This window comes from Podarcis melisellensis (genome assembly GCF_964234715.1).
Source record: "Podarcis melisellensis genome assembly, chromosome: 2".
In the NCBI taxonomy this organism is placed as follows: Eukaryota; Metazoa; Chordata; class Lepidosauria; order Squamata; family Lacertidae; genus Podarcis; species Podarcis melisellensis.
The window spans coordinates 20,686,586-21,260,258 of NC_138529.1; the positions used below are offsets into that span (position 1 = coordinate 20,686,586).

The window sequence follows — 573,673 nt, forward strand, 5'->3', positions numbered from 1 at the left end:
CCAGGCAACTGAGTTACCCTATAATATGTCACAAACAATGTTATGAATCATATCTTCTCTAATATCTATACTTCCAGATGTTTTCCTTCCAGGGTTCAGGGGTACTCCTTCTATTGCTTCATTTGTTTTGATACCCCGCTCCTGGATTTATTCCTTAGATAGTAACTGGATCTCTGTTGTGTTTGGTCCCACTTTGCTTTCCTCTTTGTTTGTGGGGCAAGTTTGTTTGGGCCGGTTGTGGATGTTGTTGGAATCAATTTATACAGTTTCTGCCACTGTTTTTTTCTAACACAATGGTGGGGTAAATAATGTTTTTGTATTATCACTTATTAACAAGGTGATAAGGGGATGTCATCCACAAATGTACGTTAGCTTTGGGATTGAATATTAGGCAACAGAGGAAAATATCCCGCGCTCTGCAAGAATTAAGGCAGAGTTCATAAGTGTGCTGGATATGACCATATATGTTACTTTTGAGAGTTGGAAGGGGTTCTGTGGGCGATCTAGTCCAACCCTATAGAATGCAGGGATCTCAAGTAGATCATGCAAGTGATACAAGTCTCACCCTGAAGTCAACCAAACACTGGTTAGTACGCATAACCATGCCTACCATGAGACCACAATGAGGGCCATTTTGCAGCCTGTGTGCATTCCTTAGCAGCTGCCCAGCAGAGCTACTTCAAATTATCAAGAGATGACTGGCTCCCATTGTGGTGGAGGGACCTCTCAAACATTTGAAGACCCCCTGTGGCCAGCTGACTGCACATTTTGAGGATACCGTCCCTCGACTTCAGAGTGACTTTGACTCTGCAGTTGTTGCAGTTCCAACCAGGTCCTAAGCTGAATCCCTGGCGTCTCCACCTCCATCATTCTGCCCGGACACTGAGGTCCAGCGCCATGGGCCTTCTGGTGGTTCCCTTGCTGCGAGAAGCCAAGTTACAAGGAACCAGGCAGAGGGCCTTCTTGGTAGTGGCACCCGCCTTGTGGAACGCCCTCCCACCAGATGTCAAAGAGAAAAATAACTACCAAACTTTTAGAAGACATCTGAAGGCAGCCCTGTTTAGGGAAGCTTTTAATGTTTAATAGGCTATTGTATTTTAGTGTTTTGTTGGAAGCTGCCCAGAGTGGCAGGGCCAGATGGGCGGGGTATAAATTATTATTATTATTATTATTATTATTATTATTATTATTATTATCTCCAGTTTTAAAAAGGATCAGCTAGCAGATCCTAAATTGTGGACCACAAATTCAGGTGCTTCTGTGCTGCTGTTTGAAGGCATTTATTAAATTTATATACCGCCCTTCCTCCCAAAGGAGTCCAGGGCATACCTCCCATGAGAAGAGACCCCCCTTTTCTGTGCATGCTTCCTGGCCACATTATCTCCCATGAGCAAGTCAGGTGGAAGCCAATCATGCTTTCTTGCTCCGTGTTTTAATTACTGTGGGCATTTGTATGAGGGCAGACTTGCAGCAAAGAGGAAGGCTAGAAAGCCTATATTATGTCATAGCTGGCACAAGTTTTGGCCCTGGTTTGTGGGTGGCCGTCAGCACGAGGCATGGCCATCACTATCACTGTTCTCATTTGTCCAGTCTTTCCTCAGATTGTGCTCCTATCTATCCCCCATATCCACACAGACACTCTCTCCCCTTAAATTAGGTCAGCTAGTCACCAAGCAGAAGCAGGTGATACAGACATGACCAGAACAATAGCAATTGCTCATTAAACTTTCAACATCTCCCTTCACAACAAACATGCACATCCAAGCAGAAACTTTTCGGTCCTGATAGTCTTGCTATCACCACAATAGATGCTTTCCTCCAAGTGAGGGGCATAAAATAAGTTCCAGAGGCATGATTGTTTGTATGAGTTCAGGTCCTATCTGGAAAGCCACTCTTGGCTATATTACTTTCTTCTGAGGAAGGTGTTGCATTGTGGAAAGCATGATGGGAAGAAAGCACCTAGTGTTGACGATTTGTACTGGGAGTAGCAGGATTGGTGCTTAAAGTTATAGGCAGATGCAATCCATCCATTTGGATGGAGCAGAATATATGCATCTAAATAATGTGTATAAAACATCTCAGAATTAAGAAATAATTTTTCCTCGCCAAACTGTCAGAGCAGCCTCTCCTCCAGTGTGTTCCCCAGTGCGCTTAAGCCCATATGCAACCCCTAAAAGTGGCAATGGGTCCAAGCACAGCAGAAGTTGGTTCTTGGGAATATTTCAAGGGAAAATGGCACTGGCTTGATATATAGAGAGCATCAAGTTTCAGTCAGTAGGTTTTCCAAACCTTTCATTTATTTGCTACTAAACAAGACATCTTGTCATGAGACTTAACCTATATGTTTTCAATCTGAGCTAAAAGTTGCGGTGTTGCTGTTGGCACTCTTATATTCCTGAGTAGTGTGTATTTGTTTTTTGAGTCAAGTATTTTCTGATTTACTTCCAACATTCACCTTCATCAAGAAACCTGCCCCTCCAAGTTCTGCCCATCATTTTAGAGGAGTCTTTTTTGTGCATTTGATTTTAGCTGCATGATACTAGGGGGGGGGGGGGATTAAATCCCCCCTCTTTTCTCTTGCTGAAGGTTGTGAATGCTGTGTTGCAGTTTCCCCCTATCTTTATTATGAGAAAGTCTCTGGATACTTGTCTTCATTTCCCCAAGACTCCCAAGATTTGTGCAGTGTCATAAAACCATGAGTTTTAATTTTCTAGCTGCTAAACTCTAGTTTCATTCTGCCTCTTCTCAGATTTAATTTTTGCTTCTGTAGCTTTCTTGCAGACCAGATAACGTTTTTATAGCATCTCTTCCAACCTTACTTGCTGAGATACCACATCCTATTTTATCTAAGTTGCCTCCTCCTCTTGCTCTAAATGATCAAGGATCTTGTCAAAGCATTTCTGCAGGGCTGCAAAGTTTTCCCCTAAAATATCTTTTGAGTTATGGGACCTAATTTCTCCACCAGTCTGACACTGCAAATGCACATGATCAGTCTATTATTCAGTTGATTGTGAGTATCTCAGTTATTTTAAAAGGTTGTTCTCTCTCTTCAACTGTGGCTTATCTTTGTGTTATCCAATCTTTCCCAATTTCATTTTTCTGAGCCATATTAGAAATGTACCTTTCCACAGCATTATTACGCCTTTTATACCTCTGTGGTTTGCTTAGTGGGTCCCGTCCCCCCATTTTATTGTTGAAAGTATCATCATTAAATGATAGAAAGCACAAGTAGACCCTCAGATGTCTCTGTCACCCAGTTTAACATTCTTGTTCAGCTTTCCACATTTTCAGTAAGCTGGATTCCATCTAATCTATCAGTGGGTTAGTGGCATCCTTGGCCTGGTGCTCCTGATTCAGTTTCAGATAAATGCCTTTTCTTTCATTCAGCTGAGGTTGCGGTATTTCCTGACTAATTTTAAACTTTTAATATTTATAGTCCACCTTTCCTTTAAGGAGTTTTGTGGTGGCATACATGGTTTTTCCTCCTCCTCTCCATTTTATTCTCACAACAACCCAGAATAATATACTATGAAAACTTAAGTAAACATCAACCAGCAAGGAATATCATTCCCAGCAGGCCCTGACCTTGCTTCCCTATCCTGCTTAACTGATCTGAGCTTTGGACATCCATATCCTGTTCATGTCCCCACTTGTAAAAGGCCCCAGAGAATATTGAGGCTAGTCAAACAGAAACAGTCATTTTCAGAATCATTTATTATGCATTTATTTCTTAAATTTATATTCTGCTCTTCTTCCCAAAAGAGCCTTAGATGGTTGGTATGTTCATTGTTACCCACAAGCATTAATTTACTATTAATATACAGTACAATTAATAAGAGGAGGTGAAATACAAAACTATGAAATACTGTGACAGGTTAATGTAAAAAATATTGGCCTTGTTTATTGATCCTGCTTTCCTTGGTTACATTCACCCATGACCAGGGTTGTTCTTCAATAATAATAATAAAGGAAGTCCTTCTTGTCTCTTTGGTTTGTCCACAGCTATACCAGCTGAACACGTGTGTGTCCCCTCCTTTTCTCTTTCTTTCTTTGTCATCCCTCTGCCTCTCCCTCTTCTCCACAGATCTTCTCATTCTCCTTTTTTTCAATCAATTCCAATGGAATCTGCAGGGTCCATGTGTGCCGCTCACCCTTAACAATACATAACAATAAATTCCAATAGGGTGTTCCCATTTTATCAGCCCTACAAGCTGCTGAATTCTTAGAAAATGCAGAGCTGTAGTCAGTTGTTTCCTACCCACAGTAAAGAAATCACTGGCAAGTAAGCTGCACAAACTGAAAATACAAGTGCAGCTGACAGAGATTCACCTTAAAAATATGTGAGATCTTAAATAAAAGGTTTCCATTATTGAGTTAGGAAGAAAAGCACACAACTAATGGAATAGAGACAAAATTTAGGATAGAGATGAAACACTGGAGAGTTAGTTTTAAAATATTTTTGTTAAGATTTGTGAACCTTTAGGAGTGGACTTGTACAACATCTAACATACATTAATAAATGAGGAGAAGATGGGGAAACTGCAGAAAAAGCACAAATAGGTGTCTCTAAGGAAACATGGACTAGGTTGCTGCTAAGAGTCCATAGGTTAGTGGTTCACGAGAACTTAAACATTGCCTTACTTGATCAGATGAAAGACCTGTATATTCAGCATTCTGACTCCATTGGCAGTCAGGCAGTTGCCTTAGGAAGATTCATAAGCAGGGCATGGTGGTGATAGCATATATTGTTGCTTGTCCCAGCATCTGGTAATTAGAAGATGCTATCTCTGAACACATGGGTAATAAATCATAGATAAATCTGTCCTCTGTGAATTTGCACTTATCCTCTACAAACATATTTGAACCAAACAATTACTTACAGGAGCTAGTACCGTGTTGTGTACTGGATTATTATTTATATGTTGCGGATGGAAGGAAGATTTATAAAATTCACATGGAGATTGTCTTGGAAATTCCTTCCTCTGAAGACTAGTTTTAGCAGTGTTATTTAATGTCTGTGGAATATCTTTTGGAAAGGCTCTGTAGATTGTATACATTGGTTTGGATGTACCGGTAATCTGCATGTGTGTTCTAAAGTGTCCTGGAAATTCTGTGGATGCAAAATATCACATGAAGAAGGCTCTCCAGAATATCTGGTTGAGGAAGAGCAAGCATTTTGAACTAAGTTGTTTGAGGAAACCTAAGAGTGGGACGCGGGTGGTGCTGTGGTCTAAACCACTGAGCCTAGGGCTTGCCGATCGGAAGGTCAGCGGTTCAAATCCCCGTGACAGGGTGAGGTCCCGTTTCTCGGTCCCTGCTCTGCCAACCTAGCAGTTTGAAAGTACGTGCAAGTAGATAAAAAGGTATCGTTCCAGCAGGAAGGTAAACGGCGTTTCCGTGTGCTGCTCTGCTTCGCCAGAAGTGGCTTAGTCATGCTGGCCACATGACCCGGAAGCCGTACACCGGCTCCCTCGGCCAATAAAACGAGATGAGCGCCGCAACCCCAGAGTCATCTGCAACTGGACCCAATGGTCAGGGGTCCCTTTACCTTTTACCTAAGAGTCAGCTTAATGAAGTTGGCTGATTTGAGCTGCTTAGAGATTGGGACATATTTTTTTGGTCATACACAGGTGCTTAATGAAATAAACCTGTGTTTTCAGAGCCTTCCTTATCTTGAACTGCCACAATTACTTCCCTCTATCCTGTTTTACCAAGCAACTTCAGTTCGCCAAGCCCTTTCACCCAGACAACACATGTAGCCAGCAAGCTAGGGTTGCTCTGATCGGTTTCATGTCCATGTGTGTATATATTCACACCACTTCCTCTGATTGGGGCAATGTAATTAGCTCTTGCATTCTCAGAATACCTGTCACCTCCTAATGAGGGCTCCATAAAACAACATCCCATGATCCAGTTTCCTGCAGCACTTCTGGCCAGTTGTAAATCTCAGCTTTTACAATTTTGGGACAGCAAAACAGATGGAATAACTTTTTTGTTTGCGGGTCTGCCTTTCGGGACAGTATTTGATTTCCTTTGTATAATCTGCATTCTTTAAATAAAATAAAGTAAAGATAAATAATAAAAGTAAAATTATCAGTGCTTTACTAGATCCTACATAGCACTCAGACATGCACAGTTCTGTCCAGGACCTTGCCTTCATGGTTACAGGGATAAAGGTAAAATTCTGAAGGAGAGAAGAATGGTGTGGATTATTGCACCAAATAGGATACATCCTTCCTCTATGTATGTCATTGTGAAGAATCATGTAGCGTTAGGGCTAAGGCAGTGATTATTAGATGTGTATACTTCCTGATCCAAGAACATAAACCCACCACACTTGCCAAACATGTTTTGTTTGACTTGGATTGGGATCTTTCAAATTTGGACAGAACAGTCAGAAGAGTGCAGTTCTATTCAGTCCTGTGTTTAGCAAAGTGTTGGGGTTAGGCAAAGGTTCATTTGCCTAGTAAGAATCATTCAAATCTCACCTTGAAAGGTATTTGAAAGGCATTGGGGGGGGCAGAGTTCTTTTTGCCCAGATGCCTTCCCTTTAGGGTTACACAGAGTGGATCAAAATGAATGGGAAGGATAAGTTAACACTGGTGTGATCGGTAGTGACTTTAAGTGTGAAGCATTAAGGGCTATTTGGGAGAGCTGTTTTTCCTGTTTGTTTGTTTGTTTATTTATTTATTTTTATACTGCCCCCCCCCCGATTTTGACAATGTTGTCTGGTTCTTTATGAGGTGGCACCAGGTCAGCAACTGGAATGCCCATCTTCCATTTCAGTCTGAACTTCTCAGTGTGTCATTCTTTCTTGGGAGCACTACTTTCTAGGAATAGCTACAACCCTGGGTTTTATTAACAATGTTTGCTTTAGCTTGCACTGTGCTGTCCCTGTCTAGAATGCCGGACTTGATTATTTTGGGGTCTGGTTGTGCATTCTCCATGTGAAAGTGATGGCTTATTGGCGATTGTACATTCTGTGGGAAGAAAGGACTTGCTGACATTCTAACCATCTCCACAACTTGGATGAGAGAACTAAATGAATTGCTGCCGCTCTTTCAGTGTTTGTCACAAAACATGAGAAAACGGTGCTAGATGAACGAGCGCTAACTAAATCTCATCAGTGGAGCAATTTACCATCAATAAATTTAGATGCTATGGCGGTATAGAAGCATTTCCAAAGGTGACTGCTTTAAATCACTTAGTGGTTGTATTAAACACCTTAAATCACTTATAATAGTGATCGTATTAAACAGCTGGTGCCAGCAAGGATAATCTGCATATAAATACAGGCTTTCCACAGCATCCTTTTTTGGATTGCATCTCTTGCACACAACCCACTACTTAGGGCTGCACATAACCTTGATTGCCACTCTTAGAGCTGACAGCCTTGACAATCATCCATTTGTACAGGGGAATGGACTGAAGTCAGCTCCCCTTTTCTCTCCCAGCAGGTGATCAGCACACTCTCAGAGTTTGACACCACCATCTGTCCAGCAGGCCCATGCACGGCAATCCCTGTGCATGATAGCCTGTGTGTAGCTCATTGCTCTGGACTAGAGTATGTGATTTAGAGCTGTAGAACGGGTGCAAAGTAGATCTAAAAAAATAATAGTCATGGGCTAAATGATATTAGAATATTATTTTAATAAGGCATTGACCCATTTTGATTTTTGCAACACATGCCAGATAAGCACTTAGGAATAATGGAAATGCTATTTAAATTATATACATATAGTGCTTAAATGGTATGTTAGTATTAGGGTTTTTTTTTCCTGTGACAGCCTTCCCCAATGTGGTGTCCTCTGGATGTTTTGGCATACAGCTCTTTTGATTCCAGACTACTGGATAGTTGTAGTTCAGGCAATCAGGAGAGCACATTAGGGAAGGATGACCTAGAGAATCAAAAGTAATTCAGTTTCAGTTTAGGTTCCAATCCTCAGTGGGTTTTTCTTTTAGAGCTTATCAACAAAAATGAGAAACTCTGATTTCCATCCTCCGTCCACCTTTAAGGTGATCAGAGTTCCTTTCTCTCACACAATGCAGTCCTGTGCATGTTTACTTGGAAATGTCCTGTTGTGTTTTTGTCATAAATGTGTTCAGGATTGCAGCCTTCATCTGGGAACAAGGACGAGGAGGAAACAATTGCGAAAGGCTGCTTTGGAATATTTCTCAGTTATATAGTTTGATGATTCAGTGTTAGGGCATGTAAGAAAAAAATGAGAGGCATTAGGGAACATTTTTTGATCCTGTCCAAGAATTCGCTAGGGGCTAGGAATCATAAGGCTGTTTTTTTAAAAATAAGGATAGGTCCCCTGTGTTCTGACCGCAAGCATGCTTTAGCATAATCAGATTGCTCCAGCGATATGAATGGTATGGTGCCCAGTAAGATGGTGTTGGAGAGTAAACAAGGGAAACTGAGAGCTAAGACCTTTGGACTCTTTGTTTCTTGCTGTTTAAAAAAAAACTTAATGGGGAGAAACAAGTTGCTAGGAATTTGGAATAATGGAATATGGAATAACGAAGGTTTCAAAATAAGGTGTGTCTCCTTCTTCCAGCATCCTTGTAGCTTCTTGTAACTGATTCAAGAATCATATCAACACCAGCTCTCCAGGGGAAGTATAACGTATGGTTCTGGGAACCGGGATACATAGCTCCAGCCTTGCACATGTGTGCAAACTTTCTATTCTAATATTTTCGTTCTTAGGAATAGAACCAAAGATATCCCAAAGTATAATAACTCAGCCTCAAATTGTACATAATGGCTTTGCTGGACACTCAAATACAGGGATTCTTGAGCTATAAACTTTTTAAGATTTAAAACTCTGCGAGTGCATTAAAAGAAGAAAATGCTTTTTGCTATATATATTTATTGTACAAAAAAAATCTAAAAAAGGACAAAGAGAAATTGGAACAGAAGCAATGGTTATGATATACTGGACAGACTAAAGCCAGTTACAGAACAAATTTAGTTTATACAACACAGAAGAGAAATATAGCCAAGGCAATCCTTATTTGTGTTTGCTTTCCTCTAATTTTCTTTTTCTAAGATGTATGTGAAATAACAGCTGTTACAAGATCCAGTTGTTCTGACCCCAGTTCCTCATAAATGAGTGCCATCTTAATTTAATTTTTGTGTTTTCAGTCAGTAACCCCTATGGGGCAGGAGAGATTAGAAAATATGTGCAATGGTGGATTTTTGGCAAAGCGAACAGCTAGGAGCTTGTTCAACTGAGAGAGGAATACTGTTTTCACGGTAAAAGGTCTGTGACATAATTCTTAACTAACTCTAAATTTGTTAAGTGAAACAGACCATAACTGTGTCAATTTGATAAATGGCAATGAAACCATGTAAAAAAACAGCATCAAAAATAGGGTATGATATGGCATGATTTTTGAAGGCAGCAAAATGCCAGCAGAATTAGATTGGTTTCTTTTTTCCAATAAATAGGTACAGTGGTACCTTGGTTTACGAACTTAATCCGTTCCAGAAGCCCGTTCTTAAACCAAGGCGTGCTTTCCCATAGCAGCGGGGGACTCAGTTTACAAATGGAACACACTCAACAGGAAGCGAAACATGTTCTGCTTCCAAGGCAAAGTTCACAAACCAAAACACCTACTTCCAGGTTTGCCGCTTTCTTAATCCAAGTTGTTCATAAACTAAGCCGTTCTTAAACCAAGGTACCACTGTACTGAAAAATTTACAGGGAAGTCCTAACACTCAGATCCACTGGCTGGAGAGGTTAGGATTAGGCAGAGGTGCCTCTCTATCAGCAAAGAAGCATTCTGCTTTTAGGCAGATCACTTCAGCAGTGGGGGCTCTCACCAGGCCCATGGAATGATGCATGGACATTGCAGAGTGGAGATGGGGTTGGGGTGAATTTGAGTCTACTAGGTTGAAGTCCCCTTCATTCTCTTGAAAGAGGCCCAACGATCTGGTTCTCTCCACCTATGGCAGCCTAAAGCTGGTATAAATAATTTCCCCCCACTGGAATCAATGGGTGGTGTGTTTTTTAAAAAAAAAATCCACCACTCCACACCCCACCCCACTTAGAGTAACTATCAGTCATTTCTGTGCCTTTACATTTTCCTCAATTCTGGATTCTGTAATTAAGTCTCATACTACTGGTATAAAAGATATCCCTGTTCCCCAGATGATACAGAGATAAAGCTAATTTGCCTGAAAGTTACACCAAAATTGATGCTGAAGCTTACAGAAGAGTTAAATAGTTTTAAGAGCAAGCCCTTTAGTACTATTATGCCATCCATTCTCCTGTTGACACATTCTTGACTCGCAGACAACAGCAAAAAACTGTCTTTCTAGGACTCCTCTTTTCCCCATAAATGAGGCACAATCTGTAATTGTGCTAAAAGTCTAACTTCAGCCTCTTCTCCCAGACTTAATTATTTGGCATGGGTTCTTCTCGCTCATGCATCACAACTTGGGGGAAACTAAAGCTAGCTGGACATTGGTTGACTAATTCTAAACTATTAAAGATCTTCAGAAAGATTTGATAGCAAGAAGAAGTACATAAATGGCCGGTAGGTGTTTATTTCACTGAGAAATCAGCTAGTGAGTTAGTTTGCCCTATGAGCGTTGTATTCAGTAGCATGGCAGTAACAAGACACTTTGTGGCTTGGAAGTCAGATATAACAATGTGTGGTTGCTGAGATGGCAGAACTACGCAGTGTATTGCCTTCGGCAGGAAAGGATTCGACACCAAGATTCATATGCACTAATCTTCACACACAGCCGTTACAAAAAGAGAAAGCACAGACATAAAAGTATCTCTTCTTGAGCTCTAGGGTGTGTCACAAAAGGGAAAGCCCATCCTAGTCTCTTTAAATTTTCTTTAACCTTCTATAGTGCAAATGGTACCTTAGCCCAAAGCAGTCTTTCAATACAATTTTTACAGTGAACATTCAGCATTTTTAAGTCCAGATGCTTTGCTTCACTCCTGCAAAGTCTCTGAGGCCTCCTCAAATGTCCTGATAGGATGGCCTCTTGCTTCCAAAGTGAACTGGTATCCCTTTTGTAGAGAAAGGCAGCCATTCAAGATGTTGGTGGATAGGTGTGAATGGGACACACACTGCCCCAATACAACAGAAGTCCCTGTTGATCAACACCAGCCATGGACCTAAAACCAACTTGCACCTTTTGGGGAAACTAAAATGACTATATGGCACGATGCATGCTATAGTGGCATTAGCTTTCCTCTCAGAATCCCAGTTTCCCTTCATTGGCAGTCAGTCTCAAGACAGCCAATGGGTTTCCATCTGGAAAGGTTGAGATGACAGCTATGCACGTCCCACATGCAGGACTGGAGTGAAAAGCTCTGAACTCTTATTTTTTTATATTTTAATTTTTTTATATATTTTTACATTTTTATTTTGTTGTTCAAGTGCTGTGTTTGGTCATGTGATCAAAACAAACAAACAAAAACAATCTTAACCAGTGAATGGCCTTTTGGTCATGTGATTTAAAAAATACTTTGCCTGTGTCACTGTTATCCTCAAACTCATTTCTTCATTTCATACCCACAGGCACATGCGCTCACATGCTCACACTCGCGCTCACACTCACTCATACACCCCTATGACATTTATGCACAGTAACATCAACAAAAAAGTTAATAATAATAATATACTTGTAGGACTGATATTTACATGCATACATCCAAAAATAGCCATGCCTGTTTGCCTTTTGTGAGTCAAATTACCCAAAGCAAAATACTATCCCATCAAAGGAGCCACTTATAGCAGGTGAATTGGAATTATCTTTCTAGTTTAGCACCATTGGGCAGTAGAAGGGTAGGGTGGGGAATCAAACCACCCAAATCCCAGAAAGAAAACATCCACGTTTCAGGTGAGACCTGCCCATCTATTTTGTGTACCGTACTTAATGGGTAGGCTGCATTAGTGTTCAACAGGAAAAGAATGGTAAAATGGACTGTATCATTGCAGTCCTAAGCGCACTTACCCCCAGGTAAGCATTGCTGAACATAGCAGGGCTTATTTCTGAATAAGCGTTCATGGGATCAGGTTGCATGCCTCTCAAAACAATCCTTAAAGCCATTTGTTCTACTTGGACTTTTATCTCCACATGTGAGATTTAGGAATAGATTCTCCATCACTCTTCAGATACTCTATTATCAGGAATGGGGAACCTTTGGCCCTCCAGGTGTTGATGGACTACAGCTCCCATCATCCTTGACCATTAACCATGCTTGCTGGGTTATAAGAACCAGGAGTCCAACTATATGTGGAGGGCCCTGGGGTCCCTGTGTCTGCTCTATATTAATGAGGTACGCATTAACCAAAACACAATGAACTGGCCTTGGTAAAAAAATAATAGATTATGAAAAAAATGTTCTCCAGTTATCAGCCATTCCCTCAACAATCCCTTCTGACCATAGTCTCTGTGATGTACAAATGCATCTAATGAGCTACTTGTACGCATATCCCAATACAGTGATTCCATCCCAATACAATTAATTGCATATTCTGTGTTAACCCTAAACTTCAGCTATTTTCAGCTAATCGTTTTGAATGTCTGCTGTTATAACAAGTTTTTAAAATGTGTCCTGTTTCTCTACTGACTATGCAAGCAAGTCACAGCAATGAACTGTTTTTTGGAAAACTACATTGCATTCAAAAATAGACATTTGGAGATGTCCCATTGGAAGAAGCCCAACTCCTAGGGATCCAATTTGACCATGATCATCTCAGTTTTCCACAATGATGTGTCTATATCCCTCCACCCCCTACAGCTGCGCAAAGCCACCAACAGGAAATTATATTTAATGAAAAATAGTCTTGTCGTACACTTCCCCCCTCTGCGTCTCGCAACAGGGAAGAGTTGTGTAGTGCAAAGTATGTGGCCCTGTGCCATAGCAGTTCAACTAAGAACAACTTCTTAAAGCAAGATTAAAATTTAGTATCTGATAACATAACAGCAAAATAAACCCTAGCTGGTCTTGGCAGATTTCAAACTGGGTTCTAGGAAAGAGCATTTTTCTGGAACATTTGTTGCGACGGTCCTCTCTGAATGGATATTTTGTGTAATAATATCTGCTAGATATTAGATAGCTGAATGAGGTAATATGCCACAGCAGTGAGGATTATCACATTGATTCATGCTTTTCCTATCACAGATTAACAGTCATCTGCATGTTATTGTCAAATTCCTTTTTCAAGTCAAACATTCTGATTTCAGTCCCAGAAACAAAACTCAAGCCTGCTTATTTATTTTAAAACAAGCTGCACAACTATCTTCCTACTCTGTTTTTATAGAATAGTGCCAGATATAACGGTCTGAGAGTATGACACTGCTAACCTGAAATCTCACTTCTATACACTTCCCTCTTTTCAGCTTCCAACCACAATTCCTTCTAAAACAATAACAGAACACATAACTCTGTTTTATGCGTGACATAAAACCAGTGATGTGGCCACTGCAACTGAATTCGAACTCATGTTCTACTTCTTTTTATACTTCCAGAAGCAGAGAGGCAAGGGACTGGAAGACAAGAGTTGTAACAGGATACTAGCTAGAATTGCCTCCTGTACACTGTAAGACCAGTTCAAGACCCCCTTTGCTTTCTAAGCATGCGTAGATACTGTACACTTATACACTTTAGAAAATTGCATCCTTTGGACAAAAAATAACACTGAGTTTCTCAAACCCCTAGTCCTTTATCAAAGCCAGTGTGTCATCTATCAGTAACTTGGCTCTTTAGAAAGCACAGCCTCATTAAACTAGTAAAGCATGCTGTTGCCAGTGTGAATTGGATTTTCATGGTTCTGAAACATCAGGTCTGTTGGACTGAGGAGGCTGCAGGCAGAATCCTCCTGAATCTGTTAAGAAAATGGCTTCATCAACACTGTCCTGATTGTCAAATTGACCTTGCTGCCAGAGTGGGTAATGATAACAGTGGTGTTTGCATACCTAAGTGCTGGCTGGGGAGGAACAATAGAGATCCAGTAAGAAAAGCAACTGTATTTCAACTAACGTTAGAAGCGGAATAATGTCAAATGTTCTTTGTATTAAGGAATGAACTAGATGGGGAAAGAGACCGGTACCTGATTATTTCTTTTCCTTTAAAAGTCATTTCCCTTTTCTGTACCTCTTCACCAATCTCTAGTGGAGGGCCTTAGCTCCTTAACTCACAAGCTGATCAATATGCTATCTATCTCTAGATAGATAGATGATAGATAGATGATCGATAGATGATAGATAGATAGATAGATAGATAGATAGATAGATAGATGATAGATAGATGATAGATAGATAGATAGATAGATAGATAGATAGATAGATAGATAGATAGATGATAGATAGATGATAGATGGATGGATAGATAGATAGATAGATAGATAGATAGATGATATAGATAGATGATAGATAGATGATATAGATGATAGATAGATAGATAGATAGATAGATAGATAGATAGATAGATAGATAGATCATCTCTCCTGCTGTTCTGCAAAGAAGAAGTGTCATCCCTTAAATATCACTTGGTAAAGTCAATGGCATCAATCAAGGAATCCCATCTCACATCTTTTCTTTCAACCCTCTGGTCTTATTTTCTTTCACAGTTCAAGGAGAGATCCTACAAAGCTAATATTTTCCAAAGGGAAAAGCAGAGGCATGAAGTAGAGGTAACTGTGCTTGATTAACAAGTGACTTCTTTAGTACATCTGGCAAAGGCCCACAGCAATGGAATCCTTCAGAGAAAGAACAAGAACAAATGAAATTGATCATCATTTCCCATTGTATCAAAAGGACTAGTGACACTTCTTCAAATACCAGATTCTCTGCAGACTTCCAGAGAAAGCTGTTCCAATCAATCACAGCAATTAGAGATTTATTTCTTTTGATTCCGCAGGAACTGGAGAGAAAAAAGAATGGCATTGCTCTACATCACCGTGTAGCAACTGCTCAGATTCCCCATTAATAAAAAATACCAATTCCACTCATGTCAAATTGCTGGGATATAATTTTGTTAGATAAATCTCACAGTAAAGAACATGTAGTAAGTTCACTTCTCTTCCCTTAGCTTTTTATTCTAAATACAGTATATTTAAACTAATATGAAACTAGCAAGATATGCCCTTCATATTTCTGATAATCTCTTTTGTGATGTTTGGTTGCACACTATGAAGGAAACTATAATTTAGTTTCTGTTCTTTTTAATCTAACGATCCACCCAAAATACAAGCTGCAGAAAAAGGAAATGAAGGTAACAAATGCAGCATACTGAGAACTTAAATGCTTTGGAGTCACCTGAAAGAATCCAGGTGACCCCAAACTGTTGAGGAACGAAGGATTCCTGGGTTAAATCCAGTCATGGGCTTCCATCTGCAGAGCTGCTGTCCCTGTATATACTTAAGCTAGCTAGTTCATTTGCACAAAGCTAAGTTAATGTAATTTAGCATAAGAAAATGTAAGTTTGAGTGCTTTGAAAAAGAGTGAAGCGCTTCAGTCTATAAGTGCTAGAGAGGGGCAGTGTAGCGCAAAAAAGAGAGCTGATCTCTGTGCAACCTTGAGCAAGGGACTGTTCCCTTTTTTGGATTTTAGGGTTTAAACCCATGAGAAGTGCTAAGATTTTGCTTAGCTAGGGCAGCATTGAACCCCCTAGCAACAGGGTAGAGGCAGGGTAGGGAGTTGAGATTTTCCGCAGCGTCTCATCCTATGCACCTTCACCCAAGCCTTCATTCAAAGTTTGCCCAACATTCTGGTACCCTGTAGCTTCAGACCAGGAAGGCAAAGATTCCAGAGTATGTATCGACCTACAAAAGGACCAAAATTTGTCCATACAAGAATTGAACTGGGTGGTGATGTACACAGCTTCTTTAATACAGTAAGTGCTAGATTTGGAAAGGTGGTAATCTGTAGGATGAATTAGTTCCTGGTGGTCTAATCTGATTCTTTATCCATCAAAAAAAAAGCAACTTCAGGAGAAGTCGAGTGACATAGTTTAGCTGCTTTCATGCAATAGAACAGCTGTAATTCTGGCAAACAAGTTGATGGTTGGCTCAAAAGAGTCTTGCTAAAAAATTTGAACAAACACTTGGCTCCAGGGTCTGCTACAGACTCCCCTCCAGTCCATCACCCCCACACCCAGGTTCCAGACCCATGACAGAAATTTCTGAAGGGTTGCATCATGCCACACAGCAGCTCGCTAGACAGCCCAAGCAGAGAAGTGGAGAAACAAGCCCTAAAGCAGCAGGAGCAGCTGAACTCTGGAGAAACAGGGATTCTGATTTCATACTGTCATGAAAATAGCAGAAGGGAAGTAAAGACGCCACAATGGTATGAGTAGTCTGAGCCTGACTGTTTGTTCCAGTTTGGCGCAATAAGGCATTGTCTACTTCAGAGAGAATTCTCATTTGCTCTTTCCCCTTCCTTCATTAAGCAACTTCAAATTCTGCAGCTCAGATTTATTGGAGAAATTATGAACAGCCTGCAGAAGCAAACTCTTGCATGAATAGAAATAGAATTCATACTTTGACCTCACAAATAGAGGTTCGTAAGTCTACTTTCCAAATGCCATAAATAACCTGGGGCCACCTACTCACTATAAGAGCTTTCCTACACCTAACTTTTCCCCTATTTGAATATAGAAATACTTCTGCAAGAAACAAAGTTCACTATATATGCCATTTCATCTGCCTAAGTGCTTCAGCTTTTGAGAACAATATTTCAATGGCTCCTTCAGTCTATAATTTGGCTGCTTATTTGAACAAGTGAGTTCCCCTCCCCCCAAACAGACTAGATTCAATCTTTTGTCCCATCACAGATGGAAAATTTACAGGGAATGGTTGAATTGTGGTGACCATCAAACAGCAACAATTTCTAATTCACATAGGATGTGAACCACTAACTAATGGTTTGCTTTGTTGGCTCCAAATTGCAGTGCAGCATTAGTCACTTGTGCTGAAAATCCACACTGGAATCAATACCTTGACTCCACATTTAGAGCCATTATAGGTAACACCACAATTACCAAGACCTTATACTCCCCTAAGAGCTTCTCCTATTTAAACTTTTATATCCTCCTTTGATTCTAAGAATCGTAAGCCATGGATATGAAATCCATTATAACCCAACATCTTCCCAAGGCTGTCAACTCAAAGGAGGCCAGTGACAACATCTACAACCAATTTGGCATTATCAAGTAACTTACATCTGTCTGGGGACATCAGTGTAGAGGCTTCAGCAGGCATTCTACCTGACCCTTCTGTGCCAGTTTTTAAACCTAGAAATCAAGCTCAAATATGGCATTTGCTAAATGCCCAGTGTTTGGCTAGTGTTTCATCATCTGAAGAGCAATGATCTTTTCAATATACTGTTGAAAAAAAGTAACACCAACTCTGGATTAAATACATTCTGTGGCATAAAAACAATTAGAGACCATTGCATCTCTTTTTATGAGTTAATGTATAATTTCCCTATGTTATCCTGGGCTTTGTTGCCTCAAATAGTAGGAAGCAGAATTGCACTGTGCTTCTTGGTTAGGGAAAGGAAGGTCACACTGTAGTTTCATGGAAGGCTATAGACAGGTTAAGGATCTACATAAGTGCATTTTAAAATAAAAAGAGCATTGATACAACAGTGAAGGTGAAGAGGAGCCAGACACAGCAACACACTCATGTGAATGCTGTGTTATTCAAAACTGCCTAACACCAACAAGCCATTTTCCCCAGAGATGGGGGAACTTGCAGTCCCTAAGATGCTATTAGACTTCACATCCCATCAGCCTCAGCTGACATGACCAGTTGGCAAGGATGATAGGAGTAATGGCCCAACATCATCTTGGAGGGACACGGGCTCCCCATTCCTGCTCTAGCCATTAGAAACAATTCTTGCAAGTAGCCAAATCATATTTGTGTGTCCAGTTCAGTTAGCAAAGAAAACCATTAGTTCTGTATATACATGGGGCGGTGGGGACCTTCATCACTGAAACATTAAACAAAAGTTATGCTTAAAGGAAAGCTCCAATGCAGAGAATGATTCAATAAATAAAGGAAATAGTTCTCCTCTACTGCATCTTTGACAGACTCCTACCCTGCAAGTGAAAACCCTTGGTGGTATAAGTCAAATTATGCCAGAGGAGTAAAAGGGGACAGAGATCCTTTGTCCTCACATGAACAAGACTCTTTCCCCCACTACTTCAAAGATGAACTTAGGTTAAGTCCATGTTAAGCTAACAGCAACTTTGAATTCAATGAGTTGAGTTTACAGTTACCTAAGGACACCAACACTGAAGGATATCAACTTTGAAGTGGATAGTATCAGTCTGTATGAGGGATACTGAAACTAAGGAGGTGGACTTACACCCAAGGCAGATGGAATTAATTTTTTCCTCCGATTGGACAGCTCCTCCAACACCCGTCTAAGTCTACGGACTACACTTCTACTTCATCACCTTGGAACTATGCATCAGAGAAAAACATTGCAAGTGGACTCTAGTTTCTGTTTCTTGGGCGTCTCCTATCTTTTAAGGGAGTCTGTCTCACAAAAGGCAGGCAGGTTCAGCAACCCTCAAAGTCCCACATCATATTCACCCTCCCACCCACCCCCAAAAATGCCAAATATTCCCCAAGCTGGCTGGTCCCTTTCTCTGTCTTTCTTCATCTTAATACAAAATATTTACCTCTTTTTTCCCTCTTTATCTCTATAGCTCCATACAACGTTTTATTTAACTTAACAATCACAATCTAGGAAGCTTTCACTGTTTGTAAACGGGTTGAAGAGCCTCTCTCTTTCTGATGAACTTTTCCCACTTTGTAATCATTTTTACTCTCAGATTGAGAGAGAAAGGGGGTTGGGAAGAAAAACAATACCAGTAAAAGTAAAGCTTGAGCAATGATGGGTCAAACAAAGGGTTTTGGAAGAGAAGAGGTCATTTCAGATCTGCCTCAGCGAGGAAAGTATTGATCCAAGCCAACTCATTCACTCTCCAGTAACGTGACGTCTGTTTTGATTATTGCACAGTGCATGATGTCACTTCAGAGATTTTCAATACAATTCTATCCATCTTGTTCTTTTCCCACAATTATTTTCTCTCCAGAAATGTTTTAAAATGATCAGGAATGGATTCATCAGTGTCAGGATGCATCATCGAAGCAGGAATCCAGGGGGATCATGAGGAAGGAGTGACAGGACAGGCAGAGGGTTTAAGAGCATCCACACCTGTCAACAACCATGCCAGGGATTTTGCCATAGATTATCTGCTGTTTGTCATTGAAGTACAGCATGTTGATGGGAGACATCTTGGTGGGTGTGCAGCAAGGCCCGGCTGAGCCCCGGGGATTGGCCTGCTGCACCAGATGGGTATGAGGATATTTCTGCATGAACATATACTCGCACTGGCCTGAACAATAGTTGGCTTTGTACCGCTTTGGGGCGATAATCCAATCCCAGCCGAAGGCCTCAAAATCAACAGTCAGTGGGTAGCGGCAGCAACGGGACTCAGTTGAGTGCTCGTCGCAGTCTAGTCCCAGGTTCCTCCGGGACCGTTTGTTGTTCTCCAGCACGCGTAGCTCCATGAAAGGGTGCTGGGGGTGGGAATGGAAGGGAGAAAACAAAAGAGTTACGTGTTTATGTGTGCAATGTCTATTTACCCACATCACAAAGACAGAGATAACTAGCCCCATAGCAGGAGCCCCGCTCACAAGGATAGTTTTGAAGCACACCATTTCCATTAATTATCATCAGCCCACAACCCATCTTTCCAGCCCCATCTGTCCTCTTGCTCTGTATATCTTTTAAAACCACATATTTATCTCCCTAGCCATATCCCAGCTCTGTCCAGCTCGAGTCCTTATCTGTCCTTCCAAGACAAGCCATCTTTTCTCCAATCCTAACAATACTTATCACAGCATACAGTAATTTATCCAATTCCCAGTAGGAGCCTAGAGTATTGCTTTCCCCTTTAGAAAGCCAGGCACAGGCTGACCATGTACACCTCCTTCCCTCCCTCCCTCCCTCCCTCTCTCTCCCTCTCTCTCTCTCTATCTCTATCTCTCTCTCTCTCTCTGTCTATACGTTCCTTTTAAAAAAAGTCAACAAGAGAGAATGCAATATATGGGCTGCTGACCCATCACCTGCTGCCAGAAAAAAAAATGAGGTGCACAATCTGACAAGAGAGACCAAGAGATCAATTTGTAGGTAGTGGGTGAAGATGTGAAATAAAGGGAGCTCCATAGGGAATATGTGCATGTCTTTATGTGATTTTTCAAACCATCTGCATATAGCAAGGTTTCAGTTAATCAGGTATGTTTTGGCAGAGTAATTATACCTAACAGAACAAGCTTCAAGGGACAAGTAAGAGATTAAAGATAATAAAAGGGGAGGGGGAAATAAACCAAGAAGATATATTTTTATGAAGGTAAAAATGGGGGGGGGGGAACAACCTTCAATGTTATTTGAATCTTAGTAAATTACTAAACGTCTGTTTACATGGAAGACTATCTTAAGGCTAACAGAATAAGATTGAATCATGAATGTATGTATCCAATAAGCTGTAACATGCAAACTCCTTCAGAAAATCAGTGAATTAAGATACCACTTCAAAATGTAATATCCTGCCAATAACAAATATTTTGCTGAATTCTGGATATTTTACAGGAGGTGGTCTGAGTGTTAGTGAAAGTTCAGAGCTAGCACAAATAGGAATTCTGCTGTCTTAAGTTACATAATGTTCAGCCTTTGTGAAGTACAGAAGGTAGATGGTGGTTTTATCTGTTAGAGAGCAGTGAGAGTTGTGCCAGTTACCTTAACATGGTTATTCCAGACCTGTTGATGGGCTATTTACACAAGTGGAGGCCAGTAATATCAAAACGTACAATGATTTTGCTGTTTATTTAAAGACCAGCTAAGTGGAGAGATGCTTGCAAGTAAGACTTAATACTATGATTTGGCATGTAAGCACACCCCTACCCTATGTGCAGTACAATAGTATTACAGCCCTCAATGAACTTGTAGGAGGCAGGAGGAGTTACAACCAAGAGGGCAAAGCAATAGGTATGGAAGGGAAAACGCTTCCTTTCTCCCAGTAAAGCTTCCCAACATGTAGCTCACTGGTGACCTTGTACGTATGCAACAAAACAGTGAATCAGGGGCACTTGGGCCATCACTAGTTCTGAAAGACTGCTTCTTCTACTAATCTTCCACTTACTCACTTCAGCACTGCTTACTGTAATGCTACAACAGGGAACTGAGGCATGTTCTCAGTTCCTGACGTCAGCAAACACCTGCAGCTTGGGTGAGCTTTGTGGGAAATGTATTTCTTTGGCCTCCAACTCTACATTAGAAGCTAGGATGGAGAGAGAAGAAAAGCGATGCTCCTATTTACCCACCAGGCCTTCAGCACCAGGCCCAAGAGAGGTGACAGCCAGGTCATTGCCATTGGGATCAAAAGCGTTGATTTCGATACCCCAGTTGTTCTGAGGCTGCTTGAACCAGTTCTGCAGTACATGTTTGAAGTCAATGCTCTGCCAGTGGCCAATGCGGGAATTCAGGTCAATCTTGAGTGAGCGGATACGAATATGGCGGCTCCCATCCTCCGTCACTGGTTTGAGACGCAGGATCTGTAGGTAGACCGTGGAGGTATGCTGAACAGGCCGCAGGTACACCCACAGCTGTGCCTTTACTACCTTGGTGAACATGATCTTGGGGCTGAAGTTGAAGAAACAGCAGTGCGGGTTGCCTTCAATCTGTACCACAGGGTCCGCTGGCAGAGAAAGACAGAGAGAGAAGCAGTGAGCAGAATTTCTTCACAACCCATTTCCCAGTGCTCTGGTCAGGAGATTCTGCCTAAGGAGCCATTCACAGATCTGTTTATCACATGTGCGTATGAAAGTACTTTCTTGTTGATTGAACACAGTGCTGTCAGTGGAGGTAGTCTTGTACACAAATAAGAGGCCCTCAACTGGTTGAGTTAATCAGCCTCAAGTACAGTGAATATGTATTAAACTCTCCAGTCAGGTAGTCTTTTTTCAAGATACAACTCTCTAGAGATCTGAAGCTAAAAAATAAAAGCAATTAAGAGACCCCCTTCTTGTGTATCCTAACAAATAAGGGAAGAATAAAGAGGTACAGTGGTACCTCGGGTTACATATGCTTCAGGTTACATACACTTCAGGTTACAGACTCTGCTAACCCAGAAATAGTGCTTCAGGTTAAGAACTTTGCTTCAGGATGAGAACAGAAATTGTGCTCTGGCAGTGCGGCAGCAGCAGGAGGCCCCATTAGCTAAAGTGGTGCTTCAGGTTAAAAACAGTTTCAGGTTAAGAACGGGCCTCCGGAACGAATTAAGTGCTTAACCTGAGGTACCACTGTACACTGATTCTCAGTTGGGAAACTGGCAGCCATGAAAATGGGGCACTAAAATCAGGTGGCGGTAGCGTCAAAAGGGCTTGGGTGAGAAGGGTCACGATACAGGCAGCAACCATTTCATGTAAGGGTTCTGTCGGCAGAGCACACAAAAGTATGCCTCACCCCATTACGCCCCCCCTTCCACCTTCTTCTGGGTCCAAAAGGACCCACACATTGGCAATTACGTGTCAACTGGGTGCATCTAAAATGGCACTACCTTATGTAAAAAAGGTTATGCAGCCTAGTAAAGTCAATAGCCTTCCAATGGACAGAAACTACTTTTTCTAGTGACTTCTCCTTTGCAGCCATTCCCACATCATTACTGAGGATTCCCCCAGCCCTTCAAAACTTATTTTAAGGGGGGGGGGCGGGTTTACAAACAATTCTTTACAGTTGAACCCTTTCCAATAAAATATTAATACCAAGAATTAAAATATTAATACCAAGAATAAAATGTGCATCACAGGAAACCAAATCCAAGAGGGTGTGAACATGGTTAATGAGAAGAACCAAAGAAGTTATCAAAGTCTTCCTTCAGAAAATGGAAATCACATCCAAATGAGAACAAAGAGGAACACAGGCTTTGTCAAAATAAATGCAAGCAGACAAGAAAAGGTGCAAAAAAAGGAAAGGATTCAAAGAGCATCCCTCAAAAAGTTAAGACCAGTGATAAAAAATTATATAACTGCATTAGAAGCAAGCCATACTAAAGCCTGATTTGGCACCACCATTTTTCTCAAGGCATCCAGCACTGTCCCAACATTGTAAACTTCTTGCCCTTTCTCCCGTCAGCACTCCTTTCTTAAGGCTGACTTCAACTAACCTCTACTCAGAGTATGCCCACTGAAATTAGTGGAAGCTATTCATGGCCATTAACTTGAATGAGTCTACGCTGAATAACAGTTAGTTTAAAACAACCCTTTATAGCCACTACCAGCTACAGGTGTGATGTGCCAGAATGTTTGTGGGGGTTTAAAAAATAATAATAATTCACATGACCATAGAAAGCTAACTTATACCAAGTCAGATCATTGGTCCATCTCACTCAGTAATGTCAACAGTATTTCACAGGGAGACACCAGGGATTCAACCTGGCATCTTTTGCACGCATAGCATATGCTCTACGACAGAGCTACAGCCCTTTAATACTTTTTAAATAAATGTCCACTCCTAAGTCTAAGGCTTCATTTGGAACCAGATTTTTCTACTACCTCTTTACTGTTTTCATAGGGTGGCATTCAACTGATGAACCCCATCAGCAGAAGTCCTATGTAAGGATTTCCATTTGCACAATGGGGCTTTCTCTCCCATGCCCCCCCTCCTAAAAATGGCTTGCACCCCTAGAACAGCAAGGAGAGGAGATTGTTCTCTGGCAAACTGAAATGCTTGCCCTGATCAAACAATTCCCTTATCACAAAATTGAATTCCTTTAATAGTCAAGCCCACCACTCACTCAGACCATGACTGATATGCTTGTTGTTGTTTTTATTATTATTATTATTATTATTATTATTATTATTATTATTATTATTATTTCTACAGCTCCCTTTGTCATAAGATCTCAAGGCGTTTCACAGAATAACATGATAAAAACAAGTAAATAAGTAAAACAAAACAGCAGACAATAACCCCCTCTCTCCCACAGACACATTTAAAAGGCTATAGAATATTAATCAGCCAAAGGTCTGGTTAAAGAGGAACGTTTTTGCCTGGCACCTAAAAATATATAATAATGGCGCCTGGCGAACCTCCCTGGGGAGAGCATTCCCCAAATAGGGTGCCACTACAGAGATGGCCCGTTCTCGTGTTGTCACCCTCCGGACCTCATGTGGGTAGAGGCACAGGAAGAAGGGCCTCAGATGATATATGTAGCTTTAGGTCACCTGTTAAGGGCTAGCCCTCACAAAGCAGCTTATACAAGCAAATAATAAAATATAAAACAACCATTTCAAACTAACTGCTTAGGGCTTTGGCCCAACTGGCCAGAATTTGCTTCCTTTCAGCTCCATACTCCTTTCTGAGTCAGGCCCCTCAGGGCTAATACGGCTCAGGCATGGGGGCGGTCTTGCAGGATTTTCCACACCTTTTAGCCTCAGTACTGCTGCTAGCCAGCGGAACCTCTCTGCGTCACTGCATTTGCCTTCCTTCCTTTGGTGGCTCACTCACCGTGGCAGTTATAGGCACAATGGAGAGGGGTGGCCAGCTCCCAGTCCCTCTCCTCTCCTCACCAAACAGGTGCTGTGTCACAGCACAGCAAGAGACATCTGCTATGACCCCAAGGTCTCTCTCCTGGTCAGTTCAGACCCCCGTGAGTGCATATTTGAAATTAAGATTTCTTGTGCTAATATGTATCACCTTACATTCATTTACACTGACTGACTTACATGAATGACCAATAGTCAAAACAAAAAAAATTCCTTCCAGTAGCACCTTAAAGACCAACTAAGTTAGTTGGTCTTAAGGTGCTACTGGAAGGAATTTTTGTTTTGTTTTGACTATGGCAGACCAACACGGCTACCTATCTGTAAATGAATGACCAATAGTTTAGAATCCAAGAAATATACAAGGTTTTGCGTATTTTGCCTCCTAAAGGGATCGTGTTTCATTTCACTAGAGATGCCGCAGCCTTTTGGGTTCTGCATTCTACAGTATCCTGCAAAAGAATACACAGGGCAGCTATCAGGACTATCACATAATCCTTAGCATAGTTAACAATGCTAAGGATTTAAGTGGGTTAAACCACAGAGCCTAGGGCTTGCCGATCAGAAGGTCGGCGGTTCGAATCCCTGCGACGGGGTGCACTCCTGTTGCTCGGTCCCTGCTCCTGCCAACCTAGCAGGTCGAAAGCACGTCAAAGTGCAAGTAGATAAATAGGTACCGCTCCGGCGGGAAGGTAAACGCCGTTTCCATGTGCTGCTCTGGTTCGCCAGAAGCAGCTTAGTCATGCTGGCCGCATGACCCGGAAGCTGTACGCCAGCTCCCTCGGCCAGTAAAGCGAGATGAGTGCTGCAACCCCAGAGTCAGCCACGACTGGACCTAATGGGCAGGGGTACCTTTATCTTTACCTTTACTTATTTGAACACAGTCTGATTCCTGTACCTTTTTGTGAGTGTGGGTTGTTTTTTAGTCTCAACCTATTGTGTTTTGGTTAGCTCCAAGCTCAGCTGGAAGAATGAGAAACCAGATTGTCATTTGGAAACCGCCTTTCTCCTACTGAAGCTTAGGCACCACTGCAACACGTCCCTTTTTATTCTTTCATTTTCCTCGATGGTAAATTGGTAGTCTGATGCTGAGGAAGTGTTTAATTGATGTTAGTTAAGCTGCTTCTTTGCTATTTTCACCCTTCAAACATAAAATGAATAGTATATGAATTGTTAGATTCTTTCAAAATAGAGACTTTGTTTGGGCTCCAGTAAAAAGGGATGGTTCCTATTCCAGACTATCAGAACTATTTAAGTGCTGAGCCAAGGACAGCAGTCAGAATAGTGTGTGTCTATATACCCAATCCTCTGTCCGCTTCAGTAACACAATGTGTGACAGGGCAAGAGAATGGAAAGAAGACAGCCTGTCTTTGACTTGAGTGTATGTCTATAGATGGAATTATATAAGAACTAGATAATATAAATGGGCCCAGTGGTGACTGCTAGCCATGCTAGCAAGAATTTCAGGATCCATGTTAGCCATAGTGTCTCTAGCGGCTAGCTGCTGGGGTGAAGTTTACCACTGCTGCCTGCTAATAAGCTTTTCCACGCATCTGGTGAGTCATTGACGGAAAACAAAATTCTTAACTTGGATGCACAACTGATCTGACCCAGTGAATGGTACTTCTTATTCTTGGGAATGAAGGCAGAGAAATTGTTTGTCCAATGGGCCACAGTTATGTGGCCTCTAAAACGAGGTCTAACTCTAGCATAAGACTCACGTGTTACTTAACCCAACACTCAGAAAATTCATCCAAATCTATACACATTCTCGGTCCATGTCTATCCATATTAATACTTTGTTGCTTGTCCTAAACGAGTCATACAAAAAAGGACAACTGGTCCCATACCATAGGATGTAGTCAATGCAGTGCTGAGTCACTAGTTTCACCAATAAAAGGATTTCTCATAGTGTAACAGAAGGTTCTCCTTTCCTCCCCCTATGTGCCCCCTAAATCTGTTCTAAGTGTTTCCCCAACCTTCTGGAGCAGATTTGGGGATGGAGTGGGGAAGGAGATTTGTGTAGGGGGGTCTCAATTGCACTAGCACTTAGTTGAATACCACCCCATGTCTCTAATGAATGCCACATCTGAATGCTTAAACAAGGCTTATAAGACAGCAGGGTATTATTTCAGTCCCGATACTGATCATTTCTACCCCCGGTAATCAAATAATCCTGGATTTCTTTAACAAGCTTTGGTCCCAGCACAGATTCTTGGAGCACCTTGCTATTTGTGGAATATACATTTGTATTTTTCCTTGCTGTTTCTGAATCTATTATTAGTGATTGATCCATGAGAAGCTTTTCTATATTGACAGTGTTATTTCATTGCCCTTTGTGATTTGGAAATTGCTTTCATTATGGTATGGTGTTATGCGGATGCCTTCAGCACAGTCGGCTCTGAAGGTACTTTTACAGTTTCTTCCCTTTGAACATTCTTAATTCTTCAGCACTGGCGTGTCCTTTCCCATTTTGGCACATCCCTATTTTCAGAATGTCAGCATTTATATAATGGTTATCAGATGGTTTAGCTGTTGTTGTCTATGGCCTATAGTCCTAATCTAGTCACTCATCCAGTCCACTGCAACCCACACTCCTTTCCCCCTTGCAATGACATGCTGTGATTGCTCCTGTTAAACTTAAACTTTCCACCCGTCCTTTCGTCCATAGTCCTAGGTAGTTTTATCACAAAGCACATTCGGCTTTCCTTTCAACCGCCTACCTCTGAGACAGAATTGGACATTTGAGAAGAACCAGGTTTATCAGCAAACATAGGGTTGCCAGATCCTGCCTTTAAAAGTTTGAGTGCAACAGGAGAGTTGCTCTGCCAGTCTCCTTTGCCCACATCTCCTGCCTGCTGTAGTAGGGAAAGCTTCAGTTTACTCTAGAGTAAGTGGGGAAGGAAAGTGCCAATCTGGCAGCACTTTTTGAAAGTTAACCAGGTTTATTTCTAAGCACGCGTCATTGCAGATTAAGCTAGGATAGAGACAAATCACTCACCCAGACTTCAGTATGAATAGATAAAAAGCGAACTGGTGAGATGCAGAGACCTCCACAAAAGCAGTACAGCACATGCAATAGATGTTCCTGTACATGCTGAATGAACAGGCCAGGTAGAGTATTTGCAGCTGATAGCATTTCCCTTACCTGCCCACCCACACCCAGTTCAACATGTGTGTATTTGGGGGAGCAGCACAAATACACACAAACATTCAAGAGAACAGGCAACAGAATAAGAGGGTAGCACACAGTCAGATCAGAGAAGGGTAGCTCAAATAATAGGCAGAAGATGGGATTTACTGTGAGAGAGGAATCTTTCACCTTTAAAAAGCTTATTTATGAATATAGCTGCATGGTTCCTTACAACACAGCTATACAAAATAGGAAGTGATCTTTTCTCTATGCTTTTGTTTAACTAAAAGTTAAACATGCTTCTTCAGTTGATAGGGATGGCTTCATTCACTGCTTGAGCGGTGGTGGCTGGTGCTCCTACTAAGCACACCCTACTTATTTGGGAATGAACTGGAACAATAGGTAAAGGTAAAGGGACCCCTGACCATTAGGTCCAGTCGTGACCGACTCTGGGGTTGCGACGCTCATCTCGCTTTATTGGCTGAGGGAGCCGGCGTACAGCTTCCGGGTCATGTGGCCAGCATGACTAAGCTGCTTCTGGCGAACCAGAGCAGCGCACGGAAACGCCGTTTACCTTCCCGCCGGAGCAGTACCTATTTATCTACTTGCACTTTTTGGTGTGCTTTCAAACTGCTAGGTTGGCAGGAGCAGGTACCGAGCAACGGGAGCTCACCCTGTCGCGGGGATTCGAACCGCCGACCTTATGGTCGGCAAGTCCTAGGCTCTGTGGTTTAACCCACAGCGCCACCCGCGTCCCAAACAATAGTTTGGCATATTTGAGCATAGGCAGATTACAAGTCTGAGAAGAAGGAGCTTTTGAGGGAACCACATTTGTCTTTTAGGAGAACTGATGGTGCTTTAAAGTAGGGGCAGGAAAACGTTTTCAGCCCAAGGGTCACATGCCAGGGGCAGATGAGGCCAGTGAAAACAGTAGGTGGGGCAACAAAGAAAATAATGCCTTTGTAGAGTAAACTACATACGCTCACATCCCTTTCACTTCCTTCCATCTAGACCAGGGTTTCTCAAAGTTGGGTCTCCAGCTGTTTTTGGACTACAATTCCCATCATTCCCTGGTCCTGCTAGCTAGAGATGATGGGAGTTGTAGTCCAAAAACAACAGGAGACCCAACTTTGGGAAACCCTGGTCTAGGCAAAAAAGAGGCATTATTAGAGTTCAGTGATACACTTCAGTCAGGCAAAACAAACCAAGCCTGAGGCATGTTCTAAACACCAAAGAAAGAGACCTGGAGAGCCACCTTCCCTGGTTTGAAGCAGTGCTAGAACACTCTAATGCTTGGAAAAGTGTGGAGGACCAAACTTGCTCTTGGGGGGGGGGGAGATATACATACTCTGTATGGGCAGGCACAGAGTCATCTGTTATTATATAAGCTGCCCTGAGCTTTACATGAGTAGTAGGATATACATAGATGTTATACATTGAAGTACATGCATCTGTAATACCCTATATAGCAGGGGTCAGCAAACTTTTTCAGCAGGAGGCCGGTCCACTGTCCCTCAGACCTTGTGGGGGGCCGGATTATATGGGGGGGGGTTTGAACAAATTCCTATGCCCTACAAATAACCCAGAGATGCATTTTAAATAAAAGCACACATTCTACTCATGTAAAAACACCAGGCAAGCCCCACAAATAACCCAGAGATGCATTTTAAATAAAAGGACACATTCTACTCATGTAAAAACACACTGATTTCCAGACTGTCCGCGGACTGGATTTAGAAGGCAATTGGGCCGGATCCGGCCCCCGGGCCTTAGTTTGCCTACCCATGCTATATAGGATTAGTGCGATACACAGGCCCCTCCTGCAGAAGTCAGTGCCTCAGCAGATAGGATAATTCCCTCACTGCATAAAGAATTGAAGTGACACTTCCGTTGAATTCCTACAACAAGCAAACCAATACGTATGTCGCAAGTCAAGCAGCGAAGCTCAGGCGGGGTGGGGGGGGAATACACATAGCAAAGATCTCACCTACCCTCCACTCAGAAAGAATGGCTAGGAAGAATAATAGAGGATGATCGCCATCTAAACAGGCAAACTGGGGATTGGGAGTCGTTTTGCCATTCGCATAGGCTAAGGGGTGCGAGAAGGAGGCACTTCCCCCTCTTCCCAGCTCCAGCCAGCAGCTCCCAGTGGCCAACCCCCTCCCACTCCTCTCTGTTCACAGACATCTGGGTTACATTGAGCTAGGAGTGCCCCTTTGCCCCTGCCTGGTGCACCCCGCTCCGTTTAATCACCCCCAGCTGCATGTGCCATGAACTGCAGGCCCTGCTAACACGCCAAGGTCATGACACGGAGTGGCTGCCTCACCCTGTGCAGCCAACCAGGAGCAAAGGCTTCTGCTAACAAATGCCCAAGGCAATTTGCTGTGCACAAGTCCCAAATTAATGCTGTGCTCCCTTGGGAACTCCTCTCTCTACCCCAGTCTCTGCCAGTTCTTAAAGTGACAGAAAACCTCTCCCCCTCCCCTCAGTGTTTTCGGCCTAGCTATGCAAAACCCTCCGCACAACCGCAGACGTTGCGCAGACTAAGGTGGAAAGGGCAATTATGAGATTGGGGCTGGGAAAGCACACAATCTAGCCTTCAAAGCAAAGGCATGCTGGCTTATTATGTCCAGGTCCCCCAAGTTTGATGTGAAATTCTGTCGTTTGTTATGTGGAAGCCTCTAGTTAAGTCAAACTTGTCTGTGAGTGTAAGTCAATAGCTAACATGAAGCTACTCTCTGTTCCAGTGGTTCATCTTCTCTGTCTTCTCATTGGCAATTAATGTGCCCCACCCCAAATTTACCAGGGCGCTGTCCATGGTTCTGTGCCCTGACAGTAGCCATTCCCCACCTGCCAATAGGGAAGAGAGGGGGGAAATTATGCAATAGGGCAATGCTACTTTCCACTATGGGTAAACAGAACTGAATGCTCTGCTTCTTCTCACTTTTCTCTATGCCTTCATTACATCCAAGTTCATAATAACCTTCACCTATTTTTAGTCATTTATGAAAGCTTTCTTACTCAACTCACTCCAAGTGGGACTGTAGAATTGTCTTCAGCTCTCATCTGGAGTGTGGTCTCCACCCCATCCACTCCTGTTTCATGAGACCTGCAGTCTGGTTAAATGTTGTGACCTGATCCTGCAAGCACTCAGACACTGACTGCTTTACAGACAGAAACTGAGAAGAGAATGTTTATGTCTCTTGTAGCTACTTATTAGATGCACCTGTTTGTTGTTTTATTTCGGTAAATTTAGACCCCATCCTTCCGTTGTAATACAGTATTCAGAGTTGTTAACATTGAAGTTGATAACAGCGATGAAAATTAATTTATAAAACCTCTAATCCAATAGATTAAAGAGGTGGATAAAACAGGCACTGCAAAGGAAAACAATTTAAGACAAAATGTCAGCCTATTAAGAATAATCAACTCACCAAATCAAATGCGTGCCAGAATAAAAACATCTTAACTAGGTGGCAAAAAGCCAAGAAAAAGGGGCCCAAACCACAAAAAGGCCTCTTCTGCATCCCTACCAGTCATGCCTCCCGCCGTAATCAATTGGGATGTGGAAAAGAGGAGACTTCCTAACACTTCCTGTGTCCTCTGTTTATCCTGGGCCCCCATCATTTAGAACTTTGTTGCTGAACATGACTGCTCTTATGATATGCACATTTCTTTTCCAACCCTTCTTCACTCTTTCCCAAAATACACATGCCACAGCCAGAGCAATAGAAACCATTGAACACCATGCTTCCACAGAAACTTTTTTTTATAAAGTTTCATTTATCCAGTTACCATTCACAGGCAATTTGAAGCTATTATTCTTATTCTTATTTGTTCTTTGTTTAAAAGTTTCAGTACCAGAGCAGGGAGCACTTCTATAGAGTCTGGCTGCTCTGTGAGAGGAAACACTGGAGGATATTATGATTTTCAGCATCCTGGTCATATATATAGTCTCTACCAATCAGAGATGGGCTACAAGAGGCAAATAGGATCTTGTTTCTGCTGCTGCACAAGTGAGGCGAGATGGAATACACAATAATTTCCACAGAGATCTCCAAGTCTATTCATCCTAACATGCACACTCTGAATTCTACGAACCCTAGCAATGGTCCTTATTTCCAATGAAGAAATTGCCTCCTCTACAGTCATTCTGTTCCACTGGCTAGTTCCTTCTGGTAAATAGTTGGCTGTTGTTTTTAAGTGGAGTTCATTTTGATTCAACGGTTGGTCTCTATTTTTCCTCCCTCTTATATATTTAAACTTTCCCTGGTAGCTAAATAGATAGAACTTAACATATCCTTCCAGCTTACTTTAGGTTCTATTGCTAATCATTCCCACTAATCATTCTATTGCTAATCATTCCTGCTTGTCTCTCTGTGTAGCATTGTTCTAAGTATCTGAATAGGAAACATAGTTTTAAGAATTTATTGGAATCTCTCTGTTCTGTGTATGCTATGAACATGTATTCTTTGTCCAGTTCTTAGGCACCTAGCATAATTTTAAAGCACCGGTCCTGCTGCGCTGAGTTAAATCAATATTTAGAATATTTAGGTCCCAGTGCCACATTTCTAAATGGCAGGGCTATTGGGGTTTTTTTTAAAAAAAATCCTGGTACATTCATTGCCTCCAGAACCGGGTTAAGAATACAGGATGTCTCTTCTAAAACACATTGAGGTTTCACGTATCTTTAACCCTTAATGAGCCATGTGTTCAGCTTTGAGAGCATTCAAAACACACAAAGCCTTTCACTTCCTGATCCGTCCTGTCCTGCTTCTGAATTATTCTACAATGTCCTGCTTTTCACACCAAAAATTCCCATATTATTAATTCCCATATTATTAATTTCTCTATAGATGGGAACATTACCACCACTCCCTTTTTTTCTGACAGATGATCAATTACTATGCTTTGAGACGGAAGAATGGGCATACTTCAGGTTCTGTGATGGAAAACATCCATGAATTTTCACCACAGAAAGAGTTCTAGTTTGGCTGGTGCCCTACTCTATCAGTTACTCAATTTAACAGGTAATCAAGCCCTACCCACTGCTGCCCAGGTGGTCATCCAAGGATGAGGTAGTACTTGGTGCTACAGCAACACACTAGGAAGCCATAGTCATCTTGCCGACATGACACACATACTTGTAAAATCCTATACAGTCATTCCTTAATGGATAGTCACTAATATAGTCTGCCATACACTAGACTGGAGTAACTGAGTGATCTGGACTGCACTAATCAGCTTAATATATGCAACTGTTGTGGAGTCATTGTAATACAGTGGTACCTCGGGTTAAGAACTTAATACATTCTGGAGGTCTGTTCTTAACCTGAAACTGTTCTTAACCCGAGGTGCCTCTTTAGCTTATGGGGCCTCCCGCTGCCGCTGGCACTCGATTTCCGTTCTCATCCTGAGGTAAAGTTCTTAACCTGAGGTACTATTTCTGGGTTAGCAGAGTCTGTAACCTGAAGCGTCTGTAACCCGAGGTACCACTGTACTGCTAGTATTCTAGTGGTATCAACTGCTGTCAATTCTTCTAATGCAGGCTTCCTCAACCTCGGCCCTCCAGATGTTTTGAGACTACAATTCCCAGCATCCCTGACCACTGGTCCTGCTAGCTAGGGATCATGGGAGTTGTAGGCCAAAAACATCTGGAAGGCCGAGGATGAGGAATCCTGTTCTAATGTTTCCAGTTACCAGAGAAGGCAATTGTAATTCCTAGTTGTTACTAGTGGTGCTGCATTTGAGAGCATTTCCACAGCTCTCTCTGATCTCCTGTGCTTCATTAGTGAAAAGGGAATAACTACATTAAATATTGACACACAAGAGTGTTTAAGACCACCACTAGCAGTAATAATGAAACTTCAATATAGTTATATCCCTTCTGGGGGGAAATTAGGTAATGGTACTTTACAACTGCATTGATTTCAGTGCAACCTAGGCAGGAACTCCATGTAAATCCAATTCAAAATATTATATGCTGCTGCACCACTAACCTGGAAGAATTTGGTACATAGTTGACACACACAAAACGCTATTAGGCATTCTTAGCACTGAATTACAATTTTGTATATTATCTTGTAAACAGCCTGTAACTAATGTGGGTATCTTATTTACCATCCTAAAATATCAGCACAGCAGTTAGTTTTTGTCTGATTTTGACATATTTCCCTTATTCGGCAACTTCTTATAAATGTCTGAAGTCACAACTCAGCCCATCCCTTACAGTTCCCAATCCCCTGTTATACCAGCGCTGAGTGTCCCTGGCTTTCTTGCTGCAAAATCCCAACTTTACATTTTCCAGCAAAACTGCCACTTTGAAAATGATCCCTATACTCAGAAAGTAGTGATGCCTGCAAGTAGATTTGAAGTCACTGTTGTGTTAGACTTACTCCAAGCTGTCAGAATGCAGTACTAAAGGGGGGGTAGCGTTTGGTGGATTTCACACTGTCACACACCCCCAGTCTCCCTTCAAGGTACTTCATTAACTTCCCCTCCCCACCACCAATGCCCAAACGAAAGGTCATCAGGGGTCATGGGTAGCCAATAAATGGTTTAGAACCCAATTATCCTTCCCTAGTTTCTTGTCTATGGGTGGGGGAAATGTAAGCTTTAGATTAAAAAAGGGGGGAGGACAGGACAGAAGGAGTGAGGAGAGGGGAACCAGAAAGGTTTATGGCCCCACTGCCTATAAAACCTTCCCTTCCTTCTGTTCAGGAACCATAAAAATACTCACACACACAATTGCTCCATGAAAGAGTGTCAGGAGCAAAAATCATAACTGCCATCAAGGAAAAAGGGAGTGAGGATGAATGATAAAGATTCTAGGAGATGGAATCTGTGGGTCCAATGGATTGGCTCCGGCCAATCCAGTAAGCCTACAAGCAAGGGGAATTATTCCAGATGGCCAATTAAAATCAGATTGGACTACCCTTGTCAATTTCAATCTGGGTGGTGTGTGCACGCTGGCTTTATTTTTGCGGGGGGGGGGGTGCGTTGGAGGGAGCAAGTTGTTAAATGGAAAGAGATGGTTGTGGGGAGCAGCAGCAAACGTTTAACACAGAAAAAAGCCCCAGCGTGTCGCCGATTTTATGGGCAGTAAAATTTCAAAGCCATCCAAGTCTATTAATGCTGGAGAAGGAAATTTCTCAATGAGCTGTAGAATTGGCCAGGAGGGAAGTCCTTCTCCCTACTGCGATTCCTCACACTTGTGCCCCCCACACCCTCCCATCCAACACCCCTTCCTTCCGCTCAGCCTTCACACACTCCAGACCATACGCTGCCTCCTCTCCCAGTTGGCATCAGCTCAAGTGAACATTTTGAGTCATAGATCTTTACAGAATTCTTCCTTTGGTAGAAACAGTGGCGTTATAGTTCCAAGACACGTGCACATTCATGCTACAGTGCACCCTGCTATACATGCTCACCCTTCAGTCTCACAATGTAAATGTATTCTTGGGGGGGGGGGGCAGAGATTTTCTGCTGATGTGGAAACATAGAAAATTCCACATACAGGCAGCTGTGAGTTCCAGTTCCAACATTAATTATTCCCTACTCATCCTGATACAAAGATATGGATCAGTAATATGGTAGCAATACTTTGCCCACCTCTCACATCTCCTCTGAGAATCCTGGATCTGTTAACTTTAAACTTACTTTCAGAGCCCACTATCATGTCGCAAGCACTGATGGCCATCCTCTTTACATGACTGCATAGGCGTTCCTATAGTCCAAATACCTTCCTTCTAAACCTCTGCATGTCTTCCTTACGAGACTCCTAGAGCAGTTGTTTTCTTTTTTTTAATCTGGTGGCCATTTTGTCTCTTGTTCAGAGGCCAGATTTTCTTTTTCAGCCATTCAATCTCCCGAGTTGATTTCAAGTCCAGCGGTTTGGTGTGAATCACCCCTTCTGAGAATTGAATGGCTTTCAGTGTTCTGATTTCCTTAACCACCTCAGTAGTGTTCTGGAGGCAGCCTGACATAGCAGCCAAGTCCAATGTAGAGGCTTGGCCCACCATTTTAGATCTCTCACTTCTAAAAACAACCACTTTCTGGATGGCCAGTATGTGCCATTTATGCAAATAACTTGCCGAATAGTGCTCAGGCTTTGTAAATAAATCTCTATATATTGTGGGGTCAAATCAGTCCAATTTGAGAGCCGGCAGTGGGTGGCTCTTTCTTCTGGGAGCCTCACAACCACAATGCTTTCATCCAGTGCTATTTTTCTAGAAAAAGAATTGCCACAACACACCGTGAACACCTCTCTTGTCCAATCATAGCTCCTCTTACATAATCTAGTTTCTCTATCACTCCCAAAGAGTGCAAGAGGACAGTTAGAACATCAGAATTCTTACTGTATTCTTTGACACTATAGTTATTTCAGTGAAGCAGAAAAAGATTATGTTTACACATAAAGATTGTTGCTAACACAGGCACTTATTTGGAACACAGGAAAATAAACCTAACTGGTCTAAGCCCCAGTAAGCCAGTGATTGATAACTGAAGTCTATGAGCCACACCCAATTGGACTGTGCCAACTGGCCCACTGGTCTTGATAAGTCTCCTCACACAGACCTGAGCCCTTCAGTGTAATAAAATAATACTGTAGTCTGGAAATGCCGTTGTTTGCCATATTGTAGTGAGATGCAGGGCAAAGCATGACATAGTGCCTAGGAATCATAAAGATATTCCAGGAAGGATTTTGCCCATTGCTTCTAACCTTCTTCAAGCTACAGCCTCTATGTGGCTTTAATGTCAGATTTAATGTCATGAATCTTGTTGCCGTAAGCTCAGAAATACATCAAGCCTACCTAAGAACCACTGAGAACCACTTAATGTTGCCTATGATTTAGTTCTAGCAGTTTCACTAACTGTCCTAACTTTTGGGAATATAACTTGAGCTGAAGCAGGTTCAGCTTCTAATAAACACCAACCAAATTATTTTTTATGCCAGTTCTGTGCTGCTGCCCAGACAGTAAAAGGGTTAGGATGCTCTGATCCTTCTAGGATCTAGGATCATGTATCCCAGTTGTGATGGCAGAACCTTGTGTATTCAAGAAAACAAAGATGCTTTCCTTGAACAGCAGCAAACTGGTAAATAATTATTTAACCTCACACAGTCTTGAAGAAGCAAGGTAGGGATCTGGTAATTGTGGCAATGCAGAAAGAGAACCAAATGACAAACCAAAAAAATGTACACAGAAACAAATAGATATATATGGATTAAAATAAAGAATAAATTTAGTAATCTGTATAATTTACATTGTCGGAAGTAAGCCTTGATGCACTCTAGAACACAGTCTACTCTCTGCATTGTGTTCTGCATAGGGCTGTGGCATGTCCTGAATGCACGAATGCAAACCGCACATGTACACAGATACAAAATAAAAGGGAAGCAAGAAGACAAAACTGTCCCCATTGAGATACCACTCCAGAAGCCACACAATACTTCAGAAGAATCTATGATCCAGTTGCAAGCAACAGCAAGGATGATGGAAGAAAGGAACAGACTAACTTTTTCTAACTTGGCATGTCCAAAAACAAGGAGATGGAATCACAGAGGCCATAATGACAAAAAAACCATACCTATGAAATGTTATTTGTGAAGGGATCCCTTATGTACTAAGCCTTCAGCAGTAGAACTTTAAACCCTGAAGAATAAGATACCCCATACTGAATAGTCAATTCAACTCAAACAATACATATCTCCATCTCTTTTTTTCACAGCTGTATATGAAAGGAAAAAACAAACTTATCTGGAAGATCTTTTGGACATTGGGGGGAAGCAAGTCAGTGTTAGAATAGAGCAGGCTTCCTCAGCCTCGGCCCTCCAGATGTTTTTGGCCTACAACTCCCATGATCCCTAGCTAGCAGGACCGGTGGTCAGGGATGATGGGAATTGTAGTCTCAAAACATCTGGAGGGCCGAGGTTGAGGAAGCCTGCTATTGAATAGAGTAATATCTATAAACAAGGATGTGGTGGTAGAATGTTCCTCCTAAAAGTCAGACAGCTAAGGATTTTAATCAGGATTGCTTTGTGTCAACATCGCCTTACAATATTGCAAGCAGATAGGTAGCCGTGTTGGTCTGCCATAGTCAAAACAAAAAAAATTCCTTCCAGTAGCACCTTAAAGACCAACTAAGTTAGTTCTTGGTATGAGCTTTCGTGTGCATGCACACTTCTTCAGATACTTCTTCTTCATATCTGAAGAAGTGTGCATGCACACGAAAGCTCATACCAAGAACTAACTTAGTTGGTCTTTAATGTGCTACTGGAAGGATTTATTTTTTTTGTTTTGAATATTGCAAGCAGGTTATTTATCATTCATTGTTATTTATTTCATTTCTATCCCATCCTTCATCACAAAATGATCCCAAGGCAGATTACATCAAAGCAACAAATAAAACCAGTATTACAGAGTCATAAAAATCATTCCAACTATTCAGCATAGTTAAACTCCTATGTTCACAGCCCCCCACACTTATTTACACCCTTGAGCTTTGACAGGTAATTCCACCCACAGAAAAGAAGGACCAAGCTCACTGTATCACCACTGTGTGTGATGAGACCTTGTACACCCAAGATTTGTCCTAAACTATACCAAACAAGGGACGCGGGTGGCGTTGTGGGTTAAACCACAGGGCCTAGGACTTGCCAATCAGAAGGTTGGCGGTTCGAATCCCCACGATGGAGTGAGCTCCCATTGCTCGGTCCCTGCTCCTGCCAACCTAGCAGTTCGAAAGCACGTCAAAGTGCAAGTAGATAAATAGGTACCACTCCAGCGGGAAGGTATACGGCATTTCTGTGCGCTGCTCTGGTTCGCCAGAAGCAGCTTAGTCATGCTGGCCACATGACCCGGAAGCTGTACGCTGGTTCCCTCGGCCAATAAAGCGAGATGAGCACCGCAACCCCAGAGTCGGTCACGACTGGACCTAATGGTCAGGGGTCCCTTCACCTTTATACCAAACAAGCACAGCAAACACATTTGCTTGCTTTGCTCTTTCCATCCTTCCACAAGGAGGCATGTGAAGCTATTCTGCCCATGATGGAGGCAGACGTTCCATCCTTGGATACATATCGCATCCTACCAGAACTTCTCCAGAAAAAATAAGAACTTCATATGCCTTTGCAAGGGTTAGGGTTAGATCAAGATGGACCAAACAGGCTTTCTTTCTAATACTACCTCAAATCCTATTCCAGTTTTCAGTGTCATTAAGAAATATATAGGGAAACTAAACGAGATCAAGGCTGGAGTCAGAGAAATTTTCAAGGTAGACTGGCAGCTCTATTTATGTAGGAGATTGCATGAACAACTTTCTCTAACTATGGTTGAGTTGCTGATGTACTACTTACTTTACATGAGGCCATTCCCACGCTTCAAAAATGAGATGGCATTGCTCTAAATTTAGTGATGAATATGGATGAAGTGTATTGCAAGTACTTCATTATGTTTGGTAGTACTCCTTACCTGTCAATTCTTGCTCACTTCACCATCAGGTTACCTAAGCTTTTGCCTCATAGTGATTTCACTAATGATTCCTTAGCCTGAATATCTGGCTAATAGCCAGTGAAGTCATTATGATTATCCTCTGGCAGATATTGATTTCGAAGAAGAAACATTACATGTCTCTTTGAACTTTATTGAGCTAATATAATCAGCACAAATTGCTACAGAAGCTTAAAACCAGCTTATTTAGTGCTGGGTCATTTTTGCTGCAATATTTCTGCTGGTTGTTGTAAAATACGTTTGGGTTAAGGAAGTCAGAGGAAAAGAATATTACACTGATCAATAGTAACCACAATTCTTCTGTTTTACCCTCTAAGCTCAGATACACTCCAACTTCTCTCAGCTCTCAGTTCACCAGAAATTGGGATTTAAGAGTTAGTTCTGATGATCCAGCCATGAATGTTTATGGTATGGGCAGACAATGGATTTAGAGACATTTAACAGTTCTGAGATGAGTTCCCTACCATAATCAAAGCCTGGTTTTATGTATTTGCCTTTCTGGAATTAAAATTATTAATTAGGTAAGGATTATAAGTCAGCTTGCATATTAAAATGCTAACAAACATATTACAAATCTAACAAGAAGTTGATGAGGTTGTGCATACTGTATAGGTAATTCTTCCATGTGGTTCCTGGCTGGAGTCAAATAGGTCTGTTCTGGTTCTTGCAATTTAAGGGTCAAAAAACCCTCACATCTATATAAGAATTTACAAGATGGGTGTACAGTGTGCTCTTACTCAAATGTTGCTACTATTTAGCATTCAGTGAACACCACTAGCATTCTGAGTGCTGGAAAATTGGCTGAGTTACAATTATATTTAGCATCCAGAAAAGTATTATCGTGCGGTTACCATTCAGAATCTCAGCTCTCCCTTAGTGCTGTCATTGCATTCTACACTGACATGCAGCCTCATTGAAAACTGGAACTAGAGAGGACCAGAGTATGACTCAAGATGTGCGTCACTGATCAGTGCTGATAGCTCCAATCCTGCAAAAGTTAGTCATCATGGTCAAGTTTCACTAAAAGCAATAGAAAATTAAGTAATTTGCAATTAACTTGTTCCATTGGTTTCAATGGAGCTTTGTGAATCAAGCTTTAGCTGGATAGGAGCTGATAGTTCACACATGCGGTTATCTTTTTTAAAAAAAATCAATGTAATATAAGGAAATTGTAAGTTCTGTTCCTCGGGATCCATGATGATTCCTTCACACAGGAGAATCATTGCTTGACTTGCAGTTAACAAATGGACATGTGTGTTTGTATTAGTTACAAGAGAGATATGCTAAATCAAGTTTTAAGCAGTTGTGGAGCCAGTTGTATGTAGAGTTTTCATATAGGACCACCTGTCATATGAAGAATGGTTGGGCATTACACTCCAGGATAATGATGCCTTGCAGCTAGGTAGCTAGTCTTGTCTATACTTGCTCTTCTCTCCAGGCTCCCATGCACCCCACAACTTTTGAAAGACTGAGTGAGTGAAGCTTAGATTTTGTTACCCCTAAAGGTACCGCTTCTGAGGTTCCAAGGACTCACTCTTCAGATAGAATGCACCTGCTGTTTGCTGCACCGCAGCAAGTCAGCTGTGGTACAAAAAAAGTACCTGCTGCTATCCAATCAGTAATATCTGCTTAGCCATATGATTAGGATCTGGCCCTCTCCCCTACCTGTGGCTATATACAATGGCTGAATGTGCTTTACTGTGCTAGGCTGCTGGCGCTAAGCAAATGGTTCTGGGCTGTCACCCTCATTGAGCCTCACAGAAAGCTAAGAGCTGGTTGAAAATAAATACAGTGGTACCTTGGGTTAAGTACTTAATTCGTTCCGGAGGTCCGTTCTTAACCTGAAACTGTTCTTAACCTGAAGCTAATGGGGCCTCCTGCTGCTGCTGTGCCACCGGAGCACGATTTCTGTTCTCATCCTGAAGCAAAGTTATTAACCTGAGGTAGTATTTATGGGTTAGCAGAGTCTGTAACCTGAAGCATATGTAACCTGAAGCGTATGTAACCCAAGGTACCACTGTATAATTATTCCGGGATGGAGGGGAGCCACAAAATTTAACATTTGTTTAAAAATACCTGAAGGAATAGCACAAGATCTCGTGTTCCCATTTTGTGTCCCTGTTCAGTTGGCACTGGGGGCAAATGTCCCTACCACTCCAAGTGAACAGTGTGGCTCCTGTCACACAGAGATTTTCACAGAAAGCTTGACATTCTTTCTATCTTCCACCCACAGGCCACACTACCCATGTCACTTATTATGTTCTAGAGAGGGCGCATATTTCAAAGTGAATAAATAAGAGGCCTTCTTTCCAAATAACTGCATGCCCAGAACAAAATAAAATAAAATCTGGCAGTGCTCACTCCAGAGTTGGTTTCAAACACCAAGCCCTGACACATGCGGTGATGCCCCAAGTTTTGAAATATGCCAGAGGTTCCCAGAGGTTGAATATTGCTGTTGGGTTTTCACATTCAGCCCACTTACAAATAAACTTGGCAAGAGGACACAGCAGCAAGAAATATTGCACAGCACTTAGGCCCAAGCTGTCACCACCCCCTGGCGACTCTGTTTTCCCAAAACACTAAGAAACATTTATTTTTAACTGGGGGTTTTTTTGCACAAAAGGGGGGGAAATGCCATCCATGTGAGTCTACAATAAATGAGAGAAGTACAAAGGGCCATGAATCTTGGCAGATCTGGAAAGGGAAGAGGGAGGGAGTGTGTGTGCATGCTCAGGGAGGCAGCTGGATATTCCAAAGCCTCGGGCTGGGCAAACTTCTCGAGCTGTTTGCAGCTGGCGAAAGGCAACCTCACAAAAGGGATTACGCCTTCACTTGGCAGGGGGAGAAAAAGGAGCCACACTCTCTCCAGAGCTGAGAAATGCCGTTCCCCCCTTTCTACTTGCAAGAGAGCTGGAGTGGCAGACCGCTTTCAGAATCATGACACCTTTGGCAGCAGCGCTTCGGGGCCAGAGCCTCTCCATGACCTCTCCTAGGTTTATTTGGCTTTGGCAAGGGGGGGGGGGAGAGAGAGTACTTTTCATGCAACGCCAACCTATGCGCGCGCGCACACACCCCCACCGCCTTCTTTTCCAAAGCCCCAGCTCGGAAATCCACAGAAGATCCGCAAAGAGCACAGCGACAAAGCTCACCGCTAAGACGAGTTTGCACAATAATACTCCAAACGCGAAAGGCTCGATGGAGCCACTCTACACAAAGCAGACCTTTCCTTCTTCAGACGCAGCCGGTTGGCAAAGAACTTTGCACAACTTAAAAGCGACGGTGGGGCTTTGGGGGGGGGCGATAACCTCATTGCATTTCCCCTTTCTTTTCTTTTTTTGCAAATAGAAGAAAGGGAGCCGAAGGTATCTTTGAGGGCAGTGAGATGATACCTTTTAATGTGCACCAACACAGGAACAACCAACCATTCAGGTCAGTCCCCTCCCGGCCATTGCTCTGGACTTGTTCAGCATGGAATAAAGCAGCTCATGGAGAGAGTCTGAGAAATATTGCCAGCGCTGTGGAGGAGGAGGAGGCGGCTGAGGATGCCTCCTGAACACCTGGTCAGCGCGCATCCCCCTCCACATACAGAAGAGCAACCAATCTGGGCTCAGGGGTCCCTGAGGATGGCAGCGCTGCCTGTTCTCTCAGAGTGATTTATTCCTCGCTGAAATAAACAATAAGCTCCGGGACTTGCAGAGGCGATGTGGGGTGGCCAGGCGAGAAGCCTGCTTTCTTCCTTCGCTCGGCGCCCCCACCTCATCCCACCCCCCCCAAAAAACCCCCAGATACCGCTAAAGTTGCGTTTCCCATGCACCCAAAGACCCCCTTAGCGCGGCCGTGCCTCCTTAACAAAGAACTTACTTTCTTGTGCCATGCTGATGACAGTCTCGGTGGTGGCATGGTACTCGTCTTCCTCCAGATAGTCGTCGTGCTGGAAGGAGTCCCCTTGGAAGTCGTGCAAGTCCAAGATCTGCTGCAGCGGAGGCGCTTTGGGCAACAACTGGTTGACCACCTCTCGGGTGATGTTGGGCGCCTCTTTGAGCCTCAGCTTGCTGAGGATCTGCGACTTGATGCTCTCCAGCCTCATCTCCTTGCTGTGCTTCCGCCACAGACACACCGGGCAGCCCTGGTCCTCTGCCTCTGTCACCAAGGGGACTCCCACCGTGGGCGCTTTATCCGCCGGCTCCCCCGCGCAGAACTCCAAGGACAGCACCAGGCAGCAGAAGAGCACACGAGAGCTGGGCACCCGCATGGTGGGCGAGCTGCGCGGTGCACCCTCCCGCCCCCCGCCCGCACCAAAGCCCGGTCCTTTCTCTTGCAAACAAACAAAAAAATCGCCCTGCTTTGGCCGTGCAGGGGGGGGTGGGGAGGGATGGCGAGCCGCAGCTGCTGGGTGCTGGTTGTTGTTGGTGGTGCTGCTGCTGCTGCTCTTCTGATGGCTAGAAGTTCTTTGGGTTGGAGATGGTGGGTGACTTGCTGGTTGGGGGAAAGGAAAGGCCGGGGTGGGGGGGAGAGGGGGGAAAAAAGGACTCTCCTTTTATATCCCAACTGAACTGTGTCGTAAAAAGCCTTGATTGGCTGCGGAGGCAACAAAAGATCTCCTGGCAAAAGGGCTGTCACCAAAGGGGGAAAAGCGAGCGAGGAGTTCTGCGCGCTCGTCTCGTGTAAGCGCGAAGCAGTCCAGCCTCGCTCGCCTCTGTGTGTCAAACCTTTTAAGCGCTGGCAGCTCTCTTTGAAAGCCGGAGGGGAGGGGGCGCCCCGGGGGGCGTGGGGCGTGGGGAAGAGGGATCTGACAGCCCCTTAAAGACACAAAGTCCCCTTTGCGCAGCCACCTTCCCCCCTTCTGGTTACCTTCCCCGGGAGGCAAATTGCGAGGTGGTTTTAATAATGCATCTGGCAGGGGAGGGGCTGCTGGGAGCGGGGAGGGGGCGGCTCGGGCGCCTTTGGGAGTCGAGCAAGGGCTGCTGAGCCGCGTCGGGTTCAGAGGTGGCCATTTAAGCAACGAGGGGACTTAAGAGGGGAGGCATTGCTGCCGACCCTCTCTCCTTTCCCTCCTCCTACTCGCCCGTGGTTCCGATCCTCGCCTGGCACTTCCTTATAGTTGCCCACTTTGGACAGGTTAAGCTCTCCTTTTCATCCGGAGAGAGTTTCTTTCCCTCTCTCTCTCTCTCTCTCTCTCTCTCTCTCTCTCTCTCTCTCTCTCTCTCTCTCTCCACACATCCCTTTCATTCTCATTTCTGGGACGTTTGACAGTTTCTAAGTGCCCCCGGACCATCTAAATCCCCGATCGATGTGACGGTTTCTAGATCCCTCCTTTCTCTCTCTCTCTCTCCGGGTCGCGGGCGCTCTGACAGTCCTTAAGTGCCCCCCTCCCCACTCGGGCGCAGCAAGACCCGCGCGCCTCCGCTGCAAAAGAGAGAGAGAGAGATTCGTTTTCTGCCAAGCGAGCAGTTTTCTTTCTGCCTTTCTCCCCGGCTCTGGCGTCGCAGCTGTCACCCACTCAATAACCCTCCGCTGCCCTTTCGCGTTAATGCACTGCAGCTCCTTGCTTTGCATGCTGGAGCGCTGCTGCCTCTTTCCCTTTCACAAGTTACAATCGCATCTCCAAGCAGGGCGCTGCTAACCGGGGCTGCGCCTGGGGGTGGGTGGGTGGGTAGCTGGGGGAGGCTGCTTTTTGGCAGGTCCCGAGCCCGGCTCCAACCAGGAGCCACGTGCGGTTTTGTTGCCTTTTTTCCGCGGTGTTGTTTTTGGCCGTCTGATAAAAGGCGAGCGGGCGAGCGGGGGAGGTGCGTTTCTTTCTCTCTCTCTCTCTCTCTTTCTTTCCGAGGGCAAGCGCTGCACCTTCCGCCCCAGGGTTCATCGACTGCCTTTCCAGGGCTCTAGAGACCCCTCGCTTGTGTCAGCGAATCTCCCGAGCGAGCATCTCTCTCTCTCTCTCTCTCTCTCTCTCTCTCTCTCTCTCTCTCTCTCTCTCTCTCTCTCTCTCTCTCTCTCTCTCTTCTCCGCGCCCCCCCCCCTTTGCAGGCAGCCCACCCCGCCCTGCTCCGCTCTGCTGGGCACAGTCAAAGCCTCCAGGGTCAAGGGAGCGTAGCAGGGGGGAGCTGGCCAGGTGAGACGCCTATTAATGAGGTGGGCGGTATAGCCGAGGACAGCGAGCGAGAGAGCCCACGGCCTGGGAGCGAGCGAGGAAGGAGGAGGAAGGAGGCCAAGGACAGCGAGCGAAAGGCGATCCTCCCTCTTCCTGGGGGAAAAAAGAGGGAAATAAAGTGGGGAACGTTAAAGTTCGATTTAACGTTTCCAACAGATGCGGGCCACCCGCTTAAACAGCGCCTGTTCTCCTTTACTAAACGACTCTTTTCCTTTTCCCCTTCAGAAAAAAAAGACTGGTTCGCGGTTCCAAGGGAAAGCTATTGCACTCAAGGCGATCCTCCTAAACCCCCACTGTCCCTGAAATGCGCTTTCCCTTAATGAGCCGGAAAGCGATTCTTGTTTGAATGATTCGTTTCCGTGTCCGCGCCCCGCCCCAGGGTGAATTCAGACGGCCGTTTAGCCAAGCGGTAACTTTAGCGCTTTCCCTGTAGTGATGTTTTCCCGGTAGTGTTGTATGGAAGTGAGAGCTGGACCATAAAGAAGGCTGATCGCCGAAGAACTGATGCTTTTGAATTATAATGCTGGAGGAGACTCTTGAGAGTCCCATGGACTGCAAGAAGATCAAACCTCTCCATTCTGAAGGAAATCAGCCCTGAGTGCTCACTGGAAGGACAGATCCTGAAGCTGAGGCGCCAATACTTTGGCCACCTCATGAGAAGAGAAGACTCCCTGGAAAAGACCCTGAGGTTGGGAAAGATTGAGGGCACAAGGAGAAGGGGATGACAGAGGACAAGATGGTTGGACGGTGTTCTCCAGGCTACCAGCATGAGTTTGACCAAGCTGCGGGAGGCGGTGGACGACAGGGGTTTCTAGCATGCTCTGGTCCATGGGGTCACGAAGAGTTGGACATGACTAAACAGCTAAACAACAACAACAACTTTAGTGCTGTGGGGTTCAGATAACCAAGTGGTCAGATGGTCATCTTTATGGTCTTGCCAGGTGATGAGCAAGCATCTGCACCTGGTCAGGAATCCTAAGTCTCCAAGGGAGTCAGAATCTCCTCCTCTTTCTCAGAGTAACACAGACTCTCATCTTACCAAGTGTTAACCAGCAATTGCCAGTGAACGGATCATTCCCTGGTGTCTGAAGGACCTGGCAAAAATAGTCAATTTTACAACCTCGGGAGGTTTGGGGCTGTTTACAAGAATGTGTGCATCAGGTGTATTTGTTTTGGTAAGGGATGGGAAGTACATTTAGGCCAGTGTGCATATGTCCCTTCCTTTCTTCCCACCCCACAAAAAGGTATTTAATAGTCACAGCTTGACACTCAGTCTATGCAGTTTAAGAGTCTACTTTCAACAATAACCAAAAAGGTACAAGACAAAAATGGACTGATTTCCCCTACTGTAGTTTACAAACTGCTCAGTCTTCTTTCTTTTTTAAAAGGGAGGAAAGCAGGAAAGGAAAGTGACTCTGGAGATCCTCACTTTAAGCAGGAGCACAGTTTCATGTCTCTAATATGCATTAGTCACTTGGTGCATAGAATTAATGTGTCCAATATGTAAACCCTGGGCTTTTTTTAGCCAGAACTCAGTTTCGTCACCTCTCCAGTGGACGCCATTGCCATTCGAAGAGAACGAGGCAAGCATTCATAGTGAGTTCTGGCACCTCTTTTTTCTAGAAAAATAGTGACAAAACACACTGCTTAACACATGATCAAAGGTAATCTGAAATAAAGGAACAATGGCCTGCATCACTTGCACAAGTAGCATTATAGAGCTTTCCCAAAGTATTGCAGCTTGAGATTGGAAGCTGCAGTCCTATACAAATTTACCTGGATGTGATTCATTCATAATTTCTCTGGACAAAAGAAGCAGATTATAATTTCATCTGTAGAAGTCTGCAACAGTTGTAAACTGAAGGAACTGTAGCAGCACAGGAGAGGAGCATACATACATTCCTTAAGGAGCATGTCCTGAGATTCCAAAGTACAGTGGTACCTCTGGTTACGTACTTTATTCGTTCCGGAGCTCCATTCTTAACCTGAAACTGTTCTTAACCTGAAGCACCACTTTAGCTAATGGGGCCTCCTGCTGCTGCTGCGCTGCTGCCGCCCGATTTCTGTTCTCATCCTGAAGCAAAGTTCTTAACCCGAGGTACTATTTCTGGGTTAGCGGAGTCTGTAACCTGAAGCGTATGTAACCTGAAGCGTATGTAACCTGAAGCATATGTAATCCGAGGTCCCACTGTAACCATTTTGAATATGCAGAATGTCTTAGTATCATAGAACCCCCATACAGTAACCACGTAAAACAGAGGGGAAAGCTCTTGCATCTCTAATAGCTGTGTAGAAGGAAAGGGCATTTCAGCAGGTGGATAGCTTACATAAAGAAATAGGCAACACGGATTAGAATTTGCACCTTGACCCTAAACTTGCATCATCAAAAGAGAGCTGTTAAAGGTTTATCCCTTCTCAACAATTCTCAGCATGCAATTTTGGAGCTTCAGGTTACATCCTGTGACTATGTCCCCTGAAATTGTTAAGCCTCATGTTCTTCATGATTCACTTCCAACTCACTTCTGGCCATGACGACATGTTTATTTTATATAAAGGAATCTAATATGCCATACTTTACCTGGAAGGGTCATGAATCAGTGGCAGTTCACCTACTTTGCAAGCAGAAGTTCCCATATTTAGTAGCATCTCCAAGTAGGACTGGGAAAATATTCCTGTCTGAAACCCTGGAGAGTGAGTTACTTCCAATTAGTGTGGACAATAATTGCCCAATGGTCTGGCTCACTTTATTTTAATGCTTTTTGGCCCTGAGAAGCCACTATTGCTCACCCACCTATTTGTGCCTAACTGGATTCTTTGTTTATCCTTCCATGTTGCCATTGGGATCTTCAACCTTTACTCAAAACTGGGTACTCATTTGCTTATGAGCAGCAGAAGCATATGCAATAAAGACCATGCACCCTTTTCATCACCTGGCTTGGAAGCTGCTTAGTTAAATGGCTGGCCCATTACACAGAGAATGGGGGACCTACTGAACTGAACTCCAAATCCCATTGAGCCCCAGTCAGCATGGCCAGAGATCAGAGGTGATGAGAGCTGTAGTCCAACAAACATCTGGAAGACCACAAGTTCCCCATCCCTACATTTGACTAAATGGCTTTCCTTTGACATGTATGAGCAGAACATCTTGCATATATACCACATGCATAAAGCACAAGGGATGGCTCAAAAGGCAGAAATAGTTCCCCCTGCATGTAATGGGCACTTTATAGGATCCATTGACACACACAATACGTAAATTTAATCAAGAGGGGTTGGCTTTCTTCAAGCCAATACAATCTTAAGCTGCGAGTTGAAAAGTACCTATGCTGGTTTCCAGGTGTTTTCAGATCAAAAAGCTCTGGACAAATACATACTTGTGTACAGTAATCCAAGAGTGCCCATAAAGTCTTAATGATATTTAGAAATACCATTTTGTTTCTGACTATAACACCACTGCTTAATAGGCCATCTATGAAGTTATTTAATTCTGCTCTGGGTGGTTGCCATTTACATCAATACTGCTGACGTTTTATTACTGGAGAATTAATAGACTATCCTAGAAGCCCAATGACATGCTTTATGTTCCTCTGCTTTAATATGTGTCCATTTTACTTTATTTTTTGAAGGCTATAACTCAGCTGCCTTTAATGGGTTTTTCTTAAAAAAATAAAAATCAGCCAGATTATACTAGCCTGATACTCAGAGATTTAAAGAAATAAAAAAGCTGTTGTACAGCATTTCAGCCCCACAAGTACGTGAAAGTCTTTCCACTCCCCAAACTGGCACCAGATAGCTTGCACGTGTTCTCTTTGGATGTCAGGGCCCTAACCCCAGCAACAGAATGGGCCACGGATGTGCTAAATGCAACTGTGTGTGATGATATGTTCAGTGGCGTAGCGTGGGTTGTCAGCACCCGGAGCAAGGCAAGTAATTTGCGCCCCCTAACCCGTGGATTTTAGCACTCGAGTCTCTTCCACTAGATTAGCGCCCCCCAGATGTTGCGGCTGGCCCCCCTGCACCCCCCACGCTACACCACTGGATATGTTGCCTGCTGAACTTAAAGAGGTGCTAGTACACCCACCCTGGACCCAATGGACTATAACAACTATGGACCCAGCACCAGCGCCCATTTCTTGGCAAGGCGATGAAGAAGAAAGCGGTTGTGGAGCAACTGAAGGTATTATTGGATGGACTTCTGGATATACTCCAATCTGGGTCCAGACCCAGTGTTGGATTGCCCTGGTGGATGACCTTTATCATGAGAGAGACACCCTATTCCTTCTGCTTGACCATTCAGTGGCTATTCTCTTGAACTGGCACTGTGGAATTGGGATTGGTGGCACTTATTACAGCACCTCTGTTCTTACCTTCAGCACCATGTTCACAGAGTAGCACTGGGTGAGTGCTTGTTGGCCTCCTGGCCCTCAGTTCCACAAAATTCTATTCTCTCTCTTCAGTGCTATTTAACACCAATATGAAGCTGTTGGGAGCAGTCATTGGGAGTTTTGGAGCAAGGTGTTATTAGTACTCTCTTAGACTGGCAGCCCAATTTCTCCAGAACATCTGAATCAGGAAAGGCTATGAAAGGTCTGGGCTGGTGTCTGTCTGGTTCACCAGCTACAATTATGTTTGGACAGGGATAGCCTGACCACTATAGACCATGCACTGGTAATCCATGAGACTGGATTACTGCATTGCACTTTGTGTGAGGCTGCCCTTGGGCCTGGTCTGGAAGCTCCAGCTGGTTCAGAATATGGTTGCTAAAGTGCTGATGAGACAACATGTGACACCATTGTTAAGGCATTTGTACTGGCTGCCCATCTAATACCAAGACAAGTTCAGGATTCTTGTATCAATGTATGAAGCTCTTAAAAAATTAGACCAAGGGTACCTTAGGTTCCGGGACGCGGGTGGCGCTGTGGGTTAAACCACACAGCCTAGGACTTGCCAATCAGAAGGTCGTGGTTTGAATCCCCGCAATAGGGTGAGCTCCTGTTGCTCGGTCCCTGCTCCTGCCAACCTAGCAGTTCGAAAGCACCTTAAACTGCAAGTAGATAAATAGGTACCGCTCCAGCGGGAAGGTAAACGGCGTTTCTGTGCACTGCTCTGGTTCGCCAGAAGTGGCTTAGTCATGCTGGCCACATGAACCGGAAGCTGTACGCCGGCTCCCTCGGCCAATAAAGCGAGATGAGCGCCACAACCCCAGAGTCGGCCACGACTGGACCTAATGGTCAGGGGGCCCTTTACATTTACCTTAGGGACCACTGAGCCCTTATATTCCAGCTCAGTCATCAAGATCATCTGCAGAAGCGTTGCTAGTCACCCGCTGACTTGGTGAGGTTGATCTGACAGCAATAAGAAACCCAGCCTCTGTAATGGTTAGCTGATGATCTCTGATTTTAAACGTTCACATGGTTTTTATTGTATATAGATATCCTTGTAAACTGCTATGATATTTTTTAAAATGATACAGCCGTATATAATTTTTTTTTTATAAATTTACAAGTAAACTCTAAGGCATAAGAAAGCTCTTTCTCAGGTATTTGCTGCCTGAAGAACAGCAGCCGTGCTGTATCAAGCCCAGAGCCATTAAAAGAGAATTAGGAAAGGAATGCCACCTTCATATACATAGAACCCTAAAGATTGATGAGCCCATCTCAGTTCTTTGCCATCCGGCTCCGCAAACTATCAAGCTCAGTTATAAAAAGGTCAGATATAGTATGCTTTATATCTCCTTTGGCTAACAGAGTGTGTCAGCTGAGCACAGGAGAAGGCTTCACCATTGATTTGCGTTAATGTCCATTGTGTTGAAAATTGCTCAGTCACAACAACCATGGAATCTCTTGTCCCAAATAATAAAAGATCACAAAATATAAACAGTACAATCCCCCAACCCAGCTTCTCAGTTATCCCATTTATTGTGCGTTTAAAATGCTTAGTTCCAAATCCTAATGTCTCTGGATAAGTCCCTTCATTGGAGCTGCTGTTATAAACCCCTATTAATATTGGTATTTCTCATCAAAAGGAAACAAACTCCATGGTAAGTCACATTTGCAGAGTACCTGAGATAGATTGGAGGAAACTGTTGCCCACAACCCCATTTCTAATACTGTTTGCACCTGCAAAAGCTTTGGGCAGCCATACTGCTTCATTTCCAAATAATTTTATGTCTTGTAATTTCCTACTGAAACCCTGTACCTTTTTATTCTGCAAATCTTCCAGTTTATTTTTTTGTCCTGCTTTTGGTTGCACTATAGAGGAAAACACTCCTCCAAACACTAATGCAATAACATCGGGGAAACCTCAGCATGGGTAGGCAAACTAAGGCCTGTGGGCCGAATCCGGCCCAATCGCCTTCTAAATCCAGCCTGCGGGTGGTCCAGGAATCAGCGTGTTTTTACATGAGTAGAATGTGTCTTTTTATTTAAAATGCATCTCTGGGTTATTTGTGGGGCCTGCCTGGTGTTTTTACATGAGTAGAACGTGTGCTTTTATTTAAAATGCATCTCTGGGTTATCTGTGGGGAATTAGTTCATTTTTCCCCTCCAAAATATAGTCTGGCCCCCCACAAGGTCTGAGGGACAGTGGACCGGCCCCCTGCTGAAAAAGTTTGCTGACCCCTGCTGTAGACTAAAAGAATCTCTACTTGTATGTACTTCCATATATTGTTGTGGGGGAGAAAGCAAGCCCACCTGCACCTAACAGTAGCAGGGCTGTTCTATATTGAGAAAAAACTAAATGGAGGGGAATGTAATTTTGGCTATGTAGATATGGGGAGGGGTCTGCTCTTATAAGTAGCCTTTTCATTTGTGCTGTTGACAAGGATGTACATCCCTCTGAGCATCTGGTTGCTATCTGGTGCTGACAGGTTTTCACTTATCACTCTGGTTTTGTTGAACGATATATCTATTTCTAAGTCCATTTTAAAGGACTGTGCTACTGTTGGACTGTGTGAGTCTGGCTACTTCCTACAACTGGAGACAAAGGCCATCCATAGTTAAATTCAGGACTGGTCCAAGACAATTTGCCGCCTGAAGTGAAGGACAAGATGCCCTTCCAGAGAGGGATGCCAACTGGATTAGCAGTTGTGTCATACTTCAGTATTGGCTGTCTTCACCATACCTGAGAGCAGTAGGGTAGTTTAGGGGTGAGGAGACAGAGCAGAATGTGTAGCACCTTAACCCTCCCCCCACAACATTTCCCCACAACTTGCCACCTGAGACAACCACCTCATTCTACCTAAAGGTAGCGCTACCCCTGGAGAATTTTGGCAGATGGATACATGAGACTGGGCCTTTAGTGTGGTGGCACCAGTATTGTAGAACTCGCTACCATTACATTCTCTCCTTATGTAGTTTTAGACATTTACTGAATGTTGTTGTTCAGGCCAGCTTAGCGAGTTTGATAGCCTTTAATTTGCTGCTCTTGTGTTTTAAGCTTCTATCGTTGTTAAAACTGAGCTGTTTTTAATGTGTGTGTTTTATTGACACACTTTAATTGTTTTAATCCTGTGTGATGGCTGTGATGTATTTATCTTTTTGCAAGCGGCTTTGCATACTTGGGTAGAAAAGCAGAATTAAAACGAAAAAACCAAACAATTAAACACAGTTATATTCATCCAAATCCCACCAATTAACTGGAGGTATTTTGTGACTGGCGGTTTTTACCCTGAGCCACTAGTAGGCATGATTTGTTGACCATAATTACAGCTGGACTGCAGGTCAAGAGGAGCAGGGGCCACTACAAAATTATTCGGGGGGAAAAGGAGGAGGAAACAAATACAGAATTGGGGAGATTTACAATAGTGACAAATAATGAGGAGTTTGTTGTAATTTGTTCTGTCCAAACCAACATTTGATGAAGGGGTGGTATTTCTTTAAAACGTCTGCAGTCTCTGTCATTTACTTTTCTAACAAGCAGCTTTGAAAGGGTTAGGAAACAATGAAGCCCTTAAGTCTAGGTAAGAAAGTCACAACCCTGAAGCTTGAGGAATGGGAACTAACTCAGCACAGGAGGGATGTACAGGCTTCCAAACAGTAGAGGATCAGCTACAAAGAGCTACAAAGCACAGGCCTGCCCACCACTGGTCTATGCAAGAATTTTTTTGCTAAACTAGCCACTGGAAATTGCAATATATTTTGATAAACAACACACACACACACAGAGGGCAATTATTTCCAAGCCCTGCATCTCCATAACATATCATATCTCTCTCTCTCTCTCTCTCTCTCCCATAATGCTAAGGCTTCCCAGCAAAACTGAGGGCCCATAGACCTTAATCACACAACACAAGCTGTGGTGGTGGCCACAGTCTTATAAGCCATTAAAATATTTTACATATTCGTAGAATTGTAGAGTTGGCATGGAAGGGACTCCAAGGTGAATCTAGTCCTGCCACCTGACATGCAAGAATCTCAGCTAAAGCATCCATGACAGATGGCCATCCAACCTCTGCTGAAAAACCTCCAAGGAAGGAGAGTCCACAACTTCCAGAAGGAACAGCTCTTACTGCCAGAAAGTTCCTTCTGATGTTTAGTCGGAATCTCCTTTCTTGTAACTTGAAGCAATTGGTTCCAAGTCCTACCCTCCAGGGTAGGAGAAAACAAGCTTGTTCCCTCTTCCATGTGACAGCCCTTGAGATATTTGAAGATGGCTATCCTATCTCCTCTCAGACTCCTCTTTTCCAAGCTAAACATACCCAGCTCCTTCAGCCTCATGGAGGATGAATCTAGAAGTGGCTACTAGTCCCGATGGCTGGATATGGAACCTCTAGATTCAGAAGTATTGGGCTCATGTCCTGCTTGCAGGCCTCTCATAAGACACCTGGTTGGCCACTTTGGGAATGAGGATGCTGGGCTATACAGTGGTTACAGACTCCGCTAACCCAGAAATAGTACCTCGGGTTAAGAACTTTGCTTCAGGATGAGAACAGAAATCGTGCCCTGGTGGCGCGGCGGCAGCAGGAGGCCCCATTAGCTAAAGTGGTGCTTCAGGTTAAGAACAGTTTCAGGTTAAGAACGCACCTCCAGAACGAATTAAGTACTTAACCTGAGGTACCACTGTACTGACTTTTGGGTTGATCCAGTAGGGCTTTTTCTTACGTTCTTATGGAATAATAATAATAATAATAATAATAATAATAATAATAATAATTATTATTTATTTATACCCCGCCCATCTGGCTGGGTTTCCCCAGCCACCCTGGGCGGCTTCCAATAAAACACTAAATTACAATAACCTATTAAACATTAAAAGCTTCCCTAAACAGGGCTGCCTTCAGATGTCTTCTAAAAGTTTGGTAGTTATTTTTCTCTTTGACATCTGGTGGGTGTTCCACAGGACGGGTGCCACCACCGAGAAGGCCCTCTGCCTGGTTCCCTGTAACTTGGCTTCTCGCAGCAAGGGAACCGCCAGAAGGCCCTCGGCGCTGGACCTCAGTGTCCAGGCAGAACAATGGAGGTGGAGATGCTCCTTCAGGTATACTGGACCGAGGCCGTTTAGGGCTTTAAAGGTCAGCACCAACACTGACCATATTGAGCTGTCAAGACTTGCCCTGCCTTGCAACAGAGTAAAGCTAACCCTACTAGTGATGGTTGTGGAACAGCAAAATGTCTCAGGTGCTGACTTCTAGTCTATCATGCTATCTATCAAGGATGCCTATCTCTGCCTTATATTTTCTCTGCATAACATGAAAAGCTCTCTTTCCACACATGCTTTAGAACCTATGGAGGATCATAATCCATGTAACATACTGGTGCATAGGAATTTGTATTAGAGTGATATTTATCAGTATTATTATATTCCTATCTGCATTAGAAATTTCCCTGTGGAGTTGACGTAACATAAACAATACAAAAACAATTAAGAAACCCATACAATAAATCTGAACAATTGTAGCACTGTACAGTGGTACCTCGGGTTACATACACTTCAGGTTACATACGCTTCAGGTTACAGACTCTGCTAACCCAGAAATAATACCTCGGGTTAAGAACTTTGCTTCAGGATGAGAACAGAAATCGTGCTCCGGCGGCACAGCGGCAGCGGGAGGCCCCATTAGCTAAGGTGGTGCTTCAGGTTAAGAACAGTTTCAGGTTATGAACGGACCTCCAGAACAAATTAAATACTTAACCCGAGGTACCACTGTACACAGATTTGAAAGGCAGGAATATTTTATGATATCTTTTGACAAGGGGAAGAAAAAACTTAAAATGGTTTGATGGGAAGCCGCTGCCCTACAGGTATTTCCTTGCCTACTGATGCTTTGTGTTACAAATAATACATAGGTACACTGTTAGCGATGGAAAGAGTTTGGCCCATCAGAAAGAACACAGCATAATATGCAATCGAGAGCTAGCTGATGTACATGCTAAATTGGCCTAATCCTGAAAGGCATCTTAATACACGAGCATCACATACACAAGGAGGGAATGTGAGCTATGTGTCATGGAGAGGAGAGAACAAGCCTATAGTCATGACAGAGGGAAGGTTAACAGGACAGATAATTTGAATTAATACGTACCCCAAAAGGATAGCACCAGATTCCTGGCTGAAGCTCATTAAATGAAATGTTTACCAAAGGTAATAGATAGTTGTTGTTGTTTAGCTTTTTAATCGTGTCCGACTCTTCATGACCCCATGGACCAGAGCATGCCAGGCACTCCTGTCTTCCACTGCCTCCTGCAGTTTGGTCAAACTCATGCTGGTAGCTTCAAGAACACTATCCAACCATCTCGTCCTCTGTCGTCCCCTTCTCCTTGTGCCCTCCATCTTTTCCAACATCAGGGTCTTTTCCAGGGAATCTTCTCTTCTCATGAGGTGGCCAAAGTACTGGAGCCTCAGCTTCATGATCTGTCCTTCCAGTGAGCACTCAGGGCTGATTTCCTTCAGAATGGATCGGTTTGATCTTCTTGCAGTCCATGGGACTCTCAAGAGTCTCCTCCAGCACCATAATTCAAAAGCATCAAATCTTCTATAATAGCTGCCTCAATTGGTAGGGAGAATTCCAGAAGAAGAAAACAGCAGAGTATTGATTTGGGACCGGAGGGAATAGGAATTCCTTTATTGACTCACCTAGACAATGACAAGCCCTAAGGCTCCTGGCCCTGTGGCTTAACGATCCATCTTTGAAGGGCAAAACCCCCAGGTTGAATGCCAGAGGCACAAAACTGCCGTTGCAGCACCAGTTTATAGGGATATTGGTCGAGTTTACAGTTCTGCAGTGATGGTGAGAAGCCAGGCTTCTGGGTCCTGACCTTGGTTATACCTCAAGCAACACTGTGGTCAGATATTTTTCTGGGTGTAAGCAAAGGAAAATCTGGATTGTGGGGTAACACCACAAAAAAAACCTCGACTATTTTCAGATCACTCTGAAAAGGTGAAGGGCATTTGGTTGTTGGACGTAGAGCTCTTGGAGCGGAGAGTAGATTTAGATAAAAATAATGGGGCCAGGCATGCTCTCTGCATAGTGTTGCCCTGGATGGATCTGGGATCTGTAATGGGAACTAGGATTTCTGATTGCTTTCACGTATGAAGAGGGTGAGGGAGCAGCAGGGCAAAGCGGGATAGGAGAATGCAGCAAACACAGCTATTTCCCAAGGAGCTGGGGGTCAATACCACAATAGGTAGAAGTCAATACATATGCGGTGATGGTCATAGAGCTGGTGAGAAGAAATATGGTTAAACACCCCAAAAATGCTTTGCTTTTAAAAAAGACACGCACATTCAGGCAAATGCATCCAGTGGCGTAGCGTGGGGGGTGCAGGGGGGGCCGGCCGCACCAGGCGCAACATCTGGGGGGGGCGCACTCGCCACCTCCAGAGTCGCTGAAGAGCCTCAGGCGCAGGCTGTAGCAGAGCCCCATGTCTCGCGGAACCGACGAGCTGTGTGTGCGTCCGGGCTGAAGGCGTCCGGCAGGCAGTGGCTCTCAGCACTCGCCGCGGATGGCACGCCAGGCAGCCCCTCCTCACAGCCTCGCCGCCACCGCTGCCGCTGCCGCTGCAGCTGCTGGGCCATGTTGCATTTTCCTTGCCTCTCTGCCCTCCTCCTCCAAGCGGCGTCGTTTGGGCAGCAGCGCCAGTGGCAACTCGCCTCAGATCACCTGACACGGACCCGCCGCCGCCGCTGTGGCTACCTTACCGTAAGTACCCCAGCCCAGGCAGCAGCAAGAAGAAGCTGGCAGCGGCGGCAGGTTAGGGGTTAGGGGGCGCAAATTACTTGCCTTGCCCCAGGTTAGGGGGCGCAAATTACTTGCCTTGCCCCGGGTTAGGGGGCGCAAATTACTTGCCTTGCCCCGGGTGCTGACAACCCACGCTACGCCGCTGAATGCATCAATTGAATAATGCCTGCCTACATGTTTGATAACCATTTACCGTCATTATCTGAGAGTGTTAAGGCATAAGCTCCCTATGCAGTTCCATTTATTGTTCGCCAACATCACATGTTCATTTGCACCAATTCCTTTTTTAATGAATATTTATTGAATTTTATAACAAATAATAATACAAATCTCATTCATCATGTTATATACAATTATTCTCCCTCCCCTCCTCTGGACTTCCCTCACCTCCCCCTCTGCTGAGTTATTTGGTTTTATTTATTGTATCCTGCTTTCCCTACACAAAAATAAAATCCCTTATCATTTCTCTAAAATATCTGTTACTCAAATGAAATTGTGATAACCATTTACCACCATTATCTGAGAGTGTTAAGGCATAAGCTCTCTATGCAGTTCCATTTATTGTTCGCCAACATCACATGTTCATTTGCACCAATTCTAGTCTTCATTTTTTAAAATTTTATTTTACCAGTTTCCCTGGGAGAGAAAACAAGGTGAAAGGCCAATCATGTACAATAAGCCTGCAACCTGCGCACATTCAGCTTTATGCACTTGGCAAAAAAGAAAAAAGAAAAATAAGTAGAAAAGGAAAAAATACTTTTGCATTCCCACCCCCCGTCAGATTGCACCAAATGAGTTTTGACTATGCGCGATTTTGGCTTTAGGCTTGATCTCCCGAACGTAACCCCCACGTAAATTGTGGGCTTGCTGTACCGGACTCTCCATTTCAGGATCTCCATGTGAAAAATCAATGTTTCATTGGCCACATCAGGTATGAAGGCTAATTTGAATAAGCGATCTGTTTTTGTGTCTTGGCACTGCAATTTCCCATTCCCAGTGCCTTCGGGAATGACATTTCTCTGATTCATTTTTCGTTCCAGAAATACATGGATTGCACCAACGATGAGGTGATGGGGATAGATAGAAGGAACAGATATTGTCATCGTTCCTTGCTTGTGAACTGCCCTGTGGCATCTGACTGGCGACTGGTGGGAGACAAAACGCGAAACTATCATAACCGTTGGTCAGAGCCAGCATGGTCACCCTGTTTTTCTTGTTTCTGTGCCAACCACAAGGGCTTATGGGGAAACCCTTTGCAACAGCAGTTCTAGAGAACTTCCTTTAACTCATAAGGCCTCCCTGTCCCACCCCCATTTTTTAAAAAAAAATATATTTGCTTCATCTATCAACTAACTTATTCTAGTTGAGCTGTAGTGCAGCTTTAGGACTGCCACCCTAAAGCTTCAACAGAAATCTTAAAGGTAAAGGTAAAGGTACCCCTGCCCGTACGGGCCAGTATTGACAGACTCTGGGGTTGTGCGCCCATCTCACTTAAGAGGCCAGGGGCCAGCGCTGTCCGGAGACACTTCCGGGTCACATGGCCAGTGTGACATCGCTGCTCTGGCGAGCCAGAGCTGCACACGGAAACGCCGTTTACCTTCCCGCTGGTAAGCGGTCCCTATTTATCTACTTGCACCGGAGGTGCTTTCGAACTGCTAGGTTGGCAGGCGCTGGGACAGAGCAGCGGGAGCGCACCCCGCAGCAGGGATTCGAACCGCCGACCTTTCGATCAGCAAGTCCTAGGCGCTGAGGCTTTAACCCACAGCGCCACCTGTGTCCCATAACAGAAATCTTAATATAGCCCTAATATAGTACCTTAGGGGGGGAAGCATGATGTATATTTGGGGGGGGATAATACTATAAAGAAAGATATCCTATGAGGTGTGTAGCCATTTGGTGCCACACTAGCACAGTGGCAACGGAATGGAGTGGCCTGATAAAAGGTCATGGCTAGCTGGAACCCTGAATCAGAGAACTTTGCACTGCAGCTTTTTGTTGCAGGTCCTGCTTGAATTTTATATTCTCTGCACATCCTAGGTCCATAGTATATGATATACGTTACTTTATTTTTCACTCTATAAGACGCACCAGACTACAAGACGCACCTAGTTTTTGGAGGAGGAAAACAAGAAAAAAAATATTCTGAATCCCAGAAGCCAGAACAGCAAGAGGGATCGCTGTGCAGTGAAAGCAGCAATCCCTCTTGCTGTTCTGGTTGCTGGGATAGCTGTGCAGCCTGCATTCGTTCCATAAGACGAACACACATTTCCCCTTACTTTTTAGGAGAGAATAAGTGAGTCTTATAAAGCAAAAAATACAGTAACTTGTTTACTGAATAAAGGTAAAGGGACCCCTCATCATTAGGTCCAGCTGTGACTGACTCTGGGGTTGCGGCGCTCATCTTGCTTTATTGGCCAAGGGAGCCAGCGTACAGCTTCTGGAGCAGTGCATGGAAACGCCGTTTACCTTCCCGCCGGAGCGGTACCTATTTATCTACTTGCATTTTGACGTGCTTTCGAACTGCTAGGTTGGCAGGAGCTGGGACAGAGCAACGGGAGCTCACCCCGTCACGGGGATTCAAACCGCCGACCTTCTGACGGGCAAGTCCTAGGTTCTGTGGTTTAGCCCACAGCGCCACCTGCATCGCTACCGGTATCTTTTACAAGTATGTCTCTTATGTCCGTGAATCTGTCTGTCCAGTTTTCCTCCTAAGCCAATTTGTCAGCATGTGGGTTGGAAAAGTACTGTTGCTGAAAAGCAGGCGGGGAACACAACCTGCAACATTTCACTCCCACCTACACAAATGCCTCTTCCTCTTAGGAATGACGTGAGGGGACAATCACCACTTTCTCCTGCGTTTTAGGAAGGCGCTCGGGTCTTTTGACGCTGGCAGCAATTGCCTTGATCCCAACCCCCTACCCCAACTCTGTTTGCATACCTACAAATCAAATATTTGGATGCCTGGTGTTACTTCACACTAAGGAAAGGGAAAGAAGACTATCATCTGCAGGTCTGGAAGCAAGGGTCTGGATCGCACGTATATCAAAGTGTTGGTGCTGACCTTTAAAGCCCTAAACGGCCTCAGTCCTGTATACCTGAAGGAGCGTCTCCACCCCCATCATTCTGTCCAGACACTGAGGTCCAGCTCTGAGGGCCTTCTGGCGGTTCCCTCACTGCGAGATGTGAGGTTGCAGGGAACCAGGCAGAGGGCCTTCTCGGTAGTGGCACCCGCCCTGTGGAACGCCCTCCCATCAGATGTCAAGGCAATAAGCAACTATCTGATATTTAGAAGACATCTGAAGGCAGCCCTGTTTAGGGAAGTTTTTAACGTCTAATGCTGTATTGTGTTGCTAATATTTGGTTGGGAGCCACCCAGAGTGGCTGTGGAAACCCAGCCAGATGAGCGGGGTATAAATAATAAATAATAATAATAATAATAATAATAATAATAATAATAATAAATGCAGATTGGAAGGTGAACAATAACTGGTGTATGTCCTCTCTGTTGCGAAGGCTTTTTGCCAGCTGTATATGATATCCACCAAAAGAAGCCAGCTGTTAGCATGCAGAGGCTTGGGTCCACACTGGTTTGTGAACAGATCTGCCACTTCCACAGTTCAGCTCTCACAGAAAGGGTGGTAGCTAAGGCTTCCTTGGGACAGCCTTGGGCTGGGAGCTATTACATTCCCTGCCTACCCAGTGACGTTTTAGCAATAGTCAACACTCTCCCACTGTATCTAATAGGCCAAGTGGGTCATAGGAGTAGCAGGTGTTTGGGGATATATGAGACACCGACAGGCAGCCTACCTTAGAATGGTACTTACTTTGAACAAGGGGGGCAAGGAGCCTAAAAACCTACTTGTAACACCTGCCTCCTAATCCCAGCAAGGGAGAAAATTGAAGGTGTTCAGTGATTCATGTTATACATTATACCAGGCTTCCTCAAACTTGGCCCTTCAGATGTTTTGAGACTACAATTCCCATCATCCCTGACCACTGGTCCTGCTAGCTAAGGATCATGGGAGTTGTAGGCCAAAAACTTCTGGAGGGCCAAGTTTGAGGAAGCCTGCATTATACAGTATACATTCAAGCAGCCTACATACATGTAAGAAATAAGATTCTATTGGCATGTAATTTACAATATGAGAAGCCTGAGCGGCAGGTCCCAGCAGAATTATTAGAGCAACTCTACGGAGAAAGTAGGTCAGCTGGCTTTAAAAGTGCTAGCAGGAGTTGGGAGAGACCCTCATACAACTACAGCAACAGTCTATCTCCTCGTGCGCTGCAAAGAAATTTAAGCAACGAAAGTGGGTGAAGTGACAGAATTCAGCCCTGGTGGGTCAAATCCAGTTGCGCCCTAGAATTAAGCAAGTGTTTCGATCGTGGCTTAATGTACTACATCCCCCAGAATGCCTTTGAACACGTTTGTTTCCATCACCAAGAACCTTCTTAGCAAAGTATAAATATGCCATTTGATCTCCGCCTTGATGAAACTGGTAGGAACACTGAGCTCTTCTTCTTCCTCTGGTCTCTGTCACTGCTCTTCAGCCTTGACTCTCCAGGTGTTACTGGACTAAAACTTCTATCCTCCCCAGTCAGTTTAGCCAGTTATAGGGGTGATGGAAGATGTAGTCCAGAGTTTCCCAAACTTGGGTCTCCAGCCGTTTTTGGACTACGACTATGGGACTTTTAGTCCAAAAACAGCTGGAGACCCAAGTTTGGGAAACCCTGACGTAGTCCAACTTCTGAGGACCCAAGGACTGATGAACAGAGTTCTATATTTCTTGTTTCTTCCTGCACCACCCCGCTGTGACTATCAACTACTTATTTTTTGAAAGGGGAGTCTTGTTCTATCTCAAACCTCACGTTAAGGGTAGCCAAATTCTGTGCGATTGCCATAAAACCTAGGGAACAAGCTGTGCTATCATAATAATTAAGGTTTTAAATGATAATTTTAGGTTATATGTTAGTGACTAAGTTTTAATTTATATATTTTTTAACTGTTGCTATATCTGTATTGCCCCTGTCATACCTAATTGCAAATTCAAATGTATCCCTATCGTGTTTTATGACTTCCTTGATATTGTATGTGGGCTGGAACTGGTCTGTGACCGAAATAATAAAATTCAATTCTATCGCAAACCTGTTAATTATAATTTCACTGCACTTCTCAACGTATGTTTCTGGCTCTTGATTGTCACCTCCACACCTATGATGGCAGACCTAATTAGAAAGAAGTAGCTCCACAGATCTGTGCACTGCAAAATGTTTCTGAAGTCTAATAGCACATGCACTTGCTGCAGAGCCAGTTCAGTGAATTACACACTCGGACAAGGTACTTTTGAATGCAGGAAATTCTCCTTTAATACTGCCACATTGATGCCATTGGTCTGTTGCAGTTCTGTTTAGCTTCCATGTGTGTCTTAGTAAGTTTTGTTGGGGAGTTCACAAAAGGGGGTCCATGATGAGGAAGGATATTAACTAAAACATTTATACAAATAAAGGAGTCTTTTGCAGGACCTAATGTTTGATTCAGAGGACAGTTTCGAGATACCTTTGTGTAGTTTCATTTTCCTATAATAGGTTTTAGAGCACCACCTTCTGGAGAACTTCAGTGGTTGCATGCTGCAACCACCTGTTTACGGAGCTACCAACTGACAAAACAAGAAGTACTGAAATGCAGAATCTCAGTTCAATTTGCTCTTTTAAAAATCCAAAACAGGTTGGACTCAACCAAGAGAAAGCAACATCAAAAGCCAGCCAGTAAGCTGATCCAATCAGCATCTAGAAACTGCATTTTTTTTAACAGACTTACAATGCAAACCTATGCATCTCTGCCCAGAAGTTAAGTTCACTGACTCCAATTAATCTAACTTCCAGGTAAGTACTACAGAACTGCACTGGACTGGGTTGCTTCTAGTTTAAGATAATGTATGGCTTGTACAAAAGAAAACCTAGCCAAGATGAAAAGATAACCCAAAAGGGAAAAGGATCAGGCAGAGAAATAATAGCTCAGGTGAGGCCTTGACAAACACACAGCAAGTCCTGTTTTGGAGGCCTAGGATAGCAACTGAGTCCCTTTAGACCAAGGAAAGGAATAGCAGGAAGTCAAGGGGAGCTACTGAGCCACCCTGACCCCTAGGGCAGAGAACATCACGGGCCAAGCCTTCTCCAAGAAGTTGCAGGATGTGACCTGGTACTTTAGCATGAACAAACAGCTTGCATTAGAGATCATCCTGTTTTTTCTTTTCCCTTGGGGCTTGCAAGAATTCACCCCAGGCATCTATGTTTGAATGCCAAGAGTCCAGTCAAACAGAAATGAGGATGAAATAAGCAAGGGCTGCAGGTCAGTTGGCAGAGACATGTAGACAAGAGAGACTTGCAGAGAAGTGGCAAAGGTAATGAGATACAGCAAGAGCAGGGTGTGGTGAAGATACTGGGCTTAAAGCACATCCTAGCGCTAGCACTTTGTCTCCTTTGCTGGTAAGCCAAGAGGCTGCTAAAAAGCTCTGTCACAGGGAGAAAAATTAGCTGCCCATTCGATCAGCGAGATGCAATGATTCAGGGACTTCCTTCCACTTTTCCCTCAGCTGCTTGGAGCTCAACCCACAAGCCCTAAGGAGGAGGAGAGAATCATGGGATAACTGCTTCTCTACAATACCATTATGAAAGAAGTAGTGGATTTGCTGTACTCCTCCCTTGCAAGCAAGGACGTAGGGTAGCAAAATACCACTACTTAATCATTATTTAATGGAAGAGTAGGGTATAACTCTCACTCTCAGGTGTTACTCTTTTCAGCCTCCTTAATTAGGCCTACAGAACTGTACTGAAGTTATTATTATTCTTTATTAAATTTATATACCGCCCTTCACAAACTTTCTAACAATTCCTGGATTTATACGTGAGTCCTTAGACACATACTGCAATTAGTCCAATGGCAGCGTGTGTAACTGCGTATGTGCCTCCTAAATTTTAATAAACTGGATCTAGAGCTTATAAGTACAGCTATTTGCACGGCTTCATCTGTCAGTTAATGTCATTAGTTTCCACCATAAGACAAATCCAGGGATAACATTAATCCTCTCCTTTAAAGGACGGAGGGAAAGCAAAGCAAGGAATTCCGAAAATGTGTAGCTGCATTGTGAAAGGAAAAGGTAATAATGACTCTCCAAGGCCAAGACTCTCCAAGGCATTTATATTTATAGAAAGGGGAATACACATGGTATTAAATATATGTATGTACATACAAATCTGAACTTTTTTAAAAAAGTAACCTTCAATAAAACAAGTTTGGACAGTTAAGAGCCAACTGTCCATGCTAAATCTTGGGGGTTTAATCCACCAATTTCTTAACTGATTTGATCACAGTCCTTGGACAGCAGAGGCAAACAGCATGTATTTCCCAGGATCAGGGAAGAGCAAACCAAGCACTTTAGAAAGACAGGAACCTGGTTCTGTCCAAGAGTCACTTTGCATCCAAAGCCAGATGTGACCATTTGCTTTATGGGGTGGTGCAGAACACCTCCTTTCAGTAGTCTTGCAACAGAACTGTGGAACCTTTTTTGACTCAACGTAGAAGCAAAAAGACCATTTGGTATAATCCTGAGTATCTGCATCATATCTGGGCAGCTCCTGGAACAACTAAAGTGTATCTTCATCTCCTCCTAACTTTGGGGCCTAGATAAATCTTTTGCATGGTAAGCACTGAATTAATATTTTCTAGCAAGGATATTTACCGGAGGAGGGGGGCGATTCCCTTGACCCTCTTCTTGTATAGTTTGTAGGACACCCAGCATGGGGGTAAGAATTTAATTCCCAATCTTGCACAGCAATAAGATATATGCTTCTCTTCTACATGTTGCCTTAATATTACCATCAGCCAAGCCAAGTCTTTCCTGGGCAACTAGGGACCCTCTAAGGCTCACCTTTTCTCCAAGTCTCAGGTGACTTAGGAGGGGGTCCGATAGTGTGACAATTGGAGTAAAGCAGAGGTTACAGTCCAAGCGTCCTTGTGGACCAAAAGTGAAGAATCAGCTAACGTTATTGGTGGTAGTCATACTCCTGCTGAAGGGGGAAACGCCGAACAATTACAGAAGCATCTCATTGAGAAAGTCACCTTAAAGGAGATCCCATGGCTCTAGGCAGGCTGCTCCATCCCCACACCTGTCCATGCCACATCTTCATGATGGCACTTCCAGGAAGCCATCTGTCGGAGCTCTTTGGTATCACGGGATCAGTGTCGACAATTGCAGTGGAAAGACGAGGGTCTTTGTCCAGCTGGAAGTTACCGGGTTATGGATTAGTCCAGAGGAGCCTGAATCATCTGGATTTTTGACACTAACCAGAACACACTTTTTTCCCTTTTGAAACAGCCCTTTTGCTACCTGATGTAGAAAGCCTGGCATCCAAGCAGGCCTAGGAGATTTCACTCCCAACTCTCATGGAGTCCTCAGCGCTGAAAAGGGCGCCGCACTTTCTTCCGCCGTTTCTGCTTCGAATCTCCTTTCTGGGAGGTACTGTCCACCTTTGATGGAGGGGCAGGAGGGGTTGGCACGCTCCCCGGGGACGGCGGTTGGGGCGTGCTGAAAAAGTTCCCGTTCGGCATTTGTCCGTGGTTCCCTTGGAAGATGCGGTTGAAGAAATCCTGCAGTTCTGCAGCTGAAGCAGGGCTGCCGTCTGAAGCAGCTCTTTCGAAGGGGATGGGGAGAGCAGAGGAAAGGGAAGAACAAATGATACTATCAGATCCAGCACTGACTGCCACAGACCAAGATGCTCGGCTTAACAGGAAAAGCAGAAGGTGGAAGGTACGCTTTGGAGCTCTCAACTGTGTCAGAACCCTCTTCACCACATGCAAAAGGTGCCCAATTTCTATATGGATTCAATGGGACCAGTTTCAGCACAGGTCATGAGGACTCTAGGGTCCAGAATCTAGTCTCTGGGTATTAAATACTCTACACTCAAGTTGCTGTACTAAAGCGTATCAACCTATTGAAAAAGACCAGAACTAGCACTGCTCATGCACAGAAGTTAGAGACAAGTTATCCTGGAACACTTTATGACTGTGACTAACCCGTAAAGGTAAAGGGACCCCTGACCATTAGGTCCAGTTGTGACCGATTCTGGGGTTGCAGTGCTCATCTCTCTTTATTGGCCAAGGGAGCCGGCGTACAGCTTCCGGGTCATGTGGCCAGCATGACTAAGCTGCTTCTGGAGAACCAGAGCAGCGCACGGAAACACCGTTTATCTTCCCGCCGGAGCAGTACCTATTTATCTACTTGCACTTTGACGTGCTTTCGAACTGCTAGGTTGGGAGGAACTGGGACTTAGCAATGGGAGCTCACCCCATCGCGGGGATTCGAACTGCCGACCTTCTGATCGGCAAGTCCTAGGCTCTGTGGTTTAACCCACAGCGCCACCTGCGTCCTGCGTGACTAACCCATAGAAGCTGGCAACTGCAATGAAAAATGTGTTCCAAATTTCCAATGAATTGGGGGGGGGGGCAGGGAAGTAGTCCTAGACTCAGGAGCTGCAGACAGAAAGAAAACTGAACAACTGTTAGCTAAATACTTAGAACTAAGATGAGTTGTTCCCTACCTGTGCATACAGGCTGTTTTAACACAACCACCACTGGCAAGCCATGTTGTATACAGGACATCAGAACCCAGATCATCTCTATGCAGAAGAGCTCTGATTGTGCCCAGCACTCCCCCCTGTATTTATATAGGAGCTGGACCACTTGTGGCCTCTTGTATGTACGGAACAGACCCACTCCTCACATTGTACTGAATGGGAATCCTCACTCACAGAATATAGTACACAGGTCTTTGGATGGGGTTCACAGAGCCTGGTATCACTTTAAAAGTTAAGGAAGGACTCATCCATGTGCAGACTAGGGGACAGAACATTTTTTAAGGGGAACGAATAAACAACATCATTCATCACTGACCTCTGCCGTCCTCCTGAGCCCCTTGATCCAAAAGATATGTGATATGGAACACGGTGTGTGTCTGGGGAGATTCCTACTCGCTGACAGCCAGCCCATTCTGCACATTAAAAAGGAAAGAAGTAAACTATGAGATGGTGAGAGGTACTTGCCTCTGAGAGAAAGCAGGAATGCCATTAGAATCCGAGCTCCTGCCTTTAAAACAGTAACCGCAATCCCAGCGGCAGCATGATTTATCATTCACAACTATTTAAAAATCCTTCTCAAGGGGTCCTTCATTGGGGGTCAAAGTTGTCACTGTGTTTTGAATGAGAGGTTTGTTTGCTTGCAGTAAGCATGCCCGCTGCACAAAATGCAGAGCTGCCCAGATTTAAGGTTCAAAATCTACACAGCAGACCACCCACGCTGAACAGAATAGAAGGTGCCTATAAAGACCTTAGCATCTATGAATGGCAAGTATCCAATGGGAGGAAAGGGGAACATAGTTCTAAAACCCCATTTAACCACCTTCCTTTCACTTGTCCAGAAGTGTGGAGCCATTACCTGTGATGTCGTAAACCTTTCCATCCATCATGGCAAAATACGTGATCTTCAGCCCTAGCATACTGGATTCGGCCCAGAAGTCTCCCTCCTCAGCCGCATGAAGCTTGCTACATTCTGCACAGTAGCGAGCATTCAGTGGGTCACGATCCATCTCAAACCGCCTGCAGCAACAAAGAGTTTATCAGAGACCAGAGAGTACGGGGGTGGGTGTGTGCCTGATTTTCTAGAGTTTGGAACCTTTAAAACTCTCCTCCCCATCCAATGTTTCTTCATTTCAGAGGGGGCTGAGATTCTGCATCCAAAAATGGTTAGAAGAACCAGTAGCCCTAAGAAGAGGGAATGGTAGCCAAGCCATGAATGAGAGCATCACCTCTCCAAGCTGTTGGAAACCTTCCCAGCTGTTTTTCTTATGCTTTAACTCAGTGTTTCCCAACCTTGGATCTCCAGCTGTTTTTGGACTACAACTCCCATGATCCCTAGCTAGCAAGATCAATGGTCAGGGATGATGGGAATTGTAGTCTCAAAACAGCTGGAGACCAAAGGTTGGGAAACACTGCTTTAACTTCTCCAGCTACTGCCCACATTCCCAAGCTTTTCCATGGGTGCTTAGAACCATTTTTCTTATCAAAGAAAGATAGTATACAGTCGCTCTGCCACATGGCTTTGCTGCAGCAATGGCCAGCAAGAACTGAGATACTGCACGCTCTGGAAAGCAGACACGCTCTCGCTATTATTGCACCCGGCCTGAAATAATGGTGGGGCCATTAAGGAGATAAGGGCAGCTGGCCACTTACCTGTGCTTCCCCTGACACTTGTTACACATCATTGTATTCATGGCTTCTTTTAGGTCATCCTGAAGCTTAGAAAGGAACTCGTTCATTGACTTGGTCAGCTCTGTCTCTGCCATGCGCTTGCTTGAAAAGAAGGGAAGTCAGAAGCCAATGGCGGTAGCATCAGTACAAGAAAGAAACCTGGACAATGCCAGACTAAGGCTGCGATACTAAGCATTTTAAAGCAAAAGAACTTTCTTCTAGGTGACGACAGCTAGGACCAGGCAGTAAGAAATAAGTGCTATATGCTGAAGCAATATTAGCCCCGCCCCCAGCCACTTGTCTAACTTATATGCCACTCTGTCGCTGCATTTACACTGGTGACTTCAAAGCTAGGTACTCCTAAATATAACTGATGCAGATACTTTCTGCTTCTCATATTGGGAAACCTTCCAGGGTTTTAAACAAGCAGGAACACTTTCATAAAATGTCAAAGCATTGTGGGATATACAGGGAACTTGAAAGGACTATAGTGTGCTCAGTAAACAAAATGTTACCCAACGTATTCCCAGATACTCCCTGGCAGCGTAGCATGGGCTTCAGTTAGATCACACAGCAAACACATGATTGTTATTTCAGCCTTGCATTTGACGCAACTCTGCCTAAGTCCAAATATGTGTGTATCCTTCGCTGTATCCAGTTTCTCATGAGGTGACAGAAATGGCTAGGAGTTTTATTTAAATCATGCTGCTATTCCTGAGAGTGTGTCTGCATCCTCCAACAGAACATACTCGACTCTGGAGGACTCTGTGCCAGACCAAAATGCAAGGACAATAATGTAAGTCAGGCTTACTCAACCTCGGTCCTCCAGATGTTTTTGGCCTACAACTCCCATGATCTCTAGCTAGCAGGACCAGTGGACAGGGATGATGGGAATTGTAGTTTCAAAAACATTTGGAGGGCCGAGGTTGAGGAAGCCTGATATAAATAGACCTGAGACTGTTCCTTGCTAGGTAGCAGGTAACTTCAAATCTTAACAGTTAAAAAAAAACCCTTACCGATTAATCTACTCACATTTGAATGATTAGCCTGCTAAACAATTGATTACGTCTACATACAGGGAAGCCTGCCAACCTAGCAGTTCGAAAGCACCTCCGGGTGCAAGCAGATAAATAGGGACCGCTTACCAGCGGGAAGGTAAACGGCGTTTCCGTGTGCGGCTCTGGCTCGCCAGAGCAGCGATGTCACGCTGGCCACGTGACCCGGAAGTGTCTCCGGACAGCGCTGGCCCCTGGCCTCTTAAGTGAGATGGGCGCACAACCCCAGAGTCTGTCAAGACTGGCCCGTACGGGCAGGGGTACCTTTACCTTTACCTTTACATACAGGGAAAACAGTTGTAAAAAAAGCACACTTCATGTTTTGATGATGCACCTGTATATCACAGCCTGCAACATTTTAGAGGCAGAATCCCCTTTCTGCCTCATATAGTGCAGAGGTGGAAAATGTCTCTTCTAAGTGCCCACCATCCTCATTTTTTACGAAGCCTTATTGTTGCTGCTGTTGTTACTTTTAAAAGATCTATTGCCCAATTAACTGGAAGTAACTTGGGTCAACTAAATGAAATCTACACCTTCCACACCCTTCCCACTGGAGCTATGTTGCAAATCTAAATCTAAGCCTACTTACTCAAAAGCCAGTCTCACAAAACAGTGGCTCTTTCAAGCCAGCATGTTGAAGCTGGTTTTTAGAGTTCCAAACTTTTCTATAAGAGCTGGGAGTCAAAGCAGTGCAGCAGCTGCTTGGCCTCAGTCAGTACCTCTAACTCCTCTGGGTCTTCTCCTCAGAAGGCCTTTAGGCCAAGAGAACACTCTGCACGCTTATCTCCAGCACTCTTATCTAATTATAGATAACGCCCTTGCACAATTGCCAGGTGGAGAGGAGTTCGGTTTCTTTTTTCTACTAATTTGGATACATTAATTTACTACAATTCACAGAGGATGGGGGGAGTCTAGTGATAATACACTTGTTTCAATTAGATATAGATATATAGATTAGATATAGGGATGCGGGTGGTGCTGTGGGTTAAACCACAGAGCCTAGGACTTGCCGATCAGAAGGTCGGTGGTTCGAATCCCTGAGAGGGGGTGAGCTCCCGTTGGTCAGTCCCTGCTCCTGCCAACCTAGCAGTTCGAAAGCACGTCAAAGTGCAAGTAGATAAATAGGTACCGCTTCAGCGGGAAGGTAAATGGCATTTCCGTGCGCTGCTCTGGTTCGCCAGAAGCGGCTTAGTCATGGTGGCCACATGACCCGGAAGCTGTACGCCGGCTCCCTCGGCCAATAAAGCGAGATGAGCATCGCAACCCCAGAGCCGGCCACGACTGGACCTAATGGTCAGGGGTCCCTTTATTTTCAATTAGAGAAAGGATAAGGTGACACCACAGTATTGGCCTTTACCTCTAACGGAGGGCAAAAGCAGAGGTCAACACAAGCAGCAGTTAGAGGTACAAGCTAATTTTCAAAACCATTTATCCTGAGCATCTGTATCCAGCTGTGAATACTTGTGCTCCTGTGCATATTAATAGTGTGTTAGAGATGCACTTACTCCTAAACAACCCCATGATGGGCACTCAGGAGGGCTTGATTGGCTATTTGTAGGAGAGTTAATAATTTAAGAGAACCATACCCCACCTTTCCATTTTCTTTACAGGGCAGCATTTTGCATACATCTGGAACATTTAAATAACTCTTGGTCACAAGATGAGGCCAATGATCAGGGCCTCATTTGCAGTGCATCTTCCCGCCCATTAAATATGGCCTTACTTTGAGAGCAGCACCCTCCCAGTCCACAGGTAATGTGGACTCTTGATTCCAAAACATTGTGGCCAAATGGATTTCAGTCCACTCACATTTCATATTCCTTCCTCCTCTCTGGATTGCTGACAATATCCCAGGCTGCCCGCAGTACCTTGAAGGCCTCTTCTGCTCGCGGATGCTTGTTCTTGTCGGGGTGAACCTGTGCAACACCCCACCCCATCCCAAAAACAAACAGAAAGTCAGAAAATGCCTATATTGTGGCATCAATAGCATTTAGTTTTTTCAGCCCATGGGAAAAGCACATCATATACATGAACGAAGTAATCCTTTATATTTATATAATTAATTTGTATTTTCCCAAGGTTTCAGTATATACATGCATATTCTGCATATTTTTATCCATCTATTCCCTTTAGACTTCCCACCCCACCGTGGCTTCCTGTTTTTCCTTTTTATGCTGCATATCCTTAGCCAGGAAATTACCACCCATTATTGTTCTGTTTGTTAACCTAGTTTGTAATTACTGCTCCATAATAATAAAATAATAAAAATAATAATTTATTACTTATACTCCGCCCATCTGGCTGGGTTTCCCCAGCCACTCTGGGCGGCTTCCAAAAGGATATTAAGAACACAATAAAACATCAAACATTAAAAACTTCCCTAAACAGGGCTGCCTTCAGATGCCTTCTGAAAGTCAGAGAGTTGTTTATTTCCTTGACATCTGTTTATATGTCAATTCCTACATGCAGATTTATTTGGTTGCTGTACGTCTTTAGATCATCTATACATAATTCCCATTCCTCCCTCAGCTGTGTTTCTCCCTGACCTCTAATTTTTGTTGTCATGCTGGCCAATTCTATATACTCTGCCAACTTCTTTATTCATTAACTCAGTAATTCTAATAGGGACCTTGTAATGTAGACTGGCATTATCATCCACATATCCCATGACAAAATAAGAGTGGCAGAAACTTGGACCAGGACTTCTGATTAATACAGGCATGTTTTCTGTTCAAAAGCTCAGACTGGAGAGACATGCTTCCTCCAATGTAACCATACCCAATCATAACAAGGAATGAACAAGATACAACTGCTTTTGATTAAAACCAATCCTTGTCACAAATGAGGCCGGCCCCTGTGGTTAGTGAGACAGATTAACAGTTCCCAGTGAAGACAGGGCCTGAAGTCTGAGTCCACTCCATGTCTGCCCATGGTCCCACATCAACATTGCACTACTGCAGTTCAGTGTTGCCCTTTTAACTCATTTTGGGATGGGCGAAAGGGAGCAGATTTGCATCCTTAAAGCTTCAGGCTGGTAATTTTCCAGCCCTAGGAACTAGGCGGAAAGTTTACCACCTGAAGGCATTAAGTCAAGACAGGTTTAACCTGGCTTCCCAGAATACTGCTGCTTGATACCTGAAGCAGAAAAACTAGCAGAGTGATTACTCATCACAATGGCCTAGACAAGCAAGCTGCTGACAGTGATCATGCCAGCCTGATAAAAGAAAGGATTAGCAAAACTTTGTCCCTCCAAGTAGCACACTAATCTTGGAGGCCCTAGAGTGTGCAGCAGGGCATGGCAGATGAGGCAAGAGGAAGCAAAAGGACTGCTAAACCTACAAGCGAGAGACACTGTTGAACAAACTGGCTGCATAATATCCTCTGAACCTCCCCCTCCACACAAACACACATTAAACTGCTATCTGTGCCAACCTGATGCAGAGGGGATCCCTGCCTGCACTGCTGCACCTCAAAGAAAACCAGCAGTAGCTTTGCAAATCTAGTGAACACAGCGGTATTCATGAATTGCAAGCACATGCCAGCCCAAGGCAGCAGAGAATATGATGGCACCTTTCTCAAGACACCCAATCGTCTTCCTCCAGCTCAAAAGGAATGTGCTCACCAGTACTGCCAAGTGCCGATAAGCTCTCTTCAGCTCAGCATCCGATGCAGTTGCCTCCAAGCGCAAGACCTGGAAAGGATTCAGCTCTTCTTCGGGGGTATGTGCCATAGCCAGCAAGCGTGCCACCTCTTCACCAGGCTGGTATGGCTCAGATCCTCCAGGAGACCCATTATAAACAGTGTCCCCTGGCTGGCTGGTCCTTAATCCTTTGGGCATCCAAAGGAGGGTTTGCCACTTAAGCAGCAGGCCGGCTGCCCACTTGCAAGTCCTGCTTTCTTTAAAGAGGGCCCAAACATGAGGCAGGTCAATGGCTGAGACAATCCAGGCTCCGTGACTGGTGTGGGCCAATCTACCCACGACACTGAAGAGGGCTGATTTAGAGACCCGCCAGCAGAGTCTCAGGCTACCCAGGATGAGCATGAGCACCAGAAAGAGTATAGCACATAGCATCTTAAGCAGGCGGTAAGCTACACTAAGCCATGAGCCCAGCCACCACGTCACTTTCCTGCAGCCCAGCCTTGCATGCTGGATCCAAGTCCGCATGCTGGTTCGGATGGTATCCAGATCATGAGCGCTTAAGGAGCAGCACGAGTACAGGAGCTTCCCACCAGCTTCCACACCCTCGCCACACCTGTGGGTGACCTGCACAATCAGGCTGATAAAGAGTTTGAAGCAGGAGACGCAGAAGGAAGCTAAGCCCTCCAGATGTTTGAGCAGCTGGACTTGGACGTCATGGTGCCGCCCACCGTCACTCCTCTTCCTGGCCTGCCTGTGCTTTCCCCCAGATAGTGCAAAACGCCCTTCGCCCTTGGCTGCAGAATGGTGCTTTTGCTGCCGGGCAAACTTCCTTCCACCGGGAGCCCGAGTACAGTCTGGGACCTCCTCCTTCGCCTTGGATGCTGCATCATCTTCAACGTCTTCCTCCTGACCTTGTGGTAACTTGGAAGGGCCTTTCTCCTTGGAGGCCGAAAGCCAGTGCTGGCAAGTGAAACCACACAAGCCATTCCCCTTCTCTGAATAAGTTTCGGAGGGATCGGGGAGATCTCCTTGACAATTGCAAGAGCCAGCTTCACTGTAGCCAGCAAAGTGCAAGTTGCCGTTATCTTGATCGCTCCTTTTCTTCCAAGTGGTTTCGGTTCCTCTAGCACCCTCCTCCTCGCCCAAAATTCCAGCTTCTCCAGCAGCCTGCTCACAAGCCTCTGCCGCTTCCAAAACCAGCCCCTCTTTGCCGGGGCAACCTTCGCAACTGCAGCACTCTTGGGAGTCCTGGCCGGCGGCTAGCAGGTCGCTTCCTGCATCAGCACCGCCTGAGACGGAGCTGCTCTCCTTCGCCATACAAGGGCTGCCAGTGCCCGGAACAGTCCTGCCCAAATCAGGGCAAGCTGGCTTGCGTTCAGACAGATCTCCAGTCTCACACCCAGCGTCCTCCATGGCGTTGGGCTTCCAGGGTTGCTCTGGCCTCGACGAGCGGTTAAGTTACAGCCATCGTCGATCCCTCCGCCTGCAAAAAAGCAATATAATAGGAACAGGAGAGATTCAAAATCCAGGCGATACTTCTCAAAACCGCAGCACCAACCCGCCCCCCCCGACGCCCCCCACCCCACCCCAACCCCCAGTAATGGTTAACAGGAAGCGAGATCCCTACCACCCACTTCTAGGACTAGGGAGGGGGCAAAGGAAACTGGGGGCCGCTCCATGCTTGGGGGGGCGGGAAAGGACTCAAAACGTGGCCCCCCAAACGAAGGGGGGCAGGAGACACGAAAGAAAGCGGGGAGGACGGAATAGAGGGGGGGAAGCTTACCTGGTCCTGTTGCCCTGGCAACGAGAGGGGGCGCTACTTCCCCCTCCTCCTGCCCCCTCACTCCCTCTCTCCGCGAGCCTCCACTTCCGCCCGCCTATGTGTGACATCTCGTTCCCCGCCTTCTGCGTCCGGGTCAAGTGCGTGGGTGGGGAGAGGGGGCGGGGCGCGTGGTAGCGTCATCGCCCGTCCCGGCCGCGGCGTTCGTTTTCTTAAAGGGCCCGAGCGCAAAATTCCGCTCAGCGCCGTCTTGCGGCAGCGCCTCCCTCCGACTATCCCCGGATCAGAGTGGGGCGAGTTCGCCTGGCGCGGTTGCCTCGGACCGGTCAGGGGGCGGGAGGTGCTTGGGCCGCCGGTCGGCTGGCTGGCTTCTCTAACGGCAAAGGTGATTCAGCCTTATCCCGGGCGCGCAAACTTCGTGCTCGTCGGATCGGCTCTGTTTTATTTTCTAGGAGCCACCAGATCCCTGCCAGCCACGCCCAGATCCAGAAGAGATCCAGTTAAGAGTGAAAGAACAACTGTGCCTCTGAGCACATTATGAGTCTAGGAATTCGTTTCACGCGCAAAAGTCCGCGCCTGGATAGGTTTCTTCGCTCTACCTGGCAAATTTAGTGTGTGTGTGTGGGGGGGGGATATTCTTCTTGTTGCTGTTTAGCAGCTGGGAGTCAGAAACCACTCCCAATCTTATAACATGTCACCCCAGACATCAACCAGTCGATCTAGCTTCTGCCTACCCCTGATTATTTTTAATCTTGTTTGCATCGGTCTGCCTCGAGAGACATGCCAGGGCGGTGTGTATGGAGGTTCTGGGCTAGCCAGACTTTTAAAATATTTATATTTTACTAAGGTGGTTTCAGTTAAAAGAAATAAAGTGATACAGGGGGAAGAAAAGAAGGAAGTGACAGGGAGAAAAACAACAACAGCAAAGATACGTATAAAATGTATATGCCAAAAAAAAAGCAATATACAGTATTCCCGTACATTCTTGAATAAATTGGTATAGTGTTATTGTCCTAGTGCTTGTGTTAATGTTAATAGCCTACTACATTTTGTATACTCATTCCAAGTGTTATCATATTTTTCCTTACAGAATCAGTGGCTGTAAGCAGTCCGTTCATAAATTGCCAGTGTTGTAATATCATCAGTCCATTGATTGAAGGGTATCATATCTTTATTTTTCCAATTCCTCAATATCAGTCTCTTGGCCACCATTAGAACAAGGAAAATCCATTTCCGTTGTCCCGTTGATAATTTCCATACTGCTGGTATATAGTTCAATAGAATATTCTCCGCTGAAATATTTAACTTTTTCTGCACAGTCAGCCCTTTCTCCCAAAACTTGTTAAGTAAAGAACACTGTACAAACATGTGATTCAGAGAGGCATTGTTCTGGCCTACCCAGATGACAAGACCCCCTCCCCCCTTCTCAGCCTTGCTGATGTGATCTGAAGGAAAGCAGAGCAATATATTTGGAACCACCTTGAATTTATCTGCCATCTCCAATACAGTACAGCAAGAAATCAATAGTGCTTGCTTCTGAACAAGCATACATACACTGGATCTAGCTGCAAGTTTTATTTCAGTCTGGTCAGTGCTGAATCAGCTAAAAGTAGAGGTGACCAAGACTCAACTGTCAGAACCATGCACTTAATCCTAGGACAGTAGTGAGAGCAAAACACTGCAAAGAGTAGAGGCATTTTTTAGACAGAGAAACCTCCAGATAATACTAAAGCAGAATAGGTCACTGGGTCAGCATTTAAAGTACTGCTGAATGAGCTGACCTTGCTTGCCAAATACAGTGGTTCCATGACAAATGGATCAATGTGGAAAGAGCTCCCTGAGGGTAGAAGTTTGAAGGCCACTGTGATAAATCAAAGCAAAGCATTTTTAAAATTAAGACCTGAAAAGCCTGAGGTATTGGATCAAAACTTGAGTTACTAAATCAATGTTCCCTGCAAGACATAGCTCCATTGTTAGCAAGATAATTTCCATTTTGTGGATTGAAACAAGTGGGCTTCAGTCTGCAAAAGCTTGTGCTGCAATAAATCTGTTTGTCTTTAGGGTGCCGCAAGACTCTTTTTCGATTTCATGATAAGAAAGGCATTCACTGATAGTGATCAGAAGTTTAAAATGGAGTAGACAACGTCCCTGAAGCAAAGCAATAGGAAGCATTGTAATGTTTTTTGCTTTTTTAGCACATCATTTGAAATATGATTTGAGTGGTTCTGTAGTCTCTAAACCACTGAACCTAGTGAGCTCCTGTTGTTCAGTCCCAGCTCCTGCCAACCTAGCAGTTTGAAAGCACATCAGAGTGCAAGTAGATAAATAGGTATCACTCCAGCAGGAAGGTAACCAGCGTTTCCGTGCACTGCTCTGGTTTTGTCAGAAGCGGCTTAGTCATGCTGGCCACATGATCCAGAAAGCTGTCTGCGGACAAACGTCGGTTCCCTCAGCCAGTAAAGCGAGATGAGCACCGCAACCCCAGAGTCATTCGTGACTGGACTTATCTGTCAGGGGTCCTTTACCTTTACAGTGGTACCTCGGGTTACATACGCTTCAGGTTACATACACTTCAGGTTACAGGCTCTGCTAACCCAGAAATAGTACCTCAGGTTAAGAACTTTACCTCAGGATGAGAACAGAAATTGTGCGGCGGCGGCACAGCGGCAGTGGGAGGCCCCATTAGCTAAAGTGGTGCTTCAGGTTAAGAACAGTTTCAGGTTAAGAAGGGACCTCTGGAACGAATTAAATACGTAACCAGAGGTACCACTGCATACATCTGTAGCTACCCCAGTTTTCATGATTTGGACTTTACAGTGGATGAAGAAATGGAGACTCCCAAGATTAAAATAAAGAACTAGGCAGGGCAATTCTATAGCCTCCAAACTAGAGTGGTACTTTTGCTACCTGAAGATCAGCACAACCTACAGTAACCATGTCTATTCAAGAAGTCTTCTTGAATTTAATAGTGCTAACTCTTAGGTAAATTGAGTTAGGATTGCAGGATCCTGTACTTGCCCAGCAGAAAAGTTGAGAAGGAAAACACCACTACAAAAAGGAGAGAATGGAAACATGCTTCCGCAGGCTTCCAAGACTCATGCAAAGGCCTGGGCTGCAAGAGTTCTCTCCTGACTATATACTGAGGTCATCTAACAAAGCCATGCAAAGATTGGTTATGGAACTCCCTTCCCCTGGATATGTGCCCAGAACCTGAATATCAACTGGAAGCACTTGAGAATATTTTCATTTGGGCTGGCTTTTACCCAAGCCTGAGTCCTAAAAGACCATGCAGTCTTCCGAGGGAAATTGGTGCTTCAGGAAAAACATTATCTCATTCAAAGCTGCAAATGCTAATAATGTAAAGGGTTTTCAAATCAAGTTCCAGTTTTCGCCAGCAGAGGACAATTCATCCCCTTTAAACTCCCCTCTCTCACAAGAGGCAACAGCTGGTAGATATGCATTGTTGCAAAGGAAATTGGCGTGGGCATGTCCTGGCTGGCATTGTGGCATCTGGGGAATGAGTTGGACCTTTGAAGCCAGGGGTATATCCTGTAACTTGAGGAAGCACAAACTCACCGAGAATGCAGATCCAGTGATTTGGGAGTCTGTGGGAGCAGCTTGGAAATTTGGCTGCCTTCGTAGAGCAAGGAACAATATTTTCCGCTCTTTTGGACACAAAATCTTCCCTACTACATTTCTGCTTGGGGTTTCATTAGATTCAGCCAGGTGTGTTTCCTCAATCCCCCAGACAACCCGCTTCCTTCCACGTCTTGGAGTTTCACAGCAGAATCTAGGACATAGTTGGATTAATTATTAGTTGGAATAAGCTATAGAATTGGGCCCTTACTACAACTAAAATATCTAAGGATACTTGGACATAGCAGGTGGGTAGCATAAGATTAGACTTCCCAAGAAGAAGGTACTGTACATGAAAAGTGAAAAGGGTGAAAGAGGAGAGCACAAATTATGGTCTGAAACTCAACATCAAAAAAACGAAGATCATGGCCACTGGTCCCATCACCTCCTGGCAAATAGAAGGGGAAGAAATGGAGGCAGTGAGAGATTTTACTTTCTTGGGCTCCATGATCACTGCAGATGGTGACAGCAGCCACGAAATTAAAAGACGCCTGCTTCTTGGGAGAAAAGCAATGACAAACCTAGACAGCATCTTAAAAAGTAGAGACATCACCTTGCCAACAAAGGTCCATATAGTAAAAGCTATAATTTTCCCAGTAGTGATGTATGGGAGTGAGAGCTGGACCACAAAGAAGGCTGATCGCCGAAGAATTGATGCTTTTGAATTATGGTGCTGGAGGAGACTCTTGAGAGTCCCATGGACTGCAAGAAGATCAAACCTATCCATTCTGAAGGAAATCAGCCCTGAGTGCTCACTGGAAGGACAGATCGTGAAGCTGAGGCTCCAATATTTGGCCACCTCATGAGAAGAGAAGACTCCCTGGAAAAGACCCTGATGTTGGGAAAGATGGAGGGCACAAGGAGAAGGGGATGACAGAGGACAATATGGTTGGATAGTGTTCTCGAAGCTACCAGCATGAGTTTGACCAAACTGCGGGAGGCAGTGGAAGACAGGAGTGCCTGGCGTGCTCTGGTCCATGGGGTCACAAAGAGTCGGACACGACTAAACGACTAAACAACAACAAATAGAATTGGGCCCTTAGTGCAACTAAAATATCTAAGGATACTTGGACATAGCAGGTGGGTAGATTACACTTCCCAAGAAGAAGGTACCGTACATGAAAAGTGTTTAACAGTATACTCAGTATAGTAAAAAAGGTAAAAGTAAAGGACCCCTGGACAGTTAAGTCCAGTCAAAGGCGACTATGGGGTTGCAGCGCTCATCTTACTTTCAGGCCAAGGAAGCCGGCATTTGTCCACAGACAGCTTTCGGGGTCATGTGGACAGCATGACTAAACCGCTTCTGGTGCAACGGAACACTGTGATGGAAAGCAGAGCGCACAGAAACACTATTTACCTTCCCGCCACAGTGGTACCTATTTATCTACTTGCACTGGTGTGCTTTCAAACTGCTAGGTTGGCAGAAGCTAGGACAGAGCAATGGGAGCTCATCCCGTTGCAGGGATTCGAACCACCGACCTTTTGATTAGCAAGCCCAAGAGGCTCAGTGGTTTAGACCACAGTGCCACCCGTTCCCCTTTGTCAGCATAGAAAACACATGCAGTATAGTCATACACATGCCTATTCATAAGACCCATTCAGTTCAATGGGACTTCTAGTTAAGAGGGCATAAGATTGCAGCCTAAAACATTGCTAATCTTATGATTTAACAGAGTAACCCTAGCTGTGTCTACTCAGAAGTAAATCTGATTAAATTTAATGAGGCCTTCTCTCAGGTAAGTAGGATTAGGTTTGCAGCCTTAGCCTGAAATCAGAATGGCAGAGACAGGGTTGGTTGGAAAATTATTTTGGAGCAAGCGGACCTGCTTATGAAAACATCAGATGGATGAATTTCTGGCCAGTTACTGATTTGAGAATGGCAGTGAAATGTACCAAGAACTTGGGTTGCAGAAGGACATCACAGGTTCTTAACTATAAATGTGTACTTTCCACATTTTTGGAAGAGGAACACACCACAAGTCCAGATTCTGATGTAATGGTAAACCAGTCTTACTGTGCCCATGTGTATTTCTGCAAGGTGGCAGGAAAATCAGGGGAGGAGTGAAGAGGCAGTGAGTTTTGCTCTGAATACCTGCTTGCTCATTCACACTAAACTATGGTTTGGCTTAGCACTACATGGGAACTGGGCCACTGAGAAACTAAGACTTTGGGGCAAAACTAGAGGATGGCAAATCATGATCAGATCTCTCTTTACATTTTTTGTAAAAAGATGCCACAATTTGGTCTATTGACAGCAGTGCTGGAGCTGGGGAGATTCAATCTCGCAGCCTATATTTCTGATAAAGAATGAACACACACAAACCAGATTTAGGGGATACTTTTATGTCCCATAAATTTAGTCAGGTGTGGTGTGCTGGGTCGCACACAGCGCCACCCAGAAACAACTTGATCATCACCCAAGCCTGGCTCCCTTGTTTAATATGTCGTGGTGGTCCATTTCCCCTTTGCAGATTTTGGATGGTGTGCAGAACCGCTTTTACATGTGGTTCAGAAGCTGAGCTACAGTTATGAAGACTTGTTAGAACCTAGAAGTGAGGAAGTTTCTACTTAGCAGTGGCGTAGCGTGGGTTGTCAGCACCCGGGGCAAGGCAAGTAATTTGCGCCCCCTAACCCGTGGATTTGCGCCCCCCAAACCCGTGGATGTGCGCCCCCTAACCCCCAGATGTTGCGCCCGGTGTGGCCAGCCCCCTGCACCCCCCACGCTACGCCACTGCTACTTAGGCATGACTTTTGTCCACCCCTAGATAGATAGATAGATAGATAGATAGATAGATAGATAGATAGATGATATAGATATAGATATAGATATATAATGATGATGGCTTTTTAACCAAGTGAAATGCTCAAGGCTATACATGAAGTTAGCAGCCAAGTCCCACCAAATGCCAACCTTTGCCCAGATCCAACAGCCGTAGAATCCACACGCCTTTATTCAGGTTTTGGACTTCTGATTATAGACGGGGGGGGGGGAGAGACAGCCCACAGTGATTGCTTCTAAACCCACTCCTCTGCCCTGACCCACTAAACCCCATTCTCTCTGATTAAAAAAAAAAAAAAGGTTATCCTGCTCCCATTCTCCCTTCTTTGTGATGACTCAATAGACTCCTCTTTCTTCTCCCCCAGAGCTCTGGCAAGAACTCAAAGCCCTCTGGCTCCCGGCCTGCTCTCCATTCTAACCCACCAGCAGCAAACAGAACAGCAGCAGGGAGCTGGTCATGGATGACCCAGCCACTGTGGGACAACCCCTCCTCCTAGGATCATGCGCCTAGTATTACGAGTACCGGGCCCTATGGGCCTTGGGTGCTGGGAGTTGCCTCTGACACAAAGCCCCCTCTGTTTGCTCCAGCCAGGGCCTGAGAGAATCCAGTGTGCCTCCGAGGAAGGCGGGGGCAGAGGGCACATTGTTTGGAGACTTGCAGGAGATCGCAACATTTGGACATTATTACCCATCTCCCGGGGGGGGGGGGGAGGAGAAGCAATGCCCTGCAAGTGAAAAATCAGCACCGAGGAGGCCCCGATTCTGTCTGCGGTGGAGGAAAAAACAGATAAGCTTATGGCACCTTAAAGATCAACACATTTATTACGGACTCGAATCCGCAAGAAGCTCATGCCCTAATGTTAATCTTTCAGAAGATTCTTTGTCCGGTTTTGCCGCAAAAGATTAATATGGCTGCTGTCCCCTGTGGAAATTAAAGGAATGAGGCCGCAGTGGTCTAGGGGAGGCTCTGTAAGAGTCTGGAGCGCCTAAAGGGAATGAGAGACTAGTGGATCAGCGTGACTGGAAGCTAATAATGAAAGCAGCAGAGATTAGTGATTGGAAGTGGTGTCGTGGTACACAAAGTGGTTCAGCTTCTACCTTTTATTGGGAGAAAGCTGTGCAACTCAGAAGCATCCTACTCTCACCAGAGCAATTCCAGGCTGAAAGGCATCCTTTACTTTTTTGGGTTCTTTGCTCTAAGGCTTCCTCTTTTGTCCAGTCAGATTCCCTTTCCCTTCACCATGAGACCAACTTGGGAGCCACTCTTGGAAAGTTTCCTGGGGCATGGCTTTGAAAGGAGAGCAGAGAAAACGGGGGACTGGTACAGGGGTGAATCAAATTTTGGATCCCAAATAGGTTATATACTATGGGAGCTCTGGCTTGGAAGAAATGAACTTTCCAAAGACCTGAATATATTTTTTTTACTCATTTATTTATTGCTTTGATGCTGGGATACTTCAAAGGCAACTCTCCAACCCAAGCTTCTGTTGGCTTCTGCCTATATTCTGTACAATACCAAGAATTGGACTGGATCCTAATGCTCTGCTCCAAGAATTTCCCCAAAGAGCAAAAAGTCCCATGGACAGTTTGACTGGCTTAGTTTCCTTGGATATGAGCACTTCGGCGACTTCTGATGCCTTTGTATTCTTTGCTTTATTCACAAATATACAAGCACAGCCTACTGGAAGCAAGACTCTCCAGAGGGTAACCATGTTAGTCTGTTGCAGCAAAAACAACCAAGAGTAGATTATTTGTTGTTTCTGGATGCAAATAGACTCCTACCGGCAGCAACCAAAATGCAGATAAGAGTCTCAGGTTCCCAGAGTTTGTTTTAGCTCCCCAAGGTGGCAACAGCTTAAACTCTTTGCTCTCAGCCAGAGTCAAAGGATGACACTGTCTCTAAACCAGTGTCCTTGAACCGGCTGTTGGACTACATCTCCCATGACCATTGGCTAAACTGGCTCTGGATGATGGGGGCTGTAATCTAACAACATCGGGCAGCCTAAGGTTGAAGAACACTGGTCTAAGCTTTCCCCTTCTACTTGGTGCATAGTGTCACATTTCCAAAACATATTGGGTATTGCATCCCAATGACTGGAGGGTGATTTCCCAATAATTACTGTTATTTTCCTAAAGCCTATGGCCACACACAGATTGCTTCAAAGCAGTCACCAAGACAGCCCCAACTCCTAACACCAGTTTGCAGTACAAGGGGGTTCCTGCTTTGCCTTGGCAGGACTCAACTGCTGAGAAGTAGCATTGAGCCTGGCTCAACCAAGGATGAGAAAATCTTGCTGGCAGGTGACATGAGGCCACTGGCAGTATCTCAGAGGCTGCAGCAATATTACCAGTCTCTCTCTCTGTCTCTCTCTCTGTCTGTCTCTCTCTCCTCCCTAGTCTTGGAAGGAATCAGAGAGGAGTGAACCAACCTCCCAAAAAGACATATGGACCAACAGTTGAGTATTCTTTCCTGGCCGGGTGGGTGAGCTTCTGATCACTGATGGTCAGGACAGGAAGAAGCCAAGCCTCCACTGCTCGTTACGTTCCTCCTGCAGTGACAAAGGGCCTGATGCTAATTCAAAATGTTCTGTTATTGGGACCATCTGCTCTTGTCCTCCCTAGTTGTCACTGTAGGAAAGGGCAATGCTGTACTGATAGCACGATCTGGGGCATGGAAAAGGAGGTGGGGCTTACTTGAATTCAAACAGCAGAGCCAGCGAATAGGACCCTAGAACCAGCCCTTCCCCCACGCCCTGCCCCAATTTCCCACCTAGTTTCCAGCAGGTTAGACTAAGTAGAGTTTTTTCCCCATGCATTCTATGAAAAGTACTTTTTATTTTTCTTTGTGTTGTGTGCTGCGCATCTGAAAACATTTGTGCAGGAGAAGAGGAGGAGGAGGGGGTCGTTTTCAAATCAAATGTTAACTTTGGCCCATGCTTTTAAAAAAAAAAATCACAACACATCTGTACAGGACCAGATGTGGAAAAACCAATGTTGCAGCTTTGGCATCGCACGAGAAAAGGCCTCGGGACTCGGTACGTTTGGGGGGTTCGTGAACTAGCGCAGCCGCATAGCTGGCCCATCTCCCAGCCAGGAAGCAGGCTGATTCTCTGCTGGGGGCTCCAGCCCTCTTGAGGAACAACCCCCCCACCCCCGTCTGTCCACTCCACACCCCGGCCCATCCTGCTCCAGTTGCTGGCTGGGCTTCAGACACCTGCTTGGCCAGCTGGCCGGCTAATAAGCCTGTGAGGAAAGTCTTCTGCTGCTTGACATGCCCACTGCCAGCATTCCTGGAGGAGCTAGCGAGGCCAAGGCCTAGGCCTTGGGGCTGGAACACAGCAGCAGGCAGGTCTTCTATGTCCTGGCTCAGTTGGTTAGAGCAGTGTTTCCCAACCGTGGGTCTCCAGCTGTTTTTGGACTACAACTCCCATCATCCCTTGCTAGCAAGACCAATGGTCAGGGATGATGGGAATTGTAGTGCAGCTGGAGACCCAAGGTTGGGAAACACTGGGTTAGAGCATGGTGCCCATCATGCCAAGGTTGCAGGTTCGATCCCCTGCATATTCCTGCATTGCAGGGGTTTGGATGAGATTGCTCCACAGGGTCTCTTCCAACTCTACAATTCTCCCACCTTTCAAAAGGGCCCAATGGCGGGAAGGAGAGATTGCAAAGCTCACAACATCCCCAAAAAGCCCAGCTTTGGGGGGGTGATGCAAAGAGAGAGGCTACTGGAGGCCCCCAGGATTCCTCCCCCTCCCTGCCCTGCAACAGTTGGCCCCATAGAAGCCCCCACAAGGCCGCTCTCCCCGCGCACAGATAAGTCTAAATTGCTCCTTTCTCTGCAGGACAATCAAACCATTCTCTGCAACTGGAAGGAACCAACCCTTCTTGCCCCCAAAAAGAGAGGGGGTGGGGGGAATAGACCATTCTTTTCCAGCCGCGGCTTTCCGCGGATTCAAGAGCCCAGTTTCTCTTTTCTCGCTCTTCCCGCTACCCCTCTTTTTTTTTTTTTTTTGCCAGAAACATGGAGAAGGAGGCGTCGGTTAGTTTCTCCTTTCTTTCTGGAGACCCCATTCTGTTCTCCCTCGGGTCGCCCAGCTTCTCCGCTGGCCCCGCCCAGCGCTTGATGAGGTCACTCTTCAGCTGTCGTGGGGAGGGGGGGAGGAGATTATTTTGCCCCGAGTTTTTTGAACTGGAGGAAAGGGGGGCTAAAATCGGGGGTGGGGTCTGTGCGGGGGAGAGAGAAGTGGAGGAGGAGGAGGAGGAGATTTGATCTTTTATTTAGGCACCTCTTTTTGCATGCTCTTTCAGTTCCCAACAGTTACTCTCCGGAGTGGGTGGAGCTGGTCGATGGTATGGTTCTTTTGCAGACCAGTCCCGTCTATATGCGGTGGTGGGAACCCTGCTCTGGACTGGTAAGTTATATCGACCAAGCGGCTTATGTACTTTTCTTTTCCGGTGATGTGGAATAGAAATCCGGACTCCCTTTATGCTCCGCGTTAAAGCTCCAAGAGCGGTTGTCTCGCGCGTCCGCCCAGCCCCTCCAAAGTCAATATAATTTTTTTGTTTGTGTCTGTGCGTGCGCGCTTCGAAAATAATGTTTTTTTGGGAAATGTTTTGCATCGTTTCAGAAGGTCTTTGCCAACTTCGAAAGTTGGCTGGGATTCAGATCAGGGGGACTGGAGGGAGGTGACTGATCTCTGAACGAGATTTAAGATGGGTAAAGGGGGGGGGGGAGGCAGACCAGCAACAGTTCTCTCCTCCCAGTGTCCGGATTATTCTGTGAGTCCTTCTGAGCTTCCGTAGAATCCATTCCTCAATTTAATATTTGGGAAGCTTTTACCACCGAGTTCAGGAAAGAAAAGAACGAGGGCCAAGCAGTCTGAGCCTCCTCCTACCACTGTCCGTGATTTGATTGCTTTTTATTTTATTTTTATGACTCTCTCCAGCACTTCTTCAGCAATCCTCAGAACTTTGTTGCGAGCCCTAAATTTTAGGGATTGCTTGCTAAGCCTTCCACCCACCTCCCAGATTCCCAGCTGTGTCCTTTCTTCCCTCCCTCTGAGCTCAAGCAAGCTAATGGTATTCTAAACTGATTCTTGTTCTCTGATCCCAAAGGGAATATTTCCGTTAAACTCAGCACCGTTTTCCTGTCTGGGAGTCAAGCCATGGCTGTGGCGGTTTGGGGTGGGGGGGAAGAGACATATGGGGAGGAAACAGCAGCACCTCTGTAGCCAATATTGTATATACACATGCAAATAGCCAGGATTTCGGGACCCACTGGTTCAGCTGCCGTCCTCAACGTGGCACACGTGCGTGAGTGGAATATTGCGTGTGAAAATGCTGTGTGTTTGTGTGTGATGAGAGCAAATATATTCAGGGAGTTTGACTAAGTTTTGATCTGAACCAGGGCTCAGCCCTCAAACTGGGGCAAGGTCATCATATTATACATACAGATGATAGTAAAGAAACAATGCTTCTGCAGATTTGCAGAGTGTTTTCCCCTTTAAGTATCCTCCGCTCACCCAAATTAATGCCGCCTTCCTTCGCGTCCCCTTAAAGGAGAGTTGGGCTATAGCTTTCAGCAGATGAGCTCTGACACACGTCCTGAAAGTTCAAAAACAAGGCTGCAGCCCTATATGTACTTTCCTGGAAATAACTCTTCTCTATAGATATCTCTAGCATTGGGCTGCTTCATGCCATATTTTTTTTGCAGGGGAACTCTCACTTAAAAACTGGCACAAGAGTTTCATGCAATTTCCTATGTGAAGTTACTGTGTACCGTGTATAACCAAACACCATGCGTACCACCCCTCTGTCAATCGTCGTTTCCCGATCCGCACAATTTGATAGGCGTCTGTTTATGATAATCACACCTGGCTCTCCCCATGTGGGTTTGGTGTTGTTTTTCTGCAACAAAATGCATATGACTCAAAGGTACTGTCCTTTGAATTGCATTAAGTTCTCTGCTTTAGCCATCCTGTCACATTTAGGATGATTTTTAAAAAGTGGAATTTTAAAATCACTTCAATGCACATTAGTGACTGAGAATACTGAAAGGAGTGGCGAGAATGATAGAATAATGGAATCAAGTGTAATCTTTGGTTGATGGTATAACAGAATTGCAACCTACAATTAATTACTCATGACTAGCTGAGTCTGCTTCATCACCTTGCGCAGGTGAGAGGCATTCTTTGTGAATACATCTCCTGCTTCTTATGTAACTGTGATCCCTTCCTCTCACGACTACCTTGTAATATTTCATTGCCCTGTTGTAAGAACTGGACTAGACTAAAGGCCTTCAAGTGGAGTCTTACGTTCTTACAGGTTTTAGGTTTGTTGAATTTGTGTACAGTGGTACCTCGGGTTACAGACGCTTCAGGTTACAGACTCCGCTAACCCAGAAATAGTACCTCAGGTTAAGAACTTTGCTTCAGGATAAGAACAGAAATCATGCAGCAGCAGGAGGCCCCATTAGCTAAAGTGGTGCTTCAGGTTAAGAACAGTTTCAGGTTAAGAACAGACCTCCAGAACGAATTAAGTTCTTAACTCGAGGTACCACTGTATTGCTTTCCACAAAGTCCCCAAGTGATTTATGATAATAAAATGCACTAATAAAAACAGGTAAACGTATTGAAACATAACATGAAAACATCCAATCATTAGTGCTGCTGAGTAAACAACAATGTATTTGCTTGGAGCTAAAACAAAGACAAAGTTGGTGTGCGGTGGACCTTCTTGGAGAGAGCATTCTATAGATGGGGAGGCTGCTGCAGAAAGACCACTCTCTTGTTCCCATCTTCTGGACCTTCCTTGGAGGTGGCATACAGAGAAGGGCCTCAGATTACCATTCTGGGATCTGGGCAGGTTCATATGAGGAAAGCTGAACCTTTATGTACAGGAGTCCTGAACCATATAAAGAAGATGCCTATTTGAAGCCCACAATCAGGGCAACAGCAATCTTCCCATTTGTGATTTTCAGCAACAAGCAAAGAGAATGAAAGTCCGTCTGGGTTGCTCAACCAGATGCCTATAGGAAGCCCAGTGGGCAACAACACTTTCTGGCTGCTATTCTCCTGGTGCTCAGAAGCACCCTGCAGATGTTGCAGAGAGCCATTTATCCTCCATGAATTTGTCTAATTCTCATTTAGAGCTGCCCAAGCATCTTTCTTCAAGGTCCTGGGTACATATGACAGAATTAGGGACAACATTTGAGGAGCATCACTGTGCAGCTCAGTGTCTGGCTGTCCTGTGCTCCCCACCCAAAGGTCTGCACCCAGGATAAATGTTCCGCTTGTCTCCTGCATTGACTTTGGGTGAAAGTGTCCCCCCCCCACACCCCCAGCATTCCTGCTGGCCATCAGTCTCCTTGCCAGCTTTACTGGTTATTTTGGAGGCCACTCCATCAAAGTATTACACAAAGGGAACAGTGGCTGGGTGTAGGCAAAGTCGCCAACTTTTAACTGTAGAACACAACACTCCACAGAAATCAGGAAATGTGTTGTCATGTTCTCAGGGAGACTGGGATGCTCTGAATGATGGGGCATTTCTTGGAGAAAGGGGGCACTTGGCAACCCTACTGACAGGGAAGTCTTGGGGCCTGTCTAGATTTCCTTGCCTTTCACCCAGGGCCTGTACAAAAAATGATGGATACCTTCTCCCTTGAAGCTGGGAAAAGAGCCCAGAAGTTCTGGCACCTAGTTCTGTCTCCTGCTCCAATTCACTAGGCTTCCCCTTCCCCTTCAGAGCTGGGAATAGGACCTAGAAGCCATGGCTGGTGACCAAGTTTAATAGTTGTTGAATTTAGATGTAATTGTTGACTTCCACCTCTTTGTGTCTCTTGACAGCCCCCAAACTACCCCCTTTCATCTCTCCCTGGTGCAAGGGGAAGGGGTTAAAGGTTGTATGTGCAAGCTTTGGCTTGGATTGTATGTGACGGATGCCAGATTGGGGGAGAGAGGGGAGGAATAATCCGTTGCCAATTCCATCTGGGTGTTTTGGGGAGTGGGAATGGAGATTAGTTCTGCTTTCCACCACTTGGGTCATGTGAACAGCTTAACCCTTGGGGAGCGGGAAAGGGGGATAGGAAATGAGGTGGGCAGGGCCTAGTGGACATAATAAGAAGAGCCTACTGGATCAGGCCAATGGCCCATCAAGTCCAGCATCCTGTTCTCACCGGGGCCAGCCAGATGCCAGTGGGAAACTCACGGGCAGGATTTGAGCACAGGAGCCCTCGGCCCACCTGTGATTTCCATCAACTGGGATTCAGAGACATACAGTGGTACCTCGGGTTAAGTACTTAATTCGTTCCGGAGGTCCGTACTTAACCTGAAACTGTTCTTAACCTGAAGCACCACTTTAGCTAATGGGGCCTCCTGCTGCTGCCGCACCACCGGAGCACGATTTCTGTTCTCATCCTGAAGCAAAGTTTTTAACCCAAGGTACTATTTCTGGGTTAGCGGAGTCTGTAACCTGAAGCGTATGTAACCTGAAGCGTATGTAACCTGAGGTACCACTGTACTGCCTTTGACAGTGTAGGGAGACCCTCCTCAGAGCCAGTGTGGTGTAGTGGTTAAGAGCGGTGGACTCGTAATCTGGTGAACTGGGTTCGCTTCCCCACTCCTCCACATGCAGCTGCTGGGTGACCTTGGGCCAGTCACACTTCTCTGAAGTCTCTCAGCCTCACTCACCTCACAGAGTGTTTGTTGTGGGGGAGGAAGGGAAAGGAGAATGTTAGCCGCTTTGAGACTCCTTAGAGTAGTGATAAAGCGAGATATCAAATCCAAACTCTTCTTCTTCTTCTTCTTCAGCTTTTGCCAACTTTTCACTCTTAATCACTTTAAAGGCTGCTCTGCCATCTTGTTTATTTCAAGCACCAACAGAACAAGAGTTTGGACTTGATATCCCATCTTTCACTCCCTTTAAGGAGTCTCAAAGTGGCTAACAATCAGCCTGGTTCTATCCCAGTACGAGTAGAGTCCATTCCTTTTGGCTTCCAGGACCTCACAACTACATTTCCCCATGTCACTGGTGTCAATTTGACAAATGACTGTGGACTACCGCACTATGTAGGTGATGGGCAACATCCGCAACCTTCACATCAGGCAGTAGGGCTGGGTGATATACCCTTTATACCCCGCCCTCCCTTGCCAGAGTCGGGCTCAGGGCAGCTAACACCAGTAAAATTACAGTAAAAACATAATAGGGGGGAAAAACCAATTTAAAATACAGGTTAAAATGCAGTTTAAAATGCAGCCTCATTTTAAAAGTAGCCCTTAGATCAAAACCATAAGGGGATGGAAACATAAGGGTCAGACTGAGTCCAACCAAAGGCCAGGCGGAACAGCTCTGTCTTGCAGGCCATGCAGAAAGATGTCAAGTCCCTCAGGGCCCTAGTCTCTTGTGGCGGAGCATTCCATCAAGTCGGGGCCAGTACTGAAAAGGCCCTGGCCCTAGTTGAGACCAATCTAACCACCTTGCGACTTGGGACCTCCAAAATGTTGTCATTTGTGGACCTTAAGGTCCTCTGTGAGGCATACCAGGAGAGGCAGTCCCTTAGGTACGTGGGTCCTATAATCGTCCAGAACTGGTTTGATGTCCATATCACGAAATTGGTTTCTTAATTTTTAACCGGTAATATATAATGAATCATGATGTGTGTGTGCACGTTAAAATCACAGTGTGGGAAAACCGTGAAGTCGGCCAATGCCTCTTCATAGCTTCATCCTTGTTTCATACATTGCGATATATCAGTATATTGCAATGTTTAGCTGGTGATATATCACGAAGCTGAAAACCAGATATCGCCCAGCCCTACCAGGCAGGCAATTTACTCTACAGTCTGTATGCCCATCACACACCTATTTATGTTCTTAATGACTACCAGGATCCCTCCACCCACCGGAGAAGTACCCTCAACACAAAAAAGCTCCTCTTTCTCTCTCTCTACCATAAGTAATCATATACACTTAAATTTATGCCTCTGTCCCCTTACCTGTCTTCCCCCTAAACTGAGAAGCTTAAGTGTTGCTTCCCTGCTTGATTGCTTTGATTTCCTTTTTCTGCACCTTTTCTAGTTCTAGGGACGAGACACTGGGGGACTACTGATAAGTTTCACTCCTGGTTCAGACCCAGTAACTTAGATTTATTCAGTAAGCAAATATGTGGCACTGTGGGTTAAACCACAGAGCCTAGGACTTGCCGATCAGAAGGTTGGCGGTTCGAATCCCCACGACAGGGTGAGCTCCCGTTGCTCGGTCCCTGCTTTTGGCAACCTAGCAGTTCAAAAGCACATCAAAGTGCAAGTAGATAAATAGGTACCGCTCCGTCGGGAAGGTAAACGGCGTTTCCGTGTGCTGCTCTGGTTTGCCAGAAGCGGCTTAGTCATGCTGGCCACATGACCTGGAAGCTGTACACCAGCTCCCTCGGCCCATAGAGCGAGATGAGCGCTGCAACCCCAGAGTCGGCCATGACTGGACCTAATGGTCAGGGGTCCCTTTACCATTTTTGGTTATATCCTTATGTGTAGTAGGATTACCCTGTTCTTGAGGTTTGGGCTGAGGAGTGCTGGGAGGGGCAACAGAAATCTCTCTTCCTCCACCTCCCAAAATAAATTTCTTTAGTGACAGAGGTGCAGTCACAAATGTAATATTATAATCCTATTTTGTATCTCTGAGGAATATTTCTACCTATACGTACTGGGCAGTTGGCATCTTTTTTATTATGTTTTCTCACACATTTTAGCATCATTTTGATGCCCTAACGTGTGTTCCCTTGTTATGCTGTGCTCTTCTTTCTTGAATCGCATAACTGCCCCTAAACAAGAATACCTGGTGGGGTTTGTGGCTCCGTTTCAGCTGTGCCACCACAGCTCTTTCCCCCCACGCTCTCATCGGACATTCCTTGCACTGCTTTCCTCCTCCAGACCTATCTCTCAATCTTCCCCCAGGCTTCCTAAAGGAGTTAGTTCTCAGATGGCCCCTGCTGTGCTCCTGGAGGAAGAGGAGTTGGTTGGTTATGGGTTTTTCTAAAATGCTCAAGTCAGGGGTATTTGGTATTCTTCCAGCTGAAGGTAAACCTCTCTCCCTCTCTGCAGGCTGTCCCTCCCGCTTGGATGGCTCTGGAAAGCTGAGCTGCATCCCGGCTGACCAGCATGGACCCGACTCCGCTGCTTCCAGTTACTCCTGACCCCCGGGGCTTTAATGAGGGGGCAACAGAGCCCAGTGATCCTGCCTCCGATCCCTGCGCCCTCCTTTCCGAAAGGCACTATGAGGTGATTCCCTGTGTGATCTGTGGCCTCTGCTGCATTTTTGGAGTTGTTTACTGCTGCTTTGGTGAGTAGAAAGAGGAAAGAGAGAGTTCTGTCTGTGAGCCCATCTCAAACGTCACTTCTCTTTCCTTTCTTCTCTGTTCCCAATGGGTTGTTTACATGCACCAGGGATAGTGGTTGGCCGTATGGCCGGATTTAGGTTTATAAGGTCCTAAGCCAGGGGTCAGCAACTTTTTTCAGCTGTGTTCTGGTCCACTATCCCTCAGACCATGTGGTGAGCCGGACTATATTTTTTTGGGGGAAATGAATGAATTCCTATGCCCCACAAATAACCCAGAGATGCATTTTAAATAAAAGCACCCATTCTACTTATGTAAAAACACGCTGATTCCGTCCGTGGGCTGGATTGAGAAGGCGATTGGGCTGCATCCGGCCCACGGGCCTTAGGTTGCCTACCCCTGCCCTAAGCTACTGAAGGTAATGGGGCCCTTTCTATGTCCAGCTGTCCTTTGTCAACAACAAATTGTCACTGTTTTTGGTGTTGAATATATGCTATGTATGCCCATTACTTAATCATAGGAGCCTATACAACAACACTGTTGCTGTATGTATGTTTTATTTTATTCTGCCAAGAGAGCAGGAGAACTCTAGGATGTTTCATTGAACGTAATCGTGGTTCTAGGAAATATACCTGAAACACTGAAAAATTGTTGCATTTTCCCATTAAGTGAACTGGGTAATTAAGAATATAAGTCACAACTGGAGACAAAATATTTGGGGTCTTCCGATCTGGGGTAGGTTAGACAACCTGAACTTCGCAAGGGAGATAGAAAGCAAAGTCTATTGTGGAAGGTTGGTGGCTTATAAGTGATGACTTATTTGGAACCTAACTCTGTAGGCTGAACAAAACCATATATTAAGAGTCTTAAATGATCCTGTCACATGTACTGACTGATTTGGGCATTTTAGCCTTCAAAGAGAGAGAAACAATGGGGAGGGAGAGAAGAGGGTTATAATTTTTCATTGTCTTTTTCATTTTTTTAATGCTGGGGGAATCAGAGTTCTGTTTTCTTTAAGAAGTCAGAAATTCCACCTCTTCTTCCCTGCCACCCTGCAAAAATTCCAACAACCTCTCAGTCCATGTTTTGAATTACATGAAATAGCCAAGCTAATAAGAACTGTGTGTCCTCCATACTTGACCTATTTCAAAAAGCAACAAGTAACAAGTTGTCCTCCAGTAATTGTGATAACAGTGAGTCTGCATCATAAAACTTTTATTTCTTGATGTTTACAGAAGGACTATTTCCCTACACCCCTCCCCCAAAATAAGGTAGCTTTTCTTGCCATGTTTTCAGTCTTAAGAGATGATAGCTTAACCATAATGAGACTTTAGATGTAACCTTTTTTCAGTAGTCCCTGTCTCAAAATATCCTATTGACAAAATATAGCCTCCCCCTTTTTAAAGATTTCCTCTGCTAAACTTGGTGTGTGCAAAAGCCCCCAGATTCCGTCTAGGACATCTTCCTTTAAAAATATATTTTAAAAAAATAATATTCAGGTTTATACATTTCACTGATTTTACAATCATTTTGACATTTCAAAACTCGACTTCCTTCCCCCTCTTTCTGAGGTTCCTTAAATTTATTTTTAATACCTTCTGCATATCCAAATTAACTTAATTTGCTCACTTATTCATCTTCTTTAAATATATACTCTTATGAAACTGCAGGTTATTAGAATAATCCTTCCAGTGGTTTTATCCGTTTACCGTTTATCTGTAAATATTCAACAAACCATTTCCATTCTTTTATAAAAAGTTTGTTATCTTGATTTCTTATTCTTCCGGTAAGTTTCACCATTTCTGCATATTCCATAAGTTTTTGTATCCATTCTTCCTTTGCTGGGACTTCTGCTTCTTTCCATTTTGGGGCGAGTAACATTCTTGCTGCTATAGTAGCATACATGAATAAGTTTCAATACAGTTTAGGTAGTTCTGTTCCTATTAATTCCCAAAAGAAAAGCTTCTGGGGTTTATTTTAAGCAAACATTATTTTAAACATCCTTTTCATTTCATTATATATCATTTCCCAGCAAGCCTTAACCCAGGCATGTCCAAAGTCCGTTTCGGGGCCTAATCTGGCCTGCCGGTCGATTTAATCCGGCCCCTGTAGCAGTATACTTCCTGGGGTAAAATCCTTTAAAAAAGCACAACAACTTTGGGGTAAAATAACGGATGTTCACTTCATTAAATCTGGCCCTCTTTGAAAAAAGTTTGGGCACCCTTGCCTTAACCTTACTATAGGACCAGCTTAAAGACAACTGTGACTTCAAAGAAGAATGGTAACCTTTTACAGTCTATTTAAAAAGACAACAAAATGAACTCTACTCCTTGGCAGGTTTTGAATAAACATCCACAAATTAATTGGGTTAATATGATGGATAGATAATATAAGGATGTATACAATTTTATAATATGCAGAAAACAATAGGAGATGAGAAATCAGAGAGAGGAGCTGAGGGAAGTCCTGGGGGGCAGGGAGGGAGGGTTTGTTGGTGAGGCGGGAGGGGGAAAAACAATGAAGATGATTTTTATTGTTGATTTGTTATGGCCTCGGCCCAGTATACCTGAAGGAGCTTCTCCACCCCCATCGTTCCGCCCGGACACTGAGGTCCAGCACCAAGGGCCTTCTGGTGGTTCCCTTACTGAGAGAAGCCAAGTTACAGGGAACCAGGCAGAGGGCCTTCTCAGTAGCGGCACCCTCCCACCAGATGTCAAAGAGAACAACAACTACCAAACTTTTAGAAGACATCTAAAGGCAGCCCTGTTTAGGGAAGCTTTTAATGTTTAATAGGTTATTGTATTTTAGTGTTTTGTTGGAAGCCTCCCAGAGTGGCTGGGGGGGACCCAGCCAGTTGGGCGGGGTATAAATAATTTATTATTATTATTATTATTATTATTATTATGAATTTGTTATTTATTTTTTTAAAAAACAACCTTACTACAGGACCACCACATATGATAAAAAGAACCTTATTTCTCCCCTCTGCTAAACCTGGCCCTCTTTCTGTTGCCAGGCTACCGCTGTTTCAAAGCCATCATGTTCCTCTCTGGCCTGCTCTTCGGCTCGGCCGTCATCTTCCTGCTTTGCTACAAAGAGCGCATCTTGGACACGCAGCTGAGCCTGGAAGTCAGCGCGGGGATTGCCCTGGGCATCGGCGTCCTCTGCGGCTTAGTCACGATGCTGGTGCACTCGGTTGGCTTGTTCCTGACAGGGCTCCTTCTCGGCTTGCTCCTGGCGACGGCTGGACTGGTGGCCACGGAGCCTCTGTGCCACCTGCCGAGCGCCTGGGTGCCCGCCGGCTCGCTGCTGGGATCAGCCCTACTGGGTGCCGTCTTGGCCTTGCGCTGGCAGAAGGCCCTGACGGTGGTCTCCACGGCGGTGTTTGGGGGCGCCGTGCTGACCCTCTGCTTGGACTACGCTGTGGAGAACTTGGCGCTGGGCCACCATGTGTACGACCGCCTCCGCCTGGCTCCCCCTTCCCCGCTGTGCTGGTGTGGCTGGGCCGTGCTGGCCACGTGGCCCGTCCTGGCCTTGATGGGAATGCTGCTGCAGTGGAGAGTGACCGCAGAGGGCTTCTCTCACACAGATGGTGAGTGGATGGCTTTAGGACCATGCCGAAGGAGGGGAGAAGGTCCAGTTGTACTGGGCAGGGGGCATTCATGGCAACCTGCCTGGGACCGCCCCCCCTCAAAAATTATAGTGTACAGTGGTACCTCGGGTTACGTACGCTTCAGGTTACAGACTCCGCTAACCCAGAAATAGTACCTCGGCTTAAGAACTTTGCTTCAGGGTTAGAACAGAAATCGTGCAGCGGTGGCAGCAGGAAGCCCCATTAGCTAAAGTGATGCTTCAGGTTAAGAACAGTTTCAGGTTAAGAACAAACCTCCGGAATGAATTAAGTTCTTAACCCGAGGTACCACTGTATTTACTTTTATTTTTAGGTTTTTAGGCTTGATGTTATGTTATTAATATAGGGAATAGCAAAGTGGGTGAAAAGAGAAACATACCAGAAGCGGAAGTTGGGGGAAGCCCTGGAGGGAGGAATATATAATATATGTTAAGAAATTGAGATTTATGTAATGAATGAAAAAGAAAAATGAATAAAAAATTTTAAAAAAATTGGAGCAGGGCCTGTACCTGCCTACTTCCTGCCCAACGAAATGTGGCCCATTTTTGTAAGAAACTTTAGTAGCAGACAGTGTTCAAGATTCGCCAGGCAGATTTTGCACCTGACCAAGTGAAGATGTTTGGCTGCCAAGATGGTGCCTGACATCTCCACCTTCTGAGGATCATTGGCTCTGGACTAGTTTCACACACTTAACGCTCCATCCTGTGGAATTCTCTCAGTTATATTTTTATCTGCGCAATCAGAATAAATTTCTGGAACCAAAATGGTTTTTCTGTGCAGCCTCAGCAGGAGCAGTCGCGACAAAGGAAAAAGAGGTTGTATACATGTGGACTGTCCCTGGATCAAGTGACTTTTCTCCTTTAAGTTCTCAAAAGTTCTTAAGCTAGCTCAAGGTTGTCATCTGAACTAGCCAGATATTTAACCGAGAATCAATAATAATAATAATAATTAATTCATACCCCACCCTCCCTAGCCAAGACCCGGGCTCAGGGTGTCTAACACCAAATGTAAAACAATTGATTAAAATACAACTTAAAAACAAGATTAAAATACAACATTAAAATGCAGCCTCATTTCAGCAGAAACTCAAAAACTTTTTGGGGGATGAAAATGTCAAATCTTCACCAAGGCTAACTATCCAGACTGGTCCTACGTGGGCCAGAAAAAAGCCAGGGAAGTCCCCAAGTAGGAGTTCCGTCACAGAAGGAAAAAAGAAAAAAGAAAGAGGGGGAGGGGATCAAGTTGATTCCAAGCCAAAGGCCAGGCGGAACAACTCTGTCTTACAGGCCCTGCGGAAAGAAATCAGATCCTGCAGGGCCCTGGTCTCATGAGAGAGAGCATTCCACCAGGCCAGAGCCAGTGTTGAAAAGGCCCTGCCTCTGGTTGAGGTTAATCTGACCTCACAGTCCATCATTTGAAAAGAAAAAAAGAATTTAGAGCCGTCTTGCCCCAAAATGGCAACTAGACATTCTGTTTTGGCGACTGTAACCTTGGTTTAAGGAGCCATTTGGCACCTAGAGTTTTTGACGATGGTAGTGGAGGGAAAGTTGATGGGCAGCAGAGTGCCAAGAGTCATTGAGAGACAGGGAGGTGTGCTGCACAGTTAATCACTTTTTCTTCTGTCCTTCCTTGTCCCCAAAGGCCTCATGCAAATCATTTCTCAGTTGTATGACATGGAGTGTTGAGTGTGTCAAACAAGGACTAGGGAGACCCAGTTTAAATCCCCAATTGGCCCACAAAGCTCACTGGGTGATCGTGGGCCAGTCACTTTCTCTTGGCCTGAGGACAGTAATTGTGGCAGTAAGATTGGGGTTGGGGAAGAGGGTGAGAGCCAAGAACAGCCCTCTGAGCTACATGGATGAAGGGTCTGGTAAAAATGTAGTAAATTAATAAATACTACTACTACTGCTACTAAATAATAGCTAGATAGTGTTGGTGATGATTAGGAGACACTATATCCATCATTACTTTGCTCAGACTAGAGGAATCTGACATACGTGGAAAAAATTCAGAGTTCTCAAAATTCTGAAGGATGTAAAAGGCGAAAGATTTATACGATCTAAAGAGAAACCAGAGTATGGAAGAATGGCAGATGAAGGTGATAGACTATATGGGACTGGCAGAAATGACTGGCAGAATCCGAGACCAGGGAAGAGAGACGGCGGAAGAAGATTGGAAAAAATTTAAGGACTATCTTAGGAAACATTGCAAAATTAATGAATGTTAGAATGATGTTGGTTTAGAAATTAAGTGGTTTTCAGCTGTAATGATTAAGTAAAAAGAAAAAAAAAAGGTTAAAAAATTAAATGAAAATTAAGGGAGAGGATTTGTTGAATTAATAATTAGAAATTGGAATACAGAAAGGGGAGGTATGAGGAGGTCGGGGAAGTAAGTTATAATAAAATAAGGGAATGAAACTTTACTTGTTTTTAAATGGTTTTTAGTTTTGTATTTTGCTTTTTATATTTGTTATTTTTTGTGTTTGTGTTTTGTTTTTATTACTTTTTTTTGTATAACTTTTGAAAATTCAATAAATATCTTTTAAAAAAAACAAAATTCTGAAGGATGCAACATTATGTGGCATGATAACTGTGCAGAACTCTGTTCGCCTCCCAGCACGTAGAAGAGAGAGACTTGTTTGGGACAATTTTTTTCTCCTTCCTCCCCACCTCCACTTGTCTACATTTGATTCTCTGGTCAGGAAAGGAATTCCCCCATAGCTGAAGAGTGAGAGCATTCATTTTCTTTCTTAGCATTGTCTCTCCTTTTTTTAAAAAATTAAGATATCTAGATATATACACACACATACACATGGTCATGGGAAAAAGAAAGTGCATCCCTCTTTGAATTCTGTGGTTTTACATATCTGGACATGGTGTAATATGTCATGTGCTGTTGTTCGTCTGAGGTTGTATTTACCTAATTTTAAGACCTGCTAAGGAACAAATGATTGTCTTGATATGTAAAACCACAGAATTCAAAGAGGGTGTACAGTGGTACCTCGGGTTAAGAACTTACTTCGTTCCGGAGGTCCGTTCTTAACCTGAAACTGTTCTTGACCTGAAGCACCACTTTTGCTAATGGGGCCTCCCGCTGCCACTGCGCCACTGCTGCATATTTTCTGTTCTCATCCTGAAGCAAATTTCTTAAACTGAGGGTTAGTGGAGTCTGTAACCTGAAGTGTATGTAACCCAAGGTACCACTGTACTTTCCCCCATGACTGTATATATATAGAGAGTGAGAGTGAGAAAGAGAAATACACATACGTATAAATTTGTATTTATAAACTAGCCTTCTTAGGAGTAGTCTTCCTCTGGTTTCTCATACCTCTTCTCTTGCCCAGTGGTCCTGAATCGGCGCCAGAAGCAGCTGCAGCTCTTACGGATCCGGCAGCGCGAAGCCAAGAAGAGGCAGAGCCAGCTTCCTCAGGATGGTTCATACCGGCATAAGCCCAGCGCTGTCAAGCGCTGTGCAGCAGATGTCCTTGCACCGGTGAGTGGCTGAAAGAGTTCCTGTCACAAAGGTTCACTATCTTAATTCTTGGCCCCCATTTGCAACATGCAGTGCCAAACCCACGACCCCAGCTGCATCGTCACCTTCAGAATGCCCCTTTGGTCTTTCCCTGGCGTCTTCTCAATCCTCTGGAGCAGGCGTGAGGGGACTTTTTCGCCATCTAGCTGTTCCTCAATTCCCCAACAAGCATGGCTAATGGCCGCCAGGGATGATGAGAACTGAAAACATTTTTTAAAAAATGCCTGCTCCAAAGGTCTTATCTCACTACACTAGGGATTATATAGCTATATCTGAAATTTCATGCATATCAGTTAATATCTTGACCCTGCTCCACAAAAATAGCTGTTTAAATTGGCCGTTTCCCTATGTCGTGAAGGCTGAAATTTCAATATTAACTGATATGCATGAAATTACAGATATAGCTACATAAGACCTTTGGAGCAGGCATTTTTTTTTTAAGAAAATGGGTTTTTTTTATGAACCGCCCTATGCCCCATGTCTATTCTGCAGCCAGCCAATGGGAGTGTGGACCATCACTCCTTTGCACACATCTCCTGTGTCCCTTCCACCCTTTACATTTATAATCGGTGGCATAGCATGGGTTGCCAGGGCCCGGGGCCGCACGAGATGGGAGAGAGGGAAACATGAATAGTCAACTGCCTAACTGTGTCTGCATCACCCAGGAGATTGCAGCCACAGAGAAAAGAGATGTTCTATTGTCCAGAGAGGTTGGTTCCTGGTTCGCATGGCGAAGCCGGTTCAGTGGAGTCCAGCGACAGAAGTGCACAGCTGTATTGAGGCAGCACTTGGTGTCAAAAATTTTCGCCCCTAATAATTTTGCAACCGCCCCTGTGGCCCTGCCCCACGCTACGCCACTGTTTATAACTGAGCATACAGCAGGTTCTTTGTCAATGTGGATTGGCTCCTAATGGAGGTGTGTGGGGAGGGGTTAATATGTCGTTCCCCTTTCCCAGTTCACGCACTGACATTCCATTCTTTTTCTCCACCCCAAAGAGTTATATTCAGAGCCTGCGCGACCGCCAGCAACTGGGAACTGGTACTTCGCTGAGCAACCTGAGTGCCAGTGCTCACACCGCTGTGGATCTGGATTACGACTCTGGCTCGACTGTTCCCCTCACCACGCCCCGTGGCTGCCTCTGAAGGAAACGGTTTCTACTTCCACCTGTGCCTTAAGCAGGGACATAGCACAACTCTGCCCTCACTGGAGGGTCTGAATATTTTTGTCCCGTGCAGTCGCTTGACTGATATGCAAGCACCATCGGCTAGCCTGCTATATATATATATTTTTAAATGTTCAAAAGCAGGCAGTTTCCTTTCCCTTGAGGGGAACTTGAGGCCAACAATGTGACTGAGTCAAAGTAACAGGAAAGAAGGGATGTTTTTAAATAGAAAAACAACACTACTATTAATTTATTCCCAATTAAGTCAAGTGAAGGAAGCAAGCCATCTTCCTCTGCAGGGTATCTACAGCTGACTTCAAAAGCTATGCTGCAATGAACTGGTTCCCTCTTAAGGTGGCTGTCCTTAACTTTGAAGCTAGTATAGTATCTGTCCTCTGTGGGCTCAGTTAAGCCATAGACATCCCCTCTTTTGGGGGATGAAGGGGTTTATTTGCCCTAGAGGTCTAGAACTAGCAACAGGGTACTTTGATTACCTTTTGGCTTAGATGAACAGCCCTATTTTACCTCGGGGCTAAAATAGCTAGGGGGTAACTTGAAATCTTTGCACCACAGGTTGGTGAGGTAAATGGTTCTGATCTATGGTGCTTTTCACAACAATTTGCTTTTTTTTTTTTGTATGTGGGTCAGATGGCAGAATCTTGTGAGTAGAGTCGCCATTCAATTATTCTTTCTCTAGGGCAGTTTGGCTTGCCGATACAACATGCGTAGGGAACATTTGGACCGTCCAAAGTTATTTGAACTACATTTCCCTTCATAGCAAACATGGTCAATGGCCAATCAAGGGATATGGAGAGTTGTATTTCAGAAACACCTGAAGGCCCGAAAGTTTACCACACCAGGGTTATATAAGAAGGAAAAATTGTGCTTTTCTCTCCCCAACCCCCATCAAACTCAAAAGTTTACCTTCCCAGATCCTGTTCAGTCATTCATAAAACCTTGATTATGTTACGAGAGGGATAGCAGAGTTCGCAAATATGGCCCCACCTTCCCGCTCAAATGGCTATAAGTGTGTAAGGGAAGAATTTCCCCAAAGGGCTCTAATTATCATCCAAAGTGCCTTTTCTCGTCTATACAGAGCCTTACCTGCACTGAAGTGGCTTTCAGTTTAACCTGACTGTGGTGCTTTTTGAAAACACGTAGAGAAGGATTAAAAACCATTCTTTTTTTAAAAAAGAGAGAAAGAGAGAGAAAGATTGAACTCTAAACTGTACGCTAACCACCCAGGTTTCAATTCCTAAACTATTAATCCGGATTCAGTGAGTACACAGTGGGTTTGAATCCTGGTCAAGAGACCTGTTTTGTTATAGCAGATTGTTTCCTGTGGATATTTTTGTTGTTACTGTTTTTATAACTTTGGCTTATAATACTTAACACTGATACATTTGTGCTATGCAGTCTGTCTCTATAATCACTTGGGTCACACTATAAAGAGGTTGGAGTTGGGTGAAATGGGGGGGGAGAGAAAATGGGGTGCAGCAGGGGGTCAGAGCACAGATGTGTACACACATCAGATCCAGTGGATTGGATCCTTTTGAAACTATAATTTCCCCATGGATTTCTAATCACATCTCTCTCTATCATTGACTGAACTGTAGAAATCACCCATTTTTACAGAGCAGCCTGTAAAACCATGGATCTGAGACATAAGGCCTTTTTTTAAAGGGCTCTCCCTCAAAATTACAAAAATTATTGATTGCCCCCTGTATGCAAAAGAAAGTTGGGGGGCTGGTTCTTACTCCGTTGACATCCACAGCCACATACTGCATTATTTTGACTTTCTTTCTGCCCGGGTCCAAACACTGCTGCTGGGCAGTTGTGTGCATCTACATGTAATATGATACAAATCTGCCTAGCGGAAATAAAAGGTTCTGGTGTCCTGTTCACAAAAGTTAAAAAGCAGACAAGCCGTTACCAGCCTGAGACTTGGGCTGCATTAGAAATAATTTTGCTGTTACCGAACTTTCTATTCTAATGCCCGATGATCTCATCAAAAGTTAGCTCTTTCCCCTTTCAGAAATGTTTGCCTCAGATGTATTAAACTTAGGTTTACTGCTTCGCTGTCACAGACAGACTGGAACTTGATCCATATATATACAGTGGTACCTCGGGTTACATACGCTTCAGGTTACAGGCACTTCAGGTTACAGACTCCGCTAACCCAAAAATAGTACCTCAGGTTAAGAACTTTGCTTCAGGATGAGAACAGAAATCGTGCTCCGGCGGCAGCAGTGGGAGGCCCCATTAGCTAAAGTGGTGCTTCAGGTTAAAAACAGTTTCAGGTTAAGAACGGACCTCTGGAACGAATTAAGTACTTAACCCAAGGTACCACTGTATTATATGAATTGCTGGGGGCATGGCACTAACCTCGGTGTTTCCTGAATTCCCAGTAATTAAAGTACACTTTCACAGTGTGATAGCAAAGGGTGCCACCCCTTTTAATTACTTTGTTGTTCCGAGCGCATCTCTTGACCAGACGGACCTGTAGCCTTGCCGTCTCATGCTGTGCTGAGCCAGTGATACACATTTGTGACGGAATGACTGCATCGCCGACTGGAGGTAGAATAGAAAGGTGCAAAGCCAGGGCCTTGAAGCACGCAGATACATGGTGTGCAGCCTCCTTTGTGGAGGAGTGTCTTGGGCTCATAAAAGCATTTGCTCCTTGTGGCATAGTGGTGTCCCCAGGTCTACCGTGTGGGAAAGACTGTCCCAGCAGGTTGAGGGCCTGACATGCTTATGACGCATGGGGTTCTCTTCAAAATACAGGAAAGCCCACCAGCTGCTTCTGAGGACAGGGAGGAGAAGGAACTGGTTTTGTCATCCCCCCATCAACCTGCTTTCTGTGATTTGGAGGAGTCTGCTGCTGTGACTGCTGCAGACATACAGTGGGATTGGGGCCTTGGATTTTAAGTCCTTCATGCAGCAGAAAAAAAGGATATGAACCACACACCTTTCTGCCTGGGCAAGCGTCAGCTTCTGCCTTCTTTGCAGTAGGAAAGATAATGTATTTCCATGAGCGAGAAAAATAAATGAAAGCCATCAGTTTTGTGTAAAAGGTAAAGGTAAAGGGACCCCTGACCATTAGGTCCAGTCGTGGCCGACTCTGGGGTGCGGCGCTCATCTCGCTCTATAGGCTGAGGGAGCCGGCATACAGCTTCCGGGTCATGTGGCCAGCATGACTAAGCCACTTCTGGCAAACCAGAGCAGCACACGGAAACGCCGTTTACCTTCCCACCGGAGCAGTACCTATTTATCTACTTGCACTTTGACAAGCTTTCGAACTGCTAGGTTGGCAGGAGCAGGGACCGAGCAACGGGAGCTCACCCCGTCACGGGGATTCGAACCACTGACCTTCCGACCGGCAAGCCCTAGGCTCTGTGGTTTAACACACAGCGCCACCTGCACCACAGCGCCGCCCGCACACAGCGATCACATTAGTGAGCATCTAATAAAGATAAGCAGGGACGCGGGTAGGGCTGTGGGTAAAAACCTCAGTGCCTAGGACTTGCTGATCGCACGTTCGGCGGTTCGAATCTCTGCGGCGGGGTGCGCTCCCGTTGCTCGGTCCCAGCTCCTGCCCACCTAGCAGTTCGAAAGCACCCCTAAGTGCAAGTAGATAAATAGGTACCGCTTTATAGCGGGAAGGTAAATGGCGTTTCTGTGTGCTGCACTGGTGCTGGCTCACCAGATGCCGCTTAGACACGCTGGCCATGTGACCCGGAAGTGTCTCCGGACAGCCCTGGCTCCCGGCCTTTTGAGCGAGATGAGCACGCAACCCTAGAGTCGGACACAACTGGCCCGTATGGGCAGAGGTACCTTTACCTTTAATAAAGATAAGCACCAACACTGATACACATGCAGGAACTTTTACAGCAGAGATAGCAAATTCGTGTGCCACCCCCCCCCAGCTCAGTTGCCATACCAGCAGGCCCATGGTCAGGGATGAGGGGAGGTGGGGTTCAACAACATCTGGAGGGCTACAGGTTTCTCATCGCTGCATTTGGTGGTGGGACAGAATATTGCTTAAAGCAGAGATTTTCAATGTTTTTGAGTCCATGGTTCCCTTGACCAACATTCTTTCTGTGGCACCCCTGTGGGGCTCAGGAGCCCAGTTATATGCCACCCCTTGCCTGCAGAGCCGGCAGCCCCTCGCCGCTTTTTGAACACCCTCTTTTGTGAAGTGTTCCCTCAGCCTCCTCTCCCTTCTCCTTGGGAGTCCTCTGGGCAGTTGCAGCTGCTGCCCCTGATCTCGGAGCTGCCCCAAAGAGAAGTGCCTCCTCACACTGCCCCACAGGGGCCTGGGAAGCATCCCCTGGCCAGCCCCAGAGGCACCATTCGCCTGGGCCGTGCAACCCTTTGGGAGACAGCAGTGGCGTAGCGTGGGTTGTCAGCACCCGGGGCAAGGCAAGTAATTTGCGCCCCCTAACCCGTGGATTTGCGCCCCCTAACCCGTGGATTTGCACCCCCTAACCCGTGGATTTGCACCCCTAACCCCTGGTGCAGCCGGCCCCCCCTGCACCCCCCACGCTACGCCACTGGGAGGCAGAGATGTGAGAGGACATCAGAGGAGGGAGGGAAGGAAAGAGGGACAGAGGCCAGACACCCATGACTGTCATTCAAGGCACCCCAGGGTGCCACAGCACACTGGTTGAAAACCACTGGCTTAAAGGATTCTGAATTCTTGAAGGAAAAGAGAGAGTGGGGGGAGGGACACATATCCCTTTTATTGTGGGCTGAGTGAATATGGCATGAGTGCCATTCAAGCCCTGCAAATTGGAGTCATCATTCATATTGCTAGATACACAAGATCACATGGAATACAGTCAGTAATAACCCTCTGGGTCTGCCACAGAAATCATGTGTGTGAGTGTTTGGCGCAAGGACCAGCCCTCTGCCCTTAATGGGTATGCCCAGACCCTTTCCCTAAAAATGTCATCCTAATTATATTTTTATTAATTTTTTAAAAAATGAACAGCTAGCTCTTCTACTGATTGAGATAAAAGTGAACAGTCAGTACTCTGCCACCCAAACTTACAGGCCAGTTGGTGATCAATGGTGCCCGTATCATACCCACCCCCTTCAAATCTTACAGAAACAGGGAAAACCCCCGTCTTCAACTTTGAACTCTTCTACTGTCTTCTCACATTGAGGCAAGACACTTAGGCACACACCCCATGCCCCCCCAACCAAGGCTCCCTGTGTCCTGAAGTGAGTTGGGTCCCTTCTGCCACCCATGCTGATGCCAAGGTAAATGGGGATGTTTATGATGTCCAGCACTGAAAAGATAAATGCACAGCAGGAACAGTAATTAAGTTTTGCTCCAGCTCTCCCAAGCTTGGTTCTTTCCAGAAGAGTTGCTGTTCCAATACACCACCTCTAGGCGTCACTGTTGGGTCTGTTAACAATAGTTGTGTGCTGTCTAATTGGCACACCTGTGCCAGTCCTGGGAAGTGTGCAAGGGCATCGTTGCCAGTGTTAGCAGTTCATCCAGCGCTCGGCTGTGCTCAGTGGGTAGCCCCGGTCTACTCTCAGTTGGTCGTTGAGTCTCCAGTAGATGCCGCCCTTGAAAAAGTAGACTTTGCCGTTCTCCCAGGTGAATGCGGCGTCCAGGTGTGACGGCGCCCCTGAGAAAAGGCTGGAGATTTTCCTGGGGAGAGTGGAGAAGTGGCTTCCCAGTTCGTCCCATTGCCAGTAGCCCGTGCCCTAGGGAAAAAAGAGAGGAATGGTTGCACTTTCCCCAGTAATAATAGTAATAATAATTTTATTATTTGTACCCCACCCATCTGACTGGGCTGCTCCAGACCCTCTGGGTGGCTTCCAGCATATACAAAAACATAACAAAACACTAAACATTTAAAATGTCCCTATACAGGGCTGCTTTCAGATGACTTCTAAAGGTTGTTCCATTTCCTCTGGTGTTCCCCACAGAGATAGGAAACTAGGAGATCTATCTATCATCTATCTATCTATCATCTATCTATCTATCTATCTATCTATCTATCTATCTATCTATCTATCATCTATCTATCATCTATCTATATCTATCATCTATCTATCTATCTATCTATCTATCTATCTATCATCTATCTATCTATCATCTATCTATCTATCTATCTATCTATCTATCTATCTATCTATCTATCATCTATCTATCTATCTATCTATCTATCATCTATCTATCTATCATCTAGGATCTATCATCTATCTATCTATCTATCTATCTATCTATCTATCTATCTATCTATCTATCTATCTATATCTATATCTATATCTATCATCTATCTATCTATCTATCTATCTATATCTATCTATCATCTATCTATCTCTATCTATCTATCATCTATATCATCTATCTATCTATCTATCTATCTATCTATCTATCTATCTATCTATCATCTATCTATCTATCTATCTATCTATCTATCTATCTATCTAATCATCTGTCATCTATCTCCTAACTTTTCCATTTTGAGGTGAAAGTCACCACTGGACATGAAAAAGTGTACGTGAAACTGTTCCGAGCAAAAGGCTTTTTATTACTGTTTAAAAACGTGCTGCTGGAAAGGCAAACAAGAAAACCATCCAGCCAGAAAGCAGGCAGTGATCACCCTAACCTCCCATTGTCTTGGGAGCCATAAATAGATGTTATTGGCCATTTTGCCACCACTAGAACAGTGTGAGTCCCTCTTCCCTCTGTTGCCTTCTGCCTGCTCCTACGGAGAGTACTCAATACATATCCACACCCTTCTCTTATGTCTCTCATCACCTCAAAGCTAGCATCCACCTGTCAAGGCTCATACTAAGAGAGGATCTGTTGTGCCCATTATGTCCCCTCAAAAATCTCCCACAATGCCTTGGGGCCTTGGGAATTCCTGCTTCTTTCTACCCTTCCCCAGTAAATGCCAGTGAATTGGGACATGAAAGGTGCCGCAGAGGAAAGGAATATTTAAACAGCACAGAATGAACACTGTTGCGACTTAAAGGCCAATATCCCCACACCCTAATCATTCATTCGCCCAAATTTTCTATTATTTGTCCCCCTGCTCACATTCTGCTCCTAGGCAGCCCATTTGTTGAAACTATTCCTGCCTCAATACTAGCCAGTAGCTGTCAGTCCCTTAGGTTTATTTCACAACATTCATATACCAAAAAACAACAACAACCCACCTAAACCCTAAAATATTAACAACAAAAGACCATTAAAACTAGGCATTTAAACATGTTCAAAAGATAATTGAACTTGACAGTAAGCAAAAAGAGAGAGTTTAAAACACATGTCTGCGTTCTACATGCCTGGATAGCGTAAGGGATAATATATTGCAATTGTTATTATTGCAGTTTACCTTAAAGATGAAGATCTTCTTGTTTTGAGGCCAGTAGAGGGCAGCATCTATCTTAGCTGGGATGCGGGTGAGGGGTTTGGGATAGCCAGGATCCAGCTTAAATCCCCGATAACGCCACAGTTTAATACCTGTAGCCAGAGTGACATGAATTAACAAGGAGCCAATGCGAGGATAACACACCAGCTGGCTAAAAGCTGGCAATACAAATGCAATCTGTGTCAGAGGCTTAAGCAGTTCTCAACCTGTGTGTCCCCAGATGTTGTTGGACTACAACTCCCATCATCCCTGAGCTCTGGCCTTGCTAGCTAGGGGTGATGGAAGTTGTAGTACAACAACATCTGGGGACCCATAGATTGAGAAAGGCTGGTTGGCCCTTTGGGGCTTGTGGGAGAAAAAAAGGGGTAATCATCATCATCATCATCTATTTATTCCCCCAGCCACTCTGGACGGCTCCCAACAGAATATTAAAAACACGATTCAAACATCAAACATTAAAAACTTCCCTAAACAGGGCTGCCTTCAGATGTCTTCTAACAGTCAGATAGTTGTTTATTTCCTTGACATCAGATGTCTTCTAAAAGTCAGATAGTTGTCTATTTCTTTGACATCTGAAGGGAGGGCGTTCCACAGGGCGGGCGCCACTACCGAGAAGGCCCTCTGCCTGGTTCCCTGTAACTTGGCTTCTTGCAGTGAGGAAACTGCCAGAAGGCCCTTGGAGCTGGACCTCAGTGTCCAGGCTGAACGATGGGGGTGGAGACGCTCCTTCAGGTATACTGGGCCGAGGCTGTTTAGGATTTAAACACTTTTGAGTTGCACACAGCTGATCAAGACAAAGAAGAGCTGCATCTGCAGAGGTACACAGCCTTTGGCGTAATAATCATAGTCATAATCTCTCTCCAAAGGACCAGGTTTAGATCATTTAGGGAAGCAGGAAGCTTATTTCTCAACTCTCAGACCCACAGACCTTTGAAGAAGTAGGTGCGCCCAGTTCGGGGAGAATATACAGCTGCATCCAGCCCCCCAGGCAGCCCCTTCCACAGCGCCGAGATCTTCATGGGTGGGTTGGTACCAAAGTCTGTCACCGTCCACACGTAATCGCCACGGAAAGCGTAAGTCTTGTCATAGGGCCCTAGGCAAGGTGCAGAAGTGATGGATCAAATGTTAAAAAGTGGGAATCTAGCATGCTAATCTTTTTAGTCCCAAAAGGGGTGTGTTTCTGCTTTGAGTCAGTTTTGCATGTGTTCATTCATAAATCCAGTGCTTTTTTTCCTGAGGGGACGCATACCCCTAAACATTTTGTGAATCTAACGGGAGAAGAAACTAAAAATGTAGAAAAATAAAATAGTTTCTTCTCTAGGAAGGTGAATCGTCAGTTCCGTTGCTACCCCCAATGGAGGCCTCATTTTCTGTCACGGTGTTTCCTGAGTCTCAGACGGAATGAGACTCCGTTTTTTTGACTGTGGCTTGTGACTTCGTTTTTGTGACTTGTTTTTATGACTGTGTGTCCCAAAATCAGTTTTTGCAACTGATTGGTTGATTTTGTGACTGCAGAAATGTATAAAAGCCCCCCATCCAAACAATGACTATAATCAGTGCACATAAGGGGGGGTGGAATTAAATTTTAATGTTTATCATCTACAATACTGTATTATTTATTTTATAGTAGAGTACATTGATTCTTGCTTTCATTTTATGGATCAATGGTCTCATTAGATAGTAAAATTCATGTTAAATTGCTGTTTTGGGGGTTGTTTTTAAAAGTCTGGAACGAATTAATTAATCTGTTTTGCATTACTTTCTATGGGAAAGCACACCTTGGTTTTGGAACAGACTTCTGGAACGGATTAAGTTTGGGAATCAAGGTACTACTGTATAATGAAACATCATATAGCCAGCTAGAAAGGGATACCGGGGAGACATCCATTTATGCAAACCTGGGATGGGTTGAGTATGTTCTGGAAGGTGGTGGTGTTTGGATTTAGGGGTTGGAGTGAGGAAGGGGCCTTACCTAGCATGATAGCATCCAGTCCATCTTTGCATGGGTTAGGGATTTTACTAGGCTTCTGTGAAACAGCCGGGACAGTACTGTGGGCAGGTGAAGTCACTGTTGTTGATGTCGTTGGGATGGTCTTCTTGCCTGCAGGTAAATATAAGGAAGGGAATTATTTTTGGGTGCCCAGCATCTCCACCAAAAAGGAAAAAGGAAAAAGGAAGGGAAATAATTGTAAAAGTGTTGGAAATGGAAAGAGAAAGAAGGTTTCTTTTTATCCTATGAGGTGGTCTTGTGGCAAGGTTAAAGCTTACTGCGAAATGATATATAATGAATTGAAAAAAATGTTTAAAATAACATTTGTAAAAAAAAAAAAAGACAGAATATTTCCTTTTGGGAACTACAGGGGCAGAACTACCCAAACTGTACAGAAATTTATTCACGTATGCGGCTACAGCGGCAAGAATGTTATTTGCAAAAAAATGGACAGAAGAAGTTCTGATGAAAGAAGAAAGGAGACAAAAACGTATGGAATATGCAGAAATGGCGAAACTTACTGGAAAAACAGGAAATCAAGAAACCAACTTTTAAAAAAATATAAGAATGGAAACGGTTTATTTAATATTTACAAACAAACTCTAAACAGCTAAGGATATTGGCAGGATTATTGTAATAACCTGCAGTTTTATAAGAGTATATGTTTAAAGCAGATGAATAAATGATTAAGTTAATTTGGAATATGCAGAGAGAGAGAGAGAGAGAGAGAGAGAGAGAGAGAGAGTGAAGAAAGAGGGGGAAGGAAGTCAACTTTTGAATGGTTAAAGTAATTGTAAAATTATTAAAATGTATAAAATTGAGAAGTCATATATATTAAAGGAAGGGAAATAACTGGGGTGAGAAAGAGGGTAGAATTCTTGGCCAGCTACTGATTCCTTGGCACTGGATTGACAAGTTGGTGTTTTGCCTCCCAACCCATCCAGAACCTACTTGAGGAAGGATCAGGAAGAAGTTCTGGTGTTACCTGGCAACCGTCCGCACCTCCCCTAGAGAGCAGCGGCCTGCCTCATGATTTGAAAACAGGCCCAAGCCTCTCATAATTAGGAACAGGCCTCCCTGTTGCTAGGGTATACAATAGCTGAAACAGAGCATGAAGGCAGCAGTGGGTGGAGTAGTGAGATGCAGAGAGAGGAAATGAGTGTTGGGGCAGGGGGTGATCCAGAGGAAAGGCAGAACCATTTCTTTGAAGGTTTAGGATTATCACTTAATAGTTTGTCACGAGCACTGACCATACCTATTTTCTACATGGACACCACACCTTTGGAAAAACAGCTGCCTCAAAGACGAACTTGCACTCATTGTGCATTTAAAATGGGGTGGGGTGGAGGATCAGAATAATATGTCTATAGAACATATCCTTCCCTGGCTTCATTTAAACATTTATTTTAAATGTGCCCATATTTTTCGCTCTATAAGACGCACCAGACCACAAGACACACCTAGTTTTTGGAGGAGGAAAACAAGAAAAATAATATTCTGAATCTCAGAAGCCAGAACAGCAAGAGGGATCGCTGCGCAGTGAAAGCAGCAATGCCTCTTGCTGTTCTGGCTTCTGAGATAGCTGCACAGCCTGCATTCGCTCCATAAGACCCACACACATTTCCCCTTACTTTTTAGGAGGGAAAAAGTGAGTCTTATAGAGCAAAAAATATGGTAATTCATCATCATTTTAAAAATGTATCTACACTGCTACAAAACCTCACAGCACTTTACAAATTAAGAAATACAGCGGAACCTTGGTTCTCAAACGACTTAGTTGACGAACAAATTGGCTCCCGAATGCCAAAAACCCAGAAGTAAGTGTTCCGGTTTTTGAACGTTTTTCGAACGTCCAACGCTCCTGCAGCCAATCTGAAGCTGCGCCTTTGTTTTTGAAAGGTTTCGGGAGTCGACCGGACTTCCAGAAAGGATTACTTTTGAGAACCAAGGTACCACTGTATTACAATACAGAAAACTGGGTTGTTTTAAAACAAAAAAAGTATTATTTTCATGACTTTGATATACTTGGATTGCTTTTTAGCTGGACTCTGGGAGGGTCCCAATGACCCAAATGAGGCACAGGCAACTGGCAGGTGTAGAAGAGACAGGGAACACGCATTATCTGGCCCCAAGGACTTCGCATCTGCCTCCAGCCTTGATTCCCAAGCCCTTTCCCTGCCTTTATGGCACACCTCAGTCAAGTGCCTGAGGCCCACATGATGGAAAGGCCTGAGTGCCAAATTAGATGTCAGAAACCCAGATCTGCTCCCATTGCATTCAAAGCAAGGAGTGCAGGTTTGCAAAGCGAAAGGGGCACATTGGTGGGCTGTGCTTTGAAACCCTCCCCCAGTCCGTACCATAAAGGGCCTGGATGCCTTCGATGTCATCGCGGTGCAGTCGGAAGCGCAGTCGGTAACCGCTGTAGGCAGGAGCCATGAGGGCCCCCGGTTGCCGGGAATGACCCAGCCCCAGAGCATGGCCAATCTCATGGGCAGCAATGATGCGCAGGTTGACGCCACGCGAGGTCCCTTCCGTCCAGTGCTCATCGGAATCAAAGTGAACTGTGCCTAACTCAGGGATGTCAGCATGGGCCAGGACATGTCCTGAGGAAGATAAAGGAAGGTGGGTTGAGAGCTGTGCGAGAAGCTCTTGCAAACTAAGCTAAGCTAAGTTAACCTAAACCTAAACCTAAACCTAAACCACCAAAACCAAAACCAAGCTAAGCTAAGCTAAACCAAACCAAGCCAAACTAAGCTAAACTAAACTAAGCTAAAAAGGTAAAGGTAATGGACCCCTGACAGTTAGGTCCAGTCGCAGACGACTCTGAGGCTGCGGTGCTCATCTCGCTTTACAGGCCGAGGGAGCTGGCGGTTGTCTGCAGACAGTTTTTCCAGGTCATGTGGCCAGCATGACTAAGCCACTTCTGGCAAACCAGAGCAACGCATGGAAACACCGTTTACCTTCCCGCCGAAGCGGTACCTATTTATCTACTTGCACTTTTGGGCACGCTTTTGAACTGCTAAGTTGGCAGGAGCTGGCACTGAGAAATGGGAGCTCACCCCGTCACGGGGATTCGAACCGCTGACCTTCTAATCAGCAAGCCCAAGAGGCTCAGTGTTTTAGACCACAGCGCCACCCGCGTCCTAAACTAAGCTAAAATAAACTAAGCTAAATTAAGCTAAGCTAAGCTAAACTAAACAAAAATCTATAATAATTATAATGCACGCAGATGTGTTGCACCCCGCCTATGTAGCAGAGAGCTATTCCAAATCTAGTGAAAGTGCCCTGTATAAACTACAAATAGGCACATGCTAACGACCATACTGAGTGAGATGCAACAAGGATGAACCTTTGCTTCTTTTTCAAGCCCACTGCAGCACAGAACGACAGAATCAGCTATTTAGGCCAATCCATTCTTCCCTGTGATTTAAGAAACCGCCTCAGCTTTAAAGTAGGGCTGAGCAATATCTGGTTTTCTACATCGTGATATATCAGCAACGAAACATTGTGATGTACCAATATATATCATGATGTCTGAAATAAGGATGAAGGCATTGGCCAGTTTCACGGTTTCCCCCACATTGCGATTTTTGCCGGTGCCTGCTCTTGTTCAAACCAGTTTGGGATGATGTATCACTTTAATGTCAACCCATTCTGGCACAAGAGAGGGCCTGCTCCTGTGCCTTTTTCCCATCGCTCCACCTGACCACAAAGCACCTCCTGTTGATGCTTCCAGCTTCTGGTACCCCCAGACACCCCCTCAGCAGAGGCTCCATCAAATCTCTGCAGCACAGCAGACAACACCTCCCTGTGGCACACCGCTTCAAGATCCCTGCTCCTTGCCAGCCCTATTCTACTCCCCAGGTCACTCCCCAACCCCCTGAGAGCAAAGCTTGGGTCCATACCAGGCCCATCAAAGGGCCGTGAGCAGCCCCAAGTAGAAGTGCCGTGGAAGGAGAGGCGGATGTCAGCACGGCCGCTTCGCACCTCCTGGAAGGTGAGCCGAGTCACGTCACTCCAGTACTTGAAAGCTGTCTGGATGGCAGTGCGTGTGGCTGCGGCCCCCAAATCCTCAGTGTGGCTGTAGATCCGGTAGGTCAAGTGCTTTTTGCGCCAGCGTCCTGCAGGGGGAGCCGCAGAGCAAGAGGTGTCAGTAACTGGGGCTTTTATCCCAGGAAAGTCACAGCTTAGCCTGGGTTATGTGATAGGAATGTTGAGGTCTTAAAAAGGCAAAGGTAAAGGGACCCCTGACCATTAGGTCCAGTCGTGACTGACTCTGGGGTTGCGACGCTCATCTCGCTTTATTGGCCGAGGGAGCCGGTGTACAGCTTCCGGGTCATGTGGCCAGCATGACTAAGCCGCTTCTGGCAAACCAGAGCTGCGCACGGAAACACCGTTTACCTTCCCGCCAGAGCGGTACCTATTTATCTACTTGCACTTTGACGTGCTTTCGAACTGCTAGGTTGGCAGGAGCAAGGACCGAGCAACGGGAGCTCACCCCGTCGCAGGGATTCGAACCGCCAATCTTCTGATTGGCAAGTCCTAGGCTCTGTGGTTTAACCCACAGCGCCACCTGCGTCCCACGTTGAGGTCTTAGATATATGTTAAATGTTCATAAGTCTACCAACCAAGCATGTGCATAGATCAGCACAGGAAGACCGACCTGGAAAATGGAAAACCCTCCCCATTGTATTTTCCTTCAGAAATCCTGTGTTAAGGGCACATTTAAGATATGAATAGGGTGTGAGCATGTGAACCTGGCTCAGGAACTAAGTATTTATCATTACAAAAGACTGGCCAGGCTCCCCAGGCAATGCAATCAAGTAAGCATTAACAGGTAACTTGCCAGACAGGAGGTAAACAACCCACTCAGATTTCTGCTGTAGACCGCCCCTTCTGTGATGTAGGTATGATGTTTCTGGGGGTGGTCTTGAGCTTTAAAATGTCTACATAAGGGCATATAGTTGAAGCCATGGTTTTCCCAGTAGTGATGTATGGAAGTGAGAGCTGGACCATAAAGAAGGCTGATCGCCGAAGAATTGATGCTTTTGAATTATGGTGCTGGAGGAGACTCTTGAGAGTCCCATGGACTGCAAGAAGATCAAACCTATCCATTCTGAAGGAAATCAGCCCTGAGTGCTCACTGGAAGGACAGATCCTGAAGCTGAGGCTCCAATACTTTGGCCACCTCATGAGAAGAGAAGACTCCCTGGAAAAAAACCCTGATGTTGGGAAAGGAAAGATGGAGGGCACAACAAGGAGAAGGGGACGACAGAGGACGAGATGGTTGGACAGTGTTCTCGAAGCTGCTAACATGAGTTTGCCCAAACTGCAGGAGGCAGTGGAAGACAGGAGTGCCTGGCGTGCTTTGGTCCATGGGGTTCACGAGGAGTCGGACACGACTAAACAACTAAACAACAACAACATAAGGGCGAACACACCTGGGTTCTGGGTTCCTCCTCCTCTCCTGTGTGTGAGGGGAGCACCCTGTTGCAACAGATCAATAAAGATCAGGCTTACTAGCCACTTTGCTTCTCAATATACTCTGGCTGGCCTCTGTTATTTTCTCCTACCAATAGGGAACCCACTTAAGGACTCTGTATGGGCTCTTGGATACCCCATAAGGGAAAAGGGCAGATTTTTGTTTACAACAGTTACAGGGAGAAGGTATAACAAACTCTTTACTTAATAGGGAGCCCGATTTTCAGAGCATGGAAACCTTACAGCATCCAAGCAACAAGAGAGATGTAACAAGAGGCTTGGGTGGTTGAGGGCACTTCAAGGATTGCAGAAGTACAAAAAAAAATGTTTATGGGGAAAATGCTTGTGGTGGTCAAGCAGTTCAGTGAGGAAGAGAACGTGCTCACTGGCCATGGACAGTTGGGGAAAACAGACAATGGGTGGAAGGAAATGGAGTATCCTGAGAAAGGTCATGGCTTGCTGGTTGGCTGGCTGGACAAACAGGAACACTCCATGTTGCAACATTTTGTTGCAGTTCAATTTGTTCCAGACAGTTCTTTGACTAAGCCTGCATCCTTATGCAGACTTACTGGGGGTGAGGGGAGTCCCAAGGAAATCAATGGGATTTACTTTTGAATATGATCCGGCTGCATGTCTTATTCACGATACTGCAGTCATTTCCAGACCCCCATTCTTGACTCAGAGCTGGTTCATATGGCCATTCTGCCTCCAGAGACTATTTTTTTTAATAAACAAAATCACTTCTTGTGGCTAATGTGTCACCAACTTCAATGGATTTCAAAATTGTTTCCCAGCAAACTCTGTGCTGCTTCAGAAGCTAATTGAGGTTGTTTACTTGCCAACAAAGGTCCGTATAGTTAAAGCTATGGTTTTCCCAGTAGTGATGTATGGAAGTGAGAGCTGGACCATAAAGAAGGCTGATCGCCAAAGAATTGATGCTTTTGAATTATGGTGCTGGAGGAGACTCTTGAGAGTCCCATGGACTGCAAGAAGATCAAACCTATCCATTCTGAAGGAAATCAGCCCTGAGTGCTCACTGGAAGGACAGATCCTGAAGCTGAGGCTCCAATACTTTGGCCACCTCATGAGAAGAGAAGACTCCCTGGAAAAGACCCTGATGCTGGGAAAGATGGAGGGCACAAGGAGAAGGGGACGGCAGAGGACGAGATGGTTGGATAGTGTTCTCGCAGCTACCAGCATGTGTTTGACCAAACTGCGGGAGGCAGTGGAAAACAGAAGTGCCTGGCGTGCTCTGGTCCATGGGGTCACGAAGAGTCGGACACGACTAAACAACAACAACAGGCCTGCAAAGGGCAGGGGACTCTTGCAACAGAAAATACCTCCGTTGATTCTTCTCTCACCAATCATGGACTTAGGAGACTCAGAGTGTCTTGGAGAGTTGGGCAGCAAAAGCCAACCCCTCATTTTTCTGCAGCCATTTTTTCAGCCATACATGATCACCACTACTGATCTTCCCTAGAAATGTGGATCTGCAGGAGACTTTGTCCTTGAAAGTTGGGTAATAGTGAGGCTGAACAGACCTGACTTTTGCCCTACATGTGTTTGTGCTGCAGAACATGCCTCTTCAATGTGCTGCAGTTTCTCAGCAGACAAGAATCCCCTGATGATAGAAAAAGTTTGAAAACCACAGACTTCGGTTGTTTGCCAAGTGCTGAATCTGCGTTTTTACATGCCACTGTCATCAGTGTGGACGGAACAATGCATAAGACATTCCAACTTCTCTTAGCGGGGGCGGGTTAATTAGATAACCCACTTTCTACAAGCAGGAAGCTACAGAGCACGTCCCCAGCTAGCAGGACTTAATCCAAGCTTTGTCAAATCTTCCTTGACTCCACTTCTGGCTATGACACTGGCTGGCGCATAACATGGCAACAATGGCGCATGGCTCACGGGGTACCCAAGTTGGCCATAATGTCAGAAATCACAGTTTCAGCTGGTGGCTGGGGATTCAGGTTTGGGCCTAAGTGAGTTGGGTTCCAGTTCCTGTTTACCCAGAAACACTTTGGGAAAGTCTAGCCTCAGTTTCCTAACTGGAAAAAAATGCAAAATATCTTTTGTGCTATTTTTAAAAGTATTAGCTGCTTCCCCCCCTCAAGAAAAGGAACGCACCATGAGAAGAGCAGCTTCATAAATAGAAACAATAACAACAAACAAATCAAATTCAGCTGATTTTTTTATAACAACCCAAAAATCAGCAACCCAAGTTAATTACCACCTATGAAGAAGTGGGAGGGGAGCTTTCCTTTGCTGCCAAAAGCTTAGCAAAGGCAAGGAGGACATTCCAAAACTGTGGGGCCACCACTAAACAGACCTTATTCAAGGCATCTACAAATCTGCTTGCCAGCTCATCAGCTGCTTATGATATTAGCTACATGCTTGCTAGCTCATCACAGCTGTGTATGAACATTAAAAAGTACAAGAAGGCTCTGCTGGTTTTTCAAATTATTTTTTAGCTTCTCCAAACGAGAAGAAATGGCTTTGCCCAGGCCTTCCTGCAAGTGCGATGACTTGGGATAACAGCAGGGTTTTACGTTGCAGTTTGTATAAGAGAAAAAACTACAAGAGGAGCCTCTCCCACTTGCTTCTCCATACCTCCTGCACAGTTAAGAGAAAACCCTCTGTCTCTGGGCAAGGGCAGGGTTTGGCTCATAAATAAATACCATAATTCTATAAGCCTTCGTTTAGAAGTTCCATAGATTTCAATGTGTTTCATTGCTCAACGTAGGGCTACCTTTGAAGGTGACCCAGAAACTGCAATTAATCCAGAATGCGGCAGCTACACTGGTGACTTGGAGTGGCCACTGGGACCACATAACACCGGTCCTGAGAGATTTGCATTGGCTCCCAGTACGTTTCCGAGCACAATTCAAAGTGTTGGTGCTGACCTTTAAAGCCCTAAAGGCCTCGGTCCTGTATATCTGAAGGAGCGTCTCCACCCCCATTGTTCAGCCCGGACACTGAGATCCAGCACCAAGGACCTTCTGGTGGTTCCCTCATTGCAAGAAGTGAGGTTACAGGGAAACAAGCAGAGGGCCTTCTCGGTAGTGGCGCCCACCCTGTGGAACACCCTCCCTTCAGATGTGAAGGAAATAAGCAGCTATCTTCTCTTTAAAAGACATCTGAAGGCAGCCCTGTTTAGCGAAGTTTTTAATATTTAATGCTGTATTGTTTTTAACACTTGATTGCAAGGCGCCCAGAGTGGCTGGGGAAACTCAGCCAGATGGGCGGGGTATAAATAAATTATTATTATTATTATTATTATTATTATTATTATTATTACTACTACTACTACTACTATACTACTACTACTACTACTATTACTATTATTGCATGGCACTAGTCTGACCACACAAAGCAAATTGAAGGACTAACAAATCTACTTCCTAGAATTCTTGCGCAGATGAGCTCTGCAGAGCCTGAGAAACACACTGTCCATTCAACCCTCCACTGGAATCGTTCATTATAAGGACAGCTCCAATTCCAGCGTTACTATGATCTCTGATCCCAACATTTCAACCTGCAGAATTCTCTGTTTAAAGATCCACGCAGCAGGAGAACTCCCTTTTTAGGGAAATGCCTTCGCACCAGCTTCCCTCAGCCCTATCCATCTCTCTGCTTCGGCCAGGAGGAGAGATCATTTGCCCAGCATCTTGCTTGGCCCCAAATTCAACAGTTTGAAGGATGCTCACCCAAGAGTAGATATTTGAGGGTCCTCTCATTGAACGGGTCTTCGACGCCGCAGCGGGGCTGCCGCATCTGGGAGAGGGTTGCTGCATCCAGATGTCCGGTAGAACGTAGTCCTGATGCAAGCTGGAAAGCCCTAAGGGGGCAGAAGTTGGGGGAGCAGAAGGCAAGGAGTCAGCATTTAACTGCGGTTCAGACATGACGGGTGGTTTGTGCAACGTGGTGAACCAAACTATACCTTAGTGAGACTATGCGAATGTGCAGGTTTCCAGAGAGGAGTTCACAGCCACTTTGCTCACCCCCCAGCCACGCCGTAGGATCCCACGTATTCATATACAGTGGTACCTCGGGTTAAGTACTTAATTCGTTCCGGAGGTCCGTTCTTAACTTGAAACTGTTCTTAACCTGAAGCACCACTTTAGCTAATGGGGCTTCCTGCTGCCGCCGCACCGCCGGAGCACGATTTCTGTTCTCATCCTGAAGCAAAGTTCTTAACCCGAGGTAATATTTCTGGGTTAGCGGAGTCTGTAACCTGAAGCGTATGTAACTCAAGGTACCACTGTATTCTCACTAAAAGCAGGGAACTATAGGAATGGTAGCTTTGTGAGGGGGAACAGGGGTCTCCTAACAATTCTCAGCACCCTTAACAAACTACAGCTCCCAGAATTCTTTGGGGTCGAGGGAAGCCATGACTGTTTAAAGTGGTTTGATGGTGCTTTAAATATATGGTGGGAATGTGGCTTAAGCCACGGTCTGGCCCTACCATGTTGTGGGAACCAGGTCGCTATGAGATGCTTCGCAGGGCAAATCAAAGCCTTTGTAATGGTTTCCCCTTGTTGTTTGGGTTGGGCTGTGTGTTTCTTGTTTCGTTTACCTCATGGCTCAAGTTTTACCTCACAGCATTCTCGATCTCCTCTTCGGTCAAAGCATTCGAGAACTGCTCCAGTGGCTTCTCTAAGTATCCGAACTGCAACAGGAAGTCCTGAAATGATGACACTTGTTAAAACCAACTCTCAGCCCCAACTCATTGGCACAGTCTCTCAGAGAACGGGCAGAAGGCCCACAAGGGCGTTCTTGTAAAGAGACCAACTTCTGTAGCAATGAGTGTTGCTGGGTGGGCAACAGACCACAGTTTGGACTGGCTTTCCCCATGCTTTATATCTCTTGAAATACGCTCCCTGCCCTTCTTTTTACAGGGAAACCTACTAAGCAGAATGAGGTTGTGCTGGTCTGGAGCCAAGAGATGTGTACATGTTGTCCCTTATTCTCACTGAATAGCTAAATATGGGAACAAGGTATCCTCCTGATTTCCATCTCCATAGGCCCGATTCCACTCCTTTCTAGACATGTCGGGAAACTCAAACTACCACCATGCTTACTCAGCAAATAAGAGGCTGGCCACAGCCATCTCTGCCAGCAACCCTCCTCCATCGATAGAAATCTCAAATGTCCCTGTCTGGAACTGAAATTCTTCACGGCATCATTCCTTGCTTTTGCAATGATGTGCACAGTACTTGTTTTTCTGCACTTTTCCTCAACTGGATCAATGGCAGGCATAGGCAAACCCGGCCCTCCAGATGTTTTGGGACTACAACTCCCATCATCCCTAAGTAACAGGACCAGTGGTCAGGGGTGATGGGAGTTGTAGTCCCAAAACATCTGGAGGGCCGAGTTTCCCTATGCCTGACCTATGGTCTGCCTGCTGCTACAACCAAACAGATTTCCCCACTCATATCCAACAGGGCAGGGGTCCTCAAACTTTTTCTGCCTGGTGGCGCATTTGGAAATCCAAGAAACTGTTGCAAGCACCATTATTTCACAAAAGAAAAACTGGTGATGCTCAGGAACAATGGGCAAAATATTATACCCAAACTCCTCACTCTTCAAAAGGGTACCTTAGTCTTTCAACAAGCTCCACATACTTTCAGATACCCCAGACTCTCCTATTACTTCTAAAGAGTTCATAATTGTTAAGGCCGTTCTCTCAGAACTTTCTGAGTCCATCTCAATTCCGCATATCAAACAGACAATTAAATTAAATCTCAACTCTGTTTTTGACAATTAAATTCCCATGAATTTTGCATTGTGCCATATATATATTTATTTTTTACAACTAATAGCAACTGGGATCAGGGTGGTGATTTAAACCAGTGGATCAGTATAGGGGCAAAGGGCTAGAACCTCTGTCCCCAAACCAAATCGAAATTCGAACACCAAGCAGACGCTATTTGAAAAAGAAAATTACATGGGAAGTTCCAAGCACAGAACACCAGCGTAAGATGTAGCTTTGCCCTTCATTCTTGCAAAGGCTTTCTCCATCTCACACATAGCTCAACAAATACTGCTTTACACAACAAATACTGCTTTACAAAGAAAGTCCAGTTTTCCTTTTTGGACCCCACATTCCCATTTGCTTTACTCGTCTTTCGGAGGGGTTCTGTATCCCATTTTAAGTAACATCCAGTGGGTTGAGAGCTGGTGGGGAGAACTAATCTGCTGCTTTTTTTTTTAATCTTCTGCTGGTGGTTACCTCCCCGCCCCTGCCCCCGCACTACTCATGCCAGACTGCTATTACTTGACTTGCTTGCTTTGAGCCAAAACTGCCCTTCTACATGCCACTTCAAGTCTTCTCCATGTCAGCCAAAGCTGCAAGTTCTGCTCATGGCAAATGAATCAGTTAAATGACTGTTTTAACACAAGCAAGGCGTCACCAAGGGCAAAAGAAAGAAAGAAAAAGGGAAGTCTTCATGTTCAAAGCAGCAGCACACTTTGGATAGGTCACAGAGAAAGCATCAAGTCTTCCTTCTAGCATTTCCCAAATATATCTTGTTCTTTAACTTGCCCTTGGTTCGGAGAGACTTCTTTGGTGCCTAAAACAGCTGGGTAATATTGCAAAGAGGGACGCGGGTGGCGCTGTGGGTTAAACCACAGAGCCTAGGACTTGCCGATCAGAAGGTCAGCGGTTTGAATCCCCGCAACGGAGTGAGCTCCTGTTGCTCGGTCCCTGCTCCTGCCAACCTAGCTGTTGGAAAGCACATCAAAGTGTGAGTAGATAAATAGGTACCGCTCCGGCGAGAAGGTAAACGGCGTTTCCGTGCGCTCATCTGGTTTGCCAGAAGCGGCTTAGTCCTGCTGGCCACATGACCCGGAAGCTGTACGCCGGCTCCCTCAGCCAATAAAGTGAGATGAGCGCCGCAACCCCAGAGTCGGTCACGACTGGACCTAATGGTCAGGGGTCCCTTTACCTTTTTTAATCTTGCAAAGGGAATGGATGTTTCAGGAATTAGGACACCTGGCCAAGAAAATCTACCATATATCTCAGGAAAATAAGAAAGATATATCTTGAGGTTTTTTGGAAGAGGGTAGGAATACAGGAAGCTGCCCTCTTTATCCTGAGCCAGGACATTGGTCCATCTAGCTCACAACTGTCTGGGCTGACTGGCAGGGATTCTTGGGGTTTTTAGGGAGGGAATATTCCCAGCTCTACAGGAGATGCCAGGGAATGAACCTAGGACCTTCTGCAAGCAAGGGAGATGTTCTTCCCATGAGCTACAGCCTTTCGCTAAGCAGAAGCAAACCCAAGGTTGGGGGAACAGTGGAGAATGCAAGCTGGGTTCAAGGAACAAGAGTAAAACTGTGAAGAAAAAGAAGAAGGAAAAGGAAAAGAGAAGTCAGCACTAGGATAGCCGAGAGACTCTGCTTTCCTACTTCACATCCCGCACAAACACACCACAAACAGCTCACAAAGGGTGGAAACTCCTTGCCAATCTTCTGCACAGCAGCCAAAGCGGTTTGCTTCTGTTATGATTGCCCACCGCACCCACCCATAAATGTTCAGCTTGGTTCCTGCTGCTACAGGGAGGCCCAGGCAGCTGAGGGTTTCTTTTGGCCAGAGAAATCTTCCTCCAGGCCTCCTGTCCCTTTCTGGGGAAAGTTTGCACTAAGCAAAGCTTTGCAAGATAAGCCAGGAGACACGGATAAGGCTGGAGGCATCTAGGAAAGTTTCAAGGTTCCATTGCCAGGACTGAAGGCCTGGAGAAAGTCAGGAAAGTCTGGGGTTGGGGTTGTAGGTCACAGCTGAGGAACAATCCTACCCTGCTTGTCCACATTCTCCCGTGTGACCCCCATCACTGCAAATGCACTGACTCCACTTCTCAGCCTACAGACTTAGAGGGGCCACCCAAGCCCTACCTACCATGGCTTCTTTCTTCTCCGCTCGGTTGAGAGCAGCACCTTTGGAAGAGCAGATCAAAGCATAGACCTGGAACAGCAGCAGCAGCAACGGAAGCTGTGGCAGCCTCATGTCCAGTTTCTCCTTAGACCCTCGGCAGCAACACAGAGCAACGCTTCCTTGCAGGAAACTCCACAGAGCTCTTCAGAAACTGCTTTTGCTGGAAGGGAACCAAAGCGGCGCTGGAGCTCTTTCTCTCCACTTCCTCCCTCCGCGGCTCAAGCTTTGCTCTGTCCTCCCTGCTCCCTCCATCCATCCATATCTTCGCTCCCTGCTTTCTCAAGTTTATAAATCTCCTAACAGCAGGAGTGAGTCATTTCCAACTCAAACATGTTGCAACCGCAAAGCCTGGAAGAGCCCCCTCTGCGAAGATTAACTCTTCGCAGAGCAAACACTCCCTGCAAGCCCTTCTGTTGAAAGGGCTCCTAATAACAAGGCCTGTACGGTGGCATTGGGGTCTCATTGCGATTCAGATAAAGGCCTGCGATCTAGAAACACAAGAAAAGTTAGTGCACCCCACCCCCAAAAGTACACAAAGCAAAAGAGAGTCTCTGCAGCTACAGGGGCCTGTTGTAGGGATGGATAAATCTGTGGTCATCCAGATGTGGGGCTACTGATCCCATCTTCCCTGACCATTGGCTACGCTGGCTAGAGCTGACGAGAGTTTGCAACATCTGGAGGGCCCCCACTCCTGGCCCACTGCCATCTCTGCAGTTGAATTCAGAGAATTCCCAGCAGTTTGTACTCATAGATGCACAAGTGCCAGGAATGAAACCTGCATAACATTCTGTCAAGGCCTTGCAGTGAGGAAATCTCACTTGCTTCTTATTCCCCAGAAATGCTTTGGATAGGCCAGGCCTAGGCAAACTTGGCTCTCCAGATGTTTTGGACTACAACTCCCATTATCCCTTACCATTGGTCCTGTCAGCTAGGGATGATGGGAGTTGAAGTCCCAAAACATCTGCAGGGCCGAGTTTTCCTATGCCTGGGATAGGCTGGCACTACCGTATGGACAGAGGCCTCCCCAGCAGGGCATGTCATCTTAAGGGGGTGAAATTTACCGTAATTTTTTGCTGATTTCTTCTGCAATGTGTTTTTGGGCCTGAGGAATTCCTATCTGCTATTATGTTTGTGATTTGGGACAACATCTAGCTTGGTAAATCTACACTCGGTGAAGAAGCACATAAACTGCTTTTGGAGAACCAAAGAATTGTAATTTTACCTTCTGAGAATGTCAAGTAATGTTTAATGATGATGATGATGGCATCCGTCTGTCTCAAGAGACAATGGAGTGCGCCTCCGGGGGTGAAATCAAACTGCTGTGCTAGTGGCACTGAAATGACCTCCCTGGGCGCAAGCCTAGGCAGTGTGCATGGAGGTCCTGGGCTGCCTGGACAACAATATTCCCGCTCACAGCCTCACTGATGTGGTCCAAAGGAAAGCAGAGCACTACATTTGGCACCAGCACAGCTGCAGGAGCTGCCATACAAGATGCCGTTCAATCATTTCAGGGACTCCAATCCGGATTTGTATAGGGTTTACTCCTTCGCCTTTTCTTCTCCTACAAGGCAGCAGATGTTAAGGAGTCTTTCCTTCTCCTAGGTGGGCTACCTTCCCAAATTGACAAGCCCCATCTGCCCCTCACATCCCTCTACGGCATGTGCAGAAACTTCCTTCTTGACCATTGGAGCCACTATTGGTCCCATTCACTTAATTCGACGGAGCCTGTCTTCGCATGCAGGGGAAGTCTCTAACTCCCTGAGGGTTTGAGACCCATCGGCTTCCCTCACGTGGTTTAGCCAGCCAGTCAAAGCTGTACTTGAGGTGTGGCTGCTGTCGCATGCTGACAGCTTCTAGGAGCCACAGGTGAGGGTTGAGTGCAGGGTAGGGACCAAAGGTGCACAAACTACCCCAGAAGGAACTCAATGTGTCCCCCACCAGAGGTACTACTCCTCCCCTTGTAGCCTTTTTAATCCACGGGTAACACCCCATATACCCCAAATAATAATAATAATAATAATAATAATAATAATAATAATAATAATAATATTGATAATATTGATAATATTGATAATATTGATAATATTGATAATATTGATAATATTGATAATATAAATGTTGATGTATAAAATAACTGCAAGTACTTGGCAATAGTTTTTAATGATTTCTATGCAATTTGACACACATTTTGCTTACCAGGCAAAACTAAATTATATTAATTTCACCAAAATAACTTTTCAATTCCCAACTCTTGTTTCAACCTTTTACCACCCCTCATTTTTTTTGAATTTGAACGTTGAAGGATTTAACACACCCTATGCTTACCAGGCCTTACCCCTATTGGGAATACAGTGGTACCTCGGGTTAAGAACTTAATTCGTTCCGGAGGTCCGTTCTTAACCTGAGGTACCACTTTAGCTAATGGAGCCTCCTGCTGCCGCCGTCACGCAATTTTTGTTCTCATCCTGAAGCAAAGTTCTTAACCCAAGGTACTATTTCTGGGTTAGCGGAGTCTGTAACCTGAAGCATCTGTAACCTGAAGCGTCTGTAACCTGAGGTACCACTGTACCGGAACTCAGGCCGGGTGGCGGGGGGAATGACATAAATAATTGGGACAGGCAAGTCATGGAGCATGTACAGAGTGCATTTTTCCATATCTCTGAGTAATAACAGCCTTCCAAGCAAAAACCTATAACCGGAAGATTCCTAAATGCCGTTTGGCAAAGGAGTCCCTGTTGCAAAGATGAGCCGCAACCCGTTCTCTTGTCCTCTTTCCGTACTCAGGCAAGAACTACAGAATGCTATATAAAAAGAGATCTGGTGCGCTGCAGAAAGGTGAAATGCTTACCAAGCAAATGAAATGATTCATGCAGGGAAGATGACTCACAAAGCAGCGGCACGGAATGACTCCTTCAAGGGAGCCAAGCCATATGGCAGCAGGACAGACAACAAGCTGCCCAGAGTCGTTGACCTATGTGGGTGAGTAAAGGGGTAGGGATCTCAGGTCAAAGGGCGTATTTTGAAATAATCCTGAGTCCTCTGGCCACAAGGCTAGCCCAATACATTTTGCTGCCTGACACACAGCAGCAAATGCCACTTTCCCCCACTTCAAGTCAAGATACAGAGCCTAGTTATTTGGGATGCTGAGGCTGAACATCTCTCCCCTTCCCTAGCAATAAAGCTACAACACTAATAAATCAAATAACTAATCATTCTACCATCCTTTAATAATCATCATAATAATAATTTTTATTTATACCCCGTCCTCCCCAGCCAAGGCCGGGCTCAGGGCGGCTAACAAGCAATAATAAAAACAAGTTGAATGAATACAACTTAAAAACAAGATTAAAATACAACATTAAAATATTAAAATATTTCCGTCACAGAAGGAAAAAGGAAAAAAGAAAGAGGGGGAGGGAATCAAATTGGCTCCAAGCCAAAGGCCAGGCAGAACAACTCTGTCTTACAGGCCCTGCGGAAAGAAATCAGATCCTGCAGGGCCCTGGTCTCATGAGGCAGAGCGTTTCACCGGGCCGGAGCCAGTGTTGAGAAGGCCCTGGCTCTGGCTGAAGCTAATCTAACTTCCTTAGGGCCCAGGACCTCTAGGGTGTTGCTATTTATGGACCTTGAGGCTCTCCGTGGGGCATACCGGGAAAGGCAGTCCCGTAGGTACGACGGTCTTAGGCCCTGACACCCCGAATCAGCTGCCTCGCCCTAATGGTAGGGTATGCTCCACAGCTCTGAAGAAATTAACCTCTGTTTGAAAGTACAACAGCTCACACTTTCTACAGATGTTGCTCTTGACACCTGCATCCCACACCCTGTTGTCCATTCAGCTGTAAAGAATTTCTGGGCGCAAGGTCCTTGTGTGGGGTAAATCAGAGTCAAATCTGGTGGTCGAGGTGGCAACATCACTGAATGAAAACTGGCGAAACGCCAGCACCAAACAAGCAGGCCACTTGCTCTAAACTAAACAGGTTTCATTTGTTAAATGGTTTTAAAATTATGTTGAGCACATAGCTGTCAACCGTCCCTTATTTGGTGAGAAGGTCCCTTATCCCAGCACCGTGCCCCGCTGCTGTTGATGTCCCTTAAATTTCCCGGGTTTCAAAGGAAGCAGCTCCTCTCCCTCCCTCCCTGCCAGCCAGGGAGGAGGGAGGCTCCTACTGTGTTGCTTGGCTGCGTGGCTCACCCAATAAGGAGCCTAAGAACGACTGGGGGTGTTGGAGCTTGCAGGCCTTGTGCTGATCAAATCGGCCACATTGCCTGGGGACTCCCCTTTGCTCAGCGCTTCCTAGCAGAGAGGTGACGGTGGTTTTCCTTGCTGGGTTGCTGCGCTGTGGGAACCACCGCTTGAGGCTTTGTTTGGCTCCAGCAGAACCTAGCACCCCATTTTCCAAGCAGAGTTTTGCTCCTGTGTCCCCAGAGAACATGTTTATACTTCAGTCTCATGGCAAAAACAGACCATTCTCCCAGACTCCAATTAGAAAAAGTATAAGCTGGAAAAGAGCGACTGCAGAGGCTCTCGTTCCTTGTTCCCATCATTCACGCCAAGTATCTGCCGGCAGCCTTTTCGTTTTATCCTAACAAGATGTTGTTTTTGGCCTTGATATGAATTCCTCCTACACATATACAACAGGCACGTGAATCAACTACAAACACAGCAATTGACACAAACCAGCGTCAAGAGTGCACAGCACATTGTATAGTCTACACAGGCACTGTGACTTACCATGAATCAAAGGATTCCCCTTTTTGCACAAGAATCATGATTCACCCACTGCTGCGTCAAAGGTTTGTGAGATTTTACAGACCCTCCAAGTGTCCCTATTTTCCAGGGACAGTCCCAGATTTACAGAAGCCGTTTTAGTTTCTGATTTGATCCTGGGATGTCCCACTTTTCCTTAGGATCTCCCTATTTCCATCAGTTAAATGTTGGAGGGGATGGAGTTGTGCGACCCTGAGCCAAGAAGATCAGTAACTACACAACCTTTAGAAGACATCTGAAGGCAGCCCTGTATAGGGAAGGATTTTAAAAAAATAATTTAATGTTTTATTTTGGTTTTAAATAATAATAATAATAATAATAATAATAATAATAATAATAATAATAATTTATTATTTGTACCCTGCCCATCTGGCTGGGTTTCCCCAGCCACTCTGGGCGGCTTCCACAGAGACCAAAAATACATTAAAATGTCACACATTAAAAACTTCCCTGAACAGGTTGGAAGGGAAGGTTGGAAGCCAGCCAGAGTGGCTGGGGCTATCCTTTCCTTACATGCAAAGCCAGCATCTGGAATATATATCCCATCTGTCCAACGTAGAAGGCATCCCAGTCCCTTCTAACTCTACATTTCTATGATCTATTGTGCAAGTCTGCTTGAGTATTCAGCCAACTAAACCCACCAGGGAAATCCCTGCCCACCCTGACCTATAAAGTCCTGCTCTCAGCACTCACTCCTTAGTCTGAGTAACTTGTCACTAGTGTGAAGAGAACACTGGAACTATCTTAAGCCCCCATGGAACTAAAACTGTCTGGCTTTCATTGTCCACTTGCTTCCAGTCTCATTGGTCCTTGCATTGGTCTAGAATGTGACAATTTTGCATCACCACACTGCTGGTCGACAATAATGCAGTAACCTTGGGGAAGCACCGCAGAACAACTAATGGAGTGGAATGATGTGATTATAAACCCACCATTAGTGCAAAATATTTTTTTAAAAAAATGAATAAGTTTTTTGGGGTATTTTTAAGGAAATCTGCCAAAATCTAGACTTCTGAAATCGGTTCCCATACGTCCAGACATGTGATTTCCGCCCAGACACTGCTTCCGACTGCAGCATTCCGGCTATGCCCGGGAAATTCGGGATGTATGGCAACCCTGCCACCCTACCATAACATGTTGCATAATACATCCATCTAAAAAATAAAAATAAACACTCTGCATGCAATGTGAAAAACTCGGATTTCAATATTGTCAAGGGAATCGCTAGGACTTTCTGGAAGCAACTTAGAGTGCCAAAACAGTTACCCAACCAACATATCTCCCTCTTACATGGCACATAGCTGTCAACTTTTCCCTTTTCTTGTGAGGAATCCTATTCGGAATAAGGGAATTTCCCTTAAAAAAAGGAAAACGTTGACAGCTATGGCATGGCATTTGCTTGCTTTTGTAGGGCCACATATTTTCCTTGTTTGCAAGCACTGAAAGAAGGCTTCAGGCTTCAGCAGGCATTACTAGCTCTGGCGATGACAGGGTGGAGTTGAGCAGAGCATACATCAGACATTGCCATCCCAACATCTCAAACAAATATAGTCGAAGGGGACTGCACTGAATTAACATATATTGAGATCCTCTGTCACAACATCACCAGCATGTCCCTAGGCTATTATTCGTTCTCCTCTGCCAACAATCCAAGCAGGGACGTGTCATACAGAAAGACAAGATAAAGGGTGTGGAGGAGCCTTCAGGTCTTCTTGGCCTTCCAACTCCCATAGTTCCACCTAGTATGACCAGTGTTCAGGGACGATGGGAAGGGTAGTCCAACACTCATAATCTGGAAGGCCACTGGTTCCTCATTCCTCAACTGGATTGTCTTTTGATATGTGAAACTTCCTCAATCCCAATAGTCCTTCCCTAAGCCCTAGAGGCCTTTTTAGACAACCACATGGAGGGAGAAGCAAGATGGAATAAATGTCTCAACCAGTAGTCATTTAGCCAGAGGTCTAAATAGAATCTATGTGTATAGAAGACTTTGTGCATAGGTTACATAGTGGGTAGCCTAACCCTTTTCAGGGTTCACAGTCAAGCAGAGAGAGAAAGAGAGAGAGAATATGAATGAACAACATGTACGTGTGTGGTCTGTACTCACACTAGAGATGGGGGAGAAAATATGAGAACTGGGAAGCAGCCATCCTTCAACATTCAAACTTGCACAAATTTTGTGGTGCAGTTCTCCAACCAACCAACATTTAGAAAACCGATGTATAACTATAAATACGTTCACAAAAATAACATAGAAATGTATTATATTAGGGGGGAAATTGCTTGCTAAAATATGTACGTCAGTTTAGACGGCATACAAAAAATGTGTTTATTGACAGAAAGTTTTCATTAGAGGTTTTTGTTTTTTGAAAATATCACATCGCTGCAGAAATGAGGAGAACTGGATTTAACGAGAAACTGAAAACATTAGAAACCAAGAGAACCAAAATCGACAAATTATTCCGTCCCTAATTCACACCTTTGCCTGCATAAAAAAGAAGTTAGGAGCCCGGACAGTGGGTAGATCCTTGTTCCCCTACTCTACCCACATTTGGTTAACATTTGACAATTTAAGTATTGTTCAAATAAATGCAGTGGCTGCTTATGTGCTACCAAGCTGGGTTCAAGGTTCTTGAATGGATTTACAAAGATTGAGGGCACAAGGAGAAGGGGACGACAGAGGACGAGATGGTTGGACGGTGTTCTCGAAGCAACCAGCATGAGTTTGACCAAACTGCAGAGGCAGTGGAAGACAGGAGTGCCTGGCGTGCTCTGGTCCATGGGGTCACAAAGAGTCGGATACGACTAAACGACTAAACAACAACAAGAACAACTTACAGTGTTATGTTATCCTATCTGCTGGGTGCCTATCTCTAAGGGTGTGTCTCTCTAAGCTATCTCTAAGCTAATGTGGCACCCTCTAGAAATTTCAGACTACGCCTCCCATCATCCCTTGGCAAACGACACTGCAGGACACCATGTTGCCAACCCCTGCTCTATGGCTCCCCAAGTCTCTACAGAAATCTTCATTTACTAGAAAAATATTCCCCAACTCCACAGATGCCAGGCTTTCTCCTGATAGGGTTTATCCAGAGTTTTTCAAACTTGATTCTCCAGCTGTTTTTAGACTACAATTCCCATCATTCCTGACCACTGGTCCTGCTAGCTAGGGATGATGGGAGTTGTAGTCTAAAACTGGTCCTGCTAGCAAGGGATGATGGGAGTTGTAGTCCAAAACTGGTCCTGCTAGCAAGGGATGATGGGAGTTGTAGTCCAAAACTGGTCCTGCTAGCAAGGGGTGATGGGAGTTGTAGTCCAAAACTGGTCCTGCTAGCAAGGGGTGATGGGAGTTGTAGTCCAAAACTGGTCCTGCTAGCAAGGGATGATGGGAGTTGTAGTCCAAAACTGGTCCTGCTAGCAAGGGGTGATGGGAGTTGTAGTCCAAAACTGGTCCTGCTAGCAAGGGATGATGGGAGTTGTAGCCTAAAACCAGTTTGGGAAACCCTGGTTTAATCCTTTCCGATTTTGTCTGAGACATACCTCTGTCTTTTGGGTACCCATTATGATGAAGGGAGGGTGAAACCGTAAGGTTGGTCAGTAGTACTTATCCCTATTCTGAACTTGGCTGGAAGAAGGAAGATGACTCCAGTTTTACAGCCAGGAAGAAAATTAACACAAAAGACAAACCAATGACTCTGAACGACTTCCTTTGTGGGATCAAGCTGTTTTCCCAGAATGATTCAGCGGGTGATGGTGGCAGCAGTCCCACATGCATCTTGTGGGGTGAAACTGGTACAGGTGGCATAGCGATGAGGCAACTGTGCCAGGAAACGTGCGTGGCACAATTGTCCAGAAATACTCCTAGACAATGATCGTGGGGGAGGAAGGAAGGGGGGGCGTGAATCACAGATCTGACAAGGCAAAGAAAGTACAAAAAGTGCCAATTGAAGGAAGAGGGGGAAAGGGAGGACATGCTATTTATATCTCAGAAACAGCCCGATTTGTCATTTGATAAATCACCCACTGCAATACTACTTCCAAGTGCATTCACGTCCCTTTTGCTCTATTTCTGCCAAGAGGCATCACTTCATCTGTTGTTGCTGTACGAGAAAAGTAATGACGTCCAGCGATTCGTGTAGCTTATAGTGATAGAACTGATGGATTGGAAGGAGGTCACGGGAAATCATTAACCCTAGACTACCTCTTACGATATGGGACATGGGTGGCGCTGTGGGTTAAACCACAGAGCCTAGGACTTGCTGATCAGCAGGTCAACGGTTTGAATCCCCGCGACAGGGTGAGCTCCCGTTGCTTGGTCCCTGCTCCTGCCAACCTAGCAGTTCAAAAGCATGTCAAAGTGCAAGTAGATAAATAGGTATCGCTCTGGCGGGAAGGTAAACGGCGTTTCCGTGCACTGCTCTGGTTCGCCAGAAGTGGCTTAGTCATGCTGACCACATGACCCGGAAGCTGTACGCCGGCTTCCTCGGCCAATAAAGCGAGATGAGCACCGCAACCCCAGAGTCAGTCACGACTGGACCTAATGGTCAGGGTTCCTTTTACCTTTACCTTACCTCTTACGATGCCACTGTGTGAATCCAAATAAAAAAAAATCTTTTTTTATCTGCTGCTTTTCCTACGCATGGAACAAGTAGCATTTCAGGAAAATCTACCTTAGTGAAATATACTTGGAGTTGAGAGTAGATTTCATGCTCTTTATTCAGCTCATAGTGGTAAGGAGGAATGGAAGTTCCCCCAGAGTGCCTGCCTTATATACATTATTTACACAATGGGCCCCACGTGATTGGCTAATTCTGGAATTCTCCTGTAGGCCAATCAGGTTGCAGATTCCCTTCCACTGGAACTGGATTGGGTGGCTCCTGTGGACCAATCAGACTGCTGCATTCTGGATCCTATTGTTCTAGGACCAATCAGACTGCTGCATTCTGAATCCTATTGTTCTAGGACCAATCAGACTGCTGCCTTTTGGAGCACATTCAACTCAGTACATAACAAAGTTCTTGGCTTTCAACATCCTACCTAGAAATCTAAATTACCACATGATTAGGCCCTTGGCCACATTAGTTGAGAGGCAAATCTCCATCCATAGTATCTTTCTCTTCCCTGCTCCTGTATCTATATTGTGTTTTGCACACTTCAGATTTAAAATACGTGCACCCAGCAAAGGATGCTGGGAATAGTAGTTTATCCCCGCCCAGAGCTGCAATTCCTAGCATGCTTAACAAACTGCAAACTTCCCAGGATTCTTTGGGAGGAAATGTGTTTTATGTGTGTATGGGATGCACACAGTCTAAAAGTAACATGGGTGGCTGTACAGTGGTACCTCGGGTTAAGTACTTAATTCGTTCCGGAGGTCTGTTCTTAACCTGAAACTGTTCTTAAGCTGAAGCACCACTTTAGCTAATGGGGCCTCCTGTTGCTGCCGCGCCACCGGAGCACAATTTCTGTTCTCATCCTGAAGTAAAGTTCTTAACCTGAGGTACTATTTCTGGGTTAGCGGAGTCTGTAACCTGAAGCGTATGTAACCTGAAGCGTATGTAACCCAAGGTACCACTGTATGTCTTCCTGCTTGCATTTGGTTGTGCTGGGCACAGAGAAGCAATTATTTTGTTTTTCGTTTCTCTGGTGTGTCTCTCTCCCTTGAGGACTTTAAATCAGTGGGGTAGAGATTGGGGTAGCGGATGGGGCAGAGCACAGCAATGAAACTATTTCTGATCCGGAACTGTACTCAGTGACTTGCAAGGCTCCACATGAACTGCTAAAAGCCAGTTGTTGTTTTTAATTTTTTACCATTGTCTCTGATTATCAGTTACTATTCAAAAAAGCCTGGAAGCCAAGCCAGTCACACTGTGTAGACAAATCATTGCACAGTGATATTTATTATCTATGTGAATAGTGGTGGAGGGAATCATGGAAGATGGAGCTTGAGCCACTTTATGATCCGCAACTTTTTTGTTGCAGCCATTCAGCTCTAACATTTCAAACGACAACCTTGAATTATTATTATTATTAATTAAGTACCAAAAATAAATACACATAGATGCCACACACACCCTGCAACAGGGAAACGAGTGTGTGTGTAAGGAAAATAACAAATGGAAGGTAGATACTTATTTTCTTTGAGAAAGTTGTCCTGATTTGTTTGCCCAAAGTCTACAGGAAGGTTAGATTACATTAGGCAATCTTGAGCATTCATTCTGATTTGTTTGTTTATGTGTGTAGGGGAGGGGGCTATAAAACATTGTGTCAAATGTTATCTCGCACTCTCCAATGAATTTCAACATGTCTGATTGTGGGAGGGATTGGATAACAGGTCTGTTGCACAAGAGCAACAAATCAACTTTCCTTGTGCAACCAGTGTGTGATTGAATCCTGATAAAAATAGGGGCATTCTGGAAGCCCCTCTTTACTCTCTTTTGTTGCTGTTGGGCTTAAGAGTGAGCAAACTCCAACAATCAATGTAAATGAGTTTTGTATCTTGCCAAATGTCGTATTTTCTCAGATGGTATTAAGCGCAAAGCGGGAACAGTTTGCGACAGCATGATTGGATTAGATACAATTGTCATGAAGGGTACTTGGGGTGGAAAACAATTTACTATTCCGTGGAACTTAAATGAAGGAGTTTACATGCCAACGTTTTTGTTTCCTTGTGAATTCTGGTTAGAAATTAAAGGGCCCCAGTTTCTGCTCAGCCCCATACCCTGAAGACAGAGAGTTTTGGTCTTCAAAGTTAGGCAAAGCTACATCTGAGGCACAGCTTGGACTATAAAGATTTCTTCTTGGAGTGATGATCATTCTTTCTTCATTTTTGTAATAACATTTTGCAGACAGGAAATTAAAACAAACACCTTACAGTACAATTCTAAACATGTCAGTTCAATAGGGCTTACTCCCAGGTAACTGCATAAGTTAATATTTTAACTTATATAACATATATATATATCGCGAAGCTGAGGCTCCAATACTTTGGCCACCTCATGAGAAGAGAAGACTCTGTGGAAAAGACCCTGATGTTTGGAAAGATGGAGGGCAGAAGGAGAAGGGGACAATAGAGGACGAGATGGTTGGACGGTGTTCTTGAAGCTACCAGCATGAGTTTGACCAAACTGTGGGAAGCAGTGGAAGACAGGAGTGCCTGGCATGCTCTGGTCCATGGGGTCATGAAGGGCCGGACACGACTAAAGGACTAAACAACAACAAAATATATATGGGGGGGAATAGTCTTAAATCTTTTGAAAGGAGGATTTTTAAAAATAAAAAACCGTGGAATGAATTTCTAGTTAAAAGCAATAAATAAAAGACAACCTACATAAAGCCTGAGATCCTAGTTTTCACAACACACTAAGCCAATCATCATTGTTTCCTGTAGAAAGGCTTGCAGTCTCATGCTCTTTCCTGTTCTTTTGCTTTTCTGATGTTCTGCCACCCCCTTGTTGAGTTTAGCCAAGGTTTGATTAGCATGTCATACAAACCAGGACTCATAGTTAAGCTCTCTCCTGACTAATCACAACCTATAACCATAGTTCTTAGTAGCTGGCCAGACAAAGGGAGCCTTGAAATGCCCGAAACTCATGCTGGTGCTTTGGGGGAAACTGATGCTTTTTTAAAAATGATGCTTGAGTGCTCATCTGTTGTGTCCGCCCTTCACTCAGACTGTATATTTTCGTTGTAGTCAACTTAGACCTACTAAGAGTAGACCACTGAAATTAATGAACCTAAGTTAGTCCAATTCTGGGCACCACGATTTAAGCAGGTTTGTTGACAAGCTGGAATATGTGCAGAGGAGGGCGATCAAAATGATAAAAGAGTCTGGAAACCAGGCCTTATGAGGAATGGTTGAAGCAGCTGGGTATCTTTAGCCTGGAAAAGAAGAAGCTGAGAGGAGATATGATAGCCATCTTCAAATATCTCTAGGGCTGTCACATGAAAGATGGAGCAAGTTCATTTTCTCCTGCTCTGGAGGGTAGGTAAAAGGTAAAGGTACCCCTGACCATTAGGTTCAGTCGTGGCCGACTATGGGGTTAGGGCGCTCATCTCGCTTTATTGGCCGAGGGAGCCGGCGTTTGTCTGCAGACAGCTTCCGGGTCATGTGGCCAGCATGACTAAGCTGCTTCTGATGAACCAGAGCAGCACACGGAAACACCATTTACCTTCCCGCTGGAGCAGTACCTATTTATCTACTTGCACTTTGATGTGCTTTTGAACTGCTAGGTTGGCAGGAGCAGGGACCGAGCGACCGGAGCTCACCCCGTCATGGGAATTCGAACTGCCGACCTTCCGATCGACAAGTCCTAGGCTCAGTGGTTTAACCCACAGTGCCACCTGTGTCCCCTGGAGGGTAGGACTCAAGCCAATGGCTTCTAGTCACAAGAAAGGAGATTCTGACTAAACATCAGGAAGAACTTTCTGATAGTAAGAGCTGTTTGATGGTGGAATGGTCTCCCTCGAGAGGTTATAGATTCTCCTTCCTTGGAAGTTTTTAAGCAACGGTTGGATGGCCATCTGTCATGGATGCTTTAGCTGAGATTCCTTCATTGCAGGGTGTTGAGTTAGATGACCCATGGTGTCCTTTCCAATGCTACGATTCTAGTCATGCCCATTAACTTCAGTGGTTCTATGCTAAATAGAACTAGTGTTTAATACCACCTTTTGTAAAAGCACAGTCTCTAGTACTCTTTTCTCATAAGTCAATAGCCCCTAGAACTTCCCATCCTCTGGGGAAGTGAACAGCAGACAGGGACTGGGGCTGTTTCTTCAAACATCTCAACAAACACTCAAAGGAAAGAGGCTTCACGCCCTCTGTGAACTTGTTCCATTGCTTAATCAGAAAGTTTTCCATCCCATTTATCTAATCTCATCTCCTTCTTCCTGCAGAAGGGAGTATTCCTGTCACTGTTGAGTTTCTACTTCTGGTTTAGTTTAGTTTTTCCTGGCTAGGTTCCTGTGCCTTTAACAGCTGGGGGATGGGGTGGGGTGTGGGGTCCTTCATAACTCTGTGTGCTTTGCATGCAGAAGGTTTCTGGTTCGATTAATGGCAGCTGAAAAAAAGACCAAGTAGGATGGGAAAGATCTCTCTGCCCCAAGATCCTAGAAAGCTACTGCCAGTCAAAGAAGTCCTATTTTCCCTCAACTAGCCGCCCTCCAGATTTATTAGAATACAGCTCCCATAATCCCTGACCATTAGCCTCATCGGCTGAGGCCCATGGGAACTGTAGTCCAGGTTGGGGAAGCCCGGAACAGACAATTTTTATGACTGCAACTTGTTTTACACTGTGTATGCCACGGCCTGCCCTGGGACCTTATAGTGAAGGGTAATGTGGAAGATAAATAACACTGGACAACAGGAGAGACAACTCTAGGGGGTGGAGGTGTTGTCAGCCCCCTCAATATTGTTGTAAATAAAATCTGCCCTTCTTCCCTTATGGGGTATCCAAGAGCCCGTATAGAGTCCTTACGTGGGTTCCCTATTGGTAGGAGAAAATAACAGAGGCCAACCAGAGAATAATGAGAAGCAAAGCAGCTAGTAAGCCTGATCTTTATTAAAGCTGTTGCAACAGGGTCCTCCCCTCACATGCAGGAGGACAGAGGAGGACCCCGAACAAAGGTGTGCCTGCCCTTATATAGACATTTTAAATTCCCTGCCCTGGAGTTCAAGACCACCCCTCCATACATCATACGTACATCACAGGTGGGGTGTAACCCAAGACCACCACCCCACAAACATCATACGTACATCACAGAAAAGGTGGTCTACAACAGAAATTTGAATGTTGTTGTTTTTCCTGTCTGCCAGGTTATCTGATAATGTCTTTCCTGGTAGTCTGCCCATTCCTTTGAGATGGTGATTATCAGGTTCCCTTACCCTCTCCCTCTTTGCAGAGAAAACATTTGGTCAGTTTGGGAGTCAAAATGGTTTCAGGATGGTCTTCCTGTGCTGATGTATGTACGTGCTTGGTTGGTACATTTATGAACATTTATTATATAAATAAGACCTTAAATTTTATTATTGCAATATTCCTTAGCAAGGGCTCAGGGGCCCCACTGTTGAGAGGACGGAGAAGGCCAAACCGCCAAGCCGAACACGGCACAGCATCCCACTCCCACCATCACCAGCAAGGAACAGATACACAGCCTGCAAGTGATTAACTCAAGGTCATTTAGGAAACTTGTGTGGCACAGCAAACCCCACGTCCTCCTGAGCTAATACTTTGTTTCTATTTTCAGCCTTCTTTCCCCACTAAGGAGGGAAAGGATGTGGGCGACTGAGCAACGGCACTTGCTAGAGCAGCAGATAGTTGCAGAATTCAAAAGCAGCTCCCTGAAGATATTATCAAAGAAGAAATGGCATTTTCACCATTACATTTACGGGGTGGTGGGTGGGTTGACCCATTGAAACTACAGTGGTACCTTGGGTTACATACGCTTCAGGTTACAGACGCTTCAGGTTACAGACTCCGCTAACCCAGAAATAGTACCTCGGGTTAAGAACTTTGCTTCAGCATGAGAACAGAAATCGTGCTCCGGCGGCACGGCAGCAGCAGTAGGCACCAATAGCTAAAGTGGTGCTTCAGGTTAAGAACAGTTTCAGGTTAAGAACAGACCTCCAGAACCTGAGGTACCACTGTAATGGAGTGAACTGATATATGGTCATTAACATTGGTGGGTCTACACTGAGTCAGTTAGTTGAATAGGTAAAGGTAAAGGTTAAGGACCCCTGGAGGGTTAAGTCTAGTCAAAGCCGACTATGGGGTGTGGCACTCATCTCACTTTTCAGGCCAAAGGAGCCAGCGTTTGTCCACAGACAGCTTTCTGGGTCATGTGGCCAGCATGACTAAACCACTGCTGGTGCAACAGAACACTGTGACAGAAACCAGAGCACACGGAAACGCTGTTTACCTTCTTGCCACAATGGTATCTATTTATCTTGCACTGGTGTGCTTTCGAACTGCTAGGTTGGCAGGAGCTGGGACAGAGCAATGGGACCTAACCCTGTTGCGCAGATTTGAACCGTCAACCTTCTGATCAGCAAGCCCAAGAGGCTTAGCGGTTTAGACCACAGCACCACCCGCTCCCTGGGTTAGTTGAATACAACCCAGGATGGGTCAAGCTGCGAAGAAGAGTAGGGCTCCTGTTAAGTTATGCAGCAAAGAGAAGTTTGGCAGTTGTGGAAAACAACCTCCTTGCTGAAAAAGTAATCATGGGGGGGGGGGGAATGCAGGATAGAAAATGCATATACAGTGGTACCTCGAGTTAAGTACTTAATTCGTTCTGGAGGTCTGTTCTTAACCTGAAACTGTTCTTAACCTAAAGCACCACTTTAGCTAATGGGGCCTCCCGCCGCTGCCGCGCCGCCGCTGCATGATTTCTGTTCTCATCCTGAGGTAAAGTTCTTAACCCGAGGTAATATTTCTGGGTTAGCGGAGTCTGTAACCTGAAGCGTATGTAACCTGAGGTACCACTGTAGTAGCAGAGGTTTGGGAAACGAAGGAAGGTTTTGTCTCATGTCTGCAGAAAGGAACTACGCCATCTCAAATAGTTGCCTCTTTTACTTATCACACACTTTTTAAAATACTGTGCTCCGATGCTTTGGCATTCCTGCTTTAGACAGATCAGAGCCGCTTTGTTTTTTGGCATGTGGATGGGTTAGTCATCATGACCGGTCACCATGGAAACATCCCCAAGGCATTCACTCCTTACTTCCCCGCCCCCCTTGCAATGAACTTTTTAATTAGTCACAAACTTTTATCCCTAACAAACACTGTTGCTAACACTTACACACAGACACATGGAAGCAAGGAACTGCAGATCGTTAACCTTTGTGAACCTACAGCTGGGCCTTCTCACATCTGGAATTCATTAAGTACGTCAAAAAGAACAGAGAAGAAGAATGGCATTGAGAACAAAAGGCAAAGGATGAATATGCTCTATATAAGACACTGGAGAGGTGATGCTTAACGTCTTGAAGCTTGGCTTTCAAATCTGTGCAAAAGAACTTTGCAACTAAGCTTACCAGAGGTACTGGCCCACTAGCATATTTACCGGTTTGTCTGCTCCCACACTCCTGTAAGTCATTTTTGGCACACTGATGGCCTAAAATACCAACTCCTATTTATTATTATTATTCATAAGCGACAAGAACCTGCCTTAACATGAGTGGCACATACCCATTTTCTGAGGACTGGAACCTATATAAGGAGACCACCTCTTTACCAGGGAGAGACGAAACCAGGACTTGGCATTCATGCAAGCGATTAAGTCTATTTTCACCTCTGAATACAAAAAAAATACTTGTATTAGAAATAACATATTCATCTCACATATGTGAAACAGGAATTGTTTGGAGACAGATCTACGATGCACATGCAAACTGGGTCCCTAAATATATTGTTATGAGTTGTGGGTGCCAGAGTTTGCAGCTTCCAGATTCCCCTAAAATCCTAGGTCTGATAGGTGTTAGAATTTAATCAAAGCTTGGAGTGTTAAAATTGGCTGCCAGACAATGGATTTAGTGAAGTGTTAAAACACACGACATAGCAGCTTCCCATACTCAGGAAATTGCTTGGGAGATGAGCCATTAATCAAAGACAAAGGGAAGGTAATGGGGCATCAGGAAAGCCAGAAAGAGGGGTCTTCCTGCCAGGAGGGAAATGGGAGGGGCTGCTCTCTCAGTTCTAAGTTGGTAATAGGGTAGAGAAGCGGACACAGAGCAATGGATCCAAACTACAAGAAAGAAGATTCCACCTAAACATTAGGAAGAACTTCCTGACAGTAAGAGCTGTTCGACAGTGGAATTTGCTGCCAAGGAGTGTGGTGGAGTCTCCTTCTTTGGAGGTCTTTAAGCAGAGGCTTGACAACCATATGTCAGGAGTGCTCTGATGGTGTTTCCTGCTTGGCAGGGGGTTGGACTCGATGGCCCTTGTGGTCTCTTCCAACTCTATGATTCTATGAAAGTTTTAGAGCTGAGATCAGGATTGGGTTTTGGCAGCGATGCTACAGTCTGAAAATGCAGCAAGCTGGAGAAAGGGTCAGAGCCACATTTTAGAGCAAGTTTGATTTATGTTTGAATCCAAGGCTGAGGCTATGCCAGAAACAATAACCTATTGGGGGGCCAACACTGTAACCCCTCCGTCATAAGCTCAGGTTGGATAGTAACATAAATAAACCATATTTAATAAAGACACTACAGTCTCTGCTGTGCCTGATTTCCACATGAACCCTAGGTAAACACCTGGAATCTCTCACTGCTCGGAGATCTGGATGGCATGTCACAATACGTTTGGGTGAATGATAGCTCCCAGACTGAATAAGCTGAAAACTTCTGTTCTAGGGTACAATCTCGGTTCATGTAGAACAATAGCGAAGATCCAACATGGCTGACTCGTGTTCCACATGGAATGGGTGCACACATTAAAGTGTCCCCCAGAATTATTAGCAATGCTCAGATGTTCCTATGGCAGACAAGGGATAAAACAGAATGGGCCTCTGCACATCACTGAAAATGTCTTTTTATTTTGCAGTAGCTCCTCGTGTTTGACAATGGTTGTAACCCTCAAATTCTTCGCTTACCTCTCTCTGCTGTTACACTAGCAGTTACAAGGTTAAAAAAGATAATAAAATCTTGTGATTTGCTCTGTGCCTTAGGGGTGGGGCAAAGTATAAATCTAAATAAAAACCTGTTGCGACAAGAATGACAAGTTGTGAAGAAACAGGGCATTAGAGAGCACAGCTGGTTATGTAGCTATCTGTAGCACAGATGTTTTGAGAGGAGAGACATATTATATTTATCACTCTGTAAGGGGGCAATCCAAGCGAAGGGCTAACTTGTGTGAGAGGCAAGGGGGAGAGTCCATGCTTTGCATGGAAAAGATTTCAGGTTCAACTCTGGTATCGCTGCTTAAAAGAAATTGGGTGAAAGTGACAAACAAACAAACAAAAACACAGCTGCCCAAGACCCTGGAGAGCTGTTGCCAATCAGAGTAGACAACACTGAGGTGTACAGACCAATGGTCTGACTCACTGTAAGACAGCTTAATGTGCACATACAGCTCCTCTCAGAAATCTTGATGCTTTTCTTATCTAGAGCCGGCCCTATCATTAGGCAGAGTTAGGTAGCTGCCTCAGGCAGTGGATAGTGAGGTGGGTGGGTGTGGAGCAGCAGCAGAAGCTTTAAGATAAGATTCAGCTGATAGTCTGGGTGACAACTCTATGTGGAAAGGGGGTGCCATCTTATCTATCTCAGGCAGCAGAATATAATGAGCTGGCCTTTCTCCAAGCAGAATCATATTCGGAAGGGCTCAAAATCCCTTCCTGTCCAGCATTCCCAGCACCAGCTCTCTACAAACAAGCCCATGCAATCTGAGTTCAACATGCGCCTGCTAGACTTGTTATCCAAAATGTTTGTGTTTAATTTCAGCAATACACACAGGGGTTCTTCTTATCATGGGAAGTAAACAAGATGCGGTGTGAATAAAATTTGGCAACATTCAAAAATAACAGGGTGGGTTTCTTCCTCCTTCTCCTTCCTATCCATTCTTCAAACAGGCAGCATTTCCTGTTTCAGAAATTAGAGGGGTAATGATGTAAATAAAAGTTAACCAATTATTTAAAAAAAGACAGAAACAAAATCTAAAATAAAAGGCTACCATGAGTTATTTAATATCAAAACCAAGGAGAAATAAATGATTATCATTTATGGATCACATGAGGCAGGCACCCTGTCTCTCCAAGCGGCTCAGAGCAACAGACATAAGAAATATCTAATTTTATCCTAACAGTTCTGTGAAGACTTATTGGCCCAAGGTTATCCAGCAGGCTTCATGACTCAACAGGAACTGAATCCAGGTTTGACATCCTCCAACCTCACAAAATTGCAACTGGCGATACACTGAGCCCCCAACGTGACATAATATTAAATGCATATTTGCATTTAATGTGCAGGTGTTTCCCCCCCTGCAAATAGCATCAGCTGGGAGACGGCAGTTCATAATTATAAGGGTAATAGCAGGCATGCAGGAGAATTTAAGGCACTTGTGTCTCTCTACAGGCCGTTCCGCTCTCCAGCTTGCAATATTCGCTGGCCTGACTGCATCCTCAAGTGCTTTTGCCAGGTTGGAATGTGTCCTTGAAGTGTAATAATCCTTCTTGCTATCCTGGGGAGAGTATGGCGAGACAAATGTGTATGTGCAGAACCGCTGGCTTATGCATGGGTGAAATGATGCCCGTTTTACTATTGGTTTGCTACTAGAACTACTACTGGCAAGGCCTTTGAATAATAAAAATTGAGCAGAAAGTTTAAAAACCCAGTGTCTTCCACGCTTGTTTATGACTATGTATTGGATCATCGCAACACGAAATGTACCGCAAGGAACTATCCACAGATTTGTTGTTGTTGTTGTTGTTTAGTCGTTTAGTCGTGTCCCACGCTTCGTGACCCCCTGGACCAGAGCACGCCAGGCACTCCTGTCTTCCACTGCCTCCCACAGTTTGGCCAAACTCATGCTGGTAGCTTCGCGAACACTATCCAATCATCTCGTCCTCTGTTGTCCCCTTCTCCTTGTGCTCTCCATCTTTCCCAACATCAGGGTCTTTTCCAGAGAGTCTTCTCTTCTTGTGAGGTGGCCAAAGTATTGGAGTCTCAGCTTCACGATCTGTCCTTCCAGTGAGCACTCAGGGCTGATTTCCTTAAGAATGGATAGGTCTGATCTTCTTGCAGTCCATGGGACTCTCAAGAGTCTCCTCCAGCACCATAATTCAAAAGCATCAATTCTTTGGCTATCAGCCTTCTTTATGGTCCAGCTCTCACTTCCATACATCACTACTGGGAAAACCATAGCTTTTACTATACGGACCTTTGTTGGCAAGGTGATGTCTCTACTTTTTAGATGCTATCTATCCACAGATAGATGCCAGCAAACTGTGAATGTATATGGATACTATAAAAATGAGTTAGTCATTTGGGCAGGAATGAGCAGGTGAGAACTCTTGACAGAGCCTAAGCTATTGTTCATTCTGTGTGATGTACTGGGGAGAGAGATACAGTATTAAATTTCTTGCTTCTTCCTGGTGGGCAACTGTAAAGCCTCAGCTGTTATTCACACATGGCAGGAGAGAGTTAAGAGGGGTTTTGCATGCTGCTCAGCTTGGGCAGAAATGAATTCGCGGATCATTTATTGCTGTTTCTGATAAACAGAGTGGAGCAGGAGCTAGACTGGGGCCAAGGAAACACAGGTTCGAATCCCCAAAGCCGTGAAACTTAGGCCTGCTAATAAACCATCTCTCAGCTTAGCTTAGGGACACGGGTGGCGCTGTGGGTTAAACCACAGAGCCTAGGACTTGCCGATCAGAAGGTCAGCGGTTCGAATCCCCGCAATGGGGTGAGCTCCCATTGCTCGGTCCCTGCTCCTGCCAACCTAGCAGTTCGAAAGCACGTCAAAGTGCAAGTAGATAAATAGGTACCACTCCGGCGGGAAGGTAAACGGTGTTTCCATGCACTGCTCTGGCTCGCCAGAAGCGGCTTAGTCGTGCTGGCCACATAACCCAGAAGCTGTACGCCGGCTACCTCGGCCAATAAAGCGAGATGAGCGCCGCAACCCCTGAGTCGGCCACGACAGGACCTAATGGTCACAGGTCCCTTTACCTTTACCTTTACAGCTTAGCTGACCTTGCAAGGTTGTTGTTAAGTCAAATATCAGGGATGGGCAGAACAATATAGATGCCACCCCAAGCTCTTTAGATGGAACAGCAAGAGATAAAATGCAGTAATCTCAAAACAGAAGTTTCAATAGAAATTAAAGCAAGGCAGGAGAGAGGATCACATATCTGGAAGGGACAGGTGCCAGTGTGCCAGTTCTGTTTCATCTGATTTAGTGGGAGAACTCCCAGCCTACAGCACTTGATTCTACCAACCACTCTCTGCTTCCAGAGATGTGAACATCCGTTTTGGTTCAAGTAAGTGGAAAAAGAAAGGGGAACTGACCAGCCTGACCGAGAAGCAAGGTGGGAGAAGCAGCGGCTGCATTCACTTTTCCATACTAATCTTTCCTTTGGCCATCCTTTATCCTGTCTGTTGTGGATCAAAAAACTGCCCCCTCTTCTGAGTGCTTTTAAAGTGACAAGCACCATATTTGAACGAAGAGGCTGGCAAACCTTAGCTATTTGGGCAGTAGCCTCCCAAGGGCAAGATTTCAACCACTTGGCAATTCAGCAGGCAGTTTCTTGCCACTTATGGCAGTTGTGCAAACCGAGAAAAACACACACAAACAGAGTCTTGTTTTTTCCACACTGGTGCAATTTCCGTTTTATTCTCAGCCATGATCTCAGTGACTGGCCCTTGTAATGATCCTGAGGAATATGGAGCATGGAGTGCCCTGGAAGATTGGGTGGTGATGCTAATGGGTGGAAAATAATCAAGAGTCTGGGATGGGAACTAGGTCAGCTATACTCCCCAAATCCACCGCCAGCCAAACTGACCTAAAAAGACAGCTACAGAATCTGCCAACCAACACTGACATTTCAACCTCTCGGCTAAAAAAAGGGGGGGGTGGAGATCCTTTACTACCTCCCCCTACTGTACGTAGGGAGGGGTTCAGGAAGGGCAAAATAGCTCAACACTCTAGTAATAGAACAATATACTATATTGGGATGTTGCACCACTAATAAGACCTTCTGGTGCCACCTGCTGGACAGTGACAACAAAGAGCAAGACATGGAATCCTATTTTCTCATTATCCAACCTCTTGCCTTTTGAGCAGGGATGGCAAACCTCAAGCCCAGGGGTAAAATGTGCCCTTCCAGGACTCTCCCCAGACCAGGGGTGGGCAACCTTCTCAATCCAGCCTGTGTGTTTTGACATGAGTAGAAAAAATGCATCTCTGGGTTATTTGTGGGGCCTGCCTGGTGTTTTGACATGAGTAGAATGTGTACTTTTATTGAAAATGCATCTCTGGGTTATTTGTGGGGCATAGGAATTCGTTCACCCCCCCCCAAAAAAAATAGTCCGGCCCACCACATTGTCTGAGGGACGGTGGACCGACCCACAGCTAAAAAAGGTTGCTGACCCCTGCCCCAGACCATACCCTGCCCCAGCCCTGCTTTGCAACCTCCCTGGGCATTTTTGCCTCTCTAGAATGCATAACTGAACTCCGATACTTCTTGCTTGGCTGTGTGAGAACATAAGGGCAAATGTGTGTGGAAATGAAAGGAATATTTTCATCCATTGCTCTAAATCAGGCTTCTTCAACCTCGGCCCTGTTTTGAGACTACAATTCCCATCATCCCTGACCACTGGTCCTGCTAGCTAGGGATCATGGGAGTTGTAGGCCAAAAACATTTGGAGGGCCGAGGTTGAGGAAGCCTGCTTTAAACACTTTTGCTTCTGGGCCTGCCTGCCACGGGCATGTGGCCTCCACAAGGCAATGGTGGCCCTCCGACTGAAGGTTTCCCAGCCCTGCTTGTTTGCTGGGAGAGAACATGATTAGCAGAGGAACAGTGTACAGTGTTTTGGTTCGCCATGGGTGGATAACTCAGTGCTACTAGCTTTTTGAGAGCTTCAGCTCATTGCTCATGAACAGAGATAGAGAGAGGCTGTACTAAGGCTGTCAGTCCAAAATGCAACATTAAACACAGCCGGGCCGAAAAGCAGGTCCATAACTCAAAGGGATCATGCTTTGACAAGTCCATTAATGTGTCTAATCCCCTTTTAAAAGCTTCTAAGCCTGTGGTCGTAAACACATCTTGTGGCAGCGAAGTCCATAAATCTACACATGGCATGGAATTCCTTTCCTGAATGTGTCCTTTCATCTACTGCCAATCAATATCATCGAATGATACTCGGCTCATGTATTATGAGGAAGAAAAAGGTCTCTAACCCATTTTCTCTGCATTTGACACTTCCTCATAGGGCAGGGATAGGGAACTTGTTGCCCTTCAGATGCTGATGGATCCCAAACTCCCATCAGCCCCAGCCAGCAAGTGATGGTCAGAAATGAGGGGAATTGTAGTCCAATTTATGGTGGGCCAGAAGTTTCCCAGCCTGGTAATAGGGGAAGTAGAGCAGCCTCATGATTTTGGTTGTCCTTTTCCATACCTTTCCCAGCTCCACGGTATCCTTCGGGAGATGTGGAAACTAGTGTCCCAAATGTGGTTACACCTTAGAGAGCACCCATTGCTTTGTCCCAGCTCCTGCCAACCTAGCAGTTCAAAAGCATACCACCGCGAGTAGATAAATAGGTACCACTTTGGCGGGAAGATAAACGGCATTTCCTTCGCTCCGACACGCGTCATGGTGTTCCTGCACCAGAAGCGGTTTAGTCATGCTGGCCACATGACCCATAAAAGCTGGACTTAACTGTCCAGGGGTCCTTTACCTTACACCATAGATTTTCATAAATACATTACAATATTGGCAGATTCACCTTTTTCACAATTGCCACCCGAAAGAATAGTTTAACTGAGTTACCTGCTTAAAAAAGGGAAGGGTATACAAGTATTGCTACTATGGAGAAGCTTTTTTTTTTTTTTAAAAAAACAAGCTTTAGACCAAAAGGCTGCTTGGATTAAAAGGGAGGAAGAACATCCTAGACGCAGAGATCACTACTGCAATTTTTATTATTGCATCTCTTTTAAAAATGAGGAAGGAGAGAAGATGGGAGGTGGAGTGGCCACTACAGAGAACATAAAGGTGTTGAGTATTATACAGGGGCAGGGAGAAGGAAGATAGGGGACACTCCACCCACTCAGGTTCCTCTGAAAGCCACCCCCCTGTGTCATGACATTCCCAGCCACCCACCTCAACGGGGAGGAAGAGACTAGGAGGACATTTAAGGAGGGTGGCAAATAGGTTTTAGAGTCCTCAGGTATCTAACACATCAATAGCTGGGAGAAATACTTTTAAAAATTCAGACAGCACCCAACATAAAATAAAATAAAAGGTACAAAGGAAGAGCCTGAAGACAGCTTCTTCTGGTCTGTGTGTTGCACAGTTCTCAGAATGTTCCCCTGGGGACGGTTTGTTCCTATGCACACTATGTCCGGTCGAAATTCCAACCCCTCACAAATCCAACTCCAGATCCTCGAGTTCCTCTTCCAAAGCTTTCCTTCGAGCCAGCTTGTCCAACTGCTCTTTGGTCGGTTGCTTGATCTCCCCAGAGTCAATCCGTGCCTGCAGCTCCTCCACCTGCCGCAATTTCTTTTTCACGTTTTTTATTTTCTTGTTCTTCTCCAAGTTGGCTGTGGCAGATGAGGAATCGCCGCTGCCTGCAGGGGGCCTTGTGCTACCATCGGGGACAGCCAGCTTAGCATCCCCACTGCTGCCTGGTGTCACTGACAAGGTAGTTTTCTCTAATGACTGGATCAGGTCATCTGTATCACGATCCCCTTTCTCCTGCTGTTGCTTTCTCTTCTCCTTGCGTTTTAGGTTCCTCTTGGCTGTCTTGGAGAGACCTATCTCACCACTTTCTGGTCCTTTTGAAGCTTGCCTGGCCACCGGGGTGTTGACCTCTGGATTCAGGCCCGGAGGCAGGTCTGGTTTGCTTTTGAAGAATTTCACATATTTATTCTCGTACCTGCATGGAACAAAAGAGATCAGAACTCTCTTCTATCAGTACTTGAAATCAAGGGGGGGGGGAGAAGGGAGGAATCCTACCTTCAGTGCTTCTATAAGGAGAGAAATATAATAAAACTGTCCATTTGTAATTCCAGCTCGTTTCCATAAAAAAGCAGCAGATATTGCAGCATGAAGTGCTGGGGCAGGAGTGATGTTTTGTCTGTGCAGCTGCTTACTTAGGGCAGACACTGGTTTTGCAGCTGCATGCAAGTGCCCTGAAGAATCCATGCCATCTTTGGGTTCTCAGATGGACGGTGCATACTGCAGTCTAGGGTAATTGCTTTAGTAAACGCCTGTCCCAAGTCTAAAGGGATGTTTTTAGCTATGATGGTTTTTTGGTGGTGGTGCTGGGAAGCTCCATAAACATTGATTGGTGGGGAAAGTGCAGCAGCAGCACCTACAAAAGGTAGGGTGGCAGGTACAGAATTTATTTATTTATTTTGCTGCCTGGTATAGATGGCTTCCTTCGGGGCACTTTTGCTGATACATCAATGGTGTCTCTAAAGCCAGAAAGACATGGGTGATAAAGCCACATTAATGTTATTTGTGATACTAAATCTTCACATTTAGGCACCTGGTCCTAGGGCAGTGATGGGGAACCTGGGACCCTCGTGATGTTGTAGGGCTACTAGTTCTGTTGTCCCTGACCATTGGATGGAACCAAATAAATAAATAAATTCCTTAGAAATTCTGAGTGGCCAGGGAGTGCCTAGGGGGAATGGTGATAACCATTCCCCATACCTGACAATATCGCAAATTGCTTTTGAAATTCCCCTCCATTTCAAAAGTGGTATGTTGTGTGGTAGAGTAAGCTGTTTGAGAAACAAGCTTCTTTGGCGGCACGGAACTAATTTGGAGGCTCTTTGGATCTCACCCCAAGTATTTTTTTAAATTGAGGGGGAGAGTATCTAAAGTCAAACACAAGTGTGTTTACCATTCCTGCTGCAATTCCTTCTTGCTGCACTTTCACACTGAGAACTACTGAGACAGGAGTTTCTGTTTGGTTTGTGATGTCATAACTGCAGATATGCAAAATATCTAAACAGAACTGCATGTTGTTCTCATTTCCAATAACAGAGGCCAGTGGGCAGAAGATATTCCTTGAAAAACAAGTTTCAACAAGATTGTCCTTTGTTTCTTATTATAATAATTTATTATTTCTACCCCACCCATCTGGCTGGGTTTCCCCAGCCACTCTTTCAGATATTTAGGTTTATCATAATCATAATCTGAAGGTGAGATTGAATGGAAGGTCCCAAATTATAAAATGGGAGGAATGGAGAAAGGAGCATAAGGTCTGTACCATCTGGAAATTGGGTGTGGGGTCCACCTGTTGTATGGCACATCTGATCTGTTCACATGCTCGACATGGCTCCTCATTACATTAACAGTATTTTATTAAATTTATATTAATACATAAAAATAAAATAGTGTTAATGTAATTAGGAGCTGTGTTTACATATATGTGTAAACAGATAAGACGTGACATACAATAGATGGGCCCCACACAAATTTCCAGATGGAACAGACCTATATTTCCTTCTACATTATTTCCTTTGTACTGTTGGGAAGATACCAAGCAATGTACCCTTTGCTTGCACCAAATTAGGGCAATGCATTGTTTGGAGAAAGAAGAAAAGAAAGAAAGTGAGGATAGCAGAGACGAGTGTTTAACTTACACGGGCACTTCTTCTTGGGGAACATAGCCTTCCTTCACCCTCCTCTGTTTCCTCCAGGTGCCATCTGGACGCTGTGTGGAAGCGATGTATTTCCCTAAAACATTCAAAAATATTTGTGAAAAGATACCCTATCTTTACATATCTCTATGTGATCATGTGGGCTTTTCAACGTTCTAAAAAATCCTGTGAATGTTTATTTATTTTAAATATTCATAAGCCACATTTCTGGACTGTGTCCACCCAAGGCAGCAAACAATGAAGCTGTATCACACCATAATACTTCCTTTAAAAGAAGCAAAAGCAAAAGACAAGATATGCCTAAATTTGATACACACACACATAGCTTTATTGCAGGCCATAAACCCAAAATACACAATACCATAATAATAAATATCAACAGTTATTAAGGTGTAAAATCAGCCTTGCTAGCCAACAGAGGAGCTTTAGCCTGTACATACTTATTTCTGATTTCTGCTTCCTCCGAGAGGAATTTTGCTACTATGGAAATTGGCTTTGGAAATGGTTTTATAGTTATTTAATATACTAAATTACTATAAAACCATTTCCATTAAAAAGGCACAACAGTTTCAAACAAGTCAAGTTATTTGAACCATACTTTATTTAGCGGCTTTGCATGTTACCATGATCCCATTAGGAAGTAGCTTGCAGGTAGAAATTAATGTGAAAACATCCCTAGAGCTCATCCCATCTGATTATCCCACAAGTGGATATCTTGCTGCAGAACATTTAACATTTCTATAACACTTCACTTACAGGGCTACTGCAAGGATCACAGAGAGTAAATCAGTTCAGTATTTTAAATCCCATATTGAAGATGAAATATGCAAGTACCCAGCATATGCTGACGCACAAATCATTTCATTCACTAGAAGTCATGGGGAAGAGTATTGGAACTACCATAATGCAATGTAGGAAAAAAGCAAAAAGCACTGCACCACCGTTATCTGTCAGAGGGTGCACAATGCATTAGTCACTTGAGCCTAGGCAGCATAACAGTTTGAGCATGACTAGGATATAATAATAATATAATAATAATAATAATAATTTATTATTTGTACCCCGCCCATCTGGCTGGGTTTCCCCAGGCACTCTGGGCGGCTTCCAACAGAAATGAAAAATACACTAAAATGTCACATATTAAAAACTTCCCTGAACAGGGCTGCCTTCAGATGTCTTCTGAATGTCAGGTAGTTGTCCATCGCCTTGACATCCGGTGGGAGGGCATTCCACAGGGCGGGCGCCACCACCGAGAAGGCCCTCTGCCTGGTTCCCTGCAACTTGGCCTCTCGCAGGGAGGGAACCGCCAGAAGGCCCTCGGAGCTGGACCTCAGTGTCCGGGCAGAACGATGGGGGAGGAGACGCTCCTTCAGATATACTGGACCGAGGCCATTTAGGGCTTTAAAGGTCAGCACCAACACTTTGAATTGTGCTCGGAAACGTACTGGGAGCCAATGTAGGTCTTTCAAGACCGGTGTTATATGGTCTCGGCGGCCGCTCCCAGTCACCAGTCTAGCTGCCGCATTCTGGATTAGTTGTAGTTTCCGGGTCACCTTCAAAGGTAGCCCCACGTAGAGCGCATTGCAGTAGTCCAAGCGGGAGATAACCAGAGCATGTACCACTCTGGCAAGACAGTCCGCAGGCAGATAGGGTCTCAGCCTACGTACCAGATGGAGCTGGTAAACAGCTGCCCTGGATACAGATTTGACCTGTGCCTCCATGGACAGCTGTGAGTCCAAAATGACTCCCAGGCTGCGCACCTGGTCCTGCAGGGGCACAGTTACCCCATTCAGGACCAGGGAATCCTCCACACCTGCCCCCCTCCTGTCCCCCAAAAACAGTACTTCTGTCTTGTCAGGATTCAACCTCAGTCTGTTAGCTGCCATCCATCCTCCAACCGCTTCCAGACACTCACACAGGACCTTTACCGCCTTCACTGGTTCTGATTTAAAATAGAGGTAGAGCTGGGTATCATCTGCATACTGATGAACACCCAGCCCAAACCTCCTGATGATCCCTCCCAGCGGCTGCATGTAGATGTTGAAAAGCATGGGGGAGAGGCTGGGTTCAAATCCTCACTCAACAACAATGTTCTCTGGCTGACTTTAGGCCGGTCACTACCTCTCAGTCTCACAGAGGTCTTGCAAGAATAAAATAAAGGCAAGGACAACCACGGGGGCTGCTTTAGCTCTTTGGAGAAAAGGCAGGATATAAATGCAGTAAGCAAACAGAAATAAAACGAAGCCTTGCCACTACACATGTATTTGAGGAAACGGCTTCTTCTGTACCTTGATTTGTTAGAGGAGAAAGAGCAGCAGCAGCAGCAGCAGCTTTTTCCATCCCTGCTGAAATTTCATCTTCTGCACAACTATCCAAGTTTCCTACTTTGCATCTGGTCTCTTGGTATTGGGTGTGGGAGAAAAGAGGCCTGTAATCACTCGCAGTCTTAAAACCCTAGCAGCATTTGGCTTAACAGGGGATACCTGTGTGAGGAAAAGCTAGATACGGGGTGGCAGGGAGGGAGTAGCTTCACTTGAAACCTATATGTGTTGCTTCCACATAGTTCATAATGGGGAGGGAGGGTGGTGCCGGATTACCAAATGGGCATTTTTAGGGGCCCTGTGACAACCATCAAAATAACACTGATGCGATCTTGAAAGAAAATTACAAAAACGTATTCGGAGATCATTTGCAAGGATTCAACAGCCTGGAGGCCTCCGCAGGGTTTAATCCAGCACTGGAGGGAGTGACCAGATAAGAGTCACCATATGCAATGTCAGAACCATATAACTGTAGAGTTGGAAGGGTCATCTAGTCCCAACCCTGCAATGCTAGAATCTCTCGCCCAACGTGGGATTCGAACCCAGGACCCTGATATTAAGGGTCTCATGATTTATACACCATCACTGTCCTCATATAAAGAGGGACAGAGGGGTCATAGTGCGAGCCGCAGGTAGTGCTTAACGCCCATCGCTGTTCCTCAATAGCGCCGCTCCTAAGCGAAAGGCGCAGAAGAGAGGCCGCCTCCGCCCTCCGGCCAGAGGGATCTGAGGCGACTGAGGGGAGGTTCGGCTCTAACGGCCGCGGGGGCGTGGCCACCGCAGCCAAGGGGCGGGGCCACAACGGAAGGCAGCGCGGGATAAGCCGCAACCGGGGAGCGGGAAAGGCCTTCAGAGGGGGCGTGGTCGCGGAGCCGAATGGAAGGGGAAGGCGGGGCAAGGATGGAGAAGGGGAGGGGCGTCATGTCGGGGATAACTGAGGAGCGCGGCGGCCGGACGGGGGGTGGGGCGGGGCGAGGCAACTGTCGGGGTTGGCGTGAGGCAGGGTGGTGGCGGGGAGGGGGACGCCGGCCCCCGAGAGCCCCCCTCCCATCCTAGCCGCGGCTCCCCGCCACTCACCGGTTTCATCAGTAACATAGGGAGTCGCCATCTTGGAAACGCGACCAGCTTCCGGTCGCGTCGCCTCCGCCTCCGGATATGGCGTAATTGGGAGGAGAAGAGAGTGTGCGGGCGGGGAGGAGATGGGGGAAGAGAAAGGGGTTCTGCCGCCATTTTGTTCTTGAGGGAGCGCCTTCTCTTCGCTGAAGGGTTAACGGCGTCGTTGCTAGGGTTTCGGAAAGTTCAGGGGCTGGAGAGACGTCGCCGACAAGCGTCATAAGCACGTCAGAATGCAAAACCCCGCGTTTCTGAGGTGGAAAGCGGAGTCCTCAACTTTACCCCTAAGGCAGCGCTGCAGGTGCTGTTGGGACGCCCAGTGTCTCCCACTTCCCATTGCCCTCAGCCAAGGATGGTGCGAGTTAGGAAGACATATGCTTTGCCAGGATCGGGGCTCAGTGGCACCCGAGTAGGGCTGGAGAAAAGCTGCGACCTGAAGCTACAGAGAGTTGCTGCCAGCCCGTGTTGGCAATACAGAGCTACGTTAACTGGAGGAATGACTTGGAATAGAAGCAGGTTCCTACGTGGCCAAAAGTTCCCCAAACCTGGCCTAAGTGGCCCTGGCCTGGGTTCCTTATTCTGACAGGAACGGGGTCTTCAGTGGAGGCCGGTCCAAAATGTCCAAAGAAAGGAGGGGCCTTCGCTCCTCCTCATCTTCCTCTGCCCATTTGTTAAACGTTTTAAATCTTTTCCGTGACTTCGAAAATCCATGTTTGTGGACATTTTAAGTACCTGAAGAGCAGGGAGAGCGTTGCCAAGTGCAGAACGATTCTCACTGTTACGCTGTGAAATGTTAAGTTGCAAAGTGCAGTAATAAATAAGGGCGATCATAACTGAAATCCTAGGCAACAAAGATTATCTCCATGTGCAGTGGCACTTGCTTTCAAGTAAGGATGGTTAGGACTGGGCACTTTAGGACAGTGGTATCTTAAGCCCATGATTGCCTTCTGTGGAGTTTTTAAACTCATTCCTACATGTACCTGAGACTTCGAATCTGAACAGTGCAGGCCCTGCCATTAGGAAGAGTGAGGCAGCTGCCTCAGGTGGCATAGTGAGGGCCAGAGATAAAAAAGAATTGTGTGAACTGTGACACTTAAGCTAGCCTGCTGCCCTTAGGTGTGGTGGTGGTCTGTCACCAGCGTTGATGTAGAGTCGGCTGCCAGTCTGGGTGGCTTTTGTACATGATACAGGAGGAATCATTGACTGCCTCAGGCACCACAATTTCATATCCTGGCTCTGAATTGTGTGACTCACGTTTTAGAACTCTCCACAGCAACAGAACACTTCGAAAGGCAACAGACATTTTTAAGAGTCTGGTTTTCAACTTGATAACGGTGTGCTTCCAAACTCAAGATTTAAAGGAAGATTTACCAGTCAGGCTTGAAAAGCTTGCCTATGTACCTTAAAGTCTCTTGATTGGATTAAAACCCTAATGTTGTGTGATTATCTCTATGAGTGGAAATTAACTCTCTCTATAAAGACAAGCTTGCTCAATTACAAACGATAGCACTGAATTAAGTTGAACATGTGGTGTAGTTAGGCTATTCCTCAGATGCAGGGCTGTGCATAGACTGTTGTGCAAAGTCCTCCTCACATGCCAGGTAGTCAAACACTGAGTTTCTATTGAAACACAAATGCTTGCAGATAAACTACTGAAAAAGACATGCTGAAAGCATTGGGTATAAAAAAGTGGCGATAATGATTATGGAAGTGGTGGTGTCTGAAGAGAACCATAGGGATATAGGGGCTCCACAGAAAACAGCCCAATGCTTTGTTCTATACTATGCACTTTAAAGAATTGTATCCCACATGCTACATTAATGCCCACTGTTGAGGATATCCAGATTACAGGACACCTGCAGACAAGACCCAAATATACTTTGAAAGGAACATCTGCAGGCAAGGAAGATAATTTGTAGAAAATTCTTTCCTGGGATAGAATTTCTCAAATGGAACTGGTATATAATGGTATGGACAGCCTGCTCATGACATCTACACAGTGAGGAAATTTGAAGTGATGTGACCTGTACATAAAAATCAGGTTCAAAATTGACAACAGTGAATAAATGATGCAAAGTTACCAGACATGAACATGCAACCTCATTGAAAAATAAGCAGAACTTTGAGAAGAAGACTATAACGTTGGGATGGCTACAGCAATTCTGCCAGTTTCCAGACCTGGTAAGGAAATTGTAAGATCTTCTCTTCCAGAGAGGAGTCAGCCAGAACAGAATAGTTTCTCAGAACCATATGGTAAGTACTATTGAACTCAGTAGGACTTACCTTTCAGCAAACCTTCATGCAATTGCACTGTACTGTACATCTGTTTCTTATAACCCAGTTGTGACTGTTGAACATACAGGGGGAAGACAGTTTTGAATAGTTTAGGCAGTGCCTTTGTGCTTATCAAGCAACCCTTTTATCTGTTATATCACTTTCTGTAACAATGGCCATATTGAAGAGAAAGGGAACCCCTCTAGCCTGTTTTTAAAATGGCTGGGTGGCTGTGGTTCTTAGGATTTTGACATTGGGATAAAGATAACTGTTCCTTTCTAAAATGAAAAGATATATATATTGTCTCAGAAGTCAGGACCACTTTGTTCAAAGAGGCTTCAGAGTGAGGATCAGGTTTAAGCACGTTTGCCAGTTTACATAAGGGATGGAGGGATTACCTCTCATACAAAAGAAATGTACAGAGAGGAAGGCAACCCCCCACAGTCTTTTCTCTTCTCTCTTCTTGCCTGGTTGATTGCTGGTTTCAGAACTGGGTGATGATAAAAGTGCCTAAAGCAGTGGAGTGCCGAGAAGGAGGGTTGGGTTCACTCCCCTCCCCTCTTTTCTTCCCAACTCTATACTGCATATAACACCAATGTCTCACAAAAAATGTAACTGAAGAATCTGAAGAAAGAGACAATACATGTGCTTTTGAAAACAAGGGGAAATTATTATTATTTTTTAAGAAAAAAAGGAGTGTATGGCTGCCCCCAGTATTTAAAGAGCCCCCACTCCTACTACATCATTAGAACCAGAACATAAACCTATGAAACTAGACAAGAAAATATCAATGTTTGGTCCAGATCCTAGGTACTGCACCCTCACTAAAGGAGACTGTATGGATGATTCACTAAATGATTGTAGGATTATGTGTGTACCTGAGGTTATCTTATATGCTGCTTTATTACAAAAAAGATAACTAGATGACTGATCCTAAACTGAATAGTTAGTTGCCCAACTGCCCCTTCTAGAACCCACTGCTTTGAACTGACTCTCAACTGCCCTGCTTTCAAACTCCCTTTCAAACTCTCATCCAATCATCACTCACCACCAGAATTCCACAACCTGTCTTTCCCCCTCCCTCCTTAACATTCCCATAAGAATTCTGATACAATTATCTTAATAACTCTATTACATTCAATATTTTATACTCGCTGTTCCCTATAACCATACTGTTAGAAGCACCTGAGCTTCCAATTCCTGGTTCCTAGGAAATGGGGGTGAACAAACTTCAGGTTCTCTATCCCTGTTGCGTGTCAATACCCCTCCCCCCCCCAGAAATAAAGACACAGGAGACGTTGATTAAGTTAATTGGGCATGAAAAGGCCACAACTTTATTGATTAGAGAATTGAAGGTATTGGCCTTAGGCATTGGCACCTATCCACTACCCGGCATGGTGACCGGGATGGGTTAACACGAACCGTGGGGGGTCCTGTTGAAGTACGCCAACTAGGATCCCACGGGTGTCACCGCTCGGGGGCGTGCCGGAGGCCCTTACCTTCCCAGGTTTCGGACAAGACAACGCCCCCCGGAGTCCTTTACCGGACTACCCCTTTTCTTGGGGAAGGTGGTGGCGTACCTTCCCCCCGATCCATTTGCATAACAATTGAACCCCCAGCCAATGCCTAACCGCCAATACTAAAGAAAGTTGTGACGTTTGCTACGAGGTAGGCGAAAAAACCAAAAGGCCGTAAGTTCGCCAACTTGGAAAAATTCCTACCAGGCCCCTTGCGGCGACCAACCGAAGTCCATAGCAAGGTCATATCTACCTAAGCTAACCTATACCTAAGGGTGGGTGGGATGGGAAAACCTCTCAGCTGGCCAGGAGTAAAGAGGGTGGTCCCTGGGCGTGCCTGGCCTTAAGTATGCCAAGGCCACGCCTCCCCCAGCCGGCCGATTGGCGGACGGGTGGAAGGCACGCCCAGGGATTCCTCCAACTCTCGCGGGGGCAGCAGGCCAGCCCCCGCGCTTGGGGGAGGGGCAAGACCGCAACCCCCTCTCTTCCCCCATGGGGTCAGAAATGGCTTTGCGTGTCAATACCCCTCCCCCCCCAGAAATAAAGACACAGGAGACGTTGATTAAGTTAATTGGGCATGAAAAGGCCACAACTTTATTGATTAGAGAATTGAAGGTATTGGCCTTAGGCATTGGCACCTATCCACTACCCGGCATGGTGACCGGGATGGGTTAACACGAACCGTGGGGGGTCCTGTTGAAGTACGCCAACTAGGATCCCACGGGTGTCACCGCTCGGGGGCGTGCCGGAGGCCCTTACCTTCCCAGGTTTCGGACAAGACAACGCCCCCCCGGAGTCCTTTACCGGACTACCCCTTTTCTTGGGGAAGGTGATGGCGTACCTTACCCCCGATCCATTTGCATAACAATTGAACCCCCAGCCAATGCCTAACCGCCACCCGAGCGGAGCTCGCCGCCAATACCTTCAAACCTGCAACCAACTCCTAATCCCTGACATAATGTCATCCAACCAAATATCGCTTCCAGCATCAGAAAGATGCACACCATCCTTTCTGTAGAGGGCCTCGTTGCTGAATTGAATGCCTGGGTGCCCTATGACGCACCCGCCCAGGGCTGCCACTCTACGTCCAACTGCCCGCTCTAAAACTTTCCTGGCCTTGTTGACCCCCACTGGGCTCGCACAATCCCGCCATGTCCTCCTCTCCAGCAACGAGGACCATAAAATAGTGATATTTGGATATGTTGCCACCAGCTCGGACAAATCGTCGAAAATGTTCCATCTCAGATCAATGGCTTTACGGTAAGCCAGATCATTCTCACCCAACTGAATCACCAGGGCATCGGGCGGCCCATCAACCGCGGCCCTCGCCATCACCACTGGTTTGAATTCACTCCAGCGCATCCCTCTACGCGCTATCCAAACCAGTTCCACGTTAGCAGGTAAACTCAAGTTGCTGCCCATTCCAGAACTCAAGGCACGATTCCTGGCCCAGTGAACAATACTGTGGCCCACCAACCAAATGCGCACTCTCCTGGGATCTGCAAGGTAAATGGACAGGGGAACAGAGGTCAGGGGTAGCAGTCCTAGTCATAAATTGTTTCTGACATAAGCCTTATACGCATTAGATTTCCACCTCCCCAATTCTTTTATCCTTTCGGTGGAAAGCCCCATGTGCACCGCTGTGGTGGCCGCTCCAATACGGAAGGAATGGGCTGCAAACTTGAGTGGCGGTATACCACATGCCGACAATGCCGACCTCATCACCCTGGTGAATTGATGCCTAGTCAGGGGGGATCCATCTGCGTGCAACAGAAGTGGGCCGGGTCCTTTCGGCCTCAGGTACAAGAAACGCCGCGTATCCCTCACTGGACAGGGGCCTTTACTGTGAACTGCTGGGAGCCGAATTAGGGCCCCCTTGCCCTGCTGATCCGTCTTTGAGCTCCACACCCGGACAATGAGGTCGTCTCCAGAGAGGGTCAGATCACTCATTAACACACCCCTCTGCGAGTGGGTGCCCCCTCCTTCGCAGACCACCTCGCCCACGCGTAGAGCACCAAAGAAAGATATGGAATACGCGGCCGAGAATAGGCGCGCTTCGTACTTCGACCAGCATATAGTTCGCAGTGATTTGTGTATCCGTGTCAGTAAATCATATGTAATGGGCTGCCTCCTGTCCGAGCTGCGGGGGTGCTGCCTGCGCCATCCCTCTAGCGTTTTACGCACAATGAATGCCGCACACGGGTCGGTTTCAAAGAAGGCTTTACAAAAGTATGAAAACCTCTCAGCTGGCCAGGAGTAAAGAGGGTGGTCCCTGGGCGTGCCTGGCCTTAAGTATGCCAAGGCCACGCCTCCCCCAGCCGGCCGATTGGCGGACGGGTGGAAGGCACGCCCAGGGATTCCCCCAACTCTCGCGGGGGCAGCAGGCCAGCCCCCGCGCTTGGGGGAGGGGCAAGACCGCAACCCCCTCTCTTCCCCCATGGGGTCAGAAATGGCTTTCTAAAAACCAGGTGTCTTCCCCCAAATGATCCTGGGAATTTTAGTTTGTTAGGGGTTCTGGGGATTGTAGGTCTGTGAGAGGGAAGCCACAATGGCACAAATCATTTCGGGGGAAGTCTTGTACTTTAAAAGTTCATTGGATGCTCTTTAAAACATACCAGCTTAGAATTGTAGAGTTGGAAGGGACCCCGAGGGTCATCTAGTCCAACCTCCTGCAATGCAGGAATCTCAACTAGATGATCTATGGCCGATGGCCATCCAAGCGCTGCTTTTAAAAAACCTCCAAGTCACTGCTTCAGGCCCTAAGGGCCTCTGGAGCTGAAGAAAACAAGCTTGCTTCATGTGACAGCCCTTTAGACTTTAGTTATTGAAAGGGCTGCATGGTGTGGATCTCATATCAGTGTCAGGGGAGAGAGAAATGTGTTGCTTACACTCTCATTTCTCCACACCATGCAGAATTGCAATGGTAACCAGAAGGCTGGAGTTTGGAGCCCAGCCGGGGCTGGCTATGGGTAGGATCCTTGCATTGCCGGGGGTTGGACTAGATGACCCTTGGGGTCCCTTCCAATCCTACCATGCTATGATTATATGAATCAGCTAAAGGAACAAAAAGATGCTTCTGAAACATTTGGGAATCATAGGAACACTCTCCCCACCAGTGACTTCCAGCAAGAGCTTGCATCTTCCTTAGAAGAGAGGCAGGCCAGAACAAGGGGGGGAAGGCTAAGAGTTCATGTAGGTGGAAATGCCAATTGAATGCTCTATACTACAGGAATGTTTCCTTCCGGTGTCCCCCAACCTCATTTGCCAGACTGCTGCTAGCATGGCTGGGAGCCAGGTGCCTGCTGATTGCTCCATTTTCTTTGCAGGGAGGGAGCCTTTCCCCAACATATACTTTGTTCTGGCCAAATCCTTGGAGAGATGGGACGACCCTCAGGTACTGGGGCAGAGGGAACAAAGGGGTCCTTGTGAAACATGTTTGTGGAGTCTGTGGTTTCCAGCAAGTACTTTTCAGAAGCATTGCTCCCTCCAACAGGGAAGGCTGAGCATAGCCATCACTGCTAGTTGCCTTTGAGATGCCTCTCCTCCATGCAATTGTCTAGCCCTCTTTGAAAGCCATCCCATCCAAGATGCTCTTGTGGAGCATCCAATTTTCTTATGCTTCCTTGCTCCTGCAGGGAGATGACTGTTGTGAGATCCTTTGGTTAACATCTATCTGGGCTGGAAAATATTAAAGAATCAGAGGACTGGTGAGCTTCCCTTGAAGCACAACTGATCGAAGGCAGGCAGATCTGTTAGCATCTTGATAAAGATGCTCAAACGACAAAGGATGCTATCATATTCCGCAGGCGTCTCAGAAAAAGCTCCCAAGCTGATGGAGAGGAGAGCAGTTAAGTCATGGGTAGGCAAACTAAGGCCCGGGGGATGGATCCGGCCCAGTCGCCTTCTAAATCTGGCCCGCGGACGGTCCGGGAATCAGCATGTTTTTACATGAGTAGAATGTGTGCTTTTATTTAAAATGCATCTCTGGGTTATTTGTGGGGCATAGGAATTTGTTCATTTCCCCCTCCCAAATATAGTCCAGCCCCCCACAAAGTCTGAGGGACAGTGGACCGACCCCCTGCTGAAAGAGGTTGCTGACCCCTGAGTTAAGTGGTCAGCGGAGCTCCAGGTTGCCGTTTCTGGATTCCACAACAGTTATTCCACGTTGCCAAAGAAATAAATGTCACAACAGTTTTTTCCTTGCACCTCCTCCCCATGATCGCTCCTGGGGTCTTCTCAGACATATGCTGTGTCTGAACCAGTAGATCCCACAAACCAAATAATCAAGGACCTAGTCAGAAAAGGGGTGTGCACAGTCATACCAGAAATAAGCAAAATAACTAAACAGGTACTAGAAGTCACCCCAGAACTGGCCCTACTGAATATCTTCCAAGATAACGATGCCCACTCACGCTATAAAGAGCTCATAACCCACCAACAGCATATGATTCAATATGGCTATCTTAACCTGACAACCCCCCTCACCCACGCACAAACAAATCCCACTGCGGCTGGCCAAAGATGATCAACCACACCCTAGGCCACCCCAACCTCTCTCACCACCAAGGAAACATAACAAGTGAATAGAAAGAGAACTTCCCTAAGTGACACTGACACAAAAACCCCAAGCATACACTAAATAAAAGAACTTAAGCTTTGCCACCCCAGTCCCTCACCCCCCCTATACTTTTAATGTGGGAAGTAGACTTCACACCACTGAGCACCTTTCTCAATCACTCCTCCTCAAACACAAGCTCCCAATGTTGCTTTTTATTGGCAGAAAAAAAGAGGCAGGTGCATGGAAAAATATGCAGGTCAGGTTTAGTTTTAGCATAAGGGATTCTGTTGCAGAGAACTATACTAAATAACTCACGAAATCTTTTCCATTGGTGATGCCTATAACACTTGCACGATCACAATTTGTCCTATATTGAAACTCAGTTCTGGGACAGTTTTATATCCCTACAAAAGAATTCTTATTAAATCTTATTGAAGACTCTGGATCCCTTGCCCCAAGAGAGTATTACTTGTATACTCATTGTGCTATAAACTAAAAGCTGCTGGGGGAAAAGTTTGCAAAGGCCCCAGAGCAGCATGATGATATTTTTGTCCTGGGCTATAACCTAAACTGTCAGATGAAACCCAGCTGTTAGGAGCAGAAAGATCATGGACTAGAAACAATGTTGGCAGCTTTATTTTGCAGCCATCTTGTGTACTGTTTTCCTGTCCTGACCCTTATAAGTCACATTTGTTGGAAGAGCAGCATATGCAGGATGTACAATGCTGTGAGTTCTTTTTGGCATGGCTCCCCAGTGACTCTGGCAGCAGCTTCTTACTCAGAGGCAATTGCCAGTATCCTGGCCGAAGTAGTGAGTGGCTGGTTTTACCATGATGGTTTGAAGATACAGTGGTACCTTGGTTTGCATACATCTTGGTTTGCATACGTTTTGGATTACAAGCACGTCAAACCTGGAAGTGCGTGTCCCGGTTTGCAACCTTTTTTTGGATTACAACCCATTTTGGGGGGATTATAAACAATTTTTTTTGGGAGGCCCAGTTGTCAAAAGTGCGCCTTGGGTTACAACCTGTTTTGGTTTACAAACGGAGCTCTGGAACGGAATATGGTTGTAAACCAAGGTACCACTGTACTAGGAACATTTGAAAGGCTAATCCAGCATTGATTTCTCTACAATAGATAATAAGCTTCTGTTCTGCCTACCAAGGAATCCTGAGCAGCTCAAGAACTTCTATACCTGCAAAAATGGACCATTGCAATATAATTTTCTATCTATTTTGAAATGTGGAATAATGTGGCATCACAAGCTAATTTTTAAAAATTCAGTTTGGCAGTACCATTATGATTAATAACCTTATGAACATTCACACTGATGAAATACCTGATTATAGGAGAGCTGAAACTTGATATTTGGATGCTGAGGTTTGTGGGGTAGACTGAGGTAGGTTTCACCCTTTGAATCTGGCTGAGCCTCTTTTCCAGTTTTATTTTGAGCAGTGCTAGAGACCACAGGAGAAGGGGAACTATTTCAAAATGATTCACTGTTCTTTCCTCACTATCTGAGTGGTGATGCATGTTCCACATCTTAGACATTATGTAAGAGTTGGTAGGGTGGCTAGTATCCTGATTGATTCCTTGCCATCGTTGCCACCTACCATGTTTCATTGCCATGTTTTACTCTTGCTTATGTGAGTCAATATTAAGTGTGAAGACCTGTAAAGTAGCACTTTGCAGAGAGAAAGCTGCTATAGTAGTGATAAGCTCTAACAGCTAGAGATTTATGTAGTAGGTGTTTCAACTTGGTTAACAATGAGAACAGCTGCACAGGTGAATATTCTTGTATTGGAGCAGATAGCAGTCCCACCCTGCTCAGTGTACTGCTCAGTGCCATGAAGGCAATAATGTGCTTCAAATATATTGTCCAGTAGGTGTCAGTCTGGCTTGCTAGCAGCTGGATTCAGGAGAGAGGGTCTGGTTTATTTCTCCCATCTAGTTGTGTGGCCAGAGAAAGCAATGTCTTGACAGTACTGTATTAATGGTCATGGGTGCCCTGTGCAAAGCCTTAATCTGGGGCCCACATCCCTCTCGCCCATCCATCACATACATGCCCTTGGCTTGTACTCATACTCACTCCCTTTGCCTCTCCTTGTTATCCCACTCTCTGTTGTAGCACGTGGGGGGTCATTCTGCAGCTGATGGTAGGTAATCTACTCCCCCATTTAAAATTCTAGGAGCTCAGAACAGCTACCAGGTTCTGAGCTGGGAGGGAAATGAAAGGGAGCAAGAATCTTAGAACTGTAGAATTGGAAGAGACCACAAGAGTCATCTAGTCCATCCCTCTGCAATGCAGGAATATTTCCCCCAGCCTAGGACTCAAACCCATGACCCTGAGATTAAGAAAAGAACATATTTCAAGGAGAACAGGGATGGAGAATCCATGGATATCCAGGTGTTGCTGAACTCTGCTTATCATCAGAGAGCAACAGGTTTTCTACCCCCTTATTCAGATAGCTACATTGTAGCAAGGGCTTAGCTGATTTGCTAATGGCTAATTCATCTCAGATTTGACCCCAATGGCAGCAAATCCTCCAAATTTAATAATACCACTGTTACATTAATGACCGGTGCCTATACCTATAGTCCAGGTATATGTCACAACTATCCTGAAATGCTGCAAACATGCTATAGTCTAGAATCTCTAGCAATCCTAGCACAGCCAACTTCGCCAACACCTGACCTCCCTGCTGTTCTTTACTTTCTACCTTTGGCATACCCATAGCAAATACACATCATGGCAAGTGTACCGCAAACACACAGGTACCACAGATTTATGATCACTTTCCCAAGGGTTTCTTTTGTGAAATGGCTCATTGCTCCACAGATATCTTTAATTTTTCCTGTATCTGATATTTACCTATATCTTCATTTGTGCTTTGCCCAGGAACTAGTTTAAGTAAATCTCTCAGTATTTTCCCAAGGGTTTTGAGAATAACTCATTCTAGCTAGATAAAACACTTCTTTGTTCAGTTCCTTTGGAGTTGGGACCTTGAGCTAAAGTAAGGAGAGCAGAACGGGGAATATGTTGTGAGTCTCAAGTTTTGACAACTTGGCAAGGAGTTAAAAAGGACTCTTGACACCCTAGCACCACAATCCTTACTGTATGTAATCAGATGCAAGTCTTGTTGAATTTAACAATGGGGCAGTGTAAATCAGACCTTCCCTTTTCCATCTTATGGCCATCTGGAGGGGCAGTCTAGCACTATAGCACAACAAAAGCAGGACAGGCACACACTCTGAACATTTGTGAAATGAAAAAGTTACAGGTTTTCAACAGGAAGCTATAGGACATGTACTGATTGGAAACAAACCAGTGTGTTTGCCCTGAAACTTTTGCAACCGCAGACAGTGTTGAAGGCATAATCATGTATAATCGTCTTGATACCATCATGAGAACAAGTCATCATGAATGCACAATAAAAATAGCTCCTTCATAGGCGTTGCCAGAGGAAATTAAGCACTACCACACACACACGCTAACAACATTAGGGACTTTTGTTATACTGCATTGTTTCATTATTGCTAATTAGCAATATTTGCTTGATGGTATTAGTTCAATTAGCTTTCTGGTCATACCATGTTTTCAAGGGTTAATAGGGTTTGGCAACGTTAGTTATATAGTTGGCAACGTTAGTAATATAAAACAGAAGTACTCAAAATTAATCAGGCAGCTGTTTATATTCCTAAAAGACATTTGAGCACATGTATGCATTCTCAAGTTTGTTCTAAATAGACATTAGCTTTAATGCTCTCCAGCTAGTCTTGTCCCAAAACTCCACTGCTTATTACAGAAGACTAGCAGTGAAAGTTGAGCAATGCAGACTTCTTTATAGTTCATGTTTTACTTATTTCATTTTTGAAGCAAAGTTACTTTCCTGAAGGGCAGGCTTCCCTTCTAGTCTCACAGGAAGGACAGAAACATGATTGAAATGTCTTTCATTTCAATGTTTGTCCATCACCTTTCTGCACACCTACCATGGAGGAATGCTGAACTTTTTTGGATGGTGGAGTGAAGAATGTTCTTCCCAGTTAGGTAAGTCACTTTAGTTATCTGTAAGCTTCAGTGTTCTTCACCTATAAAGTGGGATCAGTGATTTGTGGGCCACGTTTATATGCTCAGGATTATTACTGTTTTCATTTGCAACATTTTAGAAGATGTGGGGATACCAATCAAGGCAAGCATATCTTGGTATTTTGCAGTCCTTGTGCTCCTGGTAGAGGTGGGTAGTATTTGCTCAGAAAAGGTGGAGGCTGCATGCATGTGTAACACGAAGCCAAGCAGTGGTTTGTTTGAACAATAGAGTGAAAGAAGTGCATTCTGGGGAACGCAGCTCAAATACTCCAGCTTTGCTCCTCCCTTAGTCAAGTGGAGAAACAAACCACAGAGTTCACATTACACCCAGGCCAGTGCTGTTTGTTTCGAAGGGGAAAAAAATACATCATCACTGTTTGGACATAGCACTGTTTTACATGCCACCCCAATCTCTGTGTGTTGTGAGATTCTGGGGGTTCCAGGCACTTAACCAGTGTTTGTGTTTCTTGCGGGAATGAGGCACAGCAGAGACTTTGATGTCTTTATGATATATGGTTTATTTACACATATATACAACCTGAGCCTGCGATGGAGGAGCTCACAGCATTAACACCCCAAAAGGGTCTTGTTTCTCCCATAGCCGCAGCCGTGGATTCAAACAGACATCAGGTATTGCTCTCTAACTCTCCAGCTTGCTGCTTTACATCACTGCAAACTCTCAGCTCTAAAATTCAGGCTTTGTCCTTCTAACTATCCTTGAGTTGAGGGAGGAACCCCACCCATTTGTTCTCTAGCACAGAGCCCCTTGCCTTTGTTCTCTTAATGGCCCATCACCTCAACACAGGAAGCTAGCCTGGCTTATATTTTAACACTTGCTGGATCCAGGAATTAGAAGAATCTCACATTTAGCCTACTCCCTCCCTCCCCACTTCCCAAATTTATAACAATACCAAGCCAGCCGCTCTGTGGTTTGTTTGCTCACTGATGAAGAGAGGCATTTTTGCTCAGACACCTCATGCATATTATAGTTAAAAGAAGGAACACAGCCTGGTTTAGGATTATGTGTGAATGCAGACAGCGAGGTTGCTAATGAAAGTCTCCTCCACTTGCCGCTTCAGCAAAAATGCTGCCTTATAGCCAGCCAGAAAGTGGCTAGCCTTGGCAGAAAGAGAAAACTAGGACAGATGGATCTCTCTTCCTAGTAATAGTGTTAGCAGCTTTAAAAACGTCTGCAGTGCCTCCTAATCTTGTACAGATCATCATCACAGGTGCACATCTGTAGGGTTGTGTTTTCAAACACAATTCTTTCCTCTCCTCTGTTGTTTCATGTTTTTTGCTTCTCTCGCTTTTACTGAGACGTGGGTGATGTGGTCCTTGTGAGAAGAACTACAGGCTTGTAACTGTGTATGTAGGAGAGCTGTGACTCATCCTCTGCAAGGATTAGATTTGCTTCTTTGGTACCAGCCTGTTCTGAACTATGTCTCTAACTTCCTCTGTGTGTTGCCACCTGCTTTCAAGAGCACTGCAATTGAATGGGCCAATCGGCTCACACAGAGCATCAAACGTCTCTTGTACAGTTGCACAGCAAGCCTATTTCGGCAACTAGGTTATTACACAGAAGAGTGAACATTTTCAAAAGGCACACGGAAAATCTTCTTGTCCCCTCTGGGTTTTCGCTTTAAATCATGTGTTACCTAGGGACAGTTTATCATCACGTTTTGTGAACATGGAAAACGTGTGTAGAAAATACTGTGTAGACTGCATGCAGATCGTCAGGTGTGATCTCTTATTATGAGTTCATTTTGCTTTGTATGTGTATACTAGGAAGCCATATTTGGCTGTGGCTTCCCATTATGTGCATACACAGAAAAATCCATACATTAATAGCTACATGTGGGTTGTATGCTCTTTCTTATGAAAGTGTGCTTTTTGGGGGGTGCGGAGGTAGAGTGTATGAAGTGACTAATTTAAAAGCTTTATACACATAAATAACCAAATAGTGCTATTTCTGTGTAGTCAGATTCCTTTATAATTAGAGCAGTGTGTATTCTGCATCTATTTACCTCAAGCAATATCCAGTTCTGCAGCAAAGAAAGTTAAGTTATGCGATCTGAATATATTATGCAAATAAGTGCCATTCAGTTTCTGCAGAAAAATTGTCCTCTTCCACAGTTCAGCTGTCTTGAACATGACAAATCCCATTGAATAAGACTGTGTATGCACTCCCTTTTGCTCTACATCCAGTGTTCTCTCACAGCTGGTTCTGGAAGCAGTGTACACATGACATTAGCCACAGTCCATAACTAGCCTGTATCTATCCTGTCATTTCTTATGAAATGCTGTGTTTTGATGTGTTTTTCCCCAAACCAGCTTCGATCCGAATTGAGAGGAAGAGTGACTTAGCTGCCTTTTTAAGCCAGTAATGTGTGCATAGCGTAAGACTGCTAATCCTTTGTTATGCATCGTGAAACTTTGGAAATTGGGCATGCTAGACATCCAAATCCCCTTCATGGATCACTGCCTTGCCGTGGCGAAGGGACTTGAAGAACTCAGAGAAGCTATGAACTATGCCGAGCAGGGCACCCAAGATGAACAGGTCATAGTGGAGAGTTTTGACCAAACGTGATCCACCTGGAGGAGGAACCGGCAAGCCACTCCAGTATCCCTGCCAAGAAAACTCCATGGACAAAGACAACAGGCATATAAAAGTTATGACGCTGGAAGATGAGCCCCTCAGGTCGGAAGGCGTCCAACATGCTACTGGGGAAGAGCGGAGGGCAAGTACAAATAGATCCAGAGCTGATGAAGCGGCTGGGCCAAAGCCGAAAGGACGCTCAGTTGCGGATATGCCTGGAAGCGAAAGGAAAGTCCAATGCTGTAAAGAAAAATATTGCATAGGAACCTGGAATGTAAGAACCATGAACCTGGGTAAGTTGGAGGTGGTCAAAAATGAGATGGCAAGAATAAATATTGACATCCTGGGCATCAGTGAACTAAAATGGACGGGAATGGGTGAATTCAGTTCGGATGACCATCATATCTACTACTGTGGGCAAGAAACCCGTAAAAGAAATGGAGTGGCCCTCATAGTCAACAAAAGAGTGGCGAAGGCTGTACTGGGATGCAATCTCAGAAATGATAGAATGATCTCGATACGAATCCAAGGCAGACCTTTTAACATCACAGTAATCCAAGTTTATGCACCAACTACTGGTGCTGAAGAAACTGAAATTGACTAATTCTATGAAGACTTACAACACCTTATAGAAGTGACACCAAAGAAGGATGTTCTTCTCATCATAGGGGATTGGAATGCTAAAGTAGGGAGTCAAGAGATAAAAGGAACAACTGGCAAGTTTGGCCTTGGAGATCAAAACGAAGCAGGGCAAAGGCTAATAGAGTTCTGTCAAGAGAACAAGCTGGTCATCACAAACACGCTTTTTCCAACAACACAAGAGACGACTCTACACATGGACATCACCAGATGGGCAGCATCGAAATCAGATTGATTATATTCTCTGCAGCCAAAGATGGAGAAGCTCTATACAGTCAGCAAAAACAAGACCTGGAGCTGACTGTGGCTCAGATCATCAGCTTCTTATAGCAAAATTCAAGCTTAAACTGAAGAAAGTAGGAAAAACCACTGGGCCGGTAAGATACAATCTAAGTCAAATCCCTTATGAATACACAGTGGAAGTGAGGAACATGTTTAAGGATTTAGATTTGGTGGACAGAGTGCCTGAAGAACTATGGATGGAGGCTCGTAACATTATACAGGAGGCAGCAACGAAAACCATCCCAATGAAAAGGAAATGCAAGAAAGCAAAGTGGCTGTCCAATGAGGCCTCACAAATAGTGGGGGAGAGAAGGCAAGCAAAATGTGAGGGAGATGGTGAAAGATACAGGAAATTGAATGCAGATTTCCAAAGAATTGCAAGGGGAGACAAGAAGACCTTCTTAAACGAGCAATGCAAAGAAATAGAGGAAAGCAATAGAATGGGAAGAACCAGAGATCTGTTCAAGAAAATTGGAGATATGAAAGGAACATTTCGTACAAAGATTTCCATAATAAAGGACAAAAGTGGAAAGGACCTAACAGAAGCAGAAGACATCAAGAAGAGGTGGCAAGAATACACAGAGGAATTATACCAGAAAGGAATGGATGTCCCGTATACCCCAGGTAGTGTGGTTGCTGACCTTGAGCCAGACATCCTGGAGAGTGAAGTCAAATGGGCCTTAGAAAGCACTGCAAATAACAAGGCCAGTGGAAGTGACAGTATTCCAGCTGAACTATTTAAAATTTTAAAAGATGATGCTGTTAAGGTGCTACACTCAATATGCCAGCAAGTTTGGAAAACTCAGCAGTGGCCAGAAGATTGGAGAAGATCAGTCTACATCCCAATCCCAAAGAAGGGCAGTGCCAAAGAATGCTCCAACTACCGCACAATTGCACTCATTTCACACGCTAGCAAGGTTATGCTTAAAATTCTACAAGGAAGGCTCAAGCAGTATGTGGACCGAGAACTCCCAGAAGTGCAAGCTGGATTTAGAAGAGGCAGAGGAACCAGAGACCAAATTGCAAACATGCGCTGGATTATGGAGAAAGCTAGAGAGTTCCAGAAAGACATCTACTTCTGCTTCATTGACTATGCAAAAGCCTTTGACTGTGTCGACCACGGCAAACTATGGCAAGTTCTTAAAGAAATGGGAGTGCCAGATCACCTCATCTGTCTCCTGAGAAATCTCTATGTGGGACAAGAAGCTACAGTTAGAACTGGATATGGAACAACTGATTGGTTCAAAATTGGGAAAGGAGTACGACAAGGCTGTATTTTGTCTCCCTGCTTATTTAACTTATATGCAGAATTCATCATGCGAAAGGCCGGGCTGGATGAATCCCTAGCCGGAATTAAGATTGCCGGAAGAAATATCAACAACCTCAGATATGCAGATGACACAACCTTGATGGCAGAAAGTGAGGAGGAAATAAAGAACCTTTTAATGAGGGTGAAAGAGGAGAGCGCAAAATATGGTCTGAAGCTCAACATCAAAAAAACGAAGATCATGGCCACTGGTCCCATCACCTCCTGGCAAATAGAAGGGGAAGAAATGGAGGTAGTGAGAGATTTTACTTTCTTGGGCTCAATGATCACTGCAGATGGTGACAGCAGCCACGAAATTAAAAGACGCGTGCTTCTTGGGAGAAGGGCAATGACAGGCCTAGACAGCATCTTGAGAAGTAGAGACATCACCTTGCCAACAAAGGTTCGTATAGTTAAAGCTATGGTTTTCCCAGTAGTGATGTATGGAAGTGAGAGCTGGACCATAAAGAAGGCTGATCGCCGAAGAATTGATGCTTTTGAATTATGGTGCTGGAGGAGACTCTTGAGAGTCCCATGGACTGCAAGAAGATCAAACCTCTCCATACTGAAGGAAATCAACCCTGAGTGCTCACTGGAAGGACAGATTGTGAAGCTGAGGCTCCAGTACTTTGGCCACCTCATGAGAAGAGAAGACTCCCTGGAGAAGACCCTGATGTTGGGAAAGATGGAGGGCACAAGGAGAAGGGGGCGACAGAGGACGAGATGGTTGGATAGTGTTTTCGAGGCTACCAGCATGAGTTTGACCAAACTGCGGGAGGCAGTAGAGGACAGAGGTGCCTGGCGTTCTCTGGTCCATGGGGTCACGAAGAGTCGGACACGACTAAACGACTAAACAACAACAACAAGACATCCAAATAGAATAATAAATTTTGTGTGTGCTTACTTCTCCTGCTCCACATTGAATCCTAGGGTTGGAAAAGAATAAGTGCAACCCTTCGTCTCAAACAGTCCCAGCTGACTTAAGCAAATGTTCTACACTGCACACGACAGGGAAGATGAAATGCTCAATCTGACCTTGAGGCACACTGAGATGGCATAAAATATGGGGAAGGGATAGAAACCATGGCAGAAGAAGGAAATGGGCACCAGGAGCCAGAGAACATATACGTACTTGGGGTGAGATCTGGGGTGTTTTGTTCTGCTCTTTCAAGAAAGCCTTTTTTATCCGGGTTCTCTGAAGACAGATCAATATGTTTCAGCATCTCTTTTCAAAATTTCCATTAAGTCTCTCAAGTTATTGTCCTATTTTTCAATCCACATTTTTTAATTTGGTCAGCATGGATCTCTAGCATCGCTATCTGGTCTCCAAATCTTTGGCTGACATTTATTTTTTTATTTATTTTTCATGATCGTTTCTGTGTGGTACCTAAGATAACATCTGGGGGAAAATAAATTTTCTGCAGCTACTTCTTTATATGTCCATACTATGTTGCCTTCCACTTCTAGATCCAAACACCAGTGAAACTGCGTCATAGTGCTTCGCTATGAACTTAACTCCTGCCCCCATAAGGTAACCCAAATAGTGCAATAAGAATAAGCTCTGCAAGCTGCTTCGTTTTCTCAGTAAGTCCCTTTCCACAGCTTTACTGGAAATGTGCTGCAAAACTCTGATTAGGCATGACCCCCTTGCAAATGTGAAAGTACAGCATATCCTACCCACATGTAAAAGAGATGCATACTTGCTCCTGGGCGAGAGCTGTGCCATTGACCACCTCCTTTTTTAGATTTAACTAAATGTGCACCTTATACGGGCATCCAGCAGCAAAAGAGTACATAGCCTTGACTGAAACAACAATTCCCTAAAGGTGAACAAACAGGAAAGGCACTGCAGTAGGAGGATAGTTAGGCTTCTGTTTAATGCAGTCCCCACTCCAAAATGGCTAGGTGTGTGTTTCATCGGCTAGATGTGGTCAGAAGAAGCCCACAGCTTCCAAATAATTACTGGTACTTTGTATTTTAAAAGCTTGTCACTTCCATCCATTTTGTGTATGGGGTGAGTTTGTTCCGTGTCATGAAGTGAGTCACAAAACAATTATATTTTTCCCCACTTTTTTTTTATTAAAAGTTTTAATAATACATTAAAATTATATGTAGAACAAATGAAGTCAGAAATATCAAGTACCCAGCACGGCAATGCACTGATGGGCAAATCTGTACTTTTTGCTCTTCTGTAATGTGGTTTTCAAAGACACGGCTCTCTCAGAACATAATGGTGGGAACTCCATTCTTTTGTGATTCTGCCATAATAACTATTGTTCGATAAAAGTTGAGAGTGTTTCAGCTATATCTTTGTTATGGTGGTTAACTGACAGGGACATCCCCCGCACTCCTATTACTCAGTTCTAGATGTTTTTATCATGAAGGGCCATGTGCACTGGGAAGGGAGCAGTAGATTCTTCTCCGAAACATCCTTCAAGGGTTTTAATGTCTACATCTTGGTCATAGCTTTGCCATTGGAGGGGAAGGAGCCAGGGGAAGGGGGCAGCTCAGCATCCTTCAGATTCTATCTACTCCAATTACTGCTTGCATGATAAACCTGACAGTCAGAATGCATGAAGTGGAAATGTGCAGTTCTCCCTTCTTACTTTCCCCCTTCCCAACTGATAGGAATTGTGAGACATTGGCAGCCAGCTGCAGGCCGTCTGGGTCGTTCTACGGGAAATAACTTCTCTGTTTTGTACTAAACCTTACAAACGCCTTCCAGACATCCAGTTTACTGAGCAGTCATCATGATTTGTGCTCAGGATGCTACTGGGGTGGTTATATGTGATCACATTTTCAACACTATTTGCACCTGCCAAAGTTTTAGGCAGTCGCACTGCTTTGTTTCCAAACAGTGCATATCCTATCGCTTCCTGCTGAAACCCTGTGATTTTTCATACCACAAATGGCTTGTGTGTGTGTTTGTCCTACTGTAGTGTGAGAGTGCCCTTCCAGATGGCAATAATGCAGGATTATGAAAGCATCTCAGGACATATAATAAAGTGGATGGTCCAGTATAAATCCACCATGAATGCACTGTTATTGCGTCAATGACATATTGCAGAATGCACCTGCAAAAAACAAACAAACCCATCAGTCTGGAGAGGCCCTGACTTCATTAGTGATCAGTGATGGAAAGTCTAGGTTCCCATATGCACTAGAAAACTAAGACTGATAACTGAAATATCTGAAATACATATTAGAATCCTAAAAATTAGATGCTGAAAAGATAATATATTTCTGAAATATGGTTCCAGTCCTATTTATGATTTCTCCTCTGTGAGGAAATTGGATTGTAAACTCATTGGTGAGGGAGGGGGAGAGAAAAACCCTTCTACATAAATATAAAAGTAGTAACAGCTTCACTTCTACCCTCCATTCCATTCCTGTTGTCTCCTTATTACCACTCCTTTTTGGCGCACTGGAATGGACTTTGTGTACCTACTGCAAGTAGGTATTGAAGATTTTCTCATGGCTGTGTATTTGATCCTTCCTCTTGCCAAAGCAGCTCCTCCGCAGAAGTCTGACAACTGCCAGGATCTCAGAATTAATTAGCTTTTGCAATGATAGACCATCAAGATCATATCATCAGGGTTGCGTTGATTCATCTGAACTGTTCATACATTACAATTATATTTTTGCAAGTGGAATAATATCAGTAATTTTCCGATCTGCCCCCGCACCCAGTTTCCATGGTATCTGAGAGCCTCCAATCTGTTACCAATCGCTATACAGAGTGATCACCTCTCCTCAGTCCAGCTTGCCACAGTGAAATGTGCAGATTGAAACCAGGCTCTCACTGAATACTAAAATTGTGATCAAAAACCAGGGGTCACCAACCTAAGGCTCATGGGCCGGAAGCAGCCTGCGGAGGTTGTTTGATTGGCCCATGAGCCGCCCCCGAACTGAGCTGCCCGCTCGTGCGCTGCGCTAAAGCTGTGAAGCATGGCATGGGGACTCGCTTTTGTGGTGCCGAAAATTGCGGAGGGGGACGGGACGATCCGGCCCGCAGAGGGATCTCCGCAGGACTGATCTGGCCCAGGCAAGATAAACCTTGCTGACCCCCGTCATAAACTGAAGCAACATTTTTTTATGGAGTGAATATGTTTTCTTGTTCTCTTGAGGAATCATATGAGTTTCACCTATAAGAAAGGGCAAAAAACTGAGCCAGAATGGAGAGAAGCTATACCGTAGTGTGTAAGCCAGATCAGAATCAATCAAAGCTGATAAATAGACAAAGAGGATCAATACTGTTTTACTGAGCTTCTAGGCACAGCCTTTTATAGGATCAGTTCTCTTGTGGGGAGAGAGAGCAATGGAGACTTGTGTTCTTTTACAGATATGGTGAACACTCAAACTGAATTTTAGTCTTTAAAGCACCATCATCTCTCTGCACCCCCTCCCGTTAAAAAAAAAAAACCCCACAAAAAATAGTGTGACCTTGGAGCAATTTCCTCCAGGTTCCAATTGAGAGCAGCAGTGGGAAATATCTGTTGTCTTCAAGCAAAACCTGGTTGGCCACTGTGAGAAGCAGAATGCTGGCTGAGGTGGCCTGTTGTGTGATTCAGCAGGACTCCTCTTATGAAATCTCCCTGGCTTGCTCTTAGTAGCCAGCTGCAAAAACCTCTTTTCTCTTGTTACTGACTACATTCAGCTTGTCCAAACTAGTTAGTTCCACCCTCAATCAGTTGGGCAACCTGTGTTCAGCACCCAGTAACCATCAGCCATCAAGGATATGTACACACAACAGTTTAAAGTAGATTTGATTAATCATGTGTGCATGTTTTTCACATTGTTCGCATCTGTTGACCCAGTCGTTCTTTGTCCTGACGAGACACTCCTCAGTGGGCTGCTGGCTCTCTACCAGGCAAGGCTTTGACATATAAGAATGTTTTCATTTTTTAAACTACGGCATAAATCTGGTAACACCTCCCCCCCAAAAAAAGTATGTTTTAATATTGGCTGTTTTGCCCACTGTGAAATATGCTTGATATTTGGCTTCTGTGAAAGTTGTTCATTATTGTGCTAATTTACAGACAATTATCTATATGGCACAGGTAAACAAATATATCTCTTGTGCAAACCCACCATGGACCTCAAGTTTCTGGAACATCTAGAGGGTGGGGAAGTAGTAATTGAGGTGAGGGGACAACAGCATGAATACATCCCATCAAGTTCCACCCACTGGTATAGTTGGGAAAGATCAAAATAGACAGGGAGACAAAAGGGCGCAAAAGCACACATTAAAAAAGGGCTGCTGTGACCCACATGCACAATAATGCCTTGTTGCATACACAGCTCAAAAGCAATTTAGCAAGTGGCTTTAGCTAGCAAACGACCCCAAAGCCTTCTGAGGAGATTATGTTGCATATCTGAAGAGGATGCTTATGAGAATACTAAGCTCAGTGTCAATGCAGTACCATGGTAATTAAGGCTTGAGGGAGTTCTACCCTTTGAAACACTTTTTCTCATATCAGTTACAGCACTTGCGTTGTAGAGGTCTTATAGCCACGGAACAAATATGCCATTTTACTTGACTTAACTGCAGAGCAGCCCCAAACATCCTGCGCCTTGGGTGTGGGTAGAACCAGCCTTTGATCCCTAAACAAGATAGCAACATCACATTTCATCTTCTTTGTTCATGTGCTATTTTTGCCAAAAGGCGCTGGTTTCTGCAGATCTGCTGGTACCAAGGCACTTAGGGGCTGAGATGGGAGGAGAGCTCTGGTTTTTTTACCAGGATAGTATTTGGCAATAAGCAAACAAAGCGGCAATTGGCTCCCTATTTACATGTCATAATGAGGAGACAGGTTATGCAATCATATGCGTGAAGAGACAATAGGACGTTGATTACTCAGCTCTATTATTTCACTCTTTCATTGTGTTCTTACATCACTACAACACATGGCTGTGAGATGTACCTTTAGAGCAGGGCTACTTAACATGTTACCATGTAGATGTCATTGCATTACAACTACTGTCATTCTTTACTGTTGGCCATGCTGACTCGGGCTGATGGGAATTGGAGTTTTGATTGCCCAGAGTTTTTAATGTATGCTAATGTTGTTGTTTTATTGTTACTGGCTTTATTGCTTCTCACTATTGATTTTACTGCTTCTGTTTTATTTTTGTTGTTCATTAGTGCTCTTGAGATGTTGTTGGACTAAAACTCCCATAATCCCTGACCGTTGGCCATGCTGGCTTGGACTGATGAGAGCCGGCGTCCAACAACATCTGGAGGGAACCACATTGGCTACCCCTGGAGTAGTCTGTGGGTGTCACAGAGTGTGCCGGTCAGTAATCACACAGATCATAGTTGGAGTTAACTCTTTATTAGCAAAACATGATCTCCACCGACCTGGCAGAGTGTCAGCAGCTCATTCTCAGTAGGTCCCCACCTGCACACAGCCATCTAAGTCCCTTCCTCCCCAGGGCTTTTGCCAAGCCTTTGGAGACTTAAGACTGCATGCAGCCTGTTGCTGCTCTGCACATTTCAGCCCTCTTCTGGTTCTGGGAGATCAAGGGGAAGGGGCGCTTGTTGCAGCAGGAGGGGGAGATACCTGTGACTCTTCACCAGCCCAACTCATCTCTGCCTCTTGACTTCCTTCCTCCCACTCACCCTTTCATCTTCTGCCTCTGATTCTGGACTTCTGTCTGCCAGACTCTCCCAGCTCACTAAGCTCTGTTACTCATTCAGCTTCCAACACCTCCTCTTCCCAGTCTTCACCCCCTTCTTCCTCGGACCACTCACTTTCTGGGGCTTCATCAATGAGAAAAGGTTGTTGCCTTTTTTTACCAGACAGAATTGTGGAACAGTCTTCCTAGCCAGCAATTCTGTATAATATCAGCAATGGTAGTATCATACTCACGAATGCTAGCAGAGTAGCTCCATTAGAGACAAATGTATGGTCACTTAAGCTTTCACAACTTCTGCTTCATGCATAGGTCCTAATCTATAAAGTTTTATGCCGCTGTAAATGTGCTAAATTTCAAAGTGCCATGATGCCTGTTTCTGTCATGGAGGGAAGACCATATTATTCTGGCAATGCATCACTGGAAGAGCTTGTTGATTATATCCAATATTTTATCATCTTGGTGGGGAGATTTCCAGCCCAGTGTTATACATAGCTTAGCTGTAATAAGGTTCCTGTACAGGAAGCTGGGGTAACTTGGTTCCAAGTGGTTAAGTAGCACAGTCCTTAGTGGTCTCATGTGATCTGGCATGAAGTTGTTAGGGTGTTTGGACAAACATGGTACACCCTTCATGTGTTAGGGGGGCACAGATTATGTGAGCATGAGAAGGGGGCCCTACATGCATACCATTGTACATTCATAGAGCTCCATGTGAGTGGGAGGAACCTGGGTTAATCAGGGTCTTCCTTTGCATTGGAATTTATACAGCAGTATGCATGTAGGGCCGCTTCTCACGGACTGCGTACATATTACTGACTGAAAATGCTGCTCAGTTGTTCTTTATCTGAAGTCACACTGAAGATAGCTTCAGGGGGTAATGTATTGAAATGCAGTATTTCATAAGAAACTGCAGGATAGATAAAGGATAGAAATGGATTGTGGCTAATGCCGTGTGTTTGCTGCTTCCCAAACCGGTGGTGGAATGTACTGGATGCAGAATACACAGGAGTGTGTGCACAAGCTCATTCTCCAAATGCATGGCCAGTGCGTGCAGAGACGGAAGGGTCTCGCTCCTACAGCCCTTTGTGCCTTAGTTTAACATGTGAGGTGGTTTGTTTGAATGCTCCTATTTCTGACAAAGGTCAACAGCTAGTCTCCAGAACTTCTGTGCTGCCTGGGGGTCATAGCCACCAAAGATGGAAGTAGATACCTCTTGCCCTTCCAGAAACCACCAGCAAATAACTTTGAAACATGTTTGGCACATGTCCTCGGATAAAAGGCAGGAAGCATCTCTTCTGTGTCTCAATCTTCTCTCTGTTGCACTGATTGCAAAACCTCTCATCCTTGCATTTGGAGTTTCCTTCCTTCCTTCCTTCCTTCCTTCCTTCCTTCCTTCCTTCCTTCCTTCCTTCCTTCCTTCCTTATCAGGCCCATGGATTCTAATTAGGCTCACTTTATCACCACAACAACCCTGCAAGGTACGGTAGCCTGGGAGGTTGTGAATTGCCCAAGGTCACCCAAGAAGGTGCACAGCTTAACAGGTACTTTCCTCCCAGAACCAAACTCAACATTATTTTTGTTGCACCTGGTGCTTTCATTGCTGAGCTGGCAAGCGAAGCATCTTTTTCATTATGTTGTTTGTCCTTTCTAGGAGCAGGTGGGGCTTTGGGGGGTTGGTGGGCAGGGGGGACCATAACATGGTCACTTTTGCCTGCCACTGAAATATGGGGCTGGAAGGACTAATTAGCTAATGATTGTAATTTGAGCTACAAATGTGACTGCCAAATGGGCTGGGAGTGTGCGCGTTTGCGACTCTGTATAAACCGCAGCACCAAACACCTCCCGCCCACGCACATTTAACTGACAGAGAAAAACATCTGCAACCTCGAAAAGGGGAAATTCCAGATGCAGCATTTCTGACGTAGCGAGGGGGGGGTGTTCCTCTCTGTCAACCAGGCATCCCCTGTTCCGGATTTGACATTTGCAAATCCTGCACCCCCAGGAATAGTAAGAGAAGTAAAATCACCTGCCTTAGAGGAATCCTCTCTGGGGCGGGGGGGGGGGGAGGAATGTGGGCTCCACAGCATATTCACGCCTCAACACTTTCCGTTACAAACCGAGCTGTCACCCGTTCCATGAAATCAATCTGTGGTCTCTTGAGACATAAGCAGGATTACACAAGAATCGCTCAAAATATATATTTAACTACAATACTTTAGTGGATTACAGAGCCAAGCTGAAATAAACTAAAACATCAGATCATCTCTCTGGCTCTGTGTTGGAAATGCATGCTTTGGCCTGTAAGGTGCAGTGCAAATGTCATGCCAGCTCTCAGTTACCCATGCTTAGGAGCCTGGGAACAATGGGAGCAACTGGAATTGTGTGTGTTCTCTCCCCAGGCTTGAATACCTGTGCCTCTTCACACTGTTCCGACACATGTCTGTACAACTGCAAAATCAAGCTGTGAACTGCATATTTGCTCTAAACTGGGAGCATATAGATATAGTTTGAAATCAGACCTGCAGGTTGTGAAGGGGAAGAGAGCTGAGGATCCATCAGGAGACAGTTGGCTGTTATTTTATTTGTTAGAGATGCCCCACCACTTGGCAGCTGACAATTATAACAATTAAATTGTTAGCAGAATAAGACTATATCCTTAATCCATTTTCTAGGATGCATGAGCCTCCGTGGTCAATCCATCTACTTTTATAAAGGACAGACAGTGTATGGCCTGGATCTTTTTGGTCTCTCTCTCTCTCTCTCTCTCTCTGTGTGTGTGTGTGTGTGTGTGTGTGAGTGAGAGGGGGGGAGCTCCAGAAGGGTAGGAATAGAGTTGCCACGTTGTCTGGGAATGTAGCTGTTACCTGGAGTCCTAGGCCTCCCAGCTGGTAGCCTGAGTAGTGTACCATCTGGCTGAGATTTTAAGATTAAACCTGAAAAAACCTTTGCTACAGTCAATGGTAAGCATGCATATCCCCCCCCCCTGCAAATTTGCATATATTTGTTGGTGTGTTTTGCTGTGTCCCCCCCCCCCATGGCTGTTACCTACCTTGAGCTTAGTAAGATGTGGTATACGGGTCAAAGATGTAGCAAACAAAACATAAATATGTCATTGGGAACATACACTCTTTGTTTCAGAAAATAGTCACAGCTCAACATGCACATAGACCACACCCACCCACCCAGATGGATGGATTGATTCATGTGCACAGCATTTCTAGAATGACAGGCAGGCACACTGAGTCAAGACTAGTGCACATACATATATCAACACCCACGCGTTCCTACACAGAGCAGTTGTAGATGCTGACTCCCTTATCCTGCCGTGCAGTTTTATTAACAGATTGAATACAGAGACGAGCTGATCACATGCTAAACAGAAACCTGACTATAGAACATGCATATATAATACTAGATGAGTGCACATGCAAAACACAACACATACACCAGGAAAAAATGGAAATTGTGGCACTGCTGACGTTTTTCATGTTCACATGTATAAATACAGGGACGCGGGTGGCGCTGTGGGTAAAAGCCTCAGCGCCTAGGGCTTGCCGATCGAAAGGTCGGCGGTTCGAATCCCCGCGGCGGGGTGCGCTCCCATTGTTCGGTCCCAGCGCCTGCCAGCCTAGCAGTTCGAAAGCACCCCCTGGTGCAAGTAGATAAATAGGGACCGCTTACTCGCGGGAAGGTAAACGGTGTTTCCGTGTGCGGCTCTGGCTCGCCAGAGCAGCGATGTCACGCTGGCCATGTGACCCGGAAGTGTCTCCAGACAGCACTGGCCCCTGGCCTCTTGAGCGAGATGGGCGCACAACCCCAGAGTCTGGCAAGACTGGCCCGTACGGGCAGGGATACCTTTACCTTTACCTTTATGTATAAATACACTTAAAGGGACAGTCAACAGAAATGCCACCTCAAACGTATTTTCCATTCATATGTGTCAATGTGTATTTAAATAAACTGCAAATATAGAAGTGCACACATAGCTTTGACAATTGGCCAAGAGGCTTTTTTTTAAAAAAAAAAAAGATCTGTTTGCCATTTCAGCACTAATCAAGTGGGAACCCTAACAGAGATGTGCAAACACCTAACAGAGTTCAGACAAACATGACCTTTTGTGGTGAATACATTCCCTCCACCCATCTCATCTTGCAGGCCTGGGAACTCCATTCACCTATTCCTCACCTGCCCTTGTGTGTATATGTTTTCCTGCTCCATAGCAGCAGGCAGATGCTGGTAATCAAGCAGCCCTGCCCTGGCTCTGGGCTTAGATTTCTGCCAAGAAGGAAAACCCTGTTGAGGAAATAAACAAATAACAGTGATGGGTGTAACATCTGCCTAAGCCAAGGAGTGAGCAGGGCATGTGGAATGCATTTGTTTAGCCCTTTGTGGGCCAGATTTCCAAAAGCACCCAACTCCAGTTTCAGTATTGCAGTAAGGGCCAAAGAGTTCCCTACCAGTTCCTTTCTTGTGTCCTACAGGCAAGTTGCTAAAACTGCTGTTGGGCCTCCTCTGCACGCCCAAGCTATGGGCATATTGCACAATGCCTACAAACCTACAGGGACGCACACAGACACAGTCATGAAGTGTACCACTGAATAGTATGCAAGATGGAGGTCTGTGTGTGGAAAGCTAGAGAAACAGTGCTCTTCTTGCAACCAACGAGATGTAACAAATGGAAAGGAAGAAAACCTTGTGTGGAAAAGTGCAGCCTGTAGTTGCAACAAACCACTTGCATAACCAAGCACATAAAAAAGAACCTCCAAGGCCACAATCTAAACTCATTTGGAGTCACATTGTTAAGTGGGCTGCCCACAGGCACAAGAGTGGTGTGGATTAGCCCTAATTTTTAAAACACAGTGACTGCTGGACATGCTGGCAATCTGGCTTTGCGGCAAACCAACCCACATAACTCATCACTGTGCGTTAATTAAAAATGGGTTGATTTAAACAGCAGCAAAGCAGCTCAGTTGGAAACTAGTCCCCAAATGTGTTCTATCAGTCAGTCTTAACACACTGGCAAATTCAATGCACTCAAAGGAAAGAGGATGAACCAGAAAATAGTGGGAAGGCAGGAGTTTTTTTTATAAAAAACCCCACAAACTTTTTAACTGTGCAGGGGTGGACTTTGGTAATATTTTGTAGTATGGCACCCTGTGCAAGGCCAACAATTTGATGCCCCCTTTTCAGTTATGGGTCTTCTCAATTTTGCACCCTCTTGACTCGGCACTCTGTGTGGGGGTACTGCTTATACAGCCCTATATCCAGCGCTGAACTGTGCTGCTCTGCATAGAAAAGGATTTTCTCTAAACCCCAAACTACTAATACACAGGTGGAACCTGTAACAAAATGTTGCAGTGTGGACTGTTCCTGTTCAGGGTGTTGGTTTTTATGTTTATCTTTTCTGTGAACTGCCCTGAGACCTCCAGGTGGTAAAGGACAGTATATTCATCATCATCTTCATCAACTATGGTTTTTTCCACGATATTCCAATCCATCACATACCTTTTTCTTTTTTGTCGTACCCCAACACTCTGTGACCACTGTCCATATTCAGTCACCATTTAGCTGTCTCTGTGTGTGTCTTTTGTCCTCTGGGTTGCCTCCTGCCTCTAAAGATTTTTCTGCTTCTGCTAACCTTCAGGTATCCCTGAAGAATCTGTTTCCCATTAGCTCCTTCATAGCTCCATAGCTGTCATAGCTCAACTTTCAGTTTGATCCTAGTATATCATAATTCAGGATACAGTTCAATAAAGCTGGAATGGCTCTAGAGCAGTTTTGATTATAAAGCTGTGTGCTGGACCTTGTTACTCTGATCACAATTCACGGGTTTCTGTTGAAATGTTGGGTATCATCTTCTGAGCACATTCATATTTCTGAAGTGACTGAGCTCGTATGTCCCATGTGGGCTTAGTGTGCATCTTAGGATATACCTAGAATAAAGTTTTTGACAGGAGACCCCTAAAATAGGAAGTTTGAAACCCTTTAATCTAAGGGAACCAGGATGAATGTTTTCATACTTTTTTAAAAAGCCTTCCTCAGGAATTCTGTATGTAACCACTTCTCTCCTCACCCATTGTTCTTGCTTTCTCCATGAAAACATCATATAAGTACTGTAATCAGTAGACATGGTTGAGAGAGAAATGCAAAACAGCAATGCAAAACAGCAGCGGGGAGGCCTAGAGGAAACGTGGGAGAGAGATTCTTATAGGCTTTGTGGAGAAGTTAGGGGGGCTCTTTTCCATCCTGGTCCTAATTTCTGAGCCCGGGTCCCACCGCCTCGTTGGATGGCCAGCTCTCTACTGAGGAAGCAGCTCGTATCGTTTTATCTTTTCTTTTTGCCCGCCATTCTTCCTCCTCCTTTCACCCGCCCCTCCCCTCCACCCGGTGTTGTGTGCTTTAATGTATACAATGAAGGAAAGAAGAAGTCGAAAGAGAACTGCCTTGCGCTGATGTCAGGAGTAGGGCTGGCTCAGAGGAGGGTGTGATTGAGTTTGCTTGAGCTTCAGTCAGCCCTCTGTATTTTGTGCTGCCAACTTCCAGTGTGCTGCTGAGCCGGTCTGCAAAGCAAGGTACAGAAAACCCTCGCTTTCTTTTTTTGTCTTCTGTAGCGACGCTTTGTTGCCAGAGATGTGTGTGCGTTTTGCGCGCTGCGCGGCGCGCGCTCAGGATAAAGGAATCCGGCAGGATTTGGGGGAGTATTTGTTGTAGAAGTTTCAGGAGATGAGATGTGCAGGGGGGCAGTTTTCAGGGCCAGCGTGGTTGTGAACTGTCTGCTTTTTCGCAAGTGGACTGGACGGAATCAGTAGGCTTTAAAACCACGAGAGCCCGAGTTGCTTTGCTTGTCTGCGACCAGAGACAGCATTTGGGGTGGGGAAATGTGTGCAAATCGTGCGGGGTGGGGGGGAGATCCTCACAGCCGTTGCAAACCCCGCCACCACCAGCAGCTTTTCAGTTCGACCGGATTTCGTTGTCATTATTTTTGTCTGCCTGCAAGAGAGCGACAGAGCGCTGCAATCTGGGAAGGGGCAAAAATAGGTTTCTTTAAAATATGTATGACTCCAAGGCGCGTCCGGGGAAGCAGGCGGACGGCTTTCTTATTTTAGCAGCAACGAGGGGAGAGACTGAGAGAGAACTTTGTGTGCTTTCGGAGGGGAGGTGGGGCGACGGGGTTGGGGTGTGGGGGGAGAAGAGAAAAATGAATAGTGCAACTTCAATGTCTGTGGTGATTCACCTCCCTGCCATGCAGCAATGTGGCACGTCGCTGCACCAAGAAACAATGCCAGCCGCAAAGTTTTCTTTTGTATTTATTTCCCCACCCCCATCCCACAAGAGGAAGGAAACCCATTTTGGTCTAGCCTGCTGGAGGGAGGGGGCGGTGGGGGGGAAAGACCGTACTTAGTACCACTTTAAACTTAAATGTTCTGCTGCCGCTGCTATCGGTTACCTCGTTCATTGAAGGCTCTCTGGTTTTATCTGACCCTGGGGAAGGCTTGCCTGGCCTCATTTCCTGTGAATAAGAGGGCGTTGATTCTTCTGATTTGCCACGGATAACTTGACATTGCATGCCTCAGTTTCGTGCCGTGAGCCCTGTAAAGCGATCCCGGATTGTCATCCTGAAATGTGCCTCCTTCGCTTTCCACATAGCTTTCTTTATCTCTGCAATGCAGGAGACAGTTTGCCCCTCATTAACGGCGAGATGCCGTCTAGATGTTTTGGCAGCTTTCCTGAAGGAGGAGAGAGAAAGGAATTGGCACGTTTGGATTAAAAGCACTTGATGAATATCTCTCCAGCTTCTATTCTGGTGAAGTCCCTTCCTGCAGCTTTTGTTGCCTACTACAGTAGGGTTCGAGGATACAAAAGAGTCTCCTATTTTTCTAACAAGTAGGATTTATTTGAAAGTCAGCACTCCCAAGGTCTCCACTAGTAGGTCTTTCCTGGGCTGTTTCCTGTGAGAACGCTTTAAATAAAAATGCTGGAAATGACCGTTGCGTGTTCCCCTGAGCTACAGTCTGCTAGAGTGCTTTGTACATATTTTTGTAATTAATGGGTGAGGCTTTGATAATTATACAGGTCCCTTATGATCAGTGTTGGAAATTGAGATATGAAAGCTAGGAGCTAAGTGGCACCTTAAACCAAGTTATGGATGCAACAACGGAATGTCTAGGCTTGCTTTTTTATAACAAGAATACAAAGCTGAAAATGAACAAGCTGCAGCTAAAATCTTAAGTTCATTTTTCACATGGTCTAGTATCCTTCCCCTGCCCATCCCCATAATATTCTTAAGAAGGTCTCTTCTCCAGTCTTCAGAGAGTAGCTGGAAGTGGGAAGGCAGAAAAAGGTCCTCTTTTCCTTCCACTCTGCAGTATTAATGTGAAATCTTAGGCACAGTGCTGCACACCAAGCTCAGAAGCTGCTCACATTAATGAAATTCCCTGTGGCAAAATGCACCTAGAACAATGGGAGTTTGGAACTGCTTATGATTTTAGAAATCCATAACAAAAAAGGAACTTCATAAACGTTAGATAATTGGATGTAGCATTAAAGCAGATGGTGAAGGGTTTCACAGTAGACGGAGAGTTCTGAGGTACCCCATGGGCCAGTTTAGGTTTGGATCAGCCATCTCTTTCCTCCTTCTGGCTGGAAGATGGAGCTTATTGAGAAAAACAGGTTTATGAGGGCAGGATGTGGTGGCAATGTGGCAAAGCCAAACAAGCTGTTATGTTACAGGCTAGGCCTGTGGATAAGTGCAATATTATTATTTTTATTGTTATTATTAAAGTTCAGTTTAACTTTGTGCTTTTGTTGGAAGGCAAGAGGCCAAGGTTCAAATTCTCGCTTAGATAATTGTGTGCTTAATGTCCTTAGGCAATTCACTGTTTCGTCAAATAATCTACCTCAGTGATTTGGATAAAATTGAAAAACACTGAAAAGTGCCTTAAAATGGTAGGTAACAATTCAACAGGTGTCCACTGTTAGAAACAGCTTTGAAAAATCTGATCCTTTATTTTTTGTGTAAACCAGTTAGTTGATTCTTGATCCTGTTTGTGTGTAAGACCCTGAGCAAAGGGCATTTTTCCTCCAGCAAACAAATTTAGGCTTTCCAAATTAACTAAATTATAATCTACAAAGACTGCTTGAAAGAGCCTCTCTCCCTCTCAAACTTTCTCCCAGGGGACACTTTCTTCAAAACTTTTCATCCCGACAGTTTTAAAATCGGAATAGTGATTTCTAATAAGTCTCTTGTGATGTTATGACTTTGTGTCCTGCGATTTCGGAGAATTGCCTTTTTTTTGCTAGAAAGTATATAGGAGCTTTGAAAGTGTATAGGAATCTCATGTGTTTCAAATGCATCTTCTGATTCTGCTGACACAGGCCTTGGAAATTTGGTCAGTGCATAACTTATTTCTAAATTTTAATGCCGAATGGTTTCTGTAAAGACCTGGATTTTGGGGGAGAAAAAAGCAGAACTGTACTTTTTAGCTCTGGATTGATTATCAGAAAAAGCTGAAATTTCTTGGGTATCTTCCAATTATTGAGGTTAGGTTGAACAGGAGGAAGATGGGCAAGTGATGACTCAAAGTGACAACAAAAAAATTATCTTATTTTATTGTTTGTGCTGCTCAGAAATTCCTCTCTTGTGCTAGCCAAGTACTTGATATTTCAGCTATTAACACATCAGTGTTATGCCAAGAATAATATCTAGTTTGGTATAGAATGTTACAGCAGTGTTGCTCCGAGGAAATACATAGTACTCAAAGTGAGAAAGGTGATACAGTATTTTTTATTGAACTAACATCTGGTGGTTAACTGTGCAATGCATGTCTTTTGAAGAGCCTGTCTTACAGAGTTCAGTGGGACTTATTCCAAGGTTAAGCATTCATAGGATTGCGGCCTACAAGTTGGCTCTTTCATATTAAGCTTGTCACATCCACAATTTCCCGGGTCTGGGGAAGCTAGTTTTTCTGTGTCCTGTCCTGTTGACATTATCCCATTTAAGTATACTAGAGTTTGTCTGCAAGAGGAGGACCTGGATTTTGCAGGACTGGAAACCTATGGGGATTAGTTGAAAGAGGTGAGAAAATTTAGCTTTGAGAAGTTACATTATATGGTAGATGGGCAAAGTGTGACTGAGGCTTTAAAAGTTCATTTTCCTTAAATTTAACATTTCCTACTTCCAAGTTCAGCCTTTTTAATAGGTTCATGAGAAGCACAGGTTGTGGGGTAATTTGCCCCTTGAATAGCCTCAGCTCTCTTAATTGCTCCAGTGTCAGTTTCTGTTCCCAAAGGGGAGTGGAGAGGCTTTAATTGTTGTTATTTCCTCATTATCGGGACATGGGTGGCGCTGTGGGTAAAACCTCAGTGCCTAGGACTTGCTGATCGTAAGGTCGGCGGTTCGAATCCCCATGGCGGGGTGAGCTCCCGTTGTTCGGTCCCAGCTCCTGCCCACCTAGCAGTTTGCAAGCACCCCTAAGTGCAAGTAGATAAATAGGTACCGCTTTCTAGCGGGAAGGTAAACGGCGTTTCCGTGTGCGGCACTGGTGCTGGCTCACCAGAGCAGCTTCGTCACGCTGGCCACGTGACCCGGAAGTGTCTTCAGACAGCGCGGCTCCCGGCCTCTTGAGCGAGATGAGCGCGCAACCCTAAAGTCGGTCACGACTGGCCCGTATGGGCAGGGGTACCTTTACCTTTTACCTCATTATTTTGTTTTTTTCATAGTTATTTGTAAGCATTCTCATAAGAAAAAATGAGAGGCAATCAGTAATTAAGGTTCTGCTTAATAGAGACAGAAAGGAACAATTAATAGGCTATTGATCATTGATTTCCCACCTCTTCATGTCAGGAAGCAATAAAACTGGCTGACCTTATAAGGGAGAACGTGTTAATGATTGTGGTTTATTTGTGAGGAAACATCCTAGGACCGTGGTTTCCAATTAGGGGTCCAGCGACTCCTGGGGGTCCACAGAACGCACTCAGGGGGTCCGCAGCCCAATCCCTTGCCTCCCCCCACCACTATTTTTTTGGTCATTTATTCATGGTAATACAGTGGTACCCCGGGTTAAGTACTTAATTCATTCCGGAGGTTTGTTCTTAACCTGAAACTGTTCTTAACCTGAAGCACCACTTTAGCTAATGGGGCCTCCTGCTGCTGCCGCACCGCCGCTGCACGATTTCTGTTCTCATCCTGAAGCAAAGTTCTTAACCTGAGGTACTATTTCTAGTTTAGTGGAGTCTGTAACCTGAAGCGTATGTAACCCGAGGTACCACTGTATCACAAATTTTATGGCCTGTTTTAGCACTGTGCAATTTTTCAATATATTGGCCAAAATTGGTTTTGAAATCGCACTGCAATAACGATTTTGACCTGGCAATATGCAGCAATATATTGCCCCTCATGCAAATGAGAGCAGGGCAGCCATTTTCAAGGCACCACCGATATCTCACGATTATCTCAACCGATAACGCTGCTGATCTGAGCTCCCTTCCTCATGTGGAGGAAGACCAGGGCAGCCGATAACACTACAGCCTTTCGCCATGCTGGCTGCCACCGCTGGCTGCCCCACTGATGGTGGCTTGATGTGCCCCCCCATCCCCATCTCCTCCCACTCAAACCATGTGGTGGAGGTGACTCCGCTTCCTCTTCTTCCCCCACCCTCCCAATCTCAGTGGCTGCTCCTTCCCTCATCCCCACACATGATCTCCAATTTCAGAAATCATGAAATATCAGAATATCATAATGTCCAGCTGCTGATTACCACAATGTTAAAAAACAGATATTGCTGAGCCCTAGTCTGTTTTTTAGTATACCTAAAATTCTTTCCTTACGAGGGGCTACCCCACATCTTGTTCAAAAAATTGCTTTGCTTTGTTATCAAAATTTTCAAAAGTAGGGGGTCTGTGGCTTGCCTTTTTGAAAAACTGGGAACCACTGCCCTAGGAGGATCTTAGCCATGGGGAAAGGGCATTGCTTATTATTACTATGCTAGATTTTGCAGTTGCATGGAACTTCCATTTCTAATCCCAATCCCAGCTGTTTATGGTAAAGCAATGTCTCAGCAGCAGCAAAGGGCTGTAGTGAAGAAGGAACAATTGCCTCATTTACAGTAGTTCAGTCTTGACATGAACCTTGCAGCATTGTTGGAATCAGGCTGGGCTTGGCAGGCTTTAATGAATGAGGGAGGAGGAAGAAACAAGAGGAGGGGGCTGGATGGTAGGAACCTGGGTTAGAGCAGGAAGGATTCTCCCCTTCCCCGCCCCCATCCACCAACAACAGTCACTTTGGAAGGGGGAGCCGAGATGCCAACTCTCCCTTCTGATCTTCCTTCAGAGCAGAGAGCCGCAGTGCATGTGTGGGGAAAGGCTTTGATCAGCTGTGGAGGAAGCCTGAACAGGATGTGGCAGCGGCTGAACGGGAGGGTGCAGCCTTATCATCTAGAACCAGGTGTTGCCTTTGCACATGGCAGCAGACCCACCTGCTCCCACAATCTTTACATTCCTGTAAGGCGAGTGAGCGTGCCGCTGCCCGTCTTTAAATCTTGGCAAGAAGAGCAGGAAAACTTGTTGGGATATTTTTGCTGCTTCTGTCTAGTTCCGAACTTCTTGTCCTGCTCTTGAACTCTGCAATTGTGACACCTGAGCACAGTGTATGCTGCTGAGCCTGTCCTGTTACTTGCCTGAATAAAGATGTTGTTGTTGTTTAGTCGTGTCCGACTCTTCGTGACCCCATGGAACAGAGCACGCCAGGCACTCCTGTCTTCCACTGCCTCCCACAGTTTGGTCAAACTCATGCTGGTAGCTTCGAGAACACTGTCCAACCATCTCATCCTCTGTCGTCCTCTACTCCATCTTTCACAACATCAGGGTCTTTTCCAGGGAGTCTTCTCTTCTCATGAGATGGCCAAAGTATTGGAGCCTCAGCTTCAGGACCTGTCCTTCCAGTGAGCACTCAGGGCTGATTTCCTTCAGAATGGAGAGGTTTGATCTTCTTGCAGTCCATGGGACTCTCAAGAGTCTCCTCCAGCACCATAATTCAAAAGCATCAATTATTCCGCGATCAGCCTTCTTTATGGTCCAGCTCTCACTTCCATACATCACTATGGGAAAACCATAGCTTTAACTATACGGACCTTTGTTGGCAAAGTGATGTCTCTGCTTTTTAAGATGCTGTCTAGGTTTGTCATTGCTTTTCTCCCAAGAAGCATGAGTCTTTTAATTTTGTGACTTCTGTCAACATCAGCAGTGAGAATAAAGATTCCTTCCTAAGCTGCTGATCTCCAACCAGGGCCGGCACACCCTGGTGAGGCAACAGCCTTAGGCAGCAGGATCCAAAGGGGCAGCAGATCCAGCCTCCAAGCAATGCACTGCCCACTACTACTACTGCAGTGTCAGTGACAGCTGCAGCATCCTCCTTGGGTGTTGGATCTGCCCCTCCTTAGCAGCCCCCCCCCCATGTTGCCTGTACAGGAGCCTCTTGGGGAATAGGAGGCACTGTCTCCTCCCAGCCCTGGGGAGGAAATGGCCGGGGCTGCCCTCTGGGTCTGCACCCACCTGGTGTGATTCAGAGCAGTCCCCTTTCCCCTCCATTGATTTCCAATTCAGTTGTCAGGTAAGGTTGATTGGATTCCCCACTTTGTTTCCAGTGTAGATCTTTATTCACAGGTTGTTCCTGGTGTAGATCTTCACTCACCCCTTCTTCCCTTAGGGAGGGGTGTGTGCCATTTTGTGATTTGTCTCAAGTGTCAAAATGCCTTGGGACAGCCCTGCCTTCAACTAGCAGGTCAGAACTCACAACTGCAAAGTCACCTAAAGTGGATCGCAACAGCAGCACTACCACTACCATACAGCTACAGTATATGTTAAAATAAAATAAAAATTAAAAAGTGAGTTTCCAAATGTGTATATAGACTAAGCTCTTGGGTTTGAAAAGTTGGAAGACCGTCATGCTAAATTACAGCTGGTGGGCCAGGCACATAAGTTGCAATATTTGTAGAAGCCATTAACTCTCAAATGTAAACAGTTGGAATTAGTTGCTGGAGTGTTGTTCGTTTTTGAATGTATTTGAGGTTGGAAATCATTATATTAGAAACTTAATGAACTTCTTTTTACTGCGTATAAGCAGTATTACAAATAAAAATACAGTAAATAGAATAAGAATATTTTGCCAATATATTGTGAACAGCATTCACTGCAACAACATAGATTAAAAATCTGAGATTCTTGAGAGTCTGACCAGAACCTGGAAGATGCTCAAGTGCCATTCTACATAACTCATTCTTGCCCCAGACTTCAAGGACTTCCTATATCTTACTTTGTCATCTCTGTGGTTCAGATAAACCTCCCTGATTGGTTTAGGGTGAAGCAGTTCATCTTCTATTTTGATAAGACAACTGGCTCTTCCAGGAAAATGGCCCGAGCCATTACAGGTGGGGGCAGTGTGTTGGTGTACCTGGGTAACTGTCTTCCCCCACTTGACAAAGATGCTGGGAGAACTGTGCATAGATCTACTGTGGCAGGTTGCTAGCTCAATAGGAAATGGGAAGTGGTGTTGGAGTTAGGGGTGTTTAAACTTCTCCCCTCCCTAGATTTTCCTGATTTGAAATTGCCCTCCAGGATTTATTTGTCATGCAAGGGAAAATATAGAAACATTATCAAGATACCTGCATGCTTGCCCTCGTCGTAGTTTCAGGGGATCAATATATTGAGCAAACAGCATGGTGAAATGATTTAACAGTTCTGCATTCTAGCTGCTTTTCCAATCCAATTTGCAGGTGGGGAGGCACATGACTGCTGGAACTTTTTTTTTTTTAAATGAAAAACCATGGGTGAGTCAATTGTATCTTTCTCAGCACCTTGCCTAGTGCAGCCCCACAGTGCTGAGAGCGTCTGTATATTCCTTTTGTTCAAGAGCCTAGTTACAGTGCACACAAATCTGCATATGCCAAAGTACACATTTACTCAAGAGATCAGGGGCCCGTTGTTGGGCAAATATCACAGGACTTTATAACCTCCCAATGGAGTTATTTTTAATTTAGGAAAATAAACGTACTTCCTGTTCAGAAATTAACTAGGAAAAATAAACCTGGCACTAATCCATAGGTGGCAATGGTCCTCAGGCAAATGGGAGGGGGAGCATTTTGCATGCCCTAGATCTCACCACATTAGTATAGAATCTGCTATCTATTGTCCTAAGGGATTTTTCACCCTATGTATTTGCAATGAAAGGAGGTAGTGGGTAGTGATAAAGGGTGATTTAAAGAAAACCACCCTAACATTTGATTTAGATTATGGATTGCCCCTGTGTGGCATCTTGAGCATAATGTAATGAAATGCTAACTATATGCTATTTCTTTTGAAAAGCCTTCATGATGGAAAGCTTTGAAATGTATGCCTGATTGTCCCTTCTCTCCATTCCTAATTTATATGCCTTGCATATAAAATTCCACCCCAGAGGAGTTGCCAGAGCCTCTTGTAGCAGAAATGGCCATTTGGTGCTTTAAAATTCCATGTTTTTTAACAGCCTGACTCATGAAAGCTGATAAAGTTATGTAGAACTAAGAAAATACATAGAAATACGCAGACTTCTATTTGCTGAAAACGAGTGACCTAATTTTGGAGCAGAATCACCCTGCGTCATTGCCCTAAGAGTGACTGTTTCTCATAGGCACATCTAGTCTGAAGACCTGCTTTTATACCCTATCAGTATACTGTCTTAGGTGTTGTCAGCAGTCACCGTTTTCTCAATATGTGAGCAAACGTCTGCTCTGCCTTTGAAATTGTGCAAAGTCCACACAGGCACTGTGCACAGGAAAGAGGTGTGTTTGCTTTTGAATTACGGTTGATCCTTGAGGCATGCTTACACCCTGGGTAACGGATGCCATGTAGCTGAAGTGAGGTTTCTAATGGAAGCCATCATTGCCTGGCTGATGTTTGCAACCTGTCAGCCCTGGGATCTGACTGCTCCCAGCCCAGATACAATCCCTGGCTTTGCGTAGGATTCAGCCACATCTCGACAAATTGAAGATGCACGATTATTGATGGCTGTGAAGTCTTGCACAGCAAACCCATTTCCCAAGGAGACTGGAGTTTTTGAGGGAAAGGAAGTGATGGAAAAAATGCATTGGAAAGTGTGCAAACAAATCAGAACGAATCTTAAATAAACAAGTCATTTGGAAGTGCTCTCAGAGTAGTTTGTGCAGATTCAACCTGCTTTATTTAATATCAATATTCCCCATTGTGCGACACCTGGCTTTTGAGTGTATGTATGAGGCAGGGAGAGGGAGCGAAATGGTGGAGACGGCTGCTGCATGACCTTTCAGGGAATGCAAAACTGGCTGAAAATCCACAGGTGGGACAAGCAACAAGAACAACTGGAGAAGAGCAAGGCAGGAACCTGAACACCTCTTAGATGGGGGGTGGAACAACACACCAGAGGCTGCAGTGATGCTTTTCCCTTTCCAAATTTCAGGGGGGAGGGCATAAATCACAAGTGGGCTTTGAGAATTCTCCTCTAAAAATAGTCCTCCACAGATTTCTCTTCAAACACTATTTCCTTGTAGAAATGTTAGGGGAGAAGTGCAGTTTGCCCCTTGCTGTCCTCCTGCTCCCATGTAGCACTTGTTGTTCCTGATGAACAAGCCAGTGGCAAACATCACCACTTGGGCCTTTCTTTCCTCCACCTGCCTATGGCAGCTGTGTTGTTCTAACTTAACAAATAGTGAACTTGGCCAGCTGAGTGCCTCTGGTTTGAAAGTGAAACGGGGCCACCCAAAATCAAAAGTACATAGATACACAGAAGTATGTAAATCTGTACAGGACTTGTGAGCTTCCAGGATATATGGAATATTGAGGCAGAGTGGAGGTTGGGTGGAAGTAGTAAAATGGACTACTGGATGGGATCCAGGAGGATTTGAAAGCAACAACAGCAACCCTCCCCTCCTTGCACTATATTTGGATGAAAAGCAGGTGAGCGGAAAGGACATTGCTACTCACACTCCTGAACCAACCACCAAAACTCATTGCCCATACCATTCACCACAATGGGCACTTCCAGACTATTGCCATTTCTTGGTGGGATTCAGTCATAAACCAGCATTCAGGTTGCACAACAATCTCACTTTCCCCCTATCCCAGAACTGGACTTCTTGTGATAGGGAAAGTGACAGAGATCCCATTTGCTTGATGCAACATTGTCTAACCTCCCAGTAAACTAGTCAGAATGAATGCTCATTGAAGTCCCTTTGTTGTCAAACTTCACGCAAACCAATAAGGATGAATGTTCTGTTAAGCAGGATATAGCCATGAAATGCTCAGATTTGAAGCTGGCAACAGCCCTAAACCAGGATCCTCTCCTGCTCCCTTTGCCCACCACCCCACCTCACTGAGACCTGAACAGTGCTACTAGACTTCTCTTTCAGGCTGTCTCTTATGGGGGCGCATTGCGACATTTAGCTGTGTGCCCCATTTGTCTGTCTAGCCACACAACCATATGCAGGCCTGTACAGGAAGGGGCACCTGGTGTTGTTTCCTTGTTGCAAATCGCAGCCGGGCTGCCCTGAGTGTGTGGTATGGTGAGGAAAGAGGCGCTGTGCTAGTAACAAACAGCTGTGGGAAAAGGAAAGGAAGCGGATGAGTTTAGCACAGCTTCTGCAACATTAAGCTTGAGATCGATCTGTGTTTTCCAGAAAGGGGCTGCTGATAGTAGTGTATGCATACATCTCGCTATTCACCACTGCTGACAATAAGCAGGTTATCATACTGCTTTTTTTTAAAAAAAAAAATCTGTTTGACCAGAGATGACAAAGGAGCAAGAGGAATGTGTGCATTCTTTGGGAAGCAGTGCCTCCCTTAGACCACTCACACGTCTCTTTTAAAAAAATTGTCTGCTCCAGGTTCTATTTATTTTATTGCAACTTCACTGGCAGTACTAAGGCCACAATGTGGGGGTTAGGCAAAAAAAATGAACAACAGAACAGGCGATGAAGGGATTCACAGATGCAAAATAGGTAAGCATCAATCTGATTTTAACCCACGTTTCTTGACCCGTTGGGGGAGTTTTCAAACTCAGAGGATTAGATAGCCATTTCAGGCGCATGTTGCTGCTCACAACACACCACCATACCCCTTTAAGGAATGGCTTGTGCTGCTAACTCAGGACTGAGGGGATGCTGGGTGGCAGCCTGACAAAGGGAAGGCATTGAAAAGAGCTCCTTTTCTTCCTAAGTTTTCTTCCTTTTCTACGTGCTTGGATTGCCAACCACAGGGCCTGTCATGTGTCTCTGTGAGAGAGAAGGCACACGGAAGGATCCCACTTTATTATAAAGAGGTTTGGGAGGGAACGTTTCTGGTCTGCAAGGGTGAGGACAATAACTGTGTTGCCTTGAAAGAGCAACCAGGGAGCATGATTCAGTGGAAAACAAGGCAACGGTAATGGGAACAAATAAAGCCCACAGATCCTACCTTCATATTTCACCTTTCTTGCCACTTCAAAGCCAGAAGCAAAATCTAAGAGGGCCTGTGTTGTCTCTTTCCTTTACAGCAGGGGCAGGGAACCTCAGACCCTGCTACAGACTACACCCTCTCACAGGCCCTGCTACACGTCCCAAATATTGTTGTCTGCATGGAATGTGTCCTATTTTTTGGGGGGGGGTGAATGAATTCCTATGCCCCACAAATAACCCAGAGATGCATTTTAAATAAAAGCACACATTCTACTCATGTAAAAACACACTGATTCCTGGACTGTCCATGGGCCGGATTTAGAAGGCAACTGGGCCAGATCCAGACCCCGGGCCTTAGTTTGCCTACCCATGGCCTAGAGGGAGGATAGTGTCAGTGTAGAAACTAGCCTGCTGTATGATAATGAAATTTATGTTGCTTGCTCCACCCACTTTAACCCACTCACATTTGTCTCTGGCCCTTCACATCACTGGTATGTGGCCTTGGGAAAGTGACCCCTGAACTGAAAAAGGTTATTTAACTCTGTTTTACAGATATCTCCCGTGCCCATTCTTTGCTTCTCACCTGCCTGTCGTGATTGGACAGGAGAGGAGCAACTGTTATTAGGTCAGTCAGTTGTAAACACACACACTTAACAATTTTGGTCCTACACATCATATGTAGACCTAAGACCCACAAATGATGTCATGCAAGAGAATCCACAGTCACACTTAACTGTATAGTGGAACGTCGGGTTACATACACTTCAGGTTACATACGCTTCAGGTTACAGACTCTGCTAACCCAGAAATATTACCTCGGGTTAAGAACTTTGCTTCAGGATGAGAACAGAAATCGTGCTCCGGTGGCACGACAGCAGCAGGAGGCCCCATTAGCTAAAGTGATGCTTCAGGTTAAGAACAGTTTAAGGTTAAGAACGGACCTCCGGAACGAATTAAGTACTTAACCCAAGGTACCACTGTAATGTAAGCATTGCACATTATAGTTGAAATCAAGGGGGCTGGCTGCGCATCGATGCACAAACTAGCTGTGGTGTCACAAGCCAGTTATTTTACTCTAAGAACAAAGGAGATGAATGCTTAGCATTGCCCCTGCCATGCTAGTTGTTTTATTTGTTTCTTATCGCTTCTTAATGCACGTCTTCTCATATTCCCTGGAAGTAGGTACATGGTGGTGCCGTGTAACCATGCATCAAATTGTTTTGAAATGACACATGAGGGTGTTGTTAAAAATGTGCGTGGGCAGAAGTACTGCATATTGAATTTGGCACTATTATTTGGGAGCTGAGTGAATAATTTATTAAGTATATTCTTGCCCACCTTTCTCTTTTAAAGAAAGCCATAAATCCTTGAGTGGGTCAAAACCAATTAACAAATTTCAATCGCAAAAATGATCTCGAAATAAAATTAAGAGCAGTGCATTTAAAAGTACATTGCATCAGCATCCCAAGTGCCTTCTGAAAAAAGAAAAGGCTTTTGCTGTTCTTTGGAAAGCAGTAAAAGGTTTTGCTTCGCAGGCACCCTGAGGGACAGAGTTCTGCATTGTGACATCAACAGCAGGCAAAGTCCTGTTGGTTGGAACTGCCAGCCTAATCATTGACAGTGTTGGCATGCAGAGCTGGGCTTCCCTAGGTGATCTAAGAGCAGGGCTATTGTTGGCAGTCAGTTACTTTGGGCACTTGCCAAAGCCCACACCTTAGTAGGAGGCTTGCTGCCAATTCCTAGAGCCTTGTGGGCCTCCACCTCCTCCCTTTCTGTGTTGCAGTCTCTTTACCTGCCCTCTCTATGAAAGGAGAAGGAGCAGTAACCTGCATGTGCTTTGGTTTCTCCCTCTGGAAGGTGGCTTGGGCTGGGGCCAGAGAGAAAGGGAAGCAAATGGGCAGCAACAGTGGTAGAGAAGACATGATAGATACAGCTGCGGAGGGAGCCGATTGAGAGCTTCCTACACAAGTCCCCCTACGCACATTGGCGGAGGAAGAGGGATGCGGTGGGTGTGATCTGACCCGGATGTCATCCCTGAGGGGGTGACATTGCCACGCTGCCCCCTTGGGACGCTCGCCGTGGGCAGTGCCCCTCTGGGATGCTTGCCTCGCCCCCGCAGGTCGCTAGCCCCGCCCTCTGGGTGCCATAGCAGCTAGCCACGCCTCCTCCTATCCACACACCTGGAACTGGCATTATCTAACAGTGTGAGGAGGTTTCTCTGCGAAGATGTACAACGGGAAAAATTTCACAGAACATTTAATGGAAAATTTGCCGGTGCTTTATTCACTTGTGGAAAATTTTCAGTTTCATAAGTTCACTTGTAACAGCAAAAGGATGCCAACGCAATTTTAGGCAAGCCTGGCAGTTTTCAAAGATTTCAGCTTTGTTTGTTGAATACTAATGAAAAGCACCCAGCTTTGATGGAATGTTCTAAGAAATGAACAAAAGAAAAATCAGCAGTCAAAATCAATGCAGTTTTGAAAGGATCAATTTGCCATCTTGAATAAAAACGGTGTTCAGTTGACAAAAAACCTGTTCCTTGATCTCAGGAACCATCATGCAAAATTTTGTTATGATATATCAAATAGTGTTCAAATTAATAGAGAATGGACAAAGACAACTTTTCAAAAGATATAGAAGACAAGTAAAACGTCATGCTAAATAAGATCATTCTCTAGGGTATCAGAAAATTACTCTGTGTAAACTGAACATTTTCAAATCAAATTACAAATAGTGGTGTCTGTTTTCTGGGGGAGATAATCCAATTCAGAATTTTCCTGAAAACCCACATTGCTGTTTGTATGAGAGTCAACATGCTCCTGTAACTAGGCAGATCCAAAGTAATTTAAAGATCAGTACCAACACCTTGGAACACTCTGAAACAAACAGATCAGCCCAGTAGTGCAGTTAGGTAATTATTTGCTTTCTAAAATAGATTTTTTTCACTAGTTTTTATACTAACATTAACAGTACAAAATACAGTAATACAACACAGCTCATCCATACAGTTCATATCAATATTAATTATATATTTCATTAGTCCAATCATGTAGAACATGGGTAGGCAAACTAAGGCCCGGGGGCTGGATCTGGCCCAATCGCTTTCTAAATCCGCTTTCTAAATTCTAAACATTCTACTCATGTAAAAACATGCTGATTCCACGTGGAATCAGCATGTTTTTACATGAGTAGAATGTGTCCTTTTATTTAAAATGCATCTCTGGGTTATTTGTGGGATATAGGAATTCATCCATTTCTCCCCCCCCCCCCCACACACAATATAGTCCGGCCCCCCACAAGGTCTGAGGGACAGTGGAACGGCCCTCTGCTGAAAAAGTTTGCTCACCCCGATGCAGAAGAACAGAAATAAAGTGCTGATTGTGAAATAAATAAGTTACGCATAGGTTCATGCTATATTCAATATTGTCAGTTCTATTTTCTGGGGGTACTCAGAGGTATGCAGTTCTGACACCTCCCCTCCGAATGTTCAAAGTATGGCATTTTCTGTAATAACTTTATTGTGAATACTGGCACCTTTTCTTCCTTCTACAAAAAAATAAAGCATTGGATATGGTATACAATTTACTGCAGGAAATTCCTCTATAATGTTCTGTGTGAAAGGCTGGACTGCAGTTAACATTCTCCCTGGTGGTATATAAGAAATACAGCTAGACCAGTGTTCATGGAATAGCATTTTCATTTTTTCTACAGTTAGGTAATTCTAGACTTAATGGTCTTTTACACAGCCTTTTCAGAAGGTAGCGTTTATTACTTCACTTTCAAATGTGGTAAGCCAGCCTTCCTCATTTGTCCCCCCACATCCCTGTTCTGCAGAGCAGGGACCTGGCCAAGTACTTCCTTGTCAGCTCAGCACAGTACGGATTTATGTATAAGCTAAATAAGCTATTGCTTAGGGCCCCACTCTCTTGGGGCCCCCCATAAGATTTGAAGGAAAAAACAACCTGGATGTACATTTCCAAAATATAAGATAAAAAACAAATAAAACATGCAGCAACAGTGCCAAATGGCTTCAGATACCTATTAGGTCATGGGTAGGCAAACTAAGGCCCGGGGGCCAGATCCAGCCCAATCGCCTTCTAAATCCGGCCCGCGGATGGCCTGGGAATCAGCGTGTTTTTACATGAGGAGGACATGAGTAGAATGTGTGTTCTCAAAGCTACCAGCATGAGTTTGACCAAACTGCGGGAGGCAGTGGATGACAGGAGTGCCTGGCGTGCTCTGGTCCATGGGGTCACGAAGAGCCGGACACGACTAAACAACTAAACAACAACAGAATGTGTGCTTTTATTTAAAATGCATCTCTGGGTTATTTGTGTGGCATAGGAATTCGTTCATCCCCCCAAAAAACAATACAGTCCGGCCCCCTCAAGGTCTGAAGGATAGTGGACCGCCCCCCTGCTATCAAAGTTTGCTGACCCCTGCATTAGATCCATAAATTACCATATAACATATATTCAACACAAAAAACAGCGACAATTTGTTGTTGATAAAGGACAGCTGGACATATAAAGGGCCCCATTACCTTCAGTAGTTTAGGGCCTCATCAAACCTAAACCCAGCCCTGGCTCAGCAGCACTCCTGAATAAGCCAGGAAGGTCTTGTATTGGAATAATCATTTCACACACTTCTTTCCACTGCTATAGTTGCTCTCTTGATTCCTTCCCGCTCTCGCAGTTACGCTTTTCTAATATTGCTTGCAACGGTTTCCAATTACAAAAGTAAGTCTGAGCGTGGCAAACAAACACTAGCGATGCATCCTCAGGGGACAGCCCACGTAATTCAGCTTGCAGAAACACGGGGGTGGGGGTGAGCAGCATGCGATGAAAGGATCAAAGAAAAAGATGCAGTTGCAAGATAAATAAAGTGAGAGAGAGAGACTTGCTTCCATTGACTGAACTGCAGGCAACTGGGTCTTACCCCCGACAGGTGGCTTATTGTCCCTCCTGTCAGATGCAGCAGCTGCATAAGCCACAGATGGAAATATAACATCTTCAGAGTTATTAGGTGTGATTCTGGTTTAATCTAGGTTCATGGGATCCTTAAAGGTGGAAAGTCCCCTTGAATCTGCAAAGTGGCAGATCGGTGCAAGCCCTAGGTGTTTGTTCTGCAAGAAATCTGGTTTCTAGGTGATGGAGAGGAAGGAGTGGGTGGAAGAACTCTTGCAAATGGTGCAAGTGGGGAGCAGGAACAGCCCCTCAGGCTGAGGATCCCTACATCTGAACACTAAATCACACCTCTCACCAATAGAAGAAGGCAGAGAGTTGCAACCTAATGTTTGCCGTTTGGGGGACGTTGAAAGTAGATGCAAAAGGAAAATCACACTAACTTACTATAGAACCAGCCTTCCCCAATATGGGGTCCTCCAGATGTGTTGGACTACAATCCTCATCAGCCCTAGGCAGCATGGCTGTACTGATGGTACCCCAAAACGTGGCTGGTGAAGACTGCGCTTATGCTAGTGTCATAGTTTAGAGTTCTACTAAACTTTAGCATGTTTATGAGAATTCAATAGGACTTCTGAGTAGACATGGCTAGGATTGTGCATTTGATTACCTTCCTACTTCTCACTTTCACACCAACAGATTGGACCCAGAAGGCTCACCTGGCTTTTTCCACGAGGAGCCACACTGAAAGATCCTAGAAGAAGGTTAGAAGGACTTTTTCTTCCCACTGTTAACTTGATTCACATGTAGTGTTAGAAATATATATATGTGTGTGTGTGTGTGTGTGTGTGTGTGTGTGTGTGTATAAGCTTGGCACCAGATGACTCCTTAAACCAAGGTTACAGTTGCCAGAACGGAATGTCTAGCTGCCATTTTTGGGTAAGATGACTTTAAAGTCTTTATTTTTCAAATGATGGGCTGACTGATTGATTCTCAGTTAAACATCTGGCTAGTTCAGATGACAACCTTGAGCTAGGTTAAGAACTTTAAGAACTTAAAAGAAGAAAAGTCACTTGATCCAGGAGCAGTCCACATATATATTGGCCTCTTCCGACCTCTTTTTCTTAATGAGGACTACTCCTGCTCAGGCTGCACAAAAAAAGCATTTTGGTTCCTGCAAATCCATTCCAATTGTGCAGATAAAATATAACTGATAGATCTCTACAGGATGGGGTATTAGTGTGTGAAAACGGTCAAGATCCAGTGATCCCCAGGCATGCACCTCCAGATGGTGGAGATGTCAGGTGCTAGCCTGACACCCAGGCATATTCACTTGGTCGCAAGTGGTTGATAGCCAGGTGCAAAATGCGCTTGGTGCCTGGCTAATATTGAACACTGTTCACATGTACAAGAGTTTTAACACTAATGTTATCATGAACATGACTGCATACCCATATGAGCAATGTTGAAGGATGATGAAAGGAGCCTGAAAGGGCCAATTAACAGACATCGACAGGGAGCGAAGATTCCAGTGAGTCTATGTGGCGAAGCTGCAGCTTTTCATAACAGAAGGCACAAGGCTTAATTACTGAGATGGATGGGGATAATAGCTGGTGGGGACAGCTAAGGGAATCCTACTTACAATTCAACAAACCCAGGATCAGGCACAATAGGACAGGTTGCTTGGCTAGGATCTCAGAAAATAAGATTGCTTAAAAAAATGCCTTAGAGCCCGCCCAGTGTACATTTCTCCTTGATTGTAATGCTCAGAACACCACCACAAAGGGTTAAGTCTCTTCTTTCCTTCTAAATACTAAATAAGGGTTAAACTCAGCAAACCCTCCAGATGCTTAGAGGGGAATCTAGGCAAAAGAAGAAGAAAAAGCTGCCTTATAAATCTTTAGCAACGTGAGGCCTCAAGTCTGAGCAAATACCGTATTTTTCGCCCTATAGGACACACTTTTTCCCCTCCAAAAATGGAGGGGAAATGTGTGTGCGTCCTATGGGGCGAATGCAGGCTGCGCGGACCTCTGCGCAAGCAGCGAGAGCGCTCCCGCTGCTTGCGGAGAGTGGCCTGCATGCCGAAGCCTGCGCGCGCTGAGCTCAGCGCGTCCAGGCTTCGCGGACCTCTCAGCAAGCAGCGGGAGCCAGCGCTGGGCTCCCACGGCTTGCAGAGAGCTGCCTGTCTGGGGGCTGGGGTCGGGGGAAGCTCGGGCCTCTCCCGCCCCAGCCCCGCGCTTGGGGGGAAAATAATTCCTCCCCCCCAAAAAACTAGGTGCGCCTTATGGGGCGGTGCGTCCTATAGGGCGAAAAATACGGTAAGCACACTCTTCCTTGTTTTCCTAGGTGTTTATGGGGCTGGGTTAGAGAGGGAAAGCAAAACACTCACCTCACGGTTTAGTTATAGCGACAAAGTCTGCTGGTATCCAATTCAGCAGCCTGGGAAGGCTGGGCTTGAAACCAGATAGCAAGACACTGTGGCCAAATATGTTTCTTGGAGATGGTTGTAGCTAGAGAGTAACCCGTCATGAGCAGAAATGGGAAATCCTAGCTTCCTCACGGTCCTTTTATTTTACTACTTTGCTGATTGCTTCCGACTTCAAAGGGTGTGTGCACGTAAATGGCCTTTTATATTTGTTGTGTTCCCATCTCAGTATTTAATTGCATCTCTGTTGTGTGTATAGAAATTGAAGGAAGGATGTGTTCATATGCGGATTTTCCGTTTCAGGGGTTTAGGTTGTCTGTGGTCCTTTTTCTGTTTTTGAGTAAGTTTGGTGCCATTTGTGGTTGTTGTCTATTGAAGAAAAAAAAGCAAGTAATTAATTATTAGTATTTAATTATTAGTGTGCTTGGTGCTGCACAAATCGACAAGAGTTTCTGTCCCTAAGGAACTTACAGTCTAAAATTTGACCTAAAGGTAAGCAACAGTGGAAGTGGAGGCAGGGGAACATAATAAAGAAATATATGTATATGAGTTAAACCCTTGCTGTAGGTGGGGTGTGCGGCCTTCCAGATGTTGCTGGACTCCAGATCCCATCAGCCCTAACCAGCATGGCCAATGGTCAGTGATAATGGGAGCTATAGTCAAAAATACATCATGAGGGGCAAATGTTCCACACCCGTGCTCTAGAGCATGGGGTCCAGGAGGCTGTGCCAAAGACTTACTAGGCTGGGTTTTGAGGAGGGGTGTCAAGTAAAGAAGGAAGAGTGTTCTAGGAAGCAGCTCCAGGCATACAAGCCGCCAAGGGAGAAAATGTGAAGGTTGGTTGGTTGGTTTGAAGGACCAGGAGACTTTCACATTGTGGTGGGTGGTGGAGCTTCAGGAACCAAGTTCATGAGCAGGGGATGCAATTTTTACTCTCTCTTCTTCAAAGTTTCCTGAAATCTTCATTTAAGCTACATGTGGGCTTTTGGGTGAAGTGAAAAATATTACACACACACACACTGATGCCGCTGGTGCTCTCAAGGTCTTCTTCTGCTGCCCATAAAGCCTCCTAAGGTGGTGAAGCTGGCTACCTTTTTCTTCCTTGAAAAGCACATGGAACCGAAGGAGGAAGTTAGAAGACCGACTCTCTTTCCCACTTCCTCTTTCATCTCTATGCACTTCCCAAAGCTCAGATTAATTCTACTGGAGGTGCCCAGAGGGGGTGCCAAGATTAAGGGGGAGGTTGTCAGCATTTAAAGACTCCTCTGGAGGCATTGGGCTCTACTAGCCTGTTGTACCAGTGGAAGCCAGTGCAAGGATTCCCGCTAGCACAATGCGAATTTTCACCTGTTCACCTCCTGCTTGCACCCTGCACAATCCCCAAATCTGCTCTGGAGGGGTGGGGGAACACCCAGACCAGATTTTGGGTGGTGCTGGCAGAAGGAAGGAGGAGGCTCCCTTGCACAAGGAAAACCTTTCCACTGATGCAACCTTTGCCATAGCACTAGGCTGAACACAACCCATCCAGCATGAATCATTTGCGTTGCTTTTTGTGTTATGCTTTGTCCTCATGAAGACATTAACTTGAGTGCTTTATTCATGCTTTAAAAAGAATTTTAAAAAGAATTGGCTAGGTTGCCACTACTTGAAGTAAGCATCACTTAGAGCTCAATCAGACTTTGGTGCCACATTTCTAGGTTTGCGCTTTAAAGCTTTCCCTGCAAAAACTTGCTCTTGTAAATGGCATCTGCAGAAAACTTGATTTGCAATTAGTTCTGATTCTGCATTAAGGAGTGGGTTTTCTTGGGGAAAGTGATGGGGCATGGGGCTTAAAAGCATGGATGTGTGCCTAGAAAGTACAGGGCAAAAGCTAAGTGTGGATGAGCCCTTAGCTGCTGATGGAAAAAAGTGTTATATAAGAGCCTAGGAGAAACCCAAGCCCTATCTGCTTTATACATTTAAAGCAGTATTCATACCACTTTAAACAGCCATGGAATCCTGGGAACTGTGGTCCCCCCCCATAATTTTAATTGTTTTTCATGTAAATGTAAGAACAGCATATAAGTTCAGTAATTTGTCCAGTGGTAGGTACATTCTTATTAAGTTTCATATGCAGTACACAAAGAATACGGTAGTACCTTGGAAGTCAAATGGAATCCGTTCCGGAAGTCTGTTTGACTTCCAAAACAGTTCGGAAAGCAAGGCGTGGCTTCACGATTGCAGCCAATCGGAAGCCATGGAAGTCACGACGGACGTTCGGGTTCCAAAGAACGTTTGCAAATCGGAACAATCACTTCTGGGTTTGCGGCGTTCGGGACCCAAAACGTTCGTCTTGCAAGTTGTTTGAGATCCAAGGTACAACTGTATGTTTATTTATGCATTATCAAGTATTCTCTCCATAATGTTTCTTGTGTTGGGGGTATAATAAAAGTATTTTCTGTCTCATTTATAAAGGAAAAGAAAGGAAGCCAAGTCTCACCAAAAGTGTCTGTCCTTTCAGTGCCTTTAATTACCTTTCTATGCGGAGTAAAGCATTCCGATAGCCACGTCCCAAATATTATTTAACCAGATTTCAATGGGGATTTGGGACCTGTAGTTTATTACGGGTGTTGGCTGTTTGTGCCATATATGATAATGTTTTCAGTGTGTTCTAGATGCCCCTGCTCCATAAAGTACCTAATATGTATATTGCATATGTGGTGGTCTTGAGTCAGAGAAGTGTTTTCTTTTGCTCTAGGCTCTAGAGATGTAAAAAGTATGCTGTTGTCACTCCCTTCAGCCATATAATTTTAAACATAGTTCCCAGCTCCACCCAACTTACAGACAGACTAGTAGTGCATTCTTGGTCTTATTTTTGGCAGACAAGGTTGTGTTGGTGGTCCATGGCTCACTGTGTCTTGGCAGGGCTGTGGTACGACTGCCTCCATTTGGTGCTGTGTGAGGCATATTCCCCAGAAAAAGTCATCTCACCTCTCTTAGCTATCATCATCAGTTAACGTCCATTGCCCTTTGAACAGACAGCATGCTATGACTTTCTAGTTGAGATTGCCCAGAGTGGAAACTAGGTATATCCAGGGGTTCCCTCCCCAGCAATTTGAGGTCATTGGTGGGGGAGAGCTGGGACAGTGATCTCTGGCTCCTCTCCCTCCAGCATCTGGTTTGCATTGTGTACGCCTGGCCCCTGGAGCCAAGGGCATCTGCCATAAAGCTAAAATTAGCACAGGATGTTGATCTAGTTAGCTGGATTTGGTAACTCCAAGCTCCTGGGCTGGCTCCAGAGATGAGTCAGTTCTCCTCAACCCCGCTGCTCAGACCTCTGTGCACATTTGATCAGATGCAGGTCCTGCGCAGCAAGGCTCTTTGGGGCCACTTTTCTTTGCTCTGGTTTCTGCATCGGTTGGCAGTGCTAGAGGAAAGTCTTGCTTTTTCCCCACATCGCAGGGGTTTCCAAACTGTGGTCCATGAATCACTAGTTGTCTGTGAGCTTCATTCAGGTGGTATGTTGATTTTTGGCTGAAGATGGGAAGTGATACATGTATTACATGAAATAAAGGTAAAGGTACCCCTGCCCGTATGGGCCAGTCTTGACAGACTCTAGGGTTGTGCACTCATCTCACTCTAGAGGCCGGGAGCCAGCGCTGTCCGCAGACACTTCCGGGTCACGTGGCCAGAGCAGCACACGGGAACGCCGTTTACCTTCCCGCTAGTAAGCGGTCCCTATTTATTTACTTGCACCTGGGGGTGCTTTCGAACTGCTAGGTTGGCAGGCGCCGACTATGTGATCAGCAAGTCCTAGGCGCTGAGGTTTTACCCACAGCGCCACCCGCGTCCCCTATTACATGAAATAGCCAGATGTATTTTTCATTTCATTTTCACCTCCCCCCCCCATGGGACTGTATTACAGTTTGAGCTCTATGGAATCTAGCATAGCATCTAGCACAGCACATTACAATTGCTACAATAGGCAGTGAAATCATTAAGTGGTCCTTTAGGGCTCTTAGCAATTGTCAAGTAGTCCATTGGGGAAGAAATTTTGGGAAACACTGCTCCATCTTTCTTGCTGCTCTGTTTCACTTTGTGGGAGGAGCAGCCTCTTTTCAGCATTTAGGGCTGTGCAGCAGAATGAGTCTCTTTTTGTCTCTGTTGCGCTTGTCAGCACATGTCTCTCCAGCTATTGGCAAAGCCACGGTGTCAGGCAAGGTTTTTTCAAGTCTTCCACAGTTGAGCGGGGTGTGGGTGGGTGTCCTTGCCTAGTGAATCATTTCAATGTGTCCATTCATCATTGCCTCCCATTCTGAAATAGTGGAGGAATAGCAAGGGCGGGCAGACCTGGACCACCAGACATTTGAGTTGGTAGGATTATACCTACAGGCTCAAATGTTTATAGCATTATGAAAACCAATATCCTTTTTTTGTAGGACCTTCCACCTCCCTCTGTACTTCTTTATTTTACCATCGGTCCATGTTCTCTCTTACACATCTGCTCCAACCCCGTATGCTGTTTAGTGTGGCCATTAAGGGAGCTGAGATCTAGGACTTAAGTAGCTGGGAATCTGATTTCACAGATCCATATTGCAAAATCCAGGATACTTAATTTGAGTCATTTTTAAATTACTGACCATTATGCACTCCGTGTAAATTGCATTTGGGGGTTGAGTCCATCTGAACAACGATTTCCATGTCTCTGAGAGATGGAATGCACTAACGTGGTTGCTGCTGAGCTGCTTTCATAGAATGAGGGGGAAAGTAGCAATATATGATGGAAATAAAATCAACTAGGGGCATGTCTTATGAAAGCTCCTTGTTATGAATGAGAACTCAGGAACCACAATAATGCTTGATTATCTTTTATTGCATAAGCTATAGTTGCTTATAAAGTGAAAGCTTTTGAACCCAAGGTAATCCCCCCACTCATTTTTCTCTAATGTGGACTTGCATATCTATTGAGAAGATGCCAGATTTCTGTGCTTAATATCAGATAAGCTAGTGGGCCTTGTAGTTTTAAAACACCTTGCTTCAGGGAGCACCCTTGCTAGCCAAAGCTGGATGTAGGAAGCAGAGGAAGTTGGAAGGGTTTTAAAAACAGCAATGTAACTTCAGCTGAAGCAGCTTGAACCAGCATCCACCTACTGCCATGATCACCTGAAAGGTGCCAAATACATCTTTAGGCTTTGATCTGCTGTCCAGTTAAGTTTCATAATGGAGAAGGGCAGTTTAATTGCAAAATGGAAAAGGGGGTTAAAAACTATGTGGTAGTACAGTGAGGATAAATTTATCTTTTAATTTACAGGAGTGTGCAGCTGGAACTAAAACTGCCTCCACAGGAAAAAAGAGGGAGCGAAAAACCTAACAGCAGCAGGGAAAAAAAAAGTATATTGAGTTTGTCATTATTCCAAGTAGCAAGTTATGATTTACAGCCTTGACAGATAAATTACTTACTTACTTAAAATTAAAAAGTAGCAAATGCTGAGTGTTCATTTTCGAAATTCTGACTTCACACAAACACACACACAAACTCTTAAGAAAAAAAACTGCATGGCAAGGGAGAGGCCTTTTGACTACGATAGAACTGGAAAAGCAAATCTATAATTTGAACTTACTTCACTAAAAGACGTGCCAGAGAGGGAAAGGATCCTTCACTGCTTTGCTGGGTACAGCTTCACAAGCCATATTGGGTTGTTTGGCTGTTCTGGATGAAGTTGCACTCCCTTTGATGGATCAGTTGTGCATTTGGGGAGTGCTCCTGGAACCATCTCTGTCACTAAAAGCTCCAAGTGACCTCTGTGGCAAAGAGCACCTATGACCAGCTTTGATTGGTATTACAGCTTGCTCTTCTTGCCTGGATAGGGTAGTGTGGTATCCGCACACTTAGGTTTCTGTAATGTGCTGTATCTGTGGCTGTCCTCGCAGCCAGCACAGAAACTGCAGCTAAGTGCAGGATCCAGCAGCTGTAGTGCTAAATGGGGTACCCAGGTATGTACATACTTCACTTGTGTTGAAGGAACTGCACTGGCTGCCTAGTGGCTACTGGACAACACTCAAAAGTGTTGTTGTGGACATATAGAAAATTCTGAACAACTTGGCTCCAGGATGCTTGGCAGACTGCTTTCCCCTATATAATCCTAGTCAATCCCTACAGTCATATAATCATAGCTTCAGAGGAGGTCCTTTCAAACTCTGCTTTACAGCACTGCCAGTTCTCAAGGCTAGGTGCTTTTTCCTTCACCTGCTGCAGCTCCAGAACTCCTGTGCCTGCTTCCTGGTTCGTCTCTGTGCATGCATGAAATAATCATTCATTCCTGGGCTGGGCTGATTTGCTGGCTGCGCGGAAGAGAGCATCGCACTGGGAGCATGGAGTGTTCATGGGATTATTTATTGGCTGTTGGAGTGGCTTCATAGCTTAGCACTTGCGGAGACTGAAGGAGATTCTGGGGCCTTCCTTAAAGAGACAGATTTCCAAGCTTATTATCTCGGTGGATCTTCCTGACCTTAAAAAGTATGAAATTCTGGCTGAGGCTCCAGCTGACTAACTCTCCTCCCAGAATGCACTTGGGGCATCCTGTGTATGGCAGTATTGTTTTAGCAGCGGGAACCATGTTAGTTTCCAGCAGCCAAACTGCTGTTATTCAGCGGCTACAATAACCTTGGCAGATGTTGTTGTGGTTGCCGCGGAAACGTTTCCTTTTTGTCATAGCCCACGTGAAATTTATTGTTTTATTTAGGTCCTGACAAGCAGGTTGCAGTAGGGAAGGCCAGAGTGTCACCTCACGAGGAGGGGACGTGTACTCAGAGCAGCCCAACCTCTTGTGTCTCCCACAAGCACTGGCTGTGGCCAGCTTTATGCTGTCTAGTAGTGTACCGGCCCCATCCTCGCTCTCCTCAGAAAATACGAAATTCCTGACTAAACCATCCATTAATTCTGCAACCACAAATCCTCAGTATTTGAATGGCAAAGCCATGCCTATATTCACATGTTTTATTTAGCTGGCAGACCTTACGTACACAGTTGTATAATTTTATGGTTTGAATTTTTCCGTTTTATGTTCTGCTTTATTTCCTTTTTTGTCAGAGACGGGAGAGAATTGGCAGAAAGCTGTAGGACACACAGGAACAGTTAAGAGCTGGGAAGAAGCAACAGGCTGAGCGGGAAAAGGGAGCTTGTAGGCCTGTCTCCCCAAGTCATCTTTGCTCGTCCCTCTCTCCTCCTAGTGTAAATCAGTCTTTCAAAGTGTGCCCAGAGCTGTTACAGTAGCTCTTGGTATATGTCGGTGTTGCTGTTGCAAGTGCCTCCAGGATAAACTACCTAGGCTGTGGTAAAAAACACACACAGCCATCCCAGACTCATAAAAAACCCAGAGCACTTTTTAAAGCAGAACTGTCTTTCAAGGCCTTCCGCCCTCCACAAGGCAGGGCAGCTGTGGCTGAACAAGGGCAGTCCCAGAATCGGTGTCTCACAGCAGTCTAAATGGTTGGGGCAGTCCAGAGTCTCAACAGAGGGGCAACATTAGAGGAAAGGTCCAGTGACTAAACTAGGTGGCAGGGCGGCACAAGTCAGGGAATCCTAGAATCTTAGAATTGTAGAATTGGAGGAGACCCTGAGGGTCATCTTGTTCAACCTCCTGCAATGCAGGAATCTCAGCTAGATCATACGTGACAGATGGCCATCTAACCTCTTTTTAAAAACCTCCAAGGAAGGAGAGTCTGCCACCTCTCGTGGGAGTCTGCCAGAAAGTTCTTCCTGATCTCCTTTCAAAACCATTGGTTCGGGTCCCACACTCCAGAGCGGATGAAAACACAAGCTTGCTCCATTCTGGTACAGAGATGTTGTTCGTGCAACATATGCTAATGGGGCAAAGATGTTGTGCCTGGAACATAAGGCTTTTAAACTCAAACCTTCACATTGCTTGTAGGTTTGGTCTACTCTTGAGGAGTGGCTTACTCACCAGTATTTATTTACTGCCAAAGAGCCTTTGGCATTTGATGGTCCACTGAGCCTGCCCCTTTAGGGCTCAATGGCAGCTTGGCACCTGCCTGATTCCAAGATAGGGCTACCTTTGCCACAGGAAGAAGGTTAGATCGCCATGTTCCCTGAGGACCCAGGACCATCCTAATCTCCCTTGCATTCCCTTCTCACAGAGTATTTTACTCTGGGGAGCCCCAAAGAGAATTCCTCCAGCAGGGGCATGGCACCTTTGAGACCCTGATCCCCGTTACTGGTATTTGACATGAGAAATTTGAGGTGCATATCCAGGATATACAGTTCCCCTATATAACCCTTGAAAGGTGAGGATGTTAGAAAGTTCATTTTTCTTAGACCCATGTCTAGTCAAGTCGCATCACCTTCTATTCTTTGGCACTAGAGGGAACTAGTTGCTTCCTTTGGACTGAGATTTTTGGCCCACTCATCTCAAAGTTGGCAGTGCCATGGCACAAGTAATGGGGGAAGTTGCTCCTGGTGCCCTCATGTAGCAAGGATGAGGAACCTAGGACCCAATGCTTTCCTCCAGGACTTTCTATCTGGCCCTCAGAATTCTCCCAAGTCCACACCCCTCTCTGGCGAGCTGCACATATCCTAAGTGCTTTCGCCTGACCAGAATGTGTCCTTTCTCTCTGATAATGCCTTTTGCTTACCCGGATGGGGGATAGAGAGGTGAGTGTGAAGAAACTAACCTCCAATACAAAGGTAGACAGCAATATTTGTTGCTCTGCCTACTTTTTGCCCAGTGCTTTAGCTGGAAAAAGTTCATCTACCATCTCCCTGTCCTGCAGAAAGGACTATCTGTTCACATGGCTTTAGCTGTCATTTCTTGAAGCAAGGCATGATGACAGTGTGTTTCAGTTCTCCAAGTGATAAGTGTATCATTTCCTAAAAACTATCCCTGCAAAGGAGGCAGGGGTGCCAACTGGAATAAAACATTTTGGGGGCCCAGGTATGCCCCACCCTGCATAATTGATCACATGACATAGTGCGCACACACCATTTGAATGGCAATGTCCATCAACTTTGGAGGCGAGCCTCCAACCCCCCTCAAAAATGTTACTGCAAGGGCCGAAGCCCCTATGGCCCCTCGGAGTTGGCTCCTATGAAAGAAGGTATGGGGTGGGAAAATCAATGCAAGTCACTTCCAGTTTCTTGGACCTGCACAGATTTTGCCCTGATTTGGTCTCTTCTGAGCTGGCTGCTGAATCTGTCTGCCTAAATTTTTTTTTTTTACACAAATACTCCATGCCTTTCAGTGCTCTTTCCTACAAGACAAGTTCAGCTGTCAAAAAGCTGCCCTCAGTGCCCCACATTATTTGGGCTGTTTCTGTGTGTTTATTACATATATAGACCACCTTTTCTCCCAAGGAGCTCATGGCTCTCCCCCCCCCCCCCATTTCATCCTCACAGCAACCCTGTGTGGTAGGTTAGGCTGAGAGATAGTGACTGGCCCCAGGTACCCTAGTGAGCTTCCTGGCTGAGTGGGGATCAGGGTCAACACTCTAACCATTACACCACACTGGCAGTGCTAGGGTTGGCAGGCACAGAATGAAAAGGAGTTATTGTGTCTTTAAATAAGTTAAGTATGTGGGAGAAACTGCAAGTGCTAGCAACGACCTTCTCTATCCCACTCTCTTCACCTGTGATTCCAGCATACCCTCAAATTTCTCGGGAGTCGCATACCATACCCCCATACCCTCCATCATTTCTCCAATGAAAATAGGGATGTCCTAAGAAAAGTGGAGGGACGCGGGTGGCGCCGTGGGTTAAACCACAGAGCCTAGGACTTGCCGATCAGAAGGTCGGTGGTTCAAATCCCCGCGACGGGGTGAGCTCCCGTTGCTCAGTCCCTGCTCCTGCCAACCTAGCAGTTTGAAAGCACGTCAAAGTGCAAGTAGATAAATAGGTACTGCTCCGGCGGGAAGGTAAACGGCATTTCTGTGCGCTGCTCTGGTTCGCCAGAAGTGGCTTAGTCATGCTGGCCACATGACCTGGAAGCTGTACGCCGGCTCCCTCAGCCAATAAAGCGAGATGAGCGCCACAACCCCACAGTCGGTCACAACTGGACATAGTGGAGAATAGGGACACTTGGAGGGTCTGTTCGAGGGCCCTGTCCTGTTCTCCCTGTGCTGCTGATGAATATCATGAAAACTAGCATCAGGAGAGAAGGGGTTTGAGGCAGTGAAGGAGCAAACTTGGGGATCAGAGAAAGATCTGGAAAAACTGTGGCTGAGAAATGCAGCCAGAGAGGGAAGGGTGGAGAGGAGGGAAAGTGGGGATTTGCGTGGGCCTTAAAAAAATGGCTCTTAAGAGTCAGAGTGGGCCCTTCCTGTCCTTAATCTCTTAACAGTGGTAATTGCAATTAGCCCTATTAGCACTAATGGGTCTGAGTACAGGGCTTTTCTCTCCATGCCCAGCAGAGAGAGTGGAGTGCTCTTGAGCATTGCAAAGTAAGGCAGAGGGATCTGCCTGAGCATGAATTAATGATTCTCATGGGAGGTTCCTGCCTGCAGGGTGGTAAATAGCAGATGGACCAAGTGCGGGAATGAAACTGGAAAAAATCTTGACAGCAGAAAGTGTTGGCTCTTGGTTTAAGGAAAAGGAGAGGGGCTTGGATTGCAAGAGAGGGAAACTGAGGCATAGGAAGGAGTATTGATGCAACAGGTTAGCAAACATAAATATCTGCATTGCAACTGGCAGTGCTCACTCTAGATCAGGTATAAAGCACCTTCCTTTGTTAAGTCTTCTGTTCCAGGCACAACATTTTTCCACCACTAATGTCCCGTTGCTGGAACACCTTTGCACTAGTTATATACAGAGTCTAAAATTTTTCATTGCTTGTTCTGCTCTATGCTTGTAGGTTAGGTAAGTATTATTATCCTCATACTGCAGACCAGAGGCTGAAAGAAAAAAGCCTCATCAAATTGTGCAGAAGCAGAAGACAATATTTGAATCGAGGGATTTCCTGGTTCACAGCCTCATTGCTACTAGAAAGTCTAGAGTTTGATACTGGGATATATTTTCCCCTGCAGCCTTTGGCAAAAACCTATTATTAGCAAAAACAATTTTGTACACCAAAAACCTTGCTGTAACTAAGCCTAAGTATGTATATCTGAAATAATTGAAACAAAATTAAAAAAAATCTTTCCAGTAGCACTTTAGAGACCAACTAAGTTTGTTGCTGGTATGAGCTTTTGTGTGCATGCACACTTCTTCAGGTCTGAAAAAGCTCATACCAATAACAAACTTAGTTGGTCTCTAGGTGCTACTGGAAGGAATTTTTTTTTTTTGGTTCGACTACGGCAGACCATCATGGCTGCCTACCTGTAACTTGAAATAATTGTTTAGTCTTTCCCTGTTTTTGTTCTACTTTAGTGTCTCCCTTGTGTTGATACATAGATTTAAGCCCCTTAGGGCTAGGTGCTGTTCCCTTGCAGTTTGTAAAGTGTTGTGTGTATGAAAGGTGTCTTCTTCTTGTTGCTGTTTACAAACTGGTTACATTTGAATGAATTTGCTTAAGTTACATAGTGAACCCAGCTTGGGCAATTTTAGAATATATTGGGCGCTCCATCTACTCCTCTCTCCCTTTCTTTGAACCACGTAGCAGAAGTTGCCCATGTATTTAAAATCCAGAAATAACCCAGAAAACTATATAACATTAATTAAATGTGCGCACCTAGATGAACTTGGATAAATGCACACCCAGAGAGAGCTTTTGTATGGTTCTGTGCCACCCTTCTCCTAAAGTATGTGGCAGATTCTGAAAGAACTTCAAAATGGCTTGTTTGGCTAATGAAAGAAAGATTTGAGAAGGGTTACAATGACGGGAAAGCATAAGAATCATACATAGCTTAGGCAAGGCTAAATCGTTGTTAGAGCTTTTAAGTAATCTCAGGGGTCTCCACTAAAACTCAACAAAAAGCAGTTTTTATTTTTGCACAACTTATTGATCTGTGGAACTCACTGCCATGGGATTTGGTGAAGGCCTGCAGCATAAATGGGCTTTTTTTTTATTTAAAAAAAGAGGGTTCTAACTATATTTAATGGAGGCTAAAGGTATCAGGGAAGGTAGCTTTCTGCTCAGGTCCTCTTTAAACATGAAGTTGCTGGAAGCTGTGATTGATGAACTGGAACATAATTATTGAGCATCTCTCCTGAAGCATCCCAAATAGGCTACTGTTGGCGACGACAAGCTGCGGGGGCTAGATGGATTGTTACTCCAATCCAGTAAGGCTGGACCTTAATTGATACTTTCCCCGTGTTGCTTTCAGCTTCCCAAACTTCCCTTGATGAAGTGAGCCTCCGCAGTGTGCCAGCCTGGCTGGCTCCCTTCAGATCCCCCACCCTTGCACTCGCTTGCCAGGATCGCATCCCTGTGAAATGTGTGGAGCTCCCAGCAATAACGCACGAAACCTTGGCACGGTGACTCTTCTCCTTTAAATATTAATGGGGCTGGCACCATCTGCGGTAAAAGGGTATAAATTTGCCTAACTGCTTCTCTCCACACTGCCTTTTCCCTCTGCCTTCTAGTTTGGATGGTCTTGCTACCACCAGCATCCTATCCATTGCCTTGCCTCTGGGCAGCTCTGGTGGAGTCTTCCTCCCCTCCTCCTCCTCCTGTGCCCCCGCCCTGTGGGTCTGTGGGTATGGGCTTGCTGTGGGGTAAGAGGTGCAGCAAGTGCCCCGCCAACTGCTCCCCTACTTATGCAGGTAACGGGGGACTGTCCCTTTAAGAGGCTGCATCATGCAAGTATGTCAGGATTTAAAAGGGCTGCTGTGCAAGGTGTTTATGCACTTGGGCTGTAGACCGCCCTCCTCATCCACTTCTCTGCTCCAACCAGGATCCCAACTGAATCGGGAGCAGGCTGTGCTGCTCCTCCAGGGGTTAAACCTGCCAGTGGTACTTCTCCCTCCCTCCCTCTCTCAGAGGCTGTGCAGCTGGAATCTCGCCTGCTCTGTGGCTGGGTGTGCTGTGGCGAAATTCCCAGTCGCTGCTCTGGAAACCAATTGTGCCAGAGAAGAATGTGCCGGCTCAGCTAATCAGCCAGGAGAGTGTGAGAGGAAGAAGAAGGAGAGAGAGAGAGAGAGAGAGAGAGAGAGAGAGAGAGAGAGAGAGAGAGAGAGAGAGAGAGAAGACCTGTGCCCAAAGCATCGGTCTCTACTTCTCTGCCTAACAAGATCTCCTTGACTCTCCCCTGTTCTTTGCAGGCGTAAAGTGGAGCAAGGACAGCAGCATGTCCGACAGCAAGGAATGGGCCACGCTCAGCCCAGAGGAGTTCAACCAGCTGCAGAAGTACATCGACTGTGAGTCTTTTCCCTTCTCCCATCTATCTCTCTGGGCTGGGACCTATTGGGGAATGACTGTGACAACAGGAAAGGTTGAAAGGGACTCTCCATCCTAAAGCATCAGGGAGTCATGTGGGACATTGACATGCCAAAATCTGGGTTTGCTTTGATGGAGCTAGGGTGGTGGCAGGGTGGGAGAGGGGGGGGGGAAGGTGGAAGGAACCGTCTCTCTATGCCAATCTGGAGGGGGCTGTGTGTAACTGAAAGGTCTGTTCACTCTGTAGCTGTCCCCGTAATATCATCTTGGAATGTCGGAGTCAGAAATCCTGATTTGGCAGCTACAGAAAAATACAGAGAAAACAGTATGGTCTGTGAGAGTTTAGCCAGGGGACGGCTTGCAGCTTGTGGGAGTACCTTGGCTTGAAAAGAGCAAGATAGTTTTAGATCCCTGTTTTCCCCGCATTGAAATTATTGGCCTACCCACCCCCCCAAACAGTCGTGGGCAAACGTGGAAGTTGAATGCCAGAATTCCTAATGCCCTGGGTTCACAAGTGTTGAAAGCCAGGAGATATTTGGGCCAGAACTGCTGCCTTTCTGCAGCCCACTGGTAACCCACATTCCTTTCAAACGTAGGGCAGAGTCCTACAACCCCTGGGCACGGCATGTATCATGTTTCCTCCACTGTATAATTTCCCTCTGTTCAATCTGTTTTCTTTGCCCTACAGACAGCAGCAAGAAGGTGCAGGACGTGCTGCAGGAATTTTATGGAGACGGTAAATTGTCTGAGCACCTTCAAGGAGATGTGAGTAAACCCTTCTTCCCCTGCACCCGTTCATCTCTTGCCTTGCAAAATTTGTACATTTTTTGGGGGGGGGAAGGGAATCACTCATTCCAATAAAAGAATTTACCGCCAAAATTCATGTAGGCAAGGTGACCTTGCAAAGCAATATGCCATCCCTTTGAACCTCTCATGTCCCAGCTGAGGCATACCTGGAGGTTGGCAAAACCAGCCCCCACCAGGATGCAGGCACAGGAGGGGCGCAAAATTCACCTATCTATGGAGTACAGGATGTTTATGTGTGTGGCAATACATCACCACTGTCGTAGCAAGATCAAACGTGGGAGAATCTTCGTCCTTTTCACACCATGAAACAAAGGCATTTTTTCCCGGGAGGTGGGACGATAGAGCTCCTTGCTAGGGATGCTAATTTTTAACCTGTTCTTACAGATAGGAGGTTGATCCTAAAGTTCCATAGAGGTTCACTCTCCTGTCATTTAAGACCACTAGATTTAATCCTGCCGTCTGGATTAGCAGAGAGCAAATATCTGCTACCTTGTATGCAATAGCCTTTTAGGTACTTGTGCTATCATGATGTCCCGCATCTTTGGACTAAACTTAGCTCATTCCTCTAGCCTTTCCTCATAGGACTTGTTTTCCATACAGTTGACCATCTTTGTTACCCTTATCTGAACTTGCTCCAATTTGTCTACATTTTTCTTAGTAAAGAATTGGACACAGTACTCCATGCAAAACAAAAAATGAAAACAAATTCCTTCTTATGACTTGAAAACAACGGTTCTGTCAGTGCAGCCCAGAGTTGCATTAGCCTATTTTGCAGCTGCCTCACGTTGCTGCCTCATGTCCAGTTCATGTCTGACTATAATAATCTCAAGATCCCTTTCGCTGTTGATCCCTTTCAACTGCTGTTGAACCAGGCACCCCTCACCCTGTACTTGTAGTTTGTTTCCTATTTGCATTCCTATTTACATGTGCATTTAGTTTGTTTCCTGTTTGCATTTGTTGCTGTTTAATTTGTCTGTGTCATTCCAGTTTTCTCTTCCCTCAAGGTCCCTTTGAATTTTATTTGTATCTTCTGAGATGTTAACTGTCCCTTTCAGTTTTGTATCATCCTTATAATTGATAAAGAGTCCCTCCACTGTGTCACTGATAAAAAAATGTTGAAGCGTGTCAGGCTTGGATTCCTGCTGCATCCCACTTGTGGCATCCCTCCAGTTTGGTGAGGAACCATGGATGAGCATGGTTTTCCAAACAGTTGTGGATCCACCTGGCAGTATTATCACCTAACTCACATTTAAACAGTTTGCTCACCAAAATATAATGAGGGACTTTGTCAAATGCTTTATCAAAATCAAGATTCATTCCATCCACAGCATTTACACAATCTGCTGAGTCTCTACTTCTGCCTTCCTTCCTATAATCAAACAACCCAAGGCTCCCCTGTGGATTATCGTGAACCTGCCCTATGCATCGCAAGTCTTCCCTGTTGCTTGACCATTATCTCTTACTCGGCCTATGTGATGACTTCTCCCCTTCCTGTGTCTGCTAATCCAATAGCTGCCATGCAATGGAGCAAATGGAGAGGAGATTATTTTATTTTAATAATGTTTATTAAATTTTCTGTTTTAAAATTCCACATACTCATTTTACATCCTTAAAGCATCAATGACTTCTCTTCTTCTCTTTCCATGGTTCATTTTACATGTCTTAAATCCCTGCATATTTTACAAAAACTGTCCCAGTCAGTTTTTCATTATAGAGCTTATTTATTCAGTCCCGTTAAATCAGGGACAAAACAATTGAGGTTCTACATTCTCCCTTACCATGCAAGACCACTACCGTAACATTGACATTGCTCAGATCAGATCACTTTCTATTACAACTGATAGGATGGGTTTCCTCACATTCATAGGCGCCGACTCCATGGGGCCTGAGGGGGCCCGAGCCCCCTCAAAAATTCATTTGGGGGGCTCTGCCCCCCCAATAATTTAAGAAAATTATTAGTTATATAATGCTTTGTAAAATCACAAAATTATGTTGGTATTTTTTATTTTCCTTGTTTGACGATAGTTACCTTTTAAAATACATTCAGTAATGAGATAAAACAAAGCCACTCCCGATCTAGAGAGGGGGTGGGGTTGCGGGCTCTCGACCCATCAACAATCTCGCGGGGCTGGCATCAGCCCTGCGAGAAGCGGGGATTCCCCCTAGCTCATTAATATTCACCGCCCACGGCGGCAGCCAATCGGCTGCCGCAAAGGGCGGGCCCTCACAGGTTCACTTAAGGTCGGGGCAGCCCGGGGCTCGCCCCTTTCGTTCCCCCAGCAGCAGCGGTTTGGAGGTCTTGGGCCCCCCAATATTTTTTATAAGTCGGTATGGGCCCCCGCCCCCCCAATATTTTTTATAAGTCGGCGCCCCTTCTCACATTCCTCCTCTTTTTCTTCTGTCGCTTTGTTCTTCTACTGATGCCGTTGCCAGACGATAGACTTTGAGGGCTTCAAGCTCTTCCTGAAAACCTACTTGGAAGCAGAGGAGATCTCAGATGAACTTTGCAGCCATCTCTTCATGTCTTTCCAGACTACGGCAGGACAGGCCACAGGAGAGCCAGGAGTGCAACCAAGTAAGGAGACTTCCAGCAGAAAGGTTGCTATATTGTCTTGCTTTTATTCAGGGGGTGCGTGGGATCTGCATATCCTCTGGTGGCGGCGGCGAAAAAACAACATCCCAAAATGCTTAAAAAGTAGGGACAGATGCTCTGCTATGCATCTTTTTTGGGTGGCGGTTTGACTTAGCATCTGATTTATTTATATCCTGTCTTTTAGGACAAATGTCCTCTCAAGGTGGCATACAGAAATCATAACACTTACTTGAAAACTGTTGTTGTTTTTTAAAAAAAACCAAATTAAACTCCTTAGAGTGAGCCCCAAAAGAACAATAAACAGAGATATACAGCAGGTAGGTGATGACAACGAATGAAATGTAGCCTGAAATAAAAATGTCTTGAGAGTTGTTGGTTTTTTTTAACACAGTACATAAATGTGAATGCAGTGTAATATCTAGCAGCCCCTAGGGTGGAGAATTATTGACAGATCTCTTGCCCCTAAAGCCTTTCCTCTCTCTCCCTTCCCCCCCCCCTCGCTTTGCAGCCAGTGGCTTTGTTTGCGTCAATGATGTCTCTTGTTACTTCTCTCTGCTGGAAGGTGGAAGGCCAGAAGACAAGCTGGAATGTGAGTAACTGAGAAAGGATCAAGAGAAAGATGAGGCAGCTGAGGACCCCAGTTCTTAGCCTCAGATATAGGGGTGGGTGGGTTTGGGGTAAACAAACACTAGTGGAAATCTGTCCCTGGCAGTTCTTGAGGAGGGGAAAAGGCTTGGTGAAGGCTTGGAAGGGAATGGGGTCTTTATGGAAGGTGTCTGAACCAGAAGGGAGATGGCAGAGTTTTTTTCCCTTTGATCTTGAAGCTTCTAGTTCTGATCTTATTTCTCCTCCCACAGTCACCTTCAAGCTCTATGACAAAGATGGGAATGGCCTGCTCGACAGTTCAGTGAGTAGCATGAGATCTTCAGGAGCTAACTTTGGGCCTGTTGACATTGGATATCCTCTCCCCATTCATTTCCTCTTTTCCCCCATTCAGGCATTACAGGCTACATACCCACACACCCGGCAACACGCATCTCCACCCACAAAGCTTTTGAAAATTTGCACTTTTTGTACCTGGGATGACCCAAGCTATTTCAGTGGCGCGCGCGCACACACACACACACACACACTAATTGACATGAACCCCGACTGACTTCTACAGGGAACCTCTCTTGCACAAGCTTTGTTTTAGTGAGGCTTGCTCAGGAGAACATCCTGGTACATTGTTCCCTGTTGTTCTGCCTCTCACACTCCTGCCTTTGATGGTGCCCAAAATATGTTGCCTTCCTTCCCTCATTTGTGGGTGCTCATTTCCCCCTCATAGCTTATCTCTGGTTCGCACTTATGTGGACTTTTCCCTCCACGCTCCCAGGAGGTCTGTATCTTGTTGCCTTGGCACAGAAGCATTGCTGTTTGTTTTCCAGCATTCCACCTTTTCCGCTTTTTGTGGGAGACCTCCACATTACCACTGAGTTTGCAGCCTAGAGGGGCCCCATCCTGGCTATGATTCCAGCCCTTCTGGGTTTCTGCTGTTTCATGGATGCCATATTTGGAAGAGGAAATTTGGGAGCAAATCTTTTTTTCATATTTTCCTTGCAATGCAGTGTGGTGCATGTGCCCTCCTGACCCAGTCCAACTAATGTCAGAGACCAGAGCCACGCCATATGCACTTTTATGATTTGCTGTACAAGGTTGCCACTTTTTTTCCTGGCAGGACTCCTATGCCTTTAGTTTGCTGCATCTCCTACTAGAACAAAGATAGCCATCCTATTTTGAGCAAGCTGAGATACAATGCTATCTTTGGCTTCTCCCAATCTGTGATACCTTTTATCAACTGGTGTTTCTTGACTCCTGACTTTATCTCTTTAAATGCTCCCCATTTTCTAACGTGCCTGGCCTTTTTTTATGTCAGCACCTGCCTTCACCTTTAATGCAGGCCTTAAACTATGTTCTTATGTAGGAGGTGGACCGCATAATCACACAGATGATGCGTGTGGCTGAATATCTGGACTGGGACGTCACTGAGCTTAAGCCAGTAAGTGCAGAATACCCATACCTGATTTTCACTAGGCATATTTCCGTTCCATCACACACAACCCACACACACACTCACCTATGCTGGGAAGTGCTGGCTCTTGCAGTGTTTCTCAAACATGGGTCTCCAGCTATTTTTTTTGGACTATAATTCCCATCATCCCTGACCACTGGTCTTGCTAGCTGGGGATGATGGGAGTTGTAGTCCAAAAACAACTGGAGACCCAGGTTTGGGAAACACTGTGAATTTTGCTGCCTCTTAGAATCTGAGGTTAATGAAGCACACAGGAAAGCTGGATAAGGTGTTGTCTTCAGCACAACACCAGCAAGGGGGATGGAGCTCAGGCTGCGCAGTTATGGAGTAGAGTGTGTATTTAGTTGGAAGAGAAGACTCTGACGGTTAAATGAACCAGGGCAGGCTAATGGGGTTCATATATAAAATCAAATGGGAGTATCCTCATAGAGTTACCTCTCCTTTCTGCTGGCTGGTTGTTGCTTTTTTGCAGGGAACAGTTTGATGAAGAATACAAGCTCTTGTTTCCCCGCCCCCCTTCTCTCCAAATAATCTTTGCAGTTACAAAGCTTTTGGGGTTTAAGAAAGGAGGATGGAGGATGGATGCAGGGTGTGGATATAATTTACCATATGCTGCAAAAAGCGTTGGATTCTTGGATGCACATTTCGGGAAGAATGGCTTTGTCTCCTAGACGTGCCTCATAAAAAATGAGCTGGGGAACAAGGCATGTTGACCTGTGTCGAACGGACTTCAGCAAGCCCTCCCATGCCCTCTTCTTCTCCCATCTCTCATCGGCACAGATCCTGCAGGAGATGATGCGAGAGATTGACTACGACGGCAGTGGCACAGTGTCTCTATCCGAGTGGCTCCGTGGCGGCGCCACCACCGTCCCCCTCCTGGTGCTACTTGGACTGGAGGCTGTAAGTGCACAGAGGGACAAGGGAGAAGGATGGGGGAGGGAGATGGGGGCTGAGATAATAAGACAGGCAGACACACCTCTGCCCATCTGAGCCAGACTGAGGTGCTGTGGTCTAGGACAGAGGGGCATTCTGTGATCTCCTGAACAGGAAGCAGGAATGGTTTCTAGCCACATGTTAATATTACCTGGGGGCTTCTTTGGAAACGAGCTTCAAGCTGCCACCCTGTTTGATGGATAAGTCACAAGCTGGCTTTATTAAGACTGGAGCAAAAGCAAAACTGCTGTTCCACTGTGTGGATTTGAAGCAGTTGCTGCACTGTTGGACTCCAACTCCCATCAGCCTCTGGCTAGCATGGCCAGTCTTTAAGGGGGCATGGGAGTTGCAGTCCAGCAACACCTAACACACCACAGAATAGCCACCCCTGCTGCATGTGGTGTTTTTCTCCATCATGGGGGCTTCTTGGAGGAGAGTCCTCCCTTCCTAAAAAAATTATTAAAAATGGATATTTTTACTCTTGTATTAGTTCATTCCAAGGGGCCAAAGTTATAGGTCCATACATGCACATTTTGAAGGTCATATTATCCATCCCCCCCCCCAAAAAATATGCCAACCTTTGTCCAAAATTCTGACTCGCCTAGAACCCATTCCCTCCCACACCTCCCGTGAGCCCTGACATCTCTCTCCCCCTCCCATTCACAAAACAATCTCACACAACAACAAAAACCAGCTTCTGCCCTCACTGCCTACTTTCCTTTGTTGCTGCAGACCATGAAGGATGATGGGCAGCACCTCTGGCGCCTGAAGCATTTCAACCGGCCCGTTTACTGCAACGTGTGTGAGACGCTTCTGCTGGGGCTGCGCAAGCAGGGGCTGCGCTGCACTTGTGAGTGGCTCCCTTTGTCTTTGGGGTGAAGGTGGTCATCTCCTCCTTTCATCCAGTAGGGGCTTCTCTAGTATTTGCCCACCCTTCTGTGGAATAAGCGCCCTGCGAATGTTGCGTTTGTGAACCAGGGGACCTGGGGGTGGAGAACAGGAGGAGGGAGAGTCCTCCAAACGCTGCCATATTTGAATCATCTTCAGGAAGAACTAACAAAAAAATGAGCTTCCGGCAGCGTGGCCTGTACCACTGAGCAGAGGGCGGAGGGGTGTTTTAATTTTAAAGGTGGCGCTGTGGGTTAAAGCCTCGGCGCCTAGGACTTGCCGATCGAAAGGTCGGCGGTTCGAATCCCTGCGGCGGGGTGCGCTCCCGCTGCTCGGTCCCAGCGCCTGCCAACCTAGCAGTTCGAAAGCACCTCCGGGTGCAAGTAGATAAATAGGGACCGCTTACCAGCGGGAAGGTAAACGGCGTTTCCGTGTGCGGCTCTGGCTCGCCAGAGCAGCGATGTCACGCTGGCCACGTGACCCGGAAGTGTCTCCGGACAGCGCTGGCCCCTGGCCTCTTAAGTGAGATGGGCGCACAACCCCAGAGTCTGTCAAGACTGGCCCGTACGGGCAGGGGTGCCTTTACCTTTACCTTACCTATTGGGTGAAACTGCCTAGATCAGAAATTTCTTGTGGCCTCTGGAGATGCAACAGGATTGCCCTTGAAAGCCATGCACACCAGCACCTTTGCTCTGGAAGCCCCTGCAATTCCGTTCTTCTCCCAGCCACAGCTGTCAACGTTTCCCTTTTTTTTAAGGGAAATTCCCTTATTCTGAATAGGATTCCTTGCAAGAAAAGGGAATAGTTGACAGCTATGCTCTCAACATCTTTGCAGGTACTTCCTCTCCTATTAAAACAAAAACAGCAGCAATCCAACAACTTTTCTAGAAGCTTGCCTTTTAAAAGAAAATAAAGCTGGGATTTCCATGAGCTGCCCAATAGTTGTTTGCTGCTTTTAAAAACCTGGAAGCTCCTTTAAAACATGGTTTGCAATGTGGCATGTACATGAGGTGAGGGGGTTTGCTATTTAACGAGCATTTCTCATCACTAATTTTGTCACAAACAGTATCCAGCAGGGGCGAATAATTCATTGCCCTTGGAGAGATTTGCATGATGCCCAGGCACGGAGCGCTGCAGTTTCGGTAGTCAGAAAATGCGACATCCGTTCAACAATTGGTTGTGCTCTGTGTGAAGCAAAAACTTATTGGATCCCTTAGCCTCTCATGCTCTCCTCTTGGAGAGGTGTTCTCAGTGGCTGTGTGCTTGCAGGATGCTGATTGAAGGATCAGGAAGCAGGGAGAGCGGAAGGAAATGAGAGGCCTGAATCTGGGCGGCATTAGCTGGTGATGGAGTGGGGATTTCATGGGGCAGTCTGTAACTGGAGTGGCATATTCAGTCCCTAGTTGCTCGCATGTCAACAAATCCATCCTTCTCCTTCTTTTTGCCCACAGTCTGCAAGTACACAGTGCATGAGCGCTGTGCCCGCAAAGCCCCACTGAGCTGTATCAGCACCTATGCCAAGAGCCGTCGTGACACCAGTGTGAGTTCCGTGGGCAAAGGAGGGGAGGGCATTGCATCCATAAAGCAGCCTTTGGCTCATCTGGCTGCATTATTGCCTAGGGTTTTTTTCAGGCTTCCCCTGTCTCCTCCTCCTCTTCCCCCACCGTGTATCCTCAGCCTCCCTCCTTTCTGTCATGATCTCCTGTCCAAGCAAGTGAACAGATTGTCTCCTTCTATAGTTCCCTCCACTGACTCTCATGCCTTCCCTTTAGGAACTCTCAGGATCCATTTTTTCTAAGGATTTGTGGGGTGCTCCCCCTCTTCTCTTTTCCTGGATGTGGAATTATCTTCTCCTGTCCCCAGACCACATCTCTATGAATTATTTCTTCCCTTCAGATCTCTTAATTCATTCATGACCTCCACATCTCCTTGGCAGCGTCACCGCATCTCACAGTTCCAAAATCATTAGCCAAGTAAATAGCGAATGCCCAGCTAATTATAAACACCGTAGTTCTTTGCTCCTGCCCAGTTTAATTACATCAGTCCTCTTAACCATCAGGAAATAGCATGCGAGAGCTGGGAGAGGATGTCCTGGACAAAGGACTTCCTGTTCCAATCTTTTTAGATCGATCGTGTCTCCAGGGAGTCAGGGCTAGAACTCGAGAGCTGTGGGTTCTGATTCTGCTCATCTAGCCCGGTGGTCCCCGTCCCTCCACTTTCATGCGCCCGTCACTCTTTCCACTTGCAGGCACAAGCCCACATCTGGGTAAGAGGCGGCTGTGACGGCAGCAAGTGCGACCGGTGTCAGAAGAAGATCAAGAGTTTTCAGAGCCTGACGGGAATGCACTGTGCCTGGTGCCATCAGAAGGTGAGTTCATACCCCCCAATTTTCCCTGATTGGAGGCATAGGTGCCATAAGTCAGGAACGGCTCTTCATTCAGGGCCTGCTTCTCAGTTATCGGTCCGCTTGCATTTCAAACTCCAGCTTTCCCTTCCCTCATTTGGGAGATCATGATGCATCTCCATATTCACTGTGGAGAGCCCTCTCAGCACTCACTGCTTCGTTAGTTGCGGTGCAGGGTGGTGGGAGAAGCAGCAGCCGGGATGCAACCAATGGTCCCATCCCATGTGCCAGAATGGCTGTGAGAAGCGAGACTGTGTCTGATCACAGAGTGGCCCCTTCCAGGTGTTCCTGTTACCTTGTAGGAAGGAGTCCTCCATTGCAGTCTGGCTTCCCAAGCATCGGAACACAGGAAGCTGCCATGTATTGAGTCAGACCATTTGTCGGTTTTAACTCGGTGTTGCCTAAACACAGTTAGGCAGTGGCTTTGCAGGGCTTTTGGCAAGGGGCATTTCCAGCCCTACCTGGAGAGGCTGTGGGGATTGAACCTGCAGGTGCTCTACAACTAAGCTAAGACTGTTCCCTGCATAAGCACAGCAAGATCTGCAAAGGGCAGCAGAGGATTGGTGGAGTAGAGGACTTGTGGGGAGGAGGAGCATTTCTCGAGGGAGCCTGTGAAAAGGTGGGAGGTGAAAGCAACAACGGAGGTGGAGGACTGTCCTGTGGCCTAATAAATCCTGACTGGTTTATGCCTTCCTGGCATAGCGTGCCATGTTATATGTATAGATATTCTGCTAAGTGATTTTTGTGTGTGTTTTATATGTAGGCAGAACTCTCAGTTCATCAGTTAAAAGCGATCACCATTTTTGTCTTGCTTCATGGTTCAGAGAGCAAAATCACAAATGTTGTTCTTGAACTGGTGTTCTAGGTAAAAGGAAGAGATTGCATTCGAGGCTTTTGCATTTTGCAGGTCGGAACTCCGAATAAACTTTGGTGTGTGTGTGTAAAATCTCTCTCTCTAGATTCATGACGAGTGCATGCCTCTCATGCCTTCAGCTTGCGATTGCGGGGTCCTCAGAGATCATATCCTGCCACCTTCAGCAATCTACCCTGTTGTGCTGGTGAGTGGCTTATTGAAACACATGGATTATACACAAAATGTTTGCATGTGTGTACACCCCCCCACAACACCTATGCACAGAATAATAGAGTTGGAAGCACAGCTGTCAAGGTGGACACAAATGACAGGAAAGAGAGTTCTCTTCTGAAGCCCATTGATGCAGCCTGCTCACTATTGTTTTTAAAAGATTTGGAGGCAGTGCGAGGGAGCAGTCACTGCCCATAATGTATGTTGTTTCTTGTGTCCTACCATAGTATCTGATCAAGCAGTTTCATAAGTTCTCATTCTGCTTCCAGCTAAAGCACACCCTTAGAAATCATTGCGGCTGCAATAGATTGTGTTTATATCTGGGTGCAAGTCCTATTGTTGAGAATGCCCATTCTGCATACAGCATTTCTTCTTCAGCCCCTAAGCACTGAAGTAATTTTGGAACTATTTATGTGAAAGGGTACCCAATCACATGGGCGGGGTACAAATAAATAACAACAACAATAATAATAGTAATAAGTAGTGGTAGTATTACGTAAAGGTGTGGGGTTCAGAGAAAACATTAACTCTGCCCCTCTGCAATGCTCTGTGTATTTAGGATGATTTTTAAAGTTTGCCTCAGGAGTGAAATTGACTAGACCAAAAGCTGCTGTTGATATGGTCCAGTTTAAGACAAGATGGCGTAATTTCAGCACTGAAGTAAAGTGCATATCACCACATTTCTGGCACATGCCTATAATCCTCAGAATCTGCTTTTGCTCTGGAGATAGTACAGGAGAATGCACACAGGGAGCACATTAAGTAGGTGTTGAAAGAAGAGGAGGAGCAAGCTGCAGGTCTTAGAAATGTACCCATCCTCTTGGTGCTTGCTTGCTTGTTTGTTTGTGCTGAGCCTTCCTCCAGCATTTGACCCCAATGGTTTTCATTCCAGCAACAGCCTTATAGCTGCTGTTGTGGTGCTACTTCCCCTGCTGATTCTTGCCCCTTTCTGTGTCCCAGGAGCGACAGAACAGTCAGAAGAACGGAGTCTGTGGGACCCCTTCAGAAGAGCCAGCTCAGCCCTTCACCACCCCTGAGGGACAGGCACTGCGGGTGAGCCTGGGGAAACTGGAAGGAGGGTGTTGCCAGGTCCCCACTTACTGTTGATACCCTGTTGGCGATGAGGTCCTGTGCTAGTCTGAGCAATACCTTCCGTATTCATGTTAGTTACAAATAACCCAGGAGGTTGGCAGGAGAGGGAGGTTAGTTAATACTTAAAACATCCCTTGCCCTCTAGCTGAAGCACATTGAAGTCCCTCTCATGCTGTTTGTGCCATGTGTGAAATTTGGTAATACCAGTGAGAGCATATACAGTGGTACCTCGGGTTAAGTACTTAATTTGTTCCGGAGGTCCGTTCTTAACCTGAAACTGTTCTTAACCTGAAGCATCACTTTAGCTAATGGGGCCTCCAGCTGCCGCTGCGCCGCCCAAACACAATTTCTGCTCTCATCCTGAAGCAAAGTTCTTAACCCGAGGTACTATTTCTGGGTTAGCGGAGTCTGTAACCTGAAGCGTATGTAACCTGAGGTACCACTGTAATCTGTTCTCCCCACACATAAACTGTACAAGTTCCAATTTCTGCTATGATTCTTTGTACCTTGTTATAACCTATCCACAAAATATTTGAGTACAGCAAATCCTCTCTTATTTGTCTATAATCATCATTAATCTGGGTTAGCGGAGTTTGTAACCTGAAGTGTCTGTAACCCAAGGTACCACTGTACTGAATATATGGTCCGGTCAGTGCAGGGTTTTAGGGTTTGTTTTTTTAAACACAGTTTAAGCTCAAACTGCTTTTGAACCATGCATGGAGGTCACCCACTCAAATCCTCAGCAGCTGCTGTTTGCTGAAGCAGAAGACTTGCTGGGTCAGAGGGCTCAATTGCATTGTAACCCTAAACTAGTTCTGACTGCTGTGGCTTTCCTCCAGGGACTCTGGGTATGATTGCTTAGTGCAGGGTGCTGCAGAATAATTGTGAACGATCCCTAGACCCTTCAGGATTATAAAACACAAAAAACAAAACCACCCCAATATATTAGGGGATAGGAAGAACAACTGTGACAGTTTAAGCTGGTTTAAAATTGCCATGTGTGTACAGGCCCACGGTGAACCCAAGAGCTGTATGTATGGCTCTCCATAGACCTCTCTGGAAACCATGCTCATAGCAAAGGGAAGAGGTGGGTGGTTAGGGGTGATTTCAACTGTAAAGCTAAAGGATTCCTGACAGTTAAGTCCAGTGGTGACCTACTCTGGGGTTGCGGCGCTCATCTCATTTTACTGGCCAAGGGAGCAGACGTTTGTCCGCAGACAGTTTTTCCGGGTCATGTGGCCAGCATGACTAAGCCGCTTCTGGCAAAACCAGAGCATCACATGGAAACATCGTTTACCTTCCCACTGGAGCGGTACCTATTTATCTACTTGCACTGGTGTGCTTTCGAACTGCTAGGTTGGCAGGAGCTGGGACCGAGCAATGGGAGATCACCCCATCATGGGGATTTGAACTGCTGACCTTCTGATCGGCAAGCCCTAGGCTCAGTGGTTTAGACCACAGCGCCACCCGCATCCCATCAATTTCAGCTGTACCCAGCCACATCTACACGCCCGTTTCTCCATCCCTTCCTGTGCTGCTGAACCTACAGTGCTGTTTGCTTTTTAGCAGGAGTGGAAAAGTGAATTTGATCATTGGCCCAGCTGCTCTCCAAAAACCCTTTCCATCCGTCTTTCCGCAGATCATCCCGGTGCCTGACACTCACCCCTTGCTTGTCTTTGTCAATCCCAAGAGTGGTGGGAAGCAGGGAGAGAGGTGAGAGGGGAATGGGGTCTGAAGCATAAAGGTGGTGGGGCAGGGGAGGCTAGAATCATAGAACTGTAGAGCTGGAATGGGACTCCAAGGGCCATCAAGTCCAACCCCCTGCAGTACAGGAATCCTGCCCACAGCCATCCCTGGGTGGACTCGAACCACCAACCTTCTGATTAAGAGCCAGATGCACTGACACATTGTACCACATCCTTCTTTTTTCTAGGATGTGTGTCTTACGGTCCATATCAGTTTTGCTTTTGGGTGGTTAGATGCAGTTTATTTTTTCATGAGCTTTTTTGTCTGAGGTTCTATAGACAATCCCAGCATAATATATCTCTTTCAACATGGAAACTCCCCCGCCCACTTCTAATTGCCAGAAAAACTCTGGGTAATCACTTATACAATTCGCATTTGGCAGGGCTCCCAGGAGCTTGTTAAAATTGCTTGGGGCTCCAGATCTGGTCAGTGGGACACTAGCTGACCATCCCTTAATCTACGAGACCCCATCATTTGCAAACATGTCCCACAAACTTGGTTTTCCCCACAAAGCATATTACAAACTTGACTAAGGTGGTTTCTGATTGGCTATCTTTCCCCCAATCTTATTGGCAGGGTGCTGCGGAAATTTCAGTACCTCCTCAATCCACGGCAGGTCTACAATTTACTGAAGGGGGGCCCCGGACCTGGGTGAGTTGCTGTGACCTTCAGTGCATGTCAGTTATGTCTTCCTGTTGTGACAGTAGTTGCACACTTTTCACATCTCTTTTGAAGGGTAAAGCAGGTTGCTGGTGGGAAATGGTGTGTGTTGGGGGGCGGGGTGTACCAGCACAGCTGGAGGAATTTTGTGTTCTATCTCTAGGTGATCAGGACTGAGAGGTAGCTATGGAATCTGTTGCTAAAATTTAATTGTATGCATCTTTTTTGTTCCAGGCTGAACTTTTTCCGGGATGTGCCGGATTTCCGTATCCTGGTTTGCGGTGGTGATGGCACAGTCGGATGGATCTTGGATGCCATCGGTAGGTCTTTGAGACACTTTTAAGGTTTTCCTTTTCCACAGTCTGGTGTGGATAAAGAGCCAACCCAAAACCTCTGTTTTTGTGTCAACACAATAACTGCTAGTTGCTTTAAAAGGGCCAATGATGTACCCATCATCCTAACACCTGGGGTTGTCTGCTAGCGTCGCTAATGTTGCCACTCCATGTTATAAAGAAAAGATCGGTTTTCATTCTCTTTTTAGACAAAGCCAACCTACCAAGTCGGCCTCCTGTGGCTGTGTTGCCCCTGGGAACTGGCAATGATCTGGCCCGCTGCCTTCGCTGGGGAGGAGGTGAGTAACACCAGTTGGTCTCCATCTCATGCTGCTAATCACCTGGAATCAGACCAGGTGACCCACTAGAGACTATACTGTTTCCTTGTCCCAGCTAAGACCATTTAGCCATGTAGGTTTCTCCCACAGCCCTGAATTTGACCAGTGGGTCCATTAATAGCAGCAAGGAAGGTGCCCTGATGTCAGGCAGGTTAGCTGAACAAGTGAGTGTACAGAGTCTCCTGATATTTCTCCTGGGGTTTTAGACCCTGGGTATGAATCTTGTGCTGTCCAATTTCTCTTACGTTCCCTTTCTTTCTTTCTTTCTTTCTTTCTTTCTTTCTTTCTTTCTGTCTCCCTCTCCCCCTCCCCCTCTCTCTTTGTCTCTTTCAAAAGCAAAACCTCCGCCTCTGCAGTTCTGTGTTGAAAACATTCAGTACATAGCTGATATAGCAATAACTCATAAACAGCAATGTGATAGCATATAGTTCTTCCCCTGGGGCTAGGACAACCTGGGTTCAGATTCCTGCCTGGCCACAAAGTCATTTGCGTTGTCTACCTCACATGGTTGTTGTGAGGATCACCCCATGTACCTTACCCTGAACTCCAGCATATGACTGGAAAGCTAAGCACAGCAGCATGTATAAAATAAAGCTGCATTTTATAAAAAGCCTCTGACAGATCTTGGCTCCATAACAAAAGTGCTTTCTGTTGTGGCTTAATCTTTCCCTTAAATAGTAGCAACCCAAACATTCTAGCATGGGAATTAGTCCTAGTACTGGAGAAAGGAAAGCACTGGAAAAGCAGCTTGAGGTTGCCTGGTTTCGTGCTCCTCTCATCTTGATTTGATTACTAGACTAAGACTGTCTGGCCAAGGTGGGGGAGTGGAGCTTATTACCAGAGTTCACACTTACAACATTTTAAAAATCACAAGCCTACTCCCTCCCTCCCTCAGTCTCTAATGCATAAATTTCTGCCCAGGTTATGACGGCGAGAACCTAGTGAAGATCCTTAAAGACATTGAGGCAAGCAGCATCCTGCAGATGGATCGCTGGTCAGTCCAGGTGACGCCCGACAACCCTGATGAGAAAGGGGACCCCGTCCCCTACGAGATCATCAACAACTATTTCTCCATTGGGGTAGTAAGTATGAAAGGGGCAAGTGCAAATACCAAGGAGCGGCACTGAAGGACAGCCCTCCTCTTCAAGTCTGTGGAGGGTGCATATTCTCTCTCTACTACGGGAGGTTTTGCGGTCTTCTGAGCTGTTGCTATACTGGTGCCACTGAAGTCAGTGGCAGGAGACTGCAGAGAAGGGGGCAGGAGGTTTCAAGCAAGAGGGATAGAGGACATAGCAGAAAGTTGAGAAGGACTGGAAGCGGGGGATGGAGGGGGGGCTCTGGGGAGCTGAGAGGTGGCAGGCGGTGGGAGGGTACTTTGGAAGAAGCTGTGTGGGACATCTCCTCCCATCCCATTGTTCCCTCTCCACCTCCATGACACCCCCTCTTATTTCTGACTCTGTCTTTCTCACCCACCCTTTCTCCAGGATGCCTCCATTGCCCACCGATTCCATGTCATGAGGGAGAAATACCCGGAGAAATTTAACAGCAGGTTAGCGCAGTACGGTTGGGGAGCACCTTCCCTTGGGCGCTGTATCTACCCAGAATCCTCAGCTCCAGAATCAAGGCTGTCTTCCCCTGTGTAGCCAGTCCGATCTGGCACTTGAGTCTCCTTATTCATGCATAGGAACCTCTGCCTGTGGGGAGGAAGGGGCTTTTTGGTCCCTGGCCTCCTTGGCACACTGTCGGTGCTTTTCCGTCTCTCCCTGGGAAGCATCTGTGGGTGGTATGGGGCTGCCATGTGGCTGAGAAAGCAGTTGGTTCTAAGGAGAAGGTGGTTTGGGCCATGGAGTAGTTGGGTAGTAAAAGAGGATGCTCTTCAGAGGGGGCAGTCTAGGCTGGCAACATTGGTGACTTTTGGTAACATGGTGCCCTGAGCAAGGCAAAATTTGGCAGCCCCAAATGGATCTTCTCAGTTATGGATCTTCTCAGTTTTGCTCCCATGCGGTGGAACCGCCTGCACCGCCCTAAATCTGATGTTGCTGGCAAGTCCTGCAGGTGGATGTGTTTGGCTGAGGCCTTCCTGGGAGAAACTGAACCCAGCCACATGCTTTTCGTTTTTTTTGTTTCGCACCCCCTTTCCCCCTGAACCAGGATGAAGAACAAGCTCTGGTATTTTGAGTTTGCTACATCGGAGACCATCTTTGCCACATGCAAAAAGCTCAAGGAGTGCCTGTCTGTCGAGGTGAGGTTCCCCCTTGTGGCGCTCAAGTCGAACAGCTGTGCTGCAACTGTGAAAGATGAGAGTTGCCTTTTCTGTCCTTTGCAATGATCTCTGCTGCAGATCACTGGTGAATCAGAGCAAACGTCAGTCCGCAAAAAACAACAACGATCGACGTTTGTTATGATTCGGCAGTAAGCCACAAGTTTTCCCAGGTAAACCTCTCAGACTTGTGTCTAGAAATCATGGAACAAAGAGGAATGTGGATGAACCCTAAGGTTAAGTCAGACTCCAAGAGATACTTGGTATTCTTGTGAACACCAGGACTTAGGAACAACGTTGTCTCTGAGCATGGGTGCACTCGTCATTGAGTTGCCAGAAGCAGCTTGGGACCTGCTACACATTTGACATTAGGACTTCTGCATTGGACGAGAGGGACTGCCAAGCAGGCTTGAGCTACAGCACTTTTCGTTTTAAAAATAAGCACCACCACTTCACCCTCTGTCACCTTTCCATGGGCCTTTCAAGAATTCGTCTTGATTTGCTCACTTAGAGGTTATGCACTGCTTACCAAGCATTTGTTCTGATTTGTTTGATTGGTCATGATCCCACACTTTTTGGTGCATTTACCAGCCATGTTTTGGTGTATTTTCTAATAACAAAAAGTCCTTTTTAGAAAAAGAAAGGCGTTCTGTTGCACCAGATCACTTTAATTCCTTTTCATTGTGCAAACCTCAATTTATGATATGTGACTGAATTTCTGCTGGAAAATACTGACAGTCTGGAAGTGACCCATGGAAAAAAACTACTCCTCTCTTGATAGCTTCATAATGTTGTTATTGTTTTTTTTCTCTCTACCCTATTAACTGCTGGTCAAGGCTGGATCTAGAACTTAACCCTCACCTCAGTGCAGTGGGGTGGCATTTAAAGGGACATTGCTTGAACAATTTGTAGGTTGGGGCAGCTGGCTAAAATGTTTTAAACAGTTTTAATTTTGGTTCCTCTGTTTTCTTTTCATTGGGTTGGGGTAGGTGGTTGTTTTAATTTTGGTATAACTGTAAAATTATTAGTTTCTATTGATTTATTGGTTTATTTATAGTCGGTATAAGACATTATTTTAAAAATATTTTATGTTTTATTTATTTATTTATGTTTTTATATATGCTTTAAGCCACCCAGAGTGGCTGGAGAAACCCAGCCGGATGGGTGGTATATTATTATTAATAATAATAATTTTAAAAAAGTCATTTGTCTCTCTTGATGAGAGATGGTAAGCAAGAGAGAGGAAATTTTAAATATGATGTGGCGTCCTTCTCTATTGAATTCATTTTATTTTATAGGGGTTGTGTCATGTGATTTATGATTCATGTTTTCAGTTTTTTTCAGTTGGTTTTACCAACTGCTTTGATATTTCTATCATATTTTTATAAAAAATAAAATGAAGAATAGATATAAATAAATATATTTATAAATATCTATACAAGTTTCTCTAGGTGGTAAATTAGTTATTGGATTATGATATTTATAATATTGGTATTTGTAGCTGTCTCTCTCTCTCTCTCTCTCTCTCTCTCTCTCTCACACACACACACACACACACACACACACAAACACATACACATATATATGAGAAATTATATGAATGTATATGCATTTGTTATGTTTTTGCAGTTACTGCATCCTTTGCATCAAATAATAAAGAACACACACACACACTAGATCTATATCTATATCTATTTCAATGAGTGATGCTAACTCCCCCCCCCCCACATTCCTTTCCCCACCCCAAGTGCTGTGGGCAGCCTATTGACCTCAGCGGAGCACTTTCTGGAGTAGCAGTCCTCAACATTCCCAGCATGCACGGTGGCTCCAACCTCTGGGGTGAGACCAAAAGACCTTTGGGGGAGGCGGCGGCACGAAGCACAGCAGGGGGTGCCGCACAGCCCCAGGTCATCAGTGATGCCGAAACTCTGAAGAACTGTGTACAAGGTGAGCTGAGGAAGAAGGGCAGCAGCTGGGCTCAGGTGGGTTGGGCTACTTTAGGCAGCAGCGGATGTGGAAAGTGAGAGCAGATGTGAATTGTTGTGACCGTGAACGAGGAATGGAGTGATGCTCCACAGGTGGCAGGCAGGCTTGTAATATTGTGGACACTCCTGAGAACATTGCACAGGGAGGGTTTGGCTAGGGAAAGCAGTTGTAAGTCCAGCTCTGAGGGCCTTCTGGCGGTCCCCCCCCCCCCGGAAGAAGCGGAGTTACAGGGAACCAGGCAGAAGGCCTTTTTGGTAGTGGCACCCACCCTGTGGAATGCCCTCCCACCAGATGTCAAGGAAGCAAAGAAACACACAACTTTTAAAAGACAACTGAAGGCTGCCCTGTTTCAGGAAGTAGTAGTAGTAGAAGTAATAATAATAAATTTATTATTTATACCCTGCTCATCTGGCCGGGCCTCCCCAGCCACCCTGGGCAGCTCCCAACAGAATAGTAAAAACACAATAAATCATCAAACATTAAAAACTTCCTTAAACTGGGTTGCCTTCAGATGTCTTCTAAAAGTCAGATAGTTGTTTATTTCCTTGACATCCACAGAGTGGGTGCCACTACCGAGAAGGCCCTCTGCCTGGTTCCTTGTAACTTCACTTCTTGCAGGGAGGGAACCACCAGAAGGTCCTCGGAGCTGGACCTCAGTGTCCGGGCTGAATGATGAGGATGGAGACCCTCCTTCAGGTATACTGGACCGAGGCCATTTGGGGCTTTAAAGATCAGCACCAACACTTTGAATTCTGCTTGGAAACGTACTGGGAGTCAATGTAGGTCTTTCAGGACTGGTGTATTGTGGTCTCGGTGGCCACTCCGTATTTAATGTTTGATGTCTTAGCTTTTTATATGCGCTGGAAGCTGCCCAAAGTGGCTGGGTGAAACCCAGCCAGAAGGGTGGGGTATAAATAATAAAGTTGTTGTTGTTGTCGTCGTAAGTAGATATGGGCGAAACTTCCAATATTCTCCTCTTCTCCTTGTCCCCCTTGCTATTTCTCACCTAGACCTAAGTGACCGGCGGATGGAGGTGGTGGGCCTGGAAGGCGTCTTAGAGATGGGACAGATTTACACGGGACTGAAGAGCGCAGGCAAACGCCTGGCCAAGTGCTCCGAGATCACACTGCGGTGAGTTAGGCGGTTGGTCTGCGACGGGGCTTCTCCTCCTTCTCTTGCAGTTGCCATTGTGACCCTCACATGTCCTAAGGGAAAGAAAGATGCCGGGTTGCTGGGCAACTTCCTTCCGCCCTTCCCAAAGGGTACCAGATACATGGTCATTGGCAGAGTGAGCGATAACAAGCAAAAGGGGTGCCCATGGCTTAATTAGTGCCAGGATTCAGCCCAAGGACTTGGCTCCGGAGCATGTGAAGTAACGATGGTGGCCCTTTTGTGCGCAGAATGAAATTCTATCAGCAATTATTTAAGCTCTTCACTCGAGATGCATTCCTAGGCTGAGCCTGCAGCACTATACAAGCAACTCCTGCTTTAGGTGCGACCAAGCACAGGTGAACAGCGCTGAACCTGGATGTCATAAAGACATCACTAAAAGGGCAGAATGGGGACGAGGCAGAGCGCTTGGTTTTTCCAGCGGGTCTCTGATTTCATGCAAGCGCACCGTGACCTAGAACTCAACCCCCACGTGAATAGGAGGTTGCCTGTAGTGTTTCATAGGGTATGGTATAGTGTGAGGGTGATCTTAGGCAAACCACTGTCTCTCAACCTCAGCCCCACATCTGCAATATGGTCATAATAGTACTGGACTACCTTACAGGGCTGTGATCACGATTACTCCAATAATGCATGTCAGGGAACTGACATCTAAAGCGCCGCAGGTGCAAAGGCTCCCTGAGGTTGAGAGAGCAGTAGCAGCGGAAGAGGGAACCAGTAGAGGGCGAGCAAGAACTCCAAGGGAAAGTGAGTCGGAGGGATGGCTCAGAGACGCTTCAAGCGAAACCAGTGGGGAGGTCTCAGGACCTCCTATAGGGACACCCACACCTCGACGGAAACTGTCACGCCGAGAGGCCAGACGACGTGTTTCCGTTAAGGAGCTTTTATGTTGGAAACGTTTCCGAAAGCAGCCACTTTCGGATTCTACTAGTGATTGACGCAGCCATGCTGGAGGGGCTCCGTCACAGGCAGAGGTTTGAAAACCTGATCAAACTCTGAGGGACTTGCATTTTACGCACAAGCAGCTCATCGTCCCATCACAGCAATCCGAAAGTCACCGAAAGCCAGCTTGTGCAGAGAGAAGCATCATGAGCAACCCAGCCGGAACCGGGGGTGCAGGAGCAGCTGGAGGGGGTCCAAGCCTGGAAGAAAGGTACAGAGCGTTGGAGATCCAGTTGGCGCTGCAAACGGCGAGGCTTGAGGAGAGGAGGGCTCAGGATGCAGAAAAGGGAAAGGAGAAAACCACCCCGCTCGCCAGAAAGGTACCAGGATTGGTGCAGAAATTCGGGGGGGATCCCAGGAACTATCATGCCTTTAGAACAGAGATGCAATACGCTCTAAACTTGCAGTTTGATGACTTCCCCGACGAGGAATCGCGAGTGGCGTATGTGATTGGCCATCTCGAATCCGGGGCGAAAGATTGGGTTAGACCCCTGATGGCAGCGAATAATGAGATCTTAAAGGACACGAGGAAGTTTTTTCGTGCCATGGACCTGATGTTTTCCAGCGATATTGAGCAGGGGGTGGTGCGAAGGCAGTTAATGGCTTGCCACCAAGGAAGCAGATCTGTCCGTGAGTACTGGACTGAATTTACTATGCTGATTCATAAATTGGGGTGGGACCTATCGGCGGAGCCCATCCAAATGCTTTTCGAAGAGGGGCTTTCTTCAACCGTCAAAGATGAGCTTTCCCGGGGGCCCAGGGCGGAGTCTATGGACCAATTAACCAAATCTGCGCTGGCCATAGGAGCGCGCCAGGAGGCGAGGGCTTTGGAAAGGCGGGAAGGGAAAGGAGACCGTTGGAGGGAGTTCCGCATTCCAGACATTCCAGAGCCATCTTTCCCGCCGGCAGAGCCGATGGAAGTTGGAACAGCGCGGGCGCGCGCAGTTTCAAATCCCAGTGAAGGGCGGAAGAAGGAGGGAAAGAGCGCCAAGAGATGTTATCTCTGCCAACAGCCAGGGCACTTTGCCAGAGTCTGCCCACAAAGAAAGGAATGGCAAGGGATGGCAGGAGCTGTTGGGGGAAAGGAAGAGGAAAGCAAGGAGCAAGTAAAAGCCAACGCCTGGCTGCCACCGTCGGGGCACAGCAGCCAGGCCAAAGAGCAATGAAAGTGCCCATGCCAGAACCTCCCAGACCTGCTTTAGTGATAGAGGTGTTACTAGAACTGCCAAACGGACACCCACTAAAGGTCAAGGCGCTTTTGGATTCAGGCAGCTCCTGTAATTTCATGAGTAAGGAGTTTGCAGCTGAGCACCAGATACAGACCATCCCTTTAAGTAACCCCTTGCAGGTGACTACGATTGACGGCAGAGAGCTGTTGGGGGGAGAAGTTAGCCAACAGACTGCCCCGATGATAATGAGAGTGGCAAGGCACACCGAACAGATAGCGTTTAATGTGGCCATCCTGGGAGGAGCGCCCATCATTTTGGGGATGAGCTGGCTGGCGCTACACGATCCGCTAGTGGGCTGGCATCAGAGGGTGGTCTCCTTTGGGTCAGCGCATTGCCTAGAACACTGCAAGGAGGGGAAGGTCTCGGGAGGAGACAGAGTCACCCTAGCGGGGATGGAAGTGATGGGCAAAGGGAAGGTGCCCCCGCAATACGCAGATCTGAGCAACGTATTCAGCGAAAGGGAAGCAGACAAACTGCCACCGCATAGACCCTTTGACTGTCAAATCAACCTACTCCCAGGGGCCCAACTCCCAGTAGGCAAGCTGTACGCCATGTCAGACAGGGAGATGCAGGAGCTGAGGGAGTTCATTGACAAAAACTTGAAGCGAGGTTTCATCAGAGAGTCCCGAGCGGTGGGGGGCAGCCCAGTGTTTTTTGTGGACAAAAAGAACACAGACAAACCGAGACTGGTGTGTGACTTCAGGGGCCTCAATGCAGTGTCGGAGCCCCTGGCTTTCCCTATGCCCCGAATTGACGACATTTTGACCAGAGTAAGGAAGGGAAAGATTTTTACAAAACTGGACCTGCGGGGGGCGTACAATCTGATACGCATAAGGAAGGGAGATGAATGGAAGACCACCATGTTTACCCCTTTGGGAGCCTTTGAATACCTCGTTATGCCCTTCGGTCTACAAGGGGGCTCCGCCTGTTTTCAAGCTTTTATAAACCACGTTCTGGGACCTTTGCTCTACAAGAACTGTGTGGCCTTTTTAGACGACGTGTTGGTGTATTCGGAAGATGAGGAACAGCATGTGAGGGACGTTCGAGAAGTGTTGGGCAGGCTGCAAGCCAACCAGCTGTGGGTGAAACTGGAGAAGTGCCAGTTTCATACCAAGGAGGTGGAATTCCTGGGGTACCGCTTGTCAGACAAGGGATTGGCCATGGATCCAGGCAAGGTTCAAGCGGTACTGGAATGGAAGACACCGAAGACCAAGAAGGACGTGCAAAGATTCTTGGGGTTTGGGAACTTTTATCGGAAGTTCATCAAGAACTTTGCCCACTTGACGGCGCCCATCACCGACTGCCTCAGCAGCAAGAAGAAATTTGTTTGGACGGTGGAGGCGGATCGAGCCTTTGAAGAACTGAAAAGGGCTTTCGCCTCGGAAGAACAACTTCTGCATGTGGATTTACAAAAACCCATGAGAGTGGAAACAGATGCATCCGACCGGGCTATAGGGGCGGTCCTTCTTCAACCGGGGAGGAGTGCGTCGGAGTGGAGACCGTGTGCATTCTTCTCGCGGAAACTGAATAAGTCCGAGAGGAATTACACGGTGTATGACAGGGAACTACTTGCCATTCACGAAGCATTCCGGAGGTGGAGACATTTATTAATTGGGGCACAACACAAGGTGCAAGTGTGCACCGACCACAAAAATTTAGAGTATTGGAGAACAGCTCGAGTGCTCAACCAACGACAAGTGAGATGGGCACAGGAATTCTCCAAATTTAACTTTGAGATTTGTTATGTGCCAGGCCCAGAAAACGTCAGGGCGGATGCGCTCTCACGCAAACCAGAATATTGGGAAGGGGAGGAGGTGATCGAAGAGAGACATGTCATCCCGGAGGACCGCTGGGTGTGTGGGGCGGCGCTGGTGGGGCAACGGGAACTGGTGGAGGAAACGGAAAATGATGAATATGCCCAGGATAAGCTCAGAGGTCTCAGGGGGGAGGGCGAGAGCCCCGGAGGTTTTGAGGAAAGAAATGGGGCATTGTATTACAAAGGGGCACTGTATATACCCGAAGGTGAATTGAGGGGGAGAGTACTCAAGCAGTTGCATGATAGCCCCACGGCGGGACATTTTGGGCAACACAAAACCATGTGGTTGGTTACCAGGGAATTTTGGTGGCCTAAGGTGAGGGAAGATGTAAGGGAGTATGTAAGAGGGTGTGACCAATGTCAGCGAGCCAAAGGGGAAAGAAGGGCGCCGGCAGGGTTATTAGAACCTTTACCCACACCAGAACGGCCTTGGGAAGCGATATCAATAGATTTTATGACGGATCTGCCAAGGTCCAAGGGGAAAACAGCCATCATGGTAGTAGTAGACCTGTTAACTAAGATGTGCCATTTTGTAGCATGCTCACATGCAGTCACAGCGGAAGAAACGGCGAAGTTGTTTGTGGAACATATCTTTAGGTTGCACGGGGCTCCCTCGAGGGTGATCTCAGATCGAGGCAAACAATTTACTTCCAGGTTCTGGAGGAAGCTCATGAGCTTGCTACACGTGGAAGTTAATTTTTCAACTGCCCGGCACCCTGAAACAAACGGGCAGGCGGAAAGGGCAAATGGCATTCTTCAACAATATCTTAGGTGTTATGTCAATGACAGAGAGAACGATTGGGTCGAAAAGTTGGCGTTGGCAGAATTTGCCTACAATAATGCGGAGAATGTGTCCACAGGGATGAGTCCCTTTTTGGCTAATTACGGGTGTCACCCCAGGGCATTTCCAGGGGAAGGAGGGGAGAGATGGAGCGTTCCAGCGGCTGAACATTTTGTAGAAGAGATGGAAGCCATCCATCAGCAGCTCCAGCTCAACTTAGAAAGGGCCAAGGCACAATATAAGAAGCAGGCAGACAAGAACAGAAGGGAAGGTGAAACCATAAGGGTGGGGGATCAAGTGTGGTTGTCAACCCAAGGGTTGCCGTTCAAAGGGGGTTGTAAGAAACTGAGGCCCAGAAGATTGGGACCCTTTGAGGTGATTCAGCAGGTCAACCCGGTAGCTTTCAAACTCCGATTACCCAACCACATGAAATTGCACCCAGTGTTCCACAGGTCGTTACTGTCACCATACAGGGGGGGACGTGAAGGGGAGCACGTCAGGGGACCAGCCTTGGAAGAGAGGGAACGCCGCAACCATGTAGCGGAAATCCTCGATTCCAGGTGGAAGGGTAATCAGGTGGAGTATTTGGTGGCGTGGGAAGGGGAACCGGAGTCAGAAAACACCTGGGTAAGTGCAGAGGAAGTCAATGACGAGGTTTTAACAGAAACGTTCCACCAAAGGTTCCCGAGGAAACCTCAGCCTATAGCAAGGTTTAGGAGGGAGTATTTCGGCACCACCGATGAGGAAGAGGAAATGGAAGGGTTCGCGGAGTCGGAGTTGGAAGATGGAGTGGACTCTGATGACGAAGAGTACCTAGAGAGTAGGAACAGCAACAAGTGGAAGGAAGTGTTCGCGACGTCGGAAGATGAGGGAGGTTCTTTCAGGGGTTTTACCTCCTCACCGCCAGTAGGAGAGGAGACGGGAGGGGGTGAAGGGGGCCCTGGAGGGGAGGTGGATGTCAGGGAACTGACATCTAAAGCGCCGCAGGTGCAAAGGCTCCCTGAGGTTGAGAGAGCAGTAGCAGCGGAAGAGGGAACCAGTAGAGGGCGAGCAAGAACTCCAAGGGAAAGTGAGTCGGAGGGATGGCTCAGAGACGCTTCAAGCGAAACCAGTGGGGAGGTCTCAGGACCTCCTATAGGGACACCCACACCTCGACGGAAACTGTCACGCCGAGAGGCCAGACGACGTGTTTCCGTTAAGGAGCTTTTATGTTGGAAACGTTTCCGAAAGCAGCCACTTTCGGATTCTACTAGTGATTGACGCAGCCATGCTGGAGGGGCTCCGTCACAGGCAGAGGTTTGAAAACCTGATCAAACTCTGAGGGACTTGCATTTTACGCACAAGCAGCTCATCGTCCCATCACAATGCATGTGAAGGGCTTTGAATGGAAATGAACTGTTTTCTTCTTTCTTATTCCTGACGCCCGGGCCGAGTGTTATTGCTTATGCTGCCAAAATGGCATCACACACACACACACACACACACACACACACTAAGGAGGGAGAGAGCTTTTAAGATTTGCAGAAGTATGCAAAATATTTAGGGGGGAAACCTGAGCATGCTTGGTGGGAGAAATCATAAAACTGAGAGGGTGGCGGAATAGAGTGGAGTGAATTTTGAAAGAGGGCGTCACTGATTGATTAAATCAGTGAACAGGGACACTGGGCAGCTCAGTTGGTTAGAGCATGGCACCCATAATGCCAAGGTTGCAGGTTCGATCCCTGTATGGGACAGCTGCATATTCCTGCATTGCTGGGGGCTGGACTGGATGATTCTCAGGGGTCCCTTCCAACTCGAGTTTATAACAGGACAGGACTGCCTACTGCAACACATTGTTGCAAAGCCCACTTGTAAATTCTTACTAGTACAGGCTGGCTGAAGCAGAAAATCCATTAAGAGAAGCAGCCACTCACCTTCAGAAGTCTGTGTCTCATGTTTCCATGTTAGCATCTGCTCACCATTCCCTCTCTGTGTGCTTTTGCAGAACCTTCAAGCATCTCCCCATGCAGATTGATGGAGAGCCCTGGATGCAAGCCCCATGCACGGTAAGCACCTAGTACAGGGCTGGGCAACTGGATTCCCCACCCCCATGGACCACATTTGTCCAGTGGACCTGTCAGTCACCTGTCAAGCATGATGTCAGGAGAAGCATTTCCCTTTGCCGTCTGATTGAAGTCAAGCTGCGCTGCTAAGCTGGATGCCTCTAGCCAGTCCCACTGGGGGTTACAGTCAGCACAGATCAGCTCATTGGCTCTGATTGCAACCCTTGCTTTTGGCAGGGATCAGCTGCACTCAGGAGTTCTAATCGCAATGGCACCAAATTTTTATAAGCCCCACTCACCAAGGACTATTTGCGAGCACCCTTTAAGGCTACCAATTGTTCCTTTACCTGCCCATGCCTGACATCACAGGTGGGCATGCTTTGGGGGAAACAGCTTTGTGGGTCGAATCAGGACCCCTTTCTGAAGCTGCCCAGTCAGGAAGCTGCTTCTCACCTCACCGATACAGATTGCGCCACGTAAGGCAAATCCCAAAGCTGCTGTACATTAGTTCCTGAGATGCGGAGCCTGTTGGGTTATGGGACCTGAGATGCTTTGTACTTTCACTGATATGGAAGCTATGTTTTGCTGGGTCGAAAAAGGGACACAGCCACTGCTTTTCTCTACCATTGCAGGGGCACTATGGCATGTTAATAGAGTCCTTCTTAAGTGTTGCCACACCCTGTTTTCCTGTGTTTCCAGATCAAAATAACCCACAAGAACCAAGCCCCAATGCTCATCGCTCCACCTCCCCGATCCTCCAGCTTTTTCGGCTTGAAGAAGGGACCGCAGGAGCCCTAAAAGAAAAAGCGCTTCTGGGTCTATCAGAAGCCACGGTGATGCAGCTGGAGGCCTGTTGTCGGGATGCCCAATGCTCTTGCACCATGGGGGGAAGTCCTGCTCTCTATCACCACTACCAAACACAAACAATTGAACAAGGTTTCTTGCTGCCTGGTACGTGGCAAAGCGGGTGGGCAGCTGCAGCCACAGCGCCTTTGCTTCTGCCACACAGATCGACGTTGCCAATTCCCTGGACCGGGGTGGGAGAGCCATTGCAATACCCCTGCCATCAGGTGTTGTCCCTTGTGGGCTGCCTGCCTGTGCCGGTGCCCTTACCCCAAATTGTGTGGGTGCCAAATCCTCCTTCACTGACCACTCAAAAGGCCCTGTAAATTGTCTGCTCTTGCCCTTCAGGTTCTGTTCCTTGTAGGTTGTTACCCCTTGCACTCGAGGTTACTACTGAAAGACTGTGGCGGCACTGGCTCGCCTTTCCCACTCCTCCCCTCCGTCCCCCTTTTATTTATTGCAACTCCATTCCAAGTCCTCCACTTAGCGTTCTCAGAAGTGCCTCAGCGTAGTAATAAAGAGTTGGGCTTGGATGGTGGTGGTTGTCCTGTTGTTGTAGCTGGTTTCTTTGGTTACGGGGCTCCAAATTTAAAATGGTTCTGTGTTGGCTATTTCCCAAAAGATGAGATGTGCCGTGGCTTACTTTTGAGGTTTGGGAAAGGGGTGTGTGGAGTATGTGTGTTTGCGCACATGTGAAAGTACCCGAAAGCGATGTTACTGCTTCTGTGGTACCAGCCCGGATCGTGCATTGGTAGCTTTTAAAAACCTGTTGGGAAGAAAGGATGGAAAACTGGGGTCTGTTAGGAATGTGGCTCTTAGAAGACCTGCTGCTCCTTCTCTCTCGCTTGTTAGGAAGACCTGCTGCTCCTCCTCTGTCTCCTAAGAGTCAGTGGAGTGGTGAAATTAACCAGATGGCATTTGCTAGCACTTCTCGAACATACTAGCCTGTTGTTGGGTTTTTCTTTTTCTTTGTTAAATGGATAGAAGAGGACAAGTATGGATGTGCAGCCGTTCTTTCACATAACAGGAACAAGCAGCCCTGCCTCTTCTGTCAGCCAGGAAGCCCCACAGCACACTCTACAGAACGATCCCCCCATAAATCTGAGATCCCATCGCCCTTCTTTGTCTTGGGCCCCATCCTGGCATTGCTCTGGCACATGCTTTCACCCTAGTCTGTGCTGCAGATCTTCCTATCTTGCTCATTCCACAGCAGCCTGTTCTCACTCTCTTATCTCCTTCAGGGCAGAAACCTCTCTTTGGGAGAGCTGTACTTTATAAAACCTGTTCCTCGAGAGCCAGGCCTTCCTACTCTCCAGCTTCTCTAACTGCCCTAACAAGCTGGTGCTGGTGCTGCTTCCTTCCCATTGCTCTAGTGTACCCTGTGGCCACCAGTGACAGCTATGGTATGCTCACCAGGTACATAGAATCATAGAGTTGGAAGAGACCACAAGGGCCATCGAGTCCAACCCCCTGCCAAGCAGGAAACACCATCAGAGCACTCCTGACATATGGTTGTCAAGCCTCTGCTTAAAGACCTCCAAAGAAGGAGATTCCACCACACTCCTTGGCAGCAAATTCCACTGTCGAACAGCTCTTACTGTCAGGAAGTTCTTCCTAATGTTTAGGTGGAATCTTCTTTCTTGTAGTTTGGATCCATTGCTCCGTGTCCGCTTCTCTGGAGCAGCAGAAAACAACCTTTCTCCCTCCTCTATGTGACATCCTTTTATATATTTGAACATGGCTATCATATCACCCCTTAACCTCCTCTTCTCCAGGCTAAACATGCCCAGCTTCCTTAGCCATTCCTCATAAGGCATCGTTTCCATGCCTTTGACCATTTTGGTTGCCCTCCTCTGGACACGTTCCAGTTTGTCAGTGTCCTTCTTGAACTGTGGTGCCCAGAACTGGACACTGTACTCCAGGTGAGGTCTGACCAGAGCAGAATACAGTGGCACTATTACTGTATTACATGTACAGCATCATGCAAGGGAATGTGGTTAACTAGGAGCCCATCTATGCAGAGGGACCATATCACTTCAGGCAGTAAATGAGGTGTTGTTTTTGCAGCCTCTCCTTACTTAAAAGGCTTGCAGCATATACAAAACTGGCACACAATGAAGCAAGCTATTTTAAATCTTCTTTGATACATTAGTTTGCTGTGTAGATACAGGGAAAGGTGAGAGAGCGAGAGAGAGAGCACGATATCTGGTTTTCAACATTGCAATATACTGGTATATCACAATGTCTGAAATAAGGGTGAAATAAGGGTATGACTTCATGGGTTTTCCCCCACATTGTGTTTTTTGCACAGCACACACACATATCATGACTCACAATATATATTGCCAGGTTAAAAATTATGTAACTAATATCACAATGTGGACTTGAAACCAGATTTGGATGATATATTACCCAGCTCTATACCTCATTCAACTTAGCGTGCAAGAGTGGCTTCACAACTGGCATATTGGTAGACATTAGGGGCAGCTGGTGCTGGAGGGGCAGATCAGAATGTGGAGAAGGTCTAGGAAAGTAAGCAATTTAGCACCTCTGCAGGGTCTTGTGTCTTCCCTCCCACCCAGGCAGGCACTGAGATGGCACCATCAAGGAGTCTGAGTGTTTACTTAGCGGGTAATTTTTAAAAAAAGAACAAGAATGCTGGGCGGGGTCAGTTTAGGGTGGAAGAACTGCAGAGGAGGAGACTATCTCCTTTCGCAGGGCTGGCTCCACGAGGCATCTGGTTCAGTAGTTAGCAAGGCTTCAGTTGGCTTCCTTGGCCTTCGTCTCCATCTTTAGATCACGTTGCCACTCAGCAGTGGGCTGCTTTCCCCACTGGCCCCCTGCCCAAAAGCCTGGCGTAGGAAGAGGCGTACAGTGGTACGGTCAGGTAACCAGCTGCTGGGAGAGGTGCTGGCTGATGTCGCAGCACGGAGGGGTGTGTATTTCATATGCCTGCAGTGGAAGAAAACGGTGACAGTAAAATATTTAGTGAGCCACAGTTTTCTAGCTTGGGTCGTTCAGTGTTTTGAACAGAAATAATAAGGCTTTTAAGGCTTCTTCGTTCAGCAAAGCAGGTGGATTTTGGCCACGTAGGCTTGATCTACATGCCATCCTTGTCTCTGCTCAGAAGACTTTGGGCAATGGAGAGCTCCATGCTACTGAGTTGGCTATTCAAAGTGGTTAGTTTGAGGTTGGGATACATTGCCAAGGATGGAGGAGATGGAAGACAAAGTACTGCGGGGAGCAATGACAGGCGAACTGTGGTAGAAATGGTTTGTGTGCAGAGGAAAGAAGAAAACTGACTTAGTTGAAGCCTTGGAGAGTAGACTATCTGCCCACAAGCTTTGAATGCAATGAACGTTCACTTTGGGGAGCTTTCCCATTCCACTGGCATGCTTTGCTATTTGCTAGAGCAGAATGGTTTACAAGTTCTACAACCAACAGGGCTACTTTGGCTGGGTTTGGTCAGCTTGCCTCGCCTTTGCACTGTAGTTTCCCCATATATGAGGTGGAAGAAGTCGTGTTAAAGAGGCTTCATGCCTGGAAGAGCCCATGTGTTGCATGGAGGCTCTGGCACTTCCAGTTAGAGGAGGAGGAATGGGCCATGTTGGGCTCCAACTCCTATCAGCCTCCATCAAGCACGGCCAGTGGTCAAAGGTGACTGGAGTCATAGTCCAGCAACAATCCGGAACGTCACAGATCTCCCACCCCTGAGTCAAAAGCACAGGAAGCAGAGCTAGGGAACTCTTCTGCCTGCAATCTTGAAGGGCTACTGACCATCACTGTTGGCCTAGATTGGACTACAATTCCCATCATCCCTGGTAGTTAGGGATGATGGGAGTTGTAGCCCAAAAACAGCTGGAGACCCAAGTTTGGGAAATTCTGGCCTAGGTGGACTCGTGGGCTAGTTCAATATAAGTCAGCTGTAAATGTTCAAGAGACCAGCCACCTCCCTGTGTTAGGTCCCACCCAAATGCCATAAGGCAGACACAGCCAATATAGTGGCTTCAATATGTAGTTGGACTACAACTCCCATTGCCCCTGACTAGCTGAGGATGCTGGGTGGAGTGCAAGAACATCTGAAGGGCACCACCTTGGCTAACCCCCTGCAGGAAGGATTTGATTGCTGTTAGGGGGCTGCCAGATTTACAGGCCTCTGGATCCTTCCCAGCTAGAGAGATGTGGTTATTAGGGCAGGCCTTGGCAAAATGCCTCCGTCCTCGGCGGAGAGGCTTTAACCAGCCCTACAACATTCCACTAGCTTCTGGACCGACACACTTTCTTGTTCCTCAACTGACTATAGGCTCCCATGCGGCTCAACAAAGGCTCACCTGTAGGTATAGGCAACAGCCCCTAAGGCAGCAGCGACCAGCACCACTCCAACAACTAGTGCAATTTGGGCTGAGCCTGAAGTTCTTGCTGCTGGAGAAGATAAGAGAAATTAATGTCTGCCCATTCAGTGAGAGAAAAGAGGAGCGCACCATCTTTCCTTGGGGAACATGGATCAACCCTCAGGCTAGTCTCAGAAGGCATCTCTGCAGCTGCTCTGATAATGCATGCCATCAAAGAGCACGAAATACAGAGAGGCCACCCTCCTCCCCCTGGCCCATCCTTGGCCTTCCAGGGTGCTGAGAGCAAGGGTAGGCACACCATCGCTGATACTACAGGGAGAAACTGATGGGAGCGTTGTCTTCCCCTGCAAACCCCCAAGGAGTCCTTCTAAGCATCAGGAGCAGAAAGAGCTCTTTGCCTCCCTGAGGTTTGGTCCTTACCCTGGATGCTGACTTGGGTGCTGGCCACAGCCAGGCTGTTGGCATCAGCCAGGGAGATGTTGACGCAGTAGGTGCCAGACTGGTTGAAGGCCTGGCGCAGAACCAGCTGGCAGTCGGGGCTGGGCTGGGCCGGGATGCACACAGTCTCCTGGGCTGTCAAACAATCGGGGTCCGAGATGGTTGTGCAGACTTGCTCAGGGAGGCTGCAAGCAGGACAAGGCTATTTCGTTCAGGTGTTGGGAGCCAGTCCTCTCTCCCTCCCATGACCACAGCATTCTCCGGGTCACTGCTCTCCCTTTCTAGTATCGATGCAGCTTCATTGTGGCTACTCTCCCAGCTTCCCAAGGGACTGTCAAGTGTGTTCCAACATGTCACACACACGAACAGCACACACGCATGCTGCTCAGAGCTCCTTTGGCCCTGTTCCTAACTTCCTTTCATTCTCCACTAGTCCGGGGTTCCCTCCCAATGCCATTTCAATTGCGCATTCACAGTGATGCATGCATGTGATGGTGTTGACATGCTCCTGCTTTAAACACTACAAAAACCTGGGGGTTAGACATGCTGCTTTGCTTCCAAGTGGTCCGTGCCCCTTAACGTCCTGCAGAGATGCTATAACACTTCCTACCACAAATGCTCTGGCATTTTCCTTACGATTTTCCTGTGCCCATAGCATGGGACCGTCCCTCCAGGTAGCACTTTACAACATCACTGGGGAAGCATCACCAAACAACTAATAAAGTGAAATGGTCTGTGGGGCAGTCCGGTATAAATTCACCGTTCATGCACTATTCTTGCATCAATGACATTTTGCAGAATAACTGCCCCCCCAAACACCTATCTTGAAACAGCCCAACTCTACTTCCTCAGTGCTTCAGCCCATCATTTTTCAGCGGGAAAATGGAAGACCTTGGAGCCAGACCAAAAGAGGCTACTCCTCCTTATGCAACCTACCTTCCTTGGCACGTCACTGTGAGATCTACTGTGTTCTCAGCAACGGCTGACACCAGTGGCACCACCTCCACAATTTCAACACCTTCAATGCCCTCTGCAATAAAGGAGAACAAGGATGTGCCTCTTTCTTGTTCTCCCTCTCGCCCTCCTTTCATTCCCTAGTTCTGACTGGGGTCCACCCCCAACTCTGCTTGCAGAGAATAAACACTGGAAGCAAGGGAAGTTTGGGAGATCTTTTGAAGGTGAGTTGAAAACTTGGGATGCCCAAAAAGAGAGGCACCAAACTCAGCTGCACAGGGGAGATGGATCTGCCTACCAGCAGAGTCTGGGGTTGCGGTGCTCATCTTGCTTTATTGGCCGAGGGAGCCGTTGTGCAGCTTCCTGGTCATGTGGCCAGCATGACTAAGCCGCTTCTGGCAAACCAGAGCAGCGCATGGAAACGCCATTTATCTTCCCGGCAGAGCAGTACCTATTTATCTACTTGCACTTTGACGTGCTTCTGAACTGCTAGGTTGGCAGGAGCAGGGACCGAGCAACGGGAGCTCACCCCATTGCAGGGATTCGAACCGCTGACCTTCTGATCGGCAAGTCCTAGGCTCTGTCATTCATGTTTTAGGCTCCACTGAGCACCATCTCCTTCCCTTAATATTGCCCAACGTGAGCAACAGAGTTTAGTGGTCATCCTTGCGCACATCTCTCTCTCTCTCTCTCTCTCTCTCTCTCTCTCTCTCTCACACACACACACACACACACACACACACACACACACACACACTGTCCCCAGGACTCACGGACAATGTCCAGGTTAGTTTCAAAGGTCCCATAGCGGTAGAGGAGGCAGCCAGCAGGTGCCTGGCGTTTCACCAAGACCTGGACCACTTCAGTCGCCACCGTTCCAGCGTCTGGGACGACGGACACAGTCAGGTCGATGGTTGCTGCATCTTCAGCGGCATCTGTTGGGAGAACAAGGCCAAAGGAACAATAACGCTTCCTTTCCTTCCCCCACTTTCTCCCCCCCCCCCAAAGCCTCGTGCTGCATGCGTCTCAAAAGCAGAGATCACAGGAGGATAATAGCCGCAGACAGTGGCTGAGCAAGCTGTGTTAAAAGACACAAAGTGGTTCTTCCTCTCTGTTGAGAGGATCCGAGAAGGCTGCAAGGAAGTTTGTAGGTTGTGCTGGGTAGGACGGACGAGCGGGTTCAAGGAGGACAATCTGCAAGGGAAGCTAGGTGCAGGATGAGCACCAGGAACACGAGAGCTGATCAGAATGGCAGGTGAGGCATCCATGGGGAGAGGAGTGCCACCCTCTCAAATGCTCGGTCCGAAATCACAACTCTGCAAGGAACTGGATCAGTTGGGGAAGTTTTGCAGCTGCTCCAGTGTATCCACATCTTCAACAGAAAGGCTGGACTTGACCTTCATGCGAATGACCTCAAATTGCTTCCTTCGCTGCCCATCTCCCATCCCTGAGCCCCAACTGGGATTCCCTCTGCCTTCAGCAAGGTCAACACGGCAAGCTATCCTCCGTTTGAGGAAAAGGGTAAAGACGGCCATGGTGAATAAGCATGGCTGGGTGTTTCGGGGTCCCATGCTGAATCTCAAGCAAGGCAAGAAATCTCCTGCTAGACCTACCTGCTGCTGATGGAGAGAGCGGGGTGTCGGCCACACTAGGGAGTGTTGTCGATGCCCCAGGAAGCTCGGCTGTAGATGCTGCTGGAGACAAAACTGTGGGTGCCAGGGTGCCTGGATCACCTTCAGGTGCCGCTGCAGAGGGAGAATCGGGTGCCACAGTGCCTGGCAGAGATGCGGCCACCGCAGTGGACACAGATGCAGAAGCCGTGGTGGCTGGGAGGGATGCTGCCGCTGCCGTGGCAACAGTTGCAGGGTCCGCAATGTCTGTAGCGTCTTCAGCTGGGGCGACGGAGGCATCGTTCACAGGCTCCACGGACGCTACGGCTAAATCTGCCCCTTCGGGCACAGCACTGACTTCTGTGACAGTGCCTGCAGTAGCTGCAGTGGCCACAGAACTAGTCTCGGGTTGCTGCTGAGTCGTCCCGGAGGCTGGGGCTGCACATGCAGAGAGAGAATGAGACGCAATACAGAAAATGTTCTAAGCATGCAGTTTTGCAAGAGTGTAGACCAGGGGTCAGCAACCTTTTTCAGCTGTGGGCCGGTCCACCATCCCTCAGGCCATGTGGTGGGCCAGACTATATCTTGGGGGGGAAATAATGAACAAATTCCTTTGCCCCACAAATAAGATGCATTTTAAATAAAAGCACACCTTCTCATGTAAAAACACCAGGCAGGCCCCACAAATAACCCAGAGATGCATTTTAAATATAAGGACACATTCTACTCATGTAAAAACATGCTGATTCCTGGACCGTCGGCGGGCTGGATTGAGAAGGTGATTGGGACGCATCCAGCCCATGGGCCTTAGGTTGCCTACCCCTGGTGTAAACAAACTACTTTCAGTAGCTGGTTCAAACAAAGACCACATGGGTCGGCAACAGGTGTAACAACACTTTTATGCGGCCATCTAAGTGAGGCCATGGGATAGCTTAGAAAATATGCCAGATCAAGGAATTGTAAACCAGACAGAGGGCCTTCTTGGTGGTGGCACCTGCCCTGTGGAACGCCCTCCCATCAGATGTCAAGGAAATAAACAACTATCTGACTTTTCGTCTGAAGACTGCCCTGTTTAGGGAAGTTTTTAATGTTTGATTTTTATCGTGTTTTTAATATTTTGTTGGGAGCCGCCCAGGATGGCTGGGGAGGCCCGGCCAGATGGGCAGGGTATAAGTAATAAATTATTATTATTATATTTAGTAAAGGAGAAGCACCAGTACTTACCTGAGGTTGGGACACCCGCAGATCCTGACCCGGTTATGCTGCTGACGGTGGGCAAGGCCACGGTGCCTTGGGCTGTCGTGCCGCTCGGCACCGTGGTACCGCTCGGGTCTGCCGTGGGGGCAACAGATGGCTCCTCCGTGGTGCTGCTTCCGCAATCGGCCAAGGGGATGGCGGCCTGGAGGATGACGCGAGGGCTGAAGGTGCCGGCGGCAAGGTAGGTGTGGGTGACCATGGCGGCCCGGGATATCAGAGTCCCGCTCTGGTCGCCGAAATCCCAGGAGTAGGAGATGTCGGCGTCGCGCAAGTATTGGCTGGGGTCGTGGAGGCGCACGCCAAATGCGATGGCCCGGTTGCGCACAAAGCGCCCGTCGGTCCCGTCGACATCCAGCACTTGTGCAATGTCCACGTTGAACGGGATCTGGTCTGGGAAGCAGAGCAGAGGGTCAGCTACGCGCATGGAAGTAAAGCAAGAAAGGGCAGCAGATGGAGAACTAACACCGCCCCCCCCCCGAATCACACTTGGTCTGCTCCGTGCTTGCTTAACCAGCCTCTCCTGATGGTCCTGAGCTATCAACCTGCCCTACAGCCAGTGTTTCCATCACAAGAGCAACTCAGCCCTCCTAGTTCTTGTGATGCACCCGTTAGCTACTGTTTTAGACGGGTTTGTAGGGAGGTAAGATTTGCCAATTATTTTTTTACTGATTTCCCGCAACTTTTAACAAATTGCCACCAAATTAATACAAATTTAATACCAATTTAAAAGCTGATTTCCCAGGCCCCACCCCCCGATATTTCTTCTTTTTCCTCCCTCCCTTGCTGCTCCAAGTATCTTACCCACCTTTCATTTCAAAATTCACTACAGTGGTACCTCGGGTTAAGTACTTAATTCGTTCCAGAGGTCCGTTCTTAACCTGAAACTGTTCTTAATCTGAAGCACCACTTTAGCTAATGGGGCCTCCCGCTGCCGCTGCGCCGCAGGAGCACGATTTCTGTTCTCATCCTGAAGCAAAGTTCTTAACCCGAGGTACTATTTCTGGGTTAGCGGAGTCTGTAACCTGAAGCGTATGTAACCTGAGGTACCACTGTAATCTGTTCTCCCCACACATAAACTGTTCAAGTTCCAATTTCTGCTATGATTCTTGTACCTTGTTATAACCTATCCATAAAATATTTGAGTACAGCAAATCCTCTCTTATCTGTCTATAATCATCATTAATCCATTTTAAAACCATTTCCCTTTGATACCTCTGGGGCAATGCTCTACCTGAAAAAAAACACAGATCTATCTCCCTTTTTTTTTACCGTTATCTCTCCTGCAGGGAGGTAATATTTATTGGAGTCCAGGGGTTGAGCTTGTGAACTGCATTAAGGGCCCCTTACTTTCCTGCTGCCTGCATGATTCAAACACTGCTTCCCCACCCACAGCAAAAGAGCCCGCTCACCCAGACCTACCAGTGATGCTGAACTCTGAAGAGGTGCTACCAATAGGGATGAATTTCTCACGTCCCCGGTAGTGATAGACTTCCACTTCCATGGTGTAGGAGCCCAGGGGTACATCGGCTGTCTCAACAGTCAGCAGGGACGAGGGGCCATCTACCACCTGCCAATACCGCCCTGCAACCAACAATACACAGGGTGGTGATATACTAGCAAAATGCAAAGTCACACACAAAAATATCACCGAGGGCAATCGCTCCATAATGAGTATAAACAAGAAAACAAATAAATTGTAGAATAAGTCTTTTCCTTTATGGTCACTCATGTAGTTGGCAGAAGCAGCATCGACTCTCGAGTCAACACTAAGGTAAAGGTAAAGGGACCCCTGACCATTAGGTCCAGTTGTGGCCGACTCTGGGGTTGCGGCGCTCATCTCGTTTATTGGCCGAGGGAGCTGGCGTACAGCTTCCGGGTCATGTGGCCAGCGTGACTAAGCCGCTTCTGGAGAACCAGAGCAGCGCACGGAAACGCCGTTTACCTTCCCGCCGGAGCGGTACCTATTTATCTACTTGCATTTTGACCTGCTTTCAAACTGCTAGGTTGGCAGGAGCAGGGACCGAGCAATGGGAGCTCACCCTGTTGTGGGGATTCGAACTGCCGACCTTCTGACCGGCAAGTCCTAGGCTCTGTGGTTTAACCCACAGCGCCACCCGCGTCCCTTTGAGTCAATTGCTGTTCCGGTGCAATTAGCATTTCTTCTCACCCAGGGGCTTAATCATTGAGTTGTACAGTGAAGTCTAAGCAGTATACAATCAGAAAAGTGGGGGAATCTGTCCATATACGCAAATTTCCCAAGGGAAGAACAGAAAGAGGCTCTCCAGCCTTCTGTTTGTTAGCCTTCCTATAGGCAGGGCGATTATAATGGGCAAAGGAGTGCAGGATGCGACGACCCCACAAGGCAGGTGGCTTCAATGAGGAGATTTGTTCTGGTGCAGTTTGAAATGCAATGATGCTGAACCCTGCAATATTTTAAGTTCTGATGACCCAGACAGTCACATATCAAAAGACTCTCCAACTTGCACTGAAAGAGGGGCTATAGTTCAGTAGGTCTCCTAACAACTCTCAGCACCCTTAACAAACTACACTTCCCAGAATTCTTTGGGGGGAAGCCGTTTAAAGTGGTATTGTCATGTTTTAAAGCTATAGCACAGATGAGGCCCAATGGACAGTGTGGACAATGGTGAGAGGTGATGGAAGTTGCAATTCCAGCAACGTCTGCAGGGCACCATGTTGGCTATCCCTGCGCTAAGAGGTGGCCCCGGGACTTCCGTGTGCGAGGAAGCTGTCCCTTATCAGCCAGGAAGCAGGCGCTTACCCCACGCCTGCCAGACGTAGACGAACTTGCCACGCTTGCGGCGGTCGCTCTGGGAGAAGGGCTGCCCGTCAGGGAAGAAGCAGTCCGAGTTGTCAGTCTCCTGATTGGGGAAAACGGGTTCTCCTTGCGTCACACGGGTACCTGCAAGGCAAGGATAGGAAACGTAAGTGCCAAGACTTTGCAGCCCTGGGTGCAGGAGCACCCACAAAATTCCCCATGAAAGGGCTGGGCACCCACAAATTTTGGTGCACACTGCCTCGGCCCAGCAAAATAAATCGCACCAGGCACTCAAAAGATACATATCCAGATTTGTTTTTGAGATGCAGTTTGCTCTCAGCGAAGAGTCTGAGTTGGTTTATTTGTACGCAGGGGGAGCTCACCTGCGTTGCTTACTAGACGGGTTACAAGACCGTATAACACCAGTCCTGAAAGACCTACATTGGCTCCCAGTACGTTTCCAAGCACAATTCAAAGTGTTGGTGCTGACCTTTAAAGCCCTAAACGGCCATAGTCCTGTATACCTGAAGGAGCGTCTCCACCCCCATCGTTCAGCCCAGACACTGAGGTTCAGCTCTGAGGGCCTTCTGGTGGTTCCCTCACTGTGAGAAGTGAAGTTACAGGGAACCAGGCAGAGGGCCTTCTCAGTAGTGGCGCCCGCCTGTGGAACGCCCTCCCATCAGATGCCAAGGAAATAAACAACTATCTGACTTGTAGAAGATATCTGAAGGCAGCCCTGTTTAGGGAAGTTTTTCATGTTTGATGTTTTATCATGTTTTTAATATTCTGTTGGGAGCAGTCCAGAGTGGCTGGGTATATATATATAATGGCACCCACAGTCCCGGGCGCCCACAGTTGTGGGGCCAAGCCAGAACTCCTGAAAGGAAAGGTGAGAGGGAGGAAGAGAGGCATCGGTGCCTCTGCAGGGACTTCAGCTCACCATTTATGGTGCAGTTCTGAGTCCACACGATGCTTCCGTCTGGTAGAACCGTCTGGTTGCCAGGGAAGCGCAGGGCAATGCTGAACGTGGCTTTGGCACCTGTTATAGTTGGGGCATCGTTGCTGATGTCAAACGTCACATCGCCTCCTGGATGGGGGAAGGGAAAAGAAAGGGGTCAACGTCCCTCAGAACCCTTGGGGTTGAGGCCCAGAAGTAGTCTCCACCTGTAGGGTTTCTTTCTCATGGGTAACTGGAAGGCCTATGTCCTCGGTTCAGAGTTAGTCCTCACCTCTCCAGCAGTTCCTCTGCCTGGCGTCTCCCTGCCTCCACTGTGGGTAAAGTCTGGAGTTCCAAGTCTTGTAGGAAGAATGCTTCTGGCTCCAGTTTTGTCCCCACCTGTTGCTCCTGTTCCTAACCCCGGCCCCTAAAAGAAAGAGAAGAGCAGGGGGGGTCAAGCTGTTTTCTGGCGCGTGTGGTCTCCAATACGTCGCTTATGAAAAGGGGCGCTCTTGAGAAGCGTGCAAAGGGTTGGAGTTGCAAAATTTACATCCTGTAACAACTCAGTTAAAGCTTAAATGTTTGCAGAGGGATGCACACCAGCAGCAGTATGGTAATTGCTGACTACAGAATCATAGCATGGGTGAATAAAATGACAATGTCACAAAGCTTCAACGTATGCAGGATGAGAGCACTGATCAATCACAACGGTGATTGCAATGGTTTTCACTGGGCTCTGCAGACGCCCTTTTTATTATACATTCATTTGTGCTCTTGATTGTGGCACTTAGGTGGTTTATACAAGAGCCCACCTTTAATACTGTTTGCTAGTTACAGGTAGGTAGCTGTGTTGGTCTGCCGTAGTCGAAACAAAATAAAAAAATTCCTTCCAGTGGCACCTTAGGTAAAGGTAAAGGAACCTCTGACCATTGGGTCCAGTCATGGTCAACTCTGGGGTTGCGGCGCTCATCTCGCTTTATTGGCCAAGGGAGCCGGGGTACAGCTTCCGGGTCATGTGGCCAGCATGACTAAGCCGCTTCTGGCGAACCAAAGCAGCGCATGGAAACGCCATTTACCTTCCCACTGGAGCGGTACCCATTTATCTACTTGCACTTTGACGTGCTTTCGAACTGCTAGGTTGGCAGGAGCAGGGACAGAGCAACGGGAGCTCACCCCATTGTGGGGATTCGAACCGCCGACCTTCTGATCGGCAAGCCCTAGGCTCTGTGGTTTAACCCACAGTGCCACCCGCGTCCCTAGAGACCAACTAAGTTTGTTATTAGTATGAGCTTTTGTGTGCATGTGCACTTGTTATTGGTATGAGCTTTCGTGTGCATGCACACAAAAGCTCATACCAATAACAAACTTAGTTGGTCTCTAAGGTGCTACTGGAAGGATTTTTTTTTTTAAAAAAATTGTTTTGAATACTGTTTGCGTCTGCAAAGGATTTGGGGACAGATATACTTCATTTCCAGTTAGCGCATGTCTTGCATTTTCCTGCTGAATGCCTGTAATAGTTCATACCGCAAATGTTCCGAATTTAATGTTTGTCCTGCTTTTGTCCTGCTATGGTGCAAGAGTGCCCCCCCTCCGGATGGCAATTATGCAATAACATGGGGGGGGGGAACCCCCAGTACCCACTGCTTCAGGCAGCTGTCTGCTTAATGGTAGAGCCAGCCCCGATTACCAGCTGAAGATTATTAAAGTCCAGAGTACAACATTACCTAACAACACCCCCAATTCATTGTTCCAAGCCAGGATTTTAGAGCACGTGAAGAATTGCGGCCCAGTCAATCCCAGGTCTTTGACTGCACTGAGGGATGAGTGGGTCTGACTGGATTAATCGCTGAGACCCACAGCATTAAAGCTCACCAGTCTGTGCTCACCAGTCTGAAAATCTTCCGGCTTGGGATCCCAGTGTAACAGAAAGGTAGAAAGTCCTCTAAAGGGCTGCTGGCAGCTGTCCTCCTCCTCTCCCAGCATCTTATGGCAGATGCTCAAGAGCATTATTATTATTATTTTAAAAAATTGTATACATTCCAATTTACCTCCCTCCCTCCAAACATTTTAAAGGTCATTGGATGTCAATATTTAAACATCCTTAAAATATCAAAGGACTCCCCTTCTTCTCTACCCATGGTTCATTTTGCATATCCTAAATCCCTGCATAGTTTACATAAACTAAACCATTCAGTATTCCATTATTACATCCATCAAAACCTATTTACACTGCTGAATTGGTCTTAATGCCACCAACGTTTTCAAGTATAGTTTCCCCTCCGTATGTTCAATACACATTATCCAGTCTTTTCTAAATGTATGTTCTTCTTGTTCTCTTATTCTTTGTTGTTGTTTCATGCAGCTTCATGAATATATATATATATATATATATATATATATATATATATATATATGTTGTTGTTGTTTAGTCGTTTAGTTGTGTCCGACTCTTCGTGACCCCATGGACCAGAGCATACCAGGCACTCCTGTCTTCCACTGCCTCCCACAGTTTGGTCATCATGCTGGTAGCTTCGAGAACACTGTCCAACCATCTCGTCCCCTGTTGTCCCCTTCTCCTTGTGCCATCCATCTTTCCCAACATCAGGGTCTTTTCCAGGGAGTCTTCTCTTCTCATGAGGTGGCCAAAGTATTGGAGCCTCAGCTTCACGATCTGTCCTTCCAGTGAGCACTCAGGGCTGATTTCCTTCAGAATGGATAGGTTTGATCTTCTTGCAGTCCATGGGACTCTCAAGAGTCTCCTCCAGCACCATAATTCAAAAACATCAATTCTTCAGCGATCAGCCTTCTTTATGTTCCAGCTCTCACTTCCATAGCTTTAACTATACGGACCTTTGTTGGCAAGGTGATGTCTCTGCTTTTTTAGTATTCTCTTATTATAGTATGTCTCTCTTATTCTAGTATATGTTAAGTCCGCAAGCTGTGCAGATTCCATCAGCATTTCAAGCACAATCACAAAACGCCTTTCCGCATGGGCACTGCAAGTTGCAATGGAATTGCTAGCAGGTGCCAGTGGCGTAGCGTGGGGGGTGCAGGGGGGGCCGGCCGCACCGGGCGCAACATCTGGGGGTTAGGGTTAGGGTGCGCAAATCCACGGGTTAGGGGGTGCAAATCCACGGGTTAGGGAGTGCAAATTACTTGCCTTGCCCCGGGTGCTGACAACCCACGCTACGCCACTGGCAGGTGCAAAAAGCAATTGCATTTCCCTCAAGGTAAAATGTTAAAGACTGAGCAGTTCCCTCTACTATGGAAGCTTGGCTGGGGGTGGGGTGGGGGACAGGAAGAGAAGTTTGCATTCTTCACAACCACTAATGGCTGCATGTTCTTTCCGCCGTAGAGCAATCATCTGGAAAAGTCCTCGGACACCCTCTTTGCAAATGTCGGCTGCTCTTCCCCTGCCACCCCAGGGGATCCTCATCAGATACGCGGATGCTCCCTAACCTCAAATTACTTCTCGGTTGTCTTATGGTGACTTAAAATCTAAGTCTTAAACGGTGAGCATCCACGTCACTTCCATAATCTACACAGCACATAGCAATTCCACAGAATTCTAAAAATTGGGTGATCATACTGGATACCCCTTACTCTTTCAGTGCACTTAATTTATGTGCGCATCTGGGATTCGCTGTACGGCGTTCGCAATACAGCAATTACGCCTTTTCCTGCTAACTGTCCATTGGTGTAGTATGGAGACTGCCTGCTCAGTGTTTGTCCAGCCGACCACCCAACCAAGCCCTGCTCCAGGGTGTTCCGTTCCATCACTGAGCATGATTTCCTCCCCTCTAGAGGCAATTTTTATTAATTATTTTTTCCTCAAGCCTGTGGGTACTTCTCTCTTGTGAGTAGATGCTGCCATTTTGGTGCCATGAGAACTGGCGCTCACCTCTGAACGCTGGAATTAGAGGGAATATTGGCGACAAAATAATACTACAGCTTCACAGAAAAAGGTGCTGGCTAAATGATACACAGGTGATCCTTAAGGCCAAATAAATTGGCTAAGGTGTATAAAGATTGTGTCAGGCAAATGTTGGAAATTTAAACATACTGAAAGGTCTTTTCCCCCCATTTGGGATGGACATGTGCAAAAGCTAAGAGGGGGTTGCGAAATGATATGTAACAAAATGAAGAAAATGATAAAATTGGCTCCTCCCCCCCCCAAAAAACCTGAAGCTTTCCTTTTAGGGATAATAGGAACAAATGTCTGAAAGAAGATGATTATTTATGTGTGCAACAACAACAGCCAAAATCCTATTTACACAGAAATGGAAGGAAGGAGAAGTTCCATCCAAGGAAGAATGGATCTTAAAGCTAAAGGACTACACGGAAACGGTAAAATCGACAGTGAGATCAAAACGATGAACTTTTTACGGAAGAGTGGAGACCCGTTTTGGACTATCTGAGGAAGTATCACAGTCCAAGGAAGTCGTGACTGATCAGGATTCGAACTCTAAGCAGCAGAAGGGAAACGACAGCAATTGCAACAGAGGAAACAAGTACGAGTTCTAAATATGTTACACAATGAAAAGGGTGGGAACCAAAACATCACGGAGGGTAAAGGGTGGGAAGTCTAAACTGTTCAGGGAAATTTGTATTAAAGTTGAGGTTGATTTGTTAAAATTCAGTTAAATATTTAAAAAAGGTAAGCGTGGCACTTCTCAGTCCGGCCGCTCTGTGATATATTCAAATCTCTCAGCTGCTAATGCATCTGGACAACACAGCTTGCCACCCCTTCCCAAATCTAAATGGACATTCATCTTTACAGTGGTACCTCAGGTTAAGTACTTAATTCGTTCTGGAGGTCTGTTCTTAACCTGAAACTGTTCTTAACCTGAAGCACCACTTTAGCTAATGGGGCCTCCCGCTGCCGGAGCACGATTTCTGTTCTCATCCTGAAGCAAAGTTCTTAACCTATTTCTGGGTTAGCAGAGTCTGTGACCTGAAGTGTCTGTAACCTGAAGCGTATGTAACCTGAGGTACCACTGTACTTTCCGCCAGGCCCCGGGAGCAAACGACAACCTCCCCACATTATGCAAGCAAACCACTCTTTGCCAGCTTTCTTTTATGTGTGAGCTTCCGGCTGGAGGTTGCCGGTCCAGACACTCGTAGCCTGTGCCTTGTCGACCCATCGTTCAGCTCCAGAGCCCTGCCCTCAGCTGAGAGTCACATGAAAGAGCTTGGGCACAGCCTGCCAGGCCCCATGTGATGGGAGCCCCACGGCACTGTGAGGGCTGAGCCATCACATGCCGCCTGCACCCGCGGCAGAGGAGTAAAGTCCTGGGCTCCTTGCCATGAAGAGAAATGGAGGGGGAGAGAGTTCTGCAAAGGGCGGTGAGCTGGAAGGAGAATTCACTCCTTGAAACACAACTGGATGCAGATGCGATCAGAGAGGAGGGTGCGTCTGGCATCTCAAGCACATGACTTCCCCGAGGATCCTGGGAACTGTAGTTTACCCCTCGGAGAGCTACAATTCCCGGCGCTGTTAACAAATGATGGTTCCCAGGATCTTAAGTTAGAAAATAGTGGTTGGATTATACGATACTATATCTTTATTGTCATTGTCCCATGCAGAACAATGAAATTGAAAAACTACATAAAATACTCAAAACCCCCTAAAAACTCTGAAACCCTATTTTAAAATACACTATACTATAGAGACCCCTTATGCTGTGTTTAGAACCAGAATTGCATTTGCGTAGAAACTATTTCTCCTGGCCTTTATAACCCTATAACTTCTTCCAGAAGGCAGAAGCTGAAAGAGATTATTTCCGGGGTGCGTACTATCCTGCACTATCTCTGCCGCTTTCTTATGGCACCTGACAGCATAGATTTGATCTAAGGTGGGAAGAGTGCACCCAATTATTCTCTCTGCCAGCCACCCCATCTGGCCCCATAGCCTTCCTCGTGTTTACCTCCTTTAATATTCGCCTCATTTCTCCCTCTTTCACCCTGGCAACATTACCATAGGTAGTGACACCAATAGCTCTGGCATCCTTGTTGGAGTCACTGTCATTCCGGATGGTCTTGGGTTTTAAGTTACACAGCCTTCTCTTCCCTTGTTGAAACTTTCGTTTCCAGTCTCCAGATGGAGAGAAGGAATTGGGTAGAAAAACTTGCTGCCAAAAAAACCAGTCTAGAAATATATCAAGCTGTCCAATGAGCAGATCAGCCTCCCAGGCCATCTAGGCTCCATGCTAACTACACTGGTTGGCAGCTGCTTTCCTGAGCTTCATGCAAGAGTCTTCCCTGGTCCTACCTGAAGATGTTGGGGCATGAACCCAGGAGCTTTTGCAATGGGATGAACTCTCTCTCCTCCTTGTCAGAGCCACATCCAGTGAATGCCAGGCCACCCCGATTCTGGGCTTAGCCTTATGGTCTAAGGACCCTTGTACCTACGGGACCGCCTCTCCTGGTATGCCCCACGGAGGACCTTAAGGTCCATAAATAGCAACATCCTAGAGGTCTCGGGCTCTAAGGAATTTAGATTAGCCTCAACCAGAGCCAGGGCCTTTTTAACTCTGGCTCCGGCCTGGTGGAACGCTCTGCCTCATGAGACGAGGGCCCTGCAGGATCTGATTTCTTTCCGCAAGGCCCGTAAAACAGAGTTGTTCTGCCTGACCTTTGGCTTGGAATCAACTTGATCCTCTCCCCCTCTTTCCCTTTCTCCTTCTGTGATGGAACTCCTATCTGGGGACTTCCCTGGCTTTTTTCTGGCGCACGTGGGACCAATCTAATAGTAAGCCTTGGTGAAGATTTGATGTTTTCATCCCCCAAAAGTTTTTGATTTGAGTTTCTATTGAAATGAGGCTGCATTTTAATGTTGTATTTTAATCTTGTTTTTAATCAATTGTTTTATATCTGGTGTAAGCTGCCCTGAGCCCGGTCTTGGCTAGGGAGAGCCGGGTATAAATAATAATAATTATTATTATGGTCCATCTATACCTTCATCCAGTTGTCAATGGTTATGGCAGCCCCTGACCTTTTACGATGCTGTATTATTTCCCACTCTGCCAGTGTGTAACAATAAAGACATATCTCCTTCATAGCTGGAGGCTGGGGTGTAACAATTAAGGCCAGTTTGGGCATTCCCAATTACTTTTCTTCTGAGACCTCCCACAAAATATTCTGGAGCACACTATCTATCCCCTACAACATCAGCTCTCACTTTAGAAAGTGATACTGGAGATAAACCTGGGACAGACCAAAATGGTGTTAGGGACCTGTGGGGAAAGGGAGACTTAATCCACAGGATTGTGTCTGTTCACACTCTCCGTTTCCTCTAGTTTGCTATAAGCAGAAAAACCAGCAAGGACAGGTGCAACAGCCTAGGATTAGCATGACATAAGCGGCTGCACTGGTGCACAATCTGGATCCTGTGGCTCAACTGCGCATCATGCGCACAGCCTGCGCATAACCGATCTGATGCGGATGGCACTGATTTGATCGCACACGATCGCACTAAACCGACCAGAGATTGCGATTTTGCACCGGCGCAACACACTGTGTTGCAAAAATGGGTGTGTGTGCGAGAGAGAGTACCACCTTTGAGATATTTAATCTGGCTGAAGAATGTACGGCCATGCCCAGTGGCTGGGAGTTTCAAGCCGGCCGAATTTCACCTACAAAGTCTTCTCCCTCCTTAATGCAATTAGACCAGCTCCTAATGCGATCTGACTTCCAGCGCAGAGAGTCTCCATCGTTAAGTCTTCTCTGCGTATAGAGCACAAATACACATTCCACATCCCAGACAGCCAGCAGCACCACAAGAGGATTAGAGGGGCGCGGGGTGGGTCTGGACCTCCCCGGCACAAATCCAGATCACCACGAGGTTTGGCTTTGCGGCTGTGTGTGTGTGTGTGTGTGTGTGTGTGCATATTCCTGCCTCTGCCGTAACCCATTAAGTCAATGAATACATTTAATGCCATTTCATAAGGCAGAGTGGTATCACTATTTTTCCTCTCCACACACTGGGATGGGTGGGGGCCAAAACAGCCCCCCAGAGAAGGGCTAATCCTCACGTGCCACCCGATTATGCCAGAAATAAGCCAACATTCAAAACTAGAGCCACACAAATTCAAAAGGCTTTTCTTTTTCAGGTCTGCATTCTTTTCTACCATGGTTACCCTGAGAATTAATTCTGTATTCCAGGTTAGAGGGGCCTGCTAGAGCCCAGATTTGGATCACACATGCTCTGTAAATCTATCTGTCTGTCTGTCTATCTATCTATCTATCTATCTATCTATCTATCTATCTATCTATCTATCTATCTTAGTGATGTATGGAAGTGAGAGCTGGACCATAAAGAAGGCTGATCACCAAAGAATTGATGCTTTTGAATTATGGTGCTGGAGGAGACTCTTGAGAGTCCCATGGACTGCAAGAAGATCAAACCTCTCCATTCTGAAGGAAATCAGCCCTGAGTGCTCACTGGAAGGACAGATCCTGAAGCTGAGGCTCCAATACTTTGGCCACCTCATGAGAAGAGAAGACTCCCTGGAAAAGACCCTGATGTGGGGAAAGATGGGGGGCACAAGGAGAAGGGGACGACAGAGGACGAGATGGTTGGATAGTGTTCTCGAAACTACCAGCATAAATTTGACCGAACTGCGGGAGGCAGTGGAAGACAGGAGTGCCTGGCGTGCTCTGATCCATGGGGTTATGAAGAGTCGGACACGACTAAACAACTAAACAACAACAACATATATATCTATTCATGCAGCTGCTACCTGCATGAAAATTGTTGCATTTAGTTTGGCCTGCAGCTCCAGAAAGTTGTCTTGATCTTGGAGGTAAAATTAGTTGTTCCTGGGGCAGACCCATGGCACACATTTAAAGCACATCCAATAAACATGACTTCCCCGCCGCAAGGGATCCTGGGAACTGTAGTTCCACCCGCACAGAGCTACAATTCCCAGCACCCTTAGCACATGACTGTTCGCAGGGTTCTTTGCAGGGACGCCATGTGCTTTAGAGGGGTGTTGAATACGCTTTAAATGTGGGGTGCCCAGAATAAATAAATGGTTTATTTTAGAGGGCGAAAGGTTCAGTCACTCAACTAAACATTTCGATAAACATTTGTGGGCACTGAAATTGTTTCTGTAAAAGGACCTACACCTCTGAATCAGTGGAAACAGGCTTCTCTCAGAGACTTCCCAATCTGAGAATTCCAATTAAAAAACGTGCAAAAGACTTTTAGGCTTGCGTTCCTTCTGAGAAGCTTGCACGGAAGTAAAATAATGGAGACACACACAAATGCATTGGCATTTATGGCATTACAGAGCAGATCTGAGTCCCCCTTGTGCTGTTTGAGTCACATTTGAATGCTGTAAGAAGGAATTTGGCATGTAGGCTTTTATTTTGTGTTCCCACCGTAGTGGTACCTATTTATCTACTTGCAGTGGTGTGCTTTCGAACTGCTAGGTTGGCAGGAGCTGGGACAGAGCAACGGGAGCTCACCCCATCATGGAGATTCAAACCGCTGACCTGCAGATCAGCAAGCCCAAGAGGCTCAGTGGTTTAGATTTAAAACCAAGCTTACTTAAGCCTCACAAATGCCCTTTGCTGGGGATCTTTTGCCTAATTTTCCTCCCAGTCTTATTGCAGTGCAGTGGGAATCAAAATACGTACTTGCATTAAAAAAATCAATGCAGATGCAAAAGAACAATGATTTGAGGAGCAGGGAAATGTAGTTGCGACGTGACAGCAAATTGAACACCAAGCAAAACGAGTAAGGTATCGAGAGGTGTATAATTCACCTGCTGCAACATACAACCGAGTTTCACGCTCCTTTGATCCTTATGCTGTATAGTTTCCTTTGCATATTCTCTCCTATGCTGCTTACGTGTGTTATGATATTATAAACGTTAATCACTCGGCAGGCAGGTTGGGCTACAAAGACGAATCCATCAATTAACAGCTTAGAGACGAGTGGCTGCTTTGCTTCTTGTGCTTGTACAGGATGAAAATAAGAAATGTAGTCTCTGTAGCTTTGTAATAACAGTGTGGGAGCAGGCACTGTCCTCCACGCAGATGTGCTCATGGACATATACCTGGGCTAGAGTTAGGACTCTTGAGTTTCCGGGTCCAATATTTAACCAGACGGATTCTGCAAAATCAATTCCAGGACTCGAGACCCCCTCCATGTGATGGAGGTCAGTCTAACTGATGAAACAGCCAGTAAAATAAATGGTTATCGTTCGCCGTATAAGGAAAAACTGGACTGTACTTACTGTGTTGAGCCGTAGCTACGGCCAGAAGGGCCCCAATCACAACCCACAGGTACCAGGTCCGTGGCATCTTAGCTCTTCGAGTTCTTTGTAGCCTCCTGAGCTTCTAGAGGCGAAGGAGTGGAGTAGAGAGCTGGGGGCATATAAGAAAGGGAGCTCATTTGCATACACCCTCCCTTCCTCTGGGTGCGAAGGGCATCACTTTCTCTCCTCGCCTGCCCCCCTCCCCTTTCTAATAGCGGGGAGCCATGGGATGTGTGTGACCTAAGTCACAAGTTTGCAGGGTGAACACAATGGGCCCCCCTTATGAGATTCCTTTGCTGGAAGTTCAGGGGAGGGGGTGGGCAAGGCTGAAACACTAGGGCTCCTTCAGGAGGGGGCGAGGGATGGAAGTATAATGAGAGAGAGAAGACAAGAGAGAGTGAAATTGCCAGTTATGCAACTTCATTAAAGGGTACGGGGGTGAGATTACAGGGCGCCTTCAGCTGCCTGGTGAACCCATTCGCCTCTGGCTCCTTTTGCACCCACCTCAAGAATAAGTGCAATGTTTGGTGGGCTCAAGAGGCCCAGAGCATGGGTAGGCAAACTGAGGCACGGGGGCCGGATCCGGCCCAATCGCCCTCTCAATCCTGCCAGCGGACTGTCCGGGAATCAGTGTGCTTTTACATGAGTAGAATGTGTGATTTTATTTAAAATGCATCTCTGGGTTATTTGTGGGGCATAGGAATTCGTTCATTCCCCCCCCAATATAGTCCACCCCCCCCCCACATGGTCTGAGGGACAGTGGACTGGCCCACAGCTGAAAAAGTTTGCTGACCCCTGTTCTAGACCATGGGTAGGCAAACTAAGACCCGGGGGCCGGATCCAGCCCAATTTCCTTCTAGATCTGGCCCGCGGACGGTCCGGGAATCAGCGTGCTTTTACATGAGTAGAATGTGTCCTTTTATTTAAAATGCATCTCTGGGTTATTTGTGGGGCCTGCCTGGTGTTTTTACATGAGTAGAATGTGTCCTTTTATTTAAAATGCATCTCTGGGTTATTTGTGAGGCATAGGAATTTGTTCATTCCCCCCCCCCAAAAAAAATCGTCCGGCCCCCCACAAGGTCTGAGGGACAGTGGACCGGCCCCCTGCTGAAAATGTTTGCTGACCACTGGCCCAGAGAAAGAAAAGCATACAAGTGATAACAAGCCATAGTAACAGGATAGCGAGGTGAACTGGACAGAAGCTTGGCTCCGTTTCCTGCTGAGAACAGAAAGCTTGCAAGGGAGTTCGAACTAGTTGCACATTCTCAGTCTAACCTACCTCACAGGGTTTTTGTGAAAACAAATGGGACAACTGCCCCCAATTGACAGTGCTTGGGATTCTTTGGTCGAAGGGCAGGGTACCAATTTACTATGCAATTCTGTCATGGGAAAGACTTGGTATCTGAATTTGCTTGCTTTTCTCATCCCTCACTATTCTCTTTTCCTTTTGTATAGTTTCTATTAGATTGTGAGCCTGTGGGACTGGACTGTCCTAAATGCTAATCCGCACAGCACATTTCTTGCGCTGTGTAAGTGATAAAATAACAGTAAGCAAACGAACTCACCCATTTCACAGTGGCTGCATATTTCCCTTTAATTTGTGGGATGCAATCTGCTCCTACTGACATTTTTTTAATTGATAAGAATCTCCCTTAGATTTGAGAATGTTCCTGCTGGCAGGGGTCCTCCTGACATAGCTGTGTACCATTCTAACTTATTTAATTTGATCCTGCACCATTAAAAAAAAAATAGAATGTTTAATTTCCCTCTCTCTCTCAAGTTTCATGTGAAACTTCTGAATTGCAACTCGCTGAGAATTATGCTTCTGTTCATGTGGATCTGAATATCGGCAATGGTTTCCTGTGTTATTTTACTGAGCAAAGCTAAAATGTTTGTTATTGCCAATTACTGCATTGCAAAAGGTCGCTGTGCTTATTCTGCACATGCATATTGTGTACTGCTTGCGGTTTGTTGTCCACGCTTTCCCCCCTTTTACACTCACGTATACACCCCATCAACTGTGGTCTACAGTTCATGCATCTGAGGAGCAATCAGAGGAATTAATAAATACTATAAAATCAATACTTCAATAAAGGTATTAATTTGAAAGGTGCCACAACAGTCTTTCGATACAGACACAAAGACTATAACACATCTTCACCTGATGAAGGGGGTTGCAGGCTTGGCTTTATGAAAGCGTATGCCATTACAGCCTAATGCAATGCGTTTGCTGGATGGCAATGACTTCCAGATAAATAGGTGTAAGAATGCAGTGTCATTCTTTAAGGTGCCAAACAGCTCTATTATCGTTTTTGCAAGACACTTTCACGAGACTCTTATAGTCAGTGCTGTTTTTCTTTAAAAAGAGGTGCCGGAACTCAACATGAACGCTTCCCTTGCTGTCAGTGTATAGTGCCACCTCGGTTTACGAACAGTCCTATTTACAAACTACAGTGGTACTTCGGGATGTGAATGGAATCTGTTCCAAAGCCCCGTTTGCATCCTGAATGGAACGTAAGACGCAACGGCACATCTCGCGTTTTGCTGCTTCCGCGCATGACATCATTTTGAGCGTCTGCGCATGTGGCAAAACCCGGAAGTAACACACTCCGTTACTTCCGGCTTGCCGCGGAGCGCAACCCGAAAGTGCTCAACCTGAAGCACATTCAACCTGAGGTATGACTGTATTTGGTTTACGAACTCTGCAAAACTGGAAGTAGTGTTCTGGTTTGTGAACTTTACCTCAGTCTACAAACAGAAGCCGAACGGTGGAAGGGCGCCGGAGGTGGGAGGCTTCATTAGGGAAAGTGCGCCTCGGTTTAAGAACACATTTGGTTTAAGAACGGACTTCCGGAACGGATTAAGTTCAGAAACCGAGGTACCACTGTAGTGGCAATGGCACCCACCTGAGAGGTACCGGAAATGAGTTCTGGAGAGTTCCAGCTGGGAAAAAAGCCTGGCATATAGTTTTAGAGTGCACAGTTAAAGTATGGAATTCAATCCCAACCAAAGGCTCTGACAGCACCAGCCTGGATGGCTTCAAAAGGGGATGAGAACACTTCATGGAGAATAAGACTATAAATTGCTACTTGGCATGATGGCTGTACGCTGCCTCTTGTATGTGGGAGTCTGCAATACTTCTGAATATAATATAATAATAATAATAATAATAATAATAATAATAATAATAATAATAATAATATCAGTTGCTGGAGACCACAGCTCTCCTGTCCTGCTTGCAGTTTTCCCACAGACATCTAATATCCACTGTCAGAACAAGATATTGGACTAGACAGCCACTGGCCTGATCCAGGCTATCCTTATTTTTTTGGGGGGGGGTGTGACAACAACGCTGGGATTTCACTATGTAAATAGCTCCCCCTCCGTATAGTCAAGTGGAAGATTAAACGCACTCTGCAGCGCATATTTACTCAGAAATCCCTTTGTGAGGGTTCCAAAGTGTTCAAAGGATTCTTCCTGCCCTCTCCCCTTTCGAAATGGTTTCAAAATCCAAAGGCAGTGTCTAGCAGATTCGGAATGAAATGTCTCCGCAAGTGCTCAGGAAAAGAATCTGTCAAAATCTTTCTACAATTTCTGCTTTTAGTTAAGTATTTGTTTTTTACTGCCTACACCCCTTAGCGGCCATGGGCAGTGCTGCCATAAGAGGAAGCCGAAATGCTTAACTTTTAATATTTTAATAATTTAATAATAAATACTATTAATATTTTAATGTTGTATTTTAATCTTGTTTTTAAATTGTATTCATTCAACGTGTTTTTATTATTGCTTGTTAGCCGCCCAGAGCCCGGCCTTGGCTGGGAAGGGCGGGGTATAAATAAAAATTATTATTATTATTATTATTATTATTATTATTATTATTATTATTATTATTATTATTATATTTTATTTTTAACGGCGGGAAAAGAAACAAAAAACAGGCTTTAAGCTGCATCTCTGTGTTGACAGCCACACAGACGTTAGCAGGATTCCCCCCAGAACCCACACCTTTTAGGATACCGCACCTTTCCCCCTCTTTCTCGAAACTACCACTAGCCCTTTTAGGAAAAACTCCCGCCAACCCAGAAACGCGCGTGTTCCGCCGAGGGCGCCAGAGCCAATCGGAGGAGAGGGTGGGCGTGGCGAATGGAACGCGGGAAGCAGACTGGGAGGCGGAGGAGGAGCCGTGGAACGGGAAGCGCTCGCATTGTTGCCAAGTTGCTCGGCTTCGCGCGCGGGAAAGAGAACGCAGGAGCGCGGTCAACCGCCGGCGAAAAAAAGATACACCACGTTCCATTTTGCGCCGCGTCGAACGCGCGGGGAGGTTGCAGCTTTCTCCAACTGCGCGGCCGCTGATCAGGGAAGTGCCCCGCCTGGATCTCGCTACTTGCCCCTTCCTTCATTCTTTCCTTCCTTCCTTCCTGCCTGCCCCGATCTCCCTGCGCTCTACGGAGAGGCAAGCTGGGATCCACCCCAGCCAAACCCTCCTCCAATGGAGAACTTCCAGAAGGTGGAGAAGATCGGCGAGGGCACCTACGGCGTGGTCTACAAAGCGAAGAACAAAGTCACCGGGGAGGTGGTGGCGCTTAAAAAAATCCGCCTGGACACGTGAGTGCAAATAATTCCTCGCCAGACACTACCACTCCAAAACAAAACCCTAAAACAAAACCCAATTTTTAAGAAAGAAACTGGGTGGCCTGGCGAGCAAAAATAAAAAATCCCCTTCGCTTGAAGGCGTTGGAAAGAATCTGCAGACGAATCTGCTCCTCTCTTTGCATTAGGAGGAAGAGGAGGAGGAGCCGGGATTTTCTCTTTTGAATGGGTGGGTGACGAGCAAGGGGACTTGGGAAGAAGTTCGCGGCCCTCCCTCCTTCCTGTAACTTCGCGGACGGGGAACAGAACTTCCCTTGTGCGCCGATTCGGTATATATTTAGGGCCGACCTACGCGGAGCGGGAGAGAGCCGTTCCCCTCCCCTCCCGCTCTCTTGGCCTCACTTTCGGAGGGGGGGGGGCTCGTAGTACCTACTCTAATGTTGGGGGGGGGGTTGCCCTCAAGTCGTGGTTCTGCTTGGCTGCAGTGCCCAGTTACTCCGGTTCAGGGTGCTGGACTTATTTTGAGTACACAATTTTCCCTCCCTCTCTCTCTCAAACTTCTGAATTGCAACTTATTGAAAAGTACGATTCTGTTCATACGGATCTGAATGACCCCCTTGCGGCGTTAATTTACTGAGCGATGCTAAAATGTTGGTTATGGCCAGTTACTGCATTGCAAAAGGCCACCGGGCTTATTTTGCACACATTTGAAGTTCTAATCGAATTGTCGGGATGGGACCCTCCATAGGCGTAGCCAAGGGGGGGAGTCAGGGGACAGCTCCCCCCCCCAATCCTCCAAAAGTATTGAAAAGCTTTAAAAATACAGTACCAAATTAACTGAGCTCCGGCCTCCCCAACAGAAGCCTGCCCCCAGTAATTGTGGGATATTTTTTTTCCTATGATCAACACTTTTTGGGTGATCTCCCCCCAAAAAGCTCAACAACTTTTTGCTCCCCCCCCCCGAAAAATCCTGGCTGGCTATGCCCGTGGGATTCTCAGGGTGGTTTATACACACCATAAATTTAAAGAATATTCAACGCATATATGATTTCCCTAAAGAACAGTAGGAACTGTAGTTTCCCCTCCACTGGCATGCAGTTTCCAGCACCTTTAGCAAACTATAGTTCTCAGGATTCTTTGGGAAACGTCACGCACCTTTAATGTATAGTGTGTGTCTTCTTGACAGGGAAGGGAGCCCTTCATTTTGTATCTAGATTTCTTTCCTAGTGGCGCTGGGGCCTCATCTTGATTGTGCTGCTTTCGAAATGGGCAGTCCAGGAGAATCTGGGCTAGAAGAGAACCCTGAATTTCCCCTGAATGCTGTTTGCTGGGAGTCACAAGTGCAGTGAGAAGGTTGTACTCAGGTCTTGCTTCCAGGCTTCCCATAGGCCACTGTGAGGACAAAATGTAGGCTTAGATGGGTCTTTGACTTGATCAAGCAGGACTTTTCTCCTGTTCCCATACTCCTAATCAGTGGTTGGGATTAATTCTTCCAGGCTGGAGAGGAGAGTGTCTCTGAGCATGGGCAAAGTGCTGTTTTTCTTCTGCCTTGGTGTGATCACAGCCTATCCTCATTAATGTTAGAAATTCAGAAGTGTAAGCTAGGTGCTAAATGGCTCCTTAAACCAGGGTTGCAGTTGCCCAGACGGAATGCCTAGTTGCCATTTCCGGGACCAGGCAGCTCGAAAGTCATATTTTTCAGTATAAGAGTTTTTGGTTCCTGAAATTCATTCTGATTGTGCAGATGAAATATAACAGATAGAATTCTACAGGGTGTGTTGCCAGTGTGTGAAAACCGTCAAGATCCAAGGATCACCAGGCACGCACCTCCAGATGGTGGGGATGTCAGGCGTCATCCTGACACCCGGGCATCTTCACGTGGTTGCAAGTGGCTGATAGCCAGGTGCAAAATGCTCTTGGCACCAGGCAAATTTTGAACACTAATCCTCCTATATCTTAAGGTTCTAGGTTTAGGGTGTGCTACTGGCAAAATATGACTTCACACGCGTGGGGCAAAACCTACTCCCTTCCCCACTATTGTGGGTTTAATGTAAACTGAGCAGTCTTGATAAAGGTAAAGGGACCCCTGACCATTAGGTCCAGTCATGGCCAACTCTGGGGTTGCGGCACTCATCTCGCTTTATTGGCCGAGGGAGCCGGTGTACAGCTTCCGGGTGATGTGACCAGCATGACTAAGCCGCTTTTGGCGAACCAGAGCAGTGCACGGAAACGCCATTTACCTTCCCGCCGGAGCGGTACCTATTTATCTACTTGCACTCTGACGTGCTTTCGAACTGCTAGGTGGGCAGGAGCAGGGACCGAGCAATGGGAGCTTACCCCGTCGCGGGGATACGAACCGCCGACCCTCTGATCGGCAAGTCCTAGGCTCTGTGGTTTAACCCAGAGCGCCCCCCGCGTCCCTGAGCAGTCTTGCTACTCTGTGTTTATACAATGCCCAATGTACTGGATTGGAATGAATTACCCTAGATGTACAATCCTATAGCCACCCTTGAGCTATTTCTGTTGAACTCAATGAGACATCCTCTCGATTAGCCACGTTTAGGATTGTGCTGTAGGGTCAACTATTTATATTACTGTTACTTGGGGGTTTAAAACATAGTGAACGTTGCCTGTGATACATTTATAACCCAACCTTACTCTGAAGAAGCCCCACATTGACATACTTGTTTCTTCTTCCTAATTAATTCTCACGACAACTTTTCAGTAGATTAGGCTCGTCGCCCAGTGAATTTAGCTGAATTCATTCTCTGGATTTTCCCTGCCCTTGCCCAACAGCCTACTGACTGTTTAATGCTAAGGCCATCAGGAGGGGAAAACAAGCCCTAAGTTGTTCTTGAAAAGCATGGCCTGAAGTTCCTGGAATCAATAGCAAACTGATGTACAGTGGTACCTTGGGTTAAGTACTTAATTTGTTCCAGAGGTCCGTTCTTAACCTGGAACTGTTCTTAACCTGAAGCACCACTTTAGCTAATGTGGCCTCCCGCTGGCGCTGTGCCGCTGCCCGATTTCTGTTCCTATCCTGAAGCAAAGTTCTTAACCTGAGGTACTTTTTATGGGTTAGCGGAGTCTGTAACCTGAAGCGTATGTAACCTGAGGTACCACTGTAAATAGCTATGTGGACCGCTAACCGCAATGGGTAATTTAAAAAAAATGGGTGCAGGCTTCTCATGTACCTAGCAATGACTGTGGTTTGACATTTTTAGAGGTACATTGTGTTATGCCTGATGTTCACCTCACATTCACGGTAGGTTCAGAAACAGAGCTATGAATCTGGCTGAGATGCTATGGAGTTCATTTTGGCCCCTATGAATTTCACCCGGCAAAGCTAACAGCAAACCATAGTTTAAAGAAATACTGCATACTGGTAGACACAACTCAAATGTCCCCTGTTTTGCACTTCGCTTCCTAGAGCACAGAAGCAAGCCGAGGAAGGAAGCAGCCGGCTTTTAGCGTTGTGTGAATCAGTGTGTACACGCACTGCGTTTCTTCCCAAATAAGCCGTGGCTGGGAGCCAGGGTTTGTTCTTGGTCTCTTGCTTAGGGTTTGTTTCCCTGCTCTAGAAAGGGAGAAGGCCAGTCCCTATGGCTTATGAGCAACATTGCATCCAAACATGATCCCCGGCAGTTGAATTGTTGATCCCGAAAGAGGTTGACCTAACAAAATAGATCAACTTGACTTGTGCTGCGTTCCTTTCCCTTTTGTATAGTAGGCCAGAAGCGCTGATTATTTTATTGGCGTTGCTAATAGATTAATTAGATGCATTAATTGCATATTTGAAAATGTGCCGCTTGAGCTGAGCCTTTGGAGAGAGTTTTCCAGTGCTTGAAGGCACTTGTTAACAGTATGATGAGCATATATTTTTTATTTTAGACATCGATGGGGATACTGTAATTACTTGGTAAACTGAGGCTGTGTGCCATTTACAGAACACTCTGTGCATATTATTATTCCTGACCCCTGTCCCTACTTTTAAGGTATCTCTCTCCCCAAGGAAAACATGGAATGTGCGCAGTTGCTGCCTTTTTTCAGCATTCTGATCTCATGGTTTCCAAACCCCTGCCTCATGGTTTTCAGGGACAAGAAAATGCTGTTTGAGCATAGCATTCTCTTGGCTGTCCATTTGGTCAGGTAGAACTCTTCCTAGCAGCAGTCTGCATTGGTGACTTACGTGCAAATTACCTGCAGTTCGTGGCATGCCCACCTGCCATGCACATGTGAAATCAGGTGCTGGGCAGGTGAAAATGCAGCTGCCAGTTCAGAATTGGGAGCCTCCCACCCCTTCAAACCCTTCTATACTACAATCGTACCTTGGAAGTCGAACAGAATCCGTTCTGGAAGTCCGTTTGACTTCCAAAACGTTTGAAATCCATATCGCAGCTTCTGATTGGCTGCAGGAAGTTCCTGCAGCCAATCAGAAGCCACAGGCGTCCCGTCGAACGTTCGGGTTCAAAAATAGTTCATGAAGCAGAACAGTCCCTTCCAGGTTTCTGACATCCAGGAGCCAAAACATTCGGGAACTAAGCTGTTTGAAAACCAAGGTACAAGTGTATTTGGCAAACCGAATTAGTCGGGGTACATAGCACCACCATAAAAAACAGTTCAGCCAGTGGCATCGCTGCACATTCCAGGAGCTGATTTTATATGATTGAAGGTTAATCAGCTAGGCTAGATTAAGGCCCAGTGCAATGTTGTTTGGGCTTCCGTGTGCAAACTGATTAGACCGCGTGCCTTTGCTGAATAAACGTCCACAGTGGAAAATCCTTTCACCCACGAGTTTTTGATGCCCAGTTTGCCGCATTGAGGGAGCATCTTATTATGTCGTATCAGTGGGTCATGGACACGGCTACTTCCACTCTGTAGCACCTTCTCGGCCCTTCTCACCTTGTTTCCCCTCTTTGTTTGCAGGGAGACTGAAGGCGTCCCAAGTACAGCCATCCGGGAGATTTCCCTGCTAAAGGAGCTGAACCACCCCAACATTGTCAAGTAAGTATGTGGAAGAAAGTTGGCTGAGATCTGTGCTTTGGGAAGGAGTGAGTAGAATGTCTTCCGTTCCAGGCAATTTATTAAGGGTACAACACTCCTTGGAGGTGCCATCCTAACTGCCCATTCTATCCAGTATCTGGTAGCAACTATCAGAGGACGCTTCAAAGGAGATTACATAATAAACAGTAAAACTGTGCAAAGCTACCACTCACCAGTGTTTCTGTTTCTATAAATCTTTGAGGTGCACAGCCAGGGAGTCATTTTGGACTCACAGCTGTCCATGGAGGCACAGGACAATTCTGTGTCCAGGGCAGTTGTCTACCTGCTTCATCTGGTACGCAGGCTGAGACCCTACCTGCCCATTGACTGTCTCACCAGAGTGGTGCATGCCCTGGTTATCTCCCGCTTGGACTACTGCAATGCATTCTACGTGGGGCTAACTTTGAAGGTGACCCGGAAATTGCAACTAATCCAGAATGCGGCAGCTAGACTGGTGACGGAGTCGCTGCCGAGACCACATAACACTGGTCCTGAAAGACCTCCATTGGCTCCCAGGACGTTTCCGAGCACAATTCAAAGTATTGGTGCTGATCTTTAAAGCCCTAAACGACTTTGGCCCTGAAGGGGTGTCTCCACCCCCATCGTTCAGTCCGGACACTGAGGTCCAGCTCCGAGGGCCTTCTGGCGGTTCCCTCCCTGCAAGAAGTGAGGTTATAGGGAACCAGGCAGAGCGCCTTCTCAGTAGTGGCACCCTCCCTATGGAACACCCTCCCATCAGATGTCAAGGAAATAAACAACTATCTGACTTTTAGAAGACATCTGAAGGCAGCCCTGTTTAGGGAAGTTTTTAATGTTGGATGTTTTATCGTGGTTTTAATATTTTGATGGGAGCCACCCAGCATGGCTGGGGAAACCCAGCCAGATAGGTGGAGTATAACTAATATATTATTATTATTATTATTATTATTATTATTATTATTATTATTATTAAGTTTTAAGGGTGTTGCATTATTCCTGGCCAAAAAAATGCCTTCTCATTACTGCTTCCTTATCAAATTCCTTATTTCTTCCTTCCCCGATTCTCCAGGTTGCTGGATGTGATCCACACCGAGAACAAGCTCTACCTGGTCTTTGAGTTCCTACACCAGGACCTCAAGAAGTTCATGGATTCTTCGTCTGCGATCAGTGGCGTAGAGTTGCCCCTTACCAAGGTGACTAGGAGGAGGGCAGGGCTGCTGGGCTATGAAACACGTATGCGTACACACCGTGAATACACTGGCGACGTTGGTTTTTGCTAATGCACAGATTAGTGCAGAAGCGCGATGATGATGATAATAATAATAATAATAATAATAATAATAATAATAAATTTTATTTATATCCCGCCCTCCCCAGCCGAAGCCGGGCTCAGGGCAGCTAACAACAATCAAATATTAAACAGTCAAATAATCACACATTCTAAAAATTTCATTATAAAATTAATTAAAATCAAATTAATGGCAACCGATTAAGCAAAGTTCTGTGCAGGTTGCCAGAGGAGGGAGTCAGGCTGCGCCCTGACCAAAGGCCTGGTGGAACAACTCTGTCTTGCAGGCCCTGCGGAAAGATGTCAGATCCCGCAGGGCCCTAGTCTCTTGCACTCACAGGTTCGCCCTGTTCCTTTTTTGAGGGCGGCTTTGTGTCTGCAGTGGAATGTGTGCACAAGGCCAGCGTTGAAGTGAATGAGGAAACTCCCTGCATGTTCAGGGAGTCTCGTATGTGCATGCATAGAAGGAATGCACCAGTGTGGATAAAGGCTAGATCTTGGATCTTCCTAGAATTGGGTAGCATCTTCATATAGAAATGGGTAAAATAAAGGTGAAGGACCCCTGGATGGTTAAGTCCAGTCAAAGGCGACTGTGGGCTTGTGGTGCTCATCTCGCTTTCAGGCCGAGGGAGCCAGCGTTTGCCCACAGACAGCTTTCTGGGTCATGTGGCCAGCATGACTAAACCGCTTCTGGTGCAAAGGGGCACTGTGACGGAAACCAGAGCGCACGGAAACGCTGTTTACCTTCCTGTCGCAGCAGTACCTATTTATCTACTTGCACTTTTGGCGTGTTTTCAAACTGCTAGGTTGGCAGGAGCTGGGACAGAACAACGGGAGCAGAGGGCCTTCTCGGTAGTGGCGCCCGCCCTGTGGAACGCCCTCCCTTCAGATGTGAAGGAAATAAGCAGCTATCCTATCTTTAAAAGACATCTGAAGGCAGCCCTGTTTAGGGAAGTTTTTAATTTTTAATGCTGTATTGTTTTTAACACTCGATTGGAAGCCGCCCAGAGTGGCTGGGGAAACTCAGCCAGATGGGCGGGGTATAAATAATAAATGATGATGATGGGGATTCGAACCACCGACCTTCTGATCGGCAAGCCTCAGAGGCTCAGTGGTTTAGACCACAGCGCCACCTGTGATAGACATGGGTACAGATTGTATGGTTTAATGTTGTTTTCACACTTTATCCTTCGGTGATGTGTTTTTAAAATGACAAAAAAACCTCCCAACTTGGCTTATAACAAAAGAAGGGCTGGGACACACAATCTGCCCACGGGGGTGGGGGCAGGACTTGGTGTGGCTTGTCCTTGGTTTGCGTAGAGCAGGGGTCAGCAAACTTTTTCAGCAGGGGGCCGGTCCTCTGTCCCTCAGACCTTGGGGTGAGCCGTACTATGTTTTGAAAAAAGAACGAATTCCTATGCCCCACAAATAACCCAGAGATGCATTTTAAATAAAAGGACACATTCTACTCATGTAAAAACACACTGATTCCCGGACCGTCCGCGGGCCGGATTTAGAAGGCGATTGGGCCGGATCTGGCCCCCAGGACTTAGTTCGCCTAACCATAGCGTAGCCTCTACATACTTCAGCAGGCAGGGATTCTGTGGAGGAGTAAATGCACTAGGATCCATGCGAGCCCCAAGGCCAGCTGGGAAGGGAAATGCTCTGTTGGATCTTATAGCAGTCCTTTCTCCTGGGCTGCACTGGGCTGTAAATCCTTAGCCGCCAAGTCTGAGACAAAAAGTGGCAGCAAGGATCGCCTGTGTTGCGAACAGAAAAACCCGGCAACCTAAAAGTACAGTGGTACCTCAGGTTAAGCACTTAATTTGTTCTGGAGGTCCGTGCTTAACCTGAAACTGTTCTTAAACTGAAGCACCATTTTAGATAATGGGGCCTCCTGCTGCCACCACGCCGCCGGAGCATGATTTCTGTTCTCATCCTGAAGCAAAGTTCTTAACCCGAGGTACTATTTCTGGGTTAGCGGAGTCTCTAACCTGAAGTGTATGTAACCTGAGGTACCACTGTCAGGCTGATAATTTGATTGCAACACTTCATACAGCTACAAAATTGCATCTTCATTCAGTGTCAAGTGGCCTACAATATATACAAGGTAACACCAAATAATGTGACTTAAGCAAATTTCCCAGAGTAGGGGATTTTTTAGGTGGTGTATCAAACGGAGAATAATTCAAGCTTGAGGCAACACGCCTTCCAAAATAAGTATTAAGTCCCCAACTCCAGCACAGATGCACCTGGTTATATACATGACTTATTCATATATTTAGCGGTGGATAGGCTGAAAGAAGTTGGTGTTCCAGAGGCAAACTTAAAGCAGACAAATCCAATCCCTTTTCCCGACTTAAAACTTTCTAGGTGTGGCCAGTTCAGGTGACTCAGCAACGGAGATGTCCCCTCCCATCATTAAAATTCATTTCCAAAATGCCGAGATCAAATGAATTTTAATGACGGGAGAGAATTTAGGTCATCTCTGCTTGAGCTGTTGACTCAGCTTAAGTGGCGATACCTCATAGGTTCAAGTAGCAGGAAGGAACTTTGGATGGGTTCCCAGCATTTTAAGCTCTCAGCTGCTGGTGCTGAGGCCAGTTCTCCTGACAGCGAGCTTTTGGTTGGCTCTGTAGGGCTGTTCTCTATCTCTCATCCTTTCTGTCTCTCTTCCCCTAGAGCTACCTGTTCCAGTTGCTGCAGGGACTTGCCTTCTGCCACTCTCACCGCGTGCTCCACCGCGACCTGAAGCCGCAAAACCTCCTCATCAACGCAGAGGGAGCGATAAAACTGGCCGACTTTGGGCTCGCTCGGGCGTTTGGCGTGCCCGTGCGAACCTACACACACGAAGTGAGTGTGCGTCGCTCGCTTGTTTCTGATCAATTTTCTTCCCCCCCCCCCAACTCCCCAAATATTGGTGGAAATAATTGTCTTGGTGCTGCAAGTGTGTAATGTAATGGCACAAATTGGCTTCCCAGAGATTTCCCCCAAAATTGATGGTCCAGGAAGCTCCATATCACTAGTTAGTATTACATAGAGCTGCACCCAAGGTGGATAAAATTCAATGATTTAATAATAATAATAATAATCAAAATATATATATATTTTTAATTTAAAAGGGAATTTTTTTACTTAAATTGGGTTATAAAAAAAAGTTTAACCACGCCAGTTAACAAACATGGAAACAGATGCTATAATGTTACTATTTTAGTTAAATAAATTGTTTAAATTGTTATTAAGGAAATTATTGTTTTTCTCCTTCCAATAAGGTACAGCAAAAGAGTTGTCCAAATATAAGCAGTGAACTTATTAAACCTCACAATAATTTCATAATTATCGGTCTATGTAATTCCAATAGTATAACCCAGGGGTCTGCAACCTGCGGCTCCGGAGCCGCATGTGGCTCTTTTACACCTTTGCCCCAGCTCCGGGGCGGATACTAGCGAGGGGAGGAGGCGCATTGTGCGCCCCGACACTCCCCACTGTGGTGGGCGCTGTACTGGCTGTGATGTCGCATGGGGGCAGTGCGTGCATTAGTCACACACCGTCCCGACGTCACCTTCCTGCCCCCTCGCCCGCCCGCTACATTGTAAGGGGCATGTACGCTGGTCACTGCATTGAAAGGGGGCATGTACGCTGGTCACTGTTTTGAAGGGGAGTGAAGAACACACACACACAAAAAAAAAGGTAACTTGTTAATTTAACGTTTATTTCTATGAGGAGGAGTAATTCTGAAGGGTTGACAAAGAAATAATAAAAAGTGACAAAAAAGTTATTTTTATAATGACGAGTTTTACGGCTCCCAGTTTTTTTTCTTCGGAAACGGGTCCAAGTGGCTCTTTTTGTCTTAAAGGTTGCAGACCCCTGGTATAACCAAATAAGTAATTTTTGATATAACTGAAACATCTACTCAGAAAAATTATTATTCCCAAAATGAAATCTTCTTCTGGTTGTAAATATTAAGATTATACCAGCAAAAATGAGTCTTTCTGTAAAAAAAAATAAAAATGATTTAAATCAAGTCTTACTGACTCGTGATTTAAATCAAATCCATCCTGGGTGTACCTTAAGACAGTTTGGAAGCTTGCTTTGTTTAAAAATGCAGTTCCCAACCTCAAACTGGTGCCAGTAGGTTTGGTTGCATAAACCCTCTTCTCTGGTCATCAATTTGCATCCACACTCTATTCAAAAGGCTTTTGAGCTCTAAAGCTTTAAATGCCTTGGAGTCGGGATACTTTAAGAACCGTCTTTTCTGATAAGAAATTGCCCTGATCGTTCAAGTCCACATCAGAAGCCCTATTGTGTGTTTTAAGATTGGCATAAGTGTCAGTTTGTGGGTGCAGGGCAGAGGACCTCTGAGTCTTCTGGCCCATGTTTTCTTACAGGCACTGAAAACTAGTTTACATGGCTTTCTTAACAACATGATATTAGTACTGTGTTGCTCCTCCCTGTTTACTGATTCGTGGGTTTTCTATGTCTGCCCTGTTTCTCATATTTTAAAGTATATTTATAGATTTTTCAAATTGTGGCAAGATGCTTCTGTTGTACTTTTAGATGGAAAAGTGGATGCTGTTGTTTGATGATTTATTTATGCGAGCTTTTCTACCGGTGGGTATATTAAAACAGATATATATGCAGTTGAGTAGATGGAAATGCCGTAAATCAGTCATCAATAAATAAATCGGCAAACAAAGCAATACTATACATTGAAATCCGCAGGAGAGACAAAAGAAAGCTGCCTCAAGCTGCAGGATTTTCTAATAATAATAATAATAGTAATAATAATAATGTACCACTATATAAATATGGTAAAAAAGGTCTTCAGTAAGCAATGGGCATTTTTTGGACCCAGCATTAGAAAAGCCGTCATTGAGATGCAGCCTGCAAAATGTAAAATGATGCTGTGACTTTCTTATGAGCATAAATCCCTAAAAAACCAAAGCAATGTGGGCATTAATAGTGCTTTAGTTTAACTATTATGATCTAAGGATACATCGTTGCCCAGAATTCCCTATTTAGTTGGCACCTGCTTTGTGCGAGAGAGACAGTTGGTCTGGAGATTTGGATTCCCCCACCCCAGCTGTAATAATAATAATTTTAATAATGTTATTATTCATACCCTGCCCATCTGGCTTGGTTTCCACAGGCATTCTGGGCTGCTGTGAGCAACATGGGAATTTGCACTACAGCACATCAGACCATTGGTTTTCTCTTCTTTGCTATAGGCTACACAGACTGGCAGTGGACTGTTAAGATTCTAGTCAGGGGCCGTTCTCAGCCCTGCTTAGAGATGTCAAGGATTAAATCTGGGATATTTTGTCTGCACAGCTTGTGCTCTGCCACTGAGCTACAGTGGTACCTCGGGTTAAGAACTTAATTCATTCTGGAGGTTCGTTCTTAACCTGAAACTGTTCTTAACCTGAGGTACCACTTTAGCTAGGGGGGCCTCCCGCCGCCAACGTGTGATTTCTGTTCTCATCCTGAAGCAAAGTTCTTAACCCAAGGTACTGTTTCTGGGTTAGCGGACTCGGTAGCCTGAAGCGTCTGTAACCTGAGGTACCACTGTACTGCCCTTGCCCGCAAAAAAATTCTCTTCAGATTATCTTTCAAATAAAATTTGGATAATTAGGGCCTTCTCGGTAGTGGCAGTCACCCTGTGGAACACCCTCCCATCAGATGTCAAGGAGATGAATAACTATAGAACCTCCAGAAGACTTCTGAAGGCAGCCCTGTATAGGGAAGTCGTTTAGTGTGTAATAATAAAAAATAATATTTAACAAAAATACTTAAATTTGTATACTGCCCTATCCCCACAGGTCTCAGGGCAGTTACAATGTAAAATCACAATATAAAATGCAAAATACATAATGTAAACATAAACAACTCAGTAAACACCCCCAACCCAAACCAGCTTGCTCCATCCTCCATATGACAACCCTTTAGATATTTGAAGATGGATATTATCTCTATGTCTCCTCTTTCCCAGGCTAAATGTACCCAGCTCCTTCAACCATTATTATGTTCTTATATCTGTTGGAAGCCACCCAGAGTGGCAACCCAGTCAGATGGGCGGGGTAGAAATAAAATTATTATTATTAATACTATTGTTATTTGCAGTGAGCAACAATATAGGTTGGGGAAAGGGCTACTCTTTTGAAAATAATTCCTGAGTCTTTTAAAGTCAAAACATCCATGTATAGCTGATTTTCTAATAACTGGAAAGCCTCATAGTTGCTGTTTGTTGGACCCTGTGTTTTCTTCGTCAGAAAAAACCTTGGTGGAGGGAATATTTATCCAAGCCTCTCGATTATCCAGTTGTTTTAGCTGTGCACATTCAGGGTAACCCTCCTTATGAAGGAGTTGCTGGTGTGCGCCCCTGTTTTGAATGCTAATCTTGCCTTCATTCACAGGGGCTGGAGTTGCACCTGTAATAAACTGGGACTCCTTCCTGCCAATGGCCTGTAATTTAATTGTACGTATGTATAAAAGGGGGGAAACGGCAACACTGAATTGTCTATGGTGTTTTGTGCTTTACACAAGGTGGTGACCCTCTGGTACCGAGCTCCAGAAATTCTCCTTGGCTGCAAATACTACTCAACAGCTGTAGACATATGGAGTCTGGGTTGCATCTTCGCAGAGATGGTATGTACCTTTTTTCCGGGAGTGAAGCGGGGTGGGCGTGGTGAACGTGGCATCAGCTGGAACAGCTGATCAAAATGAACCCAGCGGTGCTAAGGTTGGAAGGGGCAGCCAGGGAATCTTGAATACAGACCAGGGTCTGAAAGCCCGAAGCAAGTTCTCTTGGGGAGGCAGAGGCAGAAGATGTGAAGCCACACTGTCCTGGAAAGAAGGAGGTACCTCTGGTTACGTACTTAATTCGTTCTGGAGGTCTGTTCTTAACCTGAAGCACCACTTTAGCTAATGGGGCCTGCCGCGGCGCCACTGGAGCACAATTTCTGTTCTCATCCTGAAGCAAAGTTCCTAACCCGAGGTACTATTTCTGGGTTAGCGGAGTCTGTAACCTGAAGCGTATGTAACCTGAAGCGTATGTAACCCGAGGTACCACTGTAATAGATGCAAAAAGTATTGGAAAACTGATGATGCCCTGCCCACACTTCCTTGGTGGGCCTGCATCTCTTGACCCTAAATTGCTCAGGGATGCTACAGGCGGAGACTGTAAATAAACTGGGCCAGAAAAGTTCTGGAATAACCAAAAGTTCCCAGTGTTCACGGGCAAATAGTTTCATAGGGTGGGGAGGGATAATTCATCTCGCTTCTGTATTGGAATCCCAAAGTATAAGCAGGCAGCAAAATGTCATCGAGTTCAGCACATCCACCATACCCTCTAAAAGTTACAATGAAGTACCCAGTTCAAAATGTGTTTACAAGTGCAGGGGGTCATGGCGTCTGAAGCCCAAGATCGGTTGGGAGAAGCCTGTTGCCAGCTCCCACCAGCCCTGACTTCTACCATCCTTGCTGGCACTGGTGAGAATTGGGAGTCCAACCATATATTTGGGGGTGGGATCAGGAGAGCTAATGATTTGGTTTCAGTATAACGCAGCTATGTCATCCCGTTCTCCAGATCTGAACAGTGCGTTCTGGAACTGCAGGAAAAGATTACGGTCATACCTCGGGTTACAGACGCTTCAGGTTGTGTTTTCTCGGGTTGCGGATTGCCGAAACCCGGAAGCACCGGAACGGGTTACTTCCGGGTTTCGGCGGTCGCGCATGCGCAGAAGTGCTAGATCGCGCTTTGCGCAGACACGCTAAATCGCAACCCATGTGTGCGCAGACGCACCGCTGCAGGTTGCGAACGTGCATCCTGCACGGATCACGTTCGCAACCCGAGCGTCCACTGTATTCTACTTCCATCCCTCTGGATCAGTGCACTTCTTGTCCCAGTACAGTGGTACCTCGGGTTACATACGCTTCAGGTTACATACGCTTCAGGTTACAGACTCTGCTAACCCAGAAATAATACCTCGGGTTAAAAATTTGCTTCAGGATGAGAACAGAAATTGTGCTGTGGCGGTGCGGCGGCAGCAGGAGGCCCCATTAGCTAAAGTGTTGCTTCGGGTTAAGAACAGTTTCAGGTTAAGAACGGACCTCCGGAACGAATTAAGTACGTAACTAGAGGTACCACTGTACAACTGCCTGAGCCCAATAATTTCAAATGCTGCTGATGGACGCATATTTACCACCTACTCCCCACCCTCCACCCAGATCCTTAAACACTGCAAGGATTTCTGTCTTCCACATAATCAGTTGCACCCGTGGAACTCTAGTTTCTTCAAAAGTCTGGGGCCCAGCCCCGTTTTAATGCTGTCGGTGTGACATCAGCTTGGGTGCTCACATAAGTGAGCTCTCACGTGTTCCTTTCTGGAGCAGGGCTAGAGCCCTGATCAAATGCTTCCCACTTCCTTGCCTTTTGCCTTGTGAAGAGCTGCTGACGGGATCAGTTGACTTGGCAGCACCGTGTGGGGCAAGCAACCGCTAACATCATCCCCTTTCCCTGGGGCAGAAACCGCCAGAGAACTGGCAGAAGGGAACAGAAGGGGATCTGTTGTGGATTCACCTTTTGAGATGGCAGCACTGCTCAAGGCGACGATGCTTCCCTTTCCTGTGGGGTGGGGGCAGCTGAGCATTTGTACTCCGGAGATGAGTGCAGAACTGTCTTGCACGCAGCTCATGCCAAGGGCTGTGCGTCACGGAGGGAGGGACTTGTGGAACGATTCCCATGGGAGCTTTCTGGGTCAGATATCTTTCCTCGGTCTTAGGTGGTCTGGATCGCCTGGCAATCTTGGTTTCAGCATCTTACAAGGCTGTTAGCCCTTGTAAGTAGTACCAGGATCAAAAATGCCTTTTAGTTTACTAGCTGCTTTTCCGTCCGGTAAATGAGGCTTACATAACAATACGTAAATAATGCAACAAAGAAAAACAGTTGTGTACAAGTGGCAGCACTAAAAAAGCCAAATGGAACCTAAAAGCGGCAGGTCAGAAGACGAAAAGCAGATCAAAGCAGTTATATAAAAAAGGTTACAGCTTAAAAGATCGCTTTTTTAATAAACCTGTTGCTTGGGTTTCATGTAAAGAAATACGCTGTGAAAAAATGTGATAAGCATTCAGTCAATTGATAGGTATGATTAGAACTCTGCAGGCTATCCGAAAAGATCAATGTAGCAGCAGCATAATCGAATGTTCAGGAAATAAGAAATTAAATAATTTGAGAATGGCCTTTTGCTACAACCTGTCAAACTATTTATGTGACTGGCAGCTGCTCTCTGGGTGTTGGATGGAAACAAGGTCTTTCCCGTCATCTTCTCCCAGATCCTTTTAACTGGGAGGTGCAGAGAATCAAGTCTAGGATCTTCCGCACTCAAAGCACTGAGCTATGTTGTTATTCCTGCAGTGGAGTTAGGTAGGGAGGGGGCAGGTGGGCCTTCCTGGGCAGGGCGTTTCAGAGATTAGTGGTCATTCCAAAGGAAGCTGTACTTAGTGCATTACTTTTATTTCACCTTAATAACTGAGGATCCACGTAAGGCTGCTGATCTCAGAAAGTGGGAAGTATACGTGGAAGAAGAGACCGTGCCCAGGCAGTTTAAGACTTATTTAAGGTTATTTACCCAGTTTGTGCCCTGTCCAGAAGTACATTGGAAGCCAGTGCAGATAGGTCTGACTTGGAGCTATATACTCCCTTTGAGTCTGTTCTTACTAATAGAGAAACAGCAGTCTGCATTAGCTGCAGCTTCTGATACGTTTTGATGAGTAGCTCAACACAGAACACATCACAGTAGTCCAGCAGAGAATCTGGTTAGACACAGATCTGCTCTATTTTTGTGGCCTTGAAATAGTGACAGCCCAAGTGGGTTTCTTTTCTTTCGTTCTCTGCACTCTTCCTGTGATTGTAGGGGAGGCTAAGCACAACTGAGAAAACCTCCCTGCCTATAAATGAATAAAGGATTGTAGATTTCCTGCTACTGCTGCTTCACCTTCGGAGTTAACTTATTACAGCAACCTCCAGTAGAAGTTCTCATAATAGCAATAATAATAATTTATGATTTACAGTCTATGCTGCCCACTCTAGGCAGCTTCCAGCAAAATAAAATAGAAAACGACCTCAAAGATTCAAAACTTTCCCTGAATAGGGCTGCCTTCAGATGTCTTCTGAAAGTCAGATAGTTGTTTATTTCCTTGACATCCGATGGGAGGGCGTTCCACAGGGCAGGCGCCACTACCGAGAAATGCTCAAGAGTGATTTACATAAAACGTGTGGGGAATGCTGGATCCCGTCAGCCCCAGCCAGTGTAGTCACTGGCCAGAAATGTTGGGAACTGTGGTCCAGGAAGATCTGCAGGGTGACAGGTCCTCCCACTGTAAAAGGTAAATGTCTGGCCCAATAGCTTCATGGGTGAGTTGGGATTTGAACTCGCTTCTCTCCAGTCCTGATTACTACACCCTGCTGAGTCCCTTGAGCACAATAGTTTTATGCCAGCCATGAGAGGAACGAGGCGTGGCTGGCTGAAGGAAGGAAGGTACCGTATTTTTCACTATAAGACGCACCAAACCACAAGACGCACCTAGTTTTTGGAGGAGGAAAACAAGAAAAAAATATTCTGAATCTCAGAAGCGAGAACAGCAAGAGGGATAGCTGCGCAGCGAACGCAGCAATCCCTCTTGCTGTTCTGGCTTCTGGGATAGCTGTGCATTCGCTCCATAAGACGCACACACATTTCCCCTTACTTTTTAGGAGGGAAAAAGGGAGTCTTATAGAGCAAAAAAATACGGTATTTCATGGCACCGGGATTCTGAACTATCTTCCTCCTGCCAACAGATAACCCACAGAGCCCTCTTCCCTGGGGACTCGGAAATTGACCAGCTCTTCCGCATCTTCCGCACCCTCGGCACGCCGGACGAGACTGTGTGGCCAGGTGTCACCTCTATGCCCGACTACAAATCCAGCTTTCCCAAGTGGGCCCGACAGGACTTCAGTAAGGTTGTGCCGCCTCTAGATGAGGAGGGCAGGAAACTCCTAGCGGTGAGTTAGCAAGGCAGCGTGGACAGAGTCTCAACAGCTTTAGGGGGGAAAGGGCGTTGAGCATTAGCAAATATCCAGACCACTGGGATGAGAGCATTTGCTCTGTGCATGTCTTCAGCCCCTCCCCCCCCCCCAAGTCATGGATCATTTCCTGGAGTAAAGTTCGATAAGTGGAATTCTGGCTTTTTAGAAAGATTTGAGTATGCATTCCCATGCAAGTGTCTATATCTCGCAGAGCTTAAGCCCAGTAATCCTTAGGAAGTGGCATACGCCTGCCATTGCTTTCAGAATGATGCATTGGCAGTCCTGGCTTTCGATCTGCTTTAAACACCACTTTTATTTTATTTTTCACCTATAAAATCAGATTTCCGCACCAAAAGAAATATAGCAGATATAGCAGTCCAGTGAAGACTGAATTTTTCCCCGAAGACATTGGCTTCTGCCTGTTCTCTCTGCTTGTCGCCATATTTGCGAGCTTGCTTGTTCCTAAACTGTTTCAGATTTTGGTTATCCATTATCTCCTGGGCGCTTGTTATCTTCTGATTTTGGCAAATAATCAAGAAATTTTAGCAGTCAATGTGTATTCATTCCCTATTCTCAATTAGACCAACATCTTTAACATCTCCAAATAACAAAATGTGAGGGTGCATGGGTAAAGTGTAGCCCGTTATTTCTTCGTTTTCCAGTATTCTCCCATCATTTTTTGAATTTAGGACACATCCAGAATATATTCCACATCCCACTGCTTTCACCTTTACACCTCACACTCTGTTGTATATACTGTATCTGATTAAAATGTATCAGTGGTAGGTACCGACGGAAGAAAAACTGCCTATATACTTAACCTCTGTCTATTTCTGGACCTCCTTACCTATAACATCCTAGCAGGGGCTGATGGGAAATGTAGTCCAAGAACATCTGGAGGGAACCAGGTTCCTCACTCCTGCTTTCTGACATTTTATTCTTGTTGCTGCAAACACCTCCTTCCTATATTTCACCACCTCCCTGTTCTCAGTCCTGTTTTTGTTTTGAGTTCAGTCCCTGCTTTTGCTTCTGGGGTAACATCTGTGTCCCACTACACAGACTGTATCATGGTGTCTCATGTGAAGGACCGAGGAGAGTTGGCTGCCCGTTCTTGGGCACCCTGCGTGCCGCTAACTCTTTGCTTCTTTTCCCCTTTAGCAAATGCTGCATTACGACCCCAACAAGAGGATCTCGGCCAAGACCGCGCTCAACCACCCCTTCTTCCGGGATGTCACAAAAGCCGTGCCACACCTCCGCCTGTGAGAGGAGAGTGGTGCCAACAAGCCTGCCCTCCGGCAAACTCAGCAGCCCGTCCCGTCTTGGATTGCGCCAGGTGCCTGCACTTAGAAAAGACTTTTCTCAACTTCACCCTGAATGGAAAACTGGAGGTCCAGCCCACACCTTTGGGGTTGTTTTATATTTACTCCTGGGTTTATTTTAAAGTACTAGCTGAGTGTGAAGGGTGCCTTTCCATGAGAAGAGAGGCAGAAGCCCCCAGAGCCAGCTGCCGCAGGAAGTCTTAATTACTCAGGAGGCTATAGTGTCATTCCTTTTTTAAAAAAAAAACAACCCAGGATTTCTGTCTCTCTTCCCTTGGTAACTTTTACAAAGCGTCTTCTGTACTGTCGTGACTCGCTCAATTCCAGCTTCCTCTGCAAAGGTCAGCTGTGCATTTGTTTGAGCGGTCCTTGCCTCCAGCAGCCAGAGATGGCGTCTTTCTGATTTGGATCATGGGTATTGGTTGGTGCTTGCATGATAAAGTCCTCCTGGTGCCGGCAGAGGTGCTCACCATTTCCTTTCAGATGGGATCCTCAATGAGGACTATGCACTTAACTATCCACTTTTCACAAGCAGGAAGATTTCCTTTTGTTAAGGAGCTGGGTAATGCCTGCAATATGCGAACGTGATATTCCTCATTGCACCAGTGATAGCAGTCAAAAGTCTGGTAGCCTTTTCCTGATGGACCGTAGTTTGTGATGCTTGCTGGTTGAAGCCCACAAGAAGCCCTTGGAAAAAGAAGTGGGACTGTCAAAGCTCATAAGAACACCTTGCTAACCAGCCACGTGACCACTGTATGTTCATTGGGGTTAATGGGCATTACCCTATCCACTTTACAATATCTTACTGTCTTGTCTCCTGTACATGCCTTTCTGGTCTGTGGCACTGAGTCACAGGCTTTCCATCTGTGTGGGTGGGTGGCCGATTTAATGACAGAAGGTGGGAAACTTTCAGTTCATTGCTCTTTGGGCTCAAACTTATTTTTGGTAAACTAGCAAAGCCCTCAGCTGGAATGGATCTGCCAAGTAGCTTTGTCTTCAAGCAGTGTGTTGTGTGAAAATAGATAACAAAAATTGTGTGTGAGTGCTTGTTAATTTTTTGAAGTTCAGGTGTGAGAATATTAAAGGGATAAAATTGCAGTTATTTCTCCTCTCCCCTCTTGTATTTTAGCCAAAATAATGCAACTCCTACCTTCAGTTAGGAAATTATTATTTGTGAACTGCACTGTTCCAAGCTGCAAATGTCAACACCGCTATCTTTGTGCTACTATGCCTTGAAGGCACTCAGACCTCTCAGGTTATTTCAGTGAAATGCAAGGAATAGATGTGATTTGAGGTGCAGACAAACATTTAATCTATGGGCGGAAATCTAAACTTTCAAAACTGATTAGTTTCTTATAAATTACATGTGATGAACTAGAATTCTAATCTTTTAGAACTAGTGCAATTGGTAGAGATCACTCAGTCACCTGGATTGAGCTAGTTATAAAAGTTTGTCTGCAGAAAGCAAGATTCACTAAATATGAACTATGAAACCCAAAAGGCAGCCTGCTCAGTGCACTGGTGCTGCAATAACTTGAATCATCTAAACAAAGTCTCTTTGCCTTCTCTATAGTAAACTTTAAAGGTGTTTTTCTAGTTGTTTTGGCAAATCCCACTTACCAATGAATAGTGTGATGGGTCCAAAATGAGAGACTTCTGTAAAGCAAGGGATCATATCTTATTTCTGTAAGGTTTTCATTCCTTTTTTGTAACTTAAGAGGTATGTTGGAGCGATATACACATTTTCTACAAGAAAATGTGTTCTGTGAAGTAACATTGCCTATTTTTCAAATTCAGTGAATATTGAAGGAGGGGAGTTACCCCTTCGTCATAAGCCATAATCTAGTCTTCATTCATGGATGAAATGTCTGGTGCTTTGGGTCTAGATTAAGGCTTACTTTTATCTATTCTTAGATATATTCTCTCTATGAACAACTATTCTGTATAAAGACAACATACTAACCTGGCAGACGTGAATGGGTCTTCATTGAGAAAGTGTGGCATTTCGGTTCCATTAAGCTGAAAATGTGCTAGCTGTGGATAACTTTAAAATGCCAGCAATACACCATCCAAAAAATGTCAAGGTAGAAAGGGTTTTATTCCCCTCCCCGTAGCACTATGCATATGCAATATTTAGAAGTGATACTTTTTTCTTCTCTCTTCCACCTCCCCTTCATCTTTCGGACTAGAAGATGTTTATATATTTATAAGGCTGTTGTTGTTTTTAAAAAAGAGTTCTGGTTTTGTATAGAACTTGTTAGTCTAAGCACCTTGTAATTAAACTTTTTTAAGGAAAAAATATTTTTGTCCTTTTCTTGGTAGCTCTTTGCAAGACAGATGTTTCTAAAATATTGTGGCACTAGTACATTTAACTCATTAAAATATCTGTAATTTTTTATACATGCGACTATGCTCTTGAATAATTTTTTTCTATTTTGTCGTTGGTCTCATGTGAGCTGGGGATTCTTGCCTAAGCCTAATGTGGTAAAAGACGTCTAGACTGTTTATCTGCCCTGCACTCCACTGCAGGATCTAGTACAGTGGTACCTCGGGTTACAGATGTTTCAGGTTGTAGACTCCGCTAACCCAGAAATAGTATCTTGGGTTAAGAACTTTGCTTCAGGATGAGAACAGAAATCCTGCGGCGGCGGGAAGCCCCATTAGCTAAAGTGGTACATCAGATTAAGAACAGTTTCAGGTTAAGAACGGACCTCCGGAACGAATTAAGTTATTTTCTTTTCTTTTTTTTTTCTTTGGTGGCCCGTACGGGGAACGAATTAAGTTCTTAACCTGAGGTAGCACTGTATGTTGTGCTGGTGTTGCAAAGTTACATTGTGGCTCATCCACAACATGAGCAGACACACAAAGAAATTGTGTCTTTCTGCAACCAATGTTTGTGTGTGTGATACTTCCGTGAAAGCCCAACAGGTGATTTGCTTTTGCCTCAACCAGCAGCTTGGGGATTAAAAGAACTACTTCTTTGGCGATCACACGTAGCCGAGTAATATTGTCTTCCATGAACACAGTTTTAACAATGAGTCCGTAAGTGACTTTGGAGGCCAATTCTGGATCCATGTGTCCTTCCACAGTGGGGACATAGGTTTCTGGGTGGCAGTTGATCACGGTGAGGGTTTGCCAAGTGTGCCTTCCTCTTAGCACATTTTTCCCATTCGGCCTGAGTTTGAGTGTCTTCAAACCCCATGAAACCTTTGGTAAAGACTGTTCTCCATCTGGAGCGCTCGCAGGCCAGTGTTTCCCAATTGTCAGTGTTTATACTACATTTTTTAAAGATCTGACTTGTCTTTAAACCTCTTTTGTTGACCACCAGCATTACGCTTTCCATTTTTAAGTTGGGAATAGAGTAGTTGCTTTGGAAGACGAAATAAAGGAAATAGAGAGAGTAGGGCCACGTGGTCCCTGAGAATCCTGGGCACCCTTGAGGGTCATCTAGTCCAACCCGAGGAAGTCCCTCAGAAGTAGCTGCCATTGAGCCCAGTGGGACTTGCTCCCTACTACGCGCCTCCAGAGTCAAGGGTCACAACGCTCCCAGGTGCCCCTCCCCCCGCTCCCCCTCAGACTGCCGCTCAAGGGGCAGCTCGCTTCTCACTGGCTAGCGCCGATAGCGTAATCGCTGGTTGGGCCAAAAAAGTTGAGGCCACGCCCGCCAACGCGCTTGTCAATCAATCCTCCGCTTCTCGCCGAGGACGTCTGGCCCTCGGATTGGACGCTGCCTACTGAAGCCCCGGGTTATAACTGGTTGGAGATGCCAGAGCGCTCCTCCCCGCCAGGTCACCTTATTTGTTGTTTATGAAACCTCCTGAATCGGAGGCCTTCCTACTGGTTCGCTCCCTCATCAGTTAGAGAGATACCCCGCCCCTCCTCTAGGCCAGCTGCTTTTCAATTGGCCATCCCGCCTCCTCTAACGCCATTGGCGGGGGAGCTTACTGCCCATCCTTCCCTTCGCCGGGTCGCGATTAGTCAGCCGGGGCCTGGGTGCGGTTTTGCGCGGCGCGATTGGTCGGGAGGGCGTGACCGGTCCCCAGGTGCCCGGCGCTGATTGGCTCGGGTCGCAGACTAAGCCCTGCCTTCCGGCGCAGAGGTGGGTTCGGTTGAGCTAGTTTGTTTGTGTGCGAGGCAGACGGGGGCCGAGAAGAGGGGGGGCCCCGAGTCGGAGCCGCCTCAGGTACCCACAGGAGGGCGGGGGGCGAGAGGCTCGGGCCTTGGCGGTTGTCCGGGTTACCTGAGCGAGTGTCCTCGCCGAGTGGAGCGTGGTTGCCGGGGGTTCCCTCGGAGAGGTGGTTGCCTGGCTACCCCCGGGGGGTGGGGTGGGGAGAAGTCGGGCCCTTCGGGTGGGAAGGGGTGGCGAAGTGCCTCACCGGGGCGCCCGGGCCTGCGCTGAGGGAGCGGGGAAGAGACCGAGTGGAGGATCCCTGGCGTGGGGGGGGGTGGAGGGGGGCTTGGTCGGGGGGGGCAGGGCTGCCCTCTCCCTCCCCCCTCCTTTGGCCACGAAGGGTGGGCGACCCGTCCCGCTGAGTCTGCGAAGGCATGGAGGACCCACATGAGATGGGGGGTGGAGGCGGAAGGGCCTTGGCACCCTGGGCAGTCGGATGGCGAGGCGCGCTTGCTTCACTCTGGGGTCTGGCGACAGGGTGAGGATCTCCAGAGGCCATCAGGGGCTGTATGTGTGGGGAGGGGGGGGGAGAGGAGCATCTTGTCCCCCAATAATGTGCTTTTAATGTGTCTTTTTTATTACTGAATGTAGGTGGTGTTATAGGGATTCTCAAGCATGGAATAAATGTTGGTGGCTAGCCATGGCTGAGGTATTTGGACAGGCTCCTTTTTGAAACGTGGAAGCAAAGGTGGTTGCTCGGGTGAAAAGTGTAGGCTTTGCAATGCCAAAGGTCCAGGGTTCAGTCCCTGCCCTCTCCCGAGTAACCCCTGGGAGCCACCGCTAGTCATTGTCGAGGCAGATGGTCCAGTGGTGTGACTCTGTGTAAATTGGTTTCTTGTTTCCCTGTGTGGTGGAGCAGAGCTTAGATGGGCCCGGACTGTGGTAGGAAGTCAAGGGGGCTGATACTTGGGGTGCATTTAATAGCCTTTGTGTGTATTGCTGTGTCTTCTGTAAATTCGATACTGTGGCTACCCTTGCGTTGAAAGTATTGGCAGGGCTTACTTTACAAGTCTTTATTTTGATGGCAATAGTTTAAGAAACATTGGCCGCTGCAACATAGGCTGCACGCTTCCATGGTCTCTCACTTTTATTCTTGAAATCTCGAGCTGGATACACTGCTGTGGGCTGCCCATATCAAAGTCTTCAAGCCTGTTTCTTGTATTATGAAGGTGGTACTTTTGTAGCACCACCACCTTGTGAAATTGCAGCTGCCCTAGTTTTTGCTAGTTGTCATGTGACCTGAGTACAGTTGCTTGACCTGTTGAAGCTGCTATCCTTAGTCCATCATGTTTTGTCAGTGCTGGAGCATTTCTGCCTTCCCATAGTACCTCGGTTTCCTTTTTTCTCTCCCTTGGGCTCCTTAATCCAGAATTTCTTTCTTCGGTGTAGTCACCTGGGAGAGGCAAAGTTATTTGATTATTGTTGCTTTTCAAAGCAAAGCCACCTATTGTGTGATTAGCATCCACAGGGAGTCTTTGATTCTGTTTAAATTCAGGGTTCTAGTTAGGCATGTGTGATGCTTCTACTAATCCTTGTAATTATCCCCTGGATATTCAGGAGATGGGCACATTAGGGATTCATAGATATTTCTCTACTGTAAGGGGTTTATAATCGCTTCTTACAGCTTGACTTTATTAAAAATGTATTGGGGTAGGCAAACTGCCCAGAGAACAGAATGAAATAAAAATAGGTTCCTTGTTGATGCAGTATGAAAAGTAGAGAGAGCTGGTTGGAAGTACGCTAATGTGTCCTCAACCCATAAGGCTTAATGGGGGTCTTTTATATGGTGGAAATTTGCAGGTGTTTAAGCTGAAATTGTAAAAACGAAGTCATGTGCTCAGCACCTTTAGATAAAGTGATTGATTACTTTCACATGTGACATTATATACTGATTATTTAAGAACTGACATGTTTTTCATAGGATTCTTTGATATTATTAATAGTATTTTGATGTTGTTGATCTCATATTGCTAGGGTTGTTATTAGTGCTATGTTTCGTCCCTGCTTCCCTGGTTTTTGTCTTAGCAGTAATTTAGATTTGCTTCCAATGTGTGAATATAGGTACAGTACTTATATTATTTCCATGTTTTGTAATGGCCATTGTGCTGCAGACAAATAAAATTGATCACATCACATGTGTGGAATCTGATATTGGATCATTTGTAGGGCTGTAAAGAAAAGGAAGGATGTGAATCATGAAAGTTAGATTGCAGAGAGTTATGAGGTCATCCAGTGTGGGCTTGTCCTAGAGTCTCCTCTTCAGTCTGCAGTATGTCAAGTGATAAGCCTTCTATTGTTTACTGATGGGACAGTTTCTACTGAATCTCTGAAAGAAGTTACCTCTTCCTACTTTTTTTCTTGATCAGTGTAACACAACTTTGCCTGTTAGAAGACAACTTAGTAACATTAAAATATGTTCACAACGGGGTCACCGTATATGTTCAGTGACTTAGGAGTTGGCATCAGTTAACTATTATACCTGGTTTGAGAGCTCTTTTTCAAGAGAGCAATACTTCTGTACTTGTAGCACTATACCCCAAATGAGTAAGACTTGATTACTGATTATAATAAAAAACAAAGAGTGGTTCATAATGGTCTAATGGGAATAAGCTTCCAAAATCTTGATGAAAATTATCAAAATTACTTGTAGTAACAAATTGCTATTTTTATTGGAAGTTGCATATTGCAGCAATTCACAAGCTTAGTGGCTTTTGCCAGTACTATGGGTTCGATCTAACATTAATCATACTTTGACTGGACCTATTGAAATTAACAGACATGAGTAACTTAAGTCCATTAATTTCAATGTGTATGCTCTTAGCAAAACAAAGTTGGATACAACCCTGTATATCTTGACAACTTTAACCATTCTAGCTGCACCCTTTCCCTCCACTAAAGTGTTATGAGAAGAACATATTTGGATGCTTATGCTGCATATTTGCACTCACTTTCTCAACAGGGAAGTTGCACCCCTCAGTTTCTTTTTTGCAAAGGAGCATTAGCATCTGCCTTACTTTTGCTTACTACCATCCATAACTGTACACTGCTACAAAAAGTAACTTCTGGGCTTCTTTTATGGTGTATATAGCAGTTCAAGGAATGTTTGCATCATTGTTTTCTAGAAAATCCCCCAACACTGGTTTGACATTGTGACTTAACAACTTGCCACACATCTCCTTCCCACTATATAAAAGGGTTGGGAACTCCTGTGGTCTTAAATATGGAATAGTTTGGAGACCAGAAAGTATATGAGAAAACTAGAAGGATTTCCCTTTTCATCTTGGAAAAATACCTGCTCTCCTAATTGCATTGATGAGCTTGGTAAGTTGAGTGTAACATAGATTTGTCTTCTGCTTTGAACTCATTTGGTGGAAGAGTGGCATATAAGCAAAAATAGCAAATCAGCAAATAAACACTGAAGGCAAAAAGGAATCTCAAGAGCTGTTGTTTAAAGCAAAAATGCCCAGACAAGGTATGTGTTAATCAAGGAACAAGGGGAATGTTGGCTTCATTTCCTACTTCGGAGCTTTCTAGGAGTGTTTGGCTGTCTGAATTTTGGAACAGAATGCAGGTTGACCTTTGCTCTGATCCAACTGCACAGTTTTTGTGACCACTATATTTGCTAATACGTATAGGCGTGTGTAGTTTCCCTGGCTGTTTGACACATATTAAATAGCTATGCCTTTAATCTGTCTGAAAAATTCAAATGGACATTAGGTTTCATTAGTAACAAATGAACTCCCTGAAACTCCCAACTAAATGTTTTGAAGCATCTAGTTCTTCTTAGATCTTGGTGAAGAAAAATCATTTATGTTGTTCCTTTCTTGTGTTCTCATCTGCCATTTATTTTGGAGGTTGGAACATTACCAAAAAAAATGCTGTGGTATTATTCCAACTCTTTTCTAAACTTTGGTTAAACCCGGCCACAACTAAGGATATAACATTGCTTCCAAAATATGCTCAGGCCATGACTTTGAGCTTCATGTGGAGGGAGTTCCAAAAATATAGAGTAGTTTTCTGCTTTGTGTCCTTGACATTGATTCAGTCATGGAACACATATCATACTGTGTTAACAGGTGTTATCCTTTGATTAAGATTGCAGTGGGACATAGGGAAAGAGATCTGAAAGGTTTGTGGAGCCTAAGTTGCTTAGGGCTTTGTCAGAACTAGTACAGTCGTACCTCGGGTTACATACGCTTCAGGTTACATATGCTTCAGGTTACAGACTCCGCTAACCCAGAAATAGTACCTCGGGTTAAGAAATTTGCTTCAGGATGAGAACAGAAATTGTGCTCTGGCGGCACAGCAGCAGCAGGAGGCCCCATTAGCTAAAGTGGTGCTTCAGGTTAAGAACAGTTTCAGGTTAAGAACGGACCTCCGGAACTAATTAAGTACTTAACCCGAGGTACCACTGTACTTTGAATTGTAGCTGAGAGAAGTTATTGCAAGCTGTGGAGCAAAATGTGTCCACCGCTGTCCATACCTCTCAAAAGATGAGATGCTCCATTTTACCCTCACTTGCAAACTTCACAGGCAACTCTATATAGAACCTATTACAAAAGATTAGCCTTTGTATTACAAAGGCCTGGAAAATTTATTGATAGGGCAAATTGGGAAGGCATTGTTGCCATTGACTTCCAAAGGTGCTCCTTGAAGACCTTTTTATACTGACAGGCCTTTATGCTTTCTTGATTAGTCATTTTAACGGTTATTTTCTATTACTTCTATGGTGTGTCATGTTGTATATATTGACTCTGCCTTGATATCTTATGAGTTGAAGGTATAGAAATATGTTTCCCCCCTAAATAACTAAATGAGGGAGATCATTGCTTACATCAATGGGTTGTACATTGAAGGCAATTCGAAAAGGAGGCCCAGGTTTGCTTTCACTTTGATATCTGCCTACCATTAAGTTTTCAGAACTTTGCCAGTTTTCTCAAGAGAGAAAATACTAATGCAACATGCTTCTAGACTTGAAAATTTACTGTACTCAAGTAGAGTAAATTGCTTAAGAAAAATACTAATTATTTTAAAGCTTTTTTGGAGAGTCTTGTTATGTTGGGTGCCTTACCATAAGGATATCACAGATATTATTCCAAATCTGAATCTAAGGGGTATATTGCTAAAATGGTGGGCAATAACCTCTCTGTTTTAAGTACTTGTGCCACAGTCTAGCTAGGTAAGCTAACAGAAAGGACCAAACTCTTGGCCATGAGAATCTGGGCTGGATATTTTATTTCTCAACTGCCCGCTGCCTCCTGTTCCCTGATCCTGATGCAATATCCCTGGCAAACTTCAGCTTCCCGTTTTGCTCTGCCAGTATTTAGAGACTTTCCTTTCATCCTAGAACAATGGGATGGGGTAAACATGTAATCTCACCTCTTCCAGGCTTGCCCTTGAATTGGTACAGGCAGATTCAATGCAAATAGAGCCATTTGCAACTATTGTGCTAAGTGTGTGCACTCAGACCCAGGAGTAAAGGTTTTCCTTCAAACCAAAGTCCCTCAGTTGTTGATATTTGCTTGTTTCAAGCCCTGAGAGAACCAGACATTTGGAAAGCTGCAGGAAATACTAGTAAGCAGAAATTAGTTGCAGTAGCAACTGATGAATTCAGCGAATCTTCACAGATAAAAGTTAGCAGCAAGGCAGTAGTACCACATGTCATTTATAGTGGCAAGCCTTCATGGGTGGCATTTCTGCCAGACTAAAGTTCTGTGTGGAAAGTCCAAATTCTGTTGCATGAACTTTGTCTGTGTCACCTTTGCAAATCTGGACTCACTGACAGGGACTAAATTGTAGAATAGAGAGTGTAGTTGGGAGAGGGATCTGGTCTCTTGAGTTTTTAGTTGTAACTTCCCACAGGTTGTATGGGCTGGAAGAGAATTAACATTATTAATTTTTTAATAGAAAAGTAGAATAAAAATCAGAACCCTAAGGGTCTTGGGAATCTTTCAGAGCTTCCAGACTCTGAACCTTTTTGTACATTCACGCTGAGACGTCTGGCTTCCTATGTATCTTGTCTACTCATTATTTGGTATGTGGCCATCCTAGTAGCTAAGCACTTGATCACACCATACTAACTTCAACTATTACATGTTTATCCTTCCATATGAACAAGAACATGAATTGGTGGCCATGGGGGCATCAGAGGTGGGTGGCTCTAACAGAGCGTTCTCTGCACTGGCCATGTAGGTGCATCATCCTTCATTACACACCATGCTGCATACAACTATTGTCTCATTTGGCTGTTAATACAGATTAAAGTTGTAGTCCAAAGAGAGAGATTCTAAGATGTGCTCAGAACTTCTAGAAGTTCTTCCTATCCCTCTGTGGCTTCTCTGAGTGCCTTAGTGGGAATTACAGAGAGAGAGCCAAGTGGAGGCCATTCTGGTCATTCTGAGGACCCTTGCAAAAAGTATCAGCAAACCAGACTTGGCTCTCAACAAGGAGGGGAACACAATTATAATAAATTATTATTGGATCACTTACTCCATCTGGTCAATCAGCGCTACTTAGATGTTCTCACCTGTCCTGCCCTGCACCAATAAATGTTTAAGGTAGTTCAGATATCCTTTCCCTCACCCTCTAAGCATTTTTGTTCCCATTATGTGCTTAATTCCATCTATCCCTAACTGTTCCTGGTAATATTAAGGGACTAGCAGAAAATTATTTGTATATACAGATGACCCTTGTGGTCCTTTCCAACTGTACAATTATATGATTCCATCTGTTGAGTGGAGAAATGGGCTGTTTTTGTCCCAAGGAGTTGTTTGCCCAGAGATTGCCTAATAAATGATATGCAGCTCATAGGGGAACTTCACTGGAGCAAGAGCAACTATTCTCAACTCTTTTGCAACCCTAAATTAATCGGAAGGAAATGGCAGGCTGAATGTGCAGGCAGTAGTGACAGACTTTGGATGCATTACAGAGAAACTTGGATAGACTCTATGAACTCGAGTGTTGTCACCCATGCAGTGCCCAAACCTTGGTTCTGAAATGAGTTGATGATGAAATATCTTCCAGTGTAGGGAAAAAGTGTTCAGATTGGCTTGGCAGATGTCTACACATTGTCCTAACTTAATAGCTGTCCTCTATGAAAGTTTCATATATTTAGGATATAAAATAGGGGTAACCTTATCTGAGCATATAAAACAATTGTGCTGAAAACTCTTTGGGCAATTGTTGTAACACTGGTATTTCCTGCAGCTAACATGGACATCATATCAATCTTTAGTTGCGTACATAAATCTGGGAAACACCTGTTCTATGCCAACTTCTTGGGGCAAAAAATTGCTCAGGGAGGCTTAAAAGCACAAGAAAATGCAACTGCAATAAGAAACCTGATGGTCCACGCATCCTGAATAGTTGTTTTTAGCACTGGATTTCAAGGAACATACCAGAAACGATGATCAGAAGAATCTTGAGGAACATTGAACCAAGCTAATATTTGTGTTGATCAGCTTGCCAGTTAAGCACTCACAGAGGACATGTAGCAGGTCAAGTTGTTGACAGATTCCATCTGTCAAGCTACATTGATAGAGCTAGACTAATAAGTACTTCATTGGGGCTACCCTAAGAAAACTGCTTTCCTCCACCAGAAACCTGCTTTGTTTCTGTACTTGACATGCTGTAGAGGCAAAGCCAGCTCTTGTATATCTACCAAAGAAACCAGTCAGGCTGGTGGGGTGCTCTGTGCTGCTGCCTCCAAGCACTGTGTTTCTGGCCTGCAGTTTTTTTTTAATAGCCCCCTAAGAGGAGCTGGCAAAGACTAGGTGGTGATTTTGTTTGCAGGCTAGTAACCTTTGGGGGCTAACTTGCAAGGCTGTTTTAAATGGCTTCTGCGGCATAGGTTTGCATAGGCTAGTGTCATAGGCTAGATGTGGTTTTTCAATCTCTATCACTTAAACTGTCTCCCCATGGAGTTTGGAAAGATTTAATTCTAGATGTTATTTTTATTCAGAATTTCTAATGAAATCAGAGAGTTGGTATGCATGAGCCTTCACTTAGGGCTCTCAGAATCGCTAAAAACCCCCTCTGACTTGATTAACCTAACTGTGGACTTTGACTCTAGACCTGGGCAATACAGTGGTACCTCGAGTTACCAACACCTCAGGTTACAAACGCTTCAGGTTACAAACTCCACTAACCTGGAAGAGTTACCTCGAGTTGAGAACTTTGCCCCAGGATGAGAACGGAAATCGTGTGCTGGTGGCGCAGTGGCAACAAGAGGCCCCATTAGTGAAAGCACACCTCTAGTTAAGAACAGTTTCAGGTTAAGAACGGACCTCCAGAATGAATTAAGTTCGTAAGTAGAGGTACCACTGTATATTGATATATCACCAGGACTGGTACGAGGGACAGACCACGATGACATATTCACTCAGTGGTATATCACTGGTGAACCTGCCCTGGCTCCTGAGTCCCTCTTCCTCCAGTGCCCAGCATGCTGAGGGAAAAACAACCACTGGCACTGGAAGCAGAGGGACTCAAGCAGCGGCAGTTTCACCAGTGATATACCACTGAGTGAAACTGCCATTGTGGTCTTGGCTGAGGAGCATGCTGCTGCCCTTGCCTCAGCCAAGCAGTTTTAGGGAGCCCCCATCCCACTACTAGCTTGCACAAGCCAGTGGCAGGGAGAGGCTCTGTTAAAGTGCTTCCACTTCCTAGCTGAGAGATCCCCGACCCCACTCCTGCTTGCACACAAATAGGAGTGGGATGCGGCTGCTCATCTGGGGAGCGCAAAGCCTCTGCTTCCCAGCTGAGAGATCCCCGCTTCCACTTGCACGGGAGCAGAAGCTGGATCGGGCCTGCTCAGCTGGGGAGGTGCATGCTCCATCACACTTTTCCATTGAGGGGTACTTGCATGCAAGCAGGCTTCGTGCTCTTCAGCTGAGCAGCCCTGATCCCACTCCTGCTCACTGGGACATTGGGGGTCGCTTAGTTGGGCGCAGGTGCCTTTCCGCCCCAGAGCTGAGCAGCAGGCTGGGGCCAGCTGCAGTGTCCCCAGCTCGCCAGACGTTGGGTTGAAAGTGCCTCATCTCCCACTGTGAGAGCTGAGGCAGTTTGTCCCAGCGCCTCACCAGCTGGGGCCAGTGCAGCTTGTTTCAACATTGTGGTTTATCGCCAAACCGCCATGTTTTGCTGGCGATACACCGCGATATTGAAAACCTAACATCGCCCAGCCCTATTTGACTCTGTCACATTATTCTAAAACTGAAAGACTGTGCACACTTGTAGGAGAGTAAGGACCGTTCAGTGCCGGGGTGTGTGCGTGCGCTTTTGAGAGAACTTGGGAGGTTCAAGGTGTAAAAAAAAATCGAGCATCTTTGCTTAGCTAAAGTAGAGGCTTAACAAAGTCTCTGATTCTACAAAGTTCTGATTCTACCATTGCATTTCATAGGACAAGCTAAATGATCTTCAAAAGCAGCAGGGAGAAATATCCAGTCTGCAGACCCAACTAGACCCAGCAGGGGTCCTAATTAGGCCTCTGAGGTTATTTTCCCCATGTCATACCCACCTGATGTTGAGCATGTAAAGATGCAGTGGCAGAGGCACAACTGAGGGCCTTAAAATGCATTTCCAATGGGTCATTGGCATGTGGGGCTTGTTTCCAGTGCCTTTTAAACTTGGTACCAAATGTAAACCCTGCTGGAATTGGTTCCAGTTGGTGCTACCAGGCAAAGCCAATCCCTCACAAAAAGCGGGAGTTGAATTCAGCGCTGGTTAGCAATGACTTCAAACTCCACTGGGATCATCTCAACGTGTGCTGTAAAGGAAAAACAGGTCACAGTGATGTCTGAGGTTATCAGAATGGCCCGCCAGGTACGAGAGAGCTTAATGTTTGGCCATCCTGTTCCCCTCTCCTCTAAAGAACTGCTAATTTCAAAATTTGGTCTTCTAAATTTAAACTGCTCCTTTGGTTGACTCAAAGGAAGGAGAGAAATATGCATGATTCTTTTTCATTCACTCTTACTTTTATTCATTTTCTATGTAGCTTTTCACAGTTCAGGGCAGCAGTTTGAAATTGGAAACACTTGCTCCAGACTGACCTAGGACTTCAGAGAGATCAAGCCTTCCCCTTTGATTTTAAGCCTGTTTGATTAGCAGAGGTAACATCATTGGACCCACCCTTTAATGCTTTTTTAAGAGTGACTTTCTATTTTCCTATGTCTCCACACCTTTAGAATTTGGATGATTAGCAGCACAAACAAACTTCAAAGCCTATTTGAGCCTCATGTTAACAGTTTCATTCTTCTACTTGCCAAAGCAGGCAGGTGCAGTCAGGCTTGGAGTCCATGCCTAGTACTTTTGTGGATGGCTGTTCACAGAAGTGTGTGAAACCAACTTCTAAAATGCCCCTTATTCCAAGCTGTATGGTACCATCCTGGATGCAGGTACCATTACTTGTAAATTTGGATAACCTATGGCGGAAGCTAAGATGTACCGATTTTTCTTTCTCTTCTTTGATTCTGATATTACACTGAATAAAGTCGGTTGTAACAATGTTGGGCAAGCCTAGCATGATCACGTAGGAGTGACTGTAGTGAACTAATGGCGTATTTGTGTTCCACCTGTCCTCCCAAACTCATGGTCATATACTTAAAGTTTAGTTATGCATACTTGTTTTTGAATGTTGCTGATTTTATTTGTATGTTTTGGATTTTTTTATACACTATTTAGGGTTTTGGATTAAGTGGTTTATAAATTCTACTAAACAAACAAGGGACAACTGGCTTTATGTACTGCTTGTGAGCTTCTGGCATGGTCAGTGTTGGAGACAGATCAGACTGGCAGTCTAAGTCCGTCATCCTAACACAGCTCATGTTCTTCCATCTTTCCCCTATCACAATCCTGTGGGTGATGAAGATGAGATTACGGCTTGCTAAGACAGTCTGTTGAACTTCATGAGCTGGAGGGAGGGCTTGGACTCCCTCACCCACCACAGTCTATCTACTACATTCTGACAAGGCTATACACTGTATTTTTCGCACCATAAGACACACTTTTTCCCTCTTAAAACCTAAGGGGAAATGTCTGTGCGTCTTATGGAGCGAATGTGTGGTCGCGGGGGGGGGAGCCTGGGCTTCCCTCAACAGCCCCACAAGCTCGGGGAGCAGCGGAAAAGCTTTCCCCACCGCCAGCCCCACAAGCTCGGGGAGCAGCCTTTCCGCTGCACCCCGACCCGCTGTTTGGGGCTGGCGGTGGCTTTCCCCAAAGAGCAGGTCGGGGAGCAGCGGAAAGGCTTGTGGGGCTGGCAGTGGGGGGAAGCCACGCTTCCTCCGCTGCTCCCCGACCTGCTCTTTGGGTTGAGCAGCTCTGGGGTAGCCTGTGAAGCCTCTACAGGGCAGCGGGGAGCCTTCATCCCGCTGCCCTGGGTTGGCTTCGCACGGCTAACCCTGGCTTTTGTGGGAGAAGGGATAGAGCGAGGCTCTTTCATTTCCCCCACCTCCCCCAAAAGCCCCCAAGAACTGCATTATTTTTTCTTGAATTCCCCCCCCCCCCAAAAAAGTAGGTGCGCCTTATGGAGCGAAAAATATGGTACTTGCAGGTCCTTGCCAATCATTCTCAACTACCGATTTCTTAAATATGCTTCCATTCTACCATGGTGTCAAGCATTATCTACCTTAGCAGTGAAGCTAGTTGGTGCTCCTTGTTAATAGGAAAAGGAGACAATTAATGCCTTGCTAGACACTGTGTTAAAACTCCTTCAGTGCAGAAAGGAAGCTCTAGAAAGTTTCCTTTGACAGGTTTGGAGAAAGATGACTTTGCTCTGGTGCATGTTTATTGAACTGCATAAAGGACCTTACGGGTTTTGTGAACCAAGTAACAATATATTTGATAGTAAAACTTCTTGGGACAACTGAACTTCCCTAGATGTCATTGCTAATTTAACCCGCCAACAAATGCATATTTGGCTTTCAGAAACTTTCTCTTTCCACAAATGGCTTGTTCATAAACGCACTTCTGGTCTGCTCCTTACTTCTGACTGGAATGTTCCTGCCTACAACTTTAGGCTACGCCGAAAATACTTGTTTTGCCAGTTTTCTATTCAGTGCTCAGTGCTCTCTCCCCTGTTACACATGCCGTCTCCTTAATCAGGTCACCTCTAAAGTTGCTTGATTAAACTGCTTAGGAGAGTGCCCTTCAAACACAAGGTATGAAGAAAACTACTTCCCAAAAGCACTCTTACTGTGTAGGGAAGATCTCCTGATGTCAACCTATTCTTGATCTTCTAAGGTTCTCTTGAACACTTTAATTGTTGCTAGAATGCATGCCAGTTCCTAAATAAGCTGCTGCAAAATATTTACAAGCAACAGTGTAAATTAAGATTAAAGCATTCCACATATATGAAGGAAAGTCCACAAAATGGATTTGTGGGCTAGTTTCGTCTTTTTTAGTGTCTCTTTCTTTGGCAGTGCCTTTTAAGAAGCTTGCTGGAAAATATTTCTAGTGATAGCATTTTATCACTTGATCAGTTTTGGGGCAGGGGATTGTAGAGTGTAGATACCTTTTTGTTTTAGGCAGAAACAAAGTTTTTAAAACTCATCCCTTTACAACATAAAGTATTCTGCTTTGGTTGATCATGTAACATAGAAGTGCTCCAGGTGTCCTAAAGTAAGGAGCCAAACACCCAGTTCATCATCTCTGGCCTTGTAAGCAGAAAAATACTTCAATGTACAGAAAACACACTACAAATGTTTCCAATACGGTTATGCCTTTGCTGTGTATTACTGGGATTTATCCTGCAAACGAAAATGGGTTATTTTGGTGGGGGGTGTAAAAATCATCTCAGGGAGTAGTGCACCCTTAAAATGCCTTTTACTGTGAAATCATGAAGCCTTGCTAGAAATAAATTACCAAAAGAGGAAGAGATTGTGCTGCAGATTGTCTCAAGTGGTAGTGCCCATAGAATCATAGGATATTGACAAGCTGGATGGTGTGCAGAGGTGGGCAACCAAGAGGATCAAGGGTCTGAAAACCAAGCTTTATGATTGCTGAAACAATAATTTTGCCCTGTTTGGAACAAAACATCAAGTGCAAAAGAGGTTTCTATTTAGCTGGACTCTTATTTGCACGAAGGAACCTAATATTGCTGACAAGCTCAAGAAATAGTACTGCGAGGCTGTTCTCAACAGTTTGCAATATACTAAACTTAGGTCAACGGCTTGGTTTAAAGCTTTAGTTGCACCCTCCTTAATTTTAATCTTCATTTGTATATCGGTGCCGTACAATCCTTTGGGTAGGAAACGACTCAGACCGTACCTGCATGTGTTTATCATGCAAAAACTGCTGGACACGCTTGGGAACAGGTAGTGTTCTCCCCATGATCTCTCATTATAAAGGGGCATTTGGTCATTTTGATATTTTAGGCAGCACCTTATCCTGGACATTTTCTGCCGTTTCTTCATCACCATGCTAAAATTTGTTTTTTTACATTATTATTTATTATATTAAAATGAATTCAATTAAATTAGATTGTACAGTATACAATGTTTCCCCATTTCCAATATACAAAATTTATATCTGCTGTGCGACACACAGTTATCACAGTAAGGAACTTGCATAGAAGAGTGATCAGCATTTTGATGATGATATTAGGGTACAGGGAGCTTTGCATACCCAAAAGCTAGATCCCTGCCCTTAGGAGCTTGCAATCTAAACAGAGATGGTGGGTGGGTGAGCAGAGTCAACAGGAGATGCAAGAGACAAAGGGATGCCAAATGTTTTGTTCACTGCTGTTGCCACATCCTCCATTTTGGCTCAGCCACACTAGCTCAAGAAAACATAATTGCCAATACGAACACCAGTGTTTACATGCACCGTACTTCCTCAAGCTCTCAGAAGTTCCAGGGGGAGCACATATCTGAGTTTGGCTTCCTTTTATAGGAAACGGCTTGTGCTGTTGCTTTTTGAAGTTTTTGAGATTCCTTTACAAATATGCAAAGTGAAGCAGAGAAAGCGACTATGATTCTATTACGATCTAGTTGAAATTCCTGCATTGCAGGGGGTTGGACTAGATGAACTTTGGGGGTCCCTTCCAACTCTGTAATTCTCTGGTTTTCTGGGCACATATTGGAAAATACATGTGGGCAGAGAAGGATCTCTGCATAAAACAGGGCAGCGTGTCACTTCAGCAAGCTTCCCCGAACAGCCAGGGAGCAGCTGTGCAAACTGCTTCTTTAGAAGTGCACAGAGCTCTCTTCCCAGGGAGCCTGGGCAGGATGTCTGCAAGGTCATTGCTCAACTGCACTCTCTCACTCTCACAAGAGAGTTTTTGGAAAAGGAAAGAAGCGTTTCCCCATGTTCAGCAGATTCAGCAAAACTAGATCTAAATACATACTATTTGCTTTGCTACCAGTGAAAGTCTGTGCTGCTGGCTTTAACTGTGTTCCACATTTGATCTGGGTGCATAGTGCAGAGGGACTTCTCTGGATAATTTGTCTTAACCATTTTGCAGCCTTGGATTGTGTGAATAACAATTGATTTTATTTTTTGACTCGTGGAACACTTAGGTGAATCCTGGACGACGTTTCTAGCCAAGTTTTGGATTTTGCTGTATTTAAAGTTGCTGAGTTTGGAGTTGAGTTAAGATCCTGACTTGTTCAGATGGAATGGGAAGCTTTGGTTAGTTAGGTATTTGCCGCTTTTAATTGCTGCTCATTGCGGAGGAGATGTTTGCCATAAGCAAGAGGCTCATGCATAATTAGCTTAATAAGATAATGAATGCAGACCTTGGGTGGCCCAGAATTCTGCTTTTAAGAAAGAGGAAGCAAAACTTGATGTTTATAAAACTTTAGGAAACGTTTCAACCTTTCCCTGAAGATGCTGCAGTTCCTGGGTTATTATTTTTTTAAGCGGGGGTTAGTAATGCAGTGGTGATTGAAGATTCCTGAGAATTAACTTGCTGCCCTCAGCTTTTATATTCTTGCTCAAAACTGGCTTAAATAAAAACGTCAACCCACACAAGAAGCTTGTCAGAGGTGGCTTGCCTTGAGAGAAGCTTGTGTGTGAGAGAGGCTTTTTTTGCATGGTTTGTGAATACAATTCTTACCTGTCAGAAGCTTGATGTTTTATTGGAGTTCATTTTTAAGGGTGGGTGGCTAGGATTTTGCTTCCAGTTACATCTCCATGTTGAAATAAAGGATTCTGTGAGCTATTATGAGCTTGCTTTTTTAAAAAAATCCAAAATACTACCCAAATCTAAGGCGGTAAACAAACATGGAGATAGACAGTACCGTCTGTTTTGCTACCAGCAAATGTCTGTGTGGTGTCACACATTTTTACTTCTAACTTACCAATCGATCTGTTTCAGAAAATGTATGGTGGGAGACAGGGCCATTTGTGCACTGGGAAGCAAATGAAACACATCTTCCCGCTTTGGGACAAAAGACGCTCGGGTTCATGACTTGATAATTGCCTTATCGCCTAGGAATTTAGCCCCATTAGCTAAAGTGGTGCTTCAGGTTAAGAACAGTTTCAGGTTAAGTACGGACCTCCGGAACGAATTAAGTACTTAACCCGAGGTACCACTGTAATCTGTAAAGCAGGCTTCATTGAAGAAAAGCGTTGAGCTGATGAGTTATACTTTGTGAACCTCAGACAGCTGCATGTGCATCTCACTGACAGCTTGGTCCAAACTCATGATGTAATTGAGATGTTAAGCACTGTTGTAATATACCGTTCTGGGCCGGGTCAGGGGTGTTGTCCCTGTAGCCCTGGCTCTTCTTGGTACCATGTGATGTGAAGAAAAATCCAGTTCAGAAACTGCTTGCGACGTCTTGAAGAATGTGAGCACGAAAGACATCCGCAGTAGTTGCTGACTCATGGATCACAGCGTTTCACTGCACATGGGAGTTCTTTCCCCTCCAAGGCTAATTCTGGAGGGTTTGTTTGCTCTAGGAGATTTATTTTTTAAAAAATAAAATAACAGCTTGTCTCCTCTGAAGTTTGTTCTTGGTGTTTTGACATTACAATCACCAAATGCTGTGTTTAGCTACAATGCAGATAACCAGGAATCTGACTCTTTCCCTGCTGAATAGAGTGTGTCTGTGGCTTGTCTGGTCAGGTGTCAGGTTACTGTGCTGATTCTGGGCTAAATATCCTGACATCTGGTTTGAAAGCCCATGCTTATCTTACACATCCCCCTTGAATGACAGGGCTGCCCCCCCATTTCACAAATTGAGGAACCAAATATGTTTTTGTTGTTAATTGCTCAGGTTTTGACTGAAGCTAGTTTTACTGCTCGATTCAACTTAATACCTTTCACTTGTCTTTATTGCGCCTACTTCCCAAGCGTTCAGTGTTTTTCACCTGTCCAGCACAGTAAATAATAAAATTATTATTATTATTATTATTATTATTATTATTATTATTATTATTATTATTACCCTGCCCATTTGGCTGGGTTTCCCCAGCCACTCTGGGCGGCTTCCAAAAAAATATTGAAATACTGTAATACATCAATACAGCACATCAATCTGTTTCTTTCTGTGTTTTTTTCCCCAGAAGGAGTTGCTCACAGCTGTTGGACGAAGTTGTCAACCTGTTCCAGGCCAAAAGCTCCTATACTCACAAAGTCCGATCGGTGGCTGGTGGTTTTTTTGCATTGGCTGGAGCACAGGCTGCTCTTAGAATCCAGGCCATGACCAGCAGAGGAGCTGCCAGGCCGAATGGTCAGTCGCAAGCCAGCAAGATCTGTCAGTTCAAGCTAGTACTACTGGGCGAATCGGCAGTAGGCAAGTCCAGCCTGGTGCTGCGTTTTGTCAAGGGACAGTTCCACGAATACCAGGAGAGCACCATAGGTGGTGAGTTTTTTGGGGGGGGTCTCTTCTTGGGAGGAAAATCGATAGCCTAAATTTTAGGAAACCACCTTTGGATTCCAGCATAACAAACTCCACCTGGGCAAGGGCATCCACTTTCAAATAGGGTGCACTTCCCGACACCTTCATCCCGAAGCGTAGCCACTTACTGTGCTTGTTTACCCTTTCAGTAGCCCTCTGGAAGTCTGCAGGTGGTACGGGTGATAGTCTAACCCCACCAGCTGAATCTGCTGTTTGAAAGGCTGTTAGAGTCATGGTTTGGTTGCTCTTTTGGGTGGAGGTCTTAAACAAGCAAGTAGGCATCAGTTTTGGGTAAATCATAATATGGGACGCGGGTGGCACTGTGGGTTAAACCACAGAGCCTAGGACTTGCCGATCAGAAGGTCGGCAGTTCGAATCCCTGTGACGGAGTGAGCTCCCGTTGCTCAGTCCCTGCTCCTGCCAACCTAGCAGCTAGAAAGGACATCAAAGTGCAAGTAGATAAATAGGTACCGCTCCGGCGGGAAGGTAAACGGCGTTTCCATGTGCTGCTCTGGTTCGCCAGAAGCGGCTTAGTCATGCTGGCCACATGACCCGGAAGCTGTATGCTGGCTCCCTCGGCCAATAAAGTGAGATGAGCGCCACAACCCCAGAGTCAGCCATAACTGGACCTAATGGTCAGGGGTCCCTTTACCTTCAAATCATAATATACTAGTGCAATGGTTGACCTCTTTCAGCCTGAGGACCAAATTGGAACTTACCCATCCTTCTGGGTACTACATTTCAGTGATTGTTGGGACAAAAGTGGGCAAGGCCAAACAAACACACACACACACACACAAAGAGGGGGAAAGTGCAAGGATTTCTATCCCCCCCACACATTGTCAAAAACACAAGTGCCAGGTACACAGTGCACTTTCCCTCTTTCACACACACACACACACACACACACACACACACACACACACATACTTCCAGGCACATATACATACACTCTGATGTGATGGGCAGGAAGACACATGCATTTCTAGCCCTCTCCAGCGCTGGGGTGAGGTGACTGGAAAGATCCTTTTGTGCTATTTAGGGAGACTCTCTAAAGAGAAGACAGGGGGATTTTATCTCTTTATCTTAGCCTTGTGAGGCACAAAATACCTCTTCTGTTATTTGCTCTCAGAGAGGGCTTATCTCTGATTTTAGGGCTTTGGTACTTAGGCTAGAGGTGAAAAATCCCTTTACTATCCTGTGTCAGACATCAGGTGATGTCAGGTGATTGGCAGGTGGGCATGGTTTGCCCAAATGGCCTTGTGGGCCTAATTAGGCCCATGGGCCCACAGTTCCCCGCTGTTGAGTTAATACACTGTTTAATTCCAGTTACCTTCACCCATTTTAGAGTACTCCTAATCTTGCTTTATCCATGAAATATTGTATGCGGTCACCGGAGAGAGAGAGAGAGAGAACACTGTGTTTCTTTTTTTAAAAAGTTTTCTTTTCTAGATTTGGTTTGCTAAATGTACTGCAGAAAACTAAATGATCGCAGAAGTACTTCTATAAAACCTCATACCCCCTTTAAAATCCCTTACCTGTATTTATGCAGTGCAGTGGACTCACAACTTGCGCGTGTTTAACTTGCTTGATTTCAACTTTACGCATTTGAGAGCTGACAGTTGAAATCACACAGATTAAACACACAAAAGGCAAAACGCTTAAAAGCAGGGTTTTCTCAGTGTAGAAAGAGCTTTTAATCTCTCAGACTTGCTAATGGGGCTCTCTGGTGAGATCTCACAGGAACTCAAGACAGCCCTGCCAGACAGCTGGTAAGCAAGGTGGAGCGCTTAAAAGCTCTCTGCCTTGCGTGTGGGGTAAGACCTGTTTTGTGCGCCAGCTCTGGAAGCTAAGATTGCTCATGAGAGGGAGGGCAGTACCAAGAGAGTGGGTTGACTATATGTGTTTTTGCATATGGGCACCACCCCCAGAATGTAACCCCCATGCAAAAGATGCAAAACCACTGTAAAACACCAGTATTCTTTTGCTTTATGTAGCGGTGCACATGGACTGCATTTTCCCTTAAATTCCTCCATAATGCTTCCTTAAGATTTTTGCTGAGTCCTTTTAAGGTCTTACCACCAGCAGCCACCCTAAATACCATCATTGTTTGGCTACTTTCTGCGAGACAGGGATATTTGGGGGTTGAGGGGCAATTGCGCATCAACTCAGCACTAAGTAGGGGACAAGGTGGGAAGATACTATATTCTCTCTCTCTCTCTCTCTCTCTGTGTGTGTGTGTGTGTGTGTGTGTGTGTGTGTGTGTGTAAGGTAACATTCAGACATTAGGTTATTCCATCATTCATAGTGGTACAGTCCTTTGAACTTGCACCATATGTTTTTTCTACATGTCTAGGCGTAACCCACAATATTTACAGGAGAAAATTTTTCATATTATTTGCGTTCATGCTTATTTCTGTACAAGCTGCTCCATGCAGCCTTGGAGACTTCTTAACAGATTGTTAGAAGTCAGAATATTTATCAGGTTAATATCACTTTTTGATTGGTCTCCCCATGGGTGATTCAGCTGGTTCACAACAGTAAAAATTCAGTCACTGTAATTATGATATATAAAGTTAAATGATTGCATCTATTTTGTCGGGTCCCTAAGCCAACTCTTCACCTTCTCATTTCACAGCTGCTTTCCTCACACAGTCTGTCTGCCTAGATGACACAACGGTAAAGTTTGAGATCTGGGACACAGCTGGTCAGGAAAGATATCACAGTTTGGCCCCTATGTATTACCGAGGGGCTCAAGCTGCCATTGTGGTGTATGACATAACCAACCAGGTAAGCATGCAGTGTTTGCTATCTTTTGGGGAGAAAGGGCAGAATCAAGGTTAAAACCAACAGTGTGGAGACCTCATACAATTACAGTGGAAGTGTCTATCAGCTGATGATGCCTCAGTTCCTTTTAACATCCTTTCCCATTTCAGATGAAGCTTGTTGGAAACAAGGGCCATCTAAAGACTTAAACACAGTCAATTATTGGTTAAAAACTTCAGGTGATTGCTGCCAAGTAAGACCCACTGTCTGACCAAAGCATTGCCTTGTTCACATTAAACCTTTGCTCTAAACAAGCTTCCCGACTAGTGGCTGATTTGTTATTTTTTGAAAAGTTAAAACCACAAGTTTGCACTTGCTCTGGAGTAAGCAACACAATTTCCTTGATGCCTCGAATAAATATGATCAACACCTCATAGAGGTCAGGGTAGTTCGGGGTTTTTTTAAAGGCAAATAATTTTAGATAGGTATAATTTACGCTCTGATACCTAGATAGGAATTTACACTCTAGAAAAACCTACTTAGGAAGTCCTACTGAGATGAGTGGAAATTACATTCAAGTTGCTGTGTTTAGGATTGCAGCCTAAGTGTGATGTTGCAGGAATTAAGAACCATGGTGCCTTTGCAGCATATCCTCCTGGGCCCCACCTGCCCCTTCCAGAGCAATTAGCTTTGACCTACCCCTCCCTTTTCAGAATTTTCTTTTACTCAGCACCCCCCTGGAGATCTACCTTATTTAAGCGAACAAACATTAAGACACTGACAAATTTGTGTTCTTTTGTATATCTATGTTTCTGCTTATGTCCTACAACATAGCAGAGAATGCTGTTGTTGCGAAGAAGACACCTTGAAGCTTGAAATTATAAAATCATTAAAATCCATGGGGTGGACCATGGAGTGAAGCCTGATGACTCAGTCCAATCTGCCCCAGGGACTGGGACAGTGCGGCAGCCCATCTACCATTGGCCAAATAAGCAGGCAAGCTGCAATCTACTTCCAGGCTTTGGGTGAAGCCGAAAAGGGTTCACCCAAGCCTAGGAAAACCCCTCTGATCCTGGGGAGACATTGTGACCATCCCACAATAGTGCCCAACCTGGCATTAAATATCATTAAACAACAGATGAAGCATGTATGAATGGATTTTCAAAATTTTCTTCTTTTTTATGCTTCCACTGCCCCCTTATTTTTATTCAATGCCCCGAATTTCACCCGAGTCTAGTACCGCCCCCCTGGATTGTTTCAGCACCCCCTTTGGGAAACACTGATCTGTGTGAAGCCACTGGGAGCTGTCATCAGGAGATGTGGAGCAAAGTCTCATCAATAGGCAGATGACACCCAGCTCCATCTCTCTGTTCTATCTGTATTGGGAAAAGCAGTTCTGGTGTCAGACCAGTGCTTGGAGGTGGTGATGGGCTGGAGGTGATGTACCTCTTTACCCAGGGCTTTGCCACCTGAGATGTATAATTTTAGGATCCACCCTATTTTTGTGGTTGTAAGTTGTTTTTAATGTTGCATTTTAAATTCTTGTAACCCGCCTTGTGGCCTTATGATGAGTGGTGGGGTAAGAAACTAAAATAATAGCAATCATAGTAGATTTTTGGTCTGATTATGACCTCAAGAACCTGCATGTCCACCAATAGACTGTTGCAGTGACAGTTGGAAGAAGCCTTTTGTTTCAACGTACTGCAGGTGCACATTGGGTGGGTTGGTTGACGATAGGAATCCTGGTCCCTTCTGACTGCACACCTGACATTTTGACCTCTCCTTTTCTGATAGGAAACGTTTGCACGAGCGAAAACATGGGTGAAAGAACTCCAGCGGCAAGCTAGCCCAAACATTGTCATAGCCTTAGCAGGAAATAAGGCGGATCTTGCCAATAAGCGCATGGTAGAGTATGAAGTAAGTAGAGCTTCTCAAACCCCTCAGATGTCTATTGTACTCATTCTTACTTCAAGACAGAAGGAATGGTCCATAGTTTGCCAGCCCGGGAGAGGGCATTCTCTCTGGCAGCCCCTCAGCTGTGGACTTCCCACCCCTAAGAGGTGCATCTGACACATTATTGCATAGTTTTCATCACATGCTGAAGACTTCTCTATCCTTGCCTTTGACACCTGAGATACAGAGTTTTAGGGCCTGGCCTATTTTTTTAAATCATTTTTTAAAAAGTGATTTTAATACTGTATTTTTAAATGGCTGTAACTCAACCTGGGAGCTAGTGATGAAGAGTGGGTAAGAAATCAAATTAATAATTATGATAATACAGTGGTACCTCGGTTTTTGAGCGTCTTGGAAGCCAAACGTTTCGCTTTTTGAACGCTGAAAACCTGGAATTGCTTCCATTTTCGAACGCGCCTCGAAAGCCGAACGGCTTGCACTGAGGTTTTTTCAATTTTCTCCATTGAAATTGCAGGCTGCCCTTTGCACCTCGGTTTTCGAACATTTCAGAAGTCGAATGGTCTTTCAGAACAAATTATGTTCGAAAACCGAGGTACCCCTGTATCAGGAGGAATATGCTTCCCTCTCCCTCCAAACCTCCCAACCTGATTTGTCACTCCTTCGAGATAGTCCAGCCTTTTGGTACTTTATTGTATTGTAAACAAAAAAAACCTGAGCAAGCCTGTCTGCCCAGATTGATCTGGGCAATCTAAAATATGCAGTCTTGTTCTAAAAGTAAGACCTACATTTGTTCTTTGCAGGAGGCCCAGGCTTATGCAGATGACAACAGTCTATTGTTTATGGAGACATCAGCCAAGACAGCAATGAATGTTAACGATCTCTTCCTGGCGATAGGTAACCCAAAGACACTACGTTGCATTGTTTATCGGGGCACTGTCTCTCTAAAGATTCATGTAGCTTCACTTTAAGTTGTACACTGAGTTCTGCAGCCTCCTGCTGCCTAGGGTTACTGCCCAGCAGCCAATGGCTGGAGCAGGTATTGGGCTAGACCCCCCCACCCTGTTGTAGCAGATGCAAATGCCAGCTAAAGAGAATGAAATGTGTCTTGCAAATATTCCGTCAGGTCTCAACTTGCAGAACAGCTAGAGACTTTTGGGCTTTCTTGACATGCTTCTTTTCAGACATCGTTATACCATGTGTAGCCTTCATATATTGGACCTTTGTGGGAATGGCCCCCAGGTACTGAGACCCACCTGAGGCATTCTGGGCTGCTGTATTGACAGGGTGGAAGTTTCACAGGTCTGCTTGCAGATGGAAAGGGCTGCAGGCCCTTAAATACAGGTTGAAGGGAGTATGCTGCTTCCTTCTCTCTCTCTCTCTCTCTCTCTCTCTCTCTCTCTCTCTCTCTCTCTCTCTCTCTCTCTCTCTCTCTTCCATCTCCCCTTTTTCTTAGTGAGTTTTCTGCCATGCTGCTACCTCCCAGCACGAGCCTGGTCCTCCATACATCAAATTTTGGCAAATGCTGAAATAAATAACCTGGTTACACCCATTTTCAGGAACAGGGCTAAGAGGGCTGCTACTGATGGGTATCAAGCTGTGCTCGTTCTGTTTTCCATTCTTTCCTATTACTGTTAATCCACGGCATTCTTAAGAATGAAAACATGACCAGCATAAAGGCCACAAGTACTGTACTTTCTGGCCATCGCAAAGCAATCTCATGTTAGGCAATATATTTACTTTCAAAGAGGGTTTCACCGTAATGTATCATTAGGATATTTTACAAAGAAATCAAAGAGTCTTGAAATGGGTGAAGATACTTTCCAAGGACTTCCACAGGCGCAGGAAGCCCTGCCTATTTACACTGACACAGGAAAAGGTAAAGGGACCCCTGACCATTAGGTCCAGTCGTGACCGACTGGGGTTGCAGCGCTCATCTCGCTTTATTGGCCGAGGGAGCCGGCATAAAGCTTCCGGGTCATGTGGCCAGCATGACTAAGCCACTTCTGGTGAACCAGAGCAGCACACGGAAACACCGTTTACCTTCCCGCCGGAGCAGTACCTATTTATCTACTTGCACTTTGACGTGCTTTCGAACTGCTAGGTTGGCAGGAGCTGGGACTGAGCAACGGGAGCTCACCCCGTTGCGGGGATTCGCACTGCCGACCTTCTGATTGGCAAGCCCTAGGCTCTGTGGTTTAACCCACAGCGCCACCCACACCCCTTAATGGCACTAGTAGGGGTCCTCATACTGAACATTATACTTGGTAGCACTTTGCATCTCTGAACGCTTTAGCCTTTCCTTCCCATAGGTCCTGCCTTTCCATTTCCTTTACTTTATTTTGCTGGCTGTTATATGAAGTGCTGTAGCCAAACCATGGAGGAATAGGAGCTGCATAGCTGTGCTTTGCCATATGCCTGCAGACATGTTTTGTTGTCTATTGCACTCCCTCCCTCCCCCTTTAATTTTTTTTATCACCTGCAGTCATTGGTTGGACTGCAAGACAGAGTATTTCAGGAAACTCAGAACTTTCCCCTTGATTCCTCAGTGTGTGCTTTGCAGGATGAGTTGGCTCTACCTGCATATTCTTCTTTAAACAGAAGTTGCAACACATAGCCCTGCCCTGGATTAGGAAAGTGGCCTAAAACTGCTGGCTATTACCAGTGGCAATGCTACATGCTTTTCGCCTGCACTTCAGGCTTACAATTGCATCTCTCATCTGCTTTGGGTAAATGATCATGTATGAGCGGCTAATCCAAACGGCAAGTCCAAATTCAGACTCTTGGAGGCGGCAGAGGCGGGGGGGGGGGGAGTGAAGGAAATACCTCCATAGCCCCCACCACTGCTCCACTTGAGAGGGGGGCGGTTTCCTAGAACAAACCAGCCCCTTTATAAATTCCAGTTTAGCAGGAATGTGAAATATTTCTGCGGAACTCTATGGTCCATTGAAACTGTCGCTGTTCAAACCTCCCTTGCTTTCAATCTAACACATATTTGTAGTTACCTTGGTGGAACTATAACGGAGATTTGTCAGCCACTGTTAAGGAAACCTAACATTAACAGTACGGAAGCTGAGCAATACGAGAACTGCAGACAGCTTGTTGCACCTGCCATTTGGAGCATTAAAAATAAGTGAGTTGGGAAGGCTTTAGGAGATAGAGGAGTTCCAGATTTCTGCATAGCCGAAATGTCCTTGTTCCAAACTTTACTCCTGTTGTTTAATCCCAAAGCGGGACAAACCCAGGAAGTTCCCCCACACCTAACACATATCGTTTTTTTTCTCCTTCTAGCTAAGAAGCTGCCAAAGAGCGAGCCCCAGAGCACAGGGGGTGCCGTGGGTCGGAATCGAGGGGTGGACCTTCACGAGCAGTCCCAGCAGAACAAGAGCCAGTGTTGCAGCAACTAAACGGTGGCATTAAAGCAGCCGGCGAGAGATAAGATATAACCTCCATTTCCGCCCCACCACACCACACCTCACCTCCAATAACAGCATCGGCGCACTTGGAAGCCGCCCTCCCTCCCTCCCTTCTCCCGAGAGCTCCGTTTAACTGCACTTCTAATGCTTCAGAAACCACCACCAGACGTCTGTTACCACCACCCCCCACAAGGAAAGTGGAGATAGACCGACCGGGGACTTAACTTCCAAAAACAAACTCTTTCTTCACTTTGTATTATAGGTGCAAATAGCTACCTAATTACTCTGATTCCCCTGCTCTGTTTTCTCCAGATAACATTTCCTCTCCTCTCTCTACCCAACCCCTCCCTCTCCACCGCTGTCTTTGCTCTGTGTTCTTGGTCCTGTAACATCCACCCTCTCTTTACCTCCACCTCCCTTTATTTTGTTTAATGCTATGTGGGGTGGGGTGGGGAGGGTCACAACCGAGGGAGATCTTAATTCTTGTAGATTCATTTTTAAGAGCGAGGTTGAATGGGCTCCCTCAAGAAAATGCATTTTTGAGGGGGTCCTCCCAGAGTTGTTTTTTAATTTCCTTTTTTCCCGGTTTTCAGAAAAGCTGCAGTGTCCTTCATTTATCTTTTTTTCCAGGGCAGCCTTTTGTGGCTGGGTCGGAGAGGAAGATTGTATCTGAACTTTCGCTCGTGTCTTGCTTGCTATGACCTGAATGTGGCCCTTGGTGTCAGTGACATAAATCTGAGAATCATGCGTGTACAAGTGTAGAATATCGGAATTTGTTTCCTCAGACCCTCAGATAGCCCTTGATTTTGATGCCTTAGAAGTTTTGGCGGCCGGGATAGTGTAGCAGAGGGAGAGGAGTGGCAGCGTTGACCTGCAGAAGACCAGCTTTCCAAGTCAAAAAGGCGACTGTATCTCCTCCTGTTGTGTTAACGTTCAGGTTGCTGTTTGCAGGATGTGCTTCAGTTATCAAGAGCCCCATTAAGAGAGATTCTATGCTCTGCTCAAAATGGGTGTGGCCTGCTGTCTGAAAGAAGAATGTGCAAGGGAAGTCAAGCTCCCTTTGTTCAGCTGGGATACAGTAGAGGAGCCTGCTGAAGTTTCCTTTTGAGAGCTTCTTCCTGCACCTGTATGCACAGCCTTGCACGTTGCGCAGAACTTTTGTTCTAAAGTTGCCAAAAGGAGAAAGGCCATTGGGTCCTTGGGAGAAGGCTGGGGCTACGGGTGTAGGCAAGTCAGAAACAGGACAACATGCTAGATGGGAGGAGAGCTGCTAGTAGGAGGACCAGTACTGTACTTTCTAAACCCTTTTTCCTGCCAGGGAGCGCCCAGCTTGCCTTTTGGCTTTTTCCTATACCCTTTGCAGAACCCCCCTGTGTACAAACCCAGTCTTGCCCTAGGAAGCTGTCGAGAGGTGGCAGTCTAGAGCGGTAAAGCAGCCCCTTCTGTCTTCAACCCCTCTCAGACCCCAAGGGCTGTTTAAACTTGATAAGTGTTTGTGCCCTGTTTGTGTTCTGTTTTCTCTGTAAATAGTACAGCACAAATTTGTATAAATTAAAGGGGGCGGGTGGTTGTGGGATTTTTACTTCCCTGCTATTAGCTGAACAAAGTAATAGCTTTTAAAATTTAGCTGTAGATAGTGCTGACCTGTAAAGGCAACGCATGCTACCATATCTCACCCACATTTTGCTCTCTGAAGAGCTAGCAGCAGCCCAGCATCTCGGTTAGAAATGGCTCCTCTTCTGACAGTGGCCTTCACCAGGGTAAATAGCACCTTCCCGCCTCCATCCCTCCTGGCATTTTTTTCTTGAAGCCTCAAGCATGAGTACAGCTTCTAAAATGTTAAGTGTTCCACAGTGCTGTCCACATCTTGGCAGCGAATCAGCTGGCTACCCACAGAAGCATCTCTTGGGTGTACTCTGTTGGCTCCCCCATGCAGACTTCTCACATATGGTTGAATGTTACTGTGGGAGAGCTTGGAACGGATTATGTTTAAGCACACACACACACACACCTGCACACCCTTTCCCATTATTTCCCCCGGCATGGTTTGAAGCACTCTCATTTTCCACACGCTTGCACCTGTCGCTTGATACAGGTTTGCATTTACTTGCCTCTTCCCATTCACCAGTGCAACTTAAATGGCTGATGTTCACCCAAGCAAGATGTGTGCATTTAGGGCTTTGCTCTTAGTCATAAGTTGAAACGGTTAAATCCTGTACCGCTGACAGCATGCGGCGTTATTCTGCTGCCTTTGAAATGGCCTTCTACCGGTGGCTGTATATGAGCTGGGAGCAACTAAGGAAGGAGCCGGACAAATCTGTCTACACGAGGCTTTGAGCAAGAAAACTCAAAATCTAAGTTAACTGGAAGTAATGTGTGCTGTGACTTGGCCCATCCAATTGACACGTGTGCAGAGTTGCTCCACGCCGCAATTGTGCATGGAATTTCTGATGTCAGTGTTGATAAAGATTTTAGGAGTGCCATAGCACTTCCCCAGTATTTATTTTGTGCTCTCAAGCTTCACTTGTGTCTCAAGAGCGGAGCTGTGGGGGGGGGGGGAGGACCCTGAAATGGAGCCTTGCGCCTTCAGCTGCATTCACTGTTAAAACCTACTTCACAGAGAGTTCCATCTTTTTGTTATGCACATGTAATGTGGTGTTCATGGCCCTCCAGAAGGACCTAGGAGCAGGAACAAGCGTGCCCTATCCCATTCCAACAAAGCTAAGGTGCTGTTTTGCTCTCGGCTCATGGCAAAGCAAAAATAGATTTTGCATTTAAATACAAAAAATAATAATCCCTAATGCTTTCATCTTGCTCACAAATTTTGGTTACTGCTTCCTGGCTAGTTCCTAGACCAAGTAAGGACACTGCAGCTTTTTGCTATTAAAAACCACACCCTTTCTCTTCTGCTTACTCTACTCTTCTGAACAGTTTGGTTTTTCTTTATTTTATTTTTCTTTTGAGAAAGCTCTTACATTGCATTTAAAATAACAATCATGGTAACAGAATTTCAACTGCTGATTTACCAATGTATTTAATGTAAGTAAAAAAAAAAAAATCAGTGTATTAGATGAACTTTCTTCTTTATTTCGATTTGAGATAAGCGACTTGGATGGTTCTGAACACAAGCTTGAGATGACTCTTGCCCTTTTGCAAAATGAATGGTGGCATCAAAGCAGGGACATTGCAGTCATATAGGCTGATTAGAGGCCAACACTTTGGTTCAAGAGGTGACCCCCAAATATTAGGCAACACTTTGATTTTGTGTTTCTTTTGTTAAGCTCCACTGAGACAGCAAGAGCTATAAACTCTTAAGTCACTTAATTAACACGAATTAGTTAACCCTTAAAACCTTGAGCCACAGCCCTTTACTTTCTGTTGAAAGTGGCAACAGAATCAGCATGGGAAGGTATAGCTAGGCAAACTGAATATAGAAAGTTTTTTGAAAAACAGAAACAAAAACTTAACATGTTCGTAGCAGCAGACCTGATCTGGTAGCAATGTAGGGAGTTTACTTCAGTAAACCTGGAATTCCTCAATAACAAATTCTCTTACAGTTTGGACAACAGTGTAATCTTTACGACCAGATAGACCCATGTTTACTAAGCAGTCCTCATCTCAATAGGATCTTACTTCCAAATAAGTTTTCCTAGGATTGCAGCCATAATCTGATATCTATGGCTTTCTTCTGGAAATGTGATTCACCCTGCAGGATGGGCATGGGAAAATTCCATACACCTAGGTATACTGTGGAAATTTCCACCCTAGGGACCACCCGCCTGGAAAAAACCCCTGACATGATCAGTGTTAATGGAGTTTGCTTAATGGCAGTCAAAGCTCCCAATGAAGTCTAATGCAATGTACATTGGGGTGGGGGGATGTAAATGAGACACTTGAAAATACTGGCAGAGGCAGCAAAAGAATGCGCTTAAGAACTGGTGATAGTTGTCCACTTGTTCCTGGTAAGGAGTTCAAGTGTATTTTCAGAGGATGCGGTGAAGAGAGGCTAAATGAAATTGTCAATTTCCAAATCTCGAGGAGCCAAACCCCACACATGCATTTGGGGTGGGAGATGCCAAGCTTTCTAACATTAGAACAGGAAGGCCAATGGGGGGAAAGTTCACGATCCCTTAGTATACACACCCCAACCTATAGAACTTGGACTGTGCTCAGTAACCACCTTCTATTTCCAGGGTAAATAGTGGGCATGTCCCGGCTGAAAGCGCTCGATACTTTGCACTATTTTGATTTGCCCTTTGGCGCTTAAAAGTGTCAAAATGCTACCTTCTATGATAAGGGTATCCGCTAGCTAATGTAGGACACCCAGGTAAAGGGTAAAGGGACCCCTGACCATTAGGTCCAGTCGTGACTGACTCTGGGGTTGCGGTGCTCATCTCGCTTTATTGGCCGAGGGAGCCGGCGTACAGCTTCTGGGTCATGTGGCCAGCATGACTAAGCCGCTTCTGGCGAACCAGAGCAGCGCACGGAAACGCCGTTTACCTTCCCGCCGGAGCGGTACCTATTTATCTACTTGCACTTTGATGTGCTTTCGAACTGCTAGGTTGGCAGGAGCAGGGACCGAACAATGGGAGCTCACCCCATCGCGGGGATTCAAACCGTCGACCTTCTGATCGGCAAGTCCTAGGCTCTGTGATTTAACCCACAGTGCCACCCGCTTCCTGTGCGACACCCAGGCAAACATCTTAATATTTCTGGTTAACTTACTGGATCACTAGCTTACCATGAGCTGCATTCTGCATATGCTGTAATACTTGGCAGCTGAAACAAAAATTGCTCTGTAACTGATGGCTTGTGAAGTAGTATTCATACCTAGGCTACATACTCTTAAAATCCTTCCACTCAAGAGGACATTTCTTCTATGTGGCTAGCAGACATGTTCAAATCAGAGAAATAGTAGCAAGGCATAGGCAAACACGGCCCTTCAGATGTTTTGGGACTACAATTCCCATCATCCCTGACCACTGGTCCTGTTAGCTAGGGATCATGGGAGTTGTAGTCCCAAAACATCTGGAGAGCTGAGTTTGCCTATGACTGGTTTACCATAACAGAGTGAGGGAGCAAGTGAAAATCAGCAGAAGCCCTTTGGTAAATCCAGATTGGCTTCCTTTATTCCTTGTCAACAATTGATATTTGTGGCTGTATTTTCACAATGTGCCCACTAGATGGCGCTGCTGTATAAACTGCCAGTTTCCTGGAAAAGTTCGTGTAGTATGAGGGGTTGGTACCAGAAGTGATTGAAAGAAACCTTGCTTTTCCTCTCCCTCTGCTTGATCAGACTGGTAGATTGATTGTTTACATATTTAACAAATAAACCCAAAGGACATGTTGAATATAAGGTAAAGGTAAAGGGACCCCTGACCATTAGGTCCAGTCGTGGCCGACTCTGGGGTTGCGGTGCTCATCTCGCTTTATTGGCCGAGGGAGCCGGTGTACAGCTTCCGGGTCATGTGGCCAGCAGGACTAAGCTGCTTCTGGCGAACCAGAGCAGCACACGGAAACGCCGTTTACCTTCCCGCTGGAGCGGTACCTATTTATCTACTTGCATGCTGACGTGCTTTTGAACTGCTAAGTTGGCAGGAATGTTTAATATAAAGGGGGCCAAAAACCAAGATTGCTTAATGTTCCCAACCCAACAAAAGAATTGCCTAAATCCCACTACAACCTGGTTAATTGATACCTATACAGTGGTACCTCAGATTACATACGCTTCAGGTTACAGACTCCGCTAACCCAGAAATATTACCTCGGGTTAAGAACTTTGCTTCAGGATAAGAACAGAAATCGTGCTCCGGCGGCGCAGCAGCAGCAGGAGGCCCCATTAGGTAAAGTGGTGCTTCAGGTTAAGAACAGTTTCAGGTTAAGAACGGACCTTCGGAACAAGTTAAGTATTTAACCTGAGGTACCACTGTATAGCGGGTGAGGATTGATCCTGCTGCCTCCAGAAAAGAAATCCAAACTAGAATAACAAGAGTCCAGTGTTTGGCCTAAATGGATGTGACTGAAGAAGCAAAGTAGAGTTGCCAAGCTTATCCAGTCTTCCTCCTCAGTTCCTTTTGGTAGCAACATGACTGTCCGTCATAAATTATTTTAATATTAACGTATCTTGTTGCCAGTTCAGCAGGGCAGTCAAAGCAGGCACAGGAAAACAGAGACAAAATCTGCCCATGTTGAACCAGACAAGAGAGCTCTTTAGACTGCTAGAACTGATTCTACACTTGAGATCAATTACCGTATTTTTCGCTCTGTAAGACGCACCAGACCACAAGACGCACCTAGTTTTTGGAGGAGGAAAACAAGAAAAAAAAATATTCTGAATCTCAGAAGCCAGAACAGCAAGAGGGATCGCTGCGCAAGTGAAAGCAGCAATCCCTCTTGCTGCTCTGGCTTCTGGGATAGCTGTGCAGCCTGCATTCACTCCATAAGACGCACACACATTTCCCCTTTTTAGGAGGGAAAAAGTGAGTCTTATAGAGTAAAAAATACGGTAATTTGTATGTAGAGCCGAGTCCTACGAAATCCCACAGAATTCAGTAGGATGCAAGGGAGTAATTATATATAGAATTGCAACCCAACTACTAGCTGTTTTGGAGAAGGATACCTTTTCGTATGAAGAGGCCTGAGGGTTAAGTCTCCTAGGAATCGCTCCCAATTGAGAGCCATTATTCATCTAAACACCTAACTAAAGCATCCTTGAAAATTTGGAAGCTAGTAGCAAGGCAACAATTGTTTCACCATGTATTATGCAGCCAGTTTAAAATCCAAGAATATAGGTATGCCAGTGTTGTCATTATTAAAATGCTTCTCAGCTGCCATTCATGCCTGGGGAAAGAGGGTTCACAATTCCAATAAAAGCCATGAAATAAAATGCATCACAATCTATAATAGGCGAGCGCCTGAGTGCACAGAAATATGGGTCTTCAGAAAACAAAGCACATCCAAATTGGTGCTTGTCTCAGTTCAGATGGGAGGTGGTTCTATAAGCAGTAACACTAAAAAACAAAAAAACACTCTTAAAAACCCTTCAACAGGTTGTTTCAAGATGGGCTGGGACCTCATTCAAAGATCTTTATAGTTCTCTTGTTCACTTGACCAGGTTTGAAAGAAGGATATAGATCTTTGCCCTCTTGACCAGTGCATTTCAGCCTACATTAGCACAAAATCTGCTCTTTATAAAAGTAAGGTTGCATAGGACAAAATGGTGTTTTTTTATTCACTTTTGTACTCAAGTTCCCCAAGTTTGAAGTGATAAACGTATATTGATTATTATTTTTTACAATCAATATATTTTTAAGCTAATTAGATTTAAAAAGCAACATTAGCGATTACACACACACAGACACAGGTGTGTGCAAGTACCGCCTGATTAATTCTGTAAATGGCTGAATAATTTATATAGTTCTGCTTCCTCTTTAAATCTTACATACACTGCATTTTACTGATTGCCAACAGTCACTGGTGTATCTCAGTTCTTCAACATCTATGAAGTTTGTATGCAAATGTTGGCGCTCAGTCTAACACTTCAGCTGCGATAAATTGAGCATCAATTCTGACACCTGCCAACTGACATACCAGCAGAGGCGCACTGAATATAATGGTGTTTGCTGTGTAGAAGACTTGTGGTTTATCCTTATAACAAAATTCCATTTTCAAAATAGTCCTTAAGCATCCTTCTGCTTAGTCAGCTATATACTTCTGCCTGGAGTCAGCACCCATGTTTTAACACCGTCTAAAACGCAGCCTTGTTACATAGCACCCTTGGTTGTCTCTCTTCTAATTATATTATTTGCATTGAAAGGAGACTTAAGAAAGGGCAGCTTGCACCACTGAACTTGTGTGGGTGATCTTGTGCATGGGGGGGGGGTGTGGAATGCAGTTGACTTGGGGAAAATCTCTTCCTTTTTTAGCCTTTCTGCCACAGCCTGTGCCTCAACAACTGGAGCCATCTCTACCATTGGGCAGAGTGAGGCACCTGCCCCAAAGGGGCAGATGCTGGGTACAGTGGTACCCCGGGTTACAGACGCTTCAGGTTACATACACTTCAGGTTACAGACTCCGCTAACCCAGAAATAGTACCTTGGGTTAAGAACTTTGCTTCATGATAAGAACAGAAATCGTGCTCTGGCGGCACAGTGGCAGCAGGAGGCCCCATTAGGTAAAGTAGTGCTTCAGGTTAAGAACAGTTTCAGGTTAAGAACGGACCTCAGGTTAAGTACTTAACCTGAGGTAAAGGTAAAGGGACCCCTAATCATTAGGTCCAGTCGTGACCGACTCTGGGGTTGCGGCACTCATCTCGCTTTATTGGCCGAGGGAGCCAGCGTACAGCTTCCGGGTCATGTGGCCAGCATGACTAAGCCGCTTCTGGCAAACCAGATGAGCGCACGGAAATGCCGTTTACCTTCCCGCCAGAGCGATACCTATTTATCTACTTGCACTTTGATGTGCTTTCGAACTGCTAGGTTGGCAGGAGCAGGGACCGAGCAACGGGAGCTCAACTCGTCACGGGGATTCGAACTGCCGACCTTCTGATTGGCAAGTCCTAGGCTCTGTGGTTTAAGCCACAGCGCCACCCGCGTCCCTTAACCCGAGGTACCACTGTACTGATGTTTTGTAGAACAGCTGCTGTGTGTCACATGGGCAGGTTTGCACCCCCTAACTTAACCTACTACGCTTGACAATAATGAACCATGCTGTCTCGGTCTAGTTGGCTTCTGTACATGAAATGGAATGGGTGCGTCTTGGAATAGCCCTGTCGATTATATGTCAAACAGTTTTATAAATGAGAGGGTGGTTCCCTCTCCCTGTGGCAAAACAAAACCTTGTTGCGTTCACAAGCTGTGTCAGGATATTGATTTCCTGGCCCTGTAAACAGCTGTTGGAGAAAGAGACTTCCTTCACATGCCAGGCACAGTATGAATTTATTGCCAGCCCTTCCTCATGCCCTATCTTTTGGCCAGCAATGTTTCATTACCTTAGCCCAAATTCAACAAAGTGAATCAAGCAGGCGCCTAGTGAACATTTGGCATGGAAACTCCCAAGAAATGTTTCCTTGTAGGGAAGGTTCATGGCTTGGTGCTACAGCACACACTTAGCATGCAAAAAGTCAGGTGACTCTCTGATTCCCTGCCAGATCACAGAAAGTCGGGAAAATATACAGTGGTACCTCAGGTTAAGTACTTAATTCGTTCTGGAGGTCCGTACTTAACCTGAAATTGTTCTTAACCTGAAGCACCACTTTAGCTAATGGGGCCTCCTGCTGCAGCCGCGCAGGAGGCCCCATCCTGTTCTCATCCTGAAGCAATGTTCTTAACCTGAAGCACTATTTCTGGGTTAGTGGAGTCTGTAACCTGAAGCGTATGTAACTGGAAGCATATGTAACCTGAAGTACCACTGTACCATGATAATCCTGAAAGGTCACTGCAGCCAATAAGGTAAAAAGTAAGGTAAAGGACCCCTGTTCAGTTAAGTCCAGTCAAAGGTGACTATGGGCTTGGAGCGCTCATCTGGCTTTCAGGCCCAGGGAGCCGGCGTTTGTCCACAGACAGCTTTCCAGGTCATGTGTCCAGTATGACTAAACCGCTTCTGGTGCAACGGGACACCGTGACGGAAGCCAGAGCATGTGGAAATGCCATTTACCTTCCCGCCGCAGCGGTACCTATTTATCTACTTGCACTGGTGTGCTTTTGAACAGCTAGGTTGGCAGAAGCTGGGACAGAGCAATGAGAGCTCACTCCGTCTTGGGGATTCGAACCGCCGACCTTCTGATCGGCAATCCCAAGAGGCTCAGTGGTTTAGACCACAGCACCACCTGCGTTCTGGATCTGCCACTGCAGCCAATAATGGGATATATTCACTGAAGGTCTGACGTGGAATAAGCTAGCTTCCTGGGCTCCTTTTGTGCTGCAGTACAGTGCTCCCTTCTGCTGTATGCAAACAGGTTACTAAGGGCAGTTCCGCTCCTTTTAGTTGCCCCTCAGTTGCTCAAGCTAATAGAGTATATTGGGGCTTGTTCCCATTGGATAGGGCTGGAGATTTCCTCCTGTCCTTGCTGGTGAATTTACATTCTTATCTTTCCATAACAAGCTGCCCATGTGTGCTTTTCTGCACTTAGTTGATGAAGGGCGTATGTCAAGGAAAGCTGCCGTATCTCATAACCTCCAGAAACATCTGTTTTCCAACTCACAACACGTATTTAAGGCTGCGAGTCTATGACATTTACCTAGGAATAAGTGCTATGGAACCTCATAAGACTCAAAAGCATACAAGACGTGTGACTGTTGTTTTCAAAATCAGAAGCGCTGCTGCTGAAGGGATGTAGCTCAGAAGGTCCAGGCTCAAGCCCTGGCAGCTCCAGGGAACCCCTGGGACTCCTGCCAGAAATTTTGGAGAGCTGTTGCCAGCCAGCACAGACAGTACTGTGTTATATGGATCAATGGTCTGGCTCCGTATAAGGCAGCTTCCTATGCTGCTATGCTTTAAAGCCAATGTAGGGAACCTTTGGTCCTCCAGATGTTGCTGAACTACAACTCTGATCATCCCTGGCCATTGGCTGTGCTTGCTATGGGTTGATGGGAAATGTAGTTCAGCAATCTCTGGAAGGCCACAAGTTGCCCATGCCTGCTTTAGAGGAACACCCACCACTGCGCACTGCAGTGGCATTTTTATTTTTTTTATATAATTTTATTTTTGACAAAGTAATAATCATAAATAAATACAGATAAAAATGTGCACCCCACCACCGAGACCATTCCATTGTAACTATCCAGCCTCCCAAAATTGCGATGGTTTGACCCCTTTTCCATTTTAACAGTACAAATTCTACAAACACCTTCCATATCTCCTCAAAATCATTTCTCCTGCATATTCCCCGTCTTACCTTAATGGCACATGTTAATTTATCATTAATAGGTATATCCCACACGTCTTTATACCATTCTTCCATTTTATATTCTGCTTGCCCCTTCCACTTCCTAGCTATCATGAAGCTGTCAATAAATTTGTGAGCAAGTCCTTCATAGCCTGCGAACCTTCCACCCCATCGTAAATTGATAATAATGTTACCTCTGGACTTTTGGTCGGCTACAGTGGCATTTTAAAACCCATATCCATCCCATTTTAAAACATTAAAAACACACATTTTTTTTAATTTTAATAAAGCTATAAATAACCCCCCCATTTCCTGCAATGCACACATAACATAGACAATAATGGCAATGAGGTCATTTGGATGAAAGGCAGGCTTGTGATTAGGATATAAATTTTATATGGAGGACCGGGAAGGGTGTATTGGAGGTAATATCAATCTGCATATCAACGAGAACATGGGAGTCCAACAAGCTGCAGATTCCCCAAATAGAAGACTCGTCTACAGAATTGCGCTAGGTGGCGATACCAGACCTGAAGGGTAATGTAGTAGCAGGGATATATTATTGTCCCCCAAACCAAAATGCCCAGAGTGATTCTAAGATAGAGAAGGAAATGAAGGAGGGATCCAAAAGTGCAATATTAGCTGGTGACCAACTTTTTGCCCTCACTACCTTCACATCAGTGTTCGAAACTCCCATTGTTCCTGTTAAGTTGTGGGTGAACATATCAGACGACACAGCGATTCTTCAAACAGCTCTTGTTTACTCACAGAACAGAACAGAACTGAACTGAAGGGTTCAGCCAGCCTGCTTATATAGAGCTCCACTACAACGCAACTGTAACACTTTCTGTAACTATCCAATCACTGAACGTCACTTTCAATCCCTTATTTGCATATGTGGACCTGAGTGAAAACTATCTACAGTATCCCCCTGCTGGCCCAGGGTGAGAAATTCAGTACATAACAGTTCCAGGTGCATTTTGCAACAGGGGATTTCATTAGTGCAAGCTGATTTTTGAGCTCTGGGCACAGTACCGCACCTGAGATTTCAGATTAAAACTACAGAGTGGAAGGAAAGGAGGGCCTTTTTCTGCCTCCCCACTTCCAGCTACTCTCTGAAGACTGGAGAAGAGACCCTCTTAAGTATATTAAGGGGATGGACAGGGGAAGGACTGGACCACGTGAAAAATGAATGTAAGATTTTAGCTGCAGTTCATTTATTTTCAGCTTTGTATTATTGTTCTATATATTAAAAAGTGCCTAGGCATTTTGTTGTTGCACCCACAACCTAGGTTTAAGGTGCCATTTAGCTCCTAGTTTTCATATTTCAGTTTCTAACACTGCTTCGCATAGACAAAGCATATGCATATTCCAGTCATGACAAAAAGGCAAAATTTCTAGATGCCCTAAATGACTGTGTCCTAGAACAGTTGGTCACATAACCAACAAGAGGGGAGATGACTTAATATTAAGCCCAGGACCTGGTAAGAGATATAAGTGTAACTGAATTGGAAACAGCGACCATAGTACTATTAAATTCAACATAGATGTAGATGGACAATTGCCAACAAAGTCCCACCCAGTCACATTTGACTGCCAAAGAAATTTTTTTGCCAAAAATGAGGTAAAAAAGAAGTTGAAGTGGAAAGTCAAGAGGGTCAAATCTCTCCAGAATGCTTGGGGGTTGTTCAAAACCATAATAATAGAAGTTTAGCTAGAATATATACTGCAAATCAGAAAAAGTACCACCAGGCCTAAGAGGATCCTTGTGTGATGAGCAGAGTTAATAAAGCTATTAAAGGCAGGAAGAGACCAAAAGGAAGAAATATTGGCAAAAGAAATCTAAGAAGACTATAAGGGATGCAGAATATGTAAGTACCGGTAAGTATTTAGCTGAAGAACAACAACAAAATAATTGCATTAGAGGCAGATGAGCAGCCAGGGAGGTGGCTGGACTTTTCAAAGACAAGGAAGTCAGAAGGATGCTAAAGGAGGAAATGAATATTGCAGAACTTTGCATATGTCTCCTCAGAGGGAGGTGTAGCGCAGGTTCCTGTATGTAAAGTAGCGTCCTCAGGAAAAACAAAGTCTGAGCAACTGACGAAACTAATGGTGATAAGATCCCAAGTTAGTAGACTTATAATGACAACTTGGAAACTGGCAACGCTTAATTAATTAATTGCATATATCTTCACAGTGGAAAGAGTGGGGCAGATCCCTGTAACTAAATTAGTTCCTCAGGAAAGAATGAGGAACTTATGCAACAAAAATTCTAACACCTACTGACAATTTTAAAACTGGCAGATTTGTCCGTTCCGGAAGGCATCCACCCAAATATTCTTAAAGAACATTGTTGATCTTATAACAAAAATATTCAGCTTGTCCCTAAGTTCAGCGTCCGCACCAAGGACTACAAAGTGGTCAGTTTTAAAATCAGAGCAAGATGAGATATGGGAAATTACAGGCTACTTAGGTGGCGCTGGTGGCGCTGTGGGTTAAACCACAGAGCCTAGGACTTGCCGATGAGAAGGTCGGCGGTTCGAATCCCCATAACGGGGTGAGCTCCCGTTGCTCGGTCCCTTCTCCTGCTCCTGTTTGAAAGGACGTCAAAAGTGTAAGTAGATAAATAGGTATCGCTCTGGCGAGAAGGTAAACGGTGTTTCCATGCTCTGCTCTGGTTCACCAGAAGCAGTTTAGTCATGCTGGCCACATGACCCGGAAGCTGTATGCCAGCTCCCTTGACCAATCAAGCGAGATGAGCGCCGCAATCCCAGAGTTGGCCACGACTAGACCTAATGGTCAGGAGTCCCTTTACCTTTACCTTTACCTAGGTTAATATCTGATCTGGGAAAACTGGAGGAAAACATTATTAAAGCTAAAATTACCAAAATTAACAGGGTTGGGGAAGCTGGGGCTCTCCAGTTGCTGAACATCAACTCCCATCATCCCTTACCATTGATTGGGAGTTGAGAGTCCTCCATCTGCCAGGTCACAACTTCCTCATACCTGGCACAATGCTGTTATACAAATCTATGGTGCAATCACACTTGGGATACTGTGTGCTGTTCTGGTCACCTTACCTAAAAATAAAAAAAAGACATAGCAGAGCAGGAAAGGGGTTAGAAAGGGCAAACTAGATGGCACAACAGAGATGGCACAACTTCCCTATGACTAAAGGTTACGACATTTGGGCCTTTTAGGAATTTTCATAGTTGGGGGAAAACAACTAAGGAGGGAACATGACAGATGTGCATATGTTTATTATGCAGTACCTGGGTTGTTGTGGGATGTGGGTGGCACTGTGGGTTAAACCACAGAGCCTAGGGCTTGCCGATCAGAAGGTCAGCGGTTCGAATCCCCGCGACAGGGTGAGCTCCCGTTGCTCAGTCCCTGCTCCTGCCAACCTAGCAGTTCGAAAGCACCTCAAAATGCAAGTAGATAAATAGGTACCGCTCCGGCGGGAAGGTAAACGGCGTTTCCATGCACTGCTCTGGTTCGCCAGAAGCGGCTTAGTCATGCTGGCCACATGACCCGGAAGCTGTACGTCGGCTCCCTTGGCCAATAAAGCAAGATGAGTGCCGCAACCCCAGAGTCGGCCACAACTGGACCTAATGGTCAGAGGTCCCTTTACTTTACCTTTACATGGGTTGTTGGGTGTGGGGGGTACCCCTTTGGGGTGGTCATGCTGTGCTCCTTCTGAGGTAGTTTATCCACCTTTGGTCCTCCCTTATCCTAGTTCCTAAGACGGTTGGATGGCACCTTGTATTCCTCCTTCCAGCAACTCCTGCAGCCAAGCTGGTACCAAATGTATCACTTTGCTTTCCTTTGGACCACATCGGCGAAGCCGAGAGTGAGAGTCTTGTCGTCTGGGCATCCCAGGACCTCCATACACACCGACCAGGGAGGTCACCTCGGTTGCTGCTAACACATTGGCTCAACTTCACCCCCAGAGGCACACTCCATTGTCTCTCTAGACATGCAAACGACACGGGTGTGGGGAGAAAGTAGACAGAGGAAAGAGCCAGCGCAGCGTAACGGTTAAGCATGTTGGGACGGGGACCTGGGAGGGTAATAATAATAATAATAATAATAATAATAATAATAATAATTTATTTATACCCCACTCTTCTGGCTGGGTTTCCCCAGCCACTCTGGGTGGCTTCCAACAGAACACTAAAATACAATAACCTATTAAACATTAAAAGCTTCCTTAAACAGGGCTGCCTTCAGATGCCTTCTAAAAGTTTGGTAGTTATTTTTCTCTTTGACATCTGGTGGGTGGGCGTTCCACAGGGCGGGTGCCACTACCGAGAAGGCCCTCTGCCTGGTTCCCTGTAACTTGGCTTCTCATAGCGAGGGAACCGCCAGAAGGCCCTCAGCGCTGGACCTCAGTGTCCGGGCAGAACAATGGAGGTGGAGACACTCCTTCAGGTATACTGGACCGAGGCCATTTAGGGCTTTAAAGGTCAGCACCAACACTTTGAATTGTGCTTGGAAACGTACTCGGAAACAGGCAAGGTTTTGAATTCCCGCTCGGCCAGGAAGCTCACCTTGGGTCAGCTTCTTACCCCAATCTACCTCACAGGGTTGTTGTGAGGGTGAAATGGGTAGGAGGAGAAGCACGTAGACAACGCCGCCTTGACAGCCTTTGAAGAGAAAGGCGGCATATAAGTACAATAAATAAATAAGCATTCTACTCCAGTCCTTTCTCATCAGGCCAGAATTTGGGGCCAGCCTGTTGGAGATGCAAAAGGGATAATGCTTCTCTAAAACATATGTTTTTTCATTGTCCTATATTGAAATATTTTTGGCATAGGGTAGCTGAAACCATCAGCAGAACCATACGGAACAACCTCACATTTACAGAGCAAAATATCCTATTGAATTATATACCCAGCACCTGCAACCTTACAAAAGGACAAGATGAGTGGAATCTCGTGCCCTTACCACAGCAAAAAGACAAATCCTGAGGAATTGGAAAAATAAAAAGGCGGCTCCCTTCTAAGTTTGAAGACTCACAACATATGAACAACTTGCATATAAACACAGACTTGCCATGGACAAATTTGGAATCCATTCTTACAAATACTGTAATAGGTTAAGATCTGGTGAAGTACAATAACAATCTTGTACAGTATACAGTTTCGGGGAAGCCCCTTTATTTTTCCTTCTACACGGGTTCTGTTTCTCTTTTTCTTTCCTCTCTTTTATTTACGTCTCACAATGCTTAGTGCACATAGAATTATGTACTTTTTGAACTTTCAATAAAGATGTTTTTATTTTATTTTTATTTATTTTAAAGAACCTGGGGCGCCAGCCAGAGACACTGAGAATCGGGGACGGAAGAATACTGTTGCTCTCCGCCGGCGCCTGCTTGCCCGGCCCGGCCTTGGGCTTCATTTTGGGCGGGAGGGCGGCCTCTTCCTCCGCTTGCCAAGCCGCGAGGGCGGAGCCAAGAGGGCGCAGCACCTGCGCAACAGAAAACTCCACGCGGCTCACGGGAGCATCTTCCAGGCGGGCAACGCGGCCAGCTGGAGCTCTCGCCTGCTGCGCGCAACTCAGGGAGCCGCGGGGGATTCCGTGTCCGAGGCGGCAGCTCTTTTTGGGGCCGCGGGCCCTTTAAATCTCTCCTGCTTCGGTGGGCGAGGACTTTCGTTTTCTGTCGTCGCTGCCCCCCGCCCCCCCCGCATCGATCCCACCTCCTCCTCCTCTTAAAGGAGAACAGCGCTCGGCCGCCGCTGCGTCACGGAGACGGACCTTTCCCGGGAGGACCGGCCTGACTTGAAGGTGGGAGGAAAAGGAATCCACATGGGCAAAGATGCCCTGGGGGGTGAAGTGGGGCGAAAGGAGGGGGGGAGGGAAGAGCCTGGCTTTGAGTGGCATCTGGTTTTTTTGGGGGGGGGGTTGTGCTGACGCGTCCCCTGCCTCTTATGGGGGCTGCTCTTTTTTACGAGGATGTGCGTGGAAAAGTAGAGCCAACTCCCAGGAGGTCCCTTCGCCTCCGCCCCTATAAAATATTTGAAGGGGACATCCCCCCCCAAGTTATGGGGAACTCCCATTAAAATGTGCCATGTCATGTGATCGATTATGCAGGGAGGGGCTTACCAGACTTTTAAACACTCCCTCGCCCCCCCAAAAAAAATTATATTCAGGTTAGCACCCCGGAGCGCAATGCAGTTCAGCAGGGATGCTAACCTGAATATAATTTGGGGGGGCGAGAGGGGTGTTAATTACATCCAAATTACACGTGCATTATCGTCTTTATAGGGTTGCCAGTTTAAACAAAGTCTTCCTCTTCACAATAATATTCCATTTTTTAAAATGGATCTGGAAGGTAGCCCGTTATGGTTCCTTAGAGTCAAACATCTGTCACAGCTCTGTTTCTGTGGATGTGTCTTGCTGGCCCTGGGCCTTTTTTCTCCAGCCTCTCAGAAGCGTTTATCCTTCAGCATTTTGTGCAGAGATAGTTTCCTAAATCCGAGTGAGAACCTCTGGCGACTTTTGGGTGCTGTAGCAGCATTTCGTGGAGCTTCCTAGGAGACCTTTGTATGTGGGGATTGTTCTCAAAAGCCTGCGATGTTATTATATCCATCTATCTACTTCTGTATTGCACAGGATGGATATGGTGCAGTGCCGGATTTACATATAAGCTAAACAAGCTATAGCTTAGGGCCCCACTCTCTTGGGGGCCCCCAAGAAATTTAAAGGAAAAAAACCCTGGATGTACATTTCCAAAATATAAGTTAAAAATAAATAAAATAAAACCTACATACAGCAACAGTGTTTTGTGTTGTGTAGGCTCCTGTTTGTTATGTGCAAATGGCTTTAGATACCTATTAGGTCCATAAATTACCATATAGCATATATTCAACACAGAAAACAGTGACAATTTGTTGTTGATAAAGGACAGCTGGACATATAAAGGGCCCCATTACCTTCAGTAGCTTAGGGCCTCATCAAGCCTAAATCCGGCTCCGGGTACACATATAAAAAGTAGTAGTCTGATCACTTTTCACCTAGTTTTTTTTATTCATTTTCTAGGAAAGGTTATCTCTTGAGAATATTTATTGCAGGGAAAGGTGTTGGTCCCACTATCAGCTTGCTGTGACTTTCCTTTTAATAGACTGCTTTTTACAGCAGCCTAACATGCAGCAAGTAGCGATAAAGCGATGGAAAAACATTAACCTGTGTTAACTTACGTATTTCAGGCTGTTAGGACACAGCCAGAACCAATACAAGAGTAAAATAAAAGAAAGTATGTAAGGGAAATGTCATGCTAACCAGGTCTCGCCAGGACAAGCGGGCAAATTCAGAATGGGCCTCAAGTTGCATTATCTCATTTCCTTGCTAATAATTAGATGTTGTTTTCATCCAGCCGAGTAAGTAAATAATAACTGATCATACCATGTATTCTGTATGCATTTTATTAAAACTTTAAATTAAGGTCGGCATTTTTAGCTGGTCTCCGAGAAGCCATTTTGCTGCCTTAGGGGTGTTTTCTTGCCTCTCTTGGCTGATGTGGAATTAAATGGCTACAACACAACCTGTACGTTTTAGAACTACAAATATAAGGAGCGAAACGGGTCTCCAATATTGGAAATAGGAAGCCTATTGATGATTAGCATAAAGGAAACTAGGAACATGTAGAGCAAAGCTGAAATAATGCAGAACACTGTAATTATATACATATTTTCATAGAAGTAAATTCCTTTGGGCTTGATGGCACTCACTTCTGAGTAAACAAGGGTTGGGCTGCACGTACCTCTTAATTAATAAGAATCTATTAAGAGAGAGGGACGCGGGTGGCGCTGTGGCTTAAACCACAGAGCCTAGGACTTGCCGATCAGAAGGTCGGCTGTTTGAATCTTCGCGAGGGGGTGAGCTCCCGTTGCTCGGTCCCTGCTCCTACCAACCTAGCAGTTCGAAAGCACACCAGTGAAAGTAGATAGATAGGTACCGTTCCGGCGGGAAGGTAAACGGCGTTTCCGTGTGCTGCTCTGGTTCGCCAGAAGCGGCTTAGTCATGCTGGCCACATGACCCGGAAGCTGTACGCTGGCTCCCTCAGCCAATAAAGCGAGATGACCCCAGAGTCGGCCATGACTGGACCTAATGGTCAGGGGTACCTTTACCTTTATTAAGAGAGAGGTAAATACTGTGCAATGGAAGTTAAGTAAAGACTCTGGTTGGTTCAATAATTTTTAAAATGTTGAAAGTGAGCTTACACTTTCTTATCTCAGTTAATAATCCAACCACAGCATTCTGCACTAGCTGTGCATCTTCAAAAGCAGCCCAATACCTTGCAATAGTCTAACTTGGAGTATCAGAGCATAGACAACTGAGGCCAGACTGTCCGTGTGGCAACTGAATTTCCAGCTGATGGGCAGCTCTGTGTTGTCTGGTGCAAATCCTGTCTGACTTTTCCTGTTGTATGTAGGAATTGGGAAGATGCTGCTGTCCAAACCCAGCAGGAATGGCTTCTGCATCCTTCATAGAACACACTGGTAAGGAGCATGGACTATTTACATCAACTCTGTGTTTCTTCTGAAAGGAGATTTTGATCTTTAACTTGCTATCCAAGGTGGACATCTTTCCTTTCTGTTTTGACCTCTCAAAATCCTGACATGGACTCAAAAAGCTGCTGCCTGTGGGGTTTTTGGCAAATGAGTCAGGCCAAAATATTGCGAAAGTAAATAAAAAACAATACTGTTTTTATTGGAACAATTGGCAAATAGGGGGCAAGCTCCTAAGTGCATAGGGCTCTTCTCTAGGGTAAGGAAGGCTTAGAGACAATATAGTAGTAAAAGCTCTAGTGTGGAAAGTTGTTGAGTTTCTTAGGAAATAAAATTTCATGGCTGACATTCCTCCCTCAGATTGTTTCTTGGTCCCAAAGAAAAGCAGGGAGGTTGAAAGGGGAAAGCAAGTTTCCAACACACACAGGGAGAAAAGGCTTCTGTAATAAAAAAAATGCTGTATTTTTACTAATAAAAGTTCATGTCAAGCTAAGGCCTTTTTGCTATTCCTCCCTCTCTAGCTCTACTCTATAATTTCCACTCACATTGGCAATTTAAACCCCCATCCAGTCACATCCTACCAAGTCTCTTCCTTTCCAGCAGGCAGTATTGCTCCTGTGGCCTAAAAGGAAACAAAAAGACCTTGCAAAAAGACCTTACCTGAACTTTCCTAAAGAGCCTTTCCAGAGTATTTGTTTTGGCTCCTTACCCAGTTGTATATGGACTCTAATCTTATCTCCAAGTGCATCACTTCCCTTTCAATGTGACTTCTGCTTCTATGATCCTAGGCAAAGGATCTAGGTAGGGAGACTCCTTTTATCAGGTTTATAATTCCCTCTACCTTGCCTTGAGTGGAGGCAGGAGTTAAAGATTAATCATTGGTTGACCTGAGTGGAAATAGGCTACCTATGCTCTTGGTGTCTAGAAATCCCAGCAAAAAAATGTAATTATCTCAATCTCACAGGGTGGTTTTTTAGGATTTGTTTTGAAAGTCTGTGAATTCAAAATGTGGGATGATATTCAACTAAATAGTTGTGCTAGCGCATGGATTAGCTGTAGCGCAATGGGATTTCTACCTTCTCCCCACTCTGCCCCCCTCCTGCCATTACAAAACCTGCTACAAAGGGTTAGGGGGAACCCCCAGACCAGATTTAGGGGGTGCGCAGAAGAAGAAGAGGTGGAGAATGTTGCAAATTCTTCTTCTGGACAGAACGTTTTGCTTAGCACAACGTTGAGGACAACCCTTGGGATTTATTTCTATTGAGAAAAATGTTTAGGCTTCTTAATTATAAAACTTCCTAGGTTGCACACACAATATTATCAGTAAAACACATATAGAATCAGAATATAGATTCCTATAGAATCAGAAAAACTGTTTGAAGCAAAAAACACATAGCTAAATGATATGTCTGGGTAGGCTTGCTGTAATGTAAAAATCAGCAGGCATCTGAAACATGGTGGCGAGGGTACCTGCCTAATGAATTGCTGGGGGGGGAGTAAAGGAGGAGAATTTGGGAAGTATATGAATGTTGCAGTTTCTGTGAGGGTGGCAGCTGAGGACAGTGATCAGGTAGCTTTGCGGGGTGCTGATAATCTCCCCCACAGGAATCGCCACCCTGTTCTGACTCTCTTAAGAGAAGCGGCAAGCCTGTTTTTATAAACGATTACCATAAGGCTCTAGAAAGCTTCCTTATTTTATATGTCAGGTCTGGAATTTGCCAGATAACACGCTGCAGGTTGCAATTGCAGGCACACACTCTTCTTTAAAAAAAGAGAAAGGCACCTTTGCCAAGGAGTTAAGAATGGCAGCCTGGAAGCAGAACAAACTGCACTCATTTTCCTTTCTGCTTTGGCAAACATTTCCTAGGTTACTGGCCCACAGTCTTTCTTTAGGGAAGTTTAGGAAAGTTTTTATTGTTTGATCTTTTATTGTGTTTTTAATATCCTGTTGGAAGCCGCCCAGAGTGGCTGGAGAGGCCCGGCCAGATGGGCGGGTCATAAGTAATTAATAATCATCATCATCTTTGTTAAATTCCCTCCCTGTGTGTGAAGTGGGGAATATTGCGTTTGTCAGGCAAGGTTGCTCTTAATGGAAGGTACAGATTCCTTTGATTATGTTGTTGGGATCCTGGAAGACAGACTCTGTGCTGCCATAGCAAATTATCTCTTTTCCACCTTTGTCCTGCTCTGCAACTTATTTCTGCATCTTCTTCCCGTGTCCTTTTCCTGTATGTCTCTTAAGCCTGCAGGTAATGACACTGCAAAAAAGTACAATAGAACAGTGTTGTTTAACACTTCCGAAGTATATGCTGTAGATACCTTCTCTTCTAAGGTTTTGGCCTGCTTTGGTTACAGGTTGAGAGAGATGCCTTGGAGGCTCCACCCTCCAGCCTGCATGGCTTGGACAACCTCCCGCAACCATGGCACTTGGAACGATGCTGGCAGCACAAGGCGCAGGCTCATGGTAGCAGCAGGGGCCGGGCTGGGCCTAGGCACCATCTTGGCTTATGGAGATCACCGTCGGCGGGTGAGTGGGGCCGCTTGGGGAAGTGGGATGTGTAGTTGGCATTGGAAAATTCCATTCCATTAGTTGCAGACATCGAACTGTTACATGTCACTTGTCTGTTTACATACCAGCACAGCTTGCTGGGAACTTCCGTTGCTTGTATAGCTTTTGCTATTTCCCTGTCTCTCAGAGAAGACAAAGAGAGAGACGACATGTTTCTTTGTCCTGATTTATGATTAATAAATCCGTAGTTGTGGTATGCTTCTACAAGCCTCACACCTATTCTGTGTGCGCAGTTCGCTCTGGGTCGCTGATATATGTAGGAGCAGAGGCTGATGGGCCTTCGCAGCGGGATGGCTGGAAGGAGATGACCCAGCTGGGGCTAGCTAGCTTGCCTTGCGACCCTCTGCATGCCGACAGTGGGATGTGAAGAAAAGAAGAGCTAAATGTTGAGAGCTGGGCTGTTGTACAAAAAAAGCTCTTGGCACTGTGCCTGAACTTAAATTTGCAAGCAGCAAGGTGGGAGATGATAAAGGTAAGACTGCACCCCCACTTGCAACTCCCGGCTTCAGTTTGAGTGCTTTCGGGTTGCACTCCGCAGAGACCCCAAAGTAACGGAACGCGTTACTTCCGGGTTTCGCCGCTCGCGCATGAGCAGACGATCGAAGTGACGTCATGCACGGAAGCGGTGAATCACAGCACGCGCAGACGCGGGATGCATTCGCTTCAGGATGCGAACGGGGCTCCGGAACGGATCCCATTCGTATCCAGAGGGTACCATTGTAGTCCATTTATCCTCCATTAATTTATCTCATCCTCTTTGAAAGTCAAGGAAGTTAGTGACCATCACTAGGCCTTATGAAAACAAACTCCTGGATATAGCAATGTCTGAGTGTCCGACCAGACCCAGGAGGGGTAGTTAAAGGCCTAACAAATAGAGACGCCTTCCGAGAAACGTGGACCCCTTTCTTTAACAATGTTAATGACCAAAATCAAGACCTTCTTATACCAACTGCTCTATATTCTCAGTGGAGGGGCTACGTTCAGTAATATGCTTGAATGTGTAAGTGTTTGTCTAGAGACAAAGGATAAAACACATACCCTTAGATGTACAGTGGTACCTCGGGTTAAGAACTTAATTCGTTCTGGAGGTCTGTTCTTAACCTGAAACTGTTCTTAACCTGAAGCACCACTTTAGCTAATGGGGCCTCCTGCTGCCGCTCGGCCGCCGCTGCACAATTTCTGTTGTCATCCTGAAGCAAAGTTCTTAACCCGAGGTAATATTTCTGGGTTAGCGGAGTCTGTAACCTGAAGCGTATGTAACCCGAGGTACCACTGTACTGCTGTTTCGTGGTGATTGTGTTTGTATTTGTTTAAAAACCAATTAAAAATTGCTTAAGAAAAGGAAACAAGCTCCATAGTTCAACTATGGTTTGACAGGTTTCTCGTGTAAATAAGTGGGGCTTTTTGATCACGGCAGAAGAGTGCTAAGGACTGCAAAGAGCCCCTTGTTTCTCCTTTCTTAATGGCTTTCCCCTCTTGCTTCCCTACAGGCAGCTGAGCCTGAGACTCCAGCGCCCGCAGCTGGACCCCCATTTCCGGTCTTTACCCGGAAGGAGGTGGCTCGCCACAACAGCGAAGCGAGTCGGGTGTGGGTGACCTATGGCAGCGACGTTTTTGACATCACAGACTTCGTAGAGGTGCATCCTGGAGGCAAAAGTAAGATCCTCCTGGCGGCAGGGGGCGCTCTGGAACCGTTCTGGGCCCTCTACGCCATGCACAAGCAGGACCACGTGCTGGAGATCCTCCGTGGGTACAAAGTGGGGGAGCTGAGCCCCGAGGAGCCTCCACAGCCAACCCCGGGAGACCCATACGCCGAGGATCCCCAGCGGCACCCCGCCCTGCGGATCAACACCTTGAAGCCCTTCAATGCAGAGCCCCCCCTGGAGCTGATTGCCGAGAACTACCTGACTCCCAATGCGCTCTTCTTCAAGCGCAACCACTTCCCCGTGCCCGTGGTGGACCCCGCCACCTACCGGCTGCAAGTACAGAGTTCCGGTGGGCGGACGATGTCCCTATCTCTGCAGGACCTGAAGAGGAGATTTCCCAAGCACGAGGTGACCGCTACCCTGCAGTGCGCCGGCAATCGCCGGGCCGAGATGAACGCCATCAAGAACACCAACCGGCTGGGCTGGGGCGTTGGGGCCATAAGTAACGCGCGCTGGGGTGGGGCCCTGCTTCGGGATGTCCTGGCGGAAGCCGGGTACAAACCCGGCGACAAGGGGCACGTCTGTTTTGAGGGACTGGACAAGGATCAGAGCGGCACCGTTTACGGGGCCTCCATCCCTTTCAAGAAGGCCATGAGTCCCGACGGGGACGTCCTCTTGGCTTATGAGATGAACGGGGAGGAGTTGCCCCGGGACAACGGCTTCCCCCTCCGAGTCATTGCGCCGGGAATAGTCGGCGCTCGTAACGTCAAGTGGCTGGCCCGGATCACGGTGGGCCCGGAAGAAAGCCAGAGCCACTGGCAGCAGAAGGACTACAAAGGATTCTCCCCTTCCGTGACGTGGGACAATGTGGACTTCTCCAGCGCCCCTGCCATCCAAGATATGCCCGTGCAGTCGGCAATCACCGAGCCGGGCCCGGGAGCCTGCGTCTGCCCCGGGGAGCTCACGGTGAAGGGCTACGCTTGGAGTGGAGGGGGGCGAAGGGTGATCCGCGTTGATGTTTCGCTGGATGGTGGGAAGAGCTGGCACGTGGCCAAGCTCACCGGGAAGGAGCAGCTGCCTGGTCGAGCCTGGGCGTGGCAGCTGTGGCAGCTGGACGCCTGTGTGCCCGAAGGCACCAAAGAGATAGACATTGTCTGCAAGGCTGTGGATGCCAGCTACAACGACCAGCCCAACACAGTGGCGCCCATCTGGAACATTTTGGGAGTGCTCAACAGTGCGTGGCATCGGGTCCACGTCAGCGTGGGCGAGGAGTAAGAGGCTGAGTCGTGCCTCGTTGCCTGAAAGAAACAAAGGGTCTTAGATTGCGGTTCTGGTCCTTCTTTCTTCCAAGAGTACGTTTGCCTACATCCTCTTGGAGAAGAGAGTTAGCATCTGTTGTCACTCTGTAGCTACCACTGAGCTACAGCTTCCATCATTCCTGACCATCGACTTTGCTGGCTGGGACTGAAAGGAGTTGTAGTCCTTTGACAGCTGGAGGTCACCAGCTTGGCAAGCCCCGTTCAAGATGAAGGCCCTTTTACTACCTCTTCTCTAATTTCTCTGTCTTTTAAGGAAGCCCTTCTGCTGCCCTTTAGAATTCCTTATGCTTTTGTTTCTCGAGAGGCGAATGCGCACAACCTTCGCTGAGTTGCCTTCGTTATCTCCTGCGCTCTGCTCCTCCTCCTCCTCCTCAGGATTGCTTTCTCGTGGTTCTTGCCGCCGTTACAAGAGCTGTTCCCTCATTCCCCGCCCCTGCTCAGAAGACACGGTCGTGGGTGACCAGATGAAAAAGGAGGACAGAAATCTCGACTCTTTCGAAGAGGCGATTTCATCAGCCGTTTACCCGTTACAGGAGTCCTTTGCGTCCAGCAATCTAGCACAGTTTTCTATCTGTAATGAAAGGGGTCTGACAATCGCTTTTGTGAAACACTTAACTCCTGTCCTGGCAGGACTAAAAACACAGAGAGAATGGCTACTCTGCTTGCACATAAGAATGAGATTGGGAATAAAGGTAGTTTGCTCACATATGGGAATTCAGGTTTAGGAACACAGCATACAAAATAGAGGCATTGTGTGTTTGTGTGTACACCAAAACTAAATTTGAATGCTTAGTAGGTCAGATTGCACCTGGTCATATGGGGAGCTTAGATTTGTATGTGTGTGTGTGTGTGTCCAAGGAATTGGCTTTCTCCAGGGGCATTTCTCTTCTACCATGAACACTTTGTGCCTTCTCTATATGTGTGTGTGTGTTGGTGTGGTGTTTTTTTTTGGGGGGGGGAGGTGTTAGCCATGAAGCATTAAAATAACATCACAAACTTGCAGGAAAACAGTCATAGGTAAAACAGTGTAACATTTAGTTTAATTTCAGGACTTTTATTTTAACATCCACTTTTTGGAAAAGAAAAAAAAGCCCTGGGAAAACATTAAAGCTTTTTTAACCTGCCGCACAAAATATTGTAATGTAGGCAGGGCACCGCCAAGAAGCACCAGTGCTTTTGAACTGTGTCTGGAAATGCACTGGGAGCCAGTGCTGTGCATTTCAGTGTGTACCACCACCCACCCCGTCCAAAATTAGGTGTCGTCCCCCCACCGCCATTGCTGATCTTTCCCATCAGATCAGGACATCGTAGCTGCACCTCTTTTCTTTTTGTAGCCTGCGCCTGTTCAGGGCACGGCCAGCACCTGCCACGCACAAAAGCAGGTGTACACAATAAGTGCCTGGAGAGATTTTTCCACTGTGGATTTGTGAGTTTACGTGACACTCACTGTACTCTTGGTACCCCAGCATTTTGTGCCAGTTCTTGCTCTGACGTTTCAGGGTGGGGATGGAAAACTTTGCTATGGATGGATTTGGGTGAGTCTCCGACCTGCCCTTCCCAAGTATCTGAAGTGGTAATTGGAGGCCGGATTTGGAGAGCTTTGGGGAAATTAATCACATTCCAGACTGGAGACTCTGCCTACTAGCTTGTAAGCATTTTCCCTTTACAACACTTGCCAAGCTTCAAGAATCTGGTTTAGAGGGGTTAGGAAAAGCTTTCATCACACTATAAAAGACTTCTGTATCTATTCAGGGTTTTTGTCCTTGTTTTAATTTGCTGCTTCCCTCTGCTGGCCATGGTGGAAAATGTATTCATCTCATTCGTTTTTTTCTACTTTGCCTAGAGTTTCCATGATGACCTATTTGAGGCAGTGTACAAAAATGCTAAGGGATTCCTTCACCTCCTCCCTTCCACTAGTGCTGTAGGATTGCATATGGGGTGGGGCAGACAAGAGGATTTAATGGGTTGAATCCTGTTCAGGTGCCTTCATCTAAACTACAAGAAAGAAGATTCCACCTAAACATTAGGAAGAACTTCCTGACAGTAAGAGCTGTTCGACAGTGGAATTTGCTGCCAAGGAGTGTGGTGGAGTCTCCTTCTTTGGAGGTCTTTAAGCAGAGGCTTGACAACCATATGTCAGGAGTGCTCTGATGGTGTTTCCTGCTTGGCAGGGGGTTGGACTCGATGGCCCTTGTTGTCTCTTCCAACTCTATGATTCTATGATCTCACTGTATGGCTCCAGGAGATTCTCTTCCATAGCTCCACGTCCTGTTAACTCTTTAACAAGGCAAGACAATGGGGTGGTTGGTTTGGAACTACAACATGATTCAAATGGTGCTGGGTTACAGCCAGAAAATCAGGATATGCATGTACACCAGGGATCTCCCATGTTGCTGGGTTCCAACTCCCATCATCCCTCACCATTGGCCAAGCTGGCAGGGGCTGATGGGAGTTGGAGTTCAGCCACATCTGGAGGACCACAGGTTGTCCATCCCTGGCACTGTGCACAAAGCGCTTCCTGGGTAAGTCCCAGTCAGCCCAAGAGAGGAGGGTGACACCTGTTGGTTTGGAAGGCAAATTGGCTATTCAAGACTGCAAGGAGCTGGTGAGTGCCTGTTTTGTCACCCCTGCTTGTGGTAAAGGTAAAGGGACCCCTGACCATTAGGTCCAGTCGTGGCCGACTCTGGGGTTGTGGCGCTCATCTCGCTTTATTGGCCGAGGGAGCTGGCGTACAGCTTCCGGGTCATGTGGCCAGCATGACTAAGCTGCTTCTGGTGAACCAGAGCAGCGCACGGAAATGCCGTTTACCTTCCCGCCAGAGTGGTACCTATTTATCTACTTGCACTTTTGACGTGCTTTTGAACTGCTAGGTTGGCAGGAGTAGGGACTGAGCAACGGGAGCTCACCCCGTTGCGGGGATTCGAACCGCCGACTTTCTGATCGGCAAGTCCTAGGCTCTGTGGTTTAACCCACAGCACCACCCGCATCCCTCCCGCTTGTGGTAACAAACTTCAAAGTGTGGGGGGGGGGATGAGGAGCCTTATCAGGATCTGCCTCACAAGCCAAATTTGACAGGTGGGGCTGACCAAATGCCAAATCGCCTGACATCACAAACGACATTTTGGGGCTTTGAAGTCTGGAGTCGGCTTCAAAGCACCTCACTGGCAGCAAGGCACTGCTAAAGCGAAGATTTAGCACTTGGCTGCCTCTGAGGTTATTTGAAGTCCCAACCTGGGGACTTCAAAGCGTAGCCAAACTGAGTAGGATTTAACTCCCCCCTCCGCAGGGGTTAAATCCTGCTCAGTTTGGCAGGATTCAATGCAAACGCCTTCTTGATTCGGGAAGGGATTTGCATTTAAACCATTGCTAAGCAAAGGGAAACGCCTGGCACTTTTAGCAGGGGTTTCCCTCCTTAGTGCACACAGAAAACATTAGCGATAAGAGAGCCAATGGGAACTCGTCACAGGCTGCCTATAGTCAAGTTGAAGTTTATATGTTACAACAGTTGGCTTGCAACCTCTCCCTGTTCTGCTTTATCCCAAATTTATCAGGTGAAGTTTTCCACCCACTTAAGAGCAAGACTTGAGAACTCTGAGCTGTCAGGCATAAGATGGAAAGCAAGCCCGAGCAGTCTGTTTGAAAAATGGTCATCAACAGGCTGGTTTCCTAGAGCAGGTGTCCTAGAGCAGGTGTAAAGTGTGTTCTGAGTAGGTGGAGGAACCTCTCTGACTTTTGCGTGGCTGGAATGTAGCCCAGTGTTTCCCAAACTTGGCTCTCCAGCTGTTTGTGGACTACAGTTCCCATCATCCTTGACCTGCTAGTTAGAGATGATGGGAGTTGTAGTCCAACAACTGCAGGAGACTCAAGTTTGGGAAACCCTGATGTAGCCTACTGTACAAAAGTAAGAGCTACATTCAATGATCCGCCCAGATTTGCCTCTGGCCCACCCCACCACTGGCAAGCACCCCTCCCCTCAAAGGCTGTACACAAGGGAACATGCCCTTAAGCTGAAAAAGCTTCCCCTTTTGCATGGGAGTAGTTCTTAAAATCAGATACCTTTTAATATCTCCACACTGCACAGGGGAAACTATAATATTTTTTTACTGTGTAATGGCTCCTTCTTTGTCCTCATTTGAAAGCTGATGAGTGTGATAAAATATTGCATTTGTTCTGTTAATTTTGCATAGGGTAAGAATCTATATTTTGTAGTAGTCCTTAATAAATGCTCCGGATTTTATCTCTCTTCTTTTTGTTTCCACCTGTGTTATGTACATCTCTTCTTCCTTGCTTGTAAGGTTATAGGCAGGTCCATCTCTTGCTCTGCTTTTGAACTTCATTCAGACATAAAAGCCCAGGATAAATTAACAATGCTGCATTTGAGAATTCCACACCCAATGGGAACCACCTGTAATCTGAAACACTCTTTAGTTTGAGGTACATCCGCTTAATTTCAGGGGAACTTGCCTTCAGTCTGCAGTGTGTATTCTTATTAGTTTAATCTATACTCTGCTCTTGCAACAGGCCCGTTATGGAAGCCACAGCCATAATTATATAATTATTGGGGGTGCTGTACCACTAGATTTCCTGCATCAGCAGGCGATTGGAGTAGATTATATCTAACGACCCATCCACCTTTCTGTTTCTGTAATAATCAGTATATGTACTTTGGTAACTGCTTGAGTGGGATTCATCTGAAGATGAATGGGAGCTCCCTGCGCAAGGACTTGCAACGGAGCCTTCTCCCCTCTCCCCCTGTGCCCCCTGAAATTGGCTTGGGGGTGTCATGAGGGGTGATTGTTCCATCTGGTATGCTGAAATGCTTGCACAGAAGGAATATTCAGCATAGTACAATGTCACACTGGCTCTATTAGGTGTATGTCAGTTGGCAGATTGCTTATAACTTAATTAATTTCCTCTCGACTGTTAATTTTGTCAGCTGACCCCATTGGGGTCTCATTTGCAGGGATCCCCATAACTGGAAGCTTTCTATCTTATTCTTGTCCGGACAATCTGATGTTTGCTTCTCACAATGGCGAGTTAGATGCCACTAGGATGCAGCCAGGACACGATGAGGACAATAGCCAACTTCCTTATTTGCTCCCCCAGTAACTGGTATTCAGTAGCATACTAGTGGTAGAAGTCAACCGGTTCTTCGACAAGGTTGTAGTGGGCCTGCCCAGGATCTGGTGGCATATCAAGGGTGAGAGGATAGCCTTGAATGCAACACAGGGCTGGAATCCAGTGACTCTAACCTGATTTAGATTGTTGCTGACAACCTCAAGTCTAGTCAGCAAGCTTGCAGCAACGCAAAAGCCTCAACTTGAGCAGTGCTGAGGTAAACATAAAATCGGATAGAACATAACGCTACTGAATAAAGTTTCCTAGTGGGCTCTTGCAAGGGGAGCTGGGTAAGCGTTGAAGTAGATGATGAGGGGATTGCTTCTGCTGATAACATTTCCCACCTCCCACAAGGAGAAATTTTGCAGGTTCGTGCCTATGGATTAATTATAATGAAAATAATAATGATTGCCTAAGTAAATGAGGGGTGGTATGCCACAATTTTGAGGACAATGGTGATTTTGTTCCCTGACCAGCATTATTAGATGGTGTGTTGTGTTTGATGTGCATCTTGCATCCAGATCAAAGAGATTCTCGGAGCCAAAGGTAATTTGGTTCATGTCAGCACGGATTCTCTGTCCTATTTACATGTGGGATAAAGGGCTTTAATTAGCTAATTCGTCAGCTGCAAGCTCAAAAGAGGACCACATTAGCACACGCAGGGTGAAAACAACCAAATTTAATGTGTTCCTCAGACAATGCTGCCAGCTTCAAAGAGAATTTTAAATTAAAATCGAGTGGACGGGAAATGACAATTTGAAAACTATTATCAGCCTTAGGATGAAGAAGTGCTTCATCCTCTCCCCCCCCCCCAAAAAAAAACATGAAGCGGTTCCATCCTGTGTGTTACATATAGGAGAACCCACAGTCCCTGTGGCAGCAGGAGGAATTACAGTGGTGCCTCGGGTTAAGTACTTAATTCGTTCTGGAGGTCCGTTCTTAACCTGAAACTGTTCTTAACCTGAAGCACCACTTTAGCTAATGGGGCCTCCTGCTGCTGCCGCGCCGCTGGAGCAAGATTTCTCTTCTCATCCTGAAGCAAAGTACTTAACGCAAGGTATTATTTCTGGGTTAGCGGAGTGTGTAACCTGAAGCGTATGTAACCTGAAGCGTATGTAACCCGAGGTACCACTGTACAGGTCTCTTGCAAGCTAGCTATAACCAGTAATTTGTGCTGGAAGCTAGAGCCACAGGAAACCCTATGCCTCGTCATCAGCATCACCATTAATAATAATAAATAACTGCTGGTTACTTAAGCCGTTGTGCCTTTGTGTGTTTGTTTGGGGGGGGGGGTCTGTTCTTAGACTGTGTCAAAATGTAAAACGGAAATAACGGGACACGTGAAGATGCTGGAGACCTACAGTTCATAAGCAACCTTCTCCATCGGCAAGTGTAAGGAAGGGCCAAGCTGGGTCCTGTCAATTTATCCCCACTGGTTTGCTCCAGTACTTTATTTTGTTACTAAGGGTATATATAATCCTATGCCTGCTTGCTGGGCGGTTCCAAATAAATCCCACTGAAACTTCCCAAGCTTTGGGTCGTTAAGGGTGAAGTTGCAAGCGTACTTACGTCTGAGCGAAAACTGGTAGGATAGAAAGAGAGAGTACGTAATAAAGGCAGACAGTTTATTCGTTACACTAAAAAAACAACAAATAATACTATGAAATAAAATCGGCAAGGACGTTCCCACGCGCGTCGGAAACAAATCGGTCGTCCCTGCTGGTGGTGAAATACGCAGAAACACACTATCGATACCCGGCGTGCAACATATTAGTTCCTTCGACACCTCTAGAACCATCATTATCGCGATTTGCAAGGACTGGAATTGGGGGAACGGCAGGACCCGCCTCGAACTGTCACGTTGCATTAATCTCTGGCTGGCGACCGCGGGGCAGATGCAAGGCTAATAATTGCTGTTAATTTAAGATGCAAAACTAATTACTGTTCATTTAAGATTGGGGAGCAACTTGAGGGGGTCCCCCGATCGGCGAATATTCGGACTCCCAGACAGACACGCCCCGACCCCCCCCCCCAATATCTCCCCTTCGCCAGCGCTCTGAGCCGATGCTCTCGGCGTTCAGCTTGTGCCCCCTGCTCCCTCTCCTCCTGAGACCGCCATCGATACGCCCGGCGTTCGGATCGTCCCTACTTCTATCCAGGCGCCTCCGTGCTCGGCCTGCTTCCCTCCTCGCCGCCGCCTCCCCCAGCGACCACCCTTCTCTCCCACCCCCCACCCCCGCCCATCAGTTCCCGTATCGACTCGCTCGGCTCTCTCCCCGCTCCCCCTTGCCTAGCCTCTAAAGCCTTCGCTCGATGCGCTCGACGCGCTCCCTCTCCCACCACCCCCTGACGGAATGATGATGCCCTGGGCGCTTTCTTTGACCACCACTCGAGCCTCTCGACGCTCGTCTCCCCGCGCCTGTCGCCTAGCAGAGGGACCGGAAGTGGCTCGGGGAGGGGAGGGGGGCTCGGTCCCTCCTCAGGTGAAGGCGCTGTGGATGGAGCCGCCGTCGCGGAGCCATTGAGCCCCCCTCCAGCGCCCCCACCCCCCTCCCAGCGGCTGGGCCGGGGGGGCCCTCCCCACGGCGAGGCAGCTGGGTCTGGAGCCCCCCCGAGTCAGGTGAGGAAAGAGAGGGGCGGGCGGGCGGACGGGGGCCGGGAGGGAACAACGAGCAAAGCGGGGCTGAGGCGGGAGGTGTCTCTGGAAGTGGGGAGTCGGATAGCGGAGGGTGAGGCAAGGCGAGGGGGAAGGAGTTTGGGTGAAGGCGCCGAGGGGAGCGAGGAGATTCCTCTGTGGGCAGAGGGGGAAAGTGTGCGGCGCTCTGTCAGGAGCAGCTCTGTGCGAGAAGAGGTGGTAACTAAGGAACAGCTGGCTGCAGGGAGAAAGGCGCAAACTTGGGCTGCGCCTTTGCAGGAGCTAATAATAGAGGAAGGGCCCGGCGAGGAAGTCGAGCCCCAGGGCTAGGAGCACTTAGAAGTTCAGCTTCGTCCTGAGTGGCGGGGACTGACTGGAGGCGGTTGTTTCGGGATGGTGTCTGCCATACAGGTTGGAGAAGAAGTGGGACGCAAGGAAGGAGAGGTACCTGTCACTTCAGGGTAGTGTTACTCTGAACATGCTGGAAACAGCAACGAAATGCAGGCTCTTGTCTTGTGCCAGGCTATGGATTTGAATCCCATCATTCAGGTTTTGAATAGGTTTGGCTCCGCATTGCGCGTGCACCTGTTTTTTATCCACACACATGGTCCTTGCCACACACACACACAGATTGTGAGTGTTGTATTCTGATGGGCTGCCATGAAGTCTTTAGCAAAAGGTACTTTTCTCCCTGGGAGAAAAGTACAGCGTTGTACAGCATTGAGTGTAGTTGCCTCCTCTAATGCATCCCTTATTATGCATCAGTAATCGAAGGTGAAGGAGGAATTGATAGATTTGGGAGCATGCTTGTTTACTCTACTCTTCTGACTGCATACTTCTTGCAGAGAAGAATCTGAATGAAGACTTAGAAGCCTGGTTATCTGTGGTTACCTCTGAAAGGAAACAAACCTTCTCTTGATGATAAGCTCTGCTAGTAGCCTGGTTAGTCTAAATTCCAATCACTTCCCATTTCCAGCTCTTGCTAAATTAAACTTTTAATATTTCCCTTGTGCAATGAGACTAGTATATTTTTTCCTGGGTGGTTGTATGTGTGAGAGAGCAAGAGAAAAGTAACAGGAATGTGAGTATCTCCCCTAAAAATGCAGTCTAAAACTGAAACAAAAAACACTCCTTTGCTTGGAGAAATGTGGAAACTTTTAGGCTTATAGTATGAAAAGTTCATTTTCACTGTTTTGCTTTAGTCGAGTTTCTTCTACACTAATATATCAGGATTTACATTTTTGGAGTACTGTTTTCTTTATTCAAACCACCATAGTATCATGCTAAGAGAAATACTGGTAAGCTGTAATGAGCATCTTGTTCTGGAATTGAAGGACTGAATTCCAGCTTGCCTAACTCCCAAATTTGGCTGCTTTTGCATCTGCAATGAATAGAGGAGGTGTGGAGTTTGAGAAGGTGGAACTATACTTAAGAGAGCTGGGTGTGCTAGAGTAGGACAATTTGTTCCACATGCTCTCTTCTCTGTGTGTATGAGGTTCCTTAAAAATATAGTTGGAGTTTTATTAAGTATGACACAGTTGTGCAAGAGTTTCTGACATTTTCAGCGTGATATTAACAAGGTTATGTTGGAAAGGTGTCTGCCATGCTTTTCCTGGCATGCATTTGGATTATCAGCCTTAATTTTCTATTGCTTCTTTATGAAGTGGTGAATTCTCTAAATAGCCAGTGTTTGTTGGGAGATGTGTAATGTTGAGTTATTGGATTCCACCTAGCAGAGTCTCAGAACCAAGCTGACTCTCATTGTCATGAATGCAACAATATACACCTGAAAGCGTTATTCATGGGGCAAAATGTTCTTTCCAAGTCAGTTGAGGCTCATCAGATAAAGGCAGGACTTCATTCATTCTCTAGCATATGTTTAATGCTGCTAGACATGTATCAGGCCAGTGAATCTTAAGAAGGTTTCAAGTTTCTTAGTTTGGTGCATTTAAGTCACATGAGCTGGCACTGGCTTTGTAGATAGGCTTTTTATCCCCAAACTGGTTGTTAGGTTTCAAGAGGAACTTCTCTGCTGACTTATTCAAATGGTGTAAAGTGCTGGGGTAGCCCGGGATCTGTGCATTAGAAACCATGCCACTTTCTAAGCCATGGTAGTTCCTTTGTCTAAAGGGAACAATGTTCTTGTTGCCCACTTCAGGATGCTAGTGTTTCATATTTGTTCTTAACTATCACAGTGTATTGTGTAAACTCATCTCACTGAGTTTCTTTGACAATCAAATGTGGACATTATTTATTACTGCAAGACTTTATGGTAAGCTTTGGGATTCTCTCTGTCAGGTCTATTCTTCCGGTCTTATATGTGGCTAATTCTTAGTAAATCCCACTGTTTTTAAATGACTCACTTACAAGGTTAGAGCTTGCAGTCATGCATACAAAGAACTATGATGCTTAGCATTTATATAATGAGATTGTTCTAAATCATTCACATACGTTATCTTGTTATCCGTACAACAACCATGTAGGGTAGGGACAGTGTGATTATTGTATTAGCAATTGTAAGGCTGAGAGAAAATGGCTTGCCTCAGGCAACCTATTTAGTTCATAGCAAAGGAGGGATTTGAACCAGACACATCCTGATTCCTAGTTCATTCTCCAACCTGCTATGCTACACCGGTTCTCCATGGACTACTTTGTTGCTAACAACCATGTGAAACCATAACACTTCCTCTGCTATTGTATTCCAGGCTTATCTAAGGTGAAAGCTTTGTTTCTTATGAATAGTACTGATTATGCTTTGACAAGTTAAAAATCTGTAATCACGATAAATGGATGGTGTGGCCTTTGCCACCATACCTTGAAGGCAGGCTATTGAGCAGCAGGAGAAAGTGGCCTTTTCTCTTGTATTTCAGCTTCCTGTTTTAAAATGGTTTGGGCTGTATGTGCTTCAACAACCACTTCCAACCTTGCTTCCTTTTTGTGGTCTTAAGATCACCCTAGGATGTTTTGTCAGAACCTCCCTCAGACTGAATAGCCTACCAGTATGGCAAAAAATCATAGAGAACTATTCCTGGTACCTGCTCTTTAATGGTAAGAGTTGTTTAGATCTGCCTCAGCCCTTAACATTATGTAGCAAACTTCTTATTTAGTCTTTTGGTGGCATAAGGCAGACTTGACCATGAAGGTGAGTCTTTCAGTTGGCCTCTTATTCTTTTCACACTATTTAGCAATGTTGTATTACTCTAGTTCATAGAAGAAGGTAAGCTTAAAAACTGGAATAGGGAACTGTCATAGATCCAAGCAAAAGCCCAGCAAGACTTTTGATTCAAGTTAGCTGTAGCCTCCTGAAGTTTTTCTTTTACTGAGAAGATCAGCCAAATGATTAATTTTCCTGTTTGGACCAGACTCCTTGACTGAAATCCCTTGTCCCAGAAGTTATTCCTGTTCGTTTATCTGGATGCATATACAGCTCACCTTGGAGACTCAGAGTGGGTTATGTCTCAAAATATCAAAAAATAAAATAGTGCAGAATCTTAAAATATCTAAAGCTTCTCATGTTTCCTATGCACAACCATATTGGCATGTGTACTTGCTATGACCCTGGCAAGCATTTACTTCAGGGAAGAGAAGTCATAGGACTTGGGGCCTCCCTATCTGGTCTTGAGGGCTCCCCTCAGACTGTACCCGTCACTAGCACTGCTTCAAGCCCTTCTCAGGAGTGTCCTTTAGTTGTTATAGTGGCTCTTGCTTGCTTAGATATGTAGAAACCTTTGTCTTTTGCATGGCTGGAATGTAGCTTATTGTATACAGATAAGTCACATTTGTTGCTCCCCCAGTTTTAGGTCTGGCCATACTACTTTTGCTTCTAGACATGCCTACCACTGGTACATAGTCCTGGAGACAGAAAAAAGGTTCTCCACCCCTGATTACTAGAAGGGCTTTCCATAATGTGAGCACCATTCTTTCTATGCCCTTAGACCAAGTCTTTTTAAAGTCTCTTTTAAAGGTTAACTCAGCATACCTCTCTCATTTCTTGGGGTGACAAGACAGTACATATTGAACTAATTTGCATGTAATGTTAAACCATGGTTTATAAAACAAACCATGGTTTAATTTACCCCAGCACTTTGCTCCTCCCCATTGCTGACTTTGCTCCATATGGGAGGAAACAAACTAGAGTCTGGCTTGTCACGACGTGAGAACCCAGCTACTGCAACCTTCTTTCATTCAAAAGAAGGACCAACTTTGGCTTCCGCTTGCAGGGCTTTTGGAGAGGAATAAGCCTCTAGGAGTCTGGATTTACGCTTCACAAGCTAGACTCGTTTGTTGCATGCGAACTAGGCTATTGTATTGTACAGGAAACATTTTTCATCTTTCCAAAGCACTCTATAAGTATATGGCAGTTGCCAGCCTGACACCCTAGTGATCTGTGGGAGATAGCAAATGTTAGTTATATTTGGTGGTGGACTTTGCTCTGAGAGTGACTGTTGTTGGTTTAGCTCTCTTTGACTCCACTTGTGGAATGAAAGTGGTTCGCCACAGCTCTCTATATGTGTCGCCATTTGTAGCCGATGGTAATAGTGCCTAGCAGTTAACCCTTTTCCCCAAGAGGGATACAAATTTCTTTTTGAAATTGATTTAGCCAGGGGAAGCCTGTACGTAATAGAATTATAGGCTCACAAGTATTTGGCCTTCTACCCTGCGAGATGGAGGTTATCTGAGTTCAGTTGCAGGGAGGGAGGCGGAAAGTGTCAGGGTGAGCTCTGTGGCAGGCAAGAGAGAGAAGCTGAGTTACTGTGGACCTTTTCAATCTGGAACAACCATGTGCCTTTCATGAGCAACATTAGTTGGATTTCATTAGTACACATTAATAAAAATATCAGTGTTCAGAAGTGGTATACACCTTTACCTTTAATGGTAAGTGCTACTCCGTCTTGGGTTGGTGGGCAAATGTTGGACTAACTTTTGTGACCCACTCTAGACATGTGCTGAAGAAGTAAGTGTGTGGGGCTTTTTTGGGTGTGTGTGTTTTTTAAAAAAAAAACTTGTGTCTTTGTAATACTGTATTGATGAGCACTCAAATAATTGCCCATATGATAATTAGTTTGTGATCGTAAATTGCACTGCACAGTTTCTCAACGTTTTGTCTGCTGGAGGATTATTCCTATGTGATTACCATACAAATTTGACGAGCAAATTGTACTAACAGGAGAATTGTTTGCCCACATTCCTGGGGATGAAAATTCTCTTGAGCTGAAGTTTCTTTCCCCGAATTGCTGACATGGAATTCCCCTGTCCATCACCACTAGAGATTTGCCTGGGAATCCTCACAGGAACAATCCACTAGCTAATAAAATGTGGTACAGTGTTAGACCTTTCGATTCCAATGTCTGAAAAAGTTCATTGACTTCTGATTTATTATATACACTAGGGCGGAAAACAATCACCATTTCTTTTATGGCTACCTGCTACTCTCTCTTGGTCCCTTGTAAATCTACTCCTCATAATGTCTCTTCCCTATTTCTGTGGCAGAAGTTTTGGCTCCTAGGGGAGGTGAGGGTAGCATGGGAAATAGGGAAGGTCAGAAATTTTTCTGCCTCTTTCTGTTGCAATCTTTCTGAGAATTGTTCTGCAAAATCAAGTTGACAGGGAGCATGAATCTTCCTACATGAAGTAATACTGGTGTTTGGATCTTGGCAGTGGTCCACAAGTCAATTATTATTGGCGGCTTCTTCATCGCAAGTCTTTAACTTCCTTCAGAAGGACCGAAACATGTTGTCATATGCGCTTAGTTGTTTGAAAAAAGCAGCTCCCTGGTGGAAGCTGTTTGAGGGAATTTGTATGTAAATTTCTTCTAAAGAACAAAATTAAAGTGCATTAGCCTGCAAAGATAGGCCTAAGGGAGATATCAAGAGTTCTGTTGGAACGAGCATGTAGGAAATGCTAAATTGAAATGTTAAATACTTTTAATATTAAAGTGTGGGAGTGTAGAAGATGCATAACCGTAAAACAAGCTGGTGGTGTGCTGATGGAGGAGCAGATACCCAGTGTGTGCTGCATCAGAAACATATTGTGAACCAGGGGGCCACTGCTCATACGCATTTCAAGTTTATAGTAATTAACACGGGAAAAATAAGCACACAATTAGTAATGCTTAACTTTGCTTAGAATGCCCGCATCATTTTGCATTCCTACGGCCATGACCAGATCCCGTATAACCTAGATAAGTCTTGACTTCCGTCCAGCCAAACAGGTAACTAAAATGTTCAAAACTGATCCAGTTCTTTGAAATCATGAAACGGGCAGGGCTTTGGGAAGGTTTTCTTAATAATAATAATAATAATAAATAAATAAAATTATTCATACCCTGCCCTCCCCAGCCAAGACTAGGCTCAAGGCGGCTAACAACCAATAATAAAAACAAGTTGTTTAAATACAATTTTAAAAACAAGGTTAAAATACAACATTAAAACATTAGGATACAGCATCTTCACAGGAGGAGAAAGGAAAAAGAAAGGGGGGGAGGGAATCAAACTGATTCTAAGCCAAAGGCCAGGTGGAACTACTCTGTCTTACAGGCCCTGCAGAAAGAAATCAGATCCTGCAGGGCCCTGGTCTCATGAGACAGAGCGTTCCATCAGGCTAGAGCCAGTGTTGAGAAGGCACTGGCTCTGGTTGAGGCTGATCTAACTTCCTTAGGGCCTGGAACCTCTAGGGTGTTGCTATTTATGGACCTTAAGGTCCTCCGTGGGGCATACCAGAAGAGGCGGTCCCGTAGGTTACGAGGGTCCTAGGCTGCGAAGGGCTTTGAAGGTCAAAACCAGCACCTTAAATCTGACCCTGTACTCCACCGGGAGCTAGTGCAGCTGGAAAAGCGCTGGGTGAATATGCTCCCATGGCAGAGACCCCATGAGGAGCCTCGCTGCAGCATTCTGCACCCTCTGGAGTTACTGGGACAGCTTCAAGGGCAGCCCCGCATAGAGCGAATTACAGTAGTCAAGCCTGGAGGTGACCGTCGCATGGATCACTGTGGCCAGGTCTTAGCCCCTGTGTATTCATGCATGAGGCCTGCAAATTTGTTTTAATGAAAGTTTGAGATTCTCAGCCTTCTACCTATTGCTCGTGGCTTGAGGCAGGTGGGAGACAGTAACAGTGTAGCATCTGATGCCTACTCCTGTACTAATGTGATCCTCCTCTGCAACTGCTGCTGGAAAAATCTGGGGAGCCTAAACATTAACTGTTGACCCACATAAACTTGAAATGCCCCCCCCCCAGTGGTATGTGTGTTAATCAAAGATCTCCACGAAACCATTGACTCCCTCCCGTCTTGTTTGCAAATGTGCTCCAAAACATTTGCAACCCAGCAGCCGCGAGAATGATATGATGCTGTATAGGCTTTCCTTTTCTGATTGCTGTGTCTCCGTCTTGCCCCTTTGCAGAGGCTTCCCCAGTTTTTCATGGAGTTTTTTCTGTGCCACCGCCAGAAGCCATTTAGTGTCAGCACACACACTGATTGCCAGGAAAACATTTTCTTTGGTGTTTAATGCGCTGCCAGTTTGATAGCTACATTAGCTTTTTGTTGTTTGTTTAAAAATACAAATGGGTTTCTTCCAGGCTGGCTTTTCAAATGTTTCAAACAATCCAGCCTCTTTCCCTTCCACACCCCCCTCCCTTCTTCCCCTTCGCTTCAAATGGTTGGTTCATCTGACTAACTTCTATTTGCAGCAAGAGTGGAAAACAAGTCTTTACAGAGGAAAATAAACGGCTGCTCATGGAAACAATGGGTTGGGGAAAAACAGTAAAGCCTTTATGGATCTTACTAAATCTTCCCTTAACTCTGTAAGCCTTATGGAGCTAATTGCTGGCTACTAGCAAATTTCGGGTGCTAGTCTTGCCAAATGTCCATACCTCCCCACCCCTTTGGTGAGATCCCTGGTTGGAGACTTATGATTGCCCAGTGTCTCTTAACGAGAATTGGGCACCTAAATGCTGCTTTCTTTTCTTTTCTTTTTTTGGCCTTGTTTGCTAATTGGCTTGGTTTTCCATCACACTGGCTGGCAGCATACGATAGAGGTTGGGAAAGGGTTTCTTGCCCTTTCCCTGCCTCTTGGTTTTTTAAAAACACCCTCAATCTGTTTTGAGACCTGCATTATATGTTATATTCCAGGGCTAACCTACTAAAATAATTGCTCATTCCTGGACAGTGTCAGCATCTGAATCCAGCTGTGGAGTGCATTTTGCTGGCAGTGGAACATTTATTATCATTATGAACTTTAGGGTGTGTATATACACAAATATATGCTGGTTTAATAAATGGCAGGTGGCTATATGCAGCGTAAGAAGTGGGGCAAGATTGGATTGACAGATATTCCTTTGCGTTTGTTATATTTTCTTTATGTGTCTGTAACATGTGTTGTGGCTCCAAGTTCACCTTGTGGGTGAAGAACCCACTGTGACCTGCCTGAGAATGTCAGGTCTGTCTTCTCTTTAAGGCAGAACTAAACAAAACAAAAAAGACTTGGTAACAGTAAGCTGTTTTGAAGAAATGTCATGCATAGAATTTTGTCTGTCAAACTTACCCTGAAAACTGAAATTGCTGCATAAGATGATAACCATTATGCGCTACTGATACATTTTCAGATTCTTATTTTAGGGTTGTTGTTTTTTTGGTGTTTGTATAATTTTTGTTACTCATGAGACCTGATAACATTGGATTTGTTGAACAAAAAGAAACACCCTGATGCAGTGGCGTAGCGTGGGGGGTGCAGGGGGGCCCGGCCGCACCGGGCGCAACATCTGGGGGTTAGGGATAGGGGGTGCAAATCCATGGGTTAGGGGGCGCAAATTACTTGCCTTGCACCTAGCTGACAACCCACGCTACGCCACTGCCCTGATGACCTATTCCAGGGGGTCAGCAAACTTTTTCAGCAGGGGGGCGGTCCACTGTCCCTCAGACCTTGTCAGGGGCCAGACTATATTTTGAAGAAAAAAATGAACAATTTCCTATGCCCCACATGTAACAAGTGATGCATTTTAAATAAAAGGACACATTCTACTCATGTATAAAGACGCTGATTCCCGGACTCTCCGCGGGCTGGATTTAGAAGGCGATTGGGCCAGATCCGGCCCCAAGGCCTTAGTATGCCTACCCATGACTTATTCACTTGAGCCCACAGTATGGGCTGGTTTCGTAACTCTGGTTGTTATTTGGAAGAGCACAATATAAGGAAAGAGCCGACGTTGACAAGCTATAATCAAAGCATTGATTTTAAAGCAGGGTTAGGAACACAGATATATAAGCTAGGTGCCAAATAGCTTCTTAAACCAAGGTTACAGTCATCAAAACAGACTGTCTTGTTGCCATTTTTGGGCAATATGGCTCTAAACCCTTATTTTTCAAATGACGGACTGACTGTGACATCTGGCTAGTTCAGATGACCATCTTGAGGTAGGTTAAGAACTTTGAGAACTTAAAGAAGAAAAGTCACTAGATCCAGGGACAGTCTGCGCGCGCACACACACACACACACACTGGTACCTTGGGTTAAGTACTTAATTCGTTCCGGAGGTCCGTTCTTAACCTGAAACTGTTCTTAACCTGAAGCACCACTTTAGCTAATGGGGCCTCCTGCTGCTGCCATGCCGCCGGAGCACCATTTCTGTTCTCATCCTGAAGCAAAGTTCTTAACCCGAGGTACTATTTCTGGGTTAGCAGAGTCTGTAACCTGAAGCGTCTGTAACCCGAGGTACCACTGTATACCTATTTCTAACTGTTTTTCTTAATGGTGACATGGGCCATTCATAGCATAGGGATATTTTTCACAACTGTGAGCAGGACAATGGGGTGGGTTAAGTGAAGACAAGCTACAACAATTAACTATAGCGTTGTTCACAGCTCCTGCTCAGACTGCACAAAGAAGCATTTTGGTTCCTGAAATTCATTCCAATTGTGCAGAAAAAAATATAACTGATAGAACTCTACAGGATGGTGTATTAGTGTGTGAAAACGGTCAAGATCCAGTGATCCCCAGGCATGCACCTCCAGATGGTGGAGATGTAAGCACCATCCTGATTCCCAGGCATCTTCACTTGGTCACAAGTGGAGATGCTTGCTTGGTATTATGGTGTTTTTTGTTTTAAATCACCTTTTTACTTGCCCAGGATTTTTAAATAGATTTACTGATGGGCTGTAGTTGTAACAGCCACATAGACTGTTTCTCTGTATGAATGTTCCTTTTGTCTCTTTAAAGAAACTTTTGTTTACTGAGACTTTCAATTAAGTGTTGACAAAACAGATAATGTAAGAAAATGATAACATAAACATGCACATAAACCGAAACATAAATTAACCCCCAGATTCTTGTGATTTGATTGTTTTTAAACATGTTGATGGTTGCAGATTTTTATTTGAACTTCAGCTGAAACCTACAATCCTGCCTCACTGTTAAAAAAAAATCCTTATATAATGATTTTTTGTTCTGTTCTGTAAGAATTTGTATATTACAGATTAACAGGGCATTTTTGGTTAACACAGTGTTTCACATCAAATATATTACTTGACTATCTGGATTCAAATTAATATTGTTTGATGAAATTCAGTCTCTTCTCTCCCCCACATCCCCCCAAATTCAGTCCACGATGGCACTGCTGTTAACACCAGAGACCTCAGCAAAAATATATAGAAAACTGTCAGGTGCTAACCTTAAAGATCATTGTGCCTTTTTAGATAAAACAAGTTTGACAACTTGGGCAGCAAATCTTAATATTCCATGAGTACCTGACATTTCCCATCATCCTTGTGAAGACAATTAAACAAAGCCATTCATTGTTCAGAAATGATTCTTGGTCAAGTGTTGGATTTAGAAAAAATGAGAAAAGGTTCCCCAAAGGCACTTGAAGACTTGGGTGATGTGCCTTGTTATACGACATCCAACATAACCATCATGATAGTGTCATACTATACATGTCTGCTTAGAAGGAAGTCCCACTGAATACATTGAGGCTAATTCTCAGACTAGTGGGTATAGCATTTTACCCACAAAGCCCTTGAGCCTGTGCCTACTTGTGAGCATGTTAGTTAGTTAGTTAGTTTCTAAAAAAACAACAACAACACTTACATGCATAGAATCAAATGCAGGATTGAGGGTTTCTGATGGCCTTTCAGGGCTTGTCCATATATGAACATTATTAAGCTATGTTTCCACAATTCCCCTGTTCGAATTAGACCAGAGTAGCCAGACGCGGCTTAGTCATGCTGGCCACATGACCCGGAAAAACTGTCCGCAGAAAAACGTCGGCTCCCTCGGCCAGTAAAGCGAGATGAGTGCCACAACCCCAGAGTCGTTCACGACTGGACTTAACTGTCAGGGGTCCTTTACCTTTTTTAGCCCAATATTTGAATTTGTGTATGAGGAGTAGGAAATTTTGGGCTTTCCCATACATACCAGTAGACGTTTCCTTTTCTGTTTGTCCCTGCCTTCAGATTTGCTGATCCTATAATGACAAAAGGGCAAACAGCTGTGTATGCACCTTGTTGTTGCTTTTTAAGTTTCCCCACCCAAGAAGTGTTCAAGAGCACACAGGTACTTGTACATTTGCTTCTGCCGTTTTCCAGTTTTGTGCAAATCTGAGACTCCTGGTGGGACCTTACCAACATGCTGGAAAAGAAACTTGTGCTGACCTAGGAACTACTAGTACTGACCTAGGAACTTACAAGTAGATTCCTTAGCCTACTCACATGTAACAGAGTGCGGTTGGTTAGTTGCAAGGTTTCCTGACAGATGAGGATAAAGGATGGAACGGACCCTTTATCCTTTCAGGCAGGGACGAAAGCTGCAAAGCTCAGCTCACTTTTAGGGACTCTTCCAGGTTGGTTTGAGTAGCTAGCACCTGCTCCTTTTGACAATGTTCATATTCAGCAGGTAAAGGGGATTGACACCTTTTGGAGGCGAGAGGGGATATTAGGCACTCCCTGGGTAGACATAAATATATATCACTAGGATTTTCCAAATTTCCTGCCAGACAGCACATTTCCTGAGGTTTGTGTTTTCAGGAGCTGTTTGCATACATGCTATCCTTCACTTGCAGAAAATGGAGGGGCGCGAGAGCAGGTTTTTTCTGTCACAGTGTGAACTATGCAGATGAAACGGGAACACACAAACAATCACTCATTTTAGTTTTTAAAAGCATAGTGGGTTTTAGCGGCAGATAGATGCTGTTTAGATAAATCTTGTCAAAATGGCACAAATCTTTAAAGGATGGTAATTTACTGTCCAAACAGCCTACCTGAAGTTATTCTGGAATTGCTTTACTGAAGACATATGATATAGATTGAGCAGAAACATCCAGGCTGAAAAAGTATTACCTATTTTCTAAGATTATTATGACCTGTTCCAGTCTAATCCAATGGTCAGGGCTCATTGAGTTCATCTTTGGTTCTTGAATTTCTGCAAAGCAATTTCCTTGTAGCAGTCTGGGAAGTGTCTACTGCAACTTGCCATATGTTAAGATTGTTTATTATTTATTTAAAATATTTGTGTGGTGCTTTTCCGTATAAAAATGCAAGGTGGATCACGAAGAAGAAGAAGAAGAAGAAGAAGAAGAAGAAGAAGAAGAAGAAAAAAATAATACCGGTATACTGAAATAAAAAATTACAGCTTTGCTTTGTCCAGTAATCACAGTGATGCCATTAACACTTTAAAGAATGTTTAACTTTTGCAGTCACTTAGGGACCTCATTGTAATCGCTGATGAAGAAGAATGGGTCTAGTTTATTTGATCACAAACATCAAAGCACAAATGAAAAAATATGTTAATCCAGAGGACAGAGGATATGAAATATCTGAAGGCAATCTACATCATCTTATATTACAGTTTTTGTTAGGAAAGTCAAGCTACAACTTAGTAGGTGAAAGACATAATGTTCAAAAGTCTTAGTCCTGACCTATTGGAGAGTCCGGCAGGGGTGTGGCACACAGCTTCTGGAGTTTTCAGCATACCCAAATCTAATTGACAAAGAGATGTTTATATCATTCCTCCTATCCACCGCAATGCAGATCAGTCAATGGAGGCAACCAGGGCACCCTCTGGATTATTCTATTGAGTGACTCAGTTATACAAGTTGGCCAACTTGAGCCAACCACCTGTTTGCTTTATTCTTGTCTGTCTCGGCTTATTAAATATAGTAGAAGGGGGGTGTCCAGTTATGTCCATTGAGAGACATGGTGGCCCATGTGGGCTTTAAGGAGGCTGTGGTATGACCACATCTGTAGAAACCTGTATTGGACCTTGAAGGTTTGAAAAAGCTACTGGCTGGTGTTTACATTCCCTTCCTGGGCAAGGTGCTCAAGCAGTTAGTTCTTGGTCAGCGCCAGGCATTCTTAGATAAGACTCATACTTCTAGATAATTTCAGACTTGGTTTTGACGCAGAACATGCTATAGTTACCCTGTGGGAGGACCATTGCTGGGGGGTAAATGCTGTGTGTGTCCTGTTTCTCCTGGATGTCTTAGCAGATATCAACATCACCAACCATGGTATGCTTCTAGGTAGGTTGCCTGAGTTAGAGAATTCCTATGCAGACGAGCAATTTTAGAAGGTAGTGCTGGAGTAATAACTGCTTGAGTCCTCAAGACTGAACCTTAATCCTTTTTTTCCCACTGGAAAGCTCAGGTTCCTTATTTGGCTTGGTTTTGCCAAGTTAGGCTTGTGTATCAACTATGACTCTACATAGACAGGGTTAGCTTGGCTTCAGTTATCAAAGCTCCTGCTTGGTCTACTGTAACACATTTTGTGTGGAGGAGCCTTTGAGTATAGTCCAGGAAGTTCATAGAGTTGTGTACAAGATTGCTGGAACTGGGTAGTATGAGAATATCACACTGGTAATTTCCCATGCGCTTCTCAGTTTGTTTCCAGGCCAAATTCAATCTGCCGATTTAGACATTTGTGGCTTGGGACCAGTGCACCAGAAGAATCCCTGGTCTCCATATGCACATACCCTAACTTTAAAATCTTCAAAAAAAGCCCTTCTCCAGGGGGTCTCAGTGGGCTGACTACTGGATAAAGGGCCTTTTTGGTGGTGGCACCCTGGCTGCGGAAAGCCTTGTCCAAAGAGGCTTGCCTAGTACTTACCTTGCTAGGCAAACACATTTTATTTCCCCATGCCTTTTCATACCTTGTGGTTTTAATGTAGCTTTGTCTGAGATGTGGTGTTTATGTTGATTGTAAGCATTAAAAATAAAATAAAATTCAATGTACTTTTTAATTTGTTTCAATATTTGTAGTAAACTGCCAACCTAAGAGCATGGTTATAGCATAGCATAAATTATTTTAAATAAATGTGACCTATAATTTGGTGTCAACATTTTCATCATGCAGACTCACGGACCCACCCACTCCCACAAGCACTGTATCAGAAGCAGTGTGTCCCCACACTGCCCAACAACAGTTGCTCACCAACAGATTCATTGGAGATTAATAACATGCATTGCTTTGCTGTTCTATCTGTCTTCCAGGTAATGCTGAGTAATTTGTTTGGAATGTTAGGTCGCTGTGTGCTTCAGTGATGATAATATCGGGAAACCTGAAAATGTTTCCCTTCTGACCTTGTTTTTTTTTTTTTAGATGCAGAGCAGCATCTTAAAAGGTTGATCAGGCTTGCTGAATTCCATCTCCTTACATGATTGATGTTCGCCTCTGTTGTTTGACACTCGCAAGAGCTGCTGCTGTGTCAACACTTGCTTCATCGCATGGTAGTCGGTATCCTGTTCCTTCTTGGTGTCCTGAGGTTCATGTGGGAGCTTCAGGATACATGCAATTTTTCAGTTAAATGCTGTGGGGCTTTTTTGTCATATTGCTGTGCCAGTGCAAGAAGATCCTGGACTTTGTTGATGTATAAGACTGTCTGTATTGTTGCCATGCAACCCCTCTGCCCACATAGCATGTCTACTTCTATTGTGTGTGTGTGTGTGTGTTCGCATCACATTAAAAAAAACACAGTTCAGGGTTATCCTGAGCTGCTGCATTGGTACAATAGCCTGGGTCAGTGGTTTTCAACCAGTGTGCTGTGACACCCTGCCGTGCCTTGAATGATGGTCAGGGGTGCTGCAGGCCACACTGACCTCTGCCCCCCTTTCTTTCTTTCTTTCTTTCCTTCCCTTCCTCCTCTGATGCCCTCTCACATTTCTGCCTCCCCAAGGCTTGCACAGCTGTTTGTTGCAGCAACCCTGGCTGCAAGCTCCTGGTGCCTCTGGGGCTGGCCAGGGGGTGCTGATTGCCAGGAGCTGACGCAGCCCCGGAGTAAGCAAGTAAGCGGGCGAGGGAGCCCAGCCAGCCAGTCCACCAGCCCTTGCTGTTGGGCACAGACAGACAAGTGGGAGGCCGGGTGGGCGGCGCTGCATTGGCCTTTCTTGTGCTTGCTGTGTGTAAGGCCTGCCTGGGAGCTGTGCCCGGTGCTGAAGGGGAGCCTTTCCGCCATACAGGCCTAACAGCACCTGCTGCCCCTGCTGCCTCCCAAGGTAAGGTGTTGGCCTCATGTTCACCTTTGACCAGTCTCTGTTAGGCCACTACGGCTGGGGGCCTCCTCTTCCCAGGCCCATGGGGGGCAATGTGCGAAGGCACCTCTCTTTGGGGCAGTGTGGGGGAAGCTAAGAGACCAGGGGCGGTTGTGGCTGCTGCCCAGAGGATTCCCAAGGAGAGGGGAGAGGAGAGGAGGCTGAGGGAACACTCCACAAAGGGGCGAAAGGCTGCCACCTCTGCAGGCAAGGAGTGACATAACAGGCTCCTGAGCCCCACAGAGGTGCCACAGAAAGAATGTGGTTGGTCAAGGGAGCAGTGGACTCAAAGGTGGAAAATCTCTGGCCTGGGTGATTTGTAGCCCTGGGGCAATACCTTGCATTGTGTTCCCTTTCGTTCCCTTTTCTTTCTCGGCAAGAGTTAAAACTGTAGGCGGAAGGTAGATCAGGATCTACTGTCAGATCTTTGGTAGCTTATAAGTGCTTCTCTCTTGTACCTGGCTCCAGTTGGTGAACCTGGGGGGTTCTAGCAGAAAACACAACAGATCCTGCAAGACTGAAATTTGCCCAGTGTGGCTGATATTTCCCAGTTGGAAGTATCTTGTAGGGAGCGACAGTAACTCTAAGGAAAAGGTCTGCATTAACCTGATAAGACTTTCTCATTTCCGAGATGCGGACACAGTCTGGAGCAAAAAGGAGATATGCAAAGGTCCAGCTGGGTTTCTTTTCACTGAAGCTTTTCAGTTATTGCTTTCCTTAAAAAAAAAAATGCTGATCTGTCTTAACTATTGCAAAAGGATGCATGTAAACATCATCATGCAGAGGTTGGGAGGCGATACATGTTTAAAATAATTGGACTACTTCTGAAGGTTTTATTCCCTAAGTTTTGTCACTTGGGGGGGAAAGCCCTTATTTCAAAAGTGAAAGGAACTTCAAGGGCTTCTGAAGCCACTGTGTTCTACTTTTAATGTGCTAATGTTCTTAATTCTTTGAGCCTAGAGGGGATTCTGCACACTGGCCCTGTTTCTCTCTTGCTGTACCTGAAATCTGGAAACTTCACCGTATATCTGGGCTTGAATTCCAAAACAGTGAGAATTTCTCACTCCCAGGAAGCTATAATATTGCCATAATGTGTTATACGATGGAGTTCTAGTACAAAAGCATGTGAATAGACACAGTCCTCAAAAAAGAGTTGAATGTTTGATTTCCACCAAAAGCTGTTCCCCAGTTCCATGTAACACATGGCTGGCAAGCGCTCACAGGGTATAGATTAAAAAAAAAAAAAGAGTTGATTTGATCTGCCTCCCGATTCATGTTCCCTGTGGATGCTTATGATCTCCTCTTCACCTCTTAAAGTAGCATAACACTACCTATATTGACGTAGGAGGTCTGCTGCCTTAGGGAAGTCCAGGCAGTAAGGTTGATTCCCCCAAATGTGCCACTCCACAATAAACGTCCTTACTTGCCTTTCTACTAAAAGGCAGTAGCTTTCTAGGCTTGAAGAGGCATCTGGGATAGTGTAAGGATATTGTAGACTTTTTCTGCAACATGACTCGCAGATTGAGGGAGCTGTTACAGGTAGGGGCATTGCTCCAGCAGGGGACGTCACCCCAGCTGGAACCCTTAACCTGTTTTTTAGGTTATGGGGTATGTTTGATGCAGTGAACAGTGATGAAGCAGAAATTAGAAGTACTAGGCAGCGCTTTTGAGATCAGACAAGGGTTGCCATATTTCAAGAGGTAAAAACCCAGACAAAAAGTTGTTCAGCTTTTTTTAGGGCAGTCACCGGATAGCCCCAAAACCACGCCAGAGCCACCCGTTCACAATTTTATTTAATTTTTTTTAAACCAGGACATTTGCTTTAAAATTTAAAATTCCCCCGGACCCCCAAAAGAGGACATGCCTGGGAATTCCCGGACGTATAGCAACCCTATATGTGGTCATGACCATAGGCAGAGCTCTGTAGCTCTGTTGCAGCAGCTATCTTCTGAACTCATTCCTGAGAAAACACCAAGCAGAGCTGAATCGTCCGTTCTGTTTAGACGGCCCCGATGGCTAAACTGTGGAAGCCAGCTGGTCTCCTTGAGCAGCTTTCAACTGAGGATGAATTCTCTTCAGTGAATGGTGGCTTTTCCCTCTCAAGGCTTCCATCTGCTCTGGAATGTTTGCATGACACGTTTACTTCTGCAGTTGCATAACTCCAAGGAGGCAGGGTAAAGATGTAAATGTTACACTGGGGTAACTGCTTTCCTTGGAAGGTGAGTGTAGTTCAGTGTTTGCCACGAGGGAGCCCTCTGAAGTAAGCACATAATGCATAATAAAGACAAGGAATCCATTGTCACAAAATGCTATGGATGCCCATTAGCCAAAATCGGCCTTTTAAAATAGCACTGCATTGACTTTCATTTAGAAAATAGTTGTGTATGTAACTTTAGAAGATGCCTCGGCCTCTCTACTTGGTTGCCTGAAAGTGTAGTTATAATGGTGGAGTTTCTATAGTCACACACTACGCATTGTATGTATTGCTTCTCACCTTAGATGCGCATAAAAGAGTTCATTGCCATACTATCCCATTGCAGAAAAGGTCCATTTCACTGTGGTTTCTATTTAAGGACTGGTTTGTCCTGTCAATGATAGCCTCCTGTTGTGGTGCTACAGTCATTGGAGTTTTGTCCTAAGTGCTTAGAATTCCCTCTGCATGTAGGGGACTCAAAATGTAACTGCTAGAGGTGTTATTTGCAGGGTATGGTCTGAAGACATATAATGCTGTTTGCTGAAGTTAAGTGGGTCTGGTCAGTGCCTAGATAGGAAACTACATGGGAAATACTTGTACATCACAAGTTCCATCATGGAAGAAAGGCAGAATAGGAATAAGTAAGGGTTTTGTAAATTTATAAATTCCTGGTGGCGGTGGTTTGTTTTTTGTTTGTTTTTTGCTTTTATGTCACAGATATGCAGATGGCTGGCAGCTGTGTGCAGAGAGATGCACTAAAATAAAGTTTGTGGGCAGGTAATCTTTGTGGATGTGCACTAGTCCTGTTTTCACAGAGGATCCTTGTCCAGTGCCTTGGATTAAGAGGGAATGAGAACATCACAGAGAACAGAGCTTTGGGCAGATCCTTGTTGTAACTCAGCATGGCAATTCATAAGTTTTCCAATAAAGAAAGAGGATGTGTTGCCAGTGTTCAGTTCGTACTTGCGTGCCCTTTAGACATAGCTCTAGCTGAGTGTGAGCTACTTTTCCGTTAGAAGATTCCACATGGCTCAGGACTCAGTGACACATGCAGTCCACCCTGCCCAAATGCTTCCATTATTCCAACACAGAACCCAGTTCCCTGGGACCTTTTCCTACTGGGGTTTTGTCTAGAAGATATGTGAGTAACTAGCTCAAGAGAATCGATGTGGCTCCTGTGTCCTTTTCATGCCAAAATTAAACAAGAAGTGAGTTTCTAGGATTCAGATACCAATAGCTGAATCATTCGGTGAACATAATTTCTTAAATGTCTAAAATGGGAATGATCAGAACAGCACAAACGTCCATTATAGATCCATAAAGTCCTGGGACTGGACCATTGAATGAAGAGAGGAATGGCTCAAACTGCTTCGTAACTAGCTGGAATTGCCAGTTTCTGTTCACCCTATTTTTACGGAGCGTCTAGTTGACATTGTTGTCAAATTATTGCAGCCTGGTGGGGGTTTTTTGTCCAGAACCGATTTGTAGAGGCAGCTTTGTTTCTTGTTTGCGATAAAACAAAATTGCAGCACCAGCTTGTCCAGTGTTGCATAGCATGTGGAGAGGCATACAACTACATACATTTCATTATGGATGGAAGATCAAAGGTTGACTTCCACATTTATTTATTTATAATATATTGCTTCCCATTAAAAAAAGAAAGAAAATAAAATACATAGTAGTTTTAAAAATTGCTACAAGAAATTAAAATTACAGTAGAAAATAGTGCAACAGCTTTAATAAAACCAACCCAAGGTCGCAACAAATATTGAAGGCAAGGGGAGGACTTACTTGCCCATATAAGATTCAGATAAGCACTGATTTTGGTATGGTAGAGAATCTCATACCATAATCCACTAAATCTGAATGGCACGTAGTTGGGGCAGGGTGAACATGAGGTTAGGACTATGTGGATGCATCAGAGGAAGCAATCTGGCACTCTTACAAGTGCAGCTGTACAGGTTTGACCCCACTGCTGCTCAATCCCTGCCTTCAGGTTGTTAAGGTAAGTGCCATTGACCCAGTTGTCAGGAGGATGAGTCTATGGCACTACCCCACCACGCTAGCTGTTCTCGTATTTCCCCTCTGCTTTGCTCTTCTTGCAGAGAAGAGAGCTGCAATTGCATCAAGCCCTCATTTTCCTCCCTGCTGCTCCCTACTGAACAGCTGATGGGCAGGATGAGACCCAGAGGCTCAAATGGCTGTAGGCAGTACCAAGGTTGCAGGAAGGGGTTCCCCAACCTTCTATATAGTGGCCACTTTTAAACTTCTTACGTGGCTACTCCAACCATACCGAGAGTCAGCTTGTTGAGTGACTTCTTAAGCAAGGGTTACGGACAATCAGAAATATGTTTTTTTTCAAAGAAATATGATTAGACAAGAGAAAGTACTTCTTTGGACCATGCATGCTTTCAACCATGGTATTTTGCTGCCATAAGATGTGATGATGGCTGCTAACTTTGATAACTTCAAACAGGAGTGAGACGAATTCACGAGGGATAAGAGTCTAGTCATAATTGCTGTTTCCTTTGTCCTGAATGAGAGGCAGCATGCCTCTGAAGACCAGTTTCTGGCAAACAACAGCAGGACTGTTCCACTTCTTTCCTGCTTTTGGGCTTCCCATAAGCACTCTGGGAAGTGTGATGAGCCTTTGGTCGGATGCAGCCGAGCTCTTATTGTAAGTTTGGGTTGATATGTTTGGCTTAACACCCTGGTCATGGACTCTCATTCGTGATGGGGAGTTTTTCAAGCATTCACTATGCAGTAAGCAGTGGCTTGGTTCTGTCCTTAGTCTGTACATTAATGGAGGTAGAGATTGACTGTGTGTCCTTACGTTTTCTAATAACGTTGGAGCTTTTTGCTTTCAAGAGTACTACCCTTAATAACTTTACAGTATGCTGTTAATCCATTTGGTCCTGCACTTTTCACGCTTGCTTTTTTTAAAAAAAATATGCCTCTTCCCAAACCTGAGACCTTGGGTTACCATAAACACCTCCTTCCACCCCCACCTGCTTATCAGTTAGAAAGGCTTGCTTTGAAAAAGTCAAAGAACCATTGGCCTAAAACATTTGCTAATGATGGGGTGGGTGAGTTAAAAACTCCCCTTGGTAAGCGATATACTTTTTATACTTGGGAATTTACTTCCTGATATTAACCTAAACCTAGCTGCAGTTGAGTATCGTTCTCCTTTGCCTTTGTCTTCCGTATTTGGAAGCTATCCTAGGATCCATCAGCGTCCTCGCTTCGCATTCAGATGTAAGTACATCACTTGACTTTTCCCCGGAGAACTTGCATTCTTCCTTCCTCTTTATACTAATTCTTTGTTTCCCCTGTGTTCTGCGAACTGCACCTAAATTAGATCCTTAAGCCAAAATATATCTCGGGAAATTGTTGCTCTTAATTGTTTTTTCCCAGTGAGTTCTCATTTATGAGCTTACTGGTAGTCAATTACAGTGTGAATTCAAAGTGGTAAAACTTGTGGTTGTTTGCACTTATTTTTATTTTTTAAAAAAAACATTAAGTGTAATGGGGGGGGGGAAGGCATTTGAATGTATAAAATGTTCATAATATGTTCATTATCTCTGTGGGGTGCTAAGTACCAAGATATATACTGTTATTCCAGTCTGATCTTTGAAAATGCCTGTTTCTTGACTGCTCAGTGATGCGATGTGTCGGTTTTCAGTCTCATTTTCCAAAGAACGATTGCTTTTCATTGATAAAAGCTGCACTTCTGGGTTTGGGGCTCAGAATTACCTGTGTGCTGTACCTTCTACGCAGCAGCATCAATTTTAGTTCAGACTGAACCCAGAAGAGCGGATGACAGCAGAGAGTCTGTTTTATTGAAAATGAATTGCATTGGACAGTTGTTACTGTACCTTGCCACCGTAGGATTCAAATTTAGCAGTGGCCTGTGGGCACTTGTGTTCTAGACCAATGAAGTTTGAATCTGGTCTTGCCTCATCAGATGTAAGACTGACAGCTGCTCCTTCCTTGCAACCTTTTGAAGCAGTGTTTAGCCTCTGTTTCGTGAACTAACACCGTTTGACAGCCTCCTCCTTTAAAGGGCAGCTGAATACAGACACAATGACAGAAAACCCTACCGAAATTAACTTCATGGGCCCCACTTTATGAGAGTTATTTGCTGGTGTGTGTATGTGTGTATATATACATATACATATATATGCCCTGCCTTTTATTTCCAGTAAAATGGGTGCGTATGTGTCAAAAGTAGCTTTTCTCTTTCTTTGTTGCCAAGCCACAAATTGGAAGACTTGCACTCCCAGGTTATCATCTGATATCGTATTGGTTATATATATATAATATTGATATAGATATAGGCTGGATTAAAAAAAATTGGTAAAATGTTAGGAGACAAATTGGATTTTTTAAAAGCTCATTAAAATACTTCCATGGCAATGATCCACAATTATATTGGTATAGGAAACTGCCTTACTTTGAGTCAGACCATTGATCAATCTAACTCAGTATTGACTAGCACTGATTGGCGGCTGCTTTCCAGGGCTTCAGAGAGGAGATTTCCCAGCCCTTCCTGAGAAGGCTGAAGATTTAACCTGGGATCTTTTGCATACATTTCAAATGCTCTGCCAGTGAATTATGGCCCTTTGCCATTGTGGCCTCAGTCCTGAAAAGTAGTTTAGTTAAATTTTGTATTTTAGGATGTGCAACCAGGGGGTGGGTTGGGATCTCACCAAAAGGTTCCTGCTTTGGTTTATAGCTGCTGTTCTGATAGACCTTTGTCTCTTTTTCTTTAGAAGAGTGTTGTAAAGATGGATATAGAGGACTGCAATGGACGCTCTTACATATCCGGTATGTTCTCATTTTGCTTTTCACAGATCTTGATTTGTTTATTTTTGTTTTTAGATGCCGTTTTGTCTTTAATACACAGTGCAAAAGACAGGATAGGATTTCTGCATTTTGGTCACAATAAACTTTTGGTTCGGCACTGGAATATTCAGCATGCCTCAGGTTTTGAGGAGCAACATGGTTCTCCCCCCCCCCCCCAGCTTCCTGACATGACCTGCCTTCTTAGATAGATGCACCCTTGGGCAGCTACTTCCAGCATTTTCGTCTTGCTTCAAGATCTCAGGGGTGGACACGGGAGAATAGCCTCCTCCCCACCTTTCAGTCTCTTACCAGTGATAGTTGCTCCATGGACTTGACTGGTGATGGAGTCATCACCTAAGGGAGTGTAACAGCCAGCCTCTGTTCTGATCAGCTGAACAGTGACCTGGCGATTCATGGCCTCTGCCCTCCTTACCCATATTCAGCTCAGAGCAGTGCTCCAAAGTGCAACTTGAGACAAGAAGCCATGCCCCGCCAGGTCACTGCACATTGATCTTGTGGCATGCAATCTTCTCCCTGGCTACAGTTAGCCTTGAGCAACCCTCCAAATTCAGCTCAACCTCAAATGGATGGCCATGTCTTACTAAGTTACTGTTCGGTGCCTGAGAAAAATGCTAGAGCTCTGTATTTGCCCACCTGCCAAATTCGGCAGGTGTTTTAGCTGTTAAATATACCTGAGACTTGCAACATAGTTAAGACTTACACGCACAGCAATTAAATCAGTTTGAGGATATTTGATTCATCAAAAATTTAGAGCAAATCCTTACGTATCATGCTGAAGGAAAAGCGAACTTTTTGCATCCCTTTAAATTCCATCTGTTTCTGCTTGTTTCAATTAGCTTGACCATAGGCAGTATTTTTGTGTGATGACCGTTTCATTAAATATGAGTACAGAAAGAATTTGGCGATTGATAGTAAAATTGTTTCACTTAATATGGTGGTTACCTTACAGCTGGGAAAGATAATTGGAAAAGTTTCTTCCAACTAATCCTTAAGCATAGTTAGATGCTTCTACCTTATTTAAAATATACCTTATTTAAAATATCTTGTCCCCGATCACATTCTCTTTCAGAAGATAAGTAGGGCTAAGTTATAGTCCCACTCCATTCTGCCTTGGTCATACAACACCTGGAGTACTGTGTCCAGTTCTGGGCATCACAATTTAAGAAGGATATTGACAAGCTGGAACATGTGCAGAGGAGGGCGACCAAGATGATCAAGGGTCTGGAAACCAAACCTTATGGGGAACGGTTGAGGGAATAGGTATGTGTAGCCTGATAAAGAGGAGACTGAGAGGAGATGTGATAAGCATCTTCAAATATCTGAAGGGCTGTCACATGAAGAATGGAGCAAGCTTTTCCCCCCATATGCTCCAGAGGCTAGGACTTGATGGTTTTTGAGCAGAGGTTGGATGGCCAACTGTCATGTATGATCTAGTTGAGATTACTGCTTTAGAGGGGACTAGACTAGATGACTCTTGGGATCCCTTCTGACTCTACAGTTCTATGATTCTTTAAAGCTATAAAGGCAGTTGCTACTCAGGAGTGCCATATCTGAAGTGCATTAACTGAGAGTGTTCAAATTCTTATTAGCAATACTAAGTGCAAACTGTAGTAACTTAAATACATTTTTCAGAAAAGGGGAATTGTAGAATGACCACTTGCCTAACAGCCTGATCTAGTGATGTTTCTTTTGATGGAAATAAAATTTCCAGTAAGTATGCATAGGATAGGGATGCGGGTGGCGTTGTGGGTTAAACCACAGAGCCTAGGACTTGCTGATCAGAAGGTCGGCGGTTCGAACCCCCGTGACGGGGTGAGCTCCCGTTGCTCGGTCCCTGCTCCTGCCAACCTAGCAGTTTGAAAGCACGTCAAAGTGCAAGTAGATAAATAGGTACAGCTCCGGCGGGAAGGTAAATGGCATTTCCGTGCGCTGCTCTGGTTTGCCAGAAGCGGTTTAGTCATGCTGGCCACATGACCCGGAAGCTGTATGCCGGCTCCCTCGGCCAATAAAGCGAAATGAGCGCCGCAACCCCAGAGTCGGCCACGACTGGACCTAATGGTCAGGGGTCCCTTTACCTTCATGCATAGGATAGGACAGCCTAATAGAGGAAAGTAGGGAAGGTAGAAAATATATTAGTTGGTTCTGTTTGTATAACACTCCTATAGGATTTAAATAATTTACTCAAGCATTTTTTAAAAACCTCTGAGGGATTGTTTGTGGTAGACACTAAAATAAAACCAGACACTGGTTTTGAAGAAAAAGAAGTCAAAAGTGCATGATCTTATTTTGTTGGCTGTTTCTCTTTGGAAGAACAGAGCATAGAGTCCTCATTAAACAGGAAAAAACAGAGCCGTGAAGTAATTATGAATGAGGGAAAGATCATCAAAGCTACTTGCATACAAATACATTGGTGTAAATAAACATATTGACTGACTACAGTTCAGAGTGGGCCACTGGAATAATGAGTTGACTTCTTTGTATTGAAAGCCCCACTAAATTGAAGTGAAGGAGTATGTTTGCTGGGGATGTATACCCACCCAATAAATGTCATCCTCTAGCTCATAGCCAGGTACAGCAGCTCATATTTTGTCCTGGACAAAGGTTGTTGGTGAAGCTGTAAGTAGCTCAACAGTTATCAGAGTTACAAGAAGCAGACTGATCTGATGGTAGCCAGAATTGTGAAACGATGGCTAGAATATGCAACATGCAAAGGAACAAGACAATCTCATTAAGTAACTACAGGAGTTTGGCTCCCGAAACAGTTTGAAAACCAAGGTGCAGCTTCTAATTGGTTGCAGGAGCTTCCTGCACTCAATCGAAAACTGTGTCAGATGTTCGGCTTCCGAAAAACGTTCGCAAACCAGAACACTCACTTCTGGGTTTGCGGCGTTCGGGAGCCAAGCCATTCGAGTATCAAGATACCACTGTACAGTGGTACCTCGGGTCACATACACTTCAGGTTACATACACCTCAGGTTACACACTCTGCTAATCCAGAAATAGTGCTTCAGGTTAAGAACTTTGCTTCAGGATAAGAACAGAAATTGGGCTCTGGTGGTGCGGCAGCAGCAGGAGGCCCCATTAGCTAAAGTGGTGCTTCAGGTTAAGAACAGTTTCAGGTTAAGAACAGACCTCCAGAACGAATTAAGTACTTAACCCGAGGTACCACTGTACTTGTAACAGAAACTGTTTGGATTTAACAGTCTTCAGGAGATATATTCAGTAGTGCCTTGAAGCTTAAAGATTGTATATTTCTTACATATCTTTTTAAAAAACAAAAAAACCCAGTCACTATCAGGTGACGTGCATGTTATGAGGATGAAATAGAACCTTTGTTCAACTATAAAAGTGTTGAGAGTGAGGGAAATCAATGACTTATATGCCACCAATCGCAGCAATCAGTAGGCTGTGTCTAACTGTGCAGAATCAAACACATATTTTGTGTGGCTGGTTTGCAAAATGCTGCTTTGCCTTTCATTCTTTAATGCTGGTAAATCATCCAGACCAGTGAAGGCCAAATTTATAATACACCCCAGGAGGATGGAGTTTGTTAAAAGAGACCTAGTGGGGATCTGATTATGGGAACAGGATGCAAAGTACTAATTGTTTTGGAGAAATCCATATTTAGTAATCGTTTTTTAAAAAAAAAACAACCCTAGAGGGCTGTGAGAACATCCTATGATAATAAACTGAGAAATAAAGGTAACTCCATGGGCTTACATGTGGTAGGTGTTTTCTTGCTGTGTATGAATTCATAAAGAGATATCGTATATGCAATATTAGATCCTAAGGATTGTCATTCAAGCCATGGCTGATATCCTCTGCAGTCACAGACACAGGGTCAGCAAAAGATTATTACCAGTCTGGTTCCTTTCTTTGAAAGCCTTTTCCCCTACAATGTACAGTCCAGGAGCTACATAATCTGAAACATTTTCAGTCTTATCTGTTTTTCCCTTTTCTGCTGAGCTCTCGGTTATGCTTATGACATTAGTGTGACATGCAGATTGGCAACAGGCCGCTGACAAGGTGAGCAGAGCTAATCAAGGAAGCCGGTAGAGATGTTGATCAGTTTGCCTGTTGATGGGGAAATATTCAAGAGATATTCAATATTCAAGTGGTCATTCCTCTTCAGATGCTTAACTGCCTCTTGTTGTGAGTATGGTCCTAACCTTTATGGTGTGAGGACAGTTATATTTAGGGATTTTACTTAACAACAACCTTTCAGACTGATGCTGTAGAACATGGAAAAGACTTTTCACCATTAGTAGGTCCACAAGTATGCTTTCCAGCTTTCCAATGGCAGGAGTAATCTTTTAATCTGGCAAGAGGTCTAGACTAGAGGCACTCTGAAAGGAGGAAGAGGTCTCACTGCTTTCAGAACGTTTATAAAGCTCAGCATGAATAAGGAAGGAGGCTCTGCCCCCCGATGGGGTGAGCAATAGCAAGGGTTGACAGCACCCACAAATTGTGGCTGACCAAGGCCAGCTGAAAGTTATGGGCTCCTGTTTTCAGTTCATTTAAAGCCAAGAATATTCTCAGGTTTCTTCAGATAATGGGGAATGCTCCGCGTAAACCCATTGCCATCCATAAGTAAGCCCATGAGTCTACTCTGAGAATGACTTGCATTAACTCAGCGAATCTGCTCATCACCTTCTTAGACTTGTCGTCTCATCCTGTTTCCGAATGTTGTTGGCTTTTTCTAGGACAACAAAGCTAGTTACGTTTCCTAGTTTGTTACCCTTTTCCCCAGCTCTTCCCCCCCCTTACTTGAGCTAGAATTGTACAGTTGTGTACTCCTCCTGTTCTTGTATATTCTCATCATGGAAAATATTATTGTTCGTGTGTTCCAAATGAGGAAATGAGATGGAACTTTAGGTTAGGAATTGCAATTGTGGGTGCTCTCTTTTTTATTTGAAAAACTGTCAGAGATCTAGACCGTGGGGAGCTCCGAAAAATTAATAATTATAATTTGGACTATAATTTAGTCTTTTTAGTTTTAGTTTTTTATTTTAATTGGAGTATTATGATTGGATATATTAATTGGATGTTTTTTATTGGAAAATCAATAATTTTTATTTTATTTTTTTAAAAAAGAAAAACTGTCAGAATGCCCACGATTGCAGCTGAGCATTGGCAGTTGCTCCTTCTCAACTAGTAGAAAGTGGACAATAGCCTTGATGTTTGGTTCACAGGATTTCCATTAAAGCACACTTCTGCAACAGGACGGAGAGATGGAAGCACAGCAGTCCGTCCTCATTGGCCTGGGATAAAATATGGCAACCGTTATTGTTGGTGTAATCATATCAGGCAGAAGCAGGGAGGTTGTATGTTGCAGTGTATACCTAGCAGGTGAGAAACACATTGGACTGTGAAACCAGCACTGATGTGCGGTAAATACATAGTGTAGACAAGGCTAGAAAAATCCCAGAGTCTGACCATTGAAAAATTCAAAGCTGGAATTCAGTTTTTATTTTTTCGCTCTCTACAGTGCTGACTTGAAAACTTAGGTCCTGGTTCCAATGAGTGAGTTTGTTTGTTTGTAGTACTGAGGTCAGGATTTCCCTTTCTCAAGAAAAGGCCTGTGCTTGGTCTGAAATGGTTAAATACGCAACTTCAAGTTGATTGATCAGTTAAATTGACTTTAACTATTTAAAAAGTGCCTCTGACTAATTGAGCAGCAGATCTTTAGCATTATTCTTGATTAAAAGCCATGGGTGGTAGGCGCCTTCTTGAAGGCATTTGCTTTTTCTCTCACTTGTGTGCAGGAGGCGATGAATGCCTGCTAGGACACATATGCATAATTTAAAATTTAGACATTTGCTTCGCCCCCCCCCTTTAGAACTATTATTTTTATTATGGAAATTAACTCTGCAGAAGTCGGCTAAAGCTCCTGTAACATGCACTTCTTTCTCCTGATTTTTTTAAGTAGGCGTGATAGAAATACAACAGCTAAGTGCATAATTTTAATCAGAAGATAGCAGTAGCTTGCATTTATACTCCTAATCAAAAACAAAAAAAAACATGTTTCCATGAAGTGATTAAACCCTTAGTGGAAAAGACGGAATGGGAAAAAACTATGGGGTAGGGATTTAAAAAGAATAATGAACTAGATTTGTGATGAGCCCAGTAACAATGGGAAAGCTTCCCTCAAGATTTTACTTTATCTCCTCAAGGTATTCGAAAGAGCAGGGAAACATTTTCTTTATTCCCCACTCCACACATTCAATAGATTTTTTTCTCTCTCTCCTTTGCCTCTTCAATTTACCCAAGTAACGTTTAAATGAAGTATGCGGTTTGCGCTGATCCCGTACCTAATAGTTTTGATCTAGCTATTTGGCCAAGAGAAAACTGGTTAGCCAAAGAAACATGACTACCGGTACTTTATTGTGAAAGAATGAGTCAATTGTGTACAATGTGCAGCACGCACGCACGCGCACACACACACACACACACACACACACACACACACATATATATATATATTCTGTTGAATGCAGTGGAGTGTTTCATTGTACAGTACTTATACAGTTTCTCCTGCCACTTTCTGGAGTGTTAAAGGCTCTTTCGGTGGCAGCTCTTATCTTTCCAGAGCAACTGTGAAGCATTCATTCTGTTGCCAAAGTGATGGGGGTTAGGCAACAACTGCGATGTTTTTTCCACGGACTTCCTTGCTCTGTCTAGCCCGGGCAATGTGTGTTGTTGTTTTTTTAAAAAAAACCATCACTAAAGGGATGTCCCCTTGTAGCTGATGGCTATATTTTCAGAGGCAAGGCATATAAAGCGTTCAGGGGAGCAAGCCAGAATCTCAGCGAAAGGGGACACTGCAGCCGTATGGATTCCTGCTCTAACTGTGCTGCTTGACTGTAAAATGACGGCCGTTTCTCTCACTTCCAGGAATCTCTTCTTCCTGGAAGGTGAGTGGCTGAGTTCACCCTACTGCCGAGATGCAGCCACACACACACACAGTCTGTATTCCAGTGCTGTTTCCAAGGAGTTGGCTGTGATAACACTCCAGGGTATCTTCAGCAAGCTAGAATAATGTAAGTTAAATGGGGAGCGGGGTGGCCGTGTGAAATAACTCCATGCTCTTTTCTGTTTTCATTTACACTTGGCGCCATTTGGGGTGTGTCTGATGCCATGCAGAACAGTGCAGGAAGTGGCTGACTTTCGATGCAAGTAAATTGATCTCTAGAATTCCTTCATCGTCTGTGTCAGGGGGTGGGGTGGGGGATAGAGTCTGTTCGAAATCAGAAATGCAACTGCAGGCGATCGGTTAGGGATGAGCAACCAAAGGGGAAAGATAAATGTAGTATGTGTTATAAAAGCAGCGGACAAGGCTGTTAAAGACACCCCTCTTTTTTCTTCCTCCACCCTCTACTATTTAGTAAAAGCCTAGGGAAGGGGTCAGGGCCATAATTCTCTGTGTGTTCTGGCAAGGAGCAGAAGAAATCCTTGGTTCGAGTCATTGCTGCTTAAATGTGCTCCGCTGCGAACTGTTTGCTGCTGGTGCCTATTTTGCTTAGCCGTATCACGGCTAACTTCTAATTAAACGATTAATATCCATATTGAGGGGTGTGTGGCTGCTTCTGGGCACTTGCAGAGATAGGCTTACTATGACGTAGACTCTCCTGTTTACCCACCTGAGGAATGACAGCCTTAAGGGAAAGGGTGAAATTCCTTTTTTCAGGACCCAGAAAGTCTTGGCCTTGGGGCCCACCTGGGAGAAGAAAGCAACAACTTTTCCTTAAAGATAAAATGACCACAAGGCACCAGCCTTGCATGCTGTGCCTATGTTAAATTTGACTTCACCTGGTCGGAACAGATTGTTTCCTTTATCTTGGCAGATCCTGGAATGTGCTAAGCTATGTGGGCATGAGAACAGCAGCTAGCATTCAAACTCTGGAGAAAATCACCTGTCTCTGTACTAAAGCCTCTCTGATGAGAATGTCTCCAGACTTGCTTCCTGTCTTTTAGAACTTGCCTTTTTCCTAAGTAAATAAGAGTGCTTCCAAACAACAGGGGCACTAGACAGGAATTGGGGTGAGGGGACAGTGCCTTGCAGAAAAGACGTTCAGGGGACTGGCATTGCTACAGTATTTTCATTGCAGTCATTATGCTGCCTGTACCATAGCTGTCAAGCGTCCCTTATTTGGCGGGACAGTCCCTTATCCCAGCGCCATGTCCCACTGCTGTCCCTTATTGATGATGTCCCTTAAATAAGCTACTGAAGGTAATGGGGCTCTTTCTAGGTCCAGCTGTCCTTTGTCAACAACAAATTGTTGATGTTTTTTGTGTTGAATATATGCTATATGGTAATTTATGGACCTAATAGGTCCATGCAACAAAATATGTATTTCATCAAAGTAATTGTTGATCCCTTATTTTGGCTGCTGATCCCTTATTTTCGAGGCTGTTGGTCCCTTATTTTCAAATCTGTAAGTTGATAGCTATGGCCTGTACTGATCCTGCTTCTCTAAATGCAGTGCCAATGAACAACAGGGAAGTTGTTCTTATTTTCATCTGAATAAATAGAAAAGCAAAAGTACTCATGTTGACCCGTAAGAAAAAAAAGCCGACATTAGGAGACAATACCTTTGTACTGAGCAAACTTTCAGGTTCCACAGAACCCTTCACCAGGCTAGAGGGAAGAGCTTGGCTGATGTTTAAGTAATGGCTTGAGTCTGTATTTTAAGTCAAAGGGTTGTATCCAGAGCTGTTAGTCCGCTCGTGCAAGTTTCCTTGTGAAAGCAGAGGTCTGTTTTCCAGTGTTGCATTTGTTGCTGTTGTTTAGTCGTTTAGTCGTGTCCGACTCTTCGTGACACCATGGACCAGAGCACGCCAGGCACTCCTGTCTTCCACTGCCTCCCGCAGTTTGGTCAAACTCATGCTGGTTGCTTCGAGAACACTGTCCAACCATCTCATCCTCTGTCGTCCCCTTCTCCTTGTGCCCTCCATCTTTCCCAACATCAGGGTCTTTTCCAGGGAGTCTTCTCTTCTCATGAGGTGGCCAAAGTATTGGAGCCTCAGCTTCAGGATCTGTCCTTCCAGTGAGCACTCAGGGCTGATTTCCTTAAGAATGGAGATGTTTGATTTGCTTGCAGTCCATGGGACTCTCAAGAGTCTCCTCCAGCACCATAATTCAAAAGCATCAATTCTTTGGCGATCAGCCTTCTTTATGGTCCAGCTCTCACTTCCATATATCACTACTGGGAGAACCATAGCTTTTACTATACGGACCTTTGTTGGCACGGTGATGTCTCTGCTTTTTAAGATGCTGTCTAGGTTTGTGTTGCATATTATGGGTAAACCCACGTAGCAGGTCCGCCGATGTAACGATTGCGCAAGAGCTTGCACTAGCACAGGTGTACAAATTGCACTTAAAAATACAAGCTGTTCGTTTTTTGGAACCTCTTGCGCAAGATAACTCACTAATGGAACAAGTTCATTGCTAAGTTTCTTTAACTTCACGCTACATTGGATACAACCCACGGTCTTAAGTTGCAGCGTGGAAGGGAGATAGCAGACATTCAATGGCCATCATTGCTACACAAGGCCCCAGTGGCATCAAGTGGCAAGGAGTGCCAATTTCCAGCTTTGCCTGGTTTGTCAGCTGCTGCTGTTCAGCCTGGCCACACTTCTGCGTACTCTAGTAACCTCCTGTCTTGACAGCTGTAACGCTTCTTTCCCGTGCGCAGGGATTTTCTCGTATGGAGGAGCGTGGACTCCTGTGAGCCCCCACCTGCATTCTGAAATAGTAGAACTGAGACAGATTTTGTCACATCGGTGAGATTTAAGCCCAAGACATTCCTTCCAGTCTCTTCAAAAACCTTCAGCGAGAAACAGTGATAAATGCAGTTTACCAAGCTACCGTCAATTAGCATTCCATGGTTTCTGCTCTGCTTCCCTGCAGCTTTCTACAATGCACTGGTTAAGTTGTAATTATCCTGGATTGCTAAACTGCAGTTTAGCACAGGGGTGGGGAACTGAACGTGGCTGGCAAGCTAAATCCTTCCCGCATACACACCTGTGGGCCAACTTTGACAGGTGGGCAGCTCTGCCTACCTGTCAACCTCCTGGCATCATTATGACCTCCTGGGACAGCTTCAAAAGGGCTTGCTTTAATTAGCTGCTAATAGACAATATGGGACTCCACCAGAACAGCAAGCCCTGCTTGGAAAAGAACAGTCCAGAGTTCCCTTGAAGCCCCCAGTGGTTTCGAGATTATTCCTTTGGAACCATTCCCTTCTCTCCCCCACATAAGTTATCAAGTATGGAGGAAGGTTGATGTGGTTTGGAGAAAATGGCTTTGTGGGCTAAATTGGGACCTACACTGGGCCTAATGACACACTGACAGGCTGGAGATTCCTTAGCAAGTCAGCGACAAACATTGGGTCTCCCATTTTATGTTAGCTTTGGCGTAGTTAGTTATCCTGGTTTATTTAGTTTAAATGAACAAAGTTTATTTAAGAGGGTCCCCCCCCCCCCAATGCATGCAAAAGGAGGTAGGCTGCAATCCTATAGCAAGCCAGGAATGTTGTATCCAAAAGGAGCAACATCGTCCCTTGCCTTCATTTGGCTTCGTTATAAAACATAAAGATGATCATGCCCCATCTTAAACTGAGTCTTTAGATTAAGCACACTTAACTCCTTTAAATTGGTGGAGCTGCAGGCAGATACACCAGTGCAAATATTTAATATGTGTGTGTAAAATGCACTGATGTATCTTGTTGAGTGATTCTGTCTCTCCATAGTCATGTTAAGTCACTAAACAAGTAGTTTTGTTTATCGATAGGTTGTGTTTTCAGTATACAGTGTACAATTTTTTTTTTTTAAATGGGATAATGTGTGGAATATAACATGGCACTAAGGAGATTGTTGTGTCAGATCAAGCAATTGACCTACTGAAATTAATAAACATGACTAAGTTAAGCCCATTAATTGCAGTTGGTCTACTCTGAGTAAAACTTAGTTGCATTCCTCTCTTAAGTAAGAATGGGTTGAATCCAATGAAGTTCTTCTCAGAGAAGACTTGTTGAAATGAATATACCAAAATTAGCCATGTCCATAAATTCCATTGGTCCTACTTAGAGCATGACTGTTGTTGAATACAACCCACACCCTTTCCAAAACAATAAATGAGGTGGGCTTAGGGAGGATGGGTTCTTATTAATGGAAGAAATGGAAAGTGCACACTAAAAAACAACAAGAGTACACATTTGGATAATTTAGTTGGGCTAGCTTCTCTAAAAAGGGCAAGCTGTCAGACTCTTAAAAAAAAGTAAAATGCAAGATTCTGCGAACTCCCTAGTGTTGCATGACTTCTGTACACTGTAGCTAATAAACCGTTAATAAGATCTTTATATGCAACTGATTCATGTTCTTTCCCATAAATAGATAAAGAGAACGAACTAAGCAAGTGCTTTTGGTGCATGCTTTCTTCCTCTTGGAGGCAACAGCAAACAACACAGGAATCCATACATGAAGAATGTATTTGAAATCAGTTCACTGTAGTATTGTTATCTTGAGCCTGGATTCCGCAATCATTCATATATATATATATATATATATATATGCTTTCGTAGATTTTCACGGGTACAGGAATGCAGGTTTTGGTGTCCTCGGGTGTCTTCCCGTGTAAAAGTTGGGGTGTCTAGGCGACGTTTCGACGAGGTCTCACTCGTCATCTTCAGGCTGGTGCTTTCGGCTTCTTGTTACTGGAACAGAGCAGGATCTCAGTGTTTGAGTTCCTATAAATACTGTTGAGGGGGTGTGGTGTATAGCCTCCAATGTTCTGGGCAGAGAGGAAGTTCCCAGGCTAGTGTGCCTTTTCTTCTTTTGTTCCTTACTTACTTGAGGGATATCCTGAGTGATTTCTTGAGTGATATCCTGAGTACCACTTAGGTGGGTCATTAGGTGTGGATTAGTTGCTAAAGTCTTTGTGTCTTGACCTCTTGAACTTTGTGAAGAGTTTTTCTGAGAAGATGGCTGTACTGCACTTAGTTGTGCTCTGGCTTGGCTTCGTGTATAGGGGCGAGCTGTGGTTTTGTGGCTTGTGTCAGCCAGATCTGTGTAGGGATTGCAGGGGGGTGCAGCATCCGGAGGTGCCACCATGGTTTGGCTACTAGATGGTGTCTGTAATTTATCTGTGGAGAGGGTCTGGGTTTGGGTCTGGTGTGGTTGATTGGTGATGGCGTTCTGTGTGCCTCTGGATCTGGTGTCAGTTTTTGTGGGGAGGGCTAATTTCCAGATGTCTGGCAAGCGGGATGTGTCGTCACGCTTGTTCATGTTGTGAGGGTGTTTCTCTATCTCGATGGCTTCCATGATTATTCTAGCCCTCCCCACAAAAACTGACACCAGATCCAGAGGCACACAGAACGCCATCACCAATCAACCACACCAGACCCAAACCCAGACCCTCTCCACAGATAAATTACAGACACCATCCAGTAGCCAAACCATGGTGGCACCTCCGGATGCTGCACCCCCCTGCAATCCCTACACAGATCTGGCTGACACAAGCCACAAAACCACAGCTCGCCCCTATACACGAAGCCAAGCCAGAGCACAACTAAGTGCAGTACAGCCATCTTCTCAGAAAAACTCTTCACAAAGTTCAAGAGGTCAAGACACAAAGACTTTAGCAACTAATCCACACCTAATGACCCACCTAAGTGGTACTCAGGATATCACTCAAGAAATCACTCAGGATATCCCTCAAGTAATTAAGGAACAAAAGAAGAAAAGGCACACTAGCCTGGGAACTTCCTCTCTGCCCAGAACATTGGAGGCTATACACCACACCCCCTCAACAGTATTTATAGGAACTCAAACACTGAGATCCTGCTCTGTTCCAGTAACAAGAAGCCGAAAGCACCAGCCTGAAGATGACGAGTGAGACCTCGTCGAAACGTCGCCTAGACACCCCAACTTTTACACGGGAAGACACCCGAGGACACCAAAACCTGCATATATATATATATATATATATATATATATATATATATATATATGCTATTCCATGAGACTTCATGTTGAAACTCTTCTGTATGACACATTTCTGTATTCATATTGCGTATTATTTGTACAACGACAAAGCTACGTATATCCTGGCTTTTATTTCAGGTGATTCAAATTTTAAATGGGGATCCCTTTATCCTGTAATAGCCATGTAATGAGATATTTGCACTTCTTTGATGATTCCCAAGTGCTGCTGCATATATTGGTTACAAGCATTTGGGTAGCTTAGAGGCTGCAGGCTTATTTTGACAATGCATGTTATACATGTTAAACCAGTATCATCATTCTGAAAACATTTATGAATTCAGTCTTATAAATACAAGAAGGCTGCTTTATGTATGTAATAGAACTGGTTCTATCAGTATCTGACATCTCTCTTCTGAAATGCTGGTCGGATGTTCACTCTATCTGGGTCTACACTGATAATCATCTGATCATCATAAACTATACGGTGCAAGAACAGGGCACTTATTATATACATGGTTGGGATTTGTTGGGATTCCTCCTGCTAGGTTTTCATTCAGTCAGAGCACCAATGGAATTTTTTTCATTCAGATTTTGTAGGCTGCAAAATCTAGACTTTACTCAAACTCATCAGGAGAGTTTCCTTTCCTCTGTGCCCATCTTCAGTCCTAAGCACAGGAAAAATATTTATTGGTTTCTTGAAACGAGGCTTACCTGTGCTCTCTGCTTCTTTTTGTTCCCCAAAGGTAGTGGAGATTCCTCTTTGGAAAAGGAGTTCACCTCCACGATTGTGGGCCCTACTGTGAGCACACCAAACAGCCAACATTCCTCCCCAAGCCGCTCCCTTAGTGGTAAGTATGTCATTTTCTGATTCCTGTAGTTTATGTCCAAGTGGTGTTGGACCCAAGCTGTGATCAAGGCAGAGACCACCTTTGAAATCCTTCAAAAAGGTCTGCACAAAGATAATCACATCAGCGAAGAATTTACCTTTTGGATGAGGCCCTGGAAAAGAGGCGGCTTTTATACAGCAGCCTTGGATTATCTGAACTTTCTGCCTAGTATTCTCTCCTGCTCAGATTTTTAGTCTGAGAGATTTAAAAGTCACTGTTTGGTTCCTGACACATTTATCGACAAAGAAGGCATTTCCTCTCATAGTGAGTGAATGACTGGAAATTGTGGTTGCTGGGAAAGCACCAGTGGTGCTAGATCATGTGAGCAAAGAGTTGGAGATGCGGGAGAGGACTCTATATTCAGATGGTGTTGGAAAAAGATTTGTTTGCATTGATGCATTCTAATTTGGCATATTCTGCAACCACCAGCATTTCCTGCTGAAATTATCAACTGGGCTTTTCTTTTTTTTCTTTTTTTGAGAATTTTGCTGAAAAGTATGACCACCATGTTGCAGAGTTAATGTATGGGAAAGATTAGCGTTCTCAGACTTGACTTCTGACTATTGTCTCTCACCTGATAATACCACTTTGTGTTAGACAGCTATATGGTAAAGGTAGAGGGACCCCTGACCATTAGGTCCAGTTGTGACCGACTCTGGGGTTGCGGCGCTCATCTCGCTTTATTGGCCAAGGGCATCCGGGTCATGTGGCCAGCATGACTAAGCCGCTTCTGGCGAACCAGAGCAGCGCACGGAAATGCCGTTTACCTTCCCGCCAGAGCAGTACCTCTTTATCTACTTGCACTTTGACGTGCTTTCAAACTGCTAGGTTGGCAGGAGCAGGGACCAAGCAATGGGAGCTCACCCCATTGTGGGGATTTGAACCGCTGACCTTCTGATCAGCAAGTCCTAGGCTCTGTGGTTTAGACCACAGCGCCACTCGCGTCCCGTTAGATAGCTATAAAGGTAAAGGTAAAGGTACCCCTGCCCGTACGGGCCAGTCTTGACAGACTCTGGGGTTGTGCGCCCATCTCACTTAAGAGGCCAGGGGCCAGCGCTGTCCGGAGACACTTCCGGGTCACGTGGCCAGCGTGACATCGCTGCTCTGGCGAGCCAGAGCCGCACACGGAAACGCCGTTTACCTTCCCGCTGGTAAGCGGTCCCTATTTATCTACTTGCACCCGGAGGTGCTTTCAAACTGCTAGGTTGGCAGGCGCTGGGACCGAGCAGCGGGAGCGCACCCCGCCGCAGGGATTCGAACCGCCGACCTTTCGATCGGCAAGTCCTAGGCGCTGAGGCTTTAACCCACAGCGCCACCTGCGTCCCCATAGATAGCTATAACATCCTCTTAATTCTTTATCTGAAATCATGGGTGGTTTATATTACAGTCCAGTTGGTTTATAAAACCGATTACAGTTGGCTTATACAAACCAACAATTAAATCCAGTTTTAGTCATTTAGAAAGAAACGTTCAAATGTCCATGTTAACACCTCCACTGCGTTAAAATTTAGTTGATCCCCTGGAAAAGCATGATCACACTTGTTCAGTGTAACAGGAGGAGAACCCAGCGTATGGTTTGAACAAATAGGAAATGAGTATCTTTCCCTTTAAAAGGGAGACGCTGCCTGATACCGTTGCTTCTGATCGGTCTTGATTTCACAGCTGGTTCAGCCAGCAAGCTCATGCCCCAGTGGAGCAGAAATATTACATAACCTGTTTTGCCAACCCAACCAGACTCTGCCTTCCTTCTGTAAGGAAAGTTGCAGAACAAAAGCCAGCCCTCCGTTTGCTGTGGGGGAGAGAGAAAAAGAAACACTCATCCCCAGGGGAGCGAAAAAACATCAAAGTTCAACCAGCATCAATATACCCAAGCAGCTCCTGCCACAGCAAGCAGGTTTTCACTTCATATTTGCGCACAGAGGTGTCGGCTTGCAGCTGGATCTCCAAGATGTATAAACAGGAGTGTATGCCTAACTTAAGTAAGCTGGCTTCTATTAATGTAATTAATGCCGAGATATTCTAGGAGAACAGGTAAATTCTCTGCACTAGCCTCTTGCCATGGCTGCCAGCCATAGCTGTGTGTGCAAGGCCTTCGAGTTGCTACCTTCAGTTTGTGTAGCATGAATAGGTGGCAACTAGATAAGGGAGGAAAAAGCAGAGATGCGGGCAATGACCTACATTCTTAACTATCCCAACACTCTGTGGAATGCCACAAATCAAACACTCTTTAAGAATGAACATGGTAACTGCCATTTCTTTTCTTTTTTAACATTTTTTTTATTAGTTTTCCAATATACAGTCATACCTCGGGTTGAATGTGCTTCAGGCTGAGCGCTTTCAGGTTGCGCTCTGCGGCAACCCAGAAGTAACAGAGCATGTTACTTCTGGGTTTCGCCGCATGCGCAGACGCTCGAAATGACATCACGCACATGCGCGGAAGCGGCAAAATGCGACCCGCGCACGTGCAGACGCGTCTTACGTTCTATTCAGGATGCGAATGGGGCTCCGGAACGGATCCTGTTTGCATCCCGAGGTACCACTGTACTTCCATGTATTAATGTATTAATTGGAAGTTGACTGGCACTTTGAGAATTGAATAATTTGGGAATTAATTGTTATTGTTATAATTTGGCTATTAATTCCCAAATTATTCAATTCTCAAAGTGCCAGTCAACTTCCAATTAATACATTTTCGTTAAAATCGGCTCCCCCCATGATGGTTTGGGTGCATTTCCGATCTTACATCACTGTGTTCCATAATTGTAATTAATGTCAGTTATAATAATAATAATTCCTTAGTCAACAGCTGTATAATTAACGATTTCCATTCATGATGTTACAATATATAAACTTAGAAAGCTTCAGGTGAGGGGGATGGAGCCCAGTGGGAGACAGGCTTAAAAAGCCTCAGTCTGCTTCCAGCCTTTGCTGGAGCAAATTTCAAATGGTACTTGCCCAGAACATGACAAAATGGTACTTGCAACTAAATGTTGTAGTGCATCCTTCTGACAAACGTGCTTGTGTTCAAGGCCCTCCCCCTGTCAACCATTCTGCCAAGCAGGGCATTCCATTCTCTCTCCCCCCCCCACCGCCCATTTTATATTAGGATAACAATCACTAATATTATTTAAAGAATGGTAATTGTGTGTGCCTTATTAAAGAGTTACTTAGGAAAAAATAAAAAATAAAATAAAGCTTCAGGTGAGGAAACTCAAACTATTATCTTTATTCTGCCCTGCGTGTGAAAAAAATCTAGGTGACATTTCATGGAGAGTCTGAAGGGATTATATCAGCTGTCTAGCCTTCCCCAACCTAGCGCCCTCCGTATGTTTTGGACTTCAGCTTCCATCATGCTGTGGGGATATGCCGATTAGGATTGATGCGGGTTGGAGTCCAAAACATCTGAAGGGCACCAGGTTGGGGAAGGCTGGTTCATATTGTTTCCTTATCCCAAAACACATGAGCATAGCTAAAAGTGCTATCCTTTGTGGAAGGCAAACCAAATATGATTGGAGCACCTTTGTTCACGTGCCTGCTGTGTTTATATACGAAGCAGGTGGTGCTGGGCTTTTTAATTTTAAGAAAAGAAGGATACACAGGTGAGAGAACTGAACCTTCTCCCTCCCTTTATCTGCCTATGCTTTGCTGTTATGGGCACTTTGCTCCCAGCCTAGTCTCAAGCTGGATTGGGAGAAAATTACCTGAAGCAAAAAACAGAACAAGGGTTCAGCTTCCCTTTTCATTTTTAGGCTCTCCACCTTCCGCTGTATTAATAGGTGGTCCTGATGCATGTGCAGCAAGCGTGTGCAAGTTATGGTGGACAATACTGAGCTACATGGACCAATGGACTGAGTTGGTATAAGGCAGCTTCCTCCTGTTTTCCCATTGCAGCGGAATGCTGCTTGGAAGAGAACGCAGTGGGACTTAGGAGTTGGGAGGAGATTCGCATACGAGAGTCCTTCTTTTCAGTACACTCCTTGGAATGATGTAACCTGGCCATGGACCAAAGGTTCAGGAGTGTTTATACAGCAAGGCCTCGCAAACAGCATTCCTTCTGCGGCGGAGGCTGCTCCATGTGTCCGTCGGTCGAAACAGGAAGTCCTCGTTTTTCAAGCTTTACATTCCATTAGCTGCTTCAGGGGGAAGCCCTGCGCTAGATGCTCCCTGCTTTCCAAGTTGCGAGCTTCCCCCGTCTCTGGCTTGGGAAGGGCCAGATTTTAAATATTTGATTGCCCATTTTTGCACCTTGAAATGGGACGAGCATCCATTGTTACACCAGCTGATGTGGTTGGATTTACAGGCCGGCTGTGTGTTCCCCTAGCAAAGAGCTCTTCTTGCTAATGTCATAGCATCCCGGTTTCTTGTGCATTCTTAACTGAACGTTTTAGAAACCAGACCCTGGGTTTAGGACTCTTGACCTTCTGTCTATAGAAAAGATGCCACAACATTCTTGCAGGGTGCTGGCAGAAAAATGCCTTAGAAGGCTGCTCTTCAGACTGTTTTCCTGCCTGTATTGTCAGAGTGAAACGTCCTTTCTACCTGGCCGGGGATCTAGTGGAGGAGAGGCCTGCTCCCCCCCCCCCCCATGTGCTGAGCCCTACATTATTTGGAGCACTGGGGATTGTATTTGATTTTTACACCTTTTGATACTCTAGAACAGGCACCCCCAAAGTCAGCCCTCCAGATGTTTTGGGACTACAACTCCCATCATCCCTAGCTAACAGGACCAGTGGTCAGGGATGATGGGAATTGTAGTCCCAAAACATCTGGAGCACTGAGTCTGGGGATGCCTGCTCTAGAACATAAGTAGAACCCTACTGTTGCCCCACACCAACTGGCAGTTTAAAAAGTAATCATAGTAGTTCACTTAGCTGATGTGATTAATGCTCATTTATAGCCCCGGCCTCCATGAATTTGTCTAATCCCTTTTTAAAGTTCCTTCTAAACTAATGGCTTATTTATATTATTTATTACGTTTATATGTCACATTTCTCGTCCAAGAAGCTCAGGGTGGTGCACATGGTTCTCCTCTTCCCCATTTCATCCTGACAACACCTCTGTGAGGTGGATTAGGGTAAGAGATAGTGACTGGTCCAAGGTCACCCAGTGAGCTTCAGTGAGCTTCATGGCCGAGCGGGAATTCGAACCCAGCTCTCCCAGGTCCTAGTTCCACACTCTAACCGTTACACCACACTGGCTCTCTTGTAAAACTGAATCCCATAAGTTGATGATGCACTTTCTGAATAAATACTCCATTGGTTTGTGCTGAATTTGCTCCCGATCAGTGTCAAGGGGTGATCTAAAATAGTGGGAAAGAAGGAGAAATTCCCCCCCCCACACACACATCATACATAATTTTAGAAATTTCTATCATGCTCCCCAAGCACCTGGCCTTAGATGCTAGTAGGATCTATTAATAATTATTGATGATAATTTTTTAGAAGTCTCTTTTCACTCTCCTGGACCGTAACAACTTTTTTTTAAAAAAGTTAACTGTTTACAAATACTTGTCACAAACCTGTACGTGCTTTGTTTTTTTCATTGTTTTTTTTTACATGTTTTCCCTCCATAGCAAATTCTATCAAGGTGGAAATGTACAGTGATGAAGAATCAAGCCGGCTGCTGTCGCATGACGACCGGCTCATTGAAAAAGAGGACAGCGTGATTGTGGAGGATTCTCTCTCTGAGCCACTCGGCTACTGTGACGGGACAGGGCAGGAGCCACATTCCCCTGGCGGCATCCGGCTACCCAATGGCAAGCTGAAATGTGATATCTGTGGGATGGTGTGCATTGGCCCGAACGTACTGATGGTGCACAAGCGCAGCCACACCGGTGAGCAGGCATGGCTGCTGGTAACCGTAAGGGCTGATGCATGAGCTTTGCACTTGTATAGTGCGTTAGACTCAATGGTCTAAAAGTTCTATGTGTCACTCTCAGGATCTTTAGCCTAATAAGGCTCTGAACTGCTTTATAGCTCTTTCCTTACAAGACTGGGTGTTAGATCAATCCAGGTGCATTCAGAGTACTTCACACATCCACATGTCATGCTAAACCATGGTTTTCTGCAAGATGCATGAGCTGGAAGCACTCATGCTTGCTCCTGAACAGCTCCATGGAGGACTTAGGGGGACAGTGTTAAATGAAATAATTGTGCTAGCACAAGGATTGGCACTAGCAGAATGGGACTTCCTCCCTCTCCTCTTCCAGAGAGTTGGAGGATTCCCCAGAATGGATTTAGGAAGTGGTAGGGGGGAGCAGAGGGGGAGATAGTTCTGCTGCACAATGAGAAATCCTTGCCCCAATGGAACTGTCCACTTAGGTTAAAAAAAAGTAAAGGACCCCTGGACAGTTAAGCCCAGTCAAAGATGAATATGGGGTTGTGGTGCTCATCTCACTTTCAGGCCGAGGGAGCCAGCGTTTGCCCACAGACAGCTTTCCGGGTCATGTGGCCAGCATGACTAAACCACTTCTGGCGCAACGGGACACTGTGATGGAAACCAGAGCGCATAGAAATGCTGTTTACCTTCCCGCCACAGTGGTACCTATTTCTCTACTTGCACTGGTGTGCTTTTGAACTGCTAGGTTGGCAGGAGCTGGGACCGGGCAACGGGAGCTCACCCCATCACGGGGATTTCAACCGCCAACCTTCTGATCGGCAAGCCCAAGAGGCTCCATGGTTTAGGCCACAGCGCCACCTGCACCATTTAACACTACATTGAATACAACCCCGAGTCTGTTTGCTTCCTTTAATCTCAGTTTATCAGCATGTTTGACCTGGGGGTCATGGTTCATCAGTGAAAGCAAGGATCGAGGCTAACCTTTCTGGATACTCATCCCAATGCGCTCTTCTTCTTCTTCCTAGGTGAGAGGCCGTTCCATTGCAATCAGTGCGGTGCCTCCTTCACCCAAAAGGGCAACCTCCTGCGCCACATCAAGCTGCACTCGGGCGAGAAGCCCTTCAAATGTCCCTTCTGTAACTATGCCTGTCGGAGGAGAGACGCACTCACGGGGCACCTCCGAACACACTCAGGTGGGTCCGAGGCACTTCTGCTCTAGTTCAGTTTTATGGGTATTTTCTTTTCTTTATTGTCCCATTGTTTTATGTTTAGAAATGTATATAATTAAGCAGCACCATATTTTCCACTCCATAAGACGCACCTGACCATAAGACGCACCTAGTTTTTGGAGGGGGAATGCAAGAAAAAAAAGATTCTTTAAAGGGAGCGCTGAGCAGAGCCTGTATGCATCCCAGGCTCTGCTCAGCGCTCCCTTTCACGAGCCGCGCGGAGCGTGTGTGCGGCGCTCGCAGGCTTTTCCCCAAGGAGGGAGAAGCCCCCAGGAGCCGCACACGCGCTCCGTACGGTTCTTTAAAGGGAGCACGGCTATCCCTGGCTTTTGCGGGAGGTGGGGGAAGGACAGAGCATGCGGCATGCTCTGTCCCTTCCCCCAGCTCCCGCAAAAGCCAGGGATAGTTGCACGAAGCCTCCGCAGGGCAGCGGGATGAAGGCTCCCCGTGCCCTGTGAAGGTTTTGCGCGGCTAAGCCAGAAGCTAGAACAGCAAGAGGGAGCGTGGCACAGCGCTCCCTCTCACTGTTCTGGCTTCTGGGATAGCCGCGTAGCCTGCATTGGCTCCATAAGACGCACACACATTTACCCTTACTTTTTAGGAGAGGAAAAGTGCGTCTTATAGAGCGAAAAATACAGTATATAGATTTCTTAGAGAAAAAATAAATAGTTATAGCAAGGTAGGCCTTGGTGGGTTGGTAGAACTATCTCTTGCTCTTTGCCCTCGGCCCAAACCTCTGCTTGTTGGAGTCGCCTCTTCTTAAAGGGAGGTAGACCACAGTGACCACCCATGTCAAGCTTCAGGGAATCCGACCCCTCCCCCGGTGGCAGCCAAAAAGCAGATAAAAAGGAATAGTTCTTACCAAGTAATTTATTCAGTATTCACAGAGAGAGACGAAGGAATGCAGTCTCTATTAAATAATGGCGTTGCTCCGAGTAAATTCCAACCCCTTCCATCTCTCCTATTCTACGTCATCCCTGTGCCGGCTAATTTGAGTTTTCTGCCTGTGAGCTTTCTGTTCTACTACTCTCAATACCATCCTAGTCCTGGGAGAGGGGGGCTCAGGAACGCTTTCCAAAGACACTGAGTCTGTCAGCTGTCGTGCCCCCAGTGCTGCTTCTTCCTGCTGTTCCTCTCCCAACATTTCCCAGCTTTTCCACTCTGCAGCCTCTGAACAATGTCCTTCTGCAAACCACTGTTCTAAATCTATACTGTCCTCCTGTTCTCGGGAAGGTTCAGGAGAAGGTGGGGGCAGCCCCCACCATTCCACCTCAGTCCAGCCCCTGGCAACCCACAGCCATCCAACCATTCCGTTCCATCACCTCCAGTGCCTGCCTTCTAATCTGGATCCACCCATTCATGATTTCTTTCTCTCTAACAGATGTTATTTACTTGTTACATCTGTATCCCACCCTTCCTTCAACTCTGAAGGTGGAACTGTCTTCACACCATTCTCTTGTTTTTAGAAACATTCCCGTCATTCAGGTTCTTCTCTAACTGACCCTGGAAATCTTCGTATTGTTGACTCTGCATTATCTTAATGGCAGTTTTATCAAGCTTTACCTGTTGGTCCTAGTAATCTCTTAGATTGAGCCTACTCTGTCCTTAATCCTATGGATTAACATGACCTCATGTTGCACCTGAATAAAACCTCAATTGCAGCAATTAAAGTTCAGCTGAAGATCTGTATAAGTTCTCAAAGTTCTGACTTACATAAAAGGGGGCGGGGAATGAATATCTAAACAAAATTCTTAAACTTAGAATCTACTTCATTAGGAAAGGAATTACATTTAAAATAAAACTTTGCGTATTTTGTCATAGCATATTTATGCAAATCTATGGTTCAGCCACACCTGGAATGCTGGGCATGTAATTCTGGACACCACTCCTCAAAAGGGATATTTTTAAAAATGAGAAATTAAATTTAAAAGCAACCAAAATGATCAAGGCACTGGAGCAACTCCTTTATAAGAAAAAGGTTACACTGTTTGGGACTTTCTAGCTTAGAAAAAAGACACTGGGTAGGGAAGCAAATGAGGAGATTGCTCAGTTGGTAGCGTATGAGATCTCAGGGTCGTGGGTTTGAGCCCCACACTGGGCAAAAAGTTTCCTTCATTGCAGGGGGTTGGACTAGATCACCCTCACGGTCCCTTCCAACTCTACAATTCTATGAAAGTAGTGATGGCTGCCAGCTTGGCTGGATTTAAAAGGAGAATAAGACTATCAGTGGCTACTAGTCATGACAGGGGTTATATTTCCTTCCGTATCAGAGTAGTATTCCTCTGTTACTACAGTTTAGTCCTGCTTGCAATTTTTTCCATAGGCATCTGGTTGGCCATTATGGGAAAGAGATTGCTGGATCATTTAGACCAGGGGTCAGCAAACTTTTTAAGCAGGGGGCCAGTCCACTGTCCCTCAGACCTTGTGGGGGGCTGGACTATTTTTTTTTGGGGGGGGGAATGAACGAATTCCTATGCCCCACAAATAACCCAGAGATGCATTTTAAATAAAAGGACACATTCTACTCATGTAGAAACACACTAATTCCTGGACTGACTGTGGGCCGGATTGAGAAGGTGGTTGGGCCACATCCGGCCCCCGGGCCTTAGTTTGCCTACCCATGATTTAGACCTTTGGCCTGCTTTTATTCTCTTATCTTGCACTGCTGGATCCAACTCCTTGCTGGCTTCCTGTGGGTTACTGGTTTGTCAATAGGGTGCCTTATTTGTGTAGTAGATGTGTAGGATTTGTGTGGACGGTTGGCATGAAGATGGACTGGTGAGTTTGTCATCAGCCTCTTAACCCACGATACTTGTGATGTGGCTCTTTAAATTTAGTCTAAGGTTTTTTACTGTAGCAGTTGGCGTGCCGTGAGCGGGGGGGGGGGGGGCAGAGGGGGCAGGAAAGAGAGAGGGAAATCTGCCCACCTGCTGAGCATATATTATTTTCTCTTAGCTTCTATTTCTGCAGTGCTTTGGGGCTTTTTAACACAAACAAAATTCTTCTCTCACGCGCTGAACTTCCCTCCCTGGAAAAAAAAAGTTTCTTTTTGCATTATTTAGGAAGCCCTGATTAGCTATTTTGTGAGCAAAGGAGATCAGCATGTTGTTGTCATTCCCCCCCCCCCCCGCAAGCTTGCATGGAAGTTGAGGGATGCCGTGGAATCACGACAGCTCTCTTCACAGATCACTGTGCATTGCTGGGATGCTGCTGCTCTGTGCCTCGAGGCCTCTGGCCTTCCTGAAGAGTCCTTCAGTCTGGAGCAATCAAAATCAGTTGTCACTTCCCCCAACCAGCTTCCGCTTGGGTGGTTCCTAGCGACAGTTCGCAGTGGCGACAGCTCCTCTGATTCCGACCCTTCGGGGGGGGACGGTGCCAGTAGGTATCCGTGGTGCTTAGTACGGGCTCAGAACTATTTTGCACGTATCGTTTTTTGAGACCGGGAGAGAACTTGCAGTTTGTGGGATTCGCTCAGTCGCAAAACAAAAGGTGTTGGCATTTGCCACCGAGTGAGACGCTGCCTCTGCAAAGAGCACTTTCGGGGTCATCGTATGCCGGAGCATCAGAAAATACCCTGAAGGGCCAGCCAGATGGATTGTGGGAGCTGACATGAAACGTCAGCTAAGTCAAGGTGCTGCCTTCAGAGGAAGACTGCCTCACCTGATAAAGAACCAGGCTGTAATCTTTAGCCGCCACAACCCTGCTGAAAAGTTAGTTAACGCAGAAGAGTTTTGTCATCGGAGGTTCCAGATAGGTTTGGGGAAATATCTCTGTTCAGCCCCAGTAGACCAGATGCTCAGGAATTTTCTTAGAACAACCTTCTTAAATACAAACAATGGGTCATCATGGAAGTGCTAAGCCTTAGCAGCTAAGGTGGTATCCCACCCTACCTATCGGCTTCCATTTCTCTCTTTTCCTCAATCCTAATTAGGTGGCAAACCTGTGTCTGGCCTATACCACTTGTGACTGCTGGTGACTGCTGGTGGGGCCTCATGTGACTGCTCCTCAGTGCCAAACGCTAGACTTGTCCCTGACATGCATGTTTTCTGTGTGCAGGGAATGTCTTTGTATTGAGGTATCTCAAGGAGCCCTAAGCCAGCCTGAAGTATACTTATTAGGGGATGCTACAACTGCTTGCTAATTTCCTGTACCCAATTGTACCATTTTTTCAGACACTGAAATGAAATATCCCAGAGTGCAGAAGTAGGTAGGATTGTCATTTGACTTCCTTTTTTATCCTTTTGTACATGTCTCTTTCCCACTCCCCATATATTTAAAATTGTGCTTGTCCCAAAAGGCTCAGGGTGGAAAACTGTATCTGAGGCCTAACAAGACAAGTGTACCCTTGTTCCCAAGGCTTATAGTATAAAACTGTGCTTCACTGAGATTCCCTGCTAGTCAAAGGGCAAACCTAAGCCCAGAAGAAGGCTAAACACCAGCAGCTGGTTAGCTGAACTGCTACAATTGCTGTTATTCAGTATATAGTTAAAAAGGTAAAAGACCCCCGAACGGTTATGTCCAGTTAAAGGCAACTATGGGGTGCGACACTCATCTCACTTCGGGCTGAGGGAGCCGGCGTTTGTCCACAGACAGCTTTCCGGGTCATTTGGCCACCATGACTAAATCACTTCTGATGCAACGGAACACCGTGACAAGTGCCAGAGCACACAGGAACACTGTTTACCTTCCCACTGCAGCAGTACCTAGTTAACTTGCTTTGGAACTGGGACCAGGGACACGGGTGGCTCTGTGGTCTAAACCATTGAGCCTCTTGGGCTTGCCGAGCTGAAGGTCGGCGTTGGAATCTACGCGATGGGGTGATCTCCCGTGGCTCTGTCCCAGCTTCTGCCAACCTAGCAGTTCACAAATATATGAACACGAGTAGATAAATAGGTATTGCTGCGACGGGAAGGCAAATGGCATTTCCGTGCACTCTGCCACTTGTGCACCAGTAGCGATTTCATCATGACCCGGAAAGCTGTCTGTGGACAAATGCCTGTTCCCTCGGCCTGAAAAGCAAAATGAGCACCGCAACCCCACAGTCACCTAACCATCCAGGGGTCCTTTACTTTTTTTTATTCAGTATATACATGACAGTTAGCTATTATGGCTGTTCTCTAAGGGTCCCTAGGGATTTTAGTGCCATGGCTAGAGATCAGAGAGAAAAAACTGCGGGCACCTCCCCATACACACATGTGCACACAAAAGTACAATTCTTAATTCCACCACAATTTTGATGGAAGCATTTTTCTTTTTCCTTTTTGGAAATGCTTTAAGCAAATTGAGAATGTGAGTCAGTAGCAGACACAGGGGTGGGGGTAGGGTGGGGGTGGGGCAAAGCCTGCTGGATCAGACCAATGACCCATCTAGACTAGCATCCTGGTGGCCAGTGGGTGCCTCCAGGAAGCACTCAAGCAAGGCCTGAGCACAACAGCACCTTGCTCAACTGCAATTGGTTGACTAGCAACTGGTACTCAGAGACATTCAGCAACAGTGAATGTGGAACATCCATCATGACTAGTAACCATTGATCACTTTATCCTCCATGAATTCGTCTAATTCTCTTTTAAAGCCCCACCATACCGTGTGCTGCTGATGTGTAGTGTGCAATATATCTGCCAACTTTGCAGTGTTCTGTGCATGTGGCAGCCCCAGAACATAGCTTAAATTATGGCCTCCTTATGCCATTTAGAGGGACGTGGGTGGCGCTCTGGGTTAAACCACAGAGCCTAGGACTTGCCGATCAGAAGGTCAGCGGTTTGAATCCCCACGACAGGGTGAGCTTCCGTTGCTTGGTCCCTGCTCCTGCCAACCTGGCAGTTTGAAAGCACGTCAAAGTGCAAGTAGATAAAAAGGTACCACTCCGGAGGGAAGGTAAATGGCGTTTCCGTGCGCTGCTCTGGTTCGCCAGAAGCGGCTTAGTCATGCTGGCCACATGACCCGGAAGCTGTACAACGGCTCCCTCGGCCAATAAAGCGAGATGAGCGCCGCAACCCCAGAGTCGGCCACGACTGGACCTAATGGTCAGGGGTCCCTTTACCTTTACCTTTTATGTCATTTAATCATGCATTCTTTCATCAAACCACTTGAAATTAACGTTTACATTGCCATAGGCCGTTTGTGTAACGGAACCCTATCCTGAACCTTCTTAGCTTTTCAGAGAAGTTGTTTCTAGCTTACCTACCCTTTTGATTATTGCAGAGTCTGGAAAGCGTATTGCTATCTCCGGTGTACCTTGATGTTCTTGTTATCCTTATCGCTGGTTCATCCCTTCAATTCCTGCTAAGATGTTGATATCCCCAGGCAGGGAAATCTGCAGGAGAACAGTTTTGCATTATGTAACAAAGAGGAATAGATACATGTACAGATGCCAGTATATGTTGGCTTGAATTTCTAGTTCCCCTCTGACAGTTTTGGGCAGTGTATTATAACTAAAAACTCAAACTCAAAATGGCAAATCAAAAGACAAGGCATAGCTGTTAAATCCTGCCTTTCCAACTTAGAGGTTCCCACTGAAAGCCTGCTCAGATTAGAAAGCGTTACTGTAGGGCTTTTGAAAGACCTATGAAAGTCCACAGTGGGAGTATTCTAGATCAAGGGCAGCCTATGCCAAGAATGCTGTGTCCTTGTAGAATGAAATTAGTGCACAGAAGGTATATGGAAGAGCCTGCTCTCAGTTGATCTCAAGGGAATGTAAGAGAGTAAAGGGAAGAGTAGGTCTCTTTGGTAAGCTGGGCTGAAGCCATTAAGCCTCCAGAGGCAACAGCTTCGTAATTACTTGCACAGGTTTTGTCCTGAGAGCTAGAGAGAGGAATCTATAGCCTGGGCTTCTATAATCTGCACCCCAGAAATCCAGAGCCTGTGCCGAAAACAATTTAAATTCTGTGCTTTGCACGATTTATGCAAAACCATGTTGTACAGTCATACCTCGGGTTGAAGTAGTTTCAGGTTAAGCATTTTCGGGTTGTGCTCCGCGGTGACAAAGAAGTAATGGAGCGCGTTACTTCCGGGTTTCGCTGCATGCACAGATGCTCAAAATGACGTCGTGCGCATGCACGGAAGTGGCGAATCGTGACACGCACAGACACGGGTTGTGTTCACTTCAGGGTGCGAATGGGGCTCCAGAATGGATCCCGTTCACATCCATAGGTACCACTGTACAATATATTTACGCCGTGAGGGCAAAGACTGAAGTGAGACTACATCTGAGGTCTAAAGGATTCAAGTGGGCACGGTATATACTAATGCACACATGCCTCCCCAGGCCCCGGAAAGCCTGGCCTAGAAATTTCATGTAGGCATCTGAGATGCTGCTTACATGTTTCTAGGTTTGCTTAAGCAAAAAGAAAAGGCAGGTTCAGACTCCAGTGCAGACAGCCATCTTTATCTCTCCACTGTCTTTAGCGACATTGTAGTTTTTGTAGATCTTTACTTAATCTGTGCACGCGTAGAACTTGAATCCCTGCTTTGGTCCTTTTGGTTTGTTGCCTACCTGACTGTGAAAATAAGCTTGAGTGTGTGTGGATAGGCAATGCCTGGTGAAATAGGGAGAAGAGAAGAAGGTATCTCAGTGGTCTGGAGGTGAGGGTTCACTGGGATAAAGTTCCATGTAGCAGAACAGAGTGTGTAAAATAAGCAGATGTATGCAGAAGTGATTAATTTGCATGCTTCGTGCAGGGCACAGAATTGCGCTTTCTTGACTCAGCATTTTATTTACCTTAGCACAGAATATTCTCTCAAGTGCATGGAGCATGCATAGCCTTGGGCATGGCTCAAACCCCTGTGCTCTCAACCAGCATGAGTTGATGCTCTGCATATAAACCAGCTCAGCTGACAGCATGTGCAGCTATCAAGCAGCTTAAAAAGGTAAATGAGCCAGTATGCGAGGCACAGCTGATACCATTCTTTACTTTCTGCAGTGTCACCCTTGTTCCTAGAGTTATGTCGGAGTCAGATATGTTTGGTTTTAACACTGTGTTTTGGTTGCTTAAGCTCCCTTCCCCTGAAAATTGATCTTAAAATCAAACTAATCCCCCCCCTTTTACTTACAGTGGTACCTCGGGTTACATACGCTTCAGGTTACATACGCTTCAGGTTACAGACTCCGCTAACCCAGAAATAGTACCTCGGGTTAAGAACTTTGCTTCAGGATGAGAACAGAAATCGTGCAGCGGTGGCGCAGCAGCAACAGGAGGCCCCATTAGCTAAAGTGGTGCTTCAGGTTAAGAACAGACCTCCAGAACGAATTAAATTCTTAACCCGAAGTACCACTGTACTTAGAAACCTCTCTTTTAAAGCAATGGATATGTTCCTACCATTTAAAAAAAACACTTTTCTGCTTGAATATCTCTGTGTGTGCTTATTTATCATTGGTATATTCCAAGTCCTCCAACAGAAAACAGAACTGAAGACTGAAAATTTCAGAACATAGCTGAAGACAGGGTGGAGAAGATACAGTGGACCTTTGGGTTGCAAACGTGATCCGTGCGGGAGGCACGTTCGCAACCCGCAGCACCACGTCTGCACACACGTGGGTCGTGATTCGGTGCTTCTGCGCATGTGCAAAGCACAATTTAGTGCTTCTGTGAGTGCCAAAACCCAGAAGTAACCCATTCTGGTACTTCCAGGTTTGGCGCGGTGCGCAATCTGCAGCATCTGTAACCTGAGGTATGACTGTACTGAATTCTCAGGACCTTGCAGGCTACACTCCTGAGTTTGACCTGTGCTCCGGAAGGACCGTGTGCCACTACAACTCACTGGTCTCCAAAGCCTGGCTAGTAACCTCAGCCCTGATAGAAATGCTCTAATGGAGGCTCCTCTAGCACTGTTGTTATGTGGTGAGATGGGGCGGTTATGTGTCTTACACCACATCAGGATATTGGCACATCTTGTTCTCTCCTGGCTGGCCATAACTTCCCACAGTTTCAGAAGGGTATCCTTCTCAGGCCTGCCCAGTTGAACCTGGCCTCTTCTGCATGCAGATCGTATGCTCTGCCACTGAGCCATCAACAGCCCTTCCCTAAATCTGTGTGCACATTGGCACCTCTGCCCAAGATCCTGATATTGGCTAGAGAATACTGAGGAAAGTTAGGGCAGTATGGTCTGCTCTAAGAGGAGAAAAATGCTTAAGAGTGTGATGAATATTGACAGAAACTCGCCTGCAGTTCCCTGCACAAATGGTCAGTTTAGAAGGACCCTCAAGACTTCGACCTAGTTGTCTCCAGAAGCATGCTTTTTCCAAGGCCTTCTGTTTCATTAGTGTAATTTTTGCGCCACCAGCTCTCCGTATATCACGGCAGAGAATGATGTTGACGGATAAAATGTGCCAAATCCTAACATTTGTTTGTAATATCGAAGAAAATTAAGGGTGTGCAGAAGGGCAGATTGTTAATACGAGGCAGAGAGGGCATATGAGTGAAATGACAGTGTCCTCATCAGCGTTTGGATTTTACGGCTGTAAAAATAGCCTGTCCCACCTGGGGAAGGGGGAGCAAGGAATATCTTTCTTCTCCCCACCCCTTAACCTGACATGTATGTTTCATGCTGTTCCCCTGGGTGAGGCAGTTGCTTTCATCTTTGAAGATCTGCCTCCCAAAAAAGTGAGGATTTATAAACCAGATCAAACGCATCACATCAGTTAGAAATAGATCAGAAGCTGCATCTACACGTGGGATCACTAGGATGACTCTTCTCCCATGGGGCTACCTCTCTTCGGTACACAACTCTCCTTTCTTTCTCTTTCTCTCTCTCTCTCTCTCTCTCTCTCTCTCTCTCTCTCTCTCTCTCCCTCCAACCCAGTAAACAAATGCATTTGGAATTTGCATTCAGCAGACCCAATTCTACAGAATTTTCTCACCTCCCCTCCTCCCCAGGATATTTGGAGAGCAGACTGTCAGAATTTAGTTCCCTGTTTTTATATAGGCAATTTAAAGATTGAAAGGGTCTTCTTGCCCATAGAGGAAATGCGGTTTTAAGTGAAGCACAACTTAACAGCACAGCTTAAATGAGAAAGTACTCTTTTGATTAGGTATGACAATGGGCTTCCTTTAAAACAAACAGTACCAGGCGTTGTGTGTGTAGCTCAGAAATAGATGCACGGCTGGCCAGGATTGTGTTACGGAGTCAGTGGCTCTTCCAAATAGGGACCCTATAGATGTCCTAGACCTTCTTTGCTGTTAAAAACTCCCTGTCAGTAGGGAACAGATTCCTAGTGTGGGGTAACTCATATGCTGTACGTCAGGTGTGGGGAGTGCCAGTTTCTCCCCTGAGGGCCACTTTCCCTATGAAGTAATTTGTTGTGGGCCGAATGCCACCTGCCCCATTGCTCCACGTGCCTGAACACTCAGTGGTATTACCATTGTACGGTTGACTTGTAGCAGAAGCCCAGAACCCCACTTTGCAGAATGAACAGGAGGGCTCCGAAACTCTGCAGAGCTGGCTTATCGCACTTGGACCCTGTTAAGTCCAGATACAAGAATTACCTAATTGCACCACTGCATCCATTAATTTTCTTACACACACCCCCCTTCCTCCTCTAAGTGGGATTATTCCTGGAATTGTACTGTGCTTCCCGTGTGCTCTCTGTGTCTCAGAAGCACAGAATGAGAATAAGGTTATATATCCAGGAAGGCTGCTCCTCGTTCTGCTGAAGAGAAGGCAGCGGAACACTTGCCATTGTGAGTATGGCAAATTGGATTGAAGACCCCTGATCATGACTCCTCAGTTTGGAATTAGAAAGGCACTAAGCCATTCCAGAAATTACTTTTTCAGTAGCACACAATTCAGTTCAGTTTCCGACAGACACCAGCTGGCTTAAGAATTTCACTTAGAAGGCTTGTTGAAAGAGGAATGTCAAAAGGGCAATAGAGAAGGTCCCTTGCGTTATATAAAATGGCAGGGAGTTCCAAAAGGACATCTCCATTCCTAAAAACTTTCCTAGTTCAGTTTCTCTGTTTGTCTCGGTTGAGTCAAGAGGCAGAACATTACCCCCCCCCCTTTCGTTCTCAGTGCATTGTGTAGGGCTATTGATCTTCACAGTTGTATTTGACATTGCACAGGCTCTGTGAGACGTCTTCCACCTTCCCCCCGCCAGCCTCTTTTTCCTTTATTTGGTGAACCTTTTGCTTTTCTAGCCACTTCCCAGAAGTGTTTTGTTTTGTTTTTCATCAGGCTGCTAGTTTTCATGGTTCTGGTCTCTTTCTCTTTCCTTCGCCCCTCCCTCCCTTCCCCCCTCCCGATCCATGATCTTCTTGCACCTGGGGCTGGGCTGAAGGACTGCAATATCAGCCAGTATGTTGTAAAAACCATGAGCTGTTTTATTTCACCACCACCACCACCATTTACTCTGAAGAGCCTAAGGATGTGCTGTACAGTGGTACCTCGGGTTACATACGCTTCAGGTTACAGACTCAGCTAACCCAGAAACAACCCAAGGTAACCAGCTAACCCCAAGGTACCACTGTATTAGTTTTGAGATCTGTCACTTCATAGGTAATTGGGAACTAAGCCAGATCAAACTCATCAGCTGAGACTCCACTGTCTCCACTTGCTGGTAGTGGCTCTCCAGAACTTCAGAGAGCAGGGACATTCCCAGTCCTTACCTGGAGAAGCTGGAAACTTCTGCATTTAAAACAGATGCCCTACCATTGCGCTTCAGCCCTTCCCAAATATGTTGCGTGGACAGGGAACTTTAAAGAGTTCTGAATTCTGCCTCTTTTGTGCCATTTCTTCACCTTGATGATTCCATTTCTCTGTGTGTAAATTCAGATCCATGCTGGTCTCTCACAAAGTGTTAAGGTAAAGGTGAAGGGACCCCTGACCATTCGGTCCAGTCGTGGCCGACTCTGGGGTTGCGGCCCTCATCTCGCTTTATTGGCCGAGGGAGCCGACGTACAGCTTCCAGGTCATGTGGCCAGCATGACTAAGCCGCTTCTGGTGAACCAGAGCAGCGCACGGAAACGCCGTTTACCTTCCTGCTGGAGTGGTACCTATTTATCTACTTGCACTTTGATGTGCTTTTGAACTGCTAGGTTGGCAGGAGCAGGGACCGAGCAATGGGAGCTCACTCCATTGTGGGGATTCGAACTGCCGACCTTCTGATCGGCAAGTCCTAGGCTCTGTGGTTTAACCCACAACGCCACCCGCGTCCCTGACACAAAGTGTTAGTGCTGACCTTTAAACACCTAAATGGCCAGTATACCTGAAGGAGTGTCTCCACCCCCATTGTTCACTGAGGTCCAGCTCCGAGGGCTACTGGTGGTTCTCTCACTGCGAGAAGTGAGGTTACAGGGAACCAGGCAGAGTGCCTTCTCGGTAGTGGCACCCACCCTGTGGAACGCCCTCCCATCAGGAAATAAACAACTATCTGACTTTTAGAAGACATATGAAGGCAGCCCTGTTTAGGGAAGTTTTTAATGTTTGGTGTCTTATCGTGTTTTAATATTCTGTTGGGAGCCGCCCAGAATGGTTGGGGAAACCTTACCAGATGGGTGGGGTATAAATAATGAATTGTTATTATTTTATTATTACTACTGTATAACATGCCAGCCTTGCAAAAAGTTTTATTGCTTATGTGCAGGGGTTCAACGTGAAGAATTTCCAGCAAGTAGGCACTGCCTGTTGCCCAGACTTTACTTCTTGGGGAAACTTGCCAAAGGTTGAAACATTGCTCCAATTCACCAAATCGTTTTTTTTCAACTGCACAAAATGTTGCCCGCTAATGGCTTCATGTACCAGAGCTGTTGCGGCTGTGTTGCATGGGCGCTGTGAATGGTATCTAGTGGCTGCTACAATTGTACAAATTGTCATCTGGCTGTAGTGGGGAGTCCATGAAAAGATAAACAGCATTTCAAAGAGAAAACCAAAAGCAGCCCTCTTGGCCCATAGGAAGAAAATCCAAAATTCATATCAGGGCAAAACCTTTATTAAACCAACAAGAGCAATAGAATCAAAAACTTGCACGCTGTTTTGTGGCATTTTGATTAGCCTAATAAAGGTATTGTATCTAGTATAGATTTTGACATTATTGCAAATGTGTGTCTGTCAATTGGCAAAGAATGCTCACTCACCAGGAGAACGTTAAGCAAAATAACTGCTTTGGCAATGTCTTATAGAAAGATAGCATATAAATTAATTAAATTTGCTAGCTTGCTCCAAGCCTAAAATAAACATGCAAGTCTGTCTTGTTACAGCATTCATGAATATTTAGCTCTGCAACATGGTTTTCAGAGTACACCACGTGAAGAAGAAAAGTAGCTAGCTTGAGTATATTCAGTGATACATTGTTATAAATTCACGTAGTCTGACGCAGTAGAAATATATTTTAAAAATTAAAAAATTGTCCAGTAGCACCTTAGAGACCAACTAAGTTTCTTCTTGGTATGAGCTTTCGTGTGCATGCAAAGCTCATACCAAGAACAAACTTGGTCTCTAAGGTGCTACTGGACATATTTTTAAAATATATATATATATATATATTTCTATTGTTATAAATGTCTTTATTTTCCCTTCACCATTGAATACTACAATCACCAAGATTAGAGGTGGTTTCCAGGTGTTTTCTTGTTAATATATTTATTGATACTTACTCAAAAATATACAAAAATTCATACCTGTTATAAAATATATATAAGGATATATAAAATATATATAAAAATTCATATCTTTTTATAATATATTGAAATCAAACAGATACTTAATCTAAAAAACAACAGAGGCAGAAAAAAAGAAAAGAAAAATGAAGAGAAACAAAAGAGAAAAGGATAAGGAAAGATAAAAAGACTTCCACTTTTCTGTCCTGCAGCTAAATATAGTATTCACTCATTAACATCCAGCCATTCTACTGACGAGTATTTTTTTCAATCTTCAAATCCAAATATTACATGTTCATTTTCTCTTTCATGCAAAAAGCCCATAGGAAATTTCCAATCCTTAATAAATTTCAGTAATTATTTTTCTCTAATTAAACACATTAACTTTGCCATCTTAGCCAAGTCCAATAGTTTTATCAGCCATTCCTCTGTAGTGGGTCAGATTATATCTTTCCATCTCTGTGCATATAACAATCTCGCCATTAACTTATTTCATTATAGAAATCGGGCACCTGTCTGGCTTCTAATTCAGACTCTGACAATCACTTCCTCTTTGCTTTTTTTCCGGGGGTGGGGGGCAACTCTTCTTTTAGCAATGATTTCCAATTGATCCATCAGTGAGGACTCCTGATGCTCCGCTAAAGCCCCTTTACTCCCTAAATAGTAACATTCAGATATGTAAAGGGGGAAAAACAGAATGAGGGCAGTTATATCAGTCGTCCTTGAATTACTGTCGTAAAGCTCCCATTTTGGAGTGCCTTCAGTGACTAGGGTCTAATGAGGATGTTCAGATCTGATCTGAGTCCCTTACCAGAAAACTGGGGGAGGGGGGGAAACCCACATATATTTGATCTTGGCAGCGATGATCATAGAAATGGCGATTGGAGAGAGGAGGACTTCTTTCAGCAGGAAATCATCTGAAAGATGCCCCTTTTCCTTTAGCATCTCAAGGCAGGCACAGTTGCAAAGACAGACAACTGAACCGTTTGCGAATTTGGTGGCTGTTTTTTTTGTTTGTGCCTGTCTCCTTTCGTTCCTACAGCTGCAGGCAGGCTGTCAGTGCTTGCTGGTTCTTGCTGACCCAAAGGTTGCTGTGGTGGTTCGAGAAAGATGCGAGTTTTATGACTGGACCCTTTTACGTTTCCCTTTCCATTTCAGTCTCCTCCCCCACCGTCGGAAAGCCCTACAAATGTAATTATTGTGGCCGCAGCTACAAGCAGCAAAGCACGTTGGAAGAGCACAAGGAACGCTGCCACAACTACCTGCAGAGTCTTAACACTGAACCACAGTCGCTGGCTGGCCAGCAAGGTAAGTCTGGACCTGCCTGGCTGGGACAGGCGAGCTTGAGGGGCAGTGTTGTCGGTCACTTAGGATGGCTTTACGCACAGCAATTTTTGCAAGTATCCAAACCGGCTAGCAGGGTCTATGTGGGTGGAACAGTCCAAATCGTCTTCTGCAATGCAAAATGCCTTCCCTAGCTGGTACTTCCTCTTTGAGGTGGTTCCCCTCCACTGCATGGAATTTCCATCTAAAGGCAGATTTAGTTACTGTTGCCATCATCATTATTATTTGCTTCATTTATGAATCACTTAGCACAAGGCATCCTGCCATCTGTTTCAGCAGCAGGCACTAGTTAGGTAATGAGGGCTAGAATCCCATATCTAGTCCGGGTGAAAATTTGGGTTTAGTGTCTAGAACATGTAGGACCTGGTAGTCAGAGAAACCATGGCCTTGAAGGACGGAGTCTAAATGGGTTCAGTGATCAGGCTGGTCACTGAGATCCAGCTCTGAGGACCTTCTGGCAGTTCCCTCATTGTGAGAAGTGAAGGTAGAGGGAATTAGGCAGGGGGACTTCTCGGTAGTAGCACCCGCTGTGGAACGCCCTCCCATCAGATGTCAAGGAGATGAGTAACTATATAACCTTTGGAAGACATCTGAAGGCGACACAAGATTTACCCACCTGGGAAGAATGGCAGTTGAAGTTGATGGACTACATGGAATTGGCGGAAATGACTGGCAGAATCCGAGACCAGGGAGAAGAGTTGGTGGAAGAAGATTGGAAGAAATTTAAAGATTACCTACAGAAATATTGTAAAATTAATGAATGTTAGAAAAGATGCTGGAATGAAAGTACATGGCTTTAGCAGAAATGCTATAAAGAATTAAGTACAATGGATTGTAAATGGATTAAAGGAAAAAATAAGGTTAGAATGTGTTAAGATAAATTATAGGACAGAAAATTGAGGAAGATGGAAAGGATTTGCTGAAACAATTAATTGAAGTGGAATACAAAAAAGGGAGGTGTGAGGAGGTCGCTGAAACAAGTAAATGAAAGATAATAATATTGAAAGTATGGGATGTGTTTTTAATTGTTTTTGTTTTATTTTGTTATGTTATGTATATGTAGTGTCTTTGTTTTTGTATTGTATTGTATTGCTTTGTTATGTTTAATTCTTTTTCTTTTCTTTTTGTAACTTTTAAATTAATAAATATTATTTTTTTAAAAAATAGAAGACATCTGAAGGCAGCCCTGTATAGGGGAGTTTTTTAACGTGTAATGTTTTATTATGTTTTTATATATGTTGGAAGCCGCCCAGAGTGGCTGGGGCAGCCTAGTCAGATAGGTGGGGTACAAACAATAAAGTTGTTGTTGTAATAGTAGGTGGGCTACAAATAATAAAGTTGTTGTTATCATGGGCCTGGGGAACAGGATCTAAATTGGACGGACTAAATTTAGCATTGGGAGTCTGTTCCATCCTTGCCGATTTTGCTGTGTGACTTTTCCTTCCTCGGCAAATCACTGAACCATCAGCATCTACTGTTTTCACAATATAGGCCTTCCAAAGGTTGAGGCAGAAACGCTCTAGGGAGCCAAACGTCACACCTGCTTTTGTTTCCTTGCCAGGTGACGAGATGCGAGATTTGGAGATGGTGCCGGACTCCATGCTTCACTCCTCAGCCGACCGGCCAACCTTCATTGACCGACTGGCAAACAGCATCACCAAACGAAAACGCTCCACACCTCAGAAATTTGTGGGTAAGGAGCTTCCCCTGGATTCCTGGAAGTGGACTAAAGGTAGTGGCAGGACAACGGCGCTGTTGACCACCGACAGTTGTGTTATTTATTGTCTTGGGTGTTTCCCTGTGGGCCATCAGATCTTGCATTCACAGCCCCGCCAGCTTTTATCATCCCTCTCCATGCTGGATTGCAAAAACAAAAGGTGGTTGGGTAGGGCATCTCTCAGCAAGTAGCAAGATGGCAGCTACCACTAGACTGGGATTGACAGCCAGTTATGCTCTCTGGAATAGCTGCCGTTAGTGGGATTTGGCTTCAAGTCTGGCCCAGAACTAAACTACAAGGTGGTAGACACACTAGATTAATTTGGCTGTTGTGGGAGTTGTTTTCTTCTTTTTTCATGGTATAATTTAATTGTATTCATGTTATTGAATGTGTTGTAAGAGACCTTCAGGTAACACGTCACTGATAAGTCTAATAGTAGTAGTAGTAATAAACAACTAATAGGTGCAAAACGGAGTCACAAACTCAAGAAGCAAGTTCAAATTGAGCCTTCCCCCTGCTTCTTACATGAAGTATTCCTTGCCTCCAGTCAAGTGCAGACTCAGATCTATGTGCTGCAGAGAAGAGGAAGGCCTCATGCACCCACTTCCTTGCCCAGCTGTTGCACAACAGCCCTGCAGTGCTACCAGCTGAGTCTTTTAATCCGGTAGTTGCTTCCAGCACCCTCTTGCAGACCAGAGGGAAACAGGAAAGCACAAAAGCCCATTCCTTTTTAAACAGGCTTAGCCAGCACACCCTACACTTTTCCATTCAGCCAGCACACAACTTGCTGAGGAAAGCAAGCCTTGCTTTCAGCTGCTTCATCCAAGCTTAGAGATCAAAGAAAGGTTGTTCATTTCCCAGGCAGACCCCCCTCAACTTCCCTATGGCCGGGAACCCTGAGACCAACACTCCTTGTAGTTTCCAGACCACTCCCTTATAACTTCCGTAGAATGTAAAGGCAGCCCACGTTGCCTGAGTCTCTCCCAGAGCTCGGAAGGACATGCTAGTCTCTTACAACTCTGATCCTAAACTTCCGGCAATGTAAATTCCAGTTGTCTAGACACGTGGGAGTTCTAGAATCCTGTGGTTGGCAATTGCACACACGGTTAAATTGTGAAACCTTATTAGAAATAAAAGGTGGGGGGAAATTGGCAGACGGTAAGATCAGAATACAAAATAAGCCAGAGAGCACTGTGGGCCTGAAACTGGACTAATCCCAGCCCCAGCCCCTACGATATAATATTTCTAGTCTGTTTATGAGTAGACAGCAAGGATGGTTAGCTTCCTGGTGGTATAGAAGACCCAATCTGGACCCCGATGGTAGAGGGACCCCTCCCCCAACTACAGGAGCTGCTCAGCTTTTTAAAGGTTCTCTCCCCTCTGGTTCTTTTGAAGGAAGGATCTCTGGCTCTTTCTGACCAATGAGAGCCAGTTGCTCAGGTTGGTCATGTCTCTCAGGTTCTCTTGTTGCATTTGAAATGGACAAGAGGGGGCAATGTACAAGAATTGGCAGGGGCAAGAGATTAATGCCCTTCATGTGCGGCAATAGCTGCATCCAGAGATTTCTTTGCAAGATTTCTTGTCCATGTGCTGTGCTCTTATTTGACTTCCATCCCTAACAGGCTCATCGTATTGACTATAGAGGGAACTTGTCTTTTGATACCTCTCATCCTTTGCCTTAGGAGAGAAGCAGATGCGGTTTGGCCTCTCCGACATGGCATTTGACGTCAGCTCCGGCTTCGAGAAGGACGTGGAGATGGTGGCGGCCCACCATCCCATGGACACGAGCTTTGGCGGATCCCTGTCCTTCATGGGAGCAGAACACTTGCGCCCTCTCAGAATCCCGCCGACCAACTGCATCTCCGAGATCACCCCCGTCATCAGTTCCGTCTACACGCAGATTCAGCCCCTCCCGGGCAGGCTGGAAATAGCAGGAAGCCGGGAAGCTGCGGAAGGCCACGAGGACCTTCCCGACGGGACGCAGATTGTGTACCGGGCATCTCGGGAGCCCAGCATGGTGTCACCTAGCAACGGCTGCCAGGATTCCACAGACACTGAGAGCATCCATGAGGAGAGGGGCTCACAGCAGCCGCTGCTGTCCGTCATTGGGAACTGCACCAGCAGCCGGCAGAGTCCAGCCTACGCCAAAGAGGACCCGAAAGTACAAGAGGGCATCATTCCCACCACTACTCGGTCAACTCCCAGCTCAGCCAAAGAAGCCCTGCGTGTGGTGAATGATGAAGGGGAACAGATAAAAGCCTTCAAATGCGAGCACTGCCGAATCTTGTTCCTGGACCACGTCATGTTCACTATCCACATGGGCTGCCACGGCTTCAGAGACCCTTTCGAATGCAACATCTGCGGCTATCACAGCCAAGACCGGTACGAGTTCTCCTCCCACATAGTGAGAGGGGAGCATAAAGTCGGCTAGTCCTAAACTCTCTCCCCTCTCTCCCCACCTTCCCTAAATCTCCCTCCCCATCTTTCGTGCCCCATCCTCGTCGGGTATGGAGCCGTTCATTTCTTTTGTACTCCGTTGCACTGACTTTGGCTAAAAAAGAGAAATGTTCTAAAAAAATAAAATAAAAACCCTAACTTAAAAAAAAAAATCCAACAAACTTGAGATGGGGAGGAGCTCATAACATTTGCATTTTCTACGCTGTGTTATTTAAATACTGTTTATTGATTTTAAAGTTCTCTTGTGCTTTTGATTCTCTTCCACTCATAGTTGTTATTTATTAATTTCATTTCTCTATTTTGTTGTCATGTAAGCCTTTTCTTTATGTCATTTTGCCAGGGGCTTCCTCCATTTTGAGGGACACGACACACACCTCTGGTACACATCAGCAAGATATTAGTGTCTTTCATGTCTGTCCCTCCTTCCTCCTCCATTCAAAGTTTATTTGGGCTTCTTTTGGTGAATTTCAGTTCAGGTATCTCTTGTCAAGCCACCATGTTAGACGTTAAGAACCTCAGATCAGGTGCTAATATACTCTTGTAGAACTTCGCCCTTTCAAAGGGGCTAGGAAAGCCACGATTTGAGTTACACTTAGATGGTGATGTCAGGAAGAACTGTGTGTTCCCTCTTTTTGGGGTGTCTGTGAAACACAGCATAGGAAGGTATCCTACTAGGAACTCTGTGGTCCCGCGAACTCTATACCTCTATGCTTCTGCTTTATGACAGCTTTGTGTCTCTTCTTTTGGGGCACAGAAAAGGTGGCGAATTCTGCATCTGGTGAAAATGAAGGAGCCGCAGCGCCAACTAGTCTGAAGGAAGGTGGCAAGCGTTTGTGTACAAAGTTTGCCAGGGTGCTGCTTTTGCAAGCTCAATTGAAGATCAGCATTAGGAAAGCAAATGCTTCCCCCCCCCCCCCCAGGATACAAGGAAGGAAAGGGCATGTTCTGCATCCTAGCTGTTAAGAATCTGGGATGCCCTCCTTCAAAAGGATGTGCTTGGTGTCCGTGTTGTTCAGCGTGACCTTCTCTTCAGGAGGGTTGCTTGAGCGAACATCCTCTGAGCTTCCTTCTGCCGGCTCTTAAAGAGTCTTTTTTTTTTAGTGGAAGTTTTAGAAGGTGTGAGCCTCAACCCTTAGGTGAGTGTATGTCACCGACCTCTCTCTCCAAAAGCATGCAACTTCCTTAGGGTGAATAAATAAACATGACCCTGTTGGATGTGATTCCTAGGAGACATAATCAAGGGACTTTCAGTGGAAGGCAGGAAACAAGATAGCAAAAGCTTCTGTGGCTTTTAGTAACCTCCCTTGCAACTACTAGAGTCGGGTTCTGAAGCCTTGTCGCTTCTTGCTGCTGTTCTGGTGCCTGACTTCTGCCTCTCTCCAGTCAGTTGCCCAGGAATTGGTTATCACAAAGTAGCTTGGGGTTTGACTCCTTTCCCAGCAGGAAGGGCTGCCTTGTTTTTGCACAGATCAGTCAAAAACCTTAGTGATCCGTGTTCAGAAAGCATATGGGGGTTTTTTGGACTCCATTAGCAAACTCTTGACAGCAGCAGCCGTGAAGGTGGAAGGTCCTTGTCTTGTAAAGCTACATAAAAGCACACAGTGGCATGGACAAAATTGTGTAGAGTAACTTCCAGTAACCTGCCTGCCCAATATCTACACAGTAGCCAGAGTCTCCCATTTTCTCACAGGTACGTGATCAGTGGTGCCAAAGAGGGCCATTGGTGTTCTGCAATGCAGATCCCGCCGAAAAAACCTTGCTTTGTGTACTTTAGTGTCTTAAAAGCCTTGATCACCACGAAGGGCTGAAACCTCTAATTCTGTAGTTTGGTTGAAGATGCGTTTCTGTTAGTGGACTGTAGGCAGGATTTGTTACTCCACGTCAGGCTTATGCAGTCATTCCTACCAGCCCAAGCAGAAATTCTGTTTATCCTTGCTTTTAAGAGTGTAATCGCCAAATGTAAAGGCTTGGGGGTTGAGTCCTCCAACTATTGTTGTCCTTCGTCTCAGCACCTTGACCTGCTAGAAGCACCTTGCCTGACAGAAAGAGATGGGAGGTAAGGGTAAAATTGTATCTCTAGTCTTAGGACACAGCAAGGGGAGAAGGCTTGTGGTTTTAGATAAATGCCCATGATGCATAAAAAATAACTTGCTCAACAGCAGCTCAGCAAACTGCTTCCTTGTGGGATAAACCAAAGGCTGTTCTTTTTCTACTTATAGAAACACCTCAAGTTGCAACGTTTTGTTCGGTTTTGCCCTTTTGTTATTAGACTGCTTTTTTGAGATGTGAAATGCTAAATTTTCCGAGCTGTCGCCACCCCTTGCAAGGCCGGACAGATTTGCTTAACTGGAAAGGCCTTGACAAATGAGATGTTCCGGGGGATTCCTCTAGAAGATGGGAAGGTGAGAACCTTCCTTCAAATAGTTGCACTCCACTGTTCTGCCACACTTTCTAAAGCTCTTAACTTTTCTGGTACAAAGTCACTTTCCCCTTCTGCCTTGTCACTTGGGTTCAGCATACGAATTGTATCTTACAGGTTCAGAAGGCATTTTGAGCTGGTTCCGGCAGATGTGTATTTTGTGGCTTCAAGCAGAGGGAATAGAATATTAAAATTCTTGTCATTAAGATTACTGTTGTGCAATACGACTGGAACCTGCTGGGAGACTTTGCCAAATTGCTAAAGGGACTTGAGAGTCCACTTCCTGTCTTTTCAATGAGGATTGTATTTTCCCCTCCCTCCCTGTTATTCCTTAGGCCCCATGGATAAAGGATTTTGATTTTTTTTAAGCACTCATATCTCCTATTGGTGTACAGTATTCAGCACTTTTTGTGATTGTTAAACCGAAGAATCAGTTCAGAAGGCATAGTTCCCCCCTCAATAATTCCCAAGACTTGGATGCTCATTAAATTATATTATTTGAATGAAACTGCCCAGTGGTGATTCTGGGGATGACACTTCTGTACTGGGAATTGTTACGGGGTTTCTCATGTGACTAGAAGACATCTTATGATCCAGCCATTATACATTGTATTTTTGAATGTTTTGACTTCATACTGCTTTAAAAGTTAGGATTTGTCCACTACAAATCTTGCAAACATGAAGGTTGGAGTCAGATTAACACAAGCAGTTTGATAAGATAATTGTGTTGAATGAATGAACTCAAGGTGTTCCATTTGTGCCCCTGGAAATCTGTGAGAGCATATCTTAAAGCTGCTTCTTAGCTATTTTTTAAAACACACATTTGGGTTCTCAGGAAAGGCTTATCTAAAGACTTGTGAAAGCAGGATGTTGGAAATCTAATGCACATTTATTACATTTAATAAAAAACCTCAAAGCTGATTTCCAACTTTTAAAGACATTTACCTGTCATTGAGTGACTGTTTTGGCCCATTTTGTGTATATGAGCAAGTAAAAAAAAAGCTTCTTCCAGAATGCGTTTTCAACATTTTTTCCCATGAACCGCCTAACACGCCAGTATTTTAGATGATTCTTGCATCTTGCTTATAGGATTCATCCTGTGAAAGCTAACTAGCTTTTCACATCAATGCGTTCAGAGAAAGATCTAAAACATTTGTCGCGTGAACCACAAATGTTATAGAATTAAATCTCTGAGTTGAGATGTTTGCACATCTTCTGATCCAGGCAGACCTGTGTGTATAGCAGTAATGAGAGAAGCAAACTCCTAAACTCAATGTGTGCATGTTTTTGTTGCTCCCTCTCCACTCCAGTATGAATCTAGGCCTAGAATGGTGTTTGCAGGAATCATTTCCATTTATAGGAAGATTCTCTCTTGTAGGATCTGACAAAGAGCACTTTCCTCTAGGTACATGAGGCTGCCTGGACCTCTGGTTGTGGCGCACATGCAGGGTTGAAGGCTTTTCTCCCAGTGTGTTTTGCAACACTCTATTTAATTGGCAAGCACTATTTGGTCCATCGATGGAGGTGAAACAAAAGTTGGCATTTACGAAGTCCTCCAACTATTGAAAGAGATCACTTATTCCCCAGACATAGGCAAAATCTTATGCGTGGTGTTTGTTTGTTTGATTATGTGACCAGTCTTTTAAGCAGAAGTGGAAATAAAGCAGAGAGCAAAATTTGTATCTGCTTTTCCCCCACTTAGTAGACCAGCTGCATAGTTCATGCTAGGCACTTAAATAAGGTAAATCTCAATCTGTAAAATAGAGCTTGGGGGAGACACACCCCAAAGCAGCTGTTACACAACCGGGGGCCTTTCCACATGTTTTGGGGGGCTACAACTGCCCATCAGCCACAGCCATCTTGGTTTGGACTGAAGGCGAGTTACAGTACAAAGCATCTGAAACACCACCTTAGGGAAAGTTGCTAAGAATATGGAGTTTGTTTCCCTAAAATAATCTATTCTTCCAGTTCTAGAAGTGATCCTCAATGCTCTCATCTTTTCCATGTGAGATTAGAGTTCTTTCCAGCTCCCCTAGACCAAATTCTGGGAAGATGCATCTTTCTTTCTTTTTTTCCAATGCAGAGACTAATATTGCTGTGAAAACTGTAAAACATAATCCGACTAGCTATGCTTGTCAACTTGATACATTTGTCAAGAAGTGGGGGCATGTATTGACTTCTTGACATATAACATTGGGAAGGAAATACGTTAGTGCAGTCTTTCTTGTTAGATATTTTTACAGGTTGTTTTTTTCCAGTTACAAGTGTGATTCTTTGACAAGAACAACAACAAAAAATTAATAGGAAAATCGGCTTTCATAGTTGGGTACCAACTTCTTGAAAGCCAAAGATGGCCCTTGGGTGCTTGGCATCAATTAATGCCACACTGGTAAATTGAAGCACCTAAAGGGTCATTTGTTACTGTTGATTTCTATTTGTAAAAAGTAAAGATATCCCTTTGTGCCTCCATACAAAGCCCACGTTCAGACTTTTTCTTCTTGTTTTTAGTGGGAATAGAACTGCTCTCTGCAGGAACTCTTTGGTTTTCTTTTGGTTTGTTTTTAAAAAAATCAGAAATATTGGGTAGTTCTTGAGCTAAATGAAGACCTCCAGCTCATCACTGTTGAACTATATTTACTGCACTGTGGAATGGTACGAATCTCTCTTAAACCTGATTCTGTGATGAATCAGGGAGCAAGAATCCTGTTTCAGACTTCACAACTTACCTCCTGCTTCTCCCCTTTTGTGAAAATGGAAACAGGTTTTGTTTTTAGAGAAACAAAGCTCTAAAATTTCTAAGAAAACCAGTGTTCTCTTTTATTTTTGCTTTCACCTGTATGAAGAGCCTAAAAAACAAATCTTGGAAATTTTGTAAAACTCCAGGTCTCTAACTTGTGTAAATATTATATATTTTTTAACCAGATGTATGAAGAACAAAAAGATGTGCAATATCCCCAACCCGCTACAATATTCTTCTCTTCTTTCTAACAAGCTTTCATTTGTATATTGTTATTGGATTTGCTGGTGTCGCACTCTTTCCCCCCCCCCTTTTTTTTTTGGTGGGGTTAAACTCACTTTTAAATAAAAGAAAAACCTCTTACTGCAAAACCTTTTTTGTATCTGTAATATATTGTAAGTACATATTTGTGTAATGGAGATTATACTACTGTTAAGTTTTGTACTGTACTGGCTGAAGGTCTGTTATAAATAAACATGAGTAATTTAACAGCCTGGTCTCTTGTTTTCCTAACTGGATTATTGCCAGTTTTGTGCTGGTTCCCCATTCTTAGATCAGCACCCCGTTACAAAGCCATGCTGATTGATTAATTCACACATGCACAACCCGCCCTCCCCTTTCATTTCATCAGAAATGAACGGATGCGTTCATGAAGATACATGTATGCATTTCTGCTACCTGAAAAGACGGCCTAAGACCCTCGTACCGACGGGACGGCCTCTCCCAGTATGCCCCACGGAGGACCTTAAGGTCCATATATAGCAACACCCTAGAGGTCCTGGGCCCTAAGGAAGTTAGATTAGCTTCAACCAGAGCCAGGGCCTTTTCAACTCTGGCTCCGGCCTGGTGGAACGCTCTGTCTCATGAGACCAGGGCCCTGCAGGATCTGATTTCTTTCCGCAGGGCCCGTAAGACAGAGTTGTTCCACCTGGCCTTTGGCTTGGAGCCAATTTGATCCCCTCCCCCTCTTTCTTTTTCCTTTCTCCTCCTGTGATGAGGCTGTGTTTTAATGTTGTATTTTAATCTTGTTTTTAAGTTGTATTCATTCAACTTGTTTTTATTATTGGTTGTTAGCCGCCCTGAGCTCGGCCTTGGCTGGGGAGGGCGGGGTATAAATAAAATTTATTATTATTATTATTGCAGTTTCCTTTATGGAGGAATTCTGCTTCAAAGAGAGACATTTTCATAAGTTTTAGGACAGGGGTTGGCAAGGTTTACCTCACCTGGGCCAGTTCACTTCAGTGGAGATCCCTCCATGGGCTGGATCGCGCGCACGCCCGTGATTTTTGGTGTCTGCGCAGACGCCATTTCCGGCACCACAGAAGCGAGTGGCTCGGTTCGGGGGCGGCTCGTGGACCAGTTAAACAACCCCTGTGGGCCGCTTGTGGCCCATGGGCCTTAGGTTGCCAACCCCTGTTTTAGGACCTAAAGCATATATGCCAGTCCAAGTTGCCGGTCTATGGTTGGACAGAAACAAGGGTAGTGTATAAGCAAATACCTATATTTATAGGCTCTTCCATAGGATCCTTCTGCTTGTCCCACTAAATAGAGCGAGAGCCAGCACTGAAAACTGAGCTGCTAATCTTCATGTTTGTTAACTTTTTTTATGCTGTCGCTGTTATTATATCTGTCACCTAATTTCAGAAAGGTGAATTCAAAGTGACCTTGAGATGCAATGTCATGCTCTCCGCAAACACGACTGTGGCTGTATCTACACAGCTATAAATACAAATTCTCGGGGGAGGGGGGGACGTTTTAAAGCTCATGATGGTAAATTTCATAGAGTTCCAATTTCAGCTCTACAGCGTCAACTAGTATTATAATGCATTTATAATTTGTTTTTACTAATGTAGCTGAGTCCTGTAAGTATTTGCACAGGACTGAGTACAGAAATATTATTATTATTATTAAATTTTATTTATACCCCACCCATCTGGCTGGGTTTCCAACTCAGGTGTCTGATACAGTAGCAGTTCAGGCAGCGGCTGAAAACCCAAGTGCTGGGTGTGACTGACAGCCAAACTGGTACTACTCTAACCGTGGTCAGAAAAATGCATGAGGCATTAAGGGTCACAAGGGTGTGGGATACTGAAATAGAGCCCATCTTAGAATTCACACATCTTAGACCACTTCAAAGGAAGTAGGGTGCAAGTCCATTTCTACCCCCAATTAGGAGTCTTGACAGAGGGAGCCTTCTTCCCAACTCCCTATGGTAGTTGTATATTGTAGCTTCCCAATGACTTTCTAGCCTAGGTGCCATTTTCCTTAAGTGAAGAAAGAAAAGCTGTGTTGTTGTCTTTCTGGAAGGGAAAACAAGACTTGAAAAAGAACTAATGCTCAAAACATCCAAATACCCTCCAACGGAGAAGTTATGTGCAATTCGGAGCTTATCCTAATATACCAAATTCTTTAAATTAAGTATCCTGTTAAAACTGGGCAAAAAGACTTTCAAGCTATCCCATCTGTGAATCCTCCATCCTATAGTTGGGGGACGCTTCCATGGCTGCCCACCCTCTTGTGAGCCTGTTCTTGAACGCCCAAAACAAGGCAAACAATCAAGTTCTCAGAATTAAGCAAACTTACGTTTTAATAGATGCAGCAAAGGAAGAATATCTCTCTCTGCTTCCCTCCTTTTATCTTTTATTCCTTCTCCCCATTCACGTTCAATTAGGTCAAGGCCACAGGTTCCCTATGTGATGCACTAGTGTTGAGGAAGAAAATCTCTGGAAGTAATCAATTACATCCCTAACACTGACAATGAAGAGCGCTACTACCTAATTAACGAAGAAAGAAGCTGTAAAAACATACTTGGCTGGAGTGGTGTTTTTTGTTTTTTTTAAAAATCCAAACACTTCAAACTACCGTATTTATATGTCGCTGCCTTGAAAACCACATCAGCAAGATAATCTGTTTCTTTACCTCAGGACACTGAAAAAAGGAACAGAGGTTCCCAAGATGCCTAATATGAGTGAGACACACGGTTTACAACTGCCACGCGTGAGTACAAACTCAAATGTTTTAAAAATGGGTCAGAGTAATTTTTAGGATTCTATTTATTAAAATCATCCGCATTTGAAAGTATTTCTATATATCAGAAGTTCCATAAAAGTAGGGCTGTGGGAACTGTACTGGGGAAACCCATGTCCCATGCCAAGAAAACATAAACTCTGTGGTGTCTATAAATCGGCATACATTTTCACCGTTCTGCTTGTTCAGCCATGGGGAGAGTAGGTTGCAATCCTAAACCCACTTACCTAGGAGTAAGTCCAATTGAATTCAGTAGGATTTATTCCTGAGTAGACACAGTTCGGATTGTTCTCTTAAGGCACCAGTTATTTGTCTCCTGGTGACTACGCATTTGGCTCAGAGCTCTCCCTCCTATCTGCATAATTTTCAAGCTTATTTTCTCAGCTACGAAAGTCAAAAACCTTTCAGATTAAAAGGTGAGGTCCACCACATGTTTATTCCCAAACCTCTGCAGAATCATAAAGTACACACAGTCCCTGTCTAAAGTTCTTTTAACATACGTATTTTTGCCGGTTCCTTTCCGAGGTTTTCAGTGAATTCATTCTAAAAATACCTTGCAGCTTTGGAACAACAAACAGTTACTCTAACCTAATCTCTATCCTGCTGTCAGGAGAAACCCAAATAGTTCCATTCAAATGGTGATGCTAACAAGAATAGTTTTAAGAGGCCAACCACTTGAATACAGCAGGTTGCTAACTTTTTCTCCTGGCAGGGCTCTGAGGCCTTCAACAGAGGCAATTTCTCAGGACACACTTTTCCCATCACCGAATCTCCCTGTTTAAAGTCTCAGGATGAATAAACAGAAGCCAAGCAAATCCTATTGCTCTGTTTGCTCCAGGATCTCAGTGTTCACAAGCCAAGTTTAGTTACTGCAGTCCCTGCCCCTCTCCTCCAGTGTACAGTGCATTCCTTCTCCTTCTATACTGTAACACTGAGATGGGGAGCTATATATTAATCTGTTGTCTACTTCAGATTTGCAGATCTGCTAATGAGCTGGGTAGCAGAGGGCAATGCGTATATTTTATTTGTATTTATTTAGAGCATTGTGCACCGCTCTTCAGCCACAGAGGCTCCCAAAGTGGTTTACATTAAAACGAGAGATTTTGGCAATTGATCTGGGACTGCCTGCTTGCCGCAGGGCATTAAAAAAAAAAAGGTCTAATCTGTAGCCAGCAGAGCTCAGAGCCCATAAATCGGTGGCATAAAGTCCTGGGTTCAATCCCTACCACCTGCGATTTCAGGTAGCAAGCTTCAGAATGACTCCTGTCTGAGAGCTTGAGGAGCTGCAGCCAGCCAGATTGGGCATTACCAATGACCAGAGTTGGGTTTTTTTAAGCCACTTCTTATATCATTAACTGAGCAGGACCAGCTCATGTTGTCTGGGTGCGATCAGGGGGAGGGGTGTGTGGCAAGAGCAGGAATGAAAAGCAGGTTACTGTCGGCAGTCCTGTCTTGTTTGACAGCCCGCTGGGTTTTGCACAAATGCCTAGGGATGTGGAGAAGATGGAGCCACCATTGCTCCTGTGCAAGGAAGCTTACCTGCCCGTGCCATAATTATTGCTGCGCACCTCACACATACAATTCCCACCCCCCACAACCATTGGTCTTGGTCTTGTGGTGTCCTGACCATAGCTGTCAACGTTTCCCATTTTTTAAGGGAAATTCCCTTATTTCGAATAGGATTCCTTGCAAGAAAAGGGAAAAGTTGACAGCTATGGTCCTGACTCCTTTCCCCAGCCCCTGGCTTCATTTTTTCCCCTGGCAGCTGCATTCACTTCCAGCCCAGCCCAGCAACAATGTCTGGCGTTGAAGATGCCATTGTCCCTTTGGAGACGTACAAAGTAGACCACTGCATCCAGCTTCTCCCTCAAGGTAGCAGAGAGGAAATCCTATTTCCCTGTCGTCCCTTTCGCATGTAGCTAAAACACAGACAGGCCAGCTGCTTTAGAGAGGTGTATTTGACTGCTGTACACAGAGCATTCCACCTCGCCTCCGCTTCTTCCAAAGGTCACCGTGACAGCAGGCCATTCAGCCGTGTGAAGCGGTAGAGGGTGAGGCGGATTCCTTGCGTCCTCTCTCCCCATCCACAAAATGCACACACCCCACCCTGGTTCCCAACATCTGTTCACAGGCCCAGCGGCAGATGGCAATGGACAGCTGCTCTTGGAACCAGCTTTAGCCAGCACCAAAAGAAGGGGAACTATTTAACTAAAAAGAAAAGAAAAGAAATAAAAGCACAGTGAAAACCCTTCTGGGTAGCCTACGAGATTGTTCCTCCCTCTGGTGCAGCGGCGTAAGAGAGTGATGGTGAGCATCAGGAGCTGGGAGAGGGAATCAAACCGGATTCTGCCAGGCTCTCCAGTTCTTCTTTCTCTTGCTTGATCTCGCAGAGTTTGAACTCGCCGCCGGGCTGAGACTCCGCCGACTCGCCTCCTCTCGGGTTCTCTTTCGAATGGCACTTCTGGTGTTTCATCAGCACCCCCCTCTGCCTGAACCTCCGCCCGCACTCCATGCAGCGGTAGGGCTTCTCCCCCGTGTGGATCCTCTGGTGCGTGATCAGGTCCGAGAGCCTGGTGAAGCGCCTCTCGCACTCGTCGCACGGGTAGGGCTTCTCTCCCGTGTGGATCTTTTGGTGCCTGGTGAGGTCGGAAGGGTAGGCGAACCTCCGGCCGCACACTTTGCAGGAGAAGGGCTTCTCCCCCGAGTGCGTCCGCTGGTGGGAGACGAGGTTCGAGTGCTGGATGAACCTCTTCCCACACACGCTGCAGGCGTGGGGCTTCTCCCCCGTGTGGATCCTCCGGTGGGTGGTGAGGGAGGAAGAGGAGACGAAGCGTTTCCCGCAGTCGGCGCAGGCGTAGGGCTTCTGCCCCATGTGGTTCCGCTCGTGGATCTTCAGGGCCGACTGGTGGCTGAAGCATTTCTGGCAGTAGGAGCAGCGGTAGGGCTGCTCTCCCGAATGGCTTCTCTGGTGACTGACAAGGTACGCTCGCTGGCTGAAGGTGTCCCCGCACTCGGAGCAGATGTGGGGCTTCTCTCCCGAGTGGATTTTCTGGTGTCTCGTAAGGTGTGAGAGCTGACTGAAGCTCTTCCCGCACTCGACGCACAGGTAGGGCTTTTCTCCTGTGTGGACATTCAGGTGCTTGGCTAGGTCCGAGGGGCGGGTGAAGCTCTTGCCACATTCGATGCAGAGGTGGGATTTCTCTTTCCTTTGGGCTCCCTCTGGGGCTGCGGGCGCTGCCGCCTCTTCCTCTACGTCTTCCCTCCTCGATCCCTGGAGTTCAAATTGCTCCTCGGTTCTGCTGGCTGTGTTAGTGGTGCCTGGAGGGTGAGGAGGCAAATGACAATGTTGGGCCGTGGGCCATTGCAAAGGTGGGAGGAAGATGGGGCCAAAAAAAACTAGGGCTGGATCTACACCGACCTTTCCAACGTTATTAGAACGATATTAGATACAGTGATACCTTGGGTTAAGAACTTAATTCATCCGGGAGGTCCGTTCTTAACCTGAAACTGTTCTTAACCTGAGGTACCACTTTAGCTAATGGGGCCTCCTGCTGCTGCCGCGTGATTTCTGTTCTCATCCTGAGGTAAAGTTCTTAACCTGAGGTACTATTTCTGGGTTAGCGGAGTCTGTAACCTAAAGCATCTGTAACCTCAGGTACGACTGTATATCGTTCTAAAACGTCACAGGGCATACTGGTAAATTTAAAACGTTCTTTTCCTTGTTTTCTCTGTAAAAATGCTGCTTCCCTACTGCTGGTTCCTCAGTGATTTGCAGCACCCATTTTAATAACACATTATGAATGTTAAAAGTAGAATGTAATGTGTTCTTCTAAGTTATGAAAAGCATTCCTTAACTCTTCCACCAAGACCATATAACACCAGTCCTGAAAGACCTACACTGGCTCCCAGTACGTTTCCAGGCACAATTCAAAGTGTTGGTGCTGACCTTTAATGCCCTAAACGGCCTCGGCCCAGTATACCTGAAGGAGCGTCTCCACCCCCACCGTTCTGAGGTCCAGCTCTGAGGGCCTTCTGGCGGTTCCCACACTGTGCAAAGTGAAGTTATAGGGAACCAGGCAGAGGGCCTTCTTGGTAGTGGCGCCCGCCCTGTGGAACGCCCTCCCACCAGATGTCAAAGAAATAAACAACTACAGTACCAGACTTTTAGAAGACATCTGAAGGCAGCCCTGTTTAGGGAAGCTTTTCATATTTGATGAATTATTGTATTTTAATACAGTGGTACCTCGGGTTAAGTACTTAATTCGTTCCAGAGGTCTGTTCTTAACCTGAAACTGTTCTTAACAGCACCACTTTAGTAAATGGGGCCTCCTGCTGCCACTGCGCTGCCAGAGCATGATTTCTGTTCTTATCCTGAAGCAAAGTTCTTAACCCGAGGTAATATTTCTGGGTTAGCGGAGTCTGTAACCTGAGGCGTACGTAACCTGAAGCGTATGTAACCCGAGGTACCACTGTATTTTGCTGGAAGCCACCCAGAGTGGCTGGGGAAACCCAAATAGATGGGTGGGGTATAAATAATAAATTATTATTATTATTATTATTATTATTATTATTATTATTATTCCTTAACATTATAAACCATGAGTGAAGATCCACCCTAGGAGTGGGATACATCTAACCAGCCCCACTTGCACCTGTGCCATGGTGTCAACTAATCTTCTTTCCCCATGCGCCCCCTCTCTCCAAATTGGCTTAGGGAAGCTCCAGAGAATCTGCAGAACAGCATATTGAAGGAGGGAAGAAAGGGGGTATCGTTCCGTCTGGAGAGCTGAAATGATTGTGCAGACAGAACAAATGGAAGAGAGGAAAATGGAATTCCACTCTAGGCGCATAAGCATATTTTCAGTGGGTACCAAGAGCTTGTAAGACTCAACACCAATTGTACCAGAGGGAGTCTTACCCACTAGGCAGGCGCTGCCGTTATCTTGCTTCCTGACCTCCCTGCCAAGCTGCCTCTGCCTGGCATCCAGCGGAGCTCTCTGCGCTTCAGAAAAATCCACAGCCACCTCTCGGAACGGCTCGTGCCCCTGAAACAGCATTGAAAGTCCTGCTCACAAAGAGGCTGGCAGCCCAGCGGTAGAGGGTGTTCTTTGCATATATGGAAACCTTGATTCCTAGCATACCTATTCAATGGACCTGGGACAGCAGAGTTAAAAGCAACCTGTGTGTGAGATCCTGAAAAACGGGGTAGGAAACTTCCTGCCAGTCCAGAGGGACAGGACTGGGTTAAATGCAGCAGGGCAGCGGTGAATTTTGAAGTGCAGGAACTCATCATGACAGCAGCCACAACCCCAACCACATGACAATCCAACAGTAGCATTTGGTTCCATGCAGAAAGAGAAAAAGAGAGGGGGAGAGAGAGAGAGAGAAACAGTGGTTCTCAAAGGGTGTGGGAAGAGAGGCTGGCAAGTGTGGTGGAAAGATTCAAGGACAATCTAAGAAACATTTCAACATTTCAGTGTAGTAAATAGTATAGTATCAAAATAATTTTTTTGCAGAATATGCAAAGATATATTTCCAAAAGCATCAAGCTCACGCCTCTCACTGAGTTTGTTTAACTACTTACGGTACTTATGTAACAGGCTCATTTATAATTATATTTTGGGAATGATCCATGTTCTTACGTGGCTGCGTTGTTTTATACTTCCTGGATGTCCCATGATCATCTTACAATGATCATCATCTTCATGTGCCTCCTCCTCAAGAGGTCCAGAGGGTGGCAACACGAGAACAGGGCCTTCTCTGCAGTGGCTCCCCATCTGTGGAATTCTCTCCCCAGGGAAGTTTGCCTGGCTCCTTCATTATACACCTTTAGGCACCAGGCAAAAACGTTCCTTTTTAACCAGGCCTTTGGTTGATCTGATTGACATCCTATGCTCTTTTCAAATGTTTTTTTTTTGGGGGGGGGAGCTATTGGGTTGTTGTTTTTATATACAGTGGTACCTCAGGTTAAGAACTTAATTCGTTCCGGAGGTCTGTTCTTAAGCTGAAACTGTTCTTAACCTGAAGCACAATTTCTGTTCTCATCCTGAAGCAAAGTTCTTAACCCAAGGTAATATTTCTGGGTTACTGGAGTCTGTAATCTGAAACGTATGTAACCTGAAGCGTCTGTAACCCAAGGTACCACTGTATGTATTTTGTGGTTTTATATCTTGATTTTATTCTGTGAACCGCCCTGAGACCCCCAGGTATAGGGTGGTATATAAATTCAATAAATAATAATAGTTGTGCTCCATGTTATATATTGAGCGCTGCTAGGAGATTCTGTTTTCCAATCTGTAAAAAATCTGGTGGTGGCATGAGCAAGTTTTTATTCTAAAAGTGTGGCTGGAGCAAAAAGTTTGAGAACCACTGGCCTGCACTTTTCCCCCTGTTTCTGCCTTTGCTGCTACCCTCACCTGTTCTTCCTGCTGCTCGCCTTCCTGCTGCCTCAGAATGAAGCCTTCCGCCAGGGCCACTGCTTGGGCGCAGGTTTCTGGGCTCCGATCCCGGACCTGACTTTGGATTTCCTGAGGCAGGATGGTCAGGAACTGCTCCAGGATCAGCAGCTCCACGATCTGCTCCTTCGTACGGCTCTCCGGCTCCAGCCAGCAGTGGCAGAGCTCCCTCAGCCGGCCGCAAACCTCCCGAGGCCCCTCAGCCTCCTGGTAGCAGAACTGCCGGAAGCGCTGGCGATGGATCTCCGTGCCGGTGGAGTTCCCTTGCAGGAAGGCGGCCTTCACCTTCCCGTAGTCCATCTTGTCTCTGGAGGCCAGGCTGCTCAGCGCCTGGTGGGCTTCCACGCTGAAGGCCGGCATCAGCCGGGTCAGAGCATCTCCCCTGGGCCACTGGCAGGCGCCAAAGACCCTCTCGAAAGCAACCAGGTCGTCCCAGGAGGTCAGCTCTGGCAACGGCGGGTTCCCCCATCTTGCGTGAGGGGACTGCATGGTCTTCAGGAAATCCTGCCACTGGGTGTGCAAGTGCTGAGGTATGCTGCCCTCCTGGCGTGGCACTGCCCAGCAAGGTGGCTCCCGGATGGCTCCCGGACGGATGGCAAAGCTCTCTCTTCCTGCTCCGTCCAAGCTCTCTGCTGGCCTTGGGCCTGCCGGGTCCTGTTTCTCCATTTTCCCTACTGGCCTCGTCGTCTTGTCCAACCTTTCCTGAACCCGGAGACCCACAGCTGCCGCATCCCGCGACTATTCAGCCATTTTACCTTTCTGGAGACGGATTTATCCCCACCCTCTCAGCTGCCCACCCCGTCAACTACTCTCACACTTGGAATCCTCTCTTATTTATTTTTTTTCCTGTTTCCTGCACCATATACCCTTGCGAGGGTATGTGATACCCTCCTGACAGTGCTTGTGGGTTTGAACAGCAGGGTCGCGGACAAGGCCCGAGTTCTTGTTCAGATACTTAGAGCTCGTTCCTGAGAAAGAAAGAGAGAGAAATAATAATTAAAATTAATATGGGGGGTTCCCTCATTGCGAGAAGAGAGGTTACAGAGAACCGGGCAGAGGGCCCTTTTAGATAGTGGAACGCCCTCCCAGCAGATGGTCAAACAGATAAATAGCTACGGTATGTTTTTAAAAAGACGTCGGAAGGCAGCCCTGTTCAGGAAAGGGTTTTTTGTGTTATGTTGTATTGTGCTTTTACTGTTTTTTTGTTGGGAGCCACCTAGAGTGGCTGGAACAACCCAGTAAATGGGTGGCTTATTATTATTATTATTAAAAATTGTGGCTCACATCTGTCCTCCAGGTTACCTAGGACAGGGTACCTAAGGCTGTTTGTTTCTGTCCCTGCCCTAAAAGAATCCTGCAATATGAAGTTAGCCTGAGAAATAACAACCACTGGTTTCTCTTGACAGACTGGCTGGCAGAAGGGGAGGATATTTTGAGCATAGCACAATCAAGGGCCTAAATCAGGGGTCGTCTAGGTGTTGTTGGACTGCAACTTCCATCATCTCTTGCCGTGCCTGAAAGCCCTGCTCTGTCACAGCTCTGTGACCCAGAGCATTTTGCTTGCAGAAGACCCCCAGATTCAGTCGTCAGATAAAAGGATGATGGAGCAAGACCATGAGAATGACTTCCTTCTGCCTGAGGCCCTGGAGAGCTGCTGCCAGTCAGAGCAATCAATACTGGGTTAGATGGACAAACAGGCAGCTTCCTGCATTCCCACAGGTATTATTTAATAATTCTTTCACAGGTTAAGCAGAATTCTGGCAGTTAAAACACATTTCAAAGTTGAAGTTGTGGTGTGTTCCAGGTTCTTATGAAGCCGAGCTTGGGTGTGATTCTTCATACACAACCTACGTCTAAAGCATTCCCCCTCCTCACAAAAGGACCCTGGGAACTGTAGCTTATAGACCCACCAAGTGTCCCCATTTTTCAGGGACTGTCCCAGATTTACAGAAGCCGCCCCAGTTTCTGATTTGATCCCGGAATGTCCCACTTTTCCTTAGGACGTTCCTATTTTCATTGGAAAAAATGTTGAAACGTTTGGTAGGACATCCTTATTTTCATCAGAGAAATGTTGGAGGGTACGAGCTTTACCCCTCACAGAGCGACAATTCCCAGCATCCTTAACAAACTACAGTTCCCAGGGTTTGGGTGTTGTTACTAATGTGCTTTAAATGGATGGTGTGTCTGCAGTCTGAGTCTTTGAAGGGGAAACTTGGGTAAAAAATTATATATAATGGTACCTCAGGTTAAGTACAGTGGTACCTCGGGTTACATACGCTTCAGGTTACAGACTCCACTAACCCAGAAATATTACCTCAGGTTAAGAACTTTGCTTCAGGATGAGAACAGAACTCGTGCTCTGGCGGCGCGGCAGCAGGCCCCATTAGTTAAGTGGTGCTTCAGGTTAAGAACAGTTTCAGGTTAAGAACGGACCTCTGGAACGAATTAAATACTTAACCCGAGGTACCACTGTACTTGATTCGTTCTGGAGGTCCGTTCTTAACCTGAAACTGTTCTTAACCTGAAGCACCACTTTAGCTAATGGGGCCTCCCGCCGCCGCTGCGTCGCCGGCACATGATTTCTGTTCTCATCCTGATGCAAAGTTCTTAACCTGAAGCACTATTTCTGGGTTAGCGGAGTCTGTAACCTGAAGCTTATGTAACCCGAGGTACCACTGTAGTAGCAGAAATCCTTTGATAAGACTTATGAGGGCAGGAACAGTCCAACTCCTGAAGCCTCTCCCCCCCCCCATTTTTTTATTTCTTTCAGAATTTGGTTCATTGATGTTGGGAAATCAATTCTTAAGAGGCTTGATTGTGCTAACTAATTGTTATGAGGCAATCTGTTGGATTTATTTTTATATACAAAAAATATGTGTTATTCTCTGGGAGCAACACATGGCATCAAGTGTCTGCCAAAATCATGCGCAGATGGACATCTTTGCTACCCAGTTTATTACAACTACACACATGTGGTGAAATCATTCTTAATGTTTTCACTCAGCCTCCGAGAGTCACATTAGATATACCCAATTCCCTGGATGGTTGTGCTGGGACACAGTTTATCCCTCTCCCATCCATCAAGGGGTGCTGCCTGAATTATTTCTGTCGCAGGGCGGCTGTTTTTAGTTCTTATGAAACGCAGAGTAGCTCAGAGAGTAGAAATGGAGCAGAAAGGGGGAAAACAGAGGTGTTATTGTCTCAGGGACCAAAAGCGGGCTCAGCATGCAGATTCCTTAATCGGCTCAGGAGTTAAATACGTTTCTGCAAAGCTCGCCCTCCCCACCACTAGCAGGCAGCGGTGTCCACTGGGGCTCCCCCTCCCCAATTCAAAAACAAAACCCACTCTCCACCTCAAGTCCTGCAAGCAGCTTGCCCTACAAGCGCGTGAGAATGGGGTGTGCACGGATCCTATTGCCCCTTCCTGGCCCACCCCAATTAAACTAGAAAAGTCTGCTGGGACTCTCTTCCTTCAATGAGTGGCTGGAAATGGGGAGTCCTAAAGAAAGGGGTGTTTCGTAAGCAAAGCCCGCGCGGGGGGGGGGGTCGGATCTGGTGTAAGAAACCCCATTTTGGGGGAATCCTGCCTTTCCCGTTGGAGGGAGTTTCCCCTGAATGCAACCATTCAGCAGAAAGAAGGTGCCTTCCGTTCCCTCCCACTCGCCGAACAAGCGAGCAAAACACAAAACTCCGGATTGTCTCCTTTTGTGTCTCCCTCTCTCTTTTTTTACGGAATTAAGTTAACCCCACCATGGCTCCCCCCCCCCCACAACCCTCCCGCCCCGCCTCCCCTCCCCACTTTTTTATTATTAGTAGTAGCAGCAACAGCAGCATTGCATTTAAGGCATGGCATCCATGAAGCCTGGCTGCTTGGGACTCGGTGCAGCCGGTTGGGGGTGGACGCCTCGACCCTGGACAAAGGGAGAGAGAAGCAGATCTATGGAGCAGGCCCCACAGAAGCGCCCCCCCATGCTTGCACAGACCACGGCCGTCGTTTCCCAACTCCACAAAGAAGAGGCGAGATTCCCCCCCCCCCGGTTCTGTAAAGCTTTCCACGCAGATCTGCAGAGATCCGTGGAAAGGAATCAGCCCCCCTCCGGCTACCTCCTTTGCCAGCCCTCCCCTCTTCCCCCCCACCCGGATTTTGCTCTTCGGCTCCGCCTGATTCTCTCTCTCCCCCCCCCCATTTTCTCCCTCCCTTGCAGCCGCATCGGCTCTTCCCCCTTTGCCCAGATGCCCCTGAAACTCACCGCTCCCCACAGCTCTTTCCTCCGCGCGGACCCCTGAGGATCTCGAGCTCTGCAGACACAATCCTACCCGCCCCCCCCTTGCACACCCCTTAATAAAATTCAAATCCCGAGGTTTTTTAATCCAGGGCGGAGCAGGATGGCGCCTGGGCTATTGCATCTCTCTCCCCCACCCCCCCGCCGCCGCCTCTCGGCTTCCTGGGCCTCTCCAGGGCTTAGCTCTCACTCAATAGGACTAAGCCGGCTTAAATCCAAGGGCTCCTGTTTAACTGGTTTGAGGATCGGGCTGCCAGTCAATTTAACTCTTGACGCGTCTCGGGCCTTAGAGGGGTGTTTGCGTTATGGGTTTTTGGAGCAGTTGAGTTTTGACTTTTCTCTCTTGGCAAAGGCGAAGTTCCCTGGCACCGCAGAAAGCGAGATCGTGGGGCTTGCAAGGTTTAAAGTCGTTTGGTTCCAGTTGCGCCCTCCCCCCAAAAAACAACACCCCACCAATGGTCTCTTTTCTGGCGCTACCTTAACGGAAAGAGGCGCCGTGTTCCCTTCCTGCACGGCGTTTCAACAACAATAAATCACGCACCGCGCGGTGCCTGTTTCCACAACCATTCCAAAACTAGCAGTCAGTTGAGATTACCAGTTGCTCTTCCGAAGTTGTTGAACAACGGATTTTCAACGCAGTCGCATCTTCTGACATATGTGGCTTAGCCTGCTGCTCTCGAGACCTGCTTTAAATTTCTCCACGTGGAAATGCAGATACAGAATCGAGGGTGTTTTCAACCTCCCCAGGACATTCTGTAAGTGGTCTGAAAGTGGCCACCAAGGGAGGCTTGCAATCTCCCTTACTGTCACTTGTTTGTTGACTCAAAACCATAAATTTTAATCACACTGTAAGTCCTAACTAGTTTACCGACAGGCTGTGATGCTGCTCTGGAAATAATGTTTTAGGGAGTGATCAGACTTTATAGAGGACAAGGATGGCAAAGTAATCTATGGTGTGTAGAGGATGGAAATCACACATTTTAGGGACATATCAGCATTGGCTTTTTGCTACTTTAAGAGGGGAATTCGGTCTGAATTTTGACATGAAAACGTTCAAAGCTGCTTGGAACCCCCCCTTGTATACCTTAACTAATCTCTCTTCTTTTCTTACAATGCTACCCCTCAAGCTAGGATCAACTGAAAATGCCATCTTAATAATTCTGTGTTGATTTGCAAAATTATTATCACAGGAACAGTAAGCTGTCCCACCTCCTCTGTTTGGCTGCTCCACAACTGTAGGATTTCCTTTCCTGAGAGATTAACCAAAGTTTGAACCAGTATATTTTGAGGACGAATTTTAAGACCTTAACTGGATTATCTTAAATATGGAGCACTAAAAACCAGGGATATAGTTTATTAAATGTGTAATTTTATTTTTGCTGGCCTTGTTCTATCGATTTTCTAGAACTAGGTCTCAAACACATTCAGATGGTTTGGTTTATCATCAGTGACAATGTAATCTTAGAAGAAAGTCCCACTGAGGTATGTGAGATTGGCTCCCAGTGAAGCATTTTTACACACACACAACAAACACGTACCTGGGAGTTGGTCCCATTGAACTCAATGGTGCTTGCTTATGAGTGGACATACATATAGGACTGAGTTGTTAACGTATTGATAATTTATGACTTGGAGCCAAACAAAGACATGAAATGAATCTATTGAAAGTGTTGAAAGAGGTGATGTGAGGCGATGTAATAGTTCTGTTTATGGTGTTGGGTCTGTGAGGGTTTCGTTCATTCAGGTTATCAAGCGATGAATATACATTAGTCAACTAGCCGTTACTTGAGTTGCTCACCTGAAACCAAGATGGAGCAGGTGAGAAACATAAATCATTACACATTAAATAAATAGCCATCACCAACTATGCCCATGTTCTAAGTAATGCATCCTTGCCCTATAAAACATATATAAAATCATACCCTTTCATGCATAAAGCTACCACCTAAAAACTCAAGTTTATAGGCCATATTCTCAAATGCCTGTTGTTTTACTATAGGTACAGATTGATGGTGTATACGGAATTTGTCCCTGATATTGAACTGGTTGTTCATGTTTTACACCGTGCCATCTTTGGGACCTTTGATTCTAACTTTCCTTGCATATTCTGTTTATGACATTCTGTAAATGTTGACATTTTGGGGTCAATATATTTTGCAAAATAAAAACAAGTAGATGTGGTAGTTACACGTGAAAACAAAACAAAAATTGTATGTGATATGTGTGCATATTTTATGGGGCAAAAGGAAATATTTTTGAAGCTAATTTCAGAAATGATTTGAGACATGCCACTGAGCCACAAATAAATTTTATTTAAAATTATTTTATTTATTCTATTTGTAGGGAATGGTTCAGTTATTGCGATAACTCTGAAGCCTTCAGATCATCTTCTTGTGCATGTGACACAGAGCCAGTGTAACTATTCTCGTCTGCTAAATGATTATAACTGTGTCTGACACATCTGCAGTGTCATCTAAAGTCAGGAAGGCTCAACCCATGATGTTGTCTATGTTAAATCTTATTGTGGTACTTACAATCATATATAAAGCAACATACCGTAGGTTGTTGTAGTCTAGGAACCATACAGCCATAAAATATCTGAGTCGTCATGTCTGCATTCACTCTCAGCAACCACATAATATTGGAGCTATATTTGTCAGAGATAAGCTTTTGCCACTGCAATACCGTTTACATACACTGCTGTTACCAGTAGCCAACAAGTGGTGTAGCCAACAAGACTATCCTGCATGCTTGTAAACTCATGTCACCACTGCAGTTTGTACACCTAGATCCTATGCACTGATTTACTGGTCTAGTAAGTTTTTGAACAGTTTTCCTAGGAGCATGAGAAGACAGCTTACCATCTTGTTCTGAAAGACAGCCTGTCTGCAAGAGCCTTGTGTTCAAGCCCTGGATTGCCAACCATTAACCTGGGGTGGTTAAATTTTGGGGGGGCCAAGGGTTGCACTGACACATGAATCATGATCAACCCTCCAGGGGCTGCATATCAAAATGGGCATGGCCAAAGTGTAACAATGGGTGCAGCAACAGCAGTTCTCAAGGCTGTTTTCAGAAGACTTTCTGGTCAGTTGTTCTATGCTATTTTCAATCATTTAAGTTTTGAAAAGGTTTTGTTGTTGCTGTTAAAGGACAAATTTCCAGGGGGTCTTGCAGGCACATAAATATTTTTGGCACTACAGTGGAGCGCCTACAGGAGCAGTCAGCAATCCCCCAACCAGTGGCGTAGTGTGGGTTGTCAGCACCCGGGGCAAGGCAAGTAATTTGCGCCCCCTAACCCTGACCCTAACCCCTGCACCCCCCACGCTACGCCACTGCCCCCAACCCCAACAATGATCAGGGATGATGGAAGTTGTAATGCAACATCTGGAGGGCATCATGTTGGCTATCCTTGTTTTAGACATATACCCAACAGGACTAGTCTAGCAGTCTATGCCTTCGGCCAGATTTTGGTTTTTCAAATTTCAGCAGTGCCATGTGAGGCCAAAATTCTGCGCCCCCTGCCTTTTTTGCATGTGCACGTCATAGTTTCAATGTCCTGCGGTGCCCCGCTTGACTCAGTGCCCAGTGTGGGGAAAAACAGTAGTGCTGCCCTAAATCTGCCTCCGCCATGGCACATGCCTTAGAACTGTCTCCAAAATACATACTGTGAGTGAACCATTTTCCTTAGCATAATTCTGGAGGGTTGCAGGCAGCCTGGAAGCACAGCCTGAGTGCTTGGCTAACAGGTAGCACCTTTGATTACACAAAATTAGGTGGCTTCAGTCATAGGCGTAGCCAGGATTTATGTTTGGGGAACCGAGCTATCTGCGATGTGATTGGTCAGTGAAGTATTTGTTGTAAACAAAAACTGCTCCCTTTCCCTTATGGAGTACACAAGAGCCCTTATAGAGTCCTTTGTAAGTACTCCATCGGTAGGAGAAAATAACAGAGACCAACCGGAGAACCTAGCAGTTTTAAAGCACGTCAAAGTGCAAGTAGATAATTTGGTACGGCTCCAGTGGGAAGGTAAACTGCGTTTCCGTGTGCTGCTCCGGTTCACCAGAAGTCATGCTGGCCACATGACCTGGAAGCTGTACGCTGGCTCCCTCAGCCAATAAAGCGAGATGAGCGCCGCAACCCCAGAGTCGGCCACGACTGGACCTAATGGTCAGGGGTCCCTTTACCTTTAACCAGAGAATATTGAGAAGCAAAGCAGCTGGTAAGCCTGATCTTTATTAAAGTTGTTGCAACAGGGTGCTCCCCTACACACCGGGGGGGGGGGAGGGACCCAGGACAAAGGTGTGCAAGCCCTTTTATATAGACTTTTGAACTGCCCACCCTGTAGCTCAAGACCACCCCTCCATACATCATACATACATCACAGAAGCGGTGTAGCCCAAGACCACCCCCAAAATACATCATACTACATCAGAGAAGGGGCGGACTACAACAGAAATCAGTGAGTTGTTTTTATCCTCTCTGCCAGGTTACCTGATTGGATTACCTGGGCATCCTGGCCACTCTCTTGTTATAATAACTACTCAATTATTGAATCCAGGCCACAGGCTCACCTTATCCATATCTTAACTGTGCCCTTGAGACAGGCTTTGTGAGCAAAAAGACAACGGGGAGGCTCCCCATTTCCTTCAACCTTCCAGAGAAATAATTGAGGTCATTTTGGGAGAGAGAAAATGGTTTCGGGACTTTTCTGTGGGTTTCAGACATGTGGTTTACATATTTGTATGTGTGTACTTGGTACATTTAGTCATGTTGGCCACATGACCTAGATGCTGTACGCCGGCTCCCTCAGCCAATAAAGTGAGATGAGCGCCGCAACCCCAGAGTCGGCCACGACTGGACCTAATGGTCAGGGGTCCCTTTACCTTTATTTTATATACATGTATATAAGACCTTAAAATTCTTATAACATATTTTTTTTATTTACTTGATTTAGGGGAGGCAGCTGACCCCCCTGGCTACACGCCCATGGTTTCAGAAAAAAAGAATAATAATGTTGCTACAAGTCTTCAGTGCAATAAAACCAGAATCTTATAAAATTAATGAAGTCACTAAAGTAGTTGAAATGTAAGCAGAAAACAAAACAAAACAAAATGGCTAGGCCCTGTTTTTCGCATGACGACATCATGACCATGTGCTTCGCGAAAGAGAGAAGAGTGCCGCGTCTTCCTGCATGCGCTACCCCGCAAGACGAGAAAGAGGAAAGAACTACAATTCCCGGCATGCATCTTTGCAGCTCAAACAAGAACGTTCGCCCTTACACCTCATCCGATGCATCCTGGGAAACATCCGGGTCTTTTTACGAACCACTTCATCATTAAAAAAAAATCATTCCGCAGAGTGGGCAAAGGGAATATAATCCCATTTTTTAAAAAGGCCCAGAGTCGGGACTGAGCGAGGAGAAGCCCAACATCATTGCTTTCTCTGTTCCTAGGATACGAAACACTCTGGTGGGTTACCTCCCCCCGGCTCCTTAACCCGTTCTTTGAAAATCTCTTTTTTAACCGTGGGCGGAAATGAGGTGAAGCATTTCCGCCTCGCGGAGGGATAGCTATATAAGGATCGCAGGGCGGCCGCCGGATCCTCTTTCGCCTCTTCTTGAGCGCCGAAATGGTGGGTAGAGTTGCGCGTGTGGCTCCGCGGGGCCGGAGAAAGGGGAATGGAGGCCAAAGCCCTGAGTTTGAGAGGGCGGGAGCGGGAAGAACGAGATAGATAGGGATTTGAATGGGTTTGGTGGTGGGGCTGCCATCCTGTTCCCCTTTAACGGCTTGGAGTTAACGGCTCCGGGTCACCCTCTCGGCCCTCAAACGCCTCAACATTCCTCAAGTATCCTCCCCCCACCTTACGGGCTCCAATTGGTACAGCCCGTCTCCCCCCTTTTTCCTGCTCCCTTGGCGCGGGCTTCCCTCTCGTGACGGGCCCATCCTCCGTGCACATGATTGCCTGCAGGGCAGCCCGCTTCCCTCTAGCTTGGGGGGGCGGGGAGCAGCTTGAATAAAATACAGTGGTACCTCTGGTTACGTACTTAATTCGTTCCGGAGGTCCGTTCTTAACCTGAAACTGTTCTTAATCTGAAGCACCACTTCAGCTAATGGGGCCTCCTGCTGCTGCCGGGGCACGATTTCTGTTCTCATCCTGAAGCAGAGTTCTTAACCTGAAGCACTATTTCTGGCTTAGCCGAGTCTATAACCTGAAGCGTATGTAACCCGAGGTACCACTGTATTGGGTGGGGTGGGGGGCAGGTAAGCCCCGCCCCAAGTAATCTTATCACATTGACACAATGCACGCACACCTTTTGAATGGCAATGGCCATCAACTTGGGGGCATTGGCTCCCTCTCATATTTTATTGGGGGAGCCAAAAAGCCCCCTAGGAGTTGGCTCCTGTGCTCGCTAGTGAGCTTCTGGGTTTATCGTGCTTTTAATATTCTGTTGGTAGCCACCCAGAGTGGCTGGCGAAACCCAGCTAGATGGGCGGGGTATAAATAATAGATTATTATCATTAATGTTCCCCTGGGAACATGAGGATTCCCTTCCTTTCCATGAAGAGCGAGAGAGGATTGGTGCTTGAAAACATTCACATTCTGCCCTGGCCGCCTCTTGTTCAGTTCTCTCAGACTTCGGCTCGCAGAATGAAAGATTTAATACTGAACTGAAAAGGCGCGATTTAAAGAATGTAAAAGGGGGCGGGAGATGTCACTGGCGCCTGGGAGAGCTCAAATGATGCACTTGAAGACACCTTGCAGACACAAAGCAGGCCCCTGGGTTTGGTCTGCACTTAAATGGGATACTGCCAGGGAATTGCTTGTATGCTTCCTGGAGTCCCATGATGAAAGGCAGGGTGTAAATATACATAAATAACTAGAACTCGCAAAAAAATGCCTTGGTGTGGCTCTAGGAGGTGAGTGGCAGTGAGCATAGTGCATACACATTTCACTGGTAAAAATAGTGTTATGACACCTCTGGTTCTTTGAACACCTCAGTCTCTGCCATTATACTGAAAGTTCAAGTCACCCTGCTGCATGTGAATAGGCAGTGGTAGTGTGGAAAGGGGGGAGCAAGGAATTGCTAACCTTTACAGATGTGTTTATCTTTCTGTCACCTAGTTTTGTTGGGTTTCTGGGGGGTGAATACCAAACATTTAAAAAAGTGTCACTGGAATCACTTTAAATCCCAGCCTGTAACAAGAAACCCATTTTATTTTTTAGTTACTTAAAGTTCCTTTTTCACAAACCAAACAAACTAAAACTTAAAGAAGCAAAAATACTGCATGGTGGCATTGGCCCTCACTTAGAATGGAGTGTGTACTGATCTCAGAGAGCATTCCAATTTCAAATATTCTGATTATTTCTGCTTTTAGTTAAGCCATTTTTATTCATTGGGGAGGTTAGCTGCCCCACTCCTGGCTATGCCCATGATTTAAGCTAGTAGCTGTCACCATATATCGTAATAAACCAGAAGCCAGTGCTGTTGAAGCTCACAGGTGAGGACATTATGGTACTTAAATCCATTAGCTTTGTTTGACACCATCAACAGCTTATCAGAGGTATACTTACTCGTTAATTATGGTGTGAATTTGGGTGATTTTAGGGATCTCTGCTTTTATTTCTGGCTTAGGCAAACTGCCCTCCAGATGTTTTGGGACTACAGCTCCCATCATCCCTAGCTAACAGGAGAAATGGTCAGGGATGATGGGAATTGTAGTCCCAAAGCATCTGGAGGGCCGGGTTTGCCTATGCCTGTTTTCTTTGCTGCAAAGTTTCCTTGCCTATCTCTGGAGCTGATGCTTACTAGAGATGCCCAAGTGAGAGGTATTTGGAATATACTGCTCAGTATTGAGAAGTGCTTTTCCTGTGTTCTGTAGTGCTATGTTTGTTCTCCAATACCTTAATATTTATAAATTTCTGTCCCTTTAAACAGACCAAGAAGAGAAGGAATAACGGCCGTGCCAAGAAGGGCCGGGGACATGTCCAGCCTATTCGCTGTACCAACTGTGCCCGCTGCGTCCCCAAGGACAAGGCCATTAAGAAGTTTGTCATCCGAAACATAGTAGAAGCAGCCGCAGTCCGAGATATCTCGGAAGCAAGTGTGTTTGACTGTAAGTATCTTATGTCTCCTCCATATGCTATTTCTGGTTTACCAGTATTCATAAAGTTTGAGAAGGGTGGAATGAAGACTGATTTCTTTGTGTAAAAACAGAAATCAAATCCCATTATGACTCTTAACTGAAGTGTGTTATATGCTTAGTGTGCTTTGTTCTGTCAGAATAAACATGAGATATACATCTCTTGAAAGTTTAAGCTCCTCAATATTTTTCTTTTAAAATATTATTTTATATGCTGGTTTTCTTTTGGAAAATTCAGAGCCCATTAATGAGCCTAACCGGCAGTACTCCATCCATTGGAAGACTTCTGAAGCTTTTCACGGGTGCTATATAAGAACTGGATTTTGCCTTTCTATAGTGCAAAAGTTGCATGCCTGTGTACTTAACTCTGTTGCTTCTTCCTTTCTCTCCAGCATATGTGCTGCCCAAACTCTATGTGAAGCTTCACTATTGTGTTAGCTGTGCCATCCACAGCAAGGTGGTGAGGAACCGTTCCCGTGAGGCCCGGAAGGACCGTACCCCTCCACCCCGGTTCAGGCCTGCTGTAAGTGTGTTGTCTTAAAGTTGTTCTTAAAGTTATGCACTTCAAAACCTCCTAGCTGGTGAGGCACCATCAGCATTGAAATGTCCCTTTGCACTAAGATATTGCATTATTATGTAACGAAATGTCCCGAGCATAAAAATGGAGCGCTTTCCTTCCTGTGATACCCTGTTCTAAAAAAGCATAGGGTTATTGTGTGTGTGCTTTTTCTGAGGTTCTTCATTTAAGTCCTTTTATACCAGCTGGCATCCTTTCCCAGTATTTTTGTGTGGCTTACAGTAGAGATTTGCACACTTTGTATTGAGCGCCAATGAAAAGCTACACGGGGAAGAGGTTGGAAATAATACGGAATACAGGCACCAGAATGTTGCAGGAATAATTGCATCACCGGGTTCTTACTGAACCTTATAGCGGTTCTCAACCTGTGGGTCCCCAGAGGTTGTTGGACTACAACTCCCATCATCCCTGAGCTCTGGCCTTGCTAGGGGTGATGGGAGTTGTAGTTCAACAACATCTGGGGACCCACAGGTTGAGAAAGGCTGTTATAGAGCCACAGTCTGCCCCAGGAGGCAGCTGCATTGCAGCTCCTACAGTGCCACCTGTGTACATGGTGATGTATAGTGACATAAGCCAGGATTCATTAAAATGCCTAATCTTAAATGTCGAAGATTACATCAAAAAGGCAAGGCCAGCTCCCCTGACTGCATTGTTCATTTGTTGCAACTCACCTGTATCAAATTGGTCTTGTGATGACAATTGAGTAATGTCTTGCTTTAGATAACTGTCAAAATTAAATGACTGTCCCCTAACACAACCTTTCTTTTTTCCCCCCCAGGGTGCTGCACCAAGACCACCCCCTAAGCCTATGTAAAGAGATGGTTTGAATGATGCCAGTTTTTACTATTGACACAATAAATTTACAGCTGGTCTTTATGCGTTATTGGGCTAGAGTGTTGTTGTGTTGTTTTTAAAGGGCTGGACTTGTTGTTAGCTGTTATTTAGGCATACTGACTGTGGAACTTAGAAATCTGTATGTTTAGAAGTATGTAGAGTGCAATTTGTATTGGTAGTCCTCACGTTTGTAGGCAGGACTGAAGTAATTGGAAATGTGTTCAATGTTTAGAAGCCAAGAATGCCATGTGACGTGTTTTCACTGGTGAGAGCATTCCTTGTTCCCCCCCTCCCCATCATTTGTGGGTGACCTTCTTGGGGAGTTTCCAGGAAGATTCCCTCCCTGCAAATTAGGGTTCAGAAAAAGATAAAACACGCTTTTTCAAGCTAATTGCTGGTGGGTGGAAAGAGAGTGGCCGCATGGCAGGGGGGCGGGGTGTACTTGCCTCTGTGATTGTGTGTGTGTGTGTGTGTGTGTGTGTGTGTGTGTGTGTGTGTTTGTAGCTCAGAACAGTTCCTTGTGTTTCCAAATTTGCCCACAGCCACAAAATGGTTAACAAGAGCTAAACAAACTGAATAGGTTTGGTGGAGGGCAATAAAGATGTGGTCAGCTGTATTGGAAAAAGGTTGTATGAGGTAAGGAACTGGGTGGGTGTGGGTGTAAGCAGATAGTACTCATCAGGCACTTTAAGGACTGTCATAGAAGCTAGCAAAGACTTGTTACTTTGTGCTCCAGAGAGCTAGGCTAAATGTAGTGGTGTATCTTCAAGCAGGGGCTGGACGGATGTGTATTGTGGATGCTTTAGTTTCAGATTTCATAGATCAAGCGGTGGATTGGATCAATTGATGCACAAAGCACCTCCAACTTTGTTTCTACTCAGTTTGCACTTGTGTGGGCCTGCACACTGGAAATGAACTCTTGATGTGTCCTCACACTGACCAGTAACTACTTCTGGAAGTAGCTAGGGCCTGGGAGAAGCAGTACATTGTGTTCCTTTTTTATGCTTCTCAGATATAGCTGTATTATAACAGCTTTTGGAGGATTCAAACTTGCCCACCTCTAATACAAAAAGTTTACTTGATCGCATTCATAGTTGGGCTGAGTGGAATTCCACTCATGTAATGCTCCACTGGAGTTAAGCAGGGTTTTTCCTTCTTTTGACAGTTCCTTAAAAGGCTGCTCTGGCTCGGGGGGGGGGGGTTGAGGGATCCTTCCCAACAGCATGTGAGGTGATGCTGAAGGCTATAGAGGAAAGAGGAATACAGGAGAAACAACAACTACCGCTTCGTCTAGCAGAAGTCTTCCCTTGATCAAAGCTATTTCAGCAAATAGAAGGAGCCCCTTTTAGCAGAAGGAAGAGTAAATGCAACCCAATATAAAGAAAAGAACATTTAGGCTGCAAACCTGAACCCGCTTACCTGGGAGTAAGCTTCATTGAGCTTGAAGGCTTTCCTAGACATGAATTATTTTGCTAGTTTTTGATGTTCTTTTACAAAGTCGCCATAGTCCTTAAGTGGAAGAGCAAGTACTACTTCCAATTGGATGTTTGTCAAACTAATGCCCAGTGCAAATGTACTGTAGGTGAATCATGCCTGCCCATGGCAGTCTGGAGCAAGGCCTCTTACCTTGCATTTCAGCATCGCTTGTTTACATCATGAATCTAATTGAAGGTTTCTCTTGGAAGACCAATTTGCCTTGCAAAAATAGGGGTGGACATGGTCTGGGTTGCATTCTTTGTTAATGATGTGGCTTATATATATACATGACAACATGATGATCCAATCTGGGTCATAATTCTTGTGTTTGGCCTTAACCCTCTCTGCATTCATTGAGCATAGCAGAACCTTGGTTTAATCCACAATCACCAGGATGTGGATTTCTAGGTCAGAACTCCCACTATGACTGGTGAAAGTACTGCAAGGTAGTACTGTGTTTAAGATGGTTTGGAAACCATTCTCCAAGCCACACAGATGTACTTCCTGGTTTATGATAACTCGTTCAAAAGATGTGACTCCCACCCCCTGGCACTGATGGGGAAGGGGCTGGAGGAGACAGAAGAGGAAGAGGAATATCTGTCGCATGCATACAAGTTTGACGTGCCAGTGGAGCTTTGTTGGAGGCAGCCCAAAAGAAAATGCCCCTATATAAAAGTAAGTAACCCCCATACACCACAGGCCCCATACACTTTGGTGAACTCTGGGGAGACGATTCCACAGGTAGAGCCCCCAGTGGCACAATGAGTTGGTGAGTCTTGCTGTTAACCAGAAGGTTGGTGGTTCGAGCACACTCTGGGATCGCTGTGCTTCAGGTACTGGGGTCCTTGGCTGTTTTGCAGCTTTATAGGTTAAAATGAGCCCATTGAATGGAGCCCTGGTATGTACTGTCAGGCAAGGCAAAAGACCAACTTACTACATTTAAAATGCCTGCTCCCTTTTAGCAACCCCGCTGTGACTTCTGGCAACTCCTTCAGCCAAGCTGGTGCCAAACGTATTGCTGTGCCTTCCTTTGGACCATAACAACGCAAAGAAGTTGTTTGACTCACTTAAAATTATGACAGCCACATTCTGGACCAATTGTAATACAGTATCCGCTCAATAGCAGCCATTATAGAGTCTGTTGCAGTCATCAAATCTGAATATGAAGAAGATGCAAATTTCCTGGTTTGGGTGTTTTATTTCTCATGTAGTTCCTGCTAGTAGGCACAGGGTGGCAGCAGAGGGCAGCTCTAGATGCTTACCTCTCCTAATACTGTGCATCATTCCAAATCCATAACAATATGAAACGGTGATTATTTTTATTAGATAATGCATCTCTGGCTTTCTAACTGCTTTGTATCAGAACACATGGAGGAAGATTGAAGAAATAGTGGGGAGGATATTAGAAAAAGATTGCAAACAGTTTAGGGAGGACAGGATTAAATTAGAGGTCCCCTGAAGCCTATGAGATCAAGGCCCTGCAGAGATTGGAAGTAACCAGGTAACAATTAGATGTTCTGATGTCAAAATAGTCAAGGTATATTTAATTGAACTGTTTTATTATGTTGACGTGTTTCTCACTTTGGGATTGTGTGAACAATGAAGAGTTTATAATCAAACTTAACATATTACAGGCCAAGAAATGACCTGAGGCCCTAATTAGATCAACAGAAACTCCCCTCCCCTTTGGTGTCGCCTATTTCCTGTGTTATTCACCCTCTCAGTTGGGTGGAGGGAAATTTGTGGCTAAAGCCCAGCAATGCCTAAAGGCAGGCTGAGTAGCCGCCATGTTGAGTTTCTCACCTGTGGCTCATCTTGGGCAGGACTTTGAGCTGACTTGGATAGGAACTCTGCTGCACTTGAGATGTTCTAATCTCGAGGTAGGATTTGGTCATTTAAGAACTCAAGTTTTAAGCAGGTTGAAAGTCACTTGCATGGTTCCTGTATATTTCCTCAACAACTCTGTTGGGGCAGTTTGGATCAGAGCTAGAGTAGAGGAGTGGGATGTTTTAACTAGTGATGATAAACCTGTAACCTTCCAGTTGTTTCTGGATTCCCAACTTTTGCCAGCCTTAAAGAGAGTTACACGACAGTGGGAGGAGATCACACATCACAGCTATATGTCCTGGTCCAAATTGGGTAGTAGAGCACTTAAAGGTCAAATCTGATTGGATCCTGTGGTGATTTATATCCTTGCTTAAAATGAAAGAGTTACGGTCTCTAAAAACTGCTATATTTGATATATTCAGTAACGTTGCAAACAGTCATTATGACTTCTTTGCCCCAACAACCTCAGCGGACCACACATTCACACCCTTCCACCAGACAAGAGACTAACCCAACACCTTGTATACTCTCATTTCAAGACTTGCAAGTTGCAGACTTTAGGCTCCAGCATCATGCTTCCTCTTCAATGCACATGCACACAGCTCGCTCACTTTTTTGTGACATTCTAGTGAAGGTGCCACACTGGCACCTATGACTCTGAACACCGAAGGGGTTTTGTTGATTATGGAATACTGTGCTTCAGAAGGGTAATAATGTTTTGCCATTTTAAAAAATTAACTTTGAAGATCGCATGAAGCATAAGGGGAATTCAATCAGAAAAAGGGCTGCATGGGGGAAATGCTGCTTACTTGGTGCCCCTTCGTGCCTTGTATCCTTGGCCTATGGCCCATTCTTCCATAGGGCCTGCTTGGCTCAGAAGCTGCCAATAGACAGATCCTGCCCCAGGGCTGCTGCCTTCAGCACATCAGCCCCCATCAGTTGTTTTTTAACTGAGGCTGGGAGGCCCTGTTTGCAGCGAGTGCCCATGAATTCTGCTTTCTTCTGACACTTATCTCTGATCTCATTTCCTCCCACTCCTCTCCTGACTGCAACCATTGTTCTCAGCGCCCACTCCTGAATCTCTGCCATCCTCTGCCTCCCTCCATGCCATGCGCTGTGACAGGGTGACCTTGCATCATCTGTGGTGCTGCTCCTGCCATCCTTTGCCACCAAAGGCCCAAGCAGGGAATGAGGATGATGCCACAACAGTAATAACCCAGCACTCATTTCCTTCCTTCCTTCCTTCCTTCCTTCCTTCCTTCCTTCCTTCCTTCCTTCCTTCCTTCCTTCCTTCCTTCCTTCCTTCCTCTCTCTGCCACGCTCTCTCTCTCTCTCTCCACTTGGAATAGCATCCATCTGAACGGATGGATAGATAACAGAGGCCGCTTTTGTTTCCCATAGGCTCTCTCTATAATTTTGCAGCAGAGACAGCAGTGGGACTCAAAAGTTATTGCAAAAGGGTGACCTATGAGGACGCCGTGGCAGAATGCAAAACAGAAACAGATGCTCTCATGCTCAGCAGACTCTTTTGCTGGCTTGTCCTGAAACAAGTATTCCCCTTTTTGTGGATCCAGTCTTAATTCTACATGCTTGGAGGGGAGAGAGAAGCACCGTGTGGCATTAAGGGACTGGTGGTCCTGCATCCTACAGATCATCCTAAATGGGAAATGTCTACGGTAATAAAAATTTTAAGGTTATATATATATATATGGACACAGGTAGCGCTGTGGGTTAAACCACAGAGCCTAGGGCTTGCCGATCAGAAGGTTGGTGGTTTGAATCCCCGTGATGTGGGGAGCACCCGTTGCTCGGTCCCTGCTCCTGCCAACCTAGCAGTTCGAAAGCACATCAAAGTGCATGTAGATAAATAGGTACCGCTCCGGCGGGAAGGTAAATGGCATTTCCATGCGCTGCTCTGGTTCGCCAGAAGCGGGTTAGTCATGCTGGCCACATGACCCGGAAGCTGTGCGCCGGCTCCCTTGGCCAATACAGCAAGATGAGCACCGCAACCCCAGAGTCGTCCGCGACTAGACCTAATGGTCCGGGGTCCCTTTACCATTTTATATATATAATAAATGATCATAAATGTACCAACCAAGCACAAACATAGATATGTGGACCACATGTCTGGAGCAGCACAGGAAGACCGCCTTGAAACCATTTTGACTCCCAAACTGACCAAATGTTTTCTCTGCAAGCAGGGAGGGGGTGAGGGAACCTTCCCATTGTCTCAGGAAATAGGTAATCACTATCTCAAAGGAATGGGCTGGCTACCAGGAAAAGCAATCAGATAAGACATTATCAGATAACCTGACAGGAAAAACAACAACAGTCAAATTTCTGTTGTAGACCATCTTTTCTGTGATGTAGGTATGATGTTTGTGGGGGGTGGTCTTGGGTTACACCCCACCTGTGATGTATGTATGATGTATGGAGGGGTGGTCTTGAGCTCCAGGGCAGGGAATTTAAAATGTCTATATAAGGGCAGGCACACCTTTGTTCGGGGTCCTCCTCCGTCCTCCTGCGTGTGAGGGGAGCACCCTGTTGCAACAGTTTTAATAAAGATTGGGCTTATTAGCTGCTTTGCTTCTCAATATTCTCTGGCTGGCCTCTGTTATTTTCTCCTACCGATAGGGAACCCACTTAAGGACTCTGTATGGGCTCTTGGATACCCAATAAGGGAAGAAGGGCAGATTTTGTTTATAACAATACAGAAGGTGAGCCTGGGGAAAGGCTTTGGGCCTAAAAGCCCAAATGAGCCTCCCAGGCCTATCTCAGCTCTCTTCCCTGAGCCACAACCCTGTTCTGTACTCTGCTCAGGTGTTTTTACCTGTCTGGAACAGTTATTTAAAATTCTGCTAATGCCTCCTGCACACCTGGAAAGAGAGGAACGTGTGAGGGTGTTAAAGCTAGCCTAGTCTTCAAAGGTAACACACCCATTATTATTATTATTATTATTATTATTATTATTATTTTATTTGTATACCGTCTTTCTATCCTACAATACTCAAGGTGGTTTACAAGCTGAAGAAACAAAAAATGTACATCTTATAACAATCTAATGCAGTACAAAAATGTGATGATAGAACTTTAAAATAAGCAACCTACATCAAAAAGTAATACTCAACCATTATTAGAGTAGTATAAAATAATAATATCAACACATAAAAGTTAAACAGAAATCCACTCGGCAGTTACAATAAATAATTTCTAAAACTATAATCAATAAAACAATGGCAAGCCACAGTACATAAAATAATACAATACAAATTGTGAAGCAGAGACTAGAGGGTGGGGCAAGGCAGGTGAAAGGAGGCCTTGCCTGATGGAGTCTCTCCCCTCACAGTTGCAAGGCCCACTTTGCCCTCTAGCCTCACCCAGTACTGGCATCTGGCCCCTCGAACGAAAAAAGTGGCCTTCAGGCTCAGTTTAAGGTTCCCCACCCGTTGTTGATTTATTTGAGAGCCTGCTGAGGCCTCCCAGAAATGACACCCCTCTGTGGTAGTTGACAGGACTCCATTTACCAAGCACCACTAAGCCTTGGGCCTATGTCAGCGATGGAGAAAGCCCAGTGGTAATAACTCTCCTTATCAGAATATCTGCCAGTCTCAGCCCCTCACTTGATAATATGATAATCATGACAATACAGGATAACTGTATCAGACCCTCCAAATGTCCCTATTTTCCAGGGACAGTCCCAGGTTTACAGAAGCCATTCCAATTTTCTGATTTCATCCCAGAATGTCCCACTTTTCCATAGGACATCCCCAGTGCTTCCCCCCAAAAAAACAATGTTTAGGGAGTACTCTCATATTGACTCAATAAAATCACCATTTTATAGTGCAAATCGGGAAAAATAAATACAGTAAATGTGCAAAAGTACAAAGATTCACAAAATGTTTAGGGGTATGCGTACCCCCAGGAAAAAAGCACTGGACATCCCTATTTTCATCAGAGAAATGTTGGAGGGTATGGAGTTTTGCGACCCCTAAGCCAAGGAAATAAACAACTATACAACCTTTAGAAGGCATCTGAAGGCAGCCCTGTATAGGGAAGTTTTTAAATGTTTAATGTTTTATTATGTTTTTATATATGTTGGAAGCTACCCAAAGTGGCTTGAGCAATCCATTCAGATGGGTGGGGCATAAACAAAATTATTATTATTATTATTATTATGATTATGATAGGGCGTTCCTATTTTAACTGGAGAAAAGTGGAGGATATGCTGTAAACTCCTGCCCCCAACATCACATGTGGAGATAATAACACAGGTGTCCATGGCAGGGCTGTTATAATCTGCACTTTGTCTTTGTTTCCGACCTGCGGTATTGAAACGATGATGATGGATTATGTTTATTGCAATTGCAGTGTTGGGGCTTTAAAAAAATGATGATGATGAAGCTGGCCATCTCCACTGCAATGTGAGCATCAGGATATACACTTCTGTGACCAGAAGGGAAGTTCATGGTCATAAAACATGAAAAGCAGCACTTCTGATATATAGCCTACTGAACAAAGGTAAGAATCACATGCATCTGTTTCTCTGTTCATTTTCCCACTGCCTCCGCCCACTGTTGGCATATGGCCCCCCAAGCAGGAATTGAGATGAAAAGGTTCCCTTGGCATATCAGCATTATTGAGCTAGGTGGACCAATGGTTTCAGTGGTGCCAACTCAAATAAAATATTGGGGGAAGCAAGTAAGCTCCCCCCAATATTAAATGATGCGGTGTATGCACACCATTTGAATGGCAATACCTATGAACTTGGGGCAACTCCCTCAAATATTTTATTGGGGGGCCTGAAGGGACCTCGGCCTCTAGGAGTTGGCTCCTATGGGTCTGACTCACTTCCTATGTTCTCATGTTTACTAAATGTTCAGAAACCAAAAAAGGCCACATCACGGCGGTTTCCTAACTCAGAAATATCAGATCTGTTTCTGAGCCCCAGCTAAAAATCCTTGTTCAGAAACCCAAATGTTGCTAGTAGGATTTACTATGAAATTACAGAATTTGAGCTGTGATTGCAGAATACAGAATAACTCTGAGACTTAACTTTCTTGAATTGAGATGCTGTGCTGTTCTCAATTTTGCATGCTTGTGGATGTGCATTGATACTGACTCAAGTTGACCTTCCATAAGTTAACTGGCACCAGGGAGGAGCATGAGCATATCCTGTTCCACTTTCTGATGCTAACAAGCCCTTGATATAAAGAAAAACCAGTTCTGTTAATCTTTTAAGCAATTTTCAATGTACTGGAACACTGGCCATAGTCCCTAAGTGGAAGAGCAAGTACTACTTCTAACTGGATGTTTGTCAAACTAATGCCTGGTACAAATGTACTGTAGGTGACTCATGCCTGCCCATGGCAGTCTGGAGGAAGGCCTCTTACCTTGCATTTCAGCATCACTTGTTTACATCATGAATCTAATTGAAGATTTCCCTTAGAAGACCAATTTGCCTTGCAAAAATAGGGGTGGACATGGTCTGGGTTGAATTATTTGCTTGTGATGTGGCTTGTAGAAACATGACAACTTGGCATGTTGATGAAGTCTGGGTCATCGTTCCTGTCCCTAGTTCTTACATAAACTGCTGCAACTGGGCCCTCTGTAAATTCAGCAACTAGATGAACATCTGCTGTATTATTTGATCCCAGCAGAACATTGGGTTTTATATGTGATGACCAGCTGCAGAATACGGATGTCTGGACAAGAATTACCACTGGCAATATTTACTGTGTAATATTTCAGTTTTCAAAAGGGTTTACAATTCAGTTTCCTTCTGGCCAAAATGAGGAGATTATGGTCTCCTTTTGCAGAAAACATCCCTAATGGGATGTTGACTGTTTTTAGCCACAGAATCAGGTGGGGTCTATCTTCTTTCTTATAGCTATGTTTTCACAGTGGAATAAAGAGTCATCCCTGCTTGTACATGTATTAATTGAATACATTCTTATTTTATATTCTGAGCTGATAGATCTGAAGGGCAACTAATAAAAACCTGCAGTTAAAAACTACATAAAATCCAAAAAATCAAGCTGCATAAATAATAAAACAGGTTGCGCAGCAAGGAAAATCAGGAGAGAAAAGAATGTCAAGTTGAATCAGATAAAAGTGATCAATAAGCCCCAAAACCCTTCTGTGGGGGGAAAAGACTCATCCTTATCAGTTCCCTAACAGGCAGAAGAGTGGAAGCATGGTCAATGACCCTACAAAGAGAATGCCAATGTCTCAATGCCCTGTTTGGCTAACCACCCACCCACCAAAGGCTTATAGTAAGGTTTCTCAGGAAGTTTTTATTAATGAATAGGTATGTTTTATAAGGGAGAAGTTGGTCCTTGAGCTATCCTTGCTGCACACAATTAAACGCCATAGAGGTTAAACATGTCCCTTTGAATTGAGCCTGGAAACCAACTGGGATCCAGTGAAGTTGTCTTAGAATCAACACTGTATGTTCCACTCTTGCCATCCCCAGTTAACATTCTGGAAGTACCTTCTGGATCAGCATAAGTGCCAACTCCCTGGGGCCCTGGGTGCCCAAGAACCCATAAAATTCCCCATGAAGGGGCTGGGCACCCACAAATTTCAGTGCCAGGACCATGCACGCCGCATGGCACCTACTGCCCCGGGCACCCATGGTTGCGGGGCTAAGTTGGCAATCCTGTGGATCAGTGATAGTTATTGAGAACCTTTCAAAAGCTGCCAATGTGGAGTATGTTACAGTAATCCAGTGGTTTTCAGCCAGTGTGCCGTGGCACCCTGGGGTGCCTTGAATGATGGTCAGGGGTGCTGTGGGCCTCTGTCCCTCTTTCCTTCCCTCCCTCCTCTGATGCCCTCTCCTGTCTCGGTATCCCAAAGGCTTGCACAGCTGTTTATTGCAGCAGCCCTGGCTATAAACTACAGTGGTACCTCGGGACGCGAATAGGATCCATTGGGTCCTCTTTGGGGCAGGGGGTGAAGCTTAGAGACCAGGGTCAGTGGCTGCCCAGAGGACCCCCAAGGAGAGGGGAGAGGAGAGGAGTCTGAGGGAACACTCCACAGGGGAGGGTGTTCAAAAAAGGGAGAGAGGCTGCCAGCTCTGCAGGCAAGGGGTGACACAACTGGGCTCCTGAGCCCCACAGGGGTGGCACCGAAAGAATGTAGTTGGTTAAGGGAGCCGTGGACTCAAAAAGTTTGAAAACCTCTGCAGTAATCTGTTCACACTTATGCGTGTGGTTTCCCCATGCACATCCAGCTAGGAGCCACAGCATGGCGCCAGAGGGCAGCAGCAGGTGCTTATCCCTGCTTTTGTATTTCATCTACATTCCAAGGCTGATTTGGGGGAGGGGGGGAAACACCCAAAAAACAAAGAATGTCCCCTTTGTTTTCTGATTGCTCAGAACAAAAGGAAGTAAGAATGAAGAGAAAGGGGGGAGGAATAGTGAGACAGAATGCAAACTGTTTCTGGAGGACAGCATCAAAGTAGAGGTGCCCTGAAGCATGTGAGATCAGTCACTACAGAAATGGGGGAAACGAAGGAACAATTAGATGCTGTCCTTCTCTCTTATGGCAAGGTTTCAAGTTGAAACCTTGTCTCCATGTAATCTGCTATGAGGTTTGCAGAAGGCTAGTCTTGCATTCCAGGCCTGAGGTCCTATTTATGTCAGAAATCATCTTTTCCTCTTTGGTGTCACCTGTTTTCTGTGTGACTCATCCTCTGAGCTGGGTGGAGGGAAATTTGGGGCTAAAGCTCAGCAATGCCTCAAGGACAGGCTGAGCAGCTACAGTGCTGAATGTCTCATCTGTGGCTCATCTGGACAGGATTTTGAGCTGACCTGGATTAGAACTCAGCTCCACCCAAGAGCTGCTTTAATCAAGGAGTAGGATATGGGCATTTAAGCAGATTTAAAGTATGGTGCCTGTATATTCCTGCACCTCCATGAATAATAAAAACTCTGGTTGGGGCTCTTTGGACCACAGTTGTGACTTAGAGGGGCATTAGACCAGGGACAATAATATAACACCGGTCCTGAAAGGCCTACATTGGCTCCCAGTACGTTTCCGGGCACAATTCAAAGTGCTGGTGTTGACCTTTAAAGCCCTCAACGGTCTCGGCCCAGTATACCTGAAGGAGCATCTCCACCCCCATTGTTCTGCCCAGACACTGAGGTCCAGCACCGAGAGCCTTCTGGCGGTTCCCTCACTGCGAGAAGCTAAGCTACAGGGAACCAGACAGAGGGCCTTTTCGGTAGTGGCGCCTGCCCTGTGGAACGCCCTCCCATCAGATGTTAAAAAGATAAACAACTACCTGACATTTAGAAGACATATGAAGGCAGCCCTGTTCAGGGAAGTTTTTAATGTTTGATATTTTAATGTATTTTTAATCTTTGTTGGAAGCCGCCCAGAGTGGCATTATTATTATTATTATTATTATTATTATTATTATTATTATTATTACTACTACTACTACTACTACTACTACTACTAGGCTCCAACTCCTGCCAGCTTCAGTTAGCATGGTCAACAATCAGGGATTATGAGAGATGAGTACCATCTGGAGAGTCATAGGATTCCCACTCCTGGGTTTGATGTTACAGCGAGTATGATTTTTATATTGCTGTAAACTGCTGTGATCTATTTTTATGATACAGCAGTATTTAAATATTTTTTATAAATAGATAAATAAAAGAACTAATATATAAAAAAGTTGGGAGATCCAATTACAGATTTCTTGCACTTTATCCTTAGACACTCTGCTGCCTGGTAGGTGCAACTTCCATGCTTCGCATGCTTGGCCTGTGGTTCATCCTTCCAGAGGGGTCTGTTTGGCCCAGAAGCTGCCAACAGATAAATTGATCCCCAGAGCTGCTTCCTTCAACACCTTATCAGGTGAATCCTGCTACTTTCTGCAGAGGGTGGGAGGCCCCATCTCCAGTGCCCATGAACTTTGCTTTCTTCTGACGCTATCTCTGATCTCATTTCCTCCCACTCCTCTCCTGACTGCGGCCATTGTTCTGAGCACCCACTCCTGAATCTCTGCCATCCTCTCCCTCCCTCGACGCCATGCGCTGTGACAGGGTGACCTTGCTGGTGGCGTGCTGCTCCTCATGTTGCTCTCTCCCGCCAAAGGCCCGGGCAGAGAATAAGGATGATGACACAACAGTAACAGTCCATCCATCTCTCTCTCCTCTCTGCCAGGCTGTCTTCACTCTGAATGGCCAAAGAGAGCCTTTGATATGGATGGATAGATATAGAGGCTGCTTTTGTTTCCCCGTTGGCTCTTCCCAGAAGATTGTGGCAGACACAGCAGCAGAACTCAAAAGGTATTAGAAAAGAGGAACAGATGAGGAGGAAAAGGGACATTATAAGCAGAATGCAAGAGAGAAAGGAGGTCCTTATCAATGCCAGATTTAAGGCAGTGTGGGCATGCAGAGCTGAGGGAGCGCAAAATATTATAACCACCACCACCTATAATTATATGAGTACCTACTGAGAAGATCCATAAAAAGGGACACTACTGAAAGGAATTATAGTGCAAATAAGAAATATTTGGAGGGGGTTACAACTTTTGCACTCGCTCAAGGTTCTGCATTACCCAGTTCCGCAGCTGTTCTCATGTTCAGTAAACTCTCTTGCTGTCTTGAAACAATTATTCTCTTTCCTGTTCTGTGGCCCAGTCTAACTTTATGTACAACAGAAGAGAAACACAGCATTGCATTAAGGTGCTGGTTCCTGGATCCTACTGATGATATTGAGATGGATGTGATCTAGCGCTGTAGAAGAAGGCTCTCAAGTCCAAAGGTGGCTAGAATCCACACGTCTTTGCCCTTTAATAATTTCATCCAAACCCTAGATGTGTTAGGTTGTTCTTAGACTTTACATATGCTCAAGGAGGTACAGTACTAGCCCCATGTGCAAGCCTATAGTTCCAGGATATGGTCTGAAGGCAGCTGAGGCTTTGCCAAAGCCAAGGAGGACAGTGCCTGGATGGGAGACTGTAGATCCACACATATATTTGAAGCACGTCTAGCACATATTTAAATCACATGACCTTCCCCCAAAGAATCCTGGGAATGACTCTTCCCCACTCACAGGGATACCGTTCCAGGCAGCCTTAACAAACAAAGTTCCCAGGGTTCTTTGGGGGAAGGTCATGTGCTTTAAATGTTTGTTGGGTGTGCTTTAAATGTGGACTTCTCTAAGACTGACATGTATGCTAACTTGGGTTACATGATGGAAGGAAGGAGGGGGATATAAAGGTAAGAAATACAATAAAACCCTGGCACAGCAAACATGTCAAGGGGCTTCTGAAATCAGGACCTGAGATTGAGCTGTTTTGATAGATTTCTAAATACACGTAAACAAGGCTGGTGTGATGGAAGTATCCACCCAAATGTCCTTCATTGGTTGAGTCATTATATTTGTTCTTAGGTTGTTAAGTCCTCCCATGTTACCTGGTAGCAGCCTTAAGGAAACATCCTCAAATTGTCTCTTCTTCAATCCAAATATTCCTATTTACCTTTCTAAAAGCTTTTTTAAAAAGTAATATTTATTAAGAGTTTAAGGATTACAAAAAGAAAAGAAAACAAAGTTAAATAAAACAAAACAATACATTACAATACATAAAAAAGCAAAAAACACTACTTATCTTAACAAAACAAAAACGAAAACAGAAACAATTAAAAACACATCCAATATTTCCATATCTTATCTTTCATTTACTTGTTTCATCAACCTCCTCACACCTCCCTTTTTTGTATTCTAGTTCAGTTAGCTATTTCAGCAAATCCTTTCCATCTTTCTCAGTTTTTGTCCTATAATTTATCTTAACACAATCTAACCTTACTTTTCCCGCTTTGGCCCATTAACAATCTATTTTTACTTAATTCTTTATAACATTTCTGCTAAAGCCATATAACTTCATTCCAGCATCCTTCTAACATTCATTAATTTTACAATGTTTCTGTAAATAGTCTTTAAATTTTTTCCAATCTTCTTCCACCGACTCTTCTCCCTGGTCTCGGATTCTGCCAGTCATTTCCGCCAGTTCCATGTAGTCCATCAACTTCATCTGCCATTCTTCCCAGGTGGGTAGATCTTGTGTCGCTTTTTCAGTGCTCTGCAAGTCATGTCATGTCTCCTTCCCAAGACCAGGCCAAACATTTTTGCTGCCTGAGGTTATGAACAAGATTCCCTCACTACCACCACTTCATTCAACAAATAGAAGCCACATACAAAGGCCACATACAGAGAGCCAGTGTGGTGTAGTGGTTAGAGTATTGGACTAGATCCTAGGAGACCAGGGTTCAAATCCCCACTCGGCCATGAAGCTCACTGGGTGACCTTGGGATAGCCACTACCTCTCAGCCTAATGTACTCCACAGGGTTGTTGTGAGGATTAAATGAGGAGGGAGAGAACCATACCTGCTGCCTTTAACAGATATAAATGCAACAGAATAAAACTGGCAGGTGAATTTTTTTTCCAGCAGCCGGGTCCTCCACCAGCTGGCTAACTTAGGGAGTCCAGGGGGCAGACATCATGGCACTGTACAGTTCTGGCATATTCTGCCAATCAGCATTGGCCGTCTTAGACAGCCGCCTCCCTCTGCCCAACAGTAGGGCTGGCTCTGCCTCCTTCTAGTAACATTGTGAGGTGGGCTGAATTAGGCTAAGATAAGGAACTGCAAACTACTTAGTGAGCCCCATGGCTAATCTGAGATTTGGACTCAGTTCTCCCAAAGCCAAATGTAGTTCTTCAGCCTCTACAACTAGCTGATTTAAGAAAAGGAAAACCTTACTGATTTAGGTTTAGGTTTAGGAATTGTGACAGTATTAGAGGAAATCTATCCTACCTCCCAACCTGTGAAAAACCACATTTGTCTGTGAAGTGGCATGACATGTTTCCATTCTACACAGCGAAGGCTAAAACCTTACTTTAAGTGTTGTTTGTTTTTAAAGCATGTTCTGGATAGATGTGGCAAGAAGCTCCTTTAGGCACCTGACAGAGCATATATACAGTGGTACCTCGGCTTAAGTACTTAATTCGTTCTGGAGGTCTGTTCTTAACCTGAAACTGTTCTTAACCTGAAGCACCATTTTAGCTAATGTGGCCTCCTGCTGCCACCGCGCTGCTGCTGCACGATTTCTGTTCTTATCCTGAAGCAAAGTTCTAAACCCAAGGTAATATTTCTGGGTTAGCAGAGTCTGTAACCTGAAGCGTATGTAACCCGAGGTACCACTGTACTTGGAAGTAAGTCCCAATGAATGCAGGTAAGCATGTATAGAATTACAACCTGAAAGTAAGAGGAATATGGCCTTTCTTCCCTGACACAGACCTTACATTAACCACATTTAAAACACTGTTATAATGCCCAAAGTTTCCAATAGACCACATTGGTCTCACTGGAAGAAAGAGAATCACTCCACCCCACCCCACAATGCTGTTCAGTCCTGATATTTTAAAGGTAAAGGTAAAGGACCCCAACAGCTAAGTCCAGTCACAGATGACTCTGGGGTTGCGGTGCTCATCTCACTTTATAGGCTGAGGGATCCGGCGTTTGTCCACAGACAGTTTTTCCACGTCATGTGGCCAGCATGACTAAGCTGCTTCTGGTGCAACGAAATACCAAAACCAGAGGAGTGCACGGAAACGCCGTTTACCTTTCCGCCGGAGCGGTACCTATTTATCTACTTGCACTTTTTGGCGTGCTTTTAAACTGCTAGGTTGGCAGGAGCTGGGACCGAGCAATGGGAGCTAATATTTTAGCTCCTCCCAAATATGCATGCAATCACATGATAGCTAGGTAGGTAGGTAGGTAGATTTGTAGATTCCAGCAACTGCAAAATGCACTCACATTACCCCAAGACAGGCTTGTTTTATATGTTGTCAGTGCTTCATCTCAGGCAAATAAATCAATCCACCTATTTAGACACATTACACAGAATTAACATTACGTAAGAGGAGAAAGTGGTGGGCATCTCAACTTTTTCAATATCAGTTAAATCACAGCTAATTAAAAAAAAAACCTCAGCCTAGCTGCCCTTCTTTATATAGCAGGATAGTCCTAAGGAACCAGGGTCTGCTTAATGGGAGAGAGAGAACCTTTTTTTAGGTTTTCTTAATTACTAAACCTGGAGGTGAAGGGGAAGCCTGGTCCAGCCAAGGGTATTTATATATAGACACAGGAGTCAGATTGTAACTTTTCATCTACTTTTCATATAATCAGGGAAGTGGGTTAAATCTGCAGAGCGTGGCTCGGTGGGATTTTTACTAACCAAAGTTGTTTGCACGTCCCTGCTACTACCAGTATGTATGTATGTATGTATGTATTTAATAAATATAATTTATCCATCGCTTGATGGGGTGGGGGTGAATCCCCACCCTCAAGGCAAAATGACCACTAACAAAAAATTATCTACAATATAGTCAGATAATGGATTATGTTCATATGGTACGGTTTCTCAAGTTCGTAGTTTCGTTGCTAGTTTGATCCATTGACTACAGCGGTGTGCGCGTTATTATGAACTCTTTTTCATGAGGGTTTGCAAAACAACAACAACAACGTGGGACACCCTTGCCTAGAACTAGATAAGGCTTTCTACCTCCACCCTTCTTGTTAAAAAAGTAATAATACAGTAATACAAATCTCCGCTTTCCACTCCTCGGCATGGGAGCTTAGACTGTTGTCCTCTGATTGGCCAGGCTAGAGCGCAGCCTCAGCCAATGAGGCGCGACTTAAGCTTCCCCTTGAATGAAGTGTGTGTAATTTGCGAGTTGTTGTGTGTAAGTGAAACTGATCAAAGGCGCCACGGCTGGTGCTCTTGGCTCTAGAGGAGAACTTGCCGCGTCGAGAGGCGGCGGGGACGGAGGCGATCGGCTCCATACACCCCCGCTGAGCCAGAGAACCGGAGAGCTTGGTGGGCATTTCCCTTGGGGATCAGGTGGCTCATCCTGCCGCCCTCTTCCTCATCCCAAATGCAGAATGCCATAGCCTGAAAAACGCGCCGCCGCATGCCAGGAGCAAGTGGTGGTGGGAGGAAGGCAGAGAAAGGAAGGGAAAAGCCCAAGCAAAATACAAAAGCAACTCAAGATCTTTTAACGATGAAGAGCAACTTGGTCAGAAGCTTCGTGCCTTGGCTGGTCCTTCTCCTGTGGAGCCTGCGGTCTGCAGCTTCTCAAGCAGGTATGTGACCCCGAACAGCCTAAAAATGTGTGTTATCTGCCGTCTTCTTTTCTTTTTGGCTGCCTTGAGCGGAATCGCGAGGAGAAAACTGCCCTTTGCAATAACACAATCGAGTGTCTGTTTAGCCCTAAACAGGACCTTACACGGCGGCTGTGTTTATATCCCGCATGATAGTGGTGTGTAAACCCCCCTACTTCCCCCCCCCCCGAAATCGGATCCGAGGCGTTTGATTATCTTTCTCTCGTTTTGTCAGCCGTAGGGAGGGGAACTGCGAACTAGTTTCATACCACGGAGAGACGCCTTTGAACCTGTGCCGCCGAGCTGTGGCAAAACCTATTTTTGTGTCTCGTCTTCCCCAGCCTCTCAGCTCTTCCTCTCTCTAAAGGGAGAGGGACACCCCCACCCAAACAAACAAACAAACAAACCACAACGATCTTTTATTTTCGCGATTGGTACGGGTCTGAGGAGCGCGATCCTGGCTCGCTGATTGCGGGGTATGGAGGAGAGGCGTGTGTGTTTCTCCTAAAAGGGAGGGCAGAAACTTCAAACTTTATGGAATCTGTAAAATGTTGTTTCGCTTGTTTGAAGGGTTGGGTTTTGGAATCAACTGTGGGGAAGACTCTGTGTGTGTGTGTGTGTGTGTGTGTGTAGGGGGGGTGCTTTAGGCTGAAATTACAGAACCAGGACTTGATTTTCAGCCCTCCCAGCCTTTGAAATTGATTCCCTAGGTCTTGTTTAAACCTCAAAACCCTGGCGCACCTGAAGTAATGATAGTAAACAAGTGACTGTGAGCATGTGCAAAGTGCGTTTTCCTCTTCACTGAGTTTCCATAGCCCCTCCCCACTTACATACCTGGGATTTGGGGCTTACAGGATATATAGGTTAGAGAAGGTGTGGTGTTCAGGTAGGATTCGACTCTTTGTTTTCCCCCTTGAAGTTAAGTGTCATCTTGGAGGGAAAAATTATTATTGTATTAGTCATTAGTGATGTATGAGACAAGTGGCTACTTCACACAACTCTTCCACAAAATTTTATTCAGTGCCATGTTCTCCTCCCTGAGGAGTCCCTTCACTCATGATGTTCTTAAGGAGAACTTAATTCTTTCATTCTTTATTTGGTTTGGGGGGGGGATTCTTGGGTCAGAGTAACTTCCTCTTCATAGTTCCTTATCCAGGGCACATAAAATAACAAACCCTAACCCTACTTACCTGGGAGTAAGCTCAGTTGAATACAGTATGACTAGCTTCTGTGTAAACATGGTTGGGACCTGTGGTTCATATTGATCAATTGCCCTCTAATAACCCTGCCTGTTGGTAGATTGAAATATGGCAAATTCATCCTGCCCTTTCAAAACAGGTTTATGGGGTTAAGTAGGGGATTCGGATCCACTGTAGTTATTGAGGCTGCGTGAGGGAGTGGCAGCTACTCCAGACTAATTAATGGAGTTTGGGGGCGTGAGCCTGTGTATCTGACATTCCAGTCACCAATATAGATTAGAATCCTGACTCCACCTATATTGAAAGAACATGCAAGGGGGGAGAGTTGGAAACAAGCTTGTCAACACTTTTAACTAATGGTGATCTTGAGTAGAAAAATCCAGCTCTTTCAACTCTTCTCCAGTGTGCTGTGCTTACACAAATTCTGAACCAACCATATTTCCAACGGCCAACTATTGGGAAAAGCTTGCCTTGCCCCAGTTATCCTGGGGGTGCAATGTAGGTTTTGTGATATAGAGAATTCTGTGGTTTCTTGTTGCCCGCTACCCAAAAAGGAGGGGGGGGCATTACATTGGTACTGATGCATGACTTTCTCCTGCTCTCATATGATATTAGAACCCGGGATCATTCAATGAGGCTGAATATTGGAGAGATTCAGGGCAGACAAGATCAAGTACTTCTTCATACAGCACACAACGACAGCTCCCACAAGAGGCAGGGATGACCACCTACTTGGATGGCTTTAAAAGGAGATTAGACAAGTTCAAGGAGGCTACAAAGAGGGAAATGCACTCTGCACATGCAATAAGCCCCTGAATACAGTATTAGTTGCTGGGGAATACAAATACACTGCAGTCTTGTCCCTAGTTGACCAGTGTAGCTAACAGGATGTTGGACAAGTTTTGGGCTTGATCTTCTGCTCTGATTATGGAGAGGAGACTTCCACTATGTATTTAAATTCTACTTAAGGAATGTCTGTGTGTGTCTCTGTGTGGGACTTGCCATAGTCATTCTTGCCTTTTCATCTCCCATTGCTGAACTGTGTCATTGGGGGAGAAAGGGGAGAGGCCCTGTTGCCTTGCAAGTGGCATTCTTTCATTCCCGTCAGACTCAATCCATACCTTGGGCAGGCAGGTTCCAAGTGCGAAGATTAAACACCGCAAAGGGAGAAAAAGTTTTGATTTGAAAAGGGCCAAGTCCACTGTCCTATCTTGTTTTGTGGTTTCTTAAGCCAACAGACTGGGGGAAATAAAAGGAGTCCCTAAATCGATGCTGTTTGAAAGGTTAACCTCTCCAGCTAGGCACTGTGGTATGGAGGAATTTTTCTGTACAGCGTTTCCTTGGCTATCTGTTGTTAAAAATAAAAAATCTTTGGGGAGGGGGTTGTGTGTGTGAAAGAACTATGAATGTCCTCCTCTCTTAGACACTGGACACAGAGTCAAAACAAGTTAAGCATTCGTTGCGTTTTTCTGCCCGTAAATATGTTTGCAAATATTTTTGAGAACAAAGTCCTTTGGAATGCTTAACTTCCTCGGCAGGTTCCCTTTGCACCAGTGGGTTGGGGAACCATCTGCAACCTTTCAGATGTTGTTGAGCTTCATCTCCTATCAGACCCACCGGCATGGCCAGTGGTCGAGGCTGATGGAGAGGGCCACAGGTTCCCCATCCTTTTTTATTATGTCCATGTTATCTGGAATGCAGTTTTCTTGGTGTATTCTAGGGAATGTTTAGGGGCTGCAAGGTGGTGGATGAAGGAGAAAGCTAGAGAGGTAGGAGTAACCTTTTAGCAAGGCTTTGTTGTCATAAGAACATAAGAAGATCCCATGCTGCTGGATTGGGCAAAAGTCCTTCCTGTCCAGGATCCTGATAGCAGCCAGCCAGGTGCCTCTGGGAAGCCAACAAGCAATGCTAAGAGGCAATAGTTCTTCTCTCTTGCTCTTGAACCCTGCAACTGGCACTTGGAGGCTTCATTATGACTTATTCATATGGGTGTTTAATCCTGCTTTAAAGCCATTTAATCCAGAGGTCATTACTATATCTTGTGGCAGTGAATTCCACAAATACGGTAATTTATGCTGAAAATCAATAAATTGTGCTTGAACTGCTAAGATGGGTTGTTGTCATTTTAAAAACGATAGTAGCGTGGAGGGTCTCCAAAAGCACAGGGCCCTCTGCAAAAAAAGGTGATTGAGTGGCCAAGCAGTGGCCCTCCAGATGCTGTTGGACTGCAAAATCTAATCTCCAACATTAGTAATAGCAGCAGACCTGTTTAAATGAATTGACCTAAACTCATTGACTTCAATATGCCTGCTCTGATTATTACTAAATGTTGGGTCTACCCCTTAAACATTGCACTAGAGGCTGCTTAAAAGAGCAGCAATGTCAGTTCATGCCAATTAACATGGGAACAATGTTTTTGTAAGACCTTATTTAACTGAAGAGCAACTAATCAATATATTCAATTATAACAAACAAATCGACCGGTCTTCCTCTGCAAAGGTGTTTATGTGAGGTGCCTGCAGCGATGTGTGGCCTTGGGTAGGGTTATGTACTTGCAGGGAAGTGTGGCCTCTTGGCACACCTCCAGCCCGGTGACCCTACCCCTTCTCGTCTTCCCTAACTCTCGAGGCTGGTATATTTGCACTGACACAAATGATGCACCTTTTTGCTTTATGTTGCATTTCTGCTGACATGTATTCTGCGTTTTGTACTTTACACAGTGTTGCAAGGCACTTGTACTCTGTAGCTATTCACTAATGAACAACTCTGCTATGGGGAGCCACCTCGTAGGTGAAATCACCCACTGTGAAGTCAGATAGGTCATTGTCCTCTATGTTATTGTTAGGACTCTACAGAGCGATCACATCTCACAACCTTTTCTGCTGCCAGCACCAAGGCAGCGCTGGCATGTTTCTAACCCTCGGAACTGCTACCTTATTGGAAGGTAGTGATGAGGCCAAATAGACACAATGAAACTGAGAAGGAAGGGAGACCTCCATAGGGAACCTTCGCTGGTTCCCCCTACAGAAGCATTTCTGTGATTCCTTCCATAGCTCAGCGGTAGAGCAACTGTTTTGCATGTGGAAGATCCCAGATTCAACCTTTTGCCTCTCCAGGTAACAGTTTGCAGAGGCTCCTGCCCTGGGACCCTGGCAAGTTTCTGCCAGTCAGTGCATACAGAAATGAGCTAGATGGGCAGTGACCTGACTTGGTATATAGCAGCTTTCTCTGTTCTCAGCTGTCTTTAATTCCCTCTGCCAAGAGGAAACAACCTTTATTTTTCTCCCTAAGTTGATGTGTTGGTACACAGCTGCTGGACAACCAAGTGCTGGGAACCTTGTTTACGTTTTTTTCCACTTAATGAGCACTTGCTAATGAGCCCTCTCTTGCTCTCCTCCCTCGGTTAATAGAGACCAGGTTTCCCCAGTTGCCTGAAACCAGTTTTGTGTCAACATTCTTGACCTCTGCTAATTGCTTTCCCCATGTATGCTGTAGCTTTTGTCAGTGGGAAGAAAACCAAACAGTGTCGGTCAGATAAACTAGAGGGAAAACCTGCCTTCTCTGCCCAGATCCCCAGTTCAAGACACACCTGCCTAAGCAATGCTGAGATTGGGAGGAAATCGTCTATTTCTTAAGAATCCATGGGTCAGAGCCCCCCCCCACCTTTCCCACACATAAGCTGGCCTAAAACCAAGTCCTGATAGGGGGGGGGGGAATCAACCTTTTTTTGGTTGCATTTTTCTTCCATGTGAAAAGTATGTACGTATGTACCTGCACAGATTTTTCCTGGCCCTTTCCAAGTGTGAAAAGACATGGGAAAGGACCCCTAGTAACTTCTAAATCAGGGGTCAGCAAACTTTTTCAGCAAGGGGCTGGTCCACTGTCCCTCAGTCCTTGTGAGCCGTACTATGTTTTGAAAAAAGAAAAGAAAAAAGAACAAATTCCTATGCCTCACAAATAACCTAGAGATGCATTTTAAATAAAAGGGCACATTCTACTCATGTAAAACATGCTGATTACCGGACCGTCCACGGGCTGGATTTAGAAGGTGGTTGAGCCGGATCCGGCCCCCGGGCCTTACTTTGCCTGCCCATGTCCTAAATGGACCATATCTGTGAGATGAGGTCTATTATAATTCTAATGACAATGCTATGTCTGTAGAATCCTGATGTTACACAGAACTAGACTTGGCATGAAAAAATGAAGTGGTAACATTTTGAGCACGTATGGCAGGCCTCTTCCCCTTCCCCAAATTACCATACCCGTGCTACATGCATCTGGGACTGTGGGGAAGGTACTCCAGACAGGCATGAGTTCCGTTCTGTATCACTTTTAGGCATTAAACGCCAAGGGGAAGTTTGGCCTTACAGTCGTACCTCAGAAGTCGAACAGAATCTGTTCCAGAAATCCGTTCGACTTCCGAAACGTTTGACTTCCAAAGTGTGGCTTCCAGTTGGCTGCAGGAAGCTCCTGCAGCCAGTCGGAAGCTGCGGAAGCCCTGTCAGACGTTCAGCTTCCAAAATAACATTTGAAAACCAGAACAGTCACTTCCGGTTTTCAATCGGGAGCCAGAACATTTGACTCCCAAGGTGCTCGGGAGCTGAGGTGCGACTGTATGTTGGACATATTGCTTAAGTGTATTGATTAGGTAGCTAACATAGTGCCTTCCAGATGTTTTGGACTACAACTCCCATCATCCCTGGCTGCTGAGCATGCTGATTGGGGCTGCTGGGAGTTGTAACCCACAACAACTGGAGCAGTAGCACATTGACTAGACCTGGAATAGAGTAATTAATGCAATTGCCTGGTTTAGCCTTGGTCCAGGAATTCTCTTTGGTTGACGCCGGGATGGGATGAGCCCATTGTTATATTAGGTTTCAAGTGTAGCTTTTACAAGATCTGAAGGCGATGAGTTGATAAGAGGAACTCCATCTTGCTTACCCTAAGCACTGCCATAGTATCATCTCTCCAACACCCCAGTCCTCACAGTTCTGCTCTCGTGTCAACAATACTGCAACACAGCCACACTGCTAATTGCCACAAATACTCTCCACACCTTCTCCAGGCCTGCTCCCTTCCATTAATATGTACAAGAAATCTTCTAAAGGTTAAGAAGGCTTTGTTGACTTTCCAGTTCCTGGCCAATTCTCTGCTCTGTTGATAGATTTAAAACTACTACTACTTCTCTCTCTCTCTCTCTCTCTCTCTCTCTCTCTCTCTCTCTCTCTCTCTCTCTCTCTCTCTCTCTCTCTTGTGTGTGTGTGTGTTTGTGTGTATTTTCTAGGCTGCAGAGAAAATAATTGTATCTTAGAGCTGGGAGGGACCGGGACATCATCAGTCCAGGTCCATCCTGTCTTCATGTGGTACTGTATTAGCCACAAATTGGCCTCCCTGCAGATTAAGCTGGAATGGAAGTCAGACAGTAGGATGCCACAAAATAGGTGCCAGAGGAAAAGAGGTGCCTTGTGCCAAAGTGCCTGTGGAGCACCCAGCTCCAGCAGACTGGATGAGTTGGGAGGGCACATGGCATAAAGGAAGGGAGGGCAAAATTCTTAGAAGCCATACCAGGCTTTGAAATTAGCCGGATGCCAGGCGCATTTTGTGTCTAAAGGTTCTCCACTTGCGAGCCCCTCAAAAAGACTGGTTGCCATTTTTTTGTGCCTGGCAAGGATTACTGAAATGTATGTGCTCTGAAGTCTCAAAGTATATGTTAAGGATAGACTATATGTTAAGGAGTTTAACAGTAAAGAGTGTTTTGAAAACCTGAAGTATGGTACCAATATCTTTATTGTAATCACAAAATTAAGCATGTATTAAATGTGATATGCAATTCACATAAGTGACACATTGTTAATATTAATTCATGCTTATCAAAATAATAAATAAATTGTGTTGCCGACCCCCCACCCCACCCTGTGGCGACTAGACATTCTGTTTTGGCACCTACAACCCAGGTCCCAGAAGCCATTTGGCTCCTAGCTTTTCTACCCCAGTTTCTAACACTGAGCCACACCAAGACCATTATTTATTTGTCACATTTATCCACTATTGTAGGGTGGCTTACACTGAGCTATTTAATTTAACCTTTATAACAGCCCTGCAAGGTAGGTTATGACTAAGAGGCAGTGATGTCAGCAGCGAACTTCCTAGCTAAGCAGGGATTTGAGTCTTGGATTCTTGCATCTACACTCGACATTCTACTCACGTAGACTGTGATTGCTTTCATTGTCTACACCAGGGATTGGGAAACCTCCGAATCTCCAGTTGTTGAAGGTCTCCAACTCCCATCAGTCATAACCAGCATGGCAAATAGGTCAGAGATGATGGGAATTGCTGTTCAGCATAATCTGGAGGGCTACAGGTTGCCCATCACTGACTGTACCTCCGATTGCATTTGCTTCACAAAAATCTGGGAGTTTGTGAAAGAGAAACTAGTGTGTGAGTGTATTGTAACTTTAGGGTTTCATGCATGTTATTTGTGTGTGTGCCTATGGATGGAAGAAGGACAGCCTGTATTGTCAGGGGGATAAACATCTGTGGGGCTGAGATACAAATGATAACGGAGCAGGGACCAAACAATGGAGCCTATTTCTCTGATACATTTATTTCTGATTGGAATCTGTCCAGCCCTTGGTTCAGTCCCTGCCTCCCGCTCTTGAGATAAAAGAACTCTTTGTTGCTGGACCTTCGCTTCTGGTTTGACCAAGCCCCTTAAGTCTCTTGCTCAATGATTATTAATTTGGAAACTGCAAAGTGCTAGGCAAATGGAGGGGATTCAGGAATCATGGCATTTCAGTGGGAACATGACTATGTAGGGGATCCATAGTAGATTAACTGTAATATAAGGTTTTGCCCCAGAACCAAGTTTTTGTGCCAAATTGGTTGTGGTTACTCCATGGAGAGGGGGAGGTACTTTGTGCATGATCAGAGACACTATCATGGCCGCGTCCATCTTGCAAATGTGTATGAAAATGGTCCCTGCTGACTGAAGCATGCTGTAGAATGAAGGTTGACAAAACGTGGATTGTGGTCTGCAAGCTAATTCTGTTGGAGAACTGGGTGTTTTGCTGCTCACTGGGGTTCTTGCAAAGAATGCTGGGCTTCTTCCAACAAGGCACTTCTTGTGCATACTCAGGGTCAGTCAACACAGGGTACTTATGTGCTCTTCAAAAATCCCATGAGCTCTTGCTGGATGACCACAGAGTTTCTAGTTGTGAAAAAGAAAAAGGAGTCTGATCAGCACAAATCTAGAAGACTCAGGTTGCTGGCTTCATATGGAGCTCCTTGGGGGGGGGGGGAATGTGAAGGATCATTGTTTTAAAAAAGGGTACCCAACAGATTCAGAAAATGACTTATAAATGCTCCAGCTGGCTCAGGCGTTTGGGCCAAGCCACCTGATGCAAGGAAATGCAAATACCAGTAAATCCTGCAGGGTCCGTAGCCAATTTAACCTGGTAGAAAAACCATCACTGTATTTAAGCAAGTGGTCCAAAATCGATGGGGGAGATTGTTCCACTTTAGCTAGAGATGCTCACAAAAAGGCACAGAAGTTCTTCTGGGATGTTGAGGCCCACCTGGCACTGAAAATGTCATTCTGGATCTCCTCCTTGGAGATCACGCTCTTCTGTTTCCTAATGCAGGCAGCCATTTCCCTGTGGTGCAACTTTTGGGTCCAAGGGGCTGTGCCCTAATCTCTTCCATCTATGCACAGCTTATGTTGTCAGAGATTTGCATGGCCAGGGCTGGGCAGGATTGTCCCTCCCATCTGAATCACTCCAAAGGAGGGGGGGGTGGAGGGAGGACCTTTCGTAATAGGTAGTGCTTGCTGAGTAAATAGCCGAAAGCGAAAAACCAGGTGTGCAGGGGAAGATCGGAAGGGTGGATGCTCAGCCATGAAGCAACTCCGAGCGGCAGCAAAGCAAGAGGGATGATGTAGTGGAGGGGTGATCTACTTGAGGGATCATATCCAAACAAGGGGTGTTGAAAAGCATTGTGGCCACAGCCTCTGCCCACACCTGGCGTGTGTCCTCTCCTGCCAGATAGGCACAGGGTGTCTTCACAAACAGAGCACTGAGTCAACTGAGAGAGAGAAAAACAATGTTGCTCATCCCCCGCAGTTTGAATGGGTGTTAGGGACAGACACCAGGATAGCTCTTGGAACCGCCACTTAAGCAATCCTATGGCAGATGTAGGTTTTAGGACAGGGAGCTTATCCACAGAAGAGGGTTGTTGTTGTTGTTGTTGTTTTTGAATTGAGGGAAGGATACCTGAAGGAGCGTCTCCACCCCTATCGTTCTGCCCGGAGGCTGAGGTCCAGCGCCGAGGGCCTTCTGGCGGTTCCCTCATTGTGAGAAGCAAAGCTACAGGGAACCAGGCAGAGGGCCTTCTCGGTAGTGGCACCCGCCCTGTGGAACGCCCTCCCACCAGATGTCAAAGAGATAAACAACTACCTGACATTCAGAAGACATCTTAAGGCAGCCCTGTTCCGGGAAGTTTTTAATGTGTGACATCTTAGTGTATTTTTGGTCTTTGGGGAAGCCGCCCAGAGTGGCTGGGGAAACCCAGCCAGATGGGTGGGGTACAAATAATAAATTATTATTATTATTATTATTATTATTATACAGCTCCGTACATGCCATACATTTATGCTGGGAACTGTAGTTCACCCCTCACCATGGGTGTGGCCAGGATTTATTTTATGGGGTAGGGGGACTGGACACCCACTATCATCCTCCTCTGACTGGTTCTGTCTAGCAGATTTGGAACATAATGTCTCAGTGGTTGTTTTAAATTACTTTCTTTTGGCCCCAAGTACTCAGAAAAAAATCTGTCAAAATCTTTCTACTTTTAGTTAAGTATTTTAATCAAGTGAAATGAGGAAGGCTCCTGATGATAGGGACACCCTGGAGGGACAGGATGATTGTTGCTCTTCTCTTTCTTTCTTACCAAGACCAGAGAGGAGGGAGGAGGAAGTGGGCAGAGAGGGAAAGCCACACAGAAGCACCTGTGGCTTCCAGTGCAGCTGCCTGCACTAATTTTAGGCTTTTCAACTTTGACATTGCCCCTTGTAAAAAAAAAAAAAAAAAAGGCTTTTCAGAGCCTGCCTTCTTCTACATTCTTACGCCTCCTCCTGACAGAGGATACACTTTTGGAACAGGGGCTGTAGCAGCAGAGGCACAAATAAAGCTCTGCTAGAGCCAGCTTCACAGCATGCATATTCCCTTGGAATCAGTCCAGCTCAGAAGTGCAGGGTCACTTCAAGCCCAAGCCCCCTTCTAAGATTATGCAAGATTATACAGTCGTGTTATAATTGTCGTCACTGGCATCCATCTGTCTCGAGAGACAATGGAGCGCGCCTCTGGGGGTGAAGTCAAACCGCTGTATTAGCAGCACCAAAAGTGACCTCCGTTGGGCGCAAGCCTGGGCAGTGTTGAATGGAGGTTTTGGGGATGCCCAGATAAGGAGACCTTGCTGGTGTGGTCCAAAGGGAAGCAGAGCAATACGTTTGACGCTAGCCTGGCTGCTGGAGTTGCTGGAGGGAGGCGTTCAAGGCGCCATCCAGCTGTCTTAGGGATTTGTGTAGAGTTTACTCCTTAGCCTTTTCTTCTCTCAAATATACAGTCGTTTGATGATGATGATAATGATGTATGCATTGCAATGCTCAATGCAGATCTCTCTGTGTTGCCTTTCAGCTAGGTCTGCTATTTTGTGTGCATGTTCGTGGGCAAATGTTTTGGAACGCTCCAATAGCTTCTTTCTGAGCGACGTAAGTTGTGTTTACCTTGTTACGCAACAGAACATGCACACCATTCTCTTGAAACTGAAACACCTTGTGTTTTCATTCTTCCTAAATGCTTAGCTATGGAGCATACAGAACAACTCCATTCCCATGCCATGTGCCTCCTTCAGAGTGACCCTAGGAGCCAATCTTTACCCGACTCGCCTCCTTTCACTCTGCTTGACTCCAATAAACACAAAGGGTGCAAAGACTGCTTCTTAGTTGCTAAACAGCTTCCTTTTCATGCTGATTGGGTGGCTCTGGGATGCTGGATGTAGGGACCCTGCTAGGACTCTAGTAATGGGTCTTTGACCCCCTGCAACCTTGGACCACTGCACCTCTGCTTGGAATATGGTGGAAGTTCAGGAATGGCTTAGGACAAGACAGATTCCATCAGTCCACCGTCAGGACTGTTATAGTTGCATCCTGCAGTTTTTCTGAGGAACAGGGTGACATAAGCCTCTTTTTAAAAAAAACAACCCAAAACAAACAAACCCTCACAACAACCCTGTGAGGTATAAATAGATCATGGGAGTGTGGCTGACCCAAGGTCATCTAGTAAGTTTTGTGGCTGAATTTGACCTCTGTTCTCCTGTCAATCACTGTGGCACACTCTCTTGAAAGACAGTTTAGGAGGACTCTCGTTTTGGGTGCTAACAACTTCATTCCAAAATAGTCTCATCAAAGCCCAACTCACAACGTTATGGGATTATAACAACCGGTGGAGGGAAAAGCGTTGTATGCAGGAAACAGGTGGGTGAAAGGCACTTGCTGCCTCATCTCCCAGCTGAGTGGCCCTTTCAAAGGTACAGGAGGAAATACTGAGTTACCAACCAGCCACTCCTTGCTTTGTATTTTCTGTATGGGGAAAACCATAGAGCAGGAAGTGAGAGTCTACATCATAGAATCATGGAATTGTAGAGTTGGAAGGGCCCATCTAGTCCTACCCCTTGATGTTGGACTACAGCTTCTATCAGTCCTAACCAATAAGGCCAAAGGCCAGGGATGATGGGTTTTGTAGTCTAGCAGCATCTGGAGGGCCCCAGATGTTGGCCTTTCGCGTAAACCGCAGTGACCCTAAAATGGAACCTTTCAATCTCCCCATGGTTGTGCCAGAGGAAGAGAGGAAAATAGGAGCATATGAGACAGAGGTTCACTGGGCTTGTTCTCATAAAGCTAAACTGTGGCTTAGTATTACAGTGATACATCGAGTTAAGTACTTAATTCGTTCCGGAGGTCCGTTCTTAACCTGAAACTGTTCTTAACCTGAGGTACCACTTTAGCTAATGGGGCCTTCCGCTGCCGCCACACGATTTCTGTTCTCATCCTGAAGCAAATATCTTAACCTGAGGTACTATTTCTGGGTTAGCAGAGTCTGTTACCTGACGTGTATGTAACCTGAAGCATATGTAACCCGAGGTACCACTGTACACCTGAATGCAGACACTGTGAACTTTGAATTCTGTGTGGTGGGCAACCGTGTGCCAGAGTTGGTAGTATTGCTGCTACTGTTTATGCATCTTTTTTGAGTGTTCTTGATGCACATTATCCCGGTCATCTGTACAACAGCCCTGTAATGTAGCTCAGATGGATTATCTCTAAATTGCATGTAGAGGAGCGGTTATGGGAGCAAGATCTGAATTGTGAATTTCCAAGGTGCTGCATCTGAAACCCAGATCAGCCTCTTCTCCAGGTATTTTTTAAGACTTCATCTCTTATCAGCCCAAGCCAGCACAGCCAGTGGTTAGGGAGGATGGTAGTCTAAAACATTTGGAGAGGACTAGGTTGGTGAAGGTTGAATTAATGGATCTATGAAGCCCTGTTGAATGCATGTATGGCTCCCTCCACCACCATGATTTCTCCATACACAGGACCAGTAGCATGCATCCTATCCGCACAGATAAGTGTGGCGATTGTCCTTCTTTCCCCTGATGTCATGATGGGCAAGGGCTCCCGTTGGCACCAGGAAGCAAAAGGGTGAATGGGGCTGACAACGTTCCCTGGCAGTTGGAAATGGCCGAGGGCCAGGTATGAGAACACAATTGGCAGCTGATGATTTATAGAAACCTGAGCTCCAGCTTTTTAAGATGGGAAGTAGCTGGGCTTTAGTGAAAACCGGGGGCTCTGTTCTCTCCTCTTCCTATAGAAGCCAACTTCCTCCTGGTTTTAATACACTCCCGATTGTTTTCGAGCTGTGAACTCAGCCTACACAAACCACAATCATGCAGTGTGTAAGGAGGAGAATGGGTCATTTATGATTGTGAATAATAATCTGTATAAAAGTGCCTAAAATGAGGCAATCCCTGCACCCACAATCTAATAGGCACGGCACAAGAGGAAAAAAGGGATGGGGAGGGAAGAGGAACACCCATAGATGGTTGCGTGCTGAATGGTGAGCTTAAGGCGGCTAGGTTTTATTTTGTTTTCTGCCTGTCTTTCTAGGCTGGAAATGTGGAACTCAGGTTTATACTTGTTTAGGGCTCTGTGCTGTCGTTCCAGAAGGGTAGCAGTGAGAAGTATTTATAAACAGAAGAATGCAGAGAAGGATCAGAGGTCGGCTCCCTTTGTGGAGATGTGTTACTCTGCATGCTATCCTTCTCCCACGGCTGGCTGCTGCTCCCAACTGCCACAGAGCTGTCAACCCTTCCTCTCTTTCCACCCATCCCTTTTGAAGGCATGTGATTCCTTTGAGCACTGCATCCGTACATTTCTTTCCACTCTCTGTCATAGTCACCCAAGTTCTGCTTATAGGAGAATAGTACACTCCTAAGCAGTGGTCAAAACTCCCATTGTTCTTGGCACATTTTGCCAAGGACACGGGTGGCGCTGTGGGTTAAACCACAAAGCCTAGGACCTGCTGATCAGAAGATCAGCAGTTCGAATCCCCACAACGGGATGAGCTCCTGTTGCTCGGTCCCTGCTCCTGCCGATGTAGCTGTTCGAAAGCACACAAAGTGCAAGTAGATAAATAGGTACCACTACAGTGGGAAGGTAAACGGTGTTTCAGTGCGCTGCTCTGGTTCACCAGAAGTGGCTTAGTCACGCTGGCCACATGACCCGGAAGCTGTACGCCGGCTCCCTCGGCCAATAAAGCGAGATGAGCGCTGCAACCCCAGAGTCGTCTGTGACTAGACCTAATGGTCAGGGGTCCCTTTACCTTTACCTTTAAGCAGTGGTCGAAACTCCCATTGTTCAAGGCACATTTTGCGATAGGGAATTTCAGTAGTGCGAGCAGTTTCTGAGCACTGGGCGCAGTACTGCACCTAAGATTTCAGATTAAAAGTGCAGAGTGGAAGGAAAGGAGGACATTTTTTTACCTCCCCACTTCCAGCTACTCTCTGAAGACTGGAGATCCTCTTAAGAATATTAGGGGGTGGCCAGGGGAAGGACTAGACCATGCTTGGCAGGGGGTTGGACTCGATGGCCCTTGTGGTCTCTTCCAACTCTATGATTCTATGTGAAAAATGAGCATACGATTTTAGCTGAAGTTCGTTCATTTTCAGCTTTGCATTCTTGTTATTAAAAAAGTGCACCTAGACATTCCGTTGTTGTGCCCACAACCTAGGTTTAAGGTGCCATTTATCTCGTTTCTAACACTTCTCCAAAGAGTCCGCTCTGCAATGAGGGAGTTTTGGACTCTGGACTTCATGGGTAGTAAAGCTGCAGGGAACATTATGTCAAGGCAAGCAAGCCTCCTTGTTCAATAGTACATTCTCCCCCTCTTTTCCTCCTGTACACCCTCTAAATCTGGTCTCGGTTTCCTCCCAATGCTCCAGAGCAGATTTAGGTGGGTATGGGGTGTGTGTGTGGGATAGGCCCATTGCCCCAGCGCTAACATACCCTCCAACATTTCTCCCATGAAAATAGGGGTGTGAAGTCCTATACCCTCCAATATTTCTCCTATGAAAATAGGCATGTCCTACCCTACCCTCAAACACCTCTCTGATGAAAATAGGGACACTTGGAGGGCAGCAGTGATGAAAGAGTTTGAATGGACTGGTTTGGTAGTTGTCTGCTGATGACGGCAACATTTTTTGACGAATTTTACAGAGCTGAACCTGAGCAGCCCTTCATTGTTACGTAGCTGTTCGCACCCACGCCATGCCTTTAAAAGCACATGGAATTCCCCAGAGAATCCTGGGAACTGAAACTGCAGTTCCTGCCACCCTTAACAAACTACGGTTCCCGGGATTCTTTGGGAGGGAATCCACATGCTTTTAAATGTGAGTGAATCGTTTATCAGTTTCTAGTGCTGGTTGTGGGCAGGAACGCCATTTCAGGCTTCAGCAGCAGGGTTGGCAGGTGGGGTTTGGTGGGTGAGAGAACAAATGTAAGTGTGGGTGCATCGAGATTCATATAGCAAGGTTCAAAGGCCTTCTTTTAGGTATAAAAGGTAAAGGGACCCCTGACCATTAGGTCCAGTCATGGCCGACTCTGGGGTTGCGGAGCTCATCTCGCTTTATTGCCCGAGGGAGCCGGCGTACAGCTTCCGGGTCATGTGGCCAGCATGACTAAGCCGCTTCTGGCGAACCAGAGCAGTGCACAGAAATGCCGTTTACCTTCCCGCCAGAGCAGTATACAGTGGTACCTCTGGTTAAGAACTTAATTCATTCCAGAGGTCCGTTCTTAACCTGAAGCACCACTTTAGCTAATGGGGCCTCCTGCTGCTGCCACGCCGCCGGAGCACGATTTCTGTTCTCATCCTGAAGCAAAGTTCTTAACCCAAGATACTACTTCCGGGTTAGCGGAGTCTGTAACCTGAAGCATCTGTAACCTGAGGTACCACTGTACTGTATTCAAGCTCAGATTGGAAGAAAAGAAAGCGATGCATTTAAGAGCATGTTACAGATTTATACATGATAATATATATTTTTTCTGAGGGATAATTGCATGAGCTGTGAAACAAGGTGGGGAGAGTTGCTTGTCCCTCCACTGAAGTGGCACCCCTGAGATATTGGGGGGGGGGCTTCTGCACCTTCATGAAGTGTATCTGAAGAAGTGTGCATGCACACGAAAGCTCATACCAAGAACTAACTTAGTTGGTCTTTAAGGTGCTACTGGAAGGAATTTTTTTTGTTTTGACTATGGCAGACCAACACGGCTACCTATCTGTAACTGCACCTTCATGGTTGAAGTTCATTTTGCTAAGAAGTTCTTTGCAGTAGGCGGAAAGAAAACCCTACACACCTCCCTGTTAATTTGAATGAATTCAACTTCTTTACTTCTTTTTTCCAGCAATTTCTTTCTTTCTTTCTTTCTTTCTTTCTTTCTTTCTTTCTTTCTTTCTTTCTTTCTTTCTTTCTTTCTTTCTTCTGCCCGCTTTTTTTAAAGACATGGCTTAGCCAAGCTTGACAGCTCATTTTGCTATCTCTGAGTCATGTTCTGTCTCACCTTTTTAGTTTTACAATAAGGTGGCCGTGGTGGTGGTCTGGGATGGGGGGTTGGGGAGGGCTGAGGGACAAAGGCAAGGACATTTCCCAGAAGGAGAGAGATAAAAGGCTGGACAGCAAACCCCAAAATGGAAACAAGCCTGAGCAGCCGCCTGTAGCCAGCGGCAAGCATTGTGTATGCATGTTGTTGGGCGTGTAGGAATGTTGATGGTGGAGTGCTTGGTTTCACGGGGCAGATACCAGCTCTGCAAAGGAATGCATATATATATATATAGCTTCTCATGGGGGACTTAGAAAAAGGGGGGGGGGGGTTTCATCCAGAAACTGCTAAGAGCAATTGGAATGTAGGAAATGTTTAACAGAGCTGCAGGTGTAGTTTGGAAAACATTACCAATACAAATATTTTTAAACGCGAAGAGGTTTCCAGTTTTTAAATACCGTACAAATACATATCAATGCTCTCTACTGATGTTATCAGCTCAGAGTGTGCACTCTGGGCCACGTTTACCCAAGTTCAGGGCCATGACCTCTACTGCCTTTATAGATCACTGTACACCGGCATATATTTGCATATTTTACTCTGCAAAATGTACTGTTTCCTTCTGCTAATCACAGGGAGAGGTGAGAGCTATGCAAAGGTCGTCCCCCCTGCTTTCTTCTGAGATTTAGCCAGGAGTTACCTATTCATTCTGAAGTCTGCCTTTAAAGCCTTTAGAGGTCCAAATCTTGTATTTGGCTATGTATTTATCGTGAGCTGCTTTACAGAGCATCTTTTCAAAAAATGGGACGATAAATCCTTTGAAAGAAATAAGTAACAAGTGGAAGGGGGAATATAGAGGCCTGTTTTGGTGCTGGGATCTGAATGAGTTTTCTTATGTGTGGACCTCCAGGCAACAATTCACCTGGAAGATCTGCTGGTGTCCTCTGCCTCCCATCGCCTGCCTTCTCTGCAGATTCTCAATCATAGGAGGGCTAAAAGTAGCGGGGAGGCTGCCTTCCCTGCTGAGAACATGGATTTCTTTCTCTCTCTCCTCCAGCCCCCTCTACTTTTTAAAATCTTGGGACATGGTGCTTTCTGTCTCTGTAGCTCTTTTGTTTCAAGCTAGTCGCTGCTCTGACAAGCAAGCATTATAGTAAGGCCCCTAATGGGCTGCAGCCGAGGAATGAAAGCCAGCCCAACGCCTTTTCCATGCAAGGGCATAAAGGCTCCCCATTGTGTAGCCATGACAGCCATTTAATTGGAGGGGGCTCTGGGTCGGGACCCTGGGGCAGCCTGTGACTCAAAAGCTCCTTCCCCCTTTGCTATGCACCCGTCAGCAGCCTTCTCTAGCAGCGCAGGGGAAGTCTGTGGGAATGGGAGGCAGATCGCTTGAACACCTACCCACGGCGATGAGAGAAGTTGGATGCACCTCCTTTCTGTGGAAGGGAAGGCGGGGGTGTCCAGGAAAGATCAGAGGAAGGAGGGTTTTGTTCTGTGTCTGCCCGTCATGGGGAGAAGCAAAGACCCAGGAATGTTTTGCCCCTTAGGCAACCTGGTTTTACGCCCTTTTCCATCTTCCAAGTCTCAGAATCGTACGATTTTACTTTCCGTTCATCTTATTTATTGCATTAAATATATATGCTGTATTGCTTCCGGAAAGCTCAGTATGGCATACAAAGTTCCCCTCCCCTTATTTCATCCTCACAAACAACCACCCTGTGAGGTAGGTCAGGGGCGTAGGAAGGGGGAGCTGTCTGCCCCGGGTGTCATCTCTGAGGGGGGTGACAAATTCCCCCCTGGGCGGGGATCGCCGCGCTGATCGCCCTCCTGGGCAGGGATTGGCGCAGATCGAAGCGCCAGTCGCCCCCCTGGGCAGGGATCGCCGCTAATCACCCCCCGTGGGCAGGGATCACTGCGCCAATCACCCCTGTGGACAGCCTGCTCCACCCCCGGGTGCACGGCATGTGCCCTGTTCTGGGTGCCCCAGCGGCTAGCTATGCCACTGAGGGTAGGTCACAGCATCCAGACAAGTGAAATGATCTCTGGTGAGCATGTAGATATCTCCTTGTGGTTCAAGCAAGGGAGGCAAGTTGCACATGGTCAGTGTTGCCAGCCAAGGGGCTGACCAGTCAAATTGTAATTTTGTCCGGTCGCCAGTATTTGGGTGCGAAAGGCTTTGAATTCATGGTTTTCTGGGTCGTGCCTGACTCTGGCCTCAACTTGTTAAATCCTTCTGAGCTCTGCCAGTTCTCTGCCTTGAGTCCTCTAGGGTCCACTGGGTGGGTGTCTTTTTCACAAATCAAAAACTGGCAATCTCAGGAAGAAACTGCTTATTGCCACCAGCTGCCATATATAGCCCAGCTTGCAGTCACCAGCAAATCTGATCTGGGTGTGCAAGAGAGGGCCAAACAAGGCAGTCAGTTGAGAAGAGACCCTGAGCATCAGCGAAACCCCATGCAGCAAGGTTTCCCAGAGGAAAAATGTGTGGGGTTGTCATTGAAGGGGAGAGTGTGCAATTCCATCCCACTGATCTAATTCGTATTACAGCTGAAACGTTTGAATCGCAGACGTCTTGTAATGTTTCCTGTTGGTTTTTCTGCCCTTCCCTCCCCCAAGACATGTGCCCTTGTCCACCTTTCAGAAAGGACACAAGCCTTCCTAGCCAGCTGCAATTCTCTCTGCCCTGTTCTTTCCTGGTGAAATAAATTCTCCTCCTACCCCCGCCCAAGCAGGGCCTATCTGTGTGACATGCCTCAGATATCAGCTGTATTCCATACATGCCTTTGCTACCCCGTAGCAGAAGGATCCAATAGCTTCCATCTGATAATATATGACAGCTTGAGCTACTGTTCCATCATTTGACACCAGGGGCTTTCAGCGGACTTAGCCGACCGCTGGGAAATAAAAACAGCTATAGACAGCTAGTTGGGAGCAGCAATATGGCAGAGTGCTGTTGGTTAAGAACACCTGGCTGTTAATCAAGAAGGTTGGTGGTTCGGGGCCACCCAGTGTTGGCTGTGAGCAGGATTCCTGCATTTCAGAGGGTTCGACTCTATGACCCTTGCGGTCCCTTCCAATCTTACAATTCTATCATTCTATGAAATGTGGCACCATGTACTCATGGAAGAACAAGCTACTCACAGCGCAACCTGATCAGGAACTGAACTGTTCCAAGGCTGGTTGCGTCTGTATTCCTATTCTTCAGATTTGTCTTGGTTATTTATTCATGAGAACTCAGACAACTTTTATTCCTAACCATGACTTTATTATATTCTCACTGTTCTGCTTTTTAAAACATTGAATGAATATTTTACTTTCTGGAAAAGAACTTCTCCCATTGCAGCTCATCCCCCGCCCCCAACTATGAGCAAACTATAGCACTACTGTACTGACAGTCTCACCTGGTGCAGAGGTGTGGTTTTTGAAGTGATTAGTGATGGTGCATAAGCCTGCCTTTCTGCTTTACTTACAGTGCTATATTTCATTCCTGTCAATCTTATTCTAACCTGCTTTGCATTCTTCTAACTTTTCACTTCCTTATCAGTTTCTGGGTGATGGCCCCTTTGAACAGAACAACACGCACAAACACAAAGCAACAATGTTGGCTCCAAAGGAGATCTTTCAAAAAAAAAGTTAAAATCACACTCATGTTATAAGCTACTCAGCAACAAAGGGGAGGAAGATTGAATCTAGCTCCAATTACTGTTTCCAAAAAGCATCTGATCAGTAACCCCCCCCCCCCTTTGAAAATGTTCCAGTTCCTTAGCTGCTAAGTATAGGTGGAGCAAAGAAAATAGGAGTTGTGTGTGAGAAAATTTGTGTGTGTGGTGTACTCTTGAAATGTGAACAGAGGAACTTTAATTGGGAAAGGTGCAATTAAACTCAGTGATTAGTGAACCTCCCTCTTCCTTCTCTTGCCATTGTCAGTACTGCCACCTAACTGACATCTAGTTCTGGGGTCATGTCCAATGACAATATTTTATCAAGTGGGTTAAGTAACTTGACCAACAGAGTCAACAGATAAGTTATAAAGCAGGCCACGTTCTTGATCAGGCAACTATGTGCTGTGAAGGACTCTTATTGAAACAAGTGTGGCAAGTTCCCATCATGATGGCATTATATCATGCCCGAAGTTTAGAAAGATTAGCCCTGAAAGCTGGGCATAATTTCCCGGGCATTCTTTCCAGAGGTGGTCACTGTATTAGTTTACAGGGAGCGGGTGGCGCTGTGGTCTAAACCACTGAGCCTCTTGGACTTGCTGATTGGAAGGTTGGCGGTTCGAATCTGTGCGACGGGGTGAGTTGCTTTGTCCCAGCTTCTGCCAACCTAGCAGTTCAAAAGCACGCCAGTGCAAATAGGTACTGCTGCGGCGGGAAGGTAAACGGCATTTCCATGCACTCTGGCACCCATCACCGTCCTCCGTTTGCCAGAAGCAGTTTAGTCATGCTGGCCACATGACCTGGAAAGCTATCTCTGGATAAACGCCAGCTCCCTTGGCCTGAAAAGTGAGATGAGCGCCGCACCCCATAGTTGCCTTTGGCTGGACTTAACCGTCCAGGTGTCCTTTACCTTTTTTAAAAAAAATTAGTTTGAAGCAGCAAAGACAACAACAAAGAGACAGGTAACAGATTAGGAAGTAACAGATTATTGCAGCATGATTAAAAAAAAACCTAAAAAAATTAATGAATATTTCTGTATGTTTACTTTATAACAGTTGTCATTCATCTTGATGGCACAGCTAGAAACTTATTTATATAGGCAGGGACTATATACATGCTACTTTAGACATGTTTCTAAAGTAGGTCCAGAATTAATGCAGATTAGTTACCCCATAATACATCTTAACCATCACATTAAATTCAGGTAGGATTCCTAAAGTGTCACCATAGGGTGGGTTTATCTCATATTCTTTAAGACCCCCTTTCATTTTAGGTGCCCAGACAGAGGAAGCTGTCTGTATTGAGTCAAAGCATTGGCTCATCCATCTCAGTATTATCTTCACTGACTGGCAGCAGCAGCTCTGGACGGTTAACCCTCGAGTGTACAGGGGTGTATCCAAGATATACCTGTAGCTGCTGAGCTACAGCCAGCGGTTTTATATACTGACCCCTGGAGGTGATTTTGGCTTAATTACAGGGATCCCATGCAGAAGTGGTGGCATCTCTTATAGGTTTTGCCACTGTGTAACATAGATGTGTTGGTGCTTGCTGCCGGGCCTCTTCCTATTTCCATATTAATAGAAGCCTTTAAAGAGGAAGAAAACAGCTGCATTTACAACCATCTGCCTCTGTGGACTGTTAAGAGCAAATGGTTGAGTCATTTAGATGTTGATTGCCATAGACTTTTTACAATGCTGATGACTTAATCTTGGGGACTTTTCAGCCCTTGATTGGATATCTTCTTTCCTGTGGGAAACTGCCTCTGAATACTTAGTCCAAATGACTTCTTCACACCTTTTGAAATGTTCAAAAGGAAGCTGATGGGGTCTACTGAATGTGAGGAAAGCAGTTATCCCCCCAGGGCCGCATGGAGGTGTCCACAAAAGGTTGAAATGGTGGTGCAAATTGACCTTGAACATTTGGAGCCTAACATTCACACTGAAAGGATTGACTTCCTTTCCTAAACTTAGGAAAACAAAAGGAAAAGCAAAGCTTTACTTGGTGGGGCAAAGCCTAAAATTGTAGACTGTGCAACTTACATCTTCCAATATTTTCGCAAGCTTGATGGTTGTACAACTCATATGTACTGATATGTTGTAATTCCCTCCAGGTGCTTCTGATATGATCAAATCTTTCATGAGTCACCTGCTGTGTGTCTGAATTTCATGTGCAATAAGGCTGAGGTTCCAGACCTCATGGGGCCCAGGTGCCTCTTTGTAGTGAAATATGTGACACTCTGCTGGAATCTAGTCAAATGAAGAATCCATGTCGGCCAAATAGGTGGCAAAAACAATTTCCCCCAAACTTCTGTTTCAATCTTTTGAACCAAAATAACAACAACAAAGCAACAACCCACACAATCAGTTCCTTCAGCCCAGTGTGCTTTGCCGATCTTCTGTTCTCCCAAGGTAACACAAACATTTGGAAATAACGAACTGGCCTTCAGGACATGGATCATAATATTTATTGATTTTTAAACCTCAATGACTAGTCTCTTTTCCCAAGCTCCTCTTGTAATTCTGGTATAAGGTTTTTCCTCCCTAAATTACAGGTGAAACTTGGAAAATTAGAATATTGTGGAAAAGTTCATTTATTTCAGTAATTCAACTTAAAAGGTGAAACTGATATATGAGATAGACTCATGACATGCAAAGCGAGATATGTCAAGCCTTTATTTGTTATAATTATGATGATCATGGCATACAGCTGATGATAACCCCAAATTAACAATCTCAGAAAATTAGAATATTAAATGAAATCAGCAAAGCCAGGATTGCAAATAGAGCAATATTGGACCTCTGAGAAGTAGAAGCATGCATATGTACTCAGTACTTGGTTTGGGCCCCTTTTGCATGGCATGAAGAAAGATGAGAGACATGAGACCGAGCAATGCAGAAGAGCTGAAGGCTGCTGTTGAAGCATCTTGGTCTTCCATAACACCTCTTCAGTGCCACACAGACTGATAGCATCCATGCCACGCTGCACTGAGGCAGTAATTGATGCAAAAGGGGCCAAACCAAGTACTGAGTACATATGCATGCTTCTACTTCTCAGAGGTCCAATATTGCTTTATTTGCAATCCTTGTTTTGCTGATTTCATTTAATATTCTAATTTTCTGAGCTTGTTAATTTGGTGTTTCCATCATAGCAATTACAACAAAGGCTTGACATATCTCGCTTTGCATGTCATGAGTCTATCTCATATATTAGTTTCACCTTTTAAGTTGAATTACTGAAATAAATGAACTTTTCCACGATATTCTATTTTTCCAAGTTTCACCTGTAATATTCCTGGAGGTGGGCAACATCTGATTGGCTGGTCTGCAGAGTCCATCTGTGTATGGAAGACTCAGAAACCAGAGATACGAATGCCTGTGGCCCTCTGGTTGTTGTTGGACTCCAGCTCCCACCAGCCTCAGCCAATATGACCAGTAGTCCAGGATGATGGGATCAGTAGTCCAACAATGCAGGTTCCCCATCCTTACCATAACCCTTTCTTGCCATAACCTCTTAGACTAGTGATAAGGCACCTATGGTCCCCGAGGTGTATTGGATGATGACCCACCATTCCTGACCATTGGCCATTTTTGCTGGGACTGATATGAGCAGAAGTCCAAAGCATCGGGAAGAACACAGCTCTCCCACTCAGTCTTAGAGTCATACCACACAGTAGCTGAGTTCAAGGCTGCACGGATTATACATAGGAATAAATCCCACTGAATGCAGTGGGACTTGTTTCTAAGCAGACATGAACTAGGCCTGTGATGTTACCACATGTAACTGAAATAAATGCATATTTGTCCCCTGTTGTGTCTCCTGTATAGAATGTAAACTCCTTGGGGCAAGGAGCTATCCCCTTAGACTTTTTAAGTCCTATCATATTATGTGGGATGCGAGTGGCACTGTGGGTTAAACCACAGAGCCAGGATTTGCCGATCAGAAGGTCAGCGGTTTGAATCCCCGCATTGGGGTGAGCTCCCATTGCTCAGTCCCTGCTCCTGCCAACCTAGCAGTTTGAAAGCACATCAGAGTACATGTAGATAAATAGGTACCGCTCCAGCGGGAAGGTAAACGGTGTTTCCGTGCGCTGCTCTGGTTCGCCAGAAGCGGCTTAGTCATGCTGGCCACATGACCCGGAAACTGTATGCCGGCTCCCTCGGCCAATAATGCGAGATGAGCGCCGCAACCACAGAGTCGGCCATGACTGGACCTAATGGTCAGGGGTCCCTTTACCCTTTACCTTTATTAAATTATGTGCAATGCACATTGGTGGTGCTGTGTCCACAATAAGTACCTAGATTCCTCTTGCATGTTCCTGTTTCCTGTGAACATTGGGAGGAATTAACAGTGCACTGTTCTGATCATTTCATCAGTGCAAGCACTGCTGCTTGCAAAATCCCTGCTTCCACATACACACAGACACACCACTGTTCTGGGGGTTTCCATGAGCCTCTAGAGCAGGGGTAGTCAACCTTTTTATACCTACTGCCCACTGATGCATCTTTCTTGATGGTAAAATTTCCTTACCTCCCACCAGTGCTCGATAGAAGGAGGATTCAGCTTGTGCCATAGAACCCCCCTACCGCCCACCTAGAATCCTGAAACGCCCATTAGTGGGCAGTAGGGACCAGGTTGATAACCCCTTCTCTAGAGCATCTTGAGGGGGACACAGATGTTAGGGGAGGAGCACAGTTGCACTAACAGGAGCTTCTTGTGCTAGCTTCTACTAGTGTGCCAGAACAGTTGAATCCAGGCCATGGATTTTGAATCTCTCCCGTGTAAATTTGCATTAAAATCAGCCCTCCAAAACTGTGGAAGCCAGGGATTAAAGTCACTTAAAGGTGGAATACCAAACACATCTAACCAGAGAGCAAGCCCCACTGAACAAGATGGATCTTACTTTTGGGTACCGGTAAATGTTCATAGGAACTCATTACAAAACAATGAGATGCTGTGCTCTGCGATATGCCAGTCACAAGTATTAAGTCTTAAACTACAAGATGGCATATTTTTTTGGCCTCCAGATTGGAACAGGTTTAAACGCAGTTTGACCCTTCCAAGACTGCTGGGATTGTAAATAGGAAAATTGATTTCACAGTGCAGAATGGACCATGAAAGTGACATGCAGCTCTGTGGGTTTTACAACAAGCCCTTTTGTGGAATGACAGGTCCTTGAAGTCTTGGCACATTCCCCAGAAGTTTCCTAGCTTGGCTTTGATGAGCTTGCTGAAAACCTCCTTCCAGTTTCCATTGGATTGGTCAGAAACAGAAGCTGCAATTCAAGTTTTGTAAAAAAATGTTACAGTGGCAGGTTAAAAATAATATTCGGGTCCTCCCTTACATTTCAGGGAAGCCTTAAGGTGATCAAAATGGAAAGGAGTCAAATACTGGGTTTATTCCTTATCTTTGTTTTGCTCCCAGTTTGACCTTTTTCTTTTAAAAAAAAATCACTTGCAAGCTAAGGCTTGCTTGAAGAGTTTGCAGCTTTTATTCTCTGTATGAGACTGCCGTGTTTCGGCAGTGTTCAGAGCTAAAAGATGCATGGCATAGATTTTTGGATTATAATGCCCACTAAAGGTTTGACGAGTAAATAGGTTTTGGGAATTTATTATTGTGAAGTTGGATTTGGAATTTGTTTTCTGCTTTGCAAATTTAACTAACACTTCACAAGGAGACTGCCAGAGTTTCATAGAAGAAATTATTTAAGTATTTGTTTACTTGATAGGGTTGAAACGTGTGTGTGTGTGTTTTCAAAAGACTACATTATAGGATATATTTTACGTGAGGGTTGCTTCATTAGTTCCAGCAGAGCTCTTGTGCCATTAACAACAGCAAGCAGAAATCCAAGAGCTTAAAGTTTATCCATCATCATTTTCTTTATGAAAGTTTCTATAACTGATAACAGCTACAAATCTTGGACTAAAAATTTTCTGAATGAATTCCTTCAGTTTTCTGTCCGGACAAATGAAGGACAGGCTCCTAACCAAATCGGTGCATGTGCTTGGGGCTATAATGTCTATAGCAGTTTCCTGATTTGGGTCTACTCCAAGACGGCTCAAAATGACCAGAATAGATGCACAACATTAACGGAATGATTCAAAGAAACGTCACACAGTTAACATGGGGCAGATGAGGCTTGATGTGCACAAAGGAAACCTTGTTTTTCAGATTTCCATCTACAGATTATAGAGTGCAGACTTTTTTTCCATATGCCGTATATAACAATTTTACTCATTTAGCCTGCTCTGAGATGCATCAATGATCTATTAAGTTATTAATAACATTTCTGTTGCAAGAATTTACCAAGCCCGTTCTCAGCCCATCGCAGATCCATGCAAGTATCAACCTCAGCTGGCAGTCAGAACAAAGGTTGAAGAAGTGTATTTGCGTGTGGGGACATCAATACTTGGGGACATCAATACTTGCAGCCATCAGTTCTGCCCCTGATAGCCACCTGTCAAGGGACCTAGGTACATGAACATGCCATATGCAAAGACTCTGGATATGTGAGCTGTACAGTGGTACCTCGGGTTAAGAACTTAATTCGTTCTGGAGGTCTGTTCTTAACCTGAAACTGTTCTTAACCTGAAGCACCACTTTAGCTAATGGGGCCTCCTGCCGCCGCCGTGCGATTTCTGTTCTCATCCTGAGGTAAAGTTCTTAACCTGAGGTACTATTTCTGGGTTAGCAGAGTCGGTAACCTGAAGCGTCTGTAACCTGAAGCGTATGTAACCAGAGGTACCACTGTATAGGGCTAGCCCCATGATTAGGGAAGCAGCCTCAGGCAGCAGATGATGGGCAAGGGAGGTGGACAGCATGCCTAGCGATCTTTCTGTGGAAAAACATAGGGTGCAGAGTGGACATTTGGGACTTAACTATGTTTCACTTCGTTTCATTTCACTTTTAAATTGTGCACTGCCTTTCCATATTGCTGTACGCAAGGCGGTTTACAAGCTGATGAAGCAACAAAATTAAACAGCAGAGATCACATAAATTTGAGCAGTGTTGCACAGTAGGTCTTGTGTTGTGGAGTTGGGTCCTTCAAAGATGGGAAAACATATGCTGGGTGTTGTTGTTTGGGGGAGGATTCCAACAAGTGCAATCCTTTTTTAAAAACCATTTTTACAAATATAAAATTATAACAATCCAAATACGTATTCATATACTGAGTCTGAATCTCGCAACTCCCCCCCCAACCCCTCCATGGGGTCCTATTCTCAACATTTAAAACTGCATATTATTCCATACTCTAAATTTTATATCAATCCGTATTATTTACGGTATTTGTTATATTGCAAGTGAAATTAAAATCCTGCTAATGTTTCCATCTGCTTACAGTGGTCTCCTAGATAATTTATGTAAATTTTTCCCATTCTTTTTTATTTGTCCTCTTGGTTCCTAAGTTTTTCAGTCAGCTTTGCCATTTCAGCATAGTCCATCAGCTTTATCTGCCATTCCTCTTTGGTAGGGACTTATTTCCATCTCGGGGCTAGTAACACTCAAGCGGCTTTTGTCCCATACATAAAAAGTCTTTTCTGCTCCTTTGGGATGGTGGTACCTGTAATTCCTTTTTTAAAAAAAAATCATTCCAACAAATGCAATCCTGATGCACTTGCAACTATACAAGTTACTAACAATGAATATCTACAAGAGACTTACGTTTGTTCTTCTGTTGTCGGAAATTAGGGAAGTTGGCTTTTGCTGCCCAACACCCCAAGGGACTCTGAGTTCCCCTGAGTCCAATGTAGTGCAGTGTGCCTGCGTGATGACTGGGTGGAATTCAGCATCCCTCTAGGACCAGGGCCAGGGCCTTCTCAGTGATGGCTCCAACCTGGTGGAATGCTTTGTCCCATGAGACCAGGGCCCTGCAGGGTTTAACCTCCTTCCGCAGGGCCTGTAAGACAGAGCTGTTCCACCTGGCTTTCAATTTGAATTTAGCCTGATCTTTTATTTCCCTTCCTTCCCTCCCCCTCCCCTTTTTATGAAGATTACCCACTCTGAGATCCCACAGCTAATTCTCCCCTGGCCTCCTTGCTGGCCCAAATAGGACTAATTTAGCCAGCTAGCCCTGGTGATCATCTAATGTTTATTGGATGGATTTTCCCCTAAATTGATTTTAGAACTTTGAATTTATTGTTATACTGTATTTTATGCTTTTTTTTGTTGTATCACAATTAAGTGTTTTAAATTTGTTGTTAGCCGCCCTGAGCCCGGTTTTCTGAACCGGGAAGGGTGGGGTATAAATAAAAAATATTATTATTATTAGGATGAATGTCCCATCTACACAAGTATTTCAGCTTGCCAGGTGGAATGACACCACCCATGTGCTCTTCTGGGGGGGGGTGTTCTGCTATTTTGGGGGCGATGGGTGGGAGGACAGAGGCGAAAGCCCCATTGTGCACATGGAAGTTCTAATGCAGGGCTTTGGCTGACGGAGCTGGTTAGGTGAATCCCGCCTCCTGTTTTTAAGGGGAAACAGCACAATTTGGAATGTTTTCAAATGAACATGCACTCAAGTTCCATAGCTCTAAAAGGATCTTGAACTTGTGGATCTCAAAACAGCAGCTTCTCCACGACCCACATGACAAGCAGCTTTTGACCGGAGAATTTCAAATGCAGTTTGTGATACGGCAGGGTTGAGGAGCCGGGCAGTCTGCTGTTAAAAGCCTATTTTGTTTTAAGAGTCAAAAAAATCTCACTGAGCCTGCCCCCAGTCTTGGGCGTGCCTAAAGTAGTTTATTTGGATCCCAGCCTCTGTTTAGTAGTGATGTGATAAACTGAGCATATATGACACTCCTAAACACAGAGAAGCAGAAGATGAAAAGGACACGCAGGGCAATTTTCATGTCACAGATGAATTTATTTGAATTTCCAACAAAATAATATTCGTAGGCAAGAGTATGTCTGCACCCCATGGCTACAGTGCTTAATATTTACAGGCACAAATTAACACCACTGTAAATCTCAGGGTTATCAAATTACGTTTTCTGAGACAGCGATATATATTTCAAATTACAGATGGGCAGCAACTGTCTCAAGTCCTACAGCTGCAAGAAACCTAGTCCTTACTGCACAACGTATTGTTGCACGCCAACCCAACCTCCGAGCGGTGCAAGATTCCAGGGTTCGGTTTCCTTTGGAATGAGGGACAGCAGAGACTGGTGTCTATGATATATGGCTTATTTGCACATATATACAACATCCCAAGCGGGTCTTGCTTTGCCCATAGCCACAGCCATGGATTCCAACAGAAATCAGGCATGGCTCTGTCTCTCTGGCTTCCCAGCCTGTTTCCAGCTTCTAGCTCACATAACTCAACTCTTAACTCTGTCCTTTGTTTTTCTAATTACCAGCGAGTTGAGGGAGAAGGGCCCACCTGTTTGTTTTCTGGCACAGAGCCACTTCCTTTGTTACCTTAATGCCCATACTTAGAAGGCCATTTCCTCACCAGGAAGCTACCCTGGCTGTCTCAGTAATTGAATCCATGCTGGATTCAGGAATTAGGAGAGGTGGGGTGGGGCATGTAGCCTACCTCCTTCTCAAACTCATAATAGTATCTTTGCGAAAGGCAGTAGTTGTAGTGGTTAATACTACATAGTATTTTATTCATAATTAAGAGGGCTTCTTCACATCCTTACAATAATCTGCCTAGCGCTTCTGCAAATATTATTACAGTGGTACCTCGGGTTAAGTACTTAATTCATTCCGGAGGTCTGTTCTTAACCTGAAACTTCTTAACCTGAAGCACCACTTTAGCTAATGGGGCCTCCTACTGCCGCTGCGCCGCCGGAGCACGATTTCTGTTCTCATCCTGAAGCAAAGTTTTTAACCTGAGGTAATATTTCTGGGTTAGCAGAGTCTGTAACCTGAAGCGTATGTAACCTGCAGCGTATGTAACCCAAGGTACTACTGTATCCTCTTATATCTCACAGGGAAAGGTCTGGATGAGGAGGCTGAAGCTGCAACAAAATGGCTAGCCTAATGCCACCTTAAATGATTTCTTAGATTTTTTAAGCTGTAGACTTCCTGGCTCGTGAGTCTTGCTCTTAGCAACTACGCTATGCTGGTCAATAACAGGCATTTGAAGGGTTAGCTGGGACTTGAAACAAAAACAGTGCCGGGACAACAAGTTATTAGTTGGAATGATGGACAAATTATGGGGCTGTGTAAATATCAGCTCTGTTTCAGGTCAGCTAGAACCAGGGCCATGTCTACTTATGTGTTAATCTGTAAAGGAATGTAGTAGGTGGGTAATTATTTACTCTGCATCACCCGTATCCAAGGGTACCACTACTCCCAAACATTCACCTAGCAAAAACTTTTGAAAGTTCTGAGCGAAAAACTCAGGAAGACCTAGGCCCTAGTATTTTCTGCTAAAAAGCAATTTAGCCCCATTAGTTCCCACCCAAATCTAGGGTTAGGCAGCAGTCCTTGCTTTTAGGTCTTCTCTCCCCCTGCCCCCAGTTCTCTAATGGTCGCGGTTAGCATGTCTGGAGATGTTTGGGTTCAACTCCCTGCTCAACTACAACAGACCCTCCAAGTGTCCCTATTTTCAGGGACTGTCCCAGATTTACAGACGCCGTCCCGGTTTCTGATTCGATCCTAGCTTTTCCTTAGTATGTCCCCATTTTCATCCCGGAAGTGTATACTTCTGGGTTTTGCTGTGCGCGCATGCGCAGAAGCACTCTATCGCGCTGTGCGTGTGCGCAGAAGTGGCACCTCTTGTTGCGGACTTTTTGGGTTGTGCATGGACCCCCAGAACGAATTAAGTATCCGGAGGGTCTACTGTATGTTGGAAGCCGCTCAGAGTGGCTGGGGCAACCCAGTTAGATGGACAGGGTATAAATAAAATGTTTAGGATGATGGAATAGGATGTCCCTATTTTGACTGGAAAAATGTTGGAGGGTATGCTATAATGCTAGCCTTGAAGCTGAATATCTCAGGTTGAATGGATGTGAGAATTCAATAGGACAACTCCCAAATAAATTGTCCTGATCATCTTGAAGGAACCTTGGGGTGCAAATGAAATAGCAATGCACTAAAACAGGAGTCAGTAAACTTTTTCAGCAGGGGGCCGGTCCACTGTCCCTCAGACCTTGTGGGGGGCCGACTATATTTTGAAAAAAAATATGAATGAATTCCTATCCCCCACAAATAACCCAGAGATGCATTTTAAATAAAAGAACACATTCCACTCATGTAAAAACACGCTGATTCCTGGACCATCCATGGGCCAGATTTATAAGGCGATTGGGCCGGATCCAGCCCCCAGGCTTTAGTTTGCCTACCCATGCACTAAAATCCATTGTCTCCATTAGTTTAGAGGAGAACCCAAGATGTTCTCTGCAGCTTTTCAGTTGTTGATGTCTATATGCACTGAATGACTGCTGTCCTCCTCTCTTCTGTCCCCATTCTATTTCTGTGACTAATGGCAGCTCTTCTTAAAATTATTTTTATTTTCGGTACCTCTAGCAGAGCCCCCAGACCTCTCTATTCACTGTCAGTGATTCAGTGTCTGTGTGCCACTGCTATGAACAGGGAGCGGGCAGCTGGCCACACAATGAATTGTGTGTCTACGCATATATGCGGTGTCTAAACTAAAATGCATAACCTTTCAGCAACTGAAGATGTGGTGTGATGGAGTAAATGTGAATAACACAGGGCTTCAAGTCAGTGATGGGTGGCATTTTATAGTCTGCTAGAGCTGGTGGCACTGTGGTCTAAACCGCAGAGCCTAGGGCGTGCTGATCAGAAGGTTGGCTGTTCAAATCCCCACAACGGGGTGAGCTCCCATTGTTTGGTCCCAGCTCCTGCCCACCTAGCAGTTCGAAAGCACGTAAAAGTGCAAGTAGATAAATAGGTACCACTCTGGCGGGAAAGTAAACGGCGTTTCCGTGCACTGCTCTGGTTTCGCCAGAAGTGGTTTAGTCATGCTGGCCACATGACCCAGAAGCTGTCTGCAGACATATGCCAGCTCCCTTGGCCTATAGGGCGAGATGAGCACGCAACTCCAGAGTCGTCCGTACTGGTCAGGGGTACCTTTACCTTTAGAGCCTTGTTTGCCAACTCCATGCCCTTCAGATGTTTTGGGCTACAACTTTCATGAGCCCTAGCCGACCTTGGAGGGCACCAACTTAGTGAAAGCTGCTTCTTTCGACTTATTTTTGGTAAGGAAGGAGGGTTCATTTAGAACCTTTAAAAGTGAAATAGAGAATTGTTGAGGATGATCAGCAGTGCTGTGAAGCAGGACTTCAGGACGGATGTCTAGGACTCCACTCAGTGGAATGAACAGAAGGGCCCCAAACTCAGCAATTTTGACTCATTTCATTTTGAATCAAAGAAGCACACGTTACCATTTGAGCAGGGGGCCCTATAATTGCAAACTGCTACCCAACCACACCATTGAGACTAAGGGATGCTAGATTTGACTTCTGTTAGTTCCAGCCAGATGGTGTTTCCGTTTTCCATTTGTTAATAATGTTAAGAAATCATCTGCGGACCACCGAAGTGCGCGCTCTGTCTTTCTCTCCATCAGTGAGATTTTGAGGTGTCTGTCCCCATGTTACCCAATAATCTGTTTGCTGAGCTAGGTTGGTTGGTTGGATGCTTGCTTGTTTGCTAAGTTGAGGTTTCTTGTGCAGGCTTGTTTTGTTGTCTCCATTAAAGGTTTCTTTATCTCAAGCCTCAGCTCTAATGTGATTTCATCCAGACTGGGACAAGACTGACATCAGATTAAGTCTGGTCCCCCCTCCTCACCTTGGATGGCATCTTTCGCCTATTCTTTTCCCCAGGAAACAAAGAGAGACCTCAGATCCAAAAAAATGGTTCAAGGAACAGCCACACGCATTCTTTAGGAGCCAATAGATGACAAGCATTCCCCTTTCCATGCCCGGCCCAACCATGAGGTGGGGTGAAGCAGCCGCCTCGGGTGTTGGAAACCCGCAGGCCGACAACCCTGCAGGGGCCCCACCCACCCTGCCACCACCACTAGATTTCCAGTGAGATCTCGCAAGATTTTGGTGAGATCTTGCTGGAAATTGGTGCTGATTCTGTGCAGGTGGCCGGTACTTCCTGTTTCACCTCAAGTGGCAAAACAAGATGAGCTGCCCTTGCTCCATTTCCTTTGTTTTTGTTTGTTTGTTATGGATTCCTATGTAAGTTCTGATTTTGGGTAGTATTCCCATTTGGGGTTGGATTTCCTTCATCATTTATGTGACAGCCCTTGGAAGATGGTGATTGATTCTACTGCTGCTTAATTGTCTTCTCCAGGCTTGACATCTCCATAAACTTTTCCTCATAGGACTTGATCCCCTCGCCTCTCACCTTCTTCATCACCATCCTCTGGGTTAGCTCCAGGCCAAGGGGCTCCTTTCTCACTTCAGCAGGTCAAGGGGCTCCTGTCCTGAGCCTCCTACTGGGGTGTAGGCCCTTGGCAGATGCCTGACCAGGCCAAAGTTTGACGCCTGTCTGGAGTGTCTGTGGTTGCTCAGCAACCATAGGGCACACCTACCGTGCTTCTGGTCCTACTCTGTGAAGGCAAAGCAAAAGTAGGTAAGGGATGCCCTATATCTCAGCCCATAGGCCAGTTGCAGTAAAAGCCAGAACCTGTTGGAGGGCAGTGTGAATCCTTCTCACCTTTCTTGGATCACCTACATATTTATGCAGTGAAGGTCTGGGACATAGGGTTCTAATGACAGTCAGGTGTCCTTGCATATGTCAGCTGCTCGCCTTTGTAATGCAGGGGGTTGGGCTCAAAGACCCTTGGGATCCCTTCCAACTCTAGCAGTTCGAAAGCACGTCAAAGTGCAAGTAGGTTTCGCTCCGGCGGGAAGGTAAACGGCGTTTCCATGTGCTGCTCTGGTTTGCCAGAAGTGGCTTAGTCATGCTGGTCACATGACCCGGAAGCTGTATGCCAGCTCCCTTGGCCAATAAAGCGAGATGAGTGCCGCAACCCCAGAGTCGGTCACAACTGGATCTAATGGTCAGGGGTCCCCTTTACCTTTTTATATATGATATAACACTGTGACACCAGATGGCACTGTGGAGTCCCGCCTTTCCCTGCCGGATTTCCCTGTATGAGTTTACAATGCGTTTAACTGATTTGCTTCTTTGACGTGTCTAGATCCAGAGCCCAAGAGAAGTGGCCACAGTTGGGGAGCACTTTTCGCATTGTATATACCATGAGGCCAATAACTTTACATGTAAAGAATGAACCTTGGGTGTCCTAATCTAGGTGGACGGGTGAAGAGATTGTGGTTACGGCGGTGGGGAGTAGGTGTCATTGATTTTATCTCAGCCTAGCAAGAGGCAAAACTGTTCTCCCCTCTCCCCACACCCAGCTGCTCAGCTCTGAGTCACGTCTGGCTCTTGAATAGCAACCCGGCAAAGAACATGTCACTAGAAAAATGGGACAAAACCCAGTGGTCCTGGCTCCTAGCCCCTTCCTGTTTGCTACCCCTTCCCGTTTGCCCCCTGCCAACCCAAGTTCATCCCTCACCACGTTCTAATCTTTATTAATACTCATTAATCCCTTATAGCTGGCAGTAGAACCCAGGAGTCCTAGACTCCTAGCTTCTCGGGGCTGAAGGAAACTGAGAGGGGCACTTTTGTGTGGTGCACGTGTGTGTACACACGCACACACACACACACGCACACACACACACACACACAGACAAGGGAAATGATTGAGAGGAGTTAAGCACTTCCACCCCCTCCAACCCTTTCATGTTCCCCCCTCCAGTTATCGCTTCAGGAAGTGACTTGATATGTCTGGCTGTTGCTTGCCTCCCAGGCTGGAGCCACTGTCTGGACTGGGGAGAAGAGGGTGGGTAGCTGTTCATGGCAATTCTCCCTCTGCCTTTTTTGCCCATTGAGGAAAGAGGCTGCCAGGCCAGAGGCGGCAGAAGGATGGAGTGTAGATTGCCTGGAAAGGAAGCATTGTTTATGTCTGGTGGCAATAAATAGCTATGGACTTGCTAACATCACTACTGTTTTTCAGCCTTTTGGTGACTTAAACCCACAGTACAATTAAGCATAGAAAGAGTGCAAACGTAAGGACAGAGAAGTGTCTCGTTGTCTGATCAGGGAACATGGCTGCAATTTTTGCGATTCTTATCCCAGCTTAGAGCAGGGAAGGTTATAGCACAGCAATGGGGAATCCTTGAGGAACCCACGCAGAAAAGATTTAACAGAACATCTAAAAACAATTCCAGTACAGATGCAGACTGGGAAAGATTTCTGCTTTTAAAATAAGATTTCTACTTAAAAGGCTGGTTGGAAGAGGATGGTCTTCAGTAAGTGCCGAAAACAACAACAGAGATGCTGTTTGCCTAACATTTAACAGGAGGGAAGCTATGTTGCTTTAGTCAATGAATCTGGATTAGGACCACACTGTAGAGGACTCTGTGACTTCTACGAATTAAGAGAGGTGGGATAGATTTGTGCAGATTTATTTTTTTTAACGTGTTAATAAGTAAGAGATAGGGTTCACTGACATAGCAGTAAGGAGGGAATATTCCAGAGGTAAAGAGATCAGGGCTGGATCCTCCACCTCTTTGGGTGAAGTGGGGGGGCTGATGGACATATCTGTTCCCTTCAAGCAGTCTTGTGGCAGGATCCTTTAATGTCTCCACCCCTCCCCATGGATAATCACCCCATTGTTGTCCAGCCAGGACATGGCTTGGGGCTGTCCCTTCACAGAGTGGCCTGGGGAGCAAAGCAGCTCCATCTGGGGACAATGAAGGCCCTGTGTCCAGGCTCTCCTCCCCTTCTAGAGCTGGCAGGGGTTTCCGTTCCTGCACCCAGAAGGTCTACTTCTTCCGTGGCTACTGGGACATTCGGAATGATTGGTGGAGTGAAAAGGCTCGAACTTTTACAGGATCTGCCAGGGGAATTTATCTCTGTCCTTATCCCACTGGAAACACATAGCAAAAACCACAAATAACTTTTTGCGCTCGGGGAATCCTGTGTCCAGATTTCCAGCCCAGTTGGCCCCAAATGCATCTTTTTGCCCCCCTTCTCTTTCCCTACCTTGGGAACATAAACTGTAGGTGTGGCTTTTGGCATTGTGTATGTGTTTGGATTGCCGAAGTCCTGTTGTGTTCCAGGTACGACATGAACCTGCTGTGCGTCAATCACTTCGGGCTGTTGATTGGCTCAGGCTGTTGGTCGATCAGGTTGTTTGTTTGTGTCATACTTGGCGAAAGAAGTTGCCCAGCCAGTTTGGTGTGTGCGTGTCAGTTTTTGAGGCAACTGCGGAAGATTTATGGGCTCGTGCTTAACCCTCATGAACTTTACAGATATGAAGCAAATGTACACACCCAAACTGTAGGAAATAGCAGCAGTTAAAGAGCTTGAAAGTAAATGGCTTCTTCTCTGTAGCTCACCAGATTTCACATCATAATGTGGACTTGTCCATAGGTCATGGATAAGTACAGCATAGTATCTTTTTTTTAATGTAAAGTCAAATGTCCAGAACTCATGCCTACATGGAAACCATGCTAGAGAGAGCTTGGGAGGTCTAGTGGCAGACATCAGTGGGTTTATTCTGGGATGGGGAAGGGAGTTCAGGGGTAGGCAACCTAAGGCCCATGGGCACAAGGTATGGATTAAAAAATGCTTTCTGAAATTTTCTCTAGATTTTGAAGAACATGACTGTGATTATTGATTGCATAGGATATGCTCAAAGGAACTCCGTTTCTCTAGAATTTCCCCCCTCCACCTGCAATCTACTTATTTACTTACTGCTTCCGGGGTGTAGCAATCTCCTTCTTGCTGCATATATACATATACATAGCTCTCTGCTGCCCTAAGTCAGCTGCGATGTCTCTGTAGGGGAGCATTCCTCCCTCACCTGTCTGTAGCAGCCAGCACTTCCCCCCCATCAGTTCCAACACTTTTATAACCATGGGACAAGATGGGCAGTGCAGAGCTTGGTGATGGCATACCTAGCCTGAAATCAGCAAAGAATGATGGCAATTGTCTTTGCTCCTTTAGGCTTTCAATGTAGGAGTTTATACCAGATCCAAGCCATGTCAACCTAGGCCAGCAGGACTTTCACCAAGGTGACTGCGCTGCCAGAAGAGGAAAGGCAAAACTTGTTCCTGTGTGCTTGTCACGAAAGAAACAGAAGTGGCAGGGAAGTGCCCATTCTTAAGTGGGAATTTTTTTTGCTAGCCTGCTTTTTGTTCATAAGAGGGGCTGGCAGAGAAGCAACAGGGGGCTCTGTCTGGCCTTCTGCCTGTTTTAAAAGGTACAGTGTACCTCGGGTTAAGAACTTAATTCGTTCCAGAGGTCCGTTCTTAACCTGAAACACCATTTTAGCTAATGGGGTCTCCCGCTGCTGCCACACCGCCGGAGCACGATTTCTGTTCTCATCCTGAAGCAAAGTTTTTAACCTGAGGTACTATTTCTGGGTTAGCGGAGAATGTAACCTGAAGCGTATGTAACCTGAAGTGTATGTAACCCGAGGTACCACTGTAAAGGTAAAGGACCCCTGACAGTTAAGTCCAGTTGCAAATGACTCTGGGGCTGCGGTGCTCATCTCGCTCTATAGGCCGAGGGAGCCGACGTTTGTCTGCAGACAGTTTTTCCGGGTAATGTGGCCAGCATGGCTAAACCGCTTCTGGTGAAACTAGAGCAGCGCACGGAAACACGGTTTACCTTCCCGCCGGAGCGGTACCTATTTATCTACTTGCACTTTGACGTGCTTTCGAACTGCTAGGTTGGCAGGAGCAGGGACCGAGCAACGGGAGCTCATTCCATCGCAGGGATTCAAACCGCTGACCTTCTGATCAGCAAGCCTAAGAGGCTCAGTGGTTTAGACCACAGCACCACCTGCGTCCCTCTGCCTGTTTTAGAACATACCAAATAAAGTAGGCTAGTTCTTTTTGGGGATCAATTTACAGAACAGTAGTTTTGTTGTTTATGTTTTCCTTTAGCAGTAGTACAATGGGCACAAATTCGTCAGATGCAGCTTTTCCTGGAATCTTCTCTGCCCAATGGTGTGGGGAAGGTGTAGCTCTCTCCATCATTCACAGAAACAAAGCTTCTTTTGTGGGGTGGGATGAGGGCAGCAATAGGAGGAAGACAGAGTAAAGGTAGGGCAATTCCCTTGCTTAGCAGGAAATGCATCTAGGACATATCCTTTATAACCCTGCGCACTGGATATGGATTCTGGGGCTGAATAAATTCAGATCATCTACAGTGCCTGGTTTGTTTACTATTCTGTTTGCTTACCGTACATTGTTTGAAGTTCTTATCGTAATAGCTGTTAAATCCACACCCCGAGGAAGAAAAATGTTCTTGTGTGGTGCTTAGTCAACATTACTGCATCACAGCCTTGCTGTTCTAAAAGCACTAAGCCTGGGTATCGGGGTAGCTTTCTCCAACCCTTTAAGGGTGGAAATCACTGGCAGATGCCCAGGATGAGTTAAAAACAGACAAAAGAAGTGCTTCTTTTGGCCCCATCTGCATCATACATTTAAAGCACTGTGATACCGCTTTAAACAGTCATGGCTTCCCCAGATAATCCTGGGAGACTCCTATGAGAGACAGATTTTGGGCAGTGTGACCTGTATTCAATGCTAGTCCTATTCAGAGTAAATCCATTGAAGTTAATGGGCACGACTCACTTAGGTCTACCAAACGCAACCCTGTGTTCATTGCAACTGGACTAAAGAAGGTGGACTTCCCCTGTTCTTGAACTGCGTGTTTTATGTATATCTTCTGCTTTTAGTACAAATGAGTGGTTTTGAATAAGGAACATGGGGGTGGGGGTTGAGTGAGAGTTTGTTTTGGATGATTTAATCCAAAATGAAAACCGAGCAGGGTAGTCTTGTTTATTCAGTGTTCGCTCTGTTACCTATTAACAACAAGTGTTTATGCGTTCATGGATGATGGGGCACAGTGTGCCTAACCTGTGATTTAGCAACAAAAGTTTACCTGCAAACACCAGATACTGGAGAGCACACCTGTCTCCATGGCTAATTGATCCAGAATAACCACTACTGCCTGCTCTGCACACACAACTGATAATTTAAGTAACATCCTCGCTTTACCTATAAACATGAAAGAAGAAAAACCACCCTTTTGCCACTCGTAATTCACTTGATTACATTATAAGGAGGAGGGTAAAGTCAGTGGTAACTAACTAATCTATATTTCTTTTCTGTGAATGTGCCTGTTCTGTGGAACTCCCTGCTCTTGGAAAGAACTCAACAGGTTGGCTGTCGTGAGCTTTCAGTACCTGCTTAAGCCCTACCTGTTTGCCCAGGTCTTTGTTTGGTTCCTAATTTCCAGCTTTGAATAATATATAGTGCTGGCGACAGGGAGTGGAATTCTACAGTTGTTTCCCATGTTTTAATACATTATTATTTTGTTTTATATTATGAACCATTCAAGTATCACTAAAAGAGGGAGCAGTGTAGAAATATTTTAAAAAGAACAAATGAATATTAAAAGTGAGGTTCGCCCAAAGAGAACAGAAAATAGTGAGCATTGACAAGCCTTGAAATGAAAAGAGAACTAGAAGCCAGGTGTTTTCTGCATCCTCACACCCTAAGCTTCCTTTCAAAGCTGCTGGGAGAAGTCTGCGTGATAATAGAGGAGTGCTGAAAGCTGTAACTAGCGCTTGGTCTGTTTCACACACCCCATCCCACACCTGCTCTGTAGGGTTGCAATGAAGAGGGTGGTGCTTGCCTGAAAAGCAGACCTGTGCAGGGGAGGGTGGGCAGCCAGGTACGGGTGCCAGGGGCCTGCTGGACCTACGCTGCCATGCCAAGAACAAGACTCTCAGACCATATCTGCAGGAGCCTGCTGGAGAATAAGGGTATGGATCTCAGTGGAGTCAGGGCATTGTGTAGTGGTGCTTTGCAAGGGGCAAAGATGGCACCCAGTGGGTCAGTGGTGTGTTGAGGACGCAGCTTGATGGGTGTGTTGCATGCCAAAAAACCCCCCACAAGTGTAAATGTACCCACACCAGAATGTACTCCTTGTCAAGGAGAATAGAAAACAAAAGAACCATTCTAGGGCAGATCCAGATCTCAACAAAGCTCTCTGAGGCCTATCAAGTCAAGGAACCTGCTTCTCTGTGGTTTCTGCCCTATTGCACACTTCCTCTTGTTACCTGCCACTTCAGCTGTGGGGGAGAAGCTGATTGCTTATTTACCTTCCAAGGGGTGGAGCTGGAATTGCTCATGGTTGCCAATCATTTCCCTGGCAAATTGCCTTCAGGGCCTGGGTGAGATTAGCCAATGGCAAGCTGCCGGAAGTGGGCACCATGGTGACTGGTATTTTTTTTTGGTATTCACTTCCTCTGTTCCAAAAGAAGTAAAACTGGTCAATAGTGCCCACTTGTTTTCCAAGCGGCGTGATATATCCGTACCCACACACACATATATACAGAACTTGACTTTTTGAAACTTTACTGTCTGGTTTTAAGGAAATTCAGAATTTGAACTCTTACCATAAAACTAGAATGTCAACTTGTATTCAACAACCACTGCTAAAAGCAGGTTCTCCTTTCTTATACAGTGGTACCTTGGGTTAAGTACTTAATTTGTTCCGGAGGTCTGTTCTTAACCTGAAACTGTTCTTAACCTGAAGCACCACTTTAGCTAATAGGGCTTCCCGCTGCCGCTGTGCCACCGGAGCATGATTTCTGTTCTCATCCTGAAGCAAAGCTCTTAACCTGAAGCACTATTTCTGGGTTAGCGGACTCTGTAACCTGAAGCGTATGTAACCTGAGGTACCACTGTATTTGGGTGTGTTTCATATAGAATATGTAATAAGTTCTGTGTGCCCAATACACGTTGGGCTTCAATCTCTGGACCAGGAACTTCCCATTCTTCATGGCAAACCCCTTTTGAAACTGGGGATAGTGAGTTCAAAAAACAGTTTGTAATGTGTCATTGGGGTCAGGTGTTCTGAGGAAAACAAGCAACAAGCCCGCTGAGCATGTCCAAGCCCTTGAGCACCTCTGAAGTTGGACGCTGGCCATCATTGCCACCCTTCTGAGGAACTATAAGCTATTTTGCAGGTGGCTTCTCCCTGGTGATGTTTGTGCCAGGCTTCAAGTCGAAGGATAGTTTTGAAAGTTATGGCATCTAACATGGTTGTTTGGCATTACCTTAACTGGTATCGACCATAGTGGCTTTACCACATCATCTGATCCTATTAAAATATATATATATATGTAGGAGTTTTTGTTTTGTTTTGTTACGTATTCTGTGCTCTCATTTTGTATTTTTATATTGTGAACCACCCTGAAATCTTTGGATGAAGGGCAATATACAGATTTAATAAATAATCCCATATGGATTGCGGATGTCAATCACATTTGTTACTCACAAGACTGCCTCGAGCAGGGTTTCCCAAACTTGGGTGTCCAGCTGTTTTGGGGCTACAATTCCCATCATCCCTGCTAGCTAGGGATGATGGGAGTTGTAGTTTGAAAACAGCTGGACACCCAAGTTTGGGAAAGCCTTCTCTAGAGGCATCCTAAATGAGCCCATAGAGCAAGGGTGGTTAACCTGTGTTCTTTCAGATGTTGTTGGACTCAAACTTCCATCAGCCCCAGCCACCATGGGGAATGGTCAGCGATGATGGGAGCTGTAGTTCAACAACACTTGGAGGGACCACAGGTTCTCTGTCTCTCCCATTGAGAAGATCTATCCATACCAAATTCATAGCAGTTCCCTGTCCCAAAGAAAACCTGAGGACTGTAATTCTGTGAGAAGGGGACTGGGGATTCTTAGTTCTTTCATCAAACTACAGTTAACTACCAGGATTTGGGGGGGAAGGAAATCATGATAGTTAAACTGGCATAAAAGTTTTGTAAGTTCATGGTGTGGATGTATCCTTAGTGTCAGGGGGCTTGAGTGATGTGTTCCAGAGGAAGGTTGTTGTGACCCTGGACAGCTAACTTGGTTCACACCTAATCTTTACCTGCGGCATGCTCTGGCCAGGATCGTGGATCAAATTGTGAAGCGCTGATGTGTGGGCAGCCCTGCTTATGACGGGGAGGGGGTGTTTGACCTTGATCTTTCTTGTCACCCGTTGGCTGCCAAGTTTCAGCTACTGTGCTTTGCTCCTGACTTATGCATCTCTTCTCCTTCTTTTGTTGCAGTCTGTGCAGGCACCCTGAATGGTCTCAGCGTCACGGGAGATTCCCACCAGACATACCAGACGCTACAGAAAATGTACAACAACTGTGAGATCGTCATGGGCAACCTTGAGATTGTGCTCATTGAAAGAAATTCGGACCTCTCATTCTTGCAGGTAACGAGGGGATGGAAAGGAGATTACTTGCTGAGCGTGTGTGTTGGGGGAAAGACCTTTGTGTGTTGGCATCAGCCCTGTGAAGTACACAAGGGCCAGTAAGGATCTAGGACAGTGTTTCCCAACCGGTGTTCCGCGGCACACGAGTGTGCCGTGAGACGTTGCCTCGTGTGCCGCGAGATGCCTGGAGGGAGGCAGGCGAGTCGGGCGGCGAGAGGCGGGGCGGCGGCGGCGAGGAGAGGCCGCGCCTCCTGCTGCTGCCTGGCGCTCCTCCTCGCAGCCGGCAGCGCTGCCTGGGCGCCTCCGCGCGACTCTGCCTCGCTGGGTTTGGTCTCCCAGCAGAGACGGGTCACACGCGCCCCTCCCTCCCTCCCTCAGCCTGCGCGGAGGGAGAGCCAGAGAGAGGCATCGCTCCTGCGCGGCGGGAGAGGGAGCAGCCGGAGCGATGCCCCAAACGAACGCATGGGACCGGAGGGGAAATCCTCTCCGAGGCGGATTGAGCGCAGCTGAGAGAAGCCTTTCGAGGAGCTGCCGTGTCCCCTGGAAACCCCCTTCCCAGCTCTGCCTCAGCCGCCGCCGCCTCAGTTGCCGCCGTCCCTCAGTCCCTCGCTCTGCTGCCTCCTCCCACCCCCAAAGCTTGGAGGTTCCCCAGCAAGGGGGAGGGAAAAAACTTTCACTTTTGTGCGTCCCTCCCGGCGTGACGCTGCGCGCTGACGTCACGGGGCGGGGCTTTAATGGTGGTGTGCCGCGAGATTTTTTTTCAGTAAACAGGTGTGCCGTTGCCCAAAAACGTTTGGGAAACACTGATCTAGGAGGAGGAGCGTGCTTCGAAACAAAGAAGGCAGGAAGAGATGTTGACACCCCATAGCTCCCATGCCCATAGGGGCCAAAGGGTCTTCACTCGCCCAATAAATATTTAAGGGGGCTGCCAGCACCCCCCGTTGATGGGAGCTTCCATTCAAATGGTGTGCGTACATCGCATCATGTGATAGATTATGTGGGGCTTACCTGGCCTCCCCAATATTTTGTTCAAGTTGGCATCTCAGTAAACCTTTTCAGCAGGGAGCCGGTCCACTGGGGGGGGGGATTTAACACATTCCTATGCCCCACAAATAACCCAGAGATGTATTTTAAATAAAAGCACACATTCTACTCATGTAAAAACACCAAGCAGGCCCTACAAATAACCCAGAGATGCATTTTAAATAAGAGAATACATTCTACTCATGTAAAATGCGCTGATTCCCAGACCATCTGCAGGCTGGATTTAGAAGGTGATTAGGCTGGATCTGACCCCCGGGCCTTAGTCTGCTTACCCATGCCCTACTATAACAGCCTGTCATGAAGCTTAAGCATGTATACAGTCTCCTGGGGCTTCCCTTCCCTTTTAAAAGAACATAATCTAAAATAATTTTAGATTATACTGTAAACTCTATGGGGCAGGGATTTGCCATTTTATACTCTTTAAAGCACCATACACACTGCTGGTCTTATAGGAGTACAGGTATTTCTGGGCAGGTAAAATAATAGATCCCATGCACATTTTTTTGCAGACTAGGAGCCAACCTTGTGCATGTACATTCCTTTCTCTCCCTCTTCCCTGGTTTGCAGCTATTTCCTGCCCTACTCTTCCCTTTCCACAGATAAACATGATGTTGTGTGAATATGTTCATTGATATAAGTCATGGTTTCCTCACAACCGCTGATTTCAAGTCGATTTGCAAAACCATGGTTAGAAAAGAATGTAATTTGCCGTTAACATCTATTGAGCTAACACACACATAAAATGAAAACATGGTAACTGTCAGGAGGGGAGGGGAGAAAGTAAGCTGGAGTGGGGAAGGGGGATAGTTCAATCCTGAATCTGAATCCCAACTGCAAACCATGATTTGCAAAAAGCCCGTGTTACGAGTGCACCAGGCCTAAGTTTATTCCTGTTGTCAGCAGATTTGTGAAGCTAGCATGGAATCTTCTACAAGGCACCCTGGGAATATTGACTGTCAGCAGTTTAAGCAATACCCTTGTTACCGTCTTAGGATTTAAATTAACCTCTCTGTCTTTCCTCCTTGGTCCTTACCCCATCTCACTAGTGTGGAGAACTGTCTTGTTAGCTCACCCCCTCTTCCTGCTCTCACTTGCTCCCAGATTTCCTGCCAGACAGGGCTGTGCCCTGACTTGCCTTCTATGGGCACCAGACAGGTAGACAGCACTTATGGCACCGAGACTCTGCCTTGATAAAGAGCAAAGGTTGTGGGGTTTTTGCTGTGTTGGGTTCCTGCATCTTAAAGTGGGGAGTCATAGGTTAGTGCCAAGACAGAGGAGGGATTGAACGATGCTGCTCGTCATATGTTGGCGTCAGTGAGGTTTGCACTTTGAGGGTGAGTAGAAGCCTGGGCATCCCTGCTTCTGATCTATGCTGCAGCTGGCTAAAGATTTCAATACTGGGGTAATTTCCTTCAGCTCACAGTTGAGGCCATAGCTGTCAACCTTCCCTTTTTTTGCGGGAAATTCCCTTATTCCAGCGCCGCTTCCTGCTGCTATCCCGGATTGTTAGATATCCCGTAGACTGTCTCCGGGACAGGTGAGGCTGCTGATCCCTTATTTTCAGGGGTAAAGGTAAAGGGACCCCTGGCCATTAGGTCCAGTCGTGACCGACTCTGGGGTTGCAGCGCTCATCTTGCTTTATTGGCCGAGGGAGCCAGCGTACAGCTTCCGGGTCATGTGGCCAGCATGACTAAGCCGCTTCTGACGAGCCAGAGCAGCGCACGGAAACGCCGTTTACCTTCCTGCCGGAGTGGTACCTATTTATCTACTTGCACTTTGACTTGCTTTCGAACTGCTAGGTTGGCAGGAGCAGGGACCGAGCAACAGGAGCTCACCCCGTCGCGGGGATTCAAACCGCCAACCTTCTGATCAGCAAGTCCTAGGCTCTGTGGTTTAACCCACAGCGCCACCCGCACCCCTATTTTCAGGGCTGCTGATCCCTAATTTTCAAATCTGAAAGTTGACAGCTATGGTTGAGGCAGTAGAGTTTTGGATTGTCCACCTTCCCAGAGTAGCTGGGAGGCCGAGATATCCAGCGTTCAATCTGAACAGCCATATAATATGTTAATCTAGATTGAGCCGGCCTGTGGTATGTGGGAAACCACAGCATGGTGAGTGGGAAAGATTCTTCATAATGTGATTGTGCAAATGGGGCCAACTCATCATTGCAGGAATTAACTTTCCTGCTTCCAGTGGCAGGGTGAGCTGTTGACAACAACTGGCCTATTGAGTGTTGTCTGAAGTCACAGTGGTCCTTTCCCTGACTAATGCACTCCCCCACAGGGAAAGAGCCTTCCCCACCCCCTTCATTTAATTTGAGAGAGTATGAAACGTACCTTACGTGGGTGGCCACCAAAGGCAGTCACTAACACAAGACAACAGTTCCCCAGCAAAGATGATGATATCATAGTCTCGGGGGATTTCACAAGCTCTAATGCTTTGTGATCCCTATAGAAAAACTAAGAACATCTTGCCTAAAAAGATTGTAGGTAACCAGCAGGCCTCTGCCTTGACCTTTCTAATGCAAAGTAGCCGTAATCTGACTTGCTGCAGAATCACTTACATCCTTGGGGATGTAAAATCCTTCGGGGAAATGGGCATCATTATAGTTGGGCATCTTGGTAAGTCTAGATGATATAACTTTCCCCCCTCAGCTCAGAGGGGAGAAAATATTATCCTGTGACACACACACACAGAGGCTGAAACTCAAGAGAAATTATTTCTGCTCTAGTGTCTGAAACATGGAGATGAGGAAGGTGTCTCGTTGCAAGTATGATCCAACAAAAGAGAAAGGGAAAATGAAACATGGCGATGGTTGCAGCTGCAAACTTGATAAGTAATTCAAACAAGAGTTTGGGGTGTGCAATAAAGGAATTCTGTTTGAACTCTGCAACTCCTGAATTCGCAGGTCTGTTGCCAGACCATTTAGTTTCACTCTTGAAACAATATCAAACGGCTCCTCTGCTCTAGCTTTCTGATCCTCGGATTACTGCAAAATTGCATCGCTCATACAACCAGTTTTGGAAAACTTTGGGGGTGGCAGATTTACACAACCCCCTTCACATGTTGATATAACATCTGGAAGGGAACCATTGATGTAGCTTTGCCCCAGCACAGTTGCATGGGCTAGCCCTGTCCACTGCCACTGCGAAAGGTAGCCACATCCACTTCTGCCACCCTGCTCCTGTGACATCCAGCACAGTGGATATTGGAAAGCAATTGGGGTCCCTCTCACTTGGAGAAGCTCTACCCGTGCATATCTGTATTGGACATAGACTTGTTTCCAGGGCTGGATTTAGGTTTGATGAGGCCCTAAGCTACTGAAGGTAATGGGGCCCTTTATATGTCTAGCTGTCCTTTGTCAACAACAAATTGTCACTGTTTTTTGTGTTGAATATATGCTATATGGTAATTTATGGACCTAATAGCCATTTGCACATTTATGGACCTAAAGCCATTTGCACATGCAGAATGTAAGCGCCCTATATATAAAAATGAGCAAACCAGTGATATTTTAGGGAGCAGGCTAGCAGACCGGGCCCATTACTTACATCATAGGAGCCTACACAACACAAAACACTGTTGCTGTACGTAGGTTTTATTTTACAGTCATACCTCTTGTTACGTTCGGTTCAGGTTACGTCTTTTCAGGTTGCATCCCACAGCGACCCAGAAGTACCAGAAAGGGTTACTTCCGGGTCTCGTCGCTCGCGCATGCTGAGAAGCGGCGAATCGTGACCTATGCATGCACAGACGTGCACACATGGGTTGCGTTCTGCTCATGTTGCGAACATGCCTCCAGAACAGATCCCATTTGCAACCAGAGGTACCACTGTATTTGTTTTTTACCTTATATTTTGGAAATGTACATCCAAATGGTACATCCAAATGGTACATTGGCAATGGGCAAGGCTTGGCCACGAGGTCATGTGACACTCGCCCACCCCACACATTCTGGCAATGCATGGAGGGGTTTATGTGAATCTCCCCTTTGGTTCCTCCTTTTCAATCACTGCCATTACAAATGGTATTAAACGAAGAAGAGACTGGGGCAGACCAATGACAGGGAAGGAGCAGAGGTCACCATCTCCCATCATGCTCTGCTGTCCCAATACGTAGGCTGTTTTGAGTGGTGGCGCGACCTGTTAGCAAAATTGCTAGCTGTGTGATTCGATGACGAATGGGTGGGTGTTATGGTGCCCTTCAAATTTCCCTCTGACGTTCCCCAGGCTATCCGAGAGGTGACTGGCTACGTTCTGATCGCCATGAACATCTTCACCTATCTGCCGCTGCAGAACCTGCGCATAATACGAGGGATGCAGCACTATGACGACTCTGGTGACAAGTATGCCCTCTACATCCTCCTCAACTATGGAAAAAATGCCACACATGGCCTACAGCAGTTGGGCTTCAATCAACTCACAGGTGAGCCTTGAGGCTTGTGCTACGCAGCCAGGGATTCTGCACTGCTACTTACTGACTCCTTTTCTGTCTTTGTGGAGGTTAGTGAGCAGATTGTAGCATTCCATGGCCCTGATGAAAACAGTCCCTGGACCAGAAAGTACCAATATAATTTGAAGGTTCTTTGCTCTCCTCTGCCAGGGAATGTCTTAAGCCAGGAGCAATGGAACCCACACCCCCTCCCAAGGTTCCTAGACTCCTACATCCAACTGGCATCAGCCAGAATGACAAATGCTCATGAATAGAAGTTGTAGTCTAGCAGCATGTGGAAGGCCACCAGTTCCCCTCCTTAAACACTTGAGCATCTGAGTGTACTTTTCTATCCCTGCCCCCTGCCCAAGACTAGCTGTGCCACAGCTTCTCTCCACTTCTTCCTGCCACCAGAGGTGTAGCGTGGGTGGGTGGGGGTAGGGGGCCATTGCCCGGGTGCACATTTTTGAGGGGGTGCAATCAGGTGTCCCCATGACAGGCATGGAGCCCTGGCGGCTGAGGTGTGATGGCAGGCAGGTTGGTCTGGTGGGCAGGCAGATTGAGGCAGCAGGAGAGGAGCGTATTGGAGCTGGGCTTCATTCACACACACACATACACACACACACACACACACACACCACACACAGGCTCCACGTGAGCCCCCACCCCAGCTGCCCAGTCCGCCAGGAGGGCGCAACACTTGCTCCACGCTGGACACTGGCAAACCATGCTACACTACTGCATGCCACACATCTCTCTCCCCAGTAGTGCATTCAAAGACATCTTACTCAGTGCCAGGGTTTGGCCTTGAGTATATGCAGTAAAAGGGACGCGGGTGGCGGTGTGAGTTAAACCACAGAGCCTAGGATTTGCCGATCAGAAGGTCGGCAGTTCGAATCCCCACAATGGGGTGAGCTTCCGTTGCCCGGTCCCTGCTCCTCCCAACTTAGCAGTTCGAAAGCATGTCAAAGTGCAAGTAGATAAATAGGTACCGCTCCACTGGGAAGGTAAATGGCATTTCCGTGCACTGCTCTGGTTCGCCAGAAGTGGCTTAGTTATGCTGGCTCTTGACCCGGAAGCTGTACACTGGCTCCCTCGGCCAATAAAGCGAGATGAGTGCCGCAACCCCAGAATCGGCTACGATTGGACCTAATAGTCAGGAGTCCCTTTACCCTTTACCTTTTATATGCAGTAATAGCAAAGAGAGATCCCTTTCAGCATGTGTAGGGTGCTTAAGTTCAGCAGTGAATAATTACAACTACTGCAACCGGGATCTGAAGAGAAGGATGATCAGATAGGAGAGTATGACTTTTAGGTAGGGTTGAGCACCTTGCCGTGTGTGTGTGTGTGTTGTGGTACACTTGCTGGGAGGCAACAATTGATTTGAGATTTGGCACAGTTTCTATGTGCCTTGAAGAATCCACATCTGGGCATCTAAGCTTCGGTTATTTCCCTCAACAGCTTGAAGCAATCCTGAAAACAGAGTGCTTTTTTATAATGTGGAAAGTGCCCTTCCCTCCCTGCTTAGTAGCCACTATGTGGCTCTTTCTACTGGGGATTGGGGCCATGGGCACCCTAGTTTAAGTAGCCTTTTCCAGATTGCCATTCACACTTTGCAGTGGATGGGAGGAAATGGAATGCTTGGTTTCCTTTGCAATTATAAGCTGCTTCAGGCACCCAGTAAAAAAGTATATGGGGCAGACATTGCCCCACGGTTGCTCCCTGCAGGCAAGGCTAGGGCGTATGTGGGGCACTGGGTGGAGCATGATTGCTCAGTGGGTAAATGATTTCAGCATCTGTCACCTTTTACCTTCCCCACTGAGGAGGAAAGTACATTCCACAGCTCAAGATCTTACACCATTGGCTCAGGCAATCGCACGCTATGCCTGGACTCTGTCCTTGTGCAGAACACAATCTCAGTCTAAATGTTTGTTTCAAGAAAAATACATGGGCACCTACCCATCCAGCAGCTGGTTTTGAAATGTTAACTAATGTCCCTTTAAAGTACTCTTTCCAATAGGCATGAGATACCTGGAGACTGTAGTTTGTTAAGGGAATTGTAGGTCTGCAGAGTCATAACCCGTAGCAAACTACAGTCTCCAGGTTTCTTTGAGGGAAGCCATGGTTGTTAAAAGTGGTATAAAGGTAAAGGGACCCCTGACCATTAGGTCCAATCGCGGACCACTCTGGGGTTGCGGTACTCATCTCGCTTTATTGGCCAAGGGAGCTGGTGTACAGCTTCCGGGTCATGTAGCCAGCATGACTAAGCCACTTCTAGTGAACCAGAGCAGCACACGGAAATGTCGTTTACCTTCCTGCCAGAGCAGTACCTATTTATCTACTTGCACTTTGTGCTTTTTAACTGCTAGGTTGGCAGGGAGCTCACCCCGTCATGGGGATTCGAACCACCAGCCTTCTGATCAGCAAGCCCTAGGTTCTGTGGTTTAACCCACAGCGCCATCTGCATCCCATGGTTGTTAAAAGTCGTATAAGAGCGTTTTAAATTTACGGTGTCAGCAGTCATCCTGGTATGTTTGCACAAAGTTTGTGAGCAGGCTGGCTTGACAGTGTTTTGTCCAGCCATGGTTATCCCACTCTTTCTGTCGTATTTCCTCTTCATTTTGCTTATCACGGGTTTTCTGCGCAAGAGCACTGATCGACTTAATTGCACAACTTGCATTTGCCAGCGTGTGATTGAATCCCACCCGAAACTGGCAACCGTGCTCGTGGTTTTGTAACGAGAGTATGACTCTCCCTCAGAGAACATGTAGCACTTTCACCTACAGTTCATAGAATTAGCTGAACTTGTTTGTAGAGTAATCAATTACAAAAGATTAATTTGCAGAGCAGACATGCCCTTACTTGTGACTTTTGGGTACTTGTCTTGGCATCTGTTGCTAGCCCTCACTGTATGTCGTGGTGTGGTGTTGGGAAGGGGAACTGAAGACAAAAAGGAACTGTAATTAGACCCATAAGGCTTGCATCAGTAGTGTGATAGGCAGTGTTTGTGGTTGAATCAATGTACTAGTAAACGTACTAGTAATCTCTTTTGAGCGACACTGAAAGAGTCTAGGAGTTTGAAATCATGTGCACAGAATCCCATTCTTGATCTAGGGGTTGTTACCTCTCCTTTCAACAGCAAAATTCAGCCACTGGTTGAAACCAGATATTGGTTGGTTCTATGCTGAACAACAGCCTGATCTTTTAGGTGCTTCCAGACAGGATTAATTATTATTATTTATTGAATTTATATACTGTACCACTATATCCCTGGAGGTCTCAGGGCGGTTCACAGAAAAGATGGCGATATATAACAGGCATAGACAAACTCGGCCCTCCAGATGTTTTGGAACTACAACTCACATCATCCCTAGCTAACAGGACCAGTGGTCAGGAATGATGGGATTTGTAGTCCCACAACATTTGGAGGGCCGAGTTTGCCTATCCCCGATATATAAAATCAAAATAAAAACAAGCAGCCACATTTTAAAAGGGTATAGGATGTCAATCAGGTCAACCAAAGGCCTGGCACCTAAAGGTGTATAATGGCCTGGCGAACTTCCCTGGGGAGAGCATTCCACAGATGGGGAGCCACTGCAGAGAAGGCCTGTTTTGGTGTTGCCACCCTCCAGACCTCTTGAGGAGGAGTCATATGAAGGAGGGCCTCAGAAGATGATCTCAGGGTCTGGGTAGGTTCATATGGAAAGTGGCGGTCCTTGAAGTATTGCGGTCCTGAGCTGTTTAAGGCTTTGTCTTAAACAATTTGGACAAAGCATCTAGGAGTCTGATGAATTGTGTCATCTTGGAAGTTACTTCTATCATAAAATCCAGTTGTTCTAAAGCACTTCTTCTTTTTTTTAATATTAATCTAGTTTTTCAAGATAGTATACAAAAGAGAACCATAAAACAAATATAAAACAAATCAAAAACATCAGAAACAAAAGCAATTACCGTAGCAACAGTAAAAATGCAAAAAGCAGTAGATATAAAATCACCTAAAATCCTGGGGAATCTTTTTTCTAAAAAATGTCTAAAATGCGGCTCTCCAGGCAACCTTAATTATTATTAGGAAAGCATACAGAGTGGCAGGGGTATTTAAAGAAGAACCTCTGGTGCCAGAAAAACCTATACGCAGCCAGCACAATCCACAGCATCTCCCATGTTGGTGAGGCCAGTCTCTGATGGAGGCTCTAATGAAATGATGGCTTCAGGATGAGGGTAGAAAACATGTTTATCTCGCAGGAGTCATTAGCTATGGATCCTAAATGTCAATCTGCGGCTCTGCCCCTCCCGTTGTTTAACTCTCTGAACTTCTGATTGTATCGGAGAGAACATCTTTACAATCTGAGCTGGAGATAAGCAGGTGAAAGTCCAACCTACAAGAAAGAATTTATGGGTCCACTTAGCCACTTAGCTCGCAGGATTTGACTAGCTGCCAAAGAAGCAGGTTTGTGGGCCACCCTTAGCACACTGCCCCTTTAATTGGCCAGACCTGGTGTTGTACAACAAAGAAAAGCCTTGTAAACAACCTGGGGTTGAGTCCCAATTCAAGGTCAACTCCAGCTACGGTAGAGATAATGGAATTAGTTGAGGAAGGGGGTGGGGGACTGTGGAAGCAGAACTTTGAGGGAAACTAAATCAAATGTGAGAGACTGCTTGTCCTGTTTCTCACCCAGAAACTTTATAAAGAATTTGCATTATGAAAGTCCCCTGGGGTTATCCTGCATGAGAAGGAATGTCAACTGTTTTGCGGCTTGGGCAGGTGACACCTGGCTAAGCAGAGTCTAGATTCCTAAATGGACCCCATTCACACTGTTTCATCTACGGATGTGAACTTTTCCTTCATTTCTGGGCAGGATTGCTATTATATAGTCCTTGCGTCACACCCAAGAAGCAGCTGCATTTGGGGAGAAGGAGGGCAGAAAGGAAAGGACAGTTAGCAATTGGTAAATGGGGGTTTGTTTCTTTGCTCTTTTTCCTTGGTTGGGGTTTGGAAGAGCAGCTCTGAGTGCTGTAATGTTGCTTCGCTATGATTTGCAAGCCAGCCCTCTTAGTTAGGGCTGCCATACGACCTGAATTTCCCAGAAATAGCCGGGATTCGTCCGCCGGAAAGAGCGTCCGGGTGGAATTCGGCCAAAATGAGCATATGGCAACAACTTTGCCCCCCCCCCCAAAGCTCAACAACATTTGTGTCCGGGTTTTGAAATACAGTGGTACCTCAGGTTACATACACTTCAGGTTACAGACTCCGCTAACCCAGAAATAATACCTCAGGTTAAGAGCTTTGCTTCAGGATGAGAACAGAAATCATGCTCCTGCAGCAGCAGGAGGCCCCATTAGCTAAAGTGGTGCTTCAGGTTAAGAACAGTTTGAGATTAAGAGCGGACCTCCGGAATGAATTAAGTACTTAACCTGAGGTACCACTGTATGGCAATCTTATCTTAGTGTCTGGCCAAGGGCAGGCCTGCACAGCAGTTGCCTCCAGGTTTTGTTTAGCTCTAGTGCACAATCGGAATGCCATGGATTGTTCCTGGAAAAGGCATGCAAGGAGCTTGACACCCAGGATGCCTCAACATTGGCATTGAGAACCCAGCTGTGCTGCATCTGATACCGCCCTTGCTGTTCCATCCGTTCTGTAGACAATCGCATAGGAGACCAGTGAAGGCCCAAGGGATTTGGTGCACTGTAAGAGCATTTCCATTGCCCAGAATAAGGCACATGTATCTTACGCAGCAAGATACTGCATATCTTGCGCTCTTCGCTGACAGTTCAGATGTATTTTCTGTGAACACAAGCTCACTTTCAGAGATTGTAAACTATATAAAGGTAAAGGGACCGCTGACCATTAGGTCCAGTTGTGACCAACTCTGGTGTTGCAGCGCTCATCTCGCTTTATTGGCCAAGGGAGCCGGCGTACAGCTTCCAGGTCATGTGGCCAGCATGACTAAGCCACTTCTGGCCAACCAGAGCAGCACACGGAAATGCCGTTTACCTTCCCACCGGAGCGGTACCTATTTATCTACTTGCACTTTGATGTGCTTTTGAACTGCTAGGTTGGCAGGAGCAGGGACCGAGCAACAGGAGCTCACCCTGTTGCGGGGATTCGAACCGCCGACCTTCTGATCAGCAAGTCCTAGGCTCTGTGGTTTAACCACAGCGCCACCCGCATCCCTTGTAAACTATATAGCATGTCTTTGAAAGCTATTTCAGAACCTATTGCTACAATATGATGGCCACGTTTGGACCTACTTTTTGGCTATGCTATACTTCCTTCCCAGATTCAGAAACATAGCCGATTAATCACCATGTCAAAGATGCTGTGAATCTGATTCAGGCTGATAAATTTGCTGCTTATCTGTGGAGTGAGCTCTTTAATTTGGAACTGAATATATGTTCCTGCCATGTGTCCCTCTGTGTTAGGTAGGGTTGGCAATCGCCCGCTAGCCCCTCCGCTGTCCACGCCAGAGAGCCTGGGGTGCCAGAGCCCAAGCCTGAACCAGAGCCGCTCCCGCAGAAAAAACAAAAATAAAAACTCCAAATCCAGGACATTTGCTTTGAAATGTAAACTCCCCCACCCCAGATGAGCATGTAGGATCCCCAAAAGAGGATATGTCTGGGAATTTTTGGACGTATGGCAACCCTATGTTAGGCAAAGCAGCCCAATACAGCAAGGGTAATCCAGACATGAAAATACCATATTTACTTGAGTCTAATACGTCATCGAATTGAACCACACCTTAATTTTCGCAATGTAATTTGACCAAAAACAGTAATCTTGTGCTCATGGTTTCTCATGCTGATTCAAGTCCTGCTAGCATTCTATAGGATAAAGAATCTCTGTACCCAGAACTGAGTGCAAGCAGATCTGTATTGGATTGGCTCTGTACCATGTATCCCCTTAGCAGATGTCCAGCGTGGTTGCCTATGGTGTTTTGCAGGGCAGAGGGACTGGGATAACGTCCCCTTCTTTCTTCACTCAACAAGTAATCAATATCATTAATGCTGACTTGATCAGTGGCTAAGCGAGTATGCATTTGCAAGCCATTATATGTATGCTTTACCAAAAGGTAACATATATCTCAAGGGACGTGGGTGGTGCTGTGGGTTAAACCACAGAGCCTAGGACTTGCCGATCAGAAGGTCAGTGGTTCGAATCCCCGTGACGGGGTGAGCTCCCGTTGCTCGGTCCCTGCTCCTGCCAACCCAGCAGTTCGAAAGCACTCCAAAGTGCAAGTAGATAAATAGGTACCGCTCCGGCGGGAAGGTAAACGACATTTCCGTGTGCTGCTCTGATTCTCCAGAAGCGGCTTAGTCATGCTGGCCACATGACCCGGAAGCTGTACGCCGGCTCCCTCAGCCAATAAAGCGAGATGAGCGCCGCAACCCCAGTCGGCCACGACTGGACTTAATGGTCAGGGGTCCCTTTACCTTTTAACATATATCTCATATATATGTTATTCTGATTAAAGCTGCCTTGAGTTGGGTTTGCCCTGAAAGGTGAGGTGACCTATAAATCTTCAAAATAATAATGATAATTAATTTATGATGATGCAAGGACTTAAAGTTTCAGTTTCATCTCTCTGTTCACAGGACCACAGCCAATGGATGTTGCCTCAGAAATTGGCTATATTAATCTGAATGCAGACAGATGCATGTGCAAACATAGATTAGAAAAGCATGGAGACCCCAACTTAGATTTTAGCATGGAGCTACTATATCAGCCATGGGGAATCTACGGCACTCCAGATATTATTGTCCTACAACTCCCACCATTCCTGCCCATTGGCCATGTTGCTTGGGGTTGATGAATGTTAGAGTCCAGCAATATATGGAGGGCCACAAGTTCCCCACCCCTGACATACGTCCTTCAGTTGAGCACTACTGGTTGGTTGAGTATGAAGTCTTCCGTAACCACTGGAAGTGGCTGTTTGTGAAATCTGAGTTCTTGGCTATCATGTCAGCAGAGCTAAGAGGAAGACAGACAGCCGAGAACAGGCCTCTGCATGTTTTAGGTACCTGCCCCAACCAGTCTGTTGGGTTGATGTTGATGTTGTTGTTGTTCAGCTACTGTGGCACCAAAAAAAGACAACACCTATCTATCAGCTTTCCCATCGCTTGATCTTTCTGTTGGCTGACAGAACAACCCTTGGCGGAGGAGACATGGCTTTTCAGAATTACCTGGGCAACATTCCCTGCTGTATGGAAGTGCCTGCAGCGTTTCATGGATACTACAAGTATTTCACATCACTAATATTTAGCGCTTAAATACATAATTGCAGACGTGTACTGCGTTCCTTGTAAGGGAAAAGAAGGTCGATGTCTCAGCCTAAAGTAGATTGTTAAAGGGCTGTGGGAAGAATTGTGGAATTGACAAGGCGTAGGAGGCCAGGGAAGAGCTTTGTGGCAGTGGAGCAATGTGAAAGGCGATATTGCAATGCTGATTTGGGAAACATTTGGTCAGATATCCCCCCTACAAAAATCCATGTGCATACCCTTGAATATTTCTCCGATGAAAAAACAGGGAGGTCCGTTGTTGTTGTAGTAGTACTATTTATACCCCAACCATCTGACTCAGTTGTTCCAGCCACTCTGGGTGGCTTCCAACATACATAAAAACATAATAAAACATTCAACATTACAGGGCTGCCTTCAGATGGCTTGGGGGGCGGCGGGTCGCATAACTCCATACCCTTCAACGTTCCTCCAATGAAAACGTTCAAAGGAAAAAGCGGGACATTCTGGGATCAAATCAGAAACCGGGAGGCTTCTGTAAATCCAGGACTGTCCCTGGAAAACAGGGACCTTTAGAGGGTCTGCGTGTGTAGTGCATTGACTGGAGATGAGATCAGGGTTCGGATCCTCACTGAGCCATGAAACTCACTAGGATCTCAGCCCAATCTATTATACAGCGTTGTTATGAGGATAATATTGGGGGAACCATGTTTACTATCTTGAGCGCCTTTAACACATGACACCTCCAAATGGGTAACCAAGGCCCATAAGATGAGAGCTGGAAAAAAGTAAACAAAAGTCAGGGTGAGGTACAGTGGTATTTCTGGTTACGAACGCTTCTGGTTAAAAACGCTTCGGGTTACGAACTCCGCTAACCCGGAAGTAGCTGCTCCTGGTTGAGAACTTTGCCCCAGGATGCGAATGGAAATCGCGCACCGGAAGCCCCATTAGCGACAGCGCGCCTCAGGATAAGAATGGTTTCAGATTAAGAATGGACCTCCGGAACGAATTAAGTTCATAACCAGAGGTACCACTGTACTGTGAAAGCACCAATTTCATCCAGCCAGCAAGTGCAAATTTAATAAATAGTATTTATATCCAGCCTGGCTTGGGTATAAATGGCCTACCAGCCACTTATAGGGAGGATGATATACCTATTTGCTTATATAGTCATACCTTGGACTCCAAACGCCTTGGTACTCGGATGTTTTGGCTCCTGAATGCCGCAAACCTGGAAGTGAGCTTTGCAAACGTTTTGTGAACGTTCTTTGGAACCCGAACGTCCAATGGGCCTTCCGCGCCTTCTGATTGGCTGCAGGAGCTTCCCGCAGCCAATCAGAAGCCGCACTTTGGTTTCCAAACGTTTTGGAATTTGAACGGACTTCCAGAACGGATTCCAAGGTATGACTGTATATCCGAAGAATACTTTGGAAGTCTGAAAAACATAGTGGTAGCTCCCAGCCCTCTGCTGGTAAGGACTCATCAAGTCTCCAGAACTCAGTTTGTTAAGCAGCTTGCTGTTAAGGGACACACACACACGTACACACACACACACACACACACACACACACACACTCCTTTTGCTGAAGGATGACAAGGAAGCAAGGGAGACTGTGGCCACAGTTGTATAGGCATTTGCCTGGGAGCAAGCCCCACTGAACTCCTGAATAGACATGTATAGGATTGTACTGTAAGTGCGGGCAATGAGTCGCTCCACAAAAATGGCTCGAGGGAAAGTAGTAATGACAGCAACTTTGTTTTTAGTGCCAGATCAAGACTCAGCGATTTGCTCAGGCCTTTGTAAGGTAACTTGTTTAATTTAGCGAGCACATACGCTGGAAGACCGAAGTCTGCTTTGCTGTTTTTAGAGACTGCCTTTTTAATTACGCTTTTATCTTGTTCTTGTTCCCTCTGTGAATCGAAATGGATTTGTGTATTGTTTTAATTTGTTCGGTGTTATGGTTGTGCCCTGCCCTGGGTTGATTGTGATGAAAGGCTAGGCTATAAATATATTTAAATAGAATAATGCATAAATAAGAAGTTGGTGGAGAAGAGGTCTGAAGGGAAAAAGGAGACGGCTCAGCAAAACCATAGAAATGAGAGTTAGGCAGTGATCATAACAGTGGAGAGAATTATCATAATAGTGGAGAGAATTCAGAGAGTGGGGAAACCTCTTTGGGAGTCCATCCTAGCCCATTTCAGATTTTATATGATTCTGTGGAGCTAAAGGAAGTGGGACTGCACATGCTTGTCTTCCATAAGTTCATAATCTGTTCCGGAAAGAGTTCTGAAAAAGGTTGCTTTCATTTTCAGTACAGTGGTACCTTGGTTCTCAAACTTAATCCATTCCAGAAGTTCGTTCCAAAACCAAAGTGTTCCAAAACCAAGGCACGCTTTCCCGTAGAAAGTAATACAAAATGCATTAATCCGTTCCAGACTTTTTTTAAAAAAAAAACCTAAAACAGCCATTTAACATGACTTTTACTATCTAACGAGACCATTGATCCATAAATGAAAGCACAATCAATCAGTAGCTGAACTGGGTTCCACACAGTCACAAAAAAGAGCCGCAAAAACAAGCAGGATAAATAGCAAAAATAGTCATACCTCAGTGTAACACTCAAAACGGAAGTGTGGGACTCAAATTGGAAGCGCAACACTCAAAACAGAGCACGTTTGGTTTCCGAAAAGAGTTCGCAAACCAGAACACTTCCTGGTTTGCAGTGTTTGGGTTCCAAATTGTTTGAGTACCAAGGTGTTTGAGAACCAAGGTACCACTGTATATGGAAGCTAGATGTGCTCAGTGTGCATGCTGGCTATATCTCACACAGATATTTTGGTGTCTCACATCTCCCAGAAGGAAAGTGGTCACAGCTGCCTCTTACTGTTTTTCAGAAATCCTGTCTGGGGGTGTCTACATTGGGAGGAACCAGCAGTTGTGTCATGCGGATACTATCAATTGGGGAGACATCGTCCGGGATCCAAGCTACCCTACAGTGATCCAAAAGAACGCAGACAAGTGTGAGTATTGGCTAAAAGTAGGGTGTGTGCTTGCACTCGTATTCCCCTGTCTGGCCTGCCAATATTTTGTGTTTACACAGGAGTAATAGTAATAGTAATTTATTATTTGTTCCCCAGCCACTCTGGGCGGCTTCCAACAAAGATTAAACGTACATTAAAATGTCACACATTAAAAACTTCCTTGAACAGGGCTGCCTTCAGATTCCTTCTAAATGTCAGGTAGTTGTTTATCTCTTTGACATTTGATGGGAGGGTGTTCCACAGGGCGGGCGCCACTACCGAGAAGGCCCTCTGCCTGGTTCCCTGTAGCTTAGCTTCTCACAGTGAGGGAACCGCCAGAAGGCCCTCGGCGCTTGGCCTCAGTGTCTGGGCAGAACGATGGGGGGTTGAGATGCTCCTTCAGGTACACTGGGCCAAGGTCGTTTAGGACTTTAAAGGTCAACACCAACACTTTGAATTGTGCTCGGAAACGTACTGGAAGCCAATGTAGGTCTTCCAAGACCAGTGTTATATGGACTTGGTGGCCGCCCCCAGTCACCAGTCTAGCTGCCGCATTCTGGATTAGTTGTAGTTTCCGGGTCACCTTCAAAGGTAGCCCCACGTAGAGTGCATTGCAGTAGTCCAAGCGGGAGATAACTAGAGCATGCACCACTCTGGCTAGACAGTCTGCGGGCAGGTAGGGTCTCAACCTGCGTACCAGGTGGAGCTGGTAGACAGCTGCCCTGGATACAATGCAACCCCATGCAGCCATTTCCTCTCTTCTCTTTTCCCTGCTACATTTGTGCCCCATTTTCTTTCTGCAATGCAAGAACCCAGGAAATCTTCCATCCGGGCCGTCACCAGACATAAACCTGCCTAGTTTCAACAAGGTGACTCCTTCACATGCTTCCTAGTCAAAGTCCTCCACCACTGCATCTTTATTGCGCTCGTTCTGTTTTGGGGCTTTTATACCAGTTGTCTTTTAAGTTTATTGTGTCTTTACTGCAATACGATTTTATTGTTATGTTTTTAGCCTTTGTTTTGTGTGTGTGCAACCTAGAGAATTAATTCTTATGAGGTTCCTGAAAACATATATCAAATAAATCCAAACTGGCTCAGACCATAACCAATCTAAAATGATCTTTAAATAGAGCACCTGTTTGCTTGCAGAAGGTCCCAGGGTCAAACTCTGGCATTTCCAGGTAGGGCTATGTGTATCCTTGGTATGAAAACATAGAGGGAGGAAAATACATATATTTATACTCCTTCGAAATAGCTGCTTTTGACCTCTAAATTGAAACTAGAGAATGTTAAGTGAAGCCTTATCTTTCTAGCTGTCTCACTATTTCATAATATACTGCATAACTGGAAATAATAAAATAAAAAACTAATATATACAAAAGAAAGAAAGAAACCATGGAGGACCACTGCCAGTCAATGCAGATAATTGGTTTGACTCTGCATAAGACAGATTCCTCTCTGCCTGTGTCAAGCTGCTCTGCAAGCCCTTTCAGGTAAAGAGTGGGGTTAAAACACTTTGAATCAGGTTCCATGCATATTAAGCAAATCGCATGTGAGGCAGGCCTTTGGACATAATGCGATTCTTATAAGCTTATTGGCCCATCATACTCATTACCTCTGGTTTAGATGGCTGATGTTGCATTTTGTCTCCCTGGATAGGTTCTCCATGTCATGAGAGCTGCAATGGTCACTGCTGGGGTCCTGGTCCTAATAACTGTCAAAAATGTAAGTATTACAGTGCCTGGGACCCAGTCTCCCCCCCCCCAAACCAGGGACCTTCCAGATGTTTTTGGACTGCAGCTCCCACTATGCCCAGCCAGTATTGGAGGGCAGGTTGGAGGAGACTAACCCCTGACCCCAGGTTTGGTCCTTGGGTGAGCAACCGGGACTCTATTCTTCTCATGGCTGCTTTAAATGTGGGTTCTGTCATCTTAAACTTGGCATGGTGATAGACAGACTCCAGATTTGGAAACGAAAGCTATAGCAGCACCTGCTTTAAGCAATCTGCCTGCATATAATAGGTGATCCGTAACTTTTAACAACTGAACTACTACTGAAGAGGCCAGATGGGCAGAAAATGCTCATATGAGGGAGAACACAGTAAACAGATTTCATGATGATTTAACTCTGACAACAATGGTATACATTTAAAGCACCTGGATACCACTTTTACAGTCATGGCCTCCCCCAGAGAATCCTGGGAATGGTAGTTTATTAAAAAGTCCCAAACGCTGCAACTTTTCTTCATAGGGTCAGGGATTGCAGATGCATCATGCTATGGGAAATTTCTGTGTTGAGGGGTAGTAACTGTACCTTAAACACCGTATTTTTCACTCTATAAGACGCACTTCCCCTCCTAAAAAGTAAGGGGAAATGTGTGTGCGTCTTATGGAGTGAATGCAGGCTGCGCAGCTATCCCAGAAGCCAGAACAGCAAGAGGGATCGGTGCTTCAGGGATAGCCGCCCAAAGCCTCCTGAGCGCAGTGGGAGGCTTCGCATTGCTTTCGCTGAAGCCAGGACAGCAAGAGGGATCCATCCCTCTTGCTCTCCTGGCTTCGCTTCGCTGGAGAGGCGCTGCTCAGCTTTCCCTCTGCACAGCGCTCCTTCAGCAGCTCTCCCTTTGCTGGAGAGGCACTGAGCAGAGAGGGAGAGATTCCCCCCCCCCCTTCTGCTCCTCTAAAACTAGGTGCGTCTTACAGAGCGAAAAATACGGTAATTTTTTTTCTATGTCCACCTCCCAGGGTCTTGGGAAGGTCAGAAGAAGATGGGAGGAGCCGACTGTTAGAGTGGAGGATGGGGCGATGGCATTGACTGCTTCTCACCCAACATTTTTCTCCCCCTGCCATAGTGACCAAGACCATCTGTGCCCCCCAGTGCAATGAGCGCTGCTTTGGCCCCAACCCCAATGAATGCTGCCATGACGAATGTGCAGGAGGCTGCACTGGCCCACTGAAGACAGAGTGTTTTGTACGTAAGCAGTCTCTGTGTCCGGTCTCCTTGGGTGTGCTTTGTATGACTGGTCTGTGTTGAGGAAGGGAGACGATTGTGAGAATGGGAACAATTTGGTTTTGAGTGTACATATCTGCCCCTTTTTCCTTTTGTCCCCACAACCTGCCTGCCAGCACAACCCTCCAATCTTTTGAGCTCAGCTCCTGATCTTTAGCTTTTGCCAGAGCCTTTGTTTCCTGGGCTGCCTTGGCTTCTTTCCATGTTCAGCTACAATGATAATCTTCTTTGCAATCACAGTTTTTAACGAATATTGGGGGAAATGTGGGTTATCCTTTCACACCAAGCTCCCTATGGTGTCTCCATGGCATTAGTGCCAAGTTTTTATTGTGTTTACAGGACTGGGGGAAGAATCTAGTATGAAGTGGGTGGAAATCAGCGTTGCACTAATACAACTGATCCACCAGCGCAAGCGTTTCTGCTTCTCTGATGGAACGGTCTCCCCTCCCCTCTTCCTGCATGCTGTTTTGGGAGGTCCTCTTGCCCTTCCAGAGCACATTTGAGGATGGCGTGGGAGAGGCATGGCGGAGGAGAAGTGGAAGCCCATTGCGCTAGCGAGAGTCCAAGTGCTGGCTTTCACTAGTGCACTGGTTTAGTTGAATCTGGCTCAATGTTTCAGCTTTCGGCCTTGAATGATGGGGGTTGGGTGGGCATGATCTTACTCAGCTTTTTGTCACATGCTTTTTCAACCCCAGGCCTGCCGGCAGGTCAATGACAATGGGGCCTGTGAAACACGCTGCCCTCTTCCGTTGATCTACAACAAGCTCACCTTCCAACTGGAGCCAAACCCGGATGCCAAATACCAGTATGGTGGCGTATGCGTCAAAAACTGCCCCCGTAAGTCCTAGGTTGTGGCTATAGGGGAGAAGGGGGTGGTTGTCTCCTCTCTCTGTGTGTGATGAGTGTTCCTTTAGATTGGAATACCACTTCCTTCAGGGCCAGTTTAGGCGTTATTCCCACCACCACCACCTGCAACCCATCTGGGAAAATTGCCACAGATGTGGCAGAACTCCATTGAGGGGCCATGATGTACAAAGGCCTCTTAAGCGTTTATGCTGGCCCATGCATTGTTTTCTTGTGAACCACTTTGAGCACAGATGTACTGGTGGAAGATGCAGCATAGATATAAATTGACAGTGTCAATGACGAAGTCTAAATAAAATAATGTCTAATAAGATGTTTAATATCAATATAACCAAACACTAACAATTTGAGTATTTTATTTTAATTTTAACCTGATTGTTCCCAGATCAAGAATGAGAGAGAAGTCACAGTAGTTGAAATCACTGTTTCCCCCCCCCCCCGAAGTTTGAAAGCCTTTGGGGGTCGTCCCCCCTGTTTGTATTATGTATTATCTGTTTTTTATCTAGTATTTTTATGCTGTGAAAACTACAAGGGCGGCATACAAATTTAGTAAATATTAGTAATAGTACTAGTAATAATAATAAAAATTAATAATAATAATATAATAATAATAATCCTTTTCTCATATTAAAATGGAAGGAGACTGGATTCTTCAGTGAAAAGCTAGGAGCCCCAACACCCCATCTCTCTCCTCACAGTTACTTATGAGGTCCTGTTTTAGCCCCAAGCATCCCTAAGGGGTTTCCAGTGACTAGTTGCTCACATTTCCTTAATCTTTCCTCTGTTCTCTCTTGCCTCCTTCCCATTACTTTGCAGATAATTTTGTGGTGGATCAGAGCTTGTGCATCCGGACCTGCCCTAATCACAAAATGGAAGTGGAAAAAGGCGGCCGCAAGATCTGTGAGCCTTGCGTGGGGCTCTGCCCAAAAGGTAACACGAAGCCATAGCTTCTTCTGGCTACTGGAACAGGAAACTAAATAGGAAGGCATAACTGAGGCTCCCAGATCTTCTTCTCTGCGGAGCATATCCACCTTTCAAGTGTGAAGGTTGTGCACATGTCATGTGAGCTGCATATTTCTTCAAAGAACTTGGACAACCTGCCTGGGAAAGCCTTGGATTTTCTCTTCTGGACTTCTTTAAGAAACAAAGGTGTCATTCTATACTCGTGCGGCATTTGCCCTTAATGGGTGTGTGCAGTTAGTCCTTGGGGTACCTTGATTAAAAAAGTAAAGTGATAATTGAGCTTGATTTGTATTTGTTTTCCATTTCTGACTTTTATTAATTCCACCTCTGAAGATTTAAAGACCTCCGCTCCATATGCTGCCTGTTGAAGAGACTCTGTGAATAGACACATGACTTGTTCTTAGGATTTTCTTTTACATATTCTGTCTATGTACAAAAGAGGCTTTATACCCTCTTCCTGTAGCTTATTCCACAGGAAATATAATATGATATTTATATTTGTTCAGTTGTACTTTATTGATTTCTCCCCCCTTTCTTTTTCCTGCTGTACAACCTCATTGAAAAGTTTTTTTAAAAATACATATATAAACTTGGGACTGATCCGAATTACCAAGTCATTTTTGCCTATTCCATTAGCTCTGGAGGCCTGTTAGGGAGCTGTGTGGAGAGACGTTAAGCTGGTAGCTTTCACCTCTTTGAAACATTCAACCCTGACCCCCTGCCTTGTTTCCAGCATGTGAAGGGACTGGAATTGGAAGCAAGTATCAGACAGTGGATTCTAGCAATATTGACAGCTTTATCAACTGCACAAAAATCTTGGGCAACCTGGACTTCCTTATCACTGGTCTTGTAGGGTAAGTATGCACGGATTGTTCTCTACACTAGGATATAACTTCTTGTGAGTTGGGACACTAGGTAACAGCAGTGCAGCAGTAGCACTACTCAATCTACCAAACTGATTGGTGCTTGTTCAGCATATATAATGGATTGGGTACTATCCCATTCTTCGATTTTATTTAATAAATATTGTGAGTATAATTTGGAGGCCATATCTAAGGGGCTAGTAGGTCTATAGTTGTGGTAATAATAATTTTATTATTTATACCCCGCACATCTGGCTCGGTTTCCCCACAGCCACTCTGGGTGTCTTACAACATATCTAAAAGCATCAGTCCTTAGAAACTTCCATAAACAGGGCTGTCTTCAGATGTCTTCTGAAAGTCAGATAGTTGTTTATTTCCTTGAAATCTGAAGGCAGGGCGTTCCACAAGAAGAGTGCCACTACCGAGAAGACCCTCTGTCTGGTTCCCTGTAACTTTGCTTCTTGCAGTGAGGGAACCAGCAGTAGACCCCCCCAGGAGAGGACCTCAGTATCTGCGCCAGGCATAGGCAAACTCGGTGATCCCTGACCACTGATCCTGTTAGCTATGGATGATGGGAGTTGTAGTCCCAAAACATCTGGAGGGCTGAGTTTGCCTGTGCCTGGTCTGGCTGAGCAATGGGGGTGGAGACGCTCCTTCAGAGATACTGGGCCGAGGCCGTTTAGGGCTTTAGAGATCAGCACCAACACTTTGAATTGTGCTTGGAAACATACTGGGAGCCATTGAAGATCCTTTAGGACTGGTGCTATTTGGTCCCGGTGGCCACTCCCAATCACCAGACTAGTTGTAGACATCACATCTCTTTTATTGCAGAGGTGCTAAATACGCCATATCGGCTCCACCTTTGGCAGGTACTGACTGGGGCACCTTTTCCTTTAATGGGCTAACTGACAACCAGGATGATTAGCTGGGGGTTCTTTTTGTGGCTTGTGGCTTGCAGCTTGTGATCTCAGCACAGTCACAATGTTCTCACAGCCATGTAAATAACATGCAGGGATTACCATCCTCTGGTATGTCATCATGCATAGCAGCTCTTGAAGAAAAAGGCTGGTTCTACTTTGAGGTTGTCCGCTAGTTCTGACCATTCCTGCTCTTGTTCTGCAGAGACCGCTGGCACAACATAGCTCCCCTGGACCCAGAAAAACTCAACATCTTCCAGACTGTGCGAGAGATCACAGGTGAACTGGGGTGCAGGGAACTCTCTGTGTCATGAGCAATGTGGGTTGTAAAAAAGGACTCTGTCCCTTTCGATCACTGTGGGTGAGTGGCTCCCGTGTCCGAGAAACTGGTCAAATTGCCTGCCCTGGATGGGGCTGCAATCCCCACAAAAGTGGAGTTTTTGCAGGTGCATCTGGGTCCAGCTTTGCCACTGGAAGCCCAGGTAGGCTGTGGTTCAAAGCACCCCTTTACCAGCTTAAACTTCTACAACAGCTATGACCATTCCTGGACCAGGAAAACTTGCCCACAGTAGTTCACACACTTGTTATTTCATATTCAGATGACCACAGTGTGCTTTACATTGGGCTTTTCTTGTGCTTGATCTGGAAGCACATGACGCCTCTGCTTAGAGACCTGCACCAGTTGCCGATTTGCTACCGGGCCAAGTTCAAAGTTTTACTATTAGTATGTACAGTCTCGGAAAATTTGGGACCAGTTTACCTGTGCAATTGTCCAGGCCCACTCAACCGCTTTGGTCTGCAGAGCTGGCGCTGTTACAAGGTGCCATATAATACTTGTCCCACATTTTAAAGAAATTGATCTTTTAAAGCTCATCCACAGTTGCTTTCTGCCCTGTGCTTTGTAGGCACAGGTTCCACACTTTAAAGCACCATGTCCTAGTGCTCCCCCCCCATCCAGAGAAACCTGTTCTTTATCCCTGAATTGGAACAAATGGCGTGTCAAGGAAGTGGCTAAAACCACCTCTCAGGTTCGTCCCAGATAGGGAATTAAATAAGAAGCACAACCACTTTTCAAGCAAGACAGTACCATTTTACAGTGGTACCTCTGGTTACGAACTTAATTCATTCCGGAGGTCCGTTCTTAACCTGAAACTGTTCTTAACCTGAGGTACCACTTTAGCTAATGGGGCCTCCCGCTGCTGCCCCACTGCGGCCACGCGATTTCTGTTCTCATCCTGAAGCAAAGTTCTTAACCCGAAGTACTATTTCTGGGTTAGCGGAGTCTGTAACCTGAAGCATCTGTAACCCGAGGTACCATTGTATTAACTTTACCGCAATAAAGGACAGTCCCATAAGTGATGGGTACTGTAATGACTGCAGGTTTCACACAGCTTTCAAACATCATATGTCATACTAATAACTTCCCCGTTGTCCATTCCACATCACCCATGACACAACATCTCCATGTTTTGGTCAGAATAATCCTACACGCTTGCACACACACATGCATTGAATTTTCTGAAATAGCTAATGACCTTCATTGCTATGCATATTCCTTATCCTATTAGCTCACTAGCTACCATTCACCCTTCACTGTGCCTCTGCAGTACACACGGCATTAAATAAACAACCCTTTGCCCATCACTGCATCAGCATATGGTCAAGAGTAAGCAGGCTTTGTCCTGGGCAATCCATTGCTCCTATTTCACAATTATACTATTTCAGGGATTTTAGAGTGACTTGCGGGGTGCAATAGCAGGGGGTAAAGCATTTTCTCCTTCACACAAATGGATTGCCCATTTGCTCCAATTCAGCGGTAAAGAGCGGGTTTTCGCAGGGAAAGCACAGGACTGAAAGAAAACAAAACATAAAAAGAGCCTTCGAACATGGCACTCTAAATTGTGGAGCTGTGTCTGGAAACGCAGCATGGATGGAAGTCTGAATGAGCCTTATATTTTGGAGCTCCCTGCCTATTAACACCAGACAGGTGCCTTCAATGTCCCCTTTGCAGTGCCCGCTAAAAACATTATTTATTTAGGCAAGCCTATCCAGACACCTAGAATGTTGATGTGCATTTTAATCTGGTTTTTAGCTTACCATTGGTTTCAATTATTTTTTTAATGTATTAAAAGTTGGGTGGTTTTTTTTACCTGCTTATGTTCATTCTTTTCTGGAAAGCGCTTTGAGGTTTTTGGGTTTTTTGTTTTTGACAATCAAGACCTATATAAATAATAAAACGTTTGATATGGTACCCAGTGTGATTTTAATATATAAGCAGGAAGAGTAGATAGAAATTTAGAGAGTGGTAATATGGCATGTGAGTTGAGAAGGGACTGTGGAATGCTGGGGAAAGCCCAAGATATCCTATCCTTGCTCTTTGTTCACCGGGGGGGAGAAGCTGCTGGGTTCAGATTCTTTCCCAAGCCTGCCTGGGACTGGGCTGAGATTGAGCCAGTGCAGGTTGTGATTGACCCCAGCCTGGGTGGGGCAGGAGCAGCCTAGGAACTCTCAGATCAATGTATTTTTTTTAAAAGATATTTATTAAAGTTTTCAAGAAATTATATTGAGTAAAAACAAAGAAAAGAAAAGAAGAGAACAGAAAAAACAATAAGACAAACATACATACAAAACGAATACAATAACAGGTATAATTTCAATCCCTTATAGTCATATAACTTACTTTCCCGACCTCCTCATACCTCCCCTCTCTGTATTCCAATCTCTAATCAAGCCAATTCAGCAAATCCTTCCCCTAATTTCTGTTTGATTTTTGATCTTTCTTGTCTTAATTACATAATCATTACAGCTAGAAACCCCTTAATTTCTAAATCAACATCGTTCTAACATTCAATAATTTTGCAATGTTTCTTAAGATAGTCCTTAAATTTCTTCCAATCTTCTTCCGCCATCTCTTTTCCCTGGTCTCGGATTCTGCCGGTCATTTCTGCCAGTCCCATATAGTCTATAACCTTCATCTGCCATTCTTCCACGGTGGGTAAATCTTGTGTCTTCCAATACTTTGCGATAAGTATTCTTGCTGCTGTTGTAGCGTACATAAAAAATGTTCTATCCTTCTTTAACACCAATTGGCCTACCATACCCATTGATCTTAGAGCAATGTAGATCCCACAGTGCACTGCAAGAAGAAATAGGCAGGTGTCCTGCTAGAAAGGGGAGCTTGCAAAAAAGCAGTACAGTACAGCACTCCTTGAGAGTGGTATCCGCTGTATGCCTATGTGGAAGCTGGAGGAAATAGTGGCATTTGTATACACTTGAGCCCAGAAGGTGGTGTAGAGACCAGAGAGCTAAGGACTCTGGAGGTGATGGGAGAATGCTTAGGGGAAATTGCACCAGAGATCACTGACCTTGCACCCTTTATCCTAGGTTACCTGAACATCCAGTCGTGGCCCAAACACATGCACAACTTCAGCGTCTTCTCCAACTTGGAAATCATAGGTGGACGCAGCTTGTATAAGTAAGAATTGCTCTCTTGGTCAACCCTCCTTCACCTTGCTTGCGAGTCGCAGAAGGAGTCTTAGGGCTTCATTGTTCTGGTGATGCCTAAGGCTACCTGTGGAACAGCTGCTGTTTTAATGCCATTCTGAAAAGTCAAAGCATTAAGAGCAGATGAATCTGGGAACTAATCACCTCCCCACCTAAATCCATGCTTCTGTATATGTTGTGCAGGGCTTGGTAGACAGCAGGGCCGGATTTGGACCTCAGTCTGCCAGTTGCTCCTGCTTGTTGTACAGGCAGACAGAGTCGCAAACCATAGATACTAGCTGTTCCTTCCCAGCCACAAACCATAGTCCCCATTCCTCCTCTTCTTGAGGCTGACACTTTGGTTTGTGCTTTTCCTAGCCGTGGCTTTTCGCTGCTGATCATGAAGAACATGAATGTGACTTCTTTGGACTTCCGCTCGCTTAGGGAGATCAGTGCCGGCAAGGTCTACATCGCCGAGAACCGGCAGCTTTGCTATTACAACACGGTTAACTGGGAACGTCTCTCCCGCCGGCGTTCGGACCTTGACATCAAGAGCAACAAACCTGCCAGGAAATGCAGTGAGTGGGCAAGCTGTAGATAAGGGAGCCTGGAATTAGGGGACTTGTTGCTTGTTGCACTAGGCCGCATTGCCACCAGCAAAACCAAACAACTCCTTTAAAGGAGTTTCAACATTCTCTTATCCTTGTAGAGGGCTCAGTCACTCTCTCACTGTGTAGTAGATGCCACAGAACTCTGGTAGGGTGCAAACAGCACATGATTGGAATGTGGAAAATATGAAAACAACAAGAAGTGGGCAGAAATATAACTATGTGAGAGGAGTTCTTCAGAGGTCCAGAATATGGGAAGTCTGTATGAAATTTAATAATTAATAATTTGGATTGTAATTTGGTTTTTTAATTTTATTTTATTTTTTTTGAATTGGATTATGATTTGATTTGTTATAAATTGGATGTTCTTAATGGAAAATTTATAAAAATTATTTACAAACAAACAAAAACAGTTCTTATGGAGAGGAATTCAAGGCAGCTGTGTGGCAAGTGTTCCTTCAGCACAAGCATTTTGCCAGGTGAAACAATTCCCCTCTCCTTCCCTGCATAGTGTGCTGGGGGTTCTATCAACCACCCCCTCCCTGCCAGCCGATTTCAGGACATGGGGGGGGGGAACCCCATGCACTACTGGAAGTCCTTGTGTGGGTTTCCGCTAACGGGATTCAAATTAGTTGAATCCCACCCATATGTTCCAGTGGCAAAACAATTGTGCAGTCTCCATTGTGCTCTGTTTCCTTGGCTTATGCTACCTGCCCATCTGAGCAACTCAGTGCATAGGAGTCAGTGACTTGGCCACTGCAACATCAGAGCAGATGCTTGCTGCTGGATACCACTTGGACTGTGAACATGCTAGTTCATGGGTAGGCAAACTTAAGGCCTGGGGGTCGGATCCGGCCCAATCGCCTTCTAAATCCGGCCCACAGACAGTCCGGGAATCAGCGTGTTTTTACATTAGAATGTGTCCTTTTATTTAAAATGCATCTCTGGGTTATTTGTGGGGCATAGGAATTCATTCATTTTCCCAAAAAAATATAGTCCGGCCCCCCACAAGGTCTGAGGGACAGTGGACCGGCCCCCAGCTGAAAAAGTTTGCTGACGCCTGTGCTAGTTTGTATTAACTGGAATAAAGTTGTTTCTGTGGACAGACATCTAGAGAATCGTACCCCTGCTATAGCCAAATGATGTTGGGTTTAAAATAGTAAATCTATGATTTTCCCCCTTTTGTTGGTTTGTCCACAGATGGGTCAGGGAGGTGGGAAAGGGACTTGAAGCATATTCCTTCCAGGTAGCACATGCCCCTCCCCACAACTTAAAATGGGGCCCTGGTCCCAGATGTGATCCAGGCACTCTGTTTCTCTCCCAGCCCAAGAGGGGAAGGTCTGTCATCCTCTTTGCTCCACCGATGGCTGTTGGGGTCCTGATCCAGATCAGTGTGTCTCCTGCCTTAACTACAGCCGTGATGGAACCTGTGTTGACTCCTGCAGCTTCTATGAGGGGTAAGAAATAGCCAGCCATGGACACTTGCTTCTCTTTTTGCCTTCTCGTTCCACCCTGGCCCCAAGTGTGTAACTCCTCTCCTTTCCTGCTCTGCTCTGCGTAGGGATGTTCGAGAATTTGCACAAGATGGGGCGTGCTTCCCATGTCACCCGCAGTGCCAGAAGATTGAAGGAGGCCTAACCTGCAATGGATCGGTATGGCAATGTCACACAGCTTCTCTGGGGTGGTGGGGAAGGGTTGGTGGGGTGGCAAAGAACTGTGTGCCTTTTATATCCAACCTTTGCAGATGATGATAATGATAAGGATGATGATGATGATACTACTACTACTACTACTACTACTACTAATTTATTTATTTATACCCCGTCCGTCTGGCTGGGTTTCTCCAGCCACTCTGGGCGGCTTCCAACAAAATATTAAAATACAATAGTCTATAAAACATTAAAAGCTTCCCTAAACAGGGCTGCCTTCAGATGTCTTCTAAAAGTCTGGTAGTTGTTTTTTCTCTTTGACATCTGGTGGGAGGGCGTTCCACAGGGCAGGTGCCACTACTGAGAAGGCCCTCTGCCTGGTTCCCTGTAACTTGGCTTCTCGCAGCGAGGGAATCACCAGAAGGCTCTCGGCACTGCACCTCGGTGTCTGGGCGGAATGATGTGGGTGGAGATGCTCCTTCAGGTACAGTGGGTCAAGGGCGTTTAGGGCTTTAAAGGTGAGCTTCAACACTTTGCATTGTGCTTGGAAATGTACTGGGAGCCAGTGTAGGTCTTTCAAGACTGGTGTTATGTGTTCTTGTTATGTTCGATGCAGCTTGGAACACATAAAATAATGTGAAAGTGTTGCAATTAAGCTATATGCTTTTCCTAAACAGATTCCATCTTTCCTGAAAGCCAGGAAACTAGAGCTCAAATGAACCACTTCTGGGAGGTTATTTCATAGCTCTGGGGACACAGCAACAAAGGCCCTGCTTCTCTCTTAGTGATAACACTTGGAGCAGTGCCTGTGTTCCAATATCTTATCAGGTACTAGGTCTTCTTTGGAAAGTAATGACCTTTGAGGTATAGGTTTCAGGCTGTGGGATCAGGTCCTACTCCAGTACATCTTGCCTGCCTCTTTGTTACATTGCTTTCTTTTTAAGCACTGGGCCAGCTGTACAAGTGTTGCAAGCAATTGCTTGGGGGGGGGGGGTAATGACATACTTTTAGGATCGCACTTACTCTATAGTATAAAGGGCCGAGGAAAGTGGATGCAGAGAGGCGTGCCCACACCCATTGTTTCATTTTATATATATTTATAAACTTATTTCCCAAAGCTCAAAACCAGTGAGCGGATCGTAACAAAAACATACAGCATTGTGAAACAGTAAAACACAAAAACACACAAGAAATTACAAAGAAGTATCTGCAGAACAAAACAAATTGAGGCAAATCCCTGCTGGAAAAGAGACGTTTTGCAGAGGCTTTCAAAATCCAACAAAGATGCAGATTGTTATTCCTCATCAGGAAGACGATTCCAAAATCACAAAGTCCCTGCTTCTGGCTGCCGCCACCTTTATTTAATGAATGGAGCAGCTTTCAGGGCCAGATGACCCAGATCTCAACCAGATTAAATGCAGGGAAGGGTACCCAGGTTTCCCTGTCACTTTGCAAGGCAATATTAGGGCTTACATTTCAGGCCACAGGCTGCAGATTCTTGGGTGGCCGAACACCTTGGGATATTCCTAGTTTTCCTCCTGCTAGTTATGGAAAGTTCAAACCATGCAGACATCTGTGGAGGGAATGCTAGAGATTACTTTTACTGAAAGCTTTATTTACAGTTTCAGAAAGAATAGGGAATGACGCAGGCACTGCTAAGTCCAAGGTCACATTCAGTATGTTTTCCTCAGATGCCAGGGGTTGAACCCGGGTTCTTCTGCATTCAAAGCAGTTGATCTATCACTGAGCTGTCTCCTCAACTCACCTCCTCTTGCTCCTCAGGGTGCTGATGCCTGTATGCATTGTGCTAACTACCAGGATGGGCCGCACTGTGTAGAAAACTGCCCTGCAGGCATCGTAGGGGTAAAGGGGCTCATCTTCAAGTTCCCCTATGCCAACAATGAGTGCCGGTCGTGCCATGAGAACTGCACGCAGGGGTAAGTGAGAAATCAGGAGTTTCAGCAATAATACCTAATTTATTTCCATAGTATGTTGCATGCAGATAGCATCACCGTAATGTGCAGCCGAGTGACTTGTGTTTTGAAAAGAAGTAAATGATCAGGGAAGGGAAAAGATAAGTGAAGAAGAACCAACAGTACCTGTTCTGTAAAAGCACGTGTGGACTATTAAAAACAACAACATTGCAGTCAAATGAAATCGTGGGCGGGATTTGAGATAAAAGCAGAGGAAGAAAAATGACAAAATAATTGTAGAGAAATGTTCGGCAATAGATAAAGATATAATGCAGTGGAAAAGGTTTGGGTAAAAACACTGTGAGAAACCGCCTTACAAGACAGTGTATTTGATTTGAAGGTAATTGTGAAAACGTTTGAAAAATTTAATAATATATATAATATATATAATATATATGTATGTATGTATGTATGTATGAGAATTGTTAGTGAATGTGTTGCATCAATATGACACTATAAAATCATTGCACACATTTGAACCCTCACCAGCTACAGTTGAAATGCTATTGCAGCTAAGAGAGCAAAACGAACACTTTTAAATTATGCCTGTCAGCCTAAATCATAGTCGTCAACTGGAGGTGAGTGGTGTGTTATATGGTTTTCTGTCTATTGCAGACGGAAACGGGGGTTTGTGGTTTTTACTTTCCTGCTAGAGGCTGTTTCCCTAGATTCTTGGATTCTCTGTCTCCCAGGATAATTATTGGATTTCATTTCTTATAGGTGTGATGGACCACAGCTTGAAGATTGCTTCATGGAGGAACTGCCTGTTCACAGGTACCTATCAGCACCCCTTCACCTAGTGAGGGTGCGGGGATAGCTTTATAAATTGCATGCACACACACCCCAGTGTGCTTACTCTTACAGATTACAAATACCAAGAGGAGATCTTATCTCCATGAAGCTCAATGGCAGAGCAGCATATTTGCATTCAAGTTCCTAGGTTCCATCCCTTACCTACCTTAAAAGGTAGCCGTGAGGATGGTTGAAATAATGTGCATAGAGCACTTTGAACACTTAAAAGCTGTTATATAAAAACTAAAAAATGTTGCTATTGTTGTGTTAACATGGACTAAAGCCACTGGAGACCAGATAAAGTCTTTCTTCTAAGGGTTTGCCTCTGGCACCTGGTATTTAACATCAACAGCTTCTGTGTACTGCTTAGCCCATAGCATAGCTTCTAATGTCTAGTTAAGATATTCCTGCTTGAAGCTATCAAATTGCAGGATTTTTCAAATGGTTTGGCCTTTTCCCCCAAATTATGTCAAAGGCTTTTAATCAAATTATTTCTCTCCTTGCCCCCACCCCCGTCCTTTTCTGCCTCCTTTCTCAGCCGGGGGGGGGGGGGCACCTGTTTTTTAAGTTGCTTTTCGAAACTGAAACATGAATCCTTTCCCAAATTCACCCTATTTCAGACGCCGGTGCTTTAAGGAGCTGCCGTCTTAAGCCTGCCAAAACTTCAGCAGGCCAAGGCAGGGAAACCGGCCAAGATCGCAGCCTTTCTCTCTCGCTGCCATTTGTTGCCACCTTTTTATGGTCCTTCCACTGAGGAGGCAGGCTCTTGTGTCAACAAAGGGGTCTCAGACACTCAGGCTGGTCAGAAAGAACATAAAAAGAACTTGCAGGCTATTGATTGTAGAGGGAGAACTAAAAAAATATATAATTATCTGCCTCACCCAATGGATGCTTGAAAGGGCTATTCCCCTCAACCGTACTCCCACCTTTCTTTTCCCTTCACAATCACACCCCTGCTCTCTCCCACCAATGCCAGTTTGCCTGGAGGCCTTTGTGGGCGGCATGAAAGGAGGGCAGGGCCGCAGCAGGCCTCTGCCTGTCGCTGGAGGGAGTGGATCCTTGGGCTTTGATCTCCTTCCTGCACTCTTTTCCTCCCTTACGAGGCGGAGGAAGCTCCCACCACCACGTGAACATTCCTTTTGCTGCCCCTCTTCCAATGCCCTCTGTGCGAATTGTCCTGTGAATATGGGACACGATGAGAAAAAAGCATTTGAGGGCCGCATCGCAACGCGACAGGGGAAAATAAGCCCCTATGATATGGAGCTTTGTTTGGCCAAGGAAAGGACTTGCCTTTCATGACATTGTAGCTTTAGCGTGCTTGCATGTTCCTTGGGTTTTGTTTGCATTTTGTAACTCGTATTGAGCCTCTGGGACATGGGGTGGGTTGTGGGGAATAATGAAGATTGGCACAGGGCCAGCTCTGGGATGAAAGGACTGCCAGTTGCAAAAGTCCTGCAGAAGGACAGGCAGAACCATTGCCAATTCCTTCAACGTTGGGGAGGTTTAGGACACCGAGAAACACTGAAGAGAATTTACCTCTGGTGGCTGCACCTCTGCTTCATGCGCCAAACACATGGTTCTTGTTGTACTGATGCATCTTGCTGTCACCAGGACTTGCTGTCACCCATCTTTAGTAGGCACTGTGTGAAAAATGATTATGAGTATTATTATTCTGCAGCATTCAACCAGATTTTGTACCAAGGAGGGAAAATTTGGATACTTCTGTGACTTAGATCAACAATGCTTAGTATACATCTCTGTGCATTTCACATTTATTATTCTCAATGACCCTTGAAAGGTTGATCAGATTTATCCCCCTCCCAATCAAGCTAAGCCCATTTCTCTCTATTTGCCCATTTATTCTGCCTCTTCTAATCATTGGAGGAGCAAGGAACTATGGAAAAAGTCTGGCCCTCATTTATGAGGAAGGTGCTGTGGGTGGTGCTGTGGGTTAAACCACAGAGCCTAGGGCTTGCCGATCAGAAGGTCAGCAGTTCGAATCCCCGCGACGGGTTGAGCTCCTGTTGCTCAGTCCCTTCTCCTGCCAACCCAGCAGTTCGAAAGCACGTCAAAGTACAAGTAGATAAATAGGTACCGCTCTGGCGGGAAGGTAAACGGCATTTCCATGCGCTGCTCTGGTTCGCCAGAAGCGGCTTAGTCATGCCGGCCACATGACCCGGAAGCTGTACACCGTCTCCCTCGGCCAATAAAGCGAGATGAGCGCCACAACCCCAGAGTCGGCCACGACTGGACCTAATGGTCAGGGGTCATTTTACACACACACACACACACACACACACACATAAAGGTGGGATTATCAGATGCTTGCTACTAATTCTTGTGCTTCCGCCATGCTCGTGCAGAACTGTGACATGTGCACAGACTTCACTATTAGTAACGCCTGGCATCTGCATTCCAGGGTAGCTCCAACAGTGATTGCTTTGACGGTTGTGGGCTGCCTCTTTGCCATGTGTTCCTGCATCTTACTCACCTTTCTGTATTGCCGTGGCAAGAAGATTCAGAAGAAGCGAGCCATGCGCAGATACCTGGAGAGAGGAGAGGTGAGACTGTAAACTTGTGTCACCCCACACACACCTTGGGACATTTGGGTTTTGGGGGCCATTGCTCTGACCCAGCTTTGAACATATGGCAGTATGTGGGTGAGCTGTTATCCAGGAGTCTGATTGTGGGCTCTTTCCATTGAGGGACACTGGGCATGAAGGAGAAATAGGGGCAATGAAATAAGACTTTATTTGTAGCTTAGCATCTTCTGGAATTAAGAGTGCCTGTTCAATGGGTCTTTTATAGAATTAGAAAATCCTCTTCATTGCTTCTGTGAACTCCAGTAGAAAGTAAGGGTTAGCTTAAGTGTTTGAAAGGATTTCACAGATGGGTTTGTTTGGCACCACAGTTGTATCTAGCAGCTGTGCTAGACCTAGCTGCAGACAGACAGCCCCCCACCCTGCCAAAAAAAGAACAGGAACACATGTTTAAAAAAGTAGGAATGCTGCAAAGTCAATTAGGAGCAAAGTGACGGTGAATTGTGATGTCCTTTTCAAACAGGGATTCTTGACGACTTTGGATTGAATTATTTGTCTGTCTCTGGGTCTCTTTCTTCTCTGTAGAGTTTGGAGCCCCTGGATCCCAGCGAGAAAGCCAATAAAGTCTTGGCTCGAATCTTCAAGGAGACAGAATTAAAGAAGCTGAAAGTTTTAGGATCCGGAGTGTTTGGGACAGTGCACAAAGTAAGCCCGAGACTTGGGAGGAACAGCTTCTGCTTCTGGCTGATTTAAGTAGAGGCAGAGAACAATGTGCTGCCTTTGAAGAGGGGTTCAGAGCTAGAAGATTGCTACAGAGATGGACCTGGGGTGGGACATAGATCGATTAGAGTGCTTGGAGGCAGGCATTTTCCGGGGGGGGGGGGCCTCCAGTATTTTGTGCAGGTCATCTAGAGTGGGAGAGGAACTACCTTTTCCTGCTTCAAGAAAATGAGAACGGAAATGGGGGGGGTGAGATTCTAATGGTAAATGAAAAATCAGTGTTTGCTTCCATCTTGGATGAGAGTTGAGGTCTCGGAAGAGTCCTCAGCAGTTACTAGTTTGTTAATAAATAGATCCTCAGATCAACAATATAGTTTATCTTCTCTGCCCCTCTCCCCACCAGGGTGTCTGGATTCCAGAAGGAGACTCCATCAAGATCCCTGTGAGCATCAAAGTCATCCAAGACCCAAGTGGCCGGCAGACATTCCATGCTGTCACAGATGTAAGTGCTACAAGGGCATGCGAGGAGGAGATGGGACTGGCCTCCCCGGGTCCCATGTCACTTTGGAAATTTTACTGAACGTGGCCTTCACTGTTTCATGCTTGTTTTTGTAGTCCCCTTGAGAAACACACCAGACATAGGGGAAGCGGGCGTTAAATTAGATATGCCATGGAAGATCCAGAACTGTATATCCCAATACCTCTCTTTCTTTGCCTAACAACAGCCATAGGGAGTAATTTGGATTGAGAGCACAGTGCTATGGGCAGTGTGTGTTTAACCATTCCCCCAGTTCAAATACCTTTCTACAAGTTGCTATTAGCAGCAAAGGATTAAAAGGCAAGTGCGATACAGGTATACTGGCTCTGTGGCTAGGAATTTTTTTGGAGGGTGTGGCAGGTAGGGAGGATTATTTAAATTGGGGAAAGCGTGGATGGAAAGAGCTGACTCAACTCACCCAGTTTCTGGGTGACCTTTAAGCAGAGTTGGGGTACAATTTGGGTGGCAAATTTGGGCAGCTGATACCTAGATATACGAGCATCAAAAGTCACTTGCTCTCTAGTGGCGGAGGGAAAGCCCCTTGAAGGTGATGTGCATTGCAAGCTGGCCTTTGAGATGATTCCTCTTGGGCAGGGGTCAGCAGACTTTTTCAGCAGAGGGCCGGTCCACTGTCCCTCAGACCTTGTGGGGGGCCAGACTATATTTTGGGGGGGAGAAATGATGCAAGAGCACCACAAGCCCTGGTGGAAGCTTACCTGTGTCATGTGAGCGGCAGGGTCTTGTGGCGGGGAGACGATGAGCGGCGCGCGAAAGGGCTCCGGAGAGGGGCTGCTTAAAATGGCGGCCGCATGAGTGCTGCTGCTGGCACCAACAAAGCCCAGCCCCCTTCCTCTTCTAGGCAGGGCGGGGAGAAGCCAAGAGGAGGGAGGGAGGAGGCACTGGTGGGAGGGAGACAGAGGGAGAAGGACAGAACATGCACACTGGCGATCCATGTGGAGATTCCCAGACCATCCGCAGGCCGGATCCAGAAGGCAATTGGGCCTGATCTGGCCCACAGGCCTTAGTTTGCCTACCGATGCTCTTGGGTGATGCCATTCATCTGACCTTGGAATGTGCCTGGCATCTTGGAGGCCTTTCTGCACCACTGCTGGAGGAGGAGGGTGACCAGCTGTGCATGCACAGGCAAGCTAGCTTGCTCATCTTGAGCAGTGAGCTGTCCATGGTGAACCTTGTCTAACTGGTATCATTGTTGGCCCTGCCTACACTTAGCACTACCCTGTAATTTTTCTTGCAGTTCTGTGAGTTCCTTCTCTTTGGGGTGTAACTTGGCATTTTGGTACTTCTGCTCCGATGCCATGATTTCATTTTTGTGTGTGTTTTGTTTCTGCTTTTACTATGTACAGCACATGATGGCGATAGGTAGCCTGGACCATGCTTACATTGTCCGTCTCCTGGGTATCTGTACTGGCACCCAACTGCAACTGGTCACCCAGTACCTTGACCTTGGCTCGCTGCTGGAGTATGTCCGCAAAAACAAAGATGCCATTGGCCCACAGCTGATGCTCAACTGGTGTGTGCAGATTGCCAAGGTATGTATGGGTTTTGCAGAGGAATTTTGGGGTTAATTAAAGGGCCTTTCCCGGGGCAATTAAGGGTGGGGATAATCTATCCCAGAATATTGGATTTTTTTTTAGAACCACTTGCATTCAAAATATTGAGGGAATATCCCAAGCATTATTGAAGGCAATGGAAAGTGTAATAAGACAGCTTAGCCACTAGGTGGCACCGGGCTAAGGTGTATCTGGGTGGAGCCATGAGTTTCCTGGTGCTGTTCTGGTTTGTTTAATAGAGGCAACTTTCTGTTTTGTCCAATACAAACAACCAAGTTCTGGTTTAGCCTTCTGATTGCTGCATCCTGTAAGCCAGGGGTAGGGAACCTTAATGGCTCCCTGTATCCCAAGCTTTGTCACTTTAGAGTCTTGCTGCTTTTTCCCAATGGATTCTGACACTGGACCAGGACAACTCCTAAGAAATAAGAATGGCACAGGAAAGAGCAACCGGGGGTTTCAGTGGGATGAAAGAACTGCCAGAATTTAGAGGGAGAGGCTGCCTTCCTTCTGTTTTTCCGAGAGAACTTCCAGCAAATACATACTGAACCTTAAACATGGACAACATATAAATATAAAACAGAAATGGAGACAAATCAGGCAAGTCCCGTTGCTGGTGTAGTCAGTGGTGTGAGAGGTTGGGATGAAGGATGGAGTGAAACAGAACCCAAAAGCCGGTAAAGGTAAAGGGACCCCTGACCATTAGGTCCAGTCATGACCGACTGGGGTTGCGGCACTCATCTCGCTTTATTGGCCGAGGGAGCTGGTGTACAGCTTCTGGGTCATGTGGCCAGCATGACTAAGCCACTTCTGGCGAACCAGAGCAGTGAACAGAAACGCCGTTTACCTTCCCACTGGAAGGTATTTATCTATTTGCACTTTGACGTGCTTTCGAACTGCTAGGTTGGCAGGAGCTGGGACTGAGTAACGGGAGCTTACCCCACCATGGAGATTCGAACCGCCGACCTTCTGATCAGCAAGTCCTAGGTTCTGTGGTTTAGCCCACAGCGCCACCCGCATCCCTAAAAAAAAAGTCAGTAGGAGTCAAGTGAAACAGGGCAGGAGACAGGGGAGCCAAGGCGGTGCTGAGGTCAGCACACTGCTGCACACTGCTGGACTCCATGCCCCCCCCCTGCTCCCAGTAAGTCATAGAAGTGGGTCCATGCCCTGCCCTACAGACTGCTACCATGAGAAGACTCTGTGGTCACTGAGGATGGTCAGCAGTTGGGATTGGGCAGTTGACTGGAAGTGGTGACTGGAGACGACAGTCAAACTCCTTTATTAGGATAAGCAATTGGCTAGGGTTAGTGTAAATTGTTTTGATCTGCTAATTTAGTTACGCAATACATAATTGTGGCTCGTTGCAGAATGCCAACCAGCACCTAAGGTCTCAGTAGAAGCATACGGAGTGTTTGCCACACCATCAAAACTAGCCCAAACTAGTGGCTTTCCGGTGATGTTCCGGGAGCCTCGCAGGCCCTTGAAAGATTATCAGGGAGTTGCTCAGTGAGATTGATAATACCGGAAAAACTTCCCAGAAAAGTCCAATTGTCTTCAGTTAATCAAACTTCCCCTGCCATATGCAGGTGTGTTGGGTGCGTTCTAGATTGCGTGAATTGAGAGAGCAGTGCACCAACGTGCCTCAGCAGGTCTAGCGTGAATATAGAGCATGCCCCTTGAACAACTTCCAGAGTTTTCTATCATGTGCTGGAATTCCATCTCAGATATTCTGGGGGTTGTTTCCTCAGCAGATGAGTCAGTGTGGAAATGCCACTACTCAGCAGAAATCCACAAAATGTATTTTAACTTAACTTCTAGATCCTTACTGGCCTGCCCAGCACATCATCTTGCTCCACCACTGGCAATGGTCTTTAGAAACACAGGAAATGCATCAATTTCAGGGCTTGCTGCCTCCTCCTTTTGTGTGACATACTTGATTTTCATTATGGTGGGAAGGGCCCAAATATAGTCTGTAACCTGAAGCATATGTAACCTGAAGCGTATGTAACCCGAGGTACCACTGTATATAGGTTGGGCCTGGGTAGACTATAGCTCCTGTGAATCAGGTGTTCAAACCCAAAACAAATCCAGGCACATTCATCTGTTTCTCCTTCCTTATGTTAAGGGCATGTATTACCTGGAGGAACACCGCATGGTCCATCGCAACCTTGCCGCTCGCAACGTTTTGGTAAAATCCCCTAGCCAGGTACAGGTGGCAGATTTTGGCATTGCCGACTTGCTGTATCCAGATGACAAGAAATACTTCTACAATGAGATCAAGGTTGGTATCTACTAGACTAGAGTGAGATACAGTGCAGGCAGCAGAGAGGATGATTCTTGTGACTTTATCATTTCTAAATTGGGGAGTGAGTGAGTGAGATTCAATTACTGCATTTGGGTCTCCGTCATGTGCAGAATGACAACCGCCAGACTATGGAGTGGGGAACTGCATACCCCATGTAGCCAACAGAACTAGAAAATTCAAGAAAGAAAATTATTACAGAAGAAACTGCTTGAATACCTGAAAAGGTTTCAGAAGAGGAGGGAAACGAGGTGAAAAATGAGATTTTCAAAATGAGTTTTGATAGGTAACTAGGAGTGAAACTCACAGGAAATGAATCCAGTTTAGCATGGTTCTTCTGACTTCGGATTTGCATTCGGATTGGAAAACAATCTTACAAATGTGGTGTGCATGTTTAGCTTAATTATAATTTATGTCATTCTGCCTTACATTTTTCAGACACCGATAAAATGGATGGCTTTGGAGAGCATACATTTTGGAAAATATACACATCAAAGTGACGTGTGGAGTTACGGTAGGTATATCAGACCAGCCGATTCCTACTGTGGTTGCCTTCAGGAAATCTGTCACAATAGCAAGTCTCTGGAAGTCAAGAAAACTGTTCAAGTGCAAGCTATCTGACTCTTAAGTTATGTGCAGTTCCCAACCAAGGTTGAAAAGTGATCCGCAGAGGTGATCACTTTAGCCTTCGAGCTTGTTCACAAGCCTCCCTAAGTGTGTCACCGCATTATGAAGTTCCAAGTGACTTTCTCCTCTAGGTTAGACATTGTTGCCAATGAAAGGCACGCCTAGTTCAATTTGGCTGTTTGACCAAATATTTAGGAAACATTGCCCTCTGGTGCTCCCTATTCTTTGCCTGTGCTTATGCTTCAAGGAGTTTCACTGCCTCCTATTGGGAGAGGCTGGAACCCACATTTTTGTCTTCCAATGCCCACTATGCTGGAACTTGCACAGCGAGGACATCTCGGTGCAATTCCTGCCTTGTTTGCTATAATTGGGACACATTGGCCCATTCCCTTGCACTGGGCGTTTGTCCACTATATCCCTGGGTCTGTAAAAGCCACCTGTACCACATCTACTGGGAGAAATTCAGCGTAGTGCTATGCAGATTGCTCTGTCAGTGCAAGCATTTCTGTTTCTCCGGTGGAATGATCTACCCTCTCCCAGTCCACACACACCTCTTCCAATGTGCTGTTCTGCAGGTTCTCCCAACACACACACTCCTCAGCCAGTATGGGTGGGGTGTGTGTGTGTGGTGGAGGGAAAGCCCTGTTGTGTTAGCTGAAGCCCTGTTGCACCGACTTATGCTGGCAGGGACAGTTACCGTATTTTTTGCTCTATAGGACGCACTTTTCCCCCTCCAAAAATTAAGGGGAAATGTGTGTGCGTCCTATGGAGCGAATGCAGGCTCCTTGGCTTCAGCGATAACAACGTGAAGCCTCCGAAGCACAGAGGGAGTGCTCCCTCCATGCTCTGGAGGCTTTGCGTTGCTTTTGCTGAAGCCTGGAGAGCGAGAGGGGTCTGTGCGCACAGACCCCTCTCGCTCTCCAGGCTTCAGGGATAGCCACCTGAAGCCTCCGGAGTGCAGCGGGAGTTCCCGCTGCGCTCCGGAGGCTTCGGGTTCCTTTTGCTGAAGCCGGGAGAGCAAGACTCTCCTGGCTTCAGCAGAGAGGGAGAGCAGCGCAGCGCCCCTTCAGCGAAGTGGGAGGAGAAATGGAAGGGGCTCTGTTTCTCCTGCCGCTTCACTGAAGGGGCGCTGAGCAGAGAGGGGGAGATTTTTTTTTTCTTGTTCTCCCCCTCTAAAACAAGGTGCGTCCTATGGTCGGGTGCATCCTATAGAGCGAAAAATATGGTAGTTGAATCTGGCCCACTGCATTCTGTTCATGAGCATTTTCTATCCCTTCACCTGCTCCAGGAGTGACATTGTGGGAGATGATGACCTTTGGAAATGAGCCTTATGCCGGAATCCACCTTTCAGAAGTACCTGACCTTTTGGAGAAAGGGGAGCGCCTCTCGCAGCCCCAGATCTGCACCATTGATGTCTACATGGTGATGGTAAAATGTACGTGACCAGAGTAACACTTTCCCCTCTCCTGGGGAAAAATGTCACACCTTGGATGCACTTTGACCAATAGATTATGGCACTGGCTAGGGGCTTACCCACACTTCCACTTGTTCCGTGACTTGAAAGCACGGGTCTGAGTGGTTTTCCACTTGTCCTTGGGAAAACCCACTTTTTGGCGCTGAATCAGAGTAAATGTCAATCCATGGAAAACCCAATTGACGTTTTCCCCTGATTCAGTGGTAAAGATTAGGTTTTCCTAGAGGAAAACAGCAGGACAAGTGGAAGCCCTAAACCAGAATCCACAGGCTGATGGCCTTGCCCTGGCCACAGAAGCTGTCATGGCTGGTATCTGCCTGAACGATGCTCACAATCTTCTCTAACCCCACAGGCTGGATGATTGACGAGAACATCCGCCCCACCTTCAAAGAGCTAGCCAATGAGTTCACACGTATGGCTCGTGACCCCCCTCGCTACCTGGTGATTAAGGTTAGTCCTGGCTTGCTCCCAATGTCCTTCTTATTGTCTAGTCTACAAATCAAACCAGGGGAAACTTGTGGCCCTCTCTATATTGTTGGGCTCCAGCTCTCATCAATCCCCCAACTCAGCATGGCCAGTAGCTAAGAGATGATGAGAGTTGTAATCCAGCAACATCAGGTCACAGGTTTCCCCACACCTGCTGTAGAGACTCTGCAGGTGGTTAGCACTCAGTGAGTCTGGCTGTTTTAAAAAATGTTCCATCAATACCATGAGTCCTAGTTGTGCTGCTCTCCCTCAGTCCTGCACAGTTAGCTACACTTGCTAGGTCCTGCTCATGTTCCATCGTGTTAATTTCTGAACAAAATAAAAATTTTAAAAACCCAGTCTGCCTTTTTAAAAAAAGAATTTCCTCCCTTAAATTTGTTGCCAGCTTCAGAGCATTAGTTGTTTTCATTTAGAAAAAATATGAGGTTGTTTGAAAATGTGAAAATCTCCCTACGTTGTTGCTGAGCTGCCTACCCGAAACACTTTTCAACACAACAGCTTCTACGCCAGAGCATGTGATTTTGGATATTATGAGAGATATGTCAGCAAGGATTACTTTTCTGAATTTATAGGCAGTTTGGAGGAAGGGGGGAGGATGTTTCTGTGCATGTGCAGACGGCTCTTCTCTCGCCCTAGCCAGGCTTCGTGCATCTAGGCCTGTAAGGTTGGGCTTCCAGGAAGACCTGAGGCTGGGTGCCTCTCCTTTTATAAACCGAGATGCTGCCCAAAGAATCTTCATAGATTGGGATGTTCTGCTCTCATTTAGACACTTGCGAGGGAGCTTAAGTGCCGGTGCTCAGCAGCCATTGGTAGGGCATGGATAGATGTCCGTAAGTGTTACGAGGGTAATACCTTTTCCTTCTTCCCCTCAGAGAGAGAGTGGGCCACTTCCCCAAGTTGAGCCACCCACACTCACTGAAAAAGAGCTAGACGAGATGGAGACACTGGAAGTGGAGACAGAGTTGGAGGAGGAGGAGCTTAATAACCTTTTTGCGTCCAGGCAGTGGATTGACTCCATGCGGGTAAGAGACCTTCCTTTCCCCTTACCCACTTGATTGTTCATGGGGGAGAGACTCCAACCTCCTCAAACAATTAAGAAATCCTCCTGAACCTATGATGCCTTATAAAATAGTTGTTGTTGTTGTTGTTGTTGTTGTTGTTTGTTGTTATTAATTGAATTTATATACCGCCCCATACCCGGGAGTTTCAGGGCGGTTCACAGAATAAAATCAAGATATAAAACTACAAAAGACCTAATAAAAACAACAACCCAATAAAAAGAGGTAAAGGTATAGGACCCCTGACAGTTAAGTCTAGTCACAGACGACTCGGGGGTTGCGGCGTTCATCTCGTTTTACTGGCCGAGGGAGCCAACATTTGTCCGCAGACAGTTTTTCCGGGTCATGTGGCCAGCATGACTAAGCAGCTTCTGGCACAACAGAACACTGAAACCAGAGCAGCACACGGAAATGCCGTTTACCTTCCCGCCAGAGCGGTACCTATTTATCTATTTGCACTGGTGTGCAAAAGGCATAGTATTATTATTTGTTTCCCTCATGGTTTACCAATTGACCCTATCCTTCAAAGCAATAAGGGGAAATGGGAGGAAGGGGGCAGATGGTAAAACCATACTGGAAATTGAAGAACTAACGTGCTTTTTATGTTTTAATATGTTTTAATTCTTGCCCTATTTTGCTGTGTCAACTGCTTTGAGAACTTTTTGCTGAACAAATATTCTAAACAGACTGAATTAATAAATCCAATTCTGGCCCTGCCCTGGCTCATTGCTATATACTCTTCTTCTTTTTTTGTTTTTGTTTTTAAAAACAACATCCAGAGCCCAAATCTTCTGAATCCTTCTGCTGGATACATCCCCATGAATCAGAGCAGCCTCAGTGGAAATCGCCAGGTATTTGATTTTTATCCAAATCTGTATAGGAATCAGAGGTGGTGTACAGAAGGAGGGGTTGCATGTCCGGTGAGAAGAGCATCAGATACAGGGGGGGGGGCAGTGTAATTTGTGTGTTTGTGTGGAGGCTGTTAACTTCGGTAGAGTAGAAGGGTTGAGTGCCAGAGCATGTGCTTTGCACAATTTGATCCCTGGCAACTCCTATCAGACAGCATTGCTGGAACAGGCCTCTGCCAGAGACATTGCTGCGCTCATGCCAATCGGCCCTAGAGCAGGCCCGCCGGCACAGCTTGTGACCCACCAAATCAAATGCGGCCTGCCAGCCACGTTATTGTGGCTTGCCAAGCTCTTGACAACTTTTCTGTTTTGCAGCCTTGGCAGGCAACAAAACTGGGAAGGTTATTGAGTCCCTGGTGCGCTGCCAGGCATGGCCATTGGGTCGCAAGTTGTGTTGGCATGCAATAGACAGTGACCAGGTGACTATCGTTCCAGCTCCTCTTTGGTCAGACTGCAACTCTGCTTAGCTGAGAGTAGCCCCCACTGAATTCAACAGGACTTACTTCTGAGTAGCCAGACTCTGGAGAGTTTAGTTGAATGTTTTATAGGCTCCCATGGGCGAGCAGTTGGTGTTTCCAGTAGGCAGGGAGAAATAGGAGCCTGTGGGGTCTCATCAGACCACTGATCATATGTCCATTTCTAATTCTTTGCAACCCAGAGCGCTGGACTGGGCTCCCGGCAGACCTTGCGGATAAGGCAGGAGTCGATGGGCCGCACGGTGTCGGAGTCCTCAGAGGGACGGGGCACAACCTCTGAATACGACCTCACTGAGGACCTGTCGTTGTCTGGGAGCCTGTGCCGCAGCTTGCGATCTCGGGGAGACAGCGCCTACCTGTCTCAGCGAGAGAGCTTGATGCTCCCAATGGGGAGTGCCGACGGAGAGGAAGATGCCAATGGCTACGTCATGCCAGATCAAAACGGCAGAGGTAAGTACAGCATCACAGAGGGGGTCTGTAGGGTACTGAGATGCAGCCCACAGTCTCCTAGATGGACTGGTGTGGACCATACCAATACCAAGGTGGAAAGGGTAGGGTAGAAATGAATTGGATCTGCAGGGGAAGCTCATTGGTTCTGGCTTTCTCTGGGCCATGGCCTTCTCCAACGTTTGGTCTTCTCGGTGAGCAGCTTGCCTGTTCTTTATCATGTGGGTAGTGCAATTCTGCCGCACAGGAGGGGATTAGGGTACACCAGAAGTTTACCCCTGACTGGCTCCGCTCAGTTCCTCTGAGCTTCACTGGTTAGAGGCTTTAGATGCCAAGGAGGTTCCCATTGGCAGCAGCTAAGCAAGACATTTCAAGAGGAGGGAGGAGATGGAACTGGCCTAGTCAAGGATCTGGTCCAGCTACTGGCAATGGATCCAAGGATGAACATGGACCTGGTGTAGAAAAAAAAAGCAGCACTTACTATGTGCCCGGCTCCCGCTTCTGCCCTGGCTGGTACAAGGGGCAGGGCTATGGCCACTTTGCTGCTCCCAGCCAAGAGTTAGGATTACAGCCTGAGGTATCTGATGACTTGGAACTGAATCCAGCTCAACTAGGTAGAATGAAGTGGAGCTAGGAAGGCCCAGAGGAATATGTATTGGCATCTCTGTTGGTGTCAGGGCAGCTCCAAGCAAAGGACTCTTTGTGGAGCTGGCTAGGGAGTAGGGAGGGCCTCAGTGAAAAGCTCTCTAGGGTGGGGTGGGTAGATCAAGGGGCCAAGCTGCAACAACCTCTGCTTCCTCTCATGGAGGCCATTCCCCTCTGGCTTCCAAGGACAGATTAGATTAGATTGGGCCTGATAATTCTTAGAAATTGTGGGCCAAGTAGTAAAGTAAAAATGCTACCCACCTAGACTGTTTTCAACCTGATTGTGTCTGTTGTTCATGGAATCAAAGGAGCAGCAAATCAGAGGTTAAGTGGCCTGAGAGTTTGAAACATACTTGAACAAAGAATGCTGACATTTGACTCTTAATAAATATAGCAAAAGCAGCTTGAGGGCCACGTTAGATGCAAGGGCCAGAGCTCGCCCCTCCTTGCTTTCTGAAAAAGGGAAGTGGGATCATTGAATCTAGCAATGAAAAATGGTTCTTGCAAACAATTACTTGGGGGTTGTTTTCCTCCATGCTGCTTGCCGCCACTGCCATTTACCCTCCCTCCTGCTATGGGGTTGTTATCCCCAGTGCCTGGGATTGGGAATGGCAACAGAATAGAGTCACGGACACAGCTTCCACAGTGTTGTCCCGCGTTAAACAAGGCAGTGCTGTGGAGGCTGCACACAGAATTGCCTTTGTCTGCCTTAGAACAATTGGGGTTTTTTATACTAGAATGGAGAATGAGCTAGCTGTGCATGTGCAGTTTTCATAATGTTGCCTCCCTCTGCAGCACTATAAAAGTAGCACACGCTGTTCCATCCCTGTTCTGGCCCAAGAGCCACTAGCTCTAAGCAGGAATGAGAGAGCCAACCTCCACATTCTGCTGTGGCAGATGAAGATATGACTCTATCCTCAGTGGGGAATGTTACCTGGAAAATAACTGTTAGTCGCCCCAGGCGAGTGCAAAATTACAAGGCTGTAAGAACCTTTGTGTTCTCTCCTGTGCAGAGCGTGCTGCTTGTATTGCTGCCTCCTTGGTCCGTGGCTCAATCCCGGTGTACGAAGTGGATGAAGAGTACGAGTACATGAACCGGAGAGCTCCACAGGCCCCAAAGGCCCGGCCAGCCTCTCTGGAGGAGCTTGGCTATGAGTACATGGATCTGGGCTCTGAGCTGAGCACATCTTTGGGCAGTGTGCCAAGCTCCCAGCTCACCACACCTTGCCGGGACGAGGATGAGGACGAGGAAGACTACGAGTACATGAACAAACAGCCCAAGCTCAGCAAGTCCCTGAGCAGCATTCGCAGTTCCCGGGGGGACTATACGGATATGGACTCCGGCATCACACAGGGCTCCCCAGACGAACAGGGCTACGAGGAAATGGATGCTGTCTTGCCCCCAGTGCAGTGCCCTGGCTGCCAGAGTCCGCCCTGCCCCAAAAATGGATTTGTGAAGCCCCTGCGCACTCTGGAGGCCTCGGACTGTGCTTTCGACAACCCAGATTACTGGCACAGCCGGTTGTTCAGTCAGGCAGATGTTCAGAGGACTTAGCGAGCATTGGACTGGTGGTTTCATTCGTCCTTTTGCTTGGGAGTAAAAACCCAAGCCCTTACTCTTTATCGCTGCAAACACCATTGTTGTGATGGTGGGCTGCAAAAAGGGAAAATGCCCATTAAGCCTCTGTGACGTTGACCCTATAATGGGCAAGTATTGAGACCAACTGGCGATGGGCTTCTCAAGGGTTGGATGGCAGCTCCCCCCGCCTTGCACTGCGTTTTGACCGATTCCAAGTCAGGTCTCTTCTGTTCAAATGCTCTGGACTTAAGAGGGCAAACGGAACCCTCTGATCAGGCGCAACCAAAACTCTGGGAGCCATTCCTGTGAAAAGAGAGAGGGCTTATTCTGCGATAAGAGGACAGATAAGTGTAGGAAGCGACTGCTTCTGTGGACACGAAGGCCTCTGCGCTCAGGTGGATATGACACACTCTCTTCAGGAAGCAGCTCTGTTCTAGAAAGCCGGGTAGAGTCTTCTGGGCTGACCCACCAAAGTGCCAAGTGCCCTACTGTACAGGGTCCTCAGCAACAGCTGAAGCCTTTGGGTGCCTGTCTCGGCCTTCATCAAGACAACCCTCTGCCCACCAATAGCAGGGGGGCGTTAAGTATGAGGCATGCGTGCCGAGCCTTGTAGGAGGCTGCAAAGACTGCAGGGAAGGCCTTCTCAAGGAAGAACAATATATGCAATAAGGGTGGATATGAAGGAAAATGGTGCTCCCCCGCCCCCGTTCCACACGAGCCTGACAACTTTATTTAGGAAGACAGTGTAGCCAAGTGTGGGTCTGAGATAAAGACTTGTGGGCTGCAATCCTACCTCTCAGTAAGACTTAAGGTGTAGAAAATGTGTGTTAGAACCCAGAACTTCTGGGTTTTGTTTTTAGCTCTGTCACTGGTTTTTCAGCGTTCTTTTAGCAACCCTTCTTGTGCCTTATCAGTTCCCATATCAGGATGGGAGACCCTTGAGGAGGGAGGAGTGGAAAGGGAACAAACATGCTAGAGACCCAGACTTCCACCTCTAGCATTTAGATGCTCATTACTGCAGGCCGACCTAAATTTTCTCCAGCCTGTGGAAGATCTAGTATGGATCTTGAGCATCCCAGAACGAAAAGCAGGAGAGAGCAATGGAACGGAATGCAGCAGAGCGGCCTTTTGAAATTCAGCCTTCTCCTCAGTCCCTCCCTCGGTTAAAGGGATTATGGGATGCTTCTCGGGATAGGTGCCAGGCAGACTTGCAAGCTACTCCTGCTGAACTTTCCTCTTCTACACAACTGTGGAAGTTACAGGGTCCCTGCCCTCTTCTCCCTCTGGCCACCCTAGGGCTCAGTAAAAAGGACAGCAGCAGCAACTCACGATGCAATCCTACATGTCTACTCAGAGGTAAGCCCCACTGAATTCAATGGGGCTTATGTCCAAGGAAGTGGGTATAGCACTGCAGGCTGAAATAGGTGAGCAAGACCACGGAGATGAGTTTTAGTGCTGAAGCTCAGGAGTACTGTGCGAAAGGCTGAAAAGTTGCACTATGAGCCTTAATGATGTTACTCTTTTGAACCAGGCTCACTTCCATTAGAGTATTATTTGGGAACAAACTTCTCCCTTCCATCACCCCACCCTACCCTGAGGGCCAGTCGTATTGTGCATAACCTTGACTTTGTTCCCACAAGTTTTAGATTGCCTCATATAAAGCGATATTTACCAAAAAGAAAAAAGAAAAGGGAACATCAAACCTGATGAAGAAAGAAAATAAGTTTGCGAGGGAAGCTCTGCAATTGATCTCAATGCATTGTCTGAGACCTGTAAGGTTCCTAAACTGTAGTTTCAACAGCAGATTCCTCCTTTATGTAGTTGGCCTGCATTCTGGATAGGCTCCTAAATTGCATCACAGAGCACTTTTTTGGTGACAAAAATTATCCAGAAGGTTCTGAGGCCTCCTGCTTGGCCTCCAGGCTTTTCATATGAATTGCAAATATGTGACTGAACTTCAAGTGGAGTTTGTTTGTTTGTTTGTTTTAATTGTAATGCATATTTTGTATTGTATATGTAATCAATGCGCTGATGAATTCCATTGCAAAAAGAAAGGTTTGTATGGAATGTAGCTGCCTTTCCATCCTCCTTTAATCTTATTTAGTCCGAACAAATGAGAATGTATGACAGATGGGAGCAAATTCCAGACTCTGCCTACATCAGACCAGTACCACACATTTCCATGTTTTCCTCAAACTTAAAAAGCCTAGAAGATTGCTGTGCATTTAAACTGAACGCCGAGATTGACTGACTGGATTCTGAGGGAGCAATCTGATTCTGACTTGCAAGTTCTTAGACTTTGTGCTTACAAGGTACTCTATCCCCTGAGAGTTGCTTCTCTCCTCATTGTGGGAAACATCAGGAACTGATTGAACAAATTTAAGTCTCTGTCTGGGTTATAATTTTACAGGGTGTGGTGATATCTTCAGAACTGACTAGCAGCCAAATATACATGGGTCCTTCCAACAGCACTGGTACCTGAGCGGAGTGAAATCCCAACCAGAGATTGTACAGTACAGTATTGGTTAATACCACAGAAGGGCACTAGAGATGCTATTAGACTGCCCTCTGCAGGAAAGAAAAATCTTGCTATTTAACATGCTTACCATAGTGAAAAATTCACTGAAATGAAATCTTTCTCAAGAGAAGTTGTTGTTGCCTTTCAACATAAATATATGTTGATAGATAAGTTTAAAGAGCTGGAGCATTTTTAATGCAGTAGTAAATAAACCTTGTGTACTCTGCAATCCTGGCAGTAAGAGTCATCAAACATTGGAGGGAACTTACTTCTGAGTAAAGACACGTAGGATTGTGGTGTAAAGTTCTAAAACCAGAGTCACACCAGAATCCTGTGATACAATGGAAGATCTCTTGGTTTAAGTCTAGAACCAAGACACTTCATCCAATGCAACTCAAGACTAGAAACCTGCTACTCAGTAGAATCCTTTGTTGTGGTAGGGCTTAGTGTTTAATTTTAAGATAACCCATCCCGCCTTGCAGCAACGACAACAAAATGCTAGCAATTTATTCTGAAACAACACCTTGGAACAAAAGTGAAGTTAGTTTGGCAGGAGTTCTGCAGCAGAGCTTGATTGTTAATAGTAGCAGTGAAACCAGTTTTGGATTAAATTTCAGACAGATCTGTATCTGTTTAGATTTGGACACCTGAAAATACAAAGAGACAAAGTTCAGTGCTGCCTTGATGCTTACACCACCACAATATTTGTGCAAGGTTTTTATAAAATGTTGGTGAGAACCATGGGCTTATTCCAGAGAAAGTTAAGTGTGCTGGAACGCAACAGCTGGACTTTGGCAAGCTTAATAATACTTTGGTTTTGCATATTGAGTCTCAGAACATTGCAATCCATAATCTTTTGCTCTCAAATAGTCCTGGTTAGGGCTACCAAGTGGCCAGTGAAAAAATGGGCTGACCTGTACCTGTGCATTTTAATTGAAGTTCATATGCAGGAACTAGCACATGAAGCTTTTTGTGGCATAGAGATAAACATCATCATTTGTTAATTAATCAGTCTACTTTTTAACAAGTCCAGTTTAAAGCCTGGTAACTGTTCAGCAGCTTCAGACTTGAGAGGTCTCTTGTACCTGTTAAGAGTCATGTGGAAGGGACTAATTCATCAGCTTCTGCCTTCATGACATGTATGTGCAAGGAACAGTCACGCTTTGTCAAACTTCTCTATTCTGTGCTCCATCCTGTGCGTTGTTATTTGAAATAATGGGCCTTATTTAATAATAAAACATGCATAAGACTGCAGACTTAGAAGTACTAGAGCCTCATGGGAGCTGGGCCTCCTGGGTATGCTTGCTAAAAAGCAGGTACACAATGATGTGACAACAACAAAGGGGACACATTTCCCTTTCCATCTCCAAGTTTTGAATGTGGAAGAGACATATTTTGTCAGAGTTTTGTTCTAATGGGCTCAGCCCCGAGAAAGGTTTGAACCATAGTCAAACAGAGGTGGTGGAAAAATCAGAGTTAAAGCACAACAAACTCTGTGGGCAAGGTTATAAGATTGAAGATTTCAGCTCCATTATTTACCTCAATTTTTGTTGCTCTTCTCATCAGTGAGACATCTGTGATATGAATTGGTTGAGGATAACAGCCAAACTAAGGAACACTGGGACAATTAAACTAACAAACGCCAATTGTTACACACGATGATGCACAAGAAACAAAAAGCATTGACTCAACCCCATTGGACTGACGTAGCTTGAGTGTTTTTTGTTTGCGTCTTTGTATTTGTAGAGTAAAAGTGTCACATTTTATTATTTTTTGCCCCCAAATCTTGATGTGTATATTGTCTGTCATAAATGTCATGTTGGGGTGTTTTGGTTTTATGCCATGCTTTGAAACTGGTGACATGAAGGTTTTTTCCCCTCTCTCTCTAAAAAAAACCAACAACACCAAAAACTGGAAGGAATTCCGATGTTTACACACTTTAAATTGCTTTCTGCAATGCCCTAGCTATCATTTAACAAGCAGTAATAGCAGTGTTTTTAAAAAACAAACAAATCGAGACACCACTATTGCCATTAGCTAGGCCACCGGAGAACTCCTGTTCCCAAGATGTAAGCAAATTGGAAGGAAGGTGATGGGCCTTGATCGCGGTCATAAGGAGAGATGTCTCAGATGGGTTTATTTGATACTGCTTTCTGTGCCCAAATCGAATGTTTACTAAGAAACCTGAATCTAGCAGGCAACAGATGCTCATGGAAACGGCATAAGGTTTCCACATTTTTTCCTGGCCCCATTCCTGTCTCTTTAGCAGCAGCTTCAGACACTGAAAGTGAGTAGAAGCAGCATTTTCTGCCATGGAGAAATAAGCCTTATCTGAGTTAAATAAGACTTCCTAGCAGGAAAGGATAGAATGGCAGCCAAAGTGATATAGAAAAGATGCTTAGTTTGTGTACATCAGGCTGCTGTCAAAGCCATTAAAAAAAAAAATCAAATCTGGCAAACCTAAGTGTTAGAAAATTCTATAATGAGATAGTCTGGCATCAGTTGTAACATAAACCTTCCTCAGGCCAATTTTTTTTCATTTTAAAAAAACACACCTTAGCTTGCTAATATGCAGAGTAAAGTTGGCTCCATAACAAACCTTTTTTAGTTATTTCAAACATAACCTGTTTGGAGGCAGTGCTTTTAGCGCTTTCATTTTTTTGGTAAAGCTCAGTGTGATTGCCTCTCAGGGCAGAAGGCAATTTTTTTTTTAAATTTACTTTAAAGCCTGACACACTCAGTCCACACTGAAGTTCTCTCTGAAGGCCCACAGTGTCATGGCATTCATTGGTTTTATTTCCTCAGAGAATACTGAGAATTGTCATTTGGTGCTGATTATAATTGTAGTTTTGGTGCTGGTTATAATTTAAAGTGCTTCCCTGCCAAACTACAACTCCCAACGTCTTTCTCAAGTGAAGAGGGGAATAATGGTTAAACTAGTTTGTGGATAGACTCTTCATCATCTTATCTACTGAATGTGGAAGTCAGTGAGCTTTTTTGAAGGAAGTTCCTCATAAGCTTTGTGGCAACAGGTACAGGTATGTTTTTAGGGCTAGAGTTCAGACCTCTTTTCCTTGCAGGGCAAGTGTTGAATATGAATTACCTTCTAAGCTAGAATGACCCAGTTTTTGCTGACAGAGGCTCTATCTGTTACTGAAGACCTCAAAAGAATAAAAGTTTGTGTGTGCTTGAATACTAAATAAAAAAATGTGACATTATAAGTGCATTTTTTATGTCTGACTACAATGATGGATAAAAATAAGTAGTGCAAAAGTCCATAAAGTTTTGCCCCTGTGGATGCATTTGGAATTTTGATTATCACAAGAGCCACCACAAAATGGCTGCTGTTGGGAATCCAACCATTCACAAAATGGCAGCCGTGGGACACGGCCAGCCACTAAATTTTAAACAGAAGCACCATACATATAATAAGGGGGAGTGTGTCCCCTCATACCCTGCTGCTTTTAGGTTTTCTCAAGGTATTGGGCTAGCCAAGGCTGCAAACAATGTGCTGAATTCGCTGGGGACAAGTTAGTTGTCTAAGAACAGAAACGTAGGCACAGACTCAACTGTGTGCTATCAAACCACATCAGTGCCAGATCTGCACATTTTTGCCCCAGGTTTGTGTGAGCACCTCCTTCCCTCTGCTGCCAACAAGAGAAGGAAAGCCTGTACAGGCATCCTCCTTTTGACAGAGATGGAGGGCACCTCCAAATCAATAGGACCACCAGAAACAAGTCAAGGGCTTGAGCCAGAGCTTAACTCAAAAAATATTATTCAGTAAACAGAAGCATGTACAGAGTTCCCACAACCAGCTGGAATTAGGTGGGAAGGGTTTTGCACATGACAGAACATTGCAACTGTTATAGGAAAAAAATGAGGTAGGCCTTTTCAGCCCAACTCTCCATCAAAAGGGACTTGGTGTGTCCTTATTGGTCAGAGAAGAATGGAAGCAGGATCCGGTGAAAGCAAACTGAACAGAGTGCTTGGGCGCCCTACAAATAAACAGGAAGGTGACCACCTCAGGCAGCAGATATATGGGGGGGGGCAGATAATGTTGCTCCTCCTGAGCCCCCTAAATTAGCCTGCTGCATCTGGTGTGTTGGAGGATGCTGTGAGTTGTCAGTGTTGCATTAAGATTCAGCTGCCATTCCAGTTGGCTTCTGTTCATCCAATGGGGAGATGGTGTCGTCCTTTTGTCTCTTGACTCACCTAGCAAAATATATTGGGCTAGCCCTGAGAGTGCTGCAGTTGGGTTTGGGAACCCTTGATTCAAATCCCTGTTTACTCATGGCTATGACACTGGTTGGCCTCAAAGAAGTTCCCCACCTGTAAAATGTAAAATCTGTAAAATTCTGTATGGTGTTGTAAATCCTTAAGAAATGCTGTTGCTGTATGAAGTCACTTATAAAGGAAATAATTTGGGTCAGCTTGGCCTGGTGACCTTCACTCCCTCCATCAAGGCTTGTGGAGAAATTAACGGATCAAATGTAATTAATTATTGTACTGTCTGAGTCAACCTTGTGGGAAACTGTGATGATCCTGGAACATGAGAAATGAGGGAAATACCTTTATGGCTATTAAAGCCACATTGATGATACAATCCTATGCATGTTTTCTTAGCTATAAACCCCTGAATACACTTACAGATTGAGGCTGAATCCTGACAAGACAGAAGTACTGTTTTGGGGGGACAGAAGGTGGGCGGGGGTGGGGGACTCCCTGGTCCTTAATGGGGTAACTGTGCCCCTGAAGGACCAGGTGCGCAGCTTGGGAGTCATTTTGGATCCACAGCTGTCCATGGAGGCGCAGGTCAATTCTGTGTCCAGGGCAGCTGTTTACCAGATCCATCTGGTATGCAGGCTGAGACCCTATCTGCCCACGGACTGTCTCACCAGAGTGGTGCATGCTCTGGTTATCTCTCGCTATGACTACTGCAATGTGCTCTGTGTGGGGCTACCTTTGAAGGTGACCCGGAAACTACAACTAATCCAGAATGCGGCAGCTAGACTGGTGACTGGGAGCGGCCGCCGAGACCACATAACTCCGGTCTTATACCCCAGATGGGTGGCGTATAATTATTATTATTATTATTATTATTATTATTATTATTATTATTATTAAAGGTAAAGGGACCCCTGACCATTAGGTCCAGTCGTAGCTGACTCTGGGGTTGCAGCGCTCATCTCGCTCTATGGGCCGAGGAAGCCGGTGTTTGTCTGCAGACAGCTTCCGGGTCATGTGGCCCACAGCGCCACCCGCGTCCCATTATTATTGTTATTACTTATTTATAAGTATAGAATCAGGCTGCATGCTTGACCTTTGGACATGGGAAGAGATGAGTCTGAGTTATATATAAAAAAAGTTGCAGACATGGAATATTAGCCACCAGTATGATTTTATTAAGTACACATTATGCTAGATCAAGCTAGTGTATTCCTCCCTTGATAAAAAAAGTCAGCAAAATAAATAGTAAATGAATTAATGCCAAGCGGAGGAAGACAGCCTGATCATGTTCTTGTCACTATCACTGAGTAAAATAAGTTAACAGGAAACACAGGTTACATAAAATGCAGGCCTGACTGCAAATTCTTTGAAGGATAGGCCGGTGTTCCTAAGAACACCAGAATAAGTTAGACACATATCTGACTACATTACATTACAGTCACTTGTGAATGCACCCAGAGACTTCTAAAGTAATAAAGAGCACTCGGTTCAGCTCTAGCAATGCCTTGGCTAAGTATTGTATCAGATTACGGGCATCTAATTCTGTCAGGTTTAGAACTCACAGAAATCATATTTCGGGAAAAGTTTAAGGGGCAGGGTATTTTAAGACTTTCAGAAAAAACAAAGCATGACAAAGTGAATGTTGAAAAAGAATAAAGTATGTAGGAGTTGAGACAACAGTTTACAGTCTGAGGACAGAACCCAAAAAGTTTAATCTCAACGCCCCAAGGACGGTTCGGATATGCAGCAAAACTGACTACACGTGCACACCCAAACTACAACTTCCAGGCGGCGCTAATATATGGACAGGAAGACGACCTAGAACGAACGTCAGAACATGAGCGGCGGGCGAAGGCGCAACAAGCTGCCCGCAATTCCCCCTCTGGCCATTAGGTGACGCCACTTAAAAGAAGGGCGCGCGCGGGGTTCAGCTTTCCCGTCGTACCTCACGCTGCGCCCGAAGCTTGGCTGGGCCTGGACCCTGACGGGAGTTGTAGTCCTCGGAGGCGGACTCGCTTCCCAGCGTGCCGCGCGCAAAGCCCGCGCGCTCGCTCTCTCCCTCTCCTCTTGCAGCCTGTCTCGCAGTCGGTCTTCTTTACTGAGGCGGCGGCGGCGGCGGCTTGAACGACAACGACCTGGGCACGCGGCAGCAGCGGGGCAGCGGCAGGGAGGGCTCGAGGCCGGGCGGTGTCGTCGTCTGTGAGGAGAAGAAGAAGAAGGCGCGCCGCGGCGGCGGCGGCGACGACGGCTCAGTCCGACCATGTCGGGCGAGGAGGAGGCGGCCGAGCTGACGATCGCGGAAGACGTGGTCGTGAACAAGTACAAGATGGGGGGAGAAATAGCCAACCGTGAGTATGGCCCGGCGGCGGGAGCCGGGGGCTGGGGGGGCGGGCCTGGGGCCTGGGCGTCGGGCGCCTGCCTGCCTGTGGAGCCCTCCGGGGCGGGGGGTGACGAGGCGAGCTGTCAGGCAGGGCAGGTTTGCTGGGGCGGCCCTGGTTGGGGGGGGGGTGTTATCTGTTCTTCGCTCCCTGGTGTGGGGTGTATATATAATATTGCCTAGTAAAATGAGTGTGTGTGTGTGTGTGTGGTGGCTGGTCGGTCGTCAAGGCTTGGGGTGAAATATGACCTGGGGGTGGGGGTTTCCCCCCCTCCCGGTTCCCACTCTGGGTTGAAGTTGAACTCTTGTTAGTGGAGGGGAGGGGTGAGGAAAAAAAACTCTGGACTTGGAGCGACTTGTCTCCCCCCCAAAAAAAACCCCGATTTTGAGGGACGTGGGCTACTTCCACTCCCTCCCCCGAGAGCCGTTGCCCTTGATAGGTAAGCTGGGAGAGCCGCCCGGCACATGGTGTACTTTCCTTTCTCCTTTCTTGCCTCGGTCAACTTGGAATCTCTAGAAAGAGTTTTAAGGGCTAATTTTAGTCCACTGCCCGCCATTGGGGTGTTTTGTTTTTTTCCCCGAGCGTGAAAAGCTCGTTAAGAGAAAAACAATAACGTGCATTAAAAAAAACAACACACAAATAAATGTATGTGTTCTGGTTATTTTGAGAGAGGGGAAGGGTAAGATTTGGTTGATCCACGATCCCCCCGGGGGAATGGAGCCGCCGTCCTCCAGGAACTGTAAGGCACATGGTCTGCGACTTGCCATGTGCTGCTGGCGCTCTCTCCCGTTCACTATCTTCCGACATCCTGGCTTCCTCCCAGGTTTCCCCTTTTGTTTAAGGGAGGTTTTCTGCTTCGGATCGGATCACCTTGTTCGGGGAACTCTAGGAAGTGGATTGTTAGGATTACAGCGAACTAGGGAAAAAGGGAAACGGCTTTTGCAGCTCAGCTCTTAACTGCCTGTGTTAGAGGGAGTTTTTCCCTGTAGCAAACCACATATCTCTGTACCTCACAGTTGACTTTTGTAGGCCTGAGCATTCGCAAAGTGTGAGCATGCACACTCACACACTCTTATACTGGGTAGAGAAATACCTTTGCCCGCTCCATTAAATTTTTATATGCTGCGTCAGGCTTCCAGTTTTTTCAATTTATTTTTGTGCTGCGAAGGAAGAAAGCAGTTTGTTCAAAGATAAGCTTGCCCTATTGACTGCTTAATTGGTGGTAGGAGTGCGTACTGTAATGTGAGGCTTTTGAACTCAGGAATCCCTGTGTTCTATCCTACATTTGGGATTTACCAAAATCTGGAATGGGATACTTTGTCTTAATGTCATTTACAAACTTCTGCAAATTCTTTCTACTTAAATTCAAAGGTTAAAGATACTGGAGACTTAACAGCAGGTCTCAGCTTTACCACAGAGTTGCAGAATGCACATGCGACAAAACTGTCTCAGCTCTTCTTATAAATGGAGTTAAAATTATTTTCCTTGTTCTCTTCAGCCGATCTGTTAAGATAACATGAAGCAGTTCTTGAAACCTCTGTATTAAAAGGATGAGGATTAAATATTTATGCAAACTTAACTTGAAGAATTCAAACACTATTTTTTGCCAGTTGTTCAGTAATCTCAGTCCATTGGTTTTATAAAGCTAAACACAAAATATGTTGCAGATACAACAACATGGGTAAATGCAATCATCACAAGAACAAACAATGATAAGGCATTTGAAGACATATAAAATATACATTAAATTAAATTGTTTTAGACCAGTTTAACCATTGCCCACCAAAAGCCAGCTCAGGCAAAATGTATTGTATTGTTTCTGGAATATTCTCTGGCTTTAGAGAAAATATTGCCATTTTTCTGATGAGGACACCTTAATTAGACAAGACAGAATCCTCAGCCAATGTTTTTCTCTTTGGCTCACATGCTTTCCATAAATGAAACCATGAAAGACTAGGTGTGCTTTAATCTTAGAATATCATTAAATGTGAGTATTCTATAGTATTTAAAATTCAAAGTTTCTATAGAAGTAAGGTTGATTAGATCAACCTTTGATGGAAAGTTTCTTGGGGACAGAAAGGTGCAGGTTTGGAAAAACTACTGCAACCTGTTGTCACCTCATGAGGTGGAGTTGACTTTAGGAATCTGAAGACATTACTAGAGATTCTCAGTTCCCTAAATGGTATAGGTAAGAGTATTCTAATTCAGTAGGCATGCAACAATGGAATTTAATGTACATTTTGTAGGCAGTTGATGTGGGAATAAAACCTGGATGCCTTGGAATCTAGCAGTGCAGTGTTAGAAACTGGAATAGAAATACTGGGAGCCAAATGGCTTCTGGGATCTTTATTGTTAAACTCCTTAGCATATTGTCTATCCTTAACATACACTTTGAGGCTTCAAAGCAAATACATTTCAGTAATCCTTGAGTGTCAGCCAGGTGCAAAAAAATGGCACCCAGACTTTTTGAGGCACTCGCAAATTGAAAATCTTTAGGCGCAAAATGTGCCTGGTGCCCTGCTAATTTCGAACCCTGCCTCAGTGTGAGAAGTTGAGCTACCAATGTTAAATACACTTTCTGAGCTCCATAGTGTGGCATAGCTTTATGCAACTGTAAAGTGTATTAAAATATTCAATATGAAGTTTTATCTTGAATTACAGGAGTCCTGCGGACTGTGGTAGAAGCAGCTAAGTCTGGTGTGTCTGTCCTCAGCTTATGTGAGAGAGGGGATGCCATGATCATGGAAGAGACTGGCAAAATCTTTAAGAAAGAGAAAGATATGAAGAAAGGTAACATACAATTTTCCAGCTTTATTTTTGACATACATATCATGTTGCCTCATTTAAATTGTATTCATCATTGAATAGAATTAATTGTACAGTGATGTGGATTGTGGAGTTTGAGATGCAAGACCTGCAGACCCAGCATAGATTTCCAGTGTGACTGCTGCAGGTTGTTCCAGTGCTTACATGCTTTTAGACTTGTATTAGTTTGTATTCCAGATCTGAATTATTTGTTCCATTTTGTGCAGATAAATTATACTTTTGAACATCAGGCATTCCGTTTTTGTCTAGCTGGAAGCAGTTTAAAAATGCTGCTCACATTTCTGGCAGTTCGTGGAATCCAGTTAACTGGAAGGGGAGGATTTGAAATTACTTTTGTTCTGCCCCTAATGGGGTTGATTCAATACTTCGGCACCCAGCACATAATTTTCTTTTCCTCTTCTTTGTGTACCTTGAAGTCTGGCAAAAAAACCAAATTTTAAATTGATGTGAAAACCAACCCATGCTAGATTGCTTTGGGATTTCAGAGTGGCATAAAAGTATAAAATACCTATTAGCCTTGGGGATATAGGGTCCATGCTGTTTTGAGGATTGTAGTGTTATATGAACTGTTTACTTAAAATTACGTTGACATGAGTTTAAGACATGTTGATTCTGTATGTAGACAAAACCATGAACGGATTTGCCTTGTCGTGCATGATAGTTGGCCAGTCTGCATCCATACTGATACCTTGACAAGAAAAAATGTGTCTTAATCATGCATAACATCATAAATCTTGGATAATAACATAAATATTAAGCACTATAGTGTTGCATATTTTACAAAATTAAGGGCTGATAGCAAATATAAGTGGTCAGGCAACTTTGCATAGTTGTGGGATTACAGAATTGCAGTGTGTCTGAAATCCCATGAAGCCTTCTGCTGGAGGAAGGTTTTTCATCTCTTTTCTCCCTCCCCCCCTCTCCATTTCCTCCCACACAGTTCTTGAGGGTCCAGAGCAGCTTTTTAGGGTCAGTGGGCTGCAAAGGAAAATGGAACTGGTGAAAATCACCCCATCCTCCCTCCCTAGGGAGAGTCCTATGGGCAAAGTTCCATGCATGGGATCTCTGAATCCAAGCCATGGAATTACTGGCTCTGCAGCAGCATTATGATCTGTTGGAAAAGTAGCACATTACTGTCTGAATAAGTGGTTCATACTCCCATAAATTATCCCAGGTCACACCTTAAGCCTCTCCCTCTAAGCACTGACCAAGCCCAGCTCATTTTATACTGAGGAAGCTTCCAAAGTTACAAGACAGGTTGGTGCAGCTGTAGCAGCTCTAGTACCACTCACAGTGTCAGCAGAAAAAGGATAGCAATCCAACCTACTCGTTATGCGATTGATGTAGTCTTTGAATTACATAGGGCAACTTGTGTCCCAAATCCAAATGTCTGGTTTAGGGGACCCATGTTACGATACTTATTTCTGTCCTGCTTTTTAAAAAAGTTGTCAAAACAATGTCTGATACACAATCTAATCACATTAAAACACTAACACTTATACATACCAGTAACTATTATATTTGTGAGATGGAAAACTGTTACAGGGCTTGTGTAGATTGTATGATCTCATCACTGCTCCCTTTTTTGTGTAGGTATTGCCTTCCCCACAAGTATATCGGTAAATAACTGTGTCTGTCACTTCTCCCCCTTGAAGAGTGACCAGGATTACATTCTCAAAGATGGTGATTTGGTCAAAATGTAAGCATCTCCATTCACTTTCTTGGGTTATCTGTTGGCTTACTTTTACCCTCAGCTGTATATTTTAAGCTGGTCTGCTCAGAGTGCATTACGCTATATATGGTACCCCTGAGCCACATTTTTGAGGACCAAAGTTATTGTTGGTGCAGGTGTGTGTTTGTTTTTTGGTTTAGTGTGGATTTCTCTTGGCGCATGAGACACATTTTAATGGTTCTGCCCTGCTTCCTAAGTAGAGATAGTCATTTTAACAGCTATGGTGCCAACTATTGCGTGTACCATAATGGTTTAATAGGGTTAGAATGTGGAAGTGTCATGTAAGCAGAATTTTTTTAAGCCTTTGATGTTGCAGAAGTTTCCTTATTGCTAGCTGTGGTTTAAATCTCTTTTTCCCTTTTCATGTTGCAGTGACCTGGGAGTCCATGTTGATGGCTTCATAGCAAATGTAGCTCACAGTTTTGTCATTGATGCATCAAAGGTAAATCTCCTGCATGTGGCTTTGAGTAGCATGTGCACGTGCTACTTTCAAGACAGGCTTGGCCCCAGTAGGGGGAGTAATGTAAGCGGCATCCTTAAGTAGAACTGGCTTGCTAGTTATTCATTTGCAGCTATAGCTGCTAAGAAGTAGGATGGGTCGAGTGGTTGCATTTCTAGATGTATAGTGGCAATCCATCCCATTGCCAAGAATGTGGGACAGCTGTATTGATCAGTCACTCCATCGGGCGCTGTACATTAATGTGTAACTTCTTAAGTGGCATGTCCTATTCAACTTGGTCAAAGTTGCAAGCTAAGCAAAATTCTAAATTATCATAACTGCAGCTCTTCAAAGTATCCAAGGCAAAATAAACTAATAATAATTTACTATATTCCTGGAAAGGCTGCATTAAACTTTTGAATTTCTACACAATTGCTGGAAATGTAGCCAGATTTTTTTGGGTCACTTTGGTGACTCAAGCATTCTGGTGTGGATTGAGAACTCTTGCTACTTGTCAATTCGGTTTATTTAACCATAGCTAATGCTGATTTAGCATCTAAGGCAAAACAAAGAAAAGAGTGACTTGTAGGGCTGGATAATATTTGAATCCCATTTGTGAATTAAGGGAGTGGCAAAATACTTTCAGCAGCCTTCCAAACACATGCGCTCTCCATATCTTTAGTACTTCCAACTCCTATATTTCCTTGTAAGCATGGCCAGTGTTCAGAGACAGTAGGAGCTGTAGTCCAAGTCATCTGATTGAGAAGGGCACAATTCAATCAGTTAAATACTTTAAAAACCCTATTGATTCCAACAGGATGGGATTCAGATAAGGCTTAAACCCTCTCACTGGAATCAATGGGACAAGAGTACTTAATTTTAGCTCCTTTACTCCATTCATATTTTGTGCAGCTGTACTGTGTCTTTAGGATTTGTCAGTGAGAAAGCGCTTGTCACTTTTAACCCCTTAGGAGTAAAAGCTTATATGAATATTAGTTTTTTCCCTACCATTTCAGGAAACTCCAGTGTCAGGTCGCAAAGCTGATGTCATCAAAGCTGCTCACCTCTGTGCTGAAGCTGCTCTGCGTTTGGTTAAGCCTGGAAACCAGGTGACAATGGGTGGCTACTTTTTACATGAATTGGTTTCATGTTTCAGGATGGGTGACCAGAGGTTATGACCACAGATCCAATCCTCAACTTATTCTGAACATACAAATAAAAAATCATTGGCTTACTCGGGGAAGAGGTATTAAACTGTTCTGAGGGCAGCTGGCCATAGATAGCAGAAATGCTCTCTGGGGTGAGGAGGTCTTTGCTTGTGAAAAGGTAGTAGTTACTGAAGAGTTTGTATTGTCATTAGTTTTTCTGCAAATGGCTGAAGGTTCTTGGGTTTTCCTGCCCGCCCCCCAAACATGATAAGAAGTATTTGGCAGCTGAGCATTTGTTTAGTCTAATGACAATTTTATGGCAGGATGTAGAAAGTTCTGCTTTTCCCTTCCAGTAATTCCCTCCTAGTCTCAGGCAGTATGTTTATGCTACCGCACTGAAAACAAGAAATTGTAGATTTATTGCATTATTATTGACAATTAATCTCTGCCTCAATTATATAGCATATATAACGATTTCAGTGGTAATTCTATTCAGCTTCTCACCATTAAAAGTTCTGTATGAAAAGATCATTGTCATACAGTACCTTGTATACTGGAATGTTTTGGCTGCTTCTAATACTGAACAACTTTCTGTTGAAGGCTTGGAATTTATAGGGGGTTTTTATTGTGCAGGGAAGGGGGAATACATTTATGATCCGCTTCTCCAAAATAATAGCCAGTGTAGGGGCCGTTAAACTGTGTTGATTACAGGTTTCACTGCAGAAATATGGTCAAATTCAACTTTAAACGCCACTATTCACCCTTTTCCAATAGAATTCACAAGTGACAGATGCCTGGAACAAGATAGCTCATTCATTTAACTGCACACCAATTGAAGGTAAGGATTAGCTAACTGAACAATGAAATGAGACAGCAGAAATAGAAGAGCATTTAACATAGCAATGATCCTTCTGTAGAATTTGAAAGTATTGGAAGTGTTAGTAGTTATTGTGAGGACAGCATATCTGCTTTTGATGTTTGGAGTACTTTGGTATAACATGCTTGTAAATAAATATTCCCTTTAGAGCTCCTAGGATGCTTCAATGTACAAATTACTCCTGTGCTTCCTTCTAGCCTGCCCATTTGGCTAAAAGAACTGACTGCTTAAATTTGGGGTCACAGTTCAGGGCACAGGGTAATATGCTTTGAGGAACTTGGTTAGAAACCGAAATAGATGATCAAGGTATCAAGCTGAACTTTTCATGTTGCTTTTATTTTGTCGAATAAGTCACCTTTGGGAGCAGTTCACAAAATAAGCTCACTGTAGGCGATAGCACGGTAAAAGAAATGTGCTGCTTCAGTGATGTGTTATGGAAATGTTCTCGGCCACCAGTCAGTTAAGGTTTCTGTATTAGGCCACCCTGCAAAAAATGTGGTTCTAAGGTTAGATTTTTTCACAAGCAGTGTCTTGTAGATCTGTGGTGTGCCTATGTAGGAAAAAAATGTCAGCACAGTGAGGAGGAGGAGGAGGCTGCTCAAGCTGTCAAGGGAATCTAAGCAGCTACTGTTTTGGAAACATTCAAGTGTTATAATCATCCAGTCACTGGCAGCAGTTTATGAAATTAAACAGAGCTCTTTTCTCTCAAGGTCAAGACTTATTTCTCTCTCTCCACCAGCCCCCTGCCAATAGAAAGGTGCTATTTCCTTGCTCAAAGCTTGTGATGTGGAGGGCAGATGAGACATGGCTTTCCCTAGATTGAATCTTAAATATTGAAGATGTGCATGAAAGCAGGAAGGAATGCTTTGGTGTATTGATCTAGATTGTGTCAGAGGGTGGTGTGGGGAAGAGAATAAATAGAATGGACAAATTTCTCTGGGCACATCATTTGTCTCTGGATGAGTAGGAATGCTTTGTTTGGTGACCCTGGATGTTAGAAGTCCCTGTAGTACTACTTGACACAGTGTTTCAGGCTTGAAATGGAAAGGTCGTTTTAAAAGTCCCAAGTTAAATGTGTTGCCTTGTTTAAGGGCACATTTAACACTTCTAAGCTTTCTTCTTGCACAGTACAAAATCCATGGGCTGCTAAGTAGTCACTTCCCTGACTAATTATGCCCCCTGAAGCAATTTCAAACCCCTGCTGTTTATGATCTGTTCCCACTCCTGAAGAAATCAGTGGGGACTGGGGCAAGAGGATGCTTTTATTGTGTTGTGTGCTGCTTCTCTCCCAGGATTCAGAGGCATACAGTAGAGTTGGTAGTTTTTGCAGTGTTGCAAAATCCAGCTGTGCCACAGTCTGCTTGTGAATGAGACCCTCATGGAGATAAACATACAATATTTCAGACCTACATCTAAAGATTTATTTAGATTTTAAGCATGCACTATGAATGAGATAGTTTAGAAACAGACACTTCATACTTGCGAAATTACCAGTGTCAGAATTGGCTGCAGCTGCCTGTCAAGTGCAAACTCGTCTGCAAATCCATATTGTCATAGTATGGAGAGACTCTTAGGGTGCGAGGTACTGGGAGAGTGCTGTTAAGTTCAGCAAGCAGCAAGGAAAGATTGAGGAGCGCAACTGGAGCATAAAAAGATAAATTGGAGAAAAGAGTAAAGAGATTGTGATGCAGAAAATAGAGATGAGGTTCAGTGTGCATGCTATGCGGTAGAAGGCAAAAGAGAGGGTTAAAATAGTAAGTTGCAGGAAGAGAAAAGAATATGTTGGTGGGAAAAGGGGAGGAGAAGGTTAACAGAGGCCTGCAGGTTAACAGAGGCCTGCAGAGTTGACTCTTAGTTATTTTAAAATCTTTAACTCCTTACTGTAAATAGCTTTGAAATATTTTTATATAAAGTAAGCCATTTATAAGTTGACTAAATAAAATAATAATAATGTGGCAAAAAGGCTTTTCTTTAGTAGAAATGGTGATGTAGCTGTCTTATTAATAAAGCAGTCTCCAGGTATTGGAATTGTGAATACCTATCCCAGTGTAATTTTGAAGCTGTTTTTTAACAAGCACACGCAGACCTTTGGGCATATGACAAGATGTGTCTCTGATCTTTGTTTTAAAAAAAGAAAGTGCAGTGCAGTGCCTTGGATTATCAGCTGTGATTCACTGGCTGCTTTGCAACTCCAGTGCTAATAGATACCCTTTCTTGACAGGGATGCTATCACACCAGCTGAAGCAGCATGTGATAGATGGGGAGAAGACTATCATCCAGAACCCCTCAGACCAGCAAAGGTACGTGTCTTGTCTGGAATTGTTGCCAAGCCGTTTTGTGTTTGTGCCTTTTGGGCACTAGGAGCGCAGATGTGTTGTAAGATGAAACACACGACTTAGTATTAGTATCTTGCTTCATATTGACTCCCAAACAATGTTCAAATGGAGGTGGTCTTCTATTTTCATGTGTGTGTGTGTTTTTCTTTAAATCTAGAAAGGACCATGAAAAAGCAGAATTTGAAGTCCATGAAGTTTATGCCATTGATGTTCTCATCAGCACTGGAGAAGGAAAGGTAAGTGTCCTTGCTTAACACCTGTTCTATAATCAGGTGCCATACAAGTTCGGCAACTTTATCTAAAGTCACAAGGATGTTAACTTCCTGGTTAGATTGTTTGATGTAGTGTCTTAAAAGCCAGTTAAGTTGGGAAATGCTCTACATAACCACAATCGTAGCCTAAAAAACATCCTTTACCCCCTTTGACTCTTTTGCTACCTTCCCTTTCATCATATAAGTAAATCTATATATTATGCTGCTGAAACTGTCTTTAATGACTTGCATGTCTTTAGGCAAAGGATGCTGGGCAGAGAACTACAATTTACAAAAGGGACCCTTCCAAGCAATATGGTTTGAAAATGAAAACTTCCCGTGCCTTTTTCAGTGAGGTGGAAAGACGCTTTGATGCTATGCCATTCACTCTCAGGTACTCTCTGTTTTCTGGTGCATCTGTGCATAAACTTGGCAACAGGGATTCCACTTGGTAGTTCAATGATTGAATGGTTCCTACCATTGCAGTCATGTCTCTTGCATGTATTGTAAAGTGAAGGGAATGTTCTGAGTTATACTGCTTTTCCTAGTTTAAGCTGTGTGTAGAATGCTAGCCTCGTACTACAGGTAATAAGCAGAATTATTAAGTGCTAAAGAAATTAAAATGTTGTACTAAGAGAAAGCGAATTCCACAGCCTATATAAGCCACGCAAGTGTCTTGCTTATTTGGTAACTGTGCTAACTGCTAACTGGGTAGGGGGCACTGAAACCCTGGGCGCAAGAAGTCTTACTCAGCTATCCCTTGTGAGATTGTGCCAGCATCTCTGCACTCTCCAAATTAAGTTTGCTGCCATAATGGGGTGGGATGTTGAGATTAGTAGGAACTTGAATTCTGTGTCCAGTAACATGTTCTATATTTTGTGTGCATCTGCACAATATATAAGCATTCTTTGGTGCTATGACTCTGCAGTTCTTATAGTAACCAAAGGATGCAGAAAAGCCTACACAAACAGTTTTTGTTTTTATGTTTGTTCCATACAGGGCATTTGAGGATGAAAAGAAGGCAAGGATGGGAGTAGTAGAATGTGCTAAACATGAGCTGCTACAGCCTTTTAATGTCCTCTATGATAAAGAAGGTAAGCACTTGTGCCTGAATGTCAGAGCAATTTTTGTCTTGCTTTGGGGCTAGGCAGTTGGCAGCTCTGACTAATTATTATGCACTATTTTACCTTTAGAAAGATATCCTGAATTGATACACTCTTTTGTTGCCCCAATATGTTTCTTGTTGAAAGATCTCTTCTGAGAGCACTTAACTTTAGAACGCAATGTACATGTTGAATACAGATACATGCTTCATAACAGAGATCTTTGCTTTTTGGTTAAATTTGGGGGGTCACAGTTAGAGATTAGGACACATATTTTGTGACATTTGCAAGAGTGTGCAAATATGCTTGCGGGTGGTGAGCACATCTGTTCACCTGGTAAATACATTTGTGATGAGGGCAGACTGAAAGATGGGCAGGGACTTGTCTCTGGTTTTGGAAACAGAAGCAGTGAGCCTTTTTTCTGCTTTGGAGTACTTCTGAAGCCCAATGTAACTGCAGGGGTGAACACTCCCAAGCCTAGAAGAAAGGCTTTTAGCAGGTGCTCCAAAGCTGCAAAACAACTCAGTGCTCCTGAGCAACTACTTATCAAGTTAGTTACACTTAATTTTAGAGTGTCTTTCAAGGGAGAGGGACAGGATTGTTGGCAACTACACATTTTGGTTGGTTCAGCCACAACTGTGGACCCCTGGACACTTGCAGTAATATCTTAGACCAGTGAAAAATGAGAGTGTGGTTTGCTACTTCTTGAATAAGAACCTCAACAGTACAGTGGTACCTCAGGTTACATACGCTTCAGGTTACATACGCTTCAGGTTACAGACTCCGCTAACCCAGAAATAGTGCTTCAGGTTAAGAACTTTGCTTCAGGATGAGAACAGAAATCGTGCTCTGGCGGCGTGGCGGCAGCAAGAGGCCCCATTAGCTAAAGTGTTGCTTCAGGTTAAGAACAGTTTCAGGTTAAGAACGGACCTCCGGAACGAATTAAGTATTTAACCCGAGGTACCACTGTAGTGCCTTTAAAAGTTCAGGCGGGCTGAGTTTAGGTAAAAAGGGAAGGAAACCCCTGCTCTAATTTGGATAATTGAAATGAATATCTCATGGCAAGCTCACATACCTGTTTCTCCACTATTATAGCAGATCTGTCTGAACCAAACCAATCTTACCTCTTGGTTTGTTTGTTTTCCCCCCCTTGTACGCTTGTCAGACCCTTGATGTAGGCAGTTGTCTAACATGGTGCATGGCTAATCTTTCTCTTAATTCCCTCACCCAGGAGAGTTTGTTGCCCAGTTTAAGTTCACGGTGCTTTTAATGCCCAATGGTCCCATGAGGATAACTAGCGGTCCCTTTGAGCCTGAACTCTACAAATCAGAATTTGAGGTGCAAGATGCAGATCTGAAGGTGAGTGGAATTACAGTGGTCTTTGTATAAGTGCCCAGAGTTCCAGGAACAAATGTTGTCACAGTAGGGAGAACTGCTTGAGTTAATTATTCCCAGTGTAAATGTGATGAGATAAAAATTGACAGTTCTTGTTATTCCCAGTACCTATTCATTAATAAAGCTGGGGAAGGAGTTCCAAGAGAGCAGGGACAAATTTGGGATCCAAAGTAGGTTTTAACATGTTGAGGACTAGCCCATAGAGAAGAAGAAAAGCATTTTAAAATAAAGTAAGCTCGCAACTTACACACACTTTTAACTTGCGTGCATTCAGCTTTACATGCTTGGCAAAAAGGGGGTGGGCAGGGGGGGGTGGCAATTCCACATGCCACTACACCCAATCTGTTCTACCATATGCCATTTTGGCTTTAGGGACAATCCCTGGAACATAATCCCCACATAAGTTGCAGGCTTACTGTAGTGTGTGTGTTTAGAACAGAAGTGAGGGACATTTTTTGGTCAAAAGACCATGTTCCCTCTTGGCCAACCTTCTAGGGGTTCCATGCCAATGGTGAGTCTGGCCCAAACAAAAGTAGATATGGCAAGCCAAGGTATGCCCCCTGCCAAAAAGAACCCCACAGAGATACTACATATACAGCCCATGCTTCTGTTTTCCACTTCCCGAAATTGGCTTTGAAAGAAGCAATTCAATTTGAGCCAATGAATAGCTTAATTGTGGTGCCACAATGTTCTTGATGGAATCACAGCACATGGGAAGGTGAGAGTTAACTTCCATCTCCAGCTATGACACCACTGCCCTACAATTAGACTTTGGGAGGGAGGAAATATTCTGTTTGCTTCTACCAAGCTTTTTCAAGCCCATGGCCGGGGAATGAGGCGAGGACTCTGTGGGCTGGGTTTAGAGGCCCCAGGGACTGTTTTGGGTCCATAGTTCCTCACCCTTCTAGGATTACGGTGTGCCACAAATATCGCCCTGTCATGCACTGAATGGGTACCTGTATTAACTTTCCATTGACCAGGCAAGATAAGTGCTAAGAAGAAAAAGCCTTGCCTCCC

General features: G+C 45.5%; 15 protein-coding genes and 3 long non-coding RNA genes across 40 annotated transcripts in view; 11 read left to right on the forward strand and 7 right to left on the reverse strand.

Moving 5' to 3' along the window:
• Window positions 1-15,909: 15,909 nt before the first annotated feature.
• Window positions 15,910-45,176, reverse strand: GDF11 (growth differentiation factor 11). Of its 2 annotated transcripts, XR_014165121.1 has the most exons (4): window positions 43,096-45,176; window positions 21,373-21,746; window positions 16,960-19,569; window positions 15,910-16,912 (listed from the first exon to the last, which is right to left on the reverse strand). XR_014165121.1 is itself a non-coding variant. In XM_081898864.1 (3 exons), exons 1-3 carry the CDS (start codon window positions 43,484-43,486, stop codon window positions 19,189-19,191), a joined length of 1,146 nt encoding a protein of 381 aa, XP_081754990.1. In that variant the 5' UTR covers window positions 43,487-45,176; the 3' UTR covers window positions 15,910-19,188. The 2 variants fall into 2 exon arrangements, 1 of the variants encoding a protein (XP_081754990.1); XM_081898864.1 differs by having other exon boundaries at window positions 15,910-19,569.
• Window positions 45,177-64,738: 19,562 nt separating this feature from the next.
• On the reverse strand, window positions 64,739-75,495 carry DNAJC14 (DnaJ heat shock protein family (Hsp40) member C14). The gene is made up of 7 exons (XM_081898634.1): window positions 75,337-75,495; window positions 73,536-75,036; window positions 71,723-71,829; window positions 68,841-68,960; window positions 68,047-68,207; window positions 67,507-67,603; window positions 64,739-66,247 (listed from the first exon to the last, which is right to left on the reverse strand). The coding sequence occupies exons 2-7, from the start codon at window positions 74,964-74,966 to the stop codon at window positions 66,010-66,012; spliced, it is 2,154 nt and encodes a 717-aa protein (XP_081754760.1). The 5' UTR covers window positions 74,967-75,036; window positions 75,337-75,495; the 3' UTR covers window positions 64,739-66,009.
• A 10,516-nt stretch (window positions 75,496-86,011) lies between these two features.
• Window positions 86,012-102,816, forward strand: LOC309362888 (transmembrane protein 198-like). The gene is made up of 5 exons (XM_081898884.1): window positions 86,012-86,163; window positions 92,844-93,081; window positions 96,093-96,668; window positions 100,051-100,199; window positions 101,235-102,816. Exons 2-5 carry the CDS (start codon window positions 92,901-92,903, stop codon window positions 101,379-101,381), a joined length of 1,053 nt encoding a protein of 350 aa, XP_081755010.1. The 5' UTR covers window positions 86,012-86,163; window positions 92,844-92,900; the 3' UTR covers window positions 101,382-102,816.
• Window positions 102,817-106,118: 3,302 nt separating this feature from the next.
• On the reverse strand, window positions 106,119-124,497 carry MMP19 (matrix metallopeptidase 19). Its single transcript, XM_081898763.1, has 9 exons — window positions 124,170-124,497; window positions 120,868-120,956; window positions 119,980-120,110; window positions 114,694-114,909; window positions 113,146-113,391; window positions 110,771-110,899; window positions 109,727-109,891; window positions 108,763-108,890; window positions 106,119-107,122 (listed from the first exon to the last, which is right to left on the reverse strand). The coding sequence occupies exons 1-9, from the start codon at window positions 124,275-124,277 to the stop codon at window positions 106,895-106,897; spliced, it is 1,440 nt and encodes a 479-aa protein (XP_081754889.1). The 5' UTR covers window positions 124,278-124,497; the 3' UTR covers window positions 106,119-106,894.
• Window positions 124,498-148,578: 24,081 nt separating this feature from the next.
• Window positions 148,579-157,126, reverse strand: PYM1 (PYM homolog 1, exon junction complex associated factor). 3 transcript variants are annotated; one of them, XM_081898992.1, is made up of 4 exons: window positions 154,689-154,808; window positions 153,579-153,689; window positions 151,273-151,366; window positions 148,579-149,552 (listed from the first exon to the last, which is right to left on the reverse strand). In XM_081898992.1, the coding sequence occupies exons 1-4, from the start codon at window positions 154,717-154,719 to the stop codon at window positions 149,039-149,041; spliced, it is 750 nt and encodes a 249-aa protein (XP_081755118.1). In that variant the 5' UTR covers window positions 154,720-154,808; the 3' UTR covers window positions 148,579-149,038. The 3 variants fall into 3 exon arrangements, with proteins under 3 accessions (XP_081755118.1, XP_081755119.1, XP_081755120.1); XM_081898993.1 differs by lacking the exons at window positions 153,579-153,689; window positions 154,689-154,808 and adding an exon at window positions 157,008-157,126; XM_081898994.1 differs by lacking the exon at window positions 153,579-153,689 and having other exon boundaries at window positions 154,689-154,819.
• On the forward strand, window positions 156,704-246,239 carry DGKA (diacylglycerol kinase alpha). 6 transcript variants are annotated; one of them, XM_081898560.1, is made up of 25 exons: window positions 156,839-156,977; window positions 161,842-161,909; window positions 217,575-217,670; window positions 218,378-218,454; window positions 220,930-221,071; window positions 221,598-221,678; window positions 221,947-221,996; window positions 223,053-223,127; window positions 223,941-224,060; window positions 224,826-224,943; window positions 226,433-226,521; window positions 227,230-227,349; window positions 228,345-228,443; window positions 229,430-229,522; window positions 231,201-231,274; window positions 231,884-231,958; window positions 232,202-232,287; window positions 232,509-232,598; window positions 233,559-233,719; window positions 234,122-234,186; window positions 234,789-234,879; window positions 236,646-236,844; window positions 237,894-238,014; window positions 244,806-244,866; window positions 245,563-246,239. In XM_081898560.1, exons 2-25 carry the CDS (start codon window positions 161,894-161,896, stop codon window positions 245,659-245,661), a joined length of 2,298 nt encoding a protein of 765 aa, XP_081754686.1. In that variant the 5' UTR covers window positions 156,839-156,977; window positions 161,842-161,893; the 3' UTR covers window positions 245,662-246,239. The 6 variants fall into 6 exon arrangements, with proteins under 6 accessions (XP_081754684.1, XP_081754685.1, XP_081754686.1 ...); XM_081898558.1 differs by lacking the exon at window positions 161,842-161,909 and having other exon boundaries at window positions 156,704-156,977; XM_081898559.1 differs by lacking the exon at window positions 161,842-161,909 and having other exon boundaries at window positions 156,730-156,905.
• A 2,070-nt stretch (window positions 246,240-248,309) lies between these two features.
• PMEL (premelanosome protein) lies at window positions 248,310-268,417 on the reverse strand. Its single transcript, XM_081898619.1, has 12 exons — window positions 268,275-268,417; window positions 258,323-258,457; window positions 258,034-258,180; window positions 257,097-257,237; window positions 255,737-255,898; window positions 254,285-254,707; window positions 253,064-253,498; window positions 252,224-252,385; window positions 251,433-251,526; window positions 250,479-250,681; window positions 250,038-250,128; window positions 248,310-248,658 (listed from the first exon to the last, which is right to left on the reverse strand). Exons 1-12 carry the CDS (start codon window positions 268,339-268,341, stop codon window positions 248,499-248,501), a joined length of 2,220 nt encoding a protein of 739 aa, XP_081754745.1. The 5' UTR covers window positions 268,342-268,417; the 3' UTR covers window positions 248,310-248,498.
• Window positions 268,418-272,461: 4,044 nt separating this feature from the next.
• Window positions 272,462-293,972, forward strand: CDK2 (cyclin dependent kinase 2). Its single transcript, XM_081898949.1, has 7 exons — window positions 272,462-272,900; window positions 277,812-277,889; window positions 278,977-279,100; window positions 281,878-282,048; window positions 285,739-285,840; window positions 290,030-290,233; window positions 291,416-293,972. The coding sequence occupies exons 1-7, from the start codon at window positions 272,785-272,787 to the stop codon at window positions 291,518-291,520; spliced, it is 900 nt and encodes a 299-aa protein (XP_081755075.1). The 5' UTR covers window positions 272,462-272,784; the 3' UTR covers window positions 291,521-293,972.
• Window positions 293,973-295,663: 1,691 nt separating this feature from the next.
• On the forward strand, window positions 295,664-323,747 carry RAB5B (RAB5B, member RAS oncogene family). Of its 6 annotated transcripts, none has more exons than XM_081899014.1 (7): window positions 295,664-295,759; window positions 305,742-305,856; window positions 312,254-312,552; window positions 315,227-315,378; window positions 317,149-317,271; window positions 318,069-318,162; window positions 320,557-323,747. In XM_081899014.1, exons 3-7 carry the CDS (start codon window positions 312,390-312,392, stop codon window positions 320,670-320,672), a joined length of 648 nt encoding a protein of 215 aa, XP_081755140.1. In that variant the 5' UTR covers window positions 295,664-295,759; window positions 305,742-305,856; window positions 312,254-312,389; the 3' UTR covers window positions 320,673-323,747. The 6 variants fall into 6 exon arrangements, with proteins under 6 accessions (XP_081755140.1, XP_081755142.1, XP_081755138.1 ...); XM_081899016.1 differs by having other exon boundaries at window positions 312,257-312,552; XM_081899012.1 differs by lacking the exon at window positions 305,742-305,856 and having other exon boundaries at window positions 295,667-295,759.
• A 13,292-nt stretch (window positions 323,748-337,039) lies between these two features.
• SUOX (sulfite oxidase) lies at window positions 337,040-346,314 on the forward strand. The gene is made up of 4 exons (XM_081898721.1): window positions 337,040-337,353; window positions 340,001-340,067; window positions 342,432-342,603; window positions 344,136-346,314. Exons 2-4 carry the CDS (start codon window positions 340,012-340,014, stop codon window positions 345,564-345,566), a joined length of 1,659 nt encoding a protein of 552 aa, XP_081754847.1. The 5' UTR covers window positions 337,040-337,353; window positions 340,001-340,011; the 3' UTR covers window positions 345,567-346,314.
• A 138-nt stretch (window positions 346,315-346,452) lies between these two features.
• LOC309363008 lies at window positions 346,453-347,973 on the reverse strand. Its single transcript, XR_014165144.1, has 2 exons — window positions 347,840-347,973; window positions 346,453-347,605 (listed from the first exon to the last, which is right to left on the reverse strand). It is a non-coding gene; the product is annotated as an uncharacterized lncRNA (long non-coding RNA).
• Window positions 347,974-349,133: 1,160 nt separating this feature from the next.
• Window positions 349,134-349,847, forward strand: LOC309363015. Its single transcript, XR_014165154.1, has 2 exons — window positions 349,134-349,240; window positions 349,281-349,847. It is a non-coding gene; the product is annotated as an uncharacterized lncRNA (long non-coding RNA).
• A 3,232-nt stretch (window positions 349,848-353,079) lies between these two features.
• On the forward strand, window positions 353,080-416,160 carry IKZF4 (IKAROS family zinc finger 4). 7 transcript variants are annotated; one of them, XM_081898715.1, is made up of 9 exons: window positions 353,205-353,348; window positions 375,837-375,891; window positions 382,825-382,970; window positions 389,658-389,762; window positions 395,374-395,634; window positions 396,665-396,832; window positions 411,616-411,765; window positions 413,363-413,533; window positions 415,201-416,160. In XM_081898715.1, the coding sequence occupies exons 5-9, from the start codon at window positions 395,394-395,396 to the stop codon at window positions 415,947-415,949; spliced, it is 1,479 nt and encodes a 492-aa protein (XP_081754841.1). In that variant the 5' UTR covers window positions 353,205-353,348; window positions 375,837-375,891; window positions 382,825-382,970; window positions 389,658-389,762; window positions 395,374-395,393; the 3' UTR covers window positions 415,950-416,160. The 7 variants fall into 7 exon arrangements, with proteins under 7 accessions (XP_081754843.1, XP_081754841.1, XP_081754838.1 ...); XM_081898716.1 differs by lacking the exon at window positions 353,205-353,348 and adding an exon at window positions 356,396-356,411; XM_081898717.1 differs by lacking the exon at window positions 382,825-382,970 and having other exon boundaries at window positions 353,080-353,348.
• Window positions 416,161-424,575: 8,415 nt separating this feature from the next.
• LOC309362809 (uncharacterized protein) lies at window positions 424,576-435,470 on the reverse strand. 2 transcript variants are annotated; one of them, XM_081898685.1, is made up of 4 exons: window positions 435,374-435,470; window positions 430,575-431,581; window positions 429,077-429,203; window positions 424,576-427,476 (listed from the first exon to the last, which is right to left on the reverse strand). In XM_081898685.1, exons 2-4 carry the CDS (start codon window positions 431,277-431,279, stop codon window positions 426,473-426,475), a joined length of 1,836 nt encoding a protein of 611 aa, XP_081754811.1. In that variant the 5' UTR covers window positions 431,280-431,581; window positions 435,374-435,470; the 3' UTR covers window positions 424,576-426,472. The 2 variants fall into 2 exon arrangements, with proteins under 2 accessions (XP_081754811.1, XP_081754810.1); XM_081898684.1 differs by lacking the exon at window positions 435,374-435,470 and adding an exon at window positions 434,864-435,001.
• Window positions 435,471-440,371: 4,901 nt separating this feature from the next.
• On the forward strand, window positions 440,372-444,490 carry RPS26 (ribosomal protein S26). Its single transcript, XM_081899061.1, has 4 exons — window positions 440,372-440,527; window positions 442,833-443,010; window positions 443,430-443,560; window positions 444,393-444,490. Exons 1-4 carry the CDS (start codon window positions 440,525-440,527, stop codon window positions 444,426-444,428), a joined length of 348 nt encoding a protein of 115 aa, XP_081755187.1. The 5' UTR covers window positions 440,372-440,524; the 3' UTR covers window positions 444,429-444,490.
• Window positions 444,491-450,445: 5,955 nt separating this feature from the next.
• LOC309363045 lies at window positions 450,446-459,743 on the forward strand. Of its 3 annotated transcripts, none has more exons than XR_014165190.1 (4): window positions 450,446-450,678; window positions 452,120-452,269; window positions 456,216-456,323; window positions 456,926-457,164. It is a non-coding gene; the product is annotated as an uncharacterized lncRNA (long non-coding RNA). The 3 variants fall into 3 exon arrangements; XR_014165191.1 differs by lacking the exon at window positions 450,446-450,678 and adding an exon at window positions 459,686-459,743 and having other exon boundaries at window positions 451,911-452,269; window positions 456,926-457,050; XR_014165192.1 differs by lacking the exon at window positions 450,446-450,678 and having other exon boundaries at window positions 451,911-452,269.
• Window positions 459,744-461,497: 1,754 nt separating this feature from the next.
• On the forward strand, window positions 461,498-552,074 carry ERBB3 (erb-b2 receptor tyrosine kinase 3). The gene is made up of 28 exons (XM_081898510.1): window positions 461,498-461,910; window positions 504,061-504,212; window positions 509,486-509,681; window positions 520,815-520,940; window positions 522,600-522,665; window positions 523,789-523,907; window positions 524,642-524,783; window positions 525,627-525,740; window positions 526,507-526,627; window positions 527,759-527,832; window positions 530,938-531,028; window positions 531,415-531,614; window positions 532,969-533,101; window positions 533,206-533,296; window positions 535,076-535,230; window positions 535,987-536,040; window positions 538,478-538,619; window positions 539,184-539,303; window positions 539,722-539,820; window positions 541,221-541,406; window positions 543,550-543,705; window positions 544,165-544,240; window positions 545,642-545,788; window positions 546,180-546,277; window positions 547,186-547,335; window positions 548,151-548,222; window positions 548,938-549,205; window positions 550,861-552,074. The coding sequence occupies exons 1-28, from the start codon at window positions 461,739-461,741 to the stop codon at window positions 551,400-551,402; spliced, it is 4,062 nt and encodes a 1,353-aa protein (XP_081754636.1). The 5' UTR covers window positions 461,498-461,738; the 3' UTR covers window positions 551,403-552,074.
• An 8,105-nt stretch (window positions 552,075-560,179) lies between these two features.
• The window catches only part of PA2G4 (proliferation-associated 2G4), a 17,273-nt gene continuing 3,779 nt past the window's right edge, over window positions 560,180-573,673 (forward strand). Inside the window, exons 1-11 of the mRNA XM_081898863.1 lie at window positions 560,180-560,519; window positions 563,211-563,339; window positions 564,969-565,074; window positions 565,480-565,549; window positions 566,563-566,655; window positions 567,469-567,532; window positions 569,793-569,871; window positions 570,065-570,143; window positions 570,419-570,552; window positions 571,158-571,252; window positions 572,493-572,620. Of these exons, the coding sequence (XP_081754989.1) occupies window positions 560,432-560,519; window positions 563,211-563,339; window positions 564,969-565,074; window positions 565,480-565,549; window positions 566,563-566,655; window positions 567,469-567,532; window positions 569,793-569,871; window positions 570,065-570,143; window positions 570,419-570,552; window positions 571,158-571,252; window positions 572,493-572,620 (1,065 nt within the window). The 5' untranslated portion in view covers window positions 560,180-560,431. The remainder of the gene's footprint in view (window positions 560,520-563,210; window positions 563,340-564,968; window positions 565,075-565,479; window positions 565,550-566,562; window positions 566,656-567,468; window positions 567,533-569,792; window positions 569,872-570,064; window positions 570,144-570,418; window positions 570,553-571,157; window positions 571,253-572,492; window positions 572,621-573,673) is intronic.

Coding starts and splice junctions, on each gene's coding strand:
- IKZF4 (XM_081898712.1), top strand. Junction 389,763..395,373: donor CCCAAGCCGCTCCCTTAGTG/GTAAGTATGTCA, acceptor TTCCCTCCATAG/CAAATTCTATCAAGGTGGAA. Junction 395,635..396,664: donor GCACAAGCGCAGCCACACCG/GTGAGCAGGCAT, acceptor TCTTCTTCCTAG/GTGAGAGGCCGTTCCATTGC.
- PYM1 (XM_081898992.1), bottom strand. CDS start 154,719: ATGGCGACTCCCTATGTTACTGATGAAACCG. Junction 151,367..153,578: donor TTCTCCTCTAACAAATCAAG/GTACAGAAGAAG, acceptor TGAATGTTTTAG/GGAAATACATCGCTTCCACA. Junction 149,553..151,272: donor CCCCAAGAAGAAGTGCCCGT/GTAAGTTAAACA, acceptor TGTTCCATGCAG/GTACGAGAATAAATATGTGA.
- DNAJC14 (XM_081898634.1), bottom strand. CDS start 74,966: ATGGAGGACGCTGGGTGTGAGACTGGAGATCTGTCTGAACGCAAGCCA. Junction 71,830..73,535: donor ATCGGCACTTGGCAGTACTG/GTGAGCACATTC, acceptor GGTGTTGCACAG/GTTCACCCCGACAAGAACAA. Junction 67,604..68,046: donor AAAGGTTTACGACATCACAG/GTAATGGCTCCA, acceptor TTTAATGTGCAG/AATGGGCTGGCTGTCAGCGA.
- RAB5B (XM_081899014.1), top strand. CDS start 312,390: ATGACCAGCAGAGGAGCTGCCAGGCCGAATGGTCAGTCGCAAGCCAGC. Junction 312,553..315,226: donor CCAGGAGAGCACCATAGGTG/GTGAGTTTTTTG, acceptor CTCATTTCACAG/CTGCTTTCCTCACACAGTCT. Junction 317,272..318,068: donor AGCGCATGGTAGAGTATGAA/GTAAGTAGAGCT, acceptor TGTTCTTTGCAG/GAGGCCCAGGCTTATGCAGA.
- CDK2 (XM_081898949.1), top strand. CDS start 272,785: ATGGAGAACTTCCAGAAGGTGGAGAAGATCGGCGAGGGCACCTACGGC. Junction 272,901..277,811: donor AAAAAAATCCGCCTGGACAC/GTGAGTGCAAAT, acceptor CTTTGTTTGCAG/GGAGACTGAAGGCGTCCCAA. Junction 277,890..278,976: donor AACCACCCCAACATTGTCAA/GTAAGTATGTGG, acceptor CCGATTCTCCAG/GTTGCTGGATGTGATCCACA.
- LOC309362809 (XM_081898685.1), bottom strand. CDS start 431,279: ATGGAGAAACAGGACCCGGCAGGCCCAAGGCCAGCAGAGAGCTTGGAC. Junction 429,204..430,574: donor GCGAGCAGCAGGAAGAACAG/GTGAGGGTAGCA, acceptor ATGCTGTTTCAG/GGGCACGAGCCGTTCCGAGA. Junction 427,477..429,076: donor CGGCAGCGCCTGCCTAGTGG/GTAAGACTCCCT, acceptor CTCACCCTCCAG/GCACCACTAACACAGCCAGC.
- PMEL (XM_081898619.1), bottom strand. CDS start 268,341: ATGCCACGGACCTGGTACCTGTGGGTTGTGATTGGGGCCCTTCTGGCC. Junction 258,458..268,274: donor CGTAGCTACGGCTCAACACA/GTAAGTACAGTC, acceptor TCTTTCTTTTAG/GGGCCGGGGTTAGGAACAGG. Junction 251,527..252,223: donor AACTAACCTGGACATTGTCC/GTGAGTCCTGGG, acceptor CCTTTATTGCAG/AGGGCATTGAAGGTGTTGAA.
- MMP19 (XM_081898763.1), bottom strand. CDS start 124,277: ATGAGGCTGCCACAGCTTCCGTTGCTGCTGCTGCTGTTCCAGGTCTAT. Junction 113,392..114,693: donor ACGGCCCTTTGATGGGCCTG/GTATGGACCCAA, acceptor TATCTTCCTCAG/GACATGTCCTGGCCCATGCT. Junction 109,892..110,770: donor ACTGGATGCTATCATGCTAG/GTAAGGCCCCTT, acceptor CACCTTGCCTAG/GGCCCTATGACAAGACTTAC.
- RPS26 (XM_081899061.1), top strand. Junction 443,011..443,429: donor GGAAGCAAGTGTGTTTGACT/GTAAGTATCTTA, acceptor CTTTCTCTCCAG/CATATGTGCTGCCCAAACTC. Junction 443,561..444,392: donor CACCCCGGTTCAGGCCTGCT/GTAAGTGTGTTG, acceptor TTTCCCCCCCAG/GGTGCTGCACCAAGACCACC.
- LOC309362888 (XM_081898884.1), top strand. CDS start 92,901: ATGGACCCGACTCCGCTGCTTCCAGTTACTCCTGACCCCCGGGGCTTT. Junction 93,082..96,092: donor AGTTGTTTACTGCTGCTTTG/GTGAGTAGAAAG, acceptor TTCTGTTGCCAG/GCTACCGCTGTTTCAAAGCC. Junction 100,200..101,234: donor CAGCAGATGTCCTTGCACCG/GTGAGTGGCTGA, acceptor TCCACCCCAAAG/AGTTATATTCAGAGCCTGCG.
- DGKA (XM_081898558.1), top strand. CDS start 156,872: ATGGCTACAGCAATTCTGCCAGTTTCCAGACCTGGTAAGGAAATTGTA. Junction 156,978..217,574: donor TAGTTTCTCAGAACCATATG/GTAAGTACTATT, acceptor TGTTCTTTGCAG/GCGTAAAGTGGAGCAAGGAC. Junction 221,997..223,052: donor ATGGCCTGCTCGACAGTTCA/GTGAGTAGCATG, acceptor GTTCTTATGTAG/GAGGTGGACCGCATAATCAC.
- GDF11 (XM_081898864.1), bottom strand. CDS start 43,486: ATGCGGGTGCCCAGCTCTCGTGTGCTCTTCTGCTGCCTGGTGCTGTCC. Junction 21,747..43,095: donor CATCAGCATGGCACAAGAAA/GTAAGTTCTTTG, acceptor TTTCTCTGCCAG/CGGACCCTGTGGTACAGATT. Junction 19,570..21,372: donor GGCCTGGTGCTGAAGGCCTG/GTGGGTAAATAG, acceptor TCCCACCCCCAG/CACCCTTTCATGGAGCTACG.
- SUOX (XM_081898721.1), top strand. CDS start 340,012: ATGCTGCTGTCCAAACCCAGCAGGAATGGCTTCTGCATCCTTCATAGA. Junction 340,068..342,431: donor ATCCTTCATAGAACACACTG/GTAAGGAGCATG, acceptor CTTTGGTTACAG/GTTGAGAGAGATGCCTTGGA. Junction 342,604..344,135: donor ATGGAGATCACCGTCGGCGG/GTGAGTGGGGCC, acceptor GCTTCCCTACAG/GCAGCTGAGCCTGAGACTCC.
- ERBB3 (XM_081898510.1), top strand. CDS start 461,739: ATGCCAGGAGCAAGTGGTGGTGGGAGGAAGGCAGAGAAAGGAAGGGAA. Junction 527,833..530,937: donor GACTGTGCGAGAGATCACAG/GTGAACTGGGGT, acceptor CCTTTATCCTAG/GTTACCTGAACATCCAGTCG. Junction 538,620..539,183: donor GATACCTGGAGAGAGGAGAG/GTGAGACTGTAA, acceptor TCTTCTCTGTAG/AGTTTGGAGCCCCTGGATCC.